The following is a 480,836-nucleotide window of genomic DNA, read 5'->3' as shown; positions in this document are numbered from 1 at the left end:
TCATTATGTCCCCCATCTTATTACTGCTAAGGTGAATGTGCTAGACACTTATTGAATTGGTGTTCTATGTCTGCTGTAATAAGTGACCATGAGTTTAGTGGCTTAAAAGAACACACATTTATTATATTACAGTTCTGTAGGTTAGGAGTCCAACAAAGGTCTCAACTGGACTAAAATCAAGGGGTCAATAGGGCTGCCTTACCTTCTGGAGGCTCTAGGGGATAATCTGTTTCCTTATCTTTTCTAGAGATTTTTCTAGAGATCTTTTTCAGAGATTCTCTGAGCTATTACTATTCCTGGAATAAAGCATACTTCAGATGAAATGAGCCAGAGTTTATTTCTGATGGCTGCAGAGAGAGAAAGAGGGGAAAGGGGAAAAGCAGGGGGAGGAAAGGAAGCTTCTTCCTGGAAGTTAGCTGGGTGCTGAGTTCCTTTGTTGTCGGCTCCAAGATTCTCCGGAAGAGTCAGCTTCCCCTTAAGCCAAAGGCACCCTCAAGGATCAAGTTACCCCGCTCCTTGCTCTCCGGTCTGAAAACACAAGTTGGCTGCCTTCTTCAGCCTCCCCTCGCCCCGCCCTCAGGTCTAACCCAGTCTCACCCAGGAAGAGAAAACAAACGAACAAACCAACCTCGCTCTTCAAGCAAACAGGTCATCTTCCTATCCCTTATTCTGGTCATCAGCTTCTTTTTCAGAATTGTCATTTCTTGTATGTATGGTGAGGAAAGGAAAAACATGGTCCCTGGTATACCACGAGATTGAAGTAGGAAGGACGTGCACAGAAAATACACCGAGTAGCACTCTGAGATGTAACCCTGAATCTCCATGTCTACAGACAAGACACATACATAAATATATGCTTGTATCCATTGTTTTACAACTTTATTTCTTAAAAACATTTTGGATCAGCATAACACACGATCCCAGAATTCCTTTCCCCGGCGTGTAACGCAGGACAAAAGGTAAGAATTCGAGGAGGCTGGCAAAATCCGCCGGTATCTCAGATAAAGGGTAAGAGGCGTGTTACCTCGGCTCGGTGGGCTCCCGAAGTGGGCGGACAAGATGACGTCACTTCCCCCTTCAGCAGCCGGCCCGCCCATTGGTCATCTCGGCAGGGCGGGGACAGGGCGGGGGTTGGAGGAGAGGAGCCGCCTTAGAGGTCAGGAATGGGGCTTGGCTTATGTAAATCTTGCAGCGTAGGGGTACAATTCCCCGCGAGCCACTTCCCGGGCTGTGGAAGTTTTCCGTAGAAGTTGCTTGGATTTTGTTAGCAGAGTCGTTAGGAGGGGCTGAGAGGCGTGGAAGAGGAAGGGGTGCGGAGGGTGGGTGGTGAGCGTGTGTGTACAGTGTAGCAGTCTAAGGCTATACGGGGGGGCGGGGAAAGCAACTCATACTTACCTGGCAGGGGAGATACCATGATCATGAAGGTGGTTTTCCCAGGGTGAGGCTCACTCATTGCACTGCGAGTGTGCTGACCCCTGCGATTTCCCCAAATAGGGGAAACTCGACTGCGTAATTTGTGGTAGTGGGGGACTGCGTGCGCGCTCTCCCCTGGCAATGTGTGTGCTAACGACAGAATTAAGTAGAAGTCACTAGTGGGGCCCCGTTCTCGTGGAGATGGTGGCCGCTCTCTTTCTTTCACGCGCGGTTTTGTTGTGGGTTTTCTTGTTCCCGGGCGAGGAAGGGGTGCTGCAGCACCGCTGCGGTGGTGGGTAAGGGAAGGATGCGCGTTAGCCGAGCTTTTTTTTTTTTTTTTTTTTTTTCTTCTTCTCTGTTTTTCTTTTTTCCCCGGGAGAGGTAAATAAGTGTCAACGCTCCGCGCAAGCGCCGGGTGTTTGCATTAGTATTTATTTACGAGTTCGAGTTTAGCTAGTCTGTACTTTGAAAGGCTCTCTGCGGCTCTCCGCAGTTTGCTTCCCAGCGTTCAATTTTGAAGCGGGGGTGCTACGCCCCACGCAGGCCCGGGCACGGAATCTGTGCCCCTGCCTGAAACAACCAGTACCAGGCGAGGGACGTGCAAAGAAAGTTTTCCCGGAGATGGGTCGTCTGGGCCTCCCCGGTAGTGCAGTGGATAGGACTCCGCTGGCCACTCCAAGGAGCTACGAGTTCCTAGTGCTGGTCGGCGAACGTCCGACACGCTACAGGGCAAGGGAGCCCTCGTGCGGGCAACTAGTGAAGCTTGCGCGCCTGGAGCCCGCGCTCCCGCTGTCCGCAGTGAGAGAGAAGCCCGGTCGCAGCCACCGCCCCAACGCAAGCCGAAACTGAATAGAGTCGGTTTGTTAGAAAACAAAGACCAAAAAAACGGCGGAGGCACGGGCCCTCTGACGAAAAAGGACAGTGAGTGTGGTCCCTGAGGGGTAAGCAATGGCTCCAACTTACTGCCTGGAGGAGAGTTTCCCCAGCAACGCACTCGGGGACAAACGCCGTGGACCTTGCTGAGCTGAGGACCGAGCTGTGCGTCCAGGGAGGCCGAACGAGCTCCTGTCCGCAGGACAGACTCCCAGCGAGGAGATAGATAGATGCTCGAAGTAAATCAGCGAGAAATGCAGCAGCGTCCCCCCGCCACGCTGCAGCTCTGCGAGGAAACTCGCCGAGGTCGGCGGAAATTTTTGACAGGACCAAGACTCGCACAGAGAGTGCTCCTCCGAAGCGGACAGACTAGAAGGGAAAAACAAACAACCGCAACCAGAAAACATCGTAATTCACGAGGGCATGGGGGTAGAGTACTCAGGAAGGTCTTGCCGCAGTAGCGGAAGCTAGTTAGCCCCAGACTGAGCGCTGCTCGGAACCACTTCGCAAATCATAGAAGCAAGACCGGAAACGATCGAACTGTTTGCAAGTAACTTATGTGTGTCCATGAGCAAAAGTTCAGCATTTCCAGGAACACGCAAGGCACCCATTCACAATGCCTTTGGCATTCCATCACAGGTTCTGAGGTAGCCAAAGAGCCAGGGGAAAAGACCCTCTCCATAATGCAGAGACACATCGGCCATTTGCAAATGACCCAGAGCTGACACCGATGTTAAAAATCACCAGAGAAGGACATTAAAACATTTATTCCAACTGCATTCCGTAACTTCAAACAGTTAAATGGTACACACGGGGAACATTTTAGAAAGACCCGCTCTAACGTAAAGAGGTGAAAACTACACTGAGAGGAAAGGTACTGCAAGGGATTAAGAGCGAGCAATTCGAAAACGCAGAAGAAAGAATTTTGAATAGGAATCGCATTGACTCTGCCTTGATTTGCAGATCACTTTGCGTAGAAAGCGACAGACAGTCCCAAATGAGAGGGCTGAGGCGTCCTGAGATGGGGCGGTGAATACTCCGCGCAGGTGGTGCCATGGAGCTTGATTTCTGACGTCGCAGCTTGAGTGAGGGATTGCCGCCACCCGTGTGCGTGTGCCTTCATCCTCTGGCAGTTGTCCTGGAACGTACAAGGCAGGTGACTTAGTGAGAGCAGCCCTCCAGGTGCTGCAAAGAGACCAGGGGCACCAGGTAAAGACCGGGAGCAGGCGGAGATGAGGTGGGTGGAGATTCCGGGAGAGGGGCGCTGGGGAGGAACTGAAAGGGCAGGCGCATAAAAGCGACAGCTGAGACCTCGCTTAGCGGATTGTAAGCCAAAGTCCGTCCCTGGGTGGGCTCGAACCACCAACCTTTCGGTTAACAGCCGAACGCGCTAACCGATTGCGCCACAGAGACGGGCGGCTGCGAAGCTTTCTTGTAACATCCTGGAATCAGGATGTATTCCCCGTCCCTTCCAACCCCAGCGGAGAAGAGATTCAAATGTCTATCTTGTCCAACCTCGCCGGCGCCAGGGACACTGAGTCTCGGGGACCGTGGACACCGAGCCCGAGGAAACTGGGGGCTCCGACGAAACAAGGCCGGGCCCACGACCCTCCTCGCCTGCTCCTGGCCGCCTCGAAAGCGGCCCCTCTACACGAGACCACTGCCGCCTCTCTCGGGCTCAAGTCCTCTATTTCCCCACTCGTGATCAGCCTCACCCGTCGCGCTCACCGCAAGTCTCCCTCCAGGCCCGGGTGGTCGTACGGGGGAAGGACAGCAACCGGCTGTGTCCCCACCGTTCTGCACCCTCTGGGCGCCTCCAGAGAAGGGCTCCACGAGGCACGACCCGGAGTTTGCTCACCAGGCACCCCCTCGCCCGGAGCAGGGCCTGGCATCCAGCAGGCGCCCAATAAATGCCCATGCATTCCGCCGCCGGGGCCCGCGGTGGTGGGTAGACCGAGAATTCTTATGCCACCTGTGTTTAGTCCTGGAGGAACCTAGACTTTTCAAATCGCCTGTTCTTCAAAACCTTTCTTCTAGCAGCTGATTTAGAACCAGATAAAAGTCCTAGAAAGGCCAGGAGGGCACCACCCCGACCGGCTCTCAACTCCCCACCCAAGGCGGTGCTGCGGCCTCAGCCTGCGGGCGCAGGTGACGGGTCTGAGAGGCGTCAAGGAGGAAAGCTGCAAGGGAGAAAGACGGCTGGGCCGGGCAACCTGCGAGTATGAGGGAGAAAGAGATCCGTAGGGGCTATCTTTCCATTGCCTTAGGTATTCTTTAGTCACCTGCAGCTATGTTTTGTAGTTTTCAGTCTAGAAGTCTTTCACCTCCTTGGATAAGTTAATTCATAGATATTTTATTCGTTTTGGGTGCTATCGTAAATTGCTAATTTCTTTTTCAGATTGTTCACTGCTAGTGTATAGAAACAACTGATTTTTGTCTACCTTGTACCCTGCCATTATACAGAATTCGTTTGTTGACTCTGGTAGTTTTGTGTGGGTTATTGAGGATTTTTCTATGTATAGGAGCACGCCATTCGTAAAGACAACGACAGGAGAGGTTCCCTGTTTTGGGTCGCTGCAGCTCCTGAGTCTTGTATCAGCATGCACAGCTTAGGCCAGGGAAATCGAAATCGGCGGGAGCCTTTCTTTGCAAGCCAAGCTCCAACCGGCAGGAACACAGCGACCCCTCCAGCCCCATGTAGGGCCGGCGCTAGGCCCTAGTATTTTCCGGGACGTGTGAGGCCCGAAAAGGGCAGATTCCGATCAACCCAGCCAAATGCTCCCAGACAGAGGAGAAGGTTGTTCTTGGAGCCGCAGGCGCTCTCCTCAGGGTGGGCGGCACCGGGAGCATCAGCGAGGGCGCAGCTGGAGGGAATGCTGACTCCAGGCCTTGGGGGTCTCGGGCGGAGTCTGGACGTCCTCAGAACTTGGAGTACTCCGGTGAGGTGTGCGCCTCACCACCTCGCACGCCTGCTCTGTGGCCAGTAGGGGGCAAGGCACCAAGTCCAAAAGGTAGAACCATACGGTGTTGCCGGGGGTGATCAGGCACGGGAAGCCCGTTTTCTGTTAGGACTCGAATTCAGACCCAAGCAGGCAGGTTCCCATCACCGCACCAATCACACCACGACCGCTGTGCTCCACCCGGGACCTACGGAGCTGTGGTCGGATCCACGTTAGCCCAGCCTTCTTTCTCCCTTGCAGCTTTCCTCCTTGACGCCTCTCAGACCCGACACCTGCGCCCGCAGGCTGAGGCCGCAGCACCGCCTTGGGTGGGGAGTTGAGAGCCGGTCGGGGTGGTGCCCTCCTGGCCTTTCTAGGACTTTTATCTGGTTCTAAATCAGCTGCTAGAAGAAAGGTTTTGAAGAACAGGCGATTTGAAAAGTCTAGGTTCCTCCAGGACTAAACACAGGTGGCATAAGAATTCTCGGTCTACCCACCACCGCGGGCCCCGGCGGCGGAATGCATGGGCATTTATTGGGCGCCTGCTGGATGCCAGGCCCTGCTCCGGGCGAGGGGGTGCCTGGTGAGCAAACTCCGGGTCGTGCCTCGTGGAGCCCTTCTCTGGAGGCGCCCAGAGGGTGCAGAACGGTGGGGACACAGCCGGTTGCTGTCCTTCCCCCGTACGACCACCCGGGCCTGGAGGGAGACTTGCGGTGAGCGCGACGGGTGAGGCTGATCACGAGTGGGGAAATAGAGGACTTGAGCCCGAGAGAGGCGGCAGTGGTCTCGTGTAGAGGGGCCGCTTTCGAGGCGGCCAGGAGCAGGCGAGGAGGGTCGTGGGCCCGGCCTTGTTTCGTCGGAGCCCCCAGTTTCCTCGGGCTCGGTGTCCACGGTCCCCGAGACTCAGTGTCCCTGGCGCCGGCGAGGTTGGACAAGATAGACATTTGAATCTCTTCTCCGCTGGGGTTGGAAGGGACGGGGAATACATCCTGATTCCAGGATGTTACAAGAAAGCTTCGCAGCCGCCCGTCTCTGTGGCGCAATCGGTTAGCGCGTTCGGCTGTTAACCGAAAGGTTGGTGGTTCGAGCCCACCCAGGGACGGACTTTGGCTTACAATCCGCTAAGCGAGGTCTCAGCTGTCGCTTTTATGCGCCTGCCCTTTCAGTTCCTCCCCAGCGCCCCTCTCCCGGAATCTCCACCCACCTCATCTCCGCCTGCTCCCGGTCTTTACCTGGTGCCCCTGGTCTCTTTGCAGCACCTGGAGGGCTGCTCTCACTAAGTCACCTGCCTTGTACGTTCCAGGACAACTGCCAGAGGATGAAGGCACACGCACACGGGTGGCGGCAATCCCTCACTCAAGCTGCGACGTCAGAAATCAAGCTCCATGGCACCACCTGCGCGGAGTATTCACCGCCCCATCTCAGGACGCCTCAGCCCTCTCATTTGGGACTGTCTGTCGCTTTCTACGCAAAGTGATCTGCAAATCAAGGCAGAGTCAATGCGATTCCTATTCAAAATTCTTTCTTCTGCGTTTTCGAATTGCTCGCTCTTAATCCCTTGCAGTACCTTTCCTCTCAGTGTAGTTTTCACCTCTTTACGTTAGAGCGGGTCTTTCTAAAATGTTCCCCGTGTGTACCATTTAACTGTTTGAAGTTACGGAATGCAGTTGGAATAAATGTTTTAATGTCCTTCTCTGGTGATTTTTAACATCGGTGTCAGCTCTGGGTCATTTGCAAATGGCCGATGTGTCTCTGCATTATGGAGAGGGTCTTTTCCCCTGGCTCTTTGGCTACCTCAGAACCTGTGATGGAATGCCAAAGGCATTGTGAATGGGTGCCTTGCGTGTTCCTGGAAATGCTGAACTTTTGCTCATGGACACACATAAGTTACTTGCAAACAGTTCGATCGTTTCCGGTCTTGCTTCTATGATTTGCGAAGTGGTTCCGAGCAGCGCTCAGTCTGGGGCTAACTAGCTTCCGCTACTGCGGCAAGACCTTCCTGAGTACTCTACCCCCATGCCCTCGTGAATTACGATGTTTTCTGGTTGCGGTTGTTTGTTTTTCCCTTCTAGTCTGTCCGCTTCGGAGGAGCACTCTCTGTGCGAGTCTTGGTCCTGTCAAAAATTTCCGCCGACCTCGGCGAGTTTCCTCGCAGAGCTGCAGCGTGGCGGGGGGACGCTGCTGCATTTCTCGCTGATTTACTTCGAGCATCTATCTATCTCCTCGCTGGGAGTCTGTCCTGCGGACAGGAGCTCGTTCGGCCTCCCTGGACGCACAGCTCGGTCCTCAGCTCAGCAAGGTCCACGGCGTTTGTCCCCGAGTGCGTTGCTGGGGAAACTCTCCTCCAGGCAGTAAGTTGGAGCCATTGCTTACCCCTCAGGGACCACACTCACTGTCCTTTTTCGTCAGAGGGCCCGTGCCTCCGCCGTTTTTTTGGTCTTTGTTTTCTAACAAACCGACTCTATTCAGTTTCGGCTTGCGTTGGGGCGGTGGCTGCGACCGGGCTTCTCTCTCACTGCGGACAGCGGGAGCGCGGGCTCCAGGCGCGCAAGCTTCACTAGTTGCCCGCACGAGGGCTCCCTTGCCCTGTAGCGTGTCGGACGTTCGCCGACCAGCACTAGGAACTCGTAGCTCCTTGGAGTGGCCAGCGGAGTCCTATCCACTGCACTACCGGGGAGGCCCAGACGACCCATCTCCGGGAAAACTTTCTTTGCACGTCCCTCGCCTGGTACTGGTTGTTTCAGGCAGGGGCACAGATTCCGTGCCCGGGCCTGCGTGGGGCGTAGCACCCCCGCTTCAAAATTGAACGCTGGGAAGCAAACTGCGGAGAGCCGCAGAGAGCCTTTCAAAGTACAGACTAGCTAAACTCGAACTCGTAAATAAATACTAATGCAAACACCCGGCGCTTGCGCGGAGCGTTGACACTTATTTACCTCTCCCGGGGAAAAAAGAAAAACAGAGAAGAAGAAAAAAAAAAAAAAAAAAAAAAAGCTCGGCTAACGCGCATCCTTCCCTTACCCACCACCGCAGCGGTGCTGCAGCACCCCTTCCTCGCCCGGGAACAAGAAAACCCACAACAAAACCGCGCGTGAAAGAAAGAGAGCGGCCACCATCTCCACGAGAACGGGGCCCCACTAGTGACTTCTACTTAATTCTGTCGTTAGCACACACATTGCCAGGGGAGAGCGCGCACGCAGTCCCCCACTACCACAAATTACGCAGTCGAGTTTCCCCTATTTGGGGAAATCGCAGGGGTCAGCACACTCGCAGTGCAATGAGTGAGCCTCACCCTGGGAAAACCACCTTCATGATCATGGTATCTCCCCTGCCAGGTAAGTATGAGTTGCTTTCCCCGCCCCCCCGTATAGCCTTAGACTGCTACACTGTACACACACGCTCACCACCCACCCTCCGCACCCCTTCCTCTTCCACGCCTCTCAGCCCCTCCTAACGACTCTGCTAACAAAATCCAAGCAACTTCTACGGAAAACTTCCACAGCCCGGGAAGTGGCTCGCGGGGAATTGTACCCCTACGCTGCAAGATTTACATAAGCCAAGCCCCATTCCTGACCTCTAAGGCGGCTCCTCTCCTCCAACCCCCGCCCTGTCCCCGCCCTGCCGAGATGACCAATGGGCGGGCCGGCTGCTGAAGGGGGAAGTGACGTCATCTTGTCCGCCCACTTCGGGAGCCCACCGAGCCGAGGTAACACGCCTCTTACCCTTTATCTGAGATACCGGCGGATTTTGCCAGCCTCCTCGAATTCTTACCTTTTGTCCTGCGTTACACGCCGGGGAAAGGAATTCTGGGATCGTGTGTTATGCTGATCCAAAATGTTTTTAAGAAATAAAGTTGTAAAACAATGGATACAAGCATATATTTATGTATGTGTCTTGTCTGTAGACATGGAGATTCAGGGTTACATCTCAGAGTGCTACTCGGTGTATTTTCTGTGCACGTCCTTCCTACTTCAATCTCGTGGTATACCAGGGACCATGTTTTTCCTTTCCTCACCATACAGAATACAAGAAATGACAATTCTGAAAAAGAAGCTGATGACCAGAATAAGGGATAGGAAGATGACCTGTTTGCTTGAAGAGCGAGGTTGGTTTGTTCGTTTGTTTTCTCTTCCTGGGTGAGACTGGGTTAGACCTGAGGGCGGGGCGAGGGGAGGCTGAAGAAGGCAGCCAACTTGTGTTTTCAGACCGGAGAGCAAGGAGCGGGGTAACTTGATCCTTGAGGGTGCCTTTGGCTTAAGGGGGAAGCTGACTCTTCCGGAGAATCTTGGAGCCGACAACAAAGGAACTCAGCACCCAGCTAACTTCCAGGAAGAAGCTTCCTTTCCTCCCCCTGCTTTTCCCCTTTCCCCTCCTTTCTCTCTCTGCAGCCATCAGAAATAAACTCTGGCTCATTTCATCTGAAGTATGCTTTATTCCAGGAATAGTAATAGCTCAGAGAATCTCTGAAAAAGATCTCTAGAAAAATCTCTAGAAAAGATAAGGAAACAGATTATCCCCTAGAGCCTCCAGAAGGTAAGGCAGCCCTATTGACCCCTTGATTTTAGTCCAGTGAGACCTTTGTTGGACTCCTAACCTACAGAACTGTAATATAATAAATGTGTGTTCTTTTAAGCCACTAAACTCATGGTCACTTATTACAGCAGACATAGAACACCAATTCAATAAGTGTCTAGCACATTCACCTTAGCAGTAATAAGATGGGGGACATAATGAACCCTATATAAATCTGCAGGTCGTCTGTCTGTCCTAGGTTGACAGGTCAAGAGATATTGGTACATGTTTAAAGCATTACATTAGGTATCTTTTTTTCCTTTCCGTTTTTTCCCTAAAGGACTCTCGCCCTATTTCCTGCACAGGTGTACCCAACATGGTTCTCACTGGAATTACAGCAAATTGGAAGACAGTGGTGGTGACACAGGTTGATATCATTTGCTTTTAAGAATGGGTTCTAACACATAGAGGGAAAGAATATAATTTATGGAAAGTTAAATACCGTAGAATCCTCCATTCCAAAGATTCATTTTTTGCAACTTTTTTTTTTTTTTTTTTTTTTTTTTTTTAATTAGGGTGAAGAACTACTTTTCAAAGGGTGAAACACAAGAATGGCTTTTAGGAATTTTCCCCCAAAGTAATTTGTGACTGGATCCTGTAGCCGAAACTTGGCCTCTGTTCACCGGTGCCGAAGAGAAATGCAGAGACAGAGTTTTGGGTGAAGTAGAAAAGAGTCGCTTTTATTGCTTTGCCAGGCAGGGGGGGCCACAGTGGGTTAATGCCCTCAAGACTGTGTGACCCACCCTGGAGGGCGTAGTGAGGAGTCTTACAGTGTTCGAGGAGCAGGGTGTGATCAGCTCGCAGACAGTTCTCGGACTGGCTGGCATCAAGGTGAAGTTTCAAGCATCATCAACCTTCTGGTCTCAACCAGTCCAGGGTCTGTGTGCTTGTGGGCAGCACTTTCCATCTGGAGGGGGTCTGCTCCCTGTAAAACCACTTAGGAGTGTGTGTCAGGCCTTTATCTGTAGCTTCAGTGAACTGGGAGTTCGGTGATTCTGCCATGTGGCGGATTTATAGTCTAAATTGTCGCCCGTTCCCCAGCCCGACAGCTGTTCTTTGTTTCTACACCTTCACATTCCCTAATCATTAACTCTTGAGTCAGCACTTTACTTCGAAAGACAAGGACACGGGGCCTCGTACACGGTTTCAATCCTGACCAGGTCTGAGATTTACACGATGCATATGCTGTTGCTTTCATAAATGTTAATGTCCATAAAATGAAGTTCTTAAAGGCATTTTTTGAGTTCTCCATTGATTACTGATTATATCATCAATACCTTCCAGCCCTGGCAGCACAGGGAGGAAGGAAGAATTGCTGGGATGCTTGCATCACCACAGGGCAAGAGGTCCTCAAATTTTACTGCTTTATCTTTAAGTAATACTTCATAGTTCGGCTGACTTTTCATCCATTCTGCTGATTCTGCCAGTGAGTTCCTCTGTAGTGACAGCCAAAGACACTTACGGAAAATACTTAAACAACCAAGTGTAAAGGCAGAAGTCGAGGTCACTTCATCTACTACGGAAGTGGGGCATGTGTCTACCTCAGGCCTGAGTCTTTTGATGGGTCTTTTGGTAATTGGTGGCGGTGGTGATGACAATGTTTGAGTTGTTTTATTTTTTATTTTATTTTATTTATTTATTTTTTTGGCCACGCCGGCGGGGCCTGTGGGACCTGCAGGACCTTAGTTCCCCGACCACGGATCGAACCCGTGCCCCCTGCAGTGGAAGCTCACAGTCTAAACACTGGACCGCCAGGGAAGTCCGTGAGTTTTTTGTTCATGTTGTTGTTTGTTTTAATTTTTCAACTGTTACTAGGAAATAATTGTGGAGCAAGTGCTTGGTTTTAATTCTGGAAAGCAAAAGAACGTAACTAAGGACTTTTCCCAAGGAATGCTTTGAGATCTTTATGTCAGTTTGTGGTGTGACTTACCCACTTTTCAATTAAGGATTCTTAATTAAAGGAAAACAAGCTTATTTATAGGTTTGAATCAGTGTTATAGAACAATAGGTTTTCAACTGGGATCCGCAGCCCACCCGCATCAGAAACATGTGGTTTGTGTTTACGTGAAAAACGCAGACTCTAGGGCCTCACACCAACGAAACCTCTGGGGATTGGAGCCCAGGAAGGAGCTTCTGTAATCTCCACAGCTGATTCTGAGGCACTCTAAATGTAAGAACTGCCCTTTAATATTTTTAGATAAGGGGATTGTTACAAAATGACAGGACGGTAAATCATTCTTTTAAACTTAGACTTCAAGCATTAGACAGTGAGGTGAGCTCTTCGTGACAGTTTGTCTTTCCTATTCTTCCCCACTCAGCCTAGGGACTCGTGCAGAAATTAGAAACAAAGTAGGGGAAGAAAAACTTATTTCTTTACACACATTTTGCTTTAATAGCCACCGAAAAGATTGTTTCATTTCCTCTCACTGACCCTGTCCACCAGTTACGTTGGCCTTTAACGTATCGCTATAGCAGCATGTATAAATATATATCATACATTTATTCACACATACACACCTTGGAAAACACTGTGAAGACACAGACTAGGCTTTAGCACAACTGGGGGCCGCTCACATGTCACTTAAAAATGATCACTGGTTCATTTACACAAGACTTTCAACAGGCTTGGAGTGGCCAGTAGCCCCCAAGTCCCAGAGAGAAGTTAGGATGACAAAATCGGACAGTATATTTAGAGTGAGGTCAGTAACTACTTGGAGATCATAAAAGAATAGAAATAGGAGGTCTAGGCTAAGCACGAGACGGCATCTGGGAATCACTGCTCTCACCACGTGGATTCAAAGAACTCAGGTGTTGCAGTGTAGACCGACGCCCAGCCTGACCGTGACCCAGCTGTGCTGGCCCCGGGTCAGGTCGTCGGGCCCCTGCCAACACTGTCCTGCAGGGCACCGCTGCTCAGTCCTGAGCTTTTCGATCTGCCCTGGAGCTCCAGCGTGGGGACCACATGCTCCATTGCTAGGAAGCAGGTCCTATTTCCCCTGAGTTGACCCTCGGTGGATGAGGCGAGAAATGTGCTGTTGCTGGTTCCCAAGCCCCTGGGGCGTTCAGAAGCAGTGTCACAAGGTCCTCTGCAAACTATGCCTGTTTTGCTTAGTGCTGGGCCCGGTGGACCTTGGCTGGTTATTCCTCAACTGCAGGAGAGGCCCTCTGCCTTTCGCCCTGCCCCACCAGGCCACATCTCTGACTCCTTCCACACCTTCCAGCAGGGTCGAAGAACTTCATGACAGTGTAAAAGTTTGAAGTCTCTCCCTTGTGGGAAAGCCTTAAGATCTGTTTAAAGAGAAGGTGGGATGACTTCATGACAGCTCTTCAGAAACTAAGACCTGTTGGCAGACTATTCCTCCTGTGAATTTTTTTATACACAAAAGAATGAACAGTGAGAACTCCGCTTAGATATTTTTTGGAAGGCGATAGGTAAGTGGTATCAGGACATGTGTAGACAACTTAAGAGTGACTGCTGAGGGGTTGGTTGCTATCAATGATGACCTTCACAAGACTCCAGGCAGCCTTGTGTATTAGCATGGCCTAGGCAACTGGAAGGCAGGTACCCCCAAGATTCCATGACCACCCCCCCCACCTACCAGTTCTGTTATTGCAACTCCAGATGGTAACCTAGCATGCTGGGTCCCCCTCTGTCACTCCTGTCTGAGTGTGAGCTACAGACGGTGCCTTTGGCTCTGAGCGCTGGCATAATGAACCTTGTTTTTGCGGTTGCAAACCCTCAAGTTTCTCCCAACAGTGAGTTAAGAATTCCAGTTTCTGTCATCCCTCAGTCCTGATTAAACTTATGTGATTTCACATGTTTTTAATCCATCATATGTTTGGGTTTCTTCTCCCCAGTCCCTGGCTCTACCTTTTCTGCCACATGTCACCATGGCAGTATCTCTTGCCCCTTTATCTGATCCGAGGGTAGAACTTACAATCACGGAAATCAACCAGGAGCTTCAGTTGTAGCTGGCAAAGAAGAAGCAGGACTTCCAAGACCTCCCAGAGAAATTCCTTGTATCCCAAGCTACTGCCTACTCCCTGGCCAACCAGCTGTAGAAATACAGTTAAGTCCTAGGGATCATGGTCACCAAAGTGATGAATGGTCATTGTCTTCCCTCTGAGAAACAAAAACTCTCCAGACTTTGTCTCCTATTCCCTTTATCATTTTGAATTTCATTCTGACCACAATCCAGGAAAGGTAGAAGTGGCTGTTTTACCCTCAGTACCCTGAGGATGGGGAAACTCAGGCACAAAGACTTGAGCCACTTTTCCAGGTTTGCGGTGAGTTGTAGGGTGAGATTAGAGTTAAAATCCCAGATATTGATTCTTGGTTCAGGCACTGAACTGCCTCTTTCTCTCAGAAACAAGCTAAACTGTGTCAATTGGAATCTTTTCTGTTCTCTATCTGATCCTACATCACTGTTGGCTAAATGACTGGGGCTGATGAACTCCATCAGTTCAAGTTTCCCTGAGGTCCCATTGGCAAAGCCCTGTGCTAGTTACACTGGGGTGACATGGTGGTTACACACTGGGGGAAGCAGGGCATAGTGCCTGCTTAAAAGGAGCTTAAGGATGAGTCTGCTCCTCACTGAAACCATGGGCTACCTGTATGAGTTGTAATGAATAATGAGTAAATTTGGACAAAGCTCTGACGATAGTCCCTGGCCCAGTGTAACACAGTAAGTTCAAGTTCTATGTCTAATAACACAAACTTTCATAGTATTTGGGCACATTTTTTTCCAGGTCCTTATGGTTTCATGTATTCTCTTTCACACAAGTGTAGCCAGGTGAGTTTTTTACCTTTGAGGTACTTGTTCCTTACTGAAATCCCAGCACAAGGGAACCATCAGTCCTATAGTCCTAGGGGTCTTCCCAACCACACAGGAATCACCAGGAATGCTCCTGCTCAGCGTTTCACCTAAGAGGCTGAAAGTATTGGTAAGTGGCCCAGGATTCAGTGTCAGTTTGCCAAACACCAGTTCATCTTGTCTAGTTACTTTCTGTGCCCTGGAGCTTCTGTTTCCTCACCTCTAAAACAGGGAGTAACCGAATGCCATGCAGGTGGCAGGCTGGGGAATCAGACGTGGAAATCCCTGCGTAGAGCCTGGTACCGAAGTTACATCTGTCCTTGGGATGGACCCTGCCTCTTCCCTTGAAGGCAGTGACCACAGCAGCCTGTCCAGCTTTCCCCCGAGGCAGCGTCTCTCTTTCCTCAGAGTATGAAGCATTTAAGGACATCATTGAATCTGTGCTGGGGGAGAAGCTGCTGTTTGAGGTGCTGAGGCTAGCGGAGAAGCTGGCAGAGAAGCCCACGCAAGCTGAGAGGTGAGGTAAGGAGGGCAGAGATGTTCATGGCAGGCACATGGCACAATATTTATAAACCAGCAGGAGAACACCAGTTGGTGAATTATGGACTCCAACTGTTATTCGGAGCCTCATTTACTCTGCTTTTAAAAACACTATTGACTTAAAATCACATATCATGAAATTCACCAAATTCAAGTGAACAACTCAGTGGCATTTGGTACCCTCACAATGTTGTGCAATCAATACCTCATTTACCTTAAATCACAGCCCCCTCCTGACTGACTACACCTTGTCATCCATTCTTGACCCTGTCATTCTCATGTTTTTTTCCAATTCACACCAGCTGTATCTGTCCACACTGCTTGGGGATGTTCTCACAGAAATCCCTAGGAGCGTGTCATCTTTGCATTTTAAAATTGTACCTTCTGTCCCACCTTAGGACCTGTGATATCCTAACTCGAAGTCAGGCACGAGAGCTGACCCCGTTACAGTGGACATTACGGGAAGTGAAAGATGACTCTGTCCTATTCCAGCAGCACCTCAAGGACCTCCTCACCCACGACGACCTTGACAACCACCGGGGCAGGACTTCCAAGAGCGGCTGACTGAGGGACACAGGCTGGCAGAGCACCTTGCCCACAAGCTCAGCCCAGCTAAGGGGGCCACAGTACCTGATAACACTGAGCTGCTCCAAGGTCCCCTGCTCACAAGAGACTCCACACCTGCACTAGGAATGTTTTTTATCAGCTTTCCTGTTTCATGTCCCGTTTGGGGCTATGATAGGAGCAGGACTGGCTGAGTGGGAGAGCAGAGGAGAAATGCACAGGGTGGAGGGCATAGTATTCTAACTGTCTGATTCCTCCCTGATGGACCATGGCCTTTGGGGCAGGAGGCAGCATCCGCCCAGTGTTAAAGCACAGAAAGGACGATGTGACAGGAGGCAGCTTGTTAGAGTGAAAAGAGCCCTGGACTAAGCATGAAAGTTCCCAGGGTCCAGCCTGAGGGCTGTCTTTAGTAACGGTGAGTGAGTGATTGATTTTTTCCTATCCCAGTGTCTGTTTCCTCTTCTGTAAAATGGATCAAATAATCTGTTGATGGTAGCTGTAGTGATGAAATGGGGAAATATTTACGAATGCACTGCAGAAAAAAGAAAGCCCTTCACTGTGTGGTGCCAGATAAGATACTTGATGTAGTCAGACTCGGTGTTGGGAGAGTTGTTTAGACTGGACCACTTTCCATAGAGAGACTTTCCCTTGATAACCAACAGAAGCCACCTTGAAGAGCCCAGGATGTTCCCAGGTTGGGGGATGTGGGACATGGTTCTTCTCCTTAGAGAAAGGAAGGGATCTTGTGAGAGCTGTGAAGATTTATAGAGCCTGTGTCTTTGGCAGAATTTGTGGCAGGATGGATGATCCAGCTGTAGAAGTCAAGATGGAAGGTGGACAAATATGCAGTGATATAAGGGAGGAAGGACACTTTAAATGTTTGTCCAATTTCAGGCAGAAGGTGTCATGATGGTGATCCTCTGGTTTAGAGTCAGACTGCCTGATGGATCAGATATCCATGCTAGGGCAATTGTTTAAAGACAATGCATTAGAACTTCCATACAGTACTAATTCATACATAGGTATTTATGACTCTTATGACCATGTGAGTTGCTGTGTTGGCAGTGAGTGAAGTGGAAAGAAGCTGACTGGATATTTCTGAATTTGTCTGCAGAAATTCATGAAGATGAGGAGGATGAACAAGCAGAAGAGACACTCATGCCCAGGTAACAGTGAACTAGCAGCAGCCGGTAATGGGTAGGTAAATTATGGACAGGGTCACAGAAAGAACAGTAAGTGAGGTCAAGAGAGTCACAGATGCAAGGAGAAGCAAAACTGCAGATTGTATTGATTTACTTCACTCAACCCACATAAAAATGGCCGTGTTAACTTGGTTGTCTGTTGTCTCTGTGCTACTTGTATGTACGACCCAAGGTGAACCACCCTTAGGATTTCCTGCACACACACAGAATATCTATTCGCTCCTAAAGGAACTCCAAGGTGAGATAAATATCTACTCCTACACAGTTGTTTTAGGTCCTTGGGAGAAAGGTACCTAGCAAAGGAATTAGTAGAGAAGTAACCAGAAAAATTAAGCATCAGGACAACTATCTAGAAAAAAAATTGGTTGTCATGTGACAATAGTAAGAGAAAGAGGCCTCGGAGGCCTTTCTATTCCTAAAAAGAAGGCATAATATCTCTTGGAGTCTATAATGCCTTAATAGCCATATTCACTTGACTACTTTATCTTAAATTGAACATGACTTAGGACCACGGGGGTAGCATCTGGTATGGAAGTTCACTTGTGTTTCATGTTCCTGAAGGTACCATACTGGGATGGTTGAGTCTCACTCCTCATCAGACGTTGTGTGGCCAGTGCACAGAGCACCTGCTGGTCTCCCTCTCCTGCCCCATGGCAGCCACACTCCACTTCATGTGTGGGAGGATAGCTCCTTCCCTCTTTAATGGGATTGCCCTTTTGGTTTCTCTGACACTCCTGATGCCTCCCATCAAAACCAGCCAGGGGGCTTCCCTGGTGTCACAGTGGTTGGGAGTCCGCCTGCCGATGCGGGGGGTGTGGGTTCGTGCCCTGGTCCGGGAAGATCCCACATGCCGTGGAGCAGCTGGGCCCGTGAGCCATGGCCGTTGGGCCTGCGCGTCCAGAGCCTGTGCTCCGCAGCGGGAGAGGCCGCAACAGTGAAAGGCCCACATACCGCAAAACAAACAAACAAACAAAAACAAAAAACAAAAAAAAATCCAGCCAGGGCAGCTTGGGGTCGGATCCTCTTCGTTTAATTTTCTGTCATCCCTCTCCCACCTGGCACAGCGTGGAGCTGCAGGAGGTTGAAAAGAAGGAAGTGCCTCAGGAATCCCAGGATGAATGTTTTGACTCCTTCAATTCTCCAAGGAAGTTCTGACTGCAACCAGCCTTACAGTGATGGCAAATTTGCATTTGATGAATCACAAGTGGGCCCTGCTCCAGGTGGAGCCTGTGGTTGCTCCCATGCTAAAGAGGATGAAATTCCAACTGATCTCCCAAGTAGCCTCCATATTTGTTCCCCACACCTGTGTAGACTGAGGAAGTTCATCTCTGAAGATAGTCCCTATAGACACATCTTGCTTAAATCAGGGAAAGGGATCTATTATGAAACACAGACATCAGGTGGCTCAGGGAGCCTTTATCCCTTTCTAGGCCCCAGTCATGCCTTTGTCACCCTGGCACCAGTGTCAGGCATTTGGACCCAAATCAGATGTGACAAACTCTCATCCACCTTGGGTGGAAATCCACAGGAGGTGTTTGTCAGACCTAGTTTGGATCAAATGTGTCTTGTCACCTGCAATGATCTAATTTTTGTTTTTTTGTACAATGTCCCTGGCCTTTCTATCCCTATCTAAACACAATGGCAGACTTGCACATACATTAGGAAAGGTTGTTTCCCTGGTTTCCCTGCTCTCAGTCCCAGTCTCCATCTTCGCTATGTTGGCTTCTGTTAGCTAAGCAGTCATCCGAAAACCAGGACAGACACGGCTGTACCACTGCCTTGTTTGGATGTTTCCATGAAGCAAGGCTGGGCTCTGGCAGTCCCTTCAGCCTTGAATGGGCATGGTTTCTGTGTTGCACCAAAGATTATTTTTGGTTTGAGGGTTTATACAATTCATCCATCACTCTAGTCTCAAGTATAAATTCCTCTAAACCATCAGCAGCCACATAATCTGATGGGACTAACCAATATTGTAGAAACAATTCGAGAAAATAACTCAGCTCATTTTCTAGGATCACTGGGGAAAATATATTATTAACTTTATACAGGCTCAGAACAAAGGATATTGGGAGAGCGCTCTACCAGATCAATAAGAGAATTTCCCTGATGGGTCTGGCATCCAGTCTAATTCTAAGACTTAACTTAAGTGTCCTGGAATGTCTCTGCTAATGTATTATGTTCTTGCACTGAGAATATTAATGTCCTTGTGGTGTGTTCACTGAGTAGGTATGTGTGAGGCGTGATTTGCTTATTGTGACCCACTGCCTCTGAATTTCTTACTAGACAATCAAAATGATCATAAGCAAGTGGATGGACAAGAGCCAATGTCCCCCAGGTAATTCTGAAGATTTGTGGGCTGTGAGTGTCAATGGTGACAACAGGAGACCTCAAATCCAGGGGAAAACAGAATTACTAAATAGAACTCTTTCATCCATTCAGTCAACAGCCAAATATCCCTTTCAACAATGTTGTCTATTTTCATTGCAGTAGTTGTGTGGGTTTCAATTTATTAATCCTTCAAGTATAGTAACGTACAGTGAGTTGACCCAGGTGAAATGGCCAAACTTGGGAGTTCCTGTAATCAAGTGTTCTCTCCTGTGTGGTTAACAGCAGAGTGAGATTCATATCGCCTTGTGCCTGTTTGGCATCAGCATGTTGGTAAATATTTGATTGCAAGTAAAGAAACTAGAAGAAATTCATATTATAACAAAATACTGAGAAAATAGTTCCTGAAGGCAGAATATCTAGAGTCTATAATTCCTCAAAAGCTGTATTCACTTGGGCACTGCATATACAGATCAACACAATGTATGCACACAAGTTGGAACCACTATCTTGGTCCTCCTTGTGTGCTGGGGGTCATGACTATAGCATGCAGGGAGAGTTCAGTCTCCTCCTTCAATAGCTGGTTGTGTGGCCAGAGCATCTGCTGGTCTCTCCCTCTCCCAACCATGGAAGCCACACTCCACATACAAGAGGATAATTATTTCCTTCTTTAAGAGGACTTCCCCTTTGCCTTCTGTGTCCACTCCCTATGCCTCCCATCAACACCAGCTAGGACAGCATGGCGTCTGCTCCTCTTAGTTTAATCTTCTGTCATCCCTTTGCCACCTGACACAGCGTGAACCTACAGGATGTTGAAAAGAAGGAAGTGCTCCAGGAATCCCAAGATGAATGTGTTTTGGCTCCTTCAACTCCCCAGGAAGGTTCTAACTGCTACCAGCCTTACAGTGATGAAAAATTTGCATTTGATGAAGAGAAAGTGGGGTCTGCTCTGGATGGAGCCTGTGGTTGCTCCCATGCTAAAGAGGATGAGATTTCAACTGGTCTCCCAGGTAATCTGCGTTATCTTTGTTAGTCTACTCTGAGAGAATTAATCCACTTAGATAGACTGTATGCTTACATATTGAAGGCTGGTTTGAACCAGACTCTACAACTGCATTTAAAATAAGACATTCTACAAGTTAGTGAACTTTTCTCAGTTCCTAGTCTTGTTTGTCCCTGTGGCAAATCACTGGACCCAAGATGGTCCTGCCAGACTCACATGTACCTCTACATTGTGGCACAGGAAGTAACTTTCAGGCCTCCTAATTTTGAATGATTGTCTTATCGCAAATGAAATGCTCTAATTTTCATTCCTGAGCAATGTCCCTGAGTCCCCTTATGTGTCCGAGTCTGATGGCAGTCTTGTTTCTATCTTTGGAGATGTCACTACATTGATTCACTTCTGTCAACCCACAGTCTATCTCCTTTCATTTGTGTTATCTTGTCCAGAGTCTTCTGAAACCAGAACATAAACCCCATTGTCATCCTTGGTACGTTTCTCTGAAGCAAGGCAGGGTCCCGGAACTTCCCAGCCATTGTTTCTTTGTAGTAGTGAAGATTCTTTTGTTTTTTTTTTTTTTTTTGCTTTTATAAATTTATTTTATTTTTGGCTGCATTGGGTCCTTGTTGCTGCACGCAGGCTTTCTCTAGTCGCGGTGAGCGGGGGCTACTCTTCGTTGCCGTGCATGGGCTTCCCACTGTGGTGGCTTCTCTTGTTGAAGGGCACGGGCTCTAGGTGCAGAGGCTGCAGTAGTTGTGGCACGAGGACTCAGTAGTTGTGGCTTGTGGGCTCTAGAGCACAGGCTGAGTAGTTGTGGTGCACGGGCTTAGTTGCTAGGTGGCATGTGGGATCCTCCCGAACCAGGGCTCGAACCCATGTCCCCTGCATTGGCAGGCGGATTCTTAACCACTGTGCCACCAGAGAAGTCCCTGAAGATTCTTTTGACTTGATGGTGTGTAGATTCCACTCCCATCTAATCTCAATGTATAATTCATCTAACCCATTAACAAACAGCATTTCAGATAGAAAAGCCTGACTATTACAGCAGCGCTCTAGGATGGTAGCTGGGTATTTCCCCGGGATCTGTGGGGAAAAGGATTTGTTTAGCCGTTTGCACAGACTCGGGACATAGGATACTCTGAGGATGACCTGTCATATCAAGGAAATTTGTCCAGTGGCTCAAGAAGGAAACCCAGTGCCTTCTTATGAGGCTCTGTTTGGGGCCTCCTGGGCTATTTCTCTCGCAATAGCCTGTTATCACACTGTGAAGATTGGCACAGGATTGGGCATTTGTGAAGGGGTTTTGCCTGATGTAACTGTCCTGTTAATTTATTTGTAGAAAACCAAACTGATCACAATGACCTGCAAGGACCAGTGGCTATTGCCACAAGGTAATTTTGAATATTTGTGGGCCATTAATACAATGATGACATCTGCAGGTCTCTGGTCCAGGGAAAAGCAGAAAGTGCTGAATATATTGTATCATCAATTTTCCCAACCACGAATTATCATTTTTTGTAATGTTTTCTGCTTTCATTGTGGTACTTATATTGTTTCCCATTTCTTATTAACTTCTCAAGTTTATAACCCAAGCCAGTTGACCCAGGTAAACTAAGTCAGAGTGATTTTTTTGCACTCACTTGTTATCTCCAGTGTGGTTTATAGAGTGAGATGCATATCTGTTTTCTGCCTGTTTGGCGTTAGCATGTTGGCATGTATGTCATAGCAAGAAATGTAAATAGACCATAATATTATGATACCATGTCACAGTATTTAGAGAGGCCTCGATGGCATGAGATTTCTGAGACACCAGAATGCCCCAAAACTGTATGCACTTGCCCGTTCCATGTGACACTCAATGCAATGTAAATGAAAGGGTGAAAGCCACTGGTATGTGACTCTATATGTTGTGAGTCATGACTGTACCATCCAGAGATAATTCAGTCTCTTTCTTCATCAGCTTGTTATTTGGCCAGAGCACTGGGCACCTAGTGTCCTTTCTATCTCCTGCCCCTGTGAAAAAACACACTCTGTCCCCCACACAAAAGGGAGTTTTTCCCTCTTTAAAGGATCAGGCCCTTGGCTTGCTTCACCACTCCCTTAAACATGCCATCAGAACCAGATAGGACTCTATGATTGCTGATCCCTCTTGGGTTAATCTTCAGTCCTGCCTCCCCACCAGGCTCAGCAGGGAGCTGCCACAGATGGTAGAGAATGGTGTCCCATGGGACTCATTGGATGAATACTATTTGATTTACTCAATTCTTCCTGGTCTGTCAGACTCCTTCTGGCCTTATACAAGTGCTGCCTTCTTCTCATTTGAGGAAATGGATATCTCTTATGCTCGGGATGTAACCATTGAGTATTCTTTATCAATGTGATAAAACTCCAACTGGACTCCCAGGTAGACTCTATATTCTTTGTATCCCACGCCTCAGGCAGTGCTGAGATTTGTCATCCCTGTGTACAAGCTCTGTAGACATAGTGATTTGAATCAGGCTCTATGATAGAGTTTTAAGCACAGACATCAGGTGGGTCAGAGAGCTGTACTCTCTTCTTCATCCAGGCCAAGCCTATGGGTCAGGCCCCAAGTTAGATAATGGATCCAAGGCAGGTGTGACAAACTCACTCACTTGCAGGTGTGCAAGTGCACAAGGATGACTGTCTTTTTTCCTGATTCCCATGAAATGTCTCTTCTTACATACAAGCCTCCCATTTTCATACCCAAAAAATGTCCCTTGAATTTCTGTGCCTTTCCAGAGACGTTGACAGCCTTGATTCCATCTTTGGATTTGTTGTTTCCCTTGTGTCACTGCTGTCATCCCCAGTGTCTGTCTCCTCTAAGTTGGCTGCCTTAGTGAAGCAGTCATCTGAACACCAGGACACGAAGACCTCTACCATCACCTTGTTTGTATGTTTCCATGAACCAAGGCAGAGCCCTGGCATTTCCCTACCCCATGAATGGCCAAAGATTCAGTGTAGCAACAAACATTCATTTTGATTCAAGGTTTTGTAGATTCCGTCCATCATTCTGCTAAACCAGCCAGTGTATGATGAGAAAAGCCTGAATATTACAGTATTCTGTTAGAATGCAGGTGAGCTATTCCCCAGAATCTGTGGGGGAAAGATGTGTTTAACTTTTTACTCTGACTTGGAAGAGGATACTGTGGTGAGGATCTACCAGGTCAGGGAGATCTTGGCTGATGGCTCAGGAAAGCAAACCAAGGCAGGTACACAAGACACAACCTGAGGCCTCCTGGAATATTCTTCTTAAAATATCCTATTGTTGGGCCTCCCTGGTGGCGCAGTGGTTGAGAGTCCGCCTGCCGATGCAGGGGATGCGGGTTCGTGCCCCGGTCTGGGAGGATCCCGTATGCCGCGGAGCGGCTGGGCCCGTGAGCCATGGCCGCTGGGCCTGCGCGTCCGGAGCCTGTGCTCCGCAGCGGGAGAGGCCACAACAGTGAGAGGCCCGCATACTGCAAAAAGAAAAAAAAAAAAAAAAAAAAATCCTATTGTCCCACTGGTGATGTTTTTGTCCCCATGGTAGTATTGGATACTGGATTATTATCATATACAGGATGATCTGCTTAATGTTTCCAGCCCTGTCTGAATTTATCCATAGGAAATCGTACTGTTCTTGAGGAAGAGGAAGACCAAGACCTTATCTGTTCTAGGTAACTATGAAGAAACATGGGTCTTAATTCAGCGGTGACGTCTGGTCATCTCAGATGCAGGGAAATCTGAAAGTGCTGACTATGCGTATTTCTTCCATTCTGACAACCACAAAGTGTCCCTTTTAATAATGTTGTCTGTTTTCATTGTGGTACTTGTATAGGCCCCTTTATGAACCCCTCTCAATTATAGTAACCTACAGTCAGTTGATGCAGGGGTACTAATCAGCCACCCGATTTCTTGCAGTCTCCCGTTCTCTCCGTTTTATTAAAAGCAGCATGAGATGCATATCTGCCTCTGCCTGTTTGGCCTTACCACACTGGCAGGTATTTGATGGCAAGGAAAGGAACGAGAAAAAAATTCGTGTCACATCTCAGTATTAGAGAAATTGGCCTTGCAGACACAGGACTTCTAGGAGCCCATTATGCTGCCAGAGCCTGTTCACTTGGCTGCTACATGTAAATTTCACCAAAAACTTATGCTATAGTTGAAGCCGCCTTTATGGTTTCTGAGGGCATGTGTGATGTGACTGCTGTGTACTGGGATAGTTCAGTCTCCTTCCTCCTGGGCTCGTTTCTGATCAGTGCTCAGAGCACCTCATGCTCACTTTCTCCCCCTCCCTCTCTCTCTCTTTCCCTTTGCAAGCACCCGCCGGCCCCAGGTAGGAGAGGACTGTTATACCTCCCTTTATGGGGACTTCCCATTTCTTTTCTGTGACTGTCAGGCAGCTAGCTACAGATGAGCAGCAGGGGAAGGCGGAAGTGGAGACTCAGGATATGTGAGCCAAACAAAGAGGGGCTGAGGGATAGGCTGCGGTCAGCACGTCCTGAAGCAGCAGGAAGCACCTGGCCGAAGGGGAATTCCCCGAGGCACGCAGGCGCAGTTTGAGCCAAGCGATAACCGGAGATAACCCCAACCTCGTTATGTCATCATTATAATAGAATTTACATGTGGTTTCAATTCCCCCCCCACCCCCGCCATGGGCTTTTCTTAGCGAATTTGGTAAAAACATGGAATTATGGGGAAAAGCATGCGCAGTATAACCCGTCACTCACGTGACAAGACCTTGTCACTGGATATTAACCCAACTCCTACCCTTGGGTTCAAAGCGCTTATAAACACCCCGCGCCCGTGTCGCTGGGCTGGTTTCACTTCGCAGAAGCCGGTCCGCTCTCTCTCCGAGAGTGTGTCTATGCTTTAAGTAAACTTTGCTTTGAGCTTATACCCGAAGTGTTAGTCTGCCGTTCTTGGCTTAATATTACAAGGACCGAGATGACTGGTCCAGATTCGTCTACTGACCTCCTCGGTTGAAACTCTCCAACACAACGCACACCAAACCCATAACATGACCAGTCCCTTAACCCTCCCATCAAAACCCGCCCGGACTCCGTGTTCACGAATATTTGCTGTTTAATCATCAGTTCTCCCGACCCCACACAGCTCAGTCTGAAGCTGCTGGTGGTAGAAGAGAATGAAGTCCAGCAGGACTCACTGGATGACTGTGATTTGGCTGGTTCTATTGGCCATCGTCTGTCAGACTCCTGTACGCCTTACACAAGTGCCTCATTCCGGTCAGATAAACGGGAGCTCTCCTCGGCTCCAAATGTAAATGGTGAGTACTCCCATTATAAAGAGCATTAAGATCCTAGTAGGCCACGAGGTAGCATCTGTATTCTTTGTATACAACAACCAGTACAGGCTATGAGCGGCATCCCTGTAAACAGGTCCTCAGACTCATGTTGATTTGAATTACGTTCTTGGATTTAATTTTTAAAAGGCATCCATCATGTGCCTTTTCATTCTTCTTGTCCCAGGCTGACTTCTGTCACCTGGACCCCCCTCACCAGTGCAGGCATTCGGTATCAAGTCAGGCTAGAGAGGGGAAGTGGAGGGGTAAGGGCAGGATCTCGGCTGCCATGGTCTCACCTGCAGGAATTTGTGTAACAGACCTCTCTTTTTTCAAGATAAGGATCCTCATACTCGTGAAATTATGTTTCTAATTTTATTTATTGACGTTTCTTACAAAGTCTCTGGCTTTCCACACGTTTGCAGTCTGCTCCATATTTGCAGTGTCTGTTATATTGTTTGCCAGCTCCAGGCTTTTTCCCTGGGCTGCCTACCTCCCTATGAAGCATTTGCATACCAGATCCTAAATATAAAATCCTGTCCATACCCTGTGATTTCCATGAAGCCAAAGATCTGGCTCTGGTGTCCCAACCTTCAGAAATAGCCATGGTTCTCCTCCTTTGTATGGCAACAATGAGCCTTCCATGTGTGGGTTATAGTTTCAGTCATGTGTGTAGTCTCAGTGGCATAATCTCATGGAAACTCCACAACCTGTACACCTGATGGGGTTATTGGCCTAATTTATGAGCAAGATCCCCTTGGGCAGCAGTTCATGGGGTGTGTAGATTAAAACCTGGTTTGCGTTACTTCTTGGGCTATTTTTTTGACTTTTCTTCTATGAGAAGCATTTGGATTGGACTATATCTGTCTTCTTTTATAATTAAATTGGCCATGAAAAATGGTTCTTGTTCAGTGTGTGCCTTTTCACATTGGGACCATCTTCTTTCCTGTTTCCCGTTCCTCCCTGAGGTACAGAGAAGCAAAGTCTTTCTCAGGATTACAGTAGTTCACAAACCAGAAATGGAACACATGGTTATTGTGCATCTGTTGTATACCGCGCACCTTACTAAGCAAGCTCCATGTGAGCCATAACCCATTCAGTCCTCGTGGGACACTCTCAGGTAGGTGTGTTATCTCATGGTAGAGCTGAGGGCACTGAGGCTCAGCAAGGTCCCTGCACTTGCCCAAGACTCCCGGCCACTGGGGTGTGGGACACTGGCCTCTCCTTGGCCTGACTCCCTGGCTCAGGCTCTGTCCACTCCTCTCAGCAGTCGGATCCGTCAGCAACTAAGAGAGGATGTTGCTCACCTTTTCCTTTTTGCCCTGAACCAAATGATTTGAAACTATCTGAATCTTAAACACAAAGTTGCCAGACTGGCGCAGAGAACTCCTGTGGTCCCTCGCTCAGATCTGCCAGCTCCTAATCCATCAGTGCACTTTGTCCCGTGAGCAGAGCCGGCTGCTCATCCAGCCCCTCATCCAGCCCCTCCAGGTGAAACCACAGCTCCACGAAGCTCTCCGTGGACAATCAGCCAGGGGTGAGAGGTTCCTGTCTCCCAGAACCTCCTGCCCCCAGAATTATCTGCTCTCACTCAGGGTCCAGGGAGGCCTTGAATTTGGCTGTGCTGGTGCCCTTAAAAAGCTGCAGAGTTCTATCTCAGAAACACCAACAGCCGGGACTGAGTTTCCATGAGGAGGAGAAGAAATTCTCAGAGACACGTCTCAGAAGTGAGATGTGTGTGATATGGCACAGCCCTGCCAGGCCATCATTCAGAAAGGGCCAGGAAAGGCCAAATTCCCCCAGACAGATGGGCTGAGAGGAATGAACGGAATATGTAAATAATACACAGATCCACCTGTGTCTGGGTTCTGATGATAACCTGAGGACAGTGTGGCTAGCTGTGATGCAGCAGCATGGGCACAGGTTGTCGGGTCTGCCCCATCCTCTCTGTACAAGGAGAAACCCTGTAGAAACCATACAAACACTTGATTTTTAAATTACAACTTGACCTTGTATTGGAGCCTTCCCCACACAATAATAATATTGCTCAGTACTGTCGATGTTTGATAAAATGTTTTGTCCTTTTCCCATGCAAATGCAAAGAATATTCAAAGCATAGGTAGACAAATAAAATTACGTGATGAAATTACACAGTGATAATTAAAAACAATCCTAGACATTGATTCAAAATCACATTGGAGAATGGGGATACCAGGTTGTGACAATTCTTTCACCCACCAGATTTGTTAATTTAAGAGGTTTTACCCTTCAGCCCAATGTGAATTATCATAAAATCTGATTAAGTGTCCTAAAATTGATGATTAATGATTAATGAACTCTGCCTGGAAGAAATAGGAAGGGCACGCTGGACTGAGAGATCTGCTTGTGGAAAAAGCCCTGGAAGCTCAGAGAGGCTCCTGGTGCAGGGCTGGGGTCAGGGAGGGGCCAGCCGAGTCCAGGAGGATTTGTAGAAGGGAGTTGTGGGAAGTGATGTTGCAGAAGAAAGAGGGGCCAGAAGGCAGGAGGACTACAAAGGCAGGTGAGGAGTTTAGAGTCTGTGTAGTAGAGGAGGGAGGATGAATTTCCACAAGCCGAGGAGCATGTGATGAAACAGGATTTGGGGGTAATAAGACAGGTGACCCTTGGTAGTGTGGAGAGGACAGAATCAGAGAAAGCAGTTGGAAGGAGATTGGATGAATCATTGATGAGAGTCAGTCATGGATGCTCTCTGGAAGACTAAGTGGTAACAGATGTATGAGAGACTTTAAAGAAACAGTTAAGCAAACCTCGCTGAGGATGAGGATGTATGGGGGGAGGAGGGGGGGTGCCCAGGGCAATGTGGAGCAGGTCCTGTGGGCCATGACCCCACCTGAGCCTGACCTGGACTGGATGAGGGTACTTGATACCTTTGGTTAGCCCACGTTCTGAGAATGTGTTCATTTCACAGGAGAAATATCAAAATATTTGATTAGGAGCACTTTCCAGACCCCACTGGAGGGGTGTGTAATATAAGGAGTGTGCACTGTATCATCAATCTAAAGAAACACAAATTCTGATTCTGTAGCACTTCTGTACCTAAGCTTCCAATGAGGGATTCAGGCCTCTACTACACTACTTCTATCTGCTAATACCATCCGTCCCCACTCTGCCCCATGTGGCAATAGAATATACACATGTATGGGTGAGTGGAAAGGTAGACAAAGTTAAACGTAGGGAAGTTCGAAAGGTTCCAGAACTGTGAAACAGTCTATTAACTTGGTCCATATACTGTAGATTCTCAATTCCTTTTTCTATTGGTACCTGAAGGCTTTAGGCCATACTTCATCCCCTTTTCTTTTATTCTTGTGGGTAGATATCAACAACTCTTTCTCCCCCATGCCATGAGGCCTGTTGAGATGAGAGCCTTCTCTCTAGGCTACAGGACTAAGGCTAATAGCTGAATAATAGGCGTGACCTCATATGCCATCCAAAGCCCTCTAGATTCAAGTGGGTGATTTTTCATTTCAAGGATGTTGCAGCCTAGCACCTGCCATCTCAGCATCCCCAGGCACAGCCATAAAAACGACATCTCCTTCATGTACGTGATGTCTGCCTTTATTGTCTGGGTTATTGGGTCGTTTCACTCATAGGCAGGGACATCAGAAACAGGTGTTCTGGGAGGGATTAGCACAGGAAAACTTGGATTGGTCCTACTGAACCCTCTTTTCCTTTCAGGTGACACCTGGGAGGACTGTCACCAAAGGCCTTTGAGTTTCCAAGGCCCAGGGGTACAAACTTCACAAGCACAGCTGCAGAAAAGCACCCACATGACCAATTATCTGCAACTGCAGCTGGACCAGCATTTCGATGTGGGCGCAGAAAAGCCATACTCGGTCTTTCCTCCACCATCTGGGGCTTTACTGCCAACCCCGATTCTGGAAACCAAAGACCATTCTTCCTAGGTAAAAAATAAAAGGGAATTAGGAAGCTCTAGTTGTCTCAGGGTTGAGGTTGGAGGGGGCAATGGGGCCTTTCCCATGCCCGCTGTAGGTCTGGTTGAAATCTGTGATGCTCTAACAGAGTGAGGTGAGCAAGAGCCTGGGATTTAGGACCAGCTCTGCCTCAGGCCCTGGGTTTGCAAACTCCTGATTGTTTAACTGGGCCAAGTTATTTATCTCCTTAGGTATTCACATCTCACATCCCTCTTCTGAACTCTTGGAAAATTATATCCCCATTCCATAGTCGTTGGGAATATTAAGCAACATGATGTCCAGAATGCCTGATCAGTAAAAATGGTTTGATAACAACTATGAATAGATAACATCTAACCATTGTGTCTTCCTGGTGCTTTAACACTTACACAATGATTGCACATGTGTTGTTCCCTCTGAGGTAGAGCACTTTTTTGATCCCCACTTTCTCTGGGACCCGTCTTCCCTTGCTTCCTCAGAAAGGCAGGTTGGCCAGTATTTTCCTCTCCTTTCAACATCCACCCTCAAGTCAATTTTCCCCTGCTAGGTGCTCTCAGTAACAGTGTGTTAGTAACATTCTGTAGCAATGTAAACCCTGGCCACACAACTCAGCCTCCAGTTTAGTTTTCATATCGAGGTTATTTTCCTTTTTTCCCATCTTTTTAAAATAAAGGGCCACCCTCACCCATGAGGTGTACTGGTCTGTCTATTTTATGCCACTCCATTTAATTCATCATCTTCACTCATCTCCATGGCCATGTCCTCAGTTTTCTTCTCCTTGGGATCCACCTCTGCTCAGATTTTCTTAAAAGAGCTTCCAAACCCTCACATCCATTTCTTCTGGGACGTGTTCTTCTTACCCTCCACCTCTCTCCACATCTGCACTGGAGCCTGGGGCTGCCTGGTGCTCATCCCTCAGGCGATGACCTCATCTGAGAAATGAGGAGAGACCCACGTCCTCAGGTGGAGGTGAGGTAAGACAGAACACCCCTGTGGCACCATGGAGAGTCTCATAGAAAGTGCTCAGGGAATGTAGGGGATGCATAGCCCTGACAAGAGCCATTAGGTCTTGTGGTATTTAGTTGTCTTCTCTTCCCTCTAGTGTCTCCTCTTCTTGTCCTTGGCTTCCCACATTACCAGCCAAGACTTAACCCCACTGGCTCAGTCACTCTGTCTCCCATTCACTTTCCACGGAGGCCTGAGATGAATCCAGGCTTCACAGCAGATTTTGCAGCAAAGGATAATTTTTTTGTTTGTTTGTTTTTTGTTACGCGGGCCTCTCACTGCTGTGGCCTCTCCCGTTGCGGAGCACAGCCGCCAGATGTGCAGGCTCAGCGGCCATGGCTCACGGGCCCAGCTGCTCCGCGGCATGTGGGCTCTTCCCGCACTGGGGCACAAACCCGCGTCCCCTGGATCGGCAGGCGGACTCCCAACCACTGCGCCACCAGGGAAGCCCGCAAAGGATAATTTTAATGCCCTTTATTTTCACACTCCTCCACCCAGTGATTCCTGCCCCCCATATCTAATAGCTCCTGTCACCCACCAGAGCTTCTCTCTCATTCTTCTTGTTTTTCTTTTCCAAATTCAGCTCATCAGAAGGATATTAGAATGGTCCATTCAGTATCTCAACACCCTCATGCATTTGTTCCATTACACACACACACACACACACACACACACACACACTTGTGTTGTTGCATTATATCGTATCTTCCATGCCTTATTTAGATTGAGTATGTATACGTATTACACATAGTATGGATACATATATATGTGAAATATATATTGATGCACATTTGAAAATTTTTCTAGTTTTAGACCTCCCCGGTTCTTTTCTATCATGAGGTTTTCCTTCAATTTTGACTTTGCTTGATCTGTACAATCTCTTCCCTCCCAGCAGTACAACCTATGTCCGGCACGATTTTCTTGCCTTTGTCTTTTCTACCTAGGAACTTTTTAATCAGTTTTATTTTTCTTGACTTTTCTTTTTTTTTTTTTTTTTTTTTTTGGCATTTGGGGACATGTTTGCCCTGTGGTAGTCTTACCAATACTGGGTAGTGTTAGGAAGATCAACAAAAAGCAAATATAAAAATGTATCCATTGGTTTCCACTCACCATAGACTTTCAGATGGCCTTTCTTGTTTCTGGATACTTTCCTTACTTGATGTCCCTCTTGGGTGGGGGAGTAAGTCATAGTAAGATCATGAATAACAACGGATCCTGCTGGCTGTGGTTTTATCTTCAGAGCTGGGTTTGGATACTTCCATTGGAATGAAGAACTCTCCCAAGCTGGAGGGTGAGGTCTTAGCTGCCAGCAGGCATGAGTGTCTGGTCTGTAGCAAGATTAATGCCTTAAGTGTCCTGAAACAGAAGATTATCACAAGAAAACTGCTGTTCAGCAAGTGGAGACTAGCATGCCGATTTCCTGGCCTTCAGGCTTAGGGTACAGAGGTAGTCACATCTGAGGCTCTTACGTGTACTTCTTCCTTATACTCTTTACCTAAGATTATAGCTCAGTCTCCCACTATTTTTTCTCTTCCTCGTTTGTTCACTCAACAGCTGATGCTACCTCGTCTGCTCTTTCCTCTCTTTTCCATGGGGGCTGCCACCCTGCCAGACCCTTCCATCTCCATCTCTTGTTTGCACTCTGAACTCTGTTGAGTTCCTATAGCTGCTGTCCTGATATTCCCTCTGCCCTTTCCTTTTAGCCACAGGGAAGCCCAGATCCATGGTCCTCCTCATCAGAAGAGCATCATTTAGGTCACAGAAAACATGGTACTTTGCCAGATATCACATGCTTTCTTGGTTTCTTTGCCTTATTCTCCCTTCTCCACTCCCAAACTCCACTGCCTATTTCTACCAGGATCATGTGTTAATGAATCACTTGCATGTGGTTGGCTTTTGGAGAACCTTATCTAGGAAAACCCTTAACCCTCAACTTCTGCACATGAATAAGAAGAAATGAAACAGGAAAAAGAGCCCTGATTACAAAAACTAAGAACCTGGGTCATACGTGGGAGTGCTGGACTGGCCTGGAGTCAGGTTTCCCCTCAGCCCCAGGTGGGCCATTCTGTGCTACTGTGCATGGGGCTTCCAGGGACTCACTGGAGCTGGCAGTAGGTAGAGGACAGTAGATGGCACCCTAAAGGGACGTTGGCCAAAAGGAGATGCAGAGGCCAGGTTTTCAATATGCATAAGAGCATGAAGTGTATAGGCATTCAGACCTCTCCCCTTTTTTCAAATTACTCCTTCTACATGTTCAGTAAAAATCCTGAAAAATGAACTCAGTTGGAATCTGAGGCCAAGGAATGTAGGAGAGCATTGTAGTGAATAAACTTTGGGCCAGATTTATGAAGACCCAGGGAAGTACACAAGAATCCAATATAATCATTGCTTCAGACAAATCTAATTGAGAAGACAAGTTATTTATATGAGAGTGTCAGAGAAAGACCAAAAAATCCTTAGGGCCAGTGGGAAAGAAGTCTGTGCTGGACTAGATGGAGAGAAGAAAAAGAATGGTGTGAAATAGTGTAGGTCTACTGAGAAGTTCTAAATCATGCTATTATAAAATAAAAACTGGGTGAGTTTTTTTTTTTTTTTTTTTTTCCTTCGGTACGCAGGCCTCTCACTGTTGTGACCTCTCCCGTTGCGGCTCCGGACGCGCAGGCTCAGCGGCCATGGCTCACGGGCCCAGCCGCTCCGCGGCATGTGGGATCTTCCTGGAACAGGGCACAAACCTGTATCCCCTGCATCGGCAGGCGGACTCTCAACCACTGCGCCACCAGCGAAGCCCCTTCATTCCTAATGAGGGAACTGGCGGTAGGAGCTGGAGGAGGGGCCCACCGGGCCCTTTAGACCCCCTAGTGGCACAGGATGGCTGCCCCACCCTGGGAGTGCCAGCAGCCTCCCTGCAGAGGCCCAAGGGTATGCCCAGGCTGTCCGCAGAGCAGGGCCCATGACACACTGGCTTAAATCTACAATTACATATATTCAATGATGACCAGCTGTACAAAACTCAAAGTTTCCTCAGTCAACTCTTGATGAGTGGAGTTTATCCTTAAAGATTCCGATGATGGAATGAGGACTCCCTAAGTATATTTAATACTTGTTTTCTATTGCTTTGATACATGGACAGCTTGACTGAATACAAAGGACTTGTCTACAATGAATTTATTGATTTTTAAAAAAATATGGTCTTGGTTTTTAAGTTCTGTTGAGATGTAGAATATAAATTTATTTTCTTTACATTGAGGGCAAAGGGTGGTCTGGAGCTTCACAGGAAATTTTTTCTTTTTAAAAAAAATCTTTTATCTCTAATAGGAGTTGACCATTCCAGTTCTGTTTCTCCCAGGTCTCTATGACTTTCTCTTTGAACCTTTCTCATTATCTTTTATTCATTTCTATTCTGTTTGATGCTTTCATTTTTTAATTCAGTATCCCTTATAATTTTAGATAAATATCATCCCTTATGTACCTTGTCATTTAGCCTCTTTTTCAGAGAATTTTCTTTTCCTTCAGTTTTTTCTAATCTCTGTCAATTCTAATTTCTCATTTCTTCTTTCTTGTCTACTATGTTGTGCTGTGTATTTCTTATGTGAAATTTTGGAGCTTTTCCCCATGTATTTGTGTGTGTGTGTGTGCGTGTGTGTGTGCGTGTGTATCTACAAATGCTTTGTTCAGAAACAATTCAGATATGGATGCCATTTTACATTTTTCCTATGTTTTGTGATTGATTTTGAAGGGAATCTATTTATGAGCTGAAATTTTTGACTATGTTCTTTTTTCTTCTGTCACCTTGGAATAAATGTCTGCTGTATGATTTTCATTTTAACATGACTAGGTGTACCTGAATGAGAAACTGCAGTTCTAGGTAGGAACAGATGAGTGCTTTGAGTGGCTTAGTCGATATCTTAGGTTTAGATGTCTCTGTCTTGTGCAGTTACTCTAGCAGATGTAAGGTTTTGGGGAAAGCCATGGTGTGTCTCCTGATTCTGGTATTCTGTTTCTTCCAGTAGGATCTTTAATTTCTACCAGTTGCTTCACTCTTTTTCTTCACCACAAGCATCCAAAGGATGTTGCCTTCAGCTTGGTCTCACACCTGATCCCAGTAATTGTGCCTCCCCAAGACTGTCACCCTCTGGTCCTCTGCACTGTCGAACCCCTTCCTGTCAATTCCCCAGACACCAGAGCTTTAGTCGACCAGGTCTCAGGCATCCTCTGAGTTTATCCACATACTCTTTCTGTGAGTAATTTTACCAGGATTCCCTCCTGAGTATGCCCTCCCTCTGACCTCTCCTCTATGTGCAGAGTCTTTGCTGGTCCCTCTACTGCTGTGTGGCTCCCAGATATAGCTAAAAACGAACCAGTTGGAGTCCACAGTGCACTCTGGCCTCTGGTTGTTTGGGGCAGGGTTTTGACTGGTGTCCTTGACTCTCTCTGTTAGTCCCTAGCCCTCTGAAATGCATGTGGAGAGATTCAGCTGCCATTATCCTGTGTGGACCTGTGCTCTCCTATCATTTTTTTTCAAATGCAGATTTTCAATAGTACACAAAATAGACAGAATTATATAACAGAATATCCCCATCTTTGTCAGCCACGATCAACAAATACCAATTTATGGCTGAACTTGTTTTACTATAATCCACTCACTTACCTTTTCCTATATTCTTCAAAGCAAATCTCAGACATCACATTTCATCTGTAATTAGTTCAGCATATTTCCCTAAATGAGGACTCTTTTTGAAAGTATTATCATCATAGCATTATAATTATTCATAAATTAATTCAAAATCTTTAACATCATAAAATAGTGTTCAAATTTCCCATTATTGTTTTTGTTAGTATTCTTTCTTGGGATCCAAATAAAACCCACAAACTGTAATCAGTAGGATATGTGTTTAAGTCTTTTACATATGTTTCCCCTCAGTTTCTTCCTCCCTCCTTCCCTCCCTCCCTTCCTCCCTCTGTTCCTTCCTCCCTTCCTCTCTCTCTCTCTTGCTCTTGCTCTCTCACTCTTGCTCTAGCTCTCTCTTGATCTTTTGCTGTCCTTTTTTCCTTTTCTTTAATCATTCATTTGTTGAAGAAACCGAGTTGTTTGTTCTGTAGCATTCCCACAATCTAAATTGTACAACTGGGTGTACTTTAATAATTTCTTCTGTCCTCCATACTTTCTTTTTGGCGGTAGAATCTACAGCAGTGCTGTAATGTAATGGAAATGCAAGCCACATATGTAATTAAAATTTTTCTAGTAGCCACAATGAAAAGTAAAAAGTATAAGCACACAACAATACAAATATAATCTTCTACATAGCTAATTAATACTACACATTAAAGGAAATATAATTCTACCAAAGTTTTAAAGTTGTGTCTAATAGAAAAATATTGTGCATGTCTTCAGCTTTTAAGTTTACATTCACATGAATTATAAATTAAATATAATTAAAATACACTTCCTCAGTCCTACTAGCCATATTCTAAGTATTCAATAGCCATATGTGTCTAGTGGCCCCTATTTTGGACCTGGCTGATATAGAGACTGATGAGATTCACATTTGCTATCTTGGCAAGACTACCTCAGAAATGGTGTGTGCTCTCTGATCAGGAGGCACATCAAGTCCTGTGTGTCTCTTCTAATAATATTAGCAGCCCTCAGCGTTCAAGGCCTAGATCCATTAAAATGGTGGAGTAAAATGGTGATATTCCGTGGTCATGTATTATTTAAGTGGAACACTTGTATAAAAAGAAACTTCCCTTAAATACTAAGTACTGTTTAGTTACTTAGTGGTATTCTCTGTAAAGAAAACTGCAGCTTAATGAGCAATTCCCCAAGCATCCTCTGTGGTCACAAGTTGTTTTTTTTTTTCCCCTGTGCTAATATGAATTCAAAGTTTCAAACACATTGAAGTATTTCAATTCATTGCACTATAGTCTTTACTGATACTCCAATTATCCTCTCTTTCAGCAGTGAAAGTGACTTTAAGCTGGCTCCTTCGTCCTTTTGATAAGATTCTAATAGTCTTTGAGACCTTTCTTTCTTTTTTTTTTTTTTTTTTGCGGTACGCGGGCCTCTCACTGCTGTGGCCTCTCCCGTTGCGGAGCACAGGCTCCGGACGCGCAGGCTCAGCGGCCATGGCTCACGGGCCCAGCCGCTCCACGGCATGTGGGATCTTCCTGGACCGGGGCAACAAACCCGTGTCCCCTGCATTGGCAGGCGGACTTTCAACGACTGTGCCACCAGGGAAGCCCTTGAGACCTTTCTTGATATCAGTATGACAAGGTGCTTCTGTCTCATTCTGAATATTTTCTGCCCCTGACCTGGACTCAGTCATTTCTCTAAGAATCTCTGGTTTGTTTTTATGCAAAACGTTATTCCCAAATCAAATTGTGTAACCTAAAGATACTCATTGGAATTGGTTTCTTTCTAGACTTTTCCAGTGGACAGAGCTAGGAAATACATACTCATATTTGTATGTATTTATGTATTCACATATATTCACATTCATAATTCAAATTCAGAACTATAGGCTTTTTATTGAACGTCTATCTTTCATCTGAAACTCTTTTCTCTAATACCAGTATTTTTGTTTTTAAGGACACTGGGCATAATAGAAACACAATATCTTTTACAGTCTCCTTTGCTTTCTCCCGCATTATATAGACAAAAGAATAAATACCAACAATGCCAATAATAACACAACTGAGGAAAGCAGTTTTTTAAATTTTGTCACAGTCCTGGGGTATATATAAATTATTGTGTTTTATGGTCTTTTCGGAGAGTTCTTATCCAATATGGTTGTTCCACAGAAGACATACACAGGTTCATTTGTTACATTGTGTTTTCAATGTCTAGAGATGACATTTAAAAGATTAATTTAATTTGATAATGATAAAAAAAAATGAATGTGGTTTCCAACTCAAATCTAACCAAACAAGGCATATTCACTATAGTCTAGCCTTGACTTAAGATCTGCTCAAGTGTCTCAAAGGCCTGGGTGGATGTGGGTCAGGGATCCCTGCTCTCCTCAGACGCCGGAATCCTTGGCCTTCTCCTTCGGGCTCAGCTTGGAATGAAACGACGAGATTCCCTGGAGTCATGGTTCAAATCTTAGCCTAACAGCGGCTTTCCTTGTCCAATTTAGACTTAGGAGTGAGAAATTCTGAAAAAAATCGGAACAAAATGGAATAGAATCAATTAAAATTCGGAATAAAGTAGGGCACTTGAATATAATACAGTACTTCCCATCCAGGTCTGGAACCCTCGAACCGAAAGCTAAGACGCTGTCACCCTGGCTGCTCGGCGACGTCACAGCCCCGCACCGCGACCCTTTACTCACAGGGACAAGCGCGCAGTTAGTTACAAGACGTGCGGTGCGAAGCCCCCTCGCGGGGCAGGACTCAGTGGGCGCAGCCTCTGCCTCTTGCCCTCGAGACCCAGGGTGACCCGACGAGGGGGTGCCACCGGCTCAGTCACTGCGCCCCTGGGCGGCGGGGCCGGGGCCTCCGATGGCTAGCGACGGGCAGAGTCGCCAGGGCCCAGGGGAGACGCCGCGGGCTCGTCTCCCTACCTGCCCGCCCCGTCCGCATGGAACGTGAGGATCGCCCCTCCTCGGGACGCGGGAGCGGGAAAGAACGTCCCATCTTAGGAGTAAAAAATCCCCTTCTTCTAACTAAACAGAAAGGTTCCACCGAGATTTGAATTCGGATCGCTGGATTCAGAATCCAGAGTGCTCACCATTACACCATGGAACCCTCTACCGCCTACTCCCCTGCTCCCGCCACTCAGCCAAGCAACGCACAGCCCCGCGGGCCCAGGAGCGGCCTCCCGTCGAGCCCTTTCGTAACCTCGCCCGGGGCCCGCTTCCTCCGCGACGCCAGGAGGCGCCTGACTCGCCTGCCCGCGGCCATCTCTTTCAGGTTTCTACGTCGTAAAAATACACGAAATCCGGGCTTCCGTAGTGGCGCAGTGGTTGGGAGTGCGCCTGCAGATGCAGAGCACGCGGGTTCGTGGCCCGGTCCGCGAGGGTCCCCCATGCCGCGGAGCGGCTGGGCCCGTGGGCCGATGGGCCTGCGCGTCCGGAGCCTGTGCTCCACAGCGAGAGAGGCCGCAGCGGTGAGAGGCCCGTGTACCGCAAAAAAATAAATAAAAAATAAAAATAGACGAAACCCATGCTCGATGAGCGATAACGAAGTGTGTTTCAGGGTGTTTCAGGGCTTCTCTGCGCTGTGAGCGGTCCTAGTTTCTGCTCCGGAGAAAATCACGGCTAGGGAAAACAAAACTTTTTTTCCCATTTTTTTGCAGTCACCCTCTTCTCGCTGCCCTGGAAGCTCAGAACATCCTCAAACAACCTTCGAAACGTCGTGAGATGTTTTCTTGAGATCATCGCGGGGCGCTGCCGGTTTTGTTTAGGCACAAACTGCTCTTATTCTGTTGACAATCGGATCGGAACCGGAAAAGGTTTAATTACATGGTAGTACCACCGCTGTGATCCTGCGGCAGAAACGCACTGAAAAATTTCATGCAGGAAAAAAGTATATCACAACGCCGAGTAGAAAAACGCTTTTGCTCACACCGCCAAAGTCCACGATAGTTAAAAAGCGTGGGGGGGGGGCAATACTGGGGACTTAAAAACTATGCGAATGAATAGTAAAGACCGCACCACCCACTAACTACAACGCAGGAGCTAAAAGAGAGACTATTATAACTTATTTAATTATAACTTACCGTAACACCTACTTAATGTAATTTTTAACTTGTTTACTTTTGTCTGTATTGGGTCTCCTCTTCTGTGCGTGGAGTTTCTCTCGTACCAACAAGCGAAGATCTGACTTCCCTGATACTTACTATTTGCACAGTATAAGCTGGAAACACGCGAATTCAGTAGTTACAGCTTACAGACCTTTATTCCACGACAGCTAGGTGGCCTCTACAAGAACTGAATCCATGTCTGCTACATCAATAAATAGATTTTTAATTACTGTGCTGCGAGATAGCTTAAACTCGTTCACGCTTTGTTCTCAGTTAAATAGATCATTCTTTTATTAAACACCAATTGCTGGGGGGAAAGCGCGCACGCAGTCCCCCACTACCACAAATTATGCAGTCGAGTTTCCCGCATTTGGGGAAATCGCAGGCGTCAGCACACTCGCAGTGCAATGAGTGAGCCTCATCCTGGGAAAACCACCTTCATGATCATGGTATCTCCCCTGCCAGGTAAGTATGAACTGCTTTCCCCACGCCCCGGTACAGCCTTAGACTCCTACACTGTACACACACGCTCACCACCCACCCTCCGCACCCCCTCCCTTTCCACGCCTCTCAGCCCCTCCTAACGACTCTGCTAACAAAATCCAAGCAACTTCTACGGAAAATTTCCACAGCCCGGGAAGTGGCTCGCGGGGAATTGTACCCCTACGCTGCAAGATTTACATAAACCAAGCCCCATTCCTGACCTCTAAGGCGGCTCCTCTCCTCCAACCCCCGCCCTGTCCCCGCCCTGCCGAGATGACCAATGGGCGGGCCGGCTGCTGAAGGGGAAGTGACATCATCATGCCCGCCCACTTCGGGAGCCCACCAAGCCGAGGTAATACGCCTCTTACCCTTTATCTGAGATACCGGCGGATTTTGCCAGCCTCCTCGAATTCTTACCTTTTGTCTTGCTTTACACGCCGGGGAAAGGAATTCTGGGATCGTGTGTTACGCTGATCCAAAAATTTTTTAAGTAGTAAAGAAATTGTAAAACAATGGATACAAGTATATATTTATGTATGTGTCTTGTGTATAAACATACAGATTCAGGGTTACGTCTCAGAGTGCTACTCGGTGTATTTTCTGTGCACTTCCTTCCTACTTCATTCTCTTGGTATCCCAGGGACCATGTTTTTCCTTTCCCCACCATACAGAATACAAGAAATGAAGATTCTGAAAAAGAAGCTGATGACCAAGATAAGGGATAGAAAGATGACGTGTTTGCTTGAAGCGTGAGGTTTGTTTGTTTGTTTTCTCTTCCTGGGTAAGACTGGGTTAGACCTGAGGGCGGGGAGCGGGGAGACTGCCGAAAGCAGTCAACTTGTGTTTTCAGACCAGAGAGCAAGGAGTGGCGTAACTTGATTCTTGAGGGTGCCTTTGGCTTAAGGGGGAAGCTGACTCTTCCGGAGAATCCTGGAGCTGACAGCAAAGGAACTCAGCACCCAGCCAACTTCCAGGAAGAAGCTTTCTTTCTTTACCCCTGCGTTCCCTCTTTTCCCTCCTTTTCCTCTTTGCAGCCATCAGAAATAAACTCTGGCTCGTTTCATCTGAAACATACTTTATTCCAGGGATAGTAATAGCTCAGAGAATCTCCAGCAAACTGGAGAACCAGGCTATACAAACAGGGAGGAATAAAGAAGGCCAATGGAAGGGAGCACACAGACCAAATGGAAAGGACACAAGTGCCTCCTGCTGAGTGACAGACCCTGTAGCTTTGCACAGGTGACACTACTGGCCCTGGACACTAGACACTGCCAATGGCTCCATGGCTTCTGCTGCACCTGGTCGGTGTTAAACTAAGGATCTTGAGGTGGGGAGATTCTTCTGTTGCAGGGGACAGAAAAAATTTCCCCGGGGCCTACTCCTTGTGTCTCTCAACTCCTGTCAAATGCTGGAGTAGTTGTTGCTGATGGGGATTTGCCAGCTCTTGGTAATAGACCCACATCTTAGCCCCTAGGAAAACTAAGACAGCGAATGCGTGATCCTTAAAAGTTTCAGAATGTGGGAAGTTTCTCATACAAACAAAGGGGGCTCAGATACTAGATGGCCTAGATATGACAAAAGACCCTCCTGTGCCCAACACCCTGCGGTCAGCCCTGTGGGGAGCATTATAAATCCAGTTCTGAAGCTCCTGCTACCCTGTCCCAAACATACACCCGTGCACACCCTATTTTGGATGGTGTTAGACGTTTACCCTGAGCACAAGGTGAGGGTTTCGACTCCTTATATGGTGATGGTTGGTACATCACTCAGTATTATTTACATTATCTACACTGAGAATTGAAAACTTTGAAAGTTCACATTTCTGGGGATAGAATAATTGTTCTAAAACCATGGTAACAAATAGCCACCAGAACTGTTTTTTGTTGTTGTTTTTTTCTTTTTTTTGCGGTACGCGGGCCTCTCACTGTTGTGGCCTCTCCTGTTGCGGAGCGCAGGCTCAGCTGCCATGGCTCACGGGCCCAGCCGCTCCGCGGCATGCCGGACCTTCCCGGACCGGGGCACGAACCTGTGTCCCCTGCATCGGCAGGCGGACTCTCAACCACGGCGCCACCAGGGAAGCCCCAGAACTGGTTTTTAAATCCTCTCTATCTACCAGTGTCCACTGTAGGAGTTTCCTGTTGCTATTGTAACACATTACCACACACTTAGTGGCTTAAAACAACACACATTTATTATCATATGGTTCTGGAGATCAGAAGTCCAAGATGCATCTCACTGGGCTAAAATCAATCTGACAGTGGAGGTGAGGTTCTTTCTGGAGGCTCTAGGGGAGAATCTCTTTCTTTGCCTTTTCCAGCCTCTTGAAGATGCCCACATTCTACTCTCACACCCCCCTTCCATCTTCATAGCCAGTCACGGCTGATCAGGTTATTCTCACAACGCATTATTCTGACACCAAATCTTCCTCCCTCTTTCACTTATATGGACCCTTGTGATTCCATTGGACACTCCAGGGTAATCTCCCTATCTCAAGGTCCTTAATTTAATCACACCTGCAAAGTCTCTTTTGCCATGTCAAGTAACATGTTCACAAATTCCAGGGACCAGGATGTGGACATCTTTGGAGAAGCATTATTCTGCCACCACAGCCAGTCTCCTCAGTGAACACATTTCTGCAAACATATCAGTCAGTGGTGGCCCCTCTCTTCTGAAAGTCAGCCAGGTGAAAGCAACTCAGTCCACTGCCTTTGAGTGTCAGCCAGTCAACAGCTGTGCCCCGTGTTGAGGCATTTGAGTCAGAGAGAGAGAAGGAGAAAGCCTGTGGGGAGAGGAATCTGAGGCCCCAGTGCCTGGGAAGTTCCCAGGGACCAGAGCTGAGAGCTGCAACAGCTTCATAGGAGGAGGCTGGGGACAGTGTTAGGAACTGAGTGTATGTGTTCCACCACCCGCCCCCCAAATTCATATCTTGAACCCTAATCCCTGTGGGGCTGTATTTGGAGAAGGGATCTTTAAGGAAGTAATTAAGATTAAATGAGGTCATAAGCTTGGAGCCCTGATCTGACAGGATTAATGTCCTTAAATGAACAGAGCTTGGGCCCCTGCCCTATCCCAGCTCAAGCAAGGGGAAAAGGCCATGTGAGGACCCAGCGAGGCATCTGCTATTTACAAGCCGGGAAGAGAGCTTGCAGCAGAAAGTGAATTGGCAGGAACTTCGAATCTTTTTTTTTTTTTCTCTCCCTCCCTCCCACCCTCCCTATCCCACCCCTCCAGGCGGTCACAAAGCACCGAGCTGATCTCCCTGTGCTATGCGGCTGCTTCCCACTATCTATCTACCTTACTTTTGGTAGTGTATATATGTCCATGCCTCTCTTTCGTTTTGTCACAGGTTACCCTTCCCCCTCCCCATATCCTCAAGTCCATTCTCAAGTAGGTCTGTGTCTTTATTCCTGTTTTACCCCTAGGTTCTTCATGACATTTTTTTTTCTTAAATTCCATATATATGTGTTAGCATACGGTATTTGTCTTTCTCTTTCTGACTTACTTCACTCTGTGTGACAGACTCTAGGTCTATCCACCTCATTACAAATAGCTCAGTTCCGTTTCTTTTTATGGCTGAGTAATATTCCATTGTATATATGTGCCACATCTTCTTTATCCATTCATCCGATGACGGACACTTAGGTTGTTTCCATCTCCAGGCTATTGTGAATAGAGCTGCAATGAACATTTTGGTACATGTCTCTTTTTGAATTATGGTTTTCTCAGGGTATATGCCTAGTAGTGGGATTGCTGGGTCATATGGTAGTTCTATTTGTAGTTTTTTAAGGAACCTCCATACTGTTCTCCATAGCGGCTGTACCAATTCACATTCCCACCAGCAGTGCAAGAGTGTTCCCTTTTCTCCACACCCTCTCCGGCATTTATTGTTTCTAGATTGCTTGATGATGGCCATTCTGACAGGTGTGAGATGATATCTCATTGTAGTTTTTTGTTTGTTTGTTTGTTTGTTTGTTTGTTTGTTTGCGGTATGCGGGCCTCTCACTGTTGTGGCCTCTCCCGTTGCGGAGCACAGGCTCCGGATGCGCAGGCTCAGCAGCCATGGCTCACAGGCCCAGCCGCTCTGCGGCATGTGGGATCTTCCCGGACCGGGGCACGAACCTGTGTCCCCTGCATTGGCAGGCGGACTCTCAACTACTGCGCCACCAGGGAAGCCCTCATTGTAATTTTGATTTGCATTTCTCTAATGATGAATGATGTTGAGCATTTTTTCATGTGTTTGTTGGCAGTCTGTATATCTTCTTTGGAGAAATGCCTATTTAAGTCTTCTGTCCATTTTTGGATTGGGTTGTTTGTTTTTTTGCTATTGAGCTGCATGAGCTGCTTATAAATTTTGGAGATTAATCCTTTGTCAGTTGCTTCATTTGCAAATATTTTCTCCCATTCTGAGGGTTGTCTTTTGGTCTTCTTTATGGTTTCCTTTGCTGTGCAAAAGCTTTAAAGTTTCATTAGGTCCCATTTGTTTATCTTTGTTTTTATTTCCATTTCTCTAGGAGGTGGGTCCAAAAGGATCTTGCTGTGATTTATGTCATAGAGTGTTCTGCCTATGTTTTCCTCTAAGAATTTGATAGTTTCTGGCCTTACATTTAGGTCTTTAATCCATTTTGAGCTTATTTTTGTGTATGGTGTTAGGGAATGATCTAATCTCATACTTTTACATGTCCCTGTCCAGTTTTCCCAGCACCACTTATTGAAGAGGCTGTCCTTTCTCCACTGTACATTCCTGCCTCCTTTATCAAAGATAAGTTGACCATATGTCCGTGGGTTTATCTCTGGGCTTTCTATCCTGTTCCATTGATCTATCTTTCTGTTTTTGTGCCAGTACCACACTGTCTTGATTACTGTAGCTTTGTAGTATAGTCTGAAGTCAGGGAGCCTGATTCCTGCAGCTGTTTTTCATTCTCAAGATTGCTTTGGCTATTTGGGGTCTTTTGTTTTTCCAAACAAATTTTGAAATTTTTTGTTCTAGTTCTGTGAAAAATACCAGTGGTCGTTTGATAGGGATTGCATTGAATCTGTAGATTGCTTTGGGTAGTAGAGTCATTTTCACAATATTGATTCTTCCAATCCAGGAGCATGGTATATCTCTCCATCTATTTGTATCATCTTTAATTTCTTTCATCAGTGTCTTATAATTTTCTGCATACAGGTCTTTTGTCTCCTTAGGTAGGTTTATTCCTAGATATTTTATTCTTTTTGTTGCACTGGTAAATGGGAGTGTTTTCTTGATTTCACTTTCAGATTTTTCATCATTAGTGTACAGGAATGCCAGAGATTTCTGTGCATTAACTTTGTATCCTGCTACTTTACCAAATTCATTGATTAACTCTAGTAGTTTTCTGGTAGCATCTTTAGGATTCTCTATGTACAGTATCATGTCATCTGCAAACAGTGACAGCTTTACTTCTTCTTTTCCAATTTGGATTCCTTTTATTTCCTTTTCTTCTCTGATTGCTGTGGCTAAAACTTCCAAAACTATGTTGAATAGGAGTGGTGAGAGTGGGCAACCTTGTCTTGTTCCTGATCTTAGTGGAAATGGTTTCAGTTTTTCACCATTGAGGACGATGTTGACTGTGGGTTTGTCATATATGGCCTTTATTATGTTGAGGAAAGTTCCCTCTATGCCTACTTTCTGCAGGGTTTTTATCATAAATGGGTGTTGAATTTTGTCGAAAGCTTTCTCTGCATCTATTGAGATGATCATATGGTTTTTCTCCTTCAACTTGTTAATATGGTGTATCACATTGATTGATTTGCGTATATTGAAGAATCCTTGCATTCCTAGAATAAACTCCACTTGATCATGGTGTATGATCCTTTTAATGTGCTGTTGGATTCTGTTTGCTAGTATTTTGTTGAGGATTTTTGCATCTATGTTCATCAGTGATATTGGCCTGTAGTTTTCTTTCTTTGTGACATCCTTGCCTGGTTTTGGTATCAAGGTGATGGTGGCCTCGTAGAATGAGTTTGGGAATGTTCCTCCCTCTGCTATATTTTGGAAGAGTTTGAGAAGGATAGGTGTTAGCTCTTCTCTAAACGTTTGATAGAATTCGCCGGTGAAGCCATCTGGTCCTGGGTTTTTGTTTGTTGGAAGATTTTTAATCACAGTTTCAATTTCAGTGCTTGTGATTGGTCTATTCATATTTTCTATTTCTTCCTGAGTTAGTCTTGGCAGGTTGTGCATTTCTAAGAATTTGTCCATTTCTTCCAGGTTGTCCATTTTATTGGCATAGAGTTTCTTGTAGTAATCTCTCATGATCTTTTGTATTTCTGCAGTGTCAGTTGTTACTTCTCCTTTTTCATTTCTAATTCTATTGATTTGAGTCTTCTCCCTTCTTTTCTTGATGAGTCTGGCTAATGGTTTGTCAATTTTGTTTATCTTCTCAAAGAACCAGCTTTTAGTTTGGTTGATCTTTGCTATTGTTTCCTTCATTTCTTTTTCATTTATTTCTGATCTGATCTTTATGATTTCTTTCCTTCTGCTAACTTTGGGGGTTTTTTGTTCTTCTTTCTCTAATTGCTTTAGGTGCAGGGTCAGGTTGTTTACTCGAAATGTTTCCTGTTTCTTAAGGTGGGATTGTATTGCTATAAACTTCCCCCTTAGAACTGCTTTTGCTGCGTCCCATAGGCTTTGGGTCGTCGTGTCTCCATTGTCATTTGTTTCTAGGTATTTTTAAATTTCCTCTTTGATTTCTTCAGTGATCACTTCGTTATTGAGTAGTGTATTGTTTAGCCTCCATGTGTTTGTATTTTTTACAGATCTTTTCCTGTAATTGATGTCTAGTCTCATAGCATTGTGGTCGGAAAAGATACTTGATACAATTTCAATTTTCTTAAATTTACCAAGGCTTGATTTGTGACCCAAGATATGATCTATCCTGGAGAATGTTCCATGAGCACTTGAGAAAAATGTGTATTCTGTTGTTTTTGGATGGAATGTCCTATAAAGATCAACTAAGTCCATCTTGTTTAATGTATCATTTAAAGCTTGTGTTTCCTTATTTATTTTCATTTTGGATGATCTGTCCATTGGTGAAAGTGGGGTGTTAAAGTCCCCTACTATGATTGTGTTACTGTCGATTTCCCCTTTTATGGCTGTTAGTATTTGCCTTATGTATTGAGGTGCTCCTATGTTGTGTGCATAAATATTTACAATTGTTATATCTTCTTCTTGGATCGATCCCTTTATCGTTATGTAGTGTCCTTCTTTGTCTCTTCTAATAGTCTTTATTTTAAAGTCTATTTTGTCTGATATAAGAATTGCTACTCCAGCTTTCTTTTGATTTCCATTTGCATGGAATATCTTTTTCCATCCCCTTACTTTCAATCTGTATGTGTCTCTAGGTCTGAAGTGGGTCTCTTGTAGACAGCATATATATGGGTCTTGTTTTTGTATCCATTCAGCCACTCTGTGTCTTTTGGTGGGAGCATTTAGTCCATTTACATTTAAGGTAATTATTGATTTGTATGTTCCTATTCCCATTTCCTTAATTGTTTTGGGTTCGTTATTGTAGGTATTTTCCTTCTGTTGTGTTTCTTGCCTAGAGAAGTTCCTTTAGCATTTGTTGTAAAGCTGGTTTGGTGGTGCTGAACTCTCTCAGCTTTTGCTTGTCTGTAAACGTTTTAATTTCTCCATCAAATCTGAATGAGATCCTTGCTGGGTAGAGTAATCTTGGTTGCAGGTTTCTCTCCTTCATCACTTTAATTATGTCCTGCCACTCCCTTCTGGCTTGTAGAGTTTCTGCTGAGAGATCAGCTGTTAACCTGATGGGGATTTCCTTGTGTGTTATTTGTTGGTTTTCCCTTGCTGCTTTTAATATGATTTCTTTGTGTTTAATTTTTGACAGTTTGATTAATATGTGTCTTGGTGTATTTCTCCTTGGATTTATTCTGTATGGGACTCTCTGTGCCTCCTGGACTTGATTAACTATTTCCCTTCCCATATTAGGGAAGTTTTCAACTATAATCTCTTCAAATTCTTTCTCAGTCCCTTTCTTTTTCTCTTCTTCTTCTGGAACCCCTATAATTCGAATGTTGGTGCATTTAATGTTGTCCCAGAGGTCTCTGAGACTGTCCTCAATTCTTTTCATTCTTTTTTCTTTATTTTGCTCTGCAGCAGTTATTTCCACTATTTTATCTTCCACCTCACTTATCCGTTCTTCTGTGTCAGTTATTCTGCTATTGATCCCATCTAGAGTATTTTTCATTTCATTTATTGTGTTTTTAATCGATGCTTGATTCATCTTTAGTTCTTCTAGGTCCTTGTTAACTGTTTCTTGCATTTTGTCTATTCTATTTCCAAGATTTTGGATCTTGGAAATAGAATCTTGGATCATCTTTACTATCATTATTCTGAATTCTTTTTCAGGTAGACTGCCTATTTCCTCTTCATTTGTTAGGTCTGGTGGGTTTTTATCTTGCTCCTTCTCCTGCTGTGTGTTTTTCTGTCTTCTCATTTTGCTTATGTTAGTGTGTTTGGGGTCTCCTTTTTGCAGGCTGCAGGTTTGTAGTTCCCGTTGTTTTTGGTGTCTGTCCCCAGTGGCTAAGGTTGGTTCAGTTGGTTGTGTAGGCTTCCTGGTGGAGGGGACTAGTGCCTGTGTTCTGGTGGATGAGGCTGGATCTTGTCTTTCTGGTGGACAGGTCCACGTCTGGTGGTGTATTTTGGGGTGTCTGTGGACTTTTTATGATTTTAGGCAGCCTCTCTGCTAATGGGTGGCATTGTCTTCCTGTCTTGCTAGTTGTTTGGCATAGGGTGTCCAGCACTGTCGCTTGCTGGTCGTTGAGTGAAGCTGGGTGCTGGTGTTGAGATGGAGATCTCTGGAAGATTTTCGCCGTTTGATATTATGTGGAGCTGGGAGGTCTCTTGTGGACTAGTGTCCTGAAGTTGGCTCTCCCACCTCAGAGGCACAGCACTGACTCCTGGCTCCTCAATTTGGGATGATTCGTTGTCTATTCATGTATTCCACAGATGCAGGGTACATCAAATTGATTGTGGAGCTTTAATCCGCTGCTTCTGAGGCTGCTGGGAGAGATTTCCCTTTCTCTTCTTTGTTCTCACAGCTCCCGGGTCTCAGCTTTGGATTTGGCCCCACCTCTCCATGTAGGTCGCCGGAGGGCGTCTGTTCTTCGCTCAGACAGAACAGGGTTAAAGGAGCAGCCGCTTCGGGGACTCTGGCTCACTCAGGCCGGGGGTCAGGGAGGGGCACCGAGTGCGGGTGGAGCCTGCAGCGGCGGAGGCCGGCGTGACGTTGCACCAGCCCGAGGCGCGCCGTGCGCGCCGTGCGCAGGGAAGCCGTCCCTGGATCCCGGGACCCCGGCAGTGACGGGCTGCACAGCCTCCCCGGAAGGGGGGCGTGGACAGTGACCTGCGCTCGCACACAGGCCTCGCGGCGGCGGCAGCAGCCCCAGCATCCCACGCCCGTCTCTGGGGTCCGCGCTTTCAGCTGCAGCTCGCGCCCGTCTCTGGAGCTCCTTTAAGCAGTGCTCTTAATCCCCTCTCCTCGTGCACCTGGAAACAAAGAGGGAAGAAAAAGTCTCTTGCCTCTTCGGCAGGTCCAAACTTTTTCCTGGACTCCCTCCCGGCTAGCAGTGGCGCATTAGCCTCTTCAGGCTGTGTTCACGCCGCCGACCCCAGTCCTCTCCCTGCGCTCCGACTGAAGCCCAAGCCCCAGCTCCCAGCGCCGCCCGCCCCGGTGGGCGAGCACACAAGCCTCTCGGGCTGGTGAGTGCCAGTTGGCACCAATCCTCTGTGCGGGAATCTCTCCACTTTGCCCTACCCAGGTACATGGGGGAGTTTCTTGCCTTTTGGGAGGTCTGAGGTCTTCTGCCAGCGCACAGTAGATGTTCTGTAGGAGTTGTTCCACGTGTAGCTGTATTTCTCGGAACTTCGAATCTTGATCTTGGACTTCCAGTCTCCAGAATGTGTGAAAACAGATTTCTGGTTAAGCCACCCTGTCTATAGTATTTTTTTCTGGAAACCCAGGCTGACTAATACAGATTGTTACTTAGCCATTGGCCTAAGCAGCTTCTCCTACGTGGTCCTTTCTGGGATCTGCCCCAGTTTTGTTCATTTCCTGTAATTAGCACTCACCACCTGCTTTGCCCTTCTTAAGGCTGATCCTGACTTTGGAATGAGAATTGATCACCTGGTTTAGGATTTCAATAGCATAATTTGCTACATGTAGCAATGACCTGCACCAAGGGTCTTCTTAGAGTTTCTTTTGAACGAGTTTGACATCCTCCCAAATTTCAACCTAGCCTGACTTGGACAGCTGGACTGAGATTCTGCAGAGTGACCCCATGACCCCATGTGGCCTGCATTTCCTTTTCTCATGAGAGATTTCCGTGCTTTGGACTCTCCAGAACCACAGACCAGGGTTTGGCTGCTGTTGAGGAATCTGTGCCTAGCTCTGGGGAAACCTAGGGAAAAAGGAAAGAATCCCCAGAATCAGGGCATGGGAGGGGGCAGGGGCTGAGAGGCTGCTCTTGTGGGAATAAAGAAGTCTGGAGGATGAGAGAGGAGGCTGGGGTGTGTGTGTGTCCAGCATGAGGTCAGGGGAAGTTCAAGAGAGGGCAGCTGCCATTCTGGGACCAGAGGCTAGAGCCTCCATGGCATTCACGCTCTGGTCATCGTCCTTCTTATTCTTCCTCAGCTTCCACCTTCCCCTTCCTCGCCATCCTCCCCTATCTTCTCCCCAGGCTTTTTTGTTCCCACTCCTCCTCCTTGTCCCTGCCCCTCTTGCTCCCATCCTCCCATCCCTTCCCCCACCCAGAGCAGGCCAACATGGGAAGGGGCTGCCCCAGTCTGAGAGGACGATGAGGGAGTATTTTCCACCAGCCTGAGAAACACGAACACATTGCTCTCTGGTCAGAACCTGGTTTGGAGGAGACAGAGCAAGATGGCTCTGCCTGAGGAGCTCATCCACCACAGCCAACCCAGGCAGCACGGGCCTTAGGCCGACCCCGGGGATGTGTGATCAAAAGTCGGGAACCTCTGGACATGGATTGCTGACATCTGGTCCACAAGATTCCAGACAAGTTAATATCTTGGTGCCTGCCTTCTTTACAAGGCAAGTTCCAAGGGAAGGACTGTGGCTCCCCTTCCTGGCTGCCTGGCTAAGGCGCACAAGGATCCCGCTGTTCATGCAAGGGAAGGTCTGAGAAAGCCCTCCCATCTGTTCCACAGAGACCAGCTGAAAGTTCATAGTTAGAAGTTAGTGGGGTCCCAGGTGCACCGACTCCACCACCACCTTCACCTCCTCCACCACGCACTCTTTGTCTCGGATGAGATTTCTACCATCAGAGTCAGCCTTGGAGGGGGGAAAAGGCCACATTTTGGAAAAAAAAAAAAGATCTAAAGAGACTAGTACTTGTGCAATTTTATGGACAGCAGTGAAGCACTTCTAGGGTTCTAAGCTGACTTTATCTTGATTCACTGGTCTAGATTGTAGTGTCTTATTTTAACTAAACTTTGTTGAAATTAGAGAAGTTCTTTTTTTTCATAGTTCCAATATTAGTTAGCATCTGAGTTAATAGTTTTGTGACCAGCAGAATAATACTGTCTCCCCCAGTATGTGCCTGCTGTAATTCCCCCACCTGTTCTTACATTACACCACATAGGAAAGGCAACTTTGCAGATGTGATCAGGGTAAAGACCTTGTGATGAGATTATCTTGGACCATTCAGGTGGGCCCCATGAAATTACATGGGGCCTTAGAATTGAGAGGCAGAAAAGATCAAAATGGTGTGAAATTAGAAGGACTCTACCTGCTGTTCTGGTTTTGAAGTTGTAGGAAGGGGTCAAAAGCCAAGGAATGTGGGAGACCTCTAAAAACTTTTTAGGAAAGTAAGGAAAGAGATTATCCCTTACAGCCTCCAGAAGGTAAGGCAGTTCTGTTGACCCCTTGATTTTAGTCCAGTGAGATCTTTGTTGGACTCCTAACCTACAGAAGTGTAATATAATAAAAATGTGTTCTTTTAAGACACTAAAGTTATGGTCACTTGTTACAGCAGAAATAGAAAACCAATTCAGTAAGTGTCTAGCATATTCACTTTAGCAGTAATAAGATCTGGGGGGATATAATTAACCCTGTATAAATTCTGCAGGTTGTTTGCCTGTCTTAGGTTGACAGATCAAGAGATATTTGTACATGTTTGGGCTTCCCTGGTGGCACAGTGGTTAAGAATCTGCCTGCCAATGCAGGGGACACGAGTTCGAGCCCTGGTCTGGGAAGATCCCACATGCCGCGGAGCAACTAAGTTCGTGTGCCACAACCAGTGAGCCTGTGCTATAGAGCCCGCAAGCCACAACTACTGAAGCCCGTGTGCCTAGAGCCCATGCTTTGCAACAAGAGAAGCCACCACAATGAGAAATCCTCGCACCGCAATGAAGAGTAGCCCCCGCTCACCGCAACTAGAGAAAGACCGCGCGCAGCAACAAAGACGCAACACAGCCAAAAATAAATAAGTAAAATAAATAAATAAGTAAAATTTATTTTAAAAAGAGATGTTTGTACATGTTTGAAGCATTACATTAGGTACCTGCCGTCTTTCTTCCTTTCCATTTTTTTCCTAAAGGGCTCTCACCCTATTTCCTGCACAGGGCCCAACATGGCTCTCATTTGAATTATGGCAAATTGGAAGACATTGGTGGTCATGCAGGTTGATTTTAGTTTTAAGAATGAGTTCTGTTTCTGACATATACAGGAAAAGAATGTAATTTATGAAAAGTTAAATATTGGAGAATCTTCCATTCCAAAGATACATTTTTTGCAACTTTTTTAATAGGGTAAAGAACTACATTTCAAAGGGTGAAACACAAGAATGGCTATTGGGAATTTTCCCCATAAGTAATTTGTGACTTGATCCTGACCAGCTCTGAGATCTGTATGATTCATGTTGTTGCTTCCATAAATGTTATTCCATAAAATGAAGTTCTTAGAAGCAATATTTGAGTTCTCCATTGGATTTAGGAAGAATTGCTGGGATGCTTGAATAACTGCAGAGCACGAGGCCCTCAAATTTTCCTACTTTGTCTTTAAGTAATACTTCATAGTTTGGCCGACTTTTCATCCATTCTGCTGATTCTGTCAGTGAGTTCCTCTTTACTGACAGCCAAAGGCACTCATGGAAAATGCTTAAACAACCAAGTGTAAAAGCAGAAGTTGAGGTCACTCCATCTACTATGAAAGTGGGGCATGTCTCTATCTCAGACCTGAGTCTGTTGATGGATATGTTTGTTATTGTTGGTGGTGGTTGTGATCATGGTTGAATTTTTTGTTTGTGTTGTTGTTTTAATTTATTATTACCTCTAGGGTATAATTGTGGAATGATAGCTTTATTTTAATTCTGGAATGCAAAATGCATAAGGTCTTTTCCCAAAGGAAGATCTTAAGTTCGTTATGTCAACATTTATGGTGTGACTTAAATTAAAGCTTCTTAATTAAAGGAAAAGAAATGTATTTATAATTTTGATTCAGTGTTATTGAGCAATGTGTTTTAAACTGTGATCTGTAGCCCACCTGCATCAGAAACATCTGCTTGTGTTTATGTGAAATATGTAGACTCTAGGGCCCTACGCCAATGAAATCTCTTGGGATTAGAGCCCAGGAAGTAGCTTCTATAATCTCCACAGCTGATTCTAAGGCACTCTAAATGTAAGAACTACCCTTTTATATTTTTAGACTGGAGATTTTTACAAAATGACAGGAGAGTAAATCATTCTTTTAAACTTAGACTTCAAGCATTAGACAGTGAGGTGAGCTCTTCGTGACAGTTTGTCTTTCCTATTCTCACCTGCTCAGTCTAAGGACTGGTTCAGAAATGGGAAATAAAACAAGCAGTGAAAACTTTTTATTTCTTTATATACATTTCCCTTTAATAGCCACCAGAAAGACTTTCATTTCCTCACACTGACCCTCTCTGTCAGTTATGTTGGCCTTTAACATATCACTGTAGCAACACATATAAATATATATTATACATTTATACACACATAAGCACATTCTAAGCACTGTGAAGACACAGATTAGGCTTTAGCACAACTGGGGACCTCACACATGTCACTTAAAAATGATCACTGGTTTGCTTTACACAAGACTTCCAATGAGCTTGATGTGGCCATTAGTCCCCAAATCACAGAGTGAAGTTAGGATGACAAAACAAGACAGCATACTTAGAGAGACGTCAGTACACATTTTGGAGATCAAAAAAGAATAGAAATAGGAGGTCTAGGCTAAGCACGAGACAGCATCTGGGAATCACTGCTCTCACCACGTGGATTCAAAGAACTCAGGTGCTGCAGTGTAGACCAACACCCAGCCTGACCGTGACCCAGCTGTGCTGGCCCTGGGTCAGGTCGTCGGGCCCCTGCCAACACTGTCCTGCAGGGCACCGCTGCTCAGTCCTGAGCTTTTCGATCTGCCCTGGAGCTCCAGCATGGGGACCACATGCTCCATTGCTAGGAAGCAGGTCCTATTTCCCCTGAGTTGACCCTCGGAGGATGAGGCGAGAAATGTGCTGTTGCTGGTTCCCAAGCCCCTGGGGCGTTCAGAAGCAGTGCCACAAGGTCCTCTGCAAACTATGCCTGTTTTGCTTAGTGCTGGGCCCTGTGGACGTTGGCTGGTTATTCCTCAACTGCAAGAGAGGCCCTCTGCCTTTCGCCCTGCCCCATCAGGCCACATCTCTGACTCCTTCCAGACCCTGTAGCAGGTGTGGAGGAGTGGGGCCCAGATCCTCCTCAGCAGACAGCTGTGAAGAAGGGGGGCAGGCCCACCCTTCCTGCTGTTTTAAGGACCTCTAGTGGCTTCGCTTCTTGCATGGCTCCTGGAAGGCAAGGGTCACAGGACTGGAGTGCATGGCAGAGCCCTTAGGGATTTTACCTGGAGGCCAAAATACCACAGTCAAAGTAAGAGTCCATTATCAGGCCCTGCTGGTGGCTAACTGAGGCTGGAGAGAGTGCTGAGTGGTGACCGAAGCCAGGAGCACGGTGAGAGCCTGTCACAAGGATGAGCTGAGGGGACGCGATGAGGTCTGGAGGAGCAACTGGGGCCACCAGGTTGGAGGAAAAGCTTCCCACCACCTCCCGTGGTCATATCTCTGCTCAAAGCCACTGCACACCAGGTGGCTGGATCCTACCACTCCCTCTTCAGGGGCCAGTTCACTCTACAATTCACTTTGGAGGAAAAGGATGGCTTTTGTGATTTCCCAGGAAAAGAAATGCTTAGTATGAAACAGGCATATACAGAAGCAGCCTGTTGTAGGAAGGAGAGAACATTTTGCAGGGACGTCCTCCTATTAAAGTTTATGTTCTGTTTACTTGATGAGGAGGGGGAGGGGCCAGGTCAGCAGGGACCTCAGAGATCATCTAACTCTAGTGCCCCCTCTTACAGATGAGGGTCAGCAGGCTCACAGAGACTGCAGCCAGCCAAAGCCACACAGCCACTTAGTGACAAGCCTGGGATTAGATCCCAGGCTTTGGGCCTTTCCAGTGGCCTAGGGGAAGTAGAGAGGAAACTTCCAAACTGGTGCAGCCAGTGAGTATGAGAGGTTGTTGGGTGACCTTTGCTGGGAGAGGAATAAGTCTTTATAGAGGCAATGTTGTGAGTGTTCTAAAAAGGCTCAGGAAAGAAAGGAATCATCAGAGGAAAACGTAAGGAATTACAAAAAAAAAAAAATTCATGGCCCATCCCCTTTTCACACTGTGGGCTCCACATTCTCTGAGGAACATTTAGGAACATTCTTAGGAATATGCTCAATAGCTTATGGCAAAGCTTTAAAGTCCAAGGTAAAAGTTTTATTTTCTGATTTTTTTTCTTTTTTCTTTTATTTTTAATCGAAGTATAGTTGACATACAATATTATGTTAGTTTCTGGTGTACAGCACAGTGATTCAGTGATATATATTCTTTTTCATATTCTTTTCAATTATGGTTTATAACAGGAGATTGAATAGTGTTCCCTGTACTATACAGTAAGACCTTATTTTTTATCTATTTTTCTGCTTTATTTATAGTTTGTATCTGCTAATCCCAAATGCCTAATTTATCCATCCCCCACCCCCTTTCCCCTTTGGTAACCATAAGTTTGTTTTCTATGTCCATAAGCCTATTTCTCTTTTGTAAATAAGTTAATTTGTGTCATATTTTAGACTCCATATATAAGTGATATCATATGATATTTGTCTTTCCCTTTCTGACTTACTTCATTTAGGATGATAATCTCTAGGTCCATCCATGTTGCTTTAAATGGCATTATTTCATTCTTTTTTATGGCTGAATAATATTCCATTGTGTATATCTACCACAGCTTCTTTATCCATTCATCTGTTGATGCACCTTTAGGTTGCTTCCATGTCTTAGCTATTGTAAATAGTACTGCTGTGAACCTTAGGGTGCATGTATCTTTTCAAATTATAGTTTTCTCTGGATATATTCCTGGGAGTGGGGTCACTGGATCATATGGTAACAGTGTTTTTAGTATTTTAAGGATCCTCCTTACTGTTTTCCATAGTGGCCACACCAACTTACATTTCCACCAACAGTGAGAGAGGGTTCCCTTTTCTCCACATCCTCTTCAGCATTTGTTATTTGTAGACGTTTTAATGATGGCCATCCTGACTGGTGTGAGATGGTACCTCATTATAATTTTGATTTGCATTTCTCTAATAATTAGTGATGTTGAGCATCTTTTCATGTGCCTATTAGCAATCTGTTTGTCTTCTTCGGAGAAATGTCTATTTAGGTCTTCTGCCCAGTTTGTTTGGTTTTTTTTGTTATTGAGTTTTATGAGCTGTTTATATATTTTGGAAATTAAGCCCTTGTCAGTTGCGTCATTTGGAAATATTTTCTTCCAGTCCATAGGTTATCTTTTTGGTTTGCTTATGGTTTCCTTTGCTGTGCAAAAGCTTATAAATTGGATTAGGTCCCATTTGTTTATTTTTGCTTTTATTTCTATTGCCTTGGGAGATTGACCTATGAAAGCATTGGTATGATTTATGTCAGAGAATGTTTTGCCTATCTTCTCTTCTTGGAGTTTTATGGTGCGATGTCTTATATTTAAGTCTTTAAGCCATTTTGAGTTTATTTTTGTGTATGGTGTGAGGGTGTGTTTTAACTTCATTGATTTACATGTGGCTATCCAGCCTTCCTAATACCATTTGATGAAGAGAGTGTCTTTTCTCCATTGTATATTGTAGCCTCCTTTGTTGAAGATTAATTGATTGTAGGGGTTTGGGTTTATTTCTGGGCTCTCTATTCTGTCCCACTGCTCCATATGTCTGTTTTTATGCCAGTTGCATGCTGTTTTGATTTATTTTGGTTTGTAGTATTGTCCGAAGTCTGGGAGGGTTATGCCTCCAGTTTTGTTCTTTTTCCTTATGACTGCTTTGGCAGTTCTGGGTCTTTTGTGGTTCCATATAAATTTTAGGATTATTTGTCCTTGTTATAATGAAAAATGTCATGGGTAATTTGATAGGGATCACATTAAATGTGTAGTTTGCTTTGGGTGGTATGGCCATTTTAACAATATTAATTCTTCCAATGCCAGGGCATGGGATATCTTTCCATTTCTTTGAATTATCTTCAGTTTCCTATATCAATGTTCTATAGTTCTCAGCATATGAGTCTTTCACTTCCTTGGTCAGGTTTATTCCTAAGGTTTTTTAAATGTGATTTTAAAAGGGATTGTTTTTCTACTTTTCTTTTCCAATATTTCATGTTAGTGTAAAGAAATGCAACAGATCTGTATGTTAATCTTGTATCTTGCTACCTTGCTGAATTCATTTATCAGTTCTAATAGTTTTTCTGTGGAGTCTTCAGGGTTTTCTATATACAGTATTATGTCATCTGTCATATAATGATAATTTCACCTTTCTCTTCCAATTTGGATATCTTTTATTTCTTTTTCTTGTCTGATTGCTGTGGCTAGGATTCCAATACTATATTGAATAGAAATGGTGAGAGTGACCATCCTTGTCTTATTCTGGAATTTAGTGCGAAGGCTTTCAGGTTTTTACCATTGAATATTATGTTGGCTGTGGGTTTCTCATAAATGGCTTTTATTATGTTGAGATATGTTCTCTCTGCACCCACTTCAGTGAATTTTTATCATGAATGAATTTTGTCAAATGCTTTTTCTGAATCTTTTGAGATGATCATGTGATATTTGTCTTTTCTTTTGTTGATGTGATGTATCACATTGACTGAATTGCACGTGTTGAACCATCCTTGTGTCCCTGGGATAAATCCAACTTGATCATGGTGTATGGTCTTTCCTATGTGTTGTTGGATTTGGTTTGCTAATATTTTATTGAGAATTTTTTCATCTATATTCATCAAAGATATTGACCTGTAACTTTCTTTTTTGGTATTGTCTTTGTCTGGTTTTGGGGTCAGGATAATGTTGGCTTCATGGAATGATTTTGGGAGTGTTCCCTCCTCTTCAGTCTTTTGGAAGAGTTTGAGAAGGATCAGTATAATTTCTTCTTTGTATGTTTGGAAGAATTCCTTAGTGAAGCTATCTGGTCCTGGACTTTTGTTGGCAGGGAGTTTTATTATTATTATTATTATTACAGATTCTATTTCACTTCTAGTAATCAGTCTGTTCAGATCATCTGTTCTTCCTGATTTGGTTTTGGTGGGCTGTCTGTTTTTTGGAAACTTGTCCATTTATTCCAGGTTGTCCAATTTATTGGTATATAATTGTTCACAGTACTCTTTTACAATATTTCACAGTATCAGTTGTTTTTCTTCTCTTATTTTCTTATTTGTTTATTTTGGTCTTCTCTCTTTTCTTCTTGGTAAGCCTGGCCAGAAGTTTGATTTGGTTTATGGTTTCAAAGAAGTAGGTTTAGGTTTTATTGATTTTTTTCTACTTTTTAATCTCTATTTTATTTATTTCCTCTCTGATCTTTATTATTTCCTTCGTTCTGCTAACTTAGGTTTTGTTTGTTCTTCTTTTTCTAATTCTTCTAGGTGCTAGGTTAGGTTGTTCATGTCAGATTTTTCTTGTTTTTGAGGAAGGCCTGTATTGCTATGAACTTTCCTCTAAGAACTGCTTTTGCTGCATCCCATAGATTTTGTATGGTTGTGTTTTCATTGTCATTTGTCTCAAGGTATTTTTTTAATTTCCTCTTTGCTTTCATCGTTGACCCATTGGTTTTTTTTAGCACCATGTTGTTTAGTCTCCATGTAATCGTTTTCTCATTTCTCTTTCTGTGGTTGGTTTGTAGTTTCATCCCATTGTGGTCAGAAAAGATGCTTGAAATAATTTCTATCCTAATAAATTTGTTGAGGATTGTTTTGTGTCCTAGTATGTGGTCAATCATAGAGAATGTTCCATATGCACTTGAAAAGAATGTGTATTCTGGGCTTTTTTTTTTGATGTAATTTTCTGAAAATATCAATTAAGTCTAAGTGTTCTATTGTGTCATTTAGGATCTCTGTTGCCTTATTGATTTTTCTGTGTGGAGGATCTGTCCATTGATGTCAGCGGGGTGTTAATGTCTCTTATTGTATTCCCATCATTATCTTTTCTTTTTCTTTTCCTTTTATTTATTTATTTTTATACAGCAGGTTCTTATTAGTTATCTATTTTATACATATTAGTGTATATATGTCAGTCCCAATCTCCCAATTCATCCCACCACCATCAGTGCACCCCACCACTTTCCCACCTTGGTGTCCATACGTTTATTCTCTACATCTGTATGTTTATTCTCTACATCTGTGTCTCTATTTCTGCCTTGCAAACCTGTTCATCTGTACCATTCTTCTGGATTCCACACATATCCATTAATATACAATATTTGTTTTTCTCTTTCTGACTTACTTCACTCTGTATGACAGTCTCTAGGTCTATCCACGTCTCTACAAATGACCTAATTTTGTTCCTTTTTATGGCCGAGTAATACTCCATTGTATATATGTACCACATCTTCTTTATCCATTCATCTGTCAATGGACATTTAGGTTGCTTCCATGACCTGGCTATTGTAAATAGTGCTGCAGTGAATATTGGGGTGCATGTGTCTTTTTGAATTATGGTTTTCTCTGAGTATATACCCAGTAGTGGGATTGCTGGGTCACATGGTAATTCTGTTTTTAGTTTTTTAAGAAACCTCCATACCATTTTCCATAGTGGCTGTATCAATTTACATTCCCACCAACAGTGCAAGAGGGTTCCCTTTTCTCCACACCCTCTCCAGCATTTATTGTTTGTAGATTTTCCGATGATGCCCATTCTAATGGGAGTGAGGTGATACCTCATTGTAGTTTTGATTTGCATTTCTCTAATAATTAGTGATATTGAGCAGCCTTTCATGTGTTTTTTGGTCATCTGTATGTCTTCTTTGGAGAAATGTCTATTTAGGTCTTCCATCCATTTTTTGATTGATTGCATTGTTTGTTTTTTTGATATTGAGCTGCACAAGTTGTTTTTATATTTTGGAGATTAATCCCTTGTCCGTTTCTTCATTTGCAAATATTTTGTCCCATTCTGAAGGTTGTCTTTTAGTTTTGTTTATGGTTTCCTTTGCTGTGCAAAACTTTTAAGTTTCATTAGGTCACATTTGTTTCTTTTTGTTTTTATTTTCATTACTCTAGGAGGTGGGTCAAAAAAGATCTTGCTGTGATTTATGTCAAAGAGTGTTCTTCCTATGTTTTCCTCTAAGAGTTTTATAATGTCTGGTATTACATTTAGGTCTTTAATCTATCTTGAGTTTATTTTTGTGTATGGTGTGAGGGAGTGTTCTAATTTCATTCTTTTACATGTAGCTGTCCAGTTTTCCTAGCATCACTTATTGAAGTAACTACCTTTTATCCATTGTATAGGCTTGCCTCCTTTGTTGTTGATTAATTGACCACAGGTGCATAGGTTTATATGTGGGATTTCTACCCTGTTCCATTGATCTATAAGTCTGTTTTTGTGCCAGTACCATACTGCTTTGATTACTGTAGCTTTGTATTATAGCCTCAAGATGGGGAGCCCGATTCCTCCAGCTTTGTTTTTCTTTCTCAAGATTGCTTTGGCTTTTGGGATCTTTTGTGTTTCCATACAAATTACAAAAATTTTTGTTCTAATTCTGTGAAAAATGGCATTGGTAATTTGATAGCAATTGCATTAAATCTGCAGATTGCTTTGGGTAGTATAGTAATTTAGACAATATTGATTCTTCCAGTCCAAGAACATGGAATATCTTTTGATCTGTTTGTGTCATCTTTGATTTCTTTAATCAGAGTCATAGATTTCAGAGTACAGGTCTTTTGCCTCCTTAGGTAGGTTTATACCTAGGTATTTTATTCTTTTTGATGTGATGGTAGATGGGATTGCTTCCTTAATTTCTCTTTCTGATCTTTTGTTGTGAGTGTATAGAAATGCAAGAGATTTCTGTGTGTTAATTTTATATCCTGAAGATTTACCAAATTCATTGATGAGCTCTAGGAGTTTTCTGGCAGCATCTTTAGGATTTTCTATGTGTAGAATTGTGTCATCTGCAAACAGTGACAGTTTTACTTCTTCTTTTCCAATTTGGATTCCTTTTATTGCTTTTTCTTCTCTGATTGCCATGGCAAGGACTTCCAAAACTATGTTGAATAACAGTGGCGAGAGTGGACATCCTTGTCTTGTTCCTGATCTTAGAGGAAATGCTTTCAGGTTTTCACCATTGAGAAAGATGTTTGCTATGGGTTTGTCATATATGGCCTTTATGATGTTGAGGTAGGTTCCCTCTATGCCCACTTTCTGGAGAGTTTTTATCATAAATGGGTGTTGAATTTTGTCAAAAGCTTTTTCTGCATCTATTGAGATGATCATATAGTTTATATTCTTCAATTTGTTAATATGGTGTATCACATTGTTTGATTTGCGTATACTGAGGAATCCTTGCATCCCTGGGATAAACCCTACTTGATTGTGGTGTATGATCCTTTTAATGTATTGTTGGATTCTGTTTGATAGTATTTTGTTGAAGATTTTTGCATCTATATTCATCAGTGATATTGGTCTGTAACTTTCTTTTGTTGTAGTATCTATGTCTGGTTTCAGTATCAGGGTGATGGTGACCTCCTAGAATGAGTTTGGGAGTGTTCCTTCCTCTGAAAGTTTTTGTAAGAGTTTGAGAAGGATGGTGTTAGCTCTTCTCTAAGTGTTTGATAGAATTCACCTGTGAAGCCATCTGATCATGGACTTTAGTTTGTTGGAAGATTTTTTTTTTTTTAAAGAAGATGTTGGGGGTAGTTTTTATTAATTTATTTATTTTTGCTGTGTTGCGTCTTCGTTTCTGTGTGAGGGCTTTTTCTAGTTGTGGCAAGCGGGGGCCACTCTTCATTGCGGTGTGCGGGCCTCTCACTATCGCGGCCTCTCTTGTTGCGGAGCACAGGCTCCAGATGCGCAGGCTCAGTAGTCGTGGCTCATGGGCCTAGTAGCTCCGCGGCATGTGGGATCCTCCCAGACCAGGGCTCGAACGTGTGTCCCCTGCATTAGCAGGCAGACTCTCAACCACTGCGCCAGCAGGGAAGCCCCTGTTGGAAGATTTTTAATCACAGTTTCAATTTCATTACGTGTGATTGGTCGTTTCATATTTTCTTTTTTTTTTAATTAAATTTATTTATTTATTTATTTATTTATTTTTGGCTGTGTTGGGTCTTCGTTTCTGTGCAAGGGCTTCCTCTAGTTGTGGCAAGTTGGGGCCACTCTTCATTGCGGTGCGCTGGCCTACTCACTGTCGTGGCCTCTCTTGTTGTGGAACACAGGCTCCAAATGCGCAGGCTCAGTAGTTGTGGCTCACGGGCCCAGTTGCTCCATGGCATGTGGGATCTTCCCAGACCGGGGCATGAACCCGCGTCCCCTGCATCAGCAGGAGGACTCTCAACCACTGCGCCACCAGGGAAGCCCCTTGCTGTTATTTTCTCATAGGGTGGTATAGGAAACCCCAGAACACATGACAGGCCTCAGGATCCCCTTACTGAAAGCTCCTTCAGAGGCAGACCCCATATGTCCTCTGACCTCGAGAATCAACTGAACTGCATTTCTCCCCACTCCTGACCTGGCATAAAAGAGACAGAATTGGAGTAAGGAGAGGAGATGATGACAAAGTAAGGGTCAACCGAGAGGTCAAGGGAGGTTGCTCATTGGGGTGGAGGGCTGATTAGAGTGGAATCTAGAGGGATGCTCATGAGGATCTGAGCTCCCACAGATGGACCAGACATCTCCTCCTGGAAGGTCAGAGCAGGTCAAGGATCACCTGCACACTCTGATGACAGATGGTGATAAGTTTGGGGTGGGCTCTATGGCTCCGACTGGTGCAGTAGTTTCCTTACCTCCAAATTCTTCCTTGCCTTCTTCAAAACATCGTGTGTCCTGGTCACTGAAACAAGAAAGCAGCCCCCAAGGCAGAAATGACCAGTGGGCCCACGCTTGCGTTGGGTTTGTGTTCTAAAGCTTGTCTTTCTGGACACTCAGCTTGGGGTCTCCTGCTGCCCCCTACCCCGTGTCCCCTCCTCTGCCTCCACGATTACTGATGGCACAGGAGGTTTAGAGATGTCACATCAGTCTCCCCTGTCCCCTAACCTCTCTGGTCTCTGTCCATTCACAGCACAGGTAGCGGACCTGGAAGGACTCCCATTTCCTGTCCCATTCCCTGGCTGGGGGCACCCACACTGGCTGAAGATAAACTGTTCCATGCTCTCCTTCTGCTGGTTGGCGGTCTTCAGATGCTCAGCTGTGCTCTGAAGGAGACTCTCCTGTTTGCATAGTTTGGTTCTCAGTTCCAGAAGCTCCCTTTTCATGGACTCTCCCTGGGAAGAAAAACAGGCTCTCTGTCAATGGTCAGAAGGCCTAAAGCACCCTGTGTTTGGTGGCTCTTTACAACTCCCAATAGGATTCTACAATCTTCTCAAGTATTTTTGGAGCAGATTTCCCTCATTAAAGCCTCTCAATCCCTCCAGCAGGTGACAGCTCAGGATGGGCCATGAGGTGGGAACACTGAGGACCTGGAAGCCCCCGTGCAGATTGGCACAGGCTACACTCCTGTTGCTGCAGAGAACCTGACTCCAGGCCACACTGAAACTCCCAGCTGTGAACAAGAGCTCAGATTTCGTGCTGACATAGTTATATCACTTGGGCATCACAAGTAAGACTTGGTCGTTAGGAATATTACACCTGGATATCACGCCTGGGGAGGCAGGGCTGGCGTGAGGTAGTCTGCTAGTTGGTAAATATTTGAATATTTGTGCCAATCTCAAGATGACAAAACAGCCCTTTCTTTTTATTCTTCCCCGCCGCACCACACGGCTTACAAGGCCTTAGTTCCTCCACCCAGGGACTCAACCCGGGCCATGGCAGTGAAAGCACCTAGTCCTAACCACTGGACTGCCAGGGAATTCCCAAAACACCCCTCCTTTGGAATTAGCATAGTTGGGTCCCCTAAAGTGTCAGCGATATTATTTGGGGGTTAGAACCCCTGGGAGGGATCCTGAAACCTGCCTATCCAAGGTCACCAACCAGAAAGCAGTCCGAGATCTGAGAGCACCTGGGGGAGCCTGACTCTCCCCAGGCCTGACCCTGAGATGCAGATGTAAGTGGTTTTCTGGGATTCCAGGGGGTGGCTACAAGAGGCTGGGTGACTCCTGGTGACATTCTGTGATCCTGCCTGACTATATGGACCTGGAGATGGGGGTGGGCTAGGAAGGGAAAGGAGATGTTGATGTTTTAACATGGTCCTGAACTTCAGCACAGCCAAACTTCAGAAAGTTAAAGAAACGGAACATTTAGGGGTTACCAGGGCTCTTTGATTACTTATCCTGGGGGTCAGGGCTTGGGGGAGAGGGGATGGAGTCAGAGCTGCACTGAAAGCAGCCACCGTGGAGGAGAGGTCTGCCTCCATCCTGACAAAAGAACCAAGGCAAAAGGAAGGCCAGCTTATGCTACCAGGGGAGGAAAAGGGAGTATCTGCTCACCACATGCACATGCTCTGGGGAATGGGAACCTCTATCTGTTCAATGCCCTTGATTCTCTGATTTAATATGGCCCACGTTGGTTTTAGGGAAAACACTCTGCTTCCTGACACTCACTGTTTTCTAAATCCTCACATACTTTCTGTGCAGTAAGCCATTCTTGAATTTTGCCAAGGATCCACATCAAAATTTCTTGACTACAGTTTTTAGTATATATATTGTTTTCATCATATTGCAAATAGAGCTATCTGTTCTTTCCTGGTCTTGCAGCATCCCTCTGATCTTCATGGTTTCTCAAAGACTATTGACAGGGATTCTGAGACTAAGGCTCCGGTGCTGTCAGTCATCTGGGGTGGAATCTCCTGGGCCTGGCAGATGAGCTCATTAAAATCTTACTATCTTCTCACCTGTGAGGTCTATCTGGTTTTTTCCAGGCATGCAATGGTAGAAGTTCTGCCTCCTCTCTTATCTATGGCTTTTGTTATCTTCCCACGTAGTGACCTTTCTTCTCACATCTCTTGCTCTGAGGAGGCTAATTTAGAAATAACTCTTGATGTCTCTTTCCTTTTCCACAAGCATTCTTTCATTCTGGGCTTAATCCTTTGGACAATACTCTTAGTCTTTTATGACTATTCAATAAATATTTATAAGTAAAAATAATTTTTTAATTATGATATATTGATTTGATTAAATCAATCAACACTTAGGTCGGACTTAGGTCGGCTCCCCAATCCCCCCTCAGCCCACAGAGGAAACGATGCCCACCTGTGGATGCCCACTGAATAGTGTTGGGAAAGCTCTGGAGGATGTTTTGCTGGCACCTCCAGACACAACTGTATGGTCAGACCATTCAAGATGGCTGTTCTCTTGCTCTCTGTCCATTCTTTGCTGACCAGCCCCTCCTTCACCTACATGGCTATCCAATCTGCTTAATTATAGGGCTTAATCAGTAACCACCTACATGCTTGCCCCTCCTTCACCTACATGACTATCCAATCTGCTTAATTATAGGGCTTAAGCAGTAACCACCTACATGCTTGCCCCCGCCCCCAGGCTCTGGTTTCCCTGGTGAGCCAACCTGACTTCCATTCTCCCTATAAATTGTCGCCTCCCTCACCCCGAGTAGTGAAGATTGCTGCCTTGTTCTGCCTGCTGTTTGCCGAACACTGTGGAGCGTCGCTCCAGGACCTTTGTTTAGGACTGTAAGATTCTGTATCCGTTGAATGTTGTTGTTTCTGTCACTGTCTATGGGCTGTTTCTTTGGTGTTGCAGCTGGGGAATTACAAGGCTTGCAGACCTGCACGGTGCAGCCCAACAATAATCGTGAGAATTAGTAACCAAAGAGGAGCCCTGAGTGTATGAGTAGGAGGTGGTGAGGAGATATGGGGAGAGCAGATCAGCATGGGAGGGACACACAGAGCTGCAGCAATGTCTGGAGAAACCTGAGAGAGTGTATAGGCCTCATGTTCCTTCCTTTCCTAGGTCCAAACTAGCTGTGAGTTGTGGGCAGGTAGAACAGGCACTAACTGGAATCTAGTTTGATAACTAATGACAGTATCTGCAGGGGCGTTGCACAGAGGTGGTGGATTTCCTAGAGCCCTTGTCCTCGGAGCCTAGGAGTCTGAGGGCCTGTGGTTGGGAACTGCCAGAAAGTAGCCCTTTCTAGAGTGAGAATAGCTATGGGAGTTTGGGGTTGCTGGGTCTGGGTAGCTCTGTTCTCTCCACCTTGTCTCTTTGCTTCTCCAGTTGGTGATTGGTGTGGCCAGGAAAGAAAGGGGCCTGGGAGTGACCACCCACCCCTGGAAACATGACTGAGCTGAGCCTGAAGCCTCTGGTTTTCTTCCCTAAGGACTCTGTTCTCATTGCAGAGCTGAGGTGTGGACTCCAGGCCCGGACTGTAGAAGCTAGAAGTGGGTCCTGTCCCAGGAAGTGCAAGCAGGTAAGTTACACATTTGGGTAACAGACACTCTCTGTGTTGCTCATTCTGTATCTCCAAAGATACCATCCCAACCCAGCAGAAAACCCAGAGAACTCGCATCCTGGACCTAAAGCCTGATGGGCTGAATGCCTGGCTTTCCTGTGGCTCCTCTGAGTGGGTTCTTTGCGTGCATTATCACGTGCCCTGGCTGTAGCTGTTCAGGAGGCCCTTTCCCCTAAATAGCTGCTGCTGCGGTGTGGGCAGGACAAGGGCGTGTGGAAGGGACGGCCTCCAAGTGTCAGCAGCCTGGGGGGAGAGGGTGGGGAGGAAGGCCACCTCGGTAAGTGGCTGGAGGAGGCCCTGCAGACCTGGCTGTACCACTTGCCAATCACAGGACCAGGGCACAGAGGTCAGCAGGCAGATATGGGCAGATTAGGATGGAAGAGAAGTCAGAGGATTCTGGGGATCAGACCTGGTTAGATCTGCCGTGAGGAAAGTTACTCTCTGAGCTCAGGTAAGCTGCAACGGGAACATAATACTTGCCCCCTGCCTTGCTGATGTAAGGAGCAAATACAGAAAAGCAGACCTCGGTGCTTTGAAATCTGCGAAGCTCTGCGTAGGGGTTGACCTTCAGCAGCTCCCTAATTACAACCAGAAACAGGAAGCCCTGGGCCTCTCCTACCGCTTCCGCGGGCAGTGGAGCTGAGCCTGTGTTCCAGCTGCTCCCGCAGGCGGTCGTTAATGCAGATGGACTCCTCCAGGCGCTGGCGCAGGTTCCGGATTTCACCAAGGTGCTCCTCTAGCAGGTCAGTCCCTGCAGTCACCCAGCAGGACAGGAGGAGGTGAGAGATGGAGAATCCTGGTCACTAGTGGGGCCCATATGGGGGGTGTGGGGTTTGGCCAGTGGCCTCTCAGCAAGATCCCTAAACATCACCGGTTTCTCTCATGGGCATCCAGGAGCTCAGGTGACTTTGCTTAAAGAGTAAATTGGCTTCAAACACAGGACAGCTGGTGCTAACCAAGACCCATGGGCCTCCTCCAATACAGGGGTACGTGTAAGGGAGTTGTAATTGTACATGTACAGTTACCACGGTAACTGGTAAGTGTAAGGGGTTTCACATGATTTAGAAAAATAATTGACCTGCTTGGCTCTGTGCTTTACCTGTGGGTTTGGAGTTAAGCTGGTACATGGAGGAGCCTGAAGATAGGTCCCCAGATATGCTCCCTTTCTGAGGCCTCATCATGTCCCACTGGCCTCTGCTGCCCAAGTACCCAGGCTCGAGGATTCTGCCCACCATAGGGTTCCCCTCAGAGGAGAGAGGGGCTGGGCAGGGTTGAGGTAGTGGGAAGAGCTGGCTTCTAAATGGTTGGTTGGCAATGTGGCTGGGAAAGCAGGATGAACATTGCTGACACCTGGGCAGAAAGAAAAACGAATGAGAAGCAGTATCAGAACGGAAGGATCGGCAAGGAAGCATGTGATTGCTAAGAACAGACACTAAAGGGGACACGTGGGCTATCAGAGGTCCCAGTCTGCTGTGAAATACCAATTAGATGAGGATTCCCATCCTAGGGGCTATAACTTTTCACCCCTTGTATTTGCTAGCATGAGACACCAAGAGGTAGGGGATGAATAACGTATCAGAAAGTCACCAGTGTACACAAAAGGGAAGTCCAGTGGCCCTCATCCTGGCTCCTGTGATAATTCCTCATGATAGAATCCAGGGAAGTTCCAGAAGTAGAACTCACTGGGAAAATCAGAGGTTAAGAGTGTGATGGGCCATAGCATTGACCACACCTGTGAACGGGAATATTTGTGTCCCCATGAGTACTTGCTGTACCCAGAAGCTAAACTGCCAGCTTTTCGGTTTTCCTTTGGGGTTGTCAGAAGAGAAAGGGGGTATAAATCCAGCTAGGTGTGGTGGCCCCAGTTACTCCAGAGTGAGGAACTTCTTTGCTGAGGCTGGGGGAGGTTCTAGGTAAGGCAAGAGGTGATTTCATTCTTACCCAACATGATTCCAGGAACTGAAATATGTCATCACTCATGTCTAAAGAGTCATGAACACTCTTCCATGAGGGAGGGAGGACCTTTCATTTCAGAGGCTGATGCTTTCATAGATCCTATGAAATCATGGGCCTTCCCATTATCTCTGCTTCTGTGTAAAAAGAAGCCCAACTTGGTGGAGAGAGGGAAAGAGGTGAACAGGGCCATAGTTTAGGATATTCACATTCAGAAGACTACCTTCTTCCAGGGATTATCAATATGGGCAGTAGGTAGCTCCACCTAAGAAATAGGAGTGAGGAGTGAAGTCATGGATTAAGTGTTCAGTGGCTTTTATGGCCAAATATGTTGCTAAGGTTTCTTCCAAAATAATGTATTCTTATGCATTTGCTCATTTGCAACTCCAAAGGCCCAAAGCCATATTTCCCTGTTGCCTTGTGGTCCTTGTCATCATCTTCAGTCAATTTAACCTGTAAATTGAAGGTCTCTATATCATTACATAATCTTAGAGACAGAAATATATGTACAGCTTGTTTACCTGAAAAGAGTGCTGATTCTCTGTGGACCAGTGGAGTTGAGCAGCACTCTTTTGTTCTCAATAAGTCATCTCAGATTTTTTTTCTAGACAATGATGATTTTTCTATTCATGGTAACATTTTTATAAAGAACATATACTACCTTAGTTGAGTCCTATTGAGAAAATGGTTCCCATTGTACAAGTAGTACAAAATAAATCATCACTCTCAACTAGCTTTTCCTCACTGAGCAAGTTCTGGCCAACACTTCAGAGGTTTTTAATAAGCTTGGTAATAATTGCTTAATATATGGTATTAAGGTTATTTTTAATAACACTTCAAATAGATCAGTGCAATGTGACTTTGGGCAAGTCACTTAACTTTTTAGGTTTCAATTATCTCAGTTTAGGAAGAATTTGGTTAACTTTTTTTTTCTGCTACAGATACACTTTTGAGTTTCCCCACACAGCAGTGTCATCCCTCAGTTTACATGGGAGTTGTGATGGAGGTGGGACCCCAACTTTGAAAAGCAATCTGCTCACTCCTTCCTTCACTTAGTCATGAATGCTTAGTGGAACACTTGGAAATTGTGGATATTGTCACCCTTGTGAAACCACCAGCCTAGCCAATCCCAGCAGAGTTATAGTGCACACATATCAGGTGAACTTCCCACATTTCAGGCTCACACACCATGGGATGATGTAAGTTAGAAGATGACTCTCTGCCTTGCCCCCATCTCTCTTCCTGACCCCAGCTGCTGTGCCTCTAAACATTATTGTAACTGTGTGGAATATATCCTTTCCACCCCTGATCATGGCTTATATTTCCCCATGTACATCTGAAACACAACCATAGGTTCCTGGCATGTGCCAATCCAGGTAGATCCAGCACCTGTTGCATAGAAACTGCCCTTGCATCTTCTCCTGTTGAATATACTGGTTGTCCAAAGGCAGATAAAAGTGACATCAGATTTACTACATGTATTCAAGGAGACATGTGAAATTTTTAAATGCCTTTGACAAGTAGGAAAGAGATACTGTGGAACTGTAATGAAATTCATAAGTTACATATAGAGTTTAATTCTCATAGAAACTTAAAAAAAAAAACTACAGTCAACAGAAGAGGAAGTAGGGGGATAGGCAGGCCAAAACTGACTTCAAGTTATATAAAACCCAATATGTTGCCATGGAGGGAATTTGAATCAACATTATAATGGGATATATCAAGAATAATTAAGTTGGGAGAAATATACCTTTGCTAAATTAACTAGTCATAAGCTTAAGTGAAGTAGAGTATTATTCTCATATTGTCTCCACACTCAGAAGTATATGAAAGATTGGCACAGACTAAAAGAAGAATGTGTAAAATTTTACATTTTTCTTTGAGGAAAAACACCAAGGACAATTCAAATAGAAACAGACTGATGAATGACCTGAATATAGCCCTCAATAAATGAAAGCTACTGGGAAATATTGCTGCCTTGTTGGTTTTCTCTGTACACACAAGACTGAACAAGGAGAAATTCTCAGATTTTAGAGTGTTTGAAAGGATCAGAAATTGCAGGAAGCCAGAAATTGCAAGGGGCTGTAGGGAAGGATGGTCTCCTTCATTGGAGGCCTTCAGAGAGGAGATAAAGAGCCTTTACTCTGACTTATTGAGCCCTGTTCTCTGTGGCCAGCATTCTAAGGTGATGTGGGGTCTGATAAAGCTTCCTGACTTACAGGGTGTATCTCAGGGTGCTGCATTTAAACCAGAAGAATCACAGCCTTCTCATTTCCAGCATAATTCAAAAACACCTTTGTTTTCATTAGAGTTATTCACTGTTGCTTGTTTCTCTTCTCACACACTTTTGGATCCTTCACTTCTGCCTCATGGCTGTACCTCTCTTTGTCCTCCCACCCACAAATGGCTCCAGATCTCACATGGCTGAGGAAGCAGTTATCTGTATACCATTCCCTAGGGCTGACTCTTCACTTAGGAGCTGCTTGTGCTGCCATATTCAGATACGACCTCTTTGTCACCTGACGTCTTTATATATATATTTTAAATTTTAGTATATGTTTTTTTATAATATTGTGTTTCAGGTGTACAGCAAAGTTATTCAGTTATACATATATATTTTTACAGATTATTTTCCATTATAGGTTATTACAAGTTATTGCATATAGTTCCCTGTGCTATACAGTAAAACCTTGTTTATTTTATATATAGTAGTGTATATCTGTTAATCCCAAGCTCCTAATTTATCCCTTTGGTAAATTTCTCTCTTATTTTCCCTTTGGTAACCATAAGTTTGTTCCTATGTGAGTCTATTTCTGTTTTGTGAATAAATTCATTTGCATTATTTTTTTAGATTCCACATATAAGTGATATCATATAATTGTCTTTCTCTGACTTCACTTAGTATGATAATCTCTAGGTTTATCTGTTGCTGCAAATGGCAATATTTCATTCTTTTTTATGACTGACTAATTTCCATTGTGTGTATATTATATGTACCACATCTTCTTTATCCATTCATCTGTCGATGGACACTTAGGTTGCTTCCGTGTCTTGTCTATTGTAAATAGTGCCTCCGTGAACATTGGGATGCAGGTATCTTTTCAAATAGGGTTTTTGTCATTTCTCAACATACACCAAGGAGTGGAGTTGCTGGATCATATGGTAAATCTATTTTACTTTTTTAAGGAACCCATATCGTTTTCCATAGTGGCTGCACCAATTTTCATTCCCACCAACAGTGTAGGGGTCCCTTTTCTTCACACCCTCTCCAGCATTTAATATTTGTAGACTTTTTGGTGATGGCCATTCTGACCAGTGTGAGGTGATACCTCATTGTAGTTTTGATTTGCATTTCTCTAATAATTAGCAGTGTTGAACGTCTTTTCATGTGTGTTTTGGCTATCTGTATGTCTTCTTTGGAGAAATGTCTATTTAGATCTTCTGCCCATTTTTCCATTGGGTTGTTTGTTCTTTTTGATATTGAGATGCATGAGCTGTTTGTATATTTCGGAGATTAATCCCTTGTCGGTCACATTGTTTGCAAATATTTTCTCCCAGTCCGTAGGTTGTCTTTTCATTTTGTTTATGATTTCCTTTGCTGTGCAAAAGCTTTTAAATTTCATTAGGACCCATTTTTTAATTTTTGACTTTACTTTCACTACTCTAGGAGGTGGATCCAAAAAGATATTGCTCCAATTTATGTCAAAGAGTGTTCTTCCTATGTTTTCCTCTAAGAATTTTATAGTATCTGCCCTTACATTTAGATCTTTAATCCATTTAGGGTTTATTCTTGTGAATGGTGTTAGAGAGTGTTCTAATATCATCCTTCTACATGTAGCTGTCCAGTTTTCCTAGCACCACTTAATGAAGAGACTGTCTTTTCTCCATTGTATATTCTTGTCTCCTTTGTCATAGATTAGTTGACCATAGGTGCTTGGGTTTATCTCTGGACTTTCTATCTTGTTCCATTGATGTATATTTCTGTTTTTGTGCCAGTACCAAACTGTTTTGATTACTGTAGCTTAGTACAGTAATATTAATCAATAATATTACTGATTATTATAATCTCAAGATGAGGAGCCTGATTCCTCAGCTTCATTTTTCTTTCTCAAGATTGCTTTGGCTATTTGGGGTCTTTTGTGTTTCCATACAAATTACAAAAATGTTTGTTCTAATTCTGTGAAAAATGGCATTGGTAATTTGATAGCAATTGCATTGAATCTACAGATTGCTTTGGGTAGTATAGTAATTTTGACAATATTGATTCTTCAGTCCAAGAACATGGTATATCTTTTGATCTGTTTGTGTCATCTTAGATTTCTTTCATCACTGTTATAGATTTCAGAATACAGGTCTTTTGCCTCCTTAGGTAAGTTTATTCCTAGGTGTTTTATTCTTGTTGATGTGATGGTAAATGGAAATTTTTCTTTGTGATCTTTCATTGTTAGTGTATAGAAATGCAAGAGATTCCTGTGTATTAATTTTGTATCCTGAAACTTTACTGAATTCATTGATGAGCTCTAGTAGTTTTCTGGTAGCATCTTTAGGATTTTCTATGTATGGTATCATGTTGTCTGCAAACAATGATACTTTTACTTCTTCTTTTCCAATTTGGATTCCTTTTATTTCTTCTTCTTCTCTGATTGCTGTGACTAGGACTTCCAAAACTATGTTGAATAATAGTGGTGAGAGTGGACATCCTTGTCTTGTTCCTGATCTAAGAGGAAATGATTTGTTTTTCACCATTAAGAATGAATATAGCTCTGGGTTTTTCATATATGCCCTTTGTTATGTTGAGGTAGGTTCCCTCTATGCCCACTTTCTGGAGAGTTTTTAGTATAAATGGGTATTGAATTTTGTCAAAAGCTTTTTCTGCATCTATTGAGATGATCATATTGTTTTTATTCTTCAGTTTGTTAATGTGGTGTGTCACATTGATTGATTTGCATATATTGAAGAATCCTTGCATCCTTAGGATAAATCCCACTTGATCATGGTGTTTGATCCTTTAAATGTGTTGTTGGATTTGGCTTGCTAGTATTTTGTTGAGTGTTTTTGCATCTATATTCACCAGTGATGTTGGCCTGTAATTATCTTTTTTGTGGTATTCTGTCTTGTTTTGGTATCAGGGTGATGGTGGCCTCATAGTTGAGCTTGGGTGAATTCCTTCCTCTGCAATTTTTTGGGATAGTTTCAGAAGGATAGGTGTTAACACTTCTCTAAATGTTTGACAGAATTCGCCTGTGAAGCCATCTGGTCCTGGACTTTTGTTTGTTGAAAGTTTTTAAGTCAGTTTCCATTTCAGTACTTGTTATTTGTCTGTTCATATTTTCTGTTTCTTCCTGGTTCAGTCTTGGAAGATTGTACCTTTCTAAGAATTTGTTCATTTTTTCTAGGTGTGCATTTTATTGGCATGTAGTTTTTTGTAGAAATCTCTCGTGCTCCTTTGTATTTCTGTGCTGTCAGTTGTTATATCTTTTTCATTTCTAATTTTATTGATTTGAGCCCTCTCCTTTTTTTTTCTTGATAAGTCTAGCTAAAGGTTTATCAATTTTGTTTATCTTTTCAAAAAAACAGATTTTCATTTCATTGATCTTTTCTATTGTTTTGTCTCTATTTCATTTATTTCTGCTTTGATCTTTATGATTTCTTTCTTTCTTCTAACTTTGGGTTTTGTTTGTTCTCCTTTCTCTAGTTGCTTTAGGTGTAAGTCTAGGTTGTTTATCTGAGATTTTTCTTGTTTCCTGAGGTAAGATTGTATTGCTATAAACTTCCTTCTTATAACTGCTTTTGCTGCATCCCATAGGTTTTGGATCATTCTGTTTTCATGTCATTTTTCTCTAGGTATTTTTAAATTTACTCTTTAATTTCTTCAGTGATCCATTGGTTGTTTAGTAACATTGTTTAGCCTCCATGCATTTGTTTTTTTACAGTTTTTTTCCTGTAATTTACCTCTAATCTCATAGTGTGTGGTTGAAAAAATATGACTTCAGTTTTCTTAAGTTTACCGAGGCTTGGTTTGTGGCCCAAGATGTATCCTGAAGAATGTTACTTGTGCACTTGAGAAGAAAGTGTGTTCTGCTGCTTTAGTATGGAATGATCTAAAAATATCAATTAATTCCATTTGGTCTAATTTGTCATTTTAGTCTGTGTGTTTCCTTGTTAATCTTCTGTCCGGATGCTCTGTCCACTGGTATAAGTTGGGTGTTAAAATCCCCCACTATTATTGTGTTACTGTCGATTACCCCTTTTGTGGCATTAGCATTTGCCTTATGTATTGAGGTGCTCCTACATTGGGTGCATATATAAGAACAATTATTATGTCTTCTTCTTGGACTGAGCCCGTGATTATTATGTAGTGTCCTTCCTTGTCTCTTGTAAGAGTCTTTATTTTTTATTTATTTAAAATTTTTTTCCACTCCCCCAGCTTTATTGAGATATAATTGACATATAATATTGTGTAAGTTTAAGGTATATAATGTGATGATTTGATACATGTACATATTGTGATATTTTTAGTACATAATGTTGATGCATCCTTCACCTCTCATAATCACAATTTTTTGATTGGTCTTATGGTGAGAATACTTAAGATTTACTGAATTAGCAGCTTTCAATATACAATACAGTATTAGTAACTACAGTCACTATGCTATACATTAGATTCCCAGAACTTTTTCATTGTGTAGCTGGAAGTTTAGATTACTTCCATATCTTGGTTATTGTGAATAATGCTGCAATAAACATGAGAGTGCATATATTTCTTTGATACCTTGTTTTCATTTCTTTGGACTACATACCCAGAAGTGGAATTGCTGGGTTATATGGTAGTTCTGTTTTTAATTTTTTGAGATACCTCCACACTGTTTTCCATAATGGCTGAACCAGTTTACATTCCCACCAACAGTGCACAATTGTTCCCTTTTCTCCAACATTTATTATTTGTCATCTTTTTGATGATAGCCATTCTGACAGGTATGAGGGGATATCTCATTGTGGTTTTGATTTGCATTTCCCTGATAATTAGTGATGTTGAACATCTTTTCATGGACCCATTGGCCATTTGGATGTCTTCTTTTGAAAAATGTCTATTCAAGTCCTCTGCCCACTTTTATTTTATTTTATTTTTAACATCTTTATTGGAGTATAATTGCTTTACAGTGGTGTTCTAGTTTCTGCTGTATAGCAAAGTGAATCAGCTATATGTATACATATATCCCCATATCCCCTCCCTCTTTCATCTCCCTCCCACCCTCCCTATATTAAAGTCTATTTTGTCTGATATGAGTATTGGTACTCCAGCTTTCTTTTGATTTCCGTTCTCATGGGATATCTTTTTCCATCCCCTCACTTTCAGTCTGCATGTGTCCCTAGGTCTGAAGTGAGTCTCTTGTAGACAGCATACATACCAGTCTTGTTTTTGTATCCATTCAGCCAGTCTATGTCTTTTGGAGCATTTAATCTATTTACATTTAAGGTAATTATTGATATGTATGTTCCTATTGCCACTTTCTTAATTGTTTTGGATTTGTTTTTATCAGTGTTCTTTCTTCCCTTCTTCCTTTGTTCTCTTGTGGTTTGATGACTATCTTCAGTGTTGTGTTTGGGTTGCTTTATCTTTTTGTGTGTGTGTATCTATTGTAGATTTTTGGTTTGCAGTTCCCATGAGGTTTTGATATAGCAGTCTACATATGTACAAAGTTGTTTGAAGTTGCTGGTATCTTAATTCCAAATGCAATTCCCATTTCCTGCATTTATACTCTCCTCTTCTCATGGTTGTTGGTTTTGATATCATTTTGTGCCTGGATGATTTTCTATTACTACTTTATGTTTGCCTTCACTAGTGAGCTTTCCCATTTGTGATTTTCTTGTTTCTAGTTGTGCCCTCTTTTTTTCCCCTCCTAGAGAAGTTCCTTTAGCATTTGTTGTAAGCCTGGTTTGGTGGTACTGAATTCTCTTAGCTTTTGCTTGTCTGTAGAGCTTTCGATTTCTCCATCAAATCTGAACAAGAGCCTTGCTGGGTAGAGTATTCTTGGTTGTAGGTTTTTCCCTTTCATCACTTTAAATATATCATGCCACTCTTTTCTGGCCTGCAGAGTTTCTGCTGACAAATCAGCTGATAACTTTATGGGGATTCCCTTGTATGTTATTTCTTGCTTTTCCCTTGTTGCTTTTTTTTTTTTTTTGCAGTACGCAGGCCTCTCACTGTTGTGGCCTCTCCCGTTGCGGAGCACAGGCTCTGGATGTGCAGGCTCAGTGGCCATGGCTCACGGGCCTAGCCGCTCCGCGGCATGTGGGATCTTCCCAGACCGGGGCATGAACCCGTGTCCCCTGCATCGGCAGGTGGACTCTCAACCACTGCGCCACCAGGGAAGCCCTCCCTTGTTGCTTTTTATATATTTTTTTGTATTTATTTTTTGTCAGTTTGATTAATATGTGTCTTGGTATGTTCCTCCTTGGGTTTATCCTGTATGGGACTTTCTGCACTTCCTGGACTTGAGTGACTTTTTCCTTTCCCATGTTAGGGAAATTTTTGGCTATAATTTTTTTAAGTATATTCTCAGGTCCTTTCCCTTTCATTTCTTCTTCTTGGACCCCTATATTGTGAACGTTGGTGCATTTACTGTTGTCCCCAAAGTCTCTTAGGCTGTCCTCATTTCTTTTCATTCTTTTTTCTTTATTCTGTTCTGCGGCAGTGTTTTCCACCACTCTGTTTTCCAGCTCACTTATTTGTTCTTCTGCCTCAGTTATTTGGCTATTGATTCCTTCCAGTGTATTTTTCATTTCAGTTACTGTGTTGTTCATCTCCGTTTGTTTGTTCTTTAAATCTTCTTTCTCTTTGTTAAACATTTATCTTTCCAGTCTGTGCCTCCATTCATTTTCTGAGATTTTGAATCATATTTACTACCATTACTCTGAATTCTTTTTCAGGTAGATTGCCTATCTCCTCTACATTTAGTTGTTCTTGTGGGGTTTTGTCTTGCTCCTTTGTCTGCAACATATTTCTCTGTCGTCTCATTTTGTCTGACTTTCTGTGTTTGTGGTCTCTTTTCCAAAGGCTGCAGGATCATAGTTCCTCTTGCTTCTGGTGTCTGTGCCCAGTGGGTGAGGTTGGTCCAGGGGCTTGTGTAGGTGTCCTGGTGGGAGGGACTGGTGCCTGCCCTCTAGTGGATGGAGCTGAGTCTTGTCTCTCTGGTAGGCAGGGTGGTGTCAAGGGTTGTGTCTTGAGGAGGCTGTGAGTTCAGTATGACTTTAGACAGCCTGTCTTTTGATGGGTGGGCCTGTGTTCCTAACTTCTTGGTTGTTTGGCCTGAGGCTTTCCAGCACTGGAGCCTGCAATTGTTGGGTGGGGCCAGGCCTTGGTGCCAAAATGCAGACCTCTGGGAGAGCTCACACTGATCATTATTCCCTGTGGCCTCTGCTACCAGTGTCCTTGCCCCTACAGTGAGCTATAGCCCACTTTTGCCTCCCCATGAGATCCCTTAAGACCTCTAGGTAGGTCAAGCCCAGGTTCCTATGGAGGTACTGCTTTGTTCTGGGTCCCAGTGCACATGAGACCTTGTGTGCACCCTCCAAGAGTGGAGTCTCTGTTTTCCCCAGCCCTGTGGAGCTCTTACACTCAAGCCCTGCTGGCCTTCAAGGCTAAATGTTCTGGTGGTTCTTCCTCATGATGCCAGACACTCAGACTGTCTTGGAGGGCTACTTTTATGTGGGAACTTCCCTGTGTAGCCTGTGTGGGTTTAACATTTTTTGGTGCAAGGGCTATTTTTAGTAGAGATATCTGCCACCTCTTTCCTGAGTTATGCTGGCCATTATCCCCTTGATAGGAGGTGTGACTGATGCTGTGGTAACCAGAGCCCACACTGGATTTGAGCAGAGCCTCTCCTTTGCTCTCTGGTTGTCACTGCCTTGTCGGGGCAGAGTCTGTTTCCTATTTGTTGGAGTAGAGGCCCCCAGATCTATTTCTTAGCTGTATTTTTGACTTGTGGTGTGAAGTAGGTGAGATTGGAGCACGTCTACTGGGAGAGAAGCCACTGAGTGTTCCTCCTCTGGAGCTGTTCACCCATGGGTGTGCTCTATTGTGTTACCTTTCATCCATTGTGTGAGCTCTTAGACGACACTGTTGTTGGCACTGCTCTCAGACCCACCTTATCTGTGGTTATGCAGGCAATTGGCCCTGGTGTTTCTCAGGCATTGTTTTCATCAGGCCACCAGCATAGATCTACTGAAGTCAGGTCCCAGGATTGTAGTAATCATGGATCTGGACCCACTGTGGGTGCAATGGGGGCAGCTCAGACTCTGGCCTGGACCAACTCCCAAGTGTATGTGCCCACAATGTCCACAGCTGCTAAAGCTAGACCCATCTTGGCTGCAGGAGCACTCACTGTCTGCTCAGATGTTCTGCAGGTGCTGAGTTTGCAAACCAGTTGCAAGGGTGTAAATCCACAGTTTGTGCAGCTGTAAGGAGAGATTTCAGCACTTTTTCCTTAGTTGAATGGCCCCTGGGTCTCAGCTGTGGTTTCAGCCCCACCTCTGCATGTGGGCCACCCACAGACGTCTGCTCCTGAGGCTGCCCTGGAGCACACAAGCCCGCACCAGTGGGGAGGGGGCATGGAGGAGATGGCAGCTGGGGGCACAAGAGCTTGCTCCTGAGGGGAGGGGGTGCAGAGGAGAAAGCAGCCTAGGGTGCGAGTGCCCACCCTGGTGGGAGCCCTTCTTAGTACTGGGGAGGCAGGGGCTGGCACATGGGAAGAGAGCCTACAGTGGTGGCCCTGCCCTTTGCACGTCACTCAACAATGATGCTTCACTTCTGTGGTGGTCCAGGCTTCCTCCACAAGCATTCCTGGTTGCAGAGCTTCTCACTCCTCTCCCTTCAGGCTGTCTCCTCATAGAGAACAGCGGTCCTCTCACCAGGTCTGCTCTCCAAATCCCACATTCTGGCACCAGGCCCCCATCCACACCAGTGGATACACATCTCAGGCTGGGACATGCTGGGCTATGGCACAGACCATCTGTGTAGGTCTCATTCTTTCATGCCAGCTGCAGACCATTTGCTGTGCTCTCCTCTGAGCCCCTGAAGCTCTCCTTCTGTCCCAACTGATCTCCCCACCAGTGAGGGGGCTTCCCAAGATGCAGGAACCTCTCCTTCAGTTCCCCCACCCAGGGTTGCAGGTCCCATCCCACTTCCTTTCCTCTTCATTATTTCCTTCTTCGTTCTTTCATCCTACCCAGTTATGCGGGGATCTTTCTTGTCCTTTTATGTGTCCAAGGTCCTCTGCTAGTGTTCAGCAGGTGCTCTGTCACAAGTTTTCCATTTGTAGATGTATTCTTGATGCATTTGTCGGGAGAGGTGAACTCCATGTCCTCCTACTCCACCGCTATCTGGACTCTCCTTCTATTTTTAGTTTTTAAAGGAACGTCCATACTGTTCTCCATGGGGGCTGTATCAATTTACATTCCCACCAACAGTGTGGGAAGTTTCATTTTTCTCCACACCTTCTCCAGCATTTATTATTTGTAAAATTTTTAATGATGGCCATTCTGACTGGTGTGAGATGGTACCTCATTGTAGTTTTGATTTGCATTTCTCTAATAATTAGCGATGTTGAGCATATTTTCATGTGCCTGTTGGCAATCTGTATATTTTCTTTGGAAAAATGTCTATTTATTTCTTCTGCCCATTGTTTGAGTGGTATGTTTTTATTGTTTGTTTTTTTGTTTTTGTTTTTGAGCTGTATGAGCTGTTTGTATGTTTTGGAAATCAATCCCTTATCAGTCACATCATTTGCAAATATTTTCTCCCATTCTGTAAGTTTTCTTTTTGTTTTGTTTATGGTTTAATTTGCTGTGCAAAAGCTTTTAAGTTTAATTAGCTCCCATTTGTTTATTTTTGTTTTTATTTCTAGTACTCTAGGAGACTGATCCAAAAAAATACTGTTGTGATTTATGTCAAACAGTGTTCTGCCTGTGGTTTCCTCTAGGAGTTTAATAGTATCCAGTCTTATATTTAGTTCCTTAATCCATTTTGAGTTTATTTTTGTGTATGGTGTTAGATAATGTTCTAATGTCATTCTTTTACATGTAGCTGTCCAGTTTTCCCAGCATTGCTTATTGAAGAGACTGTCTTTTCTCCAATGCATATTCTTGCCTCCATTGTCATAGATTAATTGACCATAGGTGTATGGATTTATTTCTGTGGTTTCTATCCTGTTCCATTGATCTATATTTCTGATTTTTTGCAAGTACCATACTGTTTTGATTACTGTAGCTTTGTTGTGTAGTCTAAAGTCAAAGAGTCTGATTCCTCGAGCTCCGTTTTTCTTTCTTAAGCTTGCTTTGGCTATTTGGGGTCTTTTGTGTTTCCATACAAATTAAAAAATTTTTTGTTCTAGTTTTGTGAGAAATGCCATTGGTAATTTGATTGGATTGCATTTGATCTGCAGATTGTCTTGGGTAGTATAGTCATTTTGACAATGTTGACTCTGCCAATCCAAGAACACAGTATATCCTTCCATCTGTGTCATCTTTGATTTCTTCCATCATCCTCTTATAGTTTTTGGAGTACAAGTCTTTTGCCTCCTTAAGTAGGTTTATTCCTAGGTATTTTTTCTTTTTGGTGTGATGGTAAATGGGATTGTTTCTTAATTTCTCTTTCTGATTTTTCATTGTTAATGAATAGAAATGCAAGAGATACCTGTGTATTAATTTTGTATCCTGAAACTTTACCAAATTCATTGATGAGCTCTAGTAGTTTTCTGGTAGTGTCTTTTGGATTTTCTATGTATATTACCATGTCATATACAAACAGTAATAGTTTTATTTTTTCTTTTCCAATTTGGAATTTTTAAATTTCTTTTTCTTCTCTGATTGCTGCGGCTAGGACTTCCAATACTATGTCAAATAAAAATGGTGAGAGTGGGCATCTTTGTCTTCTTTCTGATTTTAGAGGAAATCCTTTCAGCTTTTCAACATTGAGTATGATGTTAGCTATGGATTAGTCATATATGGCCTTTATTATGTTGAGCTAGGTTCTCTCTTTGCCCACTTTCTACAGTTTTTTTTTAATCATACATGGATGTTGAGTTTTAGCAAAAACTTTTTCTGCATCAATTGATATGATCATATGGTTTTTATTCTTCCATTTTTTAAATGTAGTGTATCACACTGACTGATTTGAAGATATTGAAAACTCCTTGCATCCCTAGGATAAATCCTACTTGATCATGGTGAGTGATCTTTTTAATGTATTGTTAAACTTGGTTTGCTAGTATTTTGTTGGGAATTTTTGCATCTATGTTCATCAGTTATATTGGCTTATAATTTTCTTCTTTTGTGTGTGTGTTATCTTTGTATGGTTTTGGTATCAGGGTTATGGTGACCTCATAGAATGAGTTTATAAGTGTTCCTTCCTCTGCAATTTCTTTTGGAATAGTTTCAGAAGTATGTGTGTTAACCCTTCTCTAAATGTTTGATAGAATTTGCTTGTGAAGCCATCTGGTCCTGGACTTTTGTTTTTTTTTTGGGAGTTTTTATATTACTGATTCAATTTCAGTACTGCAATTGTTCTGTTCATATTTTCTGTTTCTTCCTGGTTCCACCTTGAGGATTGTTTATTTCTAAGAGTTGTCCATTTCTTCTAGGTTGTCCATTTTATTGGCATATTGTTGCTCATAGTAGTCTCTTATGGTCCTTTGTATTTCTGTGGTTTTGGTTGTCACTTCTACTTTTTTATTTCTAATTTTATTGATTTGAGCCCTCTCCGTTTTTTACTTGATGAGTCTGACTAAAGGTTTATCAATTTTGTTTAGCTTTGCAAAGAACCATCTTTTAGTTTCATTGATCTTTTCTATTTTCATCTCTATTTCTGCTCTGATCTTTACGATTTCTTTCTTTCTACTAACTTTGCATTTTATTTGTTCTTCTTTCTCTGGTTGCTTTAGGTGTAAGGTTAGGTTGTTTATTTGAGATTTTTCTTGTTTCCTGAGGTAAGATTGTATCACTATAAACTTTCCTCTTAGAACAGCTTTTGCTGTGTCCTATAGGCTTTGGATAATTGTGTTTACGTTTTCATTTGTCCCTAGGTATTTTTGATTTCCTCTTTGATTTCTTTAGTCATCCAATGGTAGTTTAGAAGCATATTGTTTAGCCTCCAGATGTTTGTGGGTTTTTTGCAAATTTTTATTTTGTAATTGATTTCTAATCTCATAGCATTCTGGTCAGAAAAGATGCTTGATATGTTTCAGTTTTCTTAAATGTACCAAGGCTTCCTTTGTGGCCCAGCATGTGATCTATCCTGGAGAATGTTCCATGTGCACTTGAAAAGAATGTATATTCTGCTTTTGGACAGAATGGTCTAAAAATACCAGTTAAGTCTCTCTGCTCTAATGTGTCATTTGAGGCTTGTGTTTCCCTATTGATAGTCTGTCTGAATGACTGTCCATTGATGTAAGTGGGGTGTTAAAATCCCCCACTATTGTGTTACTCTCATTTTCTCCTTTTATGTCTGTTAACATTTGCCTTATATATTGAGGTTCTTCTATGTTGGGTGAATATATATTTACAATTTTTATGTCTTCTTCTTGGATTGATCCCTTGATCATTATGTAGTATTTTTCTTTGTCTCCTGTAATAGTCTTTATCTTAAAGTCTGTTTTGTCTTATTTGAGTATTGCTACTCCAGCTTTCTTTTGATTTCCATTTGCATAGAATACCTTTTTCCATCCCATCACCTTCAGTCTGTATGTTTCTCTAGATCTGTTGTGGGTCTCTTGTAGACAGTTTATACATGGGTCTTGATTTTTTATTCATTCAGCCAGTCTATGTCTTTTGGTTGGAGCATTTAATCTGTTTACATTTAAGGTAATTATCGATATGTATGTTCTTATTGCCATTTTATTAAGTGTTTTGGATTGGATTTTGTAGGTCTTTTTTCTTCCTTTCCACTTTTGTTCTCCTCTCTTGTGATTTGAATACTATCTCTAGTGTTGTTTGGATTCCTTTTTCTTTTCTGCCTGTATATTATTATAGATTTTTGTGTTTTGGTACAAGGAGGTTGTTTGTTTGTTTTTGTTCTGTTTGTTTGTTTTGCCATGCCATGCAGCCTGTGGGATCTGTTCCCTGACCAGAGATTGATCCTGGGCCAAGGCAGTGAAAGCCCAGAATCCTAACCACTATGCCACCAGGTAACTCCCCACCATGAGGTTTTGATATAGTAGTCTATATATATACAACATTGTTTTAAGTTGCTGATCTCTTACTTTCAAATGCATTTCAAATATCTAGCATTTGTACTCTCCCCCTCTCATGATTACTGGTTTTGATATCAGATTTGTGTGTGGTTGATTTCCTACCTTTACTGATTTTTGTTGTTGTTGTTTGCATTTACCAGTGAGCTTTCTCATTTTGTAATTTTCTTGTTCTATCTGTGGCCTTTTCTTTTCTGCTTGGAAAAGCTCCTCTATCGTTTGTTGTAAAGCTGTTTTGGTGGTCCTGAATTCTCTTAACTTTTGCTTGTCTGTAAAGCTTTTGATTTCTTCATCAAATCTGAATGAGAGCCTTGTTGGGTAGAGTATTCTTGGCTGTAAGTTTTTTCCCTTTCACCACTTTAAATATATCATGGCACTCCCTTCTGGCCTGTAGAGTTTCTGCTGAAAAATCCATTGTTAACCTTATGGGGGTAACCTTATGGGGATTCCCCTGTATGTTATTTGTTTCCTTTCCCTTGTTGCTTTTAATATTTTCTCATTATGTCTAATTTTTTTCAATTTGATTACTATGTGTCTCAGCATTTTCCTCCTTGGGTTAATTGTGTATGGGACTGTCTGCACTTCCTGGACTTGGGTGACTGTTTCCTTTCCCATGTTAGGGAAGTTTTAAGCTATCATTTCTTCAAATATTTACTGAGGCCTTTTCTCTCTCTCTTCTCCTTCTGCGACCCCTATAATGCAAATGTTGGTTCATTTGATTTTGTCCCAGCAGTCTCTTAAGCTCTCCTCATTTCATTTCAGTCTTTGTTCTTTATTCTGTTCCATGGCAGTGATTTCCACCATATTGTCCTCCTGCTTATTGGTTCTTCTGCCTCATTTATTCTGCTATTGATTCCTTCTAGTGTATTTTTCATTTCAGCTATTCTGTTCTTCAACTGTGTTTAGTTCTTTATATTTTCTAACTCTTCATAAAAAATTCTTGTAACTTCTTGCTCTGCGCATCCATTCTTTTTTTTTTTTTTTTTTGCTTTATAACAAATTTAATCAGTTATACATATACATATGTTTCCATATCCCCTCCCTTTTGCGTCTCCCTCCCACCCTCCCTATCCCACCCCTCCAGGCAGTCACAAAGTATCAAGCTGATCTCCCTGTGCTATGCGCATCCATTCTTTAATGAGTTCTTGGGTTATCTTTAAGATCATTATTCTGAACTCTTTCTCAGGTTGATTGTCTATCTCCACTTCACTTAGTTGTTGTTCTGGGGTTTTATCATGTTCCTTCGTCTGGAACATATTCCTCTGCCATCTCATTTTGTCTAAATTTCTATTTGTATTTTTATGTATGTGGAAGGTTAGTTATGTTTCTGGCCTTGGAGGAGTAACCCTCTGTAGGGGATGTCCTATTTGTTCCAACAGTACAGTCCCTTCTCATCACCCAAGGGCCAGGGGCCAGCTGGTGCCAGGGTAGTCTCTGGTATGTGTTTTCAGACTCAGTTCTGCAGACTGTGGGCCTGTAGTTTTCTTGCTTCTTGTGTCTACCTCCTGGTGGGTGAGGCTGGTCTAAAGGCATGTGCAGGCTTCCTGATGGGAGAGGCCAGTGCCTGCCCAGTGAGGGGTGGAGCTGGGTCTTGGCCATCTGGTGGGCCGGGCCATGTCAAGAAGTGTGCCTAGAGGTGGCTGTGGGCTCAGGAAGGCTTTAGTCAGCCTGTCTGCTGATGGATGTGGTGGTGTCCCCACCCTGTTGGTTATTTGGCCTGAGGTGTCCCAGCACTGGAGCCTATAGGCTCTTGGGTGGGGCTAGGTCTTGGAGCAAAAATGTTGGCCTCCAGGAGAGCTCACACTGATGCATACCCCCCAGTACCTCCACCACTAGTGTCCTTGTCCCCAAGGTGAGCCACAGCCATGCCCTGCCTCCTCAGTAGACCCTTCAAGACCAGCAGGTTGATCTGGCCCAGGCTTCTATGAAGTCCCTGCTTTTGCTCTGCGTCCTGGTGTGCTGAGAACTTGTATGCACCCTCCAAGAGTGGAGTCTCTGTTTCTTCCAGTCCTGTGAACCTCCTGCAGTCAAGTCCTGCTGGCCTTCAAAGCCACATGCTCTGGTGTCTCCTCCTCCTGATGCCAGACCCCCAAGCGGAGAGCCTGGTGTGGGGCCCAGAATTCTCACTCCTGTGGGATAACTGCATCCATATAATTGTTCTCCAGTTTGTGGGTCACCCACCTGCCAGGTATGGGATTTAATTATATCGTGAGTGTGCCCCTCCTACCATCTCATGTGGTTTCTTCTTTATGTCTTTGAAAATAGACTATCTTTTTTGGTAGTTTCCAGTCTCTTTTTTATTGATGGATGTTCAGTAGTTAGTTTTTTGGTATGCTCATGAGACGAGGTGAGCTCATGGTCCTTCTCCTCTGCCATCTTGTCCAGGAAGTCTTGAGTGAGATGTTTAATGATCCCTCCCACTTTCTTATTGTTTCCATTTCTATGAAATACCTTTTTCCATCCCCTCACTTTCAATCTATGTGTGTCTTTTGCCCTAAAGTGGGTCTCTTGTAGGAAGCATATTGTAGGTTCTTTTTTTTTTAATTTGAATTTTATTTTATTTCTTTATACAGCAGGTTCTTATTAGTTATCAATTTTATACATATTGGTGTATATATGTCAATCCCAATCTCCCCGTTCATCCCACCACCACACCACCACCACCCCCTAGGTTCTTTTTCTTTTTTAATCCAATCTGCCACTCTGTCTTTTGATTGGAACATTTAGTCCATTGACCTTTAAAGTGATTATTGATTCACTTGTATTTATTGCCACTTTAAACCTTGTTTTCCAGCTGATTTTGTAGTTCTTCTTAGTGCCTTTCTTCTTTTTGTTTTTCCTTTTGTGGTTTGATGGTTTTCTTTTGCACTATGCTTTAGTTCCTTTCTTTTTGGTTTTTGTAATTCTATTGTATGCTTTTGATTTGTGGTTATTCTGGTTTTCAAGTATGTTAATGCATAATTATATCTACTTGCTTTAGATTGATGATCATATAAGTCCAAACACTTTCTAATAAATCTACATTTTCTTACTCCCTTTTCTCACATTTTGTGATTTTGAAGTTGTATTTTACATCTCATATTTATCCTTTTGCTGTTCATTGTAGTTATAATCACTTTCACAAATTAAAAAAAATTTTAATCTATGTACTGGCTTATTTAGGTAATCTTCAATCCTTTTATGTATTTTCCTTTCCAATTGTGTTTTCCATTTTCTATAGAATAATGCTTCTTTTTTATTTAGAGAAGACCTTTCAATACTTCTTTTAAGTTAGGTTTAGTATTACTGTGTTCTCTTAGTTTTTGCTTTTCTAAGACGTTCTTAGTTTCTCCCTCTATTCTAAATGATAATCTTGCTGACTAGGCTCTTCTAGGTTGCAGGATTTTCCCTTTCAGGACTTTGAATATATCATACCACTCACTTCTGGCCTGCCACGTTTCTGTAGAGAAATCAGATGATAGCCTTATGGTGTTCCCTTGAAACTGACTGTTTGTTTTTCTGTTGTTACCTTTAAAATTCTCTTTATATGTTTAACTTTTGCCACTTTAATTATGATATGTCTTGGTTGGGTCTGTTTGGGTTCATCTTCTGTCAGACCCTCTGTCCTTTCTGTACCTGGATATGTGTTTCCTTCTTTATGTTTGGGAAGTTTTAAGCCATAATTTTTTCAAATACATTTTTAATCCCCCTTTCTCTTTCTTCTCCTTCTGGAATCCTTATTACATATAGGTTGCCATGCTTTATATTATCCTATAGATCTCTGGTGCACATAATTTTTTCAAATACATTTTTAATCCCCCTTTCTCTTTCTTCTCCTTCTGGAATCCTTATTACATATAGGTTGCCATGCTTTATATTATCCTATAGATCTCGTATGTAGTTTTCATTTTTTTTTGGTCTTTTTTTACTGAAGTATAGTTGATTTACAATGTTGTGTTAGTTTCTGGTGTACAGCAAAATGTATAATATATATTATATATATATATATAATACATAATAGTATGGTTTATTACCATACTATTGAATATAGAATAGATATTGAATATAGTTCCCTGTGTTATACAGTGGAACCTTGTTTCATTTGTCTGCTGATGTTCTTTGGTGATTTCCATTATTCTAGCTTCCAGATCACTTATTTGTTCTTCTGCATTATTTCGTCTGCTATTTATTGCCTTTAGTTCAGTTTTTATCTCAGCAACTGAGTTGTCTAATTTTGATTGGTTCCTCTTTAGAGTTTCTAGTTCCTTGTTGCAGAGATCTGCATTTCTACAGATAGTCTTTCTTAACTCAGTATTTTTATGACATCCTTTTTGAACTTGGGGTCTGGTAGACTGGAGATGTCTGTTTCATTGTTTTTATTCTTTCAGAGAATTTCTCTGGTTCTTTTAATTTGGAGTAGTTTCTCTGCTTTTTCATTTTAGTTAAATTTCTCTGACTGTATGAATTTAGGAGAAACAGTTATCTACTGTGGTCTTGAAAGGCTGTTTTTGTGTGGGAGTATTCCTGTGTAGACTGGGTGAGTCCAACATTTTTTGTGCACAGGCTGTTTTGGTATGGATGCCAGTCATGTCTTTCCTCAGAGTGTGCTGGCCATTATCCCCTTGATGGGGGCGTGTTTGGTGTTGTGGTGACCAGAGCCTGCGCTGGATGTTGGGTAGGCCTCCTCTTTGCTCTGTGGCTGTCACAGACCTGTCGGGGACAGGGGCTTCTCTCTGGTTGTTGGAGTAGAAGTCTCCAGAACAAGTTCTCAGCTGTGGTATGAGGTAGGTGGGACTGGAGTGCTCCTGATGGGAAAGGAGCTGCTGTGTATTCCTCCCCAGGGGCTGTCTGCCAGGAAGTTGGACTCTGATGCTGCCCACCACCCAGTGTGTGCACCCTCAAAGTCCGCTACTGCTGGCGCCGCCCCTAGACCCACCCCCAATGCAGGAACTTCAATAATCAGCTCAAACGTCAGGTCCACGTTTGTGCTATCAAAGCCCACTAGGGCTGGAGCTATGCCCCAACCTTGGACACGCTGACAGTGGAGATCCTATGGCAGACCTATGCTCTGTCCTGTGCACACATTTAATGGTGACCTGGACCACACTCCAGGCCTTTTGGGCTGTCTCTGTGCAGCCAAACCAAGTCGTCTTCCCAGGTCTTTCTGCTGAAGCTTGAGTTTCAGCACCCAGCCACTCCGTGCACCAGCAGGCATGTGTCTTGGGTTGGGAAGTGCAGCAACATGGCAGCCATCAGTGCCAGTCCCTCTCTACTCTGCCTGGCAGCAAGCCAGTACCCACACACTTCTCTCAAGAAAATTCCAGACCACGCCTGCTTCCTATCAGTTGAAGTGGACCTTCCAACCAGTGAAGAATGTTCCCAGGGCTAGAGAACTGTTCCTCTTTCACAGCTCCCTCCCAGGGGTGCAAGTCTCATCCTCATTCATTTTTTCTTTTTTCCCCCTTTTTTTCCTACCCAGTTACATGGGATCTTTATTGCAGCTTTCGTTGTATAAGAGATCTTCTGCCAGGTTTCAGTGGATATTATGTGAGAATTGTTCCACATGTAGATGTATTTTTGATGTGTTTGTGGGGGGAAGTGAGCTCCACGTTGTTCTACTCCACCATCTTCAACTCCTCCTCACCTGACCTCTTTAAACCATTATTTCATTTCAGCTTATCCACATGGGCTTGGAGAAAATTGGGTCACTGATAAGATGCCTAATGCACCTCTTCCCCATCTTTCCCAATAGAAGAGGCAGTAACCATGGTTTTCAAGAAAACATTCTTCCCCCAAATACTGACAACCTCCAGCACTGGGAGGAGAAGAGATAAGCTGAAGCTGGACTAAAAGAGCTAAAGGCTCAGATTGAAGAATCTACTCTGGGCCCTCGATAGGTCCTGCTTCCCTGAAGCAGGGAAGCTTCTTGTGAAATGCCAACAGGGACAAAGGACTACAACAGCTGAGTCCTCCCTTGTTTGGAGTCATGTATAGGTCTTTACTTTCAGATAAAATTCACTACAATTGCACATATTTACGATTTCTTTTCTTCTACTAACTTTAGGTTTTGTTTGTTCTTCTTTCTCTAGTTGCGATAGGTGTAAGTTTAGGTTGTTTATTTGAGATTTTTCCTGTGTCATGCGGTAAGATTGTATTGCTATATACTTCCCTCTTAGAACTGCTTTTGCTGCATCCCATAGATTTTGTATCATTGTGCTTTCATTTTCATTCATCTCTAGGTATTTTATATATATATATTTTTTTAATTATTTTTGGCTGTGTTGGGTGTTTGTTTCTGTGCGAGGGCTTTCTCTAGTTGCGGCAAGCGGGGGCCACTCTTCATCGCGGTGCGCGGGCCTCTCACTATCGCGGCCTCTCTTGTTGTGGAGCACAGGCTCCAGATGCACAGGCTCAGTAGTTGTGGCTCACGGGCCTAGTTGATCCGTGGCATGTGGGATCTTCCCAGACCAGGGCTCGAACCCGTGTCCCCTGCATTGGCAGGCAGACTCTCAACCACTGCGCCATCAGGGAAGCCCCATCTCTAGGTATTTTTGATTTCCTCTTTAATTTCTTCAGTGATCCACTGGTTGTTTAGTAGCATATTGGTTAGCCTCCACATGTTTGTATTTTTTGTAGTTTTTTTCTTGTAGTTTATTTCTAATCTCATAGCTTTGTGATTAGAAAAGATGCTTGATAAGATTTCAATTTTCTTAAATTTACTGAGGCTCACCTTGTGGCCCAGCATGTGGTCAATCCTGGAGAATGTTCTGTGTGCACTTGAGAAGAATGTATTCTGCTGCTTTTGGATGGAATGCTTTATAAATATCAATTAAGTCCAACTGGTCCAATGTGTTACTTAAGGTCTGTGTTTCCTTATTGATTTTCTGTCTGGATGATCTGTCCATTTAATGAAAGTGGGATGTTAAACTCCCCCACTATTATTGTGTTACTGTTGATTTCTCCCATTATGGCTGTTAGCAGTTGCCTTATATATTGAGGTGCTCCTATGTTGGGTACATATATATTTACAAGTGTTTATCTTCTTCTTTGATTGTTCCCTTGATCATTATGTAGTGTACTTCTTTGTCTCTTATAACAGGCTTTATTTTAAAGTCTATTTTTTCTGATACGAGTATGCTCCTCCAGCTTTCCTTTGATTTCAATTTTTGTGGAATACCTTCTTCCATCCCCTCACTTTCAGTCTGTATGGGTCCCTAGGTTTGAGGTGGGTCTCTTGTAGACAGCATATACACAGGTCTTGTTTTTGTATCCTTTGTCATTTTTCCCTTGTTGCTTTTAATATTTTTTCATTGTCTTTACTTTTTGTCAGTTTCATTATCATGTGTCTTGGCATGTTCCTCCTTGGGTTTATCCTGCCTGGGACTCTCTGCACTTCCGGGACTTGGTTGACTGTTTCCTTTCCCATGTTAGGGAAGTTTATAGCTATTATCTCTTCAAATATTTTCTCAGGTCCTTTCTCTCTCTCTTCTCCTTCTGGGACCCCCTATAATGAGAATATTGGTGCATTTAATTTTGTTCCAGAGGTCTCTTAGGCTGTCTTTATTTCTTTTCATTCTTTTTTCTTTATTCTGTTCCATGGCAGTGATTTCCACCGTCTGTCTTCCAGGTCACTTAACCGTTTTTCTGCCTCAGTTTTCTGCTATTGATTCCTTCTAGTGTATTTTTCATTTCAGTTACTGTATTGTTCATCTCTGTTTGTTTGTTCTTTAATTCTTCTGGGTCTTTGTTAAGCATTTCTTGTATCTTCTCAGTCTTTGCCTCCATTCTTTTTCTGAGATCCTGGATCATCTTCACTATCATTATTGTGAATTCTTTTTCTGGAAGGTTGCCTATCTCCTCTTCATTTTGTTATTTTTCTGGGGTTTTATCTTGTTCCTTCATCTGGGACATAATCCTTTGCCTTTTCATTTTGTCTAACTTTCTGTGATTGTGGATTTTGTTCTGCAGGTTGCAGGATTGTAGTTCTTCTTGCTTCTCCAAATGCACACATTTAAAGTATACAATTCACAGGATGACTTTCATGGGCCCTGGCCACTTTTGACTTTGTGGGCCCCTTCATTCATAAAATATTTTAAAAGTACATTTTGCCACACTCAAAAAAATGTATTATTATTATGTTAAAATATTTTGTTGACTTAAAAGAAAATTTCTTATCTTAAAATGAATTAAAACCTTTTCCTGTGCCTACTGGCCCCCTGTGTGCCATCATGAGATGGAGGAGGAAGGGAAGGTGGATGGAGAGGCATGATTTGGGAGGAGTAAGAGGGGCAGAGGAGGAGGGAGAGCTGAATACCAAGGTGGTTCTATTCCCTGGCCCCAGAATGGCAGCCCATCTTTGCAACTCCCCCTTACCTGATGCTGCACAAACACATCCTGTCCTGGTCCCTCATCCTCTGGCCTCCTTTCTTCCCATATAAACAGCCTCTCTTCCTTCCTCCCATATCCTGCTTCTAGGGTTTCTTTTCTTTTTCACTAGGTCTCCCCAAGCTCAGGCCCAAGTCCCTCATCCATAACAGACCTGTTCCCTCTAATCCCTCACCTGCACAGGCCTTCATTGCCACCCTTGTCTTGTGGTGCTGAAGAATCCAAAGCATAAATATCTCCCAAGAGAAAAGGAAGTGAAGCCATGGAGTCATAGGGTCTCCCTGCTGAATTGACACAAGCAGTCCCAGGTCACTCAGGTGGATTTCTGAAGATGTCAAACTTCAGTGGAGTGGGAAGTATGTACACAGTAAACACATTGACTAGAGCTTTAATATGTAACCTTGAATCTATATATCCAACACATCACATACATTCAATTTTGTTTTTTGGCAACCACAAGTGGAAAAGAATATATATATATATATATATATATGTATATATATATATATATATATATATATATATATATATATATCTGAATCTCTTTGCTGCACAGTAGAAATTAACACAACATTGTAAGTCAACTATACTTCAATAAAATAAATTTTCAAAAAAATTTTTGTTTTTTGTTGTTCATATGAATTGTATAAACTGCACACTTTGCTTTATAGGTTTTTTTTTTTTACCCTATAAAGGCTTGGATAGGCATAACACAGCATCCCAGAATTCCTCTCCATGTTTTGTAATACACTGTGTCCAGGATACTTGCACAAGTAGAACCATAGCTTCCTCTGTAAAAGAGCCCAAAATTGGAAACAACTCAAATGTATATCATTAATGGAATGGATAACTAAATAACTAAATTCTCGTAGATTTCAATGAAAAGGGAGGAATCACTAATGACTATTAAATCCATAATTTTTAGCCAAAAAGCCAGGTGTAAGAGAATATATACTATATGATTACAGGTTAGTACACAGACTTGTGAGGAGGGTATAATAAACAAAATTATGATATAGAAAACAAAACAGGGGTTACCAGTGAGGAGAGGGGAGGGGATAGGGACAAGACAGGTGTAGGGGATTAAGAGATAGAGAATACTATGTACAAAATAAACTACAAGGACATATTGTACAGTACAGGGAATATAGTCAATATTTTATAATAACTATAAATGGAGTATAACATTTAAAATTGTGAGTCACTATGTTGTACACCAGAAACTTATATAATATTGTAAATCAACTATACCATAATTAAAAACAGAAGAAAAAACCCCACTATTTTGTTTTCTGTATCTTTGACTATATTTCTGTTTTGCTATATACATTCATTTTATTTTTTAGATTCCACACATAAGTGATATCACACAGTATTTGTCTTTCTTTGTATGATTTATTTCACTAAGCATAATATTCTCTAGTTACATCCACGTTGCTGCAAATGGCAGAATTTCATCCTTTTTATGGCTGAGTAATATTCCATTGTGTATATATATACTACATTTTCTTTATTGCTTTGTCTGTTGACGGACACTTGGGTTGCTTCCATTTTTTTGCTATTGTAAATAGTGCTGCTATGAACATTGAGGTGCATGTATGTCTTTGAATTAGTGTTTTTGGTGATTTTTTATATGCACCCAAGAGTGAAAATGCTGGATAATATGATAGTTGTATTTTTAGTTTTGGGGGGACCTCCATACTGTTTTCCATAGTGGCTACATGAATTTACATTCCCACTGGCATTATACTGAGGTTCCCTTTTCTCCATATCTTCACCAACATTTGTTATATGTAAACAGTTTGATGATAACCATTCTGACATGTATGAGATTATATCTCATTGTGGTTTTGATTTGCATATCTTAGAGTTGTTATTAGTGATGTTGAACATCTTTTCATTTGCCTGTTGAAAATCTATATGTCATCTTTAGAAAAATATCTATTTAGGTCTTCTGCCTATTTTTAGATTGGGTTGTTTCTTTTGATAGTGAGTTATATGAGCTGTTTGTATATTTTGGATATTAACACCTTGTCAGTCATATTTGCAAGTTTTTTTTCCCATTCTATAGGTTGTGTTTTCATTTTGTAGGTGGTTTCCTTTGCTGTGCAAAAATTTTAAGTTCAATTATGTCCAACTTTTTAATTTTTGCTTTTATTTCTTTTGCATTAGTAGACAGATACAAAGAAATATTTCTGTGATTTATGTCAAAGAGTATGTTCTCTTCTAAGAGTTTTATGGTTTCAAGTCTTATATTTAGGTCTTTAATCAATTTTGAGTTTCTTTTGTATATGGTGTGAGGAAATGTTCTAATCTCATTTGTTTACATGTAGTTGTCAACTTTTCCCAGCACCCTTTAATTTAAAAATTTTTTTTAAATCAATCAATTAATTAATTAATTAATGGATATGTTGGGTCTTTGTTGCTGCGTGCGGGTTTTCTCTAGTTGCGGTAGGTGGGGGTTACTCTTCATGACAGTGTGCGGCTTTTCATTGCAGTGACTTCTCTTGTTGTGGAGCACAGGCTCTAGGCACACAGGCTTCAGAAGTTGTGGCACACGGGCTCAGTAGTTGTGGTGCATGGGCTTTGTTGCTCCATGGCATGTGGGATCTTCCTGGACCAGGGCTCGAAGCTGTGTCCCCTGCACTGGCAGGCAGACTCTTAACCACTGCACTACCAGGGAAGTCCTGCCAGCACCCTTTATTAAAGACTGTGTTTCCTCCATTCTTGCCTTCTATGTTGTAGATTAATTGATCATAGGCATGTGGATTTTTTTCTGGGCTTTCCAGTCTGTTCCATTGGTCTATATGTCTGTTTTTGTGCCAGTATCATGCTGTTGTGATTACTGTATAGTGAAGTCTGAGAGTGTTATACCTCCACCTTTATTCTTTTATTCTCAGGATTGATTGGCAATTTTGGGTCTTTTGTGGTTCCATATCCATTTTAGGATTATTTGTTCTAATTATGTGAAAAGTGTCCTAGGTATTTTGATAGGGATTACATTATATCTCTAGATTACTTTGGGTAGTATGGCCGTTAACATTAATTCTTCCAATCCAAGAGCATGGCATATCTTTCCATTTCCTTGTATCATCTTCAACTTCCTTCATTAATAGTTTTCAGCATATAGATCTTTCACCTCATAGATCTTTCACCTCCTTGTTAAGTTTATTCCTAAGTTTTTTATTCTTTTTGATGTGATTTTAAATGGGATTGTTTTTAAATTTCTCTTTCTGATAGGTCATTATTGATGTACAGAAAAGCAACAAATTTCTATATATTAATATTGTATCCTTCAACTTTACTAATTTCATTTATTAGTTCTAAGAGTTTTTTGGTGGATATCTTAGGGTTTTCTATATAAATATCATGTCATCTGCAAATGAGACAATTTTACTTCTTCCCTTCCAATCTGGATGCCTTTTATTTATTTTTCTTGTTTAGTTACTGTGTCTAGGACTTCCAGTACTATGTTAAATAGAAGTGGTTAGAGTGGGTATGCTTGAGTTATTCCAGAATTTAGGGGCAAGGCTTTCAGCTTTTCACTGCTGAGTATGATGTTAGCTGTGAGTTTGTCATAGCCTTTATGATGTTGAGATATGTTCCCTCTGTACTCACTTTTTTTTTTTTTTTTGCGGTATGCGGGCCTCTCACTGTTGTGACCTCTCCCATTGTGGAGCACAGGCTCCAGACACGCAGGCTCAGCAGCCATGGCTCACGGGGCCCAGCCACTCCGTGGCATGTGGGATCTTCCTGGACCGGGGCATGAACCCGTGTCCCCTGAATCAGCAGGCGGACACTCAACCACTGTGCCACCAGGGAAGCCCCATAATCTCATGATTTCTTTGTATCTTTGTGGTATTGGTGGTTATTCTTTCATTTATTATTTTGTTGTTTGTGTCTTTTCTTCTTAGTGAGCCTGGCTAAAGGTTTATCAATTTTGTTTTTCTTTTCAAACAACCAGCTCTTAGTTTCATTATCTTTTCTATTTTTTAATTGCTATTTTATTTATTATCTTTTTTTCTGGCCTCACCATGGGGCATGTAGGATCCCTTTTTTTAAAATTAATTAAATTAATTTATTTTTATACAGCAGGTTTTTATTAGTTATCCATTTTATACATATTAGTGTTAAGGTTAACACTATATATATATATATATGTTAATCCCAATCCCCCAATTCATCACACCACCACCACCCTGCGGCACTTCCCCCGTGGTGTCCATATGTTTCTTCTCTGCACCTGTGTCTCAGTTTCTGCCCTGAAAACTGGTTCATCTGTACCATTTTTCTAGGTTCCACATATATGCATAATATATGATATTTGTTTTTCTCTTTCTCACTTACTTCACTCTGTATGACAGTCTCTAGATTCATCCACGTCTCTACAAATAACCCAATTTTGTTCCTTTTTATGGCTGAGTAATATTCCATTGTATATATGTATCACATCTTCTTTATCCATTCATCTGTCGATGGGCATTTAGGTTGCTTCCATGTCCTGCCTATTGTAAAGAGTGCTGCAGTGAACACTGGGGTGCATGTGTCTTTTTGAATTATGGTCTTCTCTGGGTATATGTCAGTAGTGGGATTGCTGGGTCATATGGTAATTCTATTTTTAGTTTTTTAAAGAACCTCCATACTGTTCTCCATAGTGGCTGTATCAATGTACATTACCCCCAGCAGTACAAGAGGGTTCCCTTTTCTCCACACCCTCTCCAGCATTTATTGTTTATAGATTTTCTCATGATGCCCATTCTAACTGGTGTGAAGTGATACCTCACTGTAGTTTTTTTTTCTTTTTTTAAAGAAGATGTTGTGGGTAGGAGTTTTAATTAATTAATTAATTAATTATTGCTGTATTGGGTCTTCGTTTCTGTGCGAGGGCTTTCTCTAGTTGTGGCAAGCAGGAGCCACTCTTCATCGCAGTGTGCGGGCCTCTCACTATCGCGGCCTCACTTGTTGCGGAGCACAGGCTCCAGACGCGCAGGCTCAGCAGTTGTGGCTCACGGGCCTAGTTGCTCCACAGCATGTGGGATCTTCCCAGACCAGGGCTCGAACCCGTGTCCCCTGCATTGGCAAGCAGATTCTCAACCACTGCGCCACCAGGGAAGCCCCTCGTTGTAGTTTTGATTTGCATTTCTCTAACAATTAGTGATGTTGAGCAGATTTTCATGTGCTTCTTGGCCATGTGTATGTCTTCTTTGGAGAAATGTCTATTTAGGTCTTCTGTCCATTTTTGGATGGGTTGTTTGTGATTTTAATATTGAGCTTCATGAGGTGTTTATATATATTGGAGATTAATCCTTTGTCTGTTGATACATTTGCAAATATTTTCTCCCACTCTGAAGGTTGTCTTTTCGTCTTGTTTTTAGTTTCCTTTGCTTTGCAAAAACTTTTAAGTTTCATTAGGTCCCATTTGTTTATTTTTGTTTTTATTTCCATTACTCTAGGAGGTGGATCAAAAAAGATCTTGCTGTGATTTATGTCAAAGTGTGTTCTTCCTATGTTTTGTGCTAAGAGTTTTATAGTCTCCAGTCTTACATGTAGGTGTCTAATCCATTTTTTTTTTTTTTTTTTTTTTTTTTTTTTTTTTGCGGTACGCGGGCCTCTCGCTGTTGTGGCCTCTCCCATTGCAGAGCACAGGCTCCGGATGCGCAGGCTCAGCGGCCATGGCTCACGGGCCTAGCCGCTCCACGGCATGTGGGATCTTCCCGGACCGGGGCACGAACCCGCGTCCCCTGCATCAGCAGGCAGACTCTCAACCAATGCACCACCAGGGAAGCCCTCTAATCCATTTTGAGTTTATTTTTGTGAATGGTGTTAGGGAGTGTTCTAATTTCATTCTTTTACATGTAGCTGTCTAATCCTCCCAGCACCACTTATTGAGGACTGTCTTTTCTCCATTATATATCCTTGCCTCCTTTGTCATAGGTTAGTTGACCATAGGTGCATGGGTTTATCTCTGGGCTTTCTATCCTATTCCATTGATCTATATTTCTGTTTTTGTGCTACTACCATATTGTCTTCATTACTGTAGCTTTGTAGTATAGTCTGAAGTCTGGGAGCCTGATTCTTCCAGCTGCATTTTTTTTCCCTGAAGACCGCTTTGGCTATTCGGGGTCTTTTGTGTCTCCATACAAATTTTAAGATACTTTGTTCTAGTTCTGCAAAAAATGCCATTGTTAATTTGATAGGGATTGCATTGAATCAGTAGATTGCTTTGAGTAGTATAGTCATTTTCACAATATTGATTCTTCCAATCCAAGAACATGGTATATCTCTCCATCTGTTGGTATCATCTTTAATTTCTTTCATCAGTGTCTTATAGTTTTCTACATACAGGTCTTTTGTCTCCCTAGGTAGGTTTATTCCTAGGTATTTTATTCTTTTTGTTGGAATGGTAAATGGGAGTGTTTCCTTAATTTCTCTTTCAGATTTTTCATCATTAGTGTATAGGAATGCAAGAGATTTCTGTGCATTAATTTTGTATCCTGCACTTTACCAGATTCATTGATTAGCTCTAGTAGTTTTCTGTTGGCATCTTTAGGGTTCTCTATGTATAGTATCATGTCATCCGCAAGCAGTGACAGTTTTACTTCTTCTTTTCCTATTTGTATTCTTTTTATTTCTTTTTCTTCTCTGATTGCCATGACTAGGACTTTCAAAACTATGTTGAATAATAGTGGTAAGAGTGGACATACTTGTCTTGTTCCTGATCTTAGAAGAAATGCTTTCAGTTTTTCACCATTGAGAATAATGTTTGCTGTTGGTTTGTCATATATGGACTTTATTATGTTGAGGTAGGTTCCCTCTATGCCCACTTTCTGGAGAGTTTTTGTATCATAAATCAGTGTTGACTTTTGTCAAAAGCTTTTTCTGCATCTACTGAGTTGATCATATGGCTTTTCTTCAATTTGCTAATATGGTGTATCACATTGATTGATTTGCATATGTTGAAGAATCCTTGCATCCCTCGGATAAATCCCACTTGATCATGGTGTATGGTCCTTTTAATGTGTTGTTGGATTCTGTTTGCTAGTATTTTGTTGAGGATTTTTGCATCTATATTCATCAGTGATATTGGTCTGTAATTTTCTTTTCTTGTAGTATCTTTGCCTGGTTTCAGTATCTGGGTGATGGTGGCCTCAAAGAATGAGTTTGGGTGTGTTCCTCCCTCAGCAATTTTTTGGAAGAGTTTGAGAAGGATGGGTGTTAGCTCTTCTCTAAATGTTTGATAGAATTCACCTGTGAAGCCATCTGGTCCTGGGCTTTTGTTTGTTGGAAGATTTTTAATTACAGTTTCAATTTCATTACTTGTGATTGTTCTGTTCATATATTCTATTTCTTCCTTGTTCAGTCTCAGAAGGTCAGGCTTTTCTAAGAATTTGTCCATTTCTTCCAGGTGTTCCATTTTATTGGCATAGTTGCTTGTAGTAGTCTCTTAGGATGCTTTGTATTTCTGCAGTGTCTGTTGTAACTTCTTTTTCATTTCTAATTTTAATGATATGAGTCATCTCCCTCTTTTTCTTGATGAGTCTGGCTAATGGTTTATCAATTTTGTTTATCTTCTCAAAGAACCAGGTTTTAGTTTCATTGATCTTTGCTATTGCTGTCTTTGTTTCTATTTCATTTTTTTCTGCTCTGATCTTTATGATTTCTTTCCTTCTACTAACTTTGGGTTTTGTTTGTTCTTCTTTCTCTAGTTCTTTTAGGTGTAAGCTTAGATTGTTTACTTGAGATGTTTGTTGTTTCTTGATGTAGGATTGTATTGCTATAAACTTCCCTCTTAGAACTGCTTTTGCTGCATCCCATAGGTTTTGGATCACAGTGTTTTCATTGTCATTGTTTTCTAGGTATTTTTTGATTTCCTCTTTAATTTCTTCAGTGATCTCTTGGTTATTTAGTAACGTTTTGTTTACCCTCCATGTGTTTGTGTTTTTTACATTTTTTTCCCTGTAACTGATTTCTAATCTCATAGCGCTGTGGTCAGAAAAGATGCTTTATATAATTTCAATTTTCTTAAATTTACTGAGGCTTGATTTGTGACCGAAGATGTGGTCAATCCTGGAGAATGTTCCGTGTGCACTAGGGAAGAAAGTGTAATCTCCTGTTTTGGGATGGAATGTCCTATAAATATCAGTTAAATCTATCTGGTCTATTATGTCATTTAGAGCTTGTGTTTCCTTATTAATTTTCTGTTTGGATGATCTGTCCTTTGGTGTAAGTGAGGTGTTAAAGTCCCCCAGTATTATTGTGTTACTGTCAATTTCCTCTTTTAAAGCTGTTAGCTGTTGCCTTATGTATTGAGGTGCTCCTATGTTGCATTTATATATATTTATAATTGTTATATCTTCTTCTTGGTTTGATCCCTTGATCATTATGTAGTGTCCTTCTTTGTCTCTTCTAATAGTCTTTATTTTAAAGTCTATTTTTATCTGATATGAGTATTGCTACTCCAGCTTTCTTTTGATTTCCATTTGCATGGAATATCTTTCTCCATACCCTCACTTTCATTCTTTATGTGTCCCTAGGTCTGAAGTGGGTCTCTTGTAGGCAGCATATATATGGGTCTTGTTTTTGTATCCATTCAGCAAGCCTGTGTCTTTTGGTGGGAGCATTTAATCCATTCACATTTAAGGTAATTATCGATATGTATGTTACTATTACCATTTTCTTAACTGTTCAGGGTTTGTTTTTGTAGGTCCTTTCTTCTCTTGTGGTTTCCACTTAGAGAAGTTCCTTTAGCATTTGTTGTAGAGCTGGTTTGGTGGTGCTGAATTCTCTTAGCTTAGGCTTGTCTGTAAAGCTTTTGATTTCTCTGTTGAATCTGAATGAGATCCTTGCCCGGGTAGCGTAATCTTGGTTATAGGTTCTTCCCCTTCATCACTTTAAATATGTCATGCCACTTCCTTCTGGCTTGTAGAGTTTCTGCTGAGAAGTCAGCTGTTAACCTTATGGGAGTTCCCTTGTGTGTTGTCATTTTTCCCTTGTTGCTTTCAATAATTTTTCTTTGTCTTTAATTTTTGCCAATTGGATTACTATGTGTCTCAGTGTGTTTCTCCTTTGGTTTATCCTGTATGGGACTCTCTGCGCTTCCTGGACTTGGGTGGCTATTTCTTTTGCCATGTTAGGGACGTTTTCAACTATAATCTCTTCAAATATTTTCTTCGGTCATTCTCTCTCTCTTCTCCTTCTGGGACCCGTAGAATGCGAATGTTGTTGCGTTTAATGTTGTCCCAGGGCTCTCCTAGGCTGTCTTCATTTCTTTTCATTCTTTTTTCTTTATTCTGTTCTGCAGCAGTGAATTCCACCATTCTGTCTTCCAGGTCACTTATCTGTTCTTCTGCCTCAGTTATTCTGATATTGATTCCTTCTCGTTTATTTTTCATTTTAGTTATTGTATTGTTCATCTCTGTTTATTTGTTCTTTAATTCTTCTAAGTCTTTGTTAAACATTTCTTGAATCCTCTCGATCTTTGCCTCCATTCTTTTTCTGTCATCTTCACTATCATTATTCTGAATTCTTTTTCTGGAACGTTGCCTATCTCCACTTCATTTAGTTGTTTTTCTGGGGTTTTATCTTGTTCCTTCATTTGGAACATAGCCCTCTGCCCTTTCATCTTGTCTATCTTTCTGTGAATGTGGTTTTTGTTCCACAGGCTGCAGGACTGTAGTTCTTCTTGCTTCTGCTGTCTGCCCTCTGGTGGATTAAGTTATCTATGAGGCTTGTACAAGTTTCCTGATGGGAGAAACTGCTGGTGGGTAGAGCTGGCTGTTGCTATGTTGGGCAGAGCTCATTAGAACTTTAATCCACTTGTCTTCTGATGGGTGGGGCTGGGTTGCCTTCCTGTTGGTTGTTTGGCCTAAGGCAACCCAACAATGGAGCCTACCAGGGCTCTTTGGTGGGGCTAATGGCAGACTCTGGGAGGGCTCACTCCAAGGAGTACTTCCCAGAACTTCTGTTGCCAGTGTCCTTGTCCTCACGGTGAGACACAGCCACCCCCCACCTCTGCAGGAGACCCTCCAACACTAGCAGGTAGGTCTAGTTCAGTCTCCCGTGGGGTCACTGCTCCATCCCCTGGGTTCCAATGCACACACTACTTTGTGTGTGTCCTCCAAGAGTGGAGTCTCTGTTTCCCCCATTCCTATCGAGGTCCTGTAATCCAATCCCACTAGCCTTCAAAGTCTGTTTCTTTAGGAATTCCTCCTCCCATGCCAGACCCCCAGGTTGGGAAGCCTGACATGGGGCTCAGAACCTTCACTCCAGTTGGTGGACTTCTGTGGTATAAGTGTCCTCCATTTTGTGTCACCCACCCAGCAGTTATGGGATTTGATTTTATTGTGATTGCGCCCCTCCTACCGTCTCATTGTGGCTTTTCCTTTGTCTTTGGATGTGGGGTATCTTTTTTGGTGAGTTCCAGTTTCTTCCTGTTGATGATTGTTCAGCAGTTAGTTGTGATTCCAGTGCTCTTGCAATAGGGAGTGAGAGCATGTCCTTCTACACCGCCATCTTCAACCAGTCTCTATTTATTATCTTTCCGATCATTGTTATTGTTTTCCTCCTGCTACTTTGGGCTTGGCGTTTTTTCTAATTCCTTTAGGTGATAGGTTAGTATGTTTATTTGAGATTTTTCTTGTTTCTTGAGGAAGGCCTGTAATGGTATAAATTTCCATCTTAGAACTACTTTTGCTGCATACCATAGGTTTTGGTGTGTACTTTCCATTTTCATTTGTCCCAAGGTATTTTCTGATTTCCTCTTTGACTTTGTCACTGAGCCATTGGCTTTTTCATAACATGTTGTTTAGTCTCCATGTGTTTGTTCTTTTCCCATTTTTCTTTCAACAACTGATTTCTAGTTCCATACAGTTATGGTTGAAAAAACTGCTTGATATAATTTTTGTCCTCTTAAATTTGTTGAGATTTGTTTTGTGGTCAGCATGAAATCTATCCTGGAGAATGTCCTATGTGCACTTGGCAAGAATGTGTATTCTGCTGTTTTTGGATGTAATGTCCTACTGTCTGTTAAGTCCAGCTGCTCTATTGTATCATTTAAGAGCACTGTTGAGTTATTAATTTTCTGTCTGGATGGTGTGTCCATTGATGTAAGTGGGGGATCAAATTCCCTTAGTATTATTGTAAATATCTCCCTTTATGTTGGTTAGTATCAATATTTGCTTTTATATTTAGTGGCTTCTGTATTGGGTGTGCATATGTTAAGGAGCATAATATCCTCTCCTTGTACTAACACCTTTATCATTATATAATACCCTTCTTTTTCTTTTATTATAGTCTTGGTTCAAAGTCTGTTTTGTCTGATATGAGTATCACTACCCCCATTTCCTTCTTGTATCTGTTTGCATGAAATATCTTTTTCTATCCATGCACTTTCAGTCTCTATGTGTCTTTAGCTCTGAAATGAGTGTCTGTTAGCATATAGAAGGTTTTTTTTTTCCAATCAGCTACCTATGTCTTTTGAGTGGGTCATTTAGTCTGTTAACACTTAAGGTAATTATTGACAGGTATGTACTTATTGCCATTTTATTGTTTTCCATTTGTTTTTGTAGTTCTTCTCTGTTCATTTCCTCTTCTCTTTGTTTCTTTGCTTGTGTTTTGAAGATTTTCTTTAGCAGTGTGCTTTTGTTCCTTTCTTTTTAGTTTTCATATATCTATTGTAGGCTTTTGATTTGTGGTTACCATGGGGTTCATAAATGTTGACCTATATCTACTTGTTTTAAACTACTAGTCATTTAAGTTTAAACACGCTCTAAAATATCTATGTTTTCTTCTCCTCTCCCCCGCATTTCATTTTTTGATGTTGTATTTTACATATTCATGTTTATCCCCTGTTTACTGTAGTTTTAGTTGCTTTTGCCATTCTTCTCTTTTCTTCTTTTCTTTTAAGCCTACAGCACCCAGTATTCCCAGGTGGTCTCCCATCCGAGTACTAACCAGGCCAACGTTGCTTAGCTTCCAAATCAGACAAAATAGGGCATGTTCAGGGTGGTATGAAAGTAGACCTTTTCTCTTTTAATATTCATACTTACTTAAGTGGTTGATCCTCAGTCCTTACTATATATTTCCCTAACCTAATGGGATTTCCCTTTCATATAGAGTCTTATTCCTTTTCCACTTAGAGAAATTTCTTTAACATTTCTTTTAGTGTAGGTTTAGTATTGATGAACTTTTAAAGTCTTTGCTTCTCTGATAAGTTTTTTTTTTAATTTAAAATATTTATTTATTTATTTATTTATTTATTTATTTATTTATTTATTTATTTATTTTTGGCTGTTTTGGGTCTTCGTTGCTGTGCACACAGGCTTTCTCTAGTTGCAGGGAGCGGGGGCTACTCTTCATTGAGGTGCACAGGCTTCTCACTGTGGTGGCTTATCTTGTTGCAGAGCATGGACTCTAGGCACATGGGCTTCAGTAGTTGTGGCACATGGGCTCAGTAGTTGTGGCTCATGGGCTCTAGAGTGCAGGCTCAGTAGTTGTGGCGCATGGGCTTAGTTGCTCTACAGCATGTGGGATCTTCCCGGACCAGGGATCATACCCGTGTCCCCTGCATTGGCAGGCAGATTCTCAACCACTGCGCCACCAGGGAAGTCCCTCTGGTAAGTTTTTATCTCTTCTATTCTAAATGATAATATTTCTGGGTAGAGTAATCTAGGTTGCAGGTTTTTCCCTTTCAGCAAAAAGGAAAGGGAATATATCATGCCAGTTAGTTCTGGACCTTAGAGTTCCTTTTTTTTTTTTTTTTACATCTTTACTAGAGTATAATTGCTTTACAATGGTGTGTTAGTTTTTGCTTCATAACAAAGTGAATCAGTTATACATATACATATGTTCACATATCTTTTCCCTCTTGTATCTCCCTCACTCCCACCCTTCTTATCCCACCCCTCTAGGTGGTCACAAAGCACGGAGCTGATCTCCCTGTGCTATGTGGCTGCTTCCCACTAGCTATCTATTTTATGTTTGGTAGTGTATATATGACCATGCCACTCTCTCGCTTTGTCACAGCTTACCCTTCCCCCTCCCCATATCCTCAAGTCCATTCTCTAGTAGGTCTGTGTCTTTATTCCTGTCTTACCCCTAGGTTCTTCATGACATTTTTTCCCTTAAATTCCATATATATGTGCTAGCATACGGTATTTGTCTTTTTCTTTCTGACTTACTTCACTCTGTATAACAGACTCTAGGTCCATCTACCTCATTACAAATAGCTCAATTTCGTTTCTTTGTATGGCTGAGTAATATTCCATTGTATATATGTGCCACATCTTCTTTATCCATTCATCCGATGATGGGCACTTAGGTTGTTTCCATCTCCTGGCTATAGTAAATAGAGCTGTAATGAACATTTTGGTACATGACTCTTTTTGAATTATGGTTTTCTCAGGGTATATGCCCAGTAGTGGGATTGCTGGGTCATATGGTAGTTCTATTTGTAGTTTTTTAAGGAACCTCCATACTGTTCTACATGATGGCTATACCAATTCACATTCCCACCAGCAATGCAAGAGTGTTCCCTTTTCTCCACACACTCTCCAGCATTTATTGTTTCTAGATTTTTTGATGATGGCCATTCTGACCGGTGTGAGATGATATCTCATTGTAGTTTTGATGTGCATTTCTCTAATGATGAATGATGTTGAGCATTCTTTAATGTGTTTGTTGGCAGTCTGTATATCTTCTTTGGAGAAATGTCTATTTAGGACTTCTGCCCATTGTTGGATTGGGTTGTTTGTTTTTTTGTTATTGAGCTGCATGAGCTGCTTGTAAATTTGGGAGATTAATCCTTTGTCAGTTGCTTCATTTGAAAATATTTTCTCCAATTCTGAGGGTTGTCTTTCTTTTTCATTTTTTTTTTCCTTTTTTTTGCGGTACGTGGGCCTCTCACTGTTGTGGCCTCTCCCACTGTGGAGCAAAGGCTCAGGACTTGCAGGCTCAGCAGTCATGGCTCACGGGCCCAGCCGCTCCATGGCACGTGGGATCCTCCAGGACCGGGGCACGAACCTGCGTCCCCTGCATCGACAGGCAGACTCTCAACCACTGTGCCACAAGGGAAGCCCCTGGGGTTTGTCCTTTGGTCTTGTTTATTGTTGCCTTTTCTGTGCAAAAGCTTTGAAGTTTCATTAGGTCCCATTTGTTTATTTTTGTTTTTATTTCCATTTCTCTAGGAGGTGCGTCAAAAAGGATCTTGCTGTGATTTATGTCATAGAGTGTTCTGCCTATGTTTTCCTCTAAGAGTTTGATAGTTTCTGGCTTTACATTTAGAGCTTTAATCCATTTTGAGCTTATTTTTGTGTATGGTGTTAGGGAGTGATCTAATCTCATACTTTTACATGTCCTTGTCCAGTTTTCCCATCACCACTTATTGAAGAGGCTGTCTTTTCTCCACTGTACATTCCTGCCTCCTTTATCAAAGATAAGGTGACCATATGTCCGTGGGTTTATCTCTGGGCTTTCTATCCTGTTCCATTGATCTATCTTTCTGTTTTTGTGCCAGTACTATACTGTCTTGATTACTGTAGCTTTGTAGTATAATCTGAAGTCAGGGAGCCTGATTCCTCCAGCTGCATTTTTCATTCTCAAGATTGCTTTGGCTATTCAGGGTCTTTTGTGTTTCCATACAAATTGTGAAAATTTTTGTTCTACTTCTGTGAAAAATGCCAGTCGTAGTTTGATAGGGATTGCATTGAATCTGTAGATTGCTTTGGGTAGTAGAGTCATTTTCACAATGTTGATTCTTCCAGTCTAAGAACATGGTCTATCTCTCCATCTATTTGTATCATCTTTAATTTCTTTCATCAGTGTCTTATAATTTTCTGCATACAGGTGTTTAGTCTCCTTAGATAGGTTTATTCCTAGATATTTTATTCTTTTCATTGCAGTGGTAAATGAGAGTGTTTCCTTAATTTCTCTTTCAGATTTTTCATCATTAGTGTATAAGAATGTCAGAGATTTCTGTGCATTAATTTTGTATCCTGCTACTTTACCAAATTCATTGATTAGCTCAAGTAGTTTTCTGGTAGCATCTTTAGGATTCTCTATGTATAGTATCATGTCATCTGCAAACAGTGACAGCTTTGCTTCTTCTTTTCTGATTTGGATTCCTTTTATTTCTTTTTCTTCTCTGATTGCTGTGGCTAAAACTTCCAAAACTATGCTGAATAAGAGTGGTGAGAGTGGGCAGCCTTTTCTTGTTCCTGATCTTAGTGAGAATGGTTTCAGTTTTTTACCATTGAGGATGATGTTGGCTGTGGGTTTGTCATATATGGCCTTTATTATGTTGAGGAAAGTTCCCTCTATGCCGACTTTCTGCAGGGTTTTTATCATAAATGGGTGTTGAATTTTGTCTGAAAGCTTTCTCTGCATCTATTGAGATGATCATATGGTTTTTCTCCTTCAATTTGTTGATATGGTGTATCACATTGATTGATTTGTGTATATGGAAGAATCCTTGCATTCCTGGAATAAACCCCACTTGATCATGGTATATAATCCTTTTAATGTGCTGTTGGATTCTGTTTGCTAGTATTTTGTTGAGGATTTTTGCATCTATGTTCCTCAGTGATATTGGCCTGTAGTTTTCTTTCTTTGTGACATCCTTGTCTGGTTTTGGTATCAGGGTGATGGTGGCCTCGTAGAATGAGTTTGGGAGTGTTCCTCCCTCTGCTATATTTTGGAAGAGTTTGAGAAAGATAGGTGTTAGCTCTTCTCTAAATGTTTGATAGAATTCACCTGTGAAGCCATCTGGTCCTGGGCTTTTGTTTGTTGGAAGATTTTTTATCACAGTTTCAATTTCAGTGCTTGTGATTGGTCTGTTCATATTTTCTATTTCTTCCTGAGTCAGTCTTGGCAGTTTGTGCATTTCTAAGAATTTCTCCATTTCTTCCAGGTTGTCCATTTTATTGGCATAGAGTTGCTTGTAGTAATCTCTCATGATCTTTTGTATTTCTGCAGTGTCAGTTGTTACTTCTCCTTTTTCATTTCTAATTCTATTGATTTGAGTCTTCTCCCTTTTTTTGTTGATGAGTCTGGCTAATGGTTTATCAATTTTGTTTATCTTCTCCAAGAACCAGCTTTTAGTTTTATTGATCTTTGCTATCATTTCCTTCATTTCTTTTTCATTTATTTCTGATCTGACCTTCATGATTTCTTTCCTTCTGCTAACTTTGGGGTTTTTTTGTTCTTCTTTCTCTAATTGCTTTAGGTGCAAGGTTAGGTTGTTTATTTGAGATGTTTCCTGTTTCTTAAGGTAGGATTGTATTGCTATAAACTTCCCTCTTCGAGCTGCTTTTGCTGCATTCCATAGGTTTTGGGTTGCCATGTCTCCATTGTCATTTGTTTCTAGGTATTTTTTGATTTCCTCTTTGATATATTCAGTGATCACTTCATTATTAAGTAGTGTATTGTTTAGCCTCCATGTGTTTGTATTTTTTACAGATCTTTCCCTGTAATTGATATCTAGTCTCATAGCATTGTGGTCAGAAAATATACTTGATACAATTTCAATTTTCTTAAATTTACCAAGGCTTGATTTGTGACCAAAGATATGATCTATCCTGGAGAATGTTCCATGAGCACTTGAGAAAAATGTGTATTTTGTTGTTTTCGGATGGAATGTCCTATAAATATCAATTAAGTCCATCTTGTTTAATGTATCATTTAAAGCTTGTGTTTTGTTATTTATTTTCATTTTGGATGATCTGTCCATTGGTGAAAGTGGGGTGTTAAATGGACCTCAGAATTTCTGAGAAAAATCGCTAATAGTCTTATGGTGATTCCCTTATATATGAGTCTTTGTTTTCCTCTTGCTTCCTTTAGAATTCAATGTTTATTTTTAACTTTTGCCATTTTAATTATGATATGTTTTGGTGTGGGTCTGTTTGGATTCATTTAGTTTGGAAACCCTCTGTGCTTTCTGTTCCCGGATATCTGTTTCCACCTTCATCTTTAGGAAGTTTTCAGCCATAATTTCCTCAAATACATTTTCATTCCCCTTCTCTCTTCTCCTTCTGGGAACCTTATAATGTAAATATTCATTTACTTCATATTATCCCAGAAGTCTCTTAAGCTCTTTTCAGTTTTTAAATTTGTTTTTCTTTATGCTGTTTTGATTGGGTGACTTCCGTTATCCTATCTTGCAGATCACTTATGCCTTCTTCAGTATCACCTAGGCTGCTGTTTATTCCATCCTTTAAAAAATATTTCAGGGGCTTCCCTGGTGGCGCAGTGGTTGAGAGTCCGCCTGCCGATGCAGAGGAAACGGGTTCGTGCCCCGGTCTGGGAAGATCCCACATGCCGCAGAGCAGCTGGGCCCGTGAGCCATGGCCGCTGGGCCTGTGCGTCCGGAGCCTGTGCTCCGCAACGGGAGAGGCCACAACAGTGAGAGGCCCACATACCACAAAAAAAAAAAAAAAAAAAAAAAAAAAATATTTCAGGTGGGTGGTTTGTTGAATCTGTGGATGCAGAACCCACAGATATGGAGGTCCATCTATGTCCGTCATTTCTGTGTATTTCTGTAGTATATGTTCCTTTAAAGAAAATTGTTTGATTTAGAAATATATTAGTGAGTACATATCTAATTTTGCTAATCCTGCCCTATTGCCTTACAAAGAAGTTTACCTAGTCATATTCCCAACCATGTATGAGAATATCCTTTTTCTCCCCTCTTGCTAACACGATGGCTTTTACCTACAATTTATTTTGGCCAACAATTAACTTCTTATTGAGAGATTTCCTCAAATGTGTTTACATTCTTTGGTTCACCTTAAGTGACATCCTGTAAAAGCTGGAATGAATATAATCTTTCTCTGTTCTCTTCTATTTTACGCTGCACCAATATCTCAGATAATGTGAGCCAAGTGCAGTACAAACCTATCACTGTTGCTGGGTGGATGCTGCTGCCTGCTGCATTCACACTTTATTCTGGATTTTGAGGGTGAGTGATGGATTCACCAGAGAGATTTGCAGTTGGGTTGACTTGACTTCCTTTGACAGAAAGCCCAGGCCACAGCAAATTTGGAACTCACTCACTGTGAGGAGTGAGGTCTCCGTGATTGGGCATGAGCAGAATAAAAATGGAAAACAGAGATATTTAAGTTTAAATTCTCATTAGGATAGGACTTTTAAAAAATAGATCTTTTCTTTGTTATGGCCAAAATAAGAGGTGAGATTGCATTCAAATAATTTTGTGGGAAGTTAATATCAGTGGCTGATCTATTGTTCTCTTTCAGTTGGATCTCTACGCTGCTAACTGGTACTTGCTGTAAAATCTTGTCTGGTGAACTCAGGAGAACAGACAGCTAAGGGAAAAAAAACCTGCCATAGGAAATAGAGATAGATGATGGATTCACAGATAGTGTTACATGAAGTTAAGTGTTGTACCTCTGTAGTCTTTGAGAGGTTTGGTTGTTAACAATAAAGGGACATTATTTCAGCACCTGAAGTTTCCTTCATAGTGTCCTACATGTTACGAGGGCTTGAGAATAGTCACATGAAGGTGAACACAAGCTTTTTACTGTGATTCTTTGATTTTTTTGTTTTGTTTGTTTGTTTTTGGTTTTGTTTTGCCTTGTTTCTTTACAGGGATTTGCATACATATTTGTAAAAATTAAAAATCAGGAGAGTACAGATAAGCACCTAAATTTGTTCCTTATCACTGCATATTAACAGATTACAAAGAGTGGTTTAAAGCAACACACATTTATTATCAATCTTCTATATATCAAAAGTCTGGGATGACGTGGCTGTGTTCTCTGCTCACACAATTGGCCAGTATATCCTCCCCCCAAATAGGGTTGATACTGACCACATCGTGGTTCTGACCATCTCCCACGAGGGGTTGCCCTCATGGTCTCATGCTCCTCTGGGATCCTCTTTATTGACCTGAATTCTACCCCCCACGATTTATTTCAGCTCACCTGAAAGAAAGTGGCTCAGGAGAAAGCTTAGAACTGTGGAGCCCCAGAACTGATCTCTGTCATCTGTTTCTTCAAGAAGTAGAGAAACAGAGGTCTTCATAAAGAAATGATCCATATGAGGGCTGAGATGCTCCAGCGATCAGAGCAGAGGAGAACACCTAAAAGACAGTGGAGGCACTAAAAGCCCAGACTAGGAAAGCAGGGTCCTCTTTGTTTTTCATCTCAGGTGGAGACCCTTCTTGGGAAAGGGTACATTTCCTCTTGAGAGGCTACCATGACAAGTGACTTGTTTTGATCCAGCTGAGTCATTCTTGTTTCCACTAGGCTTTTGGGATCTACATTCTAGACTTTGTTTAATGGTCGGGCTTTTTCCTTGCATGAGAATCTCCCTGGAATTTTAGTCTGAGATGCAATTTTTTGAGCCTTATCCCCAGAAGTTTTTAACAGGCCCTGTAGTGACTGTAATATAGGCATTCTATACTGTGCAGCTAGTGCCCAGGGATTGGAACCCTGTCTGCTGTATGATATCACAGTTACTCATTTAAGGATAATACTGCCTTCTCTGTTTTACATTATATATTCTTCTCTATTACACATGAGATCACTATGTTCAAAGAGAGTAATGAAATCATCATATGAAGCATACTTGGTACTTGGTGGAGGTGGTATTTGCATCTTGGACTGCTTTTCCTAGGATTGTGCTTTTATTGCTTTAGCACTGACCTAGGATAAAATTTGAATGGAAATATGGTTGGGACTAGAAGACATTGGTAAAAGCTAGTTACTCTTGGTACCTGGTATTTATGTGCTTGACAAATACTTACTGAATATTCTATCTGGCAGGCTCTTGAGGAGGCAGTGGGGAGGAGGGATGAACAAGGCACACAGAGTGCTTGCTCTCAGGAAGATGACCTCTAGCACAGGAGCCAGATGTGTTACAGAGAATCATATATATATATATACTGTGATGCATTTAATACTCATGTGTTCCTTGGTTCCACTGGGTCAGCAGGATTGAAAACTGAGTATAAATATAGGACTACTGAAGGGTGATAAAAAATTATTTTTAAGAATGGTCCTTAGATATTTTTGTTTTAATGGTGGAAATATGTATTTTGATCCAATGTCCCCTGAAACTCAGCCATCGTCGGTTCCTGGTGCTTACGGATAGAAAAGATTGTGGCCAAGACTTACTTGTGTGGTGGTTCTGCTGCCACCAAGTGGTGTGGGAAGTTGGGAAAATCTCTGTATCTCTCGGGGTGTTATTTTCCTCAGCAGTAAGATAACGTTGGTATTCAAATTTTCCAAAGTCCCTTCCTGTTCAGTTTTTTTCTGAGTGGATGAGGGACTGAGATGTGTATTAACTGTGCCCAGGGAACTGCAGGCAGTTCCTTGTTTGTGTATCTCCTACAGGGACCTGAACTGAGCCCACACACTGAAAACACAGAACTGAGGCAGGAGATGGAAGAAGGAAAATCAGCAGGTTTGGAGGATGAGAAAAACCCAAAGAAAAGCAAGGTAATGGTGGAGGAGGTGGTTGCCAAGGAAGGTGAGAATAAGGGCCAGTTGAGTTCAAAAAAGTCAAGAGAAAGTGAGGAATGCACACAGCATCATCCAGGTTCTCAAGGAGCAGCCTGAGCTGAGCAGGGAGGACTGGGAGAGTAACATACTGCACAGTGAACTTGTGCACCTGCCAAGGAGATCCACAGGATGGATCAGGGCTGGTTTATACTGCTGGGAGCACCATTCCAGGAGGAGGAGGGTGGGACCTTGGTGCTCTGCCCTAGACCCCCCAAACCTCAAACTTGGAACTGCCCACACAGTGATGCCCTCCACTAAGATGGATACATAATGTTTGGAGAAAAATTATTCATTCTTACCAGGGACCAGGCTAAGGGGTCCCCTCTGCTTTATTACTAAAGCAGAGATAGTAATAATATTCTTCTGCATTTACCATTTGGAAGGCTTTATACACAACATCTCTTAACTGTATGTTGAGTGCTTAATTTGCCTTATGCTGCGTTAACAACTTGGAGTTCAGATATCAGTAATATTTCCATGAGGAAATTAAAGCAGTGAGAGGAAGAATACAAGTGCATAGTGTCAACAAAAGGTGATGGCCCTCCTCAGTTGGGGTGTTGAGGCAGCCTAGAGGATGGGAGGGGAGGCCAAGGACATCTCTTCCTAATGACAGAGTGAACCATTGAGAGGAATCCCTGAGGACAGTCATGTCTTCATCAGAGTCACCACAGGTGAGTGTCCTAGGACAAGGATAGTATAGGGAAGGCTCCTCTCTAAGGAAGAGGTTTGCTACATCCTGGGAGAAAACAGAGCATCCTTGACAGGACAGTTGGGCAGGAATGTAGTTGAGATGAGTGGGGATTTGCAATCATGTTTATTCAGTCAGTGAACAAATATTGCCGAGAGCCTCCTCAGTGCTTGACTCAGCGCCAGGAGTCATGCACACAGAGATGAATAAAATATCCCAAATTTCATGGAGTTCTCCATCTAGTAACAAAAAATCATGAGAAGTGTAGTGGTGGTGGGTTCATCAGACAAAGTGGTCAATGCTGGCTAGGCATGACCTCTTGGATGGTCCTGGTCTTCCTTCTGCTTTTTTTCCAACAGCTGCATGGTCTCTTCTGGTCCAAGAACCCTGGTTCTCAGTTAGCTTTGAGCCTCTCAGGATCCAACTAACACCTGGGCTCCATGTTGCCTCAAAGCAGTCAACACTGCCAAGGTCTCCAGAGAAAACTTCTAATATCAGTAGTTACTGACTATGTCCTGGCCAGCTGGAGAGATAACGAGGCAAGTTTGATATGTCCTATAGTACCACCTTTGTCATAATGATTCGTGGTTAATGGTTTTCTCTCTGAGAATTTAGATATTTCCAGACTTCAAGATTCTCTCAATATCAAAAATAATTTGAATATCGACTATATTTCTAGAATTGAAGAACGTGGTGTTTTAACCCCAAATTTTAGATCAAATAACTAAAGTAAAAAAGGAGTAAAGCAAATTCCAAGTTTGCAGTGAGACTATAGGATGGTCTGGGACTAAAATCCTGGTTTTTGATATTCAAGTGTTTGAAAAACCCAGTGACTTCTGTTCTCTTGAAAAAAATAACCCAACACTTCCTAATTCCCTCCTCTACTTGTCCTATCAAGTTCTATAAAATGTAACATTTCTGCTCATCTAGATAACTTGGATTCTAAATTAGTTGAGCTCCATGAAAACATTTACTGAGCCCTTGTGGGTAAATCATTGCTAATTCCACTGGGGGATACAGAAGGCATGTGTATAAATCTTTACTGAAAAGAGTTTAAAGTGACGGTTCTCAGCTCAGCCTGGGTATCTGTAGGTGAGAACATCAGTAGCAGACACCAATAGGCTCATCTTGGTCAAAGGGAAGATATGAGCAGGAACAATGACAGCGCCTGGCTTTCTATTTCCTGAAGAGTCAGGTCAAAAGCATCTAGAGAGTCTCCTGCAGAAAGTGTCCCAGCTGCAAACTGTCATCTTTGACTGTCAGGAATCCTTAGTATGGGCTCCTGCCTTGTGTTTCATTTCATAGATTCTATTTAGATTTTAGCAAATTCAAGAGAAAAGGCAGAGGGATAGACTTGAAAAAATGAATAATGTGTGGTTGGGCAATGACTCTAAAAAATTAAGATTCCACTTAGTAAGTGAGGTTTAGGGAATACAATGCATGGGTGGGGTTTAGTGTCATGTAGTGAGAGAACATTTACTGCATTTAGCACATCTAATGACTTGCAAAGGCGACAGGTTCCTCAAGAGAACCAAATGATGGCCCTACCTACCAAATAAGAGAGAGAGAAACTCACTTCCTTTGGTCTTACAGAAACAGGAGGCCCTTTAATGCACTTAAATAAGTCAGGAATTTCTGGACATGGATGGCTAAATTCTGGTCCACAGGATCCCAGACACATTATCTTGGTGCCTGCTTCTTTACAAAGTAAGTTCCAAGGGAAGGACCACAGTTACCCCCTCGTGGTCTCCTGGGGAAGACACACAAAGATCCCTTTGTTCATGCTAGGGTAGGTCTGAGTAAACCCTCCCATCTGTCACATTCAGACCAAATGAAAGTTCATAGTCAGAAGTTAGTGGGGTCCCAGGTTCACCGACTCCATTGCGAACTTCACATCCACCACCACATGCTCTTTGTCTTGGATGAGATTTCCGCCAACATAGTCAGGCTTTGGACGGGGGGAAGCCACAGCTGAAAAACAAGAAAGAAAACAACCTAATCTAAAAAGACTAGTACCTGTGCAATTTTATGGACATCACGGGAACACTTCTAGGGTTCTAATTTGGCTTTGTCTTGATTTGCTGTTCTAGATTGTGCCTTTTTGTAGTGTCTTAATTTTACTAAACTTTGTTGACATTAGAAAAGGTGCATTTTTGTTGTTTTGTTTTTCATTCCAATAATAGTTGGCACCTAAGTTAACAGTATTGTGAGCAGCAGAATAATGACCCCCCAGGATGTCCCTGACGCAATTCGCGGAACTTGTGAGTATATTACATCACATAGCAAAGGAAACTTTGCAGATGTGATTAGGATAAAGATCTTGAGATGAGGAAATTGTCCTGGACTGTTCAGGTGGGTCCCATGTAATTACATGGGGCCTTAAAGGACGGAGATAGAAGAGAAAGTCAGAATGATGTGTCATGAGAAGAACTCTAAAAACTGCTGTTGCTAGTTTTGAAGATGGAGGAAGGGGCCACAAGCCAAGGAATGTGGGTCACCTCTAAAAATTTTTTAGAAAAGGCAAGGAAACAGATTATTCCCTAGAGCCTCCAGAAGGTAAGGCAGCCTTGTTGATCACTTGATTTTAGTCCAGTGAGATCTTTGTTGGATTCTTAAACTATAGCACTGAAATATAATAAGTGTAAATTCTTTTAAGCCACTAAACTTATGGTCACTTGTTACAGCAGCAATAGAAAACCAATTCAAGTGTCTCATTCATTCACTTTAGCAGTAATAAACCCTGTATAAATTCTTCAGATTGTTTGTCTCTCTTAGGCTGACAAGTCAAGAGATATTTGTACATGTTTGAAGCATTATATTAGGTAACTGCCATTTTCTTTCCTTTCCATTTTTTTCTAGGGGACTCACACCCTATATCCTGCACAGGACCCAGTATGGTTCTTATTTGAATTATGGCAAATTTGAAGACATTGGTGGTCACGCAGGTTGATTTATTTTGTTTTTAAGAATGGGCTCTTTCTCTGACACATAGAAGGAAAGAATATAATTTATGAAAAGTTAAATGTTGGAGAATCCTCCATTTAAAAGATATACTTTTAGCAACATTTTTTAATTAGTTTCTGCTTTATAACAAAGTGAATCAGTCATACATATACATCTGTTCCCACATCCCTTCTCTCATGCATCTCCCTCCCTCCCACCCTCCCCATCCCACCCCTCCAGGCGGTCACAAAGCACCGAGCTGATCTCCCTGTGCTCTGCGGCTGCTTCCCACTATCTATCTACCTTACGTTTGGTAGTGTATATATGTCCATGCCTCTCTTTCGCTTTGTCACAGCTTACCCTTCCCCCTCCCCATATCCTCAAGTCCATTCTCAAGTAGGTCTGTGTCTTTATTCCCGTTTTACCCCTAGGTTCTTCATGACTTTTTTTTTAAATTTCATATATATGTGTTAGCATACGGTATTTGTCTTTCTCTTTCTGACTGACTTCACTCTGTATGACAGACTCTAGGTCTATCCACCTCATTACAAATAGCTCAGTTTCATTTCTTTTTATGGCTGAGTAATATTCCATTGTATATATGTGCCACATCTTCTTTATCCATTCATCCGATGATGGACACTTAAGTTGTTTCCAGCTCCGGGCTATTGTGAATAGAGCTGCAATGAACATTTTGGTACATGTCTCTTTTTGAATTATGGTTTTCTCAGGGTATATGCGTAGTAGTGGGATTGCTGGGTCATATGGTAGTTCTATTTTTAGTTTTTTAAGGAACCTCCATACTGTTCTCCATAGTGGCTGTACCAATTCACATTCCCACCAGCAGTGCAAGAGTGTTCCCTTTTCTCCACACCCTCTCCAGCATTTATTGTTTCTAGATTTCTTGATGATGGCCATTCTGACTGGTGTGAGATGATATCTCATTGTAGTTTTGATTTGCATTTCTCTAATGATGAATGATGTTGAGCATTCTTTCATGAAACGTTTTTTTTTATTAGGGTGAAGTATTACTTTTCAAAGAGTGAAATGCAAGAATGGCTTTTAAGACTTTCCCCCCAAAATAATTTGTGACTGGATCCTGACCAGATCTGAGATTTATATGATTTATATGTTGTTGCTTTCATAAATATTGTGTCCATAAAATGAAGTTCTTAGAAGCAGTATTTGAGTTTTCTATTGATTACTGATTATACCATCAATGCCTTCCAGCCCTGGCAGCACAGAGATTTAGGAAGAATTGCTGGGATGCTTGAATAACCGCAGGGCAAGAGGTCCTCAAATTTTGACTACTTTGTCTTTAAGTAACACTTCATAGCTTGGCTGACTGTTCATCCATTCTGCTGATTCTGCCAGTGAGTTCCTCTGTACTGACAGCTAAAAGCATGGAAAATACTTAAACAACCGAGTCTAAAATCAGAAGTCAAGGTCACTCCATCTACTATGAAAGTGGGGCATGTCTCTACCTCAGGCCTGAGTCTGTTGATGGATGTTTTGTTATTGTTGGTGGTAGTGGTGGTTGTGATGATCATGGTTGAGTTTTTTGTTCAGGTTGTTGTTTTAATTTATTACTGCCTCTAGGATACAATTGTGGAGTTATAGCTTTATTTTAATTCTGGAAGGCAAAAGAACATAACTGAAAACTTTTTCCAAGGAACGTTTTAAGATCTTTATGTCAACGTTTATGGTGAGACTTATAAACTTTTCAATTAAAGTTTCTTAATTAAAGGAAAACAAATTTATTTATAATTTTGGTTCAATGTTACAGAATTATATGTTTTAAAGTATGGTATGCAGCCCACCTGCATCGGAACCACTTGGGGGTGCTTATATGAAACATGCAGATCTAGGGCCCCACACTAATTAAGTCTCTTGGGATTGGAGCCCAGGATGTAGTTTCTACAATTTGCACAGCTGATTCTAAGGCATCTTAAATTTAAAAGCCACTTCTTTTATATCTTTACACTGGCGGTTCTTACAATATGACAAAGAGGGAAAAACATTCTTTTAAACTTTGACTTCAAGCATTAGACCATGAGCTTCTTTTTTTATTCTATTTTTAAATTCTTTGTTCTATTTCCACCCTTTTAAAAAAATCTTAAACTACTAGCTATCATATGATTAGTGCTCCAAATCCTTTATAGTTATAGGAAGAATATTGGTCTGAAGTCAGACACCATGGTAGTAAATGACTTCAAAGAAAGTCAACCAGTGAATTGTTATAGTATCATTCTCATTAGAAGCATATTGCCCGTTCCTAATCAAATTACCTTATAATTGTCAAGTTGTTCCCTTGACAAAGCTCTTCCTAGTATTTTCCCACAAATGGTACTAAGCTGACTAGCTTGTAATTATTTACTCCGGCTAATATTCTGTCTTTAAATAATGTTATATAAAATTTTCCAGACTTTGGGTATTTAGTATGCTACAAGATAATTTGCTATTTGGGATTAGGAATGCAAAGACCATATATTGATATTATTCACTATCCTTGACTCCCTAGAGTCCAAGTGAGTGCTTGAGTCATAATAGGTGCATGATTAGCACTTGTTTTCCCTTGTCACTTTCTTTCCTTTCATCACGTGGAGTTGGAACTCAGAGACTGACTACATGTATGTTAGGTTGCCCCTTGGATCTCAAAATGTCACCTATATTTTCCCACTGAGCCCATTTCCAATGCTGTAACTCTTCTCACGGTTCCCCTGTAGTAGAAGGCAAGGGATATATATTAATATTGACAGGCTCTTTATGTATGTTATATCATTTTTTTCCTCCCAGCAGTGCTTTTATTTTATTGATTTACAATATTGTGTTAGTTTCAGGTTTACAACAAAGTGATTCAGTTATATATAGATGTATTTTTTTTCAGATGATTTTCCATTATAGGTGATTACACTATATTTAATATAGTTACCTGTGCTATAGTGTAAATCCTTCTTGCTTATCTATTTTATATATAGTAGTTTGTATCTGTTAATCTTATACTCCTTATTTATCCCTCCCCTCTTCCCTTTTCTTTTATGTAACCATGTTTCTACGTCTGTGAGTCAGTTTCTGTTTTGTAAATAGGTTCATCTGTATAATTTTTTAGATTCCACATATAAGTGATATCATATCATATGTCTTTGTCTGACCTATTTCACTAAGTATAATATTCTCTAGGTCCATCCATATTCCTGCAAATGGCAATATTTCATTATTTTTATTGCTGAATAATATTCCACTGTATATATGTGTGTATATATATATATATATATATATATATATATATATACATACATACTACATGTTCTTAAGCTAATCGTCTGTTGATGGGCACTTGGGTTGTTTCCATGTCTTGGTTATTGTAAATAGTGTTGCAATGAACATTGGAATACATGTGTCTTTTCAAAGTATGTTTTTCTCCAGATGTATGCCCAGGAATGGGATTGCTGGATCATATGGTAGCTCTATTTTTATTTTTTTAGGAAGCTCCAGACTGTTTTCCATAGTGGCTGCATCATTTTACATTCCCTCTAACAGTTTAGGAGGGTTCCCTTTCTCCACACCCACTCCAATATTTATTATTTGTAGACTTTTTGATGATAGTCATTCTTATTGGTGTGAGGTGGTACCTCATTGTAGTTTTGATTTGCATTTCTCTAATAATTAGAAATGCTGAGCATCTTTTCATGTGCTTATTGGCCATCTGTATTTCTTCTTTAGACAAATGTCCATTTAAGTCTTCTGTCCTTTTTTTTTGATTGGGTCCTCCAATATCGAGTTGTATGAGCTGTTTTTATATTTTGGATATTAACTCCTTGTCAGTCACGTTGTTTGCAAATATTTTCTCCTGTTCTGTAGGTTGTCTTTCATTTTGTTGAGGTTTCCTTTGCTGTGCAAAAGCTTTTAAGTTTAACTAGGTCTCATTGGTTTATTTTTGCTTTTATTTCTTTTGCCTTGGGAGACTAATCTAAGAAAATATTCCTATGATAGATGTCTGAGAATGTTTTATCTATGGTTTCTTCTAGGAGTTTTATGAAGTCATGGCTTATATTTAGGTCTTTAATCCATTTTGAGTTTGTTTTTGTATACAGTGTGAGGGAGCATTCTAACTTCATGGATTTACATGAGGCTGTCCAGCTTTCCCAAACCACTTGTTGAAGAGACTATCTTTTCTCCATTGTATATTCTTGCCTCCTTTGTTGAAGATTAATTGACTGTAGGTGTGTGGGTTTATTTCTGGGTTCTCTACTCTGTTCCATTGATCTATATATTTGTTTTTGTGCTGATACCATGCCATTTTGATTACTGTAGCTTTGTAGTATTGTCTGAAGTCTGGGAGGGTTATGCCTCCACTTCTGTTCTTTTTCTTCAGGATTGTTTTGGAAATTCTGGGCCTTTTCTGGTTCCATATAAATTTTAGGATTATTTGTTCTAGTTCTGTTAAAAATGTCATGGGTATTTTGATAGGAATTGCATTAAATCTGTAGAATTGCTTTGGGTAGCATGGTGATTTTGATGATATTAATTCTTCTAATCCAAGATCATGGGATAGCTTTCCTTTTCTTTGAATCATATTCAGTTTCCTTAATCAGTGTTTACAGTTTTCAGTGTATAGGTCTTTCACCACCTTGCTTAAGTTTATTCCTAGGTTTTTTTTCGTTTTTGGCAGAATTTTAAATGAGAATTTTTTTTACTTTCTTTTTCTAATATTTCATTGTTAGTATAAAGAAATGCAGCAAATTTCTGTATATTAATCCTGTATCCTGTCGCCTTGCTGAATTCATTTATTAGTTCTTATAGTTTGTGGAGTCTTTGGGGGTCTCTATACAGACATCTACAAATACTGACAGTTTTATCTCTTCCCTTCCAATTTGGATATATTTTATTTCTTTTTCTTGTCTGATTGCTGTTGCTAGGACTTCTAATACTATGTTGAATAGAAGTGGTGAGAGGGTGCATCTTTGTCTTGTTCCTGAATTTAGTGGGAAGGCTTTCAGCTTTTCCCCATTTGGTATTATGTTGGCCGTGGGTTTGACATAACTGGTTTTTTATTATGTTGAGGTATGTTCCCTCTATACCCACTTTGGTGAGTTTGTTTTCATGAATGGATGCTGAATTTTGTCAAATGATATTTATGAATCTATTGAGATGATTATGAGTTTTTGTCTTTAGTTTATGTGGTGTATTACATTGATTTGCATATGCTGAACCATCCTTGCAACCCTGGAATGAATCCATATTGATTGTAGTGTATGATCCTTGTCATGTGTTGTTGGATTCAGTTTGCTAATATTTTGTTGAGGATTTTTGCATCTATATTCATCTTTTTTTTTTTTTTTTTTTTTTTTTTTTTTTTTTTTGCCGTGCTGCATAACTTGTGGGATATTAGTTTCCCAACCAGGGATTGAACTCATGCCCTCGGCAATGAAACATGGAGTTCTAACCACTGGACCAACAGGGAATTCTGAGTAATTTTATTTTTTGTAGTGTCTTTATTTGGTTTTGGTATCAGGGTGATAGTGCCTTCGTAGAATGAATTTGGGAGTGTTTCCTCATCTTCAATCTTTTGGAATAATTTCAGAAGGATAGTTATAAGTTTTTCTTTGTATGTTTGGAAGAATTCCCAGTAAAGCTGTTCAGTCCTGGACTTCTGTTTGCAGGGAATTTTTTTAAATTACAGATTCCATTTCACTTCTAGTGATTTGTCTCTTCAAATTATGTTTGTTCTTGACTCAGTTTTGGCAGGCTGTGCGTGCACTTCTAGAATCTTGTCCATTTCTTCTAGGTTGTCCAATTTTTTAGCATACAACTGTTCATAGTATTCTCTTATGATTTTTTGTTTTTATGTGTTATCAGTTATTATTTCTCCTCTTTCATTTCTTATTTTTTATTTGAGTCCTTTCTCTTTTCTTCTTGGTGAGCCTGGCTAGAGATTTGTTGATTTTGTTTACCTTTTCAAAGAACCAGCTCTTGGTTTTATTCATTTTGTTTTTAATCTCTGTTTCCTCTCTGACCTTTATTATTTCCTTCCTTCTGCTGACTTTGGGTTTTATTTGTTCTTCTTGTTCTAATTCTTTTAGGAGTTTAGGTTAGGTTGTTTGAGATTTTTTTATGTTTCTTGACTGAGGTCTGTATCATTATGAATTTCCCTCTTAGAACTGCTTTTGCTGCATCCCATAGATTTTTGAAAGGTTTTGTTTTCATTTTCATTTGTTTCAAGATATTTTTTGATTTCTTCTTTTGATTTCATCATTCACCCATTGGTTTTTTAGTAGTGTGTTGTTTAGTCTCCATGTGTTTATCCTTTTCCCATTTTTCTTTCTGTGATTGATTTCTAGTTTCATATCCCTGTGGTCAGAAAAGATGCTTGAAATAATTTCTATCCTCTTAAATTTGTTGAGGCTTGTTTTGTGACCTAGTATGTGATCTATCTCAGAGAACATTCCTCACACAATTGAAAAGAATGTGTATTCTGGGGTTTTGGGATGTAGTGTCCTGTAGATATCAGTTAACTCCAACTGGTCTATTGTGTCATTTAGGACCTCTGTTGCCTGATTGATTTTGTCTGGAAGATCTGTCCATTGATGTCAGTGGAGTGTTAAAAGTTTCTACTGTTATTGTATTCCTGTCAATTTCTCCCTTTATGTCTGTTAGTATTTGTTTTATGTATTTAGGTGCTCCTATATTGGGTGCATATATGTTAATGAGTGAAATATCTTCTAGTATTGATCCCGATATCATCATATAGTATCCTTCTTTGTCATTTTTTATGGACTTTGTTTTAAAGTTTATTGTGTCTCATATGAGTTTTGCTACCCCCAATTTCTCGTTGTTTCTATTTGCATGGAAATATCTTTTTCCATTCCCTTACTTTTAATCTACGTGTCTTTCATCCTCAAGTGTCTTTCATAGGCAGCATATTGTAGTTCTTTTTTTTTCTAATCCACTCTGCCACTCTGTCTTTTCATTGGAGCTTTTAGTCCATTGACAAAGTTATTATTAATAGGTATGTACTTATTGCCATTTTAATCCATGTTTTTCAGTTGTTTTTGTAGTCCTTTGTTCATTTCTTCTTTTGGTTTTTCCTTTGTGGTTTGATGATTTTCTTTTATAGTATGCTTGAGTTCCTTTCTTACTAATTTTTGTGAATCTATTGTATATTTTTTATTTGTGGTTACCCTGGTTTTCAAGTATGTTGACCCATAACTATATCTACTTGCTTTAAACTGGAAATCATACTAGTTCAAATACATTCTAAATGATCTACATTTTTATAATCCCCTCCCCAACATTTTGTGACTTTGATGTCCTATTTTACATCTTTGTGCTTATCTTCTTACTGTGATTTGTATTTATAATTGTTTTTACAATTTAAAAAAAATTTAAATCTCTACTGGCTTATTTAAGTGATCTTCAGTCCTTTTATATATACCTTTCCTATTGTGATTTTCCTTTTCTATAGATTCTTGCTTCTTTTCTATTTAGAGAAGACCCTTCAGTATTCCTTTTGGGGTAGGTTCAGTATTGCTGAATTCTTTTAGTTTTTACTTGCCTGAGAAACTCTTTATCTCTCCGTCTATACTAAATGATAATTTTGCTGGGTATAGTATCCTAGGTTGAAGGTTTTTCCCTTTCTGGACTTTGAATATATTATGCCACTCCCTCTGGCCTGCAAAGTTTCTATAGAGAAATCATCTGACAGCCTTATGGAGGTTCCCTTGTAACTGACTCTTTGTTTTTCTCTTGCTGCATTTAGAATCCTCTCTTTAACTTTTGCCATTTTAAGTATGATATGTCTTGATGTGAATCTGTTTGGGTTCATCTTGTTTGGGATCCTCAGTACTTTCTGTATCTGGATTTCTGTTTCCTTCTTAGGTTTGGAAAATTTTAAGCCATAATTTCTTCAAATACATTTTCAATCCCCTTTTCTCTTTCTCCTCCTTCTGGAATCCCTATTATGTGAAGGTTGGCACATTTCCTATTGTCCCATAGATCATGTATGTTGCCTTCACTTCTTTTTTTTCATTTGTCTTTCTGTCACCTCTTCTGATTGGTTGATTTCTATTATTCTATCTTCCAGATCACTTATTCATTCTTCTGTGTCATTTAGTCTGCTATTCACTGCTTCTAGATTGGATTTTTATCTTGGCAACTGAATTGTCTATTTTTGATTAGTTTATCTTTATAGTTTCTAGATCCTTGTTACAGTGACCTGCATTTCTGTTGATAATTTTTAATTCAGTTAGCATTTTTATTGCCTCCTTTTTTATTGACGTATAGTTGATTTACAATGTTGTGTTAATTACTGCTGTACAGAAAAGTGATTGTTATACATAGATATACATTCTTTTTTATATATTCTTTTCCATTATGGTTTATAATAGGATATTGAATGTAGTCCTCTGGGCTATACAGTAGGACTTTGTTGTTTATCCATTCTACATGTAAAAGCTTACATCTCTAACCTCAACCTTCCACTCCATACCTCCACCAACCGCCTCTCCCTTGGCAACCACCAGTCTGTTCTCTATGTCCATCAGTCTGCCCCATAGATAGGTTCACTTGTGTCATATTTTAGATTCCACATATAAGTGGTATCATATGGTATTGGTCTTTCTCTTCCTGACTTACTTCACTTAGCATGATCATCTCTAGTTGCATCCATGTTGCTGCAAATGACATTATTTTGTTCTTTTTTATGGCTAAGTAGTATTCCAGTGTGTGTGTGTGTGTGTGTGTGTGTGTGTGTGTGTGTGTGTACATCACATCTTCTTTATCCATTTATCTGTTGATGGACATTTAGGTTGTTTCCATATCTTGGCTATTGAGAATAGTGCTGCTATGAACATAGGGGTGGCTGTATCTTTTTGAGTTGTAGTTTGTCCAGATATATGCCCAGGAGTGGAATTGCTGGATCATATGGTAATCCTATTTTTAGTTTTCTAAGGAACCTCCATACTGTTCTCCATAGTGGCTGCACCAACTTACATTTCCACCAACAATATAAGAGAGTTCCCTTTTCTCCACACCCTCTCCAGCATTTGTAATTGGTAGACTTTTTAATGATGGCCATTCTGATTGGTGTGAAGTGGTACCACACTGTAGTTTTGATTTGCATTTCTCTAATAATCAGCAATGTTGAGTATTTTTTCATGTGCTTATTGGCCATCTGTATGTATTCTTAGGAGAAATGTCTATTAAGGTCTTATGCCCGTTTTTTGATTGGATTATTTGTTTTTTCATTATTGAATTATAGGAGCTGTTTGTATATTTTGGAAATTAAGCCCATGTCAGTTGAATTGTTTGCAAATATTTTCTCCCATTCTGTAGGTTGTCCTTTCATTTTGTATATGGTTTCCTTTGCTGTGCAAAAGCTTGTAAGTTTGATTAGGTCCCATTTGTTTATTTTTGTTTTTAGTTCTATTGGGAGACTGACCTAAGAAAACATTGATACGATTTATGTCAGAGGATGTTTTGCCTATGTTCTATTCTAGGAGTGTTATGGTGTTATGTCTTATGTTTAAATCTTTAAGGCATTTTGAGTTTATTTTTGTGTATGGTGAGAGGATGTGTTCTAACTTCATTGATTTACATGCAGCTGTCCAACTTTCCCAGCACCACTTGCTGAAGAGACTGTCTTTTTCCCATTGTATATTCCTGCCTCCTTTGTCAAAGATTAATTGACCATGGGTGTGTGGGTTTATTTCTGGGCTCTCTATTTTGTTCCATTGATCCATGTGTCTGTTTTTGTGCCAATACCATGCAGTTTTGATTACTGTCGGTTTGTAGTATTGTCTGAAGGTTGGGAGGGTTATGCTTCCAGCTTTGTTCTTTTTTCTCGGAGTTGCTTTGGCAATTCTGGGTCTTTTGTGGTTCCATATAAATGTTAGGATTATTTGTCATAATTATGTGGAAAATGTCATAGGTAATTTGATAGGGATCACATTAAATCTGTAGATTGCTTGGGTAGTATGGCCATTTTAACAATATTAATCCTTCCAATCAGAGAGCATGGGATATCTTTCCATTTCTTTGAATCATCTTCAATTTACTTTATTAATGTTTTATAGTTCTCAGAGTAGACGTCTTTCACCTCCTTGGTGAGGTTTATTCCTAAGTAGTTTGTTTTTTGGGTTGTGATTTTAAAAGGTATAGTTTTTTTTTGTGTGGTATGCGGGCCTCTCACTGCTGTGGCCTCTTCTGTTGCAGAGTACAGGCTCTGGATGCGCAGGCTCAGTGGCCATGGCTCACGGGCCCAGGTGCTCCATGGCACGTGGGATCTTCCTGGACCAGGGCACAAACCCGTGTCCCCTGCATTGGCAGGCAGACTCAACCACTGCGCCACCAGGGAAACCCAAGGTATAGTTTTTTATGTATTCCCTTTCTGATATTTCATTGTTGGTGTAAAGAAATGCAACCAATTTCTGTATGTTAATCTTGTATCTTGCTAACTTGCTGAATATGTTTATCAGTTCTAGTAGTTTTTGTGTGGCATCTTTAGGGTTTTCTATATATAGCATCATATCATCTGCATATAATGACAATTTTACATCTTCCCTTCCAATTTGAATACCTTTTATTTCTTTTTCTTGTCTGATTGCTGTGGCTAGGGCTTCTAATACTATGTTGAATAGAAGAGGTTAGTGGGCATCCTTGTCTTGTTCCAGATTTTAGTGGGAAGGCTTTTAGCTTTTCACCATTGACTATTATATTGGCTGTGCGTTCATCATAAATAGCTTTTCTTATGTTGAGTTTATTACCTCCTTTTTGAACTCCAGGTCTAGTAGACTGGTGAGGTCTGTTTCATTATTTGTTCTTTCAGGAGAATTCTCTTGCTCTTTTAATTGGGAGTAGATCCTCTTTCTTTTCATTTTACTTAAATATGTCTGTCTCTATGATTTTAGGAGAAACAGTTATCTACTGTGATCTTGAATGGCTGTGTTTATTTGGGAGTGTCCCTGTGTAGCTTCCATGAGTCTAATATTTTTGGTGTGAGTGCTAGTTTCAGGATGAATGCCAGCCATGCCTTTTCTCAGTGTGTGCTGGCCATTATCCCCTTGATAGCAGGGTGTGGATGGTGGTGTAATATCTAGAGCCTGTGCTGGATGTGAGGTGGGGGTCCCTCTCTGCTCCATGTCATGGCCCTGTCAGGGGCAGGGTGTGCTCCCCAGTTGGAGTAGAAGCCTTGAGGGTTGGGTTTGATCAGCCTCTGTTGTCCTTGAGTACATGCCCTGCCCCAAAGGAGGTGAGTGCTGAAGAAAGTGAGGCCTGTGTGGTTACAGAGGACCTATGCTCCACCTGTGTAGGCATCTAAAGCTCCACTCAGAGGCAGCCCAAGATTGTCCCCATTGTGTTTATCCCAGATCTAGTGTCAGACTGTGGCATGGAGTGGGCTGGGCCTGGAGTTTGGGGGGTTGTGGCTGCAGGGACTGAGGTGGCTACGCTGCCACCTGAGATCTGGGCTGCCTCTGTGGCAGACCTCACCCAGGACCTCTCTGCCCCAGATCTAGTGCTGAGCTGGAAGACAAACCACTGTGTACTCCTGAGCATGCTCACAATGGCCGTTTCAGCCCCAACTGGACCACACCCCAGGCCCTCTGGGCTGTTTCTGCCTAGCTAGATCATATCCTCTCCCAGGGCCTGTCTGCTCAAGATTCATTGCTTGGCCCTTGCGTACTCTTGTTGTGCTACCATGGACACACAGTAATGTTTGCTGCATTTACACCTGTTGCCCTGAGCCCTTGCTGACTATGGCATCTGACGTTACTCCTAGATCACACCCCAGATGTCCTGGTCTGTCTCTGCATGACTAGATCTAGTCTCTGGCAAGATTTTGTGCCAGGTTGTGGTGTGGAGTGAGTGGGGCCAGGGCATTGGCCCCTTTGGACTGGGAAATACAGCAAGGGGGCTGCTCTCAGTGCAACACTCTCTGCCCTGATTGTCAGCAAGCCAGCAGGCACTGCTTGTGAGTAGAGTCTAGTCTTCTCCAACCCTTCTGTCTCAGCAGATTTCCCAAGAGGCAAGGGGGCCTGGCCACTCCATGCAGGACCCCAGGACTGGGATGCCCATATTGTGACTCGACCTGCTCACTCCCCAGGGCAAGGGTCTACCCTTGTGGACCTACTCCTTGAAGATCCCACCAAGGGGCCCAGGAGCTGACCCAGGTCTTCTTTTTTTCCCCCTTCCTACCCAATTAATTACATGTAGATCTTTCTTGCAGCTTTGGTTTATAGGAGTTCTGCCACTTTTCAAGGAGAAGTGCTCCATATGTAGATGTATTTTTGATATGTCTGTTGGGGAGAGGAGCTCCATATCCACCTACTCCGCCATTTTGATTTTGCTTCAGACAGTTAGCTTTTTAATGACAGTCTGTCTTTCCTGTTTTTACACACTCACCCTGAGGACTGGTATAGAAATTAGAAACTAAGCAGGTGAAGAAAACTTTATTCCTTTATACATGTTTTGCTTTAATAGCCACCAAAAAGACTGTTTCATTTCCTCCCACTGACCCTATCCACCAGTTATGTTAGCCTTCAACATATCACTATAGCAACATATATAAATATATATCATACATTTATACACACACACATTCTAAAGCACTGTGAAGACACAGACTAGGCTTTAGCAACTGGGGGTTGCTCACATGTCACTTAAAAATGATCACTGATTTGCTTTACACAAGACTTTCAATGGGCTTGGTGTGGCCATTAGTCCCTAGTTCCCAGAGAGAAGTTGGGATGACAAAATGGGACAGCATATTTAGAGTAAGGTCAGTACACTTTTTGGAGATCATAATAGAATAGAAATAGGGGGCCTAGGCTAAGCATGAGATGGCATCTGGGAATCACTGCTCTCACCACGTGGATTCAAATAACTCAGGTGCTGCAGTGTAGACCAATCCCCAGCCTGACTGTGACCCAGCTCGCTGGCCCAGGTTAGGTCTGCCAACACTGTCCTGCAGGGCACTGCTGCTCAGTCCTGTGCTTTTAGATCTGCTGTGGAGCTCCAGTGTGGGGCTCCATTGCTAGGAAGCAGGTCCTATTTCCCCTGAGTTGACCCTTGGAGGATGAGGCGAGAAATGTGCTGTTGCTGGTTCCCAAGCCCCTGGGGCGTTCAGAAGCAGTGTCACAAGGTCTTCTACAAACTATGCCTGTTTTGCTTAGTGCTGGGCCCTGTGGACGTTGGCTGGTTATTCCTCAACTGCAGGAGAGGCCCTCTGCCTTTCGCCCTGCCCCATCAGGCCACATCTCGAACTCCTTCCAGACCCTGTAGCAGGTGTGGAGAAGTGGGGCCCAGATCCTCCTCAGCAGACTGTGAGCTGCAAAGAAGGGGGGCAGGCCCACCCTTCCTGCTGTTTTAAGGATCTCTGGTGGCTTCGCTTCTTGCTTGGCTCCTGGAAGGCAAGGGTCACAGGACTGGAGTGCACGGCAGAGCCCTTAGGGATTTCACCTGCAGATGAAAATAACACAAACGAAGTAAGAGTCCATTATCAGGCACTGTTGGTGGCTAACTGAGGCTGGAGAGAGCGCTGAGTGGTGACAGAAGCCAGGAGCACGGTGAGCTCCTGTCACGAGGATGAGCTGAGGGGACGCGATGAGGTCTGGAGGAGCAACTGGGGCCACCAGGTTAGAGGAAAAGCTTCCCACCACCTCCTGTGGTCATATCTCTGCTCAAAGCCACTGCACACCAGGTGGCTGGATCCTACCACTCCCTCTTCAGGGGCCAGTTCACTCTCCAATTCACTTTGGAGCAAAAGGATGGCTTTTGCGATCTCCCAGGAAAAGAAGTGCTTAGTATGAAACAGGCACATATAGAAACACCCTGTTTTAGGAAGGAGAGGATATTTTGCAGGGAGGTCCCCCTGTTAAATTTATGTTCTGTTTACTTGATGGGGGGGGAGGGGCCAGGTCAGCAGGGACCTCAGAGATCATCTAACTCTAGTGTCCCCTCTTACAGATGAGGGTCAGCAGGCTCACAGAGACTGGGGCCAGCCAAAGCCACATAGCCACTTAGTGACAAGCCTGGGATTAGATCCCAGGCCTTGGGCCCTTTCCAGTGGCCTAGGGCAAGTGGGAAGGATACTTCCAAACTAGGGAAGCCAGCAGGTATGAGAGGCTGTTGGGTTACCTTTGCTGAGGCAGGAATAAGGTTTTACAGAGGCAATCTTGTAAGTGTTCTTCTAAAAAGGCTCAGGAAAGAGAGGAATCATCAGAGAAAAACAGAAGAAATTAGCAAAACAAACAAACAAACAAAACAGAGTTAAATTATGGCCCAACCCATTTTCATACTGTGGGGTCAACATTCTCTTAGGTTACAATTTAGGAACATTCCTAGGAATTTGCTTAATTGCTTATAGCAAAGCTTTAAAGTCCAAGGTAAAAGGTTTAGTTTTTGATTTTTAGGCCATTTCTAAGACCTCAAGTTTTTCATCAAAGTGGTTGCTAGAGAATGTGTTAGTGTTTTAAATAAAAGTAGAGAAGGTCTGCCATAGAGATAATATCTTGCCCTTTATGTTTCAGTTTTTACTTATTACCAAATTCTCTTTCAGATCAATAAGACCAAGGGTTTTCTTTTGTGTTGCTGCTTAAAGATAAACAGATATCCAAATCAAATTGCTGTTTTCAGCCCAATAGTGTGCAGTGAAATCAACTTATTAGGTTGCATCTTTCCATTATTTTTTCATATAATGGTATAGGAAACCCCAGAACACCTGACTGGCCTCAGGATCCCTTTACTGAGAGCTCCTTCAGAGGCAGACCACATATGTCCTCTGACCTTGAGAATCAACTGAACTGCATTTCTCCCCACTCCTGACCCGGCATAAAGGAGACAGAATTGGAGTAAGGAGAGAAGATGATGACAAAGTAAGGGTCAACCAAGAGGTCAAGGGAGGTTGCTCATTGGGGTGGAGAGCTGATTAGAGTGGAATCTAGAGGGATGCTCATGAGGACCTGAGCTCCCACAGATGGACCAGACATCTCCTCCTGGAAGGTCAGAGCAGGTCAAGGATCACCTGCACACTCTGACAACATACGGTGATAAGTTTGGGGCGGGCTCTATGGCTCCGACTGGTGCAGTAGTTTCCTTACCTCCAAATTCGTCCTTGCCTTCTTCAAAACATCGTGTGTCCTGGTCACTGAAAGAAGAAAGCAGCCCCCAAGGCAGAAATGACCAGTGGGCCCACGCTTGCGTTGGGTTTCTGTTCTAAAGCTTGTCTTTCTGGACACTCAGCTTGGGGTCCCCTGCTGCCCCCCCACCCCGTGTCCCCTCCTCTGCCTCCACGATTACTGATGGCACAGGAGGTTTAGAGATGTCACATCAGTCTCCCCCGTCCCCTAACCTCTCTGGTGTCTGTCCATTCACAGCACAGGTAGCGGACCTGGAAGGACCCCCATTTCCTGTCCCATTCCCTGGCTGGGGGCACCCACACTGGCTGAAGATAAACTGTTCCATGCTCTCCTTCTGCTGGTTGGCGGTCTTCAGATGCTCAGCTGTGCTCTGAAGGAGACTCTCCTGTTTGGATAGTTTGGTTCTCAGTTCCAGAAGCTCCCTTTTCATGGACTCTCCCTGGGAAGAGAAACAGGCTCTCTGTCAATGGTCAGAAGGCCTAAAGCACCCTGTGTTTGGTGGCTCTTTACAACTCCCAATAGGATTCTACAATCTTCTCAAATATTTTTGGAGCAGATTTCCCTCATTAAAGCCTCTCAATCCCTCCAGCAGGTGATGGCTCAGGATGGGCCATGAGGTGGGAACACTGAGGACCTGGAAGCCCCCGTGCAGATTGGCACAGGCTACACTCCTGTTGCTGCAGAGTACCTGACTCCAGGCCACACTGAAACTCCCAGCTGTGAACAAGAGCTCAGATTTCGTGCTGACATAGTTATATCACTTGGGCATCACAAGTAAGACTTGGTCGTTAGGAATATTACACCTGGATATCATGCCTGGGGAGATGGGGCTGGCCTGAGACAGTAAGTTTGTAAATATATCTGCCAACCACAAGATGGCAAAATGCTCCCTCCTTGGAATTAACATAATTGGGGCCCCTAAAGTGTCAGTGATCTTAATCTGGAGTTGGAACCCCTGGGAGGGATCCTGAAACCTGCCTATCCAAGGTCACCAACCAGAAAGCAGTCCGAGATCTGAGAGCACCTGGGGGAGCCTGACTCTCCCCAGGCCTGACCCTGAGACGCAGATGTAAGTGGTTTTCTGGGATTCCTGGGGGGTGGCTACAAGAGACTGGGTGACTCCTGGTGATATTTTGTGATCCTGCCTGGACCGGGAGGTGGGGGTGGGCTAGAAGGGAAAGGAGATGTTGATGTTTTAACATGGTCCTGAACTTCAGCTCAGCCAAACTTCAGCAAGTTAAAGAAACGGAACATGTAGGGGTTACCAGGGCTCTCGTGTCTCTGCCTCCTCCATGTCCTTTCCTTCTGCTCTTTGATTACTTATCCTGGGGGTCAGGGCTGCGAGGAGAGGGGATGGAGGCAGGGCTGCACTGAAAGCAGCCACCACGGGGGAGTCTCCCTCCAGGGACGCCCCCCTCAGGTCCCCTTTGTCCCAGCTGCCCATTCGGCTCCTGATCTTCAGGATCTGCTGACCAAGGAGGCAGAAGGATATTTGGGGCAGAACCAGTAGGGGATGCTGGATCCTTACCGCTTTGCTGTCCAGTGCAGGGCTGTGGGAACTTGGCAAGGCTGCTCGCCAGAACATGGTGAGGAGGGAGGCCGACTCCTCCAGTCGGTGGTGAAGGGCGTTGGCACTGTTCCTGAGCTCGTGGATGCCTTCACTGCCCATCACCTGGGAAAAGGGGGAGGTAGCCATGGGCATCCCCGGGGCTGAGAGATCACTTTTTTTTTGCTGAGCATAGGCCTCAGCTTCCTTTGTGGGTGAGGCATAGACACAAGCCTGTTTAAACCTGTGAAACCCTTTTCTAACCTGCAAGCCAAGTTTCTCTGACCTCAGCAGGGACCTCTCGATTTGCAAGAATTCATTTGATTCCAGCTTTCCCCACTCTCTTTAGCTTCTAGTCCTGCTTCATGCTCCAGAGTCTAAGGTCCCTATTTTTGCACTGGCCCCCTCCTTGTCCTTCCGTAAATCACACCTTATGCTTCAAATGGGCTGCACCATTTGTAGCTCGAAGGACTGAGGTGCCACTCCCTTTACCTGGCATGTTCTCCCCCAAGAACTTACATGTCCCCTGTTGGCACCCCCCCCATGAACCTGTTACTTTCCTTGCCTGGGATAACAGCCGATTCTGGGTTCATGCCCTCACACCCAGAGCCCTTGTAAACTTGTGCCTGGAGCCCCTGGTTATATTTATTTACTCAGGTGTGGGCATCCCTCTCTATTGTGGGGGCCCCTGGGGGCAGGGCTGTCCCTACATGCCTGTGCATCTCCAGTAGCTCAGACAGCACAGCAGCTAGTACCTGGATCTCTCCCTGGGGAAGGGCTCTGAGAAGCCTTGCTGCTTGCTCTCCCCCCTTGCTCAGTGTGAGCAGAGAAATTCCATGGCTGCCACCCTCCTCACCCCTTCCACATATTTGGCCCATATGGATGCAGATTCTCATTTTCCAGCCAGCTGATTAAGTGATTTTATTCTGCCCACAGATGGTCATATGCCAGCATGACTTTAGCAGATAATAAGCTACCAAAGGGTACTCAGTACAGCATTGTGTGTATGTTGACACTTAACGTGCTCTACTGATGAGGACAGCAATGCTGCACATGCTTTTCTGTGGTTCTGAGGGGAAATAGCAAGTCAGCTACACCTGGAACAGAGCAGAGCTTGTAGTGAAATTAACAGATGAAGATAAAAGGCCTAGCTGGATATAAATGGAAGATGTATCCTCAGCTGATGGGAGATGTGGAGCAGGAAAAAAAAATAGAGGGAGAAGAAGCTAAAATCAGAAGAAGAAAGGGCCTAAGGAAAAGGTGCACCTAAGAGTTAAAACGTGATTACCTCTGTGCCTGGAGCTTCAAGGCCAGGGAAGTTGCAGGTTGATCTCATGAGCGACGCTATCTTCTTGACCAGCAGTCTGCCCTCCCCAATCTGCTGTCTTAGGGCACTGTAGTCATCAATGTGGCCAATGACATGGCGGCCATGCTTATTGGCAAAGGAGCCATCAGTAGCATCACCCTCCAGCTTGGGAGGGTTCTTCATTACTGGAGAAGCATCCAAACCCAGTTCTGAAGAATAAAACCACAATAACACAGAATCCACTGTTATTCATAATCATCCTCAGTTCAATCCCAAATGGACATCAAATAGTGAAAGAGGCCAGAAACAAGAATGACAGTCTTGGAAAGTACAAGTGTGAAGTCCATAGATATTCTGGGTTCTATAATCTTTCTTACATCATCCCATAATGATAAAATTGCCAGGAGGCAAATTTTATCCTTATTGACAAATGAAATATTCAGGACAAATTTAAAAAATTTTAAATTTGGGAGTTGAGAAGACACAGACAAGGAAATTAATCTGGATACAGAGAGCACTTTCAAGAAGGAAGAGATTATAGTGCAATGAAGAAATACCAGAGCAATAGGAAAACCACAGGAGAAAGAATAATGACAAAAAAGGTAGCCACAGGAGGTGGAATGAGTAGGGCTAAAGGCCATGGGACATGCAGGAAAAATCTCTAAATTCAGATAATGTGCATATAGAGAACCAAAGGTTACTTGCTTTAGTCATTTTCCATCATTAGACCCTGAGTCCTGTAGTTGCCCTATTTACCATTTGTCCTGTTGAAGGTTGTGGTCTCTGAGCCATGAGCAGCAGAAGAAGAGCTGGGGAAGACCAGAATTGGAGAATTCATGCCCACATCCCGAACTGGAGGGGAGGCAGCTGAGTCTAGGGAATAAAGATAACCACAACTTTAGGAACCCTGGAATATACTGCTCCCGAAACACATGCACAGCCTATCTTCACTACTGGATATCTAAGGCAACATGACTCTCCTCTTATGTAACCATCACCCATGTACCACAGTCAAAACCACAACTTTAGGAACCCTGGAATATACTGCTCCCGAAACACATGCACAGCCTATCTTCACTACTGGATATCTAAGGCAACATGACTCTCCTCTTATGTAACCATCACCCATGTACCACAGTCAAAACCAGTGGCAAACAAACCACTTAATTTGGAGCAAGATGTTCCTGTAATTGAACACTGTTCCATAAGAAAGCAACTTCTAGTTTGAAAAATTATTAGATATATTTTTCTAACCCCTGATTTGAATATAATATTGTATGCAGTGTGTCTAATACAATGCTTTTTAACTAAATATAGATATGTATAAATATATGTAGTATATAAGTTAAAAATATTTGATCAAAGAACGAATGGATTTATGGGTGATTAAACTCAGCACTCTAATCACCATTCTCATGAGTCAGTGCTGGAAAATATGTAGTAGTATAAGAAAGAGACATACTAGAAAGCACGTAGTAGTATAAGAAGAATAGGAGACATAAGCCTTGGTGAGTTTGAGATGCCCTATTGGAGACCAGGCAGTAATTCCTCCAGGGGAGGAATTGGAAAATATCATGAAGAGACAGAAATGACCCTGCTCAGGCAAATGTGGCTTAGAACCTGCTTTCCAACTCAGGACTCTGTGCTGTATGATGATGAGGAGGAGTGACTGAGCCAGTTCAGATGAGTCCTGGCTGGTGCTGTGGGGAGGCTCTGAGAGAGCAAAGCATGAGAGGAAAGAGAAGCAACACCGAGACAGAGCATAGTGAGGTGGGAGGAACACAGAGAGCAGATCAAAACTTCTGCTTCGAATCTTGGATTGGCCTCTTAACTCCTGTAAACCTTAGCATGTCAGTTAATTGTCTCAGTGCCTACATTTTCTCATGTAAAATACAGAGATAGTAAAATCTGCCCTAGCTCTGATGAAATTATTTGAAAATTTATTTGAAAACATGGTATATTTTAAAGCACTCTGCAAATATAAAGAATAGGCATTAATACATACAGCTGTTAACTGTTGAGCACTTATTGCATCAGGCACTTGTAAATTATTTCACTTAATGCTCCATTTAACTATGCACAGTGTATATTATTATTATCCTCATGTTAAAGATGAGGAAACTAAGGCTTAAATACCTGAGGAGTTTAAACACAAGGCAAACCACATATAAGTGTCAAAGTCAGAATCTGGAGCCAGATCTGACCCTAAATCCCATGCTCTCAAGGCACTGTACTGAAGCATCTTCGATTTCACCCTGACCTTAAGGAGCGTGGAAGAGGCGAGATTGTCCCGTCCACCATAGACATCCTGGGGACCTCCCCACTGGCTGAGGGCTTCCTGATTCCCTTTTCCTTCCTACCTTGGAAGAGCAGCTGCTTGTTTCCAGGGTCAGTGTTGGTGGGGAATTTCTGGTTAACAGAGGAGGGGCTGAGGCTGGTTTTGCTGGCACCACGATCCAACTGCTGCTCAAGCTGTAGTTGCAGACAGTTGTTCACCTGAATGCTCTGCTCCAGCTGCCCTCTCAAAGCTCGGATCTCTGCCACCAGGTGGCTCAAGTCACTGCTCAAAGGGACTTGGTGACAGGCATCCCAGGTGTAAGCTGAAAGTAGAGGACGGAGGGTCTGGTGGCACTGAACCAAGTATTTCCAAGCATTTGTCAGAACACTCCTCTGACATTCCTTTCTGCCAAGGACCCCACTGTAATTTCAGGGTCCCAGGAACACACCTATGATGGATATGTCACTTTTCCTGTGCAGGGCCTGGTGCACACTGAGATGGCATACACTCCAGCATGGAGTTTCCTTGGAGGCTCAAATGACCCTCGTCCATCTAGAGGGCATTTGATTGGCAGATAAGTCAAGGCTATTATTTCATCTTATTAACATCAGTCCTGCAGGCTAGACAGCAGGCTCTTCCAGGGCAGGAGATCAATACTGAACTATAGAAGGGGAGGGGCTGAGGGAGAAGGAGATGTGATGACCTCCACATTCAGGAATCAAAGGGAGAGGAAGAGGAAGGCATCAGGGCTTTCGGCAGCATGTAAGAATGGGAGTGGGGTACCACAGACCAGGGATCATAACTAATTGGACTTCTCAATTTCTTCTAGTTTTTTTTACCTCCACTCACCACTCATAGCCTGTTTCTATGTACTGGGGGAAGAAGAGATCTAAGAAGTATTCTACAAGGCCACAATTGCTCATCTAAAAATGTTGAAGCCAAATGTAGTTAAAAAGATAGAATTTGTTTTGGTTTTTAGCAAGGCTATAGGATGCATATACCATATAATACATGCACCCAGTTGCATCAGAGCCACAGGCCTTAACCAAACACATTAATATTTCTGCAATGAGCTATATGAATATTCTCACTAAATGGGATAAATTAAGAGGAGTGCAGGACAAGATGGCAGAGTAGAAGGACTTGAGCTCACCTCCTCTCATGAAAACACCAAAATCACAACTAACTGCTGAACAACCATCAACAAAAACCACTGGAACCTACCAAAAAGATATTCTGCATCCAAAGACAAAGAGGAAGCCACAACGAGATAGTAGGAGGGGTGCTTTCATGATATAATCAAATCCCATACCCGCTTCCACAGACTGGAAAATAATTATATTGCAGAGGTCCTCCCACAGGAGTGAGAGTTCTGAGCCCCATGTCAGGCTCCCCAGCCTGGGGTACTGTAATAGGGAGGAGGAGCTACCAGAGCATGTGGTTTTGAAGGCCAGTGGGGCTTGAGTGTAGGATCTCCACAGGACTGTGAGAAACAGAGATTCCAGTCTTAGAGAGTGCAAAATGGTTTCATGAGCACTGGGACCCAGGGCAAAGCAATGACTGCATAGGTGCCTGGGCCAGACCTACCTGCAGGTCTTGGAGGGTCTCCTGAGGTGACAGGAGTCAGCTGTGGCTCACTGTGGGGACAAGAACACTGGTGGTGGAGGCCCCAGGGAATATTCAACAGCATGAGCTCTCCTAGAGGTCGCCATTTTGGCACTGAGACCTGGCCCTGCCCAACAGCCTGCAGGCTACAATGCTGGGATGCCTCAGGCCAAACAACTAAGAGGGTGGGGACACAGCACCACCCATCAGCAGACAGGCTGCATAAAGTCATCCAGAGTCCACTGCTGCCTTTAAACATACCCCATGACTTGGCCCTGCCCATCAGATGGACAAGACCCAACTCCACCCAAAAGTGGGCAGGCACCAGTCACTCCCACCAGGAAGCCTGCACAAGCCCCTGGACCAACCTCACCCACCAGGGGGCAGACATTAGAAGCAAGAAGAGCTACAATCCTGCAGCCTGTGGAAAGGAGATGACAAACACAGAAAGTTAGACAAAATGAGAAAGCAGAGAAATATGTTCCACACGAAGGAACAAGATAAAACCCCAGAGGAACAACTAAGTGAAGTGGAGACAGGCAATCTACCTGAAAAAGAATTCAGAGTAATGATAGTAAAGATGATTCAAAATCACAGAAAAAGAATGCAGGCACAGATTGAGAAGATAGAAATGTTTAACAAAGATCTAGAAGAACTAAAGAACAAAAAAACAGAGTTGAACAATACAATAACTGAAATGAAAAATACACTAGAAGGAATCAATAGCAGAATAAATGAAGCAGAAGAACAGATAAGTGAGCTGGAAGACAGAATGGTGGAAATCACTGCTTTGGAACAGGATAAAGAAAAATGAATGAAAAGAAATGAGGACACCTTAAGAGACCTCTGGGACAACATTAAATGCACCAACATTCACATTATAGGGGTACCAGAAGGAAAAGAGAGAGAGAGAAAGGGACTGAGAAAATACTTGAAGAGGTAATATCTGAAAATTCCCTAACATGAGAAAGAAAACAGTCAGCCAAGTCCAGGAAGAGCAGAGAGTCCCATAGAGGATAAACTCAAGGAGGAACATGCCAAGACACATATTAATCAAACTGACAAAAATTAAAGACAAAGGAAAAATATTAAAAACAACAAGGGAAGAGCAACAAATAACATACAAGGGAATCACCATAAGGTTATCAGCTGATTTTTGAGCAGAAACTCTGCAGGACAGAATGGAGTGGCACAATATATTTAAAATGATGAAAGGGGAAAACGTACAACCAAGAATACCCAGCAAGGCTCTCATTCAGATTTGATGGAGAAATCAAAAGCTTTACAGACAAGCAAAGGCTAAGAGAATTCAGCACCACCAACCCAGCTTTACAACAAATGCTAAAGGAATTTCTCTAGGCCAAAAAGAAAAGGCCAAAATGAGAAACAAGAAAATTATGAATGGGAAAGCTCACTGGTAAGGCAAACATACTGTAAAGGTAGGAAATCATCCACACTCTAATGTGATATCAAAACCAGCAATTGTGAGAAGAAGAGAGTACAGATGCAGGATATTGGAAATGCATTTGAAAGTAAGAGACTAGCAACTTAAAACTTTTAAAAATCTTGTGTATATATATATATATATAGAGAGAGAGACTGCTATCTCAAAATCTCATGGTAACCGCAAACCACAAATCTACAATTGATACATGCACACACACACAAAATCAATCCAAACACAACACTAAAGATAATCATCAAATCACAAGAGATGAGAACAAAAGAGGAAGGGAAGAAAAAAGACCTGCAAAAACAAATCCAAAACAATTAACAAAACCGCAATAAGAACATACATATCAGTAATTACCTTAAATGTAAATGGATTAAATACTCCAACCAAAAGACATAGACTGGCTGAATGGATACAAAAACAAGACCCATATATATGCTGTCTACAAGAGGCCCACTTCAGATCTAGGGACATATACTGACTAAAAGTGAGGGGATGGAAAAAGATATTCCATGCAAATGGAATCAAAAGAAAGTTGGAGTAGCAATGCTCATATCAGACAAAATAGACTTTAAAACAAAAACTAAAAGAAGGACACTGCATAATGACCAAAAGATCAACCCAAGAAGATATAACAATTGTACATATATATGCACCCTACATAGGAGCACCTTAATATATAGGGCAAATGCTAACAGCCATAAAAGGAAAAATCAACAGTAACACAATAGTGGGGGACTTTAACACCCCACTTACATCAATGGACAGATCATCCAGACAAAATCAATAAGGAAACATAGGCCTTCAATGACACACTAGACCAAATGGAATTGATATTTATAGAGCATTCCATCTAAAAGCAGCAGAATACACATTCTTCTCAATTGCACATGCAACATTCTCCAGGATTGACCATACGCTGAGCCAGAAAGCATGCCTTGATAAATTTAAGAAAAATGAACTCATATCAAGCATCTTTTCCAATCACAACACTATGATATTAGAAATCAACTACAAGAAAAAAATAAACTAAAAAAACACAAACGTGGAGGCAAAATAATATGCTTCTAAACAACCAATGGATCATTGAAGAAATCAAAGAGGAAGTTAAAAAATATACCTAGAAACAAATGAAAACGAAAACATGATGATCGAAAACCTATGGGATGCAGCAAAAGCAGTTCTAAGAGGGAAGTTTACAGCAGTACAATCTTACCTCAGGAAATAAGAAAAATATCAAATAAATGATCTAACCTTACACCTAAAGCAACCAGAGAAAGAAGATCAAACAAAACCCAAAGATAGCAGAAGGAAGTAAATCATAAAGATCAGAGCAGGAATAAATGAAGTAGAGACAAAGAAAACAATAGAAAAGATCAATTAAACCAAAAGCTGGTTATTTGAAAAGATAAACAATATTTATAAACCTTTAGCCAGACTCAACAAGAAGAAAAAGGAGAAGGCTCAAATCAATAAAATTAGAAATGAAAAGGAAGAAGTTACAATGGACACCACAGATATAAAAAGGATCATAAGAGACTACTACAAGCAACTATATGCCAATAAAATGGACAACCTAGAAGAAATGGACAAATTCTTAGAAAGGTACAATCTCCCAAAACTGAACCAGAAAGAAATAGAAAATATGAAGAGACCAATCACAAGCACTGAAATTGAAACTGATTAAAACACTTCCAACAAACAAAAGTCCAGGACCAGATGGCTTCAGAGGCAAATTCTATCAAACCTTTAGAGAAGAGTTAACACCTATCCTTCTGAAACTATTGCAAAATATTGCAGAGGAAGGAACACTCCCAAACTCATTCTATGAGGCCACCACCACCCTGATACCAAAACCAGACAAAGGTACCACATACAAAAAAAATTACAGGCCAGTATCACTGATGAACATAGACACAAAAATCCTCAAAAAAATACTAGCAAACTGAATCCAACAAAACATTAAAAGGATCATACACCATAATCAAGTGGGATTTAACCCAGGGCTGCAAGGATTTTTCAATATCCGTGAATCAATTGGTGTGATAAACCACATTAACAGATTGAAGAATAAACACCATATGATCATCTCAATAGAGGCAGAAAAGGCTTTTGACAAAATCCAACACCCATTTATGATAAAAAACTCTCCAGAAAGTGGGCACGGAGGGAACTTACCTCAACATAACAAAGGCCATATATGACAAACCCACAGCTAACATTATACTCAATGGTGTGAAGCTGAAACCATTTCCTCTAAAATCAGGAGCAAGACAAGGATGTCCACTCTCGCCACTTTTGGTCAATATAGTTTTGGAAGTCCTAACCATGGCAATCAGAAAAAAGACATAAAAGGAAGTCAAATTGGAAAAGAAAAAGAAAAACTGTCACTTTTTGCAGATGACATGATTCTACACATAGAGAATCCTAAAGATGCTACCAGAAAACTCCTAGAGCTCATCAATGTATTTGGTAAAGTTGCAGGATACAAAATTAATACACAGAAATCTCTTGTGTTTCTGTACACTAACAACAAAAGATCAGAAAGAGAAATTAAGGTAACACTCCCATTTACCATCACATCAAAAAGGATAAAATACCTAGGTATAAACCTACCTAAGGAGGCAAAAGACCTGTACTCTGAAATCTATGATGCTGATGAAAGAAATCAAAGATGACACAAACAGATCAAAAGATATACCATGTTCTTGGATTGGAAGAATAAATATTGTCAAAATGACTACACTACCCAAGGCAATCTACACATTCAATGCAATCTCTATCAAATTACCAATGGAATTTTTTGCAGATCTAGAACAAAAAGTCTTAAAATTTGTATGGAAACACAAAACACCCCAAATAGCCAAAGCAATCTTGAGAAAGAAAAATAAAGCTGGAGGAATCAAGCTCCCTGACTTGAGACTATAATACAAACCTACAGTAATCAAAACAGTATGGTACTGGCACAAACACAGACTTATAGATCAATGGAACAGGATAGAAATCCCAGATATAAACCTATGCACCTATTGTCAATCAATAACAAAGGAGACACATGTGGAACAACTCCTACAGAACACCTACTGAATGCTGGCAGAAGACCCCAGACCTCCCAAAAGGCAAGAAACTCCCCACGTACCTGGGTAGGGCAAGGCAGAGAGATTCCCGCACAGAGGATCGGTGCCGAGCGGCGCTCACCAGCCCGGGAGGCTTGTCTGCTCGCCCGCCGGGGTGGGCGGCGCTGGAAGCTGGGGCTCGGGCTTCAGTCAGAGTGCGGGGAGAGGACTGGGGCTGGCGGCGAGAACTCAGCCTGAAGGGGGCTAATGTGCCACAGCTAGCCAGGAGGGAGTCTGGGAGGACTCTGAAGCTGCCGAAGAGGCAAGAGACTTTTTCTTCCCTCTTGGTTTCCTGGTGCGCGAGGAGAGGGGATTAAGAGCGCTGCTTAAAGGAGCCCCACAGACGGGCGCAGATCGCGGCTGAAAGCGCGGAGCCCAGAGACGGGCGTGGGACGATGGGGCTGCTGCTGCCACCGCCGCCAAGAAGCCTGTGTGCGAGCGCAGGTCACTGTCCACACCACCCCTCCGGGAGCCTGTGCAGCCCGCCACTGCCGGGGTCCCGGGATCCAGGGGCGGCTTCCCTGGGAGAACGCACGGCGCGCCTCGGGCTGGTGCAACGTCACGCCGGCCTCTGCCGCTGCAGGTTCGCCCCGCACTCCGTGCCCCTCCCTCCTGCCCGGCCTGAGTTAGCCAGAGTCCCCGAAGAGGCTGCTCCTTTAACCCTGTCCTGTCTGAGCGAAGAACAGACGCCCTCCGGCAACCTACATGCAGAGGCGGGGCCAAATCCAAAGCTGAGACCCAGGAGCTGTGAGAACAAAGAAGAGAAAGGGAAACCTCTCCCAGCAGCCTCAGAAGCAGCGGATTAAAGCTCCACAATCAACTTGATGTACCCTGCATCTGTGGAATACATGAATAGACAACAAATCATCCCAAATTGAGGAGCCAGGAGTCAGTGCTGTGCCTCTGAGGTGGGAGAGCCAACTTCAGGACACTGGTCCACAAGAGACGTCCCAGCTCCACATAATATCAAATGGCGAAAATCTTCCAGAGATCTCCATCTCAACACCAGCACCCAGTTTCACTCAACGACCAGCAAGCTACAGTGCTGGACACCCTATGCCAAACAACTAGCAAGACAGGAACACAACGCCACCCATTAGCAGAGAGGTGGCCTAAAATCATAAAAAGTCCGCAGACACCCCAAAACACACCACCAGACGTGGACCTGCCCACCAGAAAGACAAGATCCAGCCTCATCCACCAGAACACAGGCACTAGTCCCCTCCACCAAGAAGCCTACACAACCCACTAAACCAACCTTAGCCACTGGGGACAGACACCAAAAACAACGGGAACTACAAACCTGCAGCCTGCATAAAGGAGACCCCAAACACAGTAACATAAGCAAAATGAGAAGACAGAAAAACACACAGCAGGAGAAGGAGCAAGATAAAAACCCACCAGACCTAACAAATGAAGAGGTAATAGGCAGTCTACCTGAAAAAGAATTCAGAATAATGATAGTAAAGATGATCCAAGATTCTATTTCCAAGATTCAAAATCTTGGAAATAGAATAGACAAAATGCAAGAAACAGTTAACAAGGACCTAGAAGAACTAAAGATGAATCAAGCATCGATTAAAAACACAATAAATGAAATAAAAAATACTCTAGATGGAATCAATAGCAGAATAACTGAGGCAGAAGAACGGATAAGTGAGGTGGAAGATAAAATAGTGGAAATAAGTGATGCAGAGCAAAATAAAGAAAAAAGAATGAAAAGAACAGAGGACAGTCTCAGAGACCTCTGGGACAACATTAAACGCACCAACATTCTAATTATAGGGCTTCCAGAAGAAGACGAGAAAAAGAAAGGGACTGAGAAAATATTTGAAGAGATTATAGTTGAAAACTTCCCTAATATGGGAAAGGAAATAGTTAATCAAGTCTAGGAGGCACAGAGAGTCCCATACAGAATAAATCCAAGGAGAAATACACCAAGACACATATTAATCAAACTGTCAAAAATTAAACACAAAGAAATCATATGAAAAGCAGCAAGGCAAAAACAACAAATAACACACAAGGGAATCCCCATCAGGATAACAGCTGATCTCTCAGCAGAAACTCTACAAGCCAGAAGGGAGTGGCAGGACATAATTAAAGTGATGAAGGAGAAAAACCTGCAACCAAGATTACTCTACCCAGCAAGGATCTCATTCAGATTTGATGGAGAAATTAAAACGTTTACAGACAAGCAAAAGCTGAGAGAGTTCAGCACCACCAAACCAGCTTTACAACAAATGCTAAAGGAACTTCTCTAGACAAGAAACACAACAGAAGGAAAAGACCTACAATAACGAACCCAAAACAATTAAGAAAATGGGAATAGGAACATACATATCGATAATTACCTTAAATGTAAATGGACTAAATGCTCCCACCAAAAGACACAGAGTGGCTGAATGGATACAAAAACAAGACCCATATATATGCTGTCTACAAGAGACCCACTTCAGACCTAGAGACACATACAGACTGAAAGTAAGGGGATGGAAAAAGATATTCCATGCAAATGGAAACCAAAAGAAAGCTGGAGTAGCAATTCTCATATCAGACAAAATAGACTTTAAAATAAAGACTACTAGAAAAGACAAAGAAGGACACTACATAATGATCAGGGGATCGATCCAAGAAAAAGATATAACAATTGTAAATATTTATGCACCCAACATAGGAGCACCTCAATACATAAGGCAAATACTAACAGCCATAAAAGGAGAAATCGACAGTAACACAAACATAGTAGGGGACTGCAACACCCCACTTTCACCAATGGACAGATCATCGAAAATGAAAATAAGTAAGGAAACACAAGCTTTAAATGATACCTTAAACAAGATGGACTTAACTGATAGTTATAGGACATTCCATCCAAAAACAACAGAATACACATTTTTCTCAAGTGCTCATGGAACATTCTCCAGGATAGATCATATCTTGGGTCACAAATCAAGCCTTGGTAAATTTAAGAAAACTGAAATTGTATCAAGTATCTTTTCTGACCACAATGCTATGAGACTAGATATCAATTACAGGAAAAGATCTGTAAAAATTAAAAACACATGGAGGCTAAACAATGGACTACTTAATAACGAAGTGATCACTGAAGAAATCAAAGAGGAAATTAAAAAATACCTAGAAACAAATGACAATGGAGACACGATGACCCAAAACCTATGGGATGCAGCAAAAGCAGTTCTAAGGGGGAAGTTTATAGCAATACAATCCCACCTTAAGAAACAGGAAACATCTCGAATAAACAATCTAACCTTGCACCTAAAGCAATTAGAGAAAGAAGAACAAAAACATCCCAAAGTTAGCAGAAGGAAAGTTATCATAAAAATCATATCAGAAATAAATGAAAAAGAAATGAAGGAAACTATAGCAAAGATCAATAAAACTAAAAGCTGGTTCTTTGAGAAGATAAACAAAATTGATAAACCATTAGCCAGACTCATCAACAAAAAAAGGGAGAAGACTCAAATCAATAGAATTAGAAATGAAAAAGGAGAAGTAACAACTGACACTGCAGAAATACAAAAGATCATGAGAGATTACTACAAGCAACTCTATGCCAATAAAATGGACAACCTGGAAGAAATGGACAAATTCTTAGAAATGCACAACCTGCCAAGACTGAATCAGGAAGAAACAGAAAATATGAACAGACCAATCACAAGCACTGAAATTGAAACTATGATAAAAAATCTTCCAACAAACAAAAGCCCAGGACCAGATGGCTTCACAGGCGAATTCTATCAAGCATTTAGAGAAGAGCTAACACCTATTCTTCCCAAACTCTTCCAAAATATAGCAGAGGGAGGAACACTCCCAAACTCATTCTACGAGGCCACCATCACCTTGATACCAAAACCAGACAAGGATGTCACAAAGAAAGAAAACTACAGGCCAATATCACTGATGAACATAGATGCAAAAATCCTCAACAAAATACTAGCAAACAGAATCCAACAGCACATTAAAAGGATCATACACCATGATGAAGTGGGGTTTATTCCAGGAATGCAAGGATTCTTCAATATACGCAAATCAATCAATGTGATACACCATATTAACAAGTTGAAGGAGAAAAACCATATGATCATCTCAATAGATGCAGAGAAAGCTTTCGACAAAATTCAACACCCATTTATGATAAAAACCCTGCAGAAAGTAGGCATAGAGGGAACTTTCCTCAACATAATAAAGGCCATATATGACAAACCCACAGCCAACATTGTCCTCAATGGTGAAAAACTGAAACCATTTCCACTAAGATCAGGAACAAGACAAGGCTGCCCACTCTCACCACTCTTATTCAACATAGTTTTGGAAGTTTTAGCCACAGCAATTAGAGAAGAAAAGAAAATAAAAGGAATCCAAATCGGAAAAGAAGAAGTAAAGCTGTCACTGTTTGCAGATGACATGATACTATACATAGAGAATCCTAAAGATGCTACCAGAAAACTACTAGAACTAATCAATGAATTTGGTAAAGTTGCAGGATACAAAATTAATGCACAGAAATCTCTGGCATTCCTATACACTAATGATGAAAAATCTGAAAGTGAAATCAAGGAAACACTCCCATTTACCATTGCAACAAAAAGAATAAAATATCTAGGAATAAACCTACCTAAGGAGACAAAATACCTGTATGCAGAAAATTATAAGACACTGATGAAAGAAATTAAAGATGATACAAATAGATGGAGAGATGTACCATGTTCTTGGATTGGAAGAATTAACATTGTGAAAATGACTCTACTACCCAAAGCAATCTACAGATTCAATGCAATCCCTATCAAACTACCACTGGCATTTTTCACAGAACTAGAACAAAAAATTTCACAATTTGTATGGAAACACAAAAGACCCCGAATAGCAAAAGCAATCTTGAGAACGAAAAATGGAGCTGGAGGAATCAGGCTCCCTCACTTCAGACTATACTACAAAGCTACAGTAATCAAGACAGTATGGTACTGGCACAAAAACAGAGAGATAGATCAATGGAACAGGATAGAAAGCCCAGAGATAAACCCACGGACATATGGTCACCTTATCTTTGATAAACGAGGCAGGAATGTACAGTGGAGAAAGGACAGTCTCTTCAATAAGTCGTGCTGGGAAAACTGGACAGGGACATGTAAAAGTATGAGATTAGATCACTCCCTAACACCATACACAAAAATAAGCTCAAAATGGATTAAAGACCTAAATGTAAGGCCAGAAACTATCAAACTCTTAGAGGAAAACATAGGCAGAACACTCTATGACATAAATCACAGCAAGATCCTTTTTGACGCACCTCCTAGAGAAATGGAAATAAAGACAAAAATAAACACATGGGACCTAATGAAACTTCAAAGCTTTTGCACAGCAAAGGAAACCATAAACAAGACCAAAAGACAACCCTCAGAATGGGAGAAAATATTTGCAAATGAAGCAACTGACAAAGGATTAATCCCAAAATTTATAAACAGCTCATGCAGCTCAATAACAAAACAACAAACAACCCAATCCAAAAATGGGCAGAAGACCTAAATAGACATTTCTCCAAAGAAGATATACAGACTGCCAACAAACACATGAAAGGATGCTCAACATCTTTACTCATTAGAGAAATGCAAATCAAAACTACAATGAGATATCATCTCACACCAGTCAGAATGGCCATCATCAAAAAATCTAGAAACAATAAATGCTGGAGAGGGTGTGGAAAAAAGGGAACACTCTTGCACTGCTGGTGGGAATGTGAATTGGTACAGCCACTATGGAGAACAGTATGGAGGTTCCTTAAAGAACTACAAATAGAACTACCATATGACCCAGCAATCCCACTACTGGGCAGATACCCTGAGAAAACTATAATTCAAAAAGAGTCATGTACCAAAATGTTCATAGCAGCCCTATTTACAATAGCCCGGAGATGGAAACAACCTAAGTGTCCATCATCGGATGAATGGATAAAGAAGATGTGGCACATATATACAATGGAATATTACTCAGCCATAAAAAGAAATGAAATTGAGCTATTTGTAATGAGGTGGATGGACCTAGAGTCTGTCATACAGAGTGAAGTAAGTCAGAAAGAGAAAGACAAATACTGTATGCTAACACATATATATATAGAATTTAAGAAAAAAAATGTCATGAAGAACATAGGGGTAAGACAGGAATAAAGACACAGACCTACTAGAGAATGGACTTGAGGATATGGGGAGGGGGAAGGTAAGCTGTGACAAAGTGAAAGAGCGGCATGGACATATATACACTACCAAACGTAAGGTAGATAGCTAGTGGGAAGCAGCCGCATAGCAAAGGGAGATCAGCTCGGTGCTTTGTGACCGCCTGGAGGGGTGGGATAGGGAGGGTGGGAGGGAGACACAAAAAGGGAGGGGATATGGAAACATATGTATATGTATAACTGATTAAATTTGTTATAAAGCAAAAAAAAAATCTAGAAACAATAAATGCTGGAGAGGGTGCGGAAAAAAGGGAACACTCTTGCATTGCTGGTGGGAATGTGAATTGGTACGGCCACTATGGAGAACGGTATGGAAGTTCCTTAAAAAACTACAAATAGAACTACCATATGACCCAGCAATCCCACTACTGGGCATATACCCTGAGAAAACCATAATTCAAAAATAGACATGTACCAAAATGTTCATAGCAGCCCTATTTACAATAGCCCGGAGATGGAAACAACCTAAATGTCCATCATTGGATGAATGGATAAAGAAGATGTGGCACATATATACAATGGAATATTACTCAGTCATAAAAAGAAACGAAATTGAGCTATTTGTAATGAGGTGGATGGACCTAGAGTCTGTCATACAGAGTGAAGTAAGTCAGAAAGAGAAAGACAAATACTGTATGCTGGCACATATATATGGAATTTAAGAAAAAAAATATCATGAAGAACCTAGGGGTAAGACAGGAATAAAGACACAGACCTACTAGAGAATGGACTTGAGGATATGGGGAGGGGGAAGGGTAAGCTGTGACAAAGTGAAAGAGCAGCATGGACATATATACACTACCAAACGTAAGGTAGATAGCTAGTGGGAAGCAGCCGCATAGCACAGGGAGATCAGCTCGGTGCTTTGTGACCGCCTGGAGGGGTGGGATAGGGAGGGTGGGATGGAGACGCAAAAGGGAGGGGATATGGGAACATATGTATATGTATAACTGATTAAATTTGTTATAAAGCAAAAAAATAAATAAAAAATAAAGAAAAAAAAACAACAACAAAGGAGGCAAGCCTACACAATGGATAAAAGGTACTTTCTTCAATAAGTGGTGCTAGGAAAACTGGACAGCTACATGTAAATGAATGATATTAGAACATCCCCTAACACCATACACAAAAATAAACTCAAAATGGATTGATGATCTAAATGTAAGACTAGATACTATAAAACTCTTAGAGGAAAACATAGGCAGTACACTCTTTGACATAAATCGCAGCAATATCTTTTTGGATTCACCTCCTAGACTAATGAAATAAAACCCAAAATAAAGATATGGGACCTAATTAAACTTAAAAGCTTTTGCACAGCAAAGGAGACCACAAACAAAATGAAAAGACACCCCACAGAATGGGAAAAAATATTTGCAATCACTGTGACTGACAAGGGATTAATCTCCAAAATATAGGAACAGCAGATATAATTCAATATCAAAAAACAAAACCACCCAAGCAAAAAATGGGCAAAAGATCTAAATAGACATTTCTCCAAGGAAGACATACAGATGGCCAAAGAGCACACGAAATGATGCTCAACATTGCTAATCATTAGAGAAATACAAGTTGAAACTACAATGAGGTATCTCCTCACACTGGTCAGAATGTCCATCATCAAAAAATCTACAAACAATAAATGCTGGAGACGGTGTGGAGAAAAGGGAACCCTCCTACACTGTCGGTGGGAATGTAAATTGGTACAGCCACCATGGAGAACAGTATGGAGGTTCCTTAAAAAACTAAAAACAGAGCTACCATATGATCCACCAATCCCACTCCTGAGCATATACCCTGAGAGAACCATAATTCAAAAAGAGTTATGGGGTTTTCCTGGTGGCGCAGTGGTTGGGAGTCCACCTACTGATGCAGGGGACGCGGGTTCGATCCCTGGTCTGGGAGGATCTCACATGCTGCAGAGCAACTAAGCCCGTGTACCACAACTGCTGAGCCTGCGCTCTGGAGCTTGTGAGCCACAGCTACTGAGCCTAAGTGCTGCAACTGCTGAGGCCTGCATGCCTAGAGCCCGTGCTCCACAGCAGGAGAGGCCACCTCAATGAGAGGCCCATGCAATGCAGGGAGAAGCAGCCCCCGCTCACCGACACTAGAGAGAGCCCACACGCAGCAGTGAAGACCCAGCACAGCCAAAAATAAATAAATAATTAATTTGAAAAGGAAAAAAAAAGAGTTATGTACCACAATGTTCATTGCAGCACTATTTATGATAGCCAGGACATGGAAGCAACCTAATTGTCCATTGATAGATGAATGGATAAAGAAGATGTGGCACATACATACAATGGAATATTACTCAGCCATAAAAAGAAACGAAATTGAGTTATTTGTAGTGAGGTGGATGGTCCTAGAGTCTGTTATACAGAGTGAAGTAAGTCAGAAAGAGAAAAACAAATACCTTATGCTAACACATATATATGGAATCTAAAAAAAAAAAAAGGTTCTGATGAACCTAGGGGCAGGATAGGAATAAAGACGCAGACATAAAGAATGGACTTGAGGACATGGGGAGGGGGAAGGGGAAGCTGGGACAAAGTGAGAGAGTGGTATTGACATATATACACTACCAAATGTAAAATAGATAGCTAGTGGGAAGCAGCTGCATAGCACAGGGAGATCAGCTCTGTGCTTTGTGACCACCGAGAGGGGTCGGATAGGGAGGGTGGGAGGGAGATGCAAAAGAGAGGGGATATGGGGATATATGTATACATATACCTGATTCACTTTATTATACAGCAGAAACTAACACAACATTTTAAAGCAACTATACTACAATAAAGATGTTAAAAAAAAAAGATATTGTAGGTGGGGGACCTTCCAAGATAGCGGAGGAGTAAAACGTGGAGATCACCTTCCTCCCCACAAATACATCAAAAATACATCTACATGTGGAACAACTCCTACTGAACACCTACTGAATGCTGGCAGAAGACTTCAGACTTCCCAAAAGGCAAGGAAGTCCCCATATAACTGGGCAGGGCACAAGAAAAAAAGAAAATACAAACACAAAAGAATAGGGATGGGACCTGCACCTCTGGGAGGGAGCTGTGAAGGAGGAAAAGTTTCCACAGATTAGGAAGACACTTCACTGGTGGAGAGTGGGGGTGGGAGTGGGGAAAGCTTTGGAGCCACAGAGGAGAGCACAGGAACAGGGGTGCAGAGGGCAAAGTGGAGAGACTCCCACACAGAGGGTCGGTGCTGACCAGGACTCACCAGCCTGAGAGGCTTGTCTGCTCACGCTCCGGGGCAAGTGGGGGCTGGGAGCTGAGGCTTGGGTTTCGGAGGTCAGACCCCAGGGAGAGGGCTGAGGTTGGCTGTGTGAACACAGCCTGAAGGAGGCTAGTGCACCAAAGCTAGGCAGGAGGGAATCCGGGAAAAACTCTGGACCTTCCTAAGAGGCAAGAGACCATTGTTTCAGGGTGTCCAAGGAGAGGGGATTCCTTCCCCATTTGCCTGCAGAAGGCAGAGCACTGCCTAAACAAGCTCCAGAGATGGGCACGAGCCATGGCTATCAGCTCGGACACCAGAGACGGGCATGAAACTCTAACACTGCTGCTGCAGCCACCGAGAATCCTGTAGGCAAGCACAGGTTACTATCCATACCTCCCCCCAGGAGCCTGTTCTGCTTGCCACTGCCAGGGTCCAATGATCCAGGGACAACTTTCCCGGGAGAACATATGGTGCGTCTCAGGCTGTTGCAACATCACGCCGGCCTCTGCCATTGCAGGCTCAACCTGCATTCCAATTATGACTACCATACCACTCTCTCCCCCTGGCATGAGTGAGCAGAGCCCCCTAATCAGCCACTGCTTTAACCCTGTCCTGTCTGGGCGGGAACAGATGCCTGAGGACGACGTACACACAGACATAGGGCCAAAACCAAAGCTGAACCCCAGGAGCTGTGCGAACAAAGAAGAGAAAGGGAAATTTCTCCATGCAGCCACAAGAGCAGCAGATTAAATCCCCACAATCAACTTGATGTACCCTGCATCTGTGGAATACCTGAAGAGACAACGAACCATCCCAAAATTGAGGGGATGGACTTTGGAAGCAACTGTAGACTTGGGGCTTATTGCCTGCACTTGACTTGTTTCTGGTTTTTATGTTTATCTTAGTATAGTTTTTAGCACTTGTTATCATTGGTGGATTTGTTTATTGGTTTCGTTGCTCTCTTCTTTTTTTAATTATTATTACCTTAAAAATTTTTTTACCTTACTAATTTTTTATTCTATCTTTTTCTTCTCCCTTTTCTTCTGAGCTGTGTGGCTGGCAGGGTCTTGGTGCTCTGGCCTGATGTCAGGCCTGAGCCTCTGAGGTGGTAGAGCCAAGTTCAGGACATTGGACCACCAGAGACCTCCTGGCCCCATGTAATATCAATTGGCGAGAGGTCTCCTAGAAATCTCCATCTCAACACTAAGACCCAGCTCCACCTAACGACCAGCAAGCTCCAATGCTGGACACCCCATGGCAAACAACTAGCAAGACAGGAAGACAACATCACCTGTTAACAGGCTGCCTAAAATCATAGTAAGTTCCCAGACAACCCAAAACACACCACCAGACATGGCCCTGCCCACCAGAAAGAAAAGATCCAGCCCCACCCACCAGAGCACAGGCACCAGTCCCCTCCATTGGGAAGCCTACACAAGCCACTGAACCAACCTTACCACTGGGGGCAGACACCAAAAACAGTGGGAACTACGAATCTGCAGCCTGAGAAAAGGAGACCCCAAACACAGAAAGTTAAACAAAATGAGAGGACAGAGAAATATGCAGCAGATGAAGGAGCAATGTAAAAACCCACCAGACCAAACAAATGAAGAGGAAGTAGGCAGTTTACCTGAAAAAGAATGCAGAGTAATGATACTAAAGATGATCCAAAATCTTGGAAATAGAATAGAGAAAATACAAGAACTGTTTAACAAGGACCTAGAAGAACTAAAGAGCAAACAAACAATGATGAACAACACAATAAATGAAATTAAAAGTTCTCTAGAAGGAATCAATAGCAGAATAACTGAGGCAGAAGAACAGATAAGTGACCTGGAAGACAAAATACTGGAAATAACTACTGCAGAGCAGAATAAAGAAAAAAGAATGAAAAAAATTGAGGACAGTCTCAGAGACTCTGGGACAACATTAAATGCAACAATATTTGAATTAGAGGGGTCCCAAAGAAGAAGAGAAAAAGAAAGGGACTGAGAAAATATTTGAAGAGATTATAGCTGAAAACTTCCATAACATGGGAAAGGAAGTAGTCAATCAAGTCCAGGAAGTGCAGAGAGTCCCAGGCAGGATAAATCCAAGGAGAAACATGCCACGACACATATTAATCAAACTATCAAAAATTAAATACAAAGAAAAAATATTAAAAGCAGCAGGGGAAAAGCAGCAAATAACATACAAGGGAACCCCCATAAGGTTAACAGCTGATCTTTCAGCAGAAACTCTGCAAGCCAGAAGGGAGTGGCAGGACATATTTAAAGTGATGAAAGAGGAAAACCTACAACCAAGATTACTCTACCCAGCAAGGATCTCATTCAGATTAGATGGAGAAATTAAAACCTTTACAGACAAGCACAAGCTAAGAGAATTCAGCACCACCAAACCAGCTTTACAACAAATTCTAAAGGAACTTCTCTAGGAAGGAAACACAAGAGAAGGAAAAGCCCTACAGAAACAAATCCAAAACAATTAAGAAAATGGTAAAAGGAACATACATATTAATAATTACCTTACATGTAAATAGACTAAATGCTCCAACCAAAAGACACAGACTGGCTGAATGGATACAAAAACAAGACTCGTATATATGCTGTCTACAAGAGACCCACTTCAGACCTAGGGACACATCCAATCTGAAAGTGAAGGGATGGAAGAAGATATTCCATGCAAATGGAAATCAAAAGAGCGCTGGAGTAGCAATTCTCATATCAGAGAAAATAGACTTTAAAATAATGATCAAGGGATCAATCCAAGAAGAAGATATAACACTTATAAATATTTATGCACCCAACATAGGAGCACCTCAATACATAAGGCAAATGCTAACAGCCATAAAAGGGGAAATCGACAGTAACACAATCATATAGGGGACTTTAACACCCCACTTTCACCAATGGACAGATCATCTAAAATGAAAATAAATAAGGAAACAAATGAAATGATCCAAAATGAAAATAAATAAGGAAACAAAAATGACACATTAAACAAGACAGACTTAATTGATATTTATAGGACATTCCATCCAAAAACAACAGAATACACTTTCTTCTCAAGTGCTCATGGAATATTCTCCAGGATAGATCATATCTTGGGTCACAAATCAAGCCTTGGTAAATTTAAGAAAACTGAAATCATATCAATCATCTTTTCCAACCACAATGCTATGAGACTAGATATCAATTACAGGAAAAAAACTGTAAAAAATACAAACACATGGAGGCTAAACAATACACTACTAAATAATCAAGAGATCACTGAAGAAATCAAAGAGGAAATAAAAAAATACCTAGAAACAAATGACAATGAAAACACGATGACCCAAAACCTATGGGATGTAGCAAAAGCAGTTCTAAAAGGGAAGTTTATAGCAATACAATCTTACCTCAAGAAACAAGAAACATCTCAAATAAACAACCTAACCTTACACCTAAAGTAATTAGAAAAAGAAGAACAAAAAAGCCCCCAAAGTTAGCAGAAGGAAAGAAATTATAAAGATCAGATCAGAAATAAATGAAAAAGAAATAAAGGGAACAATAGCAAAGATCAATAAAACTAAAAGCTAGTTCCCTGAGAAAATAAACAAAATTGATAAAACACTAGCCAGCCTCATCAAGAAAAAAGAGGAGAAGACTCAAATCAACAGAATTAGAAATGAAAAAGAAGTAACAACTGACACTGCAGAAATACAAAGGATCATGGGAGATTACTACAAGCAACTATATGCCAATAAAATGGACAACCTGGAAGAAATGGACAAATTCTTAGAAAAGCACAATCTGCTGAGACTGAACCAGGAAGAAATAGAAAATATAAACAGACCAATCACGAGTAATGAAATTGAAACTGTGATTAAAAATCTTCCAATAAACAAAAGCCCAGGACCAGATGGCTTCACAGGTGAATTATATCAAACATTTAGAGAAGAGCTAACACCTATCCTTCTCAAACACTTTCAAAATATAGCAGAGGGAGGAACACTCCCAAACTCATTCTACGAGGCCACCATCACCCTGATACCAAAACCAGACAAAGATGTCACAAAAAAGAAAACTACAGGCCAATATCACTGATGAACATAGATGCAAAAATCCTCAACAAAGTACTAGCAAACAGAATCCAACAGCACATTAAAGGATCATACACCATGATCAAGTGGGGTTTATTCCAGGAATGCAAGGATTCTTCAATATACACAAATCAATCAGTGTGATATACCATATTAACAAACTGAAGGATAAAAACCATATGATAATCTCAACAGATACAGAAAAAGATTTCACCAAAATTCAGCACCCATTTATGATAAAAAAAAAACTTTCCAGAAAGTAGGTACAGAGGAAACCTACCTCAACATCATAAAGGCCATATATGACAAACCCAGAGCCAACATCGTTCTCAATGGTGAAAAACTGAAACTATTTCCTCTAAGATCAGGAACAAGGCAACGTTGCCCATTCCCACCAAATTATTCAACATAATTTTGGAAGTTTTAGCCATAGCAATGAGAGAAGAAAAAGAAATAAAAGGAATCCAAATCAGAAAAGAAGAAGTAAAACTGTCACTGTTTGCAGATGACATGATACTATACATAGAGAATCCTAAAGATGCTACCAGACAACTACTAGAGCTAATCAATATATTTGGTGGAGTAGCAGGATACAAAATTAATGCACAGAAATCTCTTGCATTCTTATACACTAATGATGAAAAATCTGAAAGAGAAATTAAGGAAACACTCCCATTTACCATTACAACAAAAGAATAAAATATCTAGGAATAAACCTACCTAAGGAGACTAAAGGTCTATACACAGAAAACTATAAGATACTGATGAAAGAAATTAAAGATGATATCAACAGATGGAGAGATATACCATGTTCTTAGATTGGAAGACTCAACATTGTGAAAATGACTCTACTACCCAAAGCAATCTACAGATTCAATGCAATCACTATCAAACTACCAAGGCATTTTTCACAGAACTAGAACAAAAAATTTCACAATTTGTATGGAAACACAAAAGACCCCAAATAGCCAAAGCAAAACTGAAGAAAGAAAAACGGAACATGAGGAATCAGGCTCCCCGACTCCAGACTATACTACAAAGCTACAGTAATCAAGACAGTATAGTACTGGCACAAAAACAGAAATATAGATCAATGATGGAACAGGATAGAAAGCCCAGAGATAAACCCATGCACATATGGTCACCTTATCTTTGTTAAAGGAGGCAGGAATACCCAATGGAGAAAACACAGCCTCTTCAGTAAGTGGTGCTGGGAAAACTGGACAGCTACATTGAACAGAATGAAATTAGAACACTTCCTAGAACACTTCCTAACACCATACACAAAAATAAACTCAAAATGGATCAAAGACCTAAATGTAAGGCCAGACACTATAAAAGTCTTAGAGGAAAACATAGGAAGAACATTCTTTGACATAAATCACAGCAAGATCCTTTTTGACTCACCTCCTAGAGAAATGGAAATAAAAACAAAAATAAACAAATGGAACTTAATGAAACATAAAACCTTTTGCACGGCAAAGGAAACCATAAACAAGATGAAAAGACAACCCTCAGAATGGGAGAAAATATTTGCAGATGAAGCAACTGACAAAGGATTAATCTCCAAAATATACAAGCAGTTCATGCAGCTCAATATCAAAAAAACAAACAACCCAATCCAAAAATGGGCAGAAGACCTAAACAGACATTTTTCCAAAGAAGGTATGCAGATTGCCAACAAACACATGAAAGGATGCTCAACATCACCAATCATTAAAGAAATGAACATCAAAACTACAATAAGGTATGACCTCACACCGGTCAGAGTGGCCATCATCAAAACATCTACAAACAATAAATGCTGGAGAGGGTGTGGAGAAAAGGGAACCCTCTTGCACTCTTGGTGCGAATGTAAATTGATACAGCCACTATGGATAACAGCACAGAGGTTCTGTAAAAAACTAAAAATATGATGAACTGGGCGATTGGGATTGACATGTATACACTGATGTGCATAAAATTGATGACTAATAAGAACCTGCTGTATAAAAAAATTAATAAAATACAAAAATTCAAAAAAACTAAACTAAAAATAGAATTACCATATGACCCAGAAATCCCATTACTGGGCATATACCCTGAGAAAACCATAATTTAAAAAGAGTCATGTACCACAATGTTCACTGCAGCTCTATTTACAATAGCTAGGACATGGAAGCAACCTAAGTGTCCATCGACAGATGAATGGATAAAGAAGAAGTGGCACATATATACAATGGAATATTAACTTGGCCATAAAAAGAAATGAAATTGAGTTATTTGTAGTGATGTGGATGGACCTAGAGTCTGTCATACAGAGTGAAGTAAGTCAGAAAGAGAAAAACAAATACCGGATGCTAACACACATATGTGGAATCTAAAGGAAAAAAAATGGTTATGAAGAACCTAGGGGCAGGACAGAAATAAAGAGGCAGATGTAAAGAATGGACCTGGGGACACAGGGAGGGGGAAGGGTAAGCTGGGATGAAATGAGAGTGGGTCATGGACTTATATATACTACCAAAATAGATAGCTAGTGGGAAGCAGCCACATAGCACAGGGAGATCATCTCTGTGCTTTGTGACCACCTAGAGGGGTCGGATAGGGAGGGTGGGAGGGAGACACAAGAGGGAGGAGATATGGGGATATATGTATACGTATAGCTGATTCACTTTGTTATAAAGCAGAAACTAACACACCATTGTAAAGCAATTATACTCCAATAAAGACGTTAATAAAATAAAATAAAAAAGAAACGAAATTGAGTTATTTGTAGTGAGGTGGATGGACCCAGACACTGTCATACAGAGTGAAGTAAGTCAGAAAGAGAAAAAGAAATACCATATGCTAACACATATATAGAATCTAAAAAAAAAAAAAAGGTTCTGATGAACCTAGGGGCAGGACAGGAATAAAGACGCAGACGTGGAGAATGGACTTGAGGACACACAAGAGGGACTTCCCCCTTGGGGGGGGAAGGGTAAGCTGGGACGAAGTGAGAGAGTAGCACTGACATATATACACTACCAAATGTAAAATAGGTAGTGTGAAGCAGCTGCATCCCACAGGGAGATCAGCTCTGTGCTTTGTGACCACATAGAAGCGTGGGATAGGAAGCGTGGGAGGGAGATGCAAGGGAGGGTGGATATGGGGATATATGTATACATATCGCTGATTCACTTTGTTATACAGCAGAAACTAACACAACACTGTAAAGCAATTATACTCCAATGAAGATGTTAAAAAATGTCTAAAAAGAAAAAAAGAAGATATGGTACATATATACAATGCAATATTACTCAGCCATAAAAAAGAATGAAATAATGCTATTTGCAGCAACATGGATGAACCTAGAGATTATCATACTAAATGAAGTATGTCAGACAGAGAAACAAGTATCATATGATATCACTTACATGTAGAATCTTTAAAAATGATACAAATGAACTTATTTACAAAACAAACTGACTCACAGACTTAGAAAACAAAGTTATGGTTACCAAAGCAGAAAGGGTTGGGGGGGAGGGATAAATTAGGAGGTCGGGATTAACATATACACACTTTAATATAAAATAGATAATCAACAAGGACCTACTGTGTAGCACAGGGAACTCAATACTCTGCAATAACCTATATGGGAAAAGATTCTGAAAAAGAATTGATATATGTATAACTAAGTCACTTTTCTGTACACCTGAAACTAACACAACATTGTAAGCCAAATATACTCCAATATAAAAAATAAATTTAAAAATTTTTTTAAAAAGAGATAAAAAATAAAAAGGGAACAAAGTATGAAGACTTACCCAACCTGATTTCAAAATTTACTATAAAACTCTAACAATGTAGACAGCTTGGTATTGGTGTAAGAATAGGCATATTGATTAATGGAACAGAATGGAGAATTCAGAAATAGACTCACACATATATTGAGAAGTGATTTTTTTTTTGCCTTGGCAATTGGTTTTCAATAGATTGCCAAGCAATTAGAAGGTAGTCATAGTGATGAAAAGTCAATTGTGTTTCTATATCCTAGCAAAAAAAACAATTATTTGGCAATTGAAATAAAAATATTATCCCACACACATGTATCCCACACACATGAGAAATATTTATGTATAAGTTAAAATATGAAAGATGAATATACTAAAAATTACAAAATATTATTAACAGAAGTTATGGTCACTTGCTTGTCAACAAAGCTGCCAAGGTAATTCAATGGAAAAATGGTAGTCTTTGTAACACATGGTGCTGGAAAAACTGGATATCAATATGGGAAAAAAAGAACTTTCACCTTTTTCTCACTTCACATACAAAAGTAACTCAAAATGAAATGCAGTCCTAAACATAAGAGCAAAAGCTATAAAACTGCAAGAAGAAAAATACAAGGAAATCTTTATGATCTTGAGATAGACAAAGATTTCTTAGCTAGGCATAAAGAAAAGCATAAATAATAAAACAAAAAATTTGATTAATTGACCTTCAACAAAATTTAAAAGTTTTGTCTTTCAAAGACACTAAAAAGGGCTTCCCTGGTGGCGCAGTGGTTGGGAGTCTGCCTGCCGATGCAGGGGACATGGGTTCGTGCCCCAGTCTGGGAGGATCCCACATGCCGCAGAGCAGCTGGGCCCGTGAGCCATGGCCGCTGGGCTTGCGCGTCCAGAGCCTGTGCTCCGCAATGGGAGAGGCCACAACAGTGAGAGGCCCGCGTACCGCAAAAAAAAAAAAAAAAAAAAAAAAAAGACACTAAAAAGACTTGCAGAATATATCTGCAAATTATTTTTCTGACAAAAATTCCAGAATAAAAATTTCTTTAAAAAAACGTTTAATTTTCTCACTGGGGTAAGAGCAGGTTTTCTGCAACATGGGCTGCATGGGTGGTCAGAATTCACAGCATTCAAGACGTTTTCAAATGATGATATCACCAGGACAGTTCTGCGTATTTTTTTTTGAATTACTGTATAATCTGGACTTTGATTAACTTGTCTCAGACCATGCAGGTGGATATAGTTCGACTCTTGTGGCCTATTTTTAAGGATGTCGAGGCTGGATCTTGCTCACGTCACCAACCTCTGGGCTTTGTGTGTGAGAGCTCCCCTCTGTTCTTATTGGGATCCTCAATGACTGAGGATATTTTTTCTGAGACAGAGAAAGATAGGTTTCCAAGATCTTCACAACTCCCAAGGTAAAGACTTCACCAGGACCCTTAGCAAGAGCAAGAAGCTCATAGGGTGGGGAAGAAGGGAAAACATACCTTTCAGCCCCTTCTTGGAATTGCCATAAAGTGCCTCGTAGATCTGTAGCTCTGACTGGAGGGACTGGAAAAGCTGCTGTTTCTCTTCACACTGATGCTGCAAGAGGGCCAGCTTATGCTGCAGCCTGTCAGGGGAGAAGCAAGGGTCCGCTGAGCTGGTGGGGCCCCACCAGGGCAAGAGGTTGTGAGCCAACTTCTGCATCATAGAATTCTAGCCCTAGATGTCAACTCAGGGGTCATGAAGACCATCGCTTTTATTTTACAGATGTGGCAACAGAGGCTTGGAAGGTAAAGTAACTGTGCTTGGAGTCATGCCATTAGCTACCATACCTAGGACACACTACCTTGTATTCTTACTGTCCCACATTGCTTTTTTCTTTTTAAGCAGTTACAGGGTTTACGCTGGGGACTAGCATCATGGCTGGTGTAGAAGCTTCCTAGGTTATAGCGGGACTAATATCTTAAAACTAACTGGAAGCACGAGAATGTACTTTCTCCAGAATCTGATATGCTGAAGACTTCCATAACAGGGTTATACTCTCTCAACTTTGGAGTGAAAAAGACATTCCCAGAGAAGTCCTTCCTTCTGTTCAAAGTTACCCATAAATCCGTAATAGCGGAGGGGATATTGAGGTTTCCAAAAACCATTAACCGTCTTGCCAATATCCCTTTTGCTAAATCTGAAAATGGGCCACCTTCCTTATCAATGGGCTCCCTCTAACCTGGAGTCTTTCTCCTGGAGAGATAGTCGTTCCTCCTCGAAATGCAAGATCTCCTGCTGCTTCTCCTTCAAGTCTTCCAAAAGCTGCTGCCGTTCCACTTTTTGGTGCTCCCGCTCCATTTCCAGCTCTTGAAGCCGGGATCGAGAGGTCAGCAGAGCCTCCCTCAGGCATTCTGTTTCCTGGGAGTGCTCTGGTGAGCAGAACACAGGAGTACATATATTGTAGGGCCAAAAGTCAGCAGCAAGATGAGCCCAAGCACATCCATCCTGACAAACAGAACTAAAGCAAAAGGAAGGCCAGCTTATGCTGCCAGGAGAGACAAAGTGAGGGTATGCTATTATATTCACACACTCAGGGGGATGGGAACTTCTTTCTTTGCAATGCCCTTTGATCCTCTGATTTAATACGTCCCACCTTGCTTTTAGAGAAAACACTCTGCTTCCTGACGCTCACTGTTTTCTAAGTCCTCACATACCTTCTGTGCAGTAATCCATTCTTGAATTTTGCCAAGGATCCACATCAAAATTTCTTGTCTACAGTTTTTAGTATACATATTGTTTTCATCATATTGCAAATAGAGCTATCTGTTCTTTCCTGGTCTTGCAGCATCCCTCTGATCTTCATGATTTCTCAAAGACTATTGACAGGGACTCTGAGAATAAGGCTCCAGTGCTGTCAGTCGTCTGGGGCAAAATCACCTGTGCCTGGCAGACTGAGCTCTTTTAAATCTTACTATCTTCTCACCTGTGAGGTCTGTTCTGATCTTTCCAGGCATGCAATGGTAGTTTAGTAGTTCCGCCTTCTCCCTTATCTTATAATTTTTGTTATCTTCCCAAGCAGGGATCACTCCCCTCACATCTTCTTGCTCTGAGGACGCTAATTTAGAAATATCTCTTGATGTCTTTTTCCTTTCCCACAAGTATTCTTTCATTCTGGGCTTAATCCTCTTAGCCACTATTCTTTGTCTGTTATGGCTATTCAATAAATATTTGTAAATAAAAATAATTTCTAATTGAAAGTATATTGAGTCCATTAAGTCAATTAACACTAAGGTCAGCTGCCCCACCAGGCCACACAGGAAATGAGGCCCACATGTGGATGCCCACTGAACAGTGTTGGGAAAGCTCTGGAGGACATTTTGCTAGCATCTTCAGACACAGAGTCATGAGGACTAGTGACCAAAGAGGAGCCCTGAGTGTATGAGTAGGAGGTAGTGAGGAGACATGGGGATAGCAGATCAGCATGGGAGGGACACACAGAGCGGCTGCCAAGTCTGAAGAAACCTGAGAGAGTGTATAGGCCTCATGTTGCTCCCTGTCCTGGGTCCAAACTAGCTGTGAGCTGTGGGCAGGTAGAACAGGCACTAAGGTATGCAGTTTGATAGCTAATGACTGAATATCTGCAGGCGGGTTGCACAGAGGTGGTGGATTTCCTAGAATGCCTTGTCCTTGGGGCCTAGGAGTCTAAGGGCCCGTGGTTGGGAATTGTCAGGAAATAGCCCTTTCTAGATTGAGAATAGCTACAGGAGTTTGAGGTTGGTAGGTCTGGGTAGCTCTGTTCTCTCCACCTTGTCTCTTTGCTTCTCCAGTTGGTGACTGGAGTGGCCAGGGAGGAAAGGGACCCAAGAGTAACCACAGTTTGCAGCTTTTGACCACTCACCTCTGGAAGCATGACTGAGCTGAGCCTGAAGCCTCTGGTTTTCTTCCCTAAGGACTCTGTTCTCATTGCAGAGCTGAGGTGTGGACTCCAGGCCCGGACTGTAGAAGCTAGAAGTGGGTCCTGTCCCAGGAAGTGCAAGCAGGTAAGTTACACATTTGGGTAACAGACACTCTCTGTGTTGCTCATTCTGTATCTCCAAAGATACCATCCCAACCCAGCAGAAAACCCAGAGAACTCGCATCCTGGACCTAAAGCCTGATGGGCTGAATGCCTGGCTTTCCTGTGGCTCCTCTGAGTGGGTTCTTTGCGTGCATTATCACGTGCCCTGGCTGTAGCTGTTCAGGAGGCCCTTTCCCCTAAATAGCTGCTGCTGCGGTGTGGGCAGAACAAGGGCGTGTGGAAGGGACGGCCTCCAAGTGTCAGCAGCCTGGGGGGAGAGGGTGGGGAGGAAGGCCACCTCGGTAAGTGGCTGGAGGAGGCCCTGCAGACCTGGCTGTACCACTTGCCAATCACAGGACCAGGGCACAGAAGTCAGCAGGCAGATATGGGCAGATTAGGATGGAAGAGAAGTCAGAGGATTCTGGGGATCAGACCTGGTTAGATCTGCCGTGAGGAAAGTTACTCTCTGAGCTCAGGTAAGCTGCAACGGGAACATAGTACTTGCCCCCTGCCTTGCTGATGTAAGGAGCAAATACAGAAAAGCAGACCTCGGTGCTTTGAAATCTGCGAAGCTCTGCGTAGGGGTTGACCTTCAGCAGCTCCCTAATTACAACCAGAAACAGGAAGCCCTGGGCCTCTCCTACCGCTTCCGCGGGCAGTGGAGCTGAGCCTGTGTTCCAGCTGCTCCCGCAGGCGGTCGTTAATGCAGATGGACTCCTCCAGGCGCTGGCGCAGGTTCCGGATTTCACCAAGGTGCTCCTCTAGCAGGTCAGTCCCTGCAGTCACCCAGCAGGACAAGAGGAGATGGGAGATGGAGAATCCTGGTCACTAGTGGGGCCCATATGGGGGGTGTGGGGTTTGGCCAGTGGCCTCTCAGCAAGATCCCTAAACATCACCGGTCTCTCTCATGGGCATCCAGAAGCTCAGGTGACTTTGTTTAAAGAGTAAATTGGCTTCAAACACTGGACAGCTTATGCTAACCAAGCCCCATGGGCCTCCTCCAATACAGGGGTACGTGTAAGGGAGTTGTAATTGTACATGTACAGTTACCATGGTAACTGGTAAGTGTAAGGGGTTTCGCACGATTTAGAAAAATAATTGACCTGCTTGGCTTTGTGCTTTACCTGTGGGTTTGGAGTTAAGCTGGTACATGGAGGAGCCTGAAGATAGGTCCCCAGATATGCTCCCTTTCTGAGGCCTCATCATGTCCCACTGGCCTCTGCTGCCCAAGTACCCAGGCTCAAGGATTCTGCCCAGTTCTATGGTGCCCCTCAGAGGAGAGAGGGGCTGGGCAGTGTTGAGGTAGTGGGAAGAGCTGGCTTCTAAATGGTTGGTTGGCAATGTGGCTGGGGAAGCAGGATGAACATTGCTGACACCTGGGCAGAAAGAAACACGAATGAGAAGCAGTATCAGAACGGAAGGATCGGCAAGGAAGCATGTGATTGCTAAGAACAGACACTAAAGGGGACACGTGGGCTATCAGAGGTCCCAGTCTGCTGTGAAATACCAATTAGATGAGGATTCCCATCCTAGGGGCTATAACTTTTCACCCCTTGTATTTGCTAGCATGAGACACCAAGAGGTAGGGGATGAATAACGTATCAGAAAGTCACCAGTGTACACAAAAGGGAAGTCCAGTGGCCCTCATCCTGGCTCCTGTGATAATTCCTCATGATAGAACCCAGGGAAGTTCCAGAAGTAGAACTCACTGGGAAAATCAGAGGTTAAGAGTGTGATGGGCCATAGCATTGACCACACCTGTGAACGGGAATATTTGTGTCCCTATGAGTACTTGCTGTACCCAGAAGCTAAACTGCCAGCTTTTCGGTTTTCCTTTGGGGTTGTCAGAAGAGAAAGGGGGTATAAATCCAGCTAGATGTGGTGGTCCCAGTTACTCCAGAGTGAGGAACTTCTTTGCTGAGGCTGGGGGAGGTTCTAGGTAAGGCAAGAGGTGATTTCATTCTTACCCAACGTGATTCCAGGAACTGAAATATGTCATCACTCATGTCTAAAGAGTCATGAACACTCTTCCATGGGGGAGGGAGGACCTTTCATTTCATAGGCTGATGCTTTCATAGATCCTATGAAATCATGGGCCTTCCCATTATCTCTGCTTCTGTGTAAAAAGAAGCCCAACTTGGTGGAGAGAGGGAAAGAGGTGAACAGGGCCATAGTTTAGAATATTCACATTCAGAAGGCTACTTTCTTCCAGGGATTATCAATATGGGCAGCAGAGTAAACAGGTAGCTCCACCTAAGAAATAGGAGTGAGGAGTGAGGTCATGGGTCCCTCCAACCAAGCCAACCCCCTTTGAGGGATTAATGTAATTGGTAGTTGCCAATTTTGATCCTCATTTATAACTTTCTCAAATTTGGCCACATACTGGAATCATCTGAGACAATGTAAAAACATGTACTGGGCCTGGACCCCCAGAGATTTTACCTTAATTGGTATGCAGGGCAGCTTGGGCACTGGATGTTTTAAAATCATTCCAGCTGATTCTAATAGGCAGGAAAGTTTGAGAAGTACTGTCATGGGTCTCCCCTTCCCCAATTTGCAAAATACTAGATATTCATTAGGATCACAGGAAGTTAAAGAGGGAGATGAAACATGTAAGCATCTAAACTATAGTCAGTATTTTAAAGAATGTGACTTCGTGCCTCTCTCACACCTCCTTCAACCCCAACCCCACACAGGCAGAGGGGGAAATCAGTGATTGTCGACAGTCAGCTTACTATCTCACCAAGGTCATAGGAGGTGCCAAGTCTATCAGTAACAGTGATCAGTATTCTCATGTTCCAGTCTTCCCAGCCACACGATGCAGAGCACATGCCCTAAACCATGCAAAGACACCACACAGACTCTTGCACAAGGAAATTTTAGCCCCACAGTGGCCTGAGAAGCCGCCATGCACCACTGTCCACTTGGAAGCTTGTTTCAAAGCAAAGGAGGAGCGCTGGTGAGGACTGTGCTTGACAAGGAAAAAGAAAGGGCTACAGCCTTCCTCACCAAGGCTGGGACCACCCAAACTCTGGCCAATAGCACAGACTGGATATGACTCCAATTCAACCCACATCACAGACCCTTTCATGCACAGTGCTCTCCTTCCTCCATCTTTCCCTTTGGGCAAAGACAAATTGACAGTGTGGAAAGATGAAGGAAAAGGTGTCAAGGAAAAGAAAGGTCATCTAGAGAACAGTCTTGCCTTTTGGCATGGAACAAATTTGTTATCCATCAGTTGTTGCTTCCAGGTGTGCTATAGTAGCAAGTTCTAGATAAGAGAGAACAGCACCTTTCTCTCATCTCTAAAGAGAGAAAAGATTGTTGCAAGGGGACTCCAGAGTTGTTCAGTCAAGCTCAGCTCTGTGCTCTGAGCAGGATTGTAACAAAACCATTCTACATAGAGGTGTAATGGAAATATGGAACTGGGAGCAGGGGGTCTGAATTCAAGCCCATTTCTCCCAGTTACTAGTGATCTTGAACAAGTAACCTCACTTCCCTGAGTTTTAGTTACTGCTCTGGCAGGGAACAGGGTAAAACCATGTTCACATTGGTAGGTAAACCTAGGTTGCTGTACTTGTGTAATGCTGATAAGCAGAAGGTAGCCTCTTAGACTTCACTTCCTGCAGAAAGGAAGATGTACAAACTCTTCTAAAAATAGACTCAGTCTAGCTGGTTCTGGAAATCAAACTGATGTCAGAGTAGACAGTGTATCCATTTTCAGAGCTGATAAATAAGCCGATCCGAATGACCTTTGGGGCTTCAGATATGCAGATTCCTAGCTGTGGTCTTAGGTCGCTGGACACCCTTTGTACAGTGACCCTACCATCAATTTCTGCCTCATCCAAGCTCTTCTTTACAGGCACAGAGTGTGGTTTTAAGGTAATTTCAAATTGCTTTCTAGTTTTTTTAAGCACTACTAGAGAGCAAATTCATCACGTGAGGTTCTTTTCTTATTTTAAGCTATAAGTGATAGCTTATAGCTTAAGATAAAACAAAATGTTTTATGATGTGGCATCCAGACCATATTTACATCAAACCTTTCTTTAAAAGATGACTACATATACTATGAATTCTGTGACTACATAACATCGATTATATCTGGGAGTTGACAGAATTCACAATCACACATCACAGTATGTGCTTCTGTTTCTAGCTGTCCTCGTGTCACCTGTGCAGAAACAGAAATTAACCTCGTGTAAGGGGAAGAGAGGTTTGGCACCCCTTCTTTTTGTGTGTGTGTGTGTGTGTGTGGTACGCGGGCCTCTCACTGTTGTGGCCTCTGCCATTGTGGAGCACAGGCTCCGGACGCACAGGCTCAGTGGCCATGGCTCATGGGCCCAGCCGCTCTGCGGCATGTGGGATCTTCCCGGACTGGGGCATGAACCCGTGTCCCCTGCATCGGCAGGCGGACTCTCAACCACTGCGCCACCAGAGAAGCCCTGGCACCCCTTCTTAATTCCTCCTCCACCATCCTTTTAGCCCCGAACCTGATGATGTCAGAATTTGAATTTGACTAAGAACATTTCACAGAGGAGGATATAATTGCCATGGAAATGATCCCACTGAATGTGGCCATCTTTTTCTGGCCACTTCATCCTGTGTCGGCGGGCAAAAAACCTCTCTCCCATGTCCTGCCAGTGAACATGTTGCCAATGTGTCAGGGCTTCAACACACTTGGTGGAAGGTACCCCACAGTGTCAGCAGTGGGAGAGCACCAGGTCTAGGGCCTGATGAACGTATATACCTGTTAATTGATGAGGCACACACATGAGAAAGATAACAGTAAATATAGTTCCAAAAACAGCAAGCACAGGCCTCCCTCAATCATCCACTGATAACGTGTACCCCTATGTTATTTTTTAAAACTCTGCCATCCAGCCAAAGCCATGCAGAGAAACACAGTGTGGGTCCATCATTCGCAAGAACACAAATGCAGCAGGAAGTGCTCACTTTCTCCCAACTGCTTCTGCAGCATCTGCAGCTCCTGCTGAGCCTCAGCCAAGGAGACCATGGGTGTCTCACAGCAGCCAAGGAGGGGAGGGCCAGCAGAGCTGAAAGGCAGGAAGCTGGGTGGAGCTGAGGGCAGTGGTGCCTGGGGAAGGCTAACCAGCGTGGGTATGGATTGAAAATGAAGGCCTAGAAACAGAAAGTTAGGGAGAAAGGAGATAAACCATTAGAGAGAAAGTCAGAGAAAAGAATGGGTGAAAGGTTGAGAAGGTGAAACTATTCCCTGACCAAACATCTCCTTGGGGAGTGTCTATCAGTCAATGTGGTGATGACTGAGATGGCCAAGGGGAAGCACTATTACCCAAGATGCTGGCCTAGCTGACCCCCTCCTCCTCCTTCCCTGCCAGGGCTATCCTGCATACACATTCTATGCTCATCTTGAAAACAACTGGCTACAAAACGCAAGGTGGCATTACCATAATAACCCAGGCAGCCATGAAAGCCCCATCCTAGCCACCTGGACATGGATAGGTGAGGATGGCTGTGCCTGGATGCTCTCAAGAGCCCCTGCAGTGCTGCTACCAGCATGTGCTAGTCCTGGCCCTTGTGACAAGACTCTCCCTGCACCTAGAACTCCTCTTCTGAAAGCAACAGGACTCATTCTGAGGAGGGCAGAAGTAGACTAGGATAGTGGGGAAGTTCGCATGACTAATGCATATAATTCAACACTGATGGAAACAAACTTCAGAATCCCAAATCAATGTGTTCATTCACCAAAGGAAAAATAAAAGCCTTGGCATACTGACTTACAAACAATGGCTTGCAAATCTTTCTGGACATTCAAATAATTTAAGAAAAATTCTTAAAATATGTGGATTCTTTCATCGTTACTGCAATCTACTGAATCATAAACTCTGGCAGTAGGGCTTAGAAATTTGTTTCTAAAAAAATCTTCACAGGTGATCATTAGGTAGTCCATCTATAGACAGGTCTTTAGGGACCCTGGGAAGTTCTGATGTTTGAATCTGTCTCCTCTTCCTAAAAAGAGTTATCAGGCAGGTAGCTCACAGAGGGAGAAGAAACCAAGACAGACCTGTGGAGAATGTCTCACGTGAAAGACAATGATCACATTCTGAAAAACATCCCTTACCCCAAGATACTGACATAGTATCAGAGCAGTACAGCAAAGACCCCTGAATTACCAAGTGACACAGACCAGATTTTAAAACCCCTGACCTTTTGCTCTTTTTGATTTTAAAACCCCTGACCTTTTGCTCTTTTTGATCCCAAAGCATTTACACAGATGTCTACAGTGCTAGGTGAATAGCTTTTCCCAATGATTTCCTGGTTTAGCTGCTGCCCACTCTGGCCCAGAAACTTTGAGCCCAGGCTCAGAAAGAGTTGAACACATTCCTTTTCTTAAGATTTTGGTTGACTTGTCCTCAAGAGAGACAAGGGTGACAGAAGGAAAGTGCTGTTCTTCTGGGGGCACCTCTACACGAGTCCGACCTCACCACAACCACAATGAAGGCAGCCAGCCAGCCCATCTTGTTGGGTGGTAGGAAGTGAGAACAAGGTTTGCCCTTTCTCTGCCATTGCTGGTGTGGAGCTGTGACTGAACAATGTACCCCCTGGTAACTAAGCTGAGGCAGGTAAATGAAATGTACAACTATTGGTCCAAGATACACACCATATACACATCAAGGACTACCAACCCATTCATAAACCCATGAATGATAATGTAATATGGACAGAATCTTGTCTAAGGATACTGAAACATCCTTAGCTATGAAGTAAGCAGCCCTACCTACTGTAGAGGCTCCTCTTCAGATAAAATGGGGAACACATATAAGGGAGAAGCGGATGTAAATTTCCCTTTGTTCTTTGGCTACAGTAATCCTAGGAGAAACATTTTGCCTCTTTGATTCCCAGGGTGAAATGAGAGAAAGAAATGAAGATGCTTCTTTTAGAATGATTAGCCAACTATTGGTCAAAATTGATATGTAGATCAAAGTCTATTGTGGATTATTTACTTTTCTAAAATATTTAAAACAAAGAGTAGTCAGACACTATTAGCTAATTTGGATGGTCTCTTGATTTTCTCTAGGATTTGATGTATTGATATATAAGCTGCTAATGATGCTTTTCTTGTCCCTGAAGAAAAGTCAAACAGGCAGTTGAGGAAGAGGAGATGAAGACCCTGCCCCACTAGCTGTTGCATACCTGGATGGGCCTGGCTGGCATCCTTGGGGGGATTCTGGGGAGCTGGCAAGCTGATGGGGTTGCTGCTGGGTTCGGCCTTAACCCCCTGAGACGCACTGGTTGCTGATGGTTTAGAAGACAGTACAGCAGAATGACTCGAATGATGGATGGAATCTACAAAACCCATGAATGAAAGAACATGTTTGATGTTCTACAAAGAACTGGAATCTGGCCTTATATTTAACCAGGGCAGAGCCTGGTTTTCAGGGAGAGCATCAAGCACAAGCACTGGCAGCGGTGTTCATTCCTTACTGGCAAACAGTTCCTTCAGTGAGGAAAGCAACCTTAGAGGTGACAGTGGGGCTCAGAGCCTGAAGCCATGAAAATGGCACCTCCAAAAATACCAGGCAAGTCCAGCAGCATCTGTGGACACCCACGGAAACTCAGGGGTTCAGGAACTGCAGCTAGCTGGAGGGATAAGATATCCCATCTTAAAAAAGGAGGTCAGTTGGACAGATTGTATGCTCATGAGGCAGTGGGGAAGAGAAGTCTCCGTAATCTCACTCTCCCCACTGTCGTTCGCCTTGTCCAACAGCAGTATCCATATGCTGGTGGAGACCCAGTGACAGGGGTAACTTGTAGAGTCAGGAGCAAAGCAAAGATCCTGACCCACTGGGGCCTGTGCTTGGCACGGTTCGGCCTGATACACACCAAGGTGCATCTATAATGCCTGGATGTGGAGGTCTCCTCTCAGCCTAGATAAAGGTGGTTCCACTCAGAAAGTGGAGGCTACCTGAGTGACAAGGTGAAGCTTTCTTCTCTTCATAGTGTGTGTACTCGCTGGCTATGTCCATGTCAGAGCAGGCTTCCGGCTCATCAGACAAGAAGGAAGAGCTGCTGGGAGACCGGTGGGAGTCAGACAAGGCACGGCTGCTGGAGGGCGTTAGGGACCGCGCGTCCAACGTGGCCTGCAGGACTTCAATCACTTTCTCCTTCTCCTGCAGCTCCCTGCTGAGCCTAGTGGGGTGAAGGAGGACAACAGCTGAACCCAAAGTCACTGGACTAGCGAGTCCTGACTAGGGCACATGGGAAAAGCCACATAAGTCAAGGGGACCATTCCTGCAAAGGGTAAACGAAATTACCCATCTCTGATTAGGAGTGGAAAGTAGGTCAGGTGCAGAGGGAAGGAGAGCAAGAGCCACCCAGTGCACTGGCCGCACAATACACTGAGGACTAGCAGAGGCTCAGCTGGCGCTCCAAGGCACTGCTGCTTAACATATGGTCCTCAGTACAGCTGGAGTCCAAGAACCATTGGTTCCCAGTCTCCAGTAAGTACAAAAATGCAAGGTAAGCCTTGAGAAACATAGCAGTGTGGCATTCCCACAACATCTAGGAGTATGATAAGTAGAATCATCTGGTTGACTGAGATACAGACAATGTGTTTGTCTGTGATGGATTAGAAATGAAAACAAACAAAAAAATACTTTGTCCTTCACTGCAGATATTTTGAGAAGCACTGAGTGGTCTAAAGCACACTCACAACACAAAGGGGCGTGAACTAGTGACTACAAAGGACTCTGAGCCTGTATTTTATTGCACATAATGAGATAATATCCAGTGACTCAATGAAAACTGTTTCCTAAGACACTGTAGCCTCCCGGGATCTGCAACGTCAAGCACTTTTTTAAAATTAGACACTGTAATACAATTCTTTTTTTCCCAAGGAAATTGTGTGGCCATTAAACTAGCTGTCAACTCAACTTGGGGTAAGGCAACTTGGTAAAAACACACCTTGGTCTTTAAACACACAGTGGGGAAGCAGAGGAGATCCTTGGGGTGCCAAGGACCCTTAAAACCTGGTTAGTTTACTTTTAAGTCAGACTGACTCTAGGTTACTAAGCTAATAATATAATAATAAATCTAGGTTACTAATTTGAATAAATATACAAACAGAAATCAATAGAACTATATCAAAAGAGAGTAAGGCTAAAAAGAACAGTAATGTGTTCCATGAATAAATGAATTCATTACAATCAGCATTTTCCTTTTTTCCCCCTGATTTGTGAAACTGCAGCCACCCTTGACCCCTTAGGCCTTGTTCCTGATCTTTACCAGATCCTATTTGAATTACCTCAGGGCCAGCGGCTCAAGTCCAGCTTGATCTTTCTCACTTTTATGATCCTCTGCAAACCAAATTCAGAAAGAAACAGTAAGAAATTAAACAGGTCTCACTTCACACATTATAAATGCAGGAGCCCATTTGGGTGCAAAACAGTGACTACTCTGTGTGTCCAGGATATGTGGGAGAATTGCTCTGGGAGATCTCAGATTGTATCTTTAGAGAACAGACATGCAGGTTCTCCTGAGCTCACCAGGCAGACCTTCCCTGACCTGGTAATCACCATCATGACTTCCTCTGCCCTAAATCAACACAAAAAAAGTTTAAAAGGCACTTGGCTAGCTTCCCTCTGGAAAATTCCAGCCTCCAAGCCTGCCACAGACTGACTTCCATACGGACCAGCTCTGTGACCCATCACAGCTTTCATGTAGAACCTACTCTTGCTTTGAGGAGATGACAAACAGCCCTGTCCCACCTCTGCACCTGCCACTAGGATGTGGGATGGTTGGCCCCCAAGATTGATCCTGCTGTTCTCCCTCGGGTGCTCTCAGGAAATTCTAAGTCAAGGGTTTCAATAATTACCAATATTCCTAGCCCTTGTACTATGACATTCAGTGCCCAAACCATGTTCAAAAGGGCACAGTGCTTCATCTGCATTTGAATTACATTCATGTGCGATACCAGGCAATAGATGAAGAAACAGAGATACCAAAAGGTTAAGTCATTTGCCCAAAGAAACTTAATGGCAGCATCCAGGCTAGAGCTTGCATATTGAAAGTCTAGGTTCAGGGCTTCTTTAACTACAGTGAAGTCCTCTGATCTCTTCTCCCTTTCTCCCTCTTAGCACTAGATGGACTCAGCCTCCTTCCCTAAAGGTCACATTCCATAAATGATGCTGTAATCATGGCCTCTCTGACCCTGTGGTTCCTCCTCGGTGCTTCCCACGGGCCAATCCTGATTCTGTAATGACCCCTGGGAAATGAAGTGGAAGCAGAACCTGGGTTAAAAGGCTGTGGTGGAGGTGTGGCGGTCACCTGGGGCTGGGCTCTGGGAGGAACTGAGAGTGTTCAAAAGCCCTGTGGCCAACTTACTGGTGCTGAGTTTGCTGGTGAGCCTCTCTGTCAGCTGGCTTCCCTGAGCGAGTTGTTCCCGGAAGCTCTGCCCCAAGTAGTAGTCAATGTCATTGCTCCTTAGGAGGTTCTCGAAAGACTTTACTGTATCTTTTGCATGCTGGGTGAGAAGATAACAGATACCTCTCCCTTCTCGTATTTTCTGGCGTAGGTAGGATAGTTCTCGGGCCTGGTCCTGAATCAGGGAATCATATTTCCTAATGTAGGAAAGAAGAGGAAAGGGTAAGAATAGAAAAGGGTGAAGTTATGGGGTCTTCTGTAGTCATTTCTGTGAGAACATCTCTAAGAGTTCCTCAGTTTGAGCTGAATTCTGGCACAAAAATCAAAGAATGTATTTAAGAGTAAATTCTGTTCTGACAAACTTGCATCAAACAACATGGTATGCCACCATTCTTCCACTGTTTTATGTGTTAGTCATGTGTCCAAAAATGAAAAATAAGTTCTGTGGGGGTAAATACAGTGCCATATTTTACATTCCTTACAGCACCAATATAGTGTAGACTCACAGTTGATACTCAATAAATACTAAATATAGTTATTGGGTAGATGATGCTCAATAAATACTAAAAATCCAAATAGGTCCTTTCATGTCTTCTACTTCAAAGACCATCTATATTATGGCAGACTGTACTTTGCAAAGATGGCCATTACTCAAGCTCCCATTCCATGTGCTCCTCTATAATGTGGCTGTGCCCCTCTTTCATCATTGGGCAGAAGTTATTCTCCACCTCCTTAAATCTGGGTGGGTTCTGTGACCACCATGACCAAGGTAACATAGTGGAGGTAACACTGCACCAAGTCCAGGAGTCGCTCTTAACTGGCCTGGCAACTTCCAATTGGAAGCCAGCTGCCATGCTGAAGTGAAACTACCCTGAGTCCACTGTACTATGAGAGGCCCAGGCCAGGAGGAGAGGTCCCGGAAGACAAGGAGCCACATGGAGAAAGAGAGAAGCCAAGGAGCACCACATCACCAGACACATGAATGAAGAAGCCGTGTCCAGCCAGACATTTCAGTGACTCCAGCCCCAACCTCCATCTGATGGCAGCCGCATGAGAGACCCCAAGTGAGAGCTACACTTCTAAGCCCAGCCAATCCACATAAATTATTGTTTCAATCCCCTAAGCTTTGGGGTGGTTTGTTACTCAGCATAGATAACCCAGATACTGAGAGGGATATCTACCCTGGTGTTTTTCCACCACAAAGTATCAAAAACAATAATAATTATGGCAAATAGTGTTGAGAGTTTTAATATATGCTAGGCATTATTATAAGCACTTGTATTAATTCATTTAAACCTAATAACCACCCTTTGAGATAGGTTTTCTTATTATCCTCATTTAATAGGTAAAGAAATAGGCTCAGAAAGACTGAGTAGGTTGCATAACCTGTAAGTCCCAGAGCTAGGATTCGAACACAGGAAGTCTGACTCCAGTCTTACTACTTATATCATATATCCTGTCACTTTAAGAATACATTCCTAAGAGGAAATCCCAGGGATCTGGTATCTCCCAGCAGGGGTCACGTGTCCTTTCTTCAGACCTAGGGCTACCATTTAAATAGGTGCTCCTCTGATTGCCCTGATGGATTCTCTCTTCTACCTGTCCGGGCTACCCTCCTTCAAACATAAACTTAGACATCATCAATCAAGTAATGGTCCAAAGAGTACCCTCCTTACCCAGGCCACGAGGCTGATCTCAGCTCCTCGGCCAGCTTCCCTTCTGTTCCAGTTTTCGGGAGCTGGGCTTCCAGCTGGGACACCCTCTGGATCAGACTCTCCAGATCCTTTTTAGCCTGAAGCCCTGGGGGGTAGAAAGCCCCAGTGCCATCAGACAGCCACCCCTCGTCCTCATCAGTGACACTATGAGGTGAAGATCCCTCGAGGGTACCAACAGCCTTCAGCTTTCGGGGTCTCTCCAGACTAGATGAATAATCGCTTGTAACTGAGAGGGACCGGACCCGGCTCTTGAGGTTTTGAATGACCTTGTTGGCGTTCTGCAGCTGGGCCTTCAGATCTTTGATGTCCTTACATAGGACAGAGATGTCTTCTGACTTTCCATATGCCTGGAACTCCTCCTGCTTCCCTAGCTGGCTCTCCAAGGGCTTCTTTCCAGGGGGGCTGACCAGTGTGGAGCCCAGGTGTCCCTCCTCAGAGCACAGCCCCTCCATTAGGACAGTTTCCCTGAGGCTGTCATGCTCCTCACACTCTGAGAAAAGACAAAGACATCTTCCTGATTAAAGCTGGGTGTGCTGCTGAGGCTACTCCCTTCAAGGTCTTGAGGACAATAATTACTAGAGCAAAAGTTGAAGCAGTACTTTATTCAGTGCTGGCACTGTACTAACATTCAAATGCAGTATTTCTTACCCTCCCAAGAGCCCTGCAAGTCAGGTGTGGTCACCTTCTATTTTACTCAAGTGTTTTTCTCCTTGATTTCAATTTGATGGATGTCCCTATAGTCACAGTACTTTTATAATAGAAGAATATTTTTTTAAAACTTATGGTTTGCCTATTCCCCCAAAGCTCATCTGGTCTTCTCATTAATAAATAGACCTTAGTATTTTTTCTATAATAAACAGTTGGATAGAACATTTTTTTAATTAATGCTGAAAACTAATTGTAGAAATTCAAACTCACGCTCAGCCTCATTCTGGGCAAGAGTTCTCCTCCAAACTTCCTGTCCCTCTCTGGTCTTGTGTCCTCTTCAGTCTACCATACCCCCTCATCCCTACTCCTCGTTGCATGTGGGACTCGCCAACAGCACCCAAAGGTGAAGGCTGCCTCTAGGGAGGGAAGGTGAACCCCATACTTGTGCTCTTACCGGGACTGGTGCTCTCCTCCCGTTCAGCCTCATTCTCGCTTCGGCCACAAGTCTCATAGCCCAGGTCCTGGAGGTCCACCTGCACCTGCTTGCTGTCCTGCTTCACCAAGGATTCACCTGCTTAGGAAGAGACAGGGGGTGTTACAGAGTACCTGAATTTCCCACATACACCCTCACCCTCCGTGGCACATACCCTGGCCCTTAGGGTGCAGGGAGGTTAGATCCACAGTGGGATAGATGCTTCTTTGGACTTAGGTGGGAGAAGAGACCACCTGCTCCAGACAGCAGGACTTCCCTCCGCCACGATGAGCCTGTTTGCCATTGATGATCCCATCTACAGATAACGGGGCTTCGCTGGGACCAGACATCTTTAAGTCATCTCTAGAAGCCCCAGGGAAACTAGTAAATGCTTTGTTCTCAGGGGCTCAGTAAATGTTTGAATGGAGCTGAACTAATTCAGAGTTTCAAAGACATCTAGATCTGTACTGTTCCGTAAGGTAGCTACTAGCCACATGTGACTATTTTATGTTAAACTGATTAAAATTAAGCTTAAAATTCCCAAGTTGAATTAGCTACATTTCATGTTCTCCATAACCACATATGACGTAGGTATAGAACATTTCTGTCACCACAGAAGTAGTTCTATTAGAAAGCGCTGATCCTAGACCAACAATGATGGTATATTTTTAAGAATCTGATGTGGTGCAAAGAGGAGCAGAAGAGAAGCAATTAGCATACATTGAGAGAGGTAAGGCAGTTTGTTGACTGTACCAGAAATCAGCAAATCTAGGTGTTAGTCCATTTCCTCCCTATACTGTCACTGCAAACTTGATTTATTCATTTACTCTTCTCTGCCATCTGCAAATTGAAGTTAAGTATCCACTTCCACAATCCTAGGGTCGTGGTCAGGATTAAATTTGTTATGAGGTTGGGAAAGAAAAGTGAAGTCTGCAAAGCATGTAGCTTCTCAGGGAGAAGACAGACTCTTTGGTGAAGTGAACTTAAGACTTACTAAACATGACTCTGTATTTCTCCAGCTGGTTGGCCTGGGCAAAGACAGTGGCTTCTGATATCAGCAGCTTCTCCTGGAGATCTTGATAGCGTTGTCTGCACTGTGCCAACTGGGAGTGCAGCTGCTTGGTGGATCCTGGGAGGCTAAATTCTGACTGAGGTCCAGAGATACGGGCCTGGGGCTGGTTGACCAGCTGTGAAAAGAGCCAACACAGGGTCAGGGCAGTCTGAGCTCATCCCCCAGGCAGTGATGGCTGCTACCCCTTGCGAACCCTGTGGACTTTATTCATGTGTCTGTCACAGCACTCCTCATCCCATTTGGCAGTTACTTGCTTTCTGGAATGAGCTCCTGGAGAGCTGGGGTAATGTTTTATTCATCTCTGTATCCGCAACACATAGCATGGTGCCAATTGAATCTACAAGGAGGAGCTCTCAGTAAATGTTCAATGATTGAAGAGAGAAGGGGTGGAAACCTCCACTCATCCCTCCCTGCATTCCTGCCCAGTTGTCCTCTCAGAATCCTCTGCAGAAAGTAGAACACTCCCTAACACCATACACAAAAATAAACTCAGAATGGATTAAAGACCTAAATGTAAGACCAGACACTATGAAACTCTTAGAGGAAAACATAGGAAGAACACTCTTTGACATACATCACAGCAATATCTTTTTTGACCCACCTCCTAGTGTAATGGAAATTAAAAAAAATAAACAAATGGGACCTAATGAAACCTAAAAGCTTTTGCACAGCAAAGGAAACCATAAACAAGACGAAAAGACAACCCTCTGAATGGGAGAAAATATTTGCAAACGAATCAGTGGACAAAGGATTAATCTCCAAATATATACACAGCTCATGCAGCTCAATATCAAAAAACTAACAACCCAATCCAAAAATGGGCAGAAGACCTAAATAGACATTTCTTCAAAGAAGACATACAGATGGCCAAGAGGCCCATGAAAAGATGCTCAACATCACTAATTATTAGAGAAATGCAAATCAAAAGTACAATGAGGTATCACCTCATACCCGTTAGAATGGGCATCATCAGAAAATCTACAAACAATAAATGCTGGAGAGGGTGTGGAGAAAAGGGAACTCTCTTGCACTGCTGGTGGGAATGTAAATTGATACAGCCACTATGGAGGTTCCTTAAAAAACTAAAAATAGAACTACCATATGACTCGGCAATCCCACTACAGGGCGTATACCCAGAGAAAACCATAATTCAAAAAGAGTCATGTACCCCAATGTTCATTGCAGCTCTATTTATAATAGCCAGGACATGGAAGCAACCTAAGTGTCCATCAACAGATGAATGGATAAAGAAGATGTGGCACATATATACAATGGAATATTACTCAGCCATAAAAAGGAATGAAATTGGGTCATTTGTAGAGATGTGGATGGACCTAGAGACTGTCATACAGAATGAAGTAAGTCAGAAAAATAAATATCATATATTAACACATATATGTGGAATCTAGAAAAATGGTACAGATGAACTGGTCTGCAAGGCAGAAATAGAGACAGATGTAGGGAACAAACATATGGACACCAATGGGGGAAAGGGGGAGGGCGGTGGGATGAACTGGGAGACTGGGATTGACATATATACACTAATATGTATAAAATAGATAGCTAATGAGAACCTGCTGTATAGCACAGGGAACTCTACTTCATTTTGCTGTACAGTAGAAACTAACACAACATTGTAAAACAACTATACCCCAATTAAAAAAAAAAAAGAATCCTCTGTAGTCTCCATTTTACTTAATCCTCAGCTCAGCTGCCTCCCCTTAGAGGATCCTGATAACTCCTTCTGAGGCTCAGGGACAGACACCTGTGATGAGCTGTGACGAAAATGGCAGTGATAAGGAAGAGATGTCATTACACACCACTTGTCTGGCTGCCTTAAAACCCCGTGTATCCCTATATTGCATCCTATTGAAATGATCTGGTTTTGTGCCATCTTTTCCCACCATACTGAATATCTGAAGGACAGAGACAAAGCCTTATTGCCTGCTTCCAATGTCTAGTCTCTTATCTGGAAAATTAGGCACTCAAATATTTATGGAAAATTAATTATTCATGTAATATTTATAAGATAATGTTGTAAAAACCCTTTCTAAAGGTTGATGTGTGAGGAATATTATCACCACTACTTGTGGTGCAAAGGTGCCCTTCCCTTGGTACCTCCTGACCCACAGGGCAGAACTGTTTAAGGTAGAAACTGACATTTCCAACCCTTCTCCAAGGGTCTTTCATTCCATCTAATCCCACACTTACTTGGTGGGTATCCGTTGTGAAGGCAGTCCCAAGGTCAAGGCTCTGGGGTCTGGGGCAAGGCCTCACGGTCACACCCTCCTCCTCTTGGCATTGGTGCTTTCCAGAAGAGCAAACCAGCTCTGTGTTCATTCTGTCAATCTCCCTGGCCAGGTGCCCAAGGAGCTCAGGATTAAGTTTACTATTCCCTTCCCTGGTGCTCAGCACCAGCTGTTCTTTGAGGAGGTTGATGATATTGTGGGCATTCTTCAGTTTTCCCTGGAGCTTTCTGAATTCAGCCTGAAGGCTATTCTCATTCAGACCCCCTTTGGCAACCACAGTCTCCACCATCACCTCGCCCTTCTCCTTGTCTTCCTCAATCTCCCATCCATCAGACATTGCTTCTCCCATCTGCTCTTTCAGCTCTGCATTCTCAAGGCAAAGGCTCAGCATGGTGTTCCTACAGGAAACATACATAATCAGGGGCCAGGTCTGGTCTTGGCCTCAGTTCCTAATAGCCCCATTTACCCACACCTCAGGCCATCAGAGACTCAGAGACACCCCATAGCATGAAGTGACCTCAGAGACCTACAACAACTCCCTTATTTTATACACGAGGAAACCAAGACTCAGAAAGAGCAAGAGATTACCCGCACTCCCCTAGCTACTTGGTGGCATCATCATCACTAAAAATCTAGGACTCAAGACACCCAGTCTAATTGTGCTTACTCATGCTTGCAGCCTCATGTTCTAATTTTCAGTGGCCTCCAGAAAAAACAAGGGTAACTACACTGTTAAGAAAAAAATAAAAAGGACATTGGGACAAATTTATTATTATGGATTCTACAGTTCTATTAATTATCATCAGTCACTTTTCAACTACTGGATGAGAAATTTGGACCTAAGAACACAGAAGAAATAAACAACACTAATCACAACTATAATCAAATGTACTTATGTTAATTATTTGCTTTACGTCTGGCTCCTGTGATAGGAGATCATCTTCATGAACACAGGGATTCTGCGTGTCCTGTTCACCCTGTATCTCCAGAACCTCCACAGTGCCAGCTGCGCATAAAATATTCATATTTGTTGAGGAAATAAAATGGACTAAATAACTAATTTTCACCAAGACATTCTAGACGCAGCCTTTCCTCCCACCAAACATTTCACTAGGACTGGGTGGAAGCAATAAAAAATACGGCTTTAAAAAGGCAATTTACTTAAAAAGGCAGTTCACTTAACCTCTAACACTGACCTAGTGGAGTTATTGGATGCTTACATGAAATTACATAAGTGGCATGGCTGGCTCGGTGTCTGCAACAGAGAAGTCATTTAATCCTGCTCATACTAGCTGCAGATCTGAGGAATACTAACAGCAGAATCCTAGGAGGTGCTTGTCTAAAAATCTTTAGAGCTAAGGCCTACAAATCGACATTTTACTTAAGTTCCACAGGTGATTCTTAAGCACGTTAAATTGAGAACTGCTGACCAGAAGAGGCAAAGGAAGTAATAATTCATAGCCTGAAGGACCAGCAGTTGGCTATGCCTCTAGACTGGGTTTCTCAGATCCTGAAGTTTTGGAATAGAGCAGAGCTTGTCTAGCATGAATCAAGGATGAAAATGCTTTAGGACACAGGAGTCAGAGAGATCGTCTATGAGAGTTTCAATGGAGAAAAGTGGGACAGGTATTTTACCAAAACTGATGTGTAAAAGGGAAAGAAAGGGGCACATGTGTGGTATAAAGAAGAATATTTAATATTTAATATTATGTCATAACTTTATATTTGCTGTGTTCACAATACAAACTAACAACAGCAATGTTCAACAAAATCTCACAAGAGGGACTACGAATTACATAGATTCTATCTTCTACAGTATCAGTGGTTCTTCAGGTTGGATGAAGAGTTCAATCAGTTTTAGGTTAGTAACTCTGAGGAAAAAGGAAAATAATTCATGAAGGTACTACATTTGGTTGGACTGTATATTCAACTGTAGGATCAAAAGAGATGCATTGTTCTCACAATGATAGCACAACAAAGTTTACATATAACAAAGTTTAAGTCAAACTTAAGCTTTAACTTAAGTAGAATTGAAGAAAAGAAATATCATGATAATTCAGAGTAAAAGAACCAACATTAAGAATGATCACAAGAGTATTTCAAAAATTGTTTGACAAAGTATACAGTATAGAAGAAAAGGTTTATAATTTAATAATTGGGAGCCAGGGGTCTAGCCAGGGATTATTATGCAACCTTGAGCAAGTTACCAGAACTTTTTAGGCCAGAGTTTCCTCAACTATGAAATAAGACATTATGCTGGATGCCAAGGTCCTCTTCTGTACTAATATTATTCTATGATTCAGGGACATTTAAGTGGCACATAATAGGCAGGGAAACAATAGGGCATGAATTAGAAGTTGTACATCTGCACAGCTGTGTTCTAAACAGCAGGCCATATGATTATGACCCTCAGGGATGAATGAATAAATGGATTAGCCCTATGTTCCCCAAGCATCTTTTGAAAAAAAGCCATTAAAGACAGAGTGGTCAATCTAGCCAGTGAATAAGCTCCTTACCACTTTTGCAAATAAATAAAACAGCAGAGATTATTAAAATTGCTATTCTGTGATTTAAGGATTTGTGCTGCTGAGAGAGAGCTGAGTGGAGGTGGAAGGGCCTCTGTATAAATCCTCCTCCTCGTGGACTATTCTGGTTCTGCATATAGCAGTGAAGCATCTTGGGTAGCAGAAGATTCCTTACATGTCACAGTCAATTCAAAAGAGCAATGTGAGTCATACAACTAGATTTCCACTCATGGCAGTCATATATGTATAGCTAATAATGGACATTATTATACTGAATTAAGACCAGATTTATTTGAATAGTTTGAATGGTAATTATTGATAATCCCCATTATCCAATATTATTAACTTTTCTAAGAATTTATAGAACAATTAATGCACGGAGCATGGGATGTGGATCAAGAAGCCCCATGGCAGCACAAATGCCTTGGCAGCAGCAAGGTGAGTCCCTTGGCTATGGTAGCCTCTCCATCAGCAGGCTCCCCTTCTCTGGTGCACATCCTACCTGATGTGGGCCACAGAGGAGAATCCTGCTTCCTCAATTTGAGCCTTTAGCTCCTTCAGTTCCCCCTCAGCTTTCCTCTTCTCCTCTAAGAGCTGGTGAGTCTCAGCCCTCAGGTGGAGCATTTCCTCCTGAAGACCCCTGTTACTGTCCCCTTCTGTTGTGGACGGAGGGGCAAGAGATACGTTCTGGGTCTCCACAGCTGCCAGGCTTTTCTCCAAAGCTACCTTGATGAGCTGAAAGAAAATCATGGTTTAAAGAAGTTAGTGCATTGAAGAGGATCTACAAGGAACATCAGATCACAAAGGCAGCCTTCTAGGGGACCAAAACAGGCAGACCTAAAAGGAACTCCCCCTCTAGGACTCCTCAGCCATAAGGGCCCTGGAGACTGGTTTGGGTGAGAGGATATACCACACAAGCAGGGAGAATTGTTGCCACGGGCAGAGGTGGGTGAGGAAAAAAACACAAGCACACAACAAATTTAAAACAAAAGCAAACAAATGAGGTTTAAACAGGACTGGAGAGTGTGGATGCTGTGATTCTTCTCTTTCTAAGGGGACAGAGTTCTCCTGGAGTCTTCTCACAGTCAGCAAGCTTCATCAGCTCAACACTTGAGTCCTTGACTGCAAAGATCATGGCTAAGATACCAAAGCTCAAAGCCTGAGGCTGTAACTCAGACTCCAAAAAGGATGATTATGAGGAAGGATCTGGGCACTCAGGAATCAGGAGTCATAGTCAGAGAATTAGGGTATAGGCGGAGCTACAGTTAAGACAAAGCAACCTTAATTTCATTGGCAACAGGCGAATCACATTCTACAATTGCTGAGAAGTTAAAGTGAGGCCACCTGCCTAGCAACCAATTTCCCTTGTTGGTTATCACCCTATGCTGATGTTGCCAGCCAAACTCTCTCTACAAATCTAAGCACGTGAGAAGAAAACAAGCAGAAGCAATTTCCCATCACCTTTGTTTTTTGAGGATACTCTTGAAGTTACTCCTTAATGTTCAACTAAAGCAGATTGTATAGTTTTTCCTCAGATAATATTTTAGGGCGTCCTTGGTGGCACAGTGGTTAAGAATCTGCCTGCCAATGCAGGGGACACGGGTTCAAGCCCTGGTTTGGGAATATCCCACATGCCACGGATCAACTAAGCCCGTGTGCCACAACTACAGAGCCTGCGCTCTAGAGCCTGTGAGCCACAACTACTGAGCCCGTGTGCCACAATTACTGAAGCCCGCACACCTAGAGCCCACACTCTGCAACAAGAGAAGCCACCGCAATGAGAAACCCACGCACAGCAGCGAAGACCCAATGCAGCCAAAAATAAACAAAATAAAAATAAATAAATAATTTTTAAAAATTACTTTTTTAACTTTTAAACTTTTTTATTGTTCGTCTTGGGCTCCTCTCCAGCTTTTCCCATGCTTTTAAAAGTTTAGAAACCAAAACATGAGTATGATAATCTACTTAGTGTATGACTAATCATTTTAGTATGTGAATTTCTTGCCTGTCTGTCGAATATTAATCTTATGTCCCAATGTCATATTGGCTTATTTTTCCTTTCAGTGGCAGCATTTTTGGGTTTTACTTAACTTCAGGTCAATTTTGACCTCCCAATTTTTCAACTCTCCCCACAGCTATTTCTGGGTCATATTGTTTTCTTTTATCTCTATAATGACTTGTACCTGTCACAAATTCATTCCCGCTATACAGAATCATTTCACAATCATCAAAGTCATCAAAATATTTATGTGCATCTCCATAAATCATGTTGTGGCCACTTGATTAGGGATGATTTGTAGAATTAATTATGTGATTTATTGCTTCATTTAGGTCAGAAATATTGATATATTGGACAGAACAGGGCTCAGAGGAGCTTAAATGGATCAGTGATTAACAGCTGCTTGGCTTGGCACAAAGCCATTGACTGTTGCTTTGGACCTCATAACAGCATGATAAAATCTAGGTTTCAGGTATGTTGCGGGGTTGATTCATATGGCACGTATGTGTAAAAGCATTTAGTAGCATAGCAGTTGAGGTTGTAGGGATGTGCGAGATACGCACCCACGTCAAAGAAGAAAGAGATGCCTCACACAGGTGCTCATTTCCTAGGCATCCAATCCCACCTGGGGTTGTAAGCCTGAGATTTGAGAGGCTCCTGGGAATGTGTTTCTATGGTTCTACTGCCAGGCTTAGTTGGACTGGTGGCCATCCCCACATGTGCCACGAAGCACTTGGGTCAAAATAAAGGAAGGGGGACTGGATAAAACCACTTTTGAAAGTTTATGACCTCACCCTTCGTTTAAATTGACATTACCTTTCTAAATAAACTCTTTGCAACTAACTAAACAATGTCATCAGCTTTGAATGTGGACACACTTATTCTTTTCTAAACCTTAAGGGTTCCTTCTGCTTAAAAATGTCTAACTTTAATGATACCATCTATTTTTAAAGTGCCTTCTAGATGTATGTTATCATCTATTGATTTAAATATACCTACTTTCTTTAAAAAGAAAAAATAAGACCCATGGAATGTTAATACCAGAAGGGACCTTAAGGTTCATCTGGTCCGATTTCTTACTTTTAAATGAGAAAACAGAGGTCTGATTTGTTCCCAGGCTAATTTGCCTTTTCATATTTCCATGTCCAAGGGAGTTTACTTTAGCTGCCTTGTCTGTAAAATTTAAATGTAAATGCATGAAAAGTGACTCAGGATCTAACCTTTTTATTTTTTTTTCTTTAACATCTACGGAAAGCTAGTATTTCTATTGTTTTTCCTGAAGTAAAACCCCAGGGCTTCCAGTGTATGTGGTGGTAGTATGAATCCTTTAGTTCTATTGTTAATTACATCTCTTATAGGTAGTTGTTGCTGTGGTTGTTTTTCACATCTCCTAATTCATCTATTCTTTTGCTTCCATGGTATAATTCAACTTTTTTTGTGTGCTGGTTTTTCATTTGCCCCATGGAGATCAATGTGCAGATCTGGTCTCTTATTTGAATAGAGTGGTTTTGTTTTAGGCCTACTCCTTCATACCTCCCACAGTGTAGTTCATTTCTCAGACAGCATTAGGGTATTAAAAATTATCTTTTTTCAAGTTCATCACTGACTCTCCTTTGCAATTTTGATTGTTGATTAACTTTTCTCCATTGCAAAAATTCGAACGAAGAAAGGCAATGATTGATTACTCTAGTTTCTTTCACAGGAACTTCCTAGGTATTTGTTACAGATCTTACATTTGATTGGGAATGGAATTGTGTGAGAGGTATCTGAGGACAAGTACCATCATGGCCAGCCAGGCCTGGCACTTCCTGAGGAGGGTGAGTCCAAAAATAAAGATGAACCAATCTGCTTTGGCCAAAAGGTGGTTCTTGCCTTAAAAGGCACACAAAGTTGGATGTGTTTGTTAGGAGAAGTGTGCCTATGCTTGAGGTGGGAAGGGAGCTTGGTGTTGAGAATAAGGTCTACCTCCCAAGGACACAAATAGGAGAAGCTCAGAGCTCAATCTTAAGGGACCAGTTCCCGGGAAACAAGCAAACACATTTTTGAGAATCTGGACACAAAACAGTTATGACAAAAAAAGCTTTATTTAATTGGTAGCAGGAGAGTCACACCAACAAACTTCAGAAAAGTTGAAGTAAGTTTACAATGATTTCACACACCTCTTTCCCCAAAACTGAAGATTGATTTTCAAGGAAAGGGGATACAGAGAAAAACAGTGCTTACCCAAGATATTTTTCATCCAACAGGTAAATACTTGTCTAACTTATTAAGTATCTCCTATGCCAGGTGATAGGGAAGACATTGCAAGGGAAGTACAAATGCCCCAATGTAAAGGTTTATTCCAGGCTTGGACTGACCTCAAAATGTTGTCTGATCATTTTCTCCACGCTCAGCTATAGAAAAGAAGGTTGAGGAAGAAGTGACTTTACAAACCAGTTTGCCTATAACTGAGAAGCAGAGTGAAGAACTCGTGCTATCAGGGATAGTTTGGACCACATCAGTCAGAATCTGGTTCTCTCCATATCTGTGTCTCCTGTTCACTTATTCTGAAGTTAACCCTGACCCAGAGTAGCAATAACCATCAGTGATCTGCTGACATCCCAATCTAGCTTTGTGTTAGAGTGGATATTTTCTCATCCTGCATATCCCTCTCTCTCACCCAAGATCCTCAGTGAAATCAGGGAGTGAGAGGTAAGGGATCTGTCCAGAGGGGCAGTGGCGTACATAATTAAAGTTACAAGTACCGCTTAGCAGGACTCAGAAGAAGCTGTCCAAGCAAAAAGAGAAGTGGAGTTCATGCAGGAACTCAAGGGAGAAGTTAGGGTCAGGTGTGTCTAGAGCAGCAAAAAGGGAATCTTGGTAGAAGGTAAAGAAACTGTGCTGAGGATGTGAGGTATTCCAGACAACTGCTTGTGTCCTTAAGAGTCAAAGACTGTGCCAAATCCTGTGAGATCTGGGGACTGCTCACTTGGGTCTTTCTGTTGGTTTATTAGATGTCTCCTCTTTTTCTTATGCAGGAGATGAAGAGGCAGACCCAGAAAGCCTCATGTCCCCTATAGTTTCCCTAATAGCTCCAAGGAGACTATCACTGGAAAAGCCCAGCTGCTTCTGCAGAAGGACAGATACCAATGATCCAATTTCCCCTTAAAAACTCAGAGAGTCGCAGGCCTGGTCCATCCAGGACATGTGATTGCTAAATGTCACTGGGCAAGGTGAAGACACATAGGAGTTCCAGTGGGTGCTATGGGATCACTGTTGGTGACTTAATCTCTGAGGTCTAGGACATTCTGCTCTTGAGCTTGAGAAAATGCTGATTACACCTTCACTGATGGTTGGTGGGAACAATGTTTTAGCCTTGGGTACCAAGTTCTGAGGTTTGACAGGGGCTTGCTCTTGAAGTGTCATCTGCTGGTCATTGACGTGTCACAACCTGGGTAGATTGTCAGGTTGTCCAACAAGGTTCTCTTTTATATAGTGAGACTTCACTGAGAATGATCCCTGCTTTGGAAGTATTCCGATCCTCTTGGAGTTCCTCAGAAAACACTCTCCTGAAGCAGGTCCTAGGCCTGCCACCTCCCCAAGTAGCCCTTCGATGACTCCCTGTCTTCTGTGATGTGTTTCAGTTACAAAAGCCCAAGAGTGTAAGTGTTCAGGTCTTGTTGTAAGTAAAAATTCTTCTGAAGCTATAGCTATAGACGGTACATAGGAGCAAAGGAGGGTAGGAGGGGGCAGGGAGCAGGAACACAAGATACAAGGAGTAAAATGGGTGGATTGGAAAGAAAAATGGAGTGAGGATAGGAGTTGGCAAGGTGGCTGGGAGGGCAGGAAGAAGACTGGGAAGTGGTTTATCTAAAAAGAAAGCTTCTCACTCCAGGCCCACAAGGGCTGCAGGAGACCACCAGTCCCCAAAGGGCTATGAGCTCTGCACCCTGGGGCCCCAGCACCTGACTTGGACTTACTTGCTGGTGGCTATTGTGTGCAGCCTCCTCCTCAATACTGTCGGTGAACTCTGTGCTCGCATCCTCTGTGTCGTCCCCTGCAGCTGCACCTAGAAGTAGGTCCAGAAGACAAAGGTGACTCTCTTCACACGTGCTTTCCAGACAGCAGCTAAAATTACACTCTTTTTGCCATCTGCCTCTGATTTCTTCCCTTCCCCACGTGGATGGCCCCCTAGCCAGCAGGGAAAGCAGCACTAAGGTACCAACTCTGTAGAAAAGCTTTTTCACCATATCACTGATACTTTCTTGCTAACACTCAAGCTTAAACCTCAAAACATAAGCTGGCTTGACTGCACAGACCTGTACCTAAGAAGCAGACTGTTAGATAGAGTGGTTACCCCCCTCACTCATTTCCAGAAAGACAGAATTATTCCCCTCCAGCCACTGACTGTCTATGTAATAACTTTCCCTATTGTGACACGGGCCCAACGTGACAACTTTTTCCCACCATTGAGTGCTGAGAGGGTCCCTGATTTCCTTGGGATTAGGGCAACCAGGCTCCTCTCACACTTTTCCATTGCTGGGATCAGTCATGAGTGGGGTGATAATCTTGCTGAGGAACCCTCCTCTAAGTGTCCTGTGTCCTACAGAAGCTCAGGTCTAGTCCAGCCCTGTGGCAGAGAACAAACAGTTCAGCTGTTTCCTAACCCCTTCCTCTAACCTCCCCTCCTCCCACCTCCCTCAAACTCTTGTCCAATGCCAACATCCTGTGCCTGAAGGGTTTCCTGCACTGCTTTGTCCAAATGGAATTTAATCCATTCTTCCATTCCCCAAAGATGAACACAGTCACCCTGGGGTGCAAACATCTATGCCCTGCACTAAGGGACAAGTAGTTGCAGTTCATGGTCCAGGTAAAGGTCTAGGGCAGTGCTGACCAATAGAAGTTTCTGTGATTTTATGTCTCTGCTGTTGAATTCAGTAGGCACTAGTCACATGTGGCTACTGAGCACTTGAAATGTGGCTAGCATGATTGAGGAACTGATTTTTTAATTTAAATTAATTTAAATTTAATTCAAATAGCCACACATGGCTGGTGGCTACCATATCAGACAGCACAAATCTAGGGCATTTCTTCTTCTCCACATATGTTAAAATAAGACCATTCATCAAATTTTAGATTGAGACCAGTGGCCCACATTACTGATTTCTTCTGAAAGTGTAGGAATTTATAGTGGTTAATTCATTTGGAAACCAAAGAAAATCTACCGTGACACTCCCCGGGTCTTACAGAACCTGCCCAAGTTAGAGAACTTTGAGATCTAGTTTTGACCCTGGCCTCAGCAACCAACCTGTTAAAACTCCTCTTATGACTGCCGGGAAACCTGGGCCTCAAAGAGATTAGGTGGCTTGACCTAGGTTACGTAGCTAGTTCTAGGTAAGAGCTGTGCCAAAGATGGCAAGTCTCTGGGCTTTCAGGCAGAGGCAACTCACTGTTCCCTCTGGTGACAAATCAGATCTTTGTCTCTTCCTCCAAGAGTAAAGAACCTGCTCCTGAGCTCAGACATCTGTGAATGAAAGGCTCTGCATGAATAATGAGCATTCACTACCCTCAACAGGTAAGGTGAACAGGGCCAGTTCACACTTATGTTCCATCTCTTGGCATCTGCAAGTTTATACCAGGGATTCACAATGGCCCAGGCCAATCTCATTAAGCTCCTAACAGCTTAATCTTTTGACTTATTCCCTGGTCTTTACTGTGAATGTTGTGTTAACTTTGGACTAAGGCAGTACTCTATTCAATAAAGCCCTACTCACAAGGAGGCACCTTTACCATTCAGCATCTTTAGAGATCCTTGGCAGGCTGTGTACAGTAGGGATTTCCAATACTTACTTTTTCAAACCAGCCCTAGAACCATCTTATTCAGAACACTGGTTGTGTAGAGGTGAATGAACACAATTCCTAAGCTGTGGCTGCTTTGGAAACTCACTGAACCCAGGATGCTAATTCACTTGAGGACATCCCTATCATATTATGCTCATTTTGGAAAATCTTTCCCTGTACAGCAATAGAGATCAGAATGTTTTTCTTTCCCCGCAAAGAAAATGAATTGTCCCACTCAGTGATAGATTAAGAAAACACACTTTTCACACTGTTCCCCTTCTGAGTGTTGGACTAGAGAATGATCCTGTGGTTGAAGAAGGTTCAGCTCTATGAGGTCAGGATCCTCACCCCCATACCACTCTGGGCCCACATCCCATGATGATTCCTGTACTAGGTTCCAGAAGTAAGGTAAGTGGGGATTAGAAAGAGTGATTGTCACTGGCCTTGAAGGCTTTTGTCTAACCCTTTCTGCCCTCCACTTACCTTTGTCAACCTTTCTGATGCCACATCTCCATTTCTACATAATGTTCCCTCTTTAATTCACTCTGGGGCAGGATACCATGATTTTGACTTCATCAGGAGTTAAGTGGAGACAAAGCAAAAATGCCCGTTTCATCCTGACATTCTACTACTAGGGGTTTTGTTTTCCTCATTCATTTTTTCATCTAGCTTAGTCTGCCATACTTCCTTCAGGGCAGCTTTAAGAGTTGCTCAGCCCTTTACCAATTTGAAGTAGAATGCTAAAGCCTTTTTTGTGTGTGCTTGTTTGAGGGGTAAAGTTAAAAAAAAAGTTTATAGAAAACATTGGAATAAGTTATCCCACACAAGGTCCTATCTATAAGTTTATATTAGCCATTCCTCTTTCTGTTTCTACCATTTCTGGTTTTTTTAAAATGACAATAAAGGACTTCTCTTTTGTGGAGGATACGCTTTTCTGTGCTTTCACAAAGCAACAAAACACTGTCTTCAGAACTAAGTTGGAATAGTACTTTAAATTTCTAATTTAAAGGTACTATATATTGATGAAGTGAGTGCTTATGTTTGATAAATAAATAAAATGGTCTGCCGCCTTTAGAATTTCTGAAAGCTAAGAATCTGTTCATTCAAATTTAACTTGCTTCTCCAGGTTTTATCTCCAGGATTAAGTTTTACATGTTAGACTGGAAATTTTATTAAAACCTTTTATTTGAGGCTTCGATGGTAGTTTCTCAAGTTGTGGTTCTTCCAAGTTTCTAGGTTCTGAACCACACATAATGGAGGTGGTACCAAAACTTCTGTTTCTTAGATTTAGAAAATTATTTTCTACCAACTACCTGACTCTATAAAATGTATAGAAATAAACTTCTATAATACTATAAAATCCTTGGGCAAAAATTTAAGTGGTATGCAAGAATAAGGTCTTTTGTTTCATCAAGGCAAAAATTCATACTTCTGTGCTTTCTAAATTGAGGATGGCATAATTATTGAGAACATGGACTCTGGAGCCAGATTGTCTAGGTTAGATTTTTGCTCCCATCATTAGATACGTGACTTTAGACAAATCACCACCTTTCTGTAACTCAGTTCCATCACTTATTAATTAGGATTAATAGTAATATCCACTCCATACACCTGTCAACTTTCAAGGGTTTGGTGCTTTTGAAGGGCTTAGAATAGTGGTTGGCATATACTGTGTACTCAGTATATTGCATTATTATTATTGTTTTAAATTATTGTTGGTAAACTGGTCTATGGGCTGAAAAGTTGAGGGTAGAAAAAGACCGTAGAACCTAAAAGTACTCAGCAGAAGAAAATTCTATACCTAATGTTTTTACTGGATGATCTTAATCGAGTCTATCTGTATTTTTTCACTGCTGAATATGTTTCCCCAACAGGAGGTTTGAAGTAACACTCTTATGTTCTCCCTACTTTGCAGGACAGTTGAAAAAACACAGATCTATCAGTAGATTAAGATGAACTCTTTTGAATAGGTTTTACAAATAGGATTCATCATCATTAAATAATAACTGCCTTAAAACTCCATCATGCACAAATAAGCCTTGAGGGAAAGTCATGAAGTGTTATTTTAATTCTTCAGTAATGAGTCCCAACTGGGCTGCAACAAGACCATATTCTCCAAATTCTACTCTACCATCATTATTGTTTCCTTTTTAAGCCATTTATACGCAACCAACAGAAAAGGAGTAATATTTTCCCATAAAGTTACTCAGAACATAGGAGTCCTATTTGACTATTTTGAAAGGGGATTCAAAGAGCTAAACTTTACAGCACGAACAAGTTTGCAGTGACAAGTGCCCGGCTGTTTTTCCCTCAGTGCCAGGCTCTTATGTCCTCTGGGCTCACCTCACTTTCACTCCTAGGCACTCTGCCATGTGCTCATTACAAGAACTCTCACCTGTTCACGTCATGAACCAACTATTGATGACTTAAATATTATGATGCTACATGAGAGGATCAAAGAAAAAAAGGTCTCCTATCAAACTGCAGTATTACCTGCATCCATTCCCTTCTGGACCATAAGAAAATGTTAAGATTTCATATAATCTTCCATAAGCTTCTGCCAAGAAATAAAATTCTTTAACTAGACAGATTTTGATATTGGAACTGAAGTAGCTAGAAATCTGTTGTCTGCAGTCAAGCCCCTTCATGGTATATCTTTGTCTTTAAATTGCAACATCTCTTAGGTACCCTTCCAGCTTACAAGCTTACAATTCAGAAGGCAACTGTTTTCAGTGACTTAAAAGTCTGTAATGTCAAGGAATTCTTCCTGCTTATGATCTCTTTTTTCCTCAAAGAACACAAGAAACAGGCCTTTCCAGGAATATACACAGGGACAGCACCACCCACCAAAACAATGGACTCCTCGAATTTTCATCCCACTTTCTACTACTTTGCTTCAGCAAGGAGAGCAAGAAATGTTTTTTTAAGGTAAAGTAGTCCATTTCACATTTCTGGGGGAAGTATAATGCTGTTTCTTTAGTCTCACTTCCTTGAGAGTAGAAAAATTCAGGTTTCTTCCTCATCCTTTCTTTAGTTAAATTTCTTGAGCCTTATTTGACTTGGAATTTTATTACAATAATCAATAGACTGATTCTCCTATAAGGGAAAGAAAAAGATATGAGCTTTCTCTACTTTCCTCATAAATCTTTTAAGAATGAAACCAAATAGTTACTGTTTGGCCTTTGATAATTTTATTGGATCAGTGACAATTTTCTGTGTCTCAACTAAAGTAGCTGAAATTCTAACACTTATATATAAAAAAGTACACGCTCCATTTCAGCACAAATGTTAACACAATTTAACACAACACAGTGCCATGAAGAAATGAAAATTTACAGCTTGTTTTGGTGGGGAAATAGTCCTAGAAATAATCTAGCACCACGTTACTGGATTATTTAACATGTCACTTTCCTTCTTCATTTAAATTGTTATGAATCACTCTAATTTTTCTCAACAGCCCTAAGACCAAAACTTTAAGTGGTAAAAGTAAACCTGCTTTTATTATGAAACTGATAGTACTTCATGGAAACAAGACAGAAATTCATGGTTTATAAAACATATTTGTATATACACATGGCTCTAAAGTTCACAGATTGAGAGACAGGTTGGTATTTCAGAGCAGTGATTTTGATAATTGCAAAAGGAAGCACTGTATACTCATGTAATATACCAAAAACAAACCTATATGCATTTCCTAGACAATCATGAGTTCTCAAAGGGAACAAGGAAGTCCATTTGGTTCATGTACTTAATTAACAACCCTACTCTTCATATTACTTTAGATCAAACATTTTCTGATGTTGATGAACTTTCTATTTTATCCTTCCAGCTTTAGCAAGAAGAAAACAGTATGATAAAGATTTTTATTTCTGGAATTTGACTTTAAACAACAAAAAGGGAAAGTAATGCAAAAAGAATTAGTATGTCACTTTATAAGTTTAATTATTCTTATTTGAAATCTGATAAAATTAGTATTGTCAATAGCAATACTAATAGCATTAGTATTGCTCTACAGTTTTATGTGTCCCTTCCACTTCTCATCCTTTGTTGGAAGCAAATTATAAATTTGCTTTATTTGGGAAATTTCTTTGGGAAATTCATCCTGGCTCAGTGATTACATAGAAAGAAGTTGAGAACTTACCTTCGTCAATACTCAAACTACTTAAAAGCAACATGGTAGTCTTTCAACCATAATAAAAAAGGCATAAAAAAGTTATTGCTCCAAAAGTCTAGTGGGAGAGTGGCTTAAATCCATAGTCCAAAAAGCATTAAGATGCAGAAACTATTACCCCACAGAAATCACTCTGATGTACTATCCCACTGACTCATTCCTTCTGTTTTTTAATTGGGTTGGCTTATATGCGGCTCCGTATTCCCAGCTATTCTTTCTACAGTACAAATGGTTCTATACTACCAAAGGGAGGAAAAAAGCCCTCTGAGCTCTACCCCAAAGAGAAATGAGAAAATACTCTATATGATTCTATCTCAGAGGATGTTAGTATCTGAAAAAGAAAGCTAACTTCATTTATCCCACCTCTAGTGCCATTTCTATGAGGCAGGATGGAAAATGGACTTTAAAAGTATGTGGGTCACTGTATTCCTTCCCGACTCCCTAGGAAGTTTGTCATATATCCCTGCACACTGCCTGCAGGCCTCTAGAATTACTACTGAGACCCTAGTTGAAGAGGCAACTTGAGTTTTTCAGGGACATGAAGAGTCTGTGACGTTTTCAAATAAAAAGACCAAGAAACCAGAAATCAGTAACTTTATCCTAACAACAGGAACTAGAGTTTTCCAATACTAGCTCAAGGAAAGCAAAGGTATTAAATTATAGTTTCCTCTAGGGCTTACAGTCCAAAGGGAAGTGACTTCAGGAAGGTCAGTCAACCTTTATTCCTCAATGAAAGGAGCAATTTTGGGTGTAATCTGATCTATTCCTTCTTTCCCTAATCAGAAGACTCTAGATCCAACTAGAAGACTGAAGCAGAGAGAACTGAAATCAATTTTCTTGAACTGTTTTGAAGCTATGAACCAAACCTCTCAACCAGATACTGAATTAGAAGCATAAGTAAGCACAAAAGTGATAGGTCTTTTATATATATCTGCCATTTATGTATAAACTGTGCAAGTAGAATAAACAAAAGAACCTCCTAAGGAAACTCGTGGCTTGGATCTAATATCCTATCCAGGTCAAGATTTCCTTGATCTTTAACAGATCTCTCACTATACATAATGACAAAGACAAATCTTTTAAAAACATGAAGGAGGAAGTGGAGGAACCAAAAATATTGCTACCATCCACAACTGAATGAAGAGAGGTGGCTGTGGGAGAGGGTTGGGTCAGGGGGGATAAGGATAGAAGTACACCCCATCAAAGTAAAAGGTTGACAATGTTAAAATAGTCCCATCAGGCCTTTTCAGAAAAAGTTATAACTTGGCTAAATAGCTAAAAAGAGAACACCAGAAAAATGTCGATTTATACTAGGCACTAGCAATCACCAGACTTCAATGATATAGTTTAAACCTGTAATACAAAAGAGTTTAGGGGGAAATATCTGTCAAAAGGACTCCATTTCACTCATTAAATAAATCTTCTTGGAGGTCCTTTTCAACTCTCTAGCTCTAAAAACTATAGACTTCAACTACCCTGACCTCTTACAACCATTACAACCAAAAAGGAAATGTGAGAAAGACCAAATCCATCAATATGCGTTTTTCTCAATTTAAGTTCTATGCTTGCAATTAAGCATAGCCTGAGTGAGAATTTCATTTCATTTTCTTTCACGCTTTTTATTCAAGCACAAGGTTCTATAAGCACACAATGCTTTATCTAAAATTATTGTAAGGTTGAAAAATTCCTGGCAAAAGCAGAATAATTCAGTAAGAGAAAATGTCTGTGCCCCTGAAGAGAGAATGGAATCATATTAGAGCATGGTAAATATGATTATATGAATAATGTGGCCAAAGCATCATCTATCTGTGGAATACAGAACAAAATTCATTAGAATCATGTTCTCTAATAAGATGCCGAATTACCACACAAAATTGTTAGACCAGCAAGCTCTCTCCAGTTAGCACTGTTTGCAAGCCTCATTCCAGCTATACAGACCAGAAAGTCAGTACCAGATTTTAGTCACATCTACTTTATCAAGACCAAACTTTTAATTTCTCTTGTGCCACTAAATCACCTAATTTTCTAAAATGTTTCCCAAGGACCAATATCAAAGGTAAGTAGCTATAGCACAAGTTACTCTATCTTTTCAAGATCCAAATCAGGACTAGAATTCACTTACTTTCTCCCCCAATCTACGTATTTTGTCCACTATTCAGTAGGAAGTTGAGTTTCTCATTATTCACCCCACTACCTTAATATTTCTAACACTTAGCAACTGTTCAAGATAACAAGGGAAATTCCTATTCTCGTTGGAGAATGACAGAAACAGAAGTAGTAGTTTACATAAATTACTGTAATCACTATGAGCCATTAGAACCCAAATATCACCCATGGTTGAATCTTAATAGGAAACTTAGAAAGTGTCATTGGTCTATTAGTAAAAATAAGGAAAGGCATTTCTTAAATGCCTTGTAATCATATGACAGGCTAGTCTTTGGTGGGGTGATATTTCTGCAGCTCGATTACCCTCCTCTTTACTTCTACAATGTTACAGAGCTGGAAAGGGTCACTAAACATTGGAAGACTAAGAAAAAATGGATGATTCTGCTTATACTTCCAATCTTCTTTCTTAAATGACCCCTGAACCACCCAAAGCCTATTAAACTGGAAAGCTCTCCATTAAGAGGAAAGCTTACGGCTACCAATCTTTTACAAACTATCAATACTTAATCAGAGAATTCCATGGTGTTTCTCCAGTAGAATATTTTCTTCCCTGTCCATTTTAGAGTGACAGATGCTCTATCTGTTACAGGAGTGGCTAAGGTTACAGAAACTTGGACAGAATTTATAAGGTAAGCAAGCCATGTCAACACATGAATGTGAAAGAAATAAAAGTGTCATGTGAAAAATGGAGGGAAAAAAGAAAAACCATTGTGCTCCACCCTCGTTTAGAAAGGGTACTCAGTCACATTTATGGGGCTAAGGAGCCTCAATCCATATTCACCAAATTCCATGTTTAAAAACTGAAACCTCAGCTTCTAATCTAGGAAATTAATTCCAGCAGAAATAACAAACCTCATGGGTTAGCAAGGCTACAAAGTAACCTTGGTTACTTTTTATACTCTTGACATTTAAGATACCAGAAGTATAATCTCAAGGTCCCCTTTCCTTACATGTCATGTTGAAATAAGAAAGCATTGAGACAATGACCAAAACCTAGAAAGATCTGCAACATTTCTTTCTAAACTATTAAAACACATCAAAGCCAGAAGCCTATTACTTATTGTAATATGGAGAAATGCAAGAGCACTAAAATGTAAAAAATACAGGACTCCATCTAGTGCCATTACCAAATGAAAAAAATACAAGAAATATTTTCTTCTAGTCATAATGAGTTATTTGGTGAAATACTGAATTTAAAGGGGGACATTACGTTTGAAATTATCTTTTTATATAGAGAATTCTGACTCTGGAAGACCTGGGAGCTTTCTTAAAGTTGTGTTCTGACTAAATACTACACCCTTAAAGAAAAAAATTTTAATGGAATCTAATCTGCACCTAATCTAATTTCGCTGTCATTCAATAATCAACTCTGAAACAATATTAGAGGTAAAGGTTTACTATAAACACTTTAACAGTCTTTGCCTCTGCTCTTTAACTTGGCCTTCCAAATACTTTCAGTCTACTATTGCAAGACTTGGCTTTGGTTACCTTCTGATAAGGATTATACCACTTTTGCAAAGTCATTCTTATAGACTCTCAATCTCTTATCTCTCTCTTATCTTGAAACTTTTGATTAAAAAATTGCTCTCACTCAAAGAGCAGGAGTTGACTGAATGGCAAAAATAATACACACGCATGCATTTATGACATGATATGGAACATATGAAATGGATTGTGAAAGTGGGGGAGGAATAAACTTTATTGGCCTGTAGAAGGGATGAGGGCAAAGAAGGAAGGGCTGGGGAAAAGAATGAAAGCAGGTGGGAAAACTAAAATGGAATGATTTATAGTGTGCAAATATACTTTGTAACCTCCACGATTCAACTTATAGACAGCTATGTACAGTGAAATACAGGTAGACTAAAGTGAGTTTCACTTTGTAGTTGATGCTACTTGTACCAGTTCTATCATTAGTAAGTCACTGTTTAATTCTGCCAAAGTCAGACAAGGCTCTCTGGTTAGTGCAAACAAGGGTCTCCATCCCGGGCTGCAGTCTGACCCGCCAGTGCTCAGAAGGCATGCTCGTGACGAACTCGCACACTTTCCAGTTCCCCACCTCCAATGGCGGCCAGGGTCTCCAGCCTGCTTAAGCGCTCCAGGCTTCTTCCAAGAACTTCTTCTAGCCGACTCCGTATCACCTGGGCCCCTTCTAGTTCCACCTGCAGAGTTCGGTCTCTCTCAGAGCTGATTAAACATGCCACACATGGAAGGAAAATGGATTAGCCATCAATGTAATGAGTCCATAGATGTTTCCAAAGAGCCATCAGTGCCACTCTGAGCCATGAGACTTTTGGAGTAATTGTTCTCTAGGACACAGTAAATGAATGTGTTCTTTGTTGTGGCCCTTGTGTTCAATGCTGATAGATTAGCAAGGCCTGCTTTCTGTAAAGTTTGTCCCTTTATCCTAGATTCTGGGCCAATTTGACATAAAATTACAGTTCCTAATATTTATCTCACACCCTTATAGCCCACTAAGAGAAATTTCATTTTTTAACTAAAAGCGTTTGTTTCTGAAAAGCCAAAACCCAGGAAAAACTAAATGCAAACTGAATCGATATTGAGCCAAGTAGGGTTGCTACTGAAGATATTTGTTTTCTCATTTGTTACCAAAAATTGATAGCGCTCTGAAAAGGAATCCAGTTCACAAAGATGCAGAGATTCTTTATAAAGTTCCACACGTGGTCCTATTTTACCTTTCCTCTGCCTTCATTTTCTTGAAGGAGAAAGAAAAAAAAAATTTTTAACTCAAAAATAAATTAGAAAAAACTGAATAGTAAAAGAATAAAAATTAGGAAAGAGAGAAAGGGGCTAGGAGGGAAGGCAAAATAAGAAAAAAAATTAAGGGAATATAAAATGAACCAGAAGGATATAATATACATGACCAAAAATCAAGAGGTACAGGAAAATAGATTCATCATCATGGCTATGAGTAATCCTGGGGTAATATTAGCCATAACAACAATTATATCTTCTTCAGTTATATTCAATGAGTATCAGTGCCCTTTATAGTCTTATAACGAAGCAGCCTTTAATAGGACATGGATTAGAGAGAGGAAAGAAACATACAATGAGTGCTTACAATATGCAAGCATTATTTTAGACACCTGACATGTCTCCTCATTTGATCTTTGCAATAGCTACATGAAATGGATGCTACTCCTGACTTTAGATTTAGACACTGAGGCTCAGAGCAATCCCTACAACTAGTGACAAGTCGGGTAGTCCCAGTTATGCTTTTCTTTATCTCCCTCCTTATATACTGTAAGCATCTGTAAGCATCTGCACTTAATGAGGAATAAAAGGAAAAACAGTGCAGTCACTCTCTTACCTCTCTGGATGGGCATGGAACTTCACCAGACTGCTATAGAGCTGTCTCTCTGCTTGTAAGGCCTCATTGAGCCGACTCCGTTCATCTACCAGTCCTTCTAGCATCAGCAGCAACTGAGGGAAAAAGAATAGAAGCAACATGCAAATAGAGACAGGAAGCCATAGTTAATCCTGAGAAAGAGACCAAAAGAATGTATTAGCATGAACTATGACTCAAAAAGCTCACTATCTCATTACTGACTTAACTTTTCTATATATAGTATGTTACAGTTTTCAAGTCAATGCCATATTATCTTTTTTTATCTTTAAAACTCTATCGGGGGCTTCCCTGGTGGGTGCAGTGGTTAAGAATCTGCCTGCCAATGGAGGGGACACGGGTTCAAGCCCTGGTCCAGGAAGATCCCACATGCCGCGGAGCAACTAAGTCCATGTGCCACAACTACTGAGCCTGCGCTCTAGAACCCGCAGGCCACAACTACTGAGCCCATGCACCACAACTACTGAAGCCTGTGCACCTAGAGTCCGTGCTCCGCAACAAGAGAAACCACCACAATGAGAAGCCTGCACACCACAACAAAGAGTAGCCCTCGCTCGCCACAACTAGGGAAAGCCCGCGTGCAGCAACGAAGACCCAATGCAGCCAAAAATAAATAAAATAAAATAAATTAATTAAAAAAAAAACCCTATCAGGCAGAATTCAAATATGGGAGCAAGAAGAAGAAAGAGGAGAGTGAAGCCAGAAGGACAGGAAAGAGGCCAAGAAGGAGTGGGAGAGAAAGCAAGGAAGGGCAAGAGGGAAACATACAATAGGACTTACTAGTACTCTTCATTCATTCAGTAAACATTTATTGGGCACCTTCTGTGTACCAGACTCTGTTCTAAGGATAAGCTTACTATATAGTGGGGGGAAAAGACATTCATGAGTCACAGACACATGTCATTGTGAGCTACATAAGTGCTATAAAGAAGATGAGCTACGATAGTGCATAACCACAGAGATCTATTTAAGTGAACTGGTAGAGTTAAAAGCTAGCTTGGAATGAGATGAGTAGTTAGTGAGAGAGATGATAGTGGAGACAGGGAGGAGTACAGGCAAACAGGTCATTTTAAGAAGCTTGGCATTAAAGAGAGGTCACATATGGGGCAGCAGTTACAAAGGAACTACACGTGTGAGAAGAGAGCATCTGTGGCTGCTACGACCAAGGCAGGGAACTTTAGAGCACAGATTTTCTATGAAATTCCATCGACAGACACCTTCATAAGTAATTGAGATTGACGGCTTGTTCACTGTTTATCTCACAGTAAAAAATAAGGTTTGTAATTCAATAACTTACTTGTTGTCTTCGGTTTCCAGAAGTTTCCTGACCCTGTGATTCTACTGAAGCAACTTTTTCCCGAAGAAGTAAGACTTCTTGGGTCAGGCGTTCCATAGCTGGTACGTCTTCAGGATCAACCAGCTGCATTTGCAGGTCCTAAAAGTCAAAAACAGGTATAGTAATAAAAATATTGGGTTGACCAAAAAGTTTGGGTTTTTCCATAAGATCCTATGGAAAAACCCAGATGAACTTTTTGGCCAACCCAATAAGTAATAAAAACACTATTCAGCACAGGAACAAAGCAACAAATCTCTTGAAATAGTCTGCTATACTTTAAGTGGGATATTAATAAGCCGTATGACGGTAACAATAGCTTCTTTATGAAATCTTAGCAACTCTGACATCAACCAGAGAGAATATGGCAATATCAAGAGGCTCAAACTAACAGTGCATAAGAAGACTCAATGTATCCAAGTGTTGTCTGAAGATGCCCTACAGGTATTCTGGGCTGTAATAATTTCCAATAGTCTTTAAAAAGCTTTGAAAGACCTTTATGAGGTCTTCTTTAATCTGTATTGTCCTGGTCAGGGACTCCATATCAGCAGCCTGCACCTGCAGCTCTTCCTCTTGCACAGCCATCATGGACTGGAGGGCGGAGAGTTCCATCTGTGGAGAAAGAAATCCTGAAGTCAGTGGGTAGAGGAAACAATATGTGTCACAATTACATTTTAACACTGAAGCAAATGCACTTCCATATCTTATCACTATCAGCCAGTAGTGCAAATAGAAACGAGAACATGAATAGTGCGCTACTGGATCAGATCAATAAACTGCACTGTGCAGTACTAAAGGGTGTTTCATGGGAAGTTGTAATGTGGTTTTAATGATATCCTCCATCTCTGTTAGCACTACAAAACATACCAAATTTGTTTAATTAATGAGCTTATTATACTACTTTAGAAAATGGGTTACCATTAGCAGATGCAAGAATAGATGTTTTTCTTCACATAAGTATTTCAGCTAAAAGATTTAAAAAAGACAGAATATCTCCATTTTTGTAAGCCTTAATGAATTAATAGAGGCATCGATCATCAATATCACAAGAGATCACCAAACATTACACACCTCCTGATGGAAGAACACACCACCACCTATGAAGAAGTCCTTCAAAAGTTAACACTGTAGGCCCTAAACGTTCAATATTGTATCTTTCATCTCTCCTCACCAGAAAATGACAGCCAAATATTCGATTATGACAAATTTCACTAAAAATCATGATAATTTCCACAGCTGCTAACATTTACTAGGTGCTTATTACTGTGTTCCAGGCCTTATATAAAAATACTTTGTATATAGTTAATCCTTTTAACAAACCTAATGACTTGGCTTCTGCCTACTTTTTCAACCTCAGTATGAACCATTTTCTACCTCATTCATGATTTTCTAGGCACAGTGGACTTTTTCTGTTCTAGGAATACCAGACTTTCTCTTGACTCAGAGCCTTTGCACCCACTGTTCCCTCTGCTTGAAATATCTTCCTGAGTTGCCTCCTTCTCATCCTCGAGTCCCAGCTTACACGGCATCTGCTCAGAGCATTCTCTAGCCATTCTATCTCAAATGGTCCCATACATGTTACTTTCTATTATTTCCCTCATATGGCTTATGACAATCTGTAATTGTATTATTTGTTGTCTGAATCTCCCCAGTAGGAATTAATTACATAGGGTCAGAGACTCTGTTGATTTTGTTCCCCATTCATCCCCACCACTTGCCCTGGCTTAGAGAAGGTACCCATATAGCTGATGAATGAAAGAATGAGTGAATCCCCCCAACAACCCTACAGGATAACTACTCTTCTACTCCTCAATTTACAGATGAGGTGACTGAGGCTGAGAGAAATTAAGGAACTTGTTCAAAATCACAGCCAGTAAGTGGTAGATCCAGAATGTAAACTCAAGGAAGTAGACTCAAAGCCACCAGACTATGTCTTATATGCTTCATGGTAATGGCAAGTTATTTGTAAGTAAACATTTTAAGGAAATATTTTGAGATAATTTTTTAAAAGTAGTTGTGATAAGTGAAGATGGATGACACACAGCTAGTTTAAGGTGTAATCAAGCTTCCTAAAGGAAGCAGCACCTTTTTCCTTAAGTAATATAAAACGTAAGTTATAAGCAATAAAAATTTTACTTGTGTATCTTTTTTTTTTCTTTAATAAATTTACTTATTTATTTTTGGCTGCGTTGGGTCTTTATTGCTGCGCACGCACTTTCTCTAGTTGTGGTGAGCGGGGGCTACTCTTCGCTGAGGTGTGCAGGCTTCTCATTGTGGTGGCTTCTCATGTTGCAGAGCATGGGCTCTAGGTGTGCGGGCTTCAGTAGTTGTGGCATGAGGGCTCAGTAGTTAGGCTCACACACTCTAGAGAGCAGGCTCAGTAGTTGTGGCACATGGGCTTAGTTGCTCCGTGGCATGTGGGATCTTCCTGGACCAGGGCTCAAACCTGTGTCCCCTGCATTGGCAGATGGATTCTTAACCACTGCACCACCAGGGAAGTCCTACTTGTGTATCTTCTAACTCCATCAATGCTTATAGAATCACTGTGTGGGCTTATGATGGTTTATAACTATACAAAGGTATTTGATGATTCTGGGCTACTGCAGCAGATTAAGAGGAAATGCTTCTCCTCATATTTCCTTACTTGTTGAAGGAGCTCAGTTACTGTAACTCCTGACCTCTCTCCACCCCTTTACTCACTCAACCCTGGGCAGGCAAAGGGATTTAACAGTAGACTGGGGAAGAATAAACCAAGCAAGCTTGACTTAGTTCCACCTTTCCTCTTCTTGGGAGACAGCTGCCTGTAGGAAGCCACTGCTTCTCCAAAGGCAAGCTCTTCCCCACCATGCAGAATGGTCTGCTGAGGCCCAGCGTTGCCTGTCTGGGCAGATAAGTCTACCTAATTCTGGGGATTGGCCAGCAGGCCCACTTGGTTCTTGCATTAAATTCTCTATGTAAGCCTTTATCAGTAATACAGTTGATAAAGTACCAAACTATCTGCCACTATTTTGTTTCATTTCTCATTTTGTTCAGATCTTGGGTATGGAAAAAGGGGTGCTCTTTATTAGGCTCTCTTCAGAGACCTCTGCCATTTTATATTGAGGTAGTTGCACCATTGAAGAAACATGAAAACATAAAGAAAAAACATTATTGCAGCATGCTAAAGGTCTGCAGTCAGATAGACATGGGTCTTAAATCTTGGCATAATCTCCTGAACAAGGAATTTAAACTGAGCTTCAGATTCTTCAATTGTAAAATCGGAATAATATCTACTTTTCAGGGTTATGTGAGAATAGAGAAAATGTATTAAAGTGCATGGCATATAGCAGGCAATCAGTGAATGATAACTATTATCATAACTATTATCATAACCACTACTATTATCTCAAGGGAGTAGGGGGAATGTTGAAAAAACTGGGAAAATCTATATGGCTTTGGTAAATACCTAATATTAGAGGAAATGTGATAATGAAAATACATAGCATTGAATTGAGAAGTTGTAGTTGATTAAGAACATACAGACGTTAGCAATAGAGCTAAATATAACTCACTCAAAATACCCATTTTTTTCTTTTAAATATTTTTCTTCAAAATATTCATTTATAGTCATTATAATTTTATGATCCTGAAAACAGGACAAAACCAAAAGTAACATTATCCTTAATTGAGTATATGTGAGATAAACAGGAACAGCATGTGGAAACTAAATTATCTGATATGATAATGGCTAGGCCAGAACCAAGAAAAAGGAGGGGAACTAGGGGATTTTTTAAACTGGTATTTTTTAAATGCCACACAATTTCATATCCTCAAAACTTGATTCATATAACTCTGTAAGGAGAAATATGGTAATGAAAAGAGAAATTAGAGGTACAATAAGATAATTTCATCACAAATATGAATGCAGGTTTTATATTATAGATGTAACTATGACAAAGAGGTAGAACAAAACTAAGGAGCTATACAGACTAGCCAGCTAAACTTAATTTAGGAACCCATGACACTGACTGATCTTCTAAAATAGAGGCCATAGTAACATTAAAGGCTTTCAGTTTTAGTCTATAACTCTATACTGTGGACCTAATGCTTCTTCTACATCATAGTACAAACAACTAGCTGTATAGGGAAGAAGAAGTGGAAGGGATTCTGTAAGGCCGAGAGGCCTCTTCTAAGACAATTGATGAAACCTCTATTGCTAGAAATAGGGCATATGAATGGGAAAAATTATCTGCTCCAGGAAATGACTTCTTAGGAAGTGTTTTGAGTCACAAAAGACTTGAGTTTAAATCTTAGCTTTCGCATTTTATAGCCATATTACTCTTCACCACCTCCAGGTTTTAAAACAGTGTTTCAGCTTCTTCATCTATAAAATAGGGCCAATATGACTTACTTAGCAGAGCTGTAAGTATTAGTGCTAATTTAAGTATCCAGTACAGTGCACTGCATATAACAAGTACTCGATAAACGTGGGTCCTTCTCAAATTTCTCTTGTTCCATGTTTCTAAAACTAATTTCATGGATCTAATGTCATAATTCTAAGCAGCAATTATATAGCGCTTCATTTTTTCACAAATCCTTTGTAATTATTTTATTCCAGTTAGCAATGGGCCGAGAAAGCTGTGTTTTTTCAGCACTTAAAAAGTTTTAATGATCCCCAATATAAATAACAAGAGCATCTTGGTGAGAAATGTGTATATAAAGGGATTTCTATTTTTCTCCAGAAAGAAAAAAGGCTCAACTTGCATTTGGACCCAGATACTATACTTGGAGAATTTTACTCTTTTAGATATGAAGTATTTTGAAAAAAGCAGGAATTAAGAAATTAGGCTTAACAAGAAAACTCACCCGACTTTCTCTTTCTTTTTTAGCCATGAGCTCAAGTTCCTCTTTGGCATTACTCAGTTCTTTTTCCAGCCCTGCAACTGTATCCAAGTCTCCTAAAAATGCATACAAAATGCTAGTTACAATCAGTATCAACATAATGTGATCTTTGCTGCCTTGTTTCTAAGGAATTTAAGATACAACCCAACAACAACAAAACATATATGCACAGGTTGTTCTTTGCAGCATTATTTGTAATAGCAAAATACTACAATCAACCTACAAGCCTATAAAAGAATGAATAAAACATAGTATATCCACACAGTGAAATACTATATATAGCCATAAAAAAGAATGAGGAATATCTTTATGAACTGATATGGAGTGATATCCAAGATATTAAGTACAACAAGCTGGGCACAGAAGAATACATCTAGTGAAGTATGTTTTATATTAGGAAAAGGGGAAATAAGAACATACACATACACATCACATATACACATAGGACTAATCTGCTTATTTTTGCAAAAAGAAACACAGGAAGGACACTTCAGAAATGAAACTGGTTGTCTTCAGGGGATGAGTAAAAATAGGAGAGAAAGGACAGGGAAGTAGATGGGACTTCGGAGTACACTTTTCTATATTTTTGAGCTTTGAAGCACGTTAATGTTTTATTACTAACGTGTAAAGTTAGTTCCACAATGAGGAAGTAAAAGCCAAACACTGAATACTAACATAAATAAATGAAACAAAATAATAAATTGATAAGATAACCACCCAGAAGATAATAAAAAAAATTAATCCAAATAATTTTTGAACTCAGTATTCTAACTCTACACCCTTGGTGGGAAATATTCTAAGGATAAAAAGAATTTTTTTTTGTTTGTTTGTTTTGTTTTGTTTTTTTTGCTGTACGCGGGCCTCTCACTGCTGTGGCCTCTCCCGTTGCGGAGCACAGGCTCCGGACACACAGGCTCTGCGGCCATGGCTCGCGGGCCCAGCCGCTCCGCGGCATGTGGGATCTTCCGGGATCGGGGCACGAACCCGTGTCCCCTGCATCGGCAGGCGGACTCTCAACCACTGCGCCACCAGGGAAGCCCGATAAAAAGAATTATAAAGAAATTTTAAACATTATTTAATAGATTTAGTGTTGATAGTGGTATTCATGTAGCTATTCTGAAACTATTTTTGTGTACTGTGCAAATGTATAAATATAGTGATGTTACAGGTAACCAGGTTTCTCAATGTTGGGAGAAGGCAGATACAAATACGAAATAACAGAAAGAAAGAACTTGTATTGTTTAACTGGAATTAGAGGAATCAGTATCAAATGGAGATATGTGTGTGTGTGTGTGTGTGTGTGTGTGTGTGTATACACATATATATATATATATGTGTATATATATACATATATATGTGTATATACACACACACACACACACACTCTCTCTCACACATATACATATAAATATCCTTAGCTCTGTTCACTTAAAAGATCCTAGAAGCAAATGACATACCTGTAGCTATGAACCTATCTTATGTCCAGATATTAGTATATAAATGTCATTACCCACTAAAAGGAACCAGAGAGCTCCTTGAAGTAATGGATAATTTCAGGGCGGAGGTAGGCAAAGTAAAAGAAAATCACAGAACATCTTATTGTGCCAGAAAGTATGGAAGTGCTCAAAAACAGATGGGGAAATACTGAAAGGACAGAGGAACAGCTTGAAGGGGCTCCAACTGGCCAAATCTGGGATAATTTGGTTATCAAATGGAATAATGACAGAAATGGATAAAAAAATGATTTTTTTAAAAAAAAGAACCCATTACTCCATACTGATATAAACAAATGGAGTAGGAAGAACAGGGAAAGGGCGTCTCTTCTTTATAAGAGAATACACACTACTAAACAAAGAAGGAATTTTAGGAATAGAAAATCTCTTTTTTAAACTACCAAATAGTGAGTTCAAACAAGCTCAAAGGATGCTAAAACCACTGGGTGAATGACTGTGGGAAAGCAGAACTATCAACATCTCAAGGCATATGCTGGCAGATCACTTATTAATTACAAAGGGGAAAATGAGCCTTTAGAGTGGAGACATCTGGCAGATACAACCTTAACCAAACAACTAAACTTAATATCACCGAGCATAACACAAACTGATACCACGTGCTCCTGATGTGATGCACTGAGAAAGACATCATCTATGTAGTATTCTTGCCAAAGATGTTTAACTTGAATCTAACCATGAGGAAACAATCAGAGCCAAATTGAGGGCCATTAGCTGGCCCAGAGTTTTAAAAAATGCCAATGTCAGAGAACAGACTTGCGGTTGTGTGGCGGGGGGAGGGTTGGATTGGGAGGCTGGGGTTAGCAGATGCAAACTATTATATACAGAAGGGATAAACAACAAGGTCGCACTGTACAGCATAGGGAACTATATTCAATATCCTGTAATAATCCATAATGTAAAAGAATATGGTAAAGAATATATATATATAAAAAACTGAATCAATTTGCTGTACATCAGAAATTAACACAACATTGTGAATCAACTATACTTCAATTGAAAAAAAAAGCCAATGTCAAAAAAGACAAAAAAGGCTAGAAAACTGTTCTAGATTAAAAGAGACAAAAGAACCACGACAAGTAGGTGCAATGCATGACCCCTGAGGGAAGAGAACAACCAGATATCAAGAATATTATTGGGACAATGGGAACTCTGAATATAGACTGTACATTAGATACTAGGACTATATTAAAGCTAAATTTCCTGAGCGTGATAATTATATTGTAGCTATGGAAGAGAATGCCCTTGTTCTTAGGAAGTACATAATGAAGTATTTAGGGATAAAGTGTCAATGATGTCTGTGAGTAATTTTTAAATGGTTCAGAAAAAAACATTATATCTGTGTGTGGGTGCATGCAAGAAATAATGCAAAAGTAGCAAAATGTTAACAATTGGTGAATCTTAATAAAACTGTGTATGGGTATTCATTGTACTATTTTTGCCACTTTTCTATAGGCTTGAAATTTGCAAAATAAAAAATTGGGGAAAGATGCTTTTAAAAAAAGGTAAATATGGGGTAAATTAAACAAATCCAGCATCCTTTAACTAGCATAAAGTTTCCCACTAAAAAATGACTATTTGCACAACTTATCTATGAATTCCATAATACCCTACACTATAACATAAAGTTTATACATTCTTAAAATCATTTAAAAAAATCGTAAGTCCAAGTCCACAACATTTCTTATCATAGCACTATAAGCCCCTATTTTTGGAACTCACTGGATAATAGTTTCTTTGATGCTTTCCTAGATCCCAACCTTTTGGTCTGTGAAAGTCAGAGACTCTAAGGCACCCATTTGAGCTTTGCTCAGTTGTTTTTAGGGAGTTCAAGGTCTATAACCATCCCTTGGATGGAGGGGAGCTTGGCACTGCCTACCCCTCCCAACACTGTAATGTGGGTTATGTCAATTTACAGTGAGCAGCCTCAGCCTGCTTAAGGTACCCAGGAGACAGCGTCAGCCCCGTGGTCCTGCTGTGCAGGTTTGGAAACACTGCCTCCCGCATTCTTGAATCCCTGCAAAGCTAACTGAAAAAGAGAATTAGGATGCAGTTTCTCTGAGCCAAATAGTGTAGCCAGAGCAATACTTTTAATTCAAAATAAGGCAAGGGCAGTTCTCCCTAGAAGACACATGTCTTCAGCCTTTCGGTGGAATCCAAACTTATTTTTTCCATTATGGTAGGAAGAGAAAGAGAGTCTTGGCCAAACCTATTAACAGAGAGTTACAGGAAGGAAAGACAGAGGTTCCTGAATGAAATGAAATTTGATACTTACCTAACGCAGACCTGGGTATGCTAGTATCCCCTTTGTCAGTCAATGAAGAGCTATCATCTCTGGAGGGTATAGGCACTGAACCCTAAAAATTAGAAGAGTCAGGGGATTTAGGAAGATACAGGAACCATGATCACAATGACAAGGACTTGGAACATTCTCGCACAACTTGATATTAAAATTATCATACTTATGCCTCAGATATAAAAAGAAAATGCAGTTGGCATAAACATCTATACAAGTCTATGGTTCTTACTTGATCAGTCTGCTCTCCAAGATGGGGACTGACGGAGGTAACTTCAGCTGGTTGGTTAGAGATGAGTGCCTGGGACATCGTGAAATCTTTCCCTCCTAAATACTGGCGCAGTGCCTGTAATTCTGAATTTCTTTCCATTAGGGCCTGTACCATCTTTTCTGCAGCAGCCTAGTAAGGAAATTACACATAACATTAGAGAGATATTCTAATAAAAAAAAAATTTGTGTTCTGATGTCATTGTTAAAAGCCAACCATTTAAGAAAAGCCAGTGGGGCCCTAAGAAATAGTTTCCTTGCTTTTATTTTATAGGAAAAACCATAGTCAATGAGTGGAAAGAAAGTCTCTCATAGGCATAATACTGGAAAAATGGAATATAACACATCTGTTACAGATAAAATAATCTAAACTTGTTCTGCTAGAACTATCAGGCTAAGGTATTAAGATTCTGGTTTGAATTGGGTAACATATGTCTTTCTTTACTCATGTGCCTTTGGCCTGAATGGTCTTTGCCCAAACATTTGTTTGGTACACTTCCTTAAGGTCTTTGCCAAATGTCAACTTTATCAGATTGGCCTAGTCTGCATTTCGTATCTAAAACAGCAATCTCATCTCTACTCCTAATTCCCCGGTCATGCTAATTTTTTTTTACAATGCACTTACCAGTAATCAATATATCTATTTATTGTCTCTCTCTCTCTCCCCAGCCCCCCGCCCTGCCCCAACTGGATGTAAGTTTTCTAAGGGCAAGTACTATGTTTTGTTCAGTGCTGAATCCCAAGCACACAGAACAATGTCTGGCACATAGCAGGCACTCAATTCATAGGTACTTGAGACCTATTTATTGAATGAATCAATTACACAGAAACATTTTTATCAGACCACATGATCAGGAGAATCTGAACCTCAAAATCACCAAACCCAGTTTATTTCATTTCAAATCCCACAGTTTTCTAAGACATATGATGGTACAATAAGGAAAAAATTTAGAACATTCTTTTATGACCATTATCACATAGAAAGTCTGCATTTAATCAGAAAATCTAGAAATAATAAACTAAGACTAAAAGAAGGTATAAGATGATGAATATATTAGCTATATTATAGCATCGACTGTCTCTGGGAGAATTACTACTATTTTAAATAAGAAGCTGAGCTCTTGTCATAACTTCAAAGGGAAATAAAAGAATAACCTTCCAGTTTTAGTATGTAAAATTCAGACTCTTTAGGGATTTGGACATAACCATCTTAGAAGTAACAGTACATTATTAATTTGCCTTAATACAAATCTCTGTGAAATTATGAGAAGAAACAGAGTGAATAATACACAAGATATCTTGTGCCACATACATGATCTATCTGGCTTGGTACTCTTTTTCTAACAGTGCTGTTTTTAGCACTGCTCCTCCAAGTGTGGCTCGTGGACCAGCAGCATCACCATCACCTGGAAGCTTGTAAGAAATGCAAATTCTTGAGGCTATGTTTTTAAAAAGCTATTCAAGGGATTTTTCTGCATATAAAATTCGAGAAGCAGATCTAGAAGAATACAATCATTACACTTTTTCTTGAGTTGAAAATCTTTTGTAATTTCAGGCATCTCCTAGATTCCATTATTTTACTACCAGCGGTATATTAAGTGTTATAAGGCTAATTCTTTCAAATTACAAAGGGGTGAAAAAGAAAACTCAAAGACTTGTTAGCCTCTTGCCAAAGACTTAAATAATTCACAATGATTTTGTTAGGTCTATTCTAGAAGCAATTTCTGCAGCACATGGCAGCATGTATCTAACAAAATGTGTATTTACTTCAGTGGGCCTAAGAATTGGATGAGTGGAATATAACCATCCCATAATATAAGGAAGCATTAGAGAATATTATTGTCAAATAACATAGGCAAGTGATAAGAATCTAGTTCCCTCTGAGAACTGACTAGGGAGAATTCTGAGTGACTGGTCCCTGAAATGCAGCACAAGTCAACTATACTAGACTTTCTCTAGCCTTTAGGAGAAAGATACGTGAAAAGGAGGGTAAGTTAAGAATTTACTTTTGAAATATTTGTGTACCATTATTTTGAAATTACTATATGCCATATTACTATGAGATTGTTTATTCTCATCATGGCCTTTGAAAAAACACAAACTTTTTTTCTCTCTCTTAAAATAACTCAGATTTTACATGAATTAAGAGAAAATATGTAAAGTATAAGTTTTCCCATACCCTGGCTAGAAACAAAATATCACTCAAGTCTTGATAATTTAGAATCAAAATCAAAACACTCCAGAATCCTATATTCCTTTCTGTCAAAATTATCAGAACATTAAGGAAAAGAAAATGTACATAATGAATTTAATGAGTGGGGACATGTATTATTTAGGCACCCTCCGAATGCAAAGTGTTCTAGAAATATTTCATACTCTGATGACTGATGTAAAACTGTAGTCTAGTTAATAGGCTGAAGGAAAAGAACTAACAGGATGGACTGAAAAATGACATAAATTTTACACGTTATAAAGTTCTAATGCTTCCTGTAGTGTGAACTATAAACGCACAAAGTGGTACTCTTCTGGACTGGGCATTAGTCCTTACTTGGCTCTCCTGCTCCCTGCTGCTCATGGACTGAAGCAGGCCCTGAATCTCCATTTCATATTCCACCGCTTGTTTGTTCCGATCACTTAGAAGGTCCTGCAGCATCCTTTCCTTTCGCTGTAGACGCTGGCACAGCTCCTCAGCTATCTCACTCTGTCCTGGTCCAAGTTTGCAGAGCAATGTTGCACTAAGATCCTAATACAGGAGAGACAGTGTAAGTTTTGGAGGAAAGAATTCCATCTACTGTATATCAAAGGGCTTAAAAGAATCTATCATAGAAGAGAGAGCAAGTATGATGTTTTATTCATTTTTGTTCCCGCAGATCCAGCATAGGCCTGGCACATAAAAGACTGTCAATACATGCTCAGTGAATGAACACTAACAATACAGAAAAAAATACTTAGAATGGCAACTTACATATTGTTTTCTAAAATAAGTCCTTGCCCTATAATGCTCAGGGCACATAATAATGTTAGGTGTGGATAAAGGGGCACTCGGTTCATTTATCTCATTTATCTACTCCTGTTTGACTTTATAGGGGGAACACGAAATGATCAGCTGAAAAAAATAACAAGCACTGTATTTATTAGCATGGTGACACAGCTGCTAGCTCTACACTGGAGGTAATACATGGGGGTTAAAACTGTGGAGCCAGATTGCCTGGGGTGCACACGGGCTCTGCCACTTATTAGCTATGTCACTTTGGACAAGTTGCTTCACTTCAGAAGTCTGTTTCCTTGTCTGTAAAAGAGGAATAATAGTATGTACCTCATAGATTTGTGAGGATTCAATGAATTGACATCCATTAAGCTCTTAAAAAACTGCCTGACGCAGCATGAGCACCATAACAAAGGTTAGCTATTGTATTGTAGGTACATTCTTTAGATCTCATTAATTCTCACATAACTTCTTTGAGAAAGATAATTGTCCCCTTGAGTTTATAGGTATAGGATAAAAAAGTCCCAGTGAAAGCCAGTGACCTGCCCAGAGACAGGATGGGATTAAAGACTTGGGTCACCGGCCTCTCGGACCTCAAGAGTCCTAATGCAAGACTGAGATTATGTCAACACTAAACCAACTGCCCTTAAGTTAACTAAATTCTTGCCTCCACTTCTTTGTTCCTGTCATGCAGAGATGTCTGTAGCTGCTGAATGATACTTTCTTGCTCCTTCTGCCAATGGCTAAATTTCGTTTCCATTTCTTCTTTCAGCCATTGGAGGTTTTGACAGCTGGCAGACAACTGTTCCATTTCCAGGCCTTTGGCCCTCAGGAGACTCTCCATACACTACAGTCACAAAGAAAGCAGCCAGTTAAGTCAAAGGGCCACCCCACACTCCTCAGCATAAACAGGAAACCTGATCCACCTTTACATTATCTCCTAAGTTATCTATCAATTTCTTTTGCAAAAGGAAAAAACGTAGTATCTAATCTAACAATGCCATACTAGTCTATTTGTTGTTTTTAGAAACTCTCATCTAGTTTGTAGAGAGATAAGTGTAATGTATGTGTTAAATGAAGTAGTTTGGAGGAAGTGAAGAACTTCAAGAAGTGTCAGATGGTTAGATATTTAAACTCTAAAATAAATATACAAAAATAGCCCAGAGTAAATATTAATAAGAGAAACAAGTGTTCTGATTGTGGCTGTACACAGACATGTACATAATATTAATGAGAAAAATACAATATAATAGCTGCATCTGAGCAACGTTTATATAGAAGTATATAAATATTAGCAAGGATTAGAAATAAATTAGAACTATGTATAAAAATCCATATTCACTGCCCCCTCCCACAAAGTTCACAGTAGAAGTGCTAAAACTTCTCACTCCCTTATGTATAATGACAGAACTAATGACTGCTATTTTTGTTTGCTTTTGTATTTTTTTTTAATAAAGCAAATATCCTGGTTTTCAGAAAATGATGGAAGGGGAGATGTTTCAGGTTTAGAATCCAAGTGAGAGAGGGATACCAAGTCATGACAGATTTTGCTCTTACCTGCATGGTAGCTTCATTGGAGGAGAGGATACCACGCAATCTCTCTAAGTCATGATCTCGCTCTCTCATGGCAAGACAAAGTTGACGCAGTTCTTTTTCTTTTTCTTCTAGACTGGAGAACTTTTCGTCTATAGCCCGCTGCAAGCAAAGTCAGCATCCCAAAGCTCCACAAGAGTCACTATTCTGATCACTCTTATTCAATAAGATTCCAAATATAAAGGAATGGAAAACCAACTCCCAAAAGCAGCAAATTAAGTAAATACATTTCTAAAGTCCCCCTGTGGATGAAATAATCCACAGCATCATGAGCAAAATTATGGTACATACCTCTAGAGCAACATCTCTATCTTGTATTCTTTGCCGAAGTTTCTCAAGCAACATTTCATTTGCTTCAAGGGTTTTGTCCGAGTTATTTCGATACTGCAGGAGTTCCCGAAATTCCTAATGAGACCAAAAAATATTTTCCTTTATTCATTTATTCAGTATTAACTGAATTTCCACTTTGTCAAGGAATTTGTTAGTGATTCAGGATAAAAAGCAAAATGTGATCACTCTCAAGGGGAACACAGTTTAGCAGAGATGACAGACATACAGAATGTCAACTATTCTGCATCACATATACACAGGTGTGTACATATACGCATGTAGCAAGCTACTAGGGGAACAGGGGCTGCATTGCCTAACTCTGCCTGAAGGTGTCACTAAAGTTCTCACAAAAGAGGTTACATTTGCTCTGAGTCTTAAAGGACTAGGAGTTTCCCAAGAGGCTGTGGGGTATCTCTATCAGAGAAAAAAACTGGCACAACATATGTATACCATGAAAAAGTCATATGCTCAGCGAAATATAAGGGATCCAGTGTGACTAAAGCTTAGAGTAGGTGGTAGAACTGATCAGTCTCTTCTTAAGCGCTCCATTTTTTCCTATAACTTTCATTTTAATCATCTACATAACTCTGGAAATTTCTACACAGAGGTCTTCAGTGGGAGCAGTGGACATATCTTCTCTTCATTTTCCTCATACCTAGCCTAGTATCTAACTCAGAGGTGCTTAATAACTATTTGCTGAATATTTATTGCTTAAGTGTTTCAGGTCTATATTTCTTGTTTCCTACACTTGCTGGTTAGCATCTTGGTTGATGGATTGTACTTTCTATTTCTTCTGAATCCTCCAGATTCCCACCTCTTAATGTTCTACATGTAGCAGGTACTCAACACAGGTGGACTAATGTTTTGAGATGATATGAACATAAATTCCCGAGCTCTAGGAACCCAGTTTTACTTGAAATCATTCTGTGGACTCACCTGAAGCAGCTGCTCTTTGTGACTCAGACTGTGGTTGAGGTGCTGAATGTGTTGCTCTTGGATGCGAATCTCATTGTATTTTTCAGCCTCCAGGGTATGAAGCTGTTGGCCCTTACTCTGCAATTCTCCTTGTAGCTGCTGCAAGGCTTTTCGCAATTCCTGAATTAAATAGATTCCCTTTTCAAACAATCTAAAAATTTCACATGGTCATTAGATATGGAGGCCTTAAAACTTTCAAAGCACAGAGAACAAAAGATAAAGTAGCAAAAAGTGCCATTCTTAAAATTACTATAGAGATACTACTACACCTGAGTCAAATATGATGTGGGAAATCATGGGAACCGCGGATGGGGGTAGGATGTAAATTTGATATTATAGTTCAATACTTATTTTTGGCTTAAAAATGATACACCTATATAAGTACTAAGTGGGACTCTGTTCTACCATAAACCTGGATCCTTTAGTTTACAGTAAGCTCAAGGATACAACATTCCTACCTATCCTTTTATATCTTAAAAAAAAAAAAAAAGATGGCATTTGCTCTAAGCTAACAAGAAACCATTTAAGAATTATGTGTTTTATTTAAAAAAACATACATGACTAATTGTATACGCCATTCCTCTGACTTGGTTGTTCTTCCCACTTTTCTGTCTCACTGACTCTTACCCACCCTTCAAGAATAATCTCAGATATCTCCTCCTCTGTGAAGCTTTCCCTGATTCCCTTCCCCGGCCCCTTGTATATATTCCTACAGGACCCCTATATGCCTCTTCTACAGTATTTACCACATTGAAATACTGTTTATGTGACTGTCTTTCATACTATATTACAAATAACTTAAGAGGAAAGAGCCTGTGATATTCACCCTTGTATTTCCAGAACACAGCCCAATACCTGGCACACGGTATAAGGGCAACAAATGTTGAGCTGAAATACTTAGATTAAGTAAGTGACTCAAGGGTTCAACACAAGCTATTCTTATAAAAAGTTATTATCAGGGCAAAGTCTGCATTTACACAGTGCCACAAAATGATTAATGATTTACTTGGTTATGTTTCCAAGAAGCTTCTTTCTGCTGTTCTCTCTCCTGTGCTGCAGCCTCTACAAATTGCACACATCGTCTGGCATCAGCCAGCTGCCGTTCTTTTTGTCGTACCACCCTCTGGAGCTTCTGTATTTCAAGCTGGCTGCAGAATAAAGCGCTCTGAAGATCAAGCAGAGCCACCTGTTGCTGAGCTGGGGAAGTACCCTCTGAGTTCTGAAAAGAGAGTGAAAATCATCATCACAAGGAGGGCAAGCACAGAGCAGCTGAGAAGAACAACAAGATCAAAACTGTGGCTGAGAGTGGCACATCCTCAAGTGATGCCTGTCCCAGGTGACCCTCACGTACATGAAGTTGTCCAAGCTGACTTTGGTGCAGCATTTCTCGAAGCTTTACCATTGTGTCATTTTGACCTTCGATCACCTGGTACAACTCCTCGGTCTGAAAACAAAGACAGGGAGTACCAAAAATGTTAGCAAGCTAAATATAAATTCTGTTATCTCGCCTGTACTGTACAGATTTTAGTAGCAGGACTATTCCAAAATTCCAAAATTCCAATTTAGAAGACACTACAGTTTCTCTAGGCTAAGATCTGTTAGTCTGACAATATCCAATTCAACAAATTATAGAATACTTGTCTACTTTGATGGGAAAAATTGTTTCCTCATGGGTCCTTGACTGCCAAACATTTTACCTCATTTTCCCTGCTTTTCAGAGTTTCCTTGAGGTTTTGAATTGTACCATCTTGCTTCTGAGACAACTCCTGAGCGGACTTTAGTTCACAGCTCATTTCATTCAGTTTTTCTTGAAGAACCTGAATTCAGCAAAGAAAAAAAGTTTGGCAGGTCAATGATTTCTTTTAACCTCAAATGCAACCATGAAGTCCTTCCTCAAATCTAGGTTTAAAGGATTTCTTAGGGAATATTACCTTATTAATTTTTCCCCACATAGCATAACCATTAAAGTCCTAAGTCAATCAGCAAGAGAAAAGTAGCAGGAAATGTGAAATGCTTCTTTTAATACTCAATTGCTTCAGTTCTCATGCACTGTGCTTTCTCTATGACGGCAGCCATACTGGGGGTACTTGTCCACATGAGTCACTGTGGATCTTTTACACAAAGACCAAGGAGGTTCTGCTATCTACTACAGGACAGGACACAAAAAGGGTACACAAAGCCAGGAGCACAGCGTCCCAAATTGTGGGAATTTTCTTCTAAGCAGATGTTAAAACCCAAGGGCTATAAAGGGGTAAGAAGTTAAACCAAAATCAAAAGCATGAACCTCTTGTCTCAGTGCCTTATACAGTTGAAAATTGCACTCAAGTTTTAATTTCAGGCCTAAAAGGCACCAGAAATTCTGATCTGTGCAGAACAGGCTAAAATCTTGATGAGAGATACAGGAAAGAACTACACTTTTAAGAATATATTCCACAGAGCACCAGGCATACACAATACCCATCTCCCAGGTCCTACTCAGAGAGGTTAACACAGACCCAGCTAGAGCCAGTCGCATTCTCAAGAAACCCTGTGATCTCCAATACCTTGTTGGTGGCCTCTGTTTGCTGGATTTTTTCCTGGAGTTCTGTCAAATGGGAATCAGATACAGCCTGCTGAGTTGTACTGGTCTCACCTGAATTCAGCTTTGGTTGTCTGAGTAACTCTTCGGTCGTGGGCTAGGAAGAAGCAGCGAGACGATTGAGTTAAGCGTAGCCAACAATAAAGTTTAATTTTATCTTCAAATGTCTTTGGCATCTTTTGCCAGAGACTTAGAAAACCAGCGTTGCTGAATGGCTTATCAGTAATTCCTGAAGCCAGTCCTGTTCCGTATTCTGAGCACCGATTCACTTCCTCTCTAGCTCCCCTCCCCACCTTTCTCTATGAACCTACACAAACACTATGCAGTTAAAGCAAGTAATTCAGAGATTTAAAAGAAGAGAGGATTTTTTTAAATGCTTATGATGACCAAATATTTGCTTTATCCTATTTTCAATCAGGGAATTCAAAAGGTCAAACTCACACCATCCCTAAGGGAGAAAAAGTTATAGTTCAACAATCTTTCTTACAACATGCCTATTCACATTATTGGAAAAATGGGTAGATTTCAAATATGGACCATACGTTAGATAATAGTATTTAATCAATACTAAATTTCCTAACTTTGGTAATTGTACTGTAGTTATGTAAGAGATGTCCTTGTCTTTAGGAAATATATGCTTATTGAACGTAAAGATGTATAATATCTGCAATTAATTCTCAAATAATTCAGGAATAAAAAAATGTGTCTATAAACAGTGAGAGTGATAAAGCAAATGTAGCAACATATAGCAACTGGTGAGACTGTGAGTTCTTTGTACTTCTCTTATGACTTCTCTAACGCTGAAATTATTTCAAAATAAAAAGTAACAAAAATTAAGATAAAATTTAAAATCCATAGGGTCTGGGAAGGAGGTATGTTTTATAGGAATATCAATTCATCAAAAAGATTCAGGAGAAAAAAACATCTCTTTATATTTGGGATGATCAGACTAAGATAAACTTACTGAACTGTACCTAATATTCATTATGAGCTAAGATACAAAAATAAAACTTTAGCAATTCACTGTGGCATTAAATTCCATCTCTTTTCTCCCTGCCTATCCCCCCTCCCTTTCTCCTGCACTCCAATTAGGGAAAATACAAATCCATTAGAAAGAGAAAAAAGGCAGCTATTCATTTTTTCTTTACCTCACATGTTCAAACTCTGATTACCACCTTCTAGGCAGTGGGGTTTCAGCTTACCTTAAACCCCTTCCTGACAGCAACTGACTGGAAGTATAGAGATTTCAGAAGAAAAATCTTTTCTATTCTTCCAGGGCTGTTCATCATTTTTTAAAACATCTATGAAGTACCCCTAATATGCAAAGCACTGTGGGAGTTGGAGTGGGGAGCTAAATGATAAAAGAACAAGGAAATACACAAAATGTAAGCTAGTGACAAGTCCTATGCTATAAAATAGGAAAGCATGACAAAGTTGTTAAGTTACTTTAAAGTGGTTGATGAGGCAGCATTTAAATGAAGATCTACATGATAAGGAACCAGCTCTGCAAAATCAACAGAAGAATAATAATCCAGGCAGAGGATCAACTAATGGAAAAGACCTCAGGTAGATATGCCCCTGGGAAAGAGAAAAGCCTACGTGGTTCGAGGAGCACTTTCCAAGAGAAATATAATGAGCCACATATGTAATTTAAAATTTTCTAGTATCTTCATTGACTAAAGTAAAAATAAATAGGTAAACTTAATTTTAATAAAACATTTTATTTGACCCAATATATTATACCTAAAATATTATCATAAGCATGTATTCAATAGAAAAATTATCAAGATACTTTACATTCTTTCCATGATAAGTCTTTAAAATTAAGGTTATACTTCACACTCACCGCATATCTCATTTTGGACTAGCCAAATTTCAAGTGCTCAATAGCCACACAGGGCTAGTGGCTGCCTTTCTGGAAAGCACAGGGCTACAGCATACTGGGCAAAATGGATGGTAATACACGATGAGGTGGAAAGGCAAGGAGGGGCCAGATCTGGTGTAAAGAACCTACATCGGAGGTAATGAAGCTGGATTTCATTCTAATTGAAATGAGAATGGACTGCAGGGTTTTTAACGGAAAAGTAATCAATCATATTTAAATTTTAAATAGCTGCTCTGTGATGAATAGATTGTTGGGAGTACCAGTAGGAATGGGAAGACCAGCTAGGAGGCTGCTGCAGTACTGCAGGGGAAAGATAATAGTGGCTTGGATTATAGTGGTAGTAATGGAGGGAGAAAGAAATGGATAGATTTGGATATGTTCTGAAGGTAGAGTCAACAGGACTGGATGGTGAGACAGGGAGAAAGAGAAAAGTAGCAAGGATAATGACTCCTAGAAAAAACTGAGATATTTGTTGTTGTGGGTATAACAGGGAGCCTTGCCCTTGAAGTGATGTGAATTATGTCACACCATGGGAGAGGTAACTATTTTAATAGATATTTACAACAATTCTAACTGATAAATAATTTTATCATTTATTTAACGATAAAACATTCTCTACCAAACTTGCCTTCTTACTTCCTCGGTGTAAAACAAATTTCCAACAACATCTATTACAAGATATTTTTCAAATTTAAACTATAACAAGCAGAATTAAATAGCTTCAAGTTTTAAATGGTCCTATTTAATCACTGTACACCAAAGAATCTTAGAGCTGTGAAGGACACTTTATAAATTAGCCATCTGGTCCAATCCTATCTTACATTTGAGGAAATGGGAACTTAGACAGATAAGTAATTTGTCCAAAGTTAACTGGAAATCAGGAAAAGGATCCAATTAAACCAAATGCAATTAAGTTGGTAACTTCCTTTTCATCTTTATAAACCCATTGCCTACCATAATGCCTGGAATATTGTACGGACCAAAAGTTTTTGTTCAATAAAGTAAACAGAACAATAAAAACAAAAGCAAATTAACAAAAACAGGCCTGTCTCCTAATTCCCAGACCATTGCTCTAATCTCTCAGTGGCTCTCTTAGAAAAAGACCAGATAAATAGATTAAAAGGTAGGTGTTTAATTTAGGCATTTCAACATCAACTTTAAATCCAAAGGATGCCACAGAAAAGTACATAATGAGTCTGGATCTCATCTGAACCCATCTTGGCATGAATCATCACAGGAAACCCCTAATTTGGTAAATGTAATGTATTGACCTAAAGGCTAGAAGATGTTTGTTTCTTCTTTATTCATAATATTTTATTATTTTAAATCTCAGGAAAAAAATGTCCTTTCAGATAAGTCTGCCAAAAGAGTACCTAGCAAAGTCCCATTGAGTAAACAGCTCATAATGAATTCTTGTGAAATATCAAGTACATAAACCAACCACTCCTATGAAGATTTTGTAGAGCCTGAAATAAGTAATACTTGATTTGGTTGAATCCGTGTTAATCTCCATGCTATCAGTTACTAAAATCATGTTGTAATCATAATATAATTTTAAATTCAGTTGCTTTTGACTCAGGACAAATGCTTTTCAGCATCAGAAAAGAGAATTGCTTCCAGGCCTAAGGTTGCATAAAATAAGACCTTTAGGCTACAAGGCAGTTATTTAGATCTTCTGGATTAACAGCAGTTTTCTTGACACTTTCATAGTCACAATAGAAAGTCACAGGGCTCAAACTACTATAATTTTCTATCCTATTGTTAGCAATAGGGGATACACAAGAACTATCAACTAGCATAAAATTAAAGGCCTAATCTTTGACCAGCATCTAATGCTTACCCCTGCCAAAGGGCCTGATCTGGGTTACATAGCTAAGCTATAGAAAGGGATAAATTTATCATAGTCATACAAGAGCCAACTCTGGCATTGCAAGGCTTGAAGCAAAGATCTCTTACTCTCTGAATTTAGATAGAAAAGAAAACTGCACGTGAACCAGAGCTGAATTAATGTTTACCAAGGGACCACACCCCTTCTATGACAGCTTTTCTATTGTAGTTCAGGGCCAGACAATAAAGAAGGAAATTATCACCTAGAATAAGGCTTCAAACCTTTCTTTGGCTATTTGACAACACTGGGTCTTCAGACATAAATTCTGTAGAAGGCAAATCAATCAGTTTGCATAATGTCAGAAAATTAGTAAGCAGGAGAACTACGCTGTTGCAGTTTTTCTTTAATATAAGAAAGAAAGAAGGAAAGAGAGAAAGAAAAAGAAGAAAAGCAACCAGGAGGCATTCTGATGGTGATATTTAACAGTAACCAGATTAAACAAAGGAATCAAAATGACCTTACAGAACAATCTTGCTCTTAGGATAAGAGCTTTTCTTCATATTTGTAGCAGAATTTAGCTAAAGGAAATTTTTTTTTCTTTCAAGTTTTTTCTTTCTACAAACTAAAAAGAGAACTACCAAAAATAATTTACACTTATTTCTATTCTATCCACATTTGTTCAGAAACAGACAAAAATCAGTCTGCCTTTGTCCCACTTAGATCTGCTTTTGCCATAAAGCACAACAGGCCTTAGGGAGCTTAAAAGTCAAGACTTAAACAGTAGATCCAGAATCCAAAACATACATTTTATCTACAAACACTTTGAGCCTAATTAATCTATTTCCTTCCACTTCTTAATTATTGGAGAAAACAGCACAACAATCAAGTGCCATGATTCTTCAAGCTGAATGTTTTCTTCCTCCTCTCAATGTTTTATTATTCTACAAACAGTAAAGACGGTAAGCCAGGTTACAGCAGAAAGGTCAAACCCTGCTGTGTTAAAGGTCTATTTTTTTTTGATGTCTAAATTTAGTGAAGAAAAGGGGCTTGACCTAAAGGTACAGTTACCATATTTTAAATATGCTCATTAGGATGCCAGATTTCTTCACAGAATTCCTAAAGAATCCTCCAGCAATCCTTAGGGTATAGAAAGAAGGTCCTGAATTTAAAACAAGTATTTATTTAATTCAAGGTACATCAGACAATGTGGTTTAATATATAGAATAAAAAGGTCTTGGCTGAGAATGGTTAGGAATCTTTGGCTCTGCCTGGGCTAAGTTATTTAAACCATGAGCTTTCCATATCTCTAAATTGAGAGACTGCATGAGATGATCTTTAAGCTCCTTCCCAGCTCCAAAATTTGTTGAGCCCAGGCACCAAAAGAGTATTTTTAATTTAATATGGAGAAAAAATTCCTCTTGTTTTACCTGTAATTTTCTAAGTCTTCACTTTTCTACAATATTGGCCATATTTGAAAGGGGGAAAAAAAGCTTATTTCCCATCCAGCCTGTCCAAACTATTTTTAGATCCTAATATGAAAACACTATGCTTAATTTGTGACATCTATGTCTGCTCACAGAAATACTGTATTGTAAAGCCCAAATTTAGCTGCAAAGCTCAATGAAAGAAAAGGAAGCAAAAGAAAAGTACACAAGCGTTAGGCATACTAAACATTTTATACAAATAAAAACACGTTTTAAACTTTTGGATAGTCATACTTTTATGTAACACTTTAATATATGCTACTTCTGACAATTTTGTGCAAATTCAAAAATATTTCTCCCATTTCCTCTTTCTTATTGACATGCAAATATTATACATAATAGAACTATTTTTTTTTAATTTCAAGTGACAATCAACAATTTCATTTAGAAGCTCTAAGTTTCTGGGATGATGTTGACTGGTAGCAAGCTTTCCAAAAATGCCTTCTAGATTGTCCATCTTTGTAATGGTATCACTAGAGAATCTGTATCAAGTAGAACATGCCAGATGTTTCACAAAATTAACTGAACCTAGCATTTACTGTTGCTGTAGAAACAAAATAGCATCTGTCAGGTCCCTGTACTAGTAGCTGAATTTAAAAGGTTGGTATGAAATCAACTGGGCAGACATGAACAGCTCAGATTAAGATCAACTGTCATCTTCCAGTCATTAAGAAATTCATGAGTACAACGGAAAAAACTCTCCTATCATCTGATAATGGATGAATCCCTACTTAATATCAAACTTCTTCAAACAGAGCTCAGTATACAAACTGGCTGTAATGAGTTTTTGCCTTAACATTTTAAATGACGATACTTGACTTCCCAAGTCTGTTTTATGAACAAGTCATCGTTAGTCCTCAAATGACCTCTTAATTTATTTTAAATATTGCCCTGATGTTACAATACTTTGGTGGATTAATAGGTTTTTCCCCAAACCTTTGCCCTAAGCTCTAATCAGTTTGAGGCACAGGTGCGGTGAAAGGCTTAATGCTCTAGGGAAGGCTAAATAGCAGAACTAACTCCCTTACAGAATAGGAGAAACATTCATAAATCTAAAAATGAAAACAAGAAAAGAAGGGGGTAGGGGATAGAAAAAGGAAGTAAGAGGAAAGAGTTCTAGTGCCAGAAATAAGATTAAATGTTTTTTATAGGGTAAAGGTGATTAGAAATCTTTCTCTTTTTGTCTTTAAAGGTGTGCAATTTTGATAATTAATGGGAAAGCCAATAGATAATCTTATAAAGAGGATTGTGAAAAACAAATTATTTGAATGAATCACATTTACTAAAGGGGACACAAATGGGCTCAATGATTAATTTTCTCAAGTCTAGAATATTATTAACCTTCACCTAGACAGAAATCATGTGAAGCCTGAGCCTAGCTAACTTCAATCAGTAAGGCACTATGCAGCCATTTTGTATACCTGGACCCGAAGTGGCAAATAATCTTCACAGAGATCATCCCACAGCTCCTGGAGGTCTGAAATCTCCAAGGGATAACTCACAGATGTCTTGTAAAGGGGTTTCAAAGACCTGTTAAGGAAACCAGAACTAACTCCATCAGTCATGATATGGCCAGGCCTGGTTCCAGGTGGGCTGGATTTCACTGGAATAGGAAGCTTGCTCCCTCGGGGGCTCTGGATGGGCTTATAATCAAGACCTTTAATCATGCTAAGAGCTAGCTCCAGCTTGTGGTTACACATATGCTGTAGGGCCTGTTCATCTGAACAACAGTCACATTTTACAAGTTCCTTTGCACTTCTCTCAGGTTCCTCTTCCTTTTGCTGTGGAGGACTAGCCTGGACACTTGCATCCAAAGATTCCACAGAGGATCCCGGTGTCCCTTCTTCCATGCTTTCTCCATCTGGGGGTACCTTCACACTTGGTAAATCCGGTGGCCCAACCTCAGACAATGCTGGTTCTTCAGTGCAAATGCTGGTGGACCACCTGGTAGAAGGGCCGCACGAGATACTTTTTGCCACTTTTCGAGGCACCTTACAAATGGCTTCATAGTCAGAATCAGCAACCCGCAAAGCTGCACAACCACGGCATCTCCTGGGTCGGTTTCCGGGGCCTTCCGAAGCATGACAGCTGTGTAGCTCCTGAGTCTGATCCTCATTTTCTACCCAGCATTCAAACCCTGAATAGGCAAAGTCCTCCTGGAGCAGTGCAGAGTATCTTACATCGGGTAAGCCGGAAATGTCAACCGTTCCATTCCCCGCCTTGGTCTCCGCGCCAGTGTCATCGTTATTCTTCCGATACATGCTAGCAATGCAGAACTTGAGGCGGTCCTTCTCCAGCAGCAGCTTCTGCAAGCGCTCGATAGAAAGGGCTTCGATCCGGGCAATGACGGTGTCGAATCTATAGATCCGATCAAGCATGAAAGCACACTTGCTGCAAGCAAACTCAGCTTTGCCATCCCGGGAGACATCCTTGCCCAGGACGTGCGACAGCAGAACCTGGAGGTTGAGCTTGGATGCCGTGTGGAAGATCCAGCGCCGCTGGTTTCCGCACAGCTCCCGGGCACAGATCCTGCAAATCTCCTTCATCTTCCCTCCTGCGGTTGCCGAGCTTCCCTGATGCGGCTGCTGCTCGGTGATCACTCACTGGCGCTTGGTTGCATTCCGTCTCCCGCCCCGGTGGCCTCCGGCCGGCATGGAACAGCCCGATGGGGTCCCCACTCTGCAGAGGCGCTTCGCTGCCACCCGCGCGCGAGCTCTGGGTACCAGAGTGGTCAGCCCCGCCCCTCGGGGAGGGGGCGGGCGAGGAAACACTTCAGGCGGATGCTGAGTGACAGCAGCGCAGGCCGCGCTCAGAACCTGCCATGTCTCCTCCAGCTGTCTCTCCCACCAGCCGCGGTGTCGTCCTCAATGTCCTCCCTTTCAGCTGGCTGGGTTCGCGGTCCACAAGCGGCCGCCCGCGGCTGACGCAAAAACTCAGAGATTGAGGATCAGATTTCAAGATGGCGCCAGAGGCTCGGCGCCTGCGGCCACCGGCAAACTCCTCTGGGAGCTGTAGTCCCGGAGGCCGGCTCCTCGCTCTGCGCATGCGGGGTGGCGAGCGCGTCCCCTCGCCCCCAAACGACTTAGTGCTCCTCGCGGTAGAGCACAGACCTGGCTAGCAGTGGGTACCGAAGTGGAGAGCAGGATGGATGCTGACCTCTTTTAGGCCACTTTTATCTGCTAAAATTTCACCCCCAAAGCGCACCAGTTCCCTCACGGATCCTCCCTTCCGCCCTTGCGGCATGTCCCAAGGCTCTGCTTGGGGAGGAGAAAGCCGAATCCCCTCCCCCTCTCTCCACGGGTAATGCCACGTACTCTGGATGGAGCAGCCTGGCAGCGCCACTAGGTACCTCTGCGCGCCGCCTCCCTCCCGCCTGCAGCTCCCCGCCTCCTCTCCCTACCCAGTCCAGTGCCTGGATTAAAAGGCCCCAGGTCTTCACAAGCGGCCAGGGAGAATGGGTTGATAAACCGGAGGTGGCAAGTAGGGCGGATTTTAGGAGGCTCAGTTCAACCTCCCCCTCGACTGTTGGGAGCACCTAGAAAAGAGGACAAGTGTTTCTCCCCTCGTGATATTGCGGTTGAGTTTAGCAGTCCTGGATGATTTGCCCTTTTTTAGAAAAGAAATCAAGAGAGGGCACAAAGCAGTCAGTCACCTGAGAAGGAGTCCAACAAAAGCCACATGAATGCAGCTGGTTAACCAAGATTTTGATGATAACAGAGAAAATGAGCTTTTTCAAGAATGTAGACACCTGAGAGTAGATTGTCATCACTGAATCCTCTTTCAGGTTCAGGTAGACTGTAGGCCTTATTTTAGGGGTGGGGAGGGGAGACAAACACTGTAACAAAAGGCCTTATTTATTTGAGCAAGAGTCCAGAGTATCAGAGAGTGTTGCTGTCTGCAGAAGTGGGGCTGGGAATTTCACTGACTTCAGTTAGTATCTTGTCTTATTCAGCATCATCTAGTAGTAAGTCACCCAGCCTTGGGTACAGAACTTAGATTGCACACAAAGAGTGGAGGGAAGCTGGAGCTCTCTAGGTGGAATCGAGGTGTCAACGTCCGTTTATAATAAACAATTCTCTCCCTGGCTTGAGAGGTATGCAAACTCCAGATGGGAGGAAAAACAGTCCCACACGATCATCTGGAGTTTTCCCAGAGCAGGACGTTTTCCAATTAAAATAATGCTAGATTTCACTAACTTGGCTTTGTGAGATAATAAGGCCAGCAACAGTCAAAGTATTTCTGAACCTCATCTCCAGGGCACAGCCCATACTCCTAAACCTGGAGACATTCAGAGGCCTTCGATGAAAGCCCATAATAAACCCCCAACTTCTTACTGAGCATTAAATGAGATGATTTGGGGGAAGTGCTTTAACAGATTTTGGCTCATATCATGTCAATAATAATAGCTAATATTATTATTTTGATATAATGCAATATTTTAATTTTAAAGCTTTACGGGGCTCTGCACACATAAAATTGTATCACTCTCTTATTTAATCATCAAAACAAAATCTTAGTAGCTCCATCGTGAGAGATTAGAACAGCTCTTAGAGGTTTGGCTTTAGTAGGCTACAGAACTTTGCATCTGTGATTTCACCTAAAGAGGCATGTTCTGGTCCCAAAACCAAGAATGTAAAATAGAGTTCCAAGTAAAACTCACTACAGGTGCATTTTTGCCTACCTCTAGGGATATGAGCTTCAGAGTCAGAAGAAATTAAGTAACAATCGTAACAATCTTTGGAATCCATAGTGATCTATAGAGAGGCAAGGAGTTTCTGGCCTGCCAGGACACCACCCTGCCATACCCTGTCTTAAGTATTATCCTAAAGAACAGCAAGGAATCAAAAGTGCAAAAAGTGCAAATTAAGACATTAATCAAGGCCTCATCTTTGAATGTGGATGCCAGCCACTTTTTCCTATTGGGGAAAATGCTAATGAAACAAAGTAATTAATGAAACAAAGTGCTCCTGGGGAGCAAACTCTAAATAATACTTTGTATTCACCTGACCTGTAGTCTCTAAACTTTAATGACAACATACGGGTAGTTGGTATAGAAGAGCAAATCAGTACAAATGGAGAAAAGGCAACTTACTATTGAAGAATATGTTTGTAAAGAATATGTAAGTAAAGATCAACATACTGAAAGAGCTATACATACATATCTAGGCTTCCAACAGATAGAAATAAATCACTCAACAATCAAAGAAAATTTGAAGACAGCACTCTTCACTCCCAGAGAACATATTTAAAGACCATATCTCAAAACAGATAGTAAACTAGAGTACTAGAACCACTCCTAAACATGATCATTTGGTATTATAAAACTAAAAGATCACTTTTGTACAGATCAATTGAAAATAAAAATTAAAAAATGAAACAAGGAAAATTATGTGATAATAAATTCAGCACTTCATGGTTTATCAATATTATCTTGGTCAAGATTTTGTATTTAGTCAACACTGGCTATCTATGGGGAGGCAAGAAAATGGGGAGCTGAACAGCAACATTTACTTTTATTCTATATACCATGTATCATTTGAATTTGGGGCAATGAATGTATATTCATATATTATTTTTTAAATGTTTTAAAATTAGGAAATATTCTATAGTTAAAACTAAGAATTGTGCCAATTTAAGGCACTTATATCAGAGTCTGAGTGGTAAAACTTGAAAGTAGAACTTCAAAGAAAGTAGAACTTTCTTCTTTCCTCATTTGTATTCTAAAATTTTCTATAAGCATGTATTGATTTTGTGATAAGAAAAAAAGTGCTACTAAGAAGAAGATAGGATAAACACATTTTGATATGTTTATATAATGTATTATTAACCATCAATAAAAAAGAATGGGGGGCTTCCCTGGTGGCGCAGTGGTTGAGAGTCCGCCTGCTGATGCAGGGGACACGGGTTCGTGCCCCGGTCCGGGAAGATCCCACATGCCACGGAGTGGCTGGGCCCGTGAGCCATGGCCGCTGAGCCTGCGCGTCCGGAGCCTGTGCTCCGCAATGGGAGAGGCCACAACAGTGAGAGGCCCGCGTACCGCAAAAAAAAAAAAAAAAAAAGATAAGGAGTAAATTATTATGAAAATATGCATTACCCATAAATTTTTAATCTGAGGGATTTCTTTCATGGAAAGTAACCCCTATAACTTTATCATAAGAACAGCTTTGAAAATTGGGAAAATATAGCCCAGAAGAAATTCTATAAAAGGCCCAACTGCGACTTCAAAACATCATAGTTCCTATCCATATGAGTGTTGGAAAATATTGTTTTATATACATTTACACACCATACATTTACGATGGAAGCAAAGCATGTTGTTAAGGTGGGACCTAGGGCTTTTGTGATGATTTAGAATAGGATGATTACTTCTAAAACTTATCAAAAGTTACATAATAAAGGAAAATCTTACTGAGAACAGGTTTCATATTATGATAAGCAATAATAAGTTAAACAAATGATTAATTTTATATATCAGCAGTTTGCCCTCAAAATGGATTGATAAATGCATTCACAAGCACATATTTGCTGTCTATCCTAAGTCAAATCACTTATATCTGGCCCTTAATTTCCTAAGCTACAAAATAAACATATTGAATTTAAACAGTGGTTTTCAGCCTTTGGCATGCATCAGAATCACCTGGAGGGCTTGTTAAATGGTAGATTTAACAAGATTCTAATTCAGTTGGTCTGAGAAGGGGCCCAAGAATTTGAATTCCTAAGAAATTCCCAGAGCAGGCAGATGCTGCTGAGAACCACACTGAAAACTACTGAATTAGAACTCTCTTAAAGTGTATTCAGACAAATGTCAGCCAAAGGATCAGAAGTTCTGCAGATAAATGGAAAAACCCATTAATGAAGAACTACATACAAAACTGTTGAATTTAGAGAACTATATGCCCATTTGGAACAAGATTCCTAAGTATTATTATGGTAGGGATCTTTTGCACTATCTCTATTTTGATCTCTAGATTTGAGGGCCCAGGAAGATTCTGTTCGAACCGTAGCTACTTTTGTACTCCCTGTGTTGTAGTGTTTCTAAGACCTAATTCTGGGCTGGGAGGGAGTTTCCAAGAGGTGAAAAATCCCCATGTCCCAAACCAGTTGTATTAGCTTTCATTATCCTAGTTATGATGTTGGAAATAGCTGTTCTAATTACTAAAAACTATGCCACAGTGGGTGGGGGGAGTGATTCTGGCAGAGAAGCAAAAGCAGATGAGGAAATGCAAGAATATCAAAGTAAAGCCAGTTAGGCTTTATGGTAACACCACAAGCATGTTCATGATTTCCCTCTGTTGGTTGGAAATCTTTAAGAATCCAGAAACAATCATGCTTTGCATTCATTAATAGCACAGCATTTCAAAACACTTGTTTTAAAACTGGGAGATTTCAAGTTCAACTACAGATTGCTATAATATGGTTATCAGCAGAATTGATTTTAAAATAGTAAACACTGCAGTCTTTCAAGTTATTAAATATCCACAGCTGTTTAAGTGAATTTCAAAATATTTGTTAATCAACTGATGAGCAAAAAATTATGCAAACTCAGTTCTTGTTTTGTTTTTTTTCTCTGTCTTCAGAGAACTTTCAGTTTAGTTGAAGGGGAGAGAATGTGCATGCTACAATCAGAATAACTGATTGGTAAACTAAATGGTACCGACAACTTCAATGAAAGTGCAGAAGAAGTTAAGTAGGAGCTGGTACAGGTGAAGGGGGCAAGAGTGGGACTTGAGATGGATCTTAGAATGGAGGAAACCAAGGAAAGGACTCCAGAAAAAGAAAACAGCATCATCAAAAGTCTTGGAAGTTGGGTTAAATATGATGCTAGCCTGTCAGTAAAGGGAAAGATTTTGTGGGATATCTGAGTGGCCAGGTTCATCCTACTCTATACATCTATACATACACTCTGTACATCTCAATAATTACTCATTAAAAGAACATATATAAAGGGCGAACTGAAAGCCAGACACTATGCTATGGAGGGAATTGGCAACTAGAATTTGGTTAATGTTTGAGAAAGGCAAAAGAATTTGGACTTTCTGTTATGAACTTAAGCTAAGAATGGCATGATGAAAAGTTTGTTTTAGGAAAATGAGTCAGACAACAGGATGGCTTGGAGTTTTAGGGAACAGGTTTGGGGATGGTTACAGGAAGACCTGTTAAAAATCCATTGCCTAGAGACCATGCTCCGCAACAAACCACCACAATGAGAAGCCTGCATACCTCAACGAAGAATAGCCCCTGCTCACTGCAACTAGAGAAAGCCCACATGCAACAACAAAGACCCATCACAGCCAAAAATAAATAAAGTTTAAAAAAAAATCCATTGCCATTATTCACACGTGAGATAAAAAAGGTCTGGTATAAAAATGGAAAGAAACTGGTAAGTATGAGAGTCATTTTGAAGGAATGAGCAGCAGGACTTGATGACATATATGCAGAGAGGATGAAGGAAAAAAAGGTTAAAAATAGAGATAAAGTTTTTGGCCTGGAAGACTGGTAGAAAAAAAAATGCCTAAACAAACAGAAATGTGGGAGTTGAGTCCATTTGCAAAAAGATAATACAAAATTTGACATGGGACATGCAGTATTTAGGGACTGAGGAAAAAAGTAAGTGAAAAACACTAAGTTGAGCTCTTCCACAATCAAAACACAGGTGAGAGGGGGACAGAGTTTCAAGAATGAGAGGGGTAGTTAACATTGTCAACATCTAGAGAAGGATCAGGAGAGATGAGGTCAGGCATACCATTTTCTACAATAGGGTAAACTTGTAAACTAAGGAGTTGTTACCTTTAACTCCTCAGAATCCTTCCCTATGAAGCCAAATGCTAAATTCTTTTTGACTCTATTTCTAAACATCTCTAGTGTGTTCAGAAATGTTGTTTTGCATTTTCCCTACATTGTCCTTTTCAGGTTCTTAAAACCTGAAACCTGAATCATGTCACATAGCTTTAGAAGCTTACCCCTCTAATCACCCTGCATATTATTTCTAGAACATTCATAGTAAAGATCCATAATTGTCCACTACCTATAGCACCAAGTCCAAAACTCTTAGCTTGGCATTTCAATATCTGTACAAAAAGATCCTAATCTACTTCTCTATCAGCTCATCTCACATTTCTTCTCTAACCAAATGGTGACAGGGTAAATTTTTGGATACAGATATGTTACTTGTATACCCCTACCTACCTCTTTCCTAGTCTGATGGTAAGGCCCTTAGCATTCCCTTGACATGGGATTTTTTGCAGAGCAAAGAGCAGAGATTGCCTGAAGTCAAATGAATTTCCTGACTTGGATAAAATTCTAAGCACACTGAGAAGATTAAGCCAGGTGTCCCAGTGGGGAAGAGAAGAGAGTAATGTCTTTGAGGTCAACAAAAGAGGAGAGGGTGAGATTTCACCCCAGTTGGGAAGAGACTGGGGAGGGGGTGAAAGAGTAACAAGGACCCACCTCCATTATCAGTGCCCTGCAGAAGAAGCAGGACCTGTGGGGGAGAAGGCACTGGGTGACTTAGAGAGGCTAGACTCTAGGTCAAGGGGCTCCATAAAGAGTCCAATGTAGCAAGCAGTTAGGATTAGTAGAACTGTATGTGCTGGGGCAGGGGTGCTTCAGTGGTGGACCAATGATCAGAGTTGTCTCCTTGATGCTTTGACACCTGATAAAGCCCAGGGACCTTCACCTTCACATAACTGAGAGAGTGGGGAGGAGGAAGAACCAAATGAATGGAATTTAATTTCCCACCAGCCTGATTAGGATAGGGACTCAGGGTAACATTAAATTGATTTAAAGAAAGTAAATGTGATATTTCCTAAAACTAAATTTGTGAATTCAGAGTAAGAGTCATACCCACTATGAACTTTTTGTAGGTGTTCAATGAGGGTCAGTCCTAGGCCTTTTTCACCTTTATTCTCTTTCAATATCAACTCATCCTCTTCTACCTTTATATGAGTATCTTCCAATATATTTGTAATATTGTGATTTATAATAATATATATTTGGTTTGTCCCCCTTTCTGGCATAGAATCCTAAAACCCTTGGAATTTCTTAAATGATGAAAGTGATAAAGGTCTTTTATTTTGTTAATAAGGTGAGTTTTGGAATGTCACTAGGACACTGGGGGTGGGGTGGGGTGGGTGGCGGCTTGGCAGTAGTGGCCAGAGGAACCAACCATGTGATTAGAGGGTTGGAACTTCCAGTCCCACACTCCAATCTCCAGGGAAGGGAAAGGGGCTGGAGGCTGAGTCAGTTGACAATGGCCAATGAGTTAATCATGCTTTTGTAATGAAGCCTCCATAAAATCCCAAGAGGACTGGGTTCAGAGAGCTTCTGGGTTGGTGAACATGTGGAAATTCAGGGAGGTGCCTGGTGAGGGCTTGGGAGCTCCACACTCCTTCTCATATACCTTGCCCTATGCATATCTCCCACCTCACTGTTCCTGGGTTATATCCTGATACAATAAACCAGGGATCCAGTAAGTAAAATGTTTCTTTTAGTTCTGTGACCTGCTCTAGCAAACTAATCTAACCTGAGGAAGGGGTCATGTGAACCTCTAAATTTAAAGACAGTCAGTAGTACATGTAACATCTGGACTTGTGACTGGTGAAGTCCAAGGAGGCGTTGTTGGAACCTCTAATCTATTGCTGGTCAGAAGCACAGGTGATAAACTGGGATTGCAACTGTTGTCTGAAGTCCAGGGGTGGGGAGGAGTGGGGAGGGAGGGAGCAGTGGGAGGGGTGTGGAGGCAGTCTTATAAGACTGAATCCTTAACCTGTGGCCTCTGATGCTATCTCCAGGTAGACAGTGTCAGAACTGAGTTGAATTCTTGGACACTCTGTGTCTAAGAATTGCTCGGTGCCGTGTGGGAAGTGTCCCTGCTCTCAATACACGTGTTGGAATTGGTGTTCAGAACCAGTAAAAGAATATCTTTATTCCAGAATTCTCCTCTGAGTTCAACTCTCAAATGGCCAACTACCTATTTGTATCTGCACCTGTATGTGTTAGAGACATCTCAAAATTACCCCAGGAAAGATTGATTGACGTCTTCCCCTTAAATATAGTGTCTCCCCCTCCTTCCTCCTAATTCTCTCTTAAGGATCAGGGAACTATGGATTGTGGGCTCAATCCGACCCCCATCTATTTTTGTAAATTAACTTTATTGGAACACAGCCATGCCAAGTCCTTCATGTATTGCATATGGCTGTTTTTGTGCTGCAACAGCAGAAATCTTATGGCCTGCAAAGTCTAAATTATTTACTCTCTGGCCTTTTATAGAAAAAGTTTTCTGATCCTTGCTCTTTTTTTTTTTCAATGTATTTATCACAGTTTGCAATTATTTGTTTGATTACATGGTTATTTAACTAGCTCCCTTATTAGAATGTAAGCTCCCTGAGGGGAAGGACTCTGCCATGCTTATTCTTACTGTTTCTCCAGCACTTAATTGCACCAGTGTCTGGCCATGGTAGGCACTCAATAAACAGTCATGGACTGGATTACATGAACGGATGAATGAATGAATGACTTATTATATCTTAAAATTTTATTTCGTTCTTTTGCCTTAGCACAAAACTTCCATTCTTGGTTACCGTCTAGTGACTTCATATCTTAATAGAGTTCCATAATAGTTAGTCCTCTCACCTTCTTTCTCCTCTACTCACTCCTCCTTCCAGACTAATCTTCCTAAAACAGATCTCAGATATATCACTTTCTGGCATAGTAACCTGGAGACCTAATGACTTACCCACAATCATAAACTTCTTGACCTGCCATCCAAGGCCCTCTGACTCTAGTATCACCCTATCTTTCTAGCCTAAACTCACTGTCCCCCTGAACACCCTCACTATTCCAACTACTGCTTCCTTACCTGGAACTTCCCTACCACTCTCTTATCTACTTGTAATGTTCTTTCCCATTACTACCATCTCCTCTTGTCAAAAGCCTAACCAACCTTCAAGTATTTTCTTTAAGCTGCCTTTCTTAATCCCCTCAAAAGACATCTTTCTCTTCCTTGACCTTCCAAAGCACTTTTTATTCCTATAGTAATATGTGTGTCATTTTTCCATATTGCCTTCTTCCCTTTAGCTGGTAAGCTCCTTAAGAAGAGGAACCACACTTTACTCATCGTGTTATCTTCTGAGGTACTTTTATCAGTATGTTCCCAGATCTAAGTAAATAATCATTGAATGAATAAATAAATTGATGCCTAATATTTTTATGTCTTATTAAAATCCTTCTCATTCCTTACAGACCAGAATCTTCACGGCCCACCCCAGCCCCTGATTTTTTCCTTTCTCTCCTGCCTTGTATTTTGTTTCCATCAGAGACTTTCTTACCTTCCAATTAGATTGTAATCCCTAGAAGTCAGAGACTAAACCTTATGTCTTTGTCTTCCTCTTCCTTCACCTTACAGTACCTGTGCAATTGTAAGTGCTCAATAAATAAAGCTATGAAGAAGCCCCTCTTTTTTCCATCTGATAAAGTCCGTTTCTGAGACATGTTACCAATGAAGGTTTGCCTGGGAGACAGTGACGTTGAATGAGGATTTGTAAATGAGTCTCCAGCTTCAATATTCATCAGCTTAAGAAAGGGATATTGAAAAGCTGCTCTAAAAAAAATTCTTCTTACATGAAGTTGGCTGAAGCTGCCTGAGCTGCTAATCCCCGCCAGGTTTTCAGTCTCTGCCTTGAGCATTTAGAGAGCATTCTTGCCTTAACCTCTACGTCAGATCTCTCCACGGTAACACTGGAATGTTTGCTATTTTAGGAAATCTGCCTCACTGCATGCAGTGCTATTTACATTAGGTTCCAGACAAGGCATAAATGCAATGGCTTGACTGTCTGCTGCTTTGTGTGAGTAGGAAGGTCCTGATGGCTTAATGGATGCCTCTCCCTAATTCTGTTGTCCTGTTTCATTTTTTAGGCCAACCACAGTGTAATTACACATTAATAAATAGTGCTTATATAATACTGGGGGGAAAGATGGAGAGAAAAAAGAGGAAACAAAACAAGGATTCCTCCAGACGTTTCCTTTGCAAGTACATTACCTCCGCACCACACCACCCCTCCCCACCCCCGCCGCCATTCCCCCACCCCCCCGACCCCCACCTTCCTACCCTCCAGGTCTGGTTTCATTTAAAATGTTCTTTGAGATAAAGCTTCCACCATTCTGTAGAAGGGATGGAATGATTGCCAGCTTTTCCCTGCAACTCTGTGGATACCTTCAGTAAGGAAGAGAAAAACGCTTTGTAAACTGCACTTTATTAGATTTTCTGACTCCCTAGTGAGAAAGAGGTAGACAAGTTGCCGCAGCATGACAGCGCCATCACAAAGCTCCTGAGCCCTCTGGTCACCACATGCTGTCGATCCGAATGGCCATGGAGGATTGAGAGCATACATGGAGTGTTGTCAATCCGTGGCATGTCAAGTTTGTGGCATTTTTGTTGTTCTATGAAGTTAATTATATAAAAGAAGTTCATAAATATTCTACAGGTACACTCCAGCTAAAATGGATGCTGAACAATGTTTTGGTAGAATGGAAAAGTCAAACAACTAGAGGGATAATAAAATCAATTAAACCAAATAATCTTTATCAAAACTGTCTCACTTATTTGAGGAAGAAAGGCTCTGAAGTAAAACTTCCTGTACTCAGAGACTATTTCCCAGTCCAGACTTTCATACTGGGATCACGTGAGAAGTATTTATCTCTGGGAGGTGGAGTAAGATGAGTGTTTTTCATCTGGACAACTCACACCTAGAAGCGTATGACTTGCGAGCTCTCTTTCTTCTAAAGCCCAACTGTGGTGTCCCCAGTTGTGAGGGGTTGGAGTTCAGGCCTCAGAACTCAAGCTTCTCTGTTCCCTAACATCTGTAAGGGGTTCAAGGGATGGCTTTGCTGGCGATGAGAGAATTCTTCAGCCTCTATGGAGCAGACCCAGGGCTTAGAAATTGAACCTGTGCCTTCTGCATTGTAGAGGTATGGTTCCTGTGGTGGAGTAATAGAAGTGGCATGGCAGACTCAGGTTTGAGTATAATACAGTAGAACTAAGATGCTGCTACTGTTAGCAACGATAACACCCCTAGCAAGGACTTCAGGTGTCACAAATAGTTGTCACACATCACTGTTTAGACAAAGTGCTTTATAATTGGTTTTACAATATTCTTTACCTTTATCTAATTCACAGAATGGGCTAGTTGAAGCAGTTACTAGCTGCATCAAACCATGATTTGCTATCTCAAAAGGTGACATCAGTTATCTGCTCAGTCTTCTGTCTAAACAACCACCAGGATTGCCTTTGTATAATGCAACTCATAAGCTTTTATTCCCTTTGCTTAATTTTTAAATTTTTAGTTCTTCATTGCCTACAACATGAAGTCCTTAGCTTGACATTTATGGGAATTTCCAGCTATATATTCCATCATTCTCCAACATTTATCATATATTTGAAAACACCAATTACTTCCTATTCCTTAGGTGTGTTCCACATCATTGTATATAATGTTCCCCTAACCTAGAATGCCCTTCTCCTACTTTCTGCCTGGTGTACTCAGCCTTTAAGGCCCCAGGTCAAGGCTGACTTCCAAGTGAGGCTTTCTCTGACTTCCAAAGATAGAGTTAATCCCTCTCAACTCTGGGTCCTCTTAGCACTATGAGTATACTGCTCTCTCTTCATTTATCACACTGCATTTTAGTTCTTTGTTTACATGCCAATCTCTTATTGGGCTTTAAACGCTTTGAAGGCCAGGACCCCCTAGACCAGTGGTTCTTATCGAGCAGCCATATCCTAGAGTGCATTTTGGAAGTTTGCGGGGGCATTTCTTGTTTCAATGATGAGTGGGGCTAGGGGGGCTACATAACTTTCAATGGGCAAGACAAAGCATTATTCCAAAATGTGAATGACTTTCAAATATTCCACTGGGCAGTGATGCAGGTAATCAAACTGTTTATATAATCATCTGGACCTAGGACTTAATTCTATTGTATATATGAACACAACGTTAATATACTCTGACTTTTCTATGAGTTAAACTGCTACATAAATTAAAGGAACATTATTTAATTTATTTGTTTATTTGGAAATTTACCAAGAGTTTTTCATTTTGGCACTGCCACTGGATCATAACTAACGGCACTGTCCCTTGCCAGTTTTGAATTGCCAATATAACATGCCTGCACCAGACTGCATTTGAAGCTGTGACTTCCCATACAAGCACCTGCCTATTTCTTTATATCCTTTAATATAGTTGTGCCCAAGAATTTACATATTAAAATAAACATTAGTTTATTATAAATTAATCTCTTTTTATGTTTCATGTAGTTCAGTATCTACTTCGCTGGATTGCTTTGAGGCTTAAACTAATTTGAGTTCATTATATAAGGTATTTAGAGCAGCACCTGGCACATAGAAAATGCTACCATATTGTGCTGATGTTATTACTACAGAAAAGTTGTTGAATATTCATTGATAAATATTTTAAATTATATTTGGAATGTATTTAAGAAATCCTGTGACTTTACTTCTAGGTTTTATATTATAATAATCTGAACCATTTGAGTGTGACTACATGATCCCAAGATGTTATAGAATGTGCTTCAACATTTCTTTTTGTCTAGGGGACAAAAGTGAGATATAATTCTCATTGTGATCAATTTGCCCTGAATGATTCACACTCTGTTGTGGTCCTCCTGGGGAGCAATAACACAAATAGACAACTTTGAGTTTGGTCTTTGCCTATAAAACAGTTTTTCTATGTGCAAGGCTAACAGGTCCAGAGGGAGAACTGTGACCATTAATCTCACTAATACTGCTATACTTAATAATTTTGTCATTGTCTTTTGTAAGACAAAGATAGTTACAATGTGAATGAAGTTTACAATATCTGACTCATTGACTATGTCTTTTTTAGCCACTACTCATTTTAAGAACAGCCTTACTCTCTTTCAGGTTGTTAGCAACAGTAGTTACTGTAGACAGCAGTAGTTATAAGGACAACAGTAGTTACCGCGTTTTGAGCACTGTGCTAGGCACTTCACATATACTATTTCTAACCCTTACAAATAGATGAACATTACAGAGGAGGAAATTGTACTTGGAAGGGTTATGTAACTTGTCCAAGGCCATACATATAAAAAGTGTTGATGCTGACTGAGATCAAATTCCAAAACCTGAGCTCATTCTTTCATACCACTCTGCTTCCCCAGATAAAATCCAGGAGACTTCATACTAGAATCCGTTATTGAAGGACCAAGATTCTTTCTCTAAACTGGGACTTGAATGTTTCCTTCCGTTAAGTCAATCTGAACCACTTGAGCATGGCTAAATATTCCCAAGGTATTACAGAAATCATTTCAATCTTTCTGTCTAGGCCATAGAATATAAGATAGAAGCACAGTGACCAAAACCATTTCCTTTCTTTTGGAGTCTGGACACACATTGAGAGAAGGAAGTTTTCAGAGGATTATCTGAACACTCACTAAAAGGCTGACTCTCTGGCCAGGCTTCTTTGGGCTGTTTTAGAAATGATAATATAAAATAATTCTATGTACAATGAGCAGTACTTGGTGCCTAGTTTTTTGTTTTTTTTCTTCATAAGGCACAGACCCAAAGGGAGAAACTAGAAAATGAGCTATGGGAGGCTTTCTGTCCTCCACATTTGAGAGGACCTACTGTCATAGACACATAATCAGCTTCTATGAAACTGAACTTTCTCTGAAAAATGTTGGGAAACACTGATTGACAGAATTCACAGCATGATGTAATCAGGTTTATAAATGTACAAAGAGTTGGGCAATAACAATAATAATAAATTTTTATAGGTACCAGCAACATTAAAGAAGCATATAAATTTAGCACAATTTATGTGACAATGTATTTCTTTCTTCTGCTCACCCAATGTAATTATCCTCTAGATGCTGTACTTAACCTTGTTCTAAGCATTCCTTTAGGATAGATTGTAAATAATTTAGTCTCTTTGAAATTATAATTTTTCTGTTCTTCAAGTCTGTTTTAAAAACTGATACCAACACACTTCCCCTTATTAGCATTGCAAATATTGAACTACATATACCCATTTCAGTGCTTACCAAAGATACTAATGAAAATAAGTATGTGTACCTAAATATATGTTTCTATATGTCTGTAACTATAAAACTAGAACAATGAGAGTGATTTTATTTCAGAATTTACGTATTTTTCTTTCGAAGTGCTTACCTTGGGGACTATGCACTTTCCCCAATGATGCTGGACTCATTAGAATAGAATGTCAAAATTGTAGGATACTTTGGAGATTGTTTGGGCTAATTTTCCCATTTTACACATATGGAGGCTGAGAGTGAGGTATCCATGGTCATACAGTTAATAAAGAAAGAATCAGGATAGAAACCTACTTCTCCTAATTCCCAGCCAAGTTATTCCTAATTAAAAAATGTTATGGGATCTTCCATACATTTCAATATGTATCTTGCAAAAAGCCTATAAACTTTAATTTTTACTCATATCTATCAAATTATATGCATACACATCATTTCCTGAGTTTGTTAACCAGAGCTTTCCAACCAAAATGGATCCAGAGTCCAAGGTGTTTACAGTGTAGCCAAGATAGTGATTTCTTCTGCCCTCGTTGTGGCCTAAGCACCCAGGATGGTCACTTTCAAGTGAGGAGCTCCATCCATTTACTGCTACACCTTATAAATATTATCATTCATTATTTTTTAAAATTATAATTAATAAGTGAATTTATTGCAGGGGCTCAATTTAAAAAATGTACCAAATCATTGCCTTTCTTCTATACTTATCATAGCTATTGAAAACTGTAATTCTTTCTTTTTTTTTTTTTTTTTTTTTGCTTATTTGGATTTGCAGACTTTTAGGTAATTGCTATTTATTACTTGAGTGATAAAAAAAGAGCAGTGGATAATGAGAAAAATGAGAAAAAGTCACTGGTTTTAAGCAATTTGATTATGTTGTAAATCATGCCTTTTTCTACATGTTTCTTATTATTATTTGCTATTTTTGTCATGACACAGGAAAGGTGAGGAAACACTGCTTTATACTAATTTTTAGCACTGCTCTTTTTATCCTGATTCCAACCTTTGTATATGTGACCAATAAATTAAACTGCACATATTTTGCTTTATCATTGATCTAAGATTTGTAAGAATACCTAGTAATTGTGTATGTTGCTTGGGCACAGATACATTCTAGGGTTCCTTCAGAAAGTATCTTTTTAGTAAATTAAAAGTTGAATGAAGGAGGGGAGTTCCCTCTGAGGTAACCTCCAAGAACAACAATACAGATTAATGCAATAATTTTCACAGCAGTGAGGGTTCTCTCTTCAATATTAAAACCACGCTATACATTCTCTATAGTTATACATCACTAGGGTGGCAGGCAGAATCCTAAGATGGCCCCTATGACCTCCACCTCCTGGTATCCACACCTTTGTACAATCTTTGAGTGTGAAGAAACCTGTAACTTGCTTCTAACCAATAGAATACAGCAAAGGTGAGGGATATTGCTACACAGTTATGCACTGCTATATGGCAAAAGTGAAGGGGTGTTGCTGCAGATGTAACTAAGGCCCCTACTCAGTTGACTTTAAGTTAACCAAAAGGGACAGTACACTGAGGGGCTTGACTTGATCAGATGAACCTCTTAAAAGAGTGTCTAGAAGGGAGAGAAGCAAGAGACTGTCTCTCTCCATGGTTGGCTGTGAAGAAGCAAGCTGCCATAACTTCTACAGTCACACAGAGATATTCTTCCAACAACCTCAGGGAGCTTAGAAGTGGAACCTTCCCTAAGTGAGTCTCTAGCTGAGAAAGGAGTCCAGCTGACAACTTGATTTCAGACTTGTGAGACCCTGAGCAGAAAACCCAACTAAACCATGCCTGGACTCTTGACCCACAAAAACTGGAATAATAAATACATGTTGTTTTGAACCACTGAATTTGTAGTAATTTCTTACACAGCAATAGAAAACGAATACATATAAATGTAAAATAGGGTTCCTGAAAGCTTGAAGCTTTGTGCCTCAGGAAGTACAGCCCAAACCTCACCTGCACTTCCATGTCAGCTGGCTCCTCCAACAGATGTAGCAGTTGTTGCTTCTCTTGAGATAGCTGTTCTGCAAGTTTCTCCTGTGCAGCCAGGCTCTGACTCAGTTCTTCAATTCTTCTGGAGCAAAGAAAAAGTAAGAACAATTATGGCCACGGTACAATTACTACTTTCATTTTTCAGCCCACTCCAAAGATAGCATGGTCCAGTACAGTAAGTTTTTACCTTACAAAGAGTCATTGAACTCTTTGAAACTTTTATTCAGTAAGCCATGTATTCTCTGCCCCAGTCCCCAAATATACACACAAACGATTTTTTGCTTACATTGTCACAGGTTCAGAGACCTCTTGAAGCTAGTCCATGGATCTACAGACCATAGATATAAAATTCTTGGAATAGGGGCCAGAAGTTGTAGAGTTTTTTAAATTGCTATTGTTCCATTCAAAAAACAATTATTAGGTAACCATTATGTATATAACTCAATGCACACTACCAAGTACTGGGAATATAAAGTTGGAAAACACACAATCTCTGCTCTATAGAAACTTAAGTTCTTTTCGTTTGTGTGCCAAGAGTTTGGGAAATGGGGAGGCACAGCTATATCAACAGCTATATATATTAGATAGAATATAATAAGTGCTACCACACCAGAGGTATATACCAAATAGTACACTGAGTGTTGCCATGGAGCTACAGGAGGAAAGATAAAGAAGCAATTCATTTGACTTGGAGGAGTCTGGGGGGAAGCTCAGGAGAAGAGATTGTGAAGACTGGGTTATTTTCCAGGCTCAGAGGGAGGAGTTTAAATGAAGGAATGAAGGCATGAAGATATGAGACATATGGGGAAGCATCACTGGAAGGGAAAAGGGGGAAAGGCTGGTGGGAAGAGACAATGGCTGGAGAAGAGGCTGGAAATTCAGACTAGAATTCAGTTGTCAAAGACTATGCATGCTGTGCTGCTGTATATAAACCACAGTTTCAACTCGACAGTTATTCATCACCTACTACGTGCAGGGCATATCTTGCTGTTTCTCTGTGTGTAAGTCTTTGAGTACTAGAGATACCTATCCTAGGAAATGTGCTGGTACTAGATGAAATGTTTCCAATTTTGCTTATTATTCCTGTGTATGTAAGATAGTGATAGCACCTTGGCAGGAAAATAGTTTGGCAGAAAGGTGAAGGGTATCAGAAAGTCAAGTAGGAATCTCTTAAATTAAGGTATGAGGATCAGCTAAGATTTGGGGATCAGAAAGAACTTTAAAAACTTTATACAAAGGCAAGCTATAATGATAATTATGATGATGAATGTGGACTCCGTATCAACTTCCCCGCGGTATCTGTGCTAGAATGTCTCTACTTTTCTCAAGCTCATACCTCATTCATCCCTTTGACCCTCAGTCTCTACAGATAATCTAGTCTCCTACTTTACAAAGCTATTCAAGGCCATCTGATATGAACTCCCTCAATTTACTTGTCAGGTATGCATTTGTTTCTTTTTTCTTTTTTTGGTTTGACAAGCATTTATTGGACTGAGACAGTCTCAGGGAACCTAGCAGGGAAGATCTGAAGAAAATACAACACCACACAGAGAACTGTACACTAATGGATGTGCATATAAAACAAAACAATAGGGCTTCCCTGGTGGCACAGTGGTTGAGAATCTGCCTGCCAATGCAGGGGACATGGGTTCAAGCCCTGGTCTGGGAAGATCCCACATGCCGTGGAGCAACTAGCCCCGTAAGCCACAATTACTGAGCCTGCGTGTCTGGAGCCTGTGCTCCGCAACAAGAGCGGCCACGATAGTGAGAGGCCCGCGCATCGCGATGAGGAGTAGCCCCCACTTGCCACAACTAGAGAAAGCCCTCGCACATGAACGAAGAGCCAACACAGCCATAAATAAATAAATATTTTTTAAAAGGCAAAATTCCTTAAAAACAAAACAATATAAAGACTTAATTCTGCTGTCACAAAAGCCTTCACAGAAGTAACCACTGATGCCTTAGTGAGTTCTGAAGAATGAATTAGGAGCTCACCAGGAAGGGAAAACACACATTTCCCACAGAAGGAAGAGCATGAGCAAAATTCTGGGGACCTGACATAGCACAGTATATGCTTCTGGAGGCGCTGTGCCTTTAGGGTTTTGATTCCAGCAATGCCTGAAGCCATGTTACATAACTCTCTAAATGCCAATTTCTTCATTTATAAAGTATAATAATCCCTATCTCATGGGATTGTTAACTTTATGAGAGAATTAAACTTTATGGGAGAATTAAACAAGAATGTAAAGTACTCAGCTCAGCTGTACAGCAAGAGCCCAACAAACCTTAGTCGTCATTATTATTCCTAGTCTGGCATCAGTGATATATGAAGGGGTCCTGGTAGGGGATGGGTCTGGGGGAAATCAGGGGTCAAATCATAACAGGCTTTGATGGCCACACTAAGAACAGATTTTATCTCCTAAAGATGTTGGAGAACTTTCTAAATTGCTCTGCAATAATATGATCAGATTTGTGTCTCAAAAAGATCACATTGGTCACTGTGCGTACCTTGTGTGTGTTTTCACCTATTCAGTTAAAAACCACTTAAGGCTTTTTATGCCACCATAGTATCATGCTTTGAAGAGGCTAAATCATTTGTCAATTTCATATTGTTGAACTTCCCACTTCAAAGCTGCTCTGAATTGTTAGATTGGGATGGAATGCAGAGGGTAGAACCAGAAGTACAGAGAACCGTTAGGAAGTTGCTGCAGTAACCAAGACACAGTGGTGGCCTCAACAAATGCCCACTTACTTTATGAGAAAACTCAAGTTCCTTACTATATACAAAGCCAGCACAATCAGACCCCCTATTCCCAATACAGCTTATCTCTCATTAGTCTTCCCCAGACCCTCTGCTCTGGTTACATAGCACTAATTACACGTCTTGAAATATGCCCTTCCCTGTATCTCCCCTCAATGGTGTCTCCTCCTGTACAGGACATTCCCCCTCCCCACTCACCTCCTACACTCTTTCTTATAACTCCTATTCACTCATCAAAACTCATCTCAGATTTCACCTCCTTCAGGACACTTTCAATGGCACCTTGCTCTTTTAGTCTGGAATAGATGACAATTCTATACACCCCAGAGCATCCCATGTTACTTCTATCAGAGAACTTATTAAAATTGTGTAACGTGTGTCTTGATGACAGGAAGTGGGTCTTTCATCTCTGTAACCTGAGTGCTTAGCCCAGTGTCTGGCATATAGCTGGTGCTCAGTAAATGTGAATAAGTGAATCCATGTCTCTTGTTTACTACCATTTGACCATTGTTCTACTTATACCTACTTAAGTCTCCTGATTGCCAGCTAGTCAGTTCTGTTAATGGATACCATTAAAGACGCACCCCTAAAAAGAGATTTCTTTACTTGTGGGAACCATAAAGTCTTGGTAATGGTGAAGGTCCACCGTAAGTCCTTCAAAGGGAACAGTGCAGCTGCTATATACTCACACAGGCTCGAGAACAGGCAAAAGACAAATGGCAAATAGAGCACCAAAAGCACCTACTTGTCCCTTTGGGCCAGGGCCTCAGTGTATTGGTTGGGCTTGACCCGGTTTCCTCGTATATCTTCCCTGTCCTTGGTGACTCCCTTCAGTTTCTCTGAGAGCTCCAGGTTACACTCTTTCTCTGCTTCCACCAGAGCCGCCATCCGTGCGGCTTCATTTTTTGCTAGCCTGGATTCCTGCAAAAAGGAACGAGAAAAGAACAAAACCTGAAAGGCTGCAAACATAGGTACTTTAGGGAGGGAAAAGGTGAATGCCAGGAGGCAGAGCAGTCGGAAAAGAGGTAAAAGGGGACCCCTAGCCGTGGATACTCACCTCCTGCAGAAGCTGGATCTTAGTCTCCAGGAGCTCGTAAACATGCTCCGTCTCCTGCTGTCTCTCCTCAAACTGGCGCCGGAGCTCAGCTTCATTATGGCTGTTGAGATTCTCCACATCAGTGCTAAAACCAGAGCATTGGCCAGTCAGAGCCAGTCACATAATTTAGCAAGTGGACCCATTAAGGCTGTTTCAGTAATTCAGAGTCCCATTGATGAGAATAGAAATGAAGTATTTTTTTCCTCTGCAATTATTTGTGCTTTCCAACTTTTCAGGTAATATTTTAGGAACTCTGATTTGTGTTGTTTGTCAATCAGAATATACCCGACTACCTAGAGGCTTCATTACTGCTATAGCTTCAAGAGAAGAATCTTGCATATGAAAGGCAGGTAGTCATCAAATGGTTTAGAACTCAGCATCCATGTTCACCATCATCTGTCCCTGGACTTTTCCATTAAGACTGCTCTACCAGAGTGCTTTGCTAGTTCCTTGCTTGTCTTGCTATTTGAATTTAGAGTGTTCCTTCCATTTAGGTTGCTGGAATAGAATATCCATTTGGACAGCCACAGAAATGCTTTTCTCCTTTACAGCCAGTAACCCATAGACTGTCCTGAATCTGGGCTACCTACCCAGAGTTCTATCCAGTTTTCCCACAGTCCCATGCAGAATGCAGACGTTTAATCTATGGAAGCTCAGGGTTCTGGCCCAGCTTTGCTTCTCTGATGTCCTTAGGAATGAATGCCCAGGCACTAGCATGAAGCGGGTAAGGTGTCACCAGCTTATTTATAGCTAACAACAGCTGCCTTTGGATGTCTGAGGATTAGAAATTTGGGGGCAGTATCAGGTGCTGAATGATCTTAATTCCGGTTTGGTTTTATTCTTGTTTTAAGCCATTTGTTGAGAACCATGGACAATCTTCTTGTTCTCAGGGCAGAGAATGATATTGAACCTTCATAGGCTCATGATAAATCAAAGTTGCTCTATCCAAGCCCAGTAGTATTTTAATATTTGCCCCAGAAGGCTGTGTCCATGGTGACCAAATGGAACTTCCCTAAAGATTATAGAATTCCTTGGTCGATAGTGGACACTACTCAGCACTGTCCCAGAGACTATATTTATCTTGAGTTCCCATGTCATTATGCAGCCTTTTGGTGGTAGAAGGGTCTTTGTTGTACAAGGGACACAAGTCAAGAGAATAACCTAAGACCCTTAAATAGACCTCAGGAATCATCAACTTTGACTCCATATTCCTTGATAAATGCAAGAGACAACAGCTAACTACAATGTCTTAAGATTGGAAGTTATACATTTTCTGAGTAAGTCAGCCAGGAATGCCTGATTTAATAGGCTACAGCTGTTGTGAAGTCCAAAGAGCCTTGGACTTGATGCCAGAAGATGTGGGCTCTGCCACTCATTTGAGAAGACTTTAACACTCTGTACCTTAGTTTTCTCATTGTTAAAAATAGGATACTGCCTCCTAATTAAAAGCTGAAATGATATATATTTTTTTAAAAAGCACTACACAAATCTCAAAACTTGTAACTCAATTGTTATTATAAGTCTTCCTAAAATCTATTAGTTCACTTAATGCCTTAGTAAGTATTGAGTAATTCCAGCATACTACGTATAGTTGAGTCTGGTTTAAGTATTCTGATATTTCTGGACTATCATCCTAAGCATCAAGAAATACTGTGGAGATAGAAGGAATGCCAGATCAGATTGAATGTATACTGATTCTAGGATATAATCTGAAAATTATTTTTAGTAACAATTTCAATAGTACTTGTCATTTAAAACTAAGGGTTTTTTATTTATAAAAACTGTAAATTATAAAAGTAACCATCTTAACAATACAGAAGGTATAGAAAGAAAAAAAATTGAAGTCTTCTCCCCATCACAAACTCTACTCTCACTCCCCTGATACAGGCAATGTTAAAGAGTTTGGTATGTAACCCTGCAGTTTTTTTCTATTCATATTCAAGCAAACACATGTACACATAGATTGTCTTTACCCAAAGGGGCTTATACTCTAAATATCACTCAGCACTTTTCCCCCTTACTTAGTCTATCAGGGACTTCCCATCAGGATAATAATATAGAGCTAACTCATTCCTTCTAATGACTACATAATATTCCACAGTATGTTTATATCAAAATGTTTTCAACCATTGCCCTATTGATGTATAGTTGTTCCTAGTTCTTTTTTTGCCATTACAAATAATGATGCAGTTAATATCCTTATACGTTTATCCTTTCATACTCTTGCTTTTATTTATAAGGAATAGATTCCTTTTAGGAATTATTTGACCAAGGGAAGTGCTAATTTTTTTATTTTGATAGGTAGTACCACATTCCAAAAATGTTATCACAATTCACACTCTCACCAGGCACTATATGAGAGTGCCCATTTCCGCCAAAGTCTATGTCAGCCCTGGATGTTATTAGTAGATTACTGACTGGGAAGTTTATAAGCTTAGGTCTGATGAATTTACCAATCTATGTCAACATCTCTCAGACTTATTGGAGCCCAAGGAAAGAAAAGCACATTGTTTCAGTTTCTTAACTGGATGCAGCATTCAAATGCCAGAGTTAAGGGTAAGGAATTTGGTTCCAAATCTATTGCTCTCAGTTAATGAGCCAGACTGGAAAGGACCAAGAGCTCAACTAGTTCAAACTGCAACTCACCATGTTTTATCCAGATGCTGTTTCTTGTCCTGGAGTTCTCGTTTCAGGCTCTCTACTTCAACCTTCAACTCGATGTTCTGAAAAGTACATTAGTACAGGCATTAATCGTCATTAACTGCCACAGACCCTCTATCAGACAGAGAAAGACAAATATTATATCACTTTTATGTAGACTCTAAAATATGATACAAATGAAATTATTTACAAAACAGAAACAGACTCACAGACGTAGAAAACTTACGGTTACCAAAGGGGAAAGGCGGGGTGGGGGTGGGGAGAGAAAAATTGAGTATGGGATTAACAAATACACACCACTGTATATAAAATAAACAATAAGGATTTATTGTATAGCACAGGGAACTATATTCAGTATCTTGTAATAATCTGTAATGGAAAAGAATCTGAAAAAGAATATATATATATACACACCTGAATCACTTTATACCTGAAACTTATGCAATATTGTAAATCAACTACAGTTCAATTTTTTTAAGTGTTCACTGTTATTACTTATAAAAACAACAGTTTTCCCTCCCTGACTAGGATAGCTGAAGTTCTCAGTCATAATCACATATTACATTAATCATATGTCATAGAAAGGAAAGAAAATTATTACACCAAAGGTCGGATATCCTAGGCAATCTGATCTGAACATTCTTCATGTTAGCTTTATTCTTCTACATAAGTAGAAAAGAGAAATGAAAAGGACGGAAAGAAAAAAAAAGAGAAAAGAAAAAATATAGTTACTTCTCTAGGCTTTAGCACTATGTCTATTCAAGCAAATAGACAATATAATAAAGTTTACAAGTCTCACAGAGAACTGCTAAAACAGTTTCATCCCACAAGGTTAGATCCTAAATCTTATGATCAATTATTCTGGTGGATCAAGGTAATTTCATGGGCTTTACAAAATCTACCACATGGAAATGCACATACATTCCAATTTACAGCATTAAATTCTAACCCTCTCTACCCTCTTTCTGCAGAAAAATCACCACATAGTTAATCACGTTTCTCCATTCTCCGTTAGTAAATATTTAAATTGTTAAATTCCAAGAATAGCTGAAGTGGATCCAAAATTAACTGCAGTTTCTTATCTTATCAGCTCTTTGTCAAGATATCCAAGGAAATGCATGTACTCAAGAGAGGGTGGCTGGCTGGGGGGAGAGCACCTTCCTCTCCTTCTACTCTCCAGAAGAATATCCACCCACCTAACCCAAGGAAAAGTTTCAATGATGAAGCTGAACTTAAATGATAAGCAATACAATAAACTTTCATTATGATATTAGTACCTAGAACTAGAGGACTGGGCTAACAATGAGTTTATAGATTAACTGTGTTTAATCAGATTTTCTCTGTGTTGGTAGCTTGTTTTGTTTCAGGACACATCACTTGAACAGAGTCTTAACGCCAATCCATGTTAAACACAGGATTCTCCTGAATTGATTTCCACCCTGGTGTGTACTGCAAAGTTCAATATAGAATTGGGTTAAAAGAAACCAGTAACCAATTACCTGATTCCTTTCCAAGGATTCTCTTTTTTTTTTTTTAAGACTCTATCCTTTTACTTAACATGCCATAAAATTTTCCACCCCTTCCAGTTTTATTGGGATATAACTGACATACAGCACTGTATAAGTTTAAAGTGTTCAGCATAACGATTTGACTTACGTACATCATGAAATGATTACCATAATAAGTTTAGTGAATATCCATCATCCCATATAAATACAACATGAAGGAAATAGAAAAAAAATTTTTTCCAAGGCTTCAATTTTAACTTTGTAAATTGATCTACTGCTCATATAATCCACAACGTGCCTAACCCTTTTAAAAATAGAGATTTTCAAAATGTTGCCCCAGCAGAAGCTGTGACACCAGGAACCATAAAAAAACGAAACAAAACAAAACTGCTTTTTAAAAAAATCAAAAGAGAAACGGTTTTGCCTGACCACCTTAGAAAAAAAAAAAGATCTTAATGCAAAATGTATCAGTCCTTTCATCATTAGATTAGAAGCATTATTACCCATTATATTAACTAGGTCGATAGTTTGCATACTGTGTCCCACCAGTATTCCGCAAGACACTTCTAGGAATGGGAGAGGGAGAAGTTTAAACTAAAGAAGTGTGGTCACAGCCAGGGAATGTTAAAGGGTCTGCTCTGACTCTTGCAGACCCCTCTCCTCCACTGCTAACAGCACTCTTAATGTGGAAAGGGACTTATCAGGTCTTGTGGGGAACAATGAAGAGGCCTGACACTTGTTTCTTATACTCAGTATGCCTGCAGTCCAGTTGAGAGGAGCAAAATTCTGAGGTATAGATTTAAAATGCTAAAGGTTATCACTGATGAGGAAGTTTAGGATATAGCCTAACCCAGGGAAGGTTTAATGTGTAAGATATACAAGGGTAGAGAAGGTCACTGTAGATAAGGAAATATGGTATTAAGCTAGAAACTTCTCTACAGTCCATTCAGTAGCTCACTTATTTCAAGCATAGATATCTCATACAGCAAAATTCTAGAATAATTTTTAAAATTTCATCCGTGGATTGATAAACAGATAAACAAAATGGAATGTTATTTGGCCATAAAAAGGAATGGTAGATGCTACAACATGGCTGAACCTTGAAAACATTATGATAAGTAAAAGAAGTCAGTCACAGAAACCACACATTGTTATGATTCCATTTATATGAAATGTCCAGAATAGGCAAATCTAGAGAAACAAAGTAGATAGGTGGTTGACTAGGGCTGGGGGGATAGGGGAATTGGGAAGTGATGGTTAATGGGTTGGGGGTTTCTTTGTGAAGTGATGAAAATGTTCTAAAACTGATTGCTATGATATGTGCACAACTCTGTGAATATTCTATAAACAGATGTGTACATTGTACACTTTAAATAAATGAGTTGTATTGGTATGTGAATTTTATTTCAATCAAATTATAAAAAATGTTTCAAAAAGCCCTAGGAAGGGGCTTCCCTGGTGGCGCAGTGGTTGAGAGTCCGCCTGCCAATGCAGGGGACACGGGTTCGTGCCCCGGTCCAGGAAGATCCCACATGCCATGGAGCAGCTAGGCCCGTGAGCCATGGCCGCTGAGCCTGTGCGTCCGGAGCCTGTGCTCCGCAACGGGAGAGGCCACAACAGTGAGAGGCCCGCGTACCGCAAAAAAAAAATAAAATAAAATAAGCCCTAGGAAGTTATAGTGGTTATAATTAAATGATAACGATGATTACATATTGCATATCACACAGGCAGTTAGAACAGTGTCCAGCACCCAGGGAACATCATTATTATATCTGAACTAAAGAGCAAAACTATACGTTGCCTTCAAGCATCTCTAACAGAAGTTAGCACTGGGTATTTCAAAATCTCTTTCCAATCTTGCCCCTCCTCTCCAGCACCCATGGTTACCACCCTATGAGGTACTCCTTCCTTACCACTGGGATCAGAGTGAATAGTCTCAAAACTGATCTCCCCAACCTCAGTCTCTCCACCATTTAAATTTTTCCTAAAGCATATTTCTGATTAGTTTACTCCCTTTACTCAGAAAGCTTTTCATGGTTTTTAATTGCACAGCAATTAAATTTTACACTACTCAGCTTTAAAATGGAGTCTACTCAAAATTTGACCTCAACTTACCTATCCGGCCTTATCTGCCATCACACTCCACCAATCTCCCCCACTAAAAGTCATTTCTTATGCCTCTGATTTTTCATAACTATCATTCTTTTTGTACTTCAATATTGACACACCAAATAATGCTATGTCTTTCTACCTGCCCTTTTACACTTTTGAATTACAGATTCCCTTGGGACAGAGAAAAATGACGGTGTGGTGGAACTAGCCAGGTGTGCTGGTTGTAAGCTTGTGCCTTTTGGCTTTGCGATGTTGGGACATGGGTTTCAGGACAGCAGACCTAGAAAGGCAGAAATCTGTCTCTGCCACTTACTAACTGGGTGATCTTTTTTGTGTAAGTTATTTAACCTCTTAGAACATAATTTCCTCATCAATAAAAAGGGGTTACAAAAATTACCTTGAGCGGTGTAGTGAGGGGTAAATGAAATAACCTAAGTACCCAGAATAATGCCTGACCCAAATATCTAGCAGCTGTGACTAACTTGAGGCCCTCAGTGTTTTTGCAACTTGGTGTTTAGTAAATGCACTGAATGAGTGAACCAACCAACTGACAGGAACAGATACACCTAGGCAGAAGTGGAATGACAATATGTTTGTTGAAGAAAAAAAGGATTGGCTAATGCTGTGTAATTATACAGGAAAACTTTTTATCTGAAGTCTTTAAAAGACCTTCTCTGTTTTAAATCATGAATATTCCCTAAGAGGTATATTATTAACTCATTGAAGATAAAAGGTAGCTAAATCTGAGGCAGGAAAAGGAAAAATAACTTGCTGCAGGGCAACTCAAGTCACTAGTAGAATTCCAAATACTGCTTAGAATTCCAGCCTCCTCTTCTACCTTTCATCCTCCCCCATAAAAGGGCCATTCGACTCTTGGGCCTAGTCTACTCTGAGACTCAGACTTACTAATTAAGATCTCCAGACCTTAAAATGGACATTTTAGAGAGAGGTGAGCACGGACCAAGCATTAGATGGTACCTTAAATTGGTACAGCCACTATGGAGAACAGTATGGAGGTTCCTTAAAAAACAAAAAACAGAGCTACCATACGACCCAGCAATCCCACTCCTGGGCACATATCTGGAGAAAACCAGGCTTCAAAAAGAAACATGCACCCCATTGTTCACAGCAGCACTATTTACAATAACCAAGACATGGAAGCAACCTAAATGTCCATCAACAGAGGACTGGATAAAGATGTGGTACATATATACAATGGAATATTATTTAGCCATTAAAAAGAAATAATGCCATTTGCAGCAACATGGATGGACCTAGAGATTATCATACTAAGTGAAGTAGTCAGATAAAGACAAATATCATATGATATCACTTATATGTGGAATCTAAAAAATGATAGAAATGGGATTAACATATACACACTACTATATATAAAATAATCAACAAGGACCTACTCTAAAGCACAGGAAACTCTATGCAATACTCTGTAATAACCTATATGGGAAAAGAATATGTATATGTATGACTAAATAACTTTGCTGTACACCTGAAACTAATACAACATTGTACATTAACTATACTCCAATATGAAATATAAATTTTTTAAAATAAAAAAAGACTATTATTACATTTTAAAAAAGAAATTATCTTTAAGTTTTTGGGTACAATAATGGTATTATGGTTATAGTTAAAAACAAAGATCTTATTGGTTAGAGGTGCGTTCTGATGTCTGTCCAGATGCAGTTCTGTGGTGTCTGAGAGTTGCTGTGAGGAGAAGGGAGGAGAGAGGCAGCAGAATGTTGGTAACTGTTGAAGCTGGGTGACAGGTACACAGGTCCCCAGTACTCGGGACAGGTACATGGGAGGCACTGTTCTCTTTATCTTTGTCTACTTTTGAAAAATTTCCTAATGAAAAGTTAGAAAGGGCATTTTCATCACAAAGAGGTAGATATCCACATTCTTCTTTAATGTTTTCCTTTTCACCTCTGGAATTCCCTAAACTATGGTCACAGATAGCAAAGAACGTTTGGCTCCCTACAGCAGCTCCTTTCAGCCACCAGACTTACATAAAACAGTGGTGCTGAGTCCATTTCCGAATACTGAGGGATAAAGAAAATAAACCTGCCTCTTAAACCTGGGGGACTCAGAATACAACTGAGTCATAGGGAGGAAGGAAGATCTGCAGAAATAAACTACAAACAAGATTCTTTTAGAGAGGAATCTGCAACTTCTTTAACTGGGCAGTCGGAGCTAATAAAATCACAATTCTCTCACTTCACCTCCAACCCTCTTCCAGTCTTCTTCAACTCTCACATTGCCTCACACTCCCTCTTCTTCTCCCTCCCCTCCCTGCTCACTTTACCCAGCTGGAACTGCACCCTTCTGGTCTGACACTGCACCGAGATAACATCAGTCATTATCCAATGGCTATCTTTTCTGAAAACCAGAGTTCTGAGTGATAGTAGTTTATGGCAAGATAGTTTCCAAGACACCGCTTGCCTTTGGTGGGGCCACCCTCTTCACCTCTAAACTAAGGGCTACTGCTGATTGAGAAATCAATCATGTAAGTACCCTTGGATGCCACCAAGGCTTTGCCTGAGTTGCTCTTAGCCTGTGATGCCTTCTCTCTTCTTTCTTTTTATTATTATTATCATTATTATTTTTTGGCTGCTTTGGGTCTTTGTTGCTGTGTGCAGGTTTTCTCTAGTTGGCTTCAGTAGTTGTGGCACGAGGGCTCAGTAGTTGTGGCTCATGGGCTCTAGAGCACAGGCTCAGTAGTTGTGGCACATGGGCTTAGTTGCTCTGCAGTATGTGGGATCCTCCCGGACGAGGGATCGAACCCGTGTCCCCTGCATTGGCAGGCAGATTCTTAACCACTACACTACCAGGGAAGTCCCTCTCTTCTTTCTAAAACTGTTCTTCATTAGGGTTCAGCTCAAGCACCCCCCACTCCCCCTTCCAGGAAACTTTCCCTAATCCCCTAGTCAGAACTTAATAATTCATTTCTCTTCACTTCCACTGTTTACAACTAAGATGACTATAACTTAGCATCCATACTGGGACTCTTCTGAAAGTGAAAAGAGGCACTATCACAATTATACCAGGACAACTGGCAAAATCAGGACTGTCCTGAGTAAACCGGGATTCGGTCATCTGACACCTATCTCTAGTATAGCACTCAATTCACTCTGCTTTGATTAGTTATTTAAAATGTCTGGCTTCCCTTCTAGGTTTTAATATCTGGAAAAGTACTTTGCCCTCATTAGCTTTCCATATATGTTTATGGAATAAACACTTTACCATTTGTCTTGAATTGCTAACTTACATTTTTGTTTTGGTATTTAACTTCGTGTGTGTGTGTGTGTGTGTGCGCGTGTGTGTGTGTGTGTGTTTCAACTGATCTTCAAGCTCTTTTGACGACGAGGATTATGTCTTACTTTATATCTCATAGTTTGTTGCTGGGGGAAGAGTACTCAAAAAAAAAAAAACCTTGACAGCATACCAGTATATATTCATTGATAACATCAGCAAGTAACTATGCACTGGAGATTAAAGATTGCCAGAACCAAAGTGCTTTTCAGTGTGATAAGATGTGAATTAGGGTCAGTGAGTGAAGGAAATGGGTACTGCACCTTTGTAAGACAGTACGAAACAAACCAGAGAAAAGCAGGCCTTCCATGGAAGAGTTTTTTTTTTTTAACTTTTCCTTTTATATTGGAGTATAGCTGATTAACAAGGTTGTAATAGTATCAGGTGCATATCAAAGAGACTCAGCCATACATATATATGTCTCCACTCTCCCCCAAACTCCCCTCCCATCCAGGCTGCCATATAACATTGAGCAGAGTTCTCTGTGCTATAGAGTAGGTCCTTGTTGGTTATCATGGAAGAGTTTTTACTTGGGACAAAAATAAGTATGGCCAGATCTTACTCTGAATCAGTTCTGTAGACTAAAGGAATTTGAAAAGAAATAGTTTAATAGGAGGAAGAGTCTCAAACTCTTGTGAGGAGATCCTCTTATAATTCCTGATTATTAACCCAAAGTGAAAAGTCACTCTAGTGGATGGGTTTTATTTTTAAATGTTTTCTTTTCTTTTTAGAACCATATCCTTTCTAGGAAAAGTGTAGCTCAGAAATATTTTTGTTCACAGTGAATTTCTTTTCCAGACTTCTCTGAAACCACTGGGGCAAAGCATTAGCTCTATAAAACAGGGTGAAGTACTGAATATATTCATAAGGGGTTCTTCTATCTGTCCTGAACAAGGGGCAAGGGTTTTGTCGCTATACAATCCCTGGAAACACATTTTAGTAGCTTCCAAGTGAGTTGTTTTGTAGATGAGATTTCCTTTCATTCACCTAGTTTTAAAGCAAAAATAAGACCCTAGAGGGTCTAACTATTTGGCTTTGTCATTAACTGTGTGACCTTAGACTAGTCACTCCCAGAGCTTTATGTTTTAATACAGTCAATTAATTTGAATCAGAGCCTCTCTCTCTTGCCCGTAAGAATTATAATACCACCTACATTGCTCATCTTCTCTGTTGATGTAAGACACCTAGCCAGAAGGTGTTCAAATGCAAATCATAAAAGTCCTCAGACCCTCAAGTGGAGGAAAGACCTTATTCAGAGGTGCAGATCCTGCCTTTCTACAGATTCCAGGTTCATTGTCATCCACTAATGCAATCAAGCCCCAAATTAGACACATAGGTTGCCCCAACATGTGACAAGAATAGTTCATTGCCAGGAAAAGGATAGCAGGGCAGTGTCCCCAGCCTCAGTAAGCAGAAGACTACAAGGCCAGGCACTTTCCTGCCAGAGATTGCTTTAGTGTCCAGTTCCCCAAAGAAATGGAAAAACACCAAGTGGAAAGTTTCAGTTTATACAATACAAAGTACAAGGATCTACATCCGGATGACTGAACTCCTCTGTTCAGGTCACTCTTTCAAGCCCAAACCATGTTAGTCCTTAGTAGAGGCCTGAAAACAATACCAATTCCTTCCCAGCTCAGTTTACCTTGATTAGACAAACACAGACACCCACCTCTGAGTAAGCACTGAGGCTGTGGATGAGTTCTAAGGTAGCCAGGTATTTGGACAGACACAACCAGGGCTCACATGTGTATGTGTGTGAGAGACAGAGACTGACAGAAAGGGTACTCACTGGGCAGAAGACAGGTAGCTAACTTGTGAGATGGCAGCATTTATTTATTCACTTTTTTTTAATCAAATGTTTATTGAGAATCTCCTTTGGATATGTAAGGCACTCTAATAAGTATTAAAAAGAGCAAGGCAGATACAATCACAGTCCTCAGGGAATTTACAGCCTATGGGGGCAATTAAACAGATAATTATAGTAGAATGTGATAAACAAAAGAGACCCAGAATCAAATAGCTGCATGGAAATACACACAGGTGGTAGATATAAATAGTAGCAGATACATAAATCAATGCAAGTCCATCCTGTAACTCCTGGCTTTAGCCTCCAAAGAAACATTCCTAGACCCAACTCAACATGTGTTATACCTTGGGTTGCCCTTCCTTTCAGCTCCCTGGTTCTAATCTTTTAAGGGAGGAGGAATATAAATCTCAAACTACAGAGCTGCCAAGGGAAAACAAAGAATCTTGTACTTAGGGCAGCAGTATGGTGAAGAGTATAGACTTTAGAACTAAACTGGCCTGGGTTCAAATACTTACTATCACATTCTGTTAGGCTGAATCATATGAAAGTGCAGATATTCAACCATTTTTCACAGTTCCACATAGTTCATCCCCTATATTCTAGAAATAAGTCACTTAACCTAAGTTGTAGTTCCTTCAGGTGCTTACAATCACTACCTTTCAAGGATACTGTGAAAATTAAATGAAAGGATGTAAATGAAAATACCTGACATATAGTAGGTGTTCAATAAACATTAGTTTCCCCAAAGGTAGTAAGATGTATGAATCACAAGCAGAGATCGGTACTTCTGGTCAACCTTGAGTTTAGGAACCCAAGAAAGATAGATTAAAATGAGGTTAAATGAGGGCTTCCCTGGTGGCGCAGTGGTTGGGAGTCCGCCTGCCAATGCAGGGGACACGGGTTTGTGCCCCGTTCCGGGAAGATCCCACATGCCATGGAGCGGCTGGGCCCGTGAGCCATGGCCGCTGAGCCTGTGCGTCCGGAGCCTGTGCTCTGCAGCGGGAGAGGCCACAGCAGTGAGAGGCCTGCGTACCGCAAAAAAACAAAACAAACAAACAAAATGAGGTTAAATGATAAAACGATTAACTAAAAGCTTTGGGTTTTGATGGTGGGGGAGGCTGTGATTTGGGAGGGGGGAAGGGGACATATGAGAATTTTCTGTACCTTCTGTTCAATTTTGCTGCAAACCTAAAACTGCCCTAAACAATAAAGTCCATTTAAAAACATGGGGAAAAATATGAGTTGTCTTGGGCATTTTTTATTTACACTCTGAGCTCAGAGGTCCCAGTATGCACACTGCCTTGGTGTTCACAATGATCAACTTAAACCCTTCTTAGTCACTCTGTTAAAATCTTGGTAGAGTCCCAAAAGCCTCTGTTGATCTGGCCAACTGAGCTGGCAAGTGAGAAAACATCCATATAAATACCAGTGATCTCAGTGATTCTCTCCCTGTCCCCAGCACATTCCTTAGCAGGACGAATCTCTCTCACTTGGCTGGAGCCTCTCTGTTCATAAATAGGACTGGCTGGGCTTAATTTAGAAAAGTGCAGGCCTCTTATGAAAGTCAGGGGTGAGGCTGGAGCCCCTACAATCCCAGGACACCTTGTGTGGAGACAGGAACCCGGCCCCACTGAAGGGGCTATAAAAGGGATGCTCAGAATGATTTGTTTCCCTCAGCTATTTAGAAACTGGAGTTCAGGGGAACCATCCTGTGCTTTCCTTAACTTCCCTTTGGGTAGCAGGTATAGAATTGGGAGTTATAAAGTATAAAATTTATATTAATTTTTCTACAGATAAATTGGTACATAGGAAACCTAAGGCCGTCTAAACATTTTTTTAAAGGATGTTTGCAGATGTAATTATTATTTTATTTATTTATTTTTGTTGTGTTGGGTCTTCGTTTCTGTGCGAGGGCTTTCTCTAGTTGTGGCAAGCTGGGGCCACTCTTCATCACGGTGCACGGGCCTCTCACTGTCGCGGCCTCTCTTGTTGTGGAGCACAGGCTCCAGATGCGCAGGCTCAGTAGTTGTGGCCCACGGGCCCAGTTGCTCCACGGCATGTGGGATCCTCCCAGACCAGGGCTCAAACCCGTGTCCCCTGCATTAGCAGGCAGATTCTCAACCACTGTGCCACCAGGGAAGCCCTAAACATTTTAAAATTATCTGTGTCATCTAACATGATCTGACATTTATCCCCAAATTCAGCTCTCCATTCTGGATCTACACTTCCTTTGATCTACTCTCCAAAAAGGATAAAGCCACTCACTGGTATTCTGCAAAGTCCAGGACAGTTTTTCTTGCATTGAAACTTGCACTACAAAATGGAATCTAAGTTCCAACACCTGGCAGTCACTCCTCCCTTGGAAGCCTATCTGTGTCCTGAAGTCAGGTCCTATGATCAGGCAACTCCTCTAAAATAATACCTGTGCTTGAGACCAGGGGCAGCACTTAGACTGTAGACTCTAAGTTGTGTCATTCAGGATGGCAGCCACGAGCCACATGAAGCTATTGAACCCTTAAGGTATGACTAGTCCAAAATGAGATGTGCTGTAAGGATTTCAAAGACTTAATACACACTGGATTGAAAAGACTAGCTACAACAAAAGAACATAAAATCCTAATGATTTTTTTAATTTCATGTTGAAATGATATTTTAAATATGTTATTAACATTAATTTACTTTTCTTTTAATGTGGCCACTAGAAAATTTTAAATTACATCTGTGGGGACTCCCCTGGTGGTCCAGCAATTAAGACTCCTTGCTCCAGGGAACCAGACCCTGTATGCCACAGCTAAGATCCCACGTGCCTCAACTAAGACCCGGTGTAGGTAAATAGATAGATAGATTACATCTGTGGCTTACATTAAATTTCTGCTGGACAGTGCTGTTCTACAAAATGTTAGAAAAAAGATGTATTAGTTTTAAGTACACTACATGAAGACATGTCCTGACCTGCATCACAATTAATCCCGTGGTCTAAGAGCACCTGTAAGAGTTTTATGGGGTTATGGTATTCATCAACCAACAAAAAACAGAAGTGACTCTAGCTAATTATAAGTGAAGCAAAATTATCTAGGGGGTGATAGGCACCACACTGAAGAAGTCAGGTCACAGTACTACTCAAACTATGTTCAGACACTAAACTGCAAGTGTCAGGATGGCAGGGACCCCCTCTATCTCCTTACCATTGCATCCCTATTGCTAGCACTGTGCCCAAACACAGAAGTGCCCACACATGGAAGATGATTATTTATCCAATGAATGGGTGTTGTTAAAAATAAAAACACAACCCTCTCTTAAACCATTCTCACTGTCAAGAATTTCCTCTTCCTATACTGTTTCTTTTCTCAAGTTGTTTGCTTCCTACTTCTGCTAACCCTTCTCTTGGAGAGACTTCTTAGTTCCAGGAAGAGTTGGAGGTTCACCTGGAGCGCTCCAAAGCCAGCTTGTGGGTTCTCAGGTGGAGGAGACATCAAAGGATGGAAAGGTGGCCTCCTTTTTCACAAGTACAGATGAGCCTCACCTGCAACTTCCAGGGTGTTTGCAATCAATCAACACCAACTTTCTGAGTTTCTATTATGGGCTCAACAATGTTGAAGAGAATGTTGAAGGCAATAGAGTAAGTTTGAGATCAATCCAACCCACAAAGTACTTATAATCTAGAAGAAGAAATAAGCAAGGTACACATTGGAAAGATAATTGCCAGCCAGGGATTAAACACGTGCCAAATAATATATCTGAACTATAACTGCTGGAAGAGCACAGAAAGTAAAAGATGGTTTTAGGGATTGATTATGATGAAAGGCCCACCTGAGCAGGTAGAATCTAAGTTGGACTTTGACACCTGAGTAGGGTTTGGAATAAGCAGAGAAAAAGGATACAGGTATTCCAGGCGTGAACAAGGATGTGTCAGCAGGAATTAGCACACATGAGGGAGACTGACTCACGCTAGGAATATATTTGAAAATACATAGTGAGAGAATAAAGCTTGCTTCCTACTTCATGGAGAATACTGAAGTAACTAGAAGAAAACCCCTATAGTCTCCTATCACCATATCTATCCATCATCTACTAGCATCTGTGCTCACAAACTGTCTTTCCGTGTGTGACCACAGATAACTATCCATGCTCCCATCTAAAGCCAAACCTCCCACTTAGGCATTAGGTCCCATTCTCTCTACTTCTCAAAAGTAGCATCCAGAAAGTCTCCTTAATCAATATTTCACTTTCTACTGGAAAATTCTACTGGTACACAAGCATACTATTATTCATCTATCTTTTAAAAAATCTTCTATGGACTCCTTACCTTTACCAGTTACTGTTCCATTTCTTTGCTCTCCTTTGCAACAAAACTCCTCAACGTAATCAGTCCAATTCCTCTCCCATTTTTTGTTAAACCTACTGCAATCAGACTTTTGCCTCTACCACTACCAAAACTACTCTAATCAAGATCACTAATGACATTCACGTTGTCAAATCCAAAGGTCAATTCTTAGTCATCATATACTTGAGCAATCAGCAGCATTTCAAAAGGTTGATCCCCCTCTCTTCCATTGTATGTTTTCTTTACTTGGCTTCCAGAATCCAGATTCTCTTGGTTTTCTTCCCACTTCACTGGTTACATTTTCTCCATCTCCTTTGCTGGTTCTTCCTCCTTTCCCCAAACTATTAATGTTAGAGTGACCCAGGGCTTAGTCTTTGGTCCTTTTATCTTCCACCTTGGTAGGACTAACTCCCTTGGCGATCTGTACAGTCTCATGGCTTTTTTTTTTTTTTTTTTTGGCTGCACTGGGTCTTCGTTGTTGTGCATAGGCTTTCTCTAGTTGCAGCGAGTGGAGACTACTCTTCATTGTGGTGCACGGGCTTCTCATTGTGGTGGCTTCTCTTGTAGCAGAGCATGGGCTCTACGTGCCTGGGCTTCAGTAGTTGTGGAGCACGGACTCAGTTGTGGCTTGCAGGCTCTAGAGCGTGGGCTCAGTAGTTGTGGTGAACGGGCTTAGTTGCTTCACAGCACATGGGATCTTCCCAGACCAGGGCTCGAACCCGTGTCCCCTGCATTGGCAGGCAGATTCTTTTTTTTTTTTTTTTTTTACTTTTTGAATTCTATTTTTTTATGCAGCAGGTTCTTATTAGTCATCCATTTTATACATATCAGTGTATACATGTCAATCCCAATCTCCCAATTCATCTCACTACCACCCCCCCCCGCCACTTCCCCCCTTGGTGTCCATACGTTTGTTCTCTACAACTGTGTCTCTATTTGGCAGGTGGATTCTTAACTACTGCGCCACCAGGGAAGTCCAGTCTCATGACTTTAAATACCTTCTATATGCTGATGACTCCCAAATTTATACCTCCAGCCCAACCCTTTCTCCAAAACTTCAGATTTATACACTCAACTACTTACATGATATTGCCACTGGAAATGTCCAACAAATATCTCAAACATAAAATGTCCATAACGGAACTCCTACTCTCTACCCTCAAACCTGCTCTATACATACCCTTCCCTATCTCAATTATGGCAACTCCATCCTTCCAGTTGTTTAGGCCAAAACCCCTGATGTTGTCATTGATTCCTTTCTTTCTCTCACATTCCATATCCAGTCCATCAGCAATCTTGTTGGTGTTACCTTCACCACTTCTCCCCACATTAACTGCTATTACCTTAGCCTGATCACCATCTCTTATGTGGACAACTGCAATGGCTTCCTAATAGCCCTTCTGGCTTCTACCCTTGCCTTTCTATGGGCTATTCTCAATACTGTAACTACAACGATCTTTCAAAAGTCAGATAGGACTATCGCTGGCAGAGTGTCATCTTGTCACTCAGAGTAAAAGCTGAAGTGTTTAAAATTATTTACTAGGGCCTATCTGATGTGCACAATCTCCATTACCTCTGGGACCTCATCTCCCAACATCCTCGCCCATTCTCATGCTGTTTCAGCCTCCATGGCTCTCCTGCTCTTTCTCTACCTGGAATGGTCTCCTCCCAGTTATCTGTTTGGCTAACTGCCTCATCTCCTTTAAGTCGTTGCTTAAAAACTATTTTCTATTGCATAGCCACTCTGGCAAACAGTTTGATAGTATCTTATAAATTGAAATACGTGATTATTATATGACCTAACAATTCTACTACTGGGTATTTATCCAAGAGAAATACAACAAAGACTTGTACATGAATACGCACAGCACCTTTAGTCATGATAGCCAATCACAGGACACAATCCATATGTTCATCAACAGGTGAATGGATAAACAAATTGCATTCATACAATGGAATACTACTCAGCAATAAAAAAGAATAAACTACTGATACAAACAACATAGGTGACCTCAAAATCATCGTGCTAAGTGAAAGAAGCCTAACACCAGAATCTATACTCCCTGACTCCATTTACAAGAAATTCTAGAATAGACAGAACTAAACTATAGACTGAAAGCAGATCAATGGTTTCCAGCAGTCAGAGATGTAAAAGGACTGGCACCAGTGGGACACACAGGAACTTTTCTGGGCGATGGAAGTGTTTTATATCTCAATTGTGGGGTGGCTATTGCATAGGTAGATATATATATATTTGTTAAAATTCATCAAACTGTACACTTAATACAGTTAATTTAAACAAAACAAAAAAAAAAGAGAGAGGAAAACAGAAACAGCAAAGGAAATGGCAACACAAACAGCCAAGTACAAAGGGTGAGTAAGGAGCTCAGCATAGAGACCACCAATCTGGGATGGCTTCATTGCCTCAGCTCAGCCTTACAGGCTATAAATGCTGTGATGGTAAACCCATGAATAAATCTTCCTCCATCCACTGGTCATTCTCATGTTTATTGACTTCCCTTCCCATCTCATATCTGTATAATAAAGTTACAAAAAGATACAGGAAAATCATGTGGTGGACAGTCTCTAACAGGGCTCCCCATGATCCCTGCCTTCCAGTGCTCATGTCTTTGTGTAATCCCCACCTTGAGTACAGCTGGATGTGTAACTTGCTTCCAACCAATAGTATATGGCAAAGGCAACGTACTGTCACTCCTGTGACTATGTTAAGTATTAAGAATATCTTAGTAGCTGACTTGCTCTAGAGCTTCTCCTTGCTGCCTTGATGATATGAATGTGTGGGGAAAGTCCACATGGCAAGGAACAGTAGGTGGCTTCAAAGAACTATGGGCAGTCTCTAGCCAACATTCAGCAAGAAGTTTGGGCCCTGAGTCCTACAAGGAAATAAATTCTGCCAACAACTCAAGTGAGCTCAGAAGTAGATTCATCCCCAGTCAAGCCTCCAGATAAGAATTCAGCCTGGCCATTATTTTGGTTGTAGCCTAGTGAGATAATGTGTTTTAAAAACCACTTTCTAAATGTAGCCTCCCCTGACCACTCTTGAATGCTGCAACCTCCCCTCCATTCTTATACTTTTTGACCCCCTTACCCTACTCTACTATTTTTTCCCCATTAGGACTTACCACTTGCCAACATTCTACATATGTTATTTAATATTTATTTATTGTCTTCCCCCTCATAATAGAATATAAATTTCATGAGGGTAGGAATGCTCATCTGTTTTGCTCATTTATATTATTATTATAACCACCTCCAATAGCACCTGGAACATAATAGGTGCTATCAATATAGGTGAATGAATATAGTAGGTACTACGAATATAACATAGTAGGTGTTATTGAATATTCAATAAATATTTTTAAATGAACGAGGCCTAATGCTTAGATTTCAACTAGGATCAACCTATTTTTATTCTTGCAGAGACAGAACATAGCTAATCACTGTCTGTCACATACTGAGACTTCTAAAATTTTCTATTAGGTCACCTCTGAGTTTGTTCTTCCCCAAATTAAAAATCCCAATTCCATTGCCCTTTTCTCATTAGCCTCATTTTCTAATTTTTAAGTTCTAAGTTTTGAGTTTGAATATTTCTCAATTTCCTCTAAATTTCTGGAGTTCTACACCAGACAGCACTAGTCTGACAGGGCCATGTACGGGGATAAGGACAGCCTGGTTTCTATTACATTCCACATGGCAACTGCACCTGTTTCACAAGTAAAAATAAGGTCGATGCCACCTTTTAGAGCAGATACATCAATGAGACAATGCCACCTCTTCCTGCCACAATCTTGGTAAAAACCACCATGAAAATGGATATCATTTTACTAGAGCTCCTTCTTTTCTTTTTAGTCTCACCTTAACGCAATGTAGAGTTATTCACTAAAAAAACATCATTTGCATTTGAACAGTCACTAACTTTAGTTTCTAAAAAATGTGCCAAGACCTTGCTTATTAACTGAAGAATTAGGCCATGTAGCTGCTAGGATACCAGGTATACACCCTGAGGCTATTAATGGCAAATATGGTCCTGTGAAAAATGGGGACAACCAACTTCATAGAGTTATTATGTGGTTGGGATTAAATATATGTAAAATGCATAGCATAGTGCCTGGCACGTAGTAAACACTAAATGGATCCCCTCCTCCATAGGGTTTAAATGTGAAGCATTTAGCATATATTTTCCATGTGTATGCACAAATTTGGGGATAGAGGAGAGAGGATACGAGACGAAGAAGGACAGAATACTGATACCAAAAGGTGGGACAAGACCTGGGCCTAGAAACCTCTCCTGGAGATAAGTAGCCTAGAAATAGATAGAGAATGAGTCCTCAGGCTATTTTCCTCATGACCATTAATTGCCCTCCATCTTATATCAAGACCCTTAGGCACTGGTGACATACTTTGATACCTCAAAGAAGTAGGGAGAACAGGAGAGGAAAGAGGGGAGAGAGTAATTAGGAAGTTAGCACTGAGGGCCAAAGGAGGGTAGAGAAAGCCTGAGGCGGAGTTCTGGTTCTAACTGACATCACCACCCTCCACGTGCAGCAATTCAGGCAAGGCCCCTGATGTGGCCCAACACAACAAAGCTTTCCACAGCTGAAGGGACCTCTCTGCTCTCACCCCCAGCTTTGTAGAGACTGGCAGGGACCAGTTACAACCATCCTGACTCTGAGTTCTCTGAGGCTTCAAATGGTTTGGCAGCAACCTGGGCTTCTTCATAATCCCGTAAGCCTGGAAGGGATCGGAGAGAAAGAAAAAGACTTCAAATGGAGACTGCTCCCCACCTCTAAAGGACCTTCTCCTCTGAGACCCAGAGGTCCACTACCTTCATCTGATTTCTGTGCCAGGAAGACCCTAGAATCCAGCTCTGGACTCAGGAGCTCCTGACTTTGCAGCAGAGTGATGACAACACACCATGTCATCAACTGAGTTGTGTTAGGTGGGCAGGACAAGGTTTATGTTTGTACTGAGCATACACGCCGCTTGACTAGAGAGAATCTGGATGGGGGCGTCTGATGGAGTATTTCTAGGAGGGGCAGCCACCTCTGTGGCCTCAGAAAGAAGCTCTGAAACCTACCAAGGAAAAGTGACCTGGAAGGACTTGCTTACTTCTGGCCCTCAGCCAGGGCCCAGACTCTCCTTTTGCAGCTCTAGGTCATGGCCTTCATGCTGGCAGCCTCTGTCCACCCAGGGGCCTCAGAGGAGGGCTTCCTCCTCAAGTCTCCATGTGGGCTAAGGCTCTGTGTGTATAAAGAGGTGGCTTCCTGCCCGACATGCCAGTGGGGCCTTATGTGAGGTTGGGAGGTAAAAAGCTGGCATGACAAGGCAGTCGGTGCCTTTCATTCACTCCCAACCTCTTTGAGCCAAGTTTCCAAATAACAGGGATGATAACTGCCCAGTGCAGCCCAAAGTCTGTTCTAAAGTTGCTTGGCAAAAAGCCACCTGACTATTACTTAGCTCTCCACAGAACGGCATGTACCAAGTGAGATCACTGTCTTTTGGTGTGTGGGTGGATTAGCTGCTACTTAACATGATAGGGTGGGCCCCTTTCCAGTTTGTACCAGCCCCCTGCTCTGTAACTTCTCCATGTATAACACAGCCTCATTTCTCTGGGAAGTTGAACTTGTTTAGATGAGATGGCAAAGGCCAGAGGAGGAAGAAACCACCCACAGACCCCCGCCCAAAAAAGAGATCCCCATGGCTTTTGGAAACATATAATGATGAAACTCCTAGGGAAGGGGTACGTAGGCTGAGGAACTAAATATTTGGCAGCAGGCACAGGGTACAGAATCACTTATCTGTGAAGTACTCTAGCTTCTGCTGTGTATACTCTATTTTAGCCCAGGATTATCAATACAAAGAAGAAGAAAGTCTAAACTTCTGACAAGCATATAAATTCCTTGAACTTTTTTTGAAGACCGAGGAAGTCACTGCAAGTGCCTGGACAGGAAGCAAGGCCTCCTGGATTCTAGTTTCAACATGACCATTAATTTGCAGTGTGACCTTAGGTGAGTTACTTGACCACTGTGGGTCTCCGTCTCTTTATCTTTAAAATAAAGGTTTTACTCATTAGGGAAAGCTGAGTGAATGGTATATAGGAACTCTCTATTTTTGCAACTATTCTGTATATCTAAAGTTCCTTTAAAATAAAAAGCCTTCTTAAAAAGTGAAGTGAGGGGGACTTCCCTGGTGGCACAGTGGTTAAGAATCTGCCTGCCAATGCAGGGGACACGGGTGCAAGCCCTGGTCTGGGAAGATCCCACATGCCCCAGAGCAACTAATCCCGTGTGCTGTAACTACTGAGCCCATGAGCCACGACTACTGAGCCCGCATGCCACAACTACTGAAGCCCACGCACCTAGAGCCCACGCTCCGCAACAAGAGAAGCCACCACAATGAGAAGTCCATGCACTACAACAAAGAGTAGCCCCTGCTCACTGCAACTAGAGAAAGCCCGTGCGCAGCAACGAAGACCCAACACAGCCAAAAATAAATAAATAAATTTATTTTTTAAAAAAGTGAAGGAGGCATACAGATTATCTCCAGGATCTTTTGTAACTCTAAACTGATTCTATGTTCTTATTTATCTCCTTTCAAGTGAAAATAAGTCATTTTCCAGCTATCCAAATATATATCAAAGCAGATTTTTCAGATCCACTCCTCCTACCGCAGACGAGATGTTGAGTAGCCCAAGCAACAAACCTATTTTTTGCTTTTAACATACCCTATACCCTGGGCAAAAGCTGAAATCTCCAAAAACACATTAAAAACATTCATCCATATCCTCTTTGTTCTCGTAAACAAATAAATTCATCCAGTTGGGAAACGCTGTTTCTGGCAGCCCATGCTTACAGAATCTCAGTTTTTCCCTAGCAACCGGGCTAATTATAACTCCAGCTACCTGGTAACAGCACTAGATTTTCCTGACATTGACTGGCAGTTTTAAAGCCATCTCAGCTCTGCTGGCACGTGCCTTCCTGAGAAGGCATCAGAGGAGCTGTGAGACTGGGAGAAGGGAAGCAACTACCTTAGTTAAGGTGAGAATATCCAAAGAGGCTGCTCAGAATCACGGAACTTCAGAGCTGGGAGAGATGTTAGTGTCAATCCCAGTTCAGCCCACACTTTTTTTTTTTTTTTTTTTTTCGGTATGCGGGCCTCTCACTGCTGTGGCCTCTCCCATTGCGGAGCACAGGCTCCGGACGCGCAGGCCCAGCGGCCATGGCTCACGGGCCCACCCACTCCGTGGCATGCGGGATCTTCCCGGACCGGGGCACGAACCCGTGTCCCCTGCATCGGCAGGCGGACTCTCAACCACTGCGCCACCAGAGAAGCCTAGCCCACACGTTTTATACCTAAAGAACCAGAGACCCAGAAGAAGCGACTTGTCTTAGCCAGGATCCTGGCAGTCTTCTTGATTCCTTTCCATCAACCCTCTCATCCCATTAATCACCAAGTCCTACAGATAGTTTACCTCCCAAATATTTCGCAAATCAGCTCCCTCTCCTCCACTCCTATTGCCATGGGCCTCATTTAGGCCCTCATCATCTCTTGGTTGGCCTATCTGTTCTCCTGACTTCCTGTCTTATCTTCCTTGAATCCATCTTCCCCACCCATCAGAAGGATCTAGCATGTTCCCTGCTGCTTAAAGTCCACTAGTGGCTTCCTATCCTCCTTAGGATAAAGTCTACACTCTTTAAAATGGCACAAAGGATTACACCCTGCAGACCCTTCAGCCTCATTCTATGCCTAGAACTTAAATTTAGCAACACAAAACCACTTACAATTCTCCACACATACAATGTGGTTTCTTGTGTCTAAGCTTCTGCTTCTTTCTTTTAACCCTCCCTCCGCCCCCCTCAACTGACTAACCTATGCTTACTCTCCTTTGAAGACAAAGCTCAGGGGTCATCTCCTCAAAGACTCCTTTGTAGATTTTCCTTCCATCTCCTCTATTCAGTTGGGTTAGAGATGCCTCATTTGAGTTCCCTTATACTTCATACGATCTCTATTACTGACTCCTACCATACTCTATATCACTTGTGTCTCACGCATCTTTGAAGCCTCAACTTCCCAGCATAGTACTTGGAATATAGGAGGTGTCCAATTAATGTTTATTAATGCATGAATGGTGAAATCCAAAGTTCTCCATGATCTGTCCCCTGCTTACCTTTCCAACCACCACAAGTCCTCAATATCATGTGTTCCAGTCATACTGAAAGATTTGAAGTGTGTCAAGCATGCAATGCTTTTTCCTGTTTCTATGCCCTTGTAAATACTATTTCTTCTGCCTGAAATGCTTTACCCCGTTCCTTGTTCTCTTATTATTTTTTAAGATTCAATTCAAACTTCATATGCTCGGCAAGGCCTTTTCTGGTGCATTTTACTGCTCTCCTTAGTACTATAGAGCAATCTGTACATACCTCTATAGTAGCCCTTATTATACCATTTTTATTTATTTGTTGATAACTTTCTCCACCAGCATCTAGCACAGTAGCTGGCATACAGTAGTCAATAGATGCTTGAATTAATGAATGCATGCGTAGAGACATGAGTAAATGAATGGCCAAGGTGATAATGTAAATAAGGTAAACGCTTGAGACAGGGACTTACGATGCCTAGTCTTTCAACTATATTACGCTACTTTTGTCAGTGTGTAAACCTGGATGTACAAAAATAATAGGAAGAAGTGGCTTTCTGTTAAGTTCATGCAGAAGTACAAATTATGCAGACACAGTTAAGGAGATAGTTGAAAGTGGTTTAAAATTAAATCAGGCTCCAGGATTTAGTTTTAGATTTGTTTCCTAGTGATTGAAAGAAAAGGTCTTAAGTATTCAAAGGAAAAAAATTTCCTCTTCCGAACAGGTAAGTATTATGATCTAATTAAGAGCTCTTAAAAATGAGAAGAGGGGCTTCCCTGGTGGTGCAGTGGTTGAGAGTCCGCCTGCTGATGCAGGGGACACGGGTTCGTGCCCCGGTCCGGGAAGATCCCACATGCCGCGGAGCGGCTGGGCCCGTGAGCCATGGCCGCTGAGCCTGCGCATCCGGAGCCTGTGCTCCGCAACGGAAGAGGCCACAACAGTGAGAGGACCGCATACCGCAAAAAAAAAAAAAAAAAAGAGAAGAGTTGTGTTAGGCAAAAACAAAGCCAAAAGTTGTATTTGTTAAGGATTTCACAAAATTTTAAAGTAACTATGATAGTTATGGGAAAGTTGCTTTAAAAAATTGTGGTAAAATATACATAATATAAAGTTTACCATTTTAACCATTTTTAAGTATACAGGTCAGTGGCATTAAGTACATTAACACTGTGCAAACATCCACCTGCAGAATTTTTTCCCCAATTGAGTCTATATCCATTAAACAATAACTCCCCATTCTCTACCTCCCCACAGCCCCTGGCAACCACCATTCTACTCTCTGTCTTTATGAATTTGATTACTCTAGGTACTTCCTATAAGTTGAATCATATGATATTTGTCCTTTTGTGACTGGTTCATTTCACTTAGGATAACATCCTTAAAGTTCATCTATGCTGTAACGTGTGTCAGAATTTCCTTCCTTTTTAAGGCTTAATAATATTCCATTGTATGTATATACCACATTTTGTTTATCCATTTATCTGTCAATGGACACTTAGTTTGCTTCTACCTTTTGGCTAAGTGAATAATGCAGCTATGAATGTGGGTGTAGAAATATCTGTTCGAGTTCCTGCTTTCACTTATTTTAGGTATATACCTAGAATTTGAATTGCTGGATATAATAATTCTATGTTCAATTTTTTGAAGAATTGTCATACTGTTTTCCACAGTGGTGACACCATTTTACATTCTCAACCAGCTATACACAGGGTTCCCACTTTCTCCACATCCTGGCCAACATATGTTATTTTCTGTTTTTGTTTTGTTTTTATCATAGCCATCCAAATGGGTGTGAAGTTAAAAAAAAAATTTTAATCAAAAACACAACTATTGGTTACAACTATTTAATGAATGAAGTCTCCCTACTTTATTCCTACTTCTACTCCCCCAAAGAAGAGGAAATGCGCAAGCAAGCCTTTAAGAACCTCAGAAAGCAGAGAATGAGGTGTCAGCACACACAGTATGTACAAACATGGACACACAAGACTCTGTGACTTCCACAGAAATGTTTAAAAATAGTTTGGCCAAATTCACCCTTATTTCTTTCTCTTTATTTACATTTCCCCCTTCCTTACTGTACACGTTTCTTAAAGTTCACATAAGTAAAACATAGGAGAAGAAAACTTAGCAGCTGACTAAACAAGGTATCCAACTATAAAAAGAAAACAGTCAACTCTGTTAAATATAAGAAAACCACTTATTCTGCAACAGCAGCTGCAACAGTTACTTTAGACGGTAATCTGAGAAGGTGCACACTCTCTAGTATGTGTCTCCAGGTATGCAGGATGGTCATAATCCTTTACATTATTTAACATCTAACACATTAAACATGTTTACATATAGGAAGGAGGGCAGGGCGGGAATTCATGCTTCCATTTCAGGAAACTAAGGTTCAAAGAAGTGAAGGACCAGGCCAAGGATATGTAGTAGGAAAAGGTAAATTCAGAATTCAAGTTTTCTGGGAATTCCCTGGCAGTCCAGCGGTTAAGACTTGATGCTTTCACCACGGTGGCCCAGGTTCAATCCCTGGTCAGAGAACTAAGATCCTGCAAGCCATGTGGCACAGTCAAAATAGAAAAAAAAAAGGAACACAGAATTAAAGTTTTCTGACTGAGTTCAAAACTCGTGTCCCTACATTTTGATATCCCTCAAAGATACTTGTTTTTCTGTAATTGCCTCCATGGGTTCAAGTCAAGGTTCCCAAATTATATGGCCTGATGGAGTTCCTTGGGGCTTCACTGAACTTTTGGGTACTTAGCACGTACTTTTGGGTACTTAGTCTGCACGTACACTGTTACTCATCATATTTCCCACAGCCTAAAGAAATCAGGTTAGGACTAAAGAAAATCAGTCATTGAGCCAAAAAGAAATTCAATGAAGAGAACAGATCTTGAAAGTTCTCATACAAGGAAAAAAAAATTGTAACCATGTGTGGTGATGCATGTGAACTAGACTTACTGTGGTGATCATCTCATGACATACATATAGAGTCATTATGTTGTACACCTGAAATTAATACAATATGTTAATTATACCTCCATTAAAAAGAAAGCTAAGTCTTAAAAATTAAATAATTTAGAACCAGGCCAAGCTACAAAGTATTAAACTAAGATGATAAGAAATTTTGAATCATAACCAATCATAGTCATAATGATTTTTGTGAAAGCAAAGGACTTTGTATTATCACTAAATATTTTATTAAAAAATTTAACAAATCTAGCCTTTCTTGTTTTTTTTTTTGAAGAAACATTTGTATGTGAGGGTGACAGTAATTGTGCTGTAATAGGGACACTTCGATTATATTATGTTATTTATACATGGGCAAACTAAAATGGAGAATTGAGACAAATAGGACAAATTGTCCCAAATCCACTACTGAAGAAGAAGAAACTGATTTGGAATTCAAATGTGGCCCAAATTGGATGTGTCCAGTAACTGGATTTATCTGGATAATTCTTCCATCTCCCAGTTTGTCACAACAGGGGCAAATATTGTTTGAGGGCTTACTACCATGTGAGAGGCATTGTGCTGGTTTCAAAGGGTTGGCTCACTTGATCCTGCTCCAGACCCTGTAAGATAGAAATTATTACAAGACCTACTTCAGCTCAGGGAAATTATAGTATTTGCCCAAGTTAACTGAGGTAGCAAGTAGTAGAACCAAGATTCCATCTCAAGCCTGTCTTATTCCTAACTCGTAACTACTATGCCCAGTGATAGTAGAACAGTAGAAATGATAAAAATTTGGTAGGCAAGTAAAGTCAGTGAGCTGTTTATCATGATTTTAAAAACCTAGCTCCAAAAATCCCCAAAACCAAAAAACAAACAAACCTAGCTGCTGAAATAAGCTACGCATAAACTTCAAAGTTTGCTCAGGAAAAATATCCAGTCTCAAAGATAAGAAACCACAGCTCAAAGAAGTCAGGCAGTTTAAAGACCACAAAACAATGGAACACAACTCTTTCAACTCCTGTCTAAAGGCCAAATCGACTTTAACCGTCCAACATCAATTATGTCATATTTAAACATTGACTCTATCTGATCCAGGATGACAACATTCAGTTTCTCCTGTCGCTTTTGTTATTGGATCTGACCCTGTCAGATTTTAAATTCCATTCTTAGAATGGAACCTTAAATCTTTTCAAAACAATCTTGAATAATAATAAATTCACACAAGCTTAGCAAGTAAGTAGTCATTGTGTGGCAAAACACAGTGGATGGTGGTTTTGTGTGCTGTTTGGGGATTGGGTGTTTATCACACAGCAGTGGATTTCACAAATTCCAGGGTTGGGCATATTTCTAGTGGGGGCATGCTCAGCTATCATGAGAAGATACAGGATTAGATAATCAACAACAACGAGGAAGTCAGCCAAGTTGCCGCCCAGAAATTATTTACCAGAGCAGCTGCTGTTCAGAAATGCTAACAAGCCGGTCTTCCTGGGAGTGGGCCATGCTCAGCTGTAGACCACTTACAGTGTTTTCTCACTTTACTTTGCTCCAGAATCAGGATCTCTGTGTACTGCAACGGTTTCTCACTTTCTTGCTTTATATATTGTCTTCCCCCAAAACTGAACCTACAATTAATATTTTCTATCAAGAGGGGGCAGTGGTACCTAATCATGTAAGTATATGCCCTAGTTGTTCTGTGCTGAGGGTAAGCAGCCTCCTCCTGTGTGTTTAAATATTTACAGAAGTGAAGCTTAAAGGGTAGTTTAACTTAAACACTCAACCAAAAATAGCCAGTCTCGCAGAACCAACTCTTATGTATAATTTAATATTATTTTATTTCTGAATTCTCTGAGCATCTTGAAAGAGAGAAATCCTTAGCTCCTTTTTTTTTTTTTTTTTTTTGGTATGCGGGCCTCTCACTATTGTGGCCTCTCCCGTTGTGGAGCACAGGCTCCGGACGCGCAGGTTCAGCGGCCATGGCTCACGGGCCCAGCCGCTCCGCGGCATGTGGGATCTTCCCAAACCGGGGCACGAACCCGTATTCCCTGCATTGGCAGGCGGACTCTCAACCACTGCACCACCAGGGAAGCCCCCTTTTTTATCTACTTGCTCTGAAGTTGATACTTTTAGGTGTTTTGGGGGGTTTTTGTTTGTTTTTTTGTGGTACGCGGGCCTCTCACTGCCGTGGCCTCTCCCGTCGCGGAGCGCAGGCTCAGTGGCCATGGCCCACGGGCCCAGCCGCTCCACGGCATGTGGGATCCTCCCGGACCGGGGCACGAACCCATGTCCCCTGCATCGGCAGGCAGACTCTCAACCACTGCGCCACCAGGGAAGCCCTACTTTTAGGTTTTTATGTAACTCTTACAACTTCTCTTAAAATTAAACAGCCTTGTAGCTTCCTTTACAATTAAGAATTATGTATATCTACTTTAGTCTCTCCCTCAATCAGCTACATAAAGGAGGACTTGCCACTTGGAAAGAAAAAGACAGAACCCATTCTCCAGTCCTTTTCTCCTGCAGTTTCTCATATTTCCCTTCCCTGTAGTCATTATGGTGAAATGCTTGATTGCCTCTCACTAAGACAGTAACTTTTTACTCTTCAGTACAAATATCTCAACAAAAGTCTGCAGTAGTAAAAATATGTGAAATGTTAAATTACTATTTATAATAGAATTTTATTACATATGTTTCACAAATACTGGTTTTCTTTAAGAGAATCCATGCATACAGCACCCAAATTATTGCAGATTCTCACTTAGTTGGGCATGATTTAATGCTTTTACTATATTTAAAGAGTCCCTCCAACACTAAAAAAAAAATCAAGCTAAGTTTAGTCACAGAACAGGGCTCTAAATTCTTATCTGAACTACCTGACTTACCATGTGATGCACTGCACATCACTCTCCCTGTCTCTGCCAACATGGCTGCTAATTAATTGTCCTAACCTTGTGGAGCACAAAGGGACTAACATGGATGAACGTAAAACACATTCATGGGAATGTCTGAGGGTGAGATTATAGGAACCAAATTGCTTTATCATTTTTAAATATCATAATAACTATTACTAGTACAACTACTACCCTCTCATACATGTAGGATGCTATGAAGTTTACAAAGTGCTTTGATTATGTCTTCTTATTTAATCTTTATGGCTGCTATTTATTCATACTCTCAACAAATAATTTTCAGGGCCTATGGTGCTGTGCATTATTCTTAATGCCAGTTCTACACGGACTGGAACAGGCTCAGAGACGCTAAGTAACTCGCCCAGGTCTCCGACTGTCCAAGGCTCCTGATCTGTGGTTTTCTAACCCCTTGTCCTTCCATCAAAATGCAACTGCCCTGATTTCTGTCAATCCCTCATCACTAGTGTGATAAACTAACTTCAACTATGATGTTAATGATTGATAACGGCTTTATGTGTTCTGCTTCCCAAATAAGGGCATTTTAACCTAAGCTGTCGGTGCTTCCCAAATAATCACAGCCAAACAGGATGAGTAATGTGACAGGCGAATAGAACAAAGGTATGGTGAGAAGCGAAAGGAGGGGACACAGTAGTTTGAGATTTCCCCATATTATAGGATGCCTGTAGCTGCCTGACTACTCTGCTCTTAGACCAGGAAGAGACAGGGCCATTTCTACTTCCTGAGTGGGACTAGTGGCAATACGGGAGTCTAACAAACGGTTGTCACCTCTGCATGTGACAATGTCCTGTGGCCCACTTACCCCCACCATACCCCAGTGCAGCTCCTATAATCCTCTCAGTCACACTTCTCCAGGACAGCAACGGTGCCCTCTCACACCCACCCAGAGTGTCCCCTTAGCCAGTGCAGAGCAGAGGGTGATACCAACTGACTCAAGCGGTCATTTGATTCAAGCTAAAACAATCCTTTCCTTCAAATTATCTAAGAAATTGCCCCTTTCTTCCGCCTTGCTTTGGAGACAGTTAATGGGAAAATGTCCCTCCCTCTGCACAGTGAACAGATTCATTCACTATTCCTACTCCGAGGCAAATACTGCACTCACGCTCCCCTTCTCCCTCTCTCTGAGTTACCAACCCTCACTTGGCCATATCCTCCTCGACCCCCGGCAGCTCCACTGAGGCACATTCACTATATAGTCACATAAAAGACAAAAGATGAGTCTGGATCAATTTCAGGTTAAAACAATGGAAATCCAGGAAAGTCAGAAAATAGGGCTAAATCCCTCAGATTTAGCTGTTCATCTTAGTTGAATTTACCAAACAGTGGTTTGGGTCTCAGAGACACCAGTTATTCCTCTGATCTAAAGTATTATCTAGCAGCCTGTAATGCTTCCCAAACTCCTTCTCGACAGGACAGGGCACATATAGATAATGATAATATTGGTATAGTCCTCCAGTGCAAACAGCTGGAGATTTAGAAACTGTCAGAGGCCACCAGCTGCAGGTCGCTCGGCCACTTCAGGTCCTGCTAGCCCAGACACTAAGAAAGCTAAGGAAACCAACATTGTGGCAACCAGTTAGGAAGCTTAATCCTTGTAAACCATAGCCTAATGTCCTCTTACCAAGGTGCTGTCTCATGTCACCCTCAACTCAGCCAATCCCCTCTGTCTTCCTTCCCAGCCCCACTCCCCCATCAATCAAGACAGCCCTCCCTTTCAGGGAAGCCGCCATTCCCTCTCCCACCCCACCCAAGGCCAACGGCTGTTCATTCCATCAATACCCTTTCTTCATTCTAAGGTGAACTATTCCTAAAGATGAAAATGCCTAAGACCCTGTCCTAAAAGCTCATCTGCATAATCATCTTCAAAAACAAACACGAATTTCTCAAGGAACAGAAATGTCCTCAGCCCCTGCCCTGTTCCTCATGGCATCATTCCCTGCCCCCATGTGCCAGAACTAGAAGGGTCCCTTCTCTAAGCAGAGCATGTGACTTGAAAACTACCAGCTTCAGTCACCTCTGGGGCTTGTTTAAAAATGCAGATTTCTAAGTTCCCCCTCCCTTACTAAATCAGAATCCCCGGGGGGTAAGGCAGTAATCGGCACTTTAAACCAGCCCCCAAGGTGATTGTGCTACACAGTTCCAAACCAGAGGTCGAGAGCCTCTGATTTAATCCAGCTCGCTCTCTTTACAGAGTAGGAAACTAGGAAACAGGCACAGATGAGGTGAAATGGGCTTGTCCAAGGTCACTGGCGTTAAGGTGACCAGACCACGCCGGGAACCCGCCTACCCCACTGATTCGCACTGCACCAGCTAGGAAGAGCTCGGAATCTGGATGTGTCCACCACCAGCCCCTGTCCCCCGCGAGCCGCAGGCCCCCGCACTCACCCTCTTGTAGATGTCCTCCCTGCTGGCCTCATACTTCTGCTGCATGCGCTCCTCCAGGAAGTAGATGCGCAGCTTGAGGCTGAAGTTCTCCTTCTTCAGGTCATTGAGGTGCTGGGACAGAGTGCGATATCCATTAGACATGGTGGGCAACCCATGGGGAGGCGCACATGCCCAGTCGCCGCCTCAGCCCAGGAACGTGGCGCAGCTGCACCGCGGCATGAAGCGAGCCGGCGGCGACGCTGCGAGGCTACGGCGACATGCCCCTGATGGCTGGCGCTCCCTCCCGCACTTGGGCCTGGGCTCGCTGCTCTGGGTGCTGGAGCGCAGCGCGCTTTCCTTTTTTACCTCGGGAGATATTTGCGGAATCCCTGACAGAGGAACATGCTGCGTGAACTCAGACACAAGTGGTGTAACCCGACTCCAAGCTAGGACTCGGCTCTCACCCTCCCTCAGCCTCTCAGGCCCAACTGTAGGCAGTTAACAGTTTCTCAGAAAAGAGAGGGGGCTGACCCTCAGAAGTTTCCAGGAAATGGGGAATGGGAGTAATTCAAGGTGATGGTTGGGTTGCAAGGACACAGAATGGCCCACAAAATGGTGACCACGTATCAAATATCCCCCTCTGTCAGGTGCAAATCTTAAAGAACGATTCATCAGAGGGGTTTCTAATTTCCTTGGATGATCCAGAAGCTCACCTCTCATCAGTTCCTTCCCAGTTTTATTCCCTGGACCTTTCCAGCCCTGAGGCAGTTAAAGAAATAGCCTTTATTACCATGCCCCTCCCCCCATACACACCTGAGCCACCTCCAAGAAAGGGCCAATCTTCTAGTTCAGCGGAATCTTTGCAAAATCTGTTTACCAGTTACACAAGCTCCAAGAGGCAGGGTCAAAGTTTCCTCCCTCTAAGGGATGAGGGCGAAAAGAGGGTGGGAGGTGATGGAGGGAGGTGTCAGGCTGGAGCCCAGAGATTTTACCCAGTCACTAGTTCTTAACTCCGGCACCTGCCAAGTGGAGCTAGGCACTCATTACCAGATCCTGCTCCTGAAGCAATTTAAGATCCTTGAATGACAGCTGCAACGTTGGCAGGAAGTATTATTTATACCACACCACACGGGACATTGAAGGTGACTGGGAGACCCGCACAGCACAGATACCAAACACAGGTTCTTGGTTGCAGTAATGCTAGCTTGAAAAAAAATTAATATTAACATCCAAAGTAAAAGAAACGAAAACTTTATACTTAATTCAAGTATAAGGTTCCTCCCCAACCTACTTGCTCTTCATTCTTCTAATTCTTTCTTCACTCTTCATAATAATTCCAATCAACCTCCCTTTTTGTACACAGCAGGTAGTATGTTGGGCATGAGGAATACAAAGGTGAAGACAGTCCCAGCCCTCCAAGAGATAGGTGGCCGTAGAGATGTAGGTGCATATGTTTTACACTATAATCCTCCAGGCCTGTGTTATTCAAACATTTTACATTTCACACTGCAATCCAGTGCATGCACACACATACACACAACTGAAGTAAAAGTTCCCCAAAGTAATGTTAACGATCACTATGTAGGATGCACTCTGATATTTCCTATTCCATTTCTCTTTTTGGGAGTGACCCACTGAATTGATTCCATGACCTACTAATAAGTTTTGTCCTAAAGTTTGAAAAATACTGAATCTGTGGGAACCCAGAAGAAAGAGTGATTCATTCTCATTAGGATGGTGAGAGAAAGAAAGCTTCGACTAGGAGTTGCACTTGCACTTTGCCTTGAAAGACAGAAAAAATTTGAGTGAATAAAGTGGCCTCAGGAGGGCATAATTAGAACATTTGAGCATTCTCTCAAATAGAGCTGGATTATAAGTAGGCAACACATTTCTTACCTAGACCACGGGTAACTTAAGACAAAATATTCTTCATTTTTAAAAAAATGCACACATTTAAAATGCATTTAGCTAATTTCATTAAATCTGTGCTCTTAGAATAAATGAATTTCACCTAGGCTTAATTAGAGACAGTGAGGAAGAGAAAAGTCTAAGACTCAAGAAGATCCTTTTCTGGTCCCAGCTTTGTTACTAAATAGACGTATGACCTTGGGAGTACACTTCTCCAGAGGCCTAACTGTCCTCATTAATAAAATGAAGTGGTTGGAAACGGTGATTTTATGGTCCTTTCCTGGTCTAAGCTCCTAGAGGAATAACCTGGTTATTATTACCTCCATTTTGCACAGGGGGAACCAGGTGCCAGATTCTAGATTAGTGTTTAATCATGCTTTTGACGTCTACTTGGATTCTTTCATTATGTAAGATAATTTAATAGAAGCTTTATGGAAAGTAAAATTGCATATGAATGCAGGTGCTCTTATCCAACCTATATATTTCTTTCTTCACATTAAGCCTATTTTCTCTTATTCCCTGTGATCCCTTGTTCTTTTCCTATCTCTCTAGCCTCTTCCCTGTGTGTTTTTTTTTTTTTTCTTTTTTTCCTGGCTCTTTAAAGCTACTACTTAAATGATAATTAGTTGTTAGCCTTCTGATTTTTTTCTCTTCACACTTTCTCCCTTAGAGATTTTATCCAATTTTAGGGCTTTGACTTTTGCCTCCCAAACAGTCCCCAAACCTCCAACTGAGTTGTCTCACCCAAGACCTAACCCTACATAACCAGCTCTTTGCTAAATAGTTCAACTTGAATGTGCCATTCTCACGACAAACCTCATGGCAAAAACTTTTGCAACAGTGTCTATCATGTCTGCCAGAATTCGTCTACCTAGTTCTTCTCCTTATTAAAGCTAAGAAAACCCATTATTTTAAAAACATTATTTTCAAAACTCAAATCTTATCCTGTCATCTCCTTTACTTAAAACTCCTTCACAGGCATCTCATCACTCAGCATAAAAGAAAAAAAAATCACACCCTCTCAAGACACGCTGCCTCTTTTTTCAAGTCACTTTCTCAAGTTTGAATTCCACCCAAATGAAGCTTTCCCTGCTATGCCACACTGGAAAAACTTTTTCCTCTTGAGCTCCTAAGGCAAATACTAACGTTTGGCAACTGCTCATATGCTGCCTTATGGTAATGCTTTTCTGTTGTCCTGCAGGGTTATTTACACATTTTAGAGCTTTTAACTTTTTCATGTGTCTACCTCTCCAACTAGTCTGTAAGCTGACCAAGGGTCAATGACTTATATGTCTCTCTATATTCCTTCAGCTCCCACAATTGCCAAGAAGACCTCTCCAGTTAATTCTTCCCACTGTGCAGTATACAATCACCTCAGTCAGACTAGAGTGTTTTGAGGGCTGGCAAGGCATATTTTGTGTCTTTGTATTCTCATTGCAGAATATTTAGGACGCACTCCCTAAATATTTGTTAAATTAATGAATAGATAATTATTGCATATATATTTCATTTTTTGCTGATTTGATCTGTTAAATATGGGCTAGCTTGCTTATGTTAGGTTGGCCAAAAAGTTTGTTCGGCTAAGATCTTACGAAAAAACCCAAACAAACTTTTTGGCCAACCCAATATTATTCTCATAACTTTCCAATGATATAGAAAAGTTTGTTTTAATGGCTCCAAAGAAACTACATCTGCTAGAATGATGACTAGAAAAATAATGTTTTGTTCACTTAAATTTCTAAGTTTATGTGCCCATCTTGACTTTTCTCCTGAACTCCAATCTACACCTAACTTCCTAGTAGAAATCTCTGCTTGAATATAGATAGTTCATGCTCGTGATATATAAAAGTGAATTCCTAATTTTTCCCAGCACACATGTTCCTTCTTCTTTGGACCCCATTTCAGTTTGTAACCACCAATATTTGCAGTTGTTTGGGCCAAAACCTTTGAATTATTCTTGACCCTTCTTTCTCATGCACATCATCTCATCTGTCTGTAAATCTGTCTATCAAGATTTCTATTTTCAACACATATAGAGAAGCTAACTACCACCACTGCCACTTGTACTTTGCCACTCTGGCCCAAGATACTGTGATCTCTCCTCTGAGTTATTTGAATAGCCCCTTAACTGGTCTCCCCACTCCCACCCTTGCTCCCCTATAGTCGATTCTTAGCATGGCAGCCATATCACTATGAGGGTTACAAAATGTCAGATTGCTTCTCTGCTGGAAACCCCCAATGGCTTCCCATCTAATTGAGAGTGAAAGGCTAAGTCAGTCATTTTGTTAGCCCATAAGTCCCAAGGCCCTGCATAATCTGGAGCCTCTCCCCTACCCTCTCTTCTACTTTTTTCCTACTACTCTTCCCCTGTGTACTCTGCCCCGGCCACACTGTTTCTCTTTGCTGTTTCTCAAAAGCACCAAGCACCCTCCCTCCTCAAGGCCTTTCAGCTTACTGATCCTTCTCAATAGTATGCTCTTACTTTAGTTATCTGCATTCTCTTCCTCACCCTCTTCAAGTCTTTGATCAAATGTCACTTCCTCTATGAGGTGACCACCCTATTTAAAACTGTTACTCACCCTATGCCTCACCCCAGCCCTCCATGTCTCCCTTCATTATTTTTTTAAATCCCATAGCACTATCACCTTCTAAAATATTATATTTACTTATTTATTTTGTTTCTTGTCTGTCTCTCCCTACTAGCATGTGAACTCCATGAGAAAGCCAGGATATGGGCCTGTTTTGTTCACTGCTATATCATCTGTACACAGAATGGTGCCTGGCACATAGTAGGTGCTCAAGAAATATTTAATAAAAGAATGGATGAATAGCTGACTTTGACTTCATTGGGTTTAATCCTAACAGAATTCAATCTGTATACAAGATTATGCAGATCTTGTAGGAGGAAGAGCATATCTAAAGGTAATTTTATGAGTAAATTAATTCTAACAGACTAATTTTAATGCACATTGCAGAATCTGAACTATGTACAAGAGTTCTGAATAAATGGGGAATAATATATGATAAATAACAATCAAAGGCAGTATGAACTGTACAAATAGTAAAAGCTACAGAAATTAGGAAAGAGAGGCTACCAGAGAAGGTTCCAGAGAGAAGTGACATTTTTGCTCCTTAAAGGATGAATCACGTTTGTATAGGCTGGAGGGAGAATACAAGGCAATCTAGGCAGGTAAAACATAAGCAAAGGTACAGAGGACCAAGTGGACTGAAACAAAGGGCATGTGCTGTCCTGTAGTGGGTAAACAGAGAGGACAGGAAGTGAAGAACCATTTTAGAAAGATCTTGAAAGTCAGGATGAGGAGCCTGAGTTTGTTCCTTTAGCAGATTCTGGTTCTCAGTTTGAACAAAGGGTGAGGAACTACTTACTACTTACTTTATTCGCTTATTGCTTATGTTTTGTTTTATTTGTTTGTGTTTTGTAGCTTTAGCAAACAAAACCACACACACCTGTGCTGCTCACTAGACCTCCTAAATCAGGGCCTCTCAGAGCTTTGGATAAGTTCTGCACTGCTTAGGAAATAAACACTGCAGGTTCTTGAGCAAGGGGCAGTGCTTCTATCTTTGTTCTTCCTTTTTAATGTAGTATATAGAAAATCTTTACTCTTCTCTGAAAATATTTTTTCCAAACATTAACAGTTCTCCCCTGCTCCTTCCTTAATTTCTTCTTCCCACCGCTTCTTAATGTATTAGTCCAGACTGGAAACAAGACTTTAATAAGAACTCAATGCCAACAATAGTAGGAGATTACAACCCAGCTGTTGTATGTCATGCCCCATTAACATAACCGACTGTCAAGTCAGCCTTTAAAAAAAACTCAGCCTCAATTTGCTTAATCATATTCAGACCCCCCAGATAGTTCTTACAATGGAAATGCTTGAAAACATATTAATCTCTTACCATTCCCTCTCCTAAACATACAGTTCCACACCACTAAAAATGATTAATCATCTTAATTGACACATTCTTTTCAAATATAATGAAACTTTTGCAACTTAACTCCACTAATTTGATATCTGTGATAACTCATAATTTTACATTTCATGAAAATAAAAATATTCTTAAATAACTTAATATGGTAAGCAGAGGAACAGGAGAATAGTGTTTTAAGCAACACTTGACATTTTACTATCCACTTACAAATTGGCAATAAATATTATCACTATTATACATATTTATCTAGGTGGGATAGCACAGAATTGTGGAAAAGGCAATAGCTTTTGAACCAAGGAGACCTGGGTTCAAATCTCAGCTCTGCTATTTTCTAATTGTGTGACTTTCGGAAAAACACTTAATAGTAATTAACTGTAGGAAAGGAGTCAGGAGGTCGGATTGGGGTAGGCTATTAAGAGTGTTGCAATTGCATCTGTAATGTGAACTTTTATTTTTCAATATGAGGCAAATAGAGCGAAAATAATATGTGTTAAAATTTAGATATTGGGGGGACTTCCCTGGCCGTCCAGTGGTTAAGACTTTGCCTTCCCATGCAGGGGGTATGGGCTCAATTTCTGGTCAGAGAGCTAAGATCCCACATGCCTTGTGGCCAAAAAACCAAAAGAACATAAAACAGAAGCAATATTGTAACAAATTCAATAAGGACTTTAAAAAAATGGTCCAAATCAAAAAAACTTTTTTAAAAATTTAGATATTGGATACATGGACAAGTGTTTTATTGTTCTTTGTATGTTCTTGTCTGTGAAATAGTTCATTATTTTAAAAAAACTATTTTAAATTGAATGAAACTAGGAATTACAGGAAGACAGCTTTCAATTAAATATAAGAATAAATTCTCTAGTAGAGTTGGATGTAATGAACTTATTGCCACACTCCATCCATACATTCATACATCAAATATTTACTTAGCACTTACATTATGAGAGATAGTAAATTTCCTGCCACAAAAAGGAATCAACTGAAACTAAAGAACCACTTGTCAGGGATATTGTTAAGAATCTTCACACATCCACCAGGAGTTAGTTCTGGAGAGCTTTTAAGGTCTTTAGCCATCCTGAGATTCTATGTTTGAAACATATTTTCTCATAGAAACGATATTACCAAAGACAGCACCAATGAGAGAGCTGTCACTTTTTGAAAGATCTCAGAGCACCCCACCAGCTCTCTTATGGTAGAGCCCTAAAAGGTAGTGGGAGTCTACCTGTTCAGACTGAGTGCTCTGGTTGCCTTGCGCAGGAAGAGGAAGAGGAGATAAGTGAGAATAAAGCACATGTTATTCCAAGACAAAAGCAGCAACAAGGACTGGGGACCTAAGGATGACCCTCAACAGACTTTGCTAACTGTTACATTTTCAAAACAGACCTGTGGGAAAGTCACACCAATGGCTAGAGAGTGCTTCCTGCTCTTTAGCACCCAGGAACCCTACTTGTTTTGGATTAGACGGCAGAGATAGACACGAAGGGATGGGGCAAGGAGAAGGAGGAGGATGGCTTGTTTCACATATAAATATTTTATTTGTAATACATCTATGTGTCTGGGAGTCCCTATGCTTTTCTGATAAAATCTAACTTGGAGAAATACAAAAGTTTAATTACTGGCTCTTTTGAATGACTTTGACTTGTATTACAAAATTAATTAGATATAATTACACTATCTTCACAACAACAATCACTTGTATAGGATTTGACAATATACAAAGCACTTCCATATATGTATTATTTCATTGTATCTTCATTACAACACTGTGAAGTAAGTGGATTGGATATTATTATCCCCATTTTATACTCCAGGAAAGTAAGACATCAGGAAGTTAGCCGATTTGCTTAGCTAGAAAGTGGAGGAGCACAGACTACAGCTTCCAGCAGTCTGACCCATACTTCATACTCATCAGGGCCTTAATCTGACACTAAGTGACCCCTGTGAACCTAGGGTTCCTCTGTGACTAATAAGGTACTTCCAATTCTACCTCAGGTCCCTGCATCTTTTCAAAAAGTATCCTTCATTATAAATAATACTGCTTGTGACCTCAGAGGATCTGACCACCTGAACCTATATAAAACATAGTTTTCTCCATTTTCAAGGTGACTAAACCAAAGTTAGTCCTCAAAAGATTAAACATAGGGTTACTATATGACCTAGCAATTCCACTCCTAGGTATACACCCAAGAGAAGTGATACATATGTCCACACAAAACAGAAGCATCATTCGCATAGTCAAAAAGCAGAAACATCCCACATATCCAAAAACAGAAGTTTGAATGCCAAAGTTTAGCATATCCATATAATGGAATACTACTCAGTCATAAAAAGGAATGAAGTATTGACACATGCTACAACATGAATGAACCTTGAAAACATTATATAATGTGAAATAAGCCAGGCACAAAAAGTCATATATTACATGATTCTATTTATATGAAATTTTCAGACTAGACAAATCCATAGGGAAATTAGATGAGTGGTTTCCAGGGCCTGGGGGAAGAGGGAACAGGAAATGACTACTAATGGGTATGATGGGTTTCTGGGGGGTGATGAAAATGTCCTGGAACTAGATCGTGGTAATTGTTGCACAACTCATTGAATATACAAAAAACATGGAATTGTACACTTTAAAAGGGTGAATTTTATGGAATGTAAATTACATTTCAAAAAAGCTGTTATTTAAAAAAGAAGAAAGAAACTAAAGCTGTGAGAAGTAACATGTCCAGTCCTTTGCCTTTTACAAAGGATTTTTTTGTGATAAAGATTCAAGTTCAATTCAATTCAATTCAGTTAAAAGCAAATGGTTTAGAACTGGCCATTTCTAAATGTATATTAATCCTATTTAGATTATGGGGCCCTAACATAAAGGCTAGATAAAGTATACTTTAAGTGGCCCTCAATATTAAATACTCATGGATTACTATGTTCTATCAAAAGTTAAAGTTTTGTTACAATCCTTAAATAAAACAGAAAGAAAACATGATCCACCCTATATTTTGACAGGAAAAACATACTCCTTAGGCTGCCCTGAAGAATATGCATAACTTCTGCAGAACATTCTAATAAGGAAAATGTCAGTCGAAGTCAATCAACTTGGTCTTCCACTCATCAACCTTTCACTTCCACACAGGGTTTCTGTCCAGTGTTCCAGAAGTCAGCTGTTGATGCCTGCCTCAGAAAGCAGACTGAGAACTCTACAAACATCTGGCTTTTTTTCTTTTGGGTTGCACAATAAACAAATCTTTCTTCTGAAACTCTATTTCTGAAATTTCAACATAATCCCTGAAGTTTTAGTCTTTTAAATGCTAAAATATTAACAATATCATTCCATTTTTTCCCCTTAAACTCAAAAGCATACTGATACCCATCCTCTACACAGTCTTTTCTTGAAATACATGGCCTGATGGCAAGACAGCTAACAACAGAGCTATTATATCAGGTCAATAAATAAACCCTGTCTTAGGCAGCATCATTGTGTAGATAAATGGCAGGGGTTCCAGTGATGTTCCTGCTGCCTTCCCCAACCATAGATACACACCCACACCACCCCCAATGATCCTGGAATAACAGGGTGTTGTCATCATCATATTGGAGCACTACGAACTATATAAAAACAAAACAAAACAAATAACAACTTCCCTGGTTACCAAAAATAAATGGCCCAGCCAGAAATAGCACTGTCAGAGACAGTTAAATGAGTTCCATGGCAAACAACAGTTGAGCTGCACTGATGCTGGGAGCTCCCAAGGATTCCTAGGCTCCAAACTAGATTCTCCCACAGTTTGGCCCGACCAACAAGAGCAGGACTTGGTGTTGTTTCTTTACAACTGGTTCGACCCCGGAAGATTATTTGCTGAGCTTTTAGTATTCAGAGGGAACGTGTCAATTTACGGCCTCACCTATTTTTCTAGATTTTCATTAATTCTTTCTCCATCCTTCTCTAGGAAAGAAGGTGATTTCAAAGTCACAATTAGGACTTTGTCTAGGCATAAGAGCTGAGTTCACAGTGATACCATGAATAACCATGGCAGTAACAATAAGGCTTTGACCGAGAGGAGCAGGTGGTAGGGGGACATAAAACCAGCTTGAACCCCATTCTATACTCTAGTGCTCCAGCCATGACAAAAAGCCTCCTGTTGATGAACTTGCTCTCTGCTGTCTCCAGGACTTTTCATGGGTAGCAGTGTCAGCCTGGAAAGTCATTCCCCTTCAATTTCCATTCAGCTCTGACTTCACTATCTCCAACTAGCCTGTACGGATTTGAATTAGATATTACCTACTAAAGGAAGCCCATCTGACCCTAAAGTCTGGGTAAGGGTCCCTCCTGAGTGCCTCCACAGCACTGTAATGATTACATTCTGCTGTAATTGGCTAATCTGTAAACTCCATGGCAGGAACCACGTTTGCCTATCCATTATTGTATGTGCAGTGCTTAAGACATTATGTTGTATACATATGTTGTATACAGTAAGCACTTTAGAAATATTTGTTGAATGATTAGATAAATAAAAGGAATGCACACGATTAAAAATTCAGATAATACCAAAACTTATAAAGAAGGTAAAAATCATGGCTAATCCTATCACCCAGACCTAATCACTTTAAATATTTTGGTGTATATCCTTCCAGACATTTCTAGTTTTTCTCCCTCAAAAATGAGATCTTATAAATACTATGATATCGCTTATATGTGGAATCTAAAAAATACAACAAACTAGTGAATATAACATAAAAGAAGCAGACTCACAGACACAGAGAACAAACTAGTGGTTACCAGTGGGGAGGGAGGGGCAGTATAGGGGTGGGGGAGTGAAGGTACAAACTGTTGGGTGTAAGATAGGTTCAAGGATGTGCTGTGTAACAAATAGCCAATATTTTTAATAATGGAAATGGAAAGTAACCTTTAAAAATTGTGTAAAAATAAACGTTTTTTAAAGAGATCTTATTTTATGTAATATTCAAATTGTTGTTGTTCTGTTGTTTAATCTTAAATTTGTTATTATTATTACAGACATCCTTCCAAATCAGTACATTGCTCTGTGATGCTCTGTTGTATGTGTACCATGGCTGAAATAATCAATCCTTGCCTTGATGGATAATAGATTGTTTCTAATATTTTATTAGTATAAAATCACTGAAACATTCATCCTTCAACACACACCTTTTCATACTTGATCACTGTGCATGTAAAACTAGAACAGGCCTGGCACATAGATTGTACCCACATACTGAGTAGATGAACAAACAAATGAATAAGGGGAGCAACTGCACATAGAGAGGCATAATGAAATTGTGGCTAAGCGTTCAGGTTCTGGAATCGGTACACTTCTGTTAAAGTCCCAGCTCTAGCACTTTCTAGCAATCACTAGTCTTTTCCTAGCTTCAGTGTCCCTCCCTGTACAAATGAAAATAATGGTTGTATCAACCTCAAAAGACTGTTTTCAGGGCTTCCCTGGTGGTGCAGTGGTTGAGAGTCCACCTGCCAATGCAGGGGACACAGGTTCGTGCCCCGGTCGGGGAAGATCCCACATGCCGCGGAGCAGCTAGGCCCGTGAGCCATGGCTGCTGAGCCTGTGCGTCCGGAGCCTGTGCTCCGCGACGGGAGAGGCCACAGCAATGAGAGGCCTGCGTACCGCAAAAAAAAACAAAAGACTGTTTTCAGAACTGAATAAGATAATGCAAGTCAGGTGCATTCACAGAGGTCTGCACACTGTAGTACTCAATAAATATTAATTGATATCATTATTTTTGTTATTTTAAAATTTTATCATTGGAATGGAAATTCCTCAAGTCCATAGGAAGAAAGACAGAGCTTCTCTTCATACAGTGAAGAGGAGAAGACAACAAGTCTAATGAGGACACAGAGAGGAGATAACAAAAAATAAGAAGGATTATTCTCATTCAAGTGCCATTTTCTCTGTGGAAGTGACTGCTCTTTTATGTGTTGGTAACCATACCTTCCAGAACTTTCAGGGTTGTTCAGTTTTTGTAATTTCATTCTTTTTGATAAAGTTACTTTGTTAATTTTGTAACCAAATGTGAGCCAATATTTATAACTTTATAAAGTTTACTATACATATGAATACAAATTAGAAAAAATGTTTTGTCCTAACATCTAGGTTTTTTTTTTTTTTTTTTCTTTTTCTTTTTGCGGTATGCGGACCTCTCACTGTTGTGGCCTCTCCCGTTGCGGAGCACAGGCTCTGGACGCGCAGGCTCAACAGCCATTGCTCACGGGCCCAGCCACTCTGCGGCATGTAGGATCTTCCCAGACCGGGGCACGACCCGTGTCCCCTGCTTCGGCAGGAGGACTCTCAACCACTGCGCCACCAGGGAAGACCCTAACATCTAGGTTTTAAAGACATACATTTGATTGGCAATTACTCTAATCTTGTGATCTCTTCCACTGGTGCCTTAGATGTTATTTAAATTAAATTTCGAGTAATTTAAATTTCTTATGTCCCTAATCAGAGTGTATGCTCTCTGAGAATGGTAACTCATATACATCTCTGCATCCTCTACAGCACTCAGAATCATTCCTTTTATTCATAGTTCTTAAGAAAAATGTGATTGATTTGATGCCTATTTTTGGCAGTGTTGCTTAGGAATGAAAATGTTGCCGAAGTTCTGTGGAGTGACTGTGTGGAATCCCTCCTAAAAGTCATGTTTAACAAGAAAGAAAAAATCCTGTGCTTATGATTGCTGAAAGTTTCAGATTTATCCCCCCTTCCCTTCTCATCTAATAACTTTTTGAAAGTCTCAAGACTTTGTGAAACCAAAACCAGTATGCTTGGGGCACTGTGGTTTGAGGAACATAAATGCCATTTTCAAAAAAAAAAAAAAAGAAAGAAAATGTACTTCACCAGTAGCTTTCATTTTCCAAGGCTGTAATTAAAGAAAAACTCAAGAAGCACTTGAAATGGCTGGACCGAAAGGCAGAAGTCACATGACCCAGACTCACCTAAACTAGAACAAGAAACCCAGGCCGTGATAACTCAGATCTCCATAAATGTAGAAGAGTCCCTTTTAGGACTCACTCCCCGCACCCCACACCCCAGACTTCAAGACCCAAGTGGAAAAATTTGCCAGGATGGGTGGGGCCTCAACAGGCTGACTCACTGTGGTTGGATTCAGACTGCCCAGAAAAGCTAGCTTCAGACTATAATTAAGCAAACACTGCAGCTGGTCTTGTTGGCATTTTCATGTTAAAGACAACATTATTAGAAAATGTGTAAACAGGGGAGGGCAGTGGAGGCCTCCTCTAGACCTTAAAGCCACAGACCCCTACCCTTTCCATGGCTTTTCTGTATATAGCATTTGCCATTTTGATTCTCTGCATAGAACCAAATTGCACACGTTGCACTAATGTAACCTCTCCTCCTCTGAATGGTCCTTTCATTTCCCCAAGAACCTTGACTCTTGGAATTATCTTGGCTCTGCCACTTTATACCTGTAATAGCTTACATCAAGTTCTTTGAGTCTTGGTCTCTTCACTCATATAATGGATGTAATATAATATCTAATATCTATCTCATAAGTTAGGAAAATGAACTGAAAAAGAGCTGAAATAAAATGTGTTAAATGTCTAAAAAGTGCCTTGTGTTTAATAAACACTCAATAAATATTATTATTAGCTATTATTATGATCTTCTTAATAACTCCTGTCAAATATTTCAAAAGGCCTCTGCTTTCTCTCTCTTACTTTACATTTATAATTTTATGATCCCAGTTTAGGTAGACAGTTATCTCCCTTTAAACTCACCATTAAAAATAAGTGTACTGGGCTTCCCTGGTGGCGCAGTGGTTGGGAGTCCACCTGCTGATGCAGGGGACACGGGTTCGTGCCCCGGTCTGGGAAGATCCCACATACCGTGGAGCGGCTGGGCCCGTGAGCCACAGCCGCTGAGCCTGCGCGTCCGGAGCCTGTGCTCCGCAACGGGAGAGGCCGCAGCGGTGAGAGGTCCGTGTACCGCAAAAAAATAAATAAATAAATGTACTTTTCCCACCTGGCTCTGTAGTACAATGGATAGCGCATTGGACTTATAAAAATAAATGTATTTTTCCTGACTTCTCACTTTCCTATCCTAACCAATTAATTAATATACCAATACCCTCTTTAGAATCATTTTACTTACTGTGAATATACTCAGTGAATACTGAAGTAGAGGCCAGGGGGAATACAAATCCAATATAACACCTAATCTTGAACACTTTTCAACAAATTTAGTTTAATTGATGAACATCTACTGAGCATTTACTAGGTACCAGCATTATGCCAGGTTCTAGAGACTAGAAAAAGGTGAACAAGAGGCTTTCTGCCTCTGAATTGCCTAGAGTCTGGGTATATATTTTGAGACTGGAGAATGAGGGGAGGCATCCTAAAAAGAAAAACAAATAAACAAAAAACTGGACCTGAACTGAAACTTGAAGGATGAGTAGGCTTTAACCAGGTAAAGAAGAGGAGAGAAAAATTATTCTAGGCAGCGGAACAGCCAGAACAAAGGCTTGGAAGTATGAAACAACTTTGAATTGCAAGCAGTTCAGAATTAATGGAATAGAAAGCATGTGATGGAGAATACTGGGAGATAAAAGTGGATTTACAGTTTACCTAGGGAAGATAGAACTGCACTCTGTGCCCATCTAGATAGGCGGAGCTCATGATTCCAGGCCTATATGAGTCAGCACTTTTATTACCACCAACATAGAAAGTACTATTTTAGGTCACAAAAATGACGAGTATTCTCAGCACATTATGAGTTGCTTGGTAAGTTCCTCTGTTACTCTTTGTGCCTTTATTTCCTGATTTGTAAACTGGTGTAATAATCATGCTTTCTTCACAGGGTTTCCATTAGCATTAAATGAGATGATATTGCACATACTTAGCACACTACTTGACACACAGAAAGTGATCAACACATGCTAGCTAGTGTTATCTATGTGCTGCTCTAGTCTCGCTCACCCCAGAGATGCTGGAGGTGGAGTGGGTGCTGTGATCAGTGAGAAAACATATAGGAGAGAATTTTTCTCAACATATGACTATGGCCATTTGACATATGACTATGTAAAATGACCCAACAACCTGTCAGGATTTGTAATCATGGTACCTAAACTCCATGATCCTGAAAAAGTCACAATCTCTATGAGTTCTGGTTCCCTCACTTGAAAATAGGAACAGTGATGCTTGTTTCATGCAGGTTTATAAAGACAAAATAAGGCAATTTATGAGAAGTACTTAACCCACTTCTCAAGTCTATAGTTCTGGAAAGAATAGAGATCACTCTATCAATGTATCTTCGGGGGGCGGGGGGAAGTGCCTTTGAAACAAAGCTGACAAGGTTTAAAAATTAATTAAATCATTCACTCATTCAAAAAGTACAAATGAAGCATACATACTGAGCAAAACTCTTTTATCATGGGAAGCAATACCTATTAATTTACTTCTACCAGTGTAAACTTGAGTAGGCTCATCTGTGTCACTATTTCTGACCCCTTACCCCTGCCTATCCTTCTCTAACCCCACTCATACTGTTGGTCGGGGATACAGAATGCAAGAAAAGAAAAGGAAAGAAAACTATATCTTCAAAGCTCTGTTCCCTTTGCCCCTTCCTCCTGCACCAATATAGTGAAGAAAAAGGCTGTCACTTTCACTTGCTAATTGACCAATGATGTATTTTCCATAATGTGCCAGTATTTACATTTTTAGTGTATTATCCCTTACTCTGGAATCAAAGGCTCTTTTCCCTAGAATTTCCAACATCAACAAATATTTCAGAAGCAATCACATTAACTGATCAATTAATTTTTACTGATTAAGTATCTTTAATATTACTTCTTTCCTTGTTCTGTTTTTTTTCTTTCTTTTACATCTTTATTGGAGTATAATTGCTTTACCATAGTGTGTTAGTTTCTGCTTTATAACAAAGTGAATCAGTTATACATATACATACGTTCCCATATCTCCTCCCTCTTGCATCTCCCTCCCTCCCACCCAACCAGGTCGTCACAAAGCAACAAGCTGATCTCCCTGTGCTATGTGGCTGATTCCCACTAGCTATCTATTTTATGTTTGGTAGTGTATATATGTCCATGCCACTCTCTCACTTCGTCCCAGCTTACCCTTCCCCCTCCCCATATCCTCAAGTCCATTCTCTAGTAGGTCTGTAAATTTATTCCCGTCTTACCCCTAGGTTCTTCATGACATTTTTTTTTCTTAGATTCCATACATATGTGTTAGCATACGGTATTTGTCTTTCTCTTTCTGACTTACTTCACTCTGTATGACAAACTCTAGGTCCATCCACCTCACTACAAGTAACTCAATTTCATTTCTTTTTATGGCTGAGTAATATTCCATTGTATATATGTGCCACATCTTCTTTCCCATTCATCCGATGATGGACACTTAGGTTGTTTCCATCTCCTGGCTATTGTAAATAGAGCTGTAATGAACATTTTGGTACATGACTCTCTTTGAATTATGGTTTTCTCAGGGTATATGCCCAGTAGTGGGATTGCTGGGTCATATGGTAGTTCTATTTGTAGTTTTTTTGTTTTGTTTTGTTTTTGCGGTACATGGGCATCTCACTGTTGTGGCCTCTTCCGTTGCAAAGCACAGGCTCCGGATGCGTAGACTCAACGGCCATGGCTCATGGGCCCAGCCACTCCACGGCATGTGGGATCTTCCCAGACCGGGGCACGAACCCGTGTCCCCTGCATCGGCAGGCGGACTCTCAACCACTGTGCCACCAGGGAAGCCCCTATTTGTAGTTTTTTAAGGAACCTCCATACTGTTCTCCATAGTGGCTGTACCATTTCACATTCCCACCAGCAGTGCAAGAGGGTTCCCTTTTCTCCACACCCTCTCCAGCATTTATTGTTTCTAGATTTTTTGATGATGGCCATTCTGACCGGTGTGAGATGATATCTCATTGTAGTTTTGATTTGCATTTCTCTAATGATTAATGATGTTGAGCATTCTTTCATGCGTTTGTTGGCAATCTGTATATCTTCTTTGGAAATAGAAGTGTCTATTTAGGTCTTCTGCCCATTTTTGGATTGGGCTGTTTGTTTTTTTGTTATTGAGCTGCATGAGCTGCTTGTAAATTTTGGAGATTAATCCTTTGTCAGTTGCTTCATTTGCAAATATTTTCTCCCATTCTGAGGGTTGTCTTTTGGTCTTGTTTATGGTTTCCTTTGCTGTGCAAAAGCTTTTAAGTTTCATTAGGTCTCATTTGTTTATTTTTGTTTTTGTTTCCATTTGTCTAGGAGGTGGGTCAAAAAGGATCTTGCTGTGATTTATGTCATAGAATGTTCTGCCTATGTTTTCCTCTAAGAGTTTGATAGTTTCTGGCCTTACATTTAGGGCTTTAATCCACTTTGAGCTTATTTTTGTGTATGGTGTTAGGGAGTGTTCTAATCTCATACTTTTACATGTAGCTGTCCAGTTTCCCCAGCACCACTTATTGAAGAGGCTGTCCTTTCTCCACTGTACATTCCTGCCTCCTTTATCAAAGATAAGGTGACCATATGTGCGTGGGTTTATCTCTGGGCTTTCTACCCTGTTCCATTGATCTATATTTCTGTTTTTGTGCCAGTACCATACTGTCTTGATTACTGTAGCTTTGTAGTATAGTCTGAAGTCAGGGAGCCTGATTAATCCAGCTCTGCTTTTCGTTCTCAAGATTGCTTTGGCTATTCAGGGTCTTTTGTGTTTCCATACAAATTGTGAAATTTATTGCTCTAGTTCTGTGAAAAATGCCAGTGGTAGTTTGATAGGGATTGTATTAAATCTGTAGATTGCTTTGGGTAGTAGAGTCATTTTCACAATGTTGATTCTTCCAATCCAAGAACATGATATATCTCTCCATCTATTTGTATCATCTTTAATTTCTTTCATCAGTGTCTTATAATTTTCTGCATACAGGTCTTTTGTCTCCTTAGGTAGGTTTATTCCTAGATATTTTATTCTTTTTGTTGCAATGGTAAATGGGAGTGTTTTCTTGATTTCACTTTCAGATTTTTCATCATTAGTGTATAGGAATGCCAGAGATTTCTGTGCATTAATTTTGTATCCTGCTACTTTACCAAATTCATTGATGAGCTCTAGTAGTTTTCTGGTAGCATCTTTAAGATTCTCTATGTATAGTATCATGTCATCTGCAAACAGTGACAGCTTTACTTCTTCTTTTCCGATTTGGATTCCTTTTATTTCCTTTTCTTCTCTGATTGCTGTGGCTAAAACTTCCAAAACTATGTTGAATAAGAGTGGTGAGAGGGGGCAACCTTGTCTTGTTCCTGATCTTAGTGGAAATGCTTTCAGTTTTTCATCATTGAGGACAAGGTTGGTTGTGGGTTTGTCATATATGGCCTTTATTATGTTGAGGAAAGTTCCCTCTATGCCTGCTTTCTGCAGGGTTTTTATCATAAATGGGTGTTGAATTTTGTCAAAAGCTTTCTTTGCATCTATTGAGATGATCATATGGTTTTTCTCCTTCAATTTGTTAATATGGTGTATCACGTTGATTGATTTGCTTATATTGAAGAATCCTTGCATTCCTGGAATAAACCCCACTTGATCATGGTGTATGATCCTTTTAATGTGCTGTTGGATTCTGTTTGCTAGTATTTTGTTGAGGATTTTTGCATCTATGTTCATCAATGATATTGGCCTGTAGTTTTCTTTCTTTGTGACATCCTTGTCTGGTTTTGGTGGTGGCCTCGTAGAATGAGTTTGGGAGTGTTCCTCCCTCTCCTATATTTTGGAGGAGTTTGAGAAGGATAGGTGTTAGCTCTTCTCTAAATGTTTGATAGAATTCGCCTGTGAAGCCATCTGGTCCTGGGTTTTTGTTTGTTGGAAAATTTTTAATCACAGTTTCAATTTCAGTGCTTGTGATTGGTCTGTTCATACTTTCTATTTCTTCCTGATTCAGTCTTGGCAGGTTGTGCATTTCTAAGAATTTGTCCATTTCTTCCAGGTTGTCCATTTTATTGGCATAGAGTTTCTTGTAGAAATCTCTCATGATCTTTTGTATTTCTGCAGTGTCAGTTGTTACTTCTTTTTCATTTCTAATTCTATTGATTTGAGTCTTCTCCCTTTTTTTCTTGATGAGTCTGGCTAATGGTTTATCAATTTTGTTTATCTTCTCAAAGAACCACTTTTAGTTTTATTGATCTTTGTTATCGTTTCCCTCATTTCTTTTCCATTTATTTCTGATCTGATCTTTATGATTTCTTTCCTTCTGCTAACTTTGGGGTTTTTTTCTTCTTCTTTCTCTAATTGCTTTAGGTGCAAGGTTAGGTTGTTTATTCAAGATGTTTCCTGTTTCTTAAGGTAGGATTGTATTGCTATAAACTTCCTCTTTCCTTGTTTTAAGTCTCCCTCCTTACCTCCCTTGACTAAGTCTGTTCAGGCTGCTTTAAGAAAATATCACAGACTGGGTAGCTTATAAACAACTGAAGTTTATTTCTCACAGTTCTGGAGGGTGGAAGTCAAAGATCATGGTGGCAGCCTGGTCAGGTGAGGGTTCTCTTCTGGGTCACAGAATTCTTGTATCCTCCATGGTGGAAGGGGTTAGAAATCTCTCTGGAGCCTCTTTCATAAGGCACTAATCTCATCCATGAGGGCTCCACCCTCATGACTTAAGCACCTTCCAAAGGCCCCACTTCCCAGTGCCATCACCTTTAGGGGTTAGTATCTCAACACATGAATTTTGAGCAAACACAAACATTCAGAACATAGGGTCCCTCTAGCCCAGTCTCTTATCAGATCTATACATGAACATACTTCTCTTCCTTTCACCCAAATTTCCCCTTTGTCCGGAATATTACATCTTCTTCTCTAACTGGTAAAACCTAACTGAACTTTGAAGACCTCACTAAATGTGCAGCCCCATGAGAGGTGTCCTCTTGTAGGAGGCCCTTCTCTGTCCTTTAATAAAATTAAACATTCTCTCTCAAGATCTCAGAGTACACTGTCCTTATCTTTACCTTAAGGACACCTTATATTGTAAGTAATGCAATGTCTGTACTTCCCAATAGACTATTACTAAGGATAGGAATAGCATCTTATTTGAAGTGATCAAGTATTTGTTGCAGGGATAAGTGAAGTAAGGATGGCGCCATGGTCTGAATGTGTCCCCCTTGCCCCCATTCATATGTTGAAATCCTAAACTTCAAAGATGATGGTACTGTATTAGGAGATGGGCCTTTGGGTTTCATGTCTTATAAAAGAAGCTTCAGAAAGATCCCTAGCCCCTTCTGCCATATAAGAACATAGTGAAAAGGCATCAGCTATGAACCAGTAAGAGGGCCTTCACAAGAAGGTAACCATGCTGGTGCCCTGATCTTGGACTTCCACCCTCTAGGACTGTGAGAAATAAATTTCTGTTGTTTATAAGCTACCCAGTCTGAGTTATAGTAGCCTGAATGGACTAAGACAGATGGATTCCTGGCTGCCCAGCCCAGGCCTGTATCTCTTTGACATCTGCTTCATGCCCTGGAGGAGCCGACCTTTCTCTGGCACAAACCTTTAATATGTCCCTTTCCCCTTTCCGAGTACAGATCTCATCCTTTATCCCAAGGCTACTGAATGCATGATTTAAACTTTAGAGAAAATATCATGTTATTTAGTGTTTTACCAGTTTTTAGGGTGGGACATTGTAATGTGTCACTCTCCCTCCTACATTTTTTTTCTAACTAATGTTTCCTCTAATTTTCAAATCCTTTCATGGAGATTCTTCATACAGCAGGTGCTATCATTCAAAGTCTACAGAATGAATGGATGTAAGAATGAACAGACCTGTGAGCAGGTCACAGCTTGGTTTACTGACAATGACCATTCTGACAAATGCATGTGCTGTAGCCTCATTGTGATTTATATACTGCTTGACACATAGGGGAGAGACATGTAAAATATCTCTTATTGGCCTTTTCTTTGCATCCTACCTTGGTTTCTGTCAGTGGTTCCCAGCATTGAGGAGTAAGGACTCACCAGCGATATTAGACCTATTGCTCAGAGAAAAAGACTTAGGACTCCACAGTTGAAAGTCAGCTGACCCCTGCTCATCACCCAGCTCAGCCCATTATTTTCCCGCTCCCACAGCACCTGGGCATTCATCTGATCAGTGGAGGTGACACCCTTCATTTCTATGATCCAAATCACCTCTCCACCAAAAGGAGCATGCAGGCCGACTGCCTTTCAGAGAGCACCCTCACAGCTTTGGGGAGTGCCGCAGCTCCGCTCACCCTTTCTGCATTGCAGTAGATGCAAAAGGCAGAAAAGAGGAGGGGGTGGGTGGTACTGCCCCACTCCTACCACCAGCACCACAGCTGTTCAGAGGGTTAGTCTTCAAAACCACTTAATATTCCTGCAAACTCTGTCTTTAAAAAAAAAAAAAAAAAAACGGTGGCCATGACAACTCTGAGCACAAAAACCAAGAGTGGGCTGTTTAGATTCTCAGGCACACATTATATGGAACACATTCTTTGTCCACAGGAATGTCTGGTAGGATGTACATTAGGTCCTAGTGAAACATTTCTATTTACAAATTGAAAGAAGACAGGGTAAACACATGTCAACACTACTTTATTAACCTTTTTTTGAAAATGGAATTTTTATTTTATATAACAAAAGCTATCAGTTCAAGAATGAAAGAATCCCACACATCTCAGGGCATTTTTACACGGTATTCATGTGTGTCCTGATTCCTGGGCAACCCCCAGGGGGCACCAAAGAGCTGTTTCCTTTTTTAGCACACAGGGATATAAGAAATCCTGGGTGCTCTTTCCAGGCCGTAGATAGGTTCCAGTAGGTAGGTTCTATTGTGCAGACCTCCTTGGATCAAACCAGGGCACAGGGAACTGGGGGCCTGTATTACATTGTCAGTAATTTGGCTTTTGGCCAAATCTAAGGATAAAACTATCAAGATGCAGAGCACTTCAAGAGTTAAATCAGGAGTTTCAAGCAACAATGCCAGATTCTTGTTGAGAAGCAAATGGCTGTGGCTGAGCCACTTCATGCTGCAGACGGTATCCAGATATCCAGAGTGGTCCAAGCCAGCAGCAGAGCATATAATGCCAGCCGACTGACTAGGTCTCCTGTGCTCACTACGGCCCACCTACAGATTCTTGGGGTGCCATTTAAACTTCCTAAATTTATCTGAGAAGTAAACCAGGGGTAAAAATGTTAAGACAGAAATAGTGGTACGGGCAATTGCCCATGAACCACAGTGCTCAGCATATAGCTAACAGTGCATAAGCTTATTGGGATAAATGCTATTGAAAGAGACAACATTTTGATAAGAACACCCATAATCCAAGCTAAATTATGGGTCATATTTTTATAAGACACCACTATCCCCTGATACTCCTTCTAACTGGGATAACAATTATCCACCCATGTGACTTACCCTCTCAAAGTCTCGAAGAGCCTGGGTCTGCACCTGAAGGGGTCTTTCAAATGCTCTCAAGGAATGCCCAAAGGGGACCTTCTCACCACTTCTCCAGGTCTGTGACTGTGCTGGAGGGCCTCGATCTTTGGTGTCACTAAGAAAAGCTGCCAGTGAAACAGAACAACAGAAAATTGTATAAAATAGTGGCATTATGATCATCCCAACCTGCATGTTCCAGCAGAATTTGGTTTCTGCAAAATATGAACCAATTCTAGGCCACAGAGAAGCAGTTCACATACAGTAGCCTGTGGTAGATCATACTAGTAGTGGTCCCCAGCACAGCACACTAGGTTATGTCCACACGCCTTTGTCATGTGATGTTCCTTCTCCTGTCATCAAGAAGTGGGGTCTATTTCTCTACCCCTTGAATCTGGGTTGGCTTAGTGACTTGCTTTGACCTAGAGAATGTGATGAAAATGCTGCTGTTGGATACGTTCAGGAAACTAGGCCTTGAGAGGCCTTGCATTTCTGTCCTTGCCTTCCTAAAACCCCAAGACTACCTTGTTGTGAAGAAGCCCAGACTACCTTCCAGGGGGAGGAAAGGCCAAGTACAGGGGGAATGAAGATGCCAGTCACCACTGCCAGACACTTGAGAAAGCCTGTCTCGGACCCTCATTCCTAGTCAAGCTGTCAGATTGTAGAAACAATAAACGTTGGAGAGGGTGTGGAGAAAAGGGAACACTCTTGCACTGTTGGTGGGAATGTAAATTGATAGAGCCACTGTGCAGAACAGTATGGAGGTTCCTTAAAAAACTAAAAATAGAACTACCATATGACCCAGCAATCCAACTACTGGGCATATACCCTGAGAAAACCATAATTCAAAAAGATGCATGTACCACAATATTCATTGCAGCACTATTTACAATAGCCAGGACATGGAAGCAACCTAAATGTCCATTGACAGATGAATGGATAAAGAAGATGTGGCACATATATACAATGGAATATTACTCAGCCATAAAAAGGAACAAAACTGACTTATTTGTAATGAGGTGGATGGACCTAGAGTCTGTCATACAGATTGAAGTCAGAAAGAGAAAAACAAATACCATATGCTAACGTATATGTATGGAATCTAAAAAAACAGTACTGATGAAGCTAGGGGCAGGGCAGGAATGAAGACGCAGACGTAGAGAATGGACTTGAGGACACGGGGGGGAATGGGAAGCTGGGATGAAGTGAGAGAGTAGCACTGACTTATATACACTACCAAATGTAAAATGGATGGCTAGTGGGAAGCAGCTGCATAGCACAGGGAGATCAGCTCGATGCTTTGTGACGACCTAGAGGGGTGGGATAGGGAGGGTGGGAGGGAGGCTCAAGAGGGAGGGGATATAGGGATATATGTATACCTATAGCTGATTCACTTTGTTATACAGCAGAAGCTAACATGCCATTGTAAAGCAATTATACTCCAATAAAGACATTAAAAAAAAGCTGTCAGATTATTTGAGTGATGGCAGTTATTTGAGTGATCCCAAGTGAGACCAACAGAAGAAATGCCCAGTTTGCTAACATCCAGGATTGTGAGAAATAATAAACCACTGTTGTTTTAAGCTTGAGTGGGCAAACTTTTTCTTAAAGGGCCAGATAGTAAATATTTTAGGCTCATGGGCATCAACTCTGTCACAGCTACTCAACTCTGACCTGGTAGTTCAAAGAACATGCAGAAAATATGGTAGTGAATGAGCATGACTGTGCTTTTATAAAACTTTGTTTACAAATACTGGCAATTGGGCCTATGGGCTGCAGTTTGCTGACCCCTGTTTTTAAGCCACTAAGTTTTATTTATTTATTTATTCATTATTTATTTTTAACATCTTTATTGGAGTATAATTACTTAACACTGTTGTGTTAGTTGCTGCTATATAACAAACGGAATCAACTATATGTATTTAAGCCACTAAGTTTTAGCGTGGTGTGTCACATGACCAAAGATAACTGAACCATAGCTTTATTTGAAATAAAAAATCAAGCTACTAGCTAAGAAGTATTTCTACAAAATCTCTCTACAGAGGATCTTTTAGGTTATTGTATAGGAATAATTTCATTTATAGTTACTGCAACCAGTGAAATAGACTGATGTGATTATTACACTCATTTAACTAATGAGTAAATAAAGGTTCAGCAAATTTGCTTGCCCAAGATTACATTGCAAAAAGTGGCAGAACCAATCCCACATTCCTTCCATTCAACCTTCCTAGCAGTATGCTAATACTGTGTTATTTTAGCAGGGAAGGGGATTGTAACAGGCCTGAGAGTCAGGGAAAAACAGGCAAAGGGGAAGAGACACAGTCTTTCCATTAACCAAAGGAAGCACTGCCCTGGGAGAAGCTAGTGAAGGCTAAGCTGCTACTCACCCTAGGCCTGCCTTGGAGAAGTAACACTGTGAAAGAATAAGAAATCAGGGCTTACTTCAAGCATGGTACGCAAATGACCACCGATTGAGGTGGGCTTGGGGTTGTAGACTCAGGCAGAAGACATAGAAAAATACATCTTTCTTGGCTGACGGTAAGAAGCAATGCACCTTTATTACTGAACAATTTTTTTTTTTAATCAGAAAGAATGACAGGCATAGCAACACACTGAGATCCATAGACAGTGTCAGTGCAAGTGAGAGTGAAATGGGCTCTAGGTGACTCTGTACCTCACTGAGGAACAGTTAACTAGACATAGACACATGGGCAAAGGCGTTCTGAAAGGGCCAAGAAGAAAAATACCACAATATGCTCTTTTTCTGTCCTTTCCTTTTCTTTTTTTCCCCTTTTTCTTTTCTCTTTCCTTCCTTCCTCCCTTGTATATTCTTATCTCCTTTGTCAAAAATTACTGGACCATATATGCATGGGCACCAAAAGCAAAGGCAACAAAAGCAAAAATAAACAAGTGGGACTACATCAAACTAAAAAGCTTCTGTTCAGCAAAGGAAACCATCAATAGAATGAAAGGGCAACCTATGGGATGGGAGAATATATGCCTCCCTCCCTCCTTCCCTCTTTCTCTTTCTTTCTACAAACTTTCCAGAAGGAATGCAAGAAAAAGTCCCCAGATGCTTCAATCAACTTCTCAGAATTTTTTTTAAATGCTCATTGCTGGGGTTCAAACCCTGGTCAGGGAACTAAGATCCCACAAGCCACAGGGCACGGCCAAAAAAAAAAAAAAAAAAAAAAAGAAGAGCATTCCCTGTTTAGAAAAAAAAAAAAAAGAAAGAAAGAAAAAGAAGAAAGACAAAAGGGTCAAGAAGATGATGACAAAGAGAAATATGAAGAAGATGAAGATCAAAAAAAAAATAATGATGATAAACAGTGTGGTTCCAGGGGCAGGTTTTTTCTTGTCTAGAAGTATTTAACTACTCATTACATAACCAATTTTAAAGAAAAAAAAGGGGGGGGAATGCAAGGCCATATGATTTATATGATTTGTTTTTAAACTGGACACTGTACAGTGTCTTTTCATGTTTGTACAAATAACGTACTATCAACTGTGTCTTTAGATAGCCCTATACTTAATGGTATTTTCAATAGCCACTAACCTTGCCTGATAGAGTACAGGGGTTTAAATTAGCACAGAAATTTAAAGCAGGTTTTATTGGTACACAGCACAAATTACTTACAGATAGAGTTGGGTTCTTTCCCATTTTCAATTGTCTTTGATTCAGTTTGTTCAAAATAAGTGTTGTCCTGTTAATTGCATACCACACTGTGATTGCAAATTAATAATAATAATAGTAGTAATAGTAATGGTTTTGTTAATAACTTGATATTTCTAAGTAAATGCAAATGTTTTAATTAAAATAAGTTAGAAAAAAATGATTTTTTCCACATTTAGGTGAAATTAAATAGGCAATTAAATGGAAGAAAATTTGATAAAATAACAATACATTACAGTTAGATTCATAGGATATGGTAAAAGATAAGAGCCTTTGAAGATTGGATATGGACACAACGAAAATGTTAAAGAAAAAAAGATTGGGTATGAATCCTGACCACTTGCTAATTGTGGGAATTTAGACAAATCTCTTAATTTTGCTAAGCATCACTGCCTCTGTAAAAAATGGGTATAATAATGTTTACCTCACAGAGCATTTATATGGATTAAATGAAATAATCAGTGAAAGTACCCAGCCTAATATTCTGCTTATAGTAGGCATTTTCTTCATTCCCCTTCTATTTTGCCCTAATCCTTCAATTTTTACCTCAAAATGGAGACTCTTGATGCTCAAAATGAGTATGGTAGGCCCGTAGAATTTATAGATTTCACATACACAATTACAAAGGCTAATTTTAAGTGACTCCAAAGTCCTTAACACATTCAAATTAAAAACTTTTTTCTACATTGTGCATGTGAACAATCTGTGCTTCAAGGCTGGTGTGAAAAGGCAACTCACTTAGCAAAGTAAGTAAAACACCAAGTGACTAAAAGTTTTTGTGAAAAATAGCTCCCAGAAGAGAGTTATTTTCACTTTGGTTTTGTAATTTAGGTAGACCCCTAGCTAATGTTAGTGCAGAAATGATATATTATTATGAATACATTAATAATAATAATATTTACTGGGTGTTTATTCCTTGACAAGCTCTGTACTAAGAGCTTTTCTAATCTCATTTATGAGGTTGACCCTGTTATTATACTCATTTTAATGGTATATTAGAGATTTCATTTCAGTGGAAGAATCTATCTTAATCATTTTACAAGTGACTTTAACTTGCAATTAAAGAACTGTTAAAAGTATGAAGAGTTGGGACTTCCCTGGTGGTGCAGTGGTTAAGAATCTGCCTGCCAATGTAAGGGACATGGGTTTGGGAAGATCCCACACGCCACGGAGCAACTAAGCCCGCAAGCCACAACTACTGAAGCCCGCGTGCCACAACTACAGAAGCTCATCCGCCTACAGCCCGTGCTCCACAACAAGAGAAGCCACAGCAATGAGAAGCCCGTGCACTACAACAAAGAGTAGCCCCCGCCTGACGCAACTAGAGAAAACCCGCGCGTAGCAATGAAGACCCAATGCAGCGAAAAATAAATAAATAAAATTTTTAAAAATTTAAAAATTAAAAAAAAGTATGAAGAGTTCGCATAAGTATTTCAGTTATGATTTACTGCACTGTTCTGGGAAGGTGGAGAATTATATACTACATGCCACGGTGAAATTAAAGGGTCTATAATTTAAGGGAATTATGATCAGCAGGAGACCAAGAATTTAGCAAAGCAAGGCCCACAACCTCCTTACCTGCTGCATGACTCGTTCTAGGTACCATCTCCCCATCATCTTCTGCAAAATAATCTCTGTGGAGAGAAATACATCGTTAACTGATGAGATACCACCCCACACAGTGTCCAGTCCCTGGGTGGCAAGACATCTATTTTTATTTATTTCTCCACAATCATTAAGCTAGTACTATGTATCAGGGACAGTGTTAAGTGCTGGAAAGACAAAGACAAACCCCACAGGAAGGGTTTCTATCCTCAATAGGTATTTGTAGAAACAGCCATTGGACAAACAGTTCCACAAGCACTGAATGACTGTTGTAGCAAGTGCTACAATAGGAATACGCAGAGTAATTTAACTAGTAGAGAGACTCAGAGAAACGGGCATTTAAACTGAGAGGAAGAGAATGTCAGCCAGATGAAAAACGGGAACAGAAGAGTGTTCCATCATGAGGGAACAGTAAGGACCCTGAGTCAGGGAGGAACTTGGCCTGTTAGAGGAACAGAGAAAGCCAATCTTGCAACCAGACCATGCAGGGCCCTGAGGGATGGGGTAAGGATATGAGTTTTATGTGCATGTCAATGGGAAACCACTGAAAGATTTTAAATGAGGGAATGAATGGTAAGTGACCAGATTTAGACTTTAGATCATTTTGGCTGCTGAGTGACACTGTGTAGAGGGAACAAAAGTAGTTGGGGAAAGCAAGAAGTTGTGACAGTTTTAACTAAGGAATAGGATAGGAGAAATGGAGAGAAGCAAAAAAAAAAAAAAAAAAATCAAGATATGTTTAGGAAGTAGAATTGACCTAGAAAACTTGGAAAACAAAGTCTATTAATGGAAATGTTAAAAACACCATGCTGCAGTAGCCAGAGGTGTATCTGTCCAGCACAGTGAAGGCCACAATTCCTAGCACAGAAGGGGAAAAAAAGTCTCAAAATGTATTAACAAATACTTGTTAAGCACTTACTGTGTTTTTAGGCACCAGTTTTAAGCTCCACAAATGTAGCAGTGAACAAAACAGACCAAAATGCCTGCACTCATGGAACTAATATTATAGTAAAAGGAAACAAACAAGCAAAATGTACAGTAGCAATTGGGGACAGATATTATAAAAAATTAATGTAGGTAATAGAGGTAGGGAATCCTGGAGCTATGGGGAGGAGAAAGGGATTTCAATTTTCAGGAGGCAAAGTTTCTCTGAGAAGAAATAATATGAGTATTTGGGCAGAGTCTTCTAAGCAGGGGACATCAAATGCAAAGGCTCTTAGGAGGGAGCATGCCAGAGCATTTCTGGAACAACAAGGAGGCCAGTGTGGCTGGGCAGACTGAGTAGCAGGAGGTGAGGTGAAGGAAATAATAGGAAAGTTGGGCAGAGGGCAGATTGTATAAAGCCTTTGGGACATTGACAGAAATTTAGTCACTGGAGTCTTGTGAGTCAATAAAAAGAGAGTGACGACTGTTTTGAAAGGTCTGGCTAATGTTTTGACAATAGACTCTCTGGGTGGGGAAGGCAGAAACAGAGAGGTGATTGCAATAATCCTACAGAGAGATGCTTTCAACATTTAGCTTATTCCTTAAACCCTTGGGTACTCCCAGTTAGTTGTTCTAAAAATAATTATATTGCCAGAGATTTAGAGGGCTTTTCTTTTTAAAAGCCAGAAGACATTCACAGAGAGGCGGAAGAGAGCCTGGCATTTATTTAGAAACTGTTGGTGTTCTTTCTTCTCTGCCTCAGGGCTGGATCTTGGCATGAATCTTCACTTTGTTAAGTTCCAGATGGACATGAAAGTACCAGACAGGGCAGGCTGGACTATACCCACCACCTGGTGATTCTTTATTATTCAAAAGCAGATCACCGGCTTTTGGGGTTCTTCCAGACCCTCTGTCTCTTCCCCTTCTCCACTTCTCATTAAAAACTTTCCCTGAGAGTGAAGAAGGAAAGAGATGAACGTACTACTTATGGATTTCCCTCTGTTGAGAAAAAGTAGGGCAAGGATTTTGAAACTATCAGCTAGAACAATGTCTTAATAAATTTGTGGGGAAAAAACTTATAACTAGCTGCTGCTATTCATGCACTGGATGGATTCCTTTGTGCTCAGCCCACAGACCTGGGTAACTGTGTATCTGCTGTCAGGAGCAAAGCCATTCCTCAGGCCAAATTCAGCCCATCCAACATGCTTGATTTGGTCAATACAAGGTTGATCCATTTCTAACTTCTCTTGCAAAATGAATGGGTCTGGCAATACTGGGCCTGCCTTCCCACACAGAGGGATAATCTGCTGCCTTTAAACAGAAGAGACATGTTCTCCAGTTTGTCACAGTTGCTGTCACTTCCTCTCCTTGTAATCCTAGCTCGTGCTCTCATTTATGATACTAGCCTGGCTCCTTATAGGTCTCTGAGGCTGTCACCCTGGTATAGATCAAATGCAGACAAAATTTTCATTTCTGCTTTAAGACACTGTCTTGGGTTACCTATTGGCTTTAGTACACAATTCATTAATTTGGGATGGTAAGCTACTAAGGGGCTTATAAGTCACTTTTACCTCTGGGCTTCAGCTTCCTTAAATATGTGTAAAAGACATGCATGAATTTCTAAGGTTCCTTGCAGTAATTACACAATTCTATTCTCCTAGATGCTAATAGTATTAAAACCCACTTTAATAGTTTCCAAGGATGGGGGAACTTTCCAGACATGATCTCATTCAATTCTCCTTGCTCCAAAGAGTCCACATTCTAGACCAGGAGAAAGTTACAAAAAGGCGATGCATATGCCACAAGATACTTCACCTTCTCCCCAGCCCCACGCTTACACTGAGCTGGCTGCCTGCCTATGAAGCAATAACCAGAAGGGTAGAGAGGTCACTTTGGATGAGTACTGAGTTAATGGGCTTTCTGTAGTCTCAGGAGATTTTTTTAAAATCCCTTTAACTCCGTTAACAGCTCAAGTTCCCTCTCATATTGCCAGAGAGTGGGGCTCACTCAGCTGCTCCGAAAGGTTGGTAAGGAATTTGATGCTTCCCCAGAGAAGGGGCACATGGTGAAGAAACACAGGGTATATGTCTAGGGGATTGCAATTTGTGACAATATCTGATAAACCAAAGTGCAAAGAAAATTGGGGTATGCTAGAGACAGACTCCAAGCCTGGCCACACAGACACACACACACACAGCAGTAACATATGTTGGTAAATTTTTCTCTATTACCCAAGCCCAGAAAAAATTGTATACCCTTGTCCTAGTTTCTCAAATTCAAGTGTTTCTAGTTTTTTTTTTTAAAAAAACATCAGTCAATGAATGACTCATGCTCAGCTAGCATGTGGTTCACTAGGGCACTTACAGCTCTCCTGCATAGATGTACATATATAATCTTTCTCCAAAGATACTTCTACCTTATCAATACATGTTACCTGCATGTTTCACCTCACATGCTTTTCTTGTATAAATGAACTAAACTCTCCCTCAGTGAGCCTTACCTTTTTGCTCGCTACCTCACCAATGTGTCAATACTGATACCAATTCCACTAAAATCATATTTACTAATTTTTTTTTTTTTGGCTGCACTGCACGGCACACTGGATCTTAGTTCCCCAACCAGGGATTGAACCTGCACCCCCTGTAGTAGAAGCTCGGAGTCTTAACCACTGAACCGCCAGGGAATTCCCCATACTTCCTAATTTTTGCTGAGACACTCTTCTGCTTAATTTGAAGAACCAAACATTTTCCAAGGACAACCCACCTACCAGCTGTTCACCCACTTAATTTCTGCCTGGTGTATTACCCACATTTTCCTGACTTGCTGATAAGGAGCTCTGAAGATAGTGGACCCAAACAATACATCAACATTCAATATCCCACAGTACTAGCTTTTCGTACAGTTTTCCAGGGTGATTAGGTTGAGGATGATCAGAAAATAACTGCTCCTCTCAGAGCTATCTGCTACATTCTGATGCTGTCAAACTGTGCTCTGGTGATTTCTTCCAGTAGTTTTCTAAGTATGGTAGTTTCAATTACATTAGGACTAGCCAAGCACTCAATTTTGCTTTTCTTGAAAATGGCCATTCATATGGCTCCTTTCCAAGATGTGAGCAGCTCACTGGTCCCACTAGTCTGGTCTCTCATAACATTGGGAGGAGGGGTCGAAACTTGGGTCCTTCCTTACCAAAGGGTAACACCAAGATGGAGTCTGCAGAGGGATATTTTCTATAAGGCAGCCATAGACCATCTTTGCAAACTGCGTATTTGATGTCATTGCCTTGTATTTTGGTCTGTTTAATTTGTGGACTGAGAAAAGCAATGGATTGGGTTAATGGACCATATTATTCATGAGCAAGGGCAAGATGGCAATCATACAACTCCACCATTACAAAGCAGGTCTGCAACAATTCTTTGAACACTACGAGATACTGGTATCGCAGACCAAAACCACCCCAAACTATATCTAAGGAGCTGTTGTCTGTCGAGGCCCCATTAATTTCTTTCCTTGGTCAGCCTATTAAGATGACTAACCTAGGGCTACTTCTTCCCATAAGAGTGTCCAAACCCCCAAAGTGGCGGCTGCTTTTTCAGGCTGCCTCCCCAAGGCAATCACATACACTCAGGCCATCGGGGCACCACACAGTCTGCCCCCCACCCCCCGCTTTATCGAGCGCCACCACCCTTCCTTCACGGTGAGGCTGAGGGACAAAGGCCATCTCCCAGAGGCACATTCTGTCTCTCAAACTCCTTCTTATATGGCTTTCTTATTATGAACAAAAGTTCAGGAGGAGGAAAAGCAATCTGCCATACCGGCACTTAGAGCAAAAAACTGGGCCTTGGTTGCTATTTTTAGAGTTTTTTGTTCCATTTCGTAAACATTTATGGAGGAGCTGCTTGTATGACAAGCTCCAAAAACATAAAGGTGAAAAAGAAATGCCCTGAAATCAAGGTGCTCAGAGTTGTCTACTGGGGGAGGTGGACAGGATTCAAAGAGATAATGAGTAGAAGGATGAGATCGAAAACAGAAATCTCAGAACGTAAATGAGACAGCAATTAATTTTGTCCCGATGAGGAGAGGGGGGTCTAGGAAATCTACAGAAAACAGAGAACACTGAATTCAGGCCTTGGAGGATAGGTATGAATACATAAAGAAACATGACAAAGGCCCCAAAATAGGAAATAAAGGGTGTGTTCAGGGCTTTATTTTGCTCCCCCCAACCTGAGTAAGTATTAACTGCTCCTCAGGACCCCTTCCAACTTCCTTTTTACCTTTCCCCTCCTCAAGCCTTCTTCCCCCAAACTCTAACCCTGAGGCAGGAGTATTAGGGGGAGTCAAAGGGAAAACAAGTTCTTCATCTACACTTCCCTCCTCAAACACTACAGCTTCATCTAACTACTTAGAATCCCTAAAGGTGATTTAAATTAACGTCAGCAAGAAAGGATTAGGACTAAGATTTATACTAGAGTAAAAATGTGTACAGATACAGGCTATACAGAGTAGCAGAGAATCCAGAGGAGTGAAAAGGCTGGGGGTTTACGATGGTAGAAAATACCAGTGAATATCTTCCTTTTTTAAATTTCTTACTATTTTTATACTAAAAGGTTAATTCTTCTTTAAAAAGTTAAGGAACATATTCTGATCTATTTACACTGGTCTTCTTTTAAGGCCCTTGATAAAAGATAAAATATGTAAGGGATTAGTCTCAGTGTGGCCGTCTCAGATAGTGAGGGATATGTAGTGTGACAGGAAGATTGCTCAAGTTTGCTGTTTACTGGGGCCCAAACACACACCCTGTTCTAATTCCATATTTTTAAAGCTCGTTTGACATGAATTTCTAGATTCTGATGCAAATAAAAGAAATCTTTCTAATGTTCAAGCATCTCTTTTTCATGTTTTAAATTTATATCCACAATCAACCCTTGCAGATATAAAAGGGCCAGAAGGACAAGGAGAACTGTGGCCTACTTTCTTTCATACGTGATGCTCTAGCTCTGAGGATTTTTGAATGGTAGGGTTTCACAAGTAGTGCCAACTTAGAAACAAAGACATCTACAGGCAATAGTCTTCAGACTGCCTGTGCGTAACTTTACAGTTCAACGTGTTTTCTTACACTGGAATTTTCCTCAGCACTAATCTTGAATTAAACGACAGTTATCATTATATTGTGGACAACCATTACCACCCACCACCATTTATTGACTGACTGATACTTTCCAGGCATTATCTCATTCAATTCTCACAAAATTCAGTAGGTACTGTTACCCCTATTTTACAGATGAGGAAACAAGAGGCCTAGAACAATGAAATAATTTGCCCAAGATTATCCAGCTAGTTGGTGGTAAGCCTGAACTTGAAAGCTGTATCTGTCTGACTCCAAACTTTTACTCGTCCAACATGCCCTATTTCTACCCACACTTTTGCCAGGAGCCTCCTTTGTAACTGCCTTGACTCCAGGGAAATGACCCCTGAGAAAGTGAGGTGAAGGGAAGTGTGGGCAGTGCTGCTGTGAGGAGGAGATCCAATTTAGACTCAAATCCTGACACAGATTTGTTTCTTGGGACACCAACTCATCCCCAATACATACAGAGCTCACAATGGAGTATTTGAGTACTGGTATAACAGATGCCATGTGACAAGTGAATTAAAATCATAAAAAGGAAGTGGCAAGTATGACTTCTTACATAGGTTCTATCCTGAAAAGTGAGTCATCCACTATTTTATACGTCCCTATCTCTACCCACATTCCTCCAAATATTCATGCCTCCCCTGAATCCTTTCTGTAATAACACTTGGCATTGTCCCTAAAAGACAAAGGGAATAAGCTGACAGCCAGGAGAGGCGATGGAAATAGACACAATCAAAATTGGGAAGGCCATTAGTGAACAAGCTTTGAGACTTCTCAGATCTTTTTTTCTCTTGCCAAGAGAGACACTGAGTATATCTTGTCTGCTCCAAATATTGCCAACATCCCCCATTTGGCAACAGAACTGCAAAAACATACATTCAAATGCAAATTCGGTAGAAGTCACAGATGCAGAGCACAAGACTGTCGTATAATAAATACAGCGAGATTATAATTTTTTTTTCTCATCTCAAGACCTATCATTATAACCTCTGCAAGCTGGAATGCTTAACTGGCAAAGCCCCTCAGAACAGAGAAAGCATCACTTGTGAGTCTCCCTCTGCATGCTGACTAAGTGTGAGCTGACTTGGCATGGATACAGTAACATCCACTTTTCTCCAGTACAGGCTGCAATTACACCCTTCACTCAACAGGATCTATTCACTGAGTGTGGCCGTGGCCAGATGGAACTCTGGGAGACAGTTTTCTGTGGTGCTAAGTCCTCAATAGCTACCAGGAGCTACAAGCATCACTGTGCATCTGCAACAACTTTGAGTTTTATGACTTATTTTCCTCCTGCACTGTCTTTATCCTAAAAGGAACTAACATTTTTCAGGCTGCTATTCCTCAAGGTTCAGAGAAACCTCTTAATACTGTAAACAGATAAAAGGCAGTTCAAATAATTATTTTCCTCACTTTGCCTTATGAGGTTGACATGCAAATATCTAATAAATTATCTTCCCTGTCCCCTGAATCAGCCAAGACACTGACATCACGCTTTCAAAAGAGATGTGAAAATAATCTTCTCTGAATTCAGCCACATCACTCAGGGATGGTATATGGTCTCTCCACCTACTTCTAAAACTTAGCTTGTGCTTTTTACTCTTGGTCCTGGCAATGCAGTTTTCATTAATAACCACTATTCACAAGGCACTGGGGAATGCCGAGGCTGTGGCTCAGTCTATCTCAGAGCCCCTGACCAAACATCAAGAGATAGATGATTTTTTTCTGTTTTCACCTGATCTTTTATTTGCATAATCTTTTACTTTTTCCTTCCTTTATAGTGCCTGATTTTAATGATTTTTAAAGAATTATGTGTTCTTTCCAGAAATTTTGGAAAGGAGAAATGTGTACAGGAAAAATAAAAAATGCTACCACTTAAAGGCAACATTGAGAAAGATTTTCATGTATTTCTTTTTAGTTGTTCTTCAGTTTATATGCCTGTGTGAACTCCACAAAATAGAAATAATGCCAAACATGCAATTTTGCATCTTGATTTTACTCCTATTATTGAAATCAGAGGTTTTGAGGATTGCACTTTCAGGGGAAGAGGAAGAGTCAGGGGAGAAGGAGAAGAGCTGCCCATTAACCTGCCTGATATTAGAAAGAATGAATCTAGAGTCTTCCTTCTCAGTGTGGTTTTACAATGTACTGGAACAAAGCTTATGGAATCCCAGAGGATAATAAAATTAACTGAGGGTTACCAAGGGTGGGGGACTGTTAAAGCAGTAAGAGATTCTAAAGCAGTGCTGAAAATGATTCGAAATAGCTGACCCTGAGGTCTCAGGTCAGTAGGGAGATGAATGAAGAGCAGATGGCCTGGACAATATGAAGGAGTAAGTGATAAGGTAAACTGAATATTCAGAAAGAATGAAGAGATGGAGGACTTGACCATGTGGTCAGGAAGTATAATTTCAGTGTTAAGGATCCTAAGGATAGAAAACTTGGAGTGAGGATGAGCTACAAAGGATGGCTGTGTTCATGGTGCGCTGAAGTGAATTAGTTGAGGAACTGTGAGGTCAAGTTACAGCAGTAATATATACTTGTGCATTGTGACCTGTCTAGAATGTCAGCACCCTGAAGGCAGGGTTTTTATATCATTCACTATCAGGTACCCAGCATTTAAGAAGTCTAGATCGTAACAGGAATTTGATGTATATTTCTTAAACAACGAATAAATACAATTTGAATGTATAATGGCATCAAGATTTGATAACCTGCTGTATCCATTCCATAGTAAAGAGACACCTACCAAACAGATATTCACATGAGCCTTGCAGGGAATGTTCTCTAGAAAGTTCTTAACTGAGGATCTGCTATGTGCTAGAAATATTGTAAGATACTGAAGATTTAGAGACAAAAGACAGTTCCTTCTTCCAATAAACTTATAGAGTATGTAAAATACCAAGTAAACTAACTAGCCACATGCAGTAACAGAGAAGGCAGAGTGTGCTCTGGCTATAGAGAACATCCAGAAGTAGGTTCCAAAAATAATTCCAAAAGGAGATAATGCTGAAACTAACCTCTAAAGAATAAACAAAGTTATCCTAGCAAATGCAACGCTAGGTGTGTAGGCGGGAACAACTGGTATATTAAGGCCCACTCATAATAATTTTAACTCAGGATGAGTAAAGAGACACCAGCTCCCTAGGTCTGCTGGCAATAACTCTGCCCCCAAGGCACCAATAATCTGGAAATCTATAAATAATGCACAGAAGAATCTTTTCTAAGACCAACTCAGTTCCAAATTTTACATGCTGTCACTTGGTAGAATAAATGTAAATTTCTTTCTGCTATAAAAACATATACTGGGCTTCCCTGGTGGCGCAGTGTTTGGGGGTCTGCCTGCCGATGCAGGGGACGCGGGTTCTTGCCCCGGTCGGGGAGGATCCCACATGCCGCGGAGTGGCTGGGCCCGCGGGCCATGGCCGCTGGGCCTGCGCCTCCAGAGCCTGTGCTCCGCAGCGGGAGAGGCCGCAGCAGTGAGAGGCCCGTGTACCGCAAAAAAAAAAACCAAAAAACAAACAAACAAAAAAACATATACTGACTTAGCTTTAAAGCAGCATATAAGGGGTATTATCCATAATCCCATAACCAAATACAGCATCTATTTTTTTCTCTCCTTGCAATAGACATCCTAATATGTTTGCAGAATTTTGAAGTAATTTATATCCACTTTGACTTTCTTATATTGAAATTTTCTGTTTATCATTTCAGGAAACACTTTAGGATGGTAACAGAGATTAATAGCAGTAGTGAAGCATTTTACTCTGGAGAGGCTAAAAGTTGAGAATGTTGCTACTGATTCACCTGGGATTATCTTAGGATATGCCATTTTATGTCAGTGTGCCTCCACTTCCCCTTCTGCAATATAGGGACTCAGGTCTTGAAAAAGATATTTAAATGGAATGAAATATCCTTCATTTTAATATGAGTTATATGAGTCTAAACCCTGAGCAATCTGCAATGTATTTTCAAGAACTAGAAGTGTTTGACACAGTTATTCTACTTCTGAACATCTATCATTCAAAAATAATCCCATGGAAGAAGATGCTTTATGCACCTAGAGTTTATCAAGAATTACTTATAATAGTTAAAAACTGGAAACCTAAAGGACTCACTATAGGATAATGATTAAGTAAAGTATTATAATATGACATGACGTTATTCCACATTATGAAGTGGAAAATATATTCTCAAATTGTATGAAGTGCTAGAAATTAGTCAATTTTCTTTGTCAGTCAATGCTTTCTATATATCAGCAGTTATTGCTTCTTTACACTCTTCTACCTTGGCCAGGATAAGTAGACACCAGGTGCAGGTTACCTCTTCCCTAGTTGGCCTTGGAAAAGCAAAGGGAGAAAGAAGTTTCTGCAGAATAGAACATGCAGAAAAGAAGATAATGAGATAATGAGACAGATTAAGGGAAAATGTATTAGAAACTACTAAAATGCTATGAAAAATACAAGTTGTTGTTGTTATAATAGTCTATGACTAGTGAAGTGCTTCAGCCATGAAAAAAAAGAAAATTCAGATCATGCTTGTCTTGATGATCATAAAGCTCAGAAGATGTCCTGAAACAGAGGAAAACAAGTCCTCAGTGCTTCTGAATGTTTTAAAATAGAATTGGATAGAGCTACCTTGGGTCACCATGACATCTCTTTTATTCTGGACTTTCTTCTAACTTTAAATGCTATTTGAATTTTTGCCAGGGACAACTTGTGGAATGTTCTGAGCCCAGTTTGGAATTTTATTTATAGAATAAAATTTCAATTTCTCTGCCCATTTCAATAGAAGCAGTGTCCCAGTGCATCTACTAAATGGTTGGATACTCCACAAAGCCTTGTATAAATTACCCCTGAGCCACCCAGAATGCAGAGGGCCTTGTGATGAGGGTCAGCCAACTTATCCTTTCAGAGACAGAAATAACCACTTCCCAGACTTCTGGTATTTTACATCCAGCCTTAGCATGTAAGCTGCAAGAAGAAGAAGGGGGTCCAGTCTGATCTAGTGTATAGGAAATAAGAAAGTGGGAGTGAAAGCACTGATTGAGATAAATTTCTCAAGCCTAAATCCAAGTATAGGCCTATTTAAAAGCAGATCAGAGTTGCAAAGGCAGAGATTTTCCTACCCCAAATGCAGAAAATTAATTGCTAGAAGTGCTGAATGTTAAATAGGAAATCCAATGTCCAAACATGTTTCAATTATAGAATTATGAAAAGTAGCATTTTCCTAATAAAAAGCACTGTATGCAGAGCTGCAGCACCGCTGTAAGCAAAGATACCAGAATCAACCAGACCTTCATGCTCCAACGCCTGCTTACCCTCTCTAGCTTCAGCTGCCACATCTATAAAATGGAGAGAAATGCCATCTCTGGTTGTAACTATGCGTTAGTAAACAGGACTCTCTGCTAACTCACCACAAATTCAAAGAGAAATAAATGTCCTTGCTTCCTTTAGGCTGAGAGTTAATACTGAGCAGAATAATTGCAAATAAGCTTTGAAGGGGTATCTTTTAAATGCAATATAAGTGGGGTAAATGGGCATTTTGTCCTACTTGAAGGCTACACTTTAACCATGTGGGAGAGGAGAAACAAAATAAAGAATTTTAAAATTTTGAGACCGAATCACTATTTTTCTTGGATGCTACTTCCCTTCTCCAAATGTTCACAGCCATGGCAGGCAAATACAATTAATGCTTGCATTTTATTAAATCAAATTACAGGGTAAGAGAAAACAAAACAGACTAATTAATTTGCTTTCCTTTCCTAACCTTCAGTCTTAAAGGTAGCCCCTAAATATTTCAAGTTCTCTTTTTCTTGAGTTGTTTGTTCAGGGAAGTTGTATAAGGTTCATATATGATTTATCTGACTTTTTTTTTTTTTTTTGTGGTACGCGGGCCTCTCACCGTTGTGGCCTTTCCCGTTGCAGAGCACAGGTTCCGGACACGCAGGCTCAGCGGCCATGGCTCACGGGCCCAGCCGCTCCGTGGCATGTGGGATCTTCCCGGACCAGGGCATGAACCCATGTCCCCTGCATCGGCAGGCGGACTCTCAACCACTGTGCCACCAGGGAAGCCCAACTTATCTTTTATTCAGCTTTCCAATATGCTAGAAACAAGAAAATGTCCATGTAAAAGGAGAGAATTAGTAATGTCTTTTCCAGCATTTAACAGTGTGGCAGGCTGAATAAGGGCTCTCCAAAGAAGTCCACATTCCTAATCTCTGGAACCTGTGACTTTGCCACTTTCATGGCAAAAGGTACTTTCACATGTGATTAAAGATTTTGAGATGGTGAGATTATCCTGGGGTACCCCATTGGGCCCAATGTCATCACAAGAGTCCTTGTGAGAGATACACAAGAGAGTCAGAATGAGAGAGGAGAGGTAGGATGAAGGAACAGAGGCTGGAGTGATGCCATTGCTGGAAAGGGACCATGAACCAAGGGATATGGACAGCCTCTTTAAGCTAGAAAAAGGTAAGGAATGGATTCTTCCCTAGAGCCTCCAGGAGAAACACAGTCCTGCTGACACCTTGATTTTTGCCTAGAAGACCAATTTTCAGACTTCTGACCTCCAGAATTGCAAGATAATAAGTCTGTGTTGTTTTAAGCCACTAAATTTGTGGTAATTTGTCATAGCAGCAAAAGGAAACTAATACAAACAGGGATTCTGAAACACTCACACTGCTCTAGGGAGTTGCTAGTCCAGATACATGAATGCTAAACATTTAGAGCAGCAGAAGCTGTTTGCCTGGTTGATACTAGGCTAACAAAGTGAGCAAATCACCTTCATCATCAGGTTCCTCATCACCTCCATGAGTATATTCCTTTGACAACTCTTTTCCGATTCATGGATATCAGTTCAGTTAGGGACCAAACTAGCTTATTAATTCGCTATTCCAGAAAAAAAACATGCTCTCTCCAAATGATTTAACCAAAGAGACTGACAACAGTCAGGCAACATTCCTGGGAAAAAATACTCCCATTGACTTGTAGAGGGCAGATGATATACAGCTGGGAGTAGGAGATATTTAAATTTGAGAACTCAAATACTCAGCACCCTGTCCTTTGTGGGTAGACTGAGCAAGGTAAAGGATATGGAGGCTCATGTGAAGAACCCCTCAGAGAGGAGAATTTCCAGAACTGCCAAGAATGAAATTTGGGAATAGAATCATAGTCTTAAACTTATTCATAAGCCTAATCACAGTCAGGATAAGTAGCTGGGTTCAGAAGCAACTCAGAAACCAAGTCACTTACAAGACTCAATTCAAGTGAAGCAGCTAAGAGAATAGGTTTTGGAATTAGATAGTTCCAGGCTATATTTCTTCCTCAGCTGTGTGTGTTACCTGGTCAAATTTTAAATCTAAACTTCAATTTTCTTGTCTTAAAAATGACTATAGGGCTTCCCTGGTGGTGCAGTGGTTGAGAGTCCACCTGCCGATGCAGGGGACACGGGTTCGTGCCCCGGTCTGGGAAGATCCTACGTGCCGCGGAGTGGCTGAGCCCGTGAGCCATGGCCGTTGAGCCTGCGCATCCAGAGCCTGTGCTCTGCAATGGGAGAGGCCACAACAGTGAGAGGCCCACATACCGCAAAAAAAAAAAAAAAAAAAAAGACTATAATAACATTTACTTCAGACCTCATAGGGTTGTGAGGATTAGGTGAAATAAAGTACATAAAGGGATTAACACAAAAGCTAACAAATGCAAGCTTAATATAAATGGTAGCTTTAGAGTTAATTTTTATTCTTTGAATCCCCCAGGTTGTGCTCCTCCACTGTGCTCCCAGAACTGCCAATGCATATGTCTGCCTTAGCCTCTATTAGAATTATAGACAACAAAGTCAAACCCTCAAAGACAGAAACCGTCTCTCTCATTCATTGTTTTACTCTTAGCATTCAGCACAGTGCCTCACCTGTATTGGGCTCACATTTAAAATAAATGTTTATGAACTGATCTTAGCTTCCAGTTAGGAAGTATCTGAGACATCAGTTACGATATATGATTACAGGATTTTTCCATCTGTGACCCGCTGGGTGGTGAAATAAATTGAGTCACACAAGCATTTTTTTTTAAAGGAAAAGAATAAGGTGGGGAAAGATCAGATCACTTAACGTTGTAAGGTTAAGTATTGTTACATGACACATTTGTTTCAGTTACATGTGGGAGTGTACTTGGTTGTAACGTAAATACATTTCTTATTGAGGGTAGGGATAGAAAAAAATTGTGAACATAATGGCTCTTCTACTTCAGCAACATTTGTTATTTTCTGTCTTTTTCACTTCAGCCATTCTTTTTTTTTTTTAATTTTTTTTTGGCCACACTGGGTCTTTGTTGCTGTGTGCAGGATTTCTCTAGTTGCGGTGAGCAGGGGCTACTCTTCGTTGAGGTGCGCAGGCTTCTCATTGCGGTGGCTTCTCTTGTTGCAGAGCATGGGCTCTAGGTGCGTGGGCTTCAGTAGTTGTAGCACACGGTCTCAGTAGTTGTGGCTTGCGGGCTCTAGAGCACAGGCTCAGTAGTTGTGGCACACGGGCTTAGTTGCTCTGTGGCATGTGGGATCCTCCTGGACCAGGGCTCGAACCCATGTCCCCTGCATTGGCAGGCGGATTCTTAACTACTGCACCACCAGGGAAGTCCCCATTTCAGCCATTCTGATATGTACATTGTGGAATGGCATTGTGGTTCTAATCTACATTTCCCTAATGACCAGTGATGTGGCACACCTTTACGCTGTATCTCAGCCCTTTGAATATCCTCTTCATAACCACTTTAGAAAATTATTTGAAAGTATCTACAAAAGATGAACATGCATTTCCTATTACCCAGAAATTCTGTGTATTTACCCAAAAGAAATGTGTACATATGTTCACCAAAAGACATGTACAGGAATGTTCATAGCAATACTATTCATAATAGCCCCAAATGCTCATTAACAACAGAATGGATAAATACATTTGATATATCTACATACGACAGAATCCTATATAGAAGCAAGAATGAATGAACTACAACTACACACAATGTGGAAGATTTGCACAACATAAGATTGAGTGAAAGAAGCCAGATACAAAAGAGTACACAGTGGATAATTTCACTTACATGAAGTTCAAAACCAGGCAAAACTAATCTATTGTGCTAAAAGTTAGGATAATGGTTATCCTTGGGGTCATGAGGGCTTCAGGGGTGCTGGTTCTTGATCTTAGTGCTCATTACATGGGTATACTCAGTTTGTGAAATTAATTGAACTATACACATATGATTTGTGATTTTTCTAACTTATTTCTGAATTTGTCTGAAATGGCTATATCTAAAGTTCAAACAAGTTAATAAATAATACTTTGTTTTAAGTGTGAAAAACACTGATAGAGAGCATGAATCCCTGATACACTCACCCTCATAACCATCAAGTGGTCACCTAGTGTTTGCTTGAATAATTATAGGCAAGGTCAGGAACCTATTTACTGTTCAGGGAGGTCACTTGTTAGAAAGCTTTTCCTTTACAGTAAGCCATAACTTGCATCTTCACAACTTGCTCCAATTTGTTGTACTGTCCTCCTAAGAGATTCCAAATCGATCTGATTGATCTAATCCCTCTACCACCAGCTGCTCTTCAAATATTTGAAGGGAGCCACCATATCCATGTCCCTACCCCAAGTCTTTACTTCTCCAGACTAAAGAGCCCCAGGTCCTTTGGTCACCCCTCAAGTATGGTTCTCAGTCCCCTCGTGTCTCTTGATTGCACTCCTTTAATCTAGTGATGCTCGGAACCGAGCACTAGCCTTTAGGAGAGGCCTGTGAAGAGCAGAAAAGAACAAAAAGTACATCTAGATAGTGAACTTCTTATCAATACCCTCTAATCTTCAATATGCCCTTTCTTCCAAGTTCACATTATACGGTTCTCTCCTGTTGAACAATCAGCTAAGATCCGCCAGGTCTTTTCCAAAGTACTGTTAAGCCCCACATTTACCTTCTGTGTTAGTACAGTCTGCCCTCTGTTAGGACTCAGAACACGCATCTGGCCCCGCTCCAGTTCTCCAAAGCTAAATCTTGGAGATGGAGGCCTACCTGTTACAGAAACACCTCTGAATAGCCTTTCCATCACCCTCCCCCCTTAAAAACAAAAATGAAGTCTTTGTCTCAAGACATCATCTCTTATCCTTGAAGGAGCCCCATTTTAAAGTATATTGGGGGTGGAGGGGAAGCAACGGGGTATGGAGGAAACACAGTTCCACCGTGCATCTCCAAAATCTGACCTAAAAGCAGCTCTCACCCCGACCTCGACAAAGCCTGAGCAATGACAGGCACCCTGGTTTGTTTCTTTCTCCTTTCCTCTCCCAGCATCAGTTCCAACTGGAGACTCTGGAGATGAGCATTGCAGGCTCTGCTCACTCAGTCCGTTGCCTTTATGTGACTAGTAGAGGTTGTGTAGGAAAACATGTCAGGGTCAGAAGGAATCTGATATTTTTCAAGATAGCTGACATCAAAGGTATCTCTAAAGAAAGACCTGGGGGAATTCCTCTCATCTGTGGAACAGTTATAAGACAGAGAAACATTTCTACAAAAACTTCCAGGCAGCCTCACTGGATATCTTTAACATCAAAACTAGGTGGAAGGGAGATTCATTAAGCAGGAAAACACCAGAGAACAGAACATGTACAGGAGGACCAAGAGAAGTAGGCCGGGAATTAGGGAGGGGGAGGCAATCGAAAGAGAAGCTTTCAAAGGCCCCTAGTGGCGAGGGGCGACCTCTCCAAAAGGGCGCAAGGGCAGGAGTGGGGTGGGGTGGAGGGACATCAAATCCGGAACGCGACGGGGGTCGGGGGGAAGAAGCAGCTCACCTACCTTGTCCACGTCTGCTCCATTTTCCAGGCGCTGACCTTACTCGCGGGGCGCTCCTCACCCAAGAGTGGAAGCAGCCTGGGAAAATGAGAAGCCTGGCCCCACGATTCTCCAGCGCAAAGAACCTTTCCTCCCCAGCTCCCTCTTTCTGTGTCGGCGAAGAGAGAGCTCTGCTCCCCGCTTCTTTAGAAGAACGATTTGACGTGGCCAAAGCTCCAGCTAACGGTGCTACGGACACAAGGGAGGGACTGTTCTCAGTAGGAAGCTGGACGTAGAGCGGAGCGGCGCGCGGAGCTGTTTTGGGAGCTGGGGCCAGAGGCAGCCCGCGGTGTGCGCACACACTCCCAGGCTGAGACACGACTGGCTGGCACGAGTTGCTCTGCACCAGCTGAGCTGTCAACCGCGAGGGGAGGCGGGGCTCCCCACAGCCAGTGTGCTGGGGCCGAGCCGGCCCAGGTTGCACGCCGCCGGCTGAACACACCCTTCCTTCTTCCCTGCCTGGGTGATGCTGGCAGAGGAGCAGAGAGCTTAGAGGCCTCCATACCCAGCCCTCTGTCCCTCGCCTGTCCCACTGAGAGGCTTTGGAAAAAACCAACCAACTGTCGGGAAAATTTGGAGAGGAAGTCCTTTTGTGTGCCTGAATCACCCCACCCACAGGTAACCCCAGAGCCAGAGCTGGAGTCTAGGAAGGTTTTAGGTGCAATCCTGGGTGAATGCAGATGCAGACACTAAATGATCGTAGGACATGATGTTATTTTCTTAGAGATCTGATATATTAGTGTCACCGCGGATGCGGAGACCAAGAACCTTCCTCAGTAAGGGAAGCATCCTTACAAAATCTTGCAGCCTTATTTGCTACCTCCATCTCAGACATCCTGCTTTTATGGTATTCTCTCTCCCTGGGTTTCAATTTCCCAAGCACAGAGGCTACTGGGCTCTTCCACTAGCTTCAAGAGGGCAGAGGGTTCCTGAACTTCCCAGAATGCTAGAAAAGCTTCAAGACAGTGGCCATCAGGACCTAGGATCTTCCCTATAACTGTTCTAAGATCATGGAAAAGGGCTCTTTGGGGATGGTGCTGCCTGAGACCCTGTATCATCTATTTATGTAACAAAGTTTAGACATGTCAGACATGCTATAATTAAAGGGCTTACAGCCTTGAAGCTCCTTTTTAGCTCTAAAATAAAAACTTTTTATTAAGTGACATTTTTATTAAGTGACATAATCACTGTTATTATTAGCATTACCACTGACCTTTTTTTTTTTTAATTTGCAGAAAGCTTTATAGTGCCCACATGTGGCAATGTTGACTTAGTTGTATTCGTTTCACAGATGATAAATTTGAGAACAGAAAGGCTGAAGGTCTCAACAGGCTCTGATACAGGCCGTCTTCTACATGGTGTGGCCCCGGAGACATGTCCTCTGAAGAAAAGACCAACAAGCCTTCTCTAGAATTAATTGATTCTCTCAGGTATCCTAAGAGTTTAACTCAGGAAGGACCCTAGCATGCCTAAGTATTGCTGAGACTGTGGGGAGCCTGTATTCTTGGGGCACACTAGCATTCTGCCTCCCATCTCTTGGGTTAGTTCCCCTAATTATCAGTACAGAATAAGGGTTGGGAGGGCAGGGTAACTCTAAAACATGTGAGAGTTCAGAAGAAATGTCTGAAAGGCCCCTAGTCTACAACCCCCCAACCTCAACACAACTAGTACCTAAGACCACACTGCTCCTGAGCTTAGAATGTTTCCAGGAAATGTTTTAAGGTCCAGATTGACCTGATTGACAAGGTCAAGCCTGTCCAGACTGACAAGGCTCACAGGTCACTTCTCTAGAAAAAAATCTCCTGCTGCCTCTGAAGCCAAAAAAGAAAGAAAGAAAAAAAGGGGGAGCAGGGAGAGTCAGAGTTCCATCTTCCATACGAAAGTTGGTACTATATTTAGTTTTGTCTCAAATCAAATTATGGGCTACTGAGTTTGGAGAGGAACTCTGTCTACAGCCAGACATGTGCTGCATTCAAGAAATTATAGCACTAACTAGATAAACTGTGGAGTCCCAGAAGCGAGGCTAGAAAATCTGCTTATTCATTTTTAAAATAACTTGTTTACTAAGTTCATAACACATTCATTGTAAAAGATTTGAAAATTACAGAAAAGTATATAGAAAATAAATTACCCATAATACCCAGAGATAATCAAAGTTAAGTTTAATTTCTTTCCAGTCTTTTAAAAATATATCATTTAACCCAAATGCTGACTCTCCCTTACACATATAAGAGTATATTATTGAAAAAGGAAAATATTTTTTGTTTTTAAAATTAAATGTATTGTCAAAAGAACTAACTTTTTGTCTTATATTTTAAAAGAAAATATTCACCCACATATCCACTCCTCCAGCACAACAGTTTAAATTTCTCCATATTCCCTACAATTATTATCCATATATATTACATACCTATTTGTATAGATACAATTACGTACAGCTTAGACATGTTTATATCCTCTTTTTCAGTTATTAGATATTTGTCCATATTGTTAGAGAATATTCATATTTATTATTCTAATGATTGTATATTATATAAATCAATGTAACCATAGTTTACTTAATAATATTCTATTACTGCATAGTTATGCTGTTTCTAATATTAGACTCTTATAAACAATGCCTTAATGAAGTTTTTCTACCTTCATTATTTTAGTCTTTTTAATTATTTCCCTAGTATAACTTCTTAAGGTATAGGAATTTTAGGATAAAAGGACCTTCTAATTTTAACATATTGCACAGCTTCAAGAGCACTAGGATTTATCATTTTAATTTTTCCTTATTTAATAGATAACAAATAACTTAATAGTAATAAGGTATTTTAGATATCTGTCTATATCTACCTATATAGTATATAAATAATGTCATCTCATTTTACTTTATATTTCTCAGAATACTAACTAGTAAGTAGTATTCCTCTTTTATATGCTTACTTGAAAACCATTATCTGTAGTAGCTAGTCATGAAATCCTGCTGTGTTGAGTCATTGTATTAGTCATCTTTTTGCTGAAACAATGCTGCTTAACAAAGAGCTCCCAAATATCAGCATTGTACAACAAACATCCAGTTCAACTCAAGGATCTGTGGTTCAGGTATGGCTTGGTTGGGCATGGGTTCAAGTCTGCTTCATGTAGCTCTCATTCCAGGACCCCCACTGAAGAAGCAGTGGATACCTGGGGAATATTCTTCTCATGGTAGAGTACAGGAGTGTAAGAGAGTTGGCAGAGACTGTCATGTCTCTTAAAATCTCTGCTCAGAATGGGTACATTGTCCCTTCTGCCATATTCCATTCCCCAAAGTAAGTCACATGGCCAAGTCCAGAGTCCTTGGTGCAGAAAAGTACACTCTGCCCACAGAGTGCAGAAGGGGTGAGTATTTTGGAACAACAATAAAATCTACCAGTTACTGTCAATTTCCACTGCTGTACTTACTGATCCTTGAAGACAATATTTGTCAAGATGAAGTTTTCATCAGCTGGGGTCTCTGAGTGACTCTGATGATCAGTGTTCCTGCTGGCCCAAATTGAACATGTGGAATGAGCAAGAAATACATTTTTGTTGTATTTCAAAATGTATACATTTTGTTGTATTAAGTTACTGAGATTTGGGGACTATTTATTACTGCAGCATAATGTGGTCTATTCTGACACAATTTTTAAAATTTTTTTCATTTCATTTTATTTTTTAACTCATTTTGAGACCAAGGCAGAGAGAAGACTATAGATCCCATGGATCATTATGGTAGAAAGTCACACATCTTCTTTTTTGCGTATCTCTCCCAGTTTTCTGGATTAGAACTCAAAGAATCTGGATAGATAATGTTGATAAATTAAACCAGTTAACGTTATTCTTTCCTGAGTACACTGATTTTGAAATGGTCAATTGATTGTGCTTCAGGAAATGTCTAAATTGATGATAAGGGACAAAAAATAGGAAAGTATCTCTGTCTTCATACTCAGCTCCAAATACTCCAGTGGTACTTTTACCTTCCATTTATTTAGTCTTTTAAATTTCCTTTCCCTTCATTCTCCCCAGCTGGACTCTGGGTAAAAAGGACTATTGTTCTTTTTATTTATTTATTTAATTTATTTTTGGCTGCGGTGTGTCTTCGTTGCTGTGCGCAGGCTTTCTCTAGTTGCAGCTAGTGGGGGCTACTCTTTGTTGCGGTGCGCAGGCTTCTCATTGCAGTGGCTTCTCTTGTTGCAGAGCACAGGCTCTAGGCATGTGGGCTTCAGTAATTGTGGTGCGTGGGCTCAGTAGTTGTGGCTCGCAGGCTCTAGAGCGCAGGCTCAGTAGTTGTGGCATATGGGCTTAGTTGCTCCGTGGCATGTGGGAACTTCCTGGACCAGGGCTCAAACCCGTGACACTTGCATTGCCAGGCAGATTCTTTTTTTAAATAAATTTACTTACTTATTTATTTTTTGGCTGTGTTGGGTCTTCATTGCTGCACACGGGCTTTCTCTAGTTGTGTTGAGTGGGGGCTACTCTTCATTGCGGTGCATGGGCTTCTCATTGAGGTGGCTTCTCTTATTGTGGAGCATGGGCTCTAGGCATGCGGGCTTCAGTAGTTGTGGCAGGAGGGTTCAGTAGTTGTGGCGCATGGGCTTAGTTGCTCTGCAGCATGTGGGATCTTCCTGGACCAGGGCTCAAACCCGTGTCCCCTGCATTGGCAGGCAGATTCTTAACCACTGCACCACCAGGAAAGCTCAGGACTATTGCTCTTGATATAGATTACTCCATGAACTATAAGGCAATAATAAACATAACCATGTCTAACATATTTTTGCCATATTCTCTTCTAAAAGTGTTATAGGTACCGATTCCTTTCATCCTCACAATAACATGATGAGATAGGCTCTAGTTAACTCTGTTTTGTAAGTGACTACTGTGGGACACGGGGAGGTAAAGTATATTGCCTAAGCATACAAAGCTGAGATCTGAAACCAGTCTAGCTCCATAACGTCATGCTTAACCACTCACTATGTGCACTGCTTCCCTGATTTTGACCCCTAACATTCACTGAGACTTAGATAGGAGGAAAACGTCTGCAGCGTCTGTCATTTCACTGCCCACTGCAGTTGGCTCAGCTGACTTGGTTAGTCAGCAGATGTCTCCTTTGTCCCTCACAACTCCATGTCCACCTCTCTAACCTTGGGTTTAAAAAATGTCCTTTGCAGAGGGGAATCATTCTGCAGGCAAGGATAGAGTGTCTGTGGTAAAGATGGCCATAAATTCTTTCCTTCTTCTCCCATTGAGAGATGGAATCTAATTCTCCTCCCCTTTAATCTTGGTTGGCCTTAGACTTAACTGACTATAGAATACAATATAAGGGATGTCTGGGCCTGCCAGGGCTAATTCAAAAAAAAAAAAAGCCTTGCACCTTCATGCAAGACTCTTGAAGGCACTTGCTTTTGAAGCCCTGAGCTGCCATATAACAAACTCCCATGCTAGAGAAACCATGTGGAGAAGCCCTGACACTACATGGAGATGGGAAGGGGCCTAGTTGAGCCCACCATCTAGCAGTTCCCACCAAGGTGTCTGGCATATGAGTGAAGCAGTCTGGGACCTTCTAGGTCAGTTCAGCCATCAGCTGGATGTAATCGAGCAGCTCCAGCTGTGGTTATAAGGAGTAAATTTGTCCTGCTGGGTTATGCTAGAATTACTGATCCCTAAAACCATGAGATTTAATAAAATGTTTTTCGCGTTGAGCCATAAGTTTTGGAGTAGTTTACTAAGTAGCAATAAATAGCGGAGCCATATTTGGTACCTGTAAGTGGGTTGTTGCTATAACAAAAACCTAACACAGGTGGCAGTGCCTTTGGGACCTGGATGCAGCAGAAGCTGGAAAGACCTCTAGGAGAGGGTTAGTGAAAGCTGGAAGGACACTGAGGGGACTGCTAAAGACACTGTGAAGGACAGTGAAGAAAATATTATTGGGGGCTGAAAAAAAAATGACCTGTGTTATATACTGGCAGAAATTTAGCAAAACGATTACCTGTAGAAATGTGGAAAATAGAAAATGCACCTAATGAATCGGTAGATCTGGCAAGGGAAATTTTTAGGCAGAATTTCAAACGTACTAACTGGTTGCTTTTAACCACATATGATAAGATATGGATAGAAAAAGATGGGCTAAAAGAAAAAAAAGAAACATTCAGTTTTTAAGCAGAACTTAGAGTAAATATAGCCAGGATTTGCTAGATTCAAAAATCAAACTGCTTCTCTCATCTTCAGTTTCTCCAAATAGCAAAAGCTTTCAAAATAAGAAGTAGTCTCAGGGAAAAAAAAATCAAATCCAAGATGTAACTATTAGACACATGGTTAAGACTTTAAGAAGGTTTAAGGTGGCACCTCATATACCATTTCAGTTAAACAAAGAGGCTAGTACGAATCTTAAGGGTGTGCCTTTCCACTAGACAAAAGAGCTTTTAAAATTTTAAGGGCCCATTATTTTACAGCAGCCTCTCAGGCAGCCCAAGGTACAGAAGACCTTGTTTCAGAATAAAAAGTGACATGTCTTTTGTCTAGGAGACTTGATTATAAATTAGTACAAAAGATGCCCTCAAAGTTTTTAAGCAAATTGTACCAGCAAGGACTGAAAGGGGTTAAGACAGCACAGCATGAAAAGATACCTTTGGACCTTCAACCAGCTACTGAGGGGAAGCAGGCTGAGAAAGTTACCCAACTGCAGAAAAGGACCATTTCCTATGAAAAAAGAAGAATGACTCAAAGAAAAAACCCCAGAGGACAGACCCCAGAAGCCTCCTTTTCACCTGAACTTGATTTAGATGGTGAGATTCTGGACTTTTGAACCGACACAGTAAAAGTTATGAAACTTCTGGGGGATTTGGGAGGAAGTAAGCAATGCATATAGTAATGTTTATGGCCAAAAGGTACAAGAATATCATAGATTAAAGATGGTTGAAAATTCTTTGCTACTTCTCCCATTGAGAGATGGGGTCTAATTCTCCTCCCTTTGAATCTGGGCTGGCTTTAGTGACTTTCTTGACCCATAGAATGTGGCATGAGGTCATAAATTCTAAGGTTGGGTCAGCTTCCACCTAGGTCTCTTGATATACTGAGCTGCCATGAAAGGAGTCTGATTACCTTGCTGTAGAGACACTGAGGAGAGGCCCCAAGACCACCTGTGAAATATTCAATATTACCCAGCAGTCCACATGAAGGCACCAGGCATCACTCGGATTCTATGCCTGATGTGAGTGAAGTTGTTTTGGGACCTCCAGAGCAGCCTTCAGCTGAATACTACTGAGTGACCCAGTGAATGCCACATGAAGCAGACAAATTGCTCAGCTGAGACCTGTCCAAATTCCTGACCCACAAAAATCACATGATATAATAAAACGGTGTTGTTTGAAGTAAACCATTATGCAGAAATAGACAACTGGAGCAATGCCTTAAAATGTACACAATAATTCTGATACATTATTTCATTCATTCATTCAAAAATACTTACTGAGGACAGTAATGTGTCAAGCACTATTCTATATACTAGGGACACAGCAGTTAAAAAAATAACCAGCAAAGACCCTGTTTTCATGGGGTTTACAGTCTACTGGGATAGACAGACAATAAACAAAGAAATAACTACAATATGCCAGATGGTGATAAGTGCAATGAAGAGAAACCCAGCAGTGTTAAGAGAGCATCCCAGCAAGGCAACCCTCTTTTATAAGTGAGGAAATGGGGCCTTAGAGAGACTAAATGATAGGCCAGTAAGAGAAACAGGTTCCCAGGTATAGTAAAACTGGAGGTTTGTGTGGTGAAAAACTGTCCAATAGAGTTCATAAATTCAAATCTGTTATCTGTATTATTAGTTCAACAGAGGAATCTAATTGGCAGAATTGAGGCTTGGATGGATGTACCTGGTTACCCAGGCCATGCAAGTAACCTGGAGAAAAAAGGTTATAAGTACTATATGAATTGAAAGATCTGCCCTTCAGTAGCTGGAGTGGGGCAGGGGCTGGGGAGATGTGTGACTCTGGGGACTATACATAGTAAGTGGCAGCTGTGCCTCAGAGCAACAGAAATCAAAACCAGGAACAGTTTATGAGAGATTGGGAAACACCCCTTGGGATAAGCAGAAATACTTGTGATGGGGAAGGGGGCTTTGTAAAATACTTCATTTCCTAAATGAAAAGGTGGGAGTTCAAAGCTCATGAGACTTCATTTATTCCCACAAGCTGATAAAACTCAGGGACAGTTTGGTTACCTTAGTTCACTCAATTCAACATTGGTTCAACAAATGCTTACAGAGCATGTGCTAGGCATTGTACTACATGTTTAAAATCTAATGTGGGAAGTGAGGCAGGAATTCATCAAACCATAATACATATCGGATTGTGTAAGTGTTACCATAAAGGTACAAAGAGGAACATAAAGGAGGTAGTGATTAATTAAATCTGATTAGAGAAGGTTTCATAAAGAAGGTGGTGTCTGAGTAAGGTCCTGAAGGATGCTAGGGATAAAAAACTTTATCATATAGTAGGATTGCAAAAGACAGTAGTTTTATTTAAAAATTTAAAATTTCATTGGTAGAAGGAGAAATGTTCCCAGTCTCCTCTGAGTGACTGCCTAGGGTCCCATTCATTTGGAAGAACTGTGCAGCGGAGCTGATGTCACTGGCTAAGGGAGACTTGGGTTCAGATCAGCCCTGTCAATTTCCAGCTTTGTGATTTTGACAAGTTACTTAAACGCTGTGGTTTAGTTTCCTCACTTGTAGAATAAGTGTAATGATAATGACTACCTAATAGGGTAGTTGTGAGAACAAAATGAAATAATACAAGAAAAGTGTTTAATTCATTGCCCAGCACATTTTAAGCATTCAATAAATCATAGCTATTCTTTTGTTAATGTTTGCAAACCAGGCAGGATTCCAACCCTGTATAGAAGTTGTGAATTTTAATTTCAGTTCTGCTCCAAACTGCTCTCTCGGGCTAGGCCAGTGACCCAGATTTTCCATTTCTCAGCTCTCTGATTTATCATATGAGACCAAGGCACTGGCAAGGAAGCTGAATAAGCTGGTTCTCCCACTTCCTGGATGGAGTTCCAGGGACAAAAAAGTGGATACTTCCTCCGTCTTGTATTCCTCCCTTTATCTCAAAACTTCTCCCCCTGTCTTGAGGACTGTGTGTATGTGTGTGTGTGTGTGTGTGTTTATTCACACTTCACTAGCTAGCCTTGTCTGTCAGCTGTAACAAAAGCCTCAAGGAAAGAAATTATGACCAAGCTTTCAGACAGCTGGTGGTAATTTACCCATACAATCCCCTTCCTTTCAACACCCACTATTTATGTGTATCTGATGTTGGAGGAGGGGGAATCATGCAAGAAATGTGGTATGTAAATTTCTAGGAAAAAGGGGTTAGAACAGTGAAGAAAGACTTGTATGAATTACCTGGATAATTCTCCTTGCTTTGAACATAGATATTGGGCCTTAAAAATCGAAGGTACTGATGTGAGGGTTAATAAATTTCAGGAACCAGAAACAATACTGGAATAAATTAACAAATAGCTTTCAAGGCATTCATGACAATTTCACCATCACTAAAACCCGAGTCATTTTCCAGGACAGGACAAGCAGCTCCAGTTCAAGGCCAAGAAGCATGTTATCAGGCAACCTAGGCTGCTTAAAAAACCCATGGAGATTATAACTAAAGGCAGTGATGATCCTGGTTTCGAGCTCAGATTGGATTCTGAATTAGGAAACATATTGCTAAGGACAAGGCAGCCATAAGCTATGGTCCCTGTCTTTGTTTCTCGTATCATACGATCTATTAGCTTGTCCCCCAGTTGATCAAGGTGGACTTTTCTGGCTTTAAAATTCTGGCAGACACTAAGAATCCCTGGTGTTCTGTGTCCTTGATAGATAAGGCTTTATATATATATATATATATACACATTTATATATTATGTTTCATATAGATGTATCTATATATACATTTTCATGTATATAGACCCAGCTGGCAAGGGTTCAGAAATATTGAGATACAGCCTCAGAAAGCCTCACAAAATCAAGAAAAAAATGTTAATGAGAAAAATCCCTCATTTGTATGTGCACTTTTGTTTTCATTTTCACGTTGTATTTATCTACAATGTGAATCAGTTTTTAAAACTTTCCATTTTGAGAAAAATTTAAAAAATTTTAAACATATGGAAGAGTTGCAAAAATAGTACAATGAAGTTCTACAAATCCTTCACTTGATTCACAATTGTTAACATTTTGCCACATTTGTTTTCTCTCTCTCCCTCACACACAATTACTGATGAACCATATGAAAGATGCAGGCACTTCACCCCTAAATATTTCAGTGTGTATATCCTAAGAATAACTAAAATTATTAAATTACTGTGATTATGTAAAAGAATATACTAGCTCTCCTAGGTCAGCTTTTGTCACTATTAAACAGAATCTGATTGACGTATTTGCATTGTTACTTAATTAATATCAGGAGCTCTCCCTGGTAGCTATTTGGCTTAAATCTGCACAACCAAGAGGGCTCATCAAAATAAGCACTCCAAGGACAAAGGCGAAATATACAACAGAGACAAATTCCCTCTTCTACACTTGGCACTACTGGAAGTAAATTTCTTGGCAGTTTAGAACAGCTGTTTGTCCTTTCTTCCAGCTGGCAAGGGTTCAGAAATATTGAGATACAGCCTCAGAAAGACTCATACAATCAAGAAAACATTTTAATGAGAAAAATCCCTCATTTGTATATGCACTTTTGTTTTCATTTTCATCTTAGCATAGAAGAAGCCAAAATAGTGAGCTGTGGAGTTCAATATCAAACATCTGGCAATCCTAGACAAAAACTGAGCATACCCCAACAGTCCTTTATCCTTGCAAAGTTCACGTGAGTAGAGTGGCTATAAGAGTTAATCCCATTCTAGATCATATCAGTTCAGTAAAAGGACAAACACACCCAACTTTAACCACTATGATTCTTTTCAACTAAAATAATCTTTAAATTAGACAAAAAGTATTTCCCATTTTTAGGCTAGGTCTGTGATATACCAATAGGTATAGAAATACTAGCTGACTCTAAATCAAAGGTTGTGATATAAAGAAAAGAATTATTTCATCTTCTATTTGTTGGCTTTGGTAAATTCTCAGGAGATAGAGGGAGGGAAAAATCAAGGCCAGAAGTTTCCTGGTACTGATGGGCTGACAACTGGTTCAAGCTTTTGATTCAACCATGAAGGTGTTCAAGGCTGGACCTAAGGTGAGGGGAGGGAGGTAGTCACCTATGGTACAAATTTTAAAAGATGTCAGAAGCTCGGTAACCAAGACAAATGAATTATTCAAATGCAATATTTTAAAAACTTAAATTATTGCAAAAAATCCATAATGAACAAAATGTCAAAATCTTAAATAAAGACAGGATCTGCATGTGCATAATCCTGGCAGTGAGCGCCTTACTTGCTTCTCTCTGGTTGGCACCCTGTTGTTCATCCCAGGTGGTGTGACAAGAGCCAAACAGGTATTCTCTAATGCTGTGTTCTGCTGACCTTGTTGGCAACAGCTCTCTGTGTGTAATGAACTGCCAGATATCACATGGTATCTTTAAGACACCAAAGGGCAAAAGTGACTATATCAGCCAAGGCCAGCTCTTCCAACCTCCTTCCCGAATAGTTTTAAGGCTCAAGGGAACGTTTCTGGGTTGTATAGGGCATCAGGGAGATGATGGAACAGATGAGAAGGGGAGACGGTGGAAGAGGGAAAAAAGAACAGTTTACCTCATGAGTTGCTGCTAATATAACTAGAATGGAATTTTCAAGCACCTATCCTTTTTAAGAAAACCCTGAGCCCTTACTCTCAGTTTGAGGTACCTGCTCACTCAACTCAAAATCCAAATCTGCCTCACCTTTAGTCTTTCTGTCACATGAACTGCAGTTGGCTTTGGAAATCAAAGTAGCCATGCTACCTCCTCCATAAAGGCTCTAATGAATACCAGCTGCTTAGGAAACTTCATCAAACTGGAGCCTCTCCTTTGGCAAGAGCTGCTCACCCATGAGTACCAGAGCTGATGGTGTGACAGTGCAAACCACCTACAGGTGCCCCTGCTGGCAGAACCTATCTTACGGACTCAGCCTTACAATGTATCTTGTTTGGCCATTAGCTGGGACATGAAAGATCCAGGTAATCACAGTCACCAACACTTCCCCTACGTATGATCCTACACCTGACTTGCTTCGACATCTATGTTACCTGCCAGGCCTTCTGTAGGCACCAGGCATTTGCATGTTCCTTCATGTGGCTTGTCTGGCTCCTAGTGGTGAGGCACGGAGGCCTTCCTTCTGCTTCTCTACCTACATCAGCTTCACAAGGACAGCCTGTCTTGCTAGTCTTGGTTCCCTTGTACAATTTTTTTTAAAAAAAACCTACTCTTTGGGCAGGATGTTAGAGTCCTAGCTCTGAACATTAGCCTGGAGAGCTGAACCATTTGCCAGGTTCTTGACAGCTCCTTCACCAAGGGCCAGACTCTGCTTCCAGTTTTCTTTTATGGAAGGCAGGGCCTGACTTTTTAGCTCAGTTTCCAATAGCTTTATTTTTAGGGATTGGGCCTTGCTTCTGGTGCTCCTTGACATCCACAGAGTGAGTAGGGAACTGTCCTGAGAGGATGGGGTAAAGGGAAGGGAAGTCTTGAGGGCCAGCTGAAAAGGAGGGAGGTGAAAGTCTTTTAAGGTTTCACTGAAGCAAGGAAAAGAGAAAACAGCTGCAGCCACTTCAGAGCTGAAGTTGAAGGCTGAGAAAAACTAGCCCCTGTGTCAAACTAGAAGAGTAAAAAGAGGGTATGAAATTTAGAGATATATCAAAATTTGGCATTGCCATTGAGCCAAAATCTGCTATTTGGCTTTGGCTTTGGCAAACCCAACAACTGAATGCTAACTTCATATTGTTTCTTACATCTCTGAACTTGTGCTCATGTGGGTTCCCATAATAGCTAATCAGCATAACATGCCAGTAGTACAAATAAAGTATGCCATCTAGATTTTTGTTAATATCTGAACAATCACTCTCAGATACAAGTAAATATTCAAGATATTATTTGGAGTGAAAATCTCCTTATATGATTTACATGTTGAAATTCTGGTTATCCTTCAAACATAAAATTTTAGTTATTACTTCAAGAGTGAAATGATGCAACAATGAAAAATGATTGTTAAAGTTAATGATTTAAAAATCAAGTTATTATTTTTATTAATAACATTAATATCACTATTAACAGTTATTTAAACTGCATATATTCCCCCAGTTTCTGGCTCTCCCAAGCCCTGACCAGTCTGAAAGCAGCTTTGCTAATTTATATGAGAAACTAAACTACATGTACAGCGTGGTCTCCCAATAGGTTATCTAAGGCAGAGCTCCCCAACCAGTCCCCCTCTTTTGCTGCAAACAAGTTACACTGTCTACTCAGAAATCAATTCCCTCAACCATAAGGCATCCAAGAAGACAGCCAGAGCCAGTCACTGCCAGCAATACCTTCCAGGGATGCTTGGAGAGCTGACTGAGCTAGCAGGGTCTGAGGTTTTTATTGTTCTGAAGATACGGTCAAAAATCTTTAACGGGACATACATAGCTTGGCATAATCTTTAGCCTCAGCTCTGGTTATACTCCTCCTTGATTTTTGTGCTTGATTTGTAATAGTCTCATTCTAGAGGGAAGTAAGGGAAGGAATAAATACTGTTGTTCCTCTAATTTCCAGGAGTTCAGGTAACGGATGCAGACTGTGGTAGCCAGTCTCTAAGAGGGCCCCCAATAATCCTTGGTAATCACACTCTTGGTATTGGAAAGAGATTTATTATAAGTGATTGGCTCATGTTATTATGGAGGTTAAGAAATCCTATGATCTGCTTTTGGAAGCTGGAAACCCCAGAAATTCAATGGTGTTGTTCTAAGATCTAGAGGGTCCACTGTATAAGTCCTAGTCCGAGGTCAAAAGACTAATATCCCAGCTCAGTAGTTAGGCAGAGAGAGAGAACAAATTCTCCCTTCCTCCATCTTTTTGTTCTATTTAGGTCCTCAGTGGATTGGATGATGCCTACCCACATTGGGGAGGGCAATCTGCTTTACTCAGTCTACTAATTTCAAATGCTAATTACATCTGGAAACACCCTCACAGATTCACTTAGAAATAATGTTTAGCCAGACATCTGGGCGCCTTGTGATCCAGTCAAGTTGACACATAAAATTAACCATCACAGTCCCTAAGTTTTGGGGTAATTTTCTATGCAGCAATAGATAACTGATACACAGATTCCTGAACCTTCCGTCAATCCAAGGTCATGCTGTAGAGTTAGAGATCCAGCCCTCCCACTCACAAAGAAGCTATTCTCTTTACAGTAAAGAAGGACAAGGAATTCAGAGCATTTATTTAAGGCTGCACAACTGGAAAGTAGATTTATGGTGAAAATGAAGGGAATGATAAGTAATACTTTTGTAGGACCATTCTGTAGAATATACTGCCTAAGCATTCTCTTTCCAGATGTGCTTTTAATTACTACCAAGAACATTTTTTTTTCTTTTAGAAGATATGTGAAATCCATGAAATGCCTTCTTATTGAACCAACAATAAAGCTGTACATTTTAGTTTCAATATTTAGTTGGAGATTCCAAAGTCAAGATTTATATAGCAATGAGGCAAAAAGATGTTATAGATTGGAATATTATGGAGACTAAAAGGATGCCAAAATATGGTATTGTTTCTGTTTGTATACTAAGATCACTTGTTCATGTTGACAATTCTATTATTGGTTCCATTTTCCCTGGGCAAGTGTTGTATGGTTAAATGTGGGTGTGCAAGAGCACACACACAGTGGAGAAAAGCCCCCCACATGTGCCCACTGTTCTGGGCAGGGAGCCCAGTTTGCTTTAAGTCTTTTTTATTTGCACAGTGTCCCAGATCCTCTTTTGAAATGTGCAATTCACCCAATTTTATTAACCTGAATATGGAGCTATCTGATGCTTTTTTGATAGACTCTCACTCATGTCTAGGTACACCTCCTTTTGTTTTAAACAGGTCATTCATTTCTCTGTGTTGACCTTCAGGCATTTTGCCATATGAATTGAAAGCAAATCCTCACAAGGTCAGATTTTAGTAATGCAGTTTATTAGTTTAAAACAGATGACATTTCACGCTTGTTATGCTAATTTGGAGACTAAATCATTTTTCATCTAAGTTCCATCAAAGGCCTTTTGTTGCTTTTGTTTGTTTTGATTTGTTTTTTAAGGAAAAGCAGATCTAGGGCCATTAAAAGAAAAAAGAATTTAAAGCATACAAGATGAAGAAAAATAATGACTCTAATGCACATGAGACAAAAATTTAGCACCTGCCAATTGAGTACCACCTCTACCACTTCATAACTGTGTGATCTTGTCAAATCATTTAAGCTTTCTAAAAAAGCAGGGATAATAATAGCATCTTTCTCACAGAATTGTAGTGAGGATTAAATGAGCTTATGCTTATACATTGCTTAAGATATGTATAATGCTGGCATGTAGCCAGTACTCAATAAATATTATTAATAATGTAAATTATACATGTAATAATAATAACAATGATAATGTTGCTGCCATGGATGTCAGTGATCAAAAATCTACATCACGAACTCTGTTTGGAACTCCTGTGAGATCTAGTACAAATCCCCTATACTTATGAGCATGTTCTGGCAAACAAGACTGAGAGAACAAGTAACTTGAAGAAGAGGTTGCAGTGTCCTGAGGCAAACATCTCCCTGCCTGCTACACCTTCCCACCATAAACACTAGCACCATCTGGTCAACATACACAACCCTCTGTGAAGGTATTTTTTACATTATCCAGGGTCTTCTCTATGGGAGTGACTGTCATCCTTTTGTCCCTTCACCTAAACACCACCACTCCCATACTGAGTGGGGATAAAACTTCAACTAAGGTTAAGCAAAAACCTCAACCAGAGGTTTCAAATATGGCTTAATACAGAGACTCCAAAAATGGAGTTTTCTCTCTCCTTCTGTCAATTATTTTCTGTGCTGGTTTTATTTTCAGTGTCTGCAAGGTAGCAAGTTATCTGCCATCAGGCCCAGGCTTACATTCTTCTTCAGGTTCACATCCATTAGAAGAAAGGTTGCCACTTTCAGAAGGTTCCTGTAGAATCCTGTCTGGACTAACTTGAGTCAGTGCCCTTACCTGAACTAATTCCTGAGACTGTGAGGAAAAATTATTCTCTTTCTTTTTAAACTGACATTAAAATTATTTTCTGTTTAAACTGCCATTAAAATTATTTTCTGTTTATAGACTTAATTTTTAGAGCAATTTTAGAGTTAAATTACTCTTTTTTAAGAGGCCTGTGATACCTCCTTTTTAAACTTCATTCTCCTCATCCAATACACCAATGAACCCTGTTGGCTCTACCTCCAACTCATTCTGAATCTGTTCACTTCTTACCAGCCCCACTGCTGGCACCAAGAGTTAAATCACCATTTTCTTACATCTGTACTACTTACTGGAATAGTCTTCAAAGCAGCCTCCCTGCGTCCGCTATTAGAAGCACTCTTTCACTCCTAAAGTCTGTTTTACAATAGCAGGGTGATATTTTAAAACATTTTCCAGATCATATCATGCTCCTGCTTCAAACTCTTCCTTGGTTTCCCAATGTCCTTAGAATAAAATCAACTTTTTACTATGGCCTACAAGGTCTCAGGTGACCTAGCCCAGCCCACCTCATCCCCCTTATCTCTTGCCATTCTCCTTTTGTTTAGCATGTTCCAGCTGCCTTGGTCTTCTTTGTGTTGCTCAAACATACCAAGCTTATTCCTACCGTAAGGGTTTTACAATTGAGGCTCTCCCATCATCTGCCTCCGTTCCTTTCTAACCAATAACTCTACTTTATTTTCCTTGTAAGCCTTATTACTATTAGAAATCATTTTATTTGTATATTTATTTACTTGTTTACTGTCTATCTCCTCACCAGAACTAAATTTGGCTAAATTTAGTTTCTAAAAAGAGGATACTGGAAGGGGAGACCCACAGAATCAACAGAACAGTTGAAAACTCAAAAAAAAAAAAAAAGGGCTCAGAAGGGCCAGAAGCAGGGGAAGCAATAAGAACCCAGGTAGCAAGAAGAAACCAATTGGTCCCAACCATTTTTTCTACTCTTGTGTTGCTCCATGAAGATGCGAGGTCCATGCAGAGAGTCAGGTTATACTAGCGTGGGTCTCATTACCTTCATCTATCTAGAAGAGGGCAGGGTACTTTAATAGACCATCGCATAAGACTTTAGTAAAGCAATGGCAAAAAAAAAAGGGTTATTCTCCAAAGGAGATGTAGAGTTATTGCCCAGAGAAAGGAGGAATGAGTAAATGCTCCCCCCTCCAAAAAAAAAGCCAAAAAAAAAAAAGAAACAGAAAGAGAAACAAATGTCTGCACTAATCCCTGACGTGATATCTTATCATCTAGAAGACACCTACTTTACTTTAATGTAGACTGATGTATGCCTAAGAAATGCAAACAGATTTTAATATTAACCTAAATCAAATAAAAGCAGAATGATACATCTTTTGAACATCTGTTCAAAACCATACAACACACTCAAAAGATATTCACTTAAATGTTTTCTCTCTTTTATGCCCCAGAAAGATTTAGTGGTCAGGATACAGTTCTGCAAGACACCTCCTTCTGGATGTCCCACATGATAGTAATTCATTTCCCTGATATCTACTTCTCCTACCATATTATCTCTCAGTAGATGACACTAGTAATCATTCCATAGTTGACCTAGAAATTTAAGAGTAATTCTTGTTTCCTCCCTCTTCTTCATTTCCCATACTTCATTGATCAACAAGTGCCATCAATTCTACCTCAGAAATTCTCAAATCTAGGGGCTTCCCTGGTGAAGCAGTGGTTAAGAATCTGCCTTCCAATTCAGGGGACATGGGTTCGAGCCCTGGTCCTGGAAGATCCTACATGCCATGGAGCAACTAAGCCCGTGGGCCACAACTACTGAGCCTCCACTCTAGAGCCCGTGGGCCACAACTACTGAGCCTCCACTCTAGAGCCCACGAGCCACAACTACTGAAGCCCACATGCCCTAGAGCCTGCATGTTGCAATTACTGATTGTGCCACAACTACTGAGCCTGCATGCCACAACTACTGAAGCCCATGTGCCTAGAGCCTGTGCTCTACAACAACAGAAGCCACCATAATAAGAAGCCTGAGCATCACAATGAAGACTAGCCTCCACTCACTGAAACTAGAGAAAGCCCGTGCACAGCAACGAAGACCCAATGCAACCAAAAATGAAAATTTAATTAATTAATTAAAATTTTTAAAAAAGAAATTCTCAAATCTATCCTTTCTTCACCATTCCTACTACAACTGCCTAAGTTCAGGACCTCATAACCTCAGACCCCAAACCACCTGTAACAGCTTCTTAGTTATCCCTTCTTTTCACTCAACCCACTTCACTCCATCTCCCACACAGTTGGCACACTTATGGTTCTAAAACAAAGATCTAAGTACATCATTACCCTGCTTTAAAACCTTCTATAGCTCCACACTACTTATCAAAAACAAAAACCTAACCACCTTTGTGTCTTAGTTGGAGTGACAGAACACAAAAGAACAGAACACAGAACACAAAATTCTCTCAGAACTGTTTATGAATGCAACAGTTCTTTAATTCAGTGGTTCTCTAAACTTGCTATACATGCTTTTGTACATGAGGCTAGGGCCTCAATCTGAAAGAGAATGATTTAATTGTTCTGGAGTGGAGCCTGTACATAAGTTTTTTAAAACCTCCCTAAGTAATTCAAATGTATAGCCAGGGTTTAAAAATGCAATTTAAAAGATAACTAGAAAGCCACATTTACTTCCAAACAGCATGAAGTCACAGGGTCCATATTTATTACCACTCACCGCTGATAGGAATAACTAAAAACCTGGACAAAATATATGAAAGAAAGATTTTCAGACACTGGATATTAGGCAACACAGACAGTGATCCCAGAGAAAAGAGAAACAAAGTGAGGCACACAATTGCCCTAGTTTACTTCTTGGAGAGAGTTTATAGTTGGTAGTGGTAAGAGAGGGAGCCAAGGCAGAGCCTAGTTATCTCCCTAGGTTGAGATAAAGCTAGGAACTTGGGAAGGCCAAGGTAGCAAGAGTTCATAGAGCAGAGTACCAAAAAAGAGAGAAAATTCCAGAGATCTGCAAAGCAACCCCCTTGAGCATTCAGCTGTGTACTGATCAGCATGTTTGTATGAGGAAACTAAGGCTGGGGTAAGAACCACATAAGAAAATCAGAGGGACAATCTTCTTGGTTCATACAGGATGAGAAGAGTTTGTTATTCCAGCAACAGAAGTAGAAAAATTTTTCATAATTCATGGGATATTGGGTAGAGTACTCAAAGAAGTATCAGCCCAGTAAAGGGGAAAGTTATGAAATGTTTCTTTAGTTCCACCTAACAAACCTTAAAAACAAGACCCAAAAGGGTCAAACTATTTCGAAGCAACTTAACTATGTCCCAGAATAAAGCTCAAGAATAATTACAGAAATAAAAAATTATCTAGAATCCAACAATAAAATGCTCAATATGTGGCATCTGATCAAATATTACCAGGTATACAAAGAAGCAGGAAAACACTACTCAAAATGAAGAGAAAAATCAATCACACCAATCACTAGAAACATACTAGGAACTGACAGGGATGTTAGAATTAAAACCATTTTTATAACATTCCATATATTCAAGAAGGTAGAATAAAGATTGACCAAGTTAAGTAAAATATATGGAAGTTATTTTTTTAAAAGACACAAATCAAACTTCTAGAGATGAAAAAGATAGTATCTGAGATGAAAAATACACTGCATGGGATTAAAAGCAATTTAGACACTGCAGAAGAAAAGATTAGTGAACTTGAAGACATACAAATAAAAATAATCCAAAATAAAACAAAGAGAAAAAAGACTTTAAAAAAAGAACAAAGCATCAGTGATCTGTGGGGAAAATTCAAGTGGTCTAATACATGTGTTACTAGAGTTCCCAAAGGAAAAAAGTTAGAAGGAGTGACAAAAAATTTTCAAAGAAATAATGGCTGAAAGTTGTTCAATTTTAATGAAAACTATAAGCTCCACAAAGCCAAAGCACAAGAAACATGAAAATAACTACACCAAGGTACATTGTAATCAAATTGCTTAAGATCAGTGATAAAGGAGAACAATTTTAAAACATTCAGGAGGAAAAAACCTCCATTATGTACAGAGGAAAAAAAGATAAGAATGAGAGCAGAATACTCATCAGAAAAATTGCAAGTTAAAAGATAGCATAACAACATCTTTAAAGGACTGAAAAAAAATGTTACCTAGAATTCTGTAACTAGCAGAGTAGTCTTCTTGCGTGTGCAACTTGTATTGTCACACAGTACTATGCTCAAAAAGACTGTGTTTGGTTTAATATTCTGCTGTTTTTTGTTTTTTGGTTTTTTTCTGGATCTTAGATCTCCAACCAGGGATTGAACCCAGGCCCTGGCAGTAAAAGCGCTGAGTCCTAACTACTGGACCACCAGGGAATTGCCCTAATATTCTGCTGTTGATGGCTTGAAATCCTTAATAATTCTGAACAGAGGGCTCTACATTTTCATTTTGCTTTGGGCCCCACAAATTATGTAGTCAGTCCTGATAACTAGCAAAAATATCTTTTAAACATGAAGGTGGAAAAAACACTTTGTCAGACACACAAAATCTGAAAGGATTCCCCAACAGTTTATCTGCACAATAAAAATAAGAAATGTTAAAGAAATTCTTTCAAGCAGAAGGGGAATGATACAAGATTGAAATCTAGATCTAAGCAAACTAATAAAGAAAACTGGAAATGGGAAATACGTGAGTAAATGTGAGACCTTAGAAAATATCATTCAGAAAATGAAAATTAAACCCACAATGAGATTCCACCTCACACTTATTAAGATGGCTATTACTAAAACAAAAAAGCCCAAAAAAACAGAAAATAACAAGTGTTGGTGAGGATGTGAAGAAATCAGAACCTTTGTGCACTATTGGTTATGTAAAATGGTGCAGTCACTGTAGGAAATAGTATGGGAGTTCCACATAGAATTGACACATAATTCAGCAATTCCACTTCTGGGTAAATACTCAAAAGAATTGAAAGCAGGTATTTGTACACCAGTGTTCATAGAAGATTCACAATAGCCAAAAGGCAGCAACAACCCAAATGTCCATCAGTGAATGAATGGATAAACAGAATGTGATACATACATATAATGGTATATTATTCAGCCTTTAAAAAAGAGTAGAATGCTGACACATGCTACAACATGGATGAACCTTGAAGACATTATGCTAATAATTTTCCTTTGAATTCTATCAAACATTTAAGGAAGAAATAGTGCCAATTCTACACAAACTCTCCCCCAAAAATTGAAGAAGAGGGAACATTTCCCAACTCATTTTATGAGGAAAACATTACCCTTATACCAAATCCAGACAAAGACATTACAAGTGAAGAATACAAACCAATATCCCTCCTGAACACAGAGGCAAAAATTCTTAACAAAATTTCAGCAGCTCTAATCCAACGGTATAGAAAGGATAGTATATTATGACTAAGTGGGATTTACTCCAGGAAGTCAATGTTGATTTTAATAATCTTAAGTCAATCAATGTAATTTGCCATAATAGAATAAAAAAGAAAAATGATATAGGCATCTCATCAGAGGTAAAATCAAACATCCATTCCTAATGAAAACTCACAGAAAATTATGAATGGAAGAGAACTTCCTCAATCTGATGAAAAGTACCCATGAAAAACCTACAGGTATAAACTTAATGGTAAAAGAATGAATGCCTTCCTCTTAAGATCAGTAACAAGGCAAAGTATGTTTGCTTTTGCTATTTCAATTCAACTTTGTACTAGAGGTGCTAGCTAGTGCAATGAGGCTAAATAAATAAATAAAGACATAGAGATTGGAAAGAAAGAAGTAAAACTGTCTCTCTGTCTCCCTCTGTCTCTTCCCTCCCTCTTCCTCTCTTTGTGTGGATGACATAATTATTATGTAGAAAATTCTCTGAAATCTACAAAAAATCTACTAGAGCTAAATAGTGAATTTAGCAAAGCTACAGGATATAAGATGAGTATACAAAAAACAGTAGTAACTAGCAATGAACAATCAGAAATTGAAATTTTAAAGACATTATGATTTATAATAGAATTAAAGATATTAAGAATTTAAGCATGTGTCTCGTAAGATATGTAAATTCTATATGCTAAAAACCATAAAACAGTGTTGCGAAAAAGTAAAGGAGAACTAAATGAGGGTTTCTCAACCTCACTCACTATTGATGTTTTGGGCTGGATAGTTCTTCATTGTTAGAACTATTCTATGTATTGTAGATTATTAAACAGTATTCCTGACTTCTATTTACTAAATGCCAGTATCACCCTTGCTGTGAGTTAGGATAATCAAAAATGTGTCCAGATACTGTCAAATGTCCTTTGTGAGGCATAATTGTCCCCAGTTGAGAACCACTGACCTAAACAAATGAAGAGATATACCATGTTTATGGATCAGAAGGCTCAATATTGTTAAAATATCAATTCTCTCTAAATTAATATATAGACTTCAATAGAATCCCATTCAAATTCCCAGCAGACCTTTTGTCTGTGTTGACCAGTGGATTCTAAAATGTATATGGAAATGCAAAGAACCTAGTATAGCCCAAACAATTTTGAATAAGAAGAATGAAATTGGAGGATTTGTACTATATTATTTCAAGATTTACAACACTATAGTAATCAAGATAGTATGATATTGGTCTAAAGATAGACAAATAGATCAATGGAACAGAATAGAAAATTCAGAGATAGACTCTCATATATATGGTCAATTGATTTCAATAAAAGTGCCAAGGCAATTAAATGGAGAAAGGATAGATTTCTCAACAAACAGTGTTGGAACAACACTACATGCAAAAAAAAAGAACCTTGATCAATACCTTGTACTAGATACAAAAGTTAACTCAAAATGGATCATAGATCTAAATGTAAAACATGAAACTATAAAACTTCTAGAAGAAAACATAGGAAAATATTTTTGTGACCTTGGGTTAAGTAATGGTGTCTTAAATGTAACATTAAAAGCAAAATCCTTAAAAAAATTTGATAGTTTGGACTTACTTTAGCAAAATTTTAAAAACTTCTGGCCTTCAAAAGATACTGTTACCAAAATGAAAAGACAAACTATAGATTGGGAGAAAATAGTTACAAAGTACATATATAATAAAAACTTGTATTTAGAATAAAGAACTCTCAGATTTAACAATAAAAAAGCAAACAACTCCACAAAAAATGGGCAAAAATTTTCAAAAAACACTTCACCAAAAATATACAGATGGTAATAAAGCACATGAAAAGATGTTCAATATCAGTATTCAATGGGAATTGCAAATCCAAATCATAATAAGATACCATTTCACACTCACTAGAATGGCTATCATAAAAAAAGACAGTAACAAATGTCAGCAAGGATGTGGAGAAATAGGGACCTTCATACATCTCTACTGGGAATGTAAAAGGTAAAATCCCTTTGACAAAGATTTTGGCAATTTTCTAAGAAGTTAAACATATGCCTACTGTTCTGCTCCTAGAAATTCACCCAAGAGAAATGAAAGCATATGTACACACAAAGACTTGTACACGAATATTCACAGCAGCTTTATCTGTAATAGCCATAAAACTGGAAACAACCCAACAGCTGGTGAATGAATAAATTAATTGTGGTATATCCATACAATGGAATACTACTCAGCAATGAAAGAAAATGAACTATTGATACCCACAACAGTATGGATAAATCTTAAAATAACTAAGCTGAGTGAAAGAAGCCAGGCAAAAACAAAGAGTTCATGCTGTATAATCCCATTTATATAAAATTCTAGAAAAAGCAAACTATCATATAGTGACAAAAGGACCAGTGGTTGCCTGTGTGTTACTGGGGCAAGACAAGACAGAAGGGAGGGATTATAAAAGGGCAGAAGGAATATAGGATGATGGACATGTGATGATTTCACAGGTATGTATTGATACACATATTGAGACTTTTCAAACTGTACCTTTTAAATTTGCCCAGTTTACTGTATGTCAATTACATCTCAATAAAGCAGTAAAAAAAAAGAAAATAACAAAAAGAGAGATGGCTAAAGAGACACAATGGTTGAAGTTTGATGTTAGAAGTATACTGATCCTTCTTTGACGTGATTTCCCACCACCCCCAACCTCCAATAGTTGCCTGCTGGTTCCAGGCTATCCACCTAGAATGTGCAATCTGCTAGGCTTCAAAAGTGCCCATTGAGGCACATTGCCATAATCTGGCAACTCACTTAATTCCTCTTTTTAAATAGTTGTATACTTGAAAGAGGAAAACGTTTGAATTAAATCCTCATAGAAAAGTTCTATCACAGCAGGCGTCTCACATCAATAAGGCATTTTCCCAGGGCCATACATTTTGCTTATATCCCTCTGCTAAAATTTACTTCCTAAGAGAGTGGCATGGACATATATACACTACCAAATGTAGCATGGATAGCTAGTGGGAAGCAGCCGCATAGCACAGGGAGATCAGCTCGGTGTTTTGTGACCACCTAGAGGGGTGGGATAGGGAGGGTGGGAGGGAGACACAAGAGGGAGGAGATATAGGGATGTATGTATATATATAGCTGATTCACTTTGTTATACAGTAGAAGCTAACTCACCATTGTAAAGCAATTATACTCCAATAAAGATGTTAAAAAAATAAAAATAAAATAAAATTTACTTCCCATCCAACCCCGGCTTCGTTATCTTGTTAAGCCAGAAAAAGTCCATCTCCTGTGTGTGTGAAGCCCTCTCTGATCCTCTGCCTCTTAGCGCCATATCCAGTTACCATTAACCACGTGGTTCATATTACCAGTATGTAGGGGCTATAACAAGGTCCCCCAGCCCCACTTCCCTATACCCCCACCATGAATTTTGCCTAAGGAAAGTAAGCTTGTCATTTGGAATTTAAATTTTACAATGAAGACAAACTGGTTCAGAGAAGAAATATGCAGACACTTGAAACAGACATAAAGATTCCCAAGCCAAACAGACCACTACCTGAAGAAATAACATGTCAGCGAAAAAAAGAAGGTGCGCATGAGAAGAGAGGTTGATCATTAATGCCACTCACCATCCACGGAAGAAAGAACCCATCTGTATCCTTTGATACTCTGTTTGAAGCTATTACTTTTTTTTTTAAATTTAGAATTCACTGATTATTTCTCCTTATTCTAAATTCAAGTTTCACAAACAACCTTTTGATTATAATTTGGCTTCCAAATGTGGCAAGTATGCCAAGAGACCTCACTTAAATAAAAAAAAAGAGGGTCTAGTTCCCTAAGATGACTCCTCATTATAAATTAGTAATTTGCCATTCTAGGTTTATATAGTAGTCTTGTATTTATTTATTTTTTATTTCCACAGTCCATCTTACTGTTATAGCCCTTTTCCCATTCTGTAGTTAGGTGAGCAGAGTTTAGAACTATAGATTCTCAACTACCTGAGGGTAGTTTTGCATCCAGTTTTGTACTGGCCTCCACCATCATTGCTTGATTTAAAAAAATAAAAAAAAAAAACACTAAATTAAAATGAGCTGCTTAATTCCATTTTTAGTTGATTGGGAGTTAGAAAATTGGATACCAAAGACACTCCTTCCCAAGTGCAAGCCTCTAATACTCATAAACCTCTAGTACTATAGCTAAGACAGTTTGGTTTTTTTGTTTGTTAGTTTGTTTAATATGGAGTAATTTTTTGTTTGTTTGCTTGGTTTGGGTTTTTTTTTTTTTTTTTTTGGCTGCTTTGGGTCTTCGTTGCTGCGTGTGGGCTTTCTCTAGTTGCAGCAAGTGGGGGCCACTCTTTGTTGTGGTGCACGGGCTTCTCATTGCGATGGCTTCTGTTTGTTGCGGAGCATGGGCTCTAGGTGGGTGGGCTTCAGTAGTTGCAGCACGCGGGCCCTAGAGTGCAGGCTCAGTATTTGTGGCACATGGGCTCAGTTGCTCCGCGGCATGTGGGATCTTCCCGGAGCAGGGCTTGAACCCAAGTCCCGTGCATTGGCAGGGGGATTCTTAACCACTGCGCCACCAGGGAAGTCCAAGACAGGTATGTTTTTAAAAGTACGTTGCACATTCCTAGAGAACTGATTTTTAAATGAGGGTCAGAGTAACACCAACCTCAGTGAAGTTTCTGACACTGTTTCATTTGAGAATTCCTGAAATGTTTAAAAACATTTCAAGCCTCATCACATCAACTAAGATGAATGTAGAGACATGTCAGATGAATAACTATTAAGGAAATAATGAAAGCATATACCTTCTATTTTAACAATTAAACCACAATTTAGAGAACTAATTCTAACACTACAAACTTTTTGTTACCGAAGACAGTAAGAAAAATCACATCTTTAGGATAAGGAGTCATGACACATTTAAAATTTTGCAATGGTAATGCTTCTTTTGATGAAAAGAGTTCACCCCAGTATATATAAAGTAGTTAAGAAACTTTAAATTATAAATATATATTCAGATTAATTTTTTTTGTTTCAGGCTTTAAAAAAAATCCAAAGTAATCTGTGAAAAATATTCAACACACCATAGGTACATATGTTTAAAAAAGTAATTATGGGGCTTCCCTGGTGGCGCAGTGGTTGAGAGTCTGCCTGCCGATGCAGGAGACACGGGTTCGTGCCCCGGTCCGGGAAGATCCCACATGCCGCAGAGTGGCTGGGCTCGTGAGCCGTGGCTGCTGAGCCTGCGCGTCCGGAGCCTGTGCTCCGCAACGGGAGAGGCCACGGCAGTGAGAGGCCCGCGTAACGCAAAAAAAAAAAAAATAAGTAATTATGTTTGGGCTAAATTTCCACTTTATAAAAAATCAAATAATGAATACTTCTTGCTTCATTCCTTCTTAAAAGCAATAATTTATCATGAGTTGCTTAATAGAAATGTGATTCCTTTAAGTACTGTTAACTGAATAGTCTGTTTTCTCAAACAGTGGACAGTGTGATGAATAAATACAATTGTCTGTGAATAAATTAAGTTTCCTCGTTCACAAATAAAACATAGTCTTGAACACAAAATACAGATCCCATTAATATTTGGTTCTGTAATTAATACTCAGAAGACACAAATCCTGATTTTATGCATAGGAAACAGGCCTAGAGAAATGAAGAAACTTTTTTCAGATCCCAGTTAGTTAATGGCAGCTTAGATACTGAAACCACTACTGCCTTGTAGTTTGATTTATGAGTGCTAGTTTCGCATAAAACAATAAGCTAAAGATGCTCTGACAAGGAAATGTTTATTTCAAAAAGTCAGCAGCACAATCTGTCTCTTCTCCAAAGAAATAGTATGTATGGCAGACTTTCATTCTGCTGCTGCTACATGAAGAAAATTTGGGCCTAATTTGTCTGGTCTTTCAAGCCAGAGCAACGGAAGTGACTGGGTTTAGGTGGGGCTCATCCTGCTGGGCGTCATCCAGCCAACAGGCAAGGCTCCAGCTCTGCAGGAGAAGAGAGGTAGCCTAGGAAAGAACCAACCCCCACCCTGCTGTCTGTATCTAAGATTGGGAGGGAAAAAAAGGATACGATAAGTTAGTGGGTACTCTTTCAACTGTACACCCACACACATTTCCTGGTCCTTTATCTTCTTTACCATTCTTAGCGCTTCCAACCTGGCATGGCCTTCTGAATCATGTGTTCATCTCTCCTTTGACTCGACCCAACTGGCATGGCCTTCCATCTCACCTCTACCAACAAAGCCGTTGACTACACGTTAAGCAAAGACCTTGGGGTAGAGACTGGGTTTCCTAAGCTTTAGTCCGGTACAATCCAGCGCCACACCTGTATTTCTAGGCAACTCCCTACTGTCTCTCGCCGACCCGTCCCCGCCACCAGCCCCATCACCCCCCTGTCCCCAGCCGTGCCCTCCAACTTGCTCCAAGCTAATGTCACCCTGTGCCAACCCCTCCCAAGCGCTCGGGGCTGCAGCCCATGGGTCCCATTCCCGAAAGCGGTTCTCCTAAACAGCGCAAAGGGCGCCGCCACTCCCGGTGCGGTCTGCAGCCTCCGGGGCTCCCGCGCCGCTCTCACCTCATCCAGGGTGCGGCTGCCGCGGCTGCCTCTTCCTCCTCGGCCGCTGCAGCCCAGCTCCCGGACGGCTCGGGATGCCGTCGTTCCCGGCCAGGAGACTGCCGTGAGGACTGTGGGGTTCGCGCCGCGTCCCTGGACCAGTAGGGCGCGTGGCGCGCCCGGCTGGACGCGCGGCAGCAGCAGCCGCAGTCGCAGCGGCGGCGGCAGCAGGACCCGCTGTCAGTCCTCTTCATGAATTTCACGGGCCTGGCCAGCCCAATCCTAGTTACCGTCCTTGCTTGGTTTTCCTAAGGTCTTTCCGCACTGCCAGGGCGCATCCTCTGGGCGTGGATGACCATCCACTCCAGTTGCCACTGTCGTGGTGGAGACCTGGAAAGACCAGGCCTCCTCCGCGGCTGCCTCGGCCACCTGCTCCGCCCAGATTGCTTCGGTCCCTCTCGCACAAACGCCCGCCGCTGCCTCTTAACCCTCTGTCATCTCCCACTTTTCTCTCCACCCACCACCTCAACCTGGAGAGCTTTTCATTCCCAGACCTGCTTTCTTTTTTCTTCCTGTCTGCTTCATTGTCACCGTCCTCAATTTCCAACCTCAAAAAGTTTCTCCTTTTCTCATTTCCTCTCTCCATATTTTCCTGGTTTTTGTCCTCCACCCTCCAAATCAGTCATCCTCTTATATTTTATGTTATTCTCCTCAGAATCATTACTTCTCCAGGTTGTTGTCTAGCCTCCTTTCCCTCTCTTCCCTTCTTATCCCCTCATTTAAAATCTTTTCCTTTCAATTTTTCTTTTAGTTATTGTAAAAACCTTTCTCCTAAACAACCTCAATTTTCCTTTCTGTTGAGACTTTCTGATTGTCATTTTTCATGAAGAACTCATAGTAAAGTATATATAGCTTGGTATCCACCATCAAGTCAGAGGGAGTTTCCATGGTTAAAAAAAGTTCCTAGGTCAAATAAATCATCCACTAAATGTTTGTTCTGAAAATCCTTTTCTTATATTCAAGTGTCCTCTAAGAATGGAAGCTGAGTCTCCAGCAAAGCAGAATGCTCCTGATGCACTACTCTATACACAAGGCCCCCGCTTACTGGTTCCACTTAATTTTTCGACTTTACCATGGTGTGAAAGCGATATGCATTCAGTAGAAACCAGATTTAGAGCTTTGAATGTTGATCTTTTCCTGGGCTAGAGATATGGGGTAATACTCCCTGGTGATGCTGGGCTCCCAGTCAGATACATTAATAACCATTCTGTACCCATACAACCAGTCTGTTTTTCACTTTCTGTATAGTATTCAATAAATTACATGAGATATTCAACACTTTTTTATTATAAAATAGGCTTTGTGTTAGATGATTTTGCCTAACTGTAGGCTAATGTAAGTATTTTGAGCACATTTAAGGTAGGCTAGGCTAAGCTGTGATGTTTGGTAGGTTAGGTATATAAAATGCATTTTGACTTAAGATATTTTCAGCTTACAATGGGTTTATAGGGAGGTAACCCCATTGTGACCTGCAAGACCTGCAAGGGAGAAAGTTTATCTTTGTAGTGGGTATTATGGATCCCAAGGTTCATAGGCAATAGTCACTATTATTATTATTATTATTATTATTATTTTATTTTTTGTGGTATGCGGGCCTCTCACTGCTGTGGCCTCTCCCGTTGAGGAGCACAGGTTCCGGACGCACAGGCTCAGTGGCCATGGCTCACGGGCCCAGCCACTCCGTGGCATGTGGGGTCTTCCCGGACCGGGGCACGAACCCGCGTCCCCTGCATCGGCAGGCGGACTCTCAACCACTGGGCCACCAGGGAAGCCCAGCCACTATTATTGATTAACTCAGTGTGAATAAAGCTGAACTCTTCTTAACTCATTTTTTCCTCCCAAATCTGCTCTTCAGTTCTGTTTTATTAACCCCAACACTACCACCCACTGAGTTGCCTAAGCCTCAAAACTGGGAGTCATCAGAGATGTATCTCACTTGTGAAACTCATCCAGTCTTTCATTCTGCTTCTTTACTATTTCTTTAAGTAGTCTCTCCCATCATGATTCCAACTGCTTCCAGAAAATGACACTATCAGGTATCTCATTCTTTCTTTCAAACCTCCTAACTTAATCTATATCTTTACCTTTCTTTTTCCCCCAATCTATCTTACTGAAGCAACTTACTCTATCACTCTCATCTCTACTAGGGAATTCTTAATTATCTTTTGTTGTCTTAATATCTTTGGCCTCCCTTTCTCCATTAGCTCCATGCCCAGGCTATAAACATGCTCAAGTTTCCTCATCCCTAAAACAAAGCCTTCCCCCTCTAACCACCATCATATCTCTCACTTCCGTTCATAACCAGTTTGCTTATATACACTGTATGCATTTGATGTCTATACTTCCTGGCTTTACATACATTCTTTGCCACCTAATTCTCTGAAATCAGGCTTCTAATCCTATTAGCTGAAGTTCTCTCCTAGCAGACTCAGACTTTGACTTTGCCCATAGGCTAGTGGTAGATTATATCTAATACACAAATTGAAACAAATGGGGTTCCCAAATTTAAAATGAATATGCTGTCTTCATTAGTTGAGGCAGATAAACAGTTCAGTGAAGTTACTTTAAACTCAAAAGCTAAGAAGTGCTGAAACTTGCAGTTCCAGTTAAGATGGAGGAGCATGTATCAGACTGACTCTTCCCCTCCTTGGGTGGGGGGGTTGGGATAGAATAGAATATATAAATATTTATAAATATGTAAGTATTACATATATAAATATAGAATAATATAAAAACAACAGTTTGAAGGCACTGACTAGTAACCTAAGCAGACAGGACTTGAATCTATGATCCTTGAGAAGAGAAGCACATGAAATGAACTCCATATTCACCCTGGGATTTTTCTCCTGAGGGAATTTTCCAAATCAGGTGCTAGAGAATAAAGGCCAAGTAAAAGATGCAGTATTACTGGGCTGAAGACTCAAATGTCAAAGTTCAGAGCTGCCAAAGTGGCTGAGACTTGAAGAAGGACTCCCAGGCAGGGGAGAATGGCAGAGAAGTAGTAGCTCAATAATCTCTCTCAGTACAAATTCCCCTCAAGATAGTGGCCAGTTTCTAAACCCAGCATATGCAAAACAAGATGCCAAAAAGCGTACCAGGAAACAGCAGTTTGGAGGGTAATGAGCTAAGTAGAGATTTCAGCATCCAACACAATTTGGACTTCAAGCCTCTCCAAGGTAGAAAGACAGCCAGAGCTTTCAGTTGAGACCCCTAAAAAGGCCATACCGTTAGAGTAAGTGTAGTACAGTAATGAAACAGAATAGATCTAACAAAGCTTAAGACCCAGTCTTTATAGGATCAAACTGATCCACTTGTATTCCTTCTGCCTACCAGAACAAAACTTAACTCTTTGGAAGTTAGATAACATTATCCAGAGCCTCTACAATTTTTTCATCCACAATGTATAGGATCCAATATAAAATTATAAGGCATGGTAAAAATGAAATTCAAATGACTAAACACTAAAAGTTAACAGAAACATACCCAGATATTAGAGCTAACAGGACTTTAAATTAACTATGACTAGTAGGTTTAAGGAAATAGAGGAAAAGATGGGCAAAGATGAAAAGATGGATAATTTACTTCAATATAGAGTTGACATCTATAAAAATCAGATGGATGTTCTAAATATGAAAAATACAATAAATGGAAATAAGAACCCATTGGGTGTGTGTAACAGCTGTCTGAATGCAGCAGAAGTCAGAATCAGTGAAGTGGAAGATAGGTCAATAGGTGATTCCAAAATGAGGGACAGAAAAAAAAAAAGAGTGCAGCATCAAAGACTCGTGGAATACAGTAAAAAAGTATAATATATGTGTAATTACAGTCCTTGAAAAAGAAGAGAAAGAGTAAGGGCTAGAAGAAATGTTCCAGTAGATAAAGACCAAGAATTTTCTAAAACTGGTAGAAGACATTGACTTCTCAGATTCCAGAAGTTCCGCAAATTCCACGTAGAATAAATGACCAATATCCCTCAGAATATTAGAAGCAGTTTCTAAAATTCTGAAATTTGCTAAAGAGAATTCTCCAATTAAAACAAAGGGTAAATCTTGACCAAGAGGCAGTTTTCGTAGACCTAGTCAGTTCCATAGCATTTACACAGTGGCAGGACTCATTGTGCAAGGGCTGAAAATGAACACGCACAAGAGAGTATAGGAAATTATGTCACTAAACAGAGATTATATTCAAATCAGCCTTTGGGTGCCACAAGAAAAGGGGGCTCAAAGGGGAAATGAAAATTAATAAATTTTGATTATGCTCATGTAAAATCAAAACCAATAAGCTCATTAGACTGATGAAATAAAATTCATATTTTATGGCAAGACAAGAAAAATTTAAACATAAAATTTTTCTCTGCCTGTTTGGGCCTCCACCCTCCCCCTTAGTGTGTGCTGTGCATCTGCATTAACCAGACCTCCTTAGGAAGTTACATTCCTTCTTAAACTATAAAGGGTCACAATTCCTTAGGAGATAACCTTCCTTCTTAATCTTGTAAGGGGCTGCGATGACCCATGACCCACAACTTGCTTTGCACCTGTAGATCAGATTGTGTAAACTGTCAATAATACATCATTTGATGTGTACCCCACTGTCTCAAAAACTTGTGTAACTGTGCTTTGACCTCAGAGCTTTCTGAAAGACTGTCTCCCAGCTTATAATCCTCAGGTCGGCTCAAGTAAAATTCTCTATTTCTTTCTTAGATTGACTGCTGATCAATTTTTTTCGTCAACAATACCATAGTTAGTAAGCTGAAAATGAGACTGCCAACCTGTAAATTTCTAAATTTTGTAACAAGGCAGGAAGATCTCAAGTGTCCTTCCCTGAAAGAGGAAACAATTTATGTAGGTGAGTTCCACCTCTACCTGCCACATTTTAAACACAATACCATAATTAACCTCTTCATGGGAAACATTTCTCTCAATGAGACTATGTTTACAAATCATAGATTACTGGCATAAAGCAGATAACTGTCATAAAGCAATTAGTAAACCAGAGAAGCTAACCCTGTAAAGATTTTCTCTTCTTTCTCTATTCTTGACACTGAGTTTCTGCTATGATGTTTAGAAACAGCTATGTGGTTCTGACATATCTCACCAAGTACTACACTGTGTTCTGATAACACCATTTGTTTGGGTAGCTCTATGGCCTTGGAGTTGATCTTTTTATTTTAATGTTTTGGCTTGATTAAATTAATATTAATTTAATGTTTTTAATAATTCAGTAATTTAATATTAAGTATCCTATTACATTTTGGATTGTATGAAAGTAAGAGACATGAGAAATTTTGACTGAATCCTGAAATTCAGGATACTAAATAAAATTTCCAGTGAAAACAGCTCAAGCTATACCTGATGAAAGAACTCTGATTCTACCCAGGCACCTGTCTAAGAACACTGCTAGCTGAGACTGAGTAGAATAAGTAATTGGAGAATAATGATTTTTGCATTTTAATTTCTGTGAACTTTAAGTAAAGGAGTCTGGATTTTCTATGGGGTTTAATTTACAAAGGGATGGAGATTTAATCTGCCAACTTTATTTCTTTCCTGGAAATTTGATAATGAAAAAGGTTGATATCCAAATTTGAAGTATCTTCTGATAATGTACAATTTTAGTGTCTTTCTCCTGACATTTTATTTCATTACATAATTTTTAGTGTACGAGATTAGACAACATAACAGGTCAATAGTTTAACCTAGCAAATGGAATAGGAAATAGTAGGGATTATATTTTTTGGCCTTGCTTATGTACAATTTTAGTGTCTTTCTCCTGACATTTTATTTCATTACATATTTTTTAGTGTACGAGATTAGACAACATAACAGGTCAATAGTTTAACCTAGCAAATGGAATAGGAAATAGTAGGGATTATATTTTTTGGCCTTGCTTACAGTAAGTCTTTGGAATTAAGTTAATACGGACTAGCTTGACCCATTTCAGAGTTTTCTTAGCATAAAATTTATCCTCCTGTGGTTTTCAGAGTGGGGCCACATGAAGGTGGGGGAGAACTTGCCCTAATAGACTGCTATCTCCTCCCCAAGGAAGAAAGCCAACCTCTGGTTTGGCTTAATGGCAAAGCCCAAATGGTTAAGAGAAAAAAAAGCTAGATAATATTAGGAGGAAGTTCTTTTGCCACAGTGCCCATCTTTCCATAATAGAGAAACTTCCATTTAGACTCCTTTTAGGGGAATGCTCCTTATTCTTTCTCATCCCTTTCACTTATCATTCCTCCAGGAAGGAGTGACTTATCTGAATCATGATTTTTTCTTTAAGTTTTAATAATAATGAACTTGTTTTAGTTTTTTGTTTGCTTGCTTTAGTAATAAATTTGTTTTAAAACAAGACTTCAATATTTGATATCAAGTATATTTTTTAAAACCCTAAAATGACAGAGATTTTAAATAAAAAGCCCATAAAATCACACCATTAGGATGGCTACTATCAAAAACAACCCAAGGGCTTCCCTGGTGGCGCAGTGGTTGAGAGTCCGCCTGCCGATGCAGGGAACACGGGTTCGTGCCCTGGTCCGAGAAGATCCCACATGCCGCGGAGCGGCTAGGCCCGTGAGCCATGGCCCCTGAGCCTGCGTGTCCGGAGCCTGTGCTCCGCAACGGGAGAGGCCACAACAGTGAGAGGCCTGTGTACCAAAAAATAATAATAATAATAAAAATTGGGCTTCCCTGGTGGTGCAGTGGTTTAGAGTCCGCCTGCTGATGCAGGGGACACGGGTTCGTGCCCCGGTCCGGGAGGATCCCACATGCCGCGGGGCGGCTGGGCCCGTGAGCCATGGCCGCTGAGCCTGCGCGTCCGGAGCCTGTGCTCCGCAATGGGAGAGGCCACAACAGTGAGAGGCCCACATACCGCAAAAAAAAAAAAAAAAAAAAAAAACAGAAAATAACATGTTGGCAAAGATGCGGAGAAATCAGAACACTTGTGTACTGTTAGTAGGAATGTAAAATGGCGCAGCCATGATGGAAAACAGTAAGGTGTTTCCTCAAAAAATTAAAAATAAAATTACCATATCCAGCAATCCCACCTTTAGGTATATAGTACCCAAAAGAACTGAAAGCAGGTTCTCAAAGAGATATTTTGCACCCATGTTCATAGCAGCATTATTCACAATAGTCAAAAAGTGGAAGCAACCCAAGTGTCCATCAATGGATGAATGGATAAACAAAGTGTAGTAAATCAATGTGATGCCCACCCACATTGAGGAGACCAATCTACTTTACTCAGTTTGCCAATTCAAATGCTAATCTCTTTCAGAAAGACCCTCACAGACACACCCAGATAAAATGTTTAAACAGATGTCTGGGCACCTTGTGGCCTTAATAGAAAGCTTGAATAGAACAAAAAGACAGAAGAAGGCTGAATCCTCTCCCTCTGCCTAACTGCTTGAGCTGAAATATACTCCATCAGTACTCCAGTTCTCAGACCTTAGAGACTTGGGCTGGACTATACCACTGGCTTTCCTGGATCTCCAGCTTGCAGATGGCCATTCTAGTAGGTGTAGTCGTATCTCATTTTTGTTATATTTTGCAATTGCCTAGTTGTATCTCATTTTTGTTATATTTTGCAATTGCCTAATGACATATGATGTTGAGTATCTTTTTTATATGCTTATTTGCCATCTGTATATCTTCTTTTGTGTCTGGCCAGACCTTCTTCTTATTTTTAATAGTTTTTTTTAAGATTGTTAAATTCTAAGTGTTCTTTGAATATTTTGGATAACAATCCTTTATCAGATATGTACTTTGCAAATACTTTCTCCCAGTTTGTAGTTTGTCTTCTTATTCTCTTGACAGTGCCTTTCACCCAGCAGAAGTTTTTAATTAAAATAAAATGCAGTTCAATCTATCAATTCTTTCTTTCATGGCTCATATCTATGTGTACCTAAAAAATCATCGCCAAAGTTAAGGTCGTCTAGATTTTCTCTTATGTTATCTTCTAGTTTTCTAATTTTGCGTTTGTATTTAGGCCTGTGATCCATTTTTATTTAATTTTTATGAAAGGTATAAGGCCTATATCTAGATTCATTATTTTCCACGTGGATGTCCAGTTATTCTAGCACCTTTTGTTGAAAACACTATCCTTCCTCCATGATTTGTCTTTGCTCCTTTGTAAAAAATCAGTTGACTATATTTTGTTGGTCTATTTCTGGGCTCTCTATCCTGTTCCATTGATGTATTCATCTATTCTTTCACCAATGTTACACTGTCTTGATTACTGAGGTAATGTCATCCTGTGACTTTGTTCTTCCCCTCCAATATTGTGTTGGCTATTCTGGGTGTTTTGCCTCTGCATATAAACTTTAGAATCAGTTTGTGGATATCTACAAAATAACTTGCCGATATTTTGATTGGGATTGTATTGAGTTTGTAGATCAAGTTGGGAAGAAATGGCATCTTGACAATACTGAGTCTTCCCATCCATGAACGTGAGATATCTCTCCATTTATTTAGTTTTTATTTCACAGGGTTTTTTTGTTTTGTTTTGTTTTTAGTATATCCCCGGAATTGTGCAACCATCACTGCTATCTAATTTCAGAACATTTTTATCACCCCCCCAAAGAAACTCCATAGCCATTATCACTCACCATTTCCATTCCTATCATCTGCTCTCCCTCCTCCCAGCCCCTGGCAACCACTAATCTACTTTCTGTCTTTATAGATGTGCTTATCCTGAACATTTCATATAAATAGAATCATAAAATATATAGTCTTTCATGTCTGGCTTTTTTCACTTAGCATAAAATTTTCAAGGTACCATGTCATAGAATTCCATTCATTTTTATTGCTGAAAATATATCATATTGTATGGAAATGCCACATTTTGTTTATCCAGTTGATACATTTTCAGATTGTTTGCATTTTTTGACTATTATGAAAAATGCTGCCATGAAGATTTCATGTACACACTTTTTTTAAAAATTAATTTATTATTTATTTTTGGCTGTGTTGGGTCTTGGTTTCTGTGCGAGGGCTTTCTCTAATTGCAGCAAGTGGGGGCCACTCTTCATTGCGATGCATGGGCCTCTCACTATCACGGCCTCTCCTGTTGCGGAGCACAGGATCCAGGCGCGCAGGCTCAGTAGCTGTGGCTCACGGGCCTAGCTGCTCCACGGCGTTTGGGATCTTCCCAGCCCAGGGCTCGAACCCGTGTCCCCTGCATTGGCAGGCAGATTCTCAACTACTGCACCACCAGGGAAGCCCCCATGTACACACTTTTGAGTGGACATATGTTTTCAGTTCTTTTTGGTGGATACCTGGGAGTGGAATTGCTGGTCATATGGTAACTCTATGTTTAACTTTTTGAGGAACTGCCAAACTGTTTTCAAAAGTGGCTGCATGATTTTACATTACACACACACACACAATTCCCTTATCTGATATATGATTACCAAATATTTTCTCACATGTAGGGGTTTGTCTTTTCAATTTCTTGATTAAGTCCTTTGAAGCAAAACAGTTTCTACTTTTGATGAAGTCCAATTTATCTTATTTTGTTTTCCCCAGCTGTGCTTTTGAGGTCATATTTAAGAAACTATTGCTAAATCTAAGGTCATAGTTTCATTCTTATATTTTATCCAAAGAGATACATAGTTTAAGTCATACATTTAGGTTGATGATCAATTTTGAGGTAATTTTTATATATGGTGTGAGGTAGGTGGTCCATCTTCATTCCTTTGCATGTGAATATTCAGTTATATCAACATCATTTGTTGAGGAGATTATTCTTCTCCTCATTGAATTATCTTGGCACCCTTGTTAAAAATCAGTTGATTGCAGATGACATGATACTATACATAGAGAATCCTAAAGATGCTACCATAAAACTACTAGAGCTAATCAATGGATTTGGTAAAGTAGCAGGATACAAAATTAATGCACGGAAGTCTCTTGCATTCCTATACACTAATGATGAAGAATCTGAAAGAGAAATTAAGGAAACACTCCCATTTACCAATGCAACAAAAAGAATAAAATACCTAGGAATAAACCTACCTAAAGAGACAAAAGACATGTGTGCAGAAAACTATAAGACACTGATGAAAGAAATTTAAGATGATACAAATAGATGGAGACATATACCATGTTCTTGGATTGGAAGAATCAACATTGTGAAAATGACTATATTACCCAAAGCAGTCTACAGATTCAATGCAATCCCTATCAAACTACCACTGGCATTTTTCACAGAACTAGAACAAAAAATTTCACAATTTGTATGGAAACATGAAAGACCCCAAATAGCCAAAGCAATCTTGAGAAAGAAAAACGGAGCTGGAGGAATCAGACTCCATGACTTCAGACTATACTACAAAGCTACAGTAATCAAGACAGTATGGTACTGGCACAAAAACAGAAATATAGATCAATGGAACAGGATAGAAAGCCCAGAGATAAACCCACGCACATATGGTCACCTTATCTTTGATAAAGGAGGCAGGAATGTACAGTGGAGAAAGGACAGCCTCTTCAATAAGTGGTGCTGGGAAAACTGGACAGCTACATGTAAAAGAATGAAATTAGAACACTCCCTAACACCTAACATAAAAATAAACTCAAAATGGATTAAAGACCTAAATGTAAGCCCAGACACTATAAAACTCTTAGAGGAAAACATAGGCAGAACACTCTATGACATAAATCACAGCAAGGTCTTTTTTGACCCAACTCCTAGACAAATGGAAATAAAAACAAAAATAAACAAATGGGACCTAATGAAACTTAAAAGCTTTTTCACAGCAAAGGAAACCATAAACAAGACGAAAAGACAACCCTCAGAATGGGAGAAAATATTTGCAAATGAAGCAACTGACAAAGGATTAATCTATCAAATTTACAAACACCTCATGCAGCTCAATATCAAAAAAACAAACAAACCAGGGCTCCCCTGGTGGCGCAGTTGTTGAGAGTTCGCCTGCCGATGCAGGGGACACGGGTTCGTGTCCCGGTCCAGAAAGATCCCACATGCTGCGGAGCGGCTAGGCCTGTGAGCCATGGCCACTGAGCCTGTGCGTCTGGAGCCTGTGCTTCCCAACGGGAGAGGCCACAACAGTGAGAGGCCCGTGTACCGCAAAAAAAAAAAAAAAAAAAGAAATCCAAAAATGGGCAGAAGACCTAAATAGACATTTCTCCAAAGAAGATATACAGATTTCCAACAAACACATGAAAGGATGCTCAACATCACTAATCATTAGAGAACTGCAAATCAAAACTACAATGAGGTATCTCTTCACACCAGTCAGAATGGCTATCATCAAAAAATCTACAAACGATAAATGCTGGAGAGGGTGTGGAGAAAAGGGAACCCTCTTGTACTGTTGGTGGGAATGTAAATTGATATAGCCACTATGGAGAACAGTATGGAGGTGCCTTTAAAAACTACAAATAGAACTACCATACAACCCAGCAATCCCACTACTGGGCATATACCCTGAGAAAACCATAATTCAAAAAGAGTCATGTACCACAATGTTCACTGCAGCTCTATTTACAATAGCCAGGACACAGAAGCAACCTAAGTGTCCATCAACAGATGAATGGATAAAGAAGATGTGGCACATATATACAAGGTAATATTACTCAGCCATAAAAAGAAACGAAATTGAGTTATTTGTAGTGAGGTGGATGGACCCAGAGTCTGTCATACAGAGTGAAGTAAGTTAGAAAGAGAAAAACAAATACCATATGCTAACTCACATGTACGGAATCTAAAAAAAAATGGTTATGAAGAACCTAGGGGCAGGATAGGAATAAAGACACAGACCTACTAGAGAATGGACTTGAGGACATGGGGAGGGGGAATGGTAAGCTGGGACAAAGTGAGAGAGTGGCATGGACATATATACACTATCAAATGTAAAATTGATAGCTAGTGGGAAGCAGCCACACAGCACAGGGAGATCAGCTCGGTGCTTTGTGACCACCTAGAGGAGTGGGATAGGGAGGGTGGGAGGGAGACGCAAGAGTGAAGAGATATGGTGATATATGTATATGTATAGCTGATTCACTTTGTTATAAAGCAGAAACAAATACACCATTGTAAAGCAATTATACTCCAATAAAGATGTTAAAAAAATTTTAAAAAATCAGTTGACCATAGTTGTATAAATTTATTCTGGGCTCTCAATTATGTTCCATTGATTTATATGTCTAGTATCATACTTATTCTAGTATCATACTGTCTTGATTACTGTTGCTTGCGGTAATTTTTAAAATTGGGAAGTGTGAGTCCTTTAACTTTGCTATTCTTTTTCAAGATTGTTTTTATTATTCAGGGTCCTTTGCATTTCTATATAAATTCTAGGATAAGCTTGCAATTTCTACCAAAAAAAAAATGCCAGCTGGGATTTGATAGGGATTGCAATGAATATGTAGTTCAGTTTGAGGATCATTGTCATCTTAACCCTATTAAATCTTCAGATCCAGGCACATGGGATGTTTTCTTTCAACTATGTTTTGCAGTTTTCAGTGCATAAATCTTTCGTTAGATTTACCTAAATATTTCATTTATTTTGATGCTGTTATAAATGGAATTGAATTCTTATTTTTGGATTCTTCATTTCTAGTGCACAGAAATACAATTGATTTTGCATATTGATTTTGTATCCTACAACTTTGATAAATTCACTAATTAATTATAAATTTTTGTGTGGGTTCCTTAGAATTTTCTATATACAAGATCAAGCCATTTGCAAACGGATTTAGAGTTTTCCTTTCCAATTTTGTTGGCTTTATTTCTTTTTCTTGCCTAACTGCCCTAGCTAGAACTTCGAATACAATGTTGAGGAGAATTGGGGAGAGTGGACATTTTTGTCTTGTTCCCAATCTTAGAGAAAAAGGCTTTCCATCTCCCACTTTTTTTTTTAATATAAATTTATTTATTTATTTATTTTTGGCTGCATTGGGTCTTCGTTGCTGACGCAGGCTTTCTCTAGTTGCAGTGAGCAGGGACTACTCTTCGGTGCCACGCGCAGGCTTCTCATTGTGGTGGCTTCTCTTATTGCGAAGCATGGGCTCTAGGCGTGCAGGCTTCAGTAGTTGTGGCACACGGGCTCGGTAGTTGTGGCTCGTGGGCTCTAGAGCACAGGCTCACTAGTTGTGGCACACGAGCTTAGTTGCTCTGCAGCATGTGGGATCTTCCCGGACCAGGGCTCAAACCCGTGTCCCCTGCACTGGCAGTTGGATTCTTAACCACTGAACCACCAGGGAAGCCCCCAGTCCTTCATTTTAAGTATAATGCTAGCTGTGGGTTTCTCATAGATGTAATTCATCAGGTTGAGGAAAACCTCTTCTATTCCTAGTTTGTTGATTGTTTCTAAGAGGAAAAAGTGTTAGATTTTCTCAAATGCTTTTCTGCATTTTTTGAGATGATCATGTGGGTTCTGTCCTTTATTATATTAGTATGGTACATTACATTTATTGATTTGCATATGTTGAACCAACCTGTGTTCCTGGGATAAATCTCACTTGGTCATTATGTATAATCCTTTTTATATGCTGCTGGGAATAGTTTACTACTACTTTGCTACTTATCTTTGTATAAGGCATATTGGTCTGTCATTTTCATTTCTGGTGAAGTCTTTGGTTTTGGTGTCAGAGTAATAGTGGCCTCATAAAATGACTCGGGAGGTGTTCTCTCTTCTAGTTTTGTTTTTCTTTTTTTTTTTTTTTTTTTTTGGTAGGGGGAAGAGTTTGCAAAGGATTAGTGTTCTTTAAACATTTGCTATAATTCACAAGTTAAGCCTTCTGGACCTGAATTCTTCCTTGTGGGAAGTTTTACTACTGCTACTATGACTGCTACTACTCATTTAATCTCTGGTTATAGGTCTATTCAGGTTTTCTATTTCTTCTTGAATCAGTTTAGGTGGCTTTCTTGGAATGTATCCTTTTCATCTAGTTTATCTAATTTGTTGGCATACAATTGTTCATAGTATTCCCTTATAATCCTTTTTATTTCTATGGGAAGTAGAAATATGCCCTCTTTCATTTGTAATTTGATCCATGTATTTTCAAGAAAAAATTGTGTCCCCACCAGCATCTCCTCCCCTAAAACGAAACCTCCAGAAAATTCCATTTGAGACAAATTTCAACAGTTACAAAGACCAACTTAAAAAAAAAACACACACAAAATGCTTCTGGTGCATTTACATAAATGTGGTAAATGGTATTTGTATCCAGTCTAACATGGATGTAAACTACCTTCTTGAGTTCTTTTTGTTCACTCTGCAAAAAAAGTGGTTTAAAATTTATAGAAATTTTATAAGAGCTCTGACAGCACTCAAATATCATCCAATATACATAATACCTGCTTCCCAGAGTGCTGAAGCACTTTAGAAGTTCAACTGAGGCTTCTGTCCTATGGGTATTTTTAGGTTTTCTAAGCAGTATTTATCACCTTTTTTTCATAGAGCATATTAAAAAAAATCAAATAGCAACATAAAACTTGTTAAAAACCCAAACTCAATTGTAGTAATTTAAGCTGAAGTTTTGCCATTTGTGGTAGCAAAAATGATGGATACCAACAAAAATATACTTCCTATCCCCAGGGCAATATAAAAATCTAATAATTTTATTTTTGGAGAAAGAACTTTTTCATAAACTGGGGTACATACAACACACAGTCAGAATGAGGAGACTAATAAAAAAGGCATGTATCATCCAAAATTTAAAAAATTCAAATCCTCCACAAAATGTATATTGTAATACAACCTCTTCCCAGCTAAAGGCTAGCAGAGAGAGAACAGCTGGAAGTCTATGACCTCCAGCCATTAAACTAGAGGGAAACAAAGGTGCTAAGATCACTTCTGTCCCCTGGTAGGGCCTAGGTCCTCCTCTGTGTAGGGCTGTATCCAATAATAGGTGAGTATTTTTGAGAAGATGCTGGCCTCAGTGCAGGTACATTCTAGTTTGCTCTCTCTGTGTGGTAAAGAGTCTGCCTGCCTCTTTAGCAAAGCCCTGCTGTTTCTAAGCTAGATGGGTAAGTCTGCCTAATTCTGGGGTAAAATGTTAGTAAGGCCTTTGCGTCATCACAGATGTAAATCCATGTTCCCCACTTAGTTTGATCAGTAGTAAAAGTAGTATTATTATTTCTCTGTTTGGTTCCTACGTCTATTTCCCAATTTGATATCAACTTATAAGAGGAAGAAAGGATTGTTGTCTTGATCCCCTAAAACCCCAACCCAAAGCTGCCATTGTCATGTCCTCAAAAAGCAACAGGTTGCATAAATAGCAGATTTAAACAAAAGGAATTGCTTCTGGGATTTTGGTTAACATCTGCCTAAGGGCTCCGAAGGAGGTAAGCCTCCTTCGAGAAATGGCACATAGGCCTTTGGGTCTGACTGTCAGATTCCCAGAACCAGAGGATCATACTCCCTAACAAAGTAGGGAGAAAAAAGTCCCATATCAGATAGTGATGGAGTGAAAGGATGGGCTAGGAAGCTGGGGGAGGATGAACACAAGAGACAGATTAACAAAAATTGTGTCTTTGGAAAGGACAGAATTTACCACAAAGAAGAAACATCAGTAAGTTAGGTTGTTCCCCATTTAGTCACATTTAATGTCATATTGGATTCGGTTTTATGGCACGTAGAGCCAAGTAAGTCAGGCTAATAATTTTTTGAAATAAGGAAGGATAACAAAGATTAGTAATAACTGAAAGATCTGACCCTTAAGATTGCAAAGAAAATCACTCAGAAAGAAAGTTGTTCACTCATTTCTGAAACACCAGTATGGGTAGAAGAGAGTAAAGAAGCAGGAGCTGAAGGACTATAAGAGGAGGAAGCTAAACAACACTTGAAGTTGTTTAGACAACGGCAGCTACAATCAGGAAATTGTCATGGCTGCTAGGAACAACTCAAGCCATTTGGACTCCACAGAAAGGGAATAGGGCTGCAGGTCTGAGGGGACAAGCTGGGTAGACACTTGGGGAAAAAAAAAAAAAAGAAAGAAGGAACTACCCAAGGCTTTTATTATTCCAGACTGAGTGGTGGGAAAGCAATGGAGGTGGAGGTGGGTTGGGGGATAACGGGAGAGAGACAGAACCAGGTCTCTGTTAGAAAAATGTAACCTCTACCAGCAAACAACATGTTCCTTTTGTTCACCTTTGTATAACCCAGTGCCTGCTATTCCTAGCCAATTGAACAATAAATATTTGTTGAATAACTAACTGGATGAATGTAGAGAATGGTGATGGATATGTCTTCACTTTTCTTGCAGACCTCTTCTCTTAAGCGACAGTGTTCAGTCTGGAGGTGGATACGGGCCACAGGTTGCTGGGACTATTTATTCATTTCGTCACCTAGCTCAGTCTCTGGCATATAATTAGGCACTCAAAAATTGTTTAAAAATAAATGGAGGGGCTTCCCTGGTGGCGCAGTGGTTTAGAGTCTGCCTGCCGATGCAGGGGACACGGGTTTGTGCCCTGGTCTGGGAAGATCCCACATGCCGCAGAGCGGCTGGGCCCGTGAGCCATGGCCGCTGAGCCTGCACGTCCAGAGCCTGTGCTCCGCAACGGGAGAGGCCACAACAGTGAGAGGCCCGCGTACCACAAAAAAAAAAAAAAAAAAAAAAAAAATGGACACAAGCCTCTAACTATTGCTTCCTTTGATCCCACTTCTAAAATCTCTGCAACCTTGTGACTCTGCTTTAATGGAAAGTATCATTCTGTTTCAGCAGCTTAAGTTGATTTAGATATGTGTTTTACTCAGTTTCTTTGATAAGTGTTGTTTTACTTTTATCCTAGTACAATTTAGTACAGTATCAACTGTGAATTATGCTGTACACATATGCTGTACAACTAATGAAGTATTGTCTCAATCCATGAGCATGCCATTCATTCGGTCATTTTTTCAATAAACATTAATTGAGCATTTGCTAGGTTCCAGGAACAGGACACTAGACTCTGGGGAATAAGAAATGACTACTGTTTCTGCTCTGAAAGGATTTAGAGGCTATCAGGGGAAGAAAGAAACATGTTAAAAATTTCTTTTAAATTCAATAAAATATTTTAGATGCTATCAAAACTACTCCAACTATCCTCACAACCCCACCTTCTCAAACTCCAAGGGATGGGCCTGGTCTCTGCCTGGCTTTCCTGACAAAGTAGGGAAACTGGACAAACACGATGAAAGACAGTTGCATGAGGTAGCTTCTAGAAGGCAGGGAGAAGTTTTGCTAAGCCTCGATATTTGAAGTGGGTCTCTAAGGTAGTAATTACTTTAAATAGGGGCTTTCACATTACTTACAATGTGCACTTTGTTCGTTTTTCCTCCTTCCTCCCCCAAATCTTTACTTTCACTTTAATGTCTGGACCAAGTCTGTGAACGAACTGAAGACTGAACAAGATACATTTCTGCTTTCACAGAGCTCGCATTGTAAGAAGGTTCAGTCAGGGATGATAATTCAAAATAAACACCAGCACAGACATCATCAGTACGTGCACCTGGGTCGCTGCTTCCAAACGACGTCAGGACCTACGTGGAGAGGCGCGTTCTACACGAGGCGGAAGGGCGGACACCACGGTGGAAGGCGGGACCGTTCTGGTGTTCCGGGAGGTAGCCAATGGCCACCTGGAAGGCGGAGGTTTTGGAACTGACTGGCATGGAAACCGGCCAATCAGAAGCTAAGTTGGATGAATTGCTGAGGCGGAACCCGAAGAGTTTTGGCGCTGTTTGGTAGGAGGTGCCGGCTGAAGAGAGGCAGCTTAGAGAAAGTGCTTTTTACTACTCTGAAAGAAAGCGTTTCAATTTTTAAATAACCGGTCAGCCGTACTAGTGCATATGTCTGGATAGCAGCCCAGCTATAGTGGTTATCTATTTTTTTGTCTGCCAAGAGCGTCACCTCCTAAGAAATGCTTTTTTCATTTTTGCAATTATGTAATTCAAACAGAAGCTGCTGTTTACTTGTAGACCTCTTCTCTGAAGCGACAGTGTTTGGTCTGGGGGTTGTTACGGGCCACAGGTTGCTGGGACTATTGTTTATTCATCTTCATCACCTAGCTCAGTGTCTGGCATTTAATTAGGCACTCAAGAATTGTTTAAAAATAAATGGACACAAGCCTCTAACTATTGCTTCCTTTGATCTCACTTGTAAAATCTCTAATCTTCTGACTCTGCTTTATGCAAAGTCTCATTCTGTTTTATCTGCTTAATTTGATTTAGATATATGTGCTTTACTCGGTTTCTTTGATAAGTTGTAAGAATTTGCTGTTAGCTCTGATATTCAAATTTGTTTACCTTTTTTTTTACCCCAGTACACCGTTTACAAGCTCCAAGATTCTTGAATTTGACCCATTTCACCGTGCTGTTGTCAGGTTTCAGGCAAACAATGGGCCTAGGGAAGAGCCTAGATTCAGGAACTGGAAAGAGGCTGGGATTCTTGCTCCAAATTTGCTTCTCCGTGCATTCTTCTCTCTCTGCTTCTCTCATCCACATAGCCATACCCTTAGTTAAAATACTTGTATTATTAATTTCTCATTACTGGAATTGTTGCAGCAGAGGCTGAGTGACCATAATTTGAGACAGTGGTAGAAGACATGTCCTTGTTGACTGGTCAGAAGGGAAGTTAGATCAGGTTACATCTGTGAGCTATTCTAAATGTAAGATATGATTTTACCAGCTTAGGCTCCTGTATACACAAGGATTGCTTTCTGTTTCACTTTCTCACTGTCTCTGTTAATAGCACCATCAGGTTTTTTGTCTTGTCTGTATCCCAGTCCTTCATCTTTTGTGTGGAGTCAATCATTAGGTCTTCCTCCCAAAATCCTCTCCAGAAACAATACTAGTTTTCTCCTAATAGCTGTAGAGTTGTAGAAGAGGTAACAAAAGCATGAGCTCTTTAACCTATGGTTAAATGTTAAGACAGAGTCATATAAGGATTAAAAGCATAGGTTTTGGAGTTCAACCTCAGCTCAAATCCTGTTACCATTACTACTAGCTGTGTCACCTTAGAAAAATTACTCTCTGAGGCTTTTTCTCCAACTCAAAGTGGGGACCTAATATTAAATAACATTGCTGAGTTGTTTGGTTAAATAACTAGTATCCATAAAGCACTTAGCAGTGTTTCTATTAATGCAAACCAATTAGTGCTTAATAAGGTGTAGTTATTAGTATAAATAATAAATACAACATTTATATAACTTCTTTTTTAGTTTACAAAATGTGTGCACCCACACTTTCTTGCTAAATAATCACAAATATCCTGAGAGGCAGATAATATTCTCATTTTAGAGATAGGGACACCAAAGAAAAAAGAGATAACACTTCCTCAAGTGGAATTGTCTAGAGGTTGCTCTGATAGGGAGTGAATGCAGTTACTGGAAGTTTTGCAAGGCTGTCCTGCTACCTATCACCATAGATCACAGCTTTTGGAAGGGTGACTGAGCTAGGTGATTTCTGAGGTCCTGTAACTTGGTCATTTATTCACACATGCAATTAGTATTTTTTTTACCAGAAAGTGTTCAAGGACCTGGAGATACAGCATAAACAAGCAAAAAACCCCAAGACAACATGCACACTCACACACACAGACAAAAATCTCTGCCTAGAAATATACAAATACAGAAAATATTTTGTACAGGATATACAATATAAAAAATTAAATATGAAAATATCAGTATATAAGCTTGTCAGTTTTTTCATATACCCTTCATCTAAGTATCCATTAACTCCCACCCTCCTTCCCAGCCCTCTCCCCAAGCTTAAAGTATCAGAAACTAGAAAATTCTATTTCAGTTTGTGTGCCATGCCCTCTCACGCGTCAAGGCTTATTCGAAGCTGGAAATCCAGAAAAGTGGATAGGGCCTTGGAAGTTTCTGAAGGTGGAAGGAGAGACGCCGGAACTTGTGTGCGGTAGCTGTGGTTCTCGGTGGGAAGCCAATTCTGAGGACCGGTAGTGGAGAGCTCTGGAGCTTGTTTCCGGCCACCTCAGCGGGAATCGGAGACGCGAGCAGCTGGGTGTTTGGGAACTGAGGTAGAGGTTTAACTGTTGTCGCGGCGGAGCAAGTCAAGACGCACCTACGGCCGTCCGGGCCAGTGTTGAGTTTCGGTAGCCTGTGAAGATGGTGTTGCTCACGATGATCGCCCGAGTGGCGGACGGGCTCCCGTTGGCCGCCTCGATGCAGGAGGACGAACAGGTGAGCTGCTAGATCCCCGGGACCCCAAGTTCCTGTCAGAGCGCTGTTCTCTCAGCACGGGATTCCTCCTTAGGACGCGGGAGACCCTTGTGGCCCAGGCGTTTCTGACCCCTCTGAAGTGCTTTTCCTCTTTTGGCAGTGGAGAAGACTACCTGTTAGAATAAATCTTTCCTGAAGGCGGAGGTAGATTTTTGTGTTACCTGTTTCTTTTTAGAAAAACTCTCTGGAGAAGGGATAGGTTTGGCTGATTGTGATCATCCAGTGTTCTGTAATTCCTTAGGGACTTTGTTAATATTCAAGATTTTTTTTTCTTTTCTTTTTTTTTTTTTTTGCTGTTAATAAGGCTGACTGACAGGTCCTGGGAAAAATCAGCTCCTAAGTTAAGTCCTCTTTCCGTAGCACCTGATCCTTGACCTAGTTTACTGACATCTAGTGAAAGCAGATGAGGTATTATTGCCACATGTATGCACCTGTTTGAAGTTCAGTACAGTACCGTCTTTCAAAGTTATGCCCAATTCCCACCTCCAATAAGCCTTAGTAAATTTCTGTTGTTGGAATTATAACCCTTGTGTTATATTCCTGTGATGCTTTGTACCTTTATTTTACAATTTTGCCTTTGTCTTTCAAAGTTTCCTAGCAGGCAAATGAGAAATCTTAGTCATCTATGTGTTTCCCATCGCTTTTACAATAGCAGCTTGTGCTAGTAGGTGCTCAAAAATGTATTGCGTTGATTAAAAAAACAACACAAAACCTCTAGATAGCTTGAGAGGAAGAGGCTTTGTGCCTCAAAATCACAAGGCAAATTTCTGGTGTGAGACAAGTTCCTGGAGCAAAGTCAGGAAGTTCCTGAAGAAAGGAGGCTGAGAATGAAATTTATATAATTTATTTAAAGTGTTCAACTTTATTTTACTTTCTCATACAACCCAAGTAATGTGATTTAAAAAAAAAAAAACCTCAAGGCCTAAAAAAAAGAATACTTTGCACATTTTTTTGAACCTTTCATTCATATATTCATGAAAAAAAAACCTCGTTAAACACATCAGATGTGCCAAGCATGGTGTTAATGCAGGGGTTTGGGGAACATAGTCCCTACTTTCATGGAGCTTACAGTTTAGTGGAGAAACCAGATAACTAACAATTATAATGTAGTATAACTGCTATGGAATAGGAAGAAGTTTCTGTGGTTGAACATGGAAAAGGTATCTAAATTGATTTTTGGACCTCAGGAAAGTGTTCCCTGAAGAAATGACATCTAAGCCAACAGTAGTGTCTCATAATTAGGAAAGCTTCTATTTGGTTATATGCCTTTTTAGGTTTGATTTGGAAATATGTTTACGTTCACTTCTAGGAGAGTAATGATACAGATTGTGAAGTTGCTAAGTTGCTTAGCAGGTCATGCTAAGTGAAATGTTTTCTATTTATTCCACAAGACAAAGTCTAAGTTGAGGTAAAATTTGAAAAATATAGTATACCCTGAATTTTCAATTGTGAAATATTTTTCTCTTATCCAATGTTAAACATTTTCCAGGACTGTGCAGAAGCAGTGAAATTGTTAAAATGAATGCAGGAAAATGATTTGAAACAAGGGAGATTGTGTGGGGGAAATTTTCCTTGAAGGATATGTAGTTTGATTAAGAAATAGTTTTCCCAAGGGGACAGAAATCTGGTCAGTTTTCCAACTATTGCTTTGAATTCCAATGTGGGCAAAGAATATAAATTGGATTTGGAAGTCCATATATCAGTAGGCTCTAATTCTCTGCCTTCATACTTTATTGAAAAAATTAGTTGACTTATTACTGTGTTTCTTAATTCCAAATTAGGTATCAGTTTACCAAGATGGGTTGCTTTGTTTAATTGACAAGGAAAGATATTTTACACAAAAATATTTTTGTGATTGTAATTCCATAGTGATTTCCTTTAGGAATTTTGACTTTGAATGATAACGTCTTTCCAAAACTTTTAATATCTGCAAAAATATGAATCTTTGACTTATTTTTACTGTTATAATAGTATACAGAACATTTAAAGAGTGCTTACTACATACCAACCGTTGTGTTAAGCCTGTTAAATGCATGATTTCATTCAATCTTCATACCAACTATTAGGATAGGTACTATTATTATCCCCATTTATAGATAAGGAATCTCTGAGGCTAAGAGAGCATAGGTCTCTTGCTTAAAGTCGCACAACTAATAAGTAGCACAACAGAATTTTTCACCAGGGTTCCTCCCTGCCTCCTTTTTTTCCCTTCCTTCCTTCCCTGTTAACTTACAACCACTATGTTAGTTCCAGGTACATAACATAGTGATTTGATTGTTCTGTCATCAGGGTTTTTTAACTTCGGCACTGCTGACATTTTGGAATGGATAATTCTTTGTTGTGGGAAAACTGTCCTGTGCATTGTAGGATGTCTAGCAGCATCCTTGGCCTCTACACCTTATATGCCAATAGCACTACCACCACCCTCCGTCTAGCTGTGACAACCAAAAATATCTCCTGACATTGCTGCATGTCACCTGCGGGGAGGAGGGGCAAAATCACCCCTGGTTGAGACCACTGTTTTGGTTTAAAAAAAATTTTTTTAATTAAGATACAGTTGATTCACAATATTATATAAGTTTCAGATGTACAACATAGTGATTAACAATTTTTAAAGGTTATACTCCTTTATAGTTATACACTTTTATAATTACTATAAAATATTGGCTATATTCCCTGTGCTGTACAATATATCCTTGTAGCTTATTTATTTTATACATAGTAGTTTGTACCTCTTAATCCCCTACCCCTATCATGCCCCTCTTCCCTTCCCTCTCCCCACTGGTAACCACTAGTTTGTTCTTTTTAATCAATATCTGTTTGATTCTACACTACAGGCTTAGTACCTAACTGCTTCACTTGTTCTAAGACATTTTAATAATGTATTTACTTCTTAGGAGTCTGGAAATAACTTTTTAAGAAATGGATATCTTGATCAAATAGTTTTATAGTTAAGTACCCTAATTGTCCGGGCCAAATAATTCAGTGTATTCTTTCAATTATTTACATTGATAACAGATACAGTATCTTAGGTGGTTACTAGATGCTAGTCCTTGTACAAACTGTCTTCTTACTGGAGATGAACAGTTATTCAAATAATACAATAGAGCATTACAAAAAAGATACAGAGTATCTTATGCACTGTTTCCTCTGTGCTATAACTAGAAATGTAGGCCTAAGACAGGTAGACAGATGAACTTTTCTTTTCCAACCTAGACTCCCTGATATTCTATCTATTTCTTCCTTTCTGATATATTTCTCCTTTTTAGATGTTTGCAATTTCTTTATCTACCTTTCTGTTCTACCTCAAAATGAACCATGTTCTCTTAAGGTGTTAGATATAACTGAGTACAGGGCAGGGAACTCCCAAGAAGCAGATAGTCTTTTGCACAGTTAAACTGGCGCACTCACCCAATCATTGAGGGTTGATTAATCACCTTACTGTTATTGCTGTTAGAAGAAAATGGTTGGTTCTTGGTGCCCCTGGCCTTTGATCAATAGAGTTCAACAGGAATTTACAAATGATAAGAGCTTAGCTAAACATTCTTATAAAGGCAAAAGATGGCATTTGATACAACTACTTGTTCAGCAGTCATAGGTGACAGCAATAAAAAGGATTGTGGTGTGTGGCAATTTACTAGCCTGTACCTCCTGCACTTTGTATACAGAACCACATCCTAAATATACTGATGATCTCAAATTAGTTTCAGAATTTGTGTAGACATTCACATCTACTTCGTTACTGGATTGCTAACAGCTGTCTTCCATTATACTGTGTGTAAGTTTCATCAGGTCTGTTCTAGATGAAGTAGAAAACAGAATTAGGACATCTAATCTAACTATTTTTAGATAGACTGGCTGACTGTGAGCCCTTTGTGACTGTAATCTTAAAAGTGAACCTAGGGTTTATCTGTAAAGCCATGATTATGTTGTTATGTGAGATCTAGATCAGAGCTGCCATGTGGTTTCTTGAGCATTTCTTACGTATTAGATTTAATATTAAATAGTAAGATATCACGTAGAAGGTGGATCTACCATTACTGAAGCAATTTTAATTATACAGGTGATATAGCATGCTTAGGAGCAGGGGCTTCAAAGCTAGAATGCCTGGGTTCAAATCCTAGCCCCTCCTCTTATTGGCCCCAAGTCCTAATATTGTTCAAATCCTAGCCCCTCCCCTTATTGGCCCCAAGTCCTAATATTGTGGGTGCAAATACGCAGTAAATAGGAATGGATGAATGAATAATTTTCCCGTTATAAAATTAATTTCTGATTATTGTAGAAAATTCAGTAAATATATACAAACAAAAGGACCAAAAAGTTAATGGTGATTTTTTTTTACCATTAAAAGTAGTGGTAAAATTAAGTAATCCCTACTTAAATTATATCCACTTGATGTCTAACCTTAATCTTGGTGTGTGTGTTTAAAATCAAATAATGGGTAATACTGTAATACTGTTCACCTAATTTTTTTAACTTAGTGTATAATGAATATCTTCTCATATCATTAAATATTACACAGCATCATTTTAATGGCTCTGTAGTATTCCATTATATAAATATATACCATATGTTATTCTTTTAACATCTTTATTGGAGTATAATTGCTTTACAATGTTGTGTTAGAAGGTGTGGAATTGTTGGATAAAACATTATGCAAAGTTTTTAAATTTCTAATACATATTGTCAAAATAACTACCAGAAAGATTGTGCCAGCATCTTGTTCCCAGGAATGGTAATGCCAACTGAACCAGCACTGTAAAATGTTGGTTGGCGTGCTGTAATTCCTATGTAGATATGTCCCCAGTGTTATACACTGGCAGTCACTGCTTTGTTCATTGTAAATTCCTGAAATTGTAGCATGCTTTTGGCCATAGTTTCTTGTAGTTCGTACAGTTGTTAGTCTCTTTCTCTCAGATTGCAGTAATATTTACAGTGCCTCCTATAAAGTCAAAGGATTTGTGCTAATCTTCATTTCACTGACAGTTTTTTGCCGTTTTTTTAAATTGAAGTGTAGTTGGTTTACTATATTAGTTTCACACTTAGAATATAGTGATTCAATATTTTTATAGATTATACACTATTTTAAAGTTGTTATAAAATATTGGCTGTATTCCCTGTGCCGCACAATATATCCATGTAGCTTTTTTATTTTATACATAGTAGTTTGTACCTCTTAATCCCCCCTACTGCTGTCTTGCCCCTCTTCCCTCCCCTCTCTGTACTGGTAGCCACTAGTTTGTTCTCTATATCTGCGAGTCTGTTTCAGATTTGTTATATTCATTCATTTGTTTTATTTCTTAGATTCCACCTATAAGTGATAACATACAGTATTTGTCTTTCTCTGACTTATTTCACTAAGCATAATACCCTCTAGGTTCATCCATGTTGTTGCAAATGGTAGAATTTCATTCTTTTTATTTGCCATGTATTTATTTAACTAGTTCCTTTAAGGTGCTCACCTGCCTTTAGCTGTCAAAAAACTTATAATTAACATTTATGGTTGTGATTATTTTATGAATACCTCTGAGACACTGATTTAATTGATTTGGGGGTGGAGATTGGGCAGGAGTAGTTTTTTTAAGATTTCTAGGTGATTCTAGTGTGAAGCCAAGGTTGAAAATCATTGGTCTATGTTGGTATTATTTCTTGGCACTTTAGTGGCATCTCCAGCTTTGTTTGCATCCCTTTAATCTACTGTTGTGGGGTCAGATATCTTTGGAATGCCACATAACAACATTGGTGAAGCCAACAGATTGGCAAGTACCACTCAAATTTAGGAACATAGGATATTGTGCACTAGTTCAAAGCATGTGATGGTGGTATTCACTCTCCCCAACTGGCTGGCCAGTCATGAGAAAAACAATATATAGATTAGCGATACTGTTTAATATGATAATGTTAATATACATTATAATGTTAATTATTACAAAGTATTGTTAATATATAACAATATACATATACATGTTAATGTAGGAGTATTTCTCAAGTGAACAGCCTTATAACAAATCGTTGCCATAAAAACAGTGTTAAACTACAAATCGATACTTCTAGTGGTCTCTGCCTAACTCCCCTGGTTCACCTCATGCTTATTTACTTCCTTATTTATATTGAAATTTCCAGTTTCCCATTTATTTTTTTTATTTTATCTTATTTTGAGTTATAATTGACATATAACGTTATATTAGTTTCAGATATACAACATAATGATTCAATATTTGTAGACACTGTGAAATGATCACCACAATAAGTCTAGTTACCCTCCATCATGAAAAAATAGTTACGAAAATTTTTATTCTTTTTTCTTCTTGTGATGAGGACATTTAAGTTTTACTGTCTTAACAACTTTCAAATAATGCAATACAGTATTATTAACTATAATCACCATGCTGTACATTATATCCTCATGACTTATTTTATAATTGGAAGTTTGTGCTTTTTGATTCCCTTCACCCATTTCGCCCTCTCCCCCACCCACTTCCCCTCTGGCAGTCACCAGTCCATTCTCTATCTATGAGCTTGTTTTTTGAGCAGGATTCCAGTCTTTTTTAATGGCTGAATAGTATTTCATTGTGTATATATACCACATCTTCTTTATCCATTTGTCTGTTGATGAACACTTAGATTATTTCCATATCTTGGCTATTGTAAATAATGCTGCAGTGAGCATAGGATGCATATATCTTTTTAAATTAGTGTTTCATTTTCTTCAGATAAATACCTAGAAGTGGAATTGCTGGATCATGTAGTAGTTCTATTTTTAACTTTTTGAGGAACCTCCATACTGTTTTCCATTGTGGCTGCACCCATTTACATTCCCACCAACAGTTGACAAGGGTTCCCTTTTCTCCACATCCTCACCAACACTTGTTATTTCTTGTCTTTTTGATAATAGCCATTCTAACAGGAGTGAGGTGATATCTCATTGTGTTTGGGGGTTTTTTTGTTTTGTTTTGTTTTGTTTTGCCGTACGCGGGCCTCTCACTGTTGTGGCCTCTCCCGTTGCGGAGCACAGGCTCCGGATGCGCAGGCTCAGCGGCCATGGCTCACGGGCCCAGCCGCTCCGCGGCATGTGGGATCTTCCTGGACCGGGGCACAAACCCGTGTCCCCTGCATCGGCAGGCGGGCTCTCAACCACTGCGCCACCAGGGAAGCCCTCATTGTGGTTTTGATTTGCACTTCCAGTTCACTATTTTAAATATAGCTTAGAATCCTATACTTGTACATTTGTTTATCTGCAAGTTACACAATTTTATCATTGCTTCCTTGACTGATTTTACTCTCAGCTCAGTGGTTCACTATCTGGAATTTTAAGTTTCACTCTGTACTTTCTCATAGTTATACCGTAGGTCCAATCCCTGGGAGAACCCTGTGTAGACACTTTTCTATTTAAACATTTAGTTATTAAACATCTACCAAGGAGAGACAGTGTTATATCTTTCAATTCAAACTAAATAATTCAAAATAAAACAATTCCTTCCCATCACATGGCAAAAGTTATTTGTTTGTTTCCCCCAGTATGTGGATGAATAAATAATGTATATTTGCTTCCCATTCTTCATGCACTTCTTTTCTATTTTGGATCTAGTAGGTTATTGAGGTATGATTTTCTCCTTTTGAAATGACATTGCTGTTTCCCCCAGTAGACTTCTTCCTCTCTTTAAAAAATATTGTAAAATCATTTAGAAATTGTTTAGGAAAATATTGCCTGTAACTCTATCATCCAAATGTTATTATTTTCATTTTTGTATGAACATACCCCTTGCTACCCAGACTTTTGCTATCCAAACTCAGGAACCTAATAGACTTATTTAGTAAAGGATATTTGACTTTCCAATCTTTGTCCTTGCTCTTATTCATTTTTACCTAATTGCAGTTATAGTGTTCATAATAATTTGCAGTCATGGGTGCACACAGTTTTGCTTAAATGCTCAATACTTTAACACTTTATGGAAGATTTTGCTTGATATTTCAGCACAGAAATGAGATGATTCATTCAGTCTGTTGTTCCCAGGACTTTCCTCTGAGTATGGAACATGTTGTACAGTTCTGCGCTAGTAACTGTGCAACTGAAATGGGTTAGGAGGAGGTCACTGACGTAATAGTGGAAAGAACACTGGATTGAAAGAGTGCCTTAAGGAGTACACTTTTGCTTTTTAGCAAATAACTATTGTGACTTTGTTGAAAAACTAGGGATTTGGTCCTCCTTTTTTCTCTAAAATAGGCCACTTTTATTTTGTTAAAATAAATCTTACTAACCTGTAAATGAAGGACCGTATTCACATAGTGTCCTCAAAATATGATGCTTCTCACAAATTGGTACTGCTTTTTTGGTGGAAAATTCTTAAATGAAGGTGTCTTCTTTCAGTCTGGCCGGGACCTTCAACAGTACCAGAGTCAGGCTAAGCAACTCTTTCGAAAGTTGAATGAACAGTCCCCTACCAGATGCACCTTGGAAGCTGGTGCCATGACTTTTCAGTGAGTATAGTCGTGATTTCTTTGTGATTATTTAAATATGAAATACAGTAAATACAAGTAACACCTGATAAGAATGGTAACTTTTTTAAAAGTAAAGGTAACTTTAAAAATACAGTCGCTCCATGGAAGCAATTTTCCTGGCTCTAATTCTGCAAAACTGAAATTTTGGTTTCTTTATTCAATTTCCATACAATAATTCAACCTGTTATCCTGTGTCTAGTAAATGCTATACATATCATGCAGTAATAGGTAACTTTTGCTTTGGGAGCTTCTTGGAGCCAGACACATGTAGGTTAGTACCCTTGCTCAAACATTTACTGACAATGTAACCTTGAGCAACTCACATGTACTTCTCTGGGCCTCAGTTTCCTCTATAAAATAGGGAATCATAGTTCTGTGAGGATTATGAGAGAATCCATGTATATCACTTAACATCTTGTCTGGCACATAGAGAATAGTCAATAAGTGTTAGTTATTATTTAGAAAAAAGAAAATTATAAAAGATAATTTAAGGGCATCTAATCAGTGGTTATAGACAATGCATACAGCTGAGAGAGGGATCAAAGTGACTTTATTGGATTTCAAATTATCTACAAATAATTGGTATTAAATGTTTAATACATGTCAAGTTTGAAGGTGATAAAACAGGAAGGATTAAACAAGAAAAGAGAGGGCAAGAAGATCAGGTGAAAATAAAAAAGAATAAGCTAAATAATCCTTACTATGTTAGGAACGCAGATGCTAAGATAATATAGACCTGGGAAGAACCTGCTCTGTTTAACTCAAACAAACAAACACTCTACTCATCAAGAACAAGCAAACAAGTATAAAGAATCAAAACCAAAACAAAACCCAGGCCTATTGGTTAAGAAAGTAGTGAATATTAAGTTTTGTAAGGTATTTCAACATCAAAAAATATTAGAGGCACTTCATTATATAGTATTTTTATCTCTACCATGCGTTAGGAACAAAAAAGATGTAGGAAAGATCTCACGGAATTGAAAAGAGATTTTCTTCTGCTTGGTTCTTTATAATCTCATCTCTTCCTTTATTTCCATCCAAGAACTATTTATTAAAGATTTATTCTTTGCCAGACAGTGTATTAAGTCTTGCCTATAATGTTTTAGCTTATCCTCTTATTAGCAGAGAGAGACACATACACAAACAACTATACTGTAATACCTTAGGACAAGAAGTGCTGTAGAGCAGAGAGAAAGAAGCAATAAATTCCCATTTATAGAGAGTAAGTTTCAGGAAAGGGGAAAGAGGGAGGGAGAATAGAGAGAAATTTCACAGAAAAAATTATAGTAGAATTGAGCATAGGAAAATGAACAAGATTTCTCCAGGTACATAAAAGAATATTATAGTTAGAAAAAAACAATATAAGCAGAAGTCCACGAGCATGTGAAAGAACCTAGCTTATTGGAGAACAACATGTTGTTTGGTGTGTTAGGATATATGGGATATATGATGGAAAGCAGCCTACACTTGTTTTGGAGGGCTCCGAATACTATACCAAGGTGTATGATTTTATTTTATAGGTATTAGGGAACCTCTAGAGTTTTTAAGCAATATCATATTTACTTTTTAGGAATAAAGCTAGTGGTTTAGAAGATGGTCTAGACTGAAGGCAAGGAGACTGGTTAATTTAGGTGCCCAAGCAAGAAATAGGACAGCAGTATTATTGTTATTGTTATTATTGTTGTTGTTATTATTATTATTTTAAAGGTCATGAGAGATCATATAATATAATAGGCTATAAACTATGCTCTGTGGAGTCATAAGATGCCTTAGGAGCCACATAGAAAGGACAGGGGTGGGGGTATGTGTAATGCTTTGGGCCCTTAAACTCCTACTTAAGCTAAAGAACTTCTGATTTTATTTGCTGTACATATTAGTCTTCTGGATATAATTTTTGCTGAAATAAAGAGTACTATGGCTAAAAAGTTTGAATACCACTGAGTAACCTAACCTCTTTCCAAAACTATCTCAGACATGTAGTCATATAGCCTCTTCCAGACTGCCAGGGAGCTCACTCTCACAAGAGGAGTCAGTTCTGTTATTGAACAATTTGCAGTCAATACAGAGTTCTCCTATCCTGGAAATTCGGGAATATTATTAGTCCTGAGATTATTTTCTGTACCCAGTAAATATTGTGACATTAACTTCCAACTTTTAAGTATCCACAAAAATTTCCAGTTCCACTATTTTTCTTACAGCTGGAAGAAATTTAAATGTGTATATACTTGTTTACCACACATAATCAAAGGGTAGATGGAGTCACAACTCCGAGTTTTCAAGAAGAAGTCTTAGGTATTAAGATATTTTAGTTGAAGAATTATGTAATGAATAAATATGTCTAAATATTCCTTTTGGAATATACACCTAATAATGGGAAGATGTTTGCTTTCTGATTCCAGTGATTTGTGGTTTGAAATTGACTTTCTGATTTAGTTAGCCTCAAAGGGCTTGGGCTAGAATATTTTCAAAAGTTTGTATAGGGAATTCCCTGGCGGTCCAGTGGCTAAGACTCCACACTTTCACTGCCAAGGGCCCAGGTTCAATCCCTGGATGGGGAACTAAGATCTCACAAGCTGTGTGGCATGGCCAAAAAAAAAAAAAAGGTTTGTATGGCACTGAGAGTCTATTTCAGATTGTTGGAGGTATTGTTAATCTACAAACAACTTTTTCTTGCTTTTTTTTTGTCTCTGCAGCTACATTATTGAACAGGGGGTGTGTTATTTGGTTCTGTGTGAAGCTGCCTTCCCTAAAAAGTTGGCTTTTGCCTACCTAGAAGATTTACATTCAGAGTTTGATGAACAGCATGGGAAGAAGGTGCCAACTGTGTCTAGACCCTATTCCTTTATTGAGTTCGGTAAGTTTTTGCGCCTCACCTCTCTATCAAGGGAGTAGTCGATATGCAGAAGCTATTGATATAATTTTGACACTTTTTTTTTTTATGCTTACCTACTGAAGTTTTGGATTTTCCCTGCTAGTCCATGTCTTTTGTCCTTTTGAATGAATGAGGCTTCCTTCTCATAAGTAATTTTCTCTGGTCTTTTGATTTTTTCCTCATAGAACTTGTTGCCCTTTGCTCTTTTTTGTTATTTAGTTTGATTCTTCATTAGGATGAAAAACTGTGTCTAAAGATCTAGATTGACATGTAATAACTGAGTTCTTTTTTCCCCCAACCCAACCTCCTCACCTCCCCCGCCACACACACACTCACATACTCATAGTGAGACTCATTTTATGGAAATCAGAATTTGGAAATAAGAAGGAATGGTGAACGAGATCCTCTAATTTAAGTACTAGAGGATATATGGTATTGGGGCATAACATTTACTACATGCAGAAGTAGTGAGCATGGGTGTACATATTTGTATAAGAATTATAGAAAGACTCATTACTGTTCAGATCTGGTAAAGTATCTGATGGCAATAGATCAAAGGAAATGGCCTTTAAGTAGAGGAAGTGAGAACAAGTATGATTAGACTACATCACTGACATTTTTAGTTAAAAAAGAAATTGGTTTACTATCTCTGAATTTCTGAAGTATTTCGAGTTTGCTAGATAAATGGGTCCTCTTGCTTTTTAGAAATAAAGAAATCTAGCAAAGCATTCCAGTGTTTCAAAACTATAAACTCTCCAAGTGCTAATTTTTGTAATGTCTGGTTTTGCAACTTTTATTTTTGTAGACAATAGCAGTTCAGTAAACCCAATAAAAAAATAAGACTGCTGTATCAAGGTCACACAGGAAATAGTTGGTATACTCAAATTAGCTTAAAGGATTTATATACAGAGATATGAATGGGTTATAGATGAACTGTAAGGTACAGTAACCTGAGACCAGTAGCATGGTAATTGTTATCATCCCTAAGCCTGAATGGGTAAGAGAAAGCAGTTTCTGGAACTAAGAAGGAGAAAATTTATGGAAAAGGCCCATTTGAGAGGAGCAGTAACTTTTGGTGCAGGTATACTGCCAGCCCAAGATGACTTCTCAGGGAGGAGCTAGGGGAATAAATACTTTGACATCACTATCCATTCCCCTTCTTCCGTACTCTTGGGGCTCCCCCATTGGCTGAACCTAACCGGAACCTAGAGGGCAAGGAACCCATTGATGTAATCCATGCAGGTCAGCTTCCTGTAGGCAGAAAGCAGGCCCAGAAGAGTGGAGAGGAGATCTAGAGGCAAATGAAGTGTATCAAGCATGCACATCTTAAGATTTTTTCCAAAAGTTGAAAATAGAATCTTTTATAATCATTCTTTTCATAGTTTTGCGTTATATAGACATTGGCAAAAATGAACGAGCCTGCAATTTTGTAGTAGTATTTTGGGAAATGCCTGTCCCGTTGATACTCATTCAAGAGCTTGGTTAATCATGAACAGTTGCAGATCCAGGACGAAACTCAGAATTTACTCTTTCCCACTTCTTTGATGGACATGAAAGAAGTTGTTAACAGTCACTTTTCTTCATCATTCTAGATACCTACATTCAGAAAACCAAGAAGCTTTACATTGACAGTCGTGCTCGGAGAAACCTAGGCTCCATCAACACTGAATTGCAAGATGTGCAGAGGATCATGGTGGCCAATATTGAAGAAGTGCTACAACGGGGAGAAGCACTCTCAGGTCTCTAAAAGCAGTATGAGTCTTATGAATAAGTGGCTCTTATTCCATAGGCAAGGATAGCTTATTTGGGAGTACCTTTTATGCTGTCAGATTCTATCTAGTACTGTTAAGAATTCATCTTTCAAAGATGGATTACATTGCAAGCTTCCAATATATATGTTTCTTCCTAGTGTGGTTAGTTTCTATTAAGTTGGAACAATGTAGTCTCATTCCATATCAGAAGTGATTACTGTTTCCAAGATATTTACAAAATTAAATCAATATTTACAGAAACACATAAGTTAAGGGAAATGAAAAGAAGAACGAGAGGAAATTGTCAAAGATTTATTGCAGTAGTTTCCTGTGTGGCCACTTTGGGAGACTTTACTGCTGCCAAATCAAATGTTATAAAATGCTATTTTCATCAAGGCATTCCTCTGCTGAAAAACTTTTAAAACCTGTGACTGCAAGATAAGGTCTAGTCTCATCTCAACTTACTTTTCATTCATTCAGTCATTATTAATTGAGTACTTGTAATGTGCAAGGCACTGTGTTCTCTATAATGGAAGATAAGGAGATTGCAAACGTCTCTCATTCTCCCTAGTTCACAAATATTCTGCCTCAGCCAGGTCAGTGTCCTTATCATTCTGGACATTCTTTAGGATCTAGATAAGAACTGCCTCTTCAAAGAAGCCTTACCTGATCCTCATATCCCACAATGCATTAATCTCTTTTGTCCTTCAAATTCTTAAAGCACTTACATATGTAATGCTTTTTAGCACATAATGTGTTATGTGTATGTGTGTGTACTAATTTACCTAAAAATATATATGTTTACCTAATGCTTAAATGTTACCTAAGTGTTTAATGTGAGCATATACTTTTTAAAAGTAGTATGTATGTGTTTCATATCTATTTCATATACTTCTTTTATTTCTTTCACAGTAATCATCACAAGTAGTTACCTTAATGTGTATTTTTTGAATTCAGCCTTGTTACATATTCATGAATAATGGGTTTTCCTTTATTATGAATTGCAGATTTTAACCTTTATGTTTGTAGTCAGCAGTTGTCCCAGCATATAGCTTCAAACTCTTTAAACATCAAATTTTGGATGAGTGAGTCTGTGTAAATTTTCATCATTACAGACTCACAGGTTCTACTTGGGATAAAGTAAACCAGCACAGGAATTTTTCTTAAATCCAAAATGTATATACTGGTCAATTTATCAAAAGTGTAACAGATTTTCTTCTAGTGCTCTGCTGATTGCTACAAAGCTGATATGCTGATTAAAAAAGAAGTACAGTTCTACCCTTAAATAACTTCATGTGATTGGGAAGATAAGAAAGATTGTCACAGAGTAATTTATAGATAGTATAAGGGAACAAACATCAATTGAACACTTACATTGTGCTAGGCAATATGGTAGGGGGACTTTACATATATCTTATTTATTCTTTAGAGTAATCCCATGTGAAGTGGGTGGTATCAAACCAGTTTCACAGATAAAGAAGGAAAGACTCAGAAAAGTAGCTTACTATAAAAGTTACACTGCTAGTACCTGGCAGAATTTGTTGGCTTATGGAGTCCTTGTCCATCTTCAGTGAATGACAGTTTTAAATCATTATATAGAGATCTATAGACAATAAGAGCTATAAAAATGTAGAAGGAAGTAGATTAATGAACAGGAAAGATTTCTTGAGTTTTGATAGATCAGGAAGGAGTGAAGAGTGGTATTTTAAGAGGAAGAAAAAGCATATGCTGAACAGAGCATATATGAAGACAGTGGAAAGATTAGCCCACCTCAAAAAATGTTTTCTTCCTCTTTAAGCTGTATAATAAGAGTCCATCTTTTACGCCTTTTTCTCTTTCTAAGTTTTAAAGTTTTAGAGCTAATCAGCTTTGCATTTATGACCCAAGAATAGTTCCTGTGGGTTCTTTTAGCAAGATCAAATTATGCCCTTTTTACTGCCTAAATATACCTGTTTCTTTTAAGCCATAGGTTTTATTTTTTATTCAAAGGTGTCACCCTATTAGACTGTAAACTCCACAAATATAGGGATCATGTATGTTTTGATCATAATTGTATCCTCTAGCACTTCTCATGGTGCCCATAACATGAATATTTGCTAAATGACTTCTCCAAGCAACAGCTTTGTCTTTATGATACTACGTGTTTCCAAATGTTCCAGTGTAAAGGAATTCTCTTAACTATTAATTATTTCATATGACCTAATATTTATTTCTTTGCCCAGTTATTCTCAGCAGATTTAGGTTCATGTAGCAAATATTTATTTATTGATTTTTCACTGTATTTTCACTGACTGTATGCCAGATCATGTTCTAGGCACTGGGAATATAGTAATAAACACAGTAGTAGTTAAAAACCTCTGTCCAATGGATTGTACATTCTAGTAGACTGGCTGGAAAGATTCCTTGCAGCATTGTCATGGCTATTTCTCATCCCTTAACTGTTTTTTTATACTAGGTGCTTTTCTTACAGGACAAGTTCTAATTTGGAAATGGCTGGCATGCCTGTGTTATTAAGTAATGCCACATTTCTCAATCAAAACCAGTCTCTATTAAGCAACTCCAAATATTCCAAAAGCATTCTCCAAGGAAGAACAAATAAATTCAGATTGCAATATAGTTTTTCAAAATTTTAAAAAAGTAAAAAGTTTTATTAGAATTTATTTATGCCAAACAGAGAGTTTGTTTTTATTATTAAAAATATGCCGTATATTTTAAGCCCAGTCTAGCTTGTGTGTATCTGACTATTTCTCTAAGTGCTCAGTTAACAATTAAAAGAAGATACTGACATTACAAATGTCCTTATAGGAAAAAAGAAAAACTTTGCCTAAGATTCTAAAAAGCTTAATTTAGTAGATATTGGTGGTTTTCTAGCACCTGTGATTGTATTTTCATTATAATACAGCTTTCCTATATCTGTTAAAATATAATTTCTGATAGCTTTATCTTCATAATAATAGTCTTTACTATGTGGAAAGTCTTAGAAATTTGGTAGCAGTCACCATTGAGATATATATAGCTTAATACTCAGTGTCTGGTTCTTTGAATTTTCTGGTTACCTGCATCTTTTATCTTACCTGGATTATCATTTGTCAAAATATGAGCGAATATGATTTAGACCATTAAGAGATTATGAAGATAGTTACGGTCCGCTAACATTTGTCAAGTGTTTACTGTATGTAGGCATTGTGCTCACTTTACAGGCATCCTATGATATGTTTATTGTTACTATATAATCCCTATTTTTATAGACAAAAGAAGCTGGGTCTTAGAGAGGCTGAGTTGACCAATACCACATGACTGGTACAGCTGAGATTTGAACCAGGGTCTGAGGCCAGAGCCTGCATACAGTCTCAAGAATTTGAACATAAATTGATCTGATAATTTTAAAATGCATTGTAGATTTTACAGTGCTTCAGGATCATGAGTTAATCAGTGTATGCAACCTTACCCTTAAAATAAAAATGATAATTTAAGCTTCATGGTTTGAAATAGTGCCACTGATTTTGGTTATTTTTATGTCTTAATACATTTGATAAAATACTTTAAGGGATTAATTGATGTTATCCTTTTTTCTTTTTTGACAGCATTGGATTCGAAGGCTAACAATTTGTCCAGTCTGTCCAAGAAATACCGCCAGGATGCGAAGTACTTGAACATGCGTTCCACTTACGCCAAACTTGCAGCAGTAGCTGTATTTTTCATCATGTTAATAGTGTATGTGAGATTCTGGTGGCTCTAAAGTAGTGAATCCAGTCACTGGCAAGGGAAAACCTAGAACCCAGCAGGTGTATGTTTTCAGGAAGCTGAGCTCACAGAGATGCGTATTAGAATCCAAGTGGAACTTCTGCCTCTAAAGACCTTGCAAGGAAAGACATGTCCTGAAAATGAAAGATTACGCCTCATTTAATGAAGCTTAGCCCTATGTAGAAAGTATCTTTTGGGGGCAGAGGCTTTCTCTGGGTGCTAAGCCATATATGTTAGGGAACAGTAGATTGTTTTATTTGTTTTTTTCCCTCCCAGTGTTTTACATTTTTAAAACAGCACTGACTGGGCATTCTCATCTCTAATGGAGCCATCAGTGAGATTTGGCTTAACCAACCTGTGCTAGCAACAGTCTGAAATCCTTTCAGAGAAGGCAGCCCTTTGGAAAGTTTTTGGACTCTGTTTAATCAACATTCCGTTTGTTGGTGACACTTGTGATTTTTCAGGGATCTGAGTTGTTGAAGGCCTTTTAAACAAGACTCCAGTATATGAAGGTTAATTGCTGTGCTGCAAGAGATCCTGTCTATTGGCCCCTGTAGGAAGTTAACCTTTGTTGTTTTCCATTTATGATGTTTTGCTTATTGCACAATTGCTTTAGGGTTAAATGAATTATATTGATGCCTTGAAATTATAGCACTCCGTGATTAAGAAGCTAAAATGTTTTCTGTCATTTACTCCTTAAAAGACTTAAATGTTTTGTTTGGGACATTCTTAATTTTATTTTTCCGCATCTGGCTTATATTAATCTAAGAGTGAATGTAGCATACTGGTAGCCAGAGGCCCCTGACTTAGTGACAAAGAGAGGCCGGCTCATGACTACAGCTTTGTCCTGCCCCTTTCTCACTTTTTCTCCACTACGATTTTCCCCACTCTTCCTCCTGCCACAATTTGCTAACATTTTTTAAATTCCTCTATGTCCAATAGTTTCATGTCCCTCTCAGGATATCCTCGAATTTCAAAATGGAAAATATTCAGTTGCGTAGTTAATTAAATTGAAATTTTTCAGAGCAACTACTCAAACTACTAAATACCTTTATCTGAGAAAATCTGAGAGCACCTTGTATCTGCTTCAGTTATGTAATTCTCTGAGAATGTTCTAGAAATAGGTAACTCATTTACAGTAGCTTCTGTTAACAAATAAAAGTACCTATGATTTTTCCCTTTTTTGCTCAGGGATAATGGGGATTTCCTTTTACCTTCTGAGGTAGAATTTTTTAAATGGGGAGAATAGGCCTTTTAAATATTGTCACAAGGGTCTACAATATAACCTATAATTCCTACACATACTGCAAACATTTCTTTAAATTGTACAGGAAAATGAGCCTACTTCTTAAAATCTTTGGAAAGAACTTTAACCAGTAAGCAATTTTATAACTCAGGATCATCAAACCTACTGTTCTGATTCCTGATAGAGAAAAAAAATTATATTTCTTTAAAACAAGGCAAGGAGAAATGCTTATTTTATTCCTGATAATTTATAGAACTAGAATAAAATTTTTTTCTTTCCATTTTGGACCTATGTCTGCCAATTGGAGTTTTGTGCATGAAATAAGAAGTTACTTTTTATAGAGAATAAGTGCTTTGAAATCCCTGAAAGGCTCATCCTAAGTAATGATATTGGTAATAAAAGCCTTTGAAAGGCTGAAAACCTAAGTAGTGGTACCATAGCATTTGGTACTTCTGTAGGAGTGGAGAGTGGCAGCTCGTTGAGAGTTGCATGCTTCAACCAAGTAGTCAGCAATGAAATAAATACTTCTAGAATGTTCCCTTTAGTGTGAAGTTTTGTTATCTAGTTAATTTACGTGCACATCTTCTTCTATAGATACACTTCTACCTAAACTCAGTGGGTTCATTAAAAAATGAGTTGGGGTGGGGGATGATAAACAAAGGGATAAGAAAGTAGTTTAAGATTATGATGGTAGGAATTGAGAGAACAGGACTGTCACGATATGACTCCTGCTTCTGTTCTTTATTGGAGGAAGTGGGAAGATCTGACTAGATGAAATGAACCAGAAACCAAACAGGTATCTAAAATAGAATGTGATAAATACTGTTCAGGGTTATCGGGGGCACATTAAAAAAGGACACCTAATTTACTGTGGGAAGGGGTGTGGTAAGAGAAGGAGAGTGGGATTTCCCAGACAGAGTCAATGGCTTGTGCAGAGTCATGAGTTAAAAGAGTGAGGCCCATTTGGGGGATCATATAGCTTGGTTCAACTTAACTCATAGGGTAATGTAGGCAACTGAGACTTGAGGAAGAAGAAGTAGATGGTACACTGTCATGCAAGTCAATCAGACTATACTAACATCAGTGTCAAGAGATGGCATCAGATTTATAACTTCAAATGATCATTCTGGCCATGCTATAAAAGATATATTAGAGAGGAATAAGCCTGAAAGTAGGGAGATGAAACTAAGGAGCCATCAGAGTAGAATGAGACATAGACAGGTTTCAAGTGATTTTCAAGAAAGGAATAATCCCACATTCTGAAATATTTACACAATGCTTTCTTTGTTAGGAGCTTATTTTAATACTCATGTTGACATTTTGAAGTAAATACTGTTCACACCATGTGAATGAAGAAACTTTACTGCACTGAGGCACAGAAGAGTTGAATAATTTATCCAAAGATGCAGAGCTAGCAAGTGACGGAGCTAAGATTTGAACCTAGACAGTTTGACTCCAGAGTCTGTGCTTTTCTCCATCATACTATACCACCAAGAGGTCAAATCAAACAAGTACCACAAAATGTATTTTGAATTTAACAATTAGGAGCGTAATATACAAGCAGAGTAATTCCAGAGCAGTAGAGACACAAGTCAGATTGCAGTGGGTTGAGGATTGTGTGAACCACTAGGAAGTAAAGACATTGAACTACTCTTTAGAAGTAGCGTTTTTGGTTATGGCACTGAACTTCATAACATGTTTTAATTAAGAAATCTCACAAGTGTTAACATAGCAATATTTGGCACATTGTACATACATCTGTTCATTTAAATGTCTAACTGGTTCTTAAGCTTTTTGGAAAACCTTTGAAAATCTGGTGAAATGTATGTGCCTTTACCCCAGAACAATGTTCATGTGTACATGTATACCAAGTATCACATACTATGCCAGGGTTTTCAAGAACTCTACAAAGCCTGTTCATCACCTGTGGTCCATGATCCCCTAGCTAAGAACTCCAAATATAGAGGATGTGGAACTCAAAGGAAAGAATCCAGAAACCTTGAAAACTGTACAGCTGAGGTGAACTAGAAAAATTCTACAATTGGAACTAACTTTGTGGATGAGATTCATTCTTAAAAAATTGCGTAAAAAAATTCTTTCAGGGCTTCCCTGGTGGCGCAGTGGTTGAGAATCTGCCTGCCGATGCAGGGGACACAGGTTCGTGCCCCTGTCCGGGTAGATCCCACATGCTGCGGAGCGGCTGGGCGCGTGGGCCATGGCCGCTGAGCCTGCGCGTCTGGAGCCTGTGCTTCACAATGGGAGAGACCATAGCGGTGAGAGGCCCGCGTACCACAAAAATAAATAAATAAATAAATAAATAAATATTTTTGGATCTTGTTCTACAGAAAAAAAATATTTGGTCCAGTTCCTCAAAATCAAAATCAAGGATCTTAAATTTTTTATTTCTACTTTTATCAGTAGGAAGTCTTGCAAAAGCAAGTTAAGAAGGCAAATGGATAATCATTTCTTCATACATAGTATTTAATAATACATGTATGAGAAAACATCTCAATTTAAATTCCCATCTTATTGGGAGTTTTCATGACCTAAGAGTTTGAATATTGGTGGACACACAATTAAGGCTTTTAGTTAGTGTATTTAGCAGAACTGACTGAGCCCCACCTGGTTGTCTTTTTAGACAGCTCAGCAAAAAGGCAAAGAGCGGTGGTTGTAAAGATGCTACTACTGTAAATGCACATTAACTAATTGGACCAAATAAATAGCTTGTACTTCTTAAAAGTCCCAAAGAAAAATTTGTAGCATGTGTGACATAGTTTGAGGTAGAAGGGGCAAATTGAGTCTCACATCCTATTAATCATTACAGACAGGGTTGACCCAACAGTATAAAACTGTCTTGAGCAATTTAATCACTCCATTCTAATAAAGTTTATTTCAAGTGCTGTAATTGAATCCATGTCCTAGATTAGAAAAATTGTTGGAAATTTGACTTCCGTATACTAATCAAAACTGGACTAACCTTCTATAACCTTCATTAATTGAGCATATGTGTTAGTCATTTTTCATGTATTATTACAGTCCTCATAACCGTTTTCCCAGCTTGCCCAAGCAAGTTGAAGTACTTGGGTTCAAATCCAGGACTGCTAGACACCCAACCACTACATATACTGTTTATTCCTAAATTATGATGTAGAAGTGTTTGTCCTAAGCACTATTTCACTTTGTCCTGCCAAGTTATTTGTTTTTGTCTTTTTTTGGAAAAGTTTGGCTTTTTAAAAATACAATTTCATTGTATTATTTCCATCTCTTTTTCATTTACTTATCTGTCATTTCTCCCTTTATTTTTTAATATTTTTTGCTCTCGGGTTCTTGTTTGCCTTTTCTCATTCTTGGCTTGTAACACATTTTTTAAAAACTTTATTTCCTATTGGAGTACAGTTGATTAACAATGTTGTGTTAGTTTCAGGTGTACCACAAAGTGATTTGGTTATACATGTACATGTATCTATTCTTTTTCAAATTCTTCTACCAATTAGGTAGTTACAGAATATTGAGCAGAGTTCATGTGCTATACAGTAGGTCCCCATTGGTCATCCATTTTAAACATAACGGTGTGTACATGGCAATCCCAAACTCCCTAACTATCCCTCCCCGCCACACACCCTACTCCCCTGGTAACCATGTTCTCTAAGTCTGTGAATCTGTTTCTGTTTTGTAAATAAGTTCCTTTTATCATTTTTTTTTAGATTCTGCATATATATGTGATATCATATGATATTTCTCTTTCTCTGTCTGACTTACTTCACTCAGTATGACAATCTCTAGGTCCATCCATGTTGCTGCATATGGCATTATTTCATTCTTTTTAAGAGCTGAGTAATATTCCATTGTATATATGTACCACATTTTCTTTATCCATTCTTCTGTTGATGGACATTTAGGTTGCTTCCATGTCTTGGCTATTGTGAACAGTGCTGCAATGAACATTGGGGCGCATGTATCCTTTCAGACTATGTTTTTCTCTGGGTATATGCCCAAGAGTGGGAATGCAGGATCATATGGTAGCTCTATTTTTAGTTTCTTAAGGAACCTCCATACTGTTCTCCATAGTGGCTGCACCAATTTACATTCCCACCAACAGTGTAGGAGGGTTCCCTTCTCTCCACACCCCCTCCAGCATTTATTGTTTGTGGATTTTTTGATAATAGCCATTCTGACTGGTGTGAGTTGATATCTCATTGTAGTTTTGATTTGCATTTCTCTAATAATTAGTGATGTTGAACATCTTTTCATGTGCCTCTTGGCCATCTGTATGTCTTCTTTGGAGAAATGTCTATTTAGGTCTTCTGCCCATTTTTTTTTAATTAATTATTTTTGGCTGCATCGGGTCTTTGTTGTTGCATGCAGGCTTTCTCTAGTTGCAGAGAGCAGGGGCTACTCTACATGGCAGTGTGCGGGCTTCTCATTGCGGTGGCTTCTCTTGTTGCAGAGCCCAGGCTCTAGGTGCACGGGCTTGTGGGCTCTAGAGCACAGGCTCAGTAGTTTTGGTACATGGGTTTAGTTGCTCCATGGCATGTGGGGTCTTTCTGAACCAGTGCTCGAACCCATGTCCCCTGCATTGGCAGGTGGATTCTTAACCACTGTGCCACCAGGGAAGCCCTTCTGCCCATTTTTTGATTGGGTTGTTTGTTTGGATGATATTAAGCCTCATGAGCTATTTGTAAATTTTGGAGACTAATCCCTTGTCACATCATTTGCAAATATTTTCTCCCATTCTGCGGGTTGTCTTTTCGTTTTGTTTATGGTTTCCTTTGCTATGCAAAAGATTTTGAGTTTAATTAGGTCCCATTTGTTTATTTTTGTTTTTATTTCCATTACTCTGGGAGATAGACCGAAAAAAATATTGCTGCAATTTATGTCAGAGAGTGTTCTGTCTATGTTTTCCTCTAGGAGTTTTATAGTGTCCAGTCTCACATTTAGGTTTTTAATCCATTTTGAATTTATATTTGTGTATGGTGTTAGAGAATGTTCTGATTTCATTTTTTTACATGTAGCTGTCCAGTTTTCCAGCACCATTTATTGAAGAGTCTGTCTTTCCTTCATTGCATATCCTTGCCTCCTTTGTCATAGATTAATTGACCATAGGTGCGTGGGTTTACTTCTCGGCTTTCTATCCTATTCCATTGATCTATATTTCTGTTTTAGAGCCAGTATCATACTGTTTTGATGACTGTAGCTTTGTAGTGTAGTCTGAAGTCAGGGCACCTGATTGCTTTGGCTATTCGGGTTCTCTTGTGTCTCCATACAAATTTTAAGATTTTTTTTGTTCTAGTTCTGTGAAAAATGCCATGGGTAATTTGATAGGGATTGCATTGAATCTGTAGATTGCCTTGGGTAGTATAGTCATTTTGAGAATATTGATTCTTCCAATCCAAGAACATGGTATATCTTTCCATTTGTTTGTGTCATCTTCGATTTCTTTCATCAGCATTTTATAGTTTTTGGAGTACAGGTCTTTTACCTCCTTAGGTAGGTTTATTCCTAGATATTTTATTATTTTTGATGTGATGATAAATGGGATTATTTCTTGAATTTCTCTTTCTGATCTTCTGTTGTTAATGTATAGGAATGCAACAAATTTCTGTTTGTTAATTTTGTAACCTGCAACTTTACCAAATTCATTGATGAGATCTAGTAGTTTTCTGGTAACATCTTTAGGATTCTCTATGTATAGTATCATGTCATCTGCAAACAGTGAGTTTAACTTCTTTTCCAGTTGGGATTCCTTTTATTTATTTTTCTTCTCTGATTGCTGTACCTAGGACATCTAAAACTATGTTGAATAAAGTGGCGAGAGTGGACATCCTTGTCTTCCTGATCTTAGAGGAAATGCTTGAAGATTTTCACCATTGAGTATGATGTTAGCTGTAGGTTTGTTGTATATGGCCTTTATCATGTTGAGGTATGTTCCCTCTATACCCACTTTTTGGAGAGTTTTTATCATGAATGGGTGTTGAATTTTGTCAAAAGCTTTTCCTGCATCTATTGAGATGATCATATTGTTTTTATTCTTCAATTTGTTGATGTGGTGTATCACAGTGATTGATTTGCAGATATTGAAAAATCCTTGCATCCATGGGATAAATCCCACTTGATCATGGTGTATGATCCTTTTACTGTATTGTTGGATTCAGATTGCTAGTATTTTGTTGAGGATTTTTGCATCTATGTTCATCAGTGATATTGGCCTGTAATTTTATTTTTTGTGGTGTCTGTCTGGTTTGGGTATCAGGGTGATGGTGGCCTCATAGAATGACTTTGGGAGGTTTCCTTCCTCTGCAATTTTTGGAAATGTTTCAGAAGGACAGGTGTTAACTCTTCTCTAAATGTTTGATACAATTCACCTGTGAAGCCACCTGGTCCTGGACTTCTGTTTCTTGGAGTTTTTAAATCACAGTTTCAATTTCATTACTTGTGATTGGTCTGTTCATATTTTCTATTTCTCCCTGGTTCAGTCTTGGGAGATTGTACCTTTCTAAGAATTTGTCCATTTCTTCCAGGTTGTCCATTTTATTGGCATACAGTTGCTTGTAGTAGTCTCTTATGATCCTTTGTATTTCTGTGGTGTCAGTAGTAACTTCTCCTTTTTCATTTCTAATTTTATTGATTTGAGTCCTCTCCCTTTTTTTTTCTTGATGAGTCTGGCTAAAGGTTTATAAATTTTGTTTATCTTCTCAGAGAACAAGCTTTTAGTTTCATTGATCTTTGCTATTGTTTTTTTTTAATTGGGTGCTGTCTCAATTATTCTTTATTTGTAGTTTACCTTGAATTACTCTGGTAACCTATTGAGGTTTTTTTTTTTTTTTTTTCTCCAATTCGCGCTGTCTCGGCGCACGTATGTGTCACCAGCTCTTTTTTTTTTTTTTTTTTTTTTAATTTATGGCTGTGTTGGGTCTTCGTTTCTGTGCGAGGGCTTTCTCTAGTTGTGGCAAGTGGGGGCCACTCCTCATCGCGGTGCGCGGGCCTCTCACTATCGCGGCCTCTCTTGTTGCGGAGCACAGGCTCCAGATGCGCAGGCTCAGTAATTGTGGCTCACGGGGCCAGCTGCTCCGTGGCATGTGGGATCTTCCCAGACCAGGGCTCGAACCCGTATGTCCTGCATTGGCAGGCGGACTCTCAACCACTGCGCCACCAGGGAAGCCCCTTTGCTGTTGTTTTATTCATCTCTATTTCATTTATTTCTGCTCTGGTCTTTATGATTTTCCTTCCTCCTACTAACTTTAGGTTTTGCTTGTTCTTCTTTCTCTAGTTGCTTTTGGTGTAAGGTTAGGTTGTTTATTTGAGATTTTTCTTGTTTCCTAAGGTAAGATTGTATTGCTATAAACTTCCCTCTTAGAATTGCTTTTGCTGCATCCCATAGGTTTTGGATCATTATGCTTTCATTTTCATTTGTCTCTAGGTATTTTTTGATTTCCTCTTTGATTTCTTCAGTGATCCATTGGTTGTTTAGTAGCATATTGTTTAGCCTCCACGTGTTTGTGATTTTACAGTTTTTTTTCTTGTAGTTTATTTCTAATCTCATAGCATTGTGGTAGGAAAAGATGCTTGATATGATTTCAATTTTCTTAAATTTACTGAGTCTCACTTTGTGGCCCAGCATGTGGTCAATCCTGGAGGATGTTCCATGTACACATGAGAAGAATGTGTATTTTTCTGCATTTGGATGGAAGGCTCTGTAAATATCAATTACATCCCTCTGGTCTAATGTGTCATTTAAGGCTTGTATTTCGTTATTAATTTTCGGTATGTATGGTCTATCCATTGGTGTAAGTGGAGTGTTAAACTCCCCCACTATTATTGTGTTACTTTTGATTTCCCCTGCTATGGCTGTTAGCGTTTGCCTTATATAATGAGGTGCTCCTACGTTGGGTGCATATATATTTACAATTGTTATATCTTCTTCTTGGATTGATCCCTTGATCATTATGTAGTGTCCTTCTTTGTCTCTTATAACAGTCTTTATTTTGATGTCTATTTTCTCTGATCTGAGTATTGCTACTCCAACTTTCTTTGGATCTACATTTGCATGGAATACATTTTTCCATCCCCTCATTTTCAGTCTGTATGTGTCCTGAGGTCTGAAGTGGGTCTCTAGGAGGCAGCATATATACAGGTCTTGTTTCTCTATCCATTCAGCCAGTCTGTGTCTTTTGCTTGGAGCATTTAATTCATTTACATTTAAGATAATTATTGATATGCAGGTTCCTATTGCCGCTTTCTTAATTGTTTTTGGTTTGTTTTTGTTTTTTTTTTTACATCTTTATTGGAGTATAATTGCTTTACAATTGTGTGTTAGTTTCTGCTTTATAACAAAGTGAATCAGTTATACATATATATATGTTCCCATATCTCTTCCCACTTGTGTCGCCCTTCCTCCCACCCTCCCTATCCCACCCCTCTAGGTGGTCACAAAGCACCAAGCTGATGTCCCTGTGCTATGCGGCTGCTTCCCACTAGCTATCTATTTTACATTTGGTAGTGTATATATGTCCATGCCACTCTCTCATTTTGTCACAGCTTACCCTTCCCCCTCCCTGTATCCTCAAGTCCATTCTCTAGTAGGTCTGTGTCTTTATTCCTATCTTATCCCTAGGTTCTCCACGACATTTTTTTTTCTTAGATTCCATGTATATGTGTTAGCATATGGTGCTTGTCTTTCTCTTTCTGACTTACTTCACTCTGTATGACAGACTCTGGGTCCATCCACCTCACTACAAAGAACTCAATTTCATTTCTTTTTATGGCTGAGTAATATTCCATCATATATATGTGCCACATCTTCTTTCTCCATTCATCCGATGATGGACACTTAGGTTGTTTCCATCCCCTGGCTATTGTAAATAGAACTGCAATGAACGTTTTGGTACATGACTCTTCTTGAATTATGGTTTTCTCAGGGTATATGCCCAGTAGTGAGATTGCTGGGTCATATGGTAGTTCTATTTTTAGTTTTTTAAGGAACCTCCATACTGTTCTCCATAGTGGCTGTACCATTTCACATTCCCACCAGCAGTGCAAGAGGGTTCCCTTTTCTCCACACCCTCTCCAGCATTTATTATTTCTAGATTTTTTGATGATGGCCATTCTGACTGGTGTGAGATGATATCTCACTGTAGTTTTGATTTGCATTTCTCTAATGATTAATGATGTTGAGCATTCTTTCATGTGTTTGTTGGCCATCTGTATGTCTTCTTTGGAGAAATGTCTATTTAGGTCTTCTGCCCATTTTTGGATTGGGCTGTTTGTTTTTTTGATATTGAGCAGCATGAGGTGTTTGTAAATTTGAGAGATTAATTCTTTGTCAGTTGCTTCATTTGCAAATATTTTCTCCCATTCTGAGGGTTGTCTTTTGGTCTTGTTTATGTTTTCCTTTGCTGTGCAAAAGCTTTGAAGTTTCATTAGGTCCCATTTGTTTATTTTTGTTTTTATTTCCATTTCTCTAGGAGGTGGGTCAAAAAGGATCTTGCTGTGATTTATGTCATAGAGTGTTCTGCCTATGTTTTCCTATAAGAGTTTGATAGTGTCTGGCCTTACATTTAGGTCTTTAATCCACTTTGAGCTTATTTTTGTGTATGGTGTTAGGGAGTGTTCTAATCTCATACTTTTACATGTAGCTGTCCAGTTTCCCCAGAACCACTTATTGAAGAGACTGTCCTTTCTCCACTGTACATTCCTGCCTCCTTTATCAAAGATAAGGTGACCATATGTGCATGGGTTTATCTCTGGGCTTTCTATCCTGTTCCATTGACCTATCTTTCTGTTTTTGTGCCAGTACCATACTGTCTTGATTACTGTAGCTTTGTAGTATAGTCTGAAGTCAGGGAGCCTGATTCCTCCAGCTCCCTTTTTCGTTCTCAAGATTGCTTTGGCTATGCGGGGTCTTTTGTGTTTCCATACAAATTGTGAAATTTTTTGTTCTAGTTCTGTGAAAAATGCCAGTGGTAGTTTGATAGGGATTGCATTGAATCTGTAGATTGCTTTGGGTAGTAGAGTCATTTTCACAATGTTGATTCTTCCAATCCAAGAACATGGTATATGTCTCCATCTATTTGTATCATCTTTAATTTCTTTCATCCCTCAGTGTCTTATAATTTTCATCAGTGTCTTTCATCAGTGTCTTATAATCAGTGTCTATCATCAGTGTCTTATAATTTTCTGCATACAGGTCTTTTGTCTCCTTAGGTAGGTTTATTCCTAGATATTTTATTCTTTTTGTTGCACTGGTAAATGGGAGTGTTTTCTTGATTTCACTTTCAGATTTTTCATCATTAGTGTATAGGAATGCCAGAGATTTCTGTGCATTAATTTTTTGTCCTGCTACTTTACCAAATCCATTGATTAGCTCTAGTAGTTTTCTGGTAGCATCTTTAGGATTCTCTATGTATAGTATCATGTCATCTGCAAACAGTGACAGCTTTACTTCTTCTTTTCCAATTTGGATTCCTTTTATTTCCTTCTCTTCTCTGATTGCTGTGGCTAAAACTTCCAAAACTATGTTGAGTAAGAGTGGTGAGTCGTCGTGTCTCCACTGTCATTTTTTTCTAGGTATTTTTTGATTTCCTCTTTGATTTCTTCAGTGATCACTTCGTTATTAAGTAGTGCATTGTTTAGCCTCCATGTGTTTTTAATTTTTACAGATCTTTTCCTGTAATTGATATCTAGTCTCATAGCATTGTGGTCAGAAAAGATACTTGATACAATTTCAGTTTTCTTAAAGTTACCAAGGCTTGATTTGTGACCCAAGATATGATCTATCCCAGAGAATGTTCCATGAGCACTTGAGAAAAATGTGTATTCTGTTGTTTTTGGATGGAATGTCCTATAACTATCAGTTAAGTCCATCTTGTTTAAGGTATCATTTAAAGCTTGTGTTTCCTTATTTATTTTCATTTTGGATGATCTGTCCATTGGTGAAATTGGGGTGTTAAAGTCCCCTACTATGAATGTGTTACTGTCAATTTCCCCTTTTATGGCTGTTAGTATTTGCCTTATGTATTGAGGTGCTCCTATATTGGGTGCATAAATATTTACAATTATTTTATCTTCTTCTTGGATTGATCCCTTGATCATTATGTAGTGTCCTTCTTTGTCTCTTCTAATAGTCTTTATTTTATCTATTTTGTCTGATATGATAATTGCTCCTCCAACTTTCTTTTGGTTTCCATTTGCATGGAATATTTTTTCCATCCCCTCACTTTCAGTCTGTATGTGTCTCTAGGTCTGAAGTGGGTCTCTTGTAGACAGCATATATATGGGTCTTGTTTTTGTATCCATTCAGCCAGTCTGTGTCTTTTGATGGGAGCATTTAATCCATTTACATTTAAGGTAATTATCGATATGTATGTTCCTATTCCCATTTTCTTAATTGTTTTGGGTTTGTTATTGTAGGTCTTTTTCTTCTCTTGTGTTTCTTGCCTAGAGAAGATCCTTTAGCATTTGTTGTAAAGCTGGTTTGGTGGTACTGAACTCTCTCAGCTTTTGCCTGTCTGTAAAGATTTTAATTTCTCCATCAAATCTGAATGAGATCCTTTCTGTGTAGAGTAATCTTGGTTGTAGGTTTTTCTCCTTCATCACTTTATTTTTTTTTTTTTTTTTTTTGTTTTGTTTTGCTGTACGCGGGCCTCTCACTGCTGTGGCCTCTCCCGTTGCGGAGCACAGGCTCCGGACGCACAGGCCCAGCGGCCACGGCTCACGGGCCCAGCCGCTCCGCGCACCAGACCGGGGCACGAACCCGCATCCCCTGCATCGGCAGGCGGACTCCCAACCACTGCGCCACCAGGGAGGCCCTCCTTCATCACTTTAAATATGTCCTGCCAGTCCCTTCTGGCTTGCAGAGTTTCTGCTGAAAGATCAGCTGTTAACCTTATGGGGATTCCTCTGTGTGTTATTTGTTGTTTTTCCCTTGCTGCTTTTAATATGTTTTCTTTGTGTTTAATTTTTAACAGTTTGATTAATATGTGTCTTGGCATGTTTCTCCTTGGATTTATCCTGTATGGGGCTCTTTGTGCTTCCTGGACTTGATTAACTATTTCCTTTCCCATATTAGGGAAGTTTTCAACTATAATCTCTTCAAATATTTTCTCAGTCCGTTTCTTTTCTTCTTCTTCTTCTGGAACCCCTATAATTCGAATGTTGGTGCGTTTAATGTTGTCCCTGAGGTCTCTGAGACTGTCCTCAGTTCTTCTCATTCTTTTTTCTTTATTCTGCTCTGCTGTAGTTATTTCCACTATTTTATCTTCCAGGTCACTTATCCGTTCTTCTGCCTCAGTTATTCTGCTATTGATCCCATCTAGAGTATTTTTAATTTCATTCATTGTGTTGTTCATCATTGCTTGTTTCATCTTTAGTTCTTCTAGGTCCTTGTTAAATGTTTCTTGCATTTTGTCTATTCTATTTCCAAGATTTTGGATCATCTTTACTATCATTATTCTGAATTCTTTTTCAGGTAGACTGCCTATTTCCTCTTCATTTGTTAGGTATGGTGGTGGGTTTTTATCTTGCTCCTTCATCTTCTGTGTGTTTTTCTGTCTTCTCATTTTGTGTATCTTACTGTGTTTGGGGTCTCCTTGCTGCAGGTTCATATTTCCCGTTGTTTTTGGTGTCTGTCCCCAGTGGCTAAAGTTGGTTCAGTGGGTTGTGTAGGGTTCCTGGTGTAGGGGACTAGTGCCTGTGTTCTGGTGGATGAGGCTGCATCTTGTCTTTCTGGTGAGCAGGTCCACGTCTGGTGGTGTGTTTTGGTGTGTCTGTGGACTTATGATTTTAGGCAGCCTCTCTGCTAATGGGTGGGGTTGTGTTCCTGTCTTGCTAGTTGTTTGACATAGGGTGTACAGCACTGTAGCTGGCTGGTCATTGAGTGAAGCTGGGTGTTGGTTTTGAGATGAGCTCTGGGAGATTTTCACCGTTTGACATTACGTGGAGCTGGGAGGTCTCGTGGACCAGTATCCTGAAGTTGGCTGTCCCACCTCAGAGGCACAGCACTGACTCCTGGCTGCAGCACCAAGAGCCTTTCATCCACACGGCTCAGAATAAAAGGGAGAAAAAGTAGAAAGGAAGGAAGGAAGAAAGAAAGAAAAAGAAGGAAGGAAAGAAAGAAAGAAAGGAAGGAAGAAAGAGGATAAAAGAAAATAAAGTAAGATAAAGTTATTAAAATAAAAAATAATAAGAACAAAATTTTTTACATAAAAAAAAAAACGGATAGAACCCTAGGACAACAAATGGTGAAAGTAAAGCTATACAGACAAAATCTCACACAGAAGCATACACATACACACTCACAAAAAGAGGAAAAGAGGGAAAAATAATAAATCTTGCTCTCAAAGTCCACCTCCTCAATTTGGGATGATTCGTTGTCTATTCAGGTATTCCACAGATGCAGGGTACATCAAGTTGATTGTGGAGTTTTAATCCGCTGCTCCTGAGGCTGCTGGGAGAGATTTCCGTTTCTCTTCTTTGTTCGCACAGCCCCGGGGTCTCAGCTTTGGATTTGGGCCCGACTCTGCGTGTAGGTTGCCGGAGGGCGTCTGTTCTTCGCTCAGACAGGACGGGGTTAAAGGAGCAGGTGATTCGGGGGCTCTGGCTCACTCAGGCCGGGGGAGGGAGGGGCACGATGGGGGGTGAGCCTGCAGCGGCAGAGGCCGGCGGAACATTGCACCAGCCTGAGGCGCGCCGTGTGTTCTCCCAGGGAAGTTGTCCCTGGATCCCGGGACCCTGGCAGTGGCAGGCTGCACAGGCTCCCAGGAGGGGAGGTGTGGATAGTGACCTGTGCTCGCACACAGGCTTCTTGGTGGTGGCAGCAGCAGCCTTAGTGTCTCATGCCTGTCTCTGGGGTCCACGCTGTTAGCTGCGGCTCACGCCCGTCTCTGGAGCTCCTTTAAGCAGCGCTCTTAATCCCCTCTCCTCGCGCACCAGGAAACAAAGTGGGACGAAAAAGTCTCTTGCCTCTTCGGCAGATCCAGACTTCCCTGGACTCCCTCCCGGCTAGCCGTGGTGCACTAACCCCTGCAGGCTGTGTTCACACCGCCAACCCCAGTCCTCTCCCTGCGCTCTGACCGAAGCCCGAGCCTCAGCTCACAGCCCCGCCCGCCCCGGCGGGTGAGCAGACAAGCCTCTCGGGCTGGTGAGTGCCAGTCGGCACCGATCCTCTGTGCAGAAATCTCTCAGCTTTGCTCTCGGTACCCTTGTGGCTGTGCTCTCCTCCGCGGCTCCGAAGCTTCCCCCTCCGCCACCCGCAGTCTCCGCCCGCAAAGGGGCTTCCTAGTGTGTGGAAACCTTTCCTCCTTCACAGCTCCCTCCCACTGGTGCAGGTCCCGTCCCTATTCTTTTGTCTCTGTTTATTCTTTTTTCTTTTGCCCTACCCAGGTACGTGGGGAGTTTCTTGCCTTTTGGGAGGTCTGAGGTCTTCTGCCAGCATTCAGTAGGTGTTTTGTAGGAGTTTTTCCACGTGTAGATGTATTTCTGATGTATCTGTGGGGAGGAAGGTGATCTCTGCATCTTACTCTTCTGCCATCTTCCCCCTCTCCCTTGGGTTTGTTTTTATAGGTCTTTTTTCTTCCCTTCCTGTCTTGTTCTGTTCTCCTGGAATTTGATGACCATCTTTAGTGTTGTGTTTGGGTAGCATTTTCTTTTCTTTTTCCTTTTTTTTTTTTTATTCGTGTGTGTGTGTGTGTGTGTGTGTGTGTGTGTGTGTGTATCGTGTTTTTGGGTTTGCTGATCCCATAGGTTTTGATATAGCAGTCTACATATGTACAAGGTTGTTTTCAGTTGCTGGTGTCTTTCCTGTCTAGAGAAGTTTCTCTTTGCAATTGTTGCAAAGCTGGTTTGGTGGTGCTGAACTCTCTTAGCTTTTGCTTTTCTGTGAAGCTTTTGATTTCTCTGTCAAGTCTGAATGAGAGCCTTGCTGGGTAGAGTATTCTTGATTGTAGTTTCTTCCCTTTCATCACTTTAAATATTTCGTGCCACTTCCTTTTGGCCTGCAGAGTTTCTGCTGAACAATCAGTGGATATTCTTATGGGAGTTCCCTTGTATGTTATTTGTCATTTTTCCTTTGTTGCTTTTTTTGTTTGTTTGTTTTTTATTTTGTTTGTTTTTTGTTTTTTAACTTTATTGGAGTATAATTGCTTTACAGTGTTGTGTTAGCTGTATAAAAGAGTGAATCAAGTATATGTATACATATATCCCCATGTCCCCTCCCTCTTGCATCTCCCTCCCACCCTCCCTATCCCCTGTTGCTTTTAATAGTTTTTCTTTGTCTTTAATTTTTGTCAGTTTGATTACTGTGTCTCAGCATGTTCCTCCTTGGGTTTATCCTGCTTGGGACTCTCTGCACTTCCTGGACTTGGGTGATTGTTTTGTTTCCCATGTTAGGGAAGTTTTCAGCAATTATCTCTTCAGATATTTTCTCAGGTCCTTTCTCTCTCTCTTCTTCTGGGACCCCTATAAAGTGAATGTTGGTATGGCTGATGTTGTACCAGATGTCTCTTAGATTGTCTTAATTTCTTTTTATTCTTTTTTCTTTATTCTGTTCTGTGGCAGTGATTTCCACCATTCTGTCTTCCAGGTCACTTATTCGTTCTTCTGCCTCAGTTATTCTGCTATTGATTCCTTCTAGTGTATTTTTCATTGCAGTTTTAATATTGTTCATCTCTGTTTGTTTGTTCTTTAGTTCTTCTAGGTCTTTGTTAAACATTTCTTGCATCTTCTCGATCCTTGCCTCCATTCTTTTTTGAGATCCTGGATCATCTTCACTATCATTATTCTGAATTATTTTTCTTGAAGTTTTCCTAGCTCCACTTCACTTAGTTTTTCTGGGGTTTTATCTTGTTTCTTCATCTGGGACATATACCTTTGCCATTTCATTTTGTTTAATTTTCTGTGATTTTGGATTCCATTCCACAGGCTGCAGGATTGTAGTTCTCACTTCTGCTGTCTGCAGAAGTGGGTGAGGCTGGTGGATGAGGCTGTCTAAGAGTCTTGTGCAAGCTTCCTGATGGGAGGGCCTGGTGGTGGGTGGAGGTGGGTCTTGTCCCTCTGGTGGGCAGGGCTGTGCTCAGTAAAACCTTAATCTGCTTGCCCACTCATGGATGGGGCTGTGCTCCCACCCTGTTGGTTGTCTGGCCTGAGGCAACCCAGCACTGGAGCCTACAGACTGTTTTGTGGGGCTAATGATGGCCTCAAGGAGGGCTCATGCCAATGGGTACTTCCCAGAACTGCTGATGGCAGTGTCCTTGTCCCCACAATGAGCCCCAGCTGCCCTCATCTCCTCAGGAGACCCTTCAATACTAGCAGGTAAGTCTGGCCCAGTCTTTTATGGGGTCGCTGTTTTTTTCCCCTGGGTCCTGGTGCACACCCTCCGAGAGTAGAGTCTCTGTTTCCCCCAGTCCCGTGGAAGTCCTGTGATCAAATCCCACTAGCCTTCAAAGCTAGATTCTCTGGGGACTCTTCCTCCCATTGCTGGACTCCCAGTCTGGGCAGCCTGACATGGGCTCAGAACTTTCACTCCTGTGGGATAACTTCTGTGGTATAATTGTTTTCCAGTTTGTAGGTCGCCTACCAGCAGGTGTGGGATTTGAATTTATCATGATTGCACCCCTCCTACCATCTTGCTGTGGCCTCCTTTTTGTCTTTGGATGTAGGGTATCCTTTTTTGGTAGGTTCCAGCGTTTTTTATCAATGGTTGTTCAGCAGTTAGTTTTGGTGTTGGTGTTTCGTAAGAAGGCGGTGAGCTCACGTCCTTCTACTCCTCCATCTTGACCTAATCTCCTGTAATACATCTTATTTTATTTGTTCCATTACTTTTACATTTGATCTCAGTGTTAATTCAACATTTTTCTACATCTGATTCACTTAAAGTTTAGCAAAGTGATTTTTAAAAATAAATCTCCCCTTTTTTTCTTATGTCCTTTTGCCCATTCTCTTCTCTTTTTCCCTTACTTTTTCCTCACTCCTATTCTATTCCTCTCCATTTTACTTCATTTCCCTAGATGCTGCTTTTACTTAGCAGTTAATATTTTACTACAACTTTACTTCTGTAAGCGAGAGCTTTAAAATTAACTGTTATACTTACTCATTATTTTTAGATCTTAATTTATCTTACCTTTAATTGATTTCATAATATACTGTGTTCTCTTATTAGTCAATGAAGATATGCCCCTGCTTTAAGGAATCCCTTTATAAAATATTTCAAACACTGCAAGAATTCAAGAAGAAGCTCCTCTAGTTTGTCTTCTATATTTAGGGCTTCAACTATCACTTGTATTACTGATAGCTCCAAATATACCTGTCTATCCTTAAACTTGAGATCTAGATCCAATTTTTTGCTGCTTATTGGATATCTGTGTTTGAATATCCCATAAAACTTAAGTGCACCTAAAACATCTTATTACTTTCATTCCATATTTTCATTCCATTTCATTCCATTTCATTACTTCAAAGTTAAAACCTCACCTGTGCTTCCTAATGTATTTCTAATTTTTAGACATCACCTGCAACTCCTTTACCTGAGCTACAAGTCATGAATTGCATTTGACTCCTCTGTTTTCTCCTTCCGCCTCTCAACTGTTAACCAAAACTTGTTTTTCGGGCCTCCCTGGTGGCGCAGTGGTTGAGAGTCCGCCTGCCGATGCAGGGGATACGGGTTCGTGCCCCGGTCTGGGAGGATCCCATATGCCGCGGAGCGGCTGGGCCCGTGAGCCATGGCCGCTGAGCCTGCGCATCCGGAGCCTGTGCTCCGCAACGGGAGAGGCCACAACAGTGAGAGGCCCGCGTACGGAAAAAAAAAATAATAATAAAAAAATAAAAATAAAAAACTTGTTTTTCTTAATGGCCAATATATTTCTCATTCATCACTTCCTTTCTTTTTTGTCTTAGATTCAAGCTCTCATTAACTTTAAGTTGGACTCTTGCAGTAGCCTTCTTACTACTTTCCTTACACACGTCCCTCTTTCAACCCAATACTACTACAGTGTTAATACCGAAAACTTTCATAAAGAGCCAATCACACCCCCATTTCCTATAGAATAAAAGGTCACATACTCCAGTCTGCCTTCCACAGTGTGACCTTGTATAGTTTCAGGCTCATCTGCCACTCCCCACCACCTCTTTTGTTTCATCCACACGGAATTCTCTAGCTTTCTCTAATCAATCAGATTACCACTTTACCTTGTGCCTTGGCTCATTGGGACCTTCTCTCCAGAATTTCTTTGTGTGTGTGTACTTTACCCCTTTCCTTTTCACTTTCAATCTACTAAAGTTCTGCTCCTCTCTCAAAGATCCAGCTCTAACACCTCCTTGTAAAGCCTTTCTAACGTTCTCACATCCTCTTTCTTATCAACCTGGGAGAAGTTGTGGTTTCATCCTCCCATAGCAACGTGTTCATATTTCCAGCATAGAACCTACCAATTTAAAATAGTGGTTGATGTGTACTCATTTGTCTCTTTGGCTGTATACCGTGTGAAGTCCCTAAGGTAGAGAAAAATTGCTATTCATGTCTTTGAGTGCTTGGCACTCAGTACAGTGACACGTTGGAGGTACTCAGCAAATAATTGCAGAATGAGTACATTGGATTACAAAAATTTATGCACAAGTTTTCTGGAACTGGGCTGTGCTTTAAGTCATGGATATACACATAATTTGAATGGAAGGGGAAAACAAAGTGGGGTAAAATGGTATAGGCCTAATAAGGGAATTGGAAAGGAGAGAGTCACATTAAAAAGAAGTCAGAACAAAAAAGAGGACCAACAGGAAGATTCTATGTATATATAGTAAACACATTGGGGAAGAGGAAGAAAGATAATATAGCAAATGAAATTGGTTCTTTAGGACAGAAACAGTTGAAAGGTAAAAGGGTGAAGAGTAAGGCATGGAGTCAAATTAGACTTGAAGAGAAAGCACAAAAGTCAGACTGGCAGATCTCAGTCTGGAAGTGTTTCCAGTTGACCACAGAGCCTGTGGTTGCTTGTATGTTGTGTGGATAATATTAAATGAGCTTTTCATGTCACTTAACTCCTTACCAATTTGTCATCTGGAAAAGTGACTCCAGTTCAGCTATAAATACCTTGACCCATATGCCATACAAAGTAAGACATATTTTACCATGCTAAAGATAAGAAACTGGTTTAAGACTTAGTTTTGACCAACCGATGGCAGTTTGCACCTGCCAGACTTCTCTCAAGGATTCCCTTACAAATAGTGTAGGTAGGCATTGAGGTATGTTGAACTGGGCACACAGAGGGAGGTAGTAAGGACTGAAGAGCTTATCATTTGTATGTCTTTTCTTTGGCTATTTGCATAAATATTCAGAGTGTGTTAATCTGCACACCTAGAACTTTAGAATAAAAGTAACGACTTTCAAATTGGTTTTTCTTGATTTTTTTTTTCATTTTTACACTCTGCTTTTTCTTCCATCTTTCTCAAACTCGATTTTCCCCAGGAGTAGAGTTGGGAGTTAATAGTACAAAACGCTGCTTGCTAAAGATTCTTTAAAAAAGACTGTAAAGAACTTCCAAGAAAAAGTTTAAGAATTTCTGCTGTAGCCCATCCACTTGCTTGTGGTATTTTTGTAGATATATTTGGGGGGGGGGGGTTGTTGTTCTTGTTTTTGCTACAATAACCATAGCCTTGCTAGAATCATATACATATTTATTTTCATCAATTATGTGAACATTATAGTGTAAAATGGACATTGCTGAAGAAGGATAGAGATTTAGGGCCTCCCTGGTGGCGCAGTGGTTGAGAGTCCGCCTGCCGATGCAGGGGATACGGGTTCGTGCCCCGGTCTGGGAGGATCCCATATGCCGCGGAGCGGCTGGGCCCGTGAGCCACGGCCGCTGGGCCTGCGCGTCCGGAGCCTGTGCTCCGCAACGGGAGAGGCCACAACAGTGAGAGGCCCGCATACCGCAAAAAGGAAAAAAAAAAAAAAAAAAAAAAAGGATAGAGATTTATATGAACTGCAACAGAGACAAATTACTGACATCACATGCAGCAGTGGTCTGTGGATATGAAAGGGTAGAAAATACTAAGTTGGGAGTCAGGAGACTTGGCTTCTAGATCATCTCACACTCTGCAGCTGTAAGACTTTGGGTAAGTTATTTAGGCACTATGTACCGCAATTTCCCATGGTTGAAAAAATGGGAATGGTATCTGCTCTGCCTACTTCACATGAACTATTTGAGTATAAAAGGCGGTAAAAATGCAATAATAGTTCTGAGGGTTTTATGAACTGTGAAGTGACCTGTAAATACTGCACTAACTGATCAAGGAAAGCATTCGTTATGAGTGCAGCCCTGCCTGTTCCTCTGAAAACTAACAACCCAGTTCCATAATTATTTTATTCTTGATACTGCAGTCTGGCTGTACTGCAGTATTTAGGATCCTTTAGCACAGTGCATTTCTCAGGCTATGACTTAGTGTTTCCAGAAGAGGGCAGCAAAACTCCAATATGAGGAGTCTGCCACTTCCTCAAAGTAAAGCAGTGTTTCCTTGAGAGGAAAACAACTGTATTGTAAAGAGAACAACAGCCCTTAAAAAATGATGGTCTTTAGGTGACAGATGAGGCAAATCCCGATACTATAAATGCCACAACAAACAGTCACTCATTTCAAATAATATTTTCCTTTTCTGTAACCTCTGAAGAAAATAATTGGGGATGTTTCTTTAATCTCATTTTAATGATTTGACCTGTGTAGCCAGAACCCACCCCCCACCCCCGCCTCCAGCCAGTTTTTCCATTTAACCCCAGATTTTTAGATCTCACATTGCACCGGTTTTTAAATAAAAATGTTTTTAATAAGATGAAAGTAAGATGTTTAGGCCTGATTCTTTCCATTTCAGGTGCCCGGCTAAAAGTCCAAAGAATGATTTCCACTGGTACCTAAATGTCTGTTATAGAGTGTGTCTGTGTCATTTGGAGCAAATATTATCTGTATCATCTGTATCTATCTTTCTTATTTTTTATTATTTAAATTTGTTTTAAAATATCCTTCTGCTTTTATACCTTCTAAGAACATCGGCAGCTAACATTTGAACTGATTTTTTTTTTTTGAACTGTTCTTAATAGCATATAAGGTACTCTCCTACCTGTTTTCATGTGAGGTTGATAGCCATGCTCCCCATTTTACAGATAAGTTTTCTCATCTGTAAGCAGACTAGCTGTTCTCTGCTTAGAGGAAAGTTCAGGGAGATGCCTCATATGTCAAGAGAGTCCCAAGGGGTGGGTGTTTTCTCTTTCCTAATGAATGATAGAAGAGCCAATTCAGAAACTGATGCTTTTTCTGTCTGCTTTACTACAATCAGAGATGGGGTAGAAAGGCTTTCAGTGACAGTTTTTCAATTCATTCTGCTCTTGTCGGTTCATTACTGGCTCTGCACTTTGAAAATTTTCCTCTGTTTCTCACTCTGCCCCCTCCGTTGCCTTCCCCAAGTCAGAGTCCTCTTTCCATTCCAGCTAAACCTCTTCCTGTTCCTAAGCATTGCATCACATTCTGGGCTTACGGTAGACCAGCACCCCCACACTGGCACCAGGGAGTACACAGGCCTCTTCTTTATTGGCTGAAAGTTCTTGTCTGGTGAGCACAGAATAAGTCACTCACTTCCTGACTCCCAGCCCTGGCTGAATTTACCTCTGGAAAAAAAATATATCTCAGATTTTTGTTTATTTGTTTATAAATCCCCTTCACTTCGGCCATATCCTTGGAATGAGCAAGATTTTACCAAGTAGGAACGGTATGGAAGGGCTTTTGAGGTAGAGGGAGTAGTATGTGTGCCTCTCTGAATGAGCTGTCTACCCTGTTGTTTCTAATTCTTCATTTCACCCTCACTTTTCAACCCAGTCTAATCCAGCATTGGCTCCCACTGTGTTGAAGGGTTGAAGGGGCTTTCACTAAGGACAGTAATGCCCCCCCCCATATTACTAAATCCAGTCAGTGGATACATCAGTCTCTATCTTACTTGACTGCACAGCATCTGATGCTCTTGACCTTCTTGATGGACCCACCATCTTCCTTTGGTTTTCACACACTGTTATTTTCCTACCTTAGTCATGGATCTTCAGTATCTTTTGCAAGCTCCTCTTTCTTTAGGAACTTTTAAGTGTTGGTGTTCCTTAGGACCCCATCTTATGTCAGCTTTTCTTTCTTCTACACATTCTCTGAGAAGTCACATCCCCTTCCATGGCTTTAGTTGAGATCTATATACCAATGACTTCCAAATCTCTACTTCCACTGAACTCCAGACTTATGTATCAACTGCCTTCTAGAACCTGTCCAGTTGGAAACTCCTAAAACCATACTAACTCGCTCCTTCAAACTATTCCTCTTCTAATGTTCCTTATCCAAATATATGCCACAACATCCATCCAGATACTCTAGCCAGAAACGTAGGATTCATCCTCGATTACTCTTTTGCTCACCCTCCACATTCAATCAATAACCAAGTCCAGTAAAATCTGCTTCTTTGGATCTACCCACTTACCCTCACCCCCATCTGACCAAAGTGATCACCTCTGGATTTTTGAAAGTCTTTGCTAGTTTCCTGCCTCCAGTTTTTCTCCCCTTGGATTGTTTTCCACCAGTCACCAGAAAGCTTTTTATAAATGTAATTCTGATAAGTTCACCTCCTTTGCTTAAAATCATTTAGTTGCTTCCCACTGTCCTTAGGCTAGAGTCCAAACTCCTTAGCATGGCTTATAAGCCCTTCACGATCGGCAGCCTGCCTACCTGCCATCAGTCTGTGCTCCACTCCCACTGGATTCCAATGTTTCAAATACACAGTACTTCCTCTTGCTTCTTGGCCTTCACAACTACTCTTTCCTTTGCCTGGAACACTCTATTATAGGGCCTCAAACATATCCAGTCTAAATTCTAGCCCCAAATTGTCATTTATCTTATTCCTCAATCAGAACTGAATTTGGATACTTAATTTTAAATCAGTTCTTGAATTAAAACCCAAATTAACCTTATCTCATCTGATGTTTTTCTTATTTCTTTGAAAAATACATCCAAGGGTGTGTTCTAATGAAAATGTATTTGAACTAATTAACTTAGATCAGGATTGAGTTTTTCCATAGCTGAATGTGAACTGGAACATATTTTTTAAATTACTGGAATGTTTTCTTGATTATTATTCATCATGACATCCTATCTTTGGAATTTTTTGTTCATTTCCAGTTGGTTTCTACTACTCCCCTTTCCTACCTCTCAACCCTTCCCCTCTGGTTACCCTACACTTGCCCCTCAGTGGATCCAGTTTGCATGCAGCGGTAGCTGCTGTGGGGCTGCGGTTAAATAGAACTGCTCAGACTGCAACAGGAAAGCATTGAATCGAAAGCAAGGGGGAGGAAGCACAAACCGATACCCACCACAAAGCTGCTGAGTGCCCAGCATGACCCAAGCCGCACCCTCTGATGAGGAGTCTTGTGGAGGAGTAAGAAGCCACAGAGCTTAATAAATCATCAGCACAGCCCGTTCTCCATTTCCCGTGATCCAGCCTTCCTGGGTCACCATGAGTGTCACCAGGTACTGGCCTAAGAAAGTGGGTGAGGACAGAAAAGCCACCAGAGAGGTAGAGGCTGGGGGAAAGTCCCTAAAATGAATGACTTTATCTCAAACTCCCCACATGGTCCAGCTCTGTGAGCAGGAAGATCCCGGGTATATGAGTGTTTCAAAGGAGCTCTCTACCTGGGGTGAGAGATGTAGGCTCCCATGTTCCCTGAAAATTCCTTTGCTACCTGGCTGAAAGGCTGGTTTAGTAGTGGCCAAAACTTTTTTATTTTATAACTGAAGATAAAGCCCCCGTGAGATATAATTAGAGAGCTTTAAATTCACATTAAGGTATAAATGACTATTTTTAGATTCTTTCCTGACTCCAGTAGAGGGAGAAGGAGAAGGGAAGGAGGTGAGAGCATCAAAGATGTATCCCACCTACTTTATGATTTAGCGCATGCCTACCCTGACTATTTATGCTTGTCACCTTTGCTATCAAAGGAGATACTAATTCTTCAGCAGCCAGAATTATAGGGAAGGGGATGAAAAGTATGGAAAAATGTGTAGTAACTAGGTCTAGATTTTAATCACTGGTAAGGTTGGGAACTCCTTGGAATTGCAGAGTCTCACAGCAGCTCATTACTCATTACCTCAGAATCTTGGGAGGTGAGAGCTGGGCCCCACTTTTGCAGCTGGAGAGGGAGAGCACAGAGACCAGGGGTGACCATCTTGGTCTGGAAGAAAGTCTGCTTTGCTTGGCTGGAAGTGGGCACTTGTGTCTTCACAGAGTGCCAGACTCACACTTCAGATAACAGAACAGGAAGTATGGTTAGTGCAGCTGAGAGGTGAGAGAGAAATTACTGTGTACCCAAGACCATTAAGTTACCCATTGACCTTTCAGCATCACACTTTTCTATCCTGTAAGTGACAGGGACCGAGTGTGGGGAGCACTGGGAAGCAGGTGAAACGTCCCCTGAGGTGTACCCCCTTCCCTTGCAGCAGTCTCACCTCTCCAGTCATGTTCAGCTTCTTTCTTCTCTTCAACCCAGAAAATCTTCCAAGATCTAGATCATCAATGAAATTTAAATGGAGGAGTATGGGCACTTTGATAGGAGGTGAGGGAAACAATTCTTGAGTAGATGGACCATCTTCTCTCACAAGGCCAGAGCTACAAGTGATAAAAATGTGGCCTCTGTTTTAGCAACACCAACAGCAGTGAGTTGGAAGGGATCCTAATCAAGGAAAAAGGGAATGGAATTGTAGTCAGATGACTTTGTTTTGAAACTATCCTCCTTCCCTCCTTTCCTGCCTCCTTCTTTCCTCCCTTCCTCTCAGAAAGGAGGAGAGGGAAATGTAGCCATAGAATGGGAAGCTCCTTGAAGCTCAGAGGAATGCTGCAAACTTCCCAAGACTGAGTGCCTGCCCAGAGGTTGCCTACTTTCTTCAGCGGTCAAGGACATTCCTCTTGTTAAACCCTCAAGTTATGTTTAATAATTATGTGTGATACAAGCTGCAGGAGCTGGGTGACTGTGCTCCCCAGGTGCCATCTTTCAGCCGGTGACCTGCCTTAATACGTTCCATTACTTAGACAAGGAAAATTCACAATATGAGTGCAAAGGGGGAGACAGGGAATGTGAGCTACTTTTTGAAAAAGCTTACTTATGAAAGAAGAGGGGTTGGCTAGAGGACATACGGAGTAAAGAATGGACTTCTTTTTTTTTTTAATTGAGAGGTTTAGGGAAGTGCACATACTTGAGAAAGAGTGTGGTGAGAGGTCTTAAGCAAGTTACTTCATTCTAAACTTTGGTTCTCTCATCTGGGGAAAAAAAGAAGTTTCTATGAAGATTACAATTAAATTAAAATCAAATCCACAGTAGTAGCTTGAACACTGCAAAGCCCTTTTAAACATGTTGGTTATTATAACTATCATCATCTAGTGACTATACAGATGAGTAAGCCCTGGTCACAGCTGTTCTGTCTCTGTGTCTTCTACCCTATATGACAGCTGTGAGGACGAGATGGGCTCTTGAGTAGGCAGGGCCAAGACATACAAGGAAGAGGCTAATAAATAGTGGTATGATTTGTATCTTGTCATGCTTTGAACCTTGGGGGATGGTGTCTGTGTGTGTGTGCATGTGTGTGTCTTACTAGATACTTTGTTACCAAATAATACTATTAATAATACTATTAATAATAATAATATTAAATAATACTATTTTTGTTTCTTATTTTATTATCTATTATTTTAAATTCTTATTTAAAAAATGGACACATTCAGATCCAACATCTCTCCATAAAGCTCTAATTTAGGGAAAACATTTTTAGAAACTAAAAATACCCTTCTTGAAATGCAAGGGAATGTACAAATAATATTATAGACATGAATTTCTGCTGAGACAAAGGAGCAGTTTCCTAGAAGTTACCTAATGTTAATCCACAGTTTTGTAGGAAGAGTTAACTTCTTATCTTTTCTGGCTATTTACAGGATCACATTATAATTTTGCTTTGAAACAAATTTGGCCACAGCAATCATGATTCCTTTTATCAAACAATTCCCATCAGCTCTACACAGCTTTATATACTCAGCGAATCAGTCTTTATCCTCGTAATTATTTGCTTTGCAACTTTGCTTTGAGCCATCCCACCCCCATTCCTACACAGTTTGCAGTAAAGATATCCTACAAATTCCACTCCCACATTTCCTCTCCCTTTCCTGTGTGGTTTTCCAACCTTGAGATGATTTATGCCTTCATTTCTGGGCGCATCTCTTCACCTATTCCTTATCGTCCCTCCTCCATCCCTTAGTCCATCCTCCTCTTCCCCTGGCCCCTCTCCACCTCCAGCTTTTATTACTAGCAACCCCTCAGGCCAATCCATAGCATGCTCCTTCATGCATTACATGAACAAATTTTTTGAGGACATTGAATGGAACAACCTGGTGTCTTTTTCCAATAATGAATGAAAAATAACCATATTCAGATATAATTTATATGTTGTAAAGTTCAAATGTTTAGGGTGTACAATTCAGTGGTTTATAATATTGATATATAAATAGAGAGAGTTGTACATCTATCACCCTAATTAATTTTAGAACATTTTCATTATCCCCCAAAGAAACCTTATACCAGTTAATAGTCACTCACTATTTTCACTCCCCTCCTCACCCTTTTGCTCCTACTAATTCTAGGCAACCACTTTCTCTTTTTATAGATCTGCCTTTCCTAAACATTTTACATAAATGAGATCCACACATTAGTGGTCTTTTGTGACTGGCTTCTTTCACCTACATAATGTTTTCGAGGTTCAACTATATTGTAGCATGTGGCATCTGTACTTCATTCCTTTTTATTGCCAAATAATATTCTATTGTATGGTTATATCACTTTCTGTTTATCCATTCATTGGTTGATGAACTTTTAGGTTGTTTGCATTTTTTGGCTATTATACGAATAAAATTATTATGAACATTTATGTACAAGCTTTTGTGTGGACATAAGTTTTCAGTTTTCTTGGATAGAAACCTAGGATTGGAATTGCTAGGTCATAAGGTAACTCTATTTTTAGCATTTAGAGGGACTGCCAAATTGTTTTCCGAAGTGGCTGCATCATACTATTTACTTTCTCATAAGCAGTGTATGAGGGTTCCAATTTCTCCACATCCTCACCAAAATTTGTTAATGTCTGCCTTTTTTTATTATAGCGATTCTAGTGAGTGAGAAGTGGTATCTCATTGTGATTTTCATTTGCATTTCCTGAATGACTTTCTATGTGCTTATTAACTATTTGTATAAGCATTTTCTTTGGGAAAATGTCTATTGTAATTACACATTTTTAAACTGGATTTTTTGTCTTTTTATTATTGAATTGTAAGAGTTCTAGATACAAGTCCCTTCTCAGATATATGATTTGCAAATATTTTCTCCCATTCTATGGTTTGTCTTTTCACTTTCTTCATACAGTCCTCTTTTAAAACACAAAAGTTTTTAATTTTGATCAAGTTCAATTTATCAATCTTCTCTTTTATCGCTTGTGTGTTTGGTGTCATATCTAAGAAATTGTTCCCTAATTCAAGGTCACAAAGACTTCCTCCCATGTTTTCTACTACAAGTCTAATGGTTTTAGCTCCTACATTTAGGTCCATGATCCATTTTGAGTTTTGGTAGAGGTCCAAATTAATTCTTTTGCATGTAGTTATTCACTTGTCCCAGCACTATTTGTTGAAAGGACTATTTTTTCCCTATTGAATTGTCTTGGCCTCTTTGTCAAAAATCAGTTGAGGGCTTCCCTGGTGACGCAGTGGTTGAGAGTCCGCCTGCCAGTGCAGGGGACATGGGTTCATGCCCTGGTCCGGGAAGATCCCACATGCCGCAGAGTGGCTGGGCCCGTGAGCCATGGCCACTGAGCCTGCACGTCCGGAGCCTGTGCTCCACAACAGTAGAGGCCACAACAGTGAGAGGCCCACATATTGAAAAAAAAAAAAATCAGTTGAACTGTTACGGTTTATCTGTAGATTCTTAATTCTGTTTCATTGATTTATATGTCTGTCCTTATTCTAGTACCACACTGTCTTGATTATTGTAGTTTTTCAGTAAGCTTTGAGATCAGGAAGTGTGAGTCCACCAACTTTTTTCTTTTTCAAGATCATCTGACTATTCTGAGTTCCTTGCATTTCCATATGAATTTTAGGATCAGCTGAAATTGACAAACTGATCCTAAAATTCATTCCCCACTTTTATTAAATTATTAAAACATTTTCTTCCATACTCAAGATGAAATTGGATAAGAAGGATTGAGTAAAGTACACTTTGGAGTTGTGTAAAGCAGGGTGGTCCTTTGAAAGGGGGACCAAACTGATGGAGGAGGGGAATAAGGGAGCCAAAAAGTTTGGTGAACTTCCCACCCTAGTGAGAGGAATGTTTGTTCAGAGAAGGCAGTTTGATCTAGCACCAGGGGACATTGTGAAAGATAATTGAAATTGTTAAGTCCATTGATCTCCCCAGAAGAAAAAAAGATCTCCAAGTAAGCAGTATTGTTAGTTTGTTGATTCTTACAGAAGAAGATTCTCATCTAACTAAGGGAAGCAGCTGGCCCTTTCTTTGGGCTGTAAGACAGGAAAAAATGAAGAAATTCCTCCCCATCTTACCTCTCTCTGTGGCCAGCCCTAACCTTTGTCCATCTTTGTTCCCCTTCCCCTTTATAAGTTCCCCAAAAGGAGAGGGAGGGGAGGGAGAAAAAGAAGAAAACCATACTGGGAGAGAGGGTTAGAGATGCTGGAGTGGGAGAGGAATTCTGGAGCACTTAAAATAAAGATCTTTAAGGTACCATGGGAGGAGCCCACTCTGGAATATGACAATATGTAACAAGAGGTGTCAGGATGATCACATTCTTTGCCTCAGGAATCCAACTCCTGATAGTTTATCCTAAGGAAATAAAACATGAAAAAGCTGTGAGTGGCAATGTTAATGAGGGTGTTATCTATAACAGCACCAGCTGAGACAACCTAAATCTCTAAAATAAATGTTTTATGACATCATGGCACGTAAATATGGTAGATTATCATATCAGTTCCATGGTCAAAATATACCCTGGGGCTTCCCTGGTGGCGCAGTGGTTGAGAGTCCGCCTGCCGATGCAGGGGGTATAGGTTCGTGCCCCGGTCCGGGAAGATCCCACATGCCGCGGAGCGGCTGGGCCCGTGAGCCATGGCTACTGAGCCTCTGCGTCCGGAGCCTGTGCTCCGCAACGGGAGAGGCCACAACAGTGAGAGGCCCGCGTACGGCAAAAAAAAAAAAAAATACCCCAAATGGCATCACTTCGCACTGCATTCTCTACTACCCTGGGTTCAAGTCACATAATCTCTCACCTGAATTATTTCAGTGACCTCCCAACTGTTTTTTCTGCTTTCACCCCACTCCCTTGTCTACTCTCAACACAATAGTCATTGGAACCCTTTAAAAACTTAAACATGTCAATCCTCTATGTAAAAACTTTGGCTCCCCTCTCATTTAAAGCTGATGCCTTTTGTTGGCCCCAGGCCCTACCTCCTCTGGCCCCCATTACTCTCTGACCTCATCTGATGCTACTTTTCCTCTTTCACGCCCCACTCTGACCATACAGCCCTCCTTACTCTTTCCTGAACACACCAGGCCTTCTCTTGCCTCAGTGACTTTGAACCCACTCTTCCCTCTTTTCCCAGATATCCATTTGGCTTGTTCCCTCACCACCTTCAGCTCTCTGCTCAAATGTCATAGGTGAGATTTTCTTTCCCTGGACCATCCTATTTAAAATTGCTCTCTGCCCCCAACGCCCAGCTCCCAGCATTTCCTATTTCCCTTCCTTGCTTTATTCTTCCCCATTGCATTTATCTGACTTATGTATTTGGGTTACTATCCAATTCTCCCCATAGAATGTGTGCTCTATGGGAGCAGGGATTTATGTATGTTGCTTGCTACCATATTGTCAGTGTCTTGACTTGCCTTGAACAGAGAAGCTGTCTAAAAAATATTTGTTGAATGAATGAATACTTCCATACAAGTAGTAGTTATCAAAACTAGTTTGTAATTTTGCAAGTGGGAAAATATAAAGATATAAACGGTCACATGGTGCATGCACCATGGTGCATGGTGGCAGTGGCAGTGTGGCCTAGGAGTAGTGCAGTCTGGGAGCTGCAGAGTTGGAGAGGTCTGGACTCAGATCCTGACTCTGCCACTTTCTAGTTGTGTGACCTTGGGCAAGTGGACATAACCTCTCGGTTTCACCCTCTGTGAACCAGGTATGATAACGCCTCCCTCGTAGTACTGTTGTAAAAATTCAATGAGAAACTATAGGTGAACACCTGGCACATAGCAGGTGCTCTATGAACATTAAATTCCTATCTTCTCCTGAGGAAGACTGTATATCCAGTGGATAAGAACTGGGTGGATACAAAAGTAGAAATAGTTGGGTATGGCAAATAGAGGGATTAAGAATATTTCATTTTATTTATTTATTTAATTATTTTTTTTTGGCGGTACATGGGCCTCTCACTGCTGTGGCCTCTCCCGTTGCGGAGCACAGGCTCCGGACGCGCAGGCTCAGCGGCCATGGCTCACGGGCCCAGCCGCTCCGCGGCATGTGGGATCTTCCCGGACCGGGGCACGAACCTATACCCCCTGCATCGGCAGGCGGACTCTCAACCACTGCACCACCAGGGAGGCCCTCATTTTATTTTTTTAATAAACAAGCCCTCCCTATGCATGGGTATGTGAACAGAGTGGTAGGCTGGGGGTAAGGTTCTCCCAGTTACCTCCTGAGTCTGGTTTCACCTCTGACACTTATCAGATGTGTGACATTAAGCAAATCCTAACCTTGCTGGGCCTGTTTCATTAATTGTAAAATGAAGAGGTTGAATTTAGTGACTTTTAGTGCCATCAGTGCTTAGAATTTCATAATTCAAATAGGCAAGCCATTCCACCTGGCTTTGCCCCACTTCGGCCCAGCCTTACTCAAATGTGATGGCCAGATGTTTCTAATCTTAGGCACATAAAAGACTCTATTCTTTGGTTTTCAGAAGCCAAAAGAAACTGGAAAGTTTAGGAAAAGTACTAAGCAGATGAGCTTTCCTTCTCTCTGACTCTTAAACCGTCACATTCATATTGTTCAAACTTAAGAAAATATGAAAAGCAAAACAAAATAAATATTCACCTTTGGGCTTGAATCAACTATGTGAAGTTTTAAGCCATGAAGGAAAGTGTATGTATGTTTTTTTTTTTTTTTTTTTAAAGTAGTGACTGAAAAGTAGATGTCAGCAGTTTTCAACTGTAACTATAACCTTGTACCCACATGGCTGTGAGCTGAAGCCAGGAGGGAAAGGCTGGAAGGGAATGGCTGGAGCCTTCCCCTGCTCTGGAAAGCTTGTGGCTTTGTTTTCTTCGCATTGCTACACCAAGGCAGAGGAGAGGAGGATGTTTGGGTTTGCAGGCTGCCGGCCACTGTCAGCAAGTTTGAAGCCCTGGCTTCACTTCCCTGAACGGGGGTGAGAGAGGGGGGTCAGCTGCCCTGGCCTCCCTCTAACAACGGAGCCACAGAGAATTCAAATACTCCATCAGTTTCAAGGCTCTGACTTTACTCAGCTGAAAACTGACGATCTCATCTGGGAAGGGTCAGTTAAAAAATGACAGAACTGCCCAAAGTAAACAGGGGGAACAACCACAACAGAAACTTTCTCTGCAATGTTTCCTTAAAATTACTGGCCCGGCCCACCAGAGCTCTGGCTAGAGTGCCCACCCACCCTCTCTGTTGCCCCCATGGCCTTGTTTGGGTAAGCCCTGGCTGACCTGGCCAGCGCCTCCTGTCCTCAGGCCTCTCTCCAGTGCTCTCCCCAGAGAACAGGGAGAGTCCACATTGCAGAGTGTTTTCAGATTGGAGTTTGGGTATCGTCAAACAAGAAGACTCTGTAGAGCTCATTTACTCGGACCCCTAATCGACAAGTAAACTCAGCTTAAATGATGTGCCCAAAGGTGGAGACTAAGCCTGGGGCAGAACTGGTCTCTTCGTTCCTAACCTAGTGCTCTTTCCAGATTATCGTACACTGTTGTAAGGGGCTAAAAGTAAGGAAGTTAACTTTAAAGTTCTCTTTCTCCACCTTTTCTTTCTAACCAAATTCTATTTTGTTGACCTTCAGGGCTTTGTAGAAAAACGTATTTTGAATTTAGACTTAAGGACGAGAACTAAATCTTACCCTATGTGTACCTTGTGTGTACTTCAGAGTTCATGTTACTCATCTGCCCCTCCAGGCAGCATTGTGAGGTCAGCGGCTGAGCAGAGTGGGCAGGGCATGGGCTTTAGAGTCCAACAAGCCTCAGAACTCAGGCTCTGCACATTGTAGCTGTGTGAACTTGGAAAAATTATCTACTCTCTCCACAACTTAGTTTCCACACGTGTGAAACGGAAACAATCATAGCATCTACTTTGTCATATTTTCATGAAGATTTCACAGGATGGTACATGTTATGCACAATGAAAAACCCAACGAATGTAGAAATTGTTAATACCCTAGGAGGCGTTTACTGTACCCTTTTTACAGATGAAGAAATTAAGGCTCAGAGAGGCTAAAGGGCTGTAGTCTTACAACTGGTTAGTAAGAGAGTCAGGATTCAGCTCAGCCTCCTTACACCACATCCAGGGCACTTGCCACTCCACTGCTGAGTGTAGATGGTTGAAGGTGGCTCTGGGTCATGGGTCAGAATTGACTGTCCCTAGCATCACAGAATGACATGTTATTTATTAAGCCCTCACATGCTCGAGGTACTGGGAAATGGATGCTTCTGGGGTGAGGTAGGCTTTCATGTGCAGCTTTTTTATCAGGCAGTCTTTACACAGACACCAGCTAGGAAATGAAGCCTGGCACTAATCCCTAGCCCAAGCCCAGGGAAGTTGGGCTTGGGGGTTAGGTCAGAAGTCCTCGAATATTCTCAACTTTCCTTTCCTTTGGCAGTGCTTCCTTGATGCTCTAAGAATACTTTGTTTACCCTGCTATTAGAGCCTTCTTCACACTCTCTCATGTTACAGTATTATTGAGTATCCATCTGATTTCCCCTTGGAACAGTGAGCTCCAAAGTGGGTTGCCTAAGATAATACACTGAGACGTGGGAAGGAAATATGTGAACACTTGCTTCTATTTATTCTTTAAAATATGAAGAAAATTAAGCTTTACCAATATTTAAAGATTAGTACCGTATAACATATATAATTTATAACAAGTATGCTCAATATTTTTGATGGAGTGGAATGATGAAAAGAATTTGCACATAACTGTTCTAGAATGTAAGCCCCTCAAGGGCAAGAGATGTGCGTATTTCTGATTTGTATCCCACTTTCATCCTCATTATCTAGCACTTAACCATTCCCCAAACAAATGAATTTGCATCTATATGAACTTGGTTGTCTTTCTTTGCTTTTTCCCCTCCTTTTGTCATCCATCTGATATAATCCCATGTCTTGTTCAATATTCTGCCAAGACCTGAGCAAATAATAAAGCTGTGTTTGAGAAGTAAAGAGTGCAAGTACCATGAGAACGTTGAAAAGTACAAAACTGGAATAGAAATAAAAGCAAAAATAAACAAGTGGAACCTAATCAAACTTATAAGCTTTTGCAAAAGAAAGCATAAACAAAACAAAAAGCCTACAGAATGGGAGAAAATATTTTCAAACGATGCGACTGACAAGTGATTAAATTTCAAAATATACAAACAGTTCATACAACTCAATAACAAAAAGACAAACAACCCCAATCAAAAATTGGGCAGAAGACATAAATAGACATTTCTTCAAAGGAGACATACAGATGGCATACAGACATACAATATACATTAAAAGATGCTTAACATTGCTAACTATTAGAGAAATGCAAATCAAAACTACAATGAAGTACCGCCTCACACAGGTCAGAATGGCCATTATTAAAAAGTCTACAAATAATAAATGCTGGAGAGGGTGTGGAGAAAAGGGAACCCTCCTACACTTTGGTGGGAATGTAAATTGGTGCAGCCACTATGGAAAACAGTATAAAAACTAAAAATAAGGACTTCCCTGGCAGTCCAGTGGTTAAGGCTCTGTGCTTCCATTGCAGGGGGCACAGTTTGTATCCCTGGTCAGGGAACTAAGATCCCACATAAAGCACAGCATGGCCAAACAAACAAACAAACAAACAAAAAAAACTAAAAATAGACTTACCATATGATCCTGTAATCCCACTCCTGGGCGTATACCTAGAAAAGATGAAAACTCTAATTCAAAAAGATACATGCACCCCAATGTTCACTGAAGCACTATTTACAATAGTCAAGACATGGAAGCAACCCAAATTTCCATCTACAGATGAATGGATAAAGAATATGTGGTACATATATACAATGGAATATTACAAAGCCATAAAAAAGAATGAAATAATGCCATTTGCAGCAACATAGATGGACCTAGAGATTATCATACTAAGTGAAGTAAGTCAGACACAGAAAGACAAGTATCATATGATATCACATGTGGAATCTAAAAAATGATACAAATGAACTTATTTACAAAACAGAAAGAGACTCATGGACATAGAAAACAAACTTATGGTTACAAAAGGGGAAAGGGGGAGGGGAATAAATTAGGAGTCTGGGATTAGCAGATACAAGCTACTATATATAAAATAGATAAGCAACAAGGTTCTACTGTATAGCACAGGGAACTATATTCAATATCTTGTAACAAATTATAATGGAAAAGAATATGAAACAGAAAATATATACATATTCAGTTATAAACGTATATATAGAATTGAATCACTTTGCTGTACAACAGAAACTAACACAACATTGTAAATCAACTATGCTTCAATTATAAATTAATTAATTAATTTAAAGTGCAAGACTGAAAGTCCCAAAGAAGATAGTTAATGGTAGTTTAATGTACACAACAGGCAAAAGTAAAACATCATGGAAGAACCATGGGCAGAAAGTCAGATATGGAGTACCAGCTCTGCTGTCTGAGAAATAAAGTGTGGTCTGAGCATCTGAATGTTTTCAAACTGAGCACTGCCTTCCCTCTTCCTCCTAAAGCTTCAGAAAACAACACAACACAATACAATGAGCAAGGATCTTGGAGAAATTTCAATTCTGTCACTCTCCCTGGTTGGGTGATCTTGGGTGAGGCCCCTAACCACTTCTCCCTCCTCTCCTCTCGGGAAAATGGCTCTTTACCTACAAATGAGGTTGGACTACATGATTATGGAGGTCACTTCACGCTCTGAAGCAGCCATCAATATAGATGAAGTTGGTGGTTTTCTACATGAGACAACTACATTTTGAGGGGCACTGTGAGGCCCACTGGACCAAAAACATCACCTTACCACCAGCCTTCCATGGTGCATGACATCCCCCCCTCAGACACTGTGTTTCTATGAGGGGCTTACCAGACCACCAGTAACTACTGACATGCTGCCACTTTCATTCAGTCTCAGCAATGTCCATTATATATGTACAGTGAGACAGCAAGTTATAAAAGACTATTTGTATGTTGTATATATCTATAAATAAATATAAATATATGTGTTTATACCCAGAAAAAGAACTGAGAGATACCCACCATACTTTTAACAATGATTATTCCTAGGGTGTAGGAGAGTGGAGATGAGGGTAGAAATTTTATCATTTACTTTAAATCCTTCTATATCATTAGCTTGTTCTTAATAAACTACTTTAATAATTAAAGATAAAATTGTTTTAAAAATAAAGCTTAGAAGTCCTATACAAATGTTTCAACAATAGTTGTAATAAGTGGCACCTGCTATTCAAGAAGAGGCTCTGCTAGAAACAAATCTGCATCTTTATACTTCATTAGAGGCCTTGCTAAAGTACGGAGCATGCACAGATTCTACAGAGGGCAGAGGCCCAGACTGGGAGGCCCTAATCACATCATCAAAACTCTCATTTAGTCACCTTGGGCAACTTGAATTTGCCCAAACTTAACTTGAGTTTGGATTTCTCGATGACAAAACAAGGCTGTTAAACCAAATAACCTATAGGGACCTTTCTACTCTGAAGACCTATGGTTCTGAATACGGTGCATGCAAAGACCCAGCTTGGAAAGTGTGCATGACAGATGGGAGCCAGGAGAGAAGTTCTTACTTTCCTCCAAACCAAAGTGAAAATTGATGGAAAACTCTCTTCCTCCTCTACCCCTCTTTTCTTTGCTACAACCCATTATCTAAACTTTCTGTATTTGGGACACACCCCACTTTATGGGCCCTGATGGGTTACAGAGACAACCCCTCTTTATAGAAGCTGAAAATATGTCTTAAATATGTCTTAATGCTCAGTGCAAGCATATTCATAGGATAAATTTCTGACAGTGAAGTTGCTGGGTCAAAGGGTATAACTTTAAAATTTTGACAGATAGCACCAAACTATACAAGGAGATTGCATCAATTTTTTTTTTTTTTTTTTTTTTTTTTTTTTTTTTTTTGGTGGTACGCTGGCCTCTCACTGCTGTAGCCTCTCCCGCCGCGGAGCACAGGCTCCAGACGCGCAGGCCCAGCACAGCCATGGCCCACGGGCCCAGCCGCTCGGCGGCATGTGGGATCCTCCCGCACCGGGGCACGAACCCGTGTGCCCTGCATCGGCAGGCGGACTCTCAACCACTGTGCCACCAGGGAAGCCCCTGCATCAATTTTTAATCCTGCTAAAATGCTTTAAACTCCATGTCTCTCCATATTCTCACCCAATGAATGTGTTATTAGATTTTTATAGTGTTGCCATTCTGATAGGTGAAAAATGATTTCTCATTGTCTTAATGTTTATTCTTTAAACCATAAGTGAGGTTGAGTATTTTTCTTATATATAAAAAGAAAAAGCATTTTCTTATATGTACTATTTATTTACCTATGTATTCTATTCATGCCCTTTGCCTGTTTTTTTAAATTGGATTTTGATCTGTTTTAAATTATTTTGTAAGAACTCCATATTTTAAGGGAACTAGCCCTTTTTCATATTTTTTACAAATATTTTTTCCCAATTTTTTTTGGTCTTCTGACCTTGCTCACTTTACCCAGTTTTTTTTTTTTTTTTTTTGCCTCGCAGAAATCTTTAATTTTTATGGAGTCAAATTTGCCCATATTTTTGCTTAGAAGGCCTTTTGGTTGGGAAGCTTCTTATGGTCTCAACATCAAAGCTGCTTATTTAGAAAAACAACACTTGAGATTTCTGGTTGAAGACAGAAGATTAAACTCATGCACTGTATTCTGATCCCTCCTAGAACTCAACCACAAGTTAATGTTTGATGAAGTAACACATTCATGTGGTTCTAAAGCCAAAAAATGTAAAAAGGCACAGACCAAAACGTTTCCCTCATCCATGTCTCCCATTGGCCCAGGACCCACCTCCTTCCTCTTCATACGTAAGCGCTGTTACTAGTTTCTCATGTGTGTTTCCAGAGTTTCTTTATACGTATGTAAGGCAATAAAAACTTAGGTAAAAGGATAAACCTACAAAGACAAAGAGAATGTGAAAGGGACAACAGCAGGATGACTTTAATAGCTGGAATGTAGATAAATGAGTGATACCTGAATCAAGAGAAAGCTGAGTTCTAAGCCAGCAGAAGAGAAAGCTACAGCAACTTGCTTTACATTTCAGAATCCTCCATGTACCCAGCAACTGGAGACATCAGGTACTTTTGTGAGTATTTTGTGAGTAAAGTTGTGGTTAAAACAGTAGGCTGAGTTGAAATTCAGTTCAAGAAGCAGTGAGGTCCCTAGACCCCTTTTTCCCCTTGCTGCTGTCAGGTGGACGGACTCTTTTTTTTCTTCTGATGGGAGAGCCAGACAGAGGGAGGACCAGGCACAGTTGTGTGAAAGGACAAAATACTGAAAATATTACCTAGAGACCCCCTGCCTTCTTCCCTTACATAGGTTGTACAATCCTGGCATCCAGCCAGGAGATAGGAACGCATTCTCTAGGAGCCTGACACACTGGAGAGATGCCCTAAAGATCATTTGGAAACAGCAGCATCTCTGAGAGGACAAGAAAACAAAAAATTATTAATATCCTCAGAGAGATAAGAGGGGATAGTGCACACATGAAATAAGAATGGAAGGCTATTTTTTAAAGAAACATTTAGAGAACAAAAGCGAGATCTTAGAAATTTAAATATGATTACAGAAATAAAAAAGCTCAGTAGAAGCTTTGGAAGGTAGAAAATAAAGCAGAGAGATGAGATATGGGAAATGGAAGATAAAGAGCAAAAGTAGTTTATTTTGGAGATGATCCCAGCAAACACCTGAAGGGCAGTAGGGAAGTGAAACAAGGAAACCAATATAACCAGCAAGTTACTGTGAATAGCTGTAACTTGATTCCTTTGGGGAACTCTGGGAGGCCAGTGTAGAAATCATACCTCAATGTTAGCCCCACTCAGAGCTGAGGAAGCTGGGGTATTTATCTACCAATTCTCATTAAGGGCTGCTCCTAGGGAGGAGGGGGTTAATTCACCAATACTTCCTAAGCAAACCTTCACTGGCCAGAAAAAGCCCTCATGCAAAGGGACATCGTGCTGGTAATTTAGAATGCCTGGATTTAGTAGGTACCAAGAGAACATGGGCAGGCACTGAGGGCAGCTGTCCTATCTTTCCTGCACTGTTTCTTAGGAAACTACTGGAAGATGTGCTCTGCCCAAACAGTGGAGTGAATCAAGAAAGAGGAAGAGGTGGAATTGAGGGGAGACTTAAACAACTGGAGGACAGTAGGGATTAAATTAGTGGCATGCATAGGAAATCTAGGCAATTATTAACTCCAGAGAAAGCAAAATGTTTTTCAGGAAAATGATTATAATTTATTATACAACACAGGTGTGAGTAGTATTTATTTGGTCAAAATAATGTAAATACTGTGTATCAACCTAATAATGATATAGCTATATAAGTCCAGGAAATATGTGTGTGTGTGTGTGTGTGTGGTATGGAAGGGGTGAAAGCTAAATCCCCATTTCCCACATTAGAAAGTCAATAGATTAAATTAAGAAGGAGTGGGCTTCCCTGGTGGCGCAGTGGTTGAGAATCTGCCTGCCGATGCAGGGGACCCGGGTTCGTGCCCCAGTCTGGGAAGATCCCACATGCCGCAGAGCGGCTGGGCCCGTGAGCCATGGCCGCTGAGCCTGCGCGTCCGGAGCCTGTGCTCCGCAACGGGAGAGGCCACAACAGTGAGAGGCCCGCGTACCGCAAAAAAAAAAAAAAAAAAAAAAATTAAGAAGGAGCTATTTAGAGATATGGTGAGTCAAAAAAAAAGGATTAGTTAAAGCATTAGAAGTGATTTCCTCTGAAGAGTGAGAAGTGGGGGGATGTGGAGTGGGGGGCTGCTATTTAGTAATGTAGAACTATTCAATTCTTTAAACTATGTGCATATTTAATTTTGATATAAATAATAAAAATTGGTAATTTATCTTTTTTATTCTGCTATATGAAAAAGGGAGGAAGTGAGATGGAGAATGTGCATCATTCCCAGCTGAGAAGGAAGCTGGGAAGGTAAAGTGAAACTTGTTTCTTGAGTCTATCAACCCAGCAAAGCTATTGTCTTTTCATCTCCTGTTGAGGCAGGGAAAAAAAATTATGAGCAACTGGGAAATTAAGACTTAAAAAATTTTAAAACAGCTGTTGATGCCAAACTGACCTGAAATCTGGGGCTGACCTAGGAGGATTTTGACCCAAGGAAATGATCCAGGTAATTGCAAAGAAATAATTCTACCAAATTAAAAAACAAAAACAGCATTACATTAAGGGGGATATTAATAGCACTAAAGTGTCAGTGGAATAAATTCTTAATTGTGTCTGGATATACACTTCTTGAAATTTTACTTTAAATGCCTATTGCCTTAAAATCCAAAATTTAAAAATATGACTATTTTGATTTATAATTTTAATTTAAAGAAAACATGGAAATGCTTTCTACACAGTTTTGCTTAACCATCTCTATGACTGAAATCACATTGTTTAGGTCTGGGGCCCCATCAAGACACCAGAGTCTGCCACCTTCTATTGCAGGCTAAATATCCATGGGGATGAGGCCTCTTGAAAGCTGAGTTAGTCCTCTTTTCTCATCCTGTCTTCAATCTCTCTCCATTGGATCCTTCTCCTCAGCCTAGAAAAATGCTCAAAAATTACCCATCTAAAATAAAAAATGATCAAAGAAGAAATTCTCACTTTAGTTATCACCCCGACTTTCTCTTTTCCTTCATCATAGTACTTCTAAAAAGAACACACGCTAACTTCCTTTTCTTCCTCTACTTCCTCACCACATGCTGCCTCTTCACCTTGCGCAATCTGGCTTTCACTCCGACCATCGCACTGAACCTGCTACCCTCAGAGGTCTCAGGACTTCCTACCTGCTAAACCCTTGGTCCTATCTAGTCCTCATCTTCTTCAACCTCTCTAAGCCTTTGTTTTTTTTGTTTTTTTTGGTTTTTTTTTGCGGTACGTGGGCCTCTCACTGTTGTGGCCTTTCCCGTTGTGGAGCACAGGCTCCGGACGCGCAGGCTCAGCGGCTATGGCTCATGGGCCCGGCCGCTCCGCGGCACGTGGGATCTTCCCAGACTGGGGCATGAACCCATGTCCCCTGCATCGGCAGGCGGACTCTCAACCACTGTGCCACCAGGGAAGCCCTAAGCCTTTGATTTTTAAAACCTCTTCCTGCTAGCTCTCTGTCTCTGTCTCTTGATTCCCTTCCTTCTCCCATATTCTGCACCTCTCACACTTCCTGGTTTTCCCATCTCTCTTAGTCTCTCTTTGGCTGCCCTCTCCTCCACCCGCCTCTGCAGAATAGGCATCCCCAGAGATCCACTGACTCCCCGCCAGATCTGGTCTCTGTCTCCCACCTCATGTGTACCCTGTCTCCCTTGCTCACTACACTCTGGTCACACTGACTTTTCCTTCAGCTCCTCTAATGCACCAGCTTTTGTCGCCTTAGAGCCTCTTCCCTCTACCTGGGCCGCTCTTCCCCACCCCTCCATCTGGCTATTTCCAGCTTGACTTTTAGGTCTCGGATTTCTATCACTTCCTCAGGCTGCTCCTCCTGAATGGCCTCCCCACCCCACCCCCACAAAACTAAATCTGCTTCCCCACTTCTTGGTCTTAGAACCCATTTTTTTTTCTTCAAAATATTTTTACAGTTTGTAATCACAGGCTTTCGTTTCATTATACGTTAATTTGCTTAAATATCTACCTTTCTCTCCAGAGTGTCAATTCCATGAGGACAGGAACCGTGTCAGTTTTGTTTACCACCTTATACTTAGCATTCAGTACCGTCCCTTGAACAGTAAATACTAATTTTTGTTGAATGAATGAATGAGTGAATGAATGAAGTGATTTTTTCATGCCAGGTACTACAGTTAATTCTTTACATAAGTCACCTCATTTTTATTCTCACATCAACCCATATTCAACCCCTATTATCAGGCAAGGAAACTGAAGCTTAGAAAGACTGAGGATCTTACAGGAGAATGAGTGTCAGAGCTAGAATTTGAAAATACGTTTCTCTGACTCTGTGTAGGACTTCTTAATTATCATGTTATAGGGCTTCCTAGTTGACAAACCTTCTACATCCACCTTCCAAAACTGCCCTCATGCTTATGCCTTCTTGATGGTTTTCATGCTTCCTCTTGTGTCCTCCTCCCCGAATCTGTTCCAAGCTGGATCCTGGTGCCTGGTGGGGAACTGGTCGTGGAGGAGACCGGGTGGTCCTGGCAGCTTTCCTTTTCTAACACATGTTTCTGAGAAGCCCTCAGAAAACCTGTGAGGCAGGCAAACCGTGATGCTGATCAGTGTTCTGACCGCTCTCCTGCACTTTCTATATTCTCTTCTCACTTCCTGCCTTCTCCCCATGGCTTTGGCTTCCTCCCCATCGTGGTGCCCCATTCAGGTCTTCTCTCCCTGCCCACACACGCCCTCTGCATATTCTAGTCCCTTTTGCTGACAAAAATGTACCCGTCCCAGAAAATGTTCTCAATAGAATGGTAAGTGAAAATAACAAAGTATGATAAAATATTGTATAAATAGTTGCTATGAGTTGAGTTTTATCTACCCTCAATTCATATGTTGAAGTCCTAAGCCCCAGTACTTCATTTGAAAATAGGGTCATCGTTACTGTAATTATTCAAGTTAAAATGAGGTCATATTGGAGTAGGGTGGGTCCCTACTCCAATATGACTGTTGTTCTTATAAAAAGAACACAATGTGGAGAGACAGACACGCACCCGGGGAGAACACCATATAGAGAGGAAGGCAGATATTGGCAGCAGAAGCCAAGGAACAACAAAGATTCCAGAAAGCCACCCGAAGCTAGGGGAAAGGCCTGGAACAGATTCTCCCTCATGATCCCAAAAGGAACCAACTCTACCAACACCTTGATCTTAGATTTCTAGCCTCCAGAACTGTGAGACAATACATTTCTGTTGTTTAAGCTGCTCAGTTTGTGGTACATTGTTGTGGCAGCCTTAGCAAACTAATAGAAATAGTATAATCCCAAGTTTGTTAAACAAAACAAACTTGTGTATGTTAGGGATTCTCCTTCTCCTCTCTTATCTCTCTCTCTCTCTCTCACACACACACACACACACACACACACACAAATAAAAGAAAATATATACAAAAGTGTACAGTGGTTCTTTTGGGGAGGTGGATGATGAGTAATTTTGCTTTGTATTTCTCCCTGCGCCTTTAGGTATTTTCTCAATTCTCTTACATCTCTGCAATATTACTTATTATTACGTAGACAAATCCTCTAGCTTCATCTGTAATTTGAGAACAGCCATATCAATCTTCCAGGATTGTTGTGAGGATTAAAGTGTCTGACACATAGTATGTCAGTTGGTGTCCCTAGACTAGGGAGAGCAGCTCCAAAGAAGTAAAGCCGGGCATAACAGCCTGTGGTTCTTCAGTTCATCATTAGGGGACTGCTCAGTTCATAAAAGGAGGCTTTGCCAAGGCTGCTAAGCACTGGTCTCCTCATGTGGTAAGGGTGGATATGGGGAGTGGGATGGTACAAAGGAGCTGGCTGGATGCCTTGGGCTTGGGAGGGTCGGCAAAGAAAAGCAAGAGAGGTTGGAAGGTTGATCGGAGGAAGATTAATTAAATGAGGATAACAGTCCATTTGGGGTGATGTTTCTCGGTTTGGGGTGGGGGTCTGATGGGGCGACTGAAAAGGAAAGAGGGACCAAGATAAAGTAGAAAACATAGTCAGGAAGTCAAGCAATTGCCTCCAATAGGAAGAATGCCCTGCCTCCTCATTTCTTCTCTGAAAACACTCTGGGAATGGTGTTGGGCAACACAATTTACTTATAACTTTCCACAGCCCATGGGAAGATGTTCTTTCCTGAGGAGGGTTGTTCCCCAAACATCCCCTTTCTATCCAGACCTGTGATAAGATGTTCTTTTCTGGAGACTGTTTAGGTAGATGCTACTAAAACATTGAGCTTTGCCTCTGACTTATCTGAGCAGGGAGGGTGAATTGTCTTGAATCTTGAATTTAGCCATGTATGACTTCAAACTAATCCTTGGTCTCCAAAAATTGGGGGCTTTTTTGCTTCTTCATACTCAGCTGTGTCTTTTCTATCCCCACTCGAAATCCCAGCAACTTAGGGAAAAATTGTGTCCCCACAAATGATATTCACAATTCATGCCTTTATGGGAGGTCACTGATGGCTTTTGCCCACTTCTCTTGCCAAAACCTTCATGTCCCCCTTCATTTTATACCTGCAAAATTCTGTAGCAACATGGGAAACAGTTATACTATTTAATAGTGAAAAGAAGACAACACAAAAATTGCATGTAAATTATGATTCTGGCAATGTAAAAACAAATAAACAAATAAAAAATACACATACAAGGACAATAGGCCTAGAAGAAAACAAACTAAATAATTAATAATGGCTATGTTAGAGTACTAGGATTGTGGATTTTTTTCTTATTCTTTATTGATCTAAAGTTTTTAATGTAACAGAAAAATGCTTTTATAATTAAGAAACAGACTTATTAAGATTAGGTAAAGGGCAGATTGAATAAGGAAGTCTGATAAAATAAATAAAACAGGAAAGCTAATTATAGATAAGGTTTTCTGGAAGTAAATATACATAGCTCTCAGCTCAGTGTATGTGAACCAATGGAGAAATATGACCACAGAATTCTTATGGAAGACAGTTAACCACACGTCAGCCTGTCTACTTTGAAAATGAACAAAAGGAAGGACAACACAAGACTTAGACCTGCCTGGCATTTGAGAAGAGCTGGAGAGCTAGGAGTCCAGGCACATTAGAGGTTTGGGGGCTATAGAGACACTGTGAAGAAGTTACTAAGTGTGGAGGTTTCCGGGAAGTGCTTCAAGCATGACGTGGTGAGGCCCTGATACTGTTTATTTTTAGAACTCCTGTTGAGAGGAGTATCTTTCACCTCTCACTAAATTAACTATGCTCCTTGGAACTATGGACATCTTTCTGCTGTAGCAGCAATAGGATCAAAGCACGTGTTTAGAAAGAGAAGTGAAAAACACCAGATGTGAGCAAAACCACAAGGGGAATTTCAGACAGGCAACGTGCACCAGATTACCCAATTTGGAATGTGGCCCAGGCCCCAGGACAGGCAGACCCTCTGAGGATCAGGCTGGAGAGACAGAGGTTATTGATCCTGATTTAAGCCAAATGCTGCTAACTTGATTCGTGACCTTGCTCCAGCCATTGACCTCCTCCAAACCACTTTCACCATCTGTAAAATGGAAGGACTGGCTCGTTTCCCCCCAGGAACAGCTAATGGAAACCATACTAAAAACTAGAGGTAATAATGAGGCATGATCTTGTGATCTTGAAGACTGGTGGTAAATTGTATTTGAATATATAAATACCACAACGTATACACACTTACAGCGTGTACGGGAAGGATGTGTATAAAAAATGTGGGATTAAAGACTGTGTCATATCAGTTCACAAAGTAAATAATCTACATGTTGACAATTGCGGGAAGTGTGACAGGAATTTTTTTTCCCCCTCTCTCATAGCGCTTTAGGTCTCCTGGGGTCACCCCAGATGTAGACTAAAGCATACTACCTAGCACATAGTGCTGAATAAATGTTAGATCCAGATACAGCTTAAGCTTCAAATTCCAGCTTTCTTTATCACTTAGTTGTATGTAGCCTTGGGTAAGTTACTCCATAGGTTGGTACCTTGGTTTCCCCTTCTGTAAAATGGAGATAAAACTAATATCTACCTCCTGGACTTGTGAAGATTAAATAGAGTGGTATATCTAAAGAGCTTAGAGGAGTGCTAGGTGGATGTTAGTTATTATTATCTTCCAAAACCTTCAATGTGGACTTTAAAGCTCTCTGCATTTCTTTATTCATCTCAGTTTTCTCATCCAAATGTTTCCAACATTCTTGCTCCATTTAAGAATATTTCCTGTCTTATTAAACTATGTAGGATACTGCTCCCTCCAGACTTTAAAGCAGTCTTACTCACCCTCAACCAAAGGCATTAATTTATTCCTATTTATGCCAGCTTTTTTTTTTTTTTTTTTTTTTTTTGCGGTATGCGGGCCTCTTACTGTTGTGGCTTCTCCCGTTGCGGAGCACAGGCTCCGGACGCGCAGGCTCAGCAGCCATGGCTCACGGGCCCAGCTGCTCCGCGGCATGTGGGATCCTCCCAGACCGGGGCACAAACCCATATTCCCTGCATTGGCAGGTGGACTCTCAACCACTGTGCCACCAGGGAAGCCCTGCCAGCTTTTTTTTTAACAACAACATTTTCATATTTATTGAACAGAGAAAAAGTTCACAACATATTCTTTTTTTTTTTTATTGGGGTATAGTTGCTTTACAATGTTGTGTTAGTTTCTGCTGTACAGCAAAGTGAATCAGCTATACGTATACATATATCCCCTCCTTTTGGGGTTTCCTTCCCATTTAGGTCACCACAGAGTTCCCTGTGCTATACTGCAGGCTCTCATTAGTTATCTATTTTATACATAAGAGTGTATACATGTCAGTCCCAATCTCCCAATTCATCCCACCCTCCCTTTCCCCACTTGGTGTCCGTACGTTTGTTCTCTATGTCTGTGCCTCTATTTCTGACTTGCAAGTAGGTTCACCAGTACGATTTTTCTAGATTCCACATATATGAGTTAATATACAATATTTGTTTTTCTCTTTCTGACTTACTTCACTCTGTATGACAATCTCTAGGTCCACCCACATCTCTACAAATGACCCAATTTCATTCCTTTTTATTTTATTTTTTTTATTTTTTATTTTTTTTTGCTGTACGCGGGCCTCTCACTGTTGTGGCCTCTCCCATTGCGGAGCACAGGCTCCGGACGCACAGGCTCAGCGGCCATGGCTCACGGGCCCAGCCGCTCCGCGGCATATGGGATCCTCCCAGACCGGGGCACAAACCCGTATCCCCTGCATCGGCAGGCGGACTCTCAACCACTGCGCCACCAGGGAGGCCCTCATTCCTTTTTATGACTGAGTAATATTCCATTGTATATATGTATCACATCTTATTTATCCATTCATCTGTAGATGGACATTTAGGTTGCTTCCATGTGCTGGCTATTGTAAATGGTGCTGCAATGAATATTGAGGTGCATGTGTCTTTTTGAATTATGGTTTTCTCAGGGTATAGGCCTAGCAGTGTGATTGCTGGGTCATATGGTAATTCTACTTTTAGTTTTTTAGGGAACCTCCATACTGTTCTCCATAGTGGCTGTATCAATTTACATTCCCACCAACAGTGCGAGAGGGTTCCCTGTTCTCCACACCCTCTCCAGCATTTATCATTTGTGGGGTTTTTGATGATGGCCATTCTGACCGGTGTGAGGTGATACCTCATTGCAGTTTTGACTTGCATTTCTCTAATAATTAGCAGTGTTGAACATCTTTTCATGTGCCTGTTGGCCATCTGTATGTCTTCTTTGGAGAAATGTCTATTTAGGTCTTCTGCCCATTTTTTGATTGGGTTGTTTGTTTGTTTTTTTGATATTGAGCTGCATGAGCTGTTTGTATATTTTGGAGATTAATCCCTTGTCAGTTGCTTTGTTTGCAAATATTTTCTCCCATTCTGAGGGTTATCTTTTCATCTTGTTTATGGTTTCCTCTGCTAGGCAAAAACTTAAGTTTCATTAGGTCCCATTTGTTTATTTTTGTTTTTATTTTCATTACTCTAGGAGGTGGGTCAAAGAAGATCTTGCTGTCATTTATGTCAAAGAGTGTTCTTCCGGGCCTCCCTGGTGGCGCAGTGGTTGAGAGTCCGCCTGCCGATGCAGGGGATACGGGTTCGTGCCCCGGTCCGGGAGGATCCCATATGCCGCGGAGCGGCTGGGCCCGTGAGCCATGGCTGCTGAGCCTGCGCATCCGGAGCCTGTGCTCCGCAACGGGAGAGGCCACAACAGTGAGAGGCCCACATACCGCAAAAAAAAAAAAAAAAAAAAAAAAAAAAAAAAAAAAAAGAGTGTTCTTCCTATGTTTTCCTCTAAGAGTTTTATAGTGTCCGGTCTTACATTCATGTCTTTAATCCATTTTGAGTTTATTTTTGTGTATGGTGTTAGGGAGTGTTCTAATTTCATTCTTTTACATGTAGTTGTCCAGTTTTCCCAGCACCACTTATTGAAGAGACTGTCTTTTCTCCATTGTATATACTTGCCTCCTTTGTCATTGATTAGGTGACCATAGATGTGTGGGCTTATCTCTGGGCGTTCTATCCTCTTCCATTGATCTATATTGATCTATATTTCTGTTTTTGTGCCAGAACCATACTGTTCTGATTACTGTAGCTTTGTAGTATAGTCTGAAGTCAGGGAGCCTTATTCTTCTTCTAGCTGTTTTTCTTTCTCAAGATTGCTTTGGCTATTCGGGGTCTCTTGTGTTTCCATACAAATTTTGAAATTTTTTGTTCTAGTTCTGGGAAAAATGCCATTGGTAATTTGATAGGGATTGCATTGAATCTGTAGATTGCTTTGGGTAGTAGAGTCATTTTCACAAGGTTGATTCTTCCAATCCAAGAACATGGTATATCTCTCCATCTGTTTTTGTTCTTTGATTTCTTTTATCAATATCTTATAGTTTTCTGAGTACAGGTCTCTTGCCTCCTTAGGTAGGTTTATTCCTAGGTATTTTATTCTTTTTGTTGCAATGGTAAATGGGATTTGAGTCAATTCCTACGTTGACCCCACAACCAAAAGTCTATGAAGCATCATTACATCCTCTGTTCTCCAATCCTGGGCTTCTTACATAACAAGATGCCCTCTTAACCAGAGCTGTCCCAGTAAAGATTAAAAAATATGGTTTTTCTCCTCTTTAGTAGAAGTTGTCAGTCACAGTGTAGAATACGGAATCACCTTGGAATCACTAAGCATGGCTATCTTTAGAGGGATAGGGCAAGGAGAGGAGTCATGGGTATAATGAAATCCCCCACCCCATCCTTTGGTGAAAAGTTGTCATTAGAGAGAAAGAGGGATGTGGTAGTGGGTCCAGGATGGCAGACACTGGAATTCATCCTGGATCATGTATCCAGGAAGTGGCTGTATATGAGACCAGGAAAAAAGAAATAACAACCGGATCGGTGAGAGTTACAATATTATGGGGGAAAAATGGAGTGAAATGTTCAGGAATCCCTTTCCCTAAATTACCAATGTGGATGGACCCTACTTTGGCACCCTTGGAGCAGCAGAGAAAGGACTCAGACACCACAACCCTTCCCTGGACGTTTGCTGCAGTTTCACCAGCACTAGTATCATTCCTTTCCGGGAGCACTTGATCTTCCACCAGCACCAAGTTTGATTATGTGATCATTGTTATTGTCCTTATCATTACTGCCTTCAAATCACTTAAACTTTTTTCATCCCTCCACCATCTCGCCTTCTAGGGTGCTTTTACTACACTGTCATAGGAGTCCCTAAAGATGATTTAATTCCATAGAAACATTTGAACCCCTATTATACAAGGCTAAATTCTGGGGAACACAAAGATGAGTAATATATGGTCACTGCTCTCAAGGAGCTACTAACACATGATTCAGGTAGATTTAAATTGCTGACTAACATTTAATCCAGTGATGACCTAGGTTACCCTAATTATCTTCCCTATTGGCCTGCCTTGTCCAGTTCATTTCTTAACACATATTTATTGACTGTGTGCTAGGCACTGGGCTAGCCTTAGGGTGCAACAACAAATAAACGTCATCCTTACCTTTAGAAAGCATAACTACAGTGTGAAAGTACTAGGCTTGATGGTATACCTGGCTGACTACAAAAGGAATAGGTAACACTTAGTATACCTGTCTCTCCTCCTGTAGCGTGAAGTACACTCCACTATAGTACTTCACTCTCCCAGCCATCATGCAGTGAAGTTACAGTTAGGACGTGTTACGTTCTTCTTTGAGTCCAACTTCAGAGGCACCTGAGAAGAGGAGGGAGAAGGACAGATCTCCATACAATGGTGAGTAGCTGGGGCCTCCACATCCTGTGCTCCTCACCAATATTCTCATCTTCCCCCATCTCAGGAATCCAGTACCCTTCATACTACCCCCTGATTCTATATGGGTTAGAAGCGTCTAAATAGATAAATGTGAAATATCTTTGGTTTCTTAATGAACACTCTTCAATAATTGAGGGTAATGTCAATTATATAAATATTAAGCTTCCAAGGAAGGGAAGGACTTCTAAGGAAATGTTTTCCTTATTGGGAGAAGCATTTAAGATGAAGGTAAGTATCAAACTTCCATTGATGGTGATAAAACTACTTCTTATAATATTAAGGTATACAGCTGATCAAATAAGGGCGGTAGTAAATCTCCTCAGGTCCTCTGCCCACTCAGAATAAGACCTCAAGACATGCAGGAATGACTCACTGTGACAAACTCAGACAACTATTGATTAACTGTGCTCACAGAGGAGCGTAATATTAGAACAGGAAGGAACATCATAGATTGTATTGGATTACTGGCACAAGCATAAAATTTGGAATCAGAGGGTCCTAGGTTCAATTTTCACCTCAGATTCTCTTTGCCACCTGGGCCTGGGGCAATTTACTTAGCTTCACTGCCCCTTTATTTTCTCATCTGCATAATGCAGATGAAAATTCTTATCAAGTAGTGTTTTTTAAAAGGACTAAATAAAGTGACATAATTGAAGGCACTTGGCAAAGAGTGGGCACCCTGTAAATACTCGTTTCTTCCTTTTATTTTACAGATGAGGAACCAAAGCCTGAAAAATTGATCTAACTTGCCTGATTAACCAATGTCATCCCTGGACTAAAGCCCCTGGCTTCCTGACTCCTAGTCCAGCTGTCTTTCTATCATTTCCATAATGGGAGTTGAGCAAAGATAATAGAAAACGCATTTATCCCTGGTTTTCTAAAGCTTGAGAGGGATGAAATAAAAAGAGAGGAGGAGGCTGAAGTGGGGTGAAAGGTGTAAAAAGCAGATTTATTTCCCTGGTTTTGCATTACTTTCCTGAGTTTACATTGCTTGAGCACACACCCCCTGATGGTGGAGGGAAGTGGTAGAGCGTAGCCAACATGGGATTAAAGATTGCATTACATCAATCCACAGAGTAAATAATCTACATGTCCACAATGGAAGGGAGTGTGAGAGGGTGTCTTTTTTCTTCTCTCACATATAGTTCTTTAGGTCTCCTCCGGCCACCTCAGACCTAGATTAATTTTCCAGAAGGTCCTACATAACCCTTCCCTTCAGGGCTCCAAGCTTGCTAGTGTGTGGATTTGGCAGAGAAGTGCAAACTAAAAAGGTTATGCATAAAAAATCACTTGTGACCTGAAAATTATTTCAGTGTGGGGTTGGTGCTCCACGTGGTTGAGTAGAAAGAGCCCTGGGCCAGAGACGGGATGCCTGACTGCTTCCCCAGCCCTGCCACTAACTAGCTGGGGGGCCCCAGAAGAGGAAGTTAACCTCTCTGCACATCTGTTTTGTAACCTATAAAATGTCATCAAAAACACTCACCACATATTACTTTCCTTTATCCTCACAAGAACTCCCCAAGGTAGATGGTACTCTTCCCATGTTAGAGGTGAAGAAATAGAGGCTTAGAGAATTGTGACTTGCCCAATATCATTCAGCTAGTAAGTGGCAGAATCTAATAAGACATTGGACTTGAGCACAGAATGTACTCTTAACCTCCAAGATAGACTACCTATATTTTGATGGGAGAAATGGATAGTAAAGTTTCAAAGCACTTTAAAGGAGTTTAAGCAAATGTTTATTACAATCATTCAGAGGAGTTATAATCCTAAGGAGGTGCCTGTACTCAAGTCATTTTCAGCTCATTGACTTTCTTATTCATTGCTTTTCATGTGGATCTGAGAGTATCAAACCACTGTTATCCTCTTTCACCTCATTTGTTTTTGATGTCAGTTCTCCTCCCACACTGGCTGCTTTCAGGGCCAGCCAGCGCCACTTCTTGCCAAGTGGAGGAGTGTAAGTGTAGGAAGCCACGCTCACACACTCACAAGCAAGCACACAAATGCCCACGCTCATCAACACATGCACGCACACACACATATATTCATATTACTTTGTACGCACATCCATGGTTTCAGAACCTGACAATATAAGAGTTTGTCATTATTATGACAGTGCATATATCATGTACAAATAATTTCCCAGAATTGGGCTTTGGAGTGAAAAATGCTACGATAAAGTGATAAAAAGTGGAAGGATACGTACTAAGGAGAATACCAAGAAACTTAGACCCTTCTGGCTTCAGCTCCAACCTTGAATTCTGCTATAAGCTTATGAATTTCTCCCAGCTCATTCAGCCTCCTTGAAAGGCCCTTACCCTTGGTGGGCAATAGGTTTGACAACCTCAGTGTCTCTTCATGAGCTGATTCTGAGCTTTCACTCTGTTGTCTACATATGTATTCTGGGCAGTGGTGGTCATCAGACTGTAAACTTCAGAGGTTCGGGATCACGTCTGTGGAATTCTCCCTTCAGTGGTTTGGCAGTACATGCAGTTAGCTCTTTGGTGATGACAACACCTCATTCTTGCTACTGCTTTTTGTTTGGTTTGCTTAGGAGGCAGACACAAAAGATTTTGACCCTCATTTAATTATGTATAGCCCAGAACTGTTATGGCATTTAACAAATGAATTTATTCATTGCACATGCACTTGTGAACACCTTGGTAATATTATGTCATTTTTGCATTAACCCTTAATGTTTACAGAGCATGTCCGTGATTAGTGTCACACTCAGACTTCCCTTTGAGACGGTAGAAAGGGATAAAAATATTACCTACGTCATGAGGATGAAATTTGTGAGGATTAAATGCAATAAACTACTTAGCATTGGGGGCTGGCACAGAGCAAACAGTATTAAATGTTACTATTAGTACATGACTGGCCCATATTACTGATGAGGACCCACAGCTCAGAGAGGCTAAGTTACTTGTTCAGGTTGTACAGTTAAGTGGTGGAATTCAGTTAAGAATCTAAGTCTCCAGACTCCAAGCCCATTTTAGGAAATTATCAGTTGACACTGCAATCATGGAAGGAAAAAAGCAGAGCCTCAGAGGAAGAGCATTCCTGACAGTTTTTATGGTGGGTGAGTAGCCAGAAGTGTTTAGAGATAAAGCACTGCTCAAGGGGTGGTTGGGGGAGAGACAAGGCCCAGGCCATGTACCACAAGCGGCTGTGCTATTCATTTTTGGTTCTGCAAATGCTGTCTTCCCTCATCACCTTCACATATATTGTCCTCTTTCCCGCCTGCCTTCCCTCCTCTCCCGGGTCTTTCACCTGAATAATGCTCCAGGCTTCCAGGCTCAACACAAACAGCTCTTCATGGAGGCCTTCCCGAGCCTGGTCTAGGTTTTCACCTACTGATACAGGGACCCACAGCACCCTGAATGCCTTCTTGTGAGAATACTTGTCCAATATCTCTCCCCAGCTGGAATGTAAGCAGTGAAAAATCATCAACTTTATCCTGCTTGCTGGCTGATGTATCCCCAGCACCCTTATGGTGTCTGGCACATTTGTTAAATGCAGAGCAGGTGCTGGCCAATAGAAAGATGAAGAGGAAGAAGATTAAGAAAAAAGTGAGAAGACACCGACCAGAACTTAAAATGTTTTACCATTTTGCCACAGATACACTCTGAGCCACAGATACACTCCTCTATTGGAGAAGTGAGGAAATGTAGACTGGGCAACTGGAAGGAACTGAAGGAAAGACTCCAACATACAAGAAAGGCATGGAGCAGCAAATCAAAATAAAGAGTAACAAACATGGGAAGATCCCATCCTAGGCCCAATCTTTGGCTGATGAATGAAAGGGGGCTGAGAACAAAACATTTCTCAGCCTCTTGTTGGCTGCCTTTTGCTAGAAAGAGATCAGGACTCCTGCTCTCTACAGATGACTGCCTACAGAATACAGAGGGGAAGAGGGAGGGAAGGAGAGTTTCCACCAGGGTGAGGTATTTCTGACTCTGCCTTGTTGACAGCAAACAGTGGCAGTAGTGGGACTTTTGACAGGAAGTGTCCATCTCTGGGGGAGTCAGGATCGGGCCCGGAGGTAGAGCAACCTTGGCACCCTAAAGCCCTGGCTTTTTCCCCTCTGCACTCTGGTGCAGAAGCCTCCATATCTCTCATGCCTCCTTAGCGCAGCAGGGGGAGGACGCGAGGCCAGCCTTCAGCAGGGACCATTTCGTTTACATTCCCACCCCTCGGCCCTGGGAAGCCCCGAGTTCCCACACTCACTGAGGCAGGAAGGTCGCCACGGACACCTCATCTGTCTGGGTTGCTGACTAACTACAGATAAGCAGCAGCTGCTGCATCCACATTGCATGCAGATTGCCCACCCTGGAACCAGGCGGAGAAGGGCCAACCTCTGTCCACTGGGGGATGGGGGACCACAGGGCCTCCAGGGCCGTCTGCTGTGGCTGAGGCCCAATGACTGCGGTGGGGGGGGGGGCGAAAAACTCGCTTTGGTGGAGCTGCTGGACGGGACCAAGGAAAGGCAGGTCTTAGGTGTGCCTACCCCATGGCACAAATCCAGCCCGACAGCCGTCGAGCACTTGACAGTTTTACAGTACTCTGCTGCATAGTTTTTCTCACATCACTCTGACCACCACCCGTGAAGAACACAGAGCAGGTGTTTTTGTGTCCATTTTGCAGATGAGTAAACAGCCTCAGGATGTTTGAGAGACTTGCCCAAGTTCTCACAGCTAGTCAGTGGTAAAAGCCGTTTTTTCACGGCCTGTTTGGTGGGTCTTTCCATTACTATGCGCACACACAACAAGCCAAGTGGACAAGTTCTAATTTTTATCTCTGAAAGAAAACTCCTCCTGGGTTTAACCTGTCTTACACCCAGCCTGGGGTGTAGTGAGAAACACTTCAGTCTTGGAGTTTGAATCCTGATTCCCCTTCTTGACAGCCAAGTAATTTAGCAGCTGTGTGATTTTGGATTTGATTTTCTTGAATATTCGCTTCCACATGTATAAAATGGGGATGATGTTGCTTAAGTTGTGGAGGCTTCTGTAAGGATTAAGAATAACAGTAAACATCTACTGACTATTTTCCGTAACGTCAGCTCAGTTCTAAGCACCTCATGTGCACTGACTCACTGAATTCTCACAACAGCCCTAGGTTAGTTCATATGTGCTATGTTATTTCACTTCATAGATGAGGAAACAATGGTAGAGGTAAAGAGACTTACCCCAGGTCACACAGCAAACAAATAGCAGAGCCAGGATTCTCACCCAGGCTGTCTGACACCAAAGCCAAGTACTTAATCTCCATGTTATACTGACTATGCAAATTATGATTACTGCCTACAATAAGGTACTCAATCAATAGCTGTTATAAGGTATTGGGTCAGGTGTAGCTTGATTTATAAGCAAAGTGAAGAGCTAACTGCCTGAACTAATTAGATAAACCAAAGGCCTGTCTACTAGGAAGTATTTTCAGTTTAGTATGCCATGGTTTCTCATTTACCACCACCAGCGTCATTCCTTTAGAACAGGAAGACACTTCGGGAACATTTGGCAATGTCAAGAGACATTTTTGGTTGTCACAGATGTGGGAGTGCTACTGGCATCTAATGGGTAAGGCCAGGGACGCTGCTAAACATCCTATAATGCACACAACTGTCCCTGCATCAAAGAATTATCTGGCCCCAGTGTCAATATGCTGAGGTTTAGAAATTGCTTTAATATTGAGTATTTATTATTGACTAAGACTACTTTAGTCTCGAAGAGCCCTGTTAATACGCAGATTTGTCACATAGAACAACAAAGTATGTTCTCTTTAACATCTCTTGATGTGCTGACACAGTTCGATCTACGCAGTATTCGTTATTACTATTGCTGTTGTTACTGTTGTTGCCGCCAAGCAAAGATGTGTGCCCTAGAAATGGTCAAGCCGGTTTGGGGTTTGTGGTAGAGTTAGAAAACTGAAGCTCCTTTTCTGTCAAACTATGTTACCATCCTCCAAATTGCTGACATTTCTTCCAATATGTTGAAATAGGTCATAAATAAACTCACAGCAATACCATTTCCTTTTAACATGCAGTTCTGTGAATCCCTGATATCTTTCAGTTCAGTCAACTCTTCTTTTGTCTCCCTTCCCATTATGCATACACCAAACAGAGTTGGGTTTTTTTGGGTTTTTTTTGCGGTATGCGGGCCTCTCACTGTTGTGGCCTCTCCCGTTGCGGAGCACAGGCTCCGGACGTGCAGGCTTAGTGGCCATGGCTCATGGGCCCAGCCGCTCCGCGACATGTGGGATCTTCCCGGACCGGGGCACGAACCCGTGTCCCCTGCATCGGCAGGCGGACTCTCAACCACTGCACCACCAGGGAAGCCCCAGAGTTTTTTTTTAAGTCTGATTTTGTTGGCCTCTTTTGGAAAGTCCTATAGCTACTACATCTTCAAAATGGTAAAAATTTACTTTGCCACACAGAACTTTGACCAGAAGAAGAATCTTCATATGTGAAGTATTTGTGATGTTTGGCAGACATCCAGCTTTCTTACTTTGTTGGAGAACACTATACCTCACGTCACTGTGGCTCACTGATTTCCATATCTTTGTGCATTAGCTTAAAATACTCAATAAATAATCCTGAAAGGAGTTGTATCAGTCAGTTTAGGCTAGGTTATGATGCAATAACAAATGATCCCAATATCCTAACCACAAAAAAAGATTTATTTCTTGTTCATATTGTGTGTTCATCATGTATTGGTTGCAGCCCTGTTTCATCTGTTCATTCATCATTTAGACTAAAGGAGCAGGCCCTATTTGGGACATGATGGTATCATAGCAGGAGGAAAGAATGATGGTGGAACAACATGATAACTCTTATAGCTTCTGCTCATAATTGCTCAGAAGTGGCACATGTTCCATTTGCCAATTTGTTTCTTGCGTTGACATTCCATTGGCCAACTCAAGTCAATAGCCAAGCCAGATGTCAATGGGACAGAGATGTATATTCTTCCTACAGGCCTCACAGGCAGGGGTAGTGAATATTCTGAACAATAATATAATCTACCACAGGACTCTGTCTTTGTCACCAAAGTCATGAACTTCCTCAGAGCCAGGGCCTTGGCCTTGAATCACTACATTTTCAAGAAGTTTTTAGCAAGAAATGGGGGAAGAATATAAAGTGAAAGAGTTGAAGAGACAAAATTGTCAGATTCTAGTGATTGATTTGTTGAGGAGCAGAGGTGGATGACAAACGTCAAGGAAAAGACAAGAGTCAAAGATGACTTCTAGGACTCCAGGACTGATGAGTGATAATGCCAACAACTGAGATAGAGAACAGAGAAGGAGAGGAGGTTTAGAAGGAGAAAGGGCAAGTTTGTTTTTGTTTTAGATTGAGAAGACAACTTTATTGCTCCTTATAGCTGTCCCCTGAAAACCCACTTTATTGATTCTTTCACCCTCTCCTCCTTTTTTGGGGGGGCAAGTTTTATTTTTGACCCAATGAACATGAGGTGTCTTTGGAACATCCATGTAGAAATATTCAGTAGACAGATGACTATATGAGTGTGGCTCCCAAGAGAGTACTGAGCTAGAGGCAAAGATCTGAGATTCAATCACATATAAGTAGTCATAAGTGACAGCTATTATGATTATATTTATTGAGCATTTACTATGTCAGGCACTGTGAGAAGCAATTTACATACATTTTCTTACTTAATTCTCATCATATCCCTGGTCCGTGTTGTTTATCCTTACTGTGTAGATAAGGGTATGAAATCTAAAGAAACTTTAAAAAGCAAACAAAACTTCGCCTGTCTCACAGCTAGGAATTTGCAAAAAAGGACCCAAGTGCTTTGCCTCCACAACCCACATTTCAATGAAGTATGCTCTTAGTTGGAACCATGACAGCAAATGAGAACATCCAGGCACTACAGAAAGAGAGAGAAGATAAGAACAGTGGGTCAAGGGTAGGACTCTGAGGAATATGAATATTCAAGGATCAGGAAGAAGATCCCTTAAAGAAGACAGAGAAGGAACAAGTAGGAGGAAACCAGAAGAGTGCAAAGTCTCAGAAGCCAAGTGTGTAGAGAGTGACAATGAAAAGAGAGTGTCTAACAGAGGCAGTGACTGCAGAGTACTTGAAGAGCAGGGCTGGGAAAGGTCCATGGGTGTTGGCAGCTAGGTCTAGTCCCTGAAAATACCTATATCCTCACAGAAGCATCCATAACCGGCTATATTCCCCACCCAGAACCCCAGGAGTAAAATATCAACTGTAGGTGGCTGGTCACATGCTGACATTGTAAACACCAACATGTTGCTGGCTCATTCTCTTTGAACTCTGCCTCCAGAGACTGCCTTGACTTTTTGACCTGTTTGAGTAGGTCTATGTTTCTGGGTTTTGGTGACCCGGCTCTTGGACTCTGTACCTGTGTGTACATGTCTGAGGTTCTGGCCTGTTTTCTCTGCTTAGGAAACCCATCCTTACACCACATGCCTACTCTTGGTTACTACCTACTCCCAACTTCAGGGAGTAAGGTCGGACACTGTCCCTCAATCCACAGGGCTGTGTCTCCTGCTAATTCTCTGCAACTCAGCTCCCAGAATTGAAAGGAGGAGTGTGGTTTCAGATGGTGGCTGCTGTATGATGTGGCAAATTACTGACAGTAGGGCTGCTGGCTTTGAGATCACAGGTTGCTGGTCAGACCTTGCCAAGCCTTACAATGCCTTTTGTCAGAGCAGCCTCTTAGTCTTCAGGTGAGCCCTCCCAGTTGCCATGCTTTTTAATCCAGCTCCAGCAGTTTATGGAGCTATGACAGTTATATTTGAGACAAGAGGACATTAATGTAAATGGGACTTTTCATGTCTGCTGGGAAAGCAGGATGCTGAACAGCTGTTCGACTACAGCTGGGAAGGCTACACTGTGGGCACCACTGGGACTTTTTCATAGCCATGACTGACTGGTAAGAGCCCTTTGTCCATGGAGTGCCCAACTTCACCGTTAGAGTGGATGAGTATCCAGATCTCCTCTACTCGCAGCAGCTTGAACTGAATGAACCAGTATTATGGGTGCCCTCTGAGGTAAGGGCTCTAGGATCCTCCAGCATCTCTGCTTTTTGTGTTCAGTTGGATGCTGCACACATCCATCACCTTTCTATGACCACAACCCCCCAGCAAGGGTTACCAGACTTACTGAATAAAAATACAGGACACCCAGTTAAACTTGAATTTCAGATAAACAACAAATACTTTTTTAGTATGTGCTATACAACATTTGGGATATACTTATACTAAGAAATTATTCATTATTTATCTGAAATTCAAATTCAACTAGGTGTCCTGTATTTTACTGGACAATCCTATGGGATTGTCCTATCCCCCATTACCTGAGACTCAGTAGGGATCCACAGGCCTTGGGATCTATTGGTCTCCACTTCTCCCAGGAAGGCACTGGGGCACTTTGTGAAGAATAAAATCAGAGAACTGGGCCTCTGCTATGATTATTGGGGTCTTGATCCTGTCTGGGTTCCTATGCTCCTGGGGCAGTTCCAGGGAATCCATGAAATTACACCTCCTGAGTGCCTAGAACCTTGTTTGCCTTCCCTCAGCTGCATTTGGAAGACAAAGAGGGAAAGATGGCTTTTTAGAAGTGTCTAGACAGTTTGTAGAGACCATGATATCCTTGATCTGTGGCAGCACCAAATGATCAGTATCCTGCATGACTGTTCAGGGGATGGTTTTTGCATTTCCTGGACAATGTCCTAACCTACACTTGAACACCTCCACACATACCCTGTCCAACTATGCCTCATATAATTCTTCAGTCCGGCAATCCTGAATTACCTGAAGCATCAGCACCTCCAAAACCATCTCCAGACAACTCCAGTTTGGTGTAGCCAGGTGTCTATGATTCTAGAGTGAGAGGCCCCTGGTCAGTTGACATAGACATTCCAAATTCGGCTTGATAGCATTTTGTTCTTTTCTGTGCAACTGACCTAGTAATGACTTCCTAAAAAGAGAGGGAAGTTGGCCTGATGTGCTGAGCTGGACAATATTTTTCATGCAGATCAAGACTCCCTTCACCTTTGCCCCATTATAGCACTAGCTGGCACTTACTATGTGCCAGAAACTCTTCTACATTGAATTTATTAATACAGGACTTTGCCTGTATTAATAAATTCCATGCTTATAATAACCCTATGAGGTATATGCTGTTACCACTGCTGTTTTACAGATGAGGAAACTGAGATAGAGAGATTAAGTAATTCCTCTAAGGTCACACAGGTTAAAAAGTTGCTAAGAAGTAAAAACTGGGATTCAAATGTGGGCAGTCTAGCTCCAGAATCTGTCCTCTTAACCTTTGTGCCAACTTTAGGTAGCCTGGACCCAGCTTGGTTCAACCTAACACTGTTGGGACTGGTGCTGCTGACACTGGTGCTCCTGACCAAGGAGGACCCTGTTCTGTCCTCCATTATCCCCATTTGGGAAGGAGAATGGCTTGCTGTGAAGATGTCTTCAAGGCCTAGAGAGTCTAATGCATGATAGTGAGCTCAGTCTTCAGTAGCCTGAAGCATCCACTACAAACCTGGAAGCTTAGCTCATGCTATGCAAGGTGGCTTGCCTTATTTTATGAGCCTTGGGTGCTCCATCAGCTACACACCCAGCAATAGAACCACAGGGCAGATGGTCTAGGTTGTAAGCCTGAATACAAGGGGCAGCAGAGGCCATCAACCTTGGAAGAGTCTGACTTGAATATTTCACAGTCCTTCAGCCCAAATTATCTTTCAGTCATATGCATGTATTCATATACATGTATTCCTAATCCAGATCCATAGCCTTTTGGGTGCAACTCAGAGAGGTATGAAATACTAGGAAGACGTCTATAAGAGTAGGGTGGTGCACATCCTGCCAGGAAGACCTGAATGTAGCCTCAGCTCAGCCACCCATCTGCTCCTCTATCAAAACACAATCTGTGGCCTATGATGTGTTCTGGTACACTACCACAAGACCTGGACCTCAAGCAGATATTACCTGGGTTTCCTAAAGAGTAGCTGTGACTCCTTCTGATCCTCACACACCTCCAGGACTCCACCTATGGGACTCCCATTCTCTGGTCTGCCTCTCTTGCCCAATCATTACTCTGTCCTGGCAGTGGCAGCTTTATAAAGAAGGCATGCTTCCCTCCCTGCATTGCTCCTTTATCCACTCCGGCCCCTTACACCCTGACGGGTAAAAGAGAGTTTCTATTTCCATGGTCTGTCAAAGCACTGCTTTCCAACCAGAGCCCTTGGGCCTATCAGGTCCACATCCACCTGCCTGCTACCCCTAAATGGGTGACAAGAGTAGTGCTTAAGGAATACCTGCATTCTTCTACTGCACACACACAATTGACTGCTCTGTCTAGTGTCACTGTCACAGAATTTGCTTTCAGAATTTATTGTTTCCCTCTTTTCAGAATTACTTTTCTGTGCAACAATATTTTGCGTCCTTATCATTTTCTTGCACCCCCTCTTCCTTGCACTATTGATACTCCTGCAGCTAAAGAGTACCTGGGAAGGTATGCACCAACTTGAAGGAATTTTGATGAGTATACCAAGTTTTTGCTAGCAGCAGCCTTCAGAGAGGAAGATTGAGTATGGGATACCATCTCATTCTCCCCTAACACATTTATTCTACCTATCTAATATGAAAGCTAAGGATTGCTGATAATAATAACACCACCAGCAAAGAGATCTATCATTTCTTGGGCACTCACTATGGGTCAGGTAGTGTGCTACATGCTTGGCATATATTTTCTCACTTAATCCTCACAACAGTGCCATAAAGAGGATACTATTTTACCTCTAATTTATAGCTGAGAAAACTGACTTGCCAAAGATCACATAATGAGTAAGTGGTAGAGCCAAATTTCAAACCCCAGTTAATTTAAAGCCTGGGCATTCAGCCACCTTGCTGTCATTGTCATATATCAGCTAACTTCCTCCATGTCCAATCTCCCAGCTCCTTCTATGCTTTTCTCTACTCCTAAATCTCCAGCCACAACCCCAAAGAGGAGGGGGAATAAACATGAACTGTATTCCCAAGAGGAAGTAGACTCATTATGACACTGTGACTGACCTCACCAACTGGACCACGGGAAAGAGTGAGGGCATGAGGAATTGTTTTAATTTGGCCCTTTGAAACAGAGACCCTACTCAAAGTAATGAAGGGTTTGTTATAACTACTACTTCCCTGTTTCATTCACTAATGGATCCCAAACACCTAGAACCATGCCTAGCTAGTAGTAGGTGACTAACAAATATTAGCACAGAATACAGGAATTTGGGGTTGACCCAATGAAGAACACAGGAACCCTAGTAAATCTGGGTGGCAGGAAAGTGGTTTTTAGTAGAGTAGTAAAGTAGTGGCCTTAGTATGACCCTCCATGGCCACCACTCCATTGTATGGCATCCTTTCAACTCCAGTTTTCATGGCTAACTGCCCCATTATCTCCATGTTTCCCATTTCAAATCCCAGAAGGAGAGAATCTGATTGACCAAACTCACCTTTTCCATTCAAGCCCTGGTTTTTGGAGGGGCATCTCTAATGACAGGGCCTAATTCCTGGTCCAATCAGGAGCCATCCCTGGGTAAAGAACAATCTAGCTCTGCTTCTCAGAGCAGGGGGCTGTGGGTGGGGCAGTTTCATCTTGAAGAGGAAGTTGGGTGTGGCAGGCACTTTGTTGACATATCCAGTATAGGAGTGCTCCTGGGAGCCCATCTCTCATCTCTGAAAAGTGACTTTGTAAGTTAGAACTTTTCACCAGGCATTCCCAGGAATGCCCAGGTAAATGCAGCTGGTAACTTGCTGAGTTTGGAATTCCTCTTGGCCTGCCATCTCTGCACTCTTTCTTCTGGGACTACCTTGGTTTGTCAGCTTCTTATCTGTTTGCAGTTGGCTCTTTCTGGACTCTCTTCTACTTAGGTGAGTTGGCTTCTAACTAGGCTGCGTGACTCTTGGACAAGGTAAGTGTTTGGATTCAGCTTTGGTTCTGGATCATGCTTTCAACTTGGATGAAATGGCCTCACATCTTGCGCCCTTGCCCCCTCCTTTCTACTCAGATTCACCCTGCTTCAAGTTATCATTTGCCTGAGGGTGCCTTCCCTTCCCAGCCCACCAACATATTTCTGAGGGCATGACATTAAGAAATAGTTGGTGGCTTCAGTGAGAGAAATTTTAGAGGAATGATTGGGGTAGAAACCAGATAGAAGCAGGTTGAGGAAGTGGAAATAGTGAGTATAGACTACTCTTCTGAGAAGTTTAGATGAAAAGGAGGGGAAGGAAACATCTACATGTCAAGATTTGTGTTTTTTTTTTAACTTTAAGAGTTTACTCTGATTGTATAATACATAATTTTGTCCAACATTTTGAAAAAATAAAAATTATAAGCAATAAATGTATAATTCCCCATAATTCAACTACCTACATAATTATGATTGTTACTCATTTTTGAGTACCTACTAAACAGAAGAATTGTTCTAGTCACTTTGTAAATAGTGTTTCTATTTACTGTGTGATATAAAGTCCCAGCTGGGCCAGAATTACGACAGATATGTCTGTGACGTGGAGTAAGACAATATCTCCTCCCCTCAAGCAATAATTAGCATCCACTGATTTACAAGGGGGCTAAGAATTTGTTGGGGGAAAACTCAAATTCTGGCTTTAGGAGGGTTTTGCTTGTGCATAGCCATGTCTGGGGGTAGTTCCAGAGGTAGACATGGCTGGCAGGTATAGTGGGGCCCCCAGGGAAAGCACAGCCTGTTGAGGAAGGAGTCTGCAATGGTAAGGCTGGGCTTTAGTCCTGCAAGGCCATGGTCAGTCTGGCTGTTATGTGGCAGGGCCTAACTCAGCTTCCTCGTGTGTTTCTTTCCGGAAGAAAACAAAGAATGGCCTCTGTGTAACAGAAAGAGCCATTTTGTGAAACTCTGAAATGCCCTAGGGCCTATCACCCGGTGGGTAACTGAGTGTAGCATCCGGGAAAAGAGTCTTTCCTTTCTCACTTTGAGAGAGGATGCTGACAGGCATCACAGGGGCTATCCAGCCCTAAATTTCCCACAAAACTAGCACCACGGGGCCAGCTGTGGTGGCAGAAAAAGTTTTTCTTTAATTTGCAGCAAGGTAACGGTAGCAGACTTCAGTTAGTTCGGTAACATTTTACCTTGAGCATTAATGCTGAAAAAAATGGACTCTCTTACTTCCTGTTTTTCAAAAGCATTGTTGACTAGGGGAACAATGCAAGGCTCCAAATGAGGCATGGGTGTGGGCTTCTAGCTCACCGTGGTGCTGTCAGAGCCAGCGTCATGGCGTTAGGTGAAGCTAACTGTAACAACAAATGATGGCATAACTGATTCAAGAACACAGGTAAGAGCTGCTCACTAATGATTCAACAATACCTTTCCCATCTTTTGTGCTGTGCAAACAACATCTTCACACCCTGTATAAAACCAAATACCCTTGCCACCCCACCTCCCCAGTACCACCCACCCCAACTTTTTCTCCACAGCATTTATCACCATTTCACATACCATAGTTTTTCTTATTTCTTCTTTTTTAAAAATTGTCTTTTTCCTACTCCAGAATGTAAACTCATGAAAGTAGCATCCAGGTCTATGTGTTTATTGCTGTGTCCCCAGAGTCTAGCTCAGTGACTGGCACAGAGTATTCAATAGTCACTGAGTTCATCCATTTTGTAAGTTTCCCCCAAATTTGGGTAAGGATGAGAACCATTAAGATTTTAATTAGCATCTGGATTTATAGCCTAGAGGAACCTAGAATATGTGCTTTCATTTATAATAACCCTATAAGGTACATACTATAATATGCCTATTTTACAGATGAGGAAATTGGGGATTAGAGCAAAAGCAACTTGCCCAGGCCCCACAGATAATAAGGGCCAAGGCCAGAATAAACTAGTATAGTAAGTATGAAGACCGTGTAGGAGGTATTGCTGAAGCAGAGGCAAGAGCTAACAAAAGCCTTAACTGATACGGTAGAAATGGGAACGGAAAAAAAAGAGATGGAAAGGAAAGAAACTGTGAAGATTGATTAGAAACATGGGAGACAGAATTCAATGCACTGCTAGAAGTAGCCCGTAAAAATCAAACGAGGAAAGGGGGATTTCCTCTAAGAGGGAGGTAACTTCAATTTATTTCAGGAAGAAAAAAAGAAAGAAACAGATCAAGTAAATGTAAGCCCTTGCAGCTTTGAGCATATTTATAGTAAAGTTAATGTGGATTTCATAATTGGATTTTAACTGCAAAACAGATGAGAGTAAAAGACCTTATGGCAAAAAGAGTCAAAGTTGTGTCTTAACATGGAGAAGATTCTGACAAGAGTGTCCAAGGAATGAGTCAGGAAGCAGTGCAAAGCCTTGGGGAGAGGGGAGTCTTAACAGTATGATGAGGGGTTATTAATCATGAGGTTCCTGGGCAACATAAGAGGTCTTGAAACAGGCCTTAGCTTAGGGAAAAGGAACTGTAGGACCCAGGTAACAAGGTCGGGCCACTTCACCTTCCCCCTCACCCCTGGTCCATCAGCTGGTGTTGCAGAATATGCTATGATCCTTCCAGGGGTTTTGGAAGGGGAACCAGGGGCAGATGACTGGATCAGAAGGGCCAGCAAGGATGGTCAGTCACACATGGTGAGAGGCAGGTAGGGAAACTGAGAAATAATATGTACAAGGAGCATCAAAAGGCAAAATCCATCCCAAGTCACACTGGATACTGGCTCTGGGGGTTGGCAGTGTATTTGTTCAATCAGTCAATATTTACTGAGTGCACTTTATATGCCAGGCACTGTGCCAGGCACTGGGCTAGGTGCTGGGAATCAAGCTCCTAATACACTATTTCCTGATTTCTCCCCTCTCTTCTGGAGAAAGAATTGGAATGATGTCTGGCTCTCACTGGCACAAGGACTGGGCAGGGCTGCATCTGCAAGAGGTAGACAGTGGCTTGGGCAGAGAGATCAGGTTGGGGACAGCACAGTCTGGCTGATATAATACTTATATTGTCCTGGGAATTTGTGTTTATTTTCTGTGCTCAACTTGATATTATTTATTTACATTTGATAAGCAAGTTAACTACTTTATGCTTTCTTTAACTAATTTCTAGATATACAGTTATGACATTTTTTGTGGGGGGCAGGGGAGGGACTTTTGATTTTCAGTCCTAAATGCAGCAGTGTGACTAAATTACTGGGCTTAATAATCACTTAAAACAAGTATAGTTCAAATCACTCAATAGAAGCAGCAGCAAACAGGGGAAAGGGCATGATCCATCACCCCTTTATTATATGGCCAAACCATAAATCACAGGGGAAAGCCACAGTAGATTGTAGGGATTTTAAATCACTGCAAGGGTAGAGGTCAGTGCGCGGATAATCTGGAGCGATGATCCCCCCCAAACCCTTTAGGTACTACATTTGGTAACCACTTAACTCATAAGGGCAACCTGGCTATGGACTTCCCAAGTTAGGGTGTTTGCCCCCTTTCACTCAGCCTGCAAGTGGGCCTACGAGATTACTCCTATTTTCCATGGTAAGAGTATTCCTCTTAGTTACTAGAAGGGAACTGAAGAAACAGAGCTGGTGTAATCAACAACCCTAGTTTCTTGACTTATTAAATAGAATGGAGAGGAATACTCAAACAATTTTTTGCCTTTGTGGAATGTGTTTTCCCTAGTAACAGTGTTGTACATGTAAGATTTCTATAATAGTCCATTTAAAACTCTCTCTCTCTCTCTCCTATACAGACTGCAGACTCCTATACAGCCTGTAGCCCACTGTCTTTTTTATAACTGGAACTCAAATTATACTAATTGAAAAAATTTTTTATACCAGTAGAAAAAGGGGAAAAGAATAGTAGAAGAAACAAGAGAAGGAGCCAAAATGAAAGTTCCCTTTAAAACCATATTTAATTATGGATATATGATTATAGGTATGGGTTCTAACTGAAAAGATTTTAATCTCTGCTTTTGTAAACAATGAGGATTCCAGGAGACAGATTTTAGGAGCTTCTTCTAAAAGTTTCTAGATCTGTGGTCTGTGTTATTTCAGTCTTAGACCTATACCCCCTTAAAAATTTAGGCCATTCATTCCTACAAAGAATTTTAAAGCAGAATCAATCAGTGTAATTCAATCTTAACATTTATTAAGGCCCTAATCTATGCCGGGCACTTTTCTAATCATTTTACATGTATTAACTCATTCAAATCTCATTAAACTCAGTTTTACCTAGGAGGAAATTGAGGCACAGAGAGTAAGTAACTTGTCCAAGATCTCACAGCTAGTGAGTGACAGTCAGGATTCCCGCCCAGTCTGATTCCTGAGGCCACACTGGCAGCCACCATACTACCCTAGCTCTGCAGATTTAGTTTTCCCAGTACGCATCTCCAAGTAAATGGTTTATTAAAACAACTCTTAGATGTTTAAATGTTTGGCACCCATTTGTTGGATGAGTACCTATTACCCTCTGAAATTTGTTAACTTTGTTTCTAAAAGCAACATGCTGTTTTTTTTTTAATAGAGCTTTATTGGAGTATAATTGCTTCACAATACTGTGTTAGTTTCTGTTGTACAACAAAGAAAATAAGCCATATGCATACACATGTCCCCTTATCCCCTCTCTCTTGAGCCTCCCTCCCACCCTCCCTATGTCACCCCTCTAGGTGGTCACAAAGCACCCAGCTGATCTCCCTGTGCTATGAGGCTGCTTCCCACAAGCCAACTATTTTATATTCGGTAGTGTATATACATCGATGCTACTCTCACTTCGTCCCAACATGCTTAGCTTTTTAAACCATCTTTTGTTGCTTTCTTTTCCACAAGAGGTAGTTGTTTGGATAGTAAATTTTTAAGAAACAAAATGAGTGTAGAGTTACTTTTGTGAGGACAAATGGTAGAAGGCCATTCTTTCATGAGTTGGGCCAGCATCCCAGAACTTTGTTTTTGTTTTTATTGAAGTATAGTTGATTTACAATATTATATTAGTTTCAGGTGTACAACATAGTGATTCATATTTTTTTTTTTTGCGGTATGCGGGCCTCTCACTGTTGTGGTCTCTCCCGTTGCGGAGCACAGGCTCCGGACGCGCAGGCTCAGCGGCCATGGCTCACGGGCCCAGCCGCTCCGCGGCATGTGGGATCTTCCCAGACCGGGGCACGAACCCGTGTCTCCTGCATCAGCAGGCGGACTCTCAACCACTGCGCCACCAGGGAAGCCCGTGATTCATATTTTTATAGATTAAAAGTTATTATAAAATATTGGCTATATTCCCTGTGCTATAAAATATATCCTCATAGCTTATCTATTTTTATTTTATTTTATTTTATTTTATACATAGTAGTTTGTAGCTTATAATCCCCTACCCCTATCATGCCCCGTCCCTGCTTCCCTCTCCCCACTGGTAACCACTAGTTTGTTCTCCATAACCAGAACCTTGTTTTGAACAGGTTTCAGTTGCCAGTATGTGAAGGCAATCTGTATACTAATGAAAAAGATTATAAATTTGCTTATTTATATGCATTAAAATCTTTCTTTATAACAAAAAGTACCTTTCATTTTTCTTATTTGCTATTTTTCTTGTCAGTACAGAATTCCCTCTCATTTCTCCCAGGTTTGATATAAGACTAGCCTTTTCACATCTGATACCTTTAAGGAAAAACCAGGAAAAAGAAGTGGATGGGAAAGAGTTCAGACTTATTATTTGTTAATTTATGATTTTTAGCATTTTAGTAACTCTTATCATGCTATTTTCTCCAGCTTCTGCTAGGACTGTGATGGGGAGGAGAAACTCACCTGGAGCGACATTTCTCCTTCCCATTATTAGTCCTTGCATAGGATATTTTAAAAACTATTTAAAAATCTCATTCTGGTGATAAGGAAAGGAAAAGCAAGTACAGCCTGTATACTGGGGATTTTCCTAGAGAACATTATTTTGAACTTCTTCATGAGATAAAAGAGAAGCTAAAGTTATACTCTAAACTGTTTAAGTTTCAGACAGTGCGTTTTGGTTCAAAATATGCCGTGAATTTTAGAACTTTCATCGGGGCTTGGTGACCTGGCCAGGAGACGTTTGTGGTTCCTCAAGATTATTAATCCTATACCCCCAAGTATATTTCATATGTAGTTCAACAAATGAAAATTAGATGCTCTTCATGGGTTTAGGGGTAAATGAGCCAATGAAAATAAGCCCTTTCTGAAATGACAGCCTCAGGGAGATGGACCAGTCAGGGACAGACCTGCTTCTTCCCATGTACAGGAGGGCTGAGGGGATCAAGAAAGGAGTACTGTAAGAAGGCGAGCCCCTCTCTGGAGGTGGAATTGCTGCACCACACATCTTGTTTGTTTGGATGATATTCTGAGCCCCAAATCCACTCCACTGGCTTATTCTCTAAGAACGAGCCAAGCAACTGAAAACATGGTCCACACTCAGCTAAGTCAAAGCCCAAGGGATTACTAGCATCACAGGCCACACTCGCCCACCTGACATGAGAATGTCTGTGAGAGAATAGGGAAGGGTGGTGTCACCACTGTCTTTCTCTTTGTGTCCACCAATCTAATAAACAAACCTCCTTTCCTGGTCTAAATGTTTGCTATAAAGGAGGCACAACTCAGTTGAAGCGTCTTCAAATTACTGCGGCTGGTTTACAAGCCACACTGTAAAATTATGCCCTGGAACAAATTTATCAGCTGTTTTACAGTAAAAAGAAATCCAGGCACATTGTTTATTATGAGAATGTGGTCAAAATGAGAATTTTGTTTAATGAATGGATAGTATATTAAGAAATTAGATAATTTATATATTTGAGCTCAGTACTAGAGAGTAAATTATTTCCTAGGAAAAGCCTCATAAGACATTACATTATAAAATTTAAAAGCAATATCTCCAATAAATTAAATTTAAATAATTACATTCCAGTATCAATGGAGAAAGACCATAGTAGAGAAGTACACTGAAGAAGCTTGTTTTAAACTAAGAAAAACCTCTAGGTAAAAGATAGTAAAATCACATCATCAGCCAAAAAAGAAAGTTGAAGAGAGTTGAAGGTTATAGCTTGTGAAGATAAATATCAAATAGTATGAAGGCTAAGAAAAGCCTTTGCTGGTGCAGTCAATACATATTAACTTTGTTGCTAGAGATCCTGAAATTTAAATTCTGGTAATCAGGTCAGTATTAAACTGATGAAGCAGCAATGTCAGAGGATATTCTACCAAGTCAAAGATGTATTAAAATTATGAAAGGACCATGGAGAACCTGATAGAACTCTGTGTATTCTGCTGAGCTGATAAGTAGAGAACTAACTAATTCAAGATGGATAAAACTGATGGGTCTCTCAAGCTTCTAATATTTTCAAAATGTATTTGTCTTATCACTTAAAGGCTTATAGTAACAGTAACCTAAGTTCTGTGTATTTTCCTTAAAAAAGGAATAAACATTTGAAGAGAAAATTCTATACCCCTTCAGCAGGAAGAACCCATCCTTTTACCGTGTGAATAGTTTAACCAGAATCAGAGCTCACTATTCAGAGAATGGTTTATATAACCTTTGGGTCAATTTGTGCTTCATGGTGCACTAAGCTCTTGACACTCACCTCTATAAGCTGGAGACAGATTTGTTTTTTGCATTACCAAATATTGACTGCAAACTTTGAAGAAAGGAAACTCCCTTATAGAATTACAGAATGTTAGAGCAAAAGAGAACTGAAAGATGATCTTGAATAAACCACCATTTTATAGATGAAGAAACTGAAGCAGAGAGTGACTTGTTGATGGCTCACAGGGCCTGGGGCAAAGCCTGGTCCAAAGCTCAGTTCCCCTGACTCTTAGACCCACACTCCAGCACAAACATCATGAAGCCTCTCTCTTATTGCTTGATGAATGAATGTGTTAGGCACCGGGAAGATAAAAATGTAAGAGATATAGTACTTGACATCAAGGAGCTCAAGATCTAATAGGGAAAATAGATATTTTGACAGATTTCCCTCCCCTTGCCAAAAAAGCTTTATGTTATCTTCTGTACACTATTGCTAGAATGATTTTTCTAAAAATACAAATTGGAACATCTTATCTGTCTCTGCTTAAAATCCTGCAGTGGCTCCTCATTGCCTATAAGGTAAATCTTTCTCTTTGTTCTCTGACCTCCTGTCTTACGGCGTCTATGCTGATGCCCCTGTTTAGCCATAGAGAACCAGTTGCTTTTCCTGAAACATGACCTGCTGCTTCATCCTGCCAGGCCTTTGCATATGCTCTCCTCTGCCCGGAATGCCCTCTTTTCATCATCTGCTAGGAGGGTTATCTTTTTTTATAACATATTTCATTAGGTTTCTCTCCTCCAATCTCCAGTCTCACAGGTAGAAGCGGACACTCCCTCTTTTGTTTATTGTCCACCGTGTCCTGCCTATACTTCTCCTACAGCACAGTAGTACTTTGTAATGTTGATTTCTTAAAAATAAATAAACATATTTGCTATTTACACTCATGTTTTTCTCTGTTAATTGAAGGTAAGCTCCTTGATGGCAGTACCATCTTCTTTGTACCTTTAGAGTATAACTCAGCAACTTGCTCATAAACTCCATTGAATGAACTGCCCACAGAGGCCCTTACAAAGTGCTATGGTAACACAATGGAAGGAGCAGTGATCAGTGCTTGGAGGAGTGCCCCAGAAGATAAAGCATATGCACCAAGTTTTAGATGCTTAGTAACCCATCTAGGCAGATGGCAGGCATTGGCTCATACTTGGTGGCAAGAATAGAATGCAGAAGTCTGAGAAATGCTGACAAGTTTGATAAAGGCTGTGTTTTTGTTGTCGTTAAACTAGAAGAGTCTATAAAAGTCAGTCAAGGCCTATGTGTGAAAGTCCTGGTAATCCATTAAAAGAAAAAAATTTGTGATTGTATTATAAGAAGTTAAAGAAAGAAGAGTTGTGAAAGTCAGTATTCAAGAGTATGAATGATTGGATTTTCCTGTCAAAAGAAAGGGCAATGCAGCAACTGAGCAGAGGCTGCTCTAGAGATGGATGGGACTGGGAGCTCTGAGTCCTGGGAAGACCCACCCTCCAGCACTGAGGGTTGTGGAGAACTGAGAATGGTCTTGGTGAGAAGTGATGAGAGCATGAAGTCAGGCAGTGGAGGTGGAGAAAAAGAGAATGATTGAAGAAACACAGCAGTGGGGGAATGATGAGTGGTGACTGACTGAAGATGAGGAATGAGGAGAAGGGAGGAGTTGTGAATGACTCCATGCATTGATCTTGAATGTTTAAGTGGATAGCAGTGTCCTGATATGAAATTCAGGAAGGAGAGGTTTTTGAGAAGTAACATTAAGCTGAGTTTGTGATGCTTGTAAGATACTTAGATGAAGATGTTGAGAATGGTTGGAATTATGTGTATCATGCTGAGGAAAGAGTTTAGGTCATGAGAATATCTAGATGATAACTGAGTCCATAGGGGAGGATGAGAGCATCTGGAGAGTGAGAACATCATGTGAGAGTGAGGGAAGAAGGTCTAGCATAAGGCCCTTGGGAAAGGAGGAGAGAAAGGAAGATGAGATCACAAAGACTAAATTGGATGAAACAAAAAAGTAGGAACAAATCCAATGTGGAGTCATGGAAGCCATCGAATAAGAGAGTTTATTCACTGAAAAGAAAGAGTTAATGGTGTCAAAAGCGAAGAAAGGATGAGGAGGATTGAAAAAAATGTTCTAGGAGAACTGTAATATAAGGCTGCAAACATACTCATTGGGGGCTGGAGGAAGTCCAGGATAAGCCAGCCCCAGCGTTGAGCCAATGAATCAGAGACAAAAGGCTCCTTTTATTTCCTAGACCCATACAGTCCATAAGCCTGAGGTTGACTTAAACTATGGTTTATGCTAAATAGCTTCATCTATTTAGGGCTAGTGAAACTGAGGTTGTTGGATTATCTCTGGCAAGAACTTGATAAAGAATTGAGGGACTCTCACATTAATTTTCTTCTTCATTTGTGTGAATTGGGATTGGGTTAAGGAGGTAGCTGACTAAAGAAGTTTAAAAAACATGAAAAAGAGGGGGAAATAAGAAGTGTTTGCTCTTTAAAAAGGTGATCTGCCAAACAGCTGTCCTAGAGGTCTTTATTCTCCTGCCTCCACATAGTCTAGGGTCTATTTATAGCTAGCATGGCCGACATAGGCTTCAGTGGGCCAGAAAATTGCAATCACCATATAATTTGTTTCAAATTCCTCAAAACTATTTTACTAAGGGACTTGGTAAATGTGGGGATTCAGCATGTGTTCTATGGACAGTGTTGAACTTGAGGGTACAGAAATTGAGAGGAAGCACTTAGAAATTTTCAGAGCAAATCAAGAATTCTGTGACATACACACAGGTCATCAGTGGACTTGTGTCACTGAGCAGGGTTATGGATGAGTTTTGGTGCTGTGGAATTCACACAGTGAGTCAGACGGGGCATGACCTGTGCACTAGTCTTGTGTAGGGGGACCAGGTAGCAGAAAACAGTAGTTTGGAAATTTTTTAAAAACTAAAAAAAAACAAAACAAAACACCCATACAACTACCCCACCACCCCGCCCCCAGATAGTTTGAGAAGCACAGATTCAGATCACAACCCATTTGTAAATTAAGATTTCTAATAGTTTGAGACAAGTTAGTTGACAGAGCTTCAGCACATCCCAAAAATTTAGCTATAAAATGAGAGGAAATTGGAATTCAGTGTAGAAGATGTGAACTGGTGATGGAAATGTCCAAAATTACCTTCTAAGAAGACCTTTTAGATTAAATGTAAACTAGTTTATTTTTTAAGTTATTTTGTTCATTACAATATGCCCAGGGTCTATAACAGTATCTGGCGCATGGTAGGCACTAAGTAAGAATCTGTTAAATATGGAGTTAATTGTTCTACCTACAACATAGAGAATAGATTGAGGAGAGGAAAGGCTAGCCGGAGAATTTAAAGACAATTTAAATATAGGTTGATGGGACTAATCAGCCTAGTGGCCACAGGAGTAAAGAAAATATGAATCTAAGAATTATTGGGAGTAACCTCCAGTTTTTCCCTTCTCAGCTGGCAGCATGGCCATCCCCTAAGGTCCAGTTCAGAACTCTGGAGTCATCCTTGACTCTTCCCTTTGTTTTTGCCCCCAGTAGTCTGTCACTCTCTGAGTCCTAAATATCTCTTTATTCTGACTTGTTTTACACTCCTGTAGTTCAAGCTGCAGCATCTCTCCCCAGGACATTTGCAGTAGTTTCTTAAATAGTCTCCCTGCCCCAGGCTCTTTCCCATTCAACCTTCCTTTCAAATTGAAAATGTGGTACTTAGACTTTTTTGTTTAAAACCATTAAACCCCCCTGATTTACTTTCTAAGCTTAAACTATACCTAAGCTCCTTGGTAGGAGCTTATGAGGACGTCTATCATCTGGCACTTGCCTCACACTCCAGCCTTTTCTTCTGCTCCTTACCTGGTGATCCTTGAGCCTCAGCAACACTAAACTACTTGTAAGCCCTGCCCCAGGGTGTGGCATGTAGTTTGTGCCTCTATGCCTTTGCTGATGCTATTCCTTTTGTCTGGAAGTCTCTCCATCCCACAGCCTGCCTACTGCTCCGTATGTATCAGTGTTCTTTTGCTGCTGTAACAATTACCACAAACTTAGTGGCTTAAAAATGACACAAATTTATTAGCTTGCTGTTTTGCAAATCATAAGTCTGAAGTAAGTCTTGTGGGGCTAAAATCAAAGTGTCAGAAGAGCGGCATACCTTCTGGAGGTTCTAGGAGAGAATCTATTCTTTGTCTTTTCCAGCTTCTAAAGACTGCCTATGCTTTTTTGGCTCATGGCCACATCATTCCAACCGCTGCTTCCATTGCCACATCTCCTTCTCTGGCTTTGACACTCCCGTCCCCTTTTATATAAGGGCCCTCATGATAACAATGGGCCCATCTGGATAATCTATAATCTTTCTATCATCCTTGAATTTAATCACATCTTCAAAGTCCCCATTGCTATGATACTTAACATATTCACAGGTTTAGGACATGGACATCTTTGGGGAGCCATTATTCTGCCTACCACACCATCCAATTCCAGTTGATCTCTTAAAGTTCAGCTCACATATCACTTTTTCTCTGAAGCATCCTCTGCTAATCCTTCCACTCAAAGCCAGTCCCTCTGTATTTTGTGTCATGTACAAGCTACCATCACTGCATGGATTAGCTTGTATTGCATATATTAATTTTTTAGACGTGTCTATCTCTCTACTAGGAGCTCCCAAGGGGACAGCTTATTTATCTTTGTATCACCAGCACCTAGCACAGTACACAGCATATAGTAAATATGAGCTAAATTTATTTAGTTTTTTAAATATGTTGGGCAATATAATGATCCATTTCATTTTACCTAGAAACGTAAATTTAAATGGTGATTGAAGTGTGTCCCGGACTCTCCAGCCTCATCTCCTATCACTCCTCCCCCAAACCTGCCCACTTTCACACTTACTTCCCCTCAAGTCACAAGGGCTTTCTAACCCTTCTTGATCATGCCGTGACTTTCCCATCCTCATCTCTCTATCTGTAATGCCCTTCCTCCACCTTTTCTATTTTATGAATCTCTATTCATTCTTCAAGGCACAAATCAAAAATTTTCCCTCTGGGAAAATTCATGCCTGTTACAGTCTCTTCAATACACAATTCATCACTTCCTCATTGGGGTGCTAAGATATTTTGTACATATCTGTATTACATACCTCACATTGTGTTTTGCTTGGTTATGTACATATCTGTTCCCCCCAGAAGAGTGTGCAAGGACCATATCTTGTTTACACCCATGCTAGGCATATAGCAAGTGCTCAACCATGTTTATGAAATTAAATTGAACATATGAACAGATCAGCATCGTGGGGATGAGCATGGAGGGCAACAGGAAGGAACCAAAGGTAAAGGATGCCCTTGAGGAAGGTAAGGAGGAATAAGGAGACTGAGAAGGTGAGTGTTCAGAGGACCAAGGAAGTAGAGTGTGATGAAGACCCTAGGTAGACTGCCTGACCATTAACTAAGGAGGAGAGTGTGAGCTGCAGTAAGAAATGTCACTGAGACCCTGACCTGGGAAATCAGCGAGAATGGCTGACGGAGTTGACTTTTAAGAGATTCTAATGGCTTTAGGAAGCACAGCTTTGGGTGTGCTCAGTCAGGGCCCTGGGTCCACTCCTGTTTTTAGGTCAGGAGAGGAAGGTTCTCCAGAAGGTAGATGACTTGAGGAAGAGGAAAGCCAGACTTCTTATCTGACCAACCTGTTTGAATGCCTGAGGACATGAACACCACAGCAAAGCTCCAAGTCAGGTTAGAAGGCTTGGTTCTTTCATCTGATACAGAAGGTTCAAAGTACTGGGAGATGTTGGTTCTCAGGGAATGTGGGGACCAACTTGACGTGTTCCCCTATAATAACCAGAGATTTTCATCAATGGGGCATAGTCAGCCTGGTAGTCAAGGGGCTCTTTAGGATCAAAGGTAACTGTCTAATCTGGCTTCAGAGCTGGGAGCAATTTCTCTTCCATGGAGCTTTTCTGAATATTGGGATTTCTCTATATGAGGCATTATCTGACCCAACAGACCAGTATTCTCCATGCCTTTGCCTGCCTTGAACCTTGCTCTCCTGTCTTCCACCAAAGCTGCTTTCTCCAACCTACATCCTGCTTGGCTAACCTTTATGGCCAGCTGTCTGTCTTGACCCATTTCAAGCCTGATTTAGACAAACTCTTATGCCTGCCACCTGCCTGGATTTTCCCTGAAATCGATTTAATCCAGCATTTAGTTCTGTGATCTGTTTCTGTTATGTCCTAGATCAGTCTGCTCTGGCTTGGTAGGTCATGCATTCTTTTTTTTTTTTTTTTTTTTTTTTTTTTGCGGTACATGGGCCTCTCACTGTTGTGGCCTTCTCCCGTCGTGGAGCACAGGCTCCGGACGCGCAGGCTCAGCGGCCATGGCTCATAGGCTCAGCCGCTCCGGGGCATGCGGGATCCTCCCTGACAGGGGCACGAACCCACGTCCCCTGCATCGGCAGGCAAACTCTCAACCACTGCGCCACCAGGGAAGCCCAGGTCATGCATTCTTAACAGGAGTGCGAGAATAGTTCTTGGGGGATGAAAAATAATTTTTTAATGTAGAGTACAGATACAAATGCAGAACTTAAACTGATATAACAATATATCTGTGGTATTAAAATATTGTGGGGAGGGCTTCCCTGGTGGCGCAGTGGTTGAGAGTCCGCCTGCCGATGCAGGGGACACGGGTTCGTGCCCCGGTCTGGGAAGATCCCACATGCCGCGGACTGGCTGGGCCCGTGAGCCATGGCCGCTGAGCCTGCGCGTCCAGAGCCTGTGCTCTGCAACGGCAGAGACCACACCAGTGAGAGGCCCGCGTACCGCAAAAAAATATATATATATATATATTGTGGGGGGAGCAATTAAAAATGTCTAAAATGGCTCCTTAGGAGGGCAATCATGGGAGAAATGTTGAGGAACAAATTCAAGCGCCAAGAGGAGTACAAGAAGAGTGGGTGAGGAAATGGAGGTGACCATGGTTGGTTACTTGACTGAGAAGTAGATCATGGAGAAGATTCCAATCTAGCAAACACATTTTGAGCATTTAGTATTATGAGCCATGAGCTGTGTGAAACACTTTCACATTTGTTAGCAAAATGCTTCTCTTTATTTTAGTCTCAATGGACATGTCCCTTGTGGGAACAATAGAAATGTTTTCCACTGAGGCAGTAGCCCACCTCTCTCTTCTCTGCTTGGGTAGCTTTTATGCTAATTACACACTTGGAGGTAACTCCTCCTTCACATTTTGCAACATAATAAAATGAAAAGCACAGCCCAGCTTGTGTTTGTAGAAGCTCCTTTCATGGCAGCCTTTCAATGGGTTGGGCAATTTAAAAGATGCAATTGTAATCAAGACTAACTGATTAAGATGCTTGAGGGAAACCTGAACATCCTTAACCTACTTTTGAAAAGGAGGCAAAGAAAATACAGGAGTGGGAATAATCCAAGGCAAACAATTTCAAGTCTTGGAACAATGCACAGACTCTGGAACCTCCTTGGCTGGGCTAGAGGAGGCTAGGACAAGAAAATGGAAGGGTGCTTAAAGGAAGCTTAGTAATCACTGGTGTCTGCTTGCTCTTCTAGAGCGTGACCTTTATTTGGTTGTTTGCTTTGACTTTTAAAGGGCCCTTCTTTGTTCTCTTATGGCATGCATTAAGAATCTACCACTGAGTCTTCGCCTTTTATCCTAGTCAGATCATCTCTGCTACGTATTCATCTCATGTACTTGACTCCTGAGCTTTCCTTCTCTCCTGCTTTCCTGCTTTTGTCCTGAGTGCTGAAGCAGGGATGATGGTGGTGGTGGAAGGCTGAAGGGGGAAGATGAATGAGTCACAGTGTCCGCTGAGAATCCATAGCCAACTCTTGGCAGCTTATCGGGGGTAAATCTTGCCTTCAGCTTCTTGTTGACTTTTATCACCCACTCTGTGTGCTTAACTCTGATGGATGTTATCATCAGTTCTGTTTATTCACAATGCCAAGAGCACCAGTTGAACACGGAAATCTTCAGGAAAACATACTTGTTAAGTGTCAAGTTGACCAGAAAAGAAGAAACATCATTGTTTTATTGAATTTGGCATTGTTGTAGAAATAAACAATCATTTATATTTTGTCAAACTACTTGTGCATGCAGTCACAGTTTTATTCCTTCTTCCTGGTCAGACTTCGTACTTCAGAGGATGGAAAACAGGAGAAGGGAGATTTTTAAAACACTGCTTTGAGTGGGGGGGTTTGAGCCACAGAAAAGGGTATCACTTTAGGGGATAGGGAAACATCTCTGCTCGGGTGCACCCAACTGAGAGGGGCCATTGGCCACAGGAGAATAGAGACGAGGGACACTGGTAAATAATTAGACAGCTTTTCCCATTCTGGGTCATTTTCACATTGCAGCCTCAATACATTTTTTAAGTTTTGTAAATTCTTGGAACATCATATTTACCCATTCAAACAGTTCTTTCAATATAGTGGGTATTTGTAGGCTGACCTAGAAATCAGGACACCTTGAATTTAATCCTGCTGTGACGTTGGCTGACTCTGTAACTTTCAGTCTTTTTGGTTCTCCAAGATATATGACTAAAGGAAAACACGCAGGTGTTGGAATTATTACAACATGTGTTCAAATCCTACCCTTACCACTTATTAGCTTGTTGGGTTTGGACAAGTTATTTAAATTCTTTGATCCTCAGTGTCTTTATCTGTTAAATGGAGATAAAGATATCTGCCTTGCAGGAATGTTGTGAGGGTCTGGTGAGATCATGTATATAAAACACCTAGTATATAGGAGTCACTAAATACATGGCTGCTCTCATAGGAATATCTGTGCAGAGATAAGAGGCTAGGTGCCAAAAAGCATGGGTGTTCTGAGCTCATTAGCTGCTAAATGGTTTCCTAACCTTATGGTATCATTAGAGAATGAGGAGAATGCAGCCTGGCCCCATGGAAATCCAGGCCTGTTTTATTTCTACAGGATCTGGTCACCCCACAATCAGAATGTGCAGGAGTAAGGGAGGGGCTGAGGAAGAGAGAGAGAGAGACAGAGAGAGAAAATGGGGAATCTGTGCTTTTCAAAGGTAAAGAATCTCTAGCATTCCGTCAGCAGTGGGACAAGAATGAAAAGAAATGGCTGCCTGCTGGTGGTGTGCTCACCAAGCCAAACAACCAAAGTGTTTCCTGCCCAGTCTCCACAGATGTTGTTCCTTAGTCTGGATAAGTCCCCTGGAGAGCATTTTGCTGAAAGCAAGAAAGGCAGCTGCATAACTGCCTAGCCCATGAAGCTGACAAACCAGTGTGTCATCAAAGAAAGAGAGAGTCATGGGAAATAAAAGCCTGTGGTTCAACCTCCCAGTCAGGGAGTCAGGTGGCTGTGAAGTGGCACATTTGACTCTTGTTCATTAACAGAGTTTCTCTGTATGTCCTCCTACTCCTCCTATTTGCCTGCCTGCCTACTGCTGGGTTCCACCGGGCAGGCAGTGTGTCTACCCCAGTCACTATTTATTCAGTGAGTACTATGTAACCAACATTCATTCACACAACACAACACATCTACATTGAACACCTTCTATGAGAATAACAAAATAATAAGATAGACTCAGACTGTGCACTCAAGTAGGTCCCAATGTAGTAGTCATATATTCATCTAACTGGTAAGTGGTATGTATGATATACGGAAAGCAACTGCAGAGGGGCTTGGGGAAAGCTGCAACAAAGCTGAAGAACGCTTCACAGAGGAGACAACATTTGAGCTAGTCCTTGAGCTAGGATTCCACAGGCCAAGGGGAAGATGGGGTGGACGAGGGGAGGGAGGAAGGGCATGTCAGGCAAAGGAAAGTGCAGGAGCAGACGTGAGGAGTACATGAGCCCACAGCATGTCTGGGAACTGGCTGGTAGGTTGATGTACCTGGAATATGGGCTGTACCATATGGGGTAACAGCAGGTGAGGAGGTAAGTATGGCCAGAATGCCAGGGTTTTCTGTTCCCAGCCTGTGGAGTTCGGGCTCTAACCACAGTGAATGGGGAGCCACTGGTGGGTTTTAAGTACAGAGTGATAAGATTTTACTTGTATTTTGGATAGTCCTGTGGGCATCAGTGTAGTGAATGGACTGAAAGAAAGTGAGACTGGAAGCTGGAAGACCAATTAAGAAATGAATTGTGTCAAGTGCTGCAAAATGGTCAAGGAGAATGAGACTGAGAAGGAGTCCACTGGATTTGGCACTTGAAGGTCTCCGGTGACATCTAAAAGTAATTTCACTGGAACAATTCAAGCAGAAGTCAGGTTACTAAGCCAAGGGTTTTCAAAGTGTGGTCTCCAGACCAACATGTCAATATCACCTGGGAACTTGCTGGGCATGCAAATTGCCCAGCCCCACACAGACCCCACACAGACCCCACCCTAAAACTCTGGAGCTGGAGTCCAGAAATTTGTTTTCAAATGCCCTCTGGGTGATTCTGAACACATGAAAGCTTGAGAACCAGTGGCCTAAACAAATCTTTCTCCATCTCTTCTCTAAGCATTCCTTACTAGGAACCCTACCCTTCCAATAACTGAGCTGTCTGCTATTCCCTAAAGAATTGTTAATCTTATGGTTTCTCCGCCCTCTGCATAAGCCGTTTCTTCTGTCAGTTGTGTGCTCTCCCCAATGCAATATATATACATATATAGTCTCTACCTGGTGATATGGAATTCATTCTGCAAGGCTTAACTCAAGTGTCACCTCCCTCAGAAGTCTTTCCAATATTCCCCAGGCAGCCTTTCTACAGATACTTTTTTGCACATATTACTATTATGCAACTTGTTTTATTGTATTGTGTTGTTTGCTTTAGTATCTGTCTTCCCCACTAGCTGGAAGCCCCTCAGGAGTAGGGACTGCCTTGTTCATCTCTATTTCCCCATTGTTTTCACATAGTAGATGCTCAACAAATGTAGGGAGAGGAAGTTGTCATGGGTTGAAGAAGTAAGAACAAAAGGGACAAACTACCCTTTGAAGAGGTTGGGAAGTGCAAGGAAAGAGACAGGTGCCTGAGCCTACCATAGAAAGTACTTGTGCAAGTGTGAGTTAAGACTGAAGAAAATTGTTGGCTGAGACGATTAAGCCAGCAGAGAGGGAGAGATGAATGAGAGTGACAGTGGAGGCAGATGGATCATGAATGGCAACATGGTTTTGGAAAAGGCAGAAGGGGATGAAATCAATGGCCGGTGCAGAAGGATATTAGCATTGGAATGGAGGAAAGGCCTTTCTCTGAGATACAAGAAAAGGAAATAAAGGTGGGTGCACAAGAGTTAAGCTGTGAGGTTGAAGGGAGAGAGGTTGGGGAGTTTTTAGATGGCCTGCCAGTATAGAAATGGGGAGGGCTAGGGAAGGTTACAGGGGAGGTGATGTTTGAGCTAGGAGATGTCTTTAAGTGAAGTGGGAAGTAAGGCCTTTTGCTGGGAAGGAAACAGGGAAGAGAAAGAGGCTAGAGGACAGTGGGAAAGGTTTGTAAAAGTTATGGAGGTGTGGTAAGGGGCTGGGGGGGAAGGACTGAGGTTAGAGAGCAGCAGCAGGGGAGTCTTTGGGGCTGATTCATTTCAGCTGCTGAAGGGCCCACCCATTCACCCCACTGGCTTTGGCAATGGAAGCAGTATAGGTGGATTGTCTGCAGAGGCTGTTTCTGCAATAGGATGGACAACTCTGGCTACAAATCCCGACACCTACGTAGAAAGCATTCTAGCTCTCTATGTCATCAATGCTGTAATATAGTGCAGACAATAACCATGTTACTTTACATATGATAACTATGTAGCCTATGTAGCAACACAGGACAAGATTTATGCTATGTGAATTAGCTGAGAAAGCAGGATTGATTATAACTATTTGAAATGTGCATATGAAGGAACAACTGAATAAAATATAGCAAAATGCTATCAGTGGTGGTATTATAGGTGATTTTCCTTTAATTTTTAAATATATATATATATTTTAAAAATATATATAATATATATTGTTTATAATTTAAACAATGATATGGCCATACATAGAATTGGTTCTTTCTCTACTGGTGTTTTCTTTCATTAGGTACACATAGAAGGCAGTATTTCAGAATAAAAAAATGTAGTGTAGAGCCAACCGGCAGAATTGTCTGACCTTCTCTTATCTCGGGGGCAGAAGCAGGGAAATGAAGTCCTCGAGATGTCCCAGGGTTGGAGGCTGACAAGCCTGATTTGGGGCATCGTGCTGTAGGGGAGCACAAAGGAGGTATGTGAGCAAGCTCTGTCTCACAAAAAGTTTGGGAGACCAGGCTTAAAACAAATGACAAGAGAACAGCTTATACGGTGCTCAAGTGGATGGTCTGAACAATGGATGGGATTGGATCTCTCAGGCGGAGACCCATGGGCAGGCATGTATACCACACAGAGGTCAGCCGTGGGCCACTGGAGGTGGTCAGCTACCTGGGCTGTGCCACTGCTTAGCAGGTGTGATCCTGGGCAACTTCTCAGGCTCCCCTTTCTCTGCAACATGGGAATACTAATAGCTACTCATAAACTGGCTGGAGCATTATAAACAATGAAGTGGGTAAAGTGTTTAATACAGTGCCTGACACACAGTAAGCTGTCCATAAAAGTTAACTCCATTATCATTATTAATGATTGTTGTTATTGATAATTACCCATAAATATTTATGATGGAGGGAACTGATTTAGAGTAGGGGCATTCTGAGTTATCTGGAGGGAATTCAGGGAGGTGTCCTGAGTGAGGTTCTCTTTTACCTCTAGAATAGTGCTGTGGGTTCACCCCAAGCCTTCAGGAGGGAAGAAGGAGCCGTGCAAGGAGGAACTCCGCATTGGTTCTTCTTTTGCTAGTGTTCATGCTACTTCCCCACTTCTAAACAGGTGCATATTACTCCAGAGCACCCTTTCACCTTCCTCTCCCACTCTTCTGTTTTTCTTGTCTTCAACCCTTCTTACTTCCCTTTTCTTCTCAAAACCCCAAGGGGTGGATGAGCAAGGAACTACACTATATTTTGCATGTTCCAAGTTGGCTTTTTCAAAACTTGAAGTTTGTCTACTGATTTCAGCACTTGGAGTTGATAGAAATCAGTCTGTGTTCACCCTATCCACTCCTTCACTTACCTACAAATATATCTATACCCCTAACCATTGTCTTGAGTAAATACTCTTAAATGACAGTCATCAGTACACAGGCAAGTATTCCAGACCATAAGAGTTCAATTAAGGAAGGCTCTTTTGAGGTAACTATACCTTGCAAAAGAAACCAATGGAGATGTGAACTGTCCACAGGGCTCTTCTCAGCGATGAGGTGTACTTTTCTGGACTCAGATGTAGATCGTAATGTGGGGAACATTCTCTGTCTCGCTAGTATCTGTTCTTCTTTTCCCGCTTAGACTTTCAAGAAGTGTGATACGAGGGAGGGAGTCAACGGTTTGAAAGAAAAATGACCAGGTCTTTGGTCTGAGCAAGAGAACAAATATTCATCTTATACTGTTCTCAACAGAAATCAGAATAATTAAAAACAAAAACAAGTTGGTATCTAGCAGATTCACCTGCTGAATTCCAAGTTCACATTCCTTTCCACATTGGCAAATAATAATGACATACTCTCAGCTTTGTTGGAAACTCTATTGGTATATTTACAAGGTCATTATCTTCAGCAACAGATACGTGCTCTGAGCCCAGCAATTACCACCTCTGTCTATGTACACATTAGCATGCATACACACCACTGATTTGTACTTTCCTACAAAATTACTCTTTCCCTTTTTAATTAGAATGTCTTCAGAGCACACCCCGTTGTTAAGGCCATGTACACTTCCATTGTAAATACCTGTTGCCACCCATTAATTATCTCCTGATGAATTACTTCAGAAGTTTTTTTTTATTCTTACTTTTAAAAGTGGGATTTCTTTTCCTTACTCTCGATGCCCCATAAGTGGACTTAGATGTGATCTGCACTCAGATAGTTTAAACATTTTGCCAAATTTTAAGGTGGAAACTTTCTGTATGCCTGGACCTCACTGCTCAAGAATTTCTTGGCTAATTGTGAGGGAAGAAAATAAGAATGTTGGGTGGAAACAACTGAATACTTTCTGAGAACAAAAACCTTAACACTTTACAAATATCTGGAGTTACATAACCATTTTAGTGACTGAAATGCTACAACTCATTCAATAATATTGTGGTTTGATAATTACACAGTTGTGGATTTATGCTGTTCTTGAGTTGGGGTGACATCCTGGTACATACAGGTCAATTTTCTTTTACATCATTATGTATAAAAAGTATATACCCACTTAGGAATTGAAGCATAAAATACTTAAAAGAAAATTTTAAGTCAGGTAGTACTAAAGTGAGCATTCCTATACTAACTTTCCTGCTTATCTCATGGATAGCAGAGAATTTTGGATTTCTAGTTAAGTTTTATAGGTGACATTGCCATATAGTATACAGAGCACATGCATATGAGGAAGATTTAATTATAAAAGGACAATCTTAAATTTTCCTCTCCTTGACATCAATTAAATTGAGATAATCACATTCCTAAAGGGGCAAACATATGCCAAGAAGCTCACATTAAGATTTCTTATATTACTCATTTGGGTCTATGTTCAGTTGAAGGGTCTGACTGGCTCCTAATTCTCAGAGCTAGTTTGAATCTTGAGATTAACTCCTGCCTTCTGGAACTTGTCCTCTGTTTGGCTTAACTTGAAGACCTCTCAGAATGTGTCTTTATTGGACACTTATTCCATGCAAGACATAGAACTAACTACTGTGGGATTATAAATATGAGTAAGAAATGGTTCTTGTGTTTATACTGCTTACACTCCAGTTGTATAGGCCACCTCAGGTCATTTATATATTGCTGGCTGGAGACAGGGCGAAATGAAAGTGGCCTTAGAATTAATCACAGTGCTCTCTACTTTCCCATAGTCCTGTGCTTTATCACTGTTGTAGTTATGCTGTTTGTATGTTGGCCTCCCACTGTGATCTCTGGAGAACAGGGGCTGGATCTGATTCCTGTCTGTACTGCCACAGAGTCAAGGACATGCTTTGCAGAAGGTAGGCTCTCAAAAAATGTTTTTAAATAAAAGAATGCATTCGCTTGCTTAGGTTTCCTAGTTACAAGTGGGTCAGCTTGTCCTGTACTGAAAGGGAAGTGATGAGAAGCTGTGCCCAGACCTCTGCCCAGAGGTCCCCGCACTAAATATCATCTTGGATATGCTTCACAGTGTTGCAGGAAGGGACAGTGGAATGCGACTGAATAAGAAGTCAGAAATAGTGGGGTTTTGTCTCAGCTCTGTCACCAATTACTTATTTAACCTTAGGCAAGACACATGTTCTATCTCAGTTTCTTCATCTGTGAAATGGGGATAATAATGACTGGCTTGGCTATTCCCCACAACTGCTTTGAGGATCAAATGAGATAATACACTTTAAAGTGTTTTGGAAAGCCTAAAGCACTGCACAAATGCAAGGCATTATTTTGCAAAAAAATCTTCCTTTTAATTCCTCTTCCACAAACATTTCATTATGCATCCCTGGGTTATATGGTGAGATGTATGGAGTAGCTTTATATGTCAAGCTATGAAGTGCCTTGATACATCAACCTATGCTTGATAAGAACTCCAGAATCTCTTCTTCAACATATATAGTGTTTAGTTGATTTAGCACTGGATTTTCCAAAACACCTAAACTTTCTGTTAATATTGCACCTCTCGCCAATTCATATAGATATATATGCTCCTCATTCTACATTTATCTAAAACATGTATTGTTGAGCACTTATGTGCACTAACTACTGTGCTACAACTGGGGCAAAATAGACAACACAGGATCTCTGCCACTGAGGGTTTTTTCAGCTTATTGTGTTTGAGAGAATAGACATGAGAACAAGTAAGTGCCTAATTCTGCATTTGTCTTGGGAGGCAATTTTATGTGTGAATTATAATTAGTAAAGACATATATGTATATTTTTAGTTTTGACAAAACCAAAAGTGGTGGCTTTTTTTTTTTTTAGATGTTGGGGGTAGGAGTTTATTAATTAATTAATTTATTTTTGCTGTGTTGGGTCTTCTTTTCTGTGCGAGGGCTTTCTCTAGTTGTGGCAAGCAGGGGCCACTCTTCATCGTGGCGCGCGGGCCTCTCACTATTGTGGCCTCTCCTGTTGCGGAGCACAGGCTCCAGACGCGCAGGCTCAGTAGTTGTGGCTCAGGGGCCTAGTTGCTCCGCGGCACGTGGGATCCTCCCAGACCAGGGCTCGAACCTGTGTCCCCTGCATTAGCAGGCAGATTCTCAACCTCTGCGCCACCAGGAAAGCCCTAGCGGTGGCTTTTATTCATGTTTTTCTACTACTAATGGTCTATAGATTTTAATTTGGTCTTGGAGACTGATTTTTTTTCCCCCAGATGAAAGTTTGTGGGATCTCACTTTCCTTTGTATCAGTCAAGCTATAGAACTTTAAGGAATAGCAATAGCTCTGCTTAGTTATAGGATCACCTGAATGTTTTCCTGCCAATTTCTCCTATACACTAGAATTTGCTTTGAGTAGAAGTACTGTCCTTGGGGAAGGCCATCCCCCAATCTAGTTGAGTAATTAAACTGCTGAGTACATTTTGGGTTGACATCACCAGGTAGATCCTGGCATCTTTTGTCCTCAGATGCTACTCATGTTTTGAGGCACCACCACTAGACCCCCGGCTTCTGGCAGGGATCAGGGAAACAGTCATCTAAATGCATGCAGTGGAATATAGGTTTAGCTTTGGGGAGAGACCCATAGTAGAAAGCATATTTCAGTGCAATTCCATCCTGCTAATCAGTCGGGTTCCTCCCAGCTCTCCTTAAAGCAGTCAACAGCCCAAGCTGCTACTGCTAAACACAGTTTTTCCACTTCAGCTACACTGCTCCTTTGCCTGCTTATCTATTCCACAAAACCTCCTTTTCCTTCTGTATTTCCTGTATCCGGGAATAGCTCATAACACCTCAAGATACTGAGGTCATTGCTGACTCCTTGGTCTACCTTTCCTCTCTCACCTAAGCAGTTACAAGTCTTAGGAGCCAATGCCTATCTTTCCTGCACGCCCACAGCCCCTGCCTAACTTCAGGGAACAATCTCTCATCTCTATTGTTCACCTGCCTCTACACTCATTCCCTGTGCTTGAGATGGCTTAGACCTCTAACCATGCGAAATCGCCACTTCTTCACCTCATTAATCTTCTGGTCCTCCAAATCTTAGTCCAGCTGTTGAGGTCTTCCAGGAAGCCTTCCCTGACCACCCCTGGGCTGGGACATGACACACAGTCCCTCAGCTGTGAATGTTCAGCTGTGAACATTCTACTTGTTGCACTGGATATTAATTGTCTGTTATTCCTCTCTCTCTTTCTTTATCCCTCAACTCCTCATACAGGATCTGGACCATGGTAAATACTCACCGGAATGCCAGTTGATGGGTTGGACTTACTTGCTCTCATCTCTCAGTCTTTGCTGATTCCAATTTCTTCCCTTGATTTTCAGCTCCCTTTTTGTTTCATTTTTACCAATTTATATGCATAACTTCCTTCAAAACACGTCCCTTCAAATACCTCTTTGGTCATAGCCTTCCCCTACTTCCATTCATGACATTTATTCTTTATTACTTTTGTCCTTATGGGGATGTATGCCATAAATTTAACTTAATAACAAATCCAACAAAACTTACATGTGAACAAAATAATTGCTTTCCTTGAGACAGTCACCTTGAGAAATCACATACATATTTTAATAATGTTGTCATAGCCACAGTCATTTCTGGAGCTGCTCTTTGGGGTGATTACTTTTACATTCTTCTGGATCTATTAATAATGACAAATCAAATCTTTGTAGGTGATTTCAAAAATTTGTATACAGCCAAGTCATTATGAACTGTATTTAGTGAGTAAGGTGAATGATCAAGCTGGTAACCCCACGGGTCAACACCTAAAAAGTAATTTAATCATCTTTTTTCTGAACATATTTGTACAAGGGAAATTCCAAAACTATTTTGACTAATTATGTTATTTTTGAAAAGAGTTTTTAGCATCCCAAGCTGACTACTTTCAATAATAGTACTTGCTTCTCTATTATAAAGTGCTTATGAAAATCCGGTTTGGAAATTCATAGGCCTATGATCATACTGACTTGCATTCGTTTAGTGTTGTTTTACATTCTAGTTCTTATGTGATAGATACTGGGAATGAATAAGGCCATGGTCCTTGCCCGTACGGCCCTCTTAATCTGGTTGAGAAGATAGAAATACAAACGGTCCTGTGTGAAAAAATAGATAACAGTGTAAGATAAAGAAGCAATACAGTGGAGGGACTGTCAGTGAGGGATGGAAATTCGTAACAGTTTCCGTAGCGCCTTCTCAGGCCTGAAGGATGAGGGATTAGAAGTTCACCAAGAGGAAGAGGGAAGGGGACTACAAGAGTCATTCCAAATCAGGGGACAGAAGGTGCAGAGCCTGAAGCAAGACGATATGTTCAGGGGAATCTCAAGTCATTCAATACTGTTACTGTGTAAAGTTCACAGTGGGGGCAGAGAGGACAAGATCTGGAGCCCAGTGAAGTAAAGGCCTTATGTTTACCATTTGTAGAAGTTTGGATTTTATCCTGCAGGAGCAAGGGAGAGGCTCTGTGGGTAGGATTCCCCTTCCCAACAGGATCATAAACTCCCACATCCAGCTAGTCACATAGGTTTGCCTCCCCTCCCACCTCCCACCTCCCACCTCCCTTTTTTTTTCTTCAAGATTGTCTCAGATCCATTCCCTCCTTTCCATTCTGGAATTTACCTCATTACTGCAGGCCTTCATCGCCCCATGCCTGGACTGTCTCACAAGCTCCTGACTGGTCCTTGGACTCCGGTTCACCTTTTGCTCCTGACAATTAATTTTGCAGAGGATTATCAGAGCAACTTTCCTTTCCATCAAGTCTCACTCGTGTTCAAAAACCTTCAATGGTTTTCTATGACCTGAGAGATAACTGTACCCCTCATCCCCTGACTGTCATTCAAGGTCCTGCATAATCTTCTGCCAACCTCCTTTCCCGCCTTGACTCTGGTGGGTCGTTGCTAATAGTGCCAGAACTCAGGGCTTCCCTGGTGGTGCAGTGGTTGAGAATCTGCCTGCCAATGCAGGGGACATGGTTTCGAGCCCTGGTCTGGGAGAATCCCACGTGCCGCGGAGCAACTGGGCCCGTGAGCCACAACTACTGAGCCTGTGCATCTGGAGCCTGTGCTCTGCAACGGGAGGCCGCGATAGTGAGAGGCCTGAGCACCGCGATGAAGAGTGGACCCCACTCGCAGCAACTGGAGAAAGCCCTCGCACAGAAATGAAGACCCAACACAGCCAAAAATAAATAAATAAAAAATAGTGCCAGAGCTCATTTACTGATTTCCTTATCTTATTTGCTTTTTTTTTTTTTTTTTTTTTTTACGGTACGCGGGCCTCGCACTCACTGTTGTGGCCTCTCCCATTGCGGAGCACAGGCTCCGGACGCACAGGCTCAGCAGCCATGGCTCAGGGGCCTAGTCACTCCGCGGCATGTGGGATCTTCCCGGACCGGGGCACGAACCTGTGTCCCCTGCATCGGCAGGCAGACTCTCAACCACTGCGCCACCAGGGAAGCCCCTTATTTGCTTTTAATGATGGCTTTCCCCTGGAATGTTATGCTCACACAAACTTTTTTATTATTTCAGCTCTTTTCTTACAAATAGCAAGCCCACTTGTACCCATACCTGATCACATTCCCCACTCTCCTGCCAGGGAAGTAACCATTATTCTGGTTATAGTCTTCTACCATATACTGTGTATTATGTATTCATAAATAATATATAGTATTGTTTGGAAAACATTTAAATATACAGAAATGGTATACTTGATAGTTCCTTCTGCAATTAGTTTTTTTTACCATCTTTTTATTTTTAAGACTTATCTCTATTGACATATATGAATACAGTCTTTTCAATTGCTGTATTGTGTTTCATTTTACAAATATATCATACATTATTCATCCATTCCTC

The 480,836-nt window shown here is 41.0% G+C and overlaps 4 protein-coding genes and 2 long non-coding RNA genes across 30 annotated transcripts; 3 read left to right on the top strand and 3 right to left on the bottom strand.

The window, feature by feature from the left end:
- Nucleotides 1-14,696: 14,696 nt before the first annotated feature.
- On the top strand, nucleotides 14,697-32,649 carry LOC309799191 (NBPF family member NBPF4-like; the record flags this gene model as incomplete). Its single annotated transcript, XM_082612177.1, is given in 15 exon segments — nucleotides 14,697-14,738; nucleotides 14,902-15,125; nucleotides 15,547-15,683; nucleotides 15,686-15,894; nucleotides 17,788-18,035; nucleotides 18,037-18,538; nucleotides 19,194-19,249; nucleotides 20,035-20,267; nucleotides 21,490-21,551; nucleotides 22,405-22,601; nucleotides 23,000-23,150; nucleotides 25,265-25,523; nucleotides 29,253-29,380; nucleotides 29,386-29,479; nucleotides 31,734-32,649. Coding segments are annotated over 15 exon segments (2,739 nt in total). The 3' UTR covers nucleotides 31,931-32,649.
- Nucleotides 32,650-39,485: 6,836 nt separating this feature from the next.
- Nucleotides 39,486-53,133, top strand: LOC309800195. 3 transcript variants are annotated; one of them, XR_014293416.1, is made up of 3 exons: nucleotides 39,486-40,068; nucleotides 40,388-40,470; nucleotides 51,937-53,133. It is a non-coding gene; the product is annotated as an uncharacterized lncRNA (long non-coding RNA). The 3 variants fall into 3 exon arrangements; XR_014293417.1 differs by having other exon boundaries at nucleotides 51,840-53,133; XR_014293418.1 differs by lacking the exon at nucleotides 39,486-40,068 and adding an exon at nucleotides 40,100-40,250 and having other exon boundaries at nucleotides 51,840-53,133.
- A 1,400-nt stretch (nucleotides 53,134-54,533) lies between these two features.
- On the bottom strand, nucleotides 54,534-63,472 carry LOC309800850. The gene is made up of 3 exons (XR_014293505.1): nucleotides 63,387-63,472; nucleotides 63,049-63,095; nucleotides 54,534-54,613 (listed from the first exon to the last, which is right to left on the bottom strand). It is a non-coding gene; the product is annotated as an uncharacterized lncRNA (long non-coding RNA).
- A 2,199-nt stretch (nucleotides 63,473-65,671) lies between these two features.
- On the bottom strand, nucleotides 65,672-68,385 carry LOC309799190 (uncharacterized protein; the record flags this gene model as incomplete). Its single annotated transcript, XM_082612176.1, has 4 exons — nucleotides 67,764-68,385; nucleotides 67,284-67,415; nucleotides 66,481-66,600; nucleotides 65,672-65,955 (listed from the first exon to the last, which is right to left on the bottom strand). Exons 1-4 carry the CDS (start codon nucleotides 68,074-68,076, stop codon nucleotides 65,672-65,674), a joined length of 849 nt encoding a protein of 282 aa, XP_082468302.1. The 5' UTR covers nucleotides 68,077-68,385.
- Nucleotides 68,386-128,789: 60,404 nt separating this feature from the next.
- Nucleotides 128,790-352,653, bottom strand: PDE4DIP (phosphodiesterase 4D interacting protein; the record flags this gene model as incomplete). Of its 23 annotated transcripts, XM_082614143.1 has the most annotated exons (48): nucleotides 128,790-129,769; nucleotides 130,504-130,555; nucleotides 131,466-131,512; nucleotides 131,805-131,943; nucleotides 133,033-133,176; nucleotides 134,339-134,565; nucleotides 135,113-135,229; nucleotides 136,717-136,956; nucleotides 161,604-161,728; nucleotides 162,326-162,515; nucleotides 163,985-164,104; nucleotides 164,788-164,919; nucleotides 165,268-165,519; nucleotides 169,097-169,282; nucleotides 171,317-171,469; nucleotides 172,089-172,312; nucleotides 173,427-173,478; nucleotides 174,506-174,741; nucleotides 176,221-176,749; nucleotides 177,362-177,478; nucleotides 178,374-178,566; nucleotides 180,663-181,098; nucleotides 183,728-183,960; nucleotides 189,184-189,272; nucleotides 199,438-199,565; nucleotides 200,710-200,822; nucleotides 202,043-202,180; nucleotides 202,574-202,690; nucleotides 206,924-207,015; nucleotides 210,746-210,827; nucleotides 210,999-211,166; nucleotides 213,582-213,776; nucleotides 214,687-214,866; nucleotides 215,577-215,714; nucleotides 215,904-216,017; nucleotides 216,879-217,037; nucleotides 217,924-218,136; nucleotides 218,269-218,361; nucleotides 218,615-218,734; nucleotides 219,461-219,592; nucleotides 243,737-243,854; nucleotides 247,279-247,454; nucleotides 247,591-247,714; nucleotides 250,276-250,352; nucleotides 279,786-279,896; nucleotides 302,033-302,178; nucleotides 307,302-307,357; nucleotides 324,216-324,919. In XM_082614143.1, 48 exons carry the CDS (start codon nucleotides 324,233-324,235, stop codon nucleotides 129,573-129,575), a joined length of 7,440 nt encoding a protein of 2,479 aa, XP_082470269.1. The 23 variants fall into 23 exon arrangements, with proteins under 23 accessions (XP_082470269.1, XP_082470263.1, XP_082470264.1 ...); XM_082614148.1 differs by lacking the exons at nucleotides 130,504-130,555; nucleotides 169,097-169,282 and having other exon boundaries at nucleotides 129,671-129,825; nucleotides 177,362-177,481; nucleotides 324,216-324,918; XM_082614149.1 differs by lacking the exons at nucleotides 130,504-130,555; nucleotides 169,097-169,282 and having other exon boundaries at nucleotides 129,671-129,825; nucleotides 324,216-324,918.
- Nucleotides 352,654-372,369: 19,716 nt separating this feature from the next.
- On the top strand, nucleotides 372,370-391,290 carry SEC22B (SEC22 homolog B, vesicle trafficking protein). Its single transcript, XM_082613427.1, has 5 exons — nucleotides 372,370-372,595; nucleotides 381,003-381,112; nucleotides 383,827-383,987; nucleotides 385,598-385,744; nucleotides 389,341-391,290. The coding sequence occupies exons 1-5, from the start codon at nucleotides 372,521-372,523 to the stop codon at nucleotides 389,493-389,495; spliced, it is 648 nt and encodes a 215-aa protein (XP_082469553.1). The 5' UTR covers nucleotides 372,370-372,520; the 3' UTR covers nucleotides 389,496-391,290.
- The last annotated feature ends 89,546 nt before the right edge of the window (nucleotides 391,291-480,836 follow it).

The sequence above is a fragment of the Mesoplodon mirus genome (assembly GCF_964341445.2).
Source record: "Mesoplodon mirus genome assembly, chromosome: 3".
Taxonomy (NCBI): domain Eukaryota; kingdom Metazoa; phylum Chordata; class Mammalia; order Artiodactyla; family Ziphiidae; genus Mesoplodon; species Mesoplodon mirus.
The sequence above is the reverse complement of the archived record's forward strand: the minus strand, read 5'-3'. Positions and strand labels throughout refer to the sequence as shown.

Bases quoted from the DNA above. Each gene is read 5' to 3' on its own strand.
- SEC22B (XM_082613427.1), top strand. From the start codon at position 372,521: ATGGTGTTGCTCACGATGATCGCCCGAGTGGCGGACGGGCTCCCGTTG. The intron at 372,596-381,002 runs GTGAGCTGCTAG...GTCTTCTTTCAG, and splicing joins CGATGCAGGAGGACGAACAG to TCTGGCCGGGACCTTCAACA. The intron at 383,988-385,597 runs GTAAGTTTTTGC...TCATCATTCTAG, and splicing joins CTATTCCTTTATTGAGTTCG to ATACCTACATTCAGAAAACC.